At 42.0% G+C, this 576,716-nt stretch overlaps 8 protein-coding genes and 1 non-coding gene across 11 annotated transcripts; 6 read left to right on the top strand and 3 right to left on the bottom strand.

Moving 5' to 3' along the window:
- Positions 1–9,911: 9,911 nt before the first annotated feature.
- SUPT7L (SPT7 like, STAGA complex subunit gamma) lies at positions 9,912–27,571 on the bottom strand. Its single transcript, XM_066546536.1, has 5 exons — positions 27,540–27,571; positions 26,663–27,317; positions 19,686–20,010; positions 18,021–18,258; positions 9,912–15,076 (listed from the first exon to the last, which is right to left on the bottom strand). Exons 2-5 carry the CDS (start codon positions 27,073–27,075, stop codon positions 14,814–14,816), a joined length of 1,239 nt encoding a protein of 412 aa, XP_066402633.1. The 5' UTR covers positions 27,076–27,317; positions 27,540–27,571; the 3' UTR covers positions 9,912–14,813.
- Positions 27,572–27,828: 257 nt separating this feature from the next.
- On the top strand, positions 27,829–44,148 carry SLC4A1AP (solute carrier family 4 member 1 adaptor protein). The gene is made up of 14 exons (XM_066547876.1): positions 27,829–28,359; positions 29,058–29,241; positions 29,909–30,031; positions 30,867–30,927; positions 31,775–31,914; positions 32,040–32,200; positions 32,741–32,810; positions 36,530–36,719; positions 37,540–37,651; positions 38,247–38,493; positions 39,255–39,329; positions 40,336–40,406; positions 42,592–42,664; positions 43,853–44,148. Exons 1-14 carry the CDS (start codon positions 27,829–27,831, stop codon positions 43,900–43,902), a joined length of 2,088 nt encoding a protein of 695 aa, XP_066403973.1. The 3' UTR covers positions 43,903–44,148.
- Positions 44,149–77,665: 33,517 nt separating this feature from the next.
- On the bottom strand, positions 77,666–137,441 carry LOC136555264 (uncharacterized). 2 transcript variants are annotated; one of them, XM_066547873.1, is made up of 5 exons: positions 136,967–137,441; positions 118,673–118,748; positions 116,918–117,408; positions 93,662–93,715; positions 77,666–80,082 (listed from the first exon to the last, which is right to left on the bottom strand). In XM_066547873.1, exons 1-5 carry the CDS (start codon positions 137,069–137,071, stop codon positions 79,954–79,956), a joined length of 855 nt encoding a protein of 284 aa, XP_066403970.1. In that variant the 5' UTR covers positions 137,072–137,441; the 3' UTR covers positions 77,666–79,953. The 2 variants fall into 2 exon arrangements, with proteins under 2 accessions (XP_066403970.1, XP_066403971.1); XM_066547874.1 differs by lacking the exon at positions 93,662–93,715.
- Positions 137,442–167,258: 29,817 nt separating this feature from the next.
- Positions 167,259–167,345, top strand: TRNASTOP-UCA (transfer RNA opal suppressor (anticodon UCA)). The gene has a single exon. It is a non-coding gene; the product is annotated as a tRNA-Sec (tRNA).
- A 26,435-nt stretch (positions 167,346–193,780) lies between these two features.
- MRPL33 (mitochondrial ribosomal protein L33) lies at positions 193,781–199,841 on the top strand. 2 transcript variants are annotated; one of them, XM_066546535.1, is made up of 4 exons: positions 193,781–193,861; positions 194,725–194,743; positions 197,314–197,420; positions 199,527–199,841. In XM_066546535.1, exons 1-4 carry the CDS (start codon positions 193,840–193,842, stop codon positions 199,574–199,576), a joined length of 198 nt encoding a protein of 65 aa, XP_066402632.1. In that variant the 5' UTR covers positions 193,781–193,839; the 3' UTR covers positions 199,577–199,841. The 2 variants fall into 2 exon arrangements, with proteins under 2 accessions (XP_066402632.1, XP_066402631.1); XM_066546534.1 differs by having other exon boundaries at positions 193,793–193,861; positions 194,722–194,743.
- On the bottom strand, positions 199,766–271,956 carry RBKS (ribokinase). Its single transcript, XM_066546532.1, has 8 exons — positions 271,789–271,956; positions 252,133–252,265; positions 246,811–246,874; positions 244,024–244,086; positions 236,721–236,885; positions 231,363–231,454; positions 221,598–221,786; positions 199,766–200,992 (listed from the first exon to the last, which is right to left on the bottom strand). The coding sequence occupies exons 1-8, from the start codon at positions 271,836–271,838 to the stop codon at positions 200,819–200,821; spliced, it is 930 nt and encodes a 309-aa protein (XP_066402629.1). The 5' UTR covers positions 271,839–271,956; the 3' UTR covers positions 199,766–200,818.
- A 228-nt stretch (positions 271,957–272,184) lies between these two features.
- Positions 272,185–433,314, top strand: BABAM2 (BRISC and BRCA1 A complex member 2). The gene is made up of 12 exons (XM_066547872.1): positions 272,185–272,250; positions 275,609–275,768; positions 292,984–293,060; positions 305,240–305,334; positions 321,880–322,074; positions 325,836–325,910; positions 359,829–359,938; positions 395,370–395,469; positions 397,416–397,486; positions 398,935–399,017; positions 413,471–413,624; positions 431,673–433,314. Exons 2-12 carry the CDS (start codon positions 275,641–275,643, stop codon positions 431,734–431,736), a joined length of 1,152 nt encoding a protein of 383 aa, XP_066403969.1. The 5' UTR covers positions 272,185–272,250; positions 275,609–275,640; the 3' UTR covers positions 431,737–433,314.
- Positions 433,315–462,147: 28,833 nt separating this feature from the next.
- On the top strand, positions 462,148–476,446 carry FOSL2 (FOS like 2, AP-1 transcription factor subunit). Its single transcript, XM_066546531.1, has 4 exons — positions 462,148–462,355; positions 468,323–468,577; positions 472,584–472,691; positions 474,181–476,446. The coding sequence occupies exons 1-4, from the start codon at positions 462,257–462,259 to the stop codon at positions 474,688–474,690; spliced, it is 972 nt and encodes a 323-aa protein (XP_066402628.1). The 5' UTR covers positions 462,148–462,256; the 3' UTR covers positions 474,691–476,446.
- Positions 476,447–496,572: 20,126 nt separating this feature from the next.
- Positions 496,573–575,739, top strand: PLB1 (phospholipase B1). Its single transcript, XM_066547871.1, has 59 exons — positions 496,573–496,624; positions 500,233–500,270; positions 501,394–501,457; positions 501,935–501,993; positions 503,410–503,441; positions 504,334–504,377; positions 505,348–505,432; positions 505,912–505,963; positions 507,105–507,191; positions 507,680–507,742; positions 509,042–509,124; positions 509,981–509,992; positions 511,505–511,568; positions 512,207–512,311; positions 513,795–513,884; positions 517,422–517,484; positions 518,290–518,370; positions 519,836–519,902; positions 520,610–520,668; positions 521,741–521,814; positions 523,338–523,381; positions 524,258–524,366; positions 525,251–525,302; positions 527,173–527,253; positions 528,755–528,820; positions 529,515–529,615; positions 532,350–532,431; positions 533,018–533,122; positions 533,756–533,851; positions 534,303–534,374; positions 535,017–535,076; positions 535,482–535,542; positions 536,263–536,321; positions 538,132–538,199; positions 539,159–539,202; positions 540,446–540,554; positions 544,921–544,972; positions 545,111–545,191; positions 546,278–546,343; positions 546,753–546,853; positions 547,664–547,745; positions 548,215–548,319; positions 549,965–550,060; positions 551,151–551,222; positions 552,818–552,889; positions 555,006–555,066; positions 555,768–555,826; positions 558,303–558,361; positions 559,543–559,586; positions 560,809–560,908; positions 563,637–563,688; positions 565,450–565,530; positions 566,541–566,606; positions 567,168–567,262; positions 568,423–568,504; positions 569,804–569,908; positions 570,998–571,093; positions 574,546–574,620; positions 575,108–575,739. The coding sequence occupies exons 1-59, from the start codon at positions 496,576–496,578 to the stop codon at positions 575,327–575,329; spliced, it is 4,404 nt and encodes a 1,467-aa protein (XP_066403968.1). The 5' UTR covers positions 496,573–496,575; the 3' UTR covers positions 575,330–575,739.
- Positions 575,740–576,716: the final 977 nt, after the last annotated feature.

Below are 576,716 nucleotides of genomic sequence, written 5' to 3'. Positions count from 1 at the left end.
CTTCAAGCATTTACTGAAGAGCACAGTGACTGACTCTGGTCAAGGATTGTTGCACATTTCACAGGAGAACACAATACCTGTCAGAAAGTATCTGCTGCCTAAATGCTGCAAAGCTCCCTCTGCTTGGAGCACACCCAGACTAGCTTGAAACTGAGAACCATGAGCAACGGACCCTGAACACATGGGAAGAGAATGCCAGCTCTGAAAGATGTGTTGGACACTGACTTGAAAACAAAAGGAAAATATTCCATTGCCTTCCTGATGTTCACATGCTCTTTTACCACATGTCATCTGGCCATGCAGAATCAGAGGGTAGGAAGGGAGAGGTGCCTGAGAGAGGGATGTATGCTCTGCCAGGGGTCTTTTTTCTCCAGGGCATCTGAGAGAACCATTAACACCTGCTGAGCACCTTCATTTCATCTTTGCTCAGCACTGTGAAGTCTTCCAGGATGGGGAGGGCAGCTCTTCTTAAAATACCTGTTTGTGTTGCTAACAGAGTCAAGTTTGGGCTTGAGTTCCCAGATCTAGGGAACTCAGACTGTACTGTACTCAGGTGCAAGCCTCACAAGATTTTGGTCATGTTAGGGGAATTTGCCTAGGCACCTCTGTCAGAAGTGTAGGTTCTGGTCATCTCCCCTTTCATCTCCCTCCAGCAGCTCAGCTGTTTGGAGGAGCCACAATTTATTCTCTCATCCCACTTTGCACAGATCCATGTACTCAATTTTCTCCTCATCTCTTTGCATGTTATTTATCTGTTATCTTCTCCTTTTCACTCAAGACTTAAAAAAAACAGTCCTGTCTTTTTTTAAGGCAAAGGCATCCATAGGTGTCTCCAGGAACTTTGTCCAAAGATTGTTCTGTCCACTTCAGTGCTGGACCTAAATTATATGACTATACCCCTGAAAACTGAATGAAGTTACTTTATTATTTTGTCCTGCTGCATACATGTGGCTCTTTTTCTTCAGTCATGACCCAGCTGAGGGAAAAATTAAGTGACTATCTTATAGATTTACATTCCCAACACAGAATCTGTTGCTTTATGTCCCTAAATCTATCTGTCAGCTCCTATTGCATATTAGGGCCCTTGCTGGAACAACAGCTTCACCATTCTTAAATTAGTTTTCCTAGTTGATGTTTAAATGAAAAGAGACATCCAATTTGTGACTGAAAATGTTTGTCACTTCTTAGGGGGATCCAGACACACAAAATACAATTAACATCTCTGAAGAACATTGCATAGAGGTTCAGCAGCAGCTGACAGGGAAAATGAAAGCAAATAAAATCAGTTGTTCTAATACCATAACTCGAGTGGCAAGTGTAATCTTCTCCCTTTATCTGAGGTCGGAATTGCTTTCCTGCAACAGCTTTCATTATGAAAATGCGGCACTTCTCAGCACCAGAATATTAAGACAACACATGCCCACAGGGGCCCAGATCATTTTAACGAGGAACAAACAATCCAGAATGCAGCTTTTATGGGTTTTTTCTGAGCTAACACCTGCTTTGCAGCAAATGAGCAATGGTAATGATAAGCACAACAGCTCACACGTATCTGGGCTGAGACGTGCGTCATCGGCATCTTCTTCCTCTCGCCACCTAAAGAAGGGCCCAGCGGCCAATGTCACTTTTAGGACTGACAGAACCTTTGGCCACTGGCTTGGGGCAAGCTCTGTGATTCCTCAAGTTGTTGATCTTATGGGATGGCCCTGACCTGCTCAGGAGACTGTGAGATCAGTCAGGCTACTGAAGGTCTCGGAGTCTCTTGAGAAATGTATTGAGGAGTGGATGGAACTTTGCTCCTATTTTACCACTGTGGCTCAGGACTCTCAAGACAATTGCTTACAGAGTGAATAAATGACTCAGGCAGAATATAAACAGAAAGTCAGACCCCTGCTTTGTGGCACCTCCCACAAGGCTCCCCAGCTGTGTATGTTTTCAACATTAGGTTGGGAGTAGGAAGAGGTGGAGAAAGCAGGAAGCTGCTTACCTGCCTGTAGTTTTCTGCAAGTAATTATATCAGATATCTTTCTTAAGGCCTGACATCACCATCCAGACAAAAAAAAAAAAAAACAAACAAAAAAAAAAAAAAAACCAAAACCAAAACCAAAACCAAAAAAAAAACCTTGTAAGTGTACTAATTCTTAAATCCTGCTTTATTTATTCTCTAAATGAGCAGGTATCAGAGCTGGGTCTGTGAAACTGATGTGCCAGAACTCCTCAGAGTGGAGCCTCCTCCCCAGATCAGACTCGATATCTTGGGGCTAAACTCTGCCAAAGTTCACACAGCAGCACATTTCCCACCTTACTGGGAAGTTCCTGTGGTTTCTGCCACTGACACTGACTGTGAGAGCAGTTGCCCATGTTCTAGCTGGTGAAGGCAGTGTGATGCCTGGCTGGCACAGCCAGCCCTGGAGCCAGTGCAGGGCAGCCCTCTCAGTGAGACAAGCCACCTGTCTGGAAGTGACCCATGGGCTAATCAAGGCTATGAGTAGAGCCACTCTGTTCTGTGAAATAATTTCAGAATGGTGAAATGTAACCTTGAGATTGAGATCCAACTGGTACAGCAGCTAGTGAAAACATTATTAAAAATTATTTTAAAATACCTTTAATTGAAATAGGAATTTCCCAGATCTCGGAACTTAGTGCAAAACCAAAAAGTAGTACCTTTGAGAATCATATCAGTTATTTGCCACTGTTGTTTCTCCAAAACTGTTCTGTATGTCTTGTCCTTGGCTTGCTTCTATCCATTTTTTCACTACAGATTGCTTGATGGAAGGGAGATTATGCTTACTAAATTTGCTAGCACTAAGCTGCACGGGACTGCACGTGCAATGGAGGACAAGGTCAGGACTCAGCATGACCTTAACAGGCTGTAGAAATGGTCTGGGGAAGGAAAGCATTAGACAAGGGGTATGCATGGGATTTTACACAATTGAACAACCTCCAGCACAAAAACAGGATTTAAAGGCATGGATTAGATAGGAGTTTTACAGGAAATCAACAACACACCCTATGGAACCTTAACCTGAAGCAAATAGCATGCAGGTTGCTCATTAGAAAATACATTTTAAAAGTAAGGGAAACAGCTTGGTCATGTACCAAGACTCTGTGAAGTTTCCCATCATTCAAATCTTCAAGGAGAGATGGGGACAAATGTCATTCATTAATCATTTCTGTACCAGAGATCCTGAAGGAGACAATGGACTACAGGGCCACCTCTTCCACCTCTGCATTTCCAATGAGCTCTGAGGCAGACCTGTGGCAGGACAGCTCTGTTTCTGCACACAGAATTCCAGATGAGGCACAGGAGAATGACTACCCCAGTTCATCCAAGATCTTGACGTCAGGAACAGCCAGGAGCACCATTAACCTTGTAACCCATGACAGAATCCTTAATGTAGAACAAGCCCAGTAAATTTACCAGTAACATCTGCAGAGAATCTAAGATTAACTTGACTTAAGGATTAGTCTTCCTCAGGCTTAGGACTGAATCCAGTTTCTGGTATGGCCAGTAAGATACTGTTATCACTTAGGTAGTGACTTGCACAGGAATCGCAATGCTGTAAAGCTGAGACACTTGGAAAGAGTTCATTTCCAGAGCAAATTCATGTAACTGAGCAGCCAGCTGTGGCCCAGCTCTCCCTCTGCCTTCCCAGTCCCTAGAGTTTACAGGTGTCTTACAGACCTCTTGCCTCAGCTCAGGTTATAAAAAGGGGTTGTGCTTTTAAGTTCTGGAAGTTCCCCAGTTTGGTCCCTGGTGTTAGCCAGCATAGCAGTCATCCCAGTCACACTGCTGTTGCATTATTTTTGCTCTGTGGATGAAAAGAGGATTAAAGTCTTCAGAGCTGCCAATCCAGATTCTTTTTGTTGCAATCCCCTCATTTATGCAAACAAAACCTGCAAAGCTGGAAGGAGACTGACACATAAGGCTTAGAGTGGAGTGTGGAATAGTGATGCCACATTTTGCCAAATAGAAAATCTATGTGCATCTCACTGGGAAATCAGAAGCAGAGACCTTAAAGAAGATGGAGGGGAGCAGAGAGGATGCCACAATTCACCCACACACATTGAGAGCAAAAAGACAAGAAAACCCTCAAGGCCTACGACTGACAAGATAAAGAGAGAATGTAAATAGCTTTGACTGGCAACATGCTTTGAAAACATAGGAAAATACTTCTGTACCTTCTGGTTACTTCTGCTTCCCTTTGGGATTCCACTGTACTAGCTGGGATGGCAATGAAAGTGACAGAGGACAAAGAACACTGTTTTTCTGTTGGCAGAATTTTGGTTTTCCTCCTTCACTTTCCTTGAAACAAAATCATGATTCTTCCATTCTCCACAGCCTGCTCCATTCCTCCTTTCTCAAAAGAAGATTTTCTGGTTATATAAAATAAATGACAGAACCCAATTCAGATGCAGGAACTACAGATGTCAGTTCTGCCACTCCCTTTCTCCCTTTCTCTTCTTCCATTAATAGGAGAAGCTCATCACTCCTTTTGGAAAAGGATAAAAAAATTTCTTTGCAAGACAAAAAATGCATTTTTACCAGTCCTCAAAGAATTACTGTTCAAAACTTAGGCTCTGTTCAGGATTGCACTGAACTTCTACATGTAGAGCAGAATTTCCAGGACAATTCAGGATTTCTCAGAAGGGTTCTGAAAGGGAAATTTTACTAAAAAGATCTACTCTTGCAGAAGCTTTATTCAGCCTGCCAAAAAATTGCTAGCTTTGTCTAATCCATCATAAGATATGACACATCAGAAAGCATGACACAGCTTAAATGAAGGGTGGTATTTTGTAAAAGCATCTGACCCCATGCCAACACCCATCTGCATTCCCACTCTGCTCACGTCCCCGTTTTGTCTCTTGTTTACCAGGAGCTGGAGCCTGCCCAGCACACTCGACTGCACACACAGACACCCACTAGCAGGAAAATATGATGGAAAGCAAACATTTACCAGTGGCTAGCATGCTTCAACTTCTGTGTGGGCAAACTCAGTCCTGACAGAAAATGGTGAGGGTGATAGCCCTGGCTTTTGAAAGCCTCTCTGTAGTGAGACCAGGGAGCATGATGTGAAAGCAGAGGTTGTTATATATTCACAGGTTGTCCCAGTGCCATTGTGTGGGGAGACAGGCCTTTAGCTTCCATTCAGGCTTATCAAGCTCCTCTGAGCTTACAGTCAGGGAGCCAATTAGCACTAACAATGGCAGAGGTGATTTAGTGATATGGACATTTGTGTGTAAGAAAATGATGGGTGTTGTCAGATCAGTGGAATAAAATATCATTCCTGGAGCAGCCCAGTCATGCCAGTTAGTGAGAGGCATCAGGTGTCCAGAGAAATGAACTGACCTCAATGTGGCCCAATAAGTAGTTTTAGTTTGGTTTTTTTGGGTTTTTTTTTTTGTTTTTTTTTTTTAATTTTGCTCAGTACTCTGCTGTGCTGCCCTTATTCAGCAAAGCATTGAGGTATAGGCATAATTCAAAGCACATCCACACCTTATTCTTCATACACTTAAAATCACAGACGTGCTTATCTGAATTGCTAGATGAAAGACTAGGAGCATTTTGTGGTTGTCTCAAGCACCCACCACTCCTCAGGTCACACATCCCACAAGATGATGACAGAAGTGGCACAGGAACTACTCATAATCCTTGGGAACTGTAAATTATATGATGGCAACATATATAACTGCTCTGTATATCTCTGCCTTCATAAATGCATATACAAATACCAACTAATTCAGTAAATCCTAAATACTTGCCCACATATACTGCCCTCTCTATCTCTTCAGCTTTCCCTATGTCAGTCTGAATCACTGACATCTCATGGATGTAAAGGGATTCCAGGCAGAGGGAGAGGGTGGAAGCAAGACTTGCAATTTTTAACTTCTGCAGTTTCTAGAACAATTTGTTTCATCTTTCTCTCTTTTCTGCCTTTCCTTTCACTTTTAAATCCTTCACCCTCTATGAATTTTCAGTAGATGCTCCAAGAGCTCATGTTTTCTCCCCATGAGGAGGCTGCACACAGATTTTCTGCACAGACTGTCACTTTCTCTTCTATCTGCCACTCCAAAAAGAAAGCAGTTCTTTCACAGTCCCACACTGGCGCTCACAGGTACATCTACTTGCAGCATGACTCTGCAAAATTACCTCTGTGCCTCGTTAAAACCACCTAGAAACCCCCACAAACAGCACTGAAGTCTGTGTCTGTAGCTTCTGAAACTGCTTACTACTGTGGAAGATGTCACACTCATGAAGAATTTATAAAACAGCAAAAGCACTGTCTCTGCATAAGGGTCCGTGGCCAGCCCACAAGCTGGCCCACTATCTCCTTTCTAGCCCACAATTTCAAGATCAGATGTCTTTCATTCACACTTGCTTCAGCACCCAGACATCAGTTAGTATTTTCTAGGACGATTCTGTATAATTAAACACCTCACAAGATAGGGATCTTAGAAAGTATCTTATTAGATGCTCCATAGTGAGACGTACATTCATTCATTCATTACAGAAATACATTTTGCACCCAGCCCACGAACATAATTTATCAAAACTGAGCATGCAAACAGAATGACAAAACACAACAACAGAAATCACTGCTGAGAGCTGTAGAGCTCTGCTGTTTTTTTGTGAAATGCTAATTTTTTTAAAGACTAGAAATGAGTGTAGGAAGGTCTCTGAGCTTTGGGCTAGAGGAGGTGAATACATGAAGGACAGTGTCTCTTTAGCTATTTAATTTCTCTGCTTCCTTTGAAGTCATTGTGAAAGATTTGGTTATACTGAGATGTAGCTGCCTTGCTCACTGTTTCCCACAGAAAAAAATCCATTCAGTAGACAAAGAATTGTATTTTATTTTATCCTACCTGCCTGTTTAAAAAGACACTGTATTATAGAGCACATGTAGTTAATAGGGCTGTGACATCTCAGCCATATCAGACAAATTTAATTCAGATATCACAATATAAATGCAACTAATTTGCTTTCAATGTGACCATCAAAGAAGCAGGGAAGTGGAGGTGTGGTTTTGTTTCTTTAGACTATAAAAGGAAGACTCAGACAGTTTTTATATACTACAGCTTTTTAGATTAGAATTGGTTCATGTAATTTTCTTTAGGCATTCAGAGTTACCAGCAATTGGCTTCCTTGTTTCCTTTCTTCAGTAGAGAAATCCAGGACTGCTGTAAAATACATGAGTTTGTATCAACTCAAATAATAGCAAAATTATGGAATTACAAGAGTCAAGAGACTGTCAAAAGGGAAAGATGGAGAGTGTCAAACTGGTCTGGTTACATTAATGTTGGTCTATTCACTACTACTGGGCATTGCAGATGAAAAAGAAGGGTTTGGCTAAACATTCGGCATCGCTGTCTTCAAAGGAGCTGCTGCAGCAGCACCAACATCACATTCACCAAGCACACTGAAGCTTCTCCAGCAAAATCAGGAACACCAAAACCAACATTGTGGCTGCTCCACGACTGGAAAGTGAAAAGGGGGAGAGGAGAGAGGAGGGAAGAAAGAGAGATGAGAGAAGAGAGACGAGAGAAAAGAGAAGAGAGAAGAAGAAAGATGAGAGAAAGAAGAGAAGAGAAGAGAAGAGAAGAGAAGAGAAGAGAAGAGAAGAGAAGAGAAGAGAAGAGAAGAGAAGAGAAGAGAAGAGAAGAGAAGAGAAGAGAAGAGAAGAGAAGAGGAGTCCCCAAACCCACCATCAAGATAAAAAAGGGGACTGTTTTTCTTGGTTTTAGTGTTAGTATTGGCAAATACTATCATTTTTTCAGCCTTTCTCCAAATACTCTGAAATTGATGCCCAGAAAGGCTAAGAAACTGTAGTTCACAAAATCTTTCATGGGATTACCTTTTAACAAATGCCAGCTTTGGCACGGCAGAGTAACACAGACCCCACCCATGCCATGCTCAGCCCATGCCATGCTCAGCCCTGGCTGCTGCAGAGCCCCCTGCCTCATCTCCTCCTGCTGTACCAGTTCTGCCTGTCCCCCCACTTCAGCCTGAAGGGATGGAGGAGTTTACACCAGAGCTGGAGTCCAGCACACCCTCCATGCCAGGCAGTTTGTCCAACAGCAACAAGATGGAATAACTGAGAAGAGCCATCAGCTTTTACAACTGTTACATTTACAGCAAGTTCCAACTTCCTTTCCTCCACCAAGGGAAAGAAAATTTTGCCAAAAACTCAGATGAATAATCTTAATAGTTTGGGGTTTTTTTCACTCGAGGAAATAAGGTTGCTTCCTAAGTGTGTTTGCAACTCAAGATGGGCAGCAATAATTGCCACAAGAAGCTGGGCAGCGAGGGCACAGAAATGCTGTCAGGAGTCCAAGATGAAAATGAGCATTAAAGGTCAGGGGAGAGACAAGACAAACCAGGGTGGCAAGGATGAGCAGAGGCAGCAGGATGTTTGGATTTGCACAATGCTGACAATGAGGCACACCTCCAGGAACAGTTTGGGCTCAGAGGTGGCAGCCCAGATTTGAGAGAAAAGGACACAGAGGGTATGCCAGGGCCCTGGCAGGCACCAGAGGCAAAGACCCTTCACAACACCCAAGCCTTTCATCCAGCTCACTGCAGTGACAGCCTCCTGAAGCAAGGGCACCTGCAGTCCAGGTGCACAAGTGATGCTGCCACGACTCTTGAGCCAATTCCCAAGGGAAATGGTCCAGGAGCAGGGGCTGTTTCTGGTCTGATGAGCCTGAAGGGAAACACGGACAAGCTCTGCAAACCACTGAGGATCCCTGCAAAAGCAGCAGTGCCCCTGCCACGGATCCCGCAGCCCCATTCTCCCCACTGCAAGGGTGCCGAGCCCACCCCTAAGGACTTTTCATCCCAACTCATAATGAGGTCGACTTCTCTCACGCAGCGTTTCCATAGCAACAAAGAGCCGATTCTAATCTCCAAAATAAAGAGGCGGCGAAAACGGCACGGTTTGGAGTTTGGGGGAGCGCAGAGGCCGCGGCTGCAGCGCAAGCGGCCGTCCCTGGGCTGCAGCCCCGCAGCGGCGAGCGGCCAGCACCGCCCCGCGGCCACCGCCGCGCCCGCAGCCCGCACCGGGGAGCAGCCGGGGCACGGCTTCCTTCGGCGTCGGGATCCCCAGGCTCCCGGGGCCGCCACCCGGGCTGCCGGCTGATCCCGAGCCTGCCGCACAGGCACCCCAGGCTGCAGGAGCAGAGCGATCCCAGCGCTCAGGCTTTGACCTGGTGGGGAGCAATGGGACGGGGGGATTTCTGTCCTCTGCCTCCAGGTCCTGGCAGCCCCGGACAGGGACCGGGACACCAACTCAGCTGTGCGGGACTGCGCTGAAGCACAGGCGTGATGGGAAGCGAGCACTATTCCCTCTCCGGCCAATATCCTAATTCAGGGTGTGCTATTCGCAATTGCTTAGCAGGGCTAGCAAGCTTCAAACCTCCCTCCTCAGCCCTGCCATGCCAGAACAGAGGGGAAAGCACACTGCGCTTCATTCACTGCAGTCTAAAGAAAAAAAAAAAAGGCAGAATGTAAAATAAGTAGACCAGCACATAAAAGAGCAAAGCACATGGCTTGCAGCAGGGCTCCTAGGTACTGTTAATATAAGTAGTAGAAGTGTATATAAGTAGCTGCCCCAGAAACAGCACTTGCTTATGCTGGATGAATACCAATAGTAGCACTGTGGTTCTAATATCACTTCAGGGGCTCACTAGCACTGGCACCTGTGCAAAATAAGACTTCCATTTTCCCTGGCCACACCCTTGAATAACATTTCTTGTCTTCCTAGCTTGATACATCATCCCAGTACCTTACTCAGGCCTGCAAAATGTCTCCTCCAGATCCCACATAAAGGTAAACAGAACCCCAAGAATGGATTTTGTGTTCACAGCACCATTTCCAAAACCAAAAAACACACACAACACCTTTCGAATTTTTATTTCTGAATAGTTTTATTTATTTTCTTAGAAATTACAAAGCAACTCTCTCCAGGAGAGCAAGGAAAAAAAAAACCCAACCCTGAAATATTTCTAAGTAATTTTGTTCCATATAAACACAAAGCAAAGTTACATATTTCTTTCACATGCGTGTACAAAAACATTTTAAGTAAAACATCCTTCACACATAACATGTGCATTAGTCTCAGAACTGAGCACATAATCAGATTGGCCTCACCTACCCTACCTAATCTTGTTTTCCTGTTTTCTTTTTAAATTGTACATTTCTATGCAGCAAACATCTCTTTTTCTGCACAGCATTATGCATATTCAAATTATCATGGATGGCCTTGGAATTAAATCACTAGGTAGTGTAGTCTGACATAAATCTGTACACATAAGTTGTTACACTGCCATTTATACAGCGAACTTTACTGGATAGCAGGCAAAACTCTTCAAAAGGAATAAAAAGGTATTGCTAGAGGGGAAAAGGAATATGATACACAGCACTCTCTCAACTACAATCCTGTATGATTCCTATGCAAAACACTTCAAAAGCCAAGTAATTTACAGATCTTGCTCTCCAAATTGATATCAAAGCTCCTACCAATTTCAATCATGGCAAAATAAATCACTGTAAGACATCTATGCTACTGGATATGGACATGGTCAATACTCACTGTTCCCATTTTTCATCCACCCACTTTTGGAAAGCAAAGGAGAAAGATGAAAGAACTGTAAAAACTGCAGAGTGTTGAAGCAGGTGGGTCAGCAGAGTGCTTCACCAGCCATCAGCAAGGAACAGCAGCTGCGAGAGCAGAGCTTCATTCCAACCAACTGCATCATCTCACTGTGGTTTGAAATTTGGGGATAACATGGTCAATGAACACACCTCACTAGTTGCCCAAGGCTGCATTAACACCTAGCAAAATCTTCTTTGATTCATCAAAAGAGCATATAGTCTGTGTCTGACTTTGTGAGCTAGTTTTTAAATTTCACTATTTCATGCATGATCAACGCCACTGAAAATATAAGAACCATAAATGTTCAGAGGCGAAGGGCTCACCCAGAAGGTAAAGCTTCCACATGCATAAAAGGAAACGTCATGCACACAAAAGTCAGCTGCAACCCTTAGCACAGTGGGGCAACAGGAGGTACAGCTATTACTCTGCCTGCACTTTTAAGTGTATAAGCGATGCTGATGGGTTTCTCACCTCTGCATAAACATGCATCCCAAAGAGAATCAATAGCACTTCTCCCTTACACTGCAACAACACAGCTGACTCAAAAGACAGTGAATATGCACTGCATTTAAATACACTTGAAGTACTCAGGCTTGGCTTGTTGTAGAGTGCGTGTTACAGGGTGAAATGGGTGTGGAAAAGGAATGTGGAATAATAAAAAACATCACAAAAAAAAAAAAAGTTAAGACAGAACATCTGCACATGAACAATACAGAGAAAGCACTTAAGATTAACACTTATGAGGTTTAACCAAAGCCCTAGAGAACACTATATTTTCATTTTTAGCCCACTTGAAATCTTGCAAATGAGCAAGCGATGCTGGCAGCAGTCACTCTGTCATTTGGCTCCCAAAAATAGTGCAATGGACTTTGCATAAGTACCTGGCTGCAAGAACACTACTACAAGAACCAGTTTGCAAAGCACCTACAGAGAAAGGCCCAACGACAGGTGCTCTCACAGTGTCAAAGACACAGGTGGCAAATCAGGCTGAGCCTCAGGGCCCCATCCCGGCACATTCTGTGTGCTGTGGGGAATGCTGGATCTGCTGGTTTAGCTGAGATGGGCAGCCTGCTCTTAGCCCTGTACTACCATTTGAACTGCAAGCTCTAAATGTGCAGAAAAGAAAAAGCACTGGCCCAGCAGGAGGAAGTCTCTGATTCCCATCCAGGAAAGGCTTAAGTCACATCACTTAACTCATACACTGACAGTGTGGATGTCTTCAGCTGAGGTAGTCAAGTTGAACTCACTTCATGGGCACACAAAGTAAAAATAGACCTTTCTAAAAATGCCATTCATTCAACCTGCTTTATATTTCTACCTCAAGGCCAAAAGGACAGTGACCTAAGAAATGATTATTTCTATTCATCTGCAAGTGTGGTCCAAAGGAACAAGTTTAGATGTAGACACATAAAGCTGAGTGAGAAGGTACCATCCCAAATGCCTTCCTTGTACCTGGACAGCTGAACAGCAGAGTTGTGCTGGTCTTTGTGATCAGCAGTTTTGCTTAAAATCTGGGTCATACAGGACATTTCAGTGACCATCTAAGCATTCTCCAGCCAGCAACAGTCCAACTGAAGTGGAATAAAAGCTTGCAGCTCTCACAAAACTCTCTGAATGATTACTGCACCTTTTTCTTGCAGAGTAACTAAATCTCAAACACACTTCTAAAAGGAAAATATTACTATTCTCTTTTACAGCTGAGAAAACAGGGACATTGCAGCTTGGCTAATGGTGACTCAGGGGGAATCAAAATAAAGATTTCCTGGTATGCTCTTCTACTACTGACTAGGCTTAAAATAGTGAGAATTTACCCCCCAGGAGAGACCTTTAAAACTCTGATGGACAATTTTAACTCCATTGTCCATAAAAGCCTATGGTCACGCATTCTTATTAGACATTGAGACATTTTCTGTTTGGATTCCACTTCTATAAAGTGGAAGAGAAATACAGTTAGGAAAAAAGAATTAAGGCCAGGCATGTTATACAGAAACAAAAATACTATGCCTGAAGCTCATTCTTTCAAAAGATAAACCTGCAATTGTAAAGATAAATGGTAGGTTTGCTAAATTTCCCTCAACCATCCCAAGGGGTTACAGGTATAAAGCCAGTTTAAGTGGCTGTTCATTCTTGATTCATGTTCATTCTAGCTCTTTTGAGAGAGAGCCACACTGAATCAAGTTAAAGACTGAGTTGATCAACTGAGGATTGTGAAGAACAAAAAAAATTCCATCAGTCAGCTGAGCTATAAAAGCAAGCAGCAAAATAGATTCTGTTTCAGACTAAGCTGTCAAGATAACAACCTTGAATATGAAAGCTCAGCCAGCCTGAAGTTGCTGCACTCAATCCAATGACAGCAAAGGAAAAGTTTGCATTGCCAGTACAGGCTCACACCATTAGTAAAAGCTGTTTCATTCTCTCCAGAAAACCACATCAACTTCCCTGAACAGATGATCAAGTAATCAACTAGGGAGTAAGCTCTGCTGGAAGAATTGGTGGAGAATGTGAATGTATTGGCTGCAGAAGACATAGAACTGTGGCATTTAAAATCCTGAGAAATGTGTACAAGACAGAGTCCTGTACCTTCAGGTTAACATATTTTGTTTAATTTAAGGAATGTCTCAGCAGAACTTCACAAGGGAAATTCTGTCCTGGCCACCCCAAGGAACCCAAGTGTGCTCCTTTATCTTCAAAGACAGCCTTCTCTAAGTAAAAAATCAGTCCTTTCTGACAAACAGAAATTACAGCAGAAATTGACTGAGGAACTCCTGACTGATCTCAAACACCAACAGAAAGGTACACAGAAGTAGAAGTGATGATGGGCTGGCCAGCAGAGATACAGAAACACAGCCCAAGTATACAGAGCAAATTAGGAAAGCCAAAGCTCAGCTGGAGTTCAAACTGGTAAGAAGTAAGAAGAAGGCCTTCTTTAAGTACACTGGAAGCAAAAGGAAGGTTAAATAAAATATGGTTTACTGTTCAACAATGCAAACAACATGGTAACAAAGGATGCTTTTGTACTTTCAGGCTCATGTACACAACATCTTTTTCACCTGTTTTCACTGTAAGTTCTGCTTTAAGGCCTGTCAGGTCCTCAAGCCTTCAAACAGCATACAGGAATAAAGCATTGCCTACAGCAGGGGAAGACTAAGTTAGTGAGAACTTAGGCCCATTGAAACCAACAGGCTGAACGTGAAGGCACTGAGGGAGCTGGCTAATGGCACTGTGAGACCACACTACAGCCTCTTTCCTATGCCACCATCATCGTCCTCAGTGACAGCTCTCCAACTAAAACCCTGACTTAGGACTCTCCTGCTGCCCACAACAGCCAGCAAGCAGGCAGCCAGCCCTCTGAGGGAAATTGTTGTTCCTCTCTACTCAGCGACTGTGAGATAGAGTTTGGAGGATGTCATTCATTTTTGTGCTCCCCCTTTACAAGGGCACTGCAGCAATTTCAGTGGAAGGTCACAGAGCTAGTTTGGGGGCTGGAGCACAGGACAAGTAAGGAGAGCTCAGGCAACATGGTTTCTCCATATTTAAGAAGAGAAAAGGCTAAAAAGAGATCTCATTGTATATAATCCCTTAATAACTGGGTTAGAGAAGGCAGTCAGACTCTTCTCAGAGATGAACAATAACAGAACAAGAGGCAGTGAACACAAGCTGGAACATGGGAAATTCCAACTAGATGCAGATATATTGTTTTTCTTACTGTGATGGGAAAATGTTGTCCAGAGAGAATTGGCATCACCATCCTTGTAGCTACTCAAATGGACAAAGTCCTTAGCAACCTGCTCTAACTGGCTGAGACCTGAACAGGAGGCTGGATTAGAAATGCCACAAGGTCCCTTTAAACCAAAGCATTCAATGGTTCTGTAACTTGGAAAATCTCCTCACAACTACTTTTCACCGGCACATTCCTCATGAATCTGACAAAGCAAGCCATGCCATCATCAAATGCAAAGGGTGATCTTCAGTCTCATCAATCAGGATGGAGTACAGAAGCCAGCAAAGAGGGGAGCTACACATCAAACCTCTCATAATCATTTCATGCAGGTCCCTCACACACCAGGGCCAGCCCTGTGTTGGAATCATCACAGTACTCTACTAGTTCCTTTCAAGTGTCTGTTGCACACCATCAGCACTAAATAAAAAGACTGTTTCTTTTCACATCTTCTTCATCTTTTTCTTGCAGCGCTGGTTGAAGACAGGTGAGGATCCCATCAGGCTGTCAGCAGAATGAGAACCATAGCTGCTCTCAGAGCCATTGGGGCTTTGTGGCATCCCAGCTTCACTCATGCCTGACATTGGTTCCTCAAAGACATCACTGCCTAGAACCCCGTGGCCATGTACATTCGCCTCCTCATTTTCCTGTGGCTCCATTTTCACCTGTGCCAGGTTCCACAGTGGGGAAGCATTCACCTCAGCCCCTAGAGAAGGAAAAAGCAAACAGTAGTAACTGAGTAAAAAGATAAATCACAAACAGCACGCAGATGCAAGGGACAGCAGCAAAGGTAGAGATGGAGCAAAAGCAAAGCCACAGTTTAACTGTGCTGGGGGAAAACAAACAAAACACACCCAAGCACTGTGATCAATAAAAAAATATCTGTTGACTTATTTAATAGTCCAGCAATTACCACTGCAAAAATATGCTGGTATCCTTTCACTGTTAGCCTGCACGTGATTTTCTCCATGAGGAACAATTCCACATCACTCTCCAGAAGGAGTGTCCCAGCAGTGAGTACACCAACAGCACATGGACTAGACCCTGCATAAGCAGGACTCTGAGGCAGTCCAGAAGTCATTATGAGGACTTTGCAACTGTCAGACATCCTGGGCTTCTGCAGGGGAGGTGAAGTGAGTGGGCAGAGGACTAGGTAGATGAACAATCCCAAATTCCACTTTCAGCACTGAAATGCAGGGACATCAAAGCTGCAGTCAGCCACCTGCCTGCCTCCTTGTACTCAGCACCCACAAGTCTCATCCCATCCTTGAGCAGAACAGACAGAAATCATTTTGGCTCAACCTCACAGATGCCCTGCTGGGAAATAGCTCCTCCCAGCCTCACTTTTTTATAAAACATTTCTGGACTAGTGTGCAATCTGAGCACTGATTGAGGATTTTCTGTACAAGATTACCAAATCATATTCCTTGATAACAGCAAATGTTTTCTCCCCAAGAGAAATAATTACAGATTGCATTGTATCTGTTTAAGTTTAAAGTGAGACAAAAATCCTATTAAAAACACACTAATTGGTCTCCTTGCTGAGATGGGCATAAACAGACCAGAACTGAATAAACTGTGAAATCTTCTCTCTCTCGTGTGGGGTTAAGCTCAAGTAGAAAATTTAAAAAAACACCAAAACAAAAAAAAACAAAACCCAACCAATCAAAAAAAACAACAAAAAGACCCACTACAAAAACAACAAACAAAATAGGAAACCATTTTAATACGTTTTCCAAACTTCAAGTCTCAAAGAGCACTGCTACAGTTTGAAAGCACAACCAAAGCTCTTGTACTGAGCCAAACCTATGACCATTCCCTATTATCAGTATACTAGTAACAATAGGCCATTATTAGTAGAAATTACAAAGAGAACAAATGCTCCAACATGTGTCTGTGCCAAGAATTCTCCTTTATGAAGAAGTCAGGAATCTTTTCCAGATCAGTTTAGCCAAAACCAAGGTTCATGAGACCTTTTTGATAACACAGCCTACATTAGCTCAGTTACCTTAATGGAAGCCTTCCTATGTCAATCATAAGGAAATGCATGTCTCTCAATAACAATGGACACATCATTAAAATGCTGTTCCAGAGTTACAGCTCCAGTCTACATAATAATCAAAGGTGCTCACTAAACTAAACTGTGTCTTTCCTTCATCAGTTGCTCTTCATCGCTCAGCCTTATTCCTTTCAGCTCTGTCACCTGTCACTAAGAGTGTCACTAATGACTAAAAGTACTTAAGCATCAACAAAGGATGTTTCATCTTCAAAGCACTTTAACTTCAAAGTACTTCAGAAATAAGCTAATCTTCACGTTATCCTGAGAGGCGGAGGAACAAGGAACAATTTTGCCTCCATTTTCCCAACTGCAATGAAAGTAAGCAGCCAGCTCACAACGGCAGTGTCAGACATCCACAGAAACACAGGAAGAACATTGAAAGCTGTAATGAGAGTTTTGCCCTCAGACACTGAAGCCTCTCTGCCCTCCCTGCAGGCTTCACACCTGCATTTTGAGATGGCAATGGTCTAATTGCAGCAGCTTTTTCTTGCTCCTTAGGATATTACAACTCTCCAACCTGCCCAGGTCTAGACTGGAACTTCTCACAGATGAGATCTCCAAAGGCTCTTGTGAAGTGAAGAGGGGTTTTCAGGAAGGAACAGAGCACTTGTACTCTTAATTAGAAAACATCAATTCTGTATCAGAGAAGCAAGAGGCATTTAATATACAGCTAGCATGCTAACCTCTTGGTCTCAAGTGGTAGATGCTAATACAAAGCCTTCCAGATGAATCACTTGCAACCCTGGATGGGCCAGAGGAATCTGCTGCTCCTTCTCCCACAATATTGCAAACAGTTTACATTTCAGAGGTGACATGGAAAACAGTATGAGCTTTCAGAAAAACATTAGATGGATTTATGTTTTTTAAAACTCAACAATGCAAAAACACTAGTGGACTTAGAGGCATACTCTAACCTCACTATACATGCTACTTAGCTTAGGGTTAATAGGAGGATAAGCTTCATTGTTTTTTAACCAGATTTTTAAGTGAAATAGTTATTGCAGGGACTTCCAGAGTTCAGATGGTTCCATGCAAAATTGAAACTGCCTCTTTTTCATTCCAGGATGCTCAGCTTCACCAAAGAGCGAAGATAATGAAACTTCTATGCTGATATAAAGCAGGCATGGCCATAGCAGATTCTCCCATGCTTGCCACCAATGTTCTTCAATGTCACCAAGGGATGGCACTTTGAGGAAAAGAGTGGTCTCCACAACCCCATTAATTCATTCACCATTTCACTTTCCATGGCCTCAGCCAAGTACAGTAGGCTTTAGGGTACAGACAGTTGGAGGGATTCCCAGGAGCCCATTTCACATAAGTCACTAATAAGCTTTCACAAAACAGTGACTGTCATTACCAGGGTAATTTCTGAATATGGAGGACATCCCCAAGTACCATTCATATTTCCAGAATTCATTCAGTGCCTAAACTATGTAATGAACATGGCTTTCAAGTTTGCAGGAATATGAATCTCTGGACACAAATCCAAACCTAACCAGGGGAAACAAGATCACAAGGAACTGTGATCTGTTTCCAGGAGAAGAAAAGAAATTTCTTCTTCTTGCTTCCAGGAGAAGCAAGAGACCCCTACCTGAAGTCTGTGGGGAAGCTTCTACTTCCAAGTTGGCAGAGAAGCGCTCACTTTGACCTCCAAGAACTCCAACAGGCAAAGACTGGTCACCAGAAGCCAGATCTCCTTCCAGCTCTTCACTTATGGGGAAAGTTATATCACTAACAGGTTCCTCCTTAATTTTCACAGGTTTTGTGTCTTCTGCTGCCTTTTCAGGGTTGACAATCTTCTCATATTCTTCAGAGAGCTGCTTGCTAACCTGTCAAAGATCAGCAGGTGAAAAAGAGGCCAGAAAGGTGAGAGTGACTTCAGAGGCTCTGATAGCAATTACATTGCAGTGCACTCTGTTCCCTGAACATTATTAACATCTGACCTGAATGAACAAGTAAACAACTTACCAGCTACACAAGAGATGTTTTTTCCATTTAAGTGCACCTTCTGTTCTGTAACAAGGGACTTTAATAAGAGGTTTAATCCACTAACATCTGACTGATAAATATGAGCACCGTTATTTTGTAAACAGAGATGATGAGGCTCAGAAATTTAAACAGAGCATGGAACAAAAGCAAAATGTCTCAGTCTTACTCTTTGGTTTTACCTGTAAGACTGTTCCCATCCTACAGTAACAAATTCACCCCAGCATGAAAAACCAAGTGCTATAGATCTTCAACAGCCCTGTAGTCCCCACTGGGCAAAGCCTGAGTATATTCTGCCAGATTCACAGCAAAAAACACAGAAGTTTTCTCCAGTGAAACAAATACAGGAATCAGATTTAGAACTACCCTGCACTTCCAGAAAATTAACAACAACAAACAATTACATTTAAACATTTCAGATTTCATCTGCTTCTAACAAATACTTGTTTACACAACTAAAACCTAACAGTCAGTGACCTGTGCTCAGGAAAATTGCAAGACTTTTTAACAGCAGAAGCAAGGAAGAAAAAGAATAGCAAAGCCTATTTCCCCCTTCTAGATATACTTCCAAATAAAGGGGCTACTGTGGACCTCAGTCCTGCATAAAGAACAATGACTGTTAAGACAATGATCAGCTGCAGGGTGAGAGTGAACTGCAGCAGCAGAACAATGCAGAAAACCCAGATTCCAAAAGGACAACAAAACCATTTGAACAAAAATGAACAGAACCGGTATTTTGAGCAGGAATGTTTCCAACAAAGACAACTCTTTGGAATGTTATTTTTATATAAGAAGGTAGCCCCTGTGAGACAACTCACATCACAAAATACTACCCTACACTCCTAAAGCTTAAGGAAGTCACTCCTTGCTTAAGCGAACACAAACCACTCTACAGCCTAGAAATTGATCTCTGCTTACTTGTTTTCCAAAATGTTAACCAGCCAAATATCCTGCTAAAGGAGAAAATTCAGTTCCTCGGTCAGTTCTGATTTTAACTCTACTTGATAATTTTGACTGGGTAATTCAAGAGCTGGGGGACTCTTCTTAAATTCAGGCATGCCATCAGTAGAGCATCCTTAGTAGTCTCACTAGGAAGACAAATAAGGGGCTCTGTCTTCCAATCATAAAGTTCCTGTTCTCTTTCCCTTGATGACTCCTCTCCACACCCAGCAGGTTTTCCAGTCAGATTTCCCCTCAGTAAGACTCCGGAATAAGCAACTGTACTGGGGGTACATTTCTTGTACGGCCAGGTCCCTCATGCTCTCCTCACCTGAAGCATGTAGCTGTGATAATCCTTGATGCGGTGCTGCCAGAACTTCTGCAGGGAGAGCACGCTGCCGATGCCCACCTCGTGGAAGACCTGCTCCATGACGTCAGGGAAAGGCGTGTGGCCGAGGCGCGCCTCCCGATCCACGGCAAAGCGCAGCAGCTTGGTGAACTTGAGGCAGTACTCGTGCGCGATGTCCGTCAGGGTCTCCAGGACGCTCTCGTTGGCGCACTCAAAGCCCGTGTGCGCCAGGATGGTGGCCATCGACTGGTACAGAAGCTGCCGGCAGGAAGACCAACTCAGCTCTGTCACTGGCTCCCCTTTTCCTCTGAGAAACAGGAAAGACAAAAAGAGCACACTTGCAAAAATCTGAAGGACTGGATCAGTTGAAGAGATACTGTCAATAATAAGGTGATGTGCAAAGGGAAAGCAGGGGGTTTGGGGTTCTCCACAGCTTCTGTTATATATGAACACCACCTAATAAGTGTTTATTTGCTTTTCCTTCTTCCCCTCCCTCCAAATCAGCACTTCCAAGTTTAATTTTCCCTTCTAATGCCACAAGATTCTTTGGGTGATTCATGAATGTGGGATGCTAATCTTCTGAACCCTTAAGCATCTCCCTTTCCACCTAAGAGCTTTTCTCCTGGAGAAATAAATGGGTGAATTAAATGGGTCCTTGACACAAACAAAAAAAAGCATTTTAAATAACATAAATGCAAATAATTTCCCCTCTCAGTTAATTACATTGCTCTTCCTTATTATCTCTGATGTCACAGGCCTAATAGTCAGATACAAAGGCTTCTGGAATAGACAAGATGGGAATTTCTAAAGCAAAAGACACACATAAAAAAGCAAGAAATGGGACACACATTCTTTTCATAGAGGTACACTGCAGCCAAAAAGACTGTTTCTCTGCTCTCGTTTCCTGTAGCCACTAAGCATGACACTGAAAGAAGTATCCCCATATGCAACCTAAGGTCCTGGGAGGAGGCCTGGACCAGTTTGGCCATAAAGCACCATTCCCTGGTCTTGGGTTTAAGATTTCCCTCCTCTGTTGGTAAGCAGGAAGGAGTGACTACACAGGATGGAGGAGATGGAGAACAACTGACATGAGCACTTCAAACATCATTCGCTTTATAGCCACCCAACCAAATTTTTCATCAACATGAGTTAACAAATAGATATTCCCCAGAGGAGTTAGGCAAAGCCTCTGATGGAGAAACACATATCTACCAGATTTCTCAACTTACAATTAAGGGCATGTCATCTACTTGCCCATGTCGGTAACATGGACTTCAAATATCAATGTCAAAAATCAAATTCCATTACTGCTAAGTGTGATACTCACACACTCTTTTACACTCCATTCAGCACCAGGGGCAGAACTGAGCTAACGATTTCACTCTCCATTTGTTCTGATAATTTTCTCCCAACATCTTCCACATCACACTGGAGACTGTCCTCACTGCTACCCTGCATCACCACACACTCTTTCCAGTAGAAGGACCTGATTTAACAGCACACAGACAGTACTGATGGCTTGATAAAGTTCTCACTGATCTCCAACAATTCATGAGGAACCCTTCAGTCTCACTGAGAAGCTGGGCCACAGAGCCTCAGCTTCCCCTGATCCTCAGAGCTGACACACAGAAAACACAGCAGTAAAACACTGAAACACTGCAGTAAAAAAGTAAGGAGGAGTGAAAAGGAAGGTGAAACTTAGAACTATCAGGATGAAGATTATTCATTTTTAAGAACGCCAGCACAACACTTTCAAATAAAGGGGGAATCACACTGTATTAAGAGTGGCATATGATCACATTTCTAAGTAGATATTAAGAACAGTATGTGAATCTCAGGTCATGGATTCATCCCAGCTATTAATTGATGGAAAATAATTAGCATCCCAATTTCTACTCAATTATGTAACTACTCTGCAAAGCAGACAGCAGGCACCCTGACAAGATTAATTAAAAGATCATCAGTTTCTTTATAAAAAAAAGTCACCCATACTATTTTTGCATCTCCCTCACTCCTCCCTCCACCTCAGCAGCAGAATTCTTAAGTTCACAAACAGCCATATGTCTCACACAACACCAGGACCAAGAGTTTACAACAGAAAGAAACAACCATCAAAGAAAATCAACCAGAAAACAATCTTAAAATTAACGTCTATTAAAAAGAATCTCTTTTTTAATATAAAGGACAGACCTAGCTGTCCAGCAGCCAGCAGTGGAGACCATCTTATGCTACCAAAACTGAATACCAGGCTACTATTAGTACAGAGACATTCACTAAAAACACTGTGGATAAACTTTGGCAATCCCAAGCAGGATACTTAGCCACTTGCAAAGCAGAGTAAAACAACCATTCAGTAATGCATATCACTGCTCAGAACTAGCAGAGAATATTGTGTCTCTTTTAAACTCCTAGAGGAAAAGAAACTAACTGTGAGCATTAAAATGCAGCTTGGTCACTATGCTGGAAGGCATATAATCAACTTGAAATCTAATCAATTAAAGACAGAGAAGAAAGACATTTCAGGTACTGTACTCAAATCCAAATCTCCATTTCTTGCTCTTGGTAAGGCCAATCAATTTGGTTTTGTTTTTCTTATGTTTTCTTCTCTTGTTTTCCTGTTTCTCATAATAAACAACAGAGAAATATGACTAAAAGCCAGAACAGAGAGCAAAAATTGAAATATTGTTGTAGATGTTAATAGAAACCAACAACAAAAATAACTTTTCTTCATCTCCTTTAACTTTCAGGTACCCTCTGATAAGAATGCACATGAACAAAAATGGTCCTGTAGCCACATTTATGTTGAAAGCAGTTATCTAATGTCAAGCCTTCCCAAAAAGGACAAGCAAACTTCTTCTTTTCCGTGATGATCATAGCTAGAGAGCCTTTGTGCTAGACTTCATCCAGATAGAACCAAAAATGCACCCATCCAGATATTATCATTATGTAAAATGCCACCCTCTGCAGCACTTAGTTCTTTTCCTGAAAGTCTCAGTCATATATCTACAAGTAAACATGAGTGCTGTAATCCCTAAAGTTTTGTCACCAGAGATTAGCAGGACAGGGAATTAGTCCTGTGACATGGCAACCTCCTCTACAGAATATATAGTATGAAATTTACCACAAATACTGGCCAACTCTTCAATTTTGTATGTCTAACACCAACACCAGATGATGTTCCAGACAGAAATCTACCTGTCCAGCTACAAATTCATTAGACCCAAGGGCCAGCCTTCTCCCACCACTACCAAAAACATGCACAGCTTTACAGCAGAAGACATGAAAATAGTGTCTTATTTTCTGATTTAGTCAGTTTTCAGAACTCACAAAAGGCCCACTTTCTGTGTCAGTCAGTTAAATGACATTGAGGCACCCCACAAAAGCAGCACCATCCATCCCTCCAAGCTCCTCTCCTGTAGGGCAGTTTTTCTTGGAGGGAAGGGGAGCTCATGGCTCCTTTCTCATCTGAGTGTCTTTAGGGGACAGACTAAGTCAGCACAAGGATCAGCAGCTGAGGCTCAATCAACTGCAGGACTGGACTGAAGTGCCCTGCTCCCTCCTAGGTGAGCATAAGCCAGCAGCAGATGGAGGGAGGGACTGCTTTTCCTAAGAACAGGACAATTTGATGAAACATTATGCTGTCAAGTTGAATTTCTACCAAATGAGCTGCAACGAGGCTGCTTTAGAGCCATTTTCCCAAAGCAGTAAAATAAAGGAGAACATTGTAGAAACAAGATACACTAGTCAGAGAGAGCACCAAAGAACACAGCACACTAACTCAAACCAGAAAGTTGTTTTCTTTCAGGAAAGAGCCTTTTTACACCTCATCCTGGGTAAGTCGCTTTTTAAATACCTCTGCTACATCTACAGAAGGCTGCACAGGTATGAACAAAAGATGCTCAACAGATAATGGTAAAAATAAATTGGGTCTCAGTGGCATAACCCAGACCAGTCAGCTTAGAAATGGACTGAGCAAAAGCACTTAGATCATCAGGGGAAGTGTCTCCTGCCCACTTTAATTATCACTGCTCCAAATCCTTCCCTACATTAAAACTGCTATCCCACTGACATGTACTCCTCTACTTCTGCACAGACATTTCTTCACTACAAGTCCTTCTGCCAAGAGCTGTCTTTCCATTGCAAGCTCCCAATTTTGTTTACAGATTACCTTTCAAGGCAATCCAACATGGCCAGGAATGCAAATGACCAAATGACTGAGAAATCTGTTAAGAACCCAACCATGCACACACAAGAAGAGACACATGAGTAGGTCAGGCTTCTTTTGAAGATGGATGCGTGCTAGTCTGAGGAAGCTGAGCAGAGAAGATGGAAAAGCTAGCAGCTGTTATATGGTAAGAGTCTCCTGTCAAAATGGTAGTTTCAAGTCTACAGTTCCTTATTCATTCTTCATCAATTACATTTTAAGCTGCTTTTCTATTTCTACACCAAGCAAAACCAAATGTTAATCCTTTATTGTGCATTCCAAGAACTGCAACATCACCAGGACCAGATGGTACTTCATCCAAGAATATTAAAGGAATGCAAGGATGAAATAGCTGAATAGCTGTGGTCAGTCTCCTCTTGCTTTAAACTGCCTTGGCCCATGAGGACCAGAAGACAGAAAACATGAAAACATTTTCATTTAATACTTTCAGAAGAAATGTGGAAAACTGCAGGCTGTGAAGCATAGATATATTTTGGTGCATCAGGGAAATTCAAAGAACTAGAGGACACACAAGTAAATATGCTCAGAAAGAACCCAGAGTGCTTATTTTTAACAGTAAAAACTACTTCACAAACCTACCAGAGCCCTCCAAATCTATCAACAAGTGAGTAGATCAGAGATCTCCACTCTGGAGTCCAGGTCCTCCCTGGGGGATCTGTGCCAGAATCAACATATTTTTTATCATGTTTTTTTAACATATTTATAAACAGTCTGGAAAACTGTAGGAAGGAACAGTGTAGTAATTATAAAACCATTGTTAGTACAGACTTTGGGGGATTGATAACACCAAACCAACTCAAAAATAGCCATAAATTAAGCTCTTCCTCATCATACAAGAGGTAGGGGTTAGATATGGGGCAGAGGAAAACCAAAACCAATCCAGGAGATAACAAAATAAAAGACAAGGGAACGGTGTGTCAAAGAATGAAAATGAGTAACAGAGAAACAGAAGAGGACAGGCCTACCTTAACTAAAGCTGTGATCTGATTCAGGCTGGCTACTCTTATCTTCCTTTCTTCTCCTATCTAAATGTACCTACACTACTTCTCAGAGCCAGGCTACTGACCCAAAAAACCAGAATTATAATATGGATTTATCCAAATACTGTAATTCTGATAACTGTATTTCAGAAGGCAGCGCAGAATTAAGTATTACCATGTTTTATTAGAGGGAAGAATGTTCTTGCTTTAATTTGATTTTACACACTCAGAAGCATCAGCAAATCACAGAACTTCATTTTTGCTACTAGAACAGCATCTATAAAACAGTTGCTATTCTTAATTCATGTGTCTCAAAACAGTTAGGAACAAACATGCAACAACAACTCAGAGCCTTCCCCCTGGAAAAGCATATATGTGTTTGGGTTAGCAAGCACACAATTAAGTTCTGGAATACACTGCAGCTCATTATAAATCCACTCTGTCAGCCACAAAACATTTCATTTCAAAACTGTCTCCAGTTTCCACAACACAGTCCTTACACTCCCCCACGTGGCTGACCACTAAATAACATTTCTTTACCCGGACCCCAAAAACTCAGAAGGAGCAACAGAAAGACAAAGCAGCCCTCAAAATGTGGCCAGAGCCATAGAAAACTGAATTTCAAGCTGAAGGCACTGAGGAGGACAGAACAGAACACTTCTCAGTTCTACAAACCACAGGGCCACGGTGCAGGAGTCACAGGCCCTGACTACTCTCACAAAACCCTATTTCCCTTCAGTCTCTGCTATCTGCTAATTGCTTTGTATCTTCTGAGAAGGATGACAGTGTTCCTCCAGAAACAGCACTAAAGAATCGCTCTATTGTTCAGAGAGACTCTGTTACCAAATGCAACATCTTTAAATAAAATGCATTTTATACAACCTCAGGCCATTAAAGATCTCAGTGGGATTTAACTGATAAATTACATTCCATTGATGCACATTTACCCATTTTAAAAACTAAAATGTGTTATCCTCTCCCTCAAAATGTTCATTACTGGACATAGTAGCAAGGATTAATCCCTTCATTTAAATGCACATAACCTACAAAGTACTCTAAGATATTGCAAGAAATGCAACACCTCCTTGGGAAATCAGTGCCTGTCAGAGGGACTGACAAGCAGTGGTGGCAATACTATTTAATCAAAGGCTGGCAGCAGAGGTAGAAGAAGCACAAATTTTCTTTACACTTTGTCCAGCTGGTGGAGCCAGTAGCAGAGACAAGAATTTCCTTCACTTGTGCTCATTTCCAGCTCTGACTGGAAGCCCACCAAACTGGGTGGAATATGATAGTCACCATGTCACAGTCCTCAGCCACTGAAACCTTACAAATACATTATCAAATCATCTTTTCAGAACCTGCAGCTGAACAGCCTAAACCCAGTCACGTGTTTTCTGGATTTGCAATTACAGTAACACAACTTTAGTTGCAAGTGATCTGAACAGAAGAGACTTCACATCCTGTAACTAAAACTGTGGAAACACCACTGACAAAACCATGCACGTGCATTTAGCATGGCACTAACAAGACAGAACTCAGCACCACACATCCACATTTCACAGACGGGAAGCAAAAGCAAGCAACTTGGAAAAATACTTGGAAAAATCCAAGTATTTCCTTTCTAAAGACTGTTTTATACTTTACATACAACTGCTTGACCCTTCAGCCTGAGGGAATCAACATAACTACATATACATTTTAGGACACTCAGCTTTCCTTCAGCCAAGAACTAACCTAAAGAAATACCAACACACCTGTAGAAATCACTCTCTGGGTCACTATGCCTCAGCTGAAATGGCATTTTGGGGGTTTTGCTATCCAGAGGAAGCAGGTCATCGGGGAGAGGTGGGGAGGCCGGACAAGATGGCAGAGGTTCATTCTCTTCGGTTTTGATGCCCTCTGCTTGCTGCTGGTTCTGAGCCTGAGCGGCGGCGATGAGGCTGCGTAGGCGCCGGTTGTGCTGGATGAGCTGGATGGTGTGAATGGTGAGGCTGCAGGGCTCGGAGGGGATGTCCAGCATGGTGGTGGGACGGGGCTTGTTCGCGGACGGCTGGTGCAGTGGGGGATCCTGGACTTCCACAGTGCGAAACTCCCGCTGCAGCAGGTCAAAGGAGCTGCGGTTGGCCTGGCTGGAGGAAACCGGGATCTCGCCCCAGTACCGCAGCATTTCTGCATAGGTCACCTGTGCTGCTCAGGACCCAGAAGAAGGCTACCAACTGCTGCGGGTATAAAGGACCTTGTTGCAGGGAAAAGCCCTTTGGGCAGCAACAGACACAGGGGTTGGGATGACGCCAACTCAAGTTACGGCTGCCAAGCACGCTGTGGCTCAGTGCCTCGCCGAGCAGCAGAGTGTCCTCAACGGCATTAGGTTGCCACTCTGGCAGCTTACAGATCGCATCGCGGCTTTTCCTGAGGGGAGAAGGGGCAAAAACAAACGCACTCGTGAGACGGAAATAGTTTCTGTGTGTAACAAGGGCTGGTGTGGGCCCACCTGGGCCTCACTGAGAGGGACCCGCGGCGTGGAGAAATTCCGGGGGCCGCACTCGACTCGCCCGCCACTCGCTCTCTGTCCCTCCCCGAGCCCGCGGCTGCCCCGCACCCCAGACCCGCAGCTGCCCCGCACCCGCCTACCCCGGCGCTCCGCTCCCCTCCGGGCCGCCCAGCCGGAACTGCGTCCCGGTCCGCCGCCGAGAGCGGCCCCTCCGCCGCCCGCGCTACTCCGGCCCGGAGGAGTAAAGCGCCAGCCGCTGCCGCTGCCCGCCACCTCGCCCGCCGCCGCCCTCCCTAACTCGCCCCTCACGCTGCCCCGGGCCGCGCTGGGCGGCGGCGGAGCCACCCCGGGATCTGCGCCCTGCCCCCGGCACTGCAGCGCCGCGGCGCTCGTCCCCGGAGGACTCCGTTTGGGGACGGACCCGGGAAGATGGCGGAGGCGGCAGAGGCGATGGAGGCCGAGCCCGCCGAGCCCACCGCCTTCAAGCGCCCGAGCCGCCCGCTGCCCGCCGCCCCCGGGCCCGGAGAGCCGGGGCCCGGCCCGCCGGGAGCCCCCCGCGCGGTCCCCGCCGCGCCGCCCGCGCCGCGCTACGAGGAGCCGCCGTGGGGCAGCCGCCCGCCCGCCGGCTCCGGGTACGGGCTGGAGGTGCTGAAGGGCGGCGTGGTGCTGGGCTCGGTGCGGCTGGAGGACAGCAGCTGGTTCTTGGTGGGGCGGCTGCCCGGCTGCGCCGTGTCCCTGGAGCACCCGTCGGTGTCGCGGCACCACGCCGTGCTGCAGTACCGCGGCTGCTCCCCCGAGGAGCCCAGCGGCGCCGAAGCCGCCGGGTTCTACGTATACGACCTGGGCAGCACCCACGGCACCTTCCTCAACAAGGCGCGGCTGCCGCCCCGCACCTACTGCCGGGTGCGGGTGGGCCACGGGCTGCGCTTCGGGGGCAGCTCCCGCCTCTTCCTCCTGCAGGTGGGTCGGGGTTCGGGCTCGGGCGGCTCCGGAGCGTGTGGGGGTGCTAAAGGCTGGCCCGGGTCAGGCTCGGGAGTTTTCCCGGCTCTGTCGGGTGTCCGCCTGAGGTGTGGAGCGGAATGGAAGCAGCCCAGCGCTGCCGTGGTTGTGTGACTGCGAGAAAAGCTGTGGGTGTCTGCTGCCGGCTTTGCAGTGAGGTGTGGGGCTGCGGGCGCCGGGAGTGCAAAAAGCATTTCTCTCCAACAGTGTGATGTATTAGGAATGTCTTTCTGACAGTATGATGCCCCAGTGAATAAAGAACTAATATTCCTTTGTGAAAAAAGCGAGTGTTTATTAATAGGCACTTGGACAGCTCTTCGCGTGTTGTACGCACACTTCAGAAGCTGCTCATTCCTCAGATTCACCCGTGTAGTTCTGACATGAATTTTTGCCTTTAGCCTTTTAATTACAGTTATATGTGAGCTGCATCTCACTGCAGGTACACAATAATGCTTATTTCTCCCTGTCCTTCCTTTGAAAATGCCATTAAAACTAATATATTTTGGAGTGCAAACCATAACTAATGGTCAAATAATTCCACTTTTTGAAGAGCAGTGTAATGATAGACTTATATTATTATATGTAACCTGCATTTTTGCTGGAAACCCATGTTTGGGGTTTTTAAAAAACACTTCTGCTGATTTTCTGTTTTGACTTAGGGACCCAAAGAGGACCAGGAGTCTGAGTCAGAACTAACTGTGACTGAACTGAAGGCGCTACGCAAGCAGCAGCAAGCAAAATTAGAAAAGACAATGTTGGGAGAGGACTCTGATGAGGAAGATGAGAAAGAGGAGAGAAATGAAAGGAGTCAGAATAGTGATCTGAGCTGCTCGTGGGGCATGGGTAAGTGATGGTATGTCAATTGGCTGATATGCAGTCTGTAAGCCTGTTTTCACTGAATATTAGGGTTAATATTCCAACTGGCTGCCAAGAGTCACAATCCAGTCAAGGTTTTTGAGTACAAATTAATCCTTTTGCTGTTAAAAAGAAGGGTAAGTGACAAACTAACATCCAGTGAGCTTGTTTTAAACGTGAGGAGGTAATTTACCTATACCTATAAAAGGCCATGAAACTTAGAGCTTAATTAATGCTCTTTGGTTTGCTCCTGTGATGATGTCCACACTTTAGGCCAAGAGGTGAAATTTAACTGCTTGAGACTTCTATGCAGTATAGCTGTCTTTACATTTAAACAGAATATCCACATATTCGAGCTAGGTAAATTATAATTAATGAGCTTTTTGCAACAAAGTCAGCTGGGTCTTTTTGAGTGTACAAGCTCATAAACCTTTGAAAGTACTGAAACTGACATTGATCTGCAAAACTGAATCACGTGTTGGAATAACTATAGCGAAAAAACTAATTTTTTTTATTGAGTGCAGGAATAATGAAGTTAAGGGAAGTAATTTTATGATGTAGCTGCTACTTCTGTCAAACTAATGAAAGTTGAAATATGCTGGTGTTCTCTTTCTCATGTTTCACGGGGTTTTTTTGGACTTTGTGTGTCTTCCAGGTGAGGATGCTGAGGAGGATGAGGTTGAAGAAAACCCTATTGCTGTTGACTTTCAGGATGTTCAAGATGCCTTTTATATGAAAGACCCTAGGAAGGCCTTGCAGGGCTTTTTTGATAGAGAAGGTAATTATTTCTTTTTTTATTAAATGTGATTTTTTTTACTTAGCGAAGTGTTACTTTGTTGTTTATGTTTCAGGGGGATTTAAGGTGTTATGTGGGAGCAAAACTTTTCTGTAATACTGTGGGTAACATTTTTTGTTTCATCAGGTTTTGGTGGGGATTTGTGGTAGTTTGTTTTGGGTTTTTTTCATTAAAACTTGGCCCACCATTGTATATCTGAGTCTTAGTTACTAATTCCTAAACTGCAGTGAGCAGCTTGTATTCTGGAATATTCTTCAGCTTGTATCCTCTGGAGTTACACTCAAACTTCACCCGTGCTTTGAAGCTATGCAGAAAAATCAAAACCCCTCAATTTCCAGACTGATTGCCTTGGAGATGGCTGTAATTGTGTATAACTGTAAAATGGGAAAATCTGAAAAAGACAAAAAGCAACAATTAAGTGGCCTAAAGTTTCAGTGGTTGCTAGTGAAACTTAATATTCAGTTACTTATTGAAGTGACAGAGCAACCTTCAAGACAAACAGTATCTGTGAATTCAGATTACAAACTGTTGTTGCTTCAGTGTCATTTACTTTAATACATGCAGAGACAAGATTGGTTTTTTTTCTTTGAATTACATGTTCCTAAGTAGGCCACTTACAGATTTTTTGGTCTGAAAAAGCCTTGATTTTGAAAAAAAAAACCCAAATCAGCATAAGTAAATCAAAATCATGGTATGTTACAAGAGCTTGTTATCCCTTTTGTTTAGAAGAATGTCCCATGACATTCTTCTCTGCTGTAAAGATTATTCCTGCTTATTTCAATTTTGGTTACTACATCGATTTTCTTTTCTTGTCTAGGAGAAGAGTTAGAATATGAGTATGATGATCGTGGGCACAACAGCTGGCTATGCAGGATCAAGTATGTACATCTCTATTCCTTTGGTACATGGAAGTTGACTGTTTTTGAATTTGCAAACAGAAGCTGAAGGAATTACTTGTTGTGGCAAGGAAGCCAGCTGAATTTAGACTTAAGCCCTGATAGTGAGACAGAAGTTCAAGGATCAGTGCCTAGTTCAGTGTCTGTGCTCCTTTTTTTCCTGACAGGATTTGGTTTTCCTAGGGGATGAAAATTGAGAAAGCAAGAGAGTAGGTTCTTTCAGCTCCCCTTGTTTTGAGCAGTATGTGAAATAGAATACAAGAGTAGAAACTAGGAAACAATCTCTTTCAATTCCTAATGAGAAAGATCAAAAAACCCCAAACTTAATTCTACTGTATGCCTGATTTCAGTTCCTGTATGGTATAAGACAGTTTTTGAGGGCTTCCTGCTAGAGGCCACATGTAATTCTTTTATAAGACAAGAGGAGGTGAGGTGGAAATTAAGTCAACAAGTCTCAACATAGTAATGATTGTACTGCTTAAAAATCCTTTGCTTCATCATGGAAACTATTTGTTATTCATGTTGTATGGATACAAGATACCTGTACTTAAAATGATTCAGGCATTGACATTTATTTTTTAACTTCCTGTATTTCTAATGGAATAAATAGAGGAAAAATTATTGTTTGGACCAGTGAAATACAAATTGACTTGCTTGATTAGGAAATCATGCTTGTGTTTTAATTGGTTCTGTATGAAATGAAAATTGGAAAAATTTAACACAAAAAAAAGATAAAAATTAAATGGCAATGCCATTGTAAAATATCTGAGTAGCATCCCTGAAAAGCTGTTTGTATCTGAGCTGTTCTCTGATCCTTCAAACTGAACAGGTTGCCTGTGGATGATGCATCAGGGAAGCAGCTGGTGGCAGAGGTTCTCCATTCAGGAAAAAAGAAGGAAGCAATGATACAATGTGCACTGGAAGCTTGCAGGTTGCTGGATGCTCGAGGAGTACTGAGGCAGGAAGCAGGTGAATAACTGTGATCATTCTAAATGCCCTAAATTAGGGATTTGAGATTGCTATCTTGAATTAGCTTTATTGCTGAGTGATATGCAAATCATTTTGTTTCTTGCCTTCTCCTGTGCCTTTCTCAGTGTCCCGAAAAAGGAAATCAAAGAACTGGGAAGATGAGGATTTCTATGACAGTGATGATGACACCTTCCTCGATCGAACTGGTGCTGTGGAAAAGAAACGACTGAACAGAATGAAGAAAGCTGGTAAAATAGAAGAAAAACCAGAGACTTATGACTCTCTGGTAAGAACAATTGTTATGACATGTCAGGGTTACTCTCCCATGCCTGTATTATATTATGACAAACGAGAAATCTTATTGCCTCATGGCAGTGGATGAAGGAAATGCCAGAACAGGATACTTTTAAATTAGTTCTAAATAATTGGAAAATAATTCCAAGCTTTTAAACCCACAGGACACATCCCAAAGAAATATCTCATTCTCTTTCAAAGAATAAGAATCCTGGATTGACAGGCAAATGACAAACAATAAGTCCTACAAAGACAGTAGGTTGTGAGGGATAGGAAGGGTTGCTGGTGTAACAATGCTGCAGAAGAATTATGCATACTGTCGTGTTTCAGAAATGGTCTAAATAATTTTCCATGTCAAAAAATGAGTAAGTTGTTTACGAAGAATCTAGACTTCTATTTTTTTTTCAGCCCAGGAAGTCCTGGTCAAAGCTCAGAAGTAGAAAAGTGGAAGTAATGTGATAGGATACTTGAGTAACTGTTAAAATGAGATTTTGGCAAGGTAAAGTCTTCTAAGCATGTTGTTCTCTCATAGATCACAAAGTTAAAAGAAGCAGAAAATGAGCTTTCTGAGATAACAGAGAAGCTGAAGGTTTCAGGGAAAGGTAAGGCATGAAGTTTATTTGATCACAGTGCTTTCCATAAAGGATAATACAGAGCCGAAAATTATCTTAGAGAGATTTCTCTTTTCAAAGGTTGGGTTTTGGTTTTTTTTTTCAGTGTTCACTTTTCACAAAGGGATAGGAAGGTTTGCAGGTCACTGAGTTAGCTTGAGAGAATTCTTACAGTCTTCATCCAATAGTTGATGTACTTTATTTATAGTCACTTGCTAATGAATGCAGCTTTTTCCAAAGCAAGCAGCATCTAAGTTCAAGTAAGGTGGCAAGTGTACAAGCTCCTGGAGTTCTGAAAGAGTGAATATTATTATGGTTTATCTGCCCATATTGCTGAAAGTGACCCAATTTGAGGAACACTGTTTTTTCCACTCCCTTAAAAAACATTTATAAGGGAGGAGGAAAGAACTCACAGAAAAGGTAATATATTTTATTTCACTTGTTATAAACACGCTATATAATGAAAAGGTGGGAAGCAAGAAATGTGGAGACAAAACAGTTGACACTTAACCCATATGTTCAGTGAACATGCCAGTAGAGGAGAGTGCCATTCAGGCTCTAGGATGATGCCTTTGTTTCTAAAGGCAGAGCCTTTCCAGACCAGTGATGGTATCTGTTAGTGAGTTATGTTTAAAAGCTGCATTTGTACCAATGGCTGCATTTGCTTTCTGTTACTGATGATGTCTCATGGAGTAAAAGGAAGGCAGGAAGGAAATGTGTTTATGCTGGTTGTTCACACAAAAGCCTTGCTAACAGAGTTGGCATTAATAAAGGCTGCACCATGAGTTTGTCAGAAGTTTCTCTCCAGGAAGCCGAGCTGCAGTGTGACAGCTGGGCTATCTTCTGTGCATTACACGGCTGTGTTTCTTTCTAGTTATTCAGAAAGAAAGTTATTCTAGTTATCCACACCAAAACTCATTTATATCAATATCTTTGTTGGTGATTTATTATACCAGATCCCTGTTCAAAGAGCAGTATCATTCCACCAACCATACAAACTGATGTTCTCTGTGTTTGAAAGAATTGTTTTCAGCCTTATACTTCTGATAAGTAATTAGCAATTGACCAGCAAAATAAACTAATGCTTTGATTGTCTGAGGGGTGTAATTCCAAGCTTTCATATCTTCAGATACCTTTGTTTCTACTGATACTGTTTCTCAACAAGACTGCTGAATTACATTGTAGCAGAGACTGGGTGAAGGGAGACTCGGTTCATTTTTATACTTTTACTAACACCATATAATGCTGTAGGCCCCTTCCCTACCAAAACTTGGTTATGCAATCCCAATACATATGTTTTTGTAAGTTGCAGGTGGTTGCACAGCTAGTTTAGAGCCTTAGAAAAAAGTGCAGTCTTGGCAGTTACTGAAGCACAGAATCATTCAGTATTGGATGGGAATTCCCAGAACTAGGCCAGGGTGAAACAAACATATCAAATATTGAATCAATCAGCTGGTTTGTTTGGGTGTTCTCTAGATCCTTTGGTTTTCTCTTATTTGAATGCTTTAGGTTAATCACAGAAGTTGAGAAGGCCAGGAGCAGGGTTATTGACCATGGAACATTTGTTGCAATGTCATGACCTGTCCAGCAAAGCTCCTGCATTACATCCAGTTCTGAAACCTCAATGCACTTGTGTTTGCTCTAAATGATTATTTGGAGACTAAAGACAAGAGTGTAGAGACACCAGTGAGTGAATGACAGGCTAAATTGCTACACCTCTTACCAAGCACTTGGAGAAATTAAGTAGTTGTCTAAAAAAGTCTCAGTAGAAATTCACAAATTGTTCCCTGGGGTTCTTCAGAACTAATTACTGGTGGACTAACTTGGTATCACTCATTCACTGATGCTGCTGAATGCAGATCAAATATGTGGAGCTCTTCAGTCTCATCTTTGGTTGCCTGTTCAGGAAAAATATCAATAAGTTGATGGTGCAGTAAATAGCCCTGTAGCTTTTTCTCACTGGGATATAAAGTATAATAGACGTGATTGATTCACCTCCTAGTAATGTCAGATTTTAATTCAATAGTGTAGAAAACTGCTGTGACAGATAAGGAATGCTAACTGTAACCCTGCAAGCTGAGCTGGCTGGTATTAGGCACTGTTGGTGGAATTGAGCAGAGAATCCAATTTGCAAGAAGAGGTGATCCAACTCCCTGAGCATCGCTCTCTGACTGAAGCACTTACACCACTCTGCAGTGCAGCAGTGAGCTCTGGATTTAATTGTGGAGCTTTAATTGTTCTGAAGAATGTGACTACTCACTAAACCACATCTTTGTAATTTGATGTTTAAATCAAATTATCATTCTGCTCAGCTCCTGCCTGCAAGGAGGTTTAGACATTGTTAACAATACCTTCTCATTGTTGGTTTTTATTGTGGTTCATATAAATAGTTGTGATGAAAAGAAAGAGTATTTCTATAAGAATTTCTTTTATGACATGTTTTGTCATAATTTATGCTTGCATGGAGGTGGATAACTGTTTCTTATCTTTTGAAGCCTATTAATTCTGTATATCTTTGAACAGTTACTGCTGTGGCTTTAGTGTATTTTCAAATGGTAAACTGTTTTGTTTTACATCAGAAATATCCTTTTCAATTGCATCCATTTATAAGCATGAGTCTTATTAGACTTTCCTCTAATTATTTAAGTCTTGTAAAACTGCTCAAATGTGTACTCTTTAGAATAACTTGGTCTGGTTTATTTTTATGCATTTATAATTTCAAGTGCTACTTAATTAGCTCAAGCTGAACTGAAAATAGCTCATTGATCAAATAATTACACTTGTGCATATATACAAAAACACTTATAAGGCAGAAAATACATATTGGATTTGCCACTTTTCATTGAATATTAAAAGGCAGAAAACTATCTGTCAAAAGACTTGTTAAAATTCTGGCAAGAACATTTTTCTTTCTTTGTCTCCAGGTTATTTTTGAATACCATATAACAACTTCTGAAATACTTTTCAAGCCACAGAAAGGCATTTTTCTGGATCTTTTTGTTTGGTTATTTTAAATCCAGGTATTAGAAGAGTATTTATTATTCTTACTCATTAGAAATTCAGTTTTAGCTCCTGAGTTTTATTTTAATTAGTCAACTATGCATAATATTGTTAATATTTTGAAATTAGGTGGAGTAGAAAGACTGTCAACTTTTTCAAGTTCAAAGCAGTTTTCTTGCAGAAAATCTAGTCAAAATAAAGGGACATTCTGTGTGATTGGCCTAATGCATGAAATTTGGTTTGTATGCACTCTTTCAGGAGTACAAGGCAGCATTGATTGATTTTGAACTTTACAAAAGTTATGACATAAACATCCCAGGAATGTCAAAATCTGATTCCCTATGCAGTGGTGTAGATTTTCGTGTGGGTGAGATTAGTTTCGTTTGTGACTACAAAAAAATCCCTAAGCCACTTTTTTAGGGAGAGCAGATATAGAAGTGAGATGAACAACCAGGAATAGCACTCACAAAGAACCATTCCATTTTAAGAGAGGCTTTTTTAGGTAAGTGAATTAAAGTTTACTTTCAGGCTTTTGTTAGGAGAAATGCTTTCATCTCTCCAGGCCTAACAACCTCCATTATTTCACAATTCAACAGAATCTTACCGAGAGGATAGTTGTTCCTATGTATCTTATTCTCTAAAGGCAAGACCTGATGATTACAGTTAGCTCCCCACCATAACATTATACATCTTCCCTTTATCTTGCCTAGTCCAGTCCCATCCAGCAGCTCAGGATTCTTTGGATGAGTTCATGACTGAAATGAAATCAGGATGCACACTGGACAGTGTGGCACGCAAGAAGCTTCACCTGCGGTCGTTTGAACTGAAGAAAGAGCAGCAGAGACTGAAAGGGCTGATAAAGCTTGTCAAGCCTACAGAGCTGCCTGAGCTGAAGCCCCAGTAAGTTTTGGTGAAAACATAAACAGTTACTTTTCCCTTTATTTTTATCCATGAGCAGTTGTGCAAGCCCAGTAAATAGGCAGCTTTCCAATCACAAAAGCAGGACAGCCTTCCAAGCTACCTGGCTCAGCTCTTGAGGAAGCTGCTGTGCCTCTGGGCTACTGCAGCATCTGTGGCTGAGGGAAATGCACAGCACTGGAGTGAGACCAGCCCAAGCTGGCAGGATGACAGGGGTAAGGGACTGGAAGCAGACTGTTAGCTTCTTTAACTTTTTTCCCATGTGCATCCAAAAGGAACTGCAGAATTTTACAGATACTATGTACAACATGAAACCCACTTTCACTCTGTGAAATGTATTTGGAAGTCAAATGTAGTGGCTGTTCAGCTACTGCCTAGCAGCACCACTGCAGTTTGAGAGGGTGTGTGCTGGGTTCATTCACTAGTGGCAACTTGATTTAGAGGTTAATTACCTAATTCATTTAAATTAAGGTTTGGCCTCCAAGTGTGTTTTTATGTATAAATATGTGTGTATGTATGCAGTTGAATTCAAGGGAGTCTATGTGATACAGAGGGTTTTTCCCTTGTTTATTTAGTTTTTGCTTCCTATTGTGGCATGTGTCTGAATTCCACAACATATATATGTAGGATGGAGGAGTCATCATCTCCTGCAGCATCCTCCTTGGATGCTGCAAGTAGGAGAAAAATAAAAGGATTTTTATATATTCACTTCTCCTAGGCAGACCTTTTTTTTATTATTTGTATAGATAAGATTTGTTTGATACTTTGTATACTGTTTCCCTTTCTGTCTAATTTTTATTAGGAGTGGGAGTTACAGTCTGAATGCAGAGAACAAGCCTAAAAAGATGAACCTGCCTCTCTTTGGTGCAATGAAAGGGGGGAGCAAATTCAAACTGAAAACTGGAAGCCTAGGGGTAAGTTGGACTTGTAGGTGTTGCAGGTCAGTGGCTGTTTGTGGCACCACCTTCTCAGGCTGTGGGGGCTGTAGGTGGAAGCTGTGTCTCCTAACATGCATGGAAACAGCATGGAGGTGCAGCCTGTGGCAGTGGAAGGTGCATGGGCAACGAGCAGGGGCTGTTGGATGTTGTTTGCTGCCAGCAGTTGCCATTCCATGTCTTTGTACAGCCAGTTTCCTGGGGCACAGCTGTGGTCAAAAGGCAGTGGATCAAGAGAGGCAATCTGGGGACATAAGGCTGAAGCAGTGCTCTGCCTCAGCAGCCAGTCCTTTTCTTGTTTTTCTGCATCTTCATAGCCAAGATCATATCCATGACTGATGCAGTTTCCAGTGTCCCTCTTAGGAAAAGACTGCACTCCTTGTTTATGGACTGGACATGATTTTTCATCTTCCATCTCTACTAATAACTTTTCCTTAAACCCAAACTATTTGTCATCCTGAGAGTGTTTCCTTACCAGCTGTCTCTGACAGTGCTGTGTGTGCTTTCTCTTGTAATGAGTGTCTGTGACATCTGCCTCTGTCTTGGCACTGATGCCCAAGTCTGTGTCTTGCAGAAATTGCCTGTTAAGCGTCCAGACATCCCTGAAAACTTGTTAAAAACAAAAGATGATGGACCAGAAGAGGAGGAGGAGGAGGAGGAGGAGGAGGAAGAAATGGAAGAGCAGCAAGAAGCAGATGCAGTAAACAGCAGAGTGTCAGACCTGGAAATGAAGATGACAATAGAGAAAGAAACAGGGAAAGAAACTCATGCTCCTGATGGCTCTCCTTGCAGTAACAAAAATCTAGAATCCTATCAGGATGGTAAACCATTGTTTCTGATTTTTCTAGTAATGAAGATGAGTCTGTTACTGCTGAACTTTTAAGAGCTATGTGAATCAATTGTTTGAGTCACAGGTTCTCCAGCCTATTTATTTTCCATAGTTTATTTGCCATGAGTTCAGAGTCCTTGTGGCAGCAGCTGAGGTTCACGTGGTTCTAGGTGAATCTCTGCTTGGCAGTCAGTTTTTCATGCTTTTTGGTGAAATAGAACAAATCTCCTGGAAGTAAGGAAGTCCTATTTTGATAAGCCCTGTTTCCATTAAATTGATTGTCCAAATGAAAACAACTGCAATGTTTTGTTGGCAGTAAAAGTGGCATAATAAGAAAACAAATGTCTGCAAAACTTCAGATCCATTTGTAGGGAGGAAAAACAATTTCAAAAGTGGTAATGGAAAGGTATCTTTGAGGTGTCTCCAATCTCTCCTTTCCTGTATCAGCCTGATGCATTTGAAAACTCAGTAATGATGTTTCTCAGTGAACAGTATGTTTGATAGCAGAAAGCTAGTTCTAGCTTTTTGGCTTAATGCTGGACATGTTGCTGCAGAGAAGTGTTTTAACAGATCACAGAATTTTCTTTATTGTATTGCAATGGACTTGGTGGATGAAATAATTTGGAAGACTTTTGAGAGAAGAGTTTTTCCTGAGACAAATGTAGCAAAGAGTTTTGTGCTTGGTCTCAGGGATGCACTCTGCTCATCAGAGTTAGTGAAGTGCCACTAAGCTCTTCCTTTCTTGTGTTACAGGGGTTGATTCTCTGCCTGAGCCAAAGGTACTGAGGAATGAATCTCAGATGGGACCCTCACAAGAGAAATCCCAAGGTGAACAGTACAGTACAGACTATTTTGTAATAGCATGTGGGTGTAGAAACTAACTAAAGGACTTAGTATCTTACATGGGTCAAAGGAAACTGAGCCTAATCTAGAGCCTAAAGAATCTAGAATTGAAATGAAAATTTGTGTTTTGCTTGGAAGTGGTAAGGGTGTGGTAAAGACTGGGCACTATGTTACAGCTGTCCTTGCTTTTCATAGTCATTAATTGTTTAGAGTTTTTTGTTCCAAAAAATCAGCATGAGAAGAATAATTCATTTAGGAGACTATGATGATGCTTTTTCCTCTGTTATTCTTTTGCACTAGCTCTTAATGCTACAGAAGGGACAAAACTTTCTTTTATAAAGTAACAAATGCTACATAACATTAGGTAATAATCTGCTGGTGACCTAGATGATGCCTCTGCATGTATGCACAAAAAATCAGATCTTCAAAATGAAGAATGGTGGGTGTACATGGAGGAGATTTTTATGACCTTTCTATTTATTTTGTAACTCAGACTCCTTAGAATCTGTCCTCATCATCTTACCCATAGAGAGCCATGAGAGTATCAGTATTTCAAATACTAAGTGGCAGAAAACCAAGGAATTCTTTTCACCCATCAACTCTAAAGTTTGGTGTTTGTTTGTTTTTTTAAAAAGCAAATTGGTCCTGCACATTTCCTGCTCCTTCCCTTCTAAATCAATCACTGCAGTGATGACAGAGTGTCTTTCAGAAAATAAGCATCTGCCATTAACTAAAGTTAATATTACAGAATCACTATAGAGGATCTTGCTAAACTACATTCAGTTGCATGACTGACAGTGTATTTAACCTAAGTTAAATCTAGGAAAAACAGTAAGATGTTCAGCAGTATTATTCTCAAGTAATTGTGGTACAGTGAGATATCATGGATTTCCTTATGGATGTATAAATTTTTATGTGAACTTCCTATAAGTTTATATCATAGAATTGGTCATTTGTGCTGTGTCATGAAACAATTCTGCTTTCTTTCCAGCACCCAAGGTAGTAAATAAGGAACCTGAAGAGACATCTGAGAGAGTTAAGAAAATCAATAGCTCAAGCAAGGTCAGTTACAACACCATGACTCCTGCAGCTTAAGAGGAAGGCATTTCTAGGCTCTTTTGTAGTGAATTAGTAACAAATTGATGGAGTCTAACTTGGTGATTAGCAGTGCTTCTCTGCTAAGACCCAAATGTAGAACTATACACTGCCATTGAACACAGACTTTGGGGTCTCCAATGAAAAGGTAAAACACAGCATTTCAGGCATGCTAGAGGCTCTCTGTTCAATCACAAAAGTTATTTTTTTCACCTTTTCACTTGGCAGTTACTGATTGCTGCTTCTTCTGTATCACAAGTGTTGTAGAACATAGGTGCTCTCCAGGCTTTGGAATGTCAATGCAGAGCTTTCCTTGGAGAGCAGCCTGGGAAATACATATTGGCTGACACAGAACACTGTACTCAAGCTGCAGTTAGTCTGTGTCAAACCTCATCCTTCTCTGGAAGATGTGAAAGAGATGAGTTTGAAAGATTAATGTCTTTTGCAACCAAGTTATCACTAAATTTGAGTGGCTGTACCAGACAGTGTTTCTCCTGTGCATAAAATTTGTATTAAAATGTAAATTATGTGAGCTTTGCACATTTTGGGACTCAGTCAATTGTTGCCTTCCTGAAGCTGGGAAGGATCTCCTCTGACAGCCTAATGATTATTGTGAGGATCTTCCCTTCAGAGGGTGTCCCACACCCTTCTGCTGACTGCCCTCAGAGGAGATTACTGTACTTGGTAGACCATGAATTCTGACCACTGGGACAGTTTCTTTGTGGGGACCATCAAATTTTAGCCCTGCAGCACTTACTGAACCTCAGATCCCTGCATCCTGTGTGTGCTGACTGCTGCTTTGTTAGTCCTGGCCAAGGACCCAGGGATTGGGTAGGCACAGTCCTCAGAACTGTCTTTTGTTCCTGGCCTTGCTAAAGATGCTGAAATCAGGAGTTTATTTATACTGGTGAAGCCCAAGTTTTACCACTGTTATGAATATGGGAGGACAAGGCAGTTTTTCATGCTGAGGCAGTCAAGTCAGCACCTCTCATCAGCAGAGAGTTTGCTGTAACACTAAGCATTCTCCAAATGCCAGATGGCTTAGGTGTATTCTTTCTCCCATCACAAATCACTTTTTCCACATGCTGTCTCTGCCTTTGGGCTCAGATCTTGCATGGAAAGTATCAAGTCAGTTGGGTTTTTTGTGGTAGTTTTTTTTTTTTTTTTTTTGGGTTTTTTGGGGTTTTTTTTGTAATATTTCAATAACTTTGAATCATGTAAAACTGGAAAAACAATTTTCAAGTGATTGTTCACAAGCCATATTTAAAATCTGTATAGCTCTGCAGTCTAATGTTTTGGAAAACATTAGTCTTCTGAAAAAGCTGTTGTAGATGTTATTTTGGGGAAGGAAAATTATTGAGGAAAATTAAATTTGTTTCATCTCATAACTTTAGACTGTAATGATGGTACAGAGTAATGCAAATCAGTGCTGAGTAACTTGGCATTATTTTGAGCTCTTAAGTCTTGCACTCTACAGTTGTATGATTTTTTTTTTTTACCTGCAGTTGTTGGAAACAGAAATTGTTGAGAAAATGATGCTGATGTGGCAAAAACTAAAAATCTAGTGACAAAAAAGATACTGCTGTGTCAACAACTGCATTGCAAGTGACCTGTTGGGGTTTGCTTTAACATTTCAAGATGCCAGTGAGACCTGAAAACAATGAGTGTTCTTTTCTTTTTGAAAACTAAGTTACCCTGATATAATACCTGAGCTTTTATAAGCTCCACTTTGAAAATCACCTGAAACCCAAAGTTTTCAGTGGTATTGTGCATTGAAATCAGTAAGGCACCTATTGAATATCCTGCTCTAAAGCTTTCCCTGCATAAAGACATCCTATGCCAAATGACATCACTAAACATTAGGCTTAAACTGTCCAGAAGTGGACAGGTTCTGTTTTGAGGGGGAAATTGGACTGGATGACCTCCAGTGGACCCCTCTAAACAGCATTTTTATTAGTCTGTGACTGTAATGGAAATGAACTGGATCTATTTGAGGGTTTGATTTTTTTCTCTATTACTGTTTTCATCCCTGACTCTTGTGGAAATAACCCTCACCTCTGATTATTTGTCTCTGAATTAGTGAGGGATTTAGTGGTTGTGACACACTAGTGGAGGGATACAGCACCTTAAAAAATCTTTGCTCTCTTTGCAGGTCCAACAACCTTTTTTTTCCTCACAGTACCCAGATGATGACCCAGACTACTGCGTATGGATTCCTCCTGCAGGTATCAACCATTTCCTTACTAGTTTTAGTCTCATAACTCAGGAATCTTCCTAATAAATCATCAGTATGTCCTTTTAAGTCCTTGGAAAAAAGCTAATCCGGGAATACTTTACCCAGAACCTGATGTTTTGTGGCAGGCTATGCCCCATGTTTGTTGTATGGCCATGCAAGTCTTGCAGTGAGGTACAGACCATATCTGTAGTAGCCTCATGGCAATGGAGAGACACACCTGAAGTTGTTTTTCAGTTTTGTAACACCTGAGAGAGCTAACTGCATTCACACATGGTTGTATGATAACCTAGTTGAAAGACCAGCTCAAACCTTTCTTAGGGATAAATGCTCCAGCAATGTCAGAATTGTCAGTTTTCACAGAAGTCTGTGAAATCCAAAAATGCTTCTTTGCAGTTTTTTTCAAAATTCATTGGAATACAAACACTTGAGTCAGATCTTTTGGAGAAAAGTATTGATAATGCTTTGGTGAAGGCCCTCATCCAACATATGTTAAACTTGAATATTTTTTATCTTTAGTTCCAGGGTGTTTTTAGCTAGGTGAAGTTATTTTTAAACAGGGTAATGAATGTTCAGTTCCTCTAAAATAGAAAACTCATTTTCGTGCATTGAGGTTTTCAGAGTAAGTTCTAAACTTGGCCTTCACTTGATAGATTTATTACTATAATTTTTGTAAGGCTGTTGCAAGGTTATAGAAATAAGAATAAATTTCACTGAAGAAAACTGTAATCTGGTGAATCATCCTTCAGTGAAAAGACTGCACATTTCTGACATATGAATCCACAGGAACAGAATCCTGGATGCAGTAACTCCTAAGTCTGATCTGGGATAGTTAAGCAAGCTGTGTCCATAAGAGGGAGCTCTGTTTTTTGGCTCTGCCTGACAATAAATAGTCAAACTTTCCTTCTAAGCTGGCATTATGAGGACTCCAGAAAAAAAACCCAAACAAAACAGCCACACAAACAGAAATACCTGATGTAAACTTAACACTGTTAGTAAAATTGAAATGAATTCTAAGTGTAAATCAAAAGACACATTGCAGTATGCAGTCTGACTTTTTATCCTCTGTGCTCGTATGGCTGGTGCTACCTAGAGCCTCTTTCATACAGGGATACACATTTCTCTTAGGTGAGGGATAAAAGGAATAATGCAACTCTTCCTCTTCTTTTTTGTCCATTAGGTCAAAGTGGTGATGGCAAGACTCATCTCAATGAAAAATATGGCTACTAAGCTTCCAGTGCCCCAGAGTTCATCTGAGGCTTGAAGGACTGCTCTGTTTTGGACTCTTTCACTACACATTAAGTGACAGATAAGAGACTTGGATTTTCAGATGCTGTTTAAATTCAAGGGCATCAGCAGCTGCTCTGGCTCTTAGCTCTCCCTGTGTGTCCTCTGTTTGTCGTCCAGATACTTTTTTAAAGTAAAAGCCCACACATTCTTCTGCCTCTTCTTTCACTTTTAGCCTTGTTTGTTTTGTTTTGGTTTTTTTTTTTTTTAATTTGGCTTGAAACTGTAAGCTCATTTTTCCTTTTGTAAATAGAAGTAGACAAAAATATTAAAGGAATATACCTCTATACTTACAGGCTTGATAAAATTTATTCATATTGGGTTTATGCATTTAAAATAAGAAACACTACTGATTTTTTTTCTGTGGCTGCTGTTTGAAAATACTGTCATGGTAATCACAACCTAAAACTTGAGGGTTCATATTTTTTTTCCTTTTTTATGGAAAAAAGAACAACTTTCATTTTGAAAAGCAAATTGTTTTCATGTCTCCCTCGTGCAGTTGTTGGAATACCTGGTATGGAGTGGACAGGAAATAGTGAGTGAACAGTATTGTAAAGGTCCAGAAATGCCAAAGAACTGAAGAGGCTGGCACTGCTTGGCACAGGGAAACAAATGAAGAAACAAATGCAAGGATATCCTGGAAAAGCCTATAATGGAGCCTGTTCTTTTTCTGTCACAACATGAGCAAAGTGCCATCTTAATGTAGTTTAAGGCATGCCTGGTAAACAGTCTTTGTCTGGAGAAATCCCCTGGGTGACTCAGGATTATCCCAGAGCCTGTGCTGTGGTAAAGGCAAGGTCATGCAGGAAGTGTGAGGGTTTAAATAGCTGTAGGCACAACCATACAGGGGCAAGGAAAACTATAGAAATGACAGTCTTGCAAATCAGGGACACACATCCTTTGGGGTGCTTCCACAGCCAGTGGCTGCATCCTCATGGACAAATCACAGGAGGGCACCTCAGAAGCTGGGGTGAAGGGATAACCATACAACTCCTTACTTAGCAGGCTCAAGCTACACAACAGCATCTTTCTGCCTGTAATCTTCAGCATATGCAGCAGGGTTTTCTCTGCATCTGCACACCAGGCTGGGCAGCCTAAAGCTTCCTGCTTCTGGCAGAGCCATATCTTGATGTAATCCAAGGAAAGGCTGTTGCCTCTCTATTCAAAATTCCAGACCTCATAGGTTTCACAGCTGTAGCACTTCCCCAGAGTGTTTTCTAGTTCCAGGGTGTACCAGGCAACTGCAAGGGAGTTCCATTCATCAGCAGCAGGCCTGGCAGGTTTCAGACAGGGAAAATAATGATTTGCCATTTATGCTCATGAAAAGCACTAGGGCACAGAGCCCATGTAAGTACACCTTGATTGTTACCATCCTGAAGTAGGTGATCAGTGTATCTTTTCATCAGGGGCTGCTTTGTAGTACAGACAAAGGGCATTGACCTGCTGCCAGAAAACATCTCTGGGGATAAGGGCCTGGACAGTTTGGTCCTGGCTGAGACCATGAGCTCCCCATCTGTTTCTTTTCTTAGCAGCTCACTTGTGCTCCCATCTGAATCTAATGGTAAGCCCTGCTTTCGTTAGGCCATCCATCTTTTGCTTCATTGTGAACATGAACACCCAAAGGTCACCCCCACTGCATGGTTCTAGCCATTTTCATGGTGGCATTTGATATGGAAAAAGCACCCATTATGTTTGAAAGTTGTTGTCCTCCCATCAATGATCACTTTGCCACCCCAGAAGCAGTTTCTCACTTGACACTCAACAGGTGTGTAATGCATGACAGGTTTGAATGTTCTCCTTTTGAGCCAGGTATGTATGTCATTTGTCAAATACCTTTTCCCTCCAATAAGAGCTATAAATCTTAAGCTATAAAAAGTACGTGGACATGGGAGTAGAGGTCACCGTATTACACAGAAAGGCATCTACACAGCAATAAAGCTTCAACTTTTCATCAAATTCTTTCTCATCCACTGTGTGATAGGCCATCACCTTAATCTTATCTCTGTATGATCTGCAGGCCTCCTTCCAAATTTTTACATCTTGCTGGCAATAGTAACTCAGCTCTTCTGCAAGTCAAAGCTCCCCTGATGGTCTGTGTACATGTCAAGAATTGTTTTTTTTTTCCTTAAGCACCACACTGTGCAGCCTATAATAATCCTCTTGAGGAAGTGGGCCTGATTATTTGTTGAAAAAATGGAAGAAATAACTTTTGGAGCCCTTGATACCCACAACACAGGGAAGACTGCTTAGTTTCATGACTAAAAAATGTAAAAGAGTCTATGAAAATGAGAACTCTGCTTGCACATCAGTTTAACACCTTGAGTTATTAATTGCAGACATGTTTTTTCTTTCAGAAGCTGCCTGACAATGGAGCAGCCATCATAGCCTCTGGCGTTAGAGAAGCATAGCCCTGAAACTTGTGTCATTAAGCAGCTGACTCAAGTCCACGTGTCCCCTAAAACTCCCATTCTCCTTCAATTTTCCATGGCACTCCTTCATTCCATGGGGCATCTGGCACTCCCTCCATGGCAAAAATAAAATCTGGGCCATGCAGGGTTTCCTGCACATTCCATCTCGAGAGGAGAGCCCTGCCCTGCTCGTGGGGTTTGATCCCAGACATGGAGCACTGCTGCTGGCCTGTGTTACAGGCCTGTTCCCGGCACAGACTGCACTTCCAGCCTCTACCTTTGAGCTGCTTTTCCACATAAAATCAGAGCCAAACAGTTTGAGTTCCCCAGGCCCATGCAGCAGTCTGCAGCTGGGGCATCTCCTTCTCGTGGCGGTGTTGAGTGCATGGTCATGCTGCAAGCAGAGCTGGCAATAATATTTACAGCTATGGCTGTGATTATAGGGTGTGTGGCAAATCTCACAGACATTTCTCACCCCAAATACTTTTCCTGACCTCCCTAACCCCACAATGATGTTCACTGCATCAGAGGAGGAAAGGGCTCCTGGGATATCTAGAACTGTTCCTTGGTTTAAGAACCCCCCCAGCATTTCTTTCCTTTCAGTAAGAGGATGATGAGTACATTAACATGCAGCAAAAAGAATAAAGAGGTCCCACTGAGCATGACCTTCCTATGCACAGAACACTGGTTTTTCACGGAGCTCTCTTGCTTTGCTCAGCAGTTCTGCACCTCACTGCTCCAAGCACTCTGAGACCTCTGGCAACACAGAAAGAACCATCACTGGTGGGTTTTGACCAGCAGCACTGATGTTTGTCCAACATTAGAACAGAGATAGGCTGCGGGGTCCTGTGTACCCCACTCCCAACAGCTCTTACTGTCAGAATAGTGGGTGGAAAGCCTGCTCACACCTCAGTTCTCTTTGACTTTGCACAAGCATAATGACTCAGTCTGAAACTTTTTTCAGAATTCCTATTGCTTAAGATAACAGTGGAAGACTGAAGTGGAAGCTATGGGAAAGACATGAGCAACACCACCAGGATCAGACATTTGGAATAAGTCATCAGGAACTTACTCTGTCTCATCTCAAAGCAGTGCTTTGTGAGCTTCATGCATCAGTACCTCATTCAAATTACCAAACCTCTCCTCTCCACATGCTACCTCACCCTGAACCTCTGGGTGACCATTCCCACTGCTTGTTTGCTCTGTGGAAGACACAGATCAGGCCAATGTCTCCTTTACCATCCTCTTTACATTTGAAGGTGAGGGTAGAGGCAGACTTTCAAATACTCACCCTGAGGACTTGTGAGGGCAGCTGCTTCCACCATAAGCAGTCTGACAGGACAGTCTTGGCTGTGTGCTGGGTTTTCTGTCTCCTGTTTGCTGCATTGACCACTGGATAAAGAAACTTCCAGCAAAGGTTTAATTTCAGGCATGGCTGTAAGGTTCCCCTTACCACGGGCAAGTAGAGCTCATCCCACCACCCACCAATCTCTCTGTGACACCCCCACACCAGCACATCAGCTTGCAAGGTCATTTTTTTCTAGATTACTTGGTGACTTTGGCCCAGCACGGCTACATTTTTTCTCCATTTCTTTCAAAAGCACAGATTAGAGCAAACAGCCTCCAGATGGAGCCCACGATGCACAGACCTCACCACGCCTGAGGTGTCCTGTGAGCCAAGGAGGAATCCCAGCTGTACCTGGGTTATGGTCCCTGAAGGATGCTTCCTCTTACTTATCTAAGGAAAACTGAGGCTGCATGTAACACTTCACTTTTTGGAATGGAAAGGAGCGTTCAAAAGGTTCTTCAAAGCACTCAAAGGAGCAGAACACCCATTTGGTTACCTACTCATTGAACTGTGTTTACAGCATTAAAAAGCTACAGGACACAGGGAGATGTCATTAACAAGGAGTCCATCCTGTAGCAGCTCGCAGGCCTTTCTCCAGCATTCCCCAGGTGATTGTTTAAAGCTGCTGTCTCCTGCACAGAGGGCATGATTAGCTCGTATTTTCATTGGAACATGTGTTTACCTCATTATCATACTTACTTTCCACTGCTACAAAACTTCCAGTTCTGTACTCACCTAATATATACTCTCAAATTTATGAGGCATCAATGCCCTAAGGCCGTTGAGCACCTAATGTTTGGGCAGCTGGCTGCAGTTTCATGCATAAAGAATATATATTTTTGATACCTGTGTAGCATCACATTCTGCTGTTCTGAGGTACAAAGTACACTCAGCATAGCTGTAGACTTGATGAGGGGGGACATTTTTAGGTTCATTTTTTTACATTCTGAAAATTAAATGCTGTCTTAAGAGCTCTTAGTTTCATTTTCAGGGAAGTGAATGTGAGGTAAGATGTTAAAAATGTTCTTTAAGTAAAAAAAAGATCTATATATCAGCCTAATTTGGTTAATTGTGCTTTTAAATTGTGAAAGTGTTTTGTTGATTGTTGTGCAGCTGTGTGGATGTATATGCAGGTGTATATGTGCTCTTTCAACCATGAATATATTACTTTGTTCCTCTGCTTTGACCTGTTAAACCACTTGAAACTCAGGTTTATTCTTTTGCTGGATGCAGGCTGCTGAAACTGCAGTCTTGGGGCATTTTGAGCAGCTCACTTGTTTATGCTGAGTACCTGTTTCTAATCCAGTTTCTTGTAGCACCCAGAAATGAGATATGTGAGCTAAGAATAGCACATTATATGAATCCACTCGCAGGTGACTGCTCAGGGGAAGTCTAATGGTGATTAGGCTCACGAAACAGCAGATCAAAACCCATCTGTGCTGGCCCCAGCAATGAGGGTGCTTGGATGCACATCAGAAGGCTCACCAGCTCCCCCAGACCCAAGGCAAAGAGCTTCCCTTGCTGTATGGATCATGTTCATACCCTGTACACAAAGACATTCTTGCTGAAGCCTTGAGCATGTGGCCAACAGGCAGCGTGTGCAGTGCTTCAGGTTAAATGCAGCACGTGGACTCTGACAAAAATTGATATTTGTGTGAATCAAAAATCTTCATATGTACGGAAGGTTTTAAGAGCTGGCATGTGTAATACAAGCAGAACAGAGTTTGCTCCAAAAAGGCAGTTCCTAAAGGGAAAGGTTTATCCAGTTGCTTCTCTGAGTTTCTTCTCATAGAAGCAGTTTGGCAAGTGATCATTTTCTTTTCACGCAGAAGCCAGGGACTGACAGACACCTCTTGAAGCCACCCCTTGACAATGGCTTTCCTGATTTAATTTGATCTTGTATCTTTTCTCACACCAGACTGTTTGACTGCTGCTGCTGCTGCTGTCGTTTCTCTGTTTCCACTATTGCTTTTCCTGTATACTGAAGTCAGTTCAAGCTTCATTGTTTCCCATGGGACAGGACATCATTGTGCTGAGCCTCTTCCTTTATTCATCTTCATTCTCAAGCCCAACTCTACTTACCCATATGGCAAAACACCCCCATCATACTTTTGTCCTGTTCTGAGTTGCAGGAGGGGTTCTGCTGGGAGTTCAACTTAACCAGAAACCAGCCTGAACCATGATTTTTTTCCCATCCATGAAGCAGAAACTGAATCTGAATTTCTATTTCAAAGATTTGAGAGAAGCCTCCAATCCCAGTGGAACCTGAATCAATTTTTGGGGTTTGTTTTCTTTTGGGAAAGTAGACTGGGGGAGACACACACCTGTCTCCTAGCTGCTCCTTTTCTTTGGATCTGTCACATCTTTCTTTTTGGGGGGTCCCATCCAGCACAGAACAAAGTGGGCACTATCTGTGGCTAAAGCAGGTTTAGCTCCATGCTGTGCCCTCACCTCTGCCAGGAAGGGCTGGCTCCTGCCATGGCAGCTGTCCTGGGCAGGAGGTGTGTTTGCCATTTGGGCAGAGCTGAGCAGGCTGCTGCCTTCTGAGCCAGCAGTATGAAGTGGCACAACACCAAACAGCCACTGCCAAATTTCGCCCTTCTCGTTCTCCCTCATCAGAGAGGAGTCAGGGAAGAATTGGGATTGGCTCCTATGAATTTCTTTGGGCAGGAAATGGCAGAGTTGTCAGCTTGTGATGGGGTGGGATGACACTTCTTTGCAAAAAGCCAGAGGATTATTTATCTGAAATCTCATAATTCACTCATTCATACCCTTATTCCCCAACCACAAATAATAACCCCACTCCCATTACACCTCTTCAGGCTGCTCCATGACAGCAAGGCAGTAACATCCTAATTGCTCTTACATGTGAGGGTAACTATAATGGGTTCTTTAGTGGAAAGATGATTTATTTTCCTGTGTTGAAAGCACAGCTATAAGTACACAGACCTTCTCTGTGCTTTCTCCCGAAACAGCTCCCTTGGCTTCTCAGGTGTCTTACCACAAGACAGATGAAACCATTTTCTCCCTCCAAATTAGCAGATTTGCCTGAGAACTGTCATCTGCTCTTGCAAAGCAGTCAGACAAGGAGACATGTTGTGAAGCACTGATGCTCTGCACGTTCTCCTCGACTGCTCAAAACACACAGACAAGTATTAAACAGTTTAGGCTCTGGCCCAAGAAGAATCAGCTACTGAGATTGCTCCCTGACCTACTCCCAACTTCTGACTTCCCTGTGGCTTTTACCTCTTGCTGCCCAACACATCCAGCAGTAAAGTGGGGCTAATTTTACAGAAATGCAGCTGTACTTGGTGAGTATGATCTCTCTGAGAGACACTGGCAGTACATGCAGGGCCTTTGTGAAGAGCTCTGCTAGCCAGGTGCAACCAAGTGTCTCCTCCCCCTGGAGATGGGGTTGAGTGGGAGTGGGAAGGAGAGAGGATGACAGGAGCTCTCTTGTGTGTAGATAAGGGCAGAATTTGAGCTATGTTTGAAATTACTATTAAAAAAGCTTGCTATATACTTTGATGGGCCACTGAGAGCAAATGAGCAAGAGATACAATTTTATTATGCCAAAAAAATTATGTGGTGGTTAGCTGTTATGGCACTGGAGTAACTAAAATCCTCTTGGAATAGGCCCTGGTTGTTCCCCAAAGACAAATGTGAAGATGTGCTCTTCTTAGAGTAGTGGTGAGAGGTTACAGCTCTGACTGTATGATTGCTTTCATGTTACAAAGTGAGAAAAGCATGAATGAAAAAACCTCTACCATCCATTAGGGAGAAAATTGGCTGGGAGGTCCACAGGTACAGAGAGATTAATCTCCATTTACCTCCATCAGAAATAGATTCCGTGTCTGTGAACACTAGCCATGTATTTCTCTCTAATCCTCCTTTCACAGGCCAGGTCACACCAGCTGTGATGTGTTTGGGGACAAACCAACTATGAAATCCCAAGCAGCTTTCCCAGCAAGAAGATTGTTTCACAATCAAGCAGCTTCATCATTTTTGCCTCTATGCTGGGAGGTAGTTTGGCCTCATTCTTCTTATGGCTCTAAGCCCAAGACATATGCAGCTGTGCCCAAGCAAGTCCTGTGTCCAGCAGGATTTGATGATAGCTCATCTACACTGATGATCTGTGGTGGCTATATACAGAAAGAGAGGTGGGATATCTACAAACAATACTGAGTATCTAAAATCAATATTGTTATCTTGTTTAAAAATTATATAAAATGTCCAGTGAATTGGATTTCATCTTTGAATCCTGCCTCCTCTTTATCTAGAATTGCCAAAATGTGTCATGCATGACAGTAGGGTTAACCCAAACCTGTTGAACTCTTTCAATAATGGCTCTTCTTTGTTTCTAATAGCTGCTAAGACCTGCTTCATGTTCTGTTGATATTTTTAACAAGCATCCAGAGTCAATGGGACTTCATTAAACAGGGTTTTTTTTTTTACTGTAGTTCTTGCTCCAATTTGTGTTTTGTAATAATCATGCTTAAAGAGGAAAGAAATGTAATGTCCCAAGCCATGAGGGGGGCATGTGTCTAAATAATACAAAGGAACTGGAGCTGTGCAACAGCAGGAGAAGGAAGAAAATACCAGATCCTCCCCAGAGTCACTTGGAGTTTACTAGAAATAGGAACAGTTGCACTGGGCCAGAGCAAAGTCTACTTGCTTGTTATCTCTCAGATGCACAAAGGAAAGACAAAAGAAGCCTTGTGCTTGTGTTTGTATGTGCATATGTGTGTGTGCCCAGATGTACTCATATGTATGTCAGTCTGTCCTCAGAGCTGCATGGCACACAGAGGCAGCAGTCACAAGGTGCAGGGAAAAAAAATCCAATTAGCTATCAGGAGAATTTCTTCACATCTGTAAGGGCTCAGAACTCAACTGGACAAGGGCCTGAACAATCAGGTTGGGCTGTCTTTCCAGGGATTAAACATGATCACCTCCAGAGGGGTTTTCCAGCCTGAATTATTCTAATTCATATACATGTATATACACACACATGCATATTCACATATAGGGTTTTAAAATATATGAAGATACATATATGCATGTATGTGGCACATTCCCTCTTCATACATTCTATGGAAAAGTGTGACATAACCTGTTGCACTGTTGGCTAGTCTTTTCAGAGAAAAGAGAGAAGATCTTTGGCACAGGTCCCTCCAAACACGTGTTCAGCAGTGCTATTCATGCAAATTACTCCTGAACTGAGTAGGGCTCTTGGCATGGGCCATTCTCATGAAAAGGTGTGAGAGACCTGCTTTAGAAGTGTAATTTAAGATCAAACCAGAGAAATCATGCTACAGAAGAGATTCCCTCTCTAGGTGACCTAGGATCTACTGGATCTTTCTTTTCTGAGACTGAGCAAGTGTTTGACCAACAGATAAGGATGGATGCTGTGGAACTGGAAGATCAGATACAGGGGAACCTGATGATGACCTTTCTTCTGTAAGGAATGATAGTGTGAAATGAACACTGTGCATGAGGGAGTGAAGGGGCTGTTGCCTCTTAAGCTCTGGTTTTAGTTCTTCCTTTGGATCCTATTACCTTTTGCACAGAAACTTAGTTTATTTCTACATTCTGCTTCAGCCTAAAGCAATTTATAAGTCTTGTTCTTCCCCTTGTGAGTGGGTGGGAAGCTTTTATTTCAGAATCTTTCAAATAACCAGATTCAATTTCACCCTCATAAATTTGATCTCCTACACACATCCCCTTACTAAATAAGCAAATATTTTCCTAAAACCAGTTTGGCTTATTCCTAGGTTGACCTTTTGTCAACAAAACATGAAGATATTATCATGATTGGAAAAACTTCTCTCAGGCCTATAAACTGTCAAAGAAAAAGGGGAGAGAGGAGGAAGGAGAGGCTGGGGCTTAGAAACCTCATTTTAGAAATGTCAATTGGGCAATCAAATAGCATGAATCATAAAAACAGTGAAAGAGGCAAAGAGACAATGTGTGAACAGTTATTGCAGTCAAAGAGCTGGTAAATCATTGTATATTTAACAATTTGTCCATTCAGCTGGGAAATGATGTTTCACTTGGTCCCATGGCACAGCCAGGGGTTTTCCAAGCAGCAGGCTGGGTTCAGCTGGCACAGACTCCTCAGGCCAGCCAGGGCAGGGGGATGACACTGGGGTGCCTTGCAGGGGTCCTCAGCTCATGTACCATCATGAATGGCTCATGCCAGCTTTGCCAGGGAGTCCACCTAGGATGCATGAGGTCCCTCCTCCAACCCAAGTGTGCTGCCAGCCTGGTAGGGAATTTTCATGTGCCACAGGTGAGGGGGGAGCTTCTCCCAGGTGCCTGCCACCTTCCTTTGCCAACAAAATTAAAGCTAATGAATGTTTGCTCTTTAATCTCCCAACAGGAATTATCCTGGTGAGGAGTGCAAGTCCTGCTGCCTCCTCCAGAAGTCTTCCAGAAGACCTCCAGACCTCTTCTACCTCTGCTGCTCCCCACAGGTCCAAGCACATAGGTTTGACCCATGCAGTGGCAGGATTCCCCAAAACAGCCAAGGGCACAAGCTGGTCTCTGTTTTTCCTTTCCTTGTACATGCCCGGGCAAGGGTGAAGTGAGGAGAGTGGTTGGACAAAACCTGTTCAAACAAGCTGTTCATACATCTAAATAAAGGCTTTTCCAGAAGCTGAGAAATGCTCTTCCCATGGCTTTGGCAGTTTTAACGTAATTGAGAGGAAAGGCCTGGGGAAGCGCAGGAGAAATGGTTCAGTGAACTCCAGAGTGGCATAATTCCTGCTTGGGAAAGCTTGCTAGTAGTCACACAGGACCTCAGAAACAGCAGGAAGGGATGACATATCCCAGTGACCCCTCTTGGATGTGCTATCCCAGCTGACTCAAAGCCCTCCCATCACAGCATATGGATTGGTAGCTATGTGCTCTGGGGAACCACAAAGGACCCACTACCAAAGAAAATCCCTTTTCAAGGGATTGAGAGGCAGTTGCACCCTGACAGATTTTTCCTAATCAACCACTGACATCAACATTTTGGATCAACCAGCAGCTGCTTTTCCCTTTTTACCCTGACTGGGTACAGAGAACCAAACATGAAGGCTTAGTGGACAGGACAGGACAGGACAGGACAGTCCAGTCCAGTCCAGTCCAGGCTATGATGTCCTGGAGCACTCTGGCTGTCACTCTGTTCAGGGAATCATCCTGTCCTGAGCTTTGCCTCTGAGTTGTCCCCTCTCTTCTGGTGGCACAGGCTTGCTGTGATATATGCATGTGGAGGCATCACTGGCCAAAGCACGGCCAGTGAGGGAGAAAAAAAGTGATTAAATTCATTGTGGAGTCAGGTTAGGTCTGTTCCACTGACAGAGGTTTCTTCCTTGTGGCAAAGCATCCCAAGGAGAAGGCAGCTGGGCAGCCAAGGGGTCAGGCAGGGTGGTGGCTGTTTGAGCTGAAGTTGCTCTGACCTGCTCCCATCTTTTCCTCCTTGTCTTAGACAAGCTGCATCCCAAACCAGTCCCTGTCCGTCACCACCACCAGTCACATCATCAGCTTCAAAATGACACAGGAGAGTTCCTGGAAGAACCAAATGGTGGGTGTACAATGCTGCCCTAGAGGGCCAGGATATCCCAAAATTGCACTCAGGACTGGGTGCAGGGAAGACAGTGCCCATTATTGGCTGTGGTCAGTGAAGTGGCAGGAGTCTGTCTCTGCTTTTTGGTGCTCATGTTCCAGCTTGCCAGGCTGGGTGTCTCCCTGCCATCACAGAGGGGAGAGAGGAGGGGAACATGAAAACACAGTTCTTAACAGATTTAGGGAAATGCTGAAGCTGTAAATCAAGATCTTCAATGCATTTCATCTCCTTCCCTTTCAGTACTCAGCAAGAAAATAAATGCATACCCAGGAAATCAGGAACAGATGCACAGGCGCATCTTGGGACACATCAATTAACATGGAACTGAGGGTAGGCAAGAGTAGCAATAAAGGCTAATTAGACCACACAGGCACCACCAGCATGGGACTGTATCTCCAAATGTTGCCAACACCCAAAAGGTCCACAGCAAAGTGAACTCTTCCATTTTTTGTGGTTACAGTCCAAGGACAGGACATTGGCTATGAGAACCTGATGCTTTGATGACTGGATGGGTAGTGATGTTCCCCAAGAATAAACAATTACTGAGGGAAATGAAGTACAAATAAAGCAAATGCCCTGCTTCCCTCCTTTTGGGGCAAATTCCCTCTTCCCACAGCAAGTAAGCTGTGAAGCCAGAAAGAAATTAGGGCAGGTATTGGAGAGCCATTGTAACCTGTAGCTGCTCTTGGGTTTGAGTGTGGCCACCATCATATTCACCCTGTATGCAGAAAGGTATTTTTTTTCTACTGAAGCTATTGAAGTTGAGACATTTTTCTCTTGTTCCCAGTGCTCCATAAGCCCTTACTCAGCAGTGTCCCTAAGCATCAGCCTGAAATGTTGTGCAGAACACAATCCTGCAGTGTCCACAGAAAGGAGTACAGCCTTGATGAACTCCTCAAAGGACAGCAGCAGTCCTTAGGTCCCATAGAGTCTTGAATGGCAGAGGAGAGTTTGACTCTGAGCACGTGGAGCACCTCAGGACCATGTGCTTACCATGCTCCCATCTTGCTCTCCAAGTTTCTGCCTTGAAAATGTTAGACCAGCATCTTGTGTGTGCTTTATTCAAAGGTCAGCTAAGCCTTTCCTGAATAAACTGGAGGCATCCCATGGCACAGTCACCACAGTGATTTGTACTTAGGCCCAGGTTAAAGTGAACCTCCGCTCTAAGTGCGGAGGTTTGAAGTTTATTTCTAAAGTTTATTCCTTTACATTCCCCAGGTTTGATTACACGCACTGGACTGCAAATCCAGGAATGTTATGGCTTGTGTTGCACTTTATACATTTGCTGAGCACTGTTGGATGCCTGGGAGCTGCATGGACTGCAGGCTGGCAAGGACTGTGCTGTGTCAGAGCACAGAGAGATGGCTGCCATGCCTTAAGGACACCTGAGGTGCTACCACTGTCAGGAAATGGGAAAAAACAGCGACACAAACACAGCAGTTCCTGCCCAGCACTGCTGTTGGGAGGGCAGCTCTGCTCATCAAGCACTGTGGGACAGCTGACCCTCTCAGGTGATCACAGCCCAGAAGAGCTCCCAAAATGTCCTCACTTCTCTGCTGGGCCATGCTGGTTTCCTCCATACTCTGCTATTAAGGCAGCTTCTTTCCCACCATGCTTGAGGACTGAGATGGCATTTTTTTATCCAGAACCATGTGCACAGTTTCCCCAAGGTGCTATTTGACATGGACTCTTGCCCAAGGCCTTGCTTGCTCCAGATAAGTGCAAGCTGCTCTCCAGTGAGACCAAAGCATTTGCTTAACATCTGAATTAATTCCTGTGTTCCCCAGATAGGGCAGAGATCAGGCATTTGGAATAAACTATCTGTGCAAGACCTCCCTCCCAAATTACAAATGACAGAAGCATGGTCTCTCTTTTACCCTTTCCCTCCAACCACAGTAGGTATTTCTCCTCCTTTGTCATTTACCTCCCTTGGATATTGTTTTTGCAAGTCCTAGTGGCATTCTTTTCTCCTCTCCTCTCCTCTCCTCTCCTCTCCTCTCCTCTCCTCTCCTCTCCTCTCCTCTCCTCTCCTCTCCTCTCCTCTCCTCTCCTCTCCTCTCCTGATGTACATTGCTCAGCCAATTTGCCCAGACAGGCAGGAGCTGGGTTCCATCAGGCCTCTAGAGTTACTATGCTCTTCCACGAGCTGCCTGGAGAACGTTCTGGAAGGGCATTGCAGGCCATCCTTCAGTGGTCAAGCACTTTGGTGGGGTGTTGGCATGGAAGCCTTCACAAGTCAACAGGAGAAAGTCTGAAAATAGCACCAAATCATAGAAGGTTTGGATTGGCAGGGACCTTTAAGGATCACCTGGTGCACCCCCCTGCAGTGAGCAGGGACATCTCCAGCCAGCTCAGGTTGCCCAGAGCCTGGCTTGGTGCTGAGCCTGATGCTGGCCATCTTCAGCACAGCACAGTGTGTAGCAAGGAGGGATGTGGTACTTTCCATTGTCAGAAGAGTATTTTCCTCCATGTCCTCCAGCCTTTTGCTGGAGGAAATATTTTTTATTTCCTCAATGTCTCCAGATCAAAAGGACTATTTCCCCTCCTACCAAACAGACCATCTTAATGCACATGCATGTGGTCTCAAAAGTCATCTCCCTGAGCAGCCTGCCCTGGTAAGACTCCCTCTTTCAGCACAGGACAATGAGAACAGAAGAGACCTGGGCTGTATCTAGTCCCTTGCTGTCACAGGCAAAGGCCAAGGCTTGTCCATAAAGTCCTCTGCAGAGACTCAGCTCCGCAGAGCTGTTCCAGGGAATGTTTGGTTAGCAAGAGTAATATTTATGTTAAGCATGAATGAGAATCAAACATCAAGCACAGGTTTCAGTTCTGGTTTGGCATTTCCTGAGCAAAACCCCAACAACATGAAATCTTTAAACCTTCAGGTCTGCATTTCACACTCTCTCATGTGAGCGTGTGCCTCCAACCAGGCTATCTTGGTATTCTGCAATAACAACGGCATTTGGCTGTGGCAATAACAAGCTGGCATTTAGCTGAAAGACCCTGCTCCCCTGTATCAGCCGCTGAGTGGGTCCCAAGGTGCACAACAGGCTGTGGAAAGGTTTCTAGAAATCACTTGGGGTCCTGCTGAGAAGCAGCCACCTCTGAGCATATTGCAGCACTCACTGAATGGTTTCCAACAATGTGAGAGCTCCATTTGTGAGACTCCGAAGGAAATTGCATCCAGTTGTCATTGCAAAAGAGGGAATTTAAGGCATGCACAATGTAATTATTCCCACTGGGAACTGCCAAAAACAACAGGGTGGCACCCCATTGCTGGGGGAGGAGGGGGCAGAGGACAGGGGGGAGAAGCTGTAGCATATCTCCTGCTGTTTGTGGCCAGGACTTTGATGTCCTGTCTCCTCTGAGCACAAGCTCATCCCCACAGCATCTCAGGCCCTCCCGGTACCACAGGGGAGCACCAACAGGGCTGGAGGCACAGGGGAGGCCCACCAAGGAGCCACAAGCTCTTTGGCTGCCTCGTGTGGAAGCAGGGACCTGTACTCTGGAGAAACAGATGCCTCAGGGTAAGGCCACCAGCAAACAGTTTGGAAGGTCAAAATTTCATTTACAACGTGTTATCAGCAAATCACCTTTGTCCAAGTAGGCATTTAGGTACTGAGTTCTCAATTTAGCAGGAGATTGGATATCTAAACATTTTTGAGGATCTGTATGTAAAATGAGAACAACAGCACCTCAAATTTTAAGGCAGGTATTTCTGAGGTGACAGAAGCTCCTCCTGGTGAGGTGGGCAGCACTGGCAGACAGAGAGGGGCACTGCTGTCCTTCACTGGGCTCTCCCCAGCCAGGACTCACACTGGAGGCTCTGTGCCGCCACCTCTACTGCCCAGAGCACTTCCTGGCAGTGCCCACAAGCCACGAGGGCTCTGCCTTGGGGAGCTCGCTGCCTTTGCAGAGGTCCTGGTGCAGGGAGCCAAGGACAGCCACGGCTGGGTTGTCAGCCTGGAAAGGCCAGGGAAAGCACACATCTGCCAGCTGTCCCAGGCTTCCCCACCACCCTCTGGGCTCTGCAAAACATCTTCAATTGTCACCAGGGTTTGAAAAGACCCGGGAAGCAACACCTGGATCAAATCTAGGCTTCATTAACCTGTAAAATGTCCTTTCTTCTCTACCCAAGCTCTTCTCCTCCCAGTGTACAAAGCAAAACATAGCAAAGAGCTCTGGGGGAGGCTGGGCCTGGAAGAGGCTCAAAAGAACCTAATCTCCTTCTCCTGTGTATGTTTTTGCTCTGTAAAGACTTTGTATACATTATTGCTCCAGATGTCAGCAGCAGAAGGGAGCAGCCAAGCTGCAGACAGCAGCAGCCACAGGAGAGGGATGTGATGGACACACTGCCCAGCCAGGGGACATCCTGGCAAAGGTGGCACTGCCCTCCTGTCCCCACAGCAGCACCCAGCTCCGCTGGCATTCACAAACCCATTCCCAGTGCTGATCCTGCTGGTAGGAAAGACAATACGGCTGCTGTTGTTAAGGGCAGCAATGTCTCAGCTGCTCTCCCATGAGGAGGACAGCTCAAGAGAAGGCCTGGATGGGTCTGAGCAATGGCTGGAGCTGGATATCATGGGCAGGACAGTGTTGTACCCACTGCCAAAATGCAGGAAGAGTCCCACAAATAACCAGTTGTACATGAAATGGCCAAAGCCTACTGATTAATCTCCTGCATCAGCTCTAGATTTCAGTAGTTGTTTTGATCTGTGTGTTAAATATTCCCAGTGCCTTCCTGAAAGTACATTTTCAGAGGTTTAACAGCAATTAAATTCATATGTATCTCTTGCATGGGAGCTCAGCTTCACTGAATATGGTTTCAATAATTGAGTGGTATTTTGTTTACATGCTGTAATTATGATATTAAAATCTATTCCTAAACCTCACTGCAGACAGAGATTTTTTAGTGTATGGCAGCCTTTGCAATGGACAGCATGATGCAGAGGTAAAAGGTGACAAGGTAGGTGTGGGGTGAGCACTCATAAGATTACCCAACACCACAAACACAGCTGAGTGGGGTTTCTGGCATCCAGCAAGGGATGTGGGTGACCCTGAGAGAGTCACAAGACGGATGAAGAATTTCTGCTTATAGCTGTGGCTTTAAGATTCACACAGCCAGGGCTCACACTTAGCATGAAGATTATGCTCCCCTCAAGTGATAGGATGTAGGATCCCAAATCTTAACCCTTTAAATTTGCCCAAGCCTGCTAGATAGGGCCCAGAGTTGCCCAGAGGAATTTACCATTTGGAGTAAAGCTGTATGGAGAACCAGAACCATAAATCAAGGATAAGGTACTCGATACCATCTCTGGATCAAAAGCCTTCAGCACTTTCCCTCTCTGGATTTGTATCTCCTTCCTTGTGGCTGTCTACTCAACCTGCAGTGTAAGCTTTTGCAGAGAGGTGCTCTGTTGGTGCTGAATGCTTGATACCCAGAAATTTTGCCTTACAAGCCAAAGCCAGTGTCCCAGTGAGGACATATCCAGCCCATGTAGCCCAGGAGATAATCAGTAAGAGGTGGTGAGGAGAAGTATTTGAGATCTTGTATTTTCTCTCAGTTGTAAATGTGGACAACCCTACCCCATTCCATGGCAAAGTCAGATCATGATGGTGTGAACAAACCTCCATCAGCCCACTGGAACTCAGAGAAAGAGCTCAATGCAGGCAAGTAAAGGTGAAAAGAAGTTGTGGTTTTATGCTTCTCATCTCTCCACCTCACAGCACGTGCTTTTCCCTGCTGCCTCTCACCATCACCCCAGCTACACTGCAGAAAGCAGTGACTGGAGACTGGTTTGGTGGGAAGGTCATGTTATACTCAGGTATTAAGTGAGGGCAGAAGCTCTGGACAAGCCCCTGCCGGGGCCCAGGCGGTGTAGGTGCATTCTGTGCTTGCCCACAGCACCATCACAGCCAGTGCCTGGTCAGATCCTGCCAGGGACATGCCAGCCTTGCCATGCCAGCCTTGCCATGCCAACGTTGCCATGCCAGTAAGCTGGACACCATGGCCCAGGCTCTCTGGGCTGCATCACACAACCAGCTGAGCAGGATCCAAGTGACTTCTCTTCTCTTTAAAATCTGTGGCCTCAAAAGAGAGTTAATTTGTTTGTCATGTGTTGAGTTGATGACTTTCCTCCAAGCAGAGGAGCTGTGGGAAGAGAAACAGTCAGGGGCTGAGATGAAACGGTACCTCCAGTACTGAAAGCGAAGCAGATTTGCCTGCAGTGAGTTTTCCTTTCCAAAAGCCATGCCTGGATAATCTCAGTTTCTACCTAAGAGATAGCAGAGCTGTCAGGACATACTGCGTGCGGCCACACAAGGAAACACAGACGTGACCCCTTGGCTCTCAGGAACAAATGTAAGGGGGAGGGGGGAAAAGAATTAGCAGGGGAAGAAAGCAACAAAACCCAAATTCATACAGCAAACAAATGTGAGAGCTTCTATTTTTACTCAGTAATCTACACGCCTGGCCCCCTTCCTATTTCTTCCATTTTTAATCTACAGCAAATATCTCTGAACTGTGCAGAGACAATAAATCTGGGGCCCTTTGAAGGCCTTGGGCGGCAGTGCAACAACAATACACTTTATAAACTAAACATTTTGGAGATTCATTTTCCCTTTGATCTGCGGTGGTACCCCCACTGCATGCACACCCTGATGCACTTGCACATCCTGCTGAATCCACCATGCCATGGGAGGTTGGGTTGTTCTCCACCACTGGTGATGGACACGAGGGAGGACATGGATGGCTGTAACACTCAACGTGCACCCACTCAGGGATGCACATGCGAGCAAAGCTCTTTTGGTAAAAGGACACTGTCAGAGATGTGACCACTCCAACACTGGCAAACAGCAGAATTTAAAAGGTCACAGTGGCAGAATAATTGTTCAATGGTAGGGGCAGGAAGTGGTTATAAGCAATAGGGTTTGTTTCTTTCTAAAGCACAGTGAGAGAAGAGGAAAGGAACTTTATTGCATGATATCTTCCTTGTACCCACAGGAACCTCAGCAGGGTCATGTCCATGAGATCTACTGTGCAGCCTCCAGCCCTGAGCTGGCAGAGTAAGTGAGGGCAATAGCTCTTTGTCATCATTTGTGCAAGCCTGCTCTGGACACTTCGCCTGGGGGGTTCACAGACAATTGTTGACAGTGGAAAAATAATGATGTGATCTCTTCACCACTCTAGTGGCTGTATAGCTGAGCCCACTATGGCCTCCCACAGCCACTGAGCTGAAGGGAAGCAGAGCATTTATGAACTGCACATTAATCACCAGTGCATCACTCACTTAATTCCCAAATACAGCTCCCCTGGGCCATTAAAATTGCTGTAGATTAGCAAGTAAATGGGATCTCTAAGCACAGCAATTTGGGGCAAGAAATAAAAAAAAAATAAAAATCCACAGCTCAAAGAAAGAGAGTGAAATCTGGCTGTGAGAGGCATGCGTGGCCCAGGCTTGTATTTCCTGGTCACAGAAATGTGAAGGCCCTGTTTCATCAGCTCCGTCTTCAGGAGTCAGTACTCACAGAGCTCTATCACAGCAGGCTACAGAGATCAATCCTACTGAGCCAGAAAAGAAGTGGTCACGTCTGGAGACACCCTGGCCTCTTCTCCAAGGACTCTCGGCCAAGAGCCAGCCTGGATCAAACCTCTTTGGCTTACAGGAACTGACAGGATCACGATAGGAGTGAGGAGATCCATGGGTTTGTCCCCTACACTGCAAACAGATCAGCTGCAGCACTTGCTGTGTGATGGAGATGTCACATCCTGAGGAACAGACAGAAGGCTGCTGCCTGTCATTCTTACTCATTTTCTGGATAATCCAGCCACTTGCTACCCTGCTATTGTGCAAGCATCATTTCAAACTCCAGAATAACAACTTCTACTGCTTTTTTGGGCTCATTCCTGATAACTATGCCCAGAATGGTTGAGCTATCACCAGAAGGTTTCCCCTTACCTAGCTGATTCTGGGGAAGAGCTGCACCAGGCACACACAGCTGTGGGGCCAGAAGAGCAGGGCAGTAGCTGCAGCATTTTGAACCAAGAGCATCCTCCAGCCCCAGCCCTCCAGAAACCAAAGGGAGGACAAAACCCCGTCGTTTGACACAAATTAATTTCCTGGAAAGGCTTCAGAGTAAGTTAAAAGCACAGGCGAGTGCACACACAGAGAGCCCAGAGCCTGAAACCCGAGCCGGGCAGGCTGCAGCGAGCCAGCCTGATGGAGCGGGGAGCTCTCCCTCCATCCATCCATCCCTGCGGGAGGCGGATGCGAACCGCGCTGCCCAGCCTTGGCCGGAGCCGGCAGGCGGAGGGGAGCCCCGGTGTTTGGACAGATGCAGGTCTGTGTCACGGGCAGAAGGGCTGAGCAAAATGCTGACCCTCCGCTGCCCACTATGGATCCCTCCAGAATAATTTTCCAGGCTCCTTTTAGCCATCTTAGAAGGTGTTGTTCTCCAGCTGCTTCTCAGGTCCCTCTCACACTAGTCTTCTAACCATGAGGATTGTCAAAGCCAAGCTTCAGGCAATTCTCCCTACCAAAATCAGAATACCCTTCTGAAAATGTAAGATTTCTTTTTAAAGGATTGAGGTCTTTGGTTCGCTCTCTTGCTGTGAAAGCTACACACAAGGTTTCCTCTCCCCTCAGGAGCCCTGTTGTCATTGCTTTGAGGATGTGGGAGATGAGAGCCACGTGTGAGCACAGCACTCCAGGAGCTGCAGCTTCAAAAGTATTCAGAGGGCAAACCCCGAGGAGAGGGGTTAAGTTTGTCTCTGGTGTCTCAGGTCACGCACAGGGGATGGTTGTACAGTGCCTGGGAGCAGCTGGGGGTGGCTGGGATGTTCCCCCAGACAATTCGCTCTGCTTTCAGACAGTGCACAGGGAGAATAAGTATGGGACTAAGCACTGGCTACATGTTCTGTACAGCACAGAATTTAGGGGTCAGAGGAGCTCAGAAATTAGGGTTGGAAAAGACTTTGGGAGGTTGCTTAGTCCATCACAATCCCAAGAGTGCATCAGCTAACCCTGCAGTGCTTCTGACATGTTTTTCCAACCTCTCCTTTGAGACACATCCACCAATGGATTTCCACCACTCTTTTATCCATTCGTAGGGGTGACCCAGGACATGTTAACAACTTGGGCAGGGAACAGAGAAAGTAAACACTGGAGTGACTTTACTTTCCAGGATGAGAGAAGAGAAGAAAGTCAAACAGAAGTAAGGAGGTGGATGGGAAAGCTGAGAAGAGCCACAAAAGACTGCCAAGATTTGAAATTTTGTCTCCTTCTGCCCTCCAAGAGCTACACAAACCCTAATCCTCCTCTTACCACATCTGGGGGCCCAAAAGGCTTCCAGATGGTTGACAAAAGAAGAGTCAGGGCCATGTCAGCACCCCATGAGGTCACATCACCACTGAGACTGTAAAAGCCCCATCTTCATCAGGAGCCAGCACTGAGCCCAGGAGCAAGGTCATGTTGGGGAGGACACATCCCTGGTGAGTGGCACTGCTCTATCCCATCCAGTCAGCCTCTTCAGGGTGTCAGGAGTTGGTGGTGCCCATGCCAGGGCCTCACTGCTGCAGCAGCTCATTGCAGTGCAAGGCTCCAAGCCTGTTACAGCCCTGTAATAGCAGAGCAACTCCACTCGGTACAATTCAGCATTACCACTGCTGTTGATCTTGGCGTATTATTTATCCATCTCCCAAGCCATAAATTTCCTTCCTGGACTCCGTGACTTGCTTTATAACCACACTCTTTGTGCTGAGACTGCAAAGCCCTGGGGGCAAGACCTTTGCCTCCACACTTTCTATTTAGGGCCATGCAGTTTTATGACACTAACAGAAAGAGTAACTTCCCAGATGACTTTGCAGCCATCACAGAAGTTTTTTTGAAATGCTACTTTTTTGGCTATTCAGAAGGTCACTGATAGGAGCAGGGATAAGCCTCAAGCCCAAGCTGCTACCACATGGAGATGAGTAGATCCTGGTAGCAGCTTGCAAATATGACCTACAACAAAGCATAAAATCTTTTCCCTGTTCTTCCAAATGGATCAGCATTAGATCCTCCCCCCCCCCAGAATCTCATTACTTGGCCTTTGTTTCTCAAGTCTGAAGCCTTTAAGGAGGTGAGCAGCCCTACCACATTATCACTGCAGGCTCAGCTGCCTGCATGATCTCTGCACCAAGCTTTGGGAGCTGAAGCAAAAGCAGTGTTTGCACTGCACACATTCATGTTCGACTCCCAGAGAGGCCCCAAGCTCACCGGCCTCCCAGCCTGTGCACCAGGACCAGCATCAGTTGGCTCCTACTCCAATCCCCATCCCCACCAGCCTTCTTGCTCTGGACCTCTGCAAGGGTCACTTTTCATTGGGGTGAGGGAACCTCAGCAACACTTTCCATCCCTGCCTGCCTCAGCTTGGAGGGGTCCCTTGAGTGCCCCATGGAAGGAGAGGCACATCTGGGCTGGATCACAGGGTGGTGCAGTGGCTTTTACAGCTACAGACTCCTGCATATGTTTCTGAGCAGGACATACAGGCTCACAGATCGAGATGCACAGAGCCCCCAGGGCTGAGGGCCCTCACTTACCCGAGCCATCCCAGGCTGCCCCCTCTTTGGAGGGCTCAGCTGTGGACACCTTGGCAGGCTGGGGGCAATGGGAGGAGATGCTCTGGCCCATGCTGTGGCTGATGCTTTCCCACTGGGCATGGAGAATTGCTTTCTTCTGAGAACAGAGGCCAAATGGAGGGAATCATTTACACCATTGAGAAGTGGGTGTAACACTGCAATTTACTGGCATATTGCAGCCACAGAGGCAGGGACTTCGCATGGATAAAGAGAGCTGTGAAGAAAACAAGGGAGGAGGCAATGAGGCTGAGAGTAAATCCACAGAGATCAATAATGTTACATTAGATTTATGCCAGTTAGTAAACCAAAGGTTGTGCTCTGCTCTCTGCAGCACTGGTTTATCACAGCTCCAGATTTTATGCCATGGTCACTGCAGGCAGGATCTGTCCCCTGAGGTTTTAGGAATAACCTCTTTCTCTCAAAACTCTTTTCTTTAGCTGTCTGTGGGTTGAGAGAAAGAGACAATGATGGGTGGATGGAAAAACAACAACAAAAAAAAGAACTAAATTAAAATTAAAACACAGCAAGACTCCAAAGAATTTACAGATGTCTCTCCTCTCCTTCCCCCCCCTGCTTCTCCGTGGTCAGCTGTAAATATTTATCTGGCAGGCTGCAGTGAAAGGCATGGCCCAAAACACTTAATCACAATTCCAGCATGGCTGCCCTCCAGAGCACCCCAAACTTGGGGGACGGTGGTTTTTTTCTGCAGCATTGTCAGAGGAAGGCACTTCTGTCCTTATGCAGGCAAACAAGCAACTTCAAAAGCAATTCATAACATCTCAAACATGGGCTGCTGGGTGCTTTGTTTGTCTTCTTTGGATATTTTTCTTTTTAAAGGGTCTGGTTTTCTTTTTAAACCTGAGTGGTGAAGGTGGGCAAGCCCTGTCACCCCACTGTCAGCAGCAACCTGCTGCTGACTGATAGGCAGAAGTGGAGTTGAAGTTGGACTGGATCATTGAGGAGGTTTGGGAAATCTTCCCCAGAATCAAAGGAATCATTATATTTTTGTAATTAACCCCAAACTGTTCCACAAGTATTGATGGAACTTGACCCCATCTTCCCTATGAAGGGTGACTGTCTCTGGACTGGAGCCTTGGCTGCTTCCATGGGTCTCTCAGCAGAAATTTGGGACAAGTGGAAGCGCTGCTAGAGGCTAGCAATTGTAGGGACTTTGCTTTTGAGGATGCCCAGCAAGAAGCACCATGGGCACAGGGATTGCTGTGCAGCAATAGGTACCTGCAAAATCAGGAGCAAAACCCACAGGACCAGGGACTTGCAAGCCTCACTCCCTGGTTTTCACTTTCATGGTGAGTCTGGCCTTCTGATGTATCTCCTGCAAAGATTCTGGGAAGATTTCCCCATCTTCAGTTGCATTGTTCCTCCCCACACACAACCATTACATCAGGCTCTATACCCTGTATATTTTTGCATCTCCTGATGGCACACTCTGCAGTTTGATATGGAGGGGCTGGGAGAGGAGAAAGGACCATAACACACAAGGCTGTGGGTCCTCTGGAACACACCCTCAGGGCCTCCCTCTAAGTTTGCTCCTGCTCCAGGGGCTAAAGCACATAAAGAGGCAGCCAATGCTCACTTTGTGTCCCAGCTTCCAGCCTCCCCAGCCAATGTGTGGCAGAGTCTTCCTTGGGAGAAGAACTTAAATGTCCCACCAAAAGCTTGGTTGCTACTTCACCATAGCGATTATTGCCTCAGTTTCCAGATGAAACACAAACATATTTTGTTTTTACAGTTCTTTGCTATTTTCTGCAGGGAGTGGCACACTTTGGCCAAGCAGAGCCATGCATGACATCATATTTTCTTATTGGCCTTTACTGCACTGCAATTGCCTCACCAGTTATTGCCACTTAGTGCCAAGTAGCTGTTTCACCACCTGATTATTTATCAGCCTGCCTTTATGCTTTCCTGGGCATTGAGATTCACTTCACTTTCTCCCTCCTCCTTGCCAATATTTCCAGTGGAAATCATGCTCTGTCAGCACATTTGCAAACATATAGATTTCCTTGAAAAGACAAGCCCACAACTTGCTCATTTAGAACAGGTGATCAGTAACCACACAGATAAATTGGTCTGAGGTTAATCTATTATCCTGTCAGGGGCTGTTACAATTTTTAACAGACTCAGAGCCTAGACAACTGATAAAGCCCTCTTCCTCTAAATATAAATATATGATAATCTCAACATCCTTCAAAAAATAAACTCCTTTCTCTGCTGCAATTATTGTGACCTTGCCATTGCAATGCAAAGGGTACCTAAAAATGCAGACCAGCTAAATCCAAAAGTTTTCAAAACCCAGAGTAGCCAGAGTTCAAACTGCAGAGTTTTAAATCTATTTCTAAAGCCAGTGCTGTGAGATTTGAGGCCTTCTTTGAGATTTTGTAATTTCTGGGGCTGCTAATACTGCAGCAGTTCACTGTGAGCACTGACCCCAGCTGCAGCACCATCAGGGGGCTGTAGGATGCTCTGGGGAAGGCAGGCTTTTCCAAAGGGCTCTCTTTGCTTTGACCAAAATGGGCTGCTAGGTTTTTATTGCACATAGGGCACTGTACCATGGGAGGTTTGCAGTCTCCCTAGTGCTGACTATGCAGCACCACATCCCAAAATCCCAGAAAGTGCCAGGCCCACCTTTTCCCCTTGCAGTGTAATAAATGGCAAGGTGCACAAGGTGCAGGGGCCCATGGGGAAAGGCTGCTTCTATGGCAGGGTGCATGGTGCCCTGGACAAGGGGGGACGTGAGGGGTGGCTTTGCATGGGGACATCCCTGGGGACAGCCCCAGCAGTGCCAGGTCCTGCCTTGGCAGAGAATGGGGCAGAGCTGTGCTGAGTGTCCCTGCTCCGTGGGGCTAACACAGTGCTGAGGTTACCCAGCTGCAATTCCCAGTACCTGCTCTGTGGCTGCTCCTCATGTCCAGCAGTCAGGCCCTTGGGGTGGCTGCTTCATCCATCACTCCCTGCTCCCTTGGGACAGCCAGTTGCTGCTGCCTTCATACAGCTGAGGCAGACATGGCAGGGAGGGGAGGGCACGTGGGCAGAGGAATGTTCTCCATACTGCAGCTGCTGCCAGGCTGACAGCAGCAGCCAGAGCTGGGCTTTCCCACGGTTCCTTCACCTTCCCATCAGTGCTGGGGGTGAGGTGCCAGCCTGGCCCCTGGCTGCTGCCCAGCTCTCAAGGGGTGGGGAAATGGAAGGGGCTGCATGGGCTCAGCTGGAGCTTCTCTGACCCTGACATTAAGCATGATGCCATTTTGGCAATGCACTTTGTCCTCCTGTTTTGTGAGCCAAGAGTTTATAGACCCACAGGGAGAAGAACCTCTTCTTCCTCTCAGGCAATACCAGTCCTGCTTTTGGCTGCAGGCACCTTTTGCTGCACACCCCTGAGCTGCAAATGAGTCTCTGCTGCCACTTGTTCTCTTGGCTTATCAAAGGGGGAAAAAAAGAAAAGAGAAATCAAGCAGATTTTTGCTGTTTGTTTTTCCTTTTCAGGAACTGATTTGGAACAGCAGTTTGTCACTCTGGCCAGTGCCACCCTCCTGCCCACCCCTATTTTGCCCCAGAATCAGCAAAGTGGCTGCTCCAGGTAAGTCCCTGAGAAGCAGGAGGCTCATGTTGCCTGCAGGCCCCATCAGGATCTGCTGACTGGAAGGCAGCTCCACATGTTCCACCATCTTCAAGGGACATCTTGGATTCAGGGTGACATCAGCCAGACACATCCCCATCTGCCTGAGATTGGTCTCAGGGTCTTTCTGCTGTTCAGAGATACAGGGGCAAGTCTGTGCTGGCAGCTGTGGTGGGACACAGCATTGAAGAGAAATGGAACCTTCCTTCTATCCTCACCAGGAAGGGAGTCCCCACCAAAGCTCCACATCCCCAACAGCCTGGCCCAGCAAAGATTGTGACATGAAAGGATGACTTGAGCTACACCCTGTTTCTTTCCATCCCTGCTCTTTCTGTCACAAGCCCAGGAAGCCCAAATTATTTACCTGATACATAGGGAAGCAACAAAATGATTAAGAGAGCAGGAAACTTTTCATTTCTCAGAGGGAAGATAAATACTCTTCCTTTGCAGTAAGTGAATTGTTTGGTAGTGCCAGCACCAGGACAAAATGTGTTGTTCTCCTGGTTGATGTAGGATTGTCAAGGCCAGGCCACCCATGAGCTCAGCCATCAGGCAGAGGCAACACTGGCATCTCCAAAGCCTGATGGGGGTTTCCAACCTGTACAGGTCTTAGAAGACTCATTTCTGAGTGGCTGTTGTAAGGAAAAGGCTAAAACTTTGCCAGGCAGCTGTGAGATGCCATGGGAAGATGAGGAGTTATCCCGTCCATGGTACCCAGCCTCTTACAGTGGCAAGCAACCAGGCAGCAGATGACTCCAGCTCAGAAGCCCAAAGTCTCTGGTTCATGTCCAGAGCATTTCCAGACACTGCAACGAGCCTTTGCCAGCCTCATCTCCACAGAGCAGCAGCATCACTCACAGAGCAAAGGCCTAGCCATGCAGGAAGCCCTTGGCAGCATCCCCAGCTCAGCACCAGGAGGTGCCTTTGGTGAGCCACCCTGAAGTCCTGGGTCCAGAACAGAGCAGCCTGATGGAGCAGCGTTCCCTCATGGGTGGGGCTGGAGAGGCACAGAGGGACTCACAGATCTCATCCTGCACACCCCAGACAGGGGTGAGGCCTGTTTCCTATAGCCCAGCCCAACGGGGCAAAGCCGCTCAGCTGCCCCAGCTCCCCACTCTCCTGAAGAACAGCTGTAACATCCTCTGGCACGTGGACAAAGCTCACTGAAGGAGCTATGGGCAGTGTGAAGCCCCTCTGAATACCTTCTTCATGGTGTTTAGACAGCACTGTCTAAGGCACAAAGAGATTGGATTCCCATGGCCACAAATGATAGAACATGTTCTTCTTTTAACTGGTGCTTCAGATGATCCCAGGCACGTGGGATCAGTTGTGGTGGTTAACCACCCTGCAGTAGCACCTCAAGCACCCCAGTTAGTGCTGACACTTCTGCCACCTGCTTCCCTTCCCATTCCAGCCACAGCTGAAAATCTTTGTGCAACCAATGATTTCCCTAAGGACCTGAACTCTTTGCTTACTCTGTTCTGCATTTCAGCTCCAAAGAGAGGATCTTTCCTCTGTGCAGTACCAGTGGGGTTCAAAATTACCCAGAAAATTCAGTATTTTGGTGTGCACCAGTAAAAGCCTATTTACCTCAAATATTGTGCTGTCTCCCAGGGGCAATCATAAGGCTACAGTTTGTGGAGCACAACAGTAATGAAAGCCCCAGAAATACCACTGGAGATGGAAAGGTCAGGTGATTTAATAGGAACCATATGTGCTGCTCCAAGTTTTCTGAGTAATCCAGCTTCTGCATGTCCTCGCTGCATTACAGACATGATGCATCATCTCCCCTTTCCTTGGCTTCGTTACGGGGACTGAATCTCCCCTGAGAACCTAATTGCTTCAAATGCTCTCTGCTCTATTTATATTTGATTTTACGCAGTGGTTTCAAGCAATACTGATCCTGAATGACTGTTGATCTAGGGCTGCACCCAGACTGACATCTGCTTCGAAGGTGTTGTGTGCAGGTCTGTTTGAGTAATATTACACAGGGCAGAGAGGACTCTGCTCTTCAATTAGAAGCTTTCTAATGATCCAGCCAATACAATGTTTTTCTTCACAGACAGAGCCATGTGACAATGATGGTTTTCATATCTGTGGACTTAGTTTCAGGCTGATATGTATCTTTACCCTTTGCTTGTGTTGGGTCCTTGCCTCGGTCTCCCCCTCACAAGCTGGTCGTAGCTCCCCTCACTTGGGCCCAAGTGCTGCCAAGCCTTGATAACCCACCCTGTCCTACCTGAAAAGGGATCTTTCCTGCCCTGCCTGGTGGAAATAACTGCAGCAGGCCCCACTGCTGGCAGCCCTGGCATCTAGAGGTCAGCAGAGAGGGGGAAAGGAATATTTGTTCCCTTCTCAGCGGACACAGACCTGCCTCACGGCCCGGGCACAGCGCTGCCTTCGCTGTGCCGCCACAAGGGCTGTGTGGTGGCGGAGGGCAGGGACAGCAGGAGCACGGAGAGCAGACAGATGGCTACACAGCCAACCCGGTTATTACCGGAATAAATTGGGTAAATCACAGGCTAAGCAGTTGCTCTCCCTGCGGTAGAAGAGGATCTGACACTGAGATTGAAAATTAGCAGCATCTCAGAGGCAGTCATGGCTGGGAAGCTTGCTGTGCTGGGAAGCTCCGCTCAGCCGGGTGTTGCACTCGGACTGTGTTATTACTGCACCTTAAACCACGAGAACAAAGTGTTTGGGACATGCTAATGACACCAGGAGAAACAGAAGCATTTTGATTTGGTAGTAATTGTAGTAATTACTTGCTACCAGGGCAGATATGAATACAATATAATGGGTCTGATTATTTATCAGCATTCAACACCAGAAAGAAAACAATGCTGGTAAATAGCAGAGGGTTTATGTTGGGGAACTGTTTAAAGCCAAGAAAGGACAAAACATCTCTGTTCAAAACAGGGCCTGTGGAGGCCCCGTGGCAAAGATCTAAAAAAAAGTTTTCAGGCTTCACAAGATCTATATATGATTGAGGTTTGGCCCTGATGTGTTTGGCTTGGTGGGACTGCCAAGGCCAGGTTTGCTGAGCAGCCTGCCCTTGGGCAAGACCCTGACCAACATATTGCCAAATGTCACCCACTGGCAAAGAAACCACCCAGGGTAGAGCACTTTGGCAACCCATTTTGGAAAAACTTAGCAAAGATGCTTCAAAGACTTGCAGGAGCACACAAACAGGAGAGCTGTAGGCACACCAGGACAGGTCTCACAGCAGCAGCACTCACCATCCCTCAGTGGGGAGCAAAGGCCTGTGTCACACACGCTCCCAGGCCACTAGAACAAGGACCAAGGCTGAGCAGCCTGCCTTGGAGTGCTGCAGGACATGCCAGGGCAAGGCAGGCATTGCTCCTAGGGGACCCTTTGGTAGAAAACTTTTCTCCAAATGCAGATGGCAACACGTTCCTTTCACAGGGGCTCTGTTGTCCCCATTCACCTCCCTAGCTGGCATCCAGCTCCCACAGCACTTTCAGTTCCTCCACTCATCCAACCTCAGAGCTGCTCTGCTGTGAGCATGTCAGAGAGAAACATCAGTTCTCTCTGCAATCAGTTCTGGCCAACCTACCAACAGACCCAGCTGTTGCTACAGCAGGCACTGATGTGAGCAGCCACAAAAGCAAACAGATCTTTGGGCTCCTCATGTGTCTGGAGCTGCCTGCACATTCTGCCCCAGGCTAGCTGGAAACATGTGGTCAACTCCTGCCAGGTGTGCAGCTACAGCCAGAGAGAGCTGTCAAAGTATCTACAGCTTCTGTTTCCTCACCCCCTTGCTTGAATAAGCCCACTGAAGTCTAGCTCAGGAAATGGTGTGATACCAACATGCTTAAATGTTCTCATCGTCACTGATGTTACTTCTGCAGAGTCTTGCTGCTCCAGCTGCATCCTCTCTGGCTTGCTGGCTTGAGGTTTACCACATGAGGGTTACCCATCACTGGAGGATGCTTGTCTTGCTTTCCTAACCTGTTCCTCAATTTCAAAAGATAATTCCATGCAGAACACACCCACCATAAGCCTGCAGCAGTGCTCAAACCAAACTCACTTTGTTCCTATGACACATGAACACTGGCCTGCCATTGAGGACAGACCTCATACACACTTCAGAAACCTGAGCCTGAGCTATGCCTTTGTGTCCAACCTCTGCACACAGCCACCGTGGATGATTCAGGCTCAGCCTGGCTGCGCCAAGGGACGTGATGGATGCCAGAGAGCCCTGATGGGCTCTCCTGGCAGGCCCCAGCACCCCCACACTGAGGGCAGAGAGGATCTGTAGGATGCCCATTTGCAGCCATGTAGGTAGATCAGCGAGTGGCTCAGGAGCAGTGCAGGAGGTCAATGGTGTCACCCCCGGCCTCACCATCAAACACGAGGGCCGATTCACCACTGAGGCCTCTCCATGGAGAAATTCTTGGAAGTGTAAAGGCAATGAACATGAATATAAGGTGGTGCTGCCATGGCAGGGTCAGTTGCTGGTGCATGTGCCTGTTTGGAGCTACTGGCCCACCTGCAACCCTGGCAGGAGCAGACCCTGCCACTGAGGAGGGAGCAGAGATGGGACTGGCACACAGTAACCTACCCCAGAAAATGCCCCTATGTCACCACCCTCCTCAACCAGAGGTGGCATTTGTGCATGTAGTTTCCTAGGTAGTATTTTTCTTTTTTCATCTTTCTTTCTTTTCAAGTCTGTAGCAGTGTAAAAACCAAGCAGCCACAGCATCCTGTGGCAAAGGGTTCCCCAGTGCAACCCCACATTCTGTGCAGATCTGCCTCTGCTTGTTTGCTTTGAACCTGCCACCTGCTACTTTTATTTGATGTTCCTGAAGTTCTTGTCTGAGAAGCAACAGCATACAATCACACTCTAATTTGTATTGAGATCAGATAGTCTTGAGTCACTGGTGTCCACATGCTTGCTTCTTTTTAATTCAATGGTGAAATTGCCCAAACTCCCAAGTGCCTCAAGGGCACAGATCAGGCATTTGTAAATTTTTCTTCACTTTTCCAGTCATTACTGGTGTGATACTCTGCAAAAGTCTGCCAGTTATTACCATAATGGATGAGACTGCAGAAACAGGAAAGAAACACCACCCTTGCCTTGGCATACATAACCAATCTGTATGTCCTCCATGCATCACTCACTGACTGCAGACACCTGGGAACACACAGCGTCATTCATGCCCATCCCCTGCACAGGCTCTTCTGCCCATGCTCCAGGTGCACATCCACCAGCATCCATCCTTCCAGAACCACACTTGGATGCATGCATGCCCCTTTATCTTCACTCCTCCAATACATCCTTCTGATTAAAATATAACTAATATGCCATAAATACAAACACCACAGGCACAAAAATGCCACTGTAAATGCACTGTGTCTATATACTTTCACTTTATCAGCACATACCCCATTCAATCCTAACTTACTACACACCCTTGAATGCATTCTTTCACCCCACACCTTGCCTCAACATGCTACGCAGCTTCAGGAAGAGCAGGGAAAGCCCAAAGTTGTTTGAATGAGATGGTCTGTCCCTCTGGAAATTCTGCTTCTCAGTTTTTCCTGTGCCAAGCCATGTTTCAGTGGCCTCCATCGAGCCTGGGGTGAGAACCCTGGCCCCAGCAGCACTGCCAGTTTTGCCCATTTTCCTAGTCAATCCCATAGGTAGGCAGATGGGTCAACACTCAGCATGCAGCTGGAAACAGGGTGGGTTTTCCAAGCAACACTGCACTTTGCTGCACAGAGGGGTGAGTGTGCCACAGATGTGCTTCACATGGAGCCCTGCCACAGACTGAGCCAGGCAGGTGAGCACAGGGCACCCTGCTCATGGGGGACTGTCAGAGGACAGAGATTTCTGCACAAATGAAACACAGTGAGATAGAAATATATATATATATATATATATATATATATATATATATATAAAAATAAATATATATATATATATATCTCACATGTGTGCATGCATGTGCATACATGTATGTCAGAAAATGTTTGGACAACACCAAGAAGAGACAATCCTGTGTGCTGGCTGCAAAGGGACTCACTGAGGCTCAGGGCATACATGGAACAATTCATTTTTCTGCTGCTGTGATCTTTGTTCTTGTCTGCTATTTTCAAAAGGCCATAGCATTAACCTAATTAATTTACTTTAATTGGAGAACAGTATTAGCTTAAAGGGTCCTGCTTAAATTGTAGAGAAGCCGTAGCCAAGCTCTTCAAACAGCCGCTTGTCCCCATTCACCCTCCTGCAGATGGTTAACACAGCTGAGCTGCACTTTGGCACAACAGCCCTGCTCTGAAGGGAAACACCTGCACATCTCCAAGCAAGATGGCTCAGAGCAGAGAAAGGACTCAGAAGTTACAGGCTGCCCTGCTGAGCCAGGACCCAAACCTGGTGGGAAGCCAGGAGCTCCAGCAAAGCAGAGGTCCTGAGGGACCCACACCAACGTGACCATGCTCACAGTGCTCAGGCCTCAGCTGGCATCCCTGCCTGCTCTGGCAGAGGAGGAAGTGTTTGCACAATCTTGTTTGGAACCCAAAGAGGTGATCAGGCCTGCAGGATGGATGTCAGAGGCAGCAACAGGGGACAGTGGCTACAGCAAGGACAGTGGCTCAAAGACCACAGCTCAGCTCTCATTTCCCTGGTTTCTGCTAATACCTTCTGCAGTGGGCTTTGGGAAAGTGTTCCCACTTGCCAGGGTCTGGCATCCACAGGAGGCCAACATCCCCACTCTCCTTTGTCAGTAACAGTGGTAGCTAGAGCTGAGAAGTACCCTGTAAGATCTTCATGAATACCCCTAACCTGCCTTCCTTCAGCTTCAGAGTTGTTGCCATATCACAGTTTACCACCATGTTTCACCACAAAAGCTGCCCTGTTGTTAACCCAGAGTCCCAGGCTGCAGGGAGAGATGATGGGTGGGCACAATTGAACTAAATCCAAACAGATGCTGGGGGCCCAGACAAGAGCCCTGGGGCAGCAGCAGCTCTACCCCCATCTCACCCTGGCCACTGGGCTGGCTGTGCAATGCCAAGCTGTATGCCAGCTTGCTGCCCTTCACCGGCTGTACCCTGGCTTTGGAGCACTGGGTGTCCATACTCCAGCCCAGGGGATACAAGGGCAATGCATCCCTCTCTCTGCATACACACAACAGACTTACAGCAAGCTTGACCTGGCAGAGGCCTACAGGTGAGCAGGGTTTGTGGAGTAACAGCCACCACCACGGTTTTGAACGGCATCTGGGGCTCCAAGGGTGGCTGTGCTGAGGGATCAGGCTGTGCTGGAAGAAACATCCCAGAGGAAAGTATTCTGTAAGGGAGGTACAAGAGCAAGGGCTCGGGGGAGCCAGCAAGGCACCATACAACCCTTGCAAAATTGGCCAAGGCCAATTAACAAGCTGCAGCTGACAGAGAGGGGAGGATTTCAAGATAAGAGAGATGGCAAGAAGCCTAGAGGAGATCAGAGCTTGGAGGGAAGAATGGAAAAGGCCTCCTGGTAATGAATCTAAGTAGGACTGCTAAGGGAATTTATGCTAATATCTCTCAGGAGGCCTTGGAAAAGGGGACATAGGTAATAGTCTTGTGAGATGCTGGTGAAGATCCAGAGTCAGGAGTGGGGGAGAGACAGGAATTAGCTCAAGTAAATAAGGGGTGGGGAATGCACATTACAAGTACCCGAGATGGAGGATTTAGACCAAAATTCAGAGGAAGGGATGAACTACAGCTAAATTATAGAGAAGGAAAAGTACTCTGGCTGTAAACAAAATGGCTGCGGAGACTCTCAGGACAGACATGCAAGACCTCCTGAAGTTAAAATTACAAGCCAAAGACCATTTGGGTAGTTCCTCAAAAGCCAAAGTACTGTGTTGGTGAGGAAAGCACCAGTGAGGGACAATACACCATACCTCAAATGGAGCAGGTACACATACAAAGAGCCTAGCATTCATTTTGGACAAGCTCTTCATTTCCAAAGCCATTCACTTGCAGATGTGGCCTCCTTGCATTGTGAAGTGCTTGGGACTGGCTGCACTGTGTCACAGCTCACTCTACTCCACCCCCTCCATACCCCCACCCACAAACACACAGAGTATAGCAGCTGTTACACTTTATTTCACTGTAGGGTTTTAAATTTTTTTATTATTATTATTTTTTCTTCTGATTGAAAAAGAAAAGACAGAAAAGTTACAAAAGTAGTAAAAGGCAACAATATCCGCAGGACATCCCTGTTCCCTGCTCCCACCTGGGGCAGGGCAGCCTGCCCCACCTGCTGGCTGGCAGAACACACCTCTGGGCCCCAGCACCTTGGCAGCTCTTGCTGAGCAAAGCCTGAGGCTGCAGGCCATGCAGGAGGCTGCCACCCCAGCCATTTGCACAAGGAATGTGCCTCTTAGATGGGTACCAGGCTATGGCTGTCCCATCCCCTGAGCACAGGGATTTGGTCCAAAGGAGCAATCCTTCCTGTCCTGCACTCGGCAGCCTGATCTGGCAGCAGTTAAAAAGCTGAGGTGTGCCATCAAAAGAAGATAAGCAGAATTTCTACAGGGGCAGGAGGAAACAGCAGAGGAACTGCACTCTCTTGGAAATAGGGACTTGCAGGGAACCACGATGGTCTGCCAGAGGTCCCTCACCAGTAAACACAAGTGACCTCTTGGAGGTGGTGCTTGTGCAGGGGGTGGCCCAGCTGTCACAGTCTGGAGCCAAACAGCAGGCAGAGCTGGGACAGCATCAGGACAGACATCCCCTCACCACCTTGCCCAGCTGCTCTGCCTGCCTGAATGACAGGAGTTAGGGAGAAGAGGGGGGTGGAGGATTCAGGTCCCCCACCTGAATCCCAAAGCCTACAGCCCTTAGACTTTCCCCAGGGGTCTCACTGAAGGGCCCAGACCAGTTCACTGGGTAGCCTCCTACTGGCAGCTGGACTGAGCATTGGTCTCAACCAGAGAGCAGCATCAAAGACTCTACACTGAGGCAGATTTAAAAAAACAAAAATTATTTTGTATTACTCACAGTTGCTCCTCCTGATCTGGACAAACTACTTGCTTCCCCTTGCACTCAGGTACAGGCTCATGGTGGGCAATGCCTACACCAAGAGTTTACTCTCTCCACCAGGTGCAGCAAGAGGAAAGGCCTTGTTCCTCTACCTCAACAGGAGAGGCAAGAGCTTGTCCTGTTAACTCCTGCCTTTAGCACAAAACACACACATGCCCCGAGGACAGATCCCAGCAAAACACCAGTGGCAGCAAGGCCTAGCATGGTCCCAACAGAACTGTCTGTGGAGAAATGTCCCCCATCTTCACTCAAACTCCTCTCCTATTTCTTCCATCAACAGCCACAAAATCGACTTTTTCCCACTCCTTGCTTCATGTGGGAATATTGTCCCACTGATACCAGAGGAGTGTACCTGAATTTAACAAGGGGAGTGGAAAGCTTGCTGGAGACATTAAATTGGTTTGAGTTTGGTGGTACCAGTTACCTCCACCATCATGTTAGTGGGACAATGCTATGGAGAAGTGTGACATACCCCAGAACACACACTGCCTCAGCAGAGAGGAGATCCATGAACACACAGTCACCCCCAAGTTCTTCTCTTTGGTGATGCTGAGAGGACTGAAGGTGGGTGCTGCATTTTCCTGGGTGGCTCAACACAGACCTTCCAATTCTAAAATTTTATTCTAACCCCAGATCTACATATGGCTGTCTCACTCTCCCATTTCAGTCTCTTTTTGGGCAGTATCACTGAACTGCCAGCAGATCATCTGGAATGCACAGCTAAATGTGCCAGTTACTCCTCCACACACCTCCCTGTCCCCAGGTTTTCCACTTGAGAGAGCTTGATGTGAATGCAATTATAACAATCTCAGAGAGGGATCTTCTTGTTTTGCAAGCAGCTCTGTATAGCCTCTTTCTCCAATCCTGAGCTCACTTCTGAGTGGGAGAAGTGTCAGGTCTATAGCAAAGCACTGTATACCCAGGTATCCTTGGGAAACTGACTGGATTTGGTTTCACAGCTTGATCACTCAACCCTGCTGCCATGCAGGTCACACCAACCCCTGAACACCTCCTGGATATCTTCAGTCGCCACCAACCTCACGTTTGACACTGCCTTGGTGGCAGTTCTTGCAGTTTGTGCACCTGACTGGTTTGCTTTGCCCTGAGAGACAAAACTCACTCCCTGTGCCACTGCTCAGCTCCACCAGTGGTATGAAAACAGGCACTGCTGCCAAGCCATTCGCTTCCTCCTGCCAGAGCAGCTGCGTTGCAAAGACGTCTCATTGCCCCTTCTTCTCCCACCCCTCCCCTTGGGTATCACCACCTCCCCTTCTCCCTGCCAGGCAGGACACTGGGTGATAGTTCCTGAGGTTTTTTGGAGAAACTCCTTCAGTAGGCACATGACGGTTCTTCCACTGGAGCTATGGGGCTCAGCGGCTTCAAGGTGCTGAGGGAACGGAAGGCAAAAGTGGAGGGATCATACAGAAAGTGGGGTGGCGGGCGGCCTCCGTTGGTGCTCTGCAGGGGAATAAAAACAGGCATGAAGTCAGTGCTCATGTCAGCTGCAAACAGTGAAATTCCTGCCTTGAGTGCTTTGTCGTCCCCCTCTCTGATACAATTACACCTCCTGTACGGTGATGCTTGCACTAGCAGCCAATGGCACTAACATAAGCAGTGGGAGCACTTTGCTCCCATCCTTGCTCTTACCCTTCAAGATAAAAAGCAGGCACACCTCCCTTTCTCCAGGACTGAGGTCCCTAGGATTCACCTGACTAGGGCCCATGGCACCTGTAGCCACTAAGTGAAACAGGATAATCCATGATGTGTTTAGAGTACCAGAGTCAGAAAAGCATCACTACCAAAAGGTATCACATCGAAAAGCTAAATTCACTTGGCCTTGAAGTAAGATCTGGTACACTTTTAGAGCATGGAGACAAACCAAGTTATCTCTGGAAACACATTCTTCAGCCCCATTTTTCAACAGCTCTCCAATAAGGATTTACAAACCACTCTTTCTTAAAGTCCCAGGCATGCTAAAACTCTCCAGGGTTTTGGTTCCAGACTCCACAATTTGATGAGGAATGGCTGAGAATTGCTTGGAAGAAAAGATCCAACCCCCAAGGCCTTACAGACTTGTTTTACCATGGCCACTAAAGACCATTCTCTCCTCTTTTGCTCCCAGTGTTCAGAGCAGGTCCAGAGTAAGGAAGCCAGAAATAGTCATGTATGCCCTGCATGTGTGACAGGACAGAAATGCTGTTCTCCACCAGGCTGTGCTAGAATATGTAGATCCCAGAGGAATGATGGTGCCAAAGAAGTAATTCCACTCTGTTAGATGTGTAGAGCTTTCCTTTAACTTTTCAGGAACTTTGGTTTGTTTCTTTCCTTATGCAAGCAGAAGCACTAGTGGGACAGCTATTTCACCGATACTATCTGGCCGGGAGAGGAGGTCTCACTTCTCTAGGGTCCAGGAGAGTGTTTAATCATGATTCTGTAGAATTCATTCCCAAGGAATATGTGGAAAGTTCAGTAGCTCAGAAACTCATGCAAACATCCCCTACTCTCACTGCACTTCCATTACTCTTGGGAAGGGCTTTACCACTATTTTCACAGAGGTCAGGAAAAAACCCAATGACAAACACGTTAGGAAAAAACCCAAAAACCTACAGGTTGGGCAAAGAAGTGATTGAGAGCAGCCCTGCAGGAAAAGACTTGGGGGTGGTGGTTGATGAAAAACTCAAGGTGAGCCAGCACTGTGCACTCACAGCTCAGAAAGCCAGTGGAATCCTGGGCTGCATCAAAAGCAGAATGGCCAGCAGGTCAAAGGAAGGGATTCTCCCCCTTTATCCTGCAGTTGGTGAGACCCCACCTGGAATACTGTATCCAGCTGTGGAGTCCCCAACAGAAGAAGGAAATGAAATTGTTGGAGCAAGTCCAGAGGAAGACATGAAGTTGTTAAGAGGACTGGAGCACCTCCCCAGTGAAGACAGGCTGAGTACATTGGAGCTGTTCAGCCTGGAGGAAAAAAGGTAGCATGGAGACCTCACAGGAACCTTCCAGTGTCTGGAAAGGGGCTCCACAGAAGCCAGAGAAAGACTCTTCCTCAAGAACTGTAGTGACAGGATAAGGAGTAATGGGTACAAATTGGAAGAGGTGAAATTTAGTCTAGACATTAGGAAGAAATTCTTTCCTGTGAGGGTGATGAGACACTGGAACAGGTTGCCCAGAGAGGTTGTGAATACCCCAATCCTGGCAGTGTTCAAGGTGAGGGTGGATAAGGCCTTGAGCAGCCTGGTCTGATGGGAGGTGTCCCTTCCCATGGCAGGTGGGATTAGAACAGGATTATTTTTAGGGTCACTTCCAACTCTTAACATTCTATGTGATTCAGACTGGGCTCTGGTGTTATGTGACTCCCTGTTCCTTTTCTAGGCCTTTCCTAACTAGAACTATGGTCTCCTTGGCTTAGCCTGCACTGTGGGACTGTTCCTCAAAGAATAGGCTTTTTAGGAACATTTACCAATTCTGTCTAACAGAAGAGAGAGGTTGATTTTAGCATTTCAGATTCAGGTCTATCACACACCTAACAGCATGGCAAGGTGACGTTTTGATGCTTCCACCTCTCCTCTGCCTTTAACTTGTCATGACAAGGCAGCAACACACAAATACCCCCCAAAAGCTGCTCAGATGGTTTGTCCCACCCAAACACGCAGAAAATCAGAGTGAGCTTAGGAAGTGTCCAAGCCAGGCCCTGAGAGCTGCAATAACTGCAGCAGGATCTGGAAGCCTCGTCTCCAAGGCTCTTGGTCACAGCTCAGCCCCACTGGGCAGCAGCCTTTATGTCAGGAAAGGCCTCTAAAAGCCAGTGTGGGCAGCATGTTCCTGCCTAGCTGGTATCTCTTCTGCAATTAAGATGGGCATTCGAGAATGGAAAATGCCAACAAGGTGCTTGGCATCAGCTGCGCCTAGAGTTTCAGCCAGCAAATCATGCCCTGCTACATCCCCCTGACACCTTGGCCAGCAGCATAAGAAACAAGAGAGGCAGATTTAAGGGCCTTTACTCAATAGCCACCTGCTGTGAGGTTATATATGGTGTGTGCTCTGGCAGGCCTCAGAGCTGGAAGGTAACATAGCAACCCCTATTCAAAGCCAAGGGGCAGAATAAATCAGCACATTTGTCCTTCTCCAGAGCAGAGAAGGTCCCCTGCCAGTGCCAAGAGGGAATGGGAACAAAGAACCTGGCAGTCCCCTCCATTTTGAAATGCCAGACAGGATTAGGGAAGGCAGCTGAATCCGTTCATTTTTGGCAGACGGCAGATGAAGAGGCCGGGGAAAGATGGCTCCAAAGGACAGACAAAAGTAATCTACAAAACTCACCAGGCTTTGGGTGGAAAGCTGTGCTGTGGTTTCTTTCTGGGGCCAATGTGTGGGACAGAGAGCCTTCCCAGAGCACTGCCAGGACCATGGGCACAGAACAGGTGAGGCTGAAGGTCAGGGATGTGAGAAGATGCAGGGGGATGCTGAGATTGATGGGCAGTCATGCAGCTGCAAGTGAGACTCAAAATGCACCCAATCCTGCCTCTTCATCCTGGCACCTCTCAAGCAGCCACAAGATGACCACTGGCTTTCAACAACTGCAGACAAGGGCTAAGTGAGAACGGGCTGTGCCCAGCTGCAGGCAGTAACAGGAGAGGCAGTAACCTGACTCCCTCATCCATAGCAACATCCTGATCAATCTGAACTCCTTTATAACCCTGAGCCACACAGGATCCTCGTGCACCTGCTCCCTGACTGACAGGGCAGCACCTCTGGTACTGACCTTGCTGGAGGTAAGAAACCTCCAAATCCCTCAACTCTCTTCTTGCAGACGAGCATTTTTAGATTGGAGTTCATATCCAGCTCTAGGGATGACCAGGCCTGATCTGGCTTAGTTCAAGACACCATTTGGGATCACAGCATGTGGTGGTCTGGTCCTGATGAGTAGCACAAGGCAAAGCTCTGTAGATGTATTTTCAGAACAAAAACAGATAGAGCCAGCTGCCAGAGAGGGGAACATGTTCCTGCCACCCTGTGGCTTGGGCCAGCTGCCTCCCTGTAGTCTGGGCAAGCGTCCTAGCCAGCCTGCCCTTCTCCTTGGGAACACCATGCCTGGGGCTTAGCTTTGACTAGGGAAGGGTGATCAGAGTTGTTGCCACTGCAGCAGGTCCCCAGGGAGCTTGCCATAAACCTGCCTGACAGCCCCTGGTGAGCAACCCCAGGCCAGCTCCTGCAGAGGCTCCTCAGAGCACAAACAATACGCACTTGACATTAAAGGATCATGTGTTCACTCTAATGGCATTCAGACAGCTGGGTACCGCTCACAGAACGGAGCCTAATATGGGCCCTGTGCTCATGGAAATCATTAACCAGAGCCCTCAATTTGCTAAGCAATCTATTTACACAGCTGGAGAATGGCCCGAGTCAGACTCACACGGCTGCCACAGGAGAGCACACAGGCTCATACATATACTCTGTCAAACACACGTGCTCACTCGCACATACTCACCTGCCTCAGGTTCTCCCCAGTACACAGGCGCTTCCCTGGTCACTTGTGCACATCCCTCTGGGAACACACAGACTCCTGACTCAGAAATCACAAGGAGGGCTGTTCTACTCATACAAACCTTGCCTGTTTGTAAAGTAATTCAAGCCATGCAGAGCCGGAACTTCACAGCATCCGGGGGATGGTCTAAGGCACCACAGCTCATCACTGGCTCATCAGCTGCTCAGAACACAAGGTCGTTCCAGTACCTGGACATACCCACACTGTCCCACTGCATACCTGATTTGGGTTAGATGAGCTCCTAAGGGAAGTAAACTCATCTTAGACATGTTTCAAGCAACTATACACAAACCACCTTGGTCAAGGATGCCTCTTCACCCATGTACGTGAGCCTACACATACAGTCCTGCCAACATGTGCTGTTCTCACCAACACATTATCACCTTTAAATACAGGGGGGCAAATAAACAACCAGGTTTGAAACATATCTGAAGTGTATTAACAAAGAAGTACACCTAAATATAGCAAGCGGAGGGAGGTGCCTCAAAGAAGGCCAGTAAGATTAAACATCACAGAAGAAATACTGATTTCAATCATATTAGCAGCTCTCAGAAAACAGACAAATGCACAAATGTTCCATAAACCCACCTGTAACATAACTGTACACTTCGGCAAGGAAAGAGTATAGAGGAAGAAGACAAACATGCAAAGCTAAATTTACTAATATGAAGCCACATTCCTCCTAGAAACAGGTCACTTACTTCTATGAAGTGTGGGTAAATATCTCAAATGCAGACAGTAACATGATTTTGGCCCCATGATTCTATGGAATCATGGTTCTCCTCTCTGGACAAAGCCAAAGTGAGAACAGGTCCAAGTGAGCTTTCAGCTGTGGGAATAGAACCCTCACAGGAGCAGGGAAATGCTCAACACAACGTCTTTGAAGAGAGTGGCATGCTAGAGAAGATGGAACATTAAAAGGACTCTTTGGTCCTCTTTCATAAGAGCCCTAGTATCCAGGTGGGATTCAACCCAGATCAGCTTGTGCACTCTGCCAACCTGTCCCTACTCAAGGCCAATCCAGCATTGGAGTTCCTTCTTTCCTACTCTTGGGCCCCAGTGGCTGGGAAGTGCTGCTGAGCTCCATTTAAAGGATGCTGCCTTCCAGTGGTGGGTGACTGATCCCTTTGCAATCTGCAGACTCACTTGTTCAAAGTCCTTTGGGATGAAAGGCACCATGTAATTGCAAGCTGTAAAGGTGCATCCGATTTCCACCACCACCCTGTGTGGAAAGGAATAAATCCCCAGAACAGCTTTGGCAAGGACAGATGCCTGCCTGGGATGCTGCCTGTCTGTGAGACAGCTGCCTTGCCCAGGAATGGGCAGAGCCAGAGGTAGCACCAATATTCAGGCAGGGCACAGAAAGAGTAAAGGCTGTCAGACTTCACAGAGGAACATTTACAGGTACACTGATTTAACTCCACTTTGTGCTTCTTCCTCTCACCCCTGCTGTGTTAGAAAATAAACTTCTTCACTCTTCAACTTTGATGTATGAAGCCATCAGCTGTGAGCAAGGGAAGGTGACCCACATGCCTGCTTCTAGTTACATCTGTAATTCCAAACACTGTTCTGCCCAGGCTACTTCCCAACATCTCTGCCTCAGTTTCTTCAATGCATAATACATGTCCTGGTTTCTGCTGGGATAAAATTAATTTTCTGCCTAGTAGCTGGTGTATCCTGTGACTTAGATTTAGGATGAGAATAATGGTGACAGCAATAACTAAAAATATCAGTCTGTCAAGCAGTGTTTATACTAAGTTAAGGACTTCTCAGCTTCTTGTGCCCTGACAGCAAGAAGGTTTGGAAGGGCATGAGAAGCTGGGAAGGAAACAGCCAGGACATCTGACTCAAACTGGACAAAGGACTTTTCCATACCATATGATGGCATTAAGCTGGTGTTTTGGCTTCCCAAGTAGCCATGATGCAGTCCTGCTTTCCTGGATATGGCTGAACACCTGCCTGCCCAGGGGAAGCAGTGAATGAATTCCTTGTTTTGCTTTGCTCGCTTGCAGTTTTTGTTTTCTCCATTAAATCATGTTTATCTCACCCCACAAGCCATCTCACATTTACCCTCCCAATTCTCTCCCCCAACCCACCGGGGTAGCAAGTTAGCAACTTCATCATGGGGTTAAGCCACAACAGTACACTACAGCCAGGATGAATTAATTAACTTTTAGGTGTTTCAACCTTCTGATGAGAGGCGATTTCTTTTCAATTACAGTCTTGCTTCAGGCAGTTTTCAAGAAATAGTCGCTGGCAAGCAGGACCAGCTCCTCCAGTGGAGCAACAATTCACATTTAACTGCTTATTCATTAACTCCGATAGGGCCTCTAACAATTCATTCCAGTCACAGACCCGGAGCAGCTCAAGAAGGAAATTTTCACAGGCAAACTCCTTTCCTCCTGAAAGTCTGTCCTACACTCCCAGGTTCATAGAGAATTTTATTTCAAAGAATAGTAAAAAACTAGACCATGCCAGAACTTCACTTTATGACTACCCTTTTCTTTTCTCTTCCAAGAAAAAAAAATCATCTCCAAATGTTGTTCTGACAAGGAACTCAAAACTTTGCAGTGGGCACTGTTTTCTTATGATTTTCATTGCCCCCCCCCCCCCCAAGACTGAAAGACTGAAAGACCTGTCTGCCATCACCAACATAAGGCTGCCTAACACCTTTTTCTTTCCATACCACCACATTGCAAAGAGCAGTTCAATGGTTTACAAACACATCACTGTTCCTCTTAGAAAGGTTTAAAAAAAAATTTAAAAAAAATCAAACATTTGCAAATGTGTGTGCAGAGTTGTGAGGTGGCAACTACCAGACTTACAGAGGTGCCACCAGACAGCCAGCACTGAACCTTTTTGGAAGGTACTTCAAAGGGCCTAGCAGATGCGTGTTGGTCACTTGCCCAAAAGCAGAAATAGCCAGTTTCAGCTCTGGGTCCTTGCTGGCACAAGCATGATAAGCCTTTCTTCTCCTCTCTCACACATCTTTAGATAGGTCTTTGACAAAGCTGACTACAAGCTTTGATTTTGCCTGCCTGACAACCTGAAGGAAAGAGGCTGCACAAAGAAAAGGGACAGATGGGTCATTCAGAGGGGCAGTCTGTCGGTGCTCCCTGGCCAAGCTGGGGAACTCACCACACCAGGGTCCCAGTAAAGATCATGCTCTGAAGACAAATCTCTTCGGACCAAGTGAATGAACCCATATTTCCCTACTAGTGAGCCATATCTTGCACCCACTTTTCTTCCTTCTGATAAGAAGTTGCCTGTGCTTCCTGCATACCTGCAGCAGGTCCTGCAAATACTACAGGGTCTGCATGTGCCTGAGCAGAAGAGACAAGCACAAGAGTAGCTCCAAACAAACACAGACATGGCACAATCTGGCCCTAAATCTCCAAATGCATCTGAGTAGAGTCTTTAGTCTGGGTCTGTACACAAGTGACACTACCTCACCCTCTCCTTCCTCTCCACCCTCCCCGTTCCAGCCCTTGCTGTGCAGCAGGAACACCCTGCTCTCAGAGGGATCACAGCAGCTGCCTCAGAGTCCTCCTCCCTCGGGGCCAGGAAGCCCAGGTACCGTGCTTCCCACAGAGCCGGCACGTGGTGCGCGCTTGGGCGTGTGCAGCTTCCAGTTTGCATGAGGCCAGGGCGAGCAGATTCCCTCTGGCCAGGCAGGCTGGCACAGAGCTGCTCTCAACTTGAAGGGTACCCAAATTAAACCTGCAAAGTGAGGATTAATTAGCCTGGCATGAGCAGGCTGCGAACACATGCTGACATGGTGCGCTTGCCTCCGGACAAACCACCCCAGCTGTGGAAGCCAAGCACAGGAAAGTGGGTGTATTCTGGGAGAGGTGTGTGGGAAAAGAGGATCACAACTCCAGGGACTGGGAGAGGCAATGGGTACCAGGTTCCCACAGCCACACGAACAAAAAGGGAGCAGAACTGCAGTGGGCCTGGACACAGTGAGCAGATGTGCCTAATCAGCCATCTTGGACTTGAAGCTCTGACAGAGAACAGTGGCTCTCTGTGACCCTGTGCCATCCCCTACATCTCTATCTCTCTCTGCTCCATCACCCACATATGACCCAGAAGTCATTAAATCTGACCCTCTCTCTGTGAAACACACCTTGCCACTTTCCACTCCCTTGAACCACAGTGCCACTAGCCATAGCCACCATTGACACACAAGGCTATCCCAGAAGCAATTGGGCTGCACCTTGTTTCTACCACTCCTCACCTCCCCGTATCCTTAAACCAGACCTACAACCCATATCAGACCACAAAGCAGGAACAGTGCTGAAAATAGGAAGTCAGCCTCCTCACTCACCATCCACTTGCTCTTTCATGGTGCTGTGTGGATTAGAGTCTTGGTTATTCCACAAAGTCTGTTCTGTGGGCACTTACATGATTCAACAGGTGTGAGGGCATAGCATACATGGCAGGAATTTATGAAAAGCAGGAAGCAATAGAAGTTCTTATCCTTACAGAAACAGAAGAGAGACATGACAGTCCCACTTCTACCTGCTATGGGCAGGCTAAAGGCTGGTTAGCCTTTGCCATGAAATCCAGTAAAAATCAGGTATTTAGAGTAGTTTTTAACAGACAGAGGCATTCCCCCCCTGGCTACACACAACCCTTCCCCAAACTGAGGAAACATTGGACAAAGAGATAAGAGACAGGGAAGTCATTCCAGGGATCGGGCCCCTGTCCAAGCAGAGGGTGTTCTCAACATTGATAAGATCAAGGCAAGAGCACAAGAGGTTTATGTTCAATTTAAAATTCTTATTTTTACATAGCAGAAAACATCTTTCTGATCAGCCAGGTTATCAGATTGGCCTTAGAATCCTTCCTTCCTTTCTGCCAGCCCCAACAAGATCCTTGAGACACAACTGGTAAGCCCCTGGGTGTCTTCTACCCACCTACTGCTGTAAAGACTAGCTCAGCTCTACTAATCCCATTCAGAGACTGCATGTAGAAGTTTGTCAAGGAAGAACAAAAACAGGAATAAATGACAGACTTTCAACCCTCATCCTAAGATAGCCTGGAGAATTGAAGACTGGTGATATTATAGATACACTAGAAGACAGGTCTCTGCATTCAGAGCTGGCCAAGCCTGGTCTAGGGCAGAGTTGCATCCCATGAGCACATGGCCACCCAGTCATCCTCCTTCCAGCAATGAGGAATCGTCTCCATTGCAGAACAGCTCACCAGGCAAACACACTTTGGACACCCAAACAGCCACAACACGTGTGTGCCCCTCCCCACTTCCAGTGCCTTGCTTCCAGTGACAGACATGACACGGCTGACACTTTGGGGCACCAGGGACCAGGTCTGTACACTCACACTGCCCAGCTCATGTGCCACACACACAGAGGCCAACACCTGCCCCTGGCCTTGCAGTGGCATGTGCTTTGTACAAATCCATAGTTCATGTATTTGCTGTCACCTCTAATTTATCTCTGCTCACCTGCCCACAGGGAATGATTCTTCTGTTCCATTATCCTTTACTGGATGGAAACAGAAGCAAGTTTTTTTTCCCTCTTTAATGTTATTTGCTCTTCACTGTAGGCTGCCACCTCTCACAGCTGCTATTCCTGAAAACATTTCAAACTGAGCTGCTGCACACTAGAAAAGGTTACCAATCGCTCTTCCATAACTGTTAGGTTCTTAGAGTAGTCACATCCCACTTTCCCATTGTTCCACTTAAGTGAGGAGGAACCACTGAGTGAGTGGAAAGGCTGTAGCTGATCACCACCTGAGATGGCCCTTGGGAAACTTAAGCACAGGAAACAACAGCAAGGTAACACCCTGGTGTTAAAACAGCAGCAAAACCTACTTAGCAGCAGGTCACCTGCTTAAGAAAGACTACCAAGGACCACAAACATTTCCAAAGGCTGTAGCTGTGTTTCCATACCAGAGAGCAGAGACACTGCCCTTCCATTTCACCTTCCCATGGGAGACTCTTCCAGCAGAAGACAGAGGAAGGAATAGCTGCAATGGTCATGAAAAAACAACGCCTTGCACCCTGACACACCAGCAAAGCCCCAAGACATCAAGGCAACCAAAGTATTTTTTAAAAGCAGGCATCAGCTCACAACCACGAGACACTGATCTCAGCAAGAACAGGATGAAAATGCTTCACTGCTGATGATATTAGAAGGTCACTGTCATTGTCCTCACACAAGATGGAATAAGCACGATCCTTTCTCCTACAAGTTATTCAGCAGCAGGAGACCTGAAGGGAGAAAGCAAGGATCCTTATTTCAAATCCCTGGCACAAGCCATTAGATATCCTGCCTGCTCCTCAGATCAGTCCACACGCTGCCTGTTCATCCAGCTGTACGCTGTCTGGATATCTGTGACTATCTCAGTTCAGAAAGAGACTCTACCTGATCTGAAAGAGGAACTGTGCATCAGTGCTGCAGTGACACAAGCAAAGTGGTTCACACGGTGATGTTTCCTGTTCAGACACACAGACAGAGAGCTGCTTGGTTCCTCTTGTAACTGCTCATCAACCCATCACTAGGAGATCTGTCTTCATTGCTTCTACCCTCACCACAATGGACAGGTTCCAACGATGAACCTGTGCCACCAGACCCTCAGCAACAGAGAGCCAAGCCTCTCACCTTGCCTCCTGCTATCACTCTTGCCAAAATGCCACATTCAGTAGGGCCTTAGAATAGCCCTTCCAATAAAACTTCGGTCCCTAGTGTGCTCTGACTCCACTGCTGAATGCTGGACAAGACCCAGAAATTACAGAAAGGTTGAGGTTGCTCTAGAGATAGCTGAGTTCAAACCCCCTCCTCTGAGCAGGGTCAGCAGGAGCCTGTTGCCCAGGACTGCATCCTGGCACACCATGGCTCTTTCCATGGACAGAGATTCCACGATTTCCCTGGGCAACCTGAATATCCTACATTTCTACTTGTGCCCATTACCTCTTTTTCTGCTGCTGGGCAACACTGAGAAGGAATACCATGCCAAGCATGTCCTGCTGGCTGGATTGAGGTTTCCCTTTATATGATGAGAGCATGGCACTGTGTTTCAGAAGTATTGACCTCTCTCAGCTGTTTCCAGAGCTGAGGCACTTCAGCAAAGAGTTCTGCCAGGGACCTGCTGCTTCCTTCCTCAGCTGGGTACACAAAAGTGGGAATTCACAATCCCTTGAAAAATGGAGGCAAAAAATGCACCTTTACTTAACAGCTCTGCCACCACAACAGACCAGCAAGAGGCTGTGAAGCATCACATGCTATTACCATGGAAGCCACAAGTGCCTCAGGTGGAGAGGCACTGCCCCAGCTTGGCAAGGCGGGCCAGAGAAGAGTGGATTTTGTGCCATCTGTCAGAAAAGTGTGCTCTCAGTTTCTGCTGTTTATTTTACTGCAAGCTGACATGGGCTCAAGGAGCAAAGGGATAATTCTCCTTTCAGATTCTCCAGGGGCACAATAGTAAGCCACAACAATGAGCTTAAGGTCACGAAACCACCTCACCAAGGAATCACTGAAACCCAAGGGACTGGAGAACCATCACCAAGCACCACTGGAAATAGCTGGTGTCCAGGGACAGACAACCAGGAAAAACCCAGTGAAAGAGCACAGGGCAGGCATAAAGGAAGGTGATAAACAAGATGTGCTAAAACATTGCAGCAGGATTAGACAGCTGGTGGGTCTGAAGGACAGGCACAGCCTGGGGAGAGCTTGTGGGGCACAGAAGGACACAACTATATTGAAAACAATCCAGGCAGAAGCACATGAAAGCACATAAAAGATCAAGATTAATTGTGCAGTCAGAAGTACTGGGTCACTGTGGGGCTGCTGGAAGACAGGACTGAAGAGCCCTGACAGAAGGTGTTTGAGAAGTCAGAAAAATACCACCCCCAGCTGTGCACCAGGCTCCAGCCAGCTCTACCTGCTCCTCCTCCTCTCAGATACCAAATCCATTTCCAGAGCACTGATGGGCAAGGACATCCAACAGCATGCTGCTTATCAACTGCAGCACTTCTGGGTACACAAAGGCAGCGTTCCTACTGCCTGCTGGGCAAGGTAGAAACCTTGAAAGGATCCTGGTCTGTCATTCATCCCTCTTGCAAGGCTATAAGAAACACTGCAGTGAAAACAGCAGCTCCATCATGAAGGATATTTGTTTTCTTCCCCTAATCTGTTTTTGCCTGTGTATCACAAACATGGAGAATCAGGTGGACTGAGGTACACTGCTTTGGTGACAACATGCAAGGTCACTAACAAACAGAATCTTAGAATGTTTTGGGTTGGAAGGGACCTTCAAGATCATCTAGTTCCAATATCCCTGCCATGACAAGGACACCTTCTACTAGACCAAATTGCTCAGAACCCCATTCAACCTGGCCACAATTCTTCCAGGGATGGGGCAACCACAACTTCTCTGTTCCAGTCACCCTCACTGTAAAGAATTTCTTCACAAAATCTTATCTAAATCTACTGTCCTTCAGCTTAAAGCCATTCCCCTTGTTCTATCACTACACACCCCTGTGAAAAGTTCCTCTCCAGCTCCCTTGTACCCTTCCAGTGTCCTTTAGATACTGGAAGGTGGTACAAGCTCTCCTAGGAGCCTTATCTTCTCTAGGCAGAGCAGCCTCTGCTTTCTCTGCCTGTTGTTGTAGGGAAGGTGCTGCAGTCCTCTTAACAACTTCACAGCCCTCCTCTGGACTTGCTCCAACAGTTACATGTCTTTCTTTGTTCAGGGACTCCAGAGCTGGATGCAGCATGCCAGGTGGGGTCTCACCAGAGCAGAGAAGAGGGGGAGAATCACCTCCCTCAACCTGCTTGTCACATTTCTCTTGGATTCAGCCCAGGATACATCTCCCACACGACCATACAGCACTGACCAAAAGAAATACAAGGTACCCACAAAGGAAGCAGGAGCTGGCTGATGAATCCAGGAGTGTGCTGCTAAAGACAAAACTCTCAGAGGTGCAGGTAACAAAATCTACAAGAACAAGACTTGAGCATATCTGATAGGGCTGCAGGCTGTCAAGCATGGAGAGGCTCAGGACACTGCAGCTTCAGCCCAGCTACAAAGTCATCCAAGCAATGTAGCTCTTACCGGTCATCACCCAGTCCCATATCCCACCTGGTTTTGCAAACATTAGTGCATCATGCAGGGACAATCCCTTTTCTCCTCTCACCCCTACCAAACACCACTTGCTCAAGAAGGATCCAGATGACACCCTACCAGACAGCTATGCTGTATGAACTCACAGCATGGGATGTAGACTTTGACACCAAGGAAGATTTGAAACCACGGTCTCCAAAATAGAAAAGACAATGTATTATTAGCCTTGTCAGCACCTAACCTAAATTGCAACTACATTCTATACTCCACACTAGCAACTTTTGTTATGCAGCTGATCAAGCCACAAGAAATCCCCAGAAATCATCTTCTGGACACAGATATTCAGTGAGAACAACCACATTAGGTATATGTGGGGAGATGAAGGAACTGCACCAGAAAAGGGCAACTTACACGAATTTTAATTACTCTAGTCTTCGCTCCACAATTCTTCTTGAGCAGCATCTTCTGAAAGAAAAGTAGAATCCAGGAATTAGTAGAAATAGCATGAATGAACAGAAAGAGGGATATTGTAAGGAGTCCCTTTCAATCAAAACTTCATTAAAACAAGATGGATGGATGGTTAAGTTAGATATGAAAGATTAAGAATTACCAAAGGTGGCCAGCAAGTAAATCAACCTAATCTGAGACTGTCTCACACATCCTGCACAGAGTCCTCTGGCCTAGGTTTTGAAGGAACATACAAGAAATTTCACAAGGAAATAGATAGAACAACTGCCTGAAAGGAAATTTCTTCTTCATTTCCATCAATTAGTGGTTAAATTTTGCCCTGAAGCAGGTGAATTTATCTTCCTTTACAAAAGAAAAAATGGTCTATTTCATGTAAATGTGGATGTTCCCATTATTAAACAGATATTTTCATTATGCTTATTTATTTAGAATGAAAAAAAGAAAGGCAAAAAGCACCTGCCTGCAGTCCTAAATCTCTTTGCCATATACTGCAAGAGTCATTAAAGTTGTCATAACATGAACCACACAACTTAGCAAACAGGATATACTTGAACCAGCAATTATTCTGGGAAATTACAAAAATAAACAGGTGAGTTGAAGTTCTATCCCAGTTTGGAGGCAGTGGTTTGAAAGCTGGCAAGTGAAAAAAATCATTCTTTCCCCTCAAAAATTGTCACGAAACAACTCCCAAGTGGAAAAACAAAGCTTCAAGAGAACAGTCCTTTCATTAAAAAAATATTTTAACTGTATTTTTCATACTGAAAAACCTGGTGAGGGAGACATGTCTGGAAGAATCTTCTCCATCAGCTTTTGAAAGAAATAAAAGATTTTCCTCGCTTCTGCTTTTAACACTTCTCCAGTTGGAAAGCTGAGTGAAGTATGGGAAAGCACTCCCCACAACAACATGCTTTTACAAAGCAACTGAAGTGTTTTTCAGATGAAGCTCTTAAAGGCTGTAGAAAGACATCCCACCATTTTACCAACATGAGTGGTAAATAGTGAGACCTTTCTATTTTCTCTCTTTTTGTCTGTTTTTTTATCATTCTGCTTTCTCCAGCACAAAGCAAGATAAAAAGCAACACAGTACAGGGAGGCTTGGAAACTCAAAAAGCTTAAAAAATCCAAAACATACAAACAACCTCCAAAAAATTCAGAAGAAAAAGCACCATCCCAAAACTGAAGTCAGTGCTTAGGTGAAAGTATTTATTATTTTTCCAGTAGAAAGTACTGCTGGGAGGTGGGAAGTATTTCCATTCCTCCACCACCCTCTGTCACTCTACATCCCATAAGCACGTCTTTGCAGTCCCAATCCACATTACTGCCCAGAACTTGGAGAGGGAGTTAGAGATCCACCCAGCATTTCTAAGCACATCAGACTCTTTGATCTAAAATCCAGAACTTGGCGCACACACACGCCCCACTTTGAAACTTCCACATGAATAGTTTGGGGCTCAAGGACAGTGTATTTTACTATCCAAGCATGCATGGGGGGGGGAAGAAGGGAGGTGCTGCAAGGATTTTGAGCTTTTTCTGTTAATCCTTTAGCAGGTGAATCCTACTGCTGTGTCCATTATTCAAAGGGCTCAACAGTAGCCATGCTTGACTGCTCTGGTCCAGGTCTGACCTGGCAGCACAGCTCCAAGGTTTCTAACCCAAAAGGACCCAACAGTTTTTTGCACAAACCAGGCAGGAGACAAAGGGAACTGCTGAACTGAACTAGCCCAGCCCACAGCTGTCCAACTAAACAAGTAATCCTGGGAATTCATATAAAATATTGCAGGACTCAGCTCCCAGCCAGGCTGCAAGGCACTATGGTAAGGCTGTGAGGTTTCTTTCTTCTGCCTTTCTTAAGGCCCTCTTTCTTAAGAGAAGGAAGGAGACCTTGGTAGGGCTGACAAAACCCAGAGTGCAAGGAAGGTCAAAGTGAGGAGCTGTGAGGTCTTGCAAAGTTTTGGTCTCTCCTCCAGTTTTTCTTCCAGGTGCTGTGAAATGTTGGCTGGTGGGATGAGGAGGATAGGCTAGACAGCTCAAGCCACAGGTGGGATACAATGTGCAAGACAAAGTCAGGTTGAGCAATGAAAATTAGAATAAGGATTCATGATTTTGAGCCACATCCTTTAAGGGAAGAATGCTGTTAGAGCAGAACATACCCTGCTGCATACCATATGACTTCAAGCAAGACCCTCAGCTTCCCAAGGCTACTGTAAAGCTGAGATTTATAGTGGTACTTGGCTGAACAGCCAGGATGAAGTGAGGCTGTGACACAGAATTCTACATTGCCTCAGTAGCACCACTGAATCCTCTGCTGAAAGGGGAAAAACAGAGCTCTGCTGGCCAAGGAGCAACTGAAACACCTTCCAGTACAGTCCAGTGGGATGAAATGCATGGGGACCATGTGACCATGCTAGGCATTTCACCACACCCACAGGTCCCCATGACTTCATCAAGGTGCAACAAAAGACATTATTTCCCAACTAAAATCAGAGAGGCAGCAAGATATTTACCCATCCTGGCCTTATATTAAAACATACAGGGAGAACCAACAGAGATAGAAATTACAAAATGACACCAAAGAGTGAATGAAAGGTTTGAGCTAGCCTGTAGGTAGATGGGACAACCAGCCAGACTCTTCCAAGAGAAATTCAAGTGCTCAGCTGTATCCCAAGTCCTACTCTACTGGCAGAAAACAGAAGTCTTCTTTTAGTGATGCTGTTGTGATAAGCTTTAATTATCTGAGAATCTTACCATAAGTTACACTACTGCTACAGTTGGCAAAGGTCTCATTGTGCAGCAAGAGCAAGACATCCTACATCATTTTCATTCCTCTTATGTTCCCTCTTTGTTCCTGGCACTCCTCTTGATGAGCTAAATAGAAAAATAAAAACATGACATTCCCTCATCCACAGGCTGTTAAACTGGAGCATAAACCGCAGCATATGAAGCTCCCTGGAGCTCTCTTATTTCCACTTAGACTGAAACCAGAGCAAGACCACTTCTGCGGCACTCTCACAGCTTCCAGATCCCACATCATAGTAAAATCTGAAACAGAGCTGGAGATAGAGAGCAAGCCAGCCACATGATCCTACAGCTGAGAATGAATACATGGACGGCAAGTTATCAAATGTTACTCTTTCCAATCAAATTGCTTCCACCTCACTTGCAGCCACACACTTTCTGCACCCAGCACAGTAGAGCCATGCTTTAAAAAGTAAGTCGAGCCATCTTTGAATGGTTTTCCATCCGTCAGCCTTCCTTTTTCTTGCCAAACCTGAGCGCAGACTTTCGGACAGGGAAGCTAAAATGCAGTGCTGCCTAGCAACAGCCAGGGACTTTCCATGGCAGCCTCTCCTCATCCTCCCTCTGGAGACCTCCACGTCACAAACCAACCACGAGATGCAGCAACTCATTAACTCCTATTTACACAGATACAAGGCAGAGCTGAAATAACATTCATTTGGCTACATGACTTGCAGTAGCCTAAAGCAGGGGAAACGGCCTATAAGAAAGGTGACATTCAATTTAGTAACCCTGGGATCATTCCTAACTACTACACCAATGTAAAAGTGCAGTTTTATTTCCTCAAGCTATTTTCTGGGAGTTATGACAATGAGCAGAGCAGAGATTTGTCAAAGGTCACGGAGGATATTAGTAGTAGAGCTGAGAATAAAACCATAGGGTATGGTTTCCAAAACTTTCTTCCACCTGCAGAAAATGAAATGGAAGAAAAAGAGACAGCGTCTCAATTTCAATTAAAAAGTCCTTCTTGCAGGTCTCTGACAGAACTGCTAGCATCAGAGCTGAAAAATACAGCTTGGGAGCACTATTTTTTGCATGAAGGGAAGTTTATTTTACTATCTACTGTGACTTCTACTAAAAGGAGGAAATGACATGTCTAAGGAAATGTTAAAGCCTTTCTGAGAACACAAGAGTTATGCCTCGCTCTAAAAGCAAAGCTAAATTGAAACACTTCAGGGTTAACCCTCCAAAAAGCAGCAGAATTAGTTCAGCCCAAGAACCCACCCACCAATCTCACCTATTGCTCATAACCCAGAGACTCTCTCAGTCCTGAGCCTGGATTCAAAAGAAAGTTGCAGGGACTGGAAATAACAGACCCCATATTCACCAAATGAAATGTAATGAACCCCTGATCTGCCACACGTGTGGCTCTGCTGCACATCACTGCCACATCCAAATACCCCCATTAGAGGAGAGATGGGCCACCAGCCCTGCTTCTCTTGCAGCACAGCTCTCCAGGCCAGCCTTGCTCCAGGAAATACCTCCAACTGCTTAAGCAGCAGTGCTCCAAGTCCCCCAACACTGACCTGAGCAGTTCTGAACTAACCCAGAAGGAAACGGTGAATGCCTGCATTTGCTTATGCACAAAAGCTACCACAGAACTATTCTATACAAACTGCACCACCCAGATGACTGTAATATATATTAACAATCAAATTACAGGCATTCTTAATGCAAGATCACTCTAGGAATACTGATATCCCCAAGACGAATGAATTTATGTCACACTGCTGCAACAGTTCAAAACTAAGTATTTAAAACTCTGTCAGTGCACAGTTTAAAGACAGGCATCACAACTTAATTTTCAAATGTTTAAAGAGTTTGAACAAGCTCCCAAATCAGCATACAATGCAAAATATTTTACATTAATAGATATTAATAAACACTTTTCATCTTACATCTGCTTTTTATACACACAACTCTGGTTTTAGAATAGTTTTTTTTTCACTACCTCCACAAACAAAACAACTCTTTTGTTCATTAGTGTTGCAGGGGGTGTAAATTGCTATTATTTATTTAATTTTATTATCTGGTCACAGTTTTAAACCTAGGAGCCTGTCCAGAGTTGGATGCAGTTCAACTGCTACTGGTTTTCTCAGACTAGTTTAGCCTATTTCAAGCAAAAGAGCACAGGAACTCTCAATTTCTCAACATAACTCATCATTTAATGACATACTTCATCAAATGCTACATACTGATATACAATCAGCTTGTTACAATATAAGAATGTTGCAGGGGTTTTCACTTGCTTAATGAAAGAGATTTCATAGTTAAAAAAAAATCTGTATTCAGTAACTGTGCTTTAATTTGACTTAAAGATCAGACTTTCCAATGAACATCAAAGCAGGCCAGAAGTCTGACTTTCTTTAGTTTTGCTGATGATACTCCACAGGACGAGTGCACTTTAAAGGTACGGACATTTCTTGTTGACATCTTAAGGTTCTTGACAGGATACAAAGTTTACACAGTCCAAATTTTCAGAAAAAAGCCCCCTTAGCTCCATAACCCCTGTTTATTTCTATGCTGTTAACCCTACCAGCCAGCTTCCCAGTTGTCCAGAGTCTTCCAGGAACAAGAAGGCAGACCAAGCTTGAATGTCTAGCATAGAAGCAGAGAAACAGACCAATGATGTTGCTTGCTGTGTTTGCTTTGTTCAAAAAAGCAAACAAAATAAAGAACTGAAAGAAGAAACAGTACAGTGTGAGGAGAAATTGCACTCTAAGCCACAGCAGAGGGCTGATGAAAGGGGAAAAACCATGCCCAGTGATGCAATGTGCACAGAGAAAATTGCCTCACAGCAAGGCCGGGAGGCAGCTCCATGGCCCATTAAGCAGAGGACTGAAGGGGCCTCAATAAGACAATCTCGGGACAGCGAGGAGAAGTGGATGCTGGTGCAGAGGCAATGCTTACATGTGAGCTCCAGCCCAACACCAATCCCATTACACCCAATGAGCCAGCCAGGGAAGCACAGCCCTATGGTCCTCCTCCCCTGGGAAGGCATTTCAGAGCAAAGAGCCTGCCCCATTCCTTTCCTAGCAGCCCTCAGAGCCAGCTTTGGGCCAGCAGGAACAGCTTTCCCCCACTGCTGCAAGCCCGTCCCCTGTCCCAGCACTGCTGGGGCGGGAGAGCTGCAGAGGGTTAAGGCAGGGCAGGGTGCAGCTGCAGGGCAGTGGGCAGAGGAGGTCAGGGTGCTGCACAAAGTGGCCATTGTGCTGCACACTGTGCCTGTGGGCTTCTGCTTCAGCGGGTCCCACCTCCGTCCCACCGCGTGGCACCAGGACAGCACCGGGGGCACAGGGGCAGGGGCACACAGCTGCTCCCCAGTGGGGCAGGCAGGCACACGCTGCTGCTGAAGAACAGCGACCCAGCAATGTGGGAACCCAGGGCACCGGGAATATTTCCCTGTCTGCTCTGGGGTGCCCTGAGCCCCAGGGGAACACTGACTTTGACTCTCATTCATGGAGAAAGTTTCCTAAACTCCAGAATAGACTGGAATCCACTAGGGTGGGAAGTAGATTGTAGAGAGTAGTGTAGATGTATCATTTAGGTGGGAAATTTAGGTTTTGGGATTTTTAGTATGGAGTGATTGGAAGTAAGAGGGCACAAGGTGCCATCCTGGGCTTCTTCCTCGTGTTTCTTTTACTTCTTCCTTCTTCATGGATTTGGGTGGCATTTTGTAATTGGGTGGAAAAGTCCACATTGCAGGCTTTTGGGGATCAGATATGGGGTTAAAAAGGGAAGTAATCTAGGTGTCAGTTCTTAATTGGATAGTTTAGCTTTAAAAGACCCTGTAACAAGAGATAGTTGGCCATTTTTGCGGTGCTTTTCCAGTGCGCTGAGCCTTGTGTGGACAGCATGCAAAACTCTAGATAAGATAACAATAATCAAGAACCTCAAGACCGAAAAGATCCAGTGCATCTCTCTTTCCTGACACAAGACCACAGGGGAGCCCCCTGGGAGGGCCCAGCCAGCATCCCAGAAGTCAGGGAATCAGCAACAGGTACCCTGGGACAGCAAGGCCCTTCCTAGAGCACAGGCTGAGTTAAAGCAGGGGAGCAGCTACCCCCAAAGTCAGTGCTTACACAGGCCAGCTGTGAAAGCCAGCACAGCCCCAGGTCAGCAGCCAGGCTGAGGCTTTCAGTGTTCTCCCAGCACAGCAGCTCCATGCACCTTCAGGCTCAAACATCAGAGCCCCGTGCCTGCTGCTGTAGACAAATACTCCACCAGGAGAGCAGTGCTGCATGCCCACGTGGCAGGGCACAAGGGAGCAGGGCCATGGCTCCTGTCCTTTGGCAAACACAGTGATGAGTTTTCTACAAGGAGCACAGCCAGGTCTGCTGTCCCAATGAGTTTAGGAGAATAACAGGCAAAAAAAACCCTAAAACTATTTTGTAGGTTGATTTTGGACTGGTTTTTTTAATTCCTTGGTGCTGAGAAGTGTTGCTAGGACATGGGCATCACCTCTGAGCCCTGCAGTGCAAAAACTGTACAGAAAGAACAGTAAGTCACAGGCTCCTCCTTACTGCTTTTAAGCTGAAGCAACTCCAGCTGACACCAACTCCCATCCAGGCTCAGGCTCCCAGGCAGACATGACTTAAACTGGCAGACAAACCAGAGGGCCAAGCTTTCCTAGCAGGCACCTGAGGGTACTCTGCATTTGCATCACCGGGGATGCCCTGTGCCAGGGATCACCCACTGTCTGTGCCCAGGGGTGCAAAGCCACTACACAGTGCATCCATGTGTCAGACACAGACACAAGCTCCCTGCCCAGCCCCTGAAGCAGCACAGCAACAGGAAGGCTATAGTTCAGCCATAGCTTTAAATTACAATTGTCAATAGTCACAGTCTTCAGACTTCTCCACCAGAAGTTAAACAGCCTCACGGCATTTTAGAATACAGGCCAACTCAAATGGTTTGGCCAACAATCCCCTCCTACAAAAACAAACCCCAGCACCCAAACACTGCGGTGATAGTGTGGAACATCCTGAAAAGCCTCTTAACTCTTTCAAAAGTTACTTCTAGTTAAATATTCAGTTGAATTAATCATTCAAGCTTTTCTTGCCACACTTATCCTCAGTCCATCTGAGGCTCCTTCTAAACATCAACACTTGTTGAGTCTCTCAACATTGTCATAAAGAGCTCCCATCTCCACCTAGATGGGAGTCCCAATTATCCAGGCAGCACCTCTGCCAGCAAGGGCCAAAAATCCACAGCCTCCAAATAGTGCAAACACTGACAGTTTAGTGCATCTGCACAAGGCAGCAGAGGAAATGCTGTTTATTAAGTGATCATTGAGAACAAATTCAAATTAAAAAAAAAAAAAAAGCCAGGCAAGGCCTTACAAATAAAGTCCTTGCAAGTACCGCAAGGACTTGCACTCAGCAAACAGTGGACCATGAAAACCAAAACAAAGTAATTCCTGTGGTCACCAAAATCCTTTCCAACATGTTTATCATTAATCACCTCATTTTGTGCACTACTGGGAAGGGCTCAGCTATCACTGCTGAAGAGAAATGGGTGAGAGCCTACAGCAAACACGAACTGGCAGAACAGCAAGTCAGTCTCACCAGTAACTGCTCTCTAAATAAGCACAGCCCAGTTGCACCACAGTCCCAAAAAGGCGCTGTGCAAGTGACCACTGCAGAGTGGCACCAGGCTCCTGGCCTGGTCAATGCTTGCGGCAGAAGAGAGTCAGCTGAAGTCTGGCCAGCAAGGTCTGCCACCTGGCAGAACTTCTGAATTCCCACTATTCCCAAGGCCCAGAGAACAGATCAAATTATTCAAATTACAGGCTGTTTTTTGAAGTTTTCCCTGCATATCACACTAGAGCCACAGCTAACATAAACACAGCTACCTACTCACACAGTTGTGGTCTAAGCAAACAGACTGGCTGCCTGTCTGTAGGTGACTCTGGCTTTCTACTGCTCCTCTGTCTTCTTTGTGGCACACAGTTTCCAGATATACTCTGGACCTGTACAGAAGCCCTGTCCCTTTAGGAACACATAAAACAGGCTGTATTTGCCCTGGCACTTTTACCACTAGCCCTTTGACTGGAATTTGGGGATGGAGGAAGTGAACACTCTCCATGGAGCATCTCTGGCTTAGCAGCCGCTTTCCCTGCTGGTCTGGCAGAGTCTTGAGTCTGCTGATCTGCAGGGTACATCAGATGGTTCATCTATTCACTCCATGCCAACACCAAATCCCTCACTGAGTTTTCTTTGAGGCCTGGAAAAAACCCAAAGCTCCATTTGTGCAGGAAATAGACCTGACCAAAAACTCCAGCACCTGTGGAGTAACAAAAATGTAAAGAAAGGGCAGGATTCATTAATTCCCTATCACTCATCTGCACATGCCAAAGCTACCAAAGTTCAAATGTCAGGCTTGCCCCTCCTGCTCACTAGAGTCTGAGAAAGGAGGAGGGGTGCAAAGGGACTGGGGGGTCTGGTTTCACAGCTGGCAGGCATGGTAGCAGCTCCTGAGAAAAAGCTTACAAAGCTTTTAATTCAGGGCGGCCAACGTGACTGTTTCCTCCCTTCCTTCCTGGCCTTGGCTCCAAAGCTGTCCACAGGGAATGTCCAGTCTAGTCTAACATATCATCTGATGTCTCTATAGTTTATCTCACTTCTGACTGAGGCCTTGGCTCAGATATGACTCCAAAGCTCTCCCTCCCCACAGACTTTTCAGACACAGCTAAGCAGAAGGGACACTGCCTCCTGCAGCTTTATCCCATTCCCCTCAGCCCTGCTGCTGCAGCACATGGGAGATGGCAGTGCTGGGGGCTCGAAACAAGCAGCCCCAGACTCTTCCACCTTTTGCTGTCCCCAAGTGCCCCAAGAAGGGGTTAAGACATCAGCACAAGTCAGGCAATACCATAAACACAGTTTCCCTTTAAGCAGGGAGATACAGAGAGCTCTGAAAATCATACAGCTGTACACCCTGGGAAAGACAAAGAAAAACACTAAAATAACTGAAAGGTACCAACTCTTGTCAGCTGTGACATTACAGGGACATGGAGAGGAAAAGAATCCACAGACAGCTGCTCCAAACCCAGAGGACACTGAGATAAAAGTGTGTGCTTTTACTCTATCCTTGGGTAACTGAAAAAACTACAAGATATTCCAAATGCTCTGTGCATGCCACAGGGCCTCTTGCACAGCAGCCACAAAGTGAGCAGCCAGGCATACAGAACACCAGATTTCCAGAAGAGACTGCATGCTCACACAGGTTTGCCACATGAAAGGATAGATATGTGTGTGGATGGCAAAAGGAAAAATTAGGCTAAAACAACCAGCCCAGAATGGTTTAAATTCTAGATTTTTAAGCCAATTTCTTCCTGGTTTTGACACAACTAGAACATTTAGATGTTCATATGTTCATTTATGTTTAAAAGGAAAAATTCTTGGACTTAAATGCTTGTTTGTCAGTCCAAAACCCTGCCCTAAAGTTAGCACAAGGAACTTTTCAGGAGGTATAAAACCCACACAAAATCCACCTAATCCACCACAGAAAATATCCAGTGGAGTTTAGTGGGTTTTCTCTGAGGAGAACCTGGAATATGTACATTTTTAGGAGATTTTTAGCCAGAGGATTTGTCTTAGTGGAGCTTCTCAAAAATAGGGCAACATGAGATACACTCATTGCACTAAATGAAGAAAGGATTTGTCAGTGGCCTGGATCTTCACAATAGGAACCTCAAAAGGTGGCTCTGAATTGCCTCCCACGCTCTCCAGCTGAGTGCAAAGGACATTACCCTGTGGGAACCCTTGCCTTGGGTTCATCTGGTGCTGCTGGGAGCACTCACAAGTGGAACTTGTAGCAGAAAACACCTAAGGGTCACATCTTCAGATGAGAACTTGGATTCATGGACAGCAGGGAAACTTTGAAAAAGCCAAATGCAGACTGACTATATAAACAGCTTTGGAAAGCCAAAACAAGTCCGTCTTACAGAAGCAAACATCCCAAGCCATGGGGCTTGCTCAGGCTCTGAACACAGGGCGACAGAGTTCCTCCTCTTCTCCTTGCAAGACACACACATGTATCATGTCTGCACTGTCCTGCAAAATATTTGAGCATATTCTCCTTTCACATGACTATGCCTGTTGGGGAAATCTCACGTGTTTGCATGAGCACGTGAAAATAAACAAATACTAAATTAGAAATTAGAGACCAGAGGATGATTAACAAACCTGAGACACCATTTCTGCCTACAAACAGACATCCACGTAGTGGGATCAGTACAACACTAATCACCACAGAGAGAAATGATGATGTAACCCAACTGGTCCCACATTCCCCACCCAATCTCCTACTCATCCCCTTGCTCCTCTTCCCCACTGAACCTCACTTACACACTAGTGACAAGGGAACATGCTGAAGCAGCTAGGCAGCTAATAGGATAAAGGCCTCTTACTCCAGGGAGCTAATCCATTTATGCAGAACATAACTAATGACTGCATTTGGAGACTGCTCTCCTATGGCCACATGCAGCAGGGCCTGCCCACACGTGCCTCACAGCACAACACTGCACAGCACACGGGGTCTTGCTCGGTGGTGCTTGGGTGTTGAAACTCAGAACTTGTGATGGGGTTCGACCTACCAGCTGTGAAAGGGCTGGCCTAGGCCTGTACCCATGTGAACAGCTTGCAAATATTCCAGAGGAGCCAGTATCTCCTGCCTGGTGCACTGTCCTTCCTCTTAAGGAGACATATGTTTCCCTTCAGCGCTGCTGATGAGCACTTGCAGATTCTGATACCCTCACAGTGCACATAGCTTGAGATGGTGTAAAGCTGGTCCAGGGAACCACTTCCAGTGCAAAAAACAATACAACCAATTCAACAATCAGTATTTCTCCCTGGACACGCCAATGAGCTGAGTGAGCATCAGCTTCTCTACTTGTCCATGGGTACCAGCAGAGTACACATTACTCTGCCAACGTTTTGAAACTCCCCTATATGAGGGCAGTGAGGCACCATCAGAGTTGGAAGCAGATAATTGCTCTTCTAAACAGGTGTTAGCAGAGCACAACAACCCTCAGAGTATTTGTTGGAGAACTGCTGCCCTCAAGCATGCCACTCCATTGTCTGCATCAAGATCCACTTTCCAAATATTTGGAAATGAACCATCAACTCAATAGCTTGCAAGTCATATCAGAACCTGTATAACACATGTCATTGTTCATAACACATGCATCAGTTTTAATGCACAAATCATATCAGTGTTTCCTCCTTTCAGCTCAGGATTTTGGTCCATCTCACACTTACAAAACAGTCATGCCCTAGGACCAAGAGGGCTCCTTCACTCACAGACTGCAGAAAGGCAAAGTACAGATTAACACATGAAAAAGTGACCAGAATGTCTCAAGGCCAAGTTCATTAGGATCCTCTGCAGAGAAAGGTTGGTAACAGAAGCAAAAGTTTACATCCATACATATGAATAGTTTTGAGGGTGTTTGAATGATCTGGATAGCAAATGAACCAGTGCCTCAGCTCAGTACAGAGTTTTATACAGTGGACTGAGCAGCACAGGCAAGTCTCACAGTTGCAGCAGTAGTTACAGCTGCTTTCTACCTCTAACCCTAGCAGCAGCCCCATCATGAGATAGCAATCTGGCTTTTTTCAGCTTCTTGTGGTTTTACCGTGTCACTCAGCCCTAGAGAGTCCATGGGCTGCTTAGTACAACTGCCCATAGTAGAGTTTGCAAAATGCAGCAGGACAAACTAGCACAGCAAAAATGCCTTTCACACTTCTTGTAGCAGTCAGGCTTGGATAGAACATTGGTGTACCATGAAAGAAAAGAGGTAAGAATGCTAGAATAGTTGTACTATAAATCTTTCTGCTTAGAAAATATTTTCCAAGAGCACCACTTCCAGTGCTCATAATCACACTCATTCTGCTAACAATAATTTGAAACTAATGAGGTTGGTTATGTCATTCTGAGGAAAACATGAAATTATATTAAGTTGAAAGTTAGTTAAGAGCTTGACTGGACAGCACACCAAATTCAGTAGTACAATGGAAATAAACATACCATGAACTCGCTGTGCTATTTCCACCAGAGCTCTGAACAAAGCACTGCAACTTAAAGACTCACTTTAAAGTATGATCAATATACAGTCTTATCATCCACTCAGGTACACCATGTTCTTATGTGAGGTCTGTCTGTCTTTCTGGCACATAGAGCAAACAGTAGCAGTAACAAACTTTCCTGAACAAACTCAGGGCATTCCCTGACCAATGGTGGTCCTCCCAGCTGCAAACCACATCACCTGGAACATAACAAGGAACAGGCTTACAGAAGTGAGAAAAATCAGACATCTGACTGGCTCTATTTTAAAGATATTTCTATCTGTATTAGGAATTACACAGATCCACTAGATTTGAAATTTGGAAAATGATTTTTTAAAAACTGTTTCTTGTTTCTTTATCATAACATGCCCACATACCATCATGGTAGAGCCTATAAGATTGTTTGATGAGCCTCTGAAGTCACAGGCAAGATTGGGAGTTTCTAAAGCCTCCACAGGTAGACAAATTTTCGTTTATGCTGTCAATAAGAGCATGCTTACAATAAGATTGCAAAATAACTTGCAAAGCATTTGAGGGCTTTATCCATTGTACAGCAGATCAACCTGTTTTTTCCATAATCAAACATGTGAAGGTGAAATTATAGCTTACAAGCATATGCCAGGATTTTAAAGCACAAGCATGTTTTTGAATTAAAAATACAGCCTTTCTTAGTATAGACATGACCACAGACTTCATTTACATTAAGTTCCTAACACCCTAGACAAAGCTCAGTTTTACGAATTCATTCCTATGAAAACTGCTTTGCATAAGCAGTTCAAGTCCAGCAGGAAACCAAAAAGGCTGTTTGCAATGTGGAAAACCAGCAAGTTCCATAGGGTTTCTCTTAAGTGTCTTCATTTGTGTTTTATTTTCAATTTACCTTTGGCCCCCAGAACACCTATGCTTTTGAAATCTTTAATTTCAAAAAAGCATTGTTACATTTTTTTGGCTTGAAGAGGGAGGGAGAGACAAACCCCTTATTGGTCAGCATTTCTTCTATACAAATTGCAGCTCAACGAGAAGTGTATCTGGGCTCACAGCTCTGGAAAAGGGCAGGGAGTTTTACAAGGGAATCTGCTCTGGCTTAACTCAGTCTCCATCTACATGAGAAGTAGATGCCTCTATTGAGCGCCTCCCCGTGAGATGAGCTGTGGACCAATGCCCAAAACTGCCATTGACATCAACAGGCTGAAAGAAAGCACGAGCAGAGCCCAGCAGTGCAGTTCTCATGTAAGCCAACAATGGAGAGGTTATTCAGAGCTCAGGCAAAAATCAGAGCTAAACCCCAGCCCATGCCAAGGACAGCTGTGTTGTTGACAGCCAGGCTGGCTATTCTACCACTCCAAAGCCTGTCTCAAATACAACATTTCCTAGAGTGTTTACTCTAGTCACAGGCTTGGCCTTAAAAGCTCAGCCAGCTTCTGCCTATTGAGCAGTAATGGCTGTTACGCTTTCAAGACTCAGACATGCTCTGGACAAGCTGCTTGCTCTCCGTGTGTGGTGACAAACTGGAGCACAAACACCCAGTATTAATAATTAATCAGCACCATCACATGACTGCCCTGTTCCTGCTGTTACCACTCATACTCCCACCCCCCTCCTTCTTCCCACTCATGGGCAGTGCCCCATGGGAGACTGCTGGGTGCAAAGCACAGCCGTGTCACCTCTCAGACACCAGTGCCCAGCCATGCTGGCAAGGAAGGTGTTTTGGTTCACAGACACAGAGCTAAGCAAAGCCAAGCTCTTTGTTTTCCATTCCTTGCTACCATCTCTTCTTTTTAGTGCTTTGAACAAGTCTATAACCATCTGAATACTAAGCAACAGCAGCCTCTGTTATCTTGTGGCTGCTGAATTCTAAGGGAATTCAACACTTAGCGGTGGTAAAGGAGGAACAAAGAGAAAAAAAACAAACTATCTATCTCTACTGCTTATTTCAGCTTCTTAACCTATACAACACAGTCAGAAAAGCAAGCAGAAAACTGCCACCACCATCAGATGCCTTCTGCACTATACGAGCAATAACCAGACTGTTTCTAAATAGCCATTCACCCTCTCCAGTTTCCTCAAGGCACTTCACTGGCCACCCAAAGAATGAAATTGTAAGGCTCTCTCTTTTCAGAAGTCGCTATCACAAGCAAAAGACGCAACTTATTACGGCTGAAGAGAGATCCATTCACCCACAGACCAAACACAGTTTGGGCAGTGACAGCATATGGTGGAGCCACCCGCAGACTCCTTCTCTCCTCAGGCAAGGATGAGATATTTGTATCACAGTGAGCCACAGGCTGAGGGAGGAGTGGGCAGGGACAGGTATCTGGCCAACTCAACAGCCACACTGGGACCCAGCCCAGGCAGCCCCTCCCGTCCAGACACATCAAGGCTGGGGGAGGTGAGGACAATCCAGCGCTACTGCAGAAGAGAAGAGTGCTGCAGAGAAAGTCCTGACCTTCACTTCAAGCACCATCTCCAAGCTGGTGTTGTTGAAATATATACACAGGTTGCAGCAAAACTTCTTAATCTGTCAGGCTCTTGAGATTACTTGGGCTGAACTCAGGGACTGGGAAACAACATGCCAACATTATCCTCCTACACAGTACTGTGTCAAAACAAGAAAGAAAATATCCTTCAGAAAACCTTATTTGAAAAGGACCAGAAGTCAACACAAAAGAGAAAGAACAGTGATATGCTGCAGGATGGCCACCCTTGGGGATCCAATCCAGCACCCACTCTCTGACTGCTGCTCACACCACATCCAATCACATTTTAACCAGTTGTATTGTTGCTGCAGTTAGGAGCTCTTGGTTTTGCTGAGTGATGTTTCCTGTGGCCAGCTGGCAGCCCATCATAAAACACAGCTAGCAGATATGGAAGACTGGGCTCCTCCTTCAATTAGTTCAGTAGGAATCATTCTATGTGGTGCTTTGAGAGCAAAATGCTAGAGGTCAAAACCCCAACCTTGTCCATTCACATGCAGAGCTTCTGGCAGATGTTTTCAGGTGGAAGTGCTTTACCTCCTTCCCAATTTGCTCCTCCCAGGCTTACCTAACTATCAGAGTCAGACCAAGAGTTCAAAGTCCTACACAGCATCACTCAGGACTTCTCCTTGAGTCACATCCCAAGGCCACATGCCAGTGGTGCCATATGCCCATTTGATCTCCTCTCTTTGGACTGCAGCCAAAGACTCAGCTATAGTCTAATACCTTCTTACCAGGCTTTAGAGCTTTGAGGAAAAAAAGAAAGGCAGCAGGGTTGGGAAGGTAGCCAGCAAGCCTGCCAATCTAAATGATAAACCCTTGGCTTGAACCTCGGGCTCATAATTTTCTGCCACTGGTGCCAGGTGCTATTATTGTCCCTTTGGGAATCTTAATACAACAAAAATACTCTCTCTACCTCTGTCTCTGCCATTCTTAACGTTCCTATTCCACAGATCTCTGCTGCTTCTCAAACTTCAGCCACATCAAATGTCTTTCCTTCATCTTCCTTTTGCTCAACCAAGCTCTCTGGTGCTATCCAAATGACCCTGACCAACCTAATCCCTGCTCTTTTTCATGATTCACAGTAGCACCTCAAGGAACCACATTTCAGATGTCTCAGCATATATTCTAGCTATTGGCTCACCCTCCCTTGGTATTCCAGATGGACATATTCACCAGCATGCAAGCTTCCAGGAAAAGGCAGCAAAATTACACAGCCACATAGCCCAGGAAAGAGAGACAGATAAATACTTCCAGACAGCAGCTCATTTGTCCATCTCCCTCTTGAACTGTTGTCCCTTTGCACATGTTACAAAAACAGAACAAAAATGCACTGAGATAAAAAAAGGAAGGAAAACATCAAAGGAGAAGAACAGAAGCATTTGGCTCTTGGAATGGACTACACATTCTGTGCCAGGGCTCACACAACAATGGAAGAGGTGCAAAGAGAGGTGTGTGCTCAGAATGGAAGTCTGCTAGCAGCACACCTGAAAGGTGAACACAGTATCAACAGATGCCATGGAGTGGACTTGCACTAAAATTAATTCTGTTTTTCAACAATGCACAGAGAACACAGATCATCGTGGAGAAGCTGTTGGCATCCAGGCTGTATAACTTCCTGAGGGCCTCTGCAACCTCAACCATTCTGTGAGAATGCTCTAATCTCTGGTACTCTGGTTGATGCTGAGAGTTCAGGAACAGGACTAGGTTATCCTGCCTGCCTTGCCTTTGGCATTTATAAGCTGGCAGCAAGATGAACCTGACCGCCAGTGAAAAGAAAACAGTCACCTTGCCTCTTCCAGGAGGAAATCATTATGCTTTTTAAGAAGCAGCTAGGCCAAGTTGTACATGGGTTACTCCTCTCTTACATTCCGATTCATCCAGCTGCAGCTGTACACAGGCACTTCCTAATGTTTTTGCATGAATTAGATAACCATCCAGGGAACACTTAAGAGACACAGAGACAGAGGTATTTGCTGCCTGGCAGAGTCATAATCACCTCCTTGGGGCTAGGTGGAGTTCCTCATGATTTCCCCTGCTACTGAGTCTCTCTGCACCTCCCAGACAGCATGTTTTTCTCCCCACCACTGTCAGACTATCAATGATGTCAGCAAACTGACCATCAGCTAGCCAGCACTGAGCCAGTCTTTACAACAGAGATCAAACCACAGGAGAACATCTCCTCAGCTCCTCCAAAGATGCAAAGAACAAGACACCTGTACCATGCCTCATCTCCCACTCATATGGCACACGTCTAGAGTCCCAGAGCCTCCCACCATGGAACTACAACCTCACAAGCAAGCAGACCAGACAATGTCATCGATCATGTTCAGCTCCAAATTTCCTCATGCTAAGACTGCCTTGCAGCAGCCACACACAACATTTGTTTGCTGGCCACTTCAGTGCCAAACACTGTCAGGGTTGAGATAGACAGGCACTCCTGTGCTGGAAGAACAGCTGCTGCAGCATATTTCTGGGGGTGAAAAATTAAAGCAAAATTGCAGGAGGTTAGCAGAAGCAGAATTTCTCATGCTCCGCTGATGCAACCAGTTTCTGCAACACTTTCTTTACTATGTTGCTTCAACAAGCCCACAGACAAAGAACTGCTATGGCCCAACTTCCCGCACCTGAGGGACAAGTTCTGGTACTGGGCCCCTTAAGAATTATGCTCAGCACAGGCCCCTGAACTCCACTCAGTCACTCTGGAAAGAGAGACCCAGGGCAGACTGTGCTGAATCTACCACCAGCACTAGATTTTCTGGCACCCTCTCACCACAGAGAGAAGCTCAGATGGGCAAACAGATGGTAACAATTCTGAAAAGGCCTGGATTCAAACGGGAGGCCAAGAGGTGAAAAGGACTCACGAGCTCACACGTGGAAGCTATCTGGAAGCTATTTGTCAAGTCCTGGAGAGACAGGCAAGGGCAAAACCCAGCTGTGCTAAGGATATGGAAAGCTAACCCTGGAGCCATTAGCAGCCCAAAGCCCAGACCCCAGTGCACCAGGGTCTCACACTGGGGCCTTGGTCACGTGTGGCGAGTGCTGTTCTGCAGCCTCTGTGCAACCAGTAGGGACTCAAAGGAAGTCCTGATGGGGTGCTGATCACCCCCCCAATGCTCAGTCCAACCAAAATGCCAGTACTGAAACATACAGCAGAAAGAAGATAGTTTTGATATCACACAGCTAAACCCAAATTAGCATTCTCATCAGGCACTCTATCCAGTGTCAAGTCAAGATGAAGAGCCACTCGTATGTCTTGCACTGAAACTAGTCACCCACCAAAGGGGGTGCAGAGCCTACAATGAACAATCCAAATGGTAGCCTAGGATGCATTTTTCTCTTCTCAGATAGCCTTTTTCATCCTAGCATCTAATTGCATTTCAAATGCACTAAGCCTCCAAAAGAAAATGGTATTGATGCTCCATAGAGGAAACCAAATAAAGAGCAGCTGAGATCACTTGGCTTGTTCAGCCTGAAGACAAGGAGACTGAAAGGACACCTCATTGCAGTCTAGAACTTCCTTATGAGGGGAAGCAGAGGGGCAGGCACTGCTCTATTCTCTGTGGTGACCAGTGACAGGACCCAAGGAAATGGCCTGAAGCGATGTCAAGGGAGGTTTGGGTTGGAGATAAGAAAAGGTTCTTCACCCAGAGGGTAGCTGGGCACTGTAAGAGGCTCCCCAGGTTAGTGGCCATGGCACCAACCCTGCCAAGGTTCAAAAACCAATTGGACAGCACTCTCAGGCATATGGTGTGATTCTTGCTGCTGTCCTGTGCAGGGCCAGGATTTGAACTTGTGGGTCTTTTCCAGCTCAAGATATTCTGTGAATTTCTGTCTATTCATACAAGCAGGCAAACCACAGCAGAAAGCTATGAGCAAGACATGAAACCTATCTAATCACTTTGCAGCGTACCTAGAATTATACCCATGTACCCATACTCTTTACCTTGTACTTCAAAATTGTGCTTTCCATATCAGGGACCTACCCACACAAAGAATTTGGACTGCTTGTTGTACCACCCCAAAGCTGCTCTCCCCCCAGGAGATCTCTCTCCCTGCAAATGCTACACTCCGACTTCACAAGCTTCTTTAAGTAGATTTCAAAGGTGCTCCTGGCAGTCCCACTGAATGGCACAGGAGGATCCTTTACTTCCTCTCTGTTTACACAACATGCCAAGACCAATTAATCCCCTGGGAATGAGCTCAGCAGCTCCAAGAAGTCTTTGTGACACCCTAGACTTCCTTATGCCTCAGGTGAACCTGGAGCCTTCAACTTTGAACCCAAGGATGTCCCTGCTGTCCCTGACCTTGTGCTCTCAACATTGCCAAAAAAGCCAGATATGCTGAAGTGGTAGCAGCCATGCAGGGTGGCAGCAGGCTTCATTAAATAGCAAGTGGTTGGCAGCAGGGCCAGCATGCAATGATGTGTCTGCCCAGGGACCATGATCAAGGGGTGCCTGGAGAGGGCATTCACTGCAGTAAAGCGAGTGTCTGCACAAGCCAGGGCATTTCTGCCCAATTAAGGGAAAGAATAGAAGCCTTCTGAGCTCATTTTTTAGGCCTTTGGAGAAGTGAAGAAAAGCGCGCACTGAAATATCCTCGCTCGGCCTCAACAGGGAGACACTGGGTGGCCAGCTGACCAGCCAGGGTGGGAAATGCATCTGCCAACAGTCCCAACTCATGTCTGGGACACAGAAGGACTGAATTACTGTACCCTGTGAAGCTGGAGAGGCATAGCCTGGCATCTAACCAAAACAGGGCTTTTTAAACCTGCTCCTGGTACAGCCTTCCCTGTTGCAGGAGGCTGAACTGGAAGGCATGGATGATGGAGATTTCCATTTATTCACATGCTAAGAAAGGACAGCACTTTCCTAACTTTTAAAAAGCACTCTGATTGCCCCCAAGCCACTTGTCTCCCAAATTTGCTCCTCTTTTTTACCAAAAGGCACCAAATCACTGGAATACAGGGACACATTTGGATACCACTTGCCATCAACTCATGGGAGGAAGAAAAAAGACATCCCTACACAGAGCCACTCTACACCTCAACCCTCTGGACCAATATTCCATCACCATCCAACATAAACAGAATTTGATGCAAAGCACTTGGCATCTCTTCATCCACCCTTGAGTTACCCATACCACATCATACCCCCAAAGTGTTTTCTTATCTCACAGCACATTTGCTTCAGGCACAAATTCATCTTGCCTGATACTCTGTCATCTGTCAGCTGCACAGAGCTGCAGGGATGGGAAGTAAGGCTCAGGGATAAGAGTGAAAGCCACATCTGCTACTAAAAAAAAGTCTAGCTGATAAACTTTTCAGCTGCGTTCTCATGGGCAAGCATATGATAGGAAGGATAAGAATCACAAAGCAAGAAAAGCTTGATGTTCAGAGCTCAGATGAAGCCTTAGAGTAGCCTCTTTAATATTAACATTCCTCATATGCATCATTTACCTGACTAAGAAACACAGGATGCCACACACTGCCCAGGCAGCTAATAAGAGCCGTTTTTGTTGGAAAATGGAAACAGACAAAAAACAAACACCCTGGTACCATTTTATAAGTGGGAAATGGGGGCCCTGAATAATTTTCATAGGAGAAATAAGTACAGATAGCAAGCAAAGACTCATCATAAAGCTTCAAGATGTTACTGGCTGAAAGTTAACCAATTAGAGCTATAAAAATACAAATGACCAAATAAAATATTCAGACTGCATCTCACTGTGCATGTGTGTGTCATGTCATGTTGTGCCCTCAGTGCACTTTCTGTCAAATTAAATCCACCAGCTGACTATCCTTTCTTTATAACATGGATTCCACAACCATGGAATGTTAATGACATCCACAGTAAAAATGTTATTTTAAAAACACACTGCCACCTCCACTCCAGGTTTCAACTTCTTTTGCAAAAATCTTTGCCACAATTACTCCAGAAGTGTAGAGAGCAAATGGACAAGGAAGCCAATTATTCTCAAAAGGTTTTCCCAGAAAAAAACAACAGTTTGGAAGCCTGGTATAAATTAGCCCCTAACCTTTATCAATACACTCCTGAAGACAGAGCTGAAATATGCTTGAGGGAGAGCAGGCAGATGCTATGCCTGGCATCCAAATCAGAGAAATCACCTGGGCCAAAAGAAACATTTTCCCATTTTATGTGCACTGTGAAAAACTAGAAGGCTGGGCACAGGCTTCGCAGCTTTCTTCTTCTCTTGTAAGGATGTGAGACTAATTAAAGTCTGTCAGTATCAGTAGAAGATTTGGGTGATGTGAAATGCAAGACTGGGCCTTTTGAATGTTCTGTGAGCCGAAACTTGGCTAGAAGGTTGAAAAGGGGGTGAGGAAAACCGTACTGAAAGCACAAGTCTCTACATTATGTATTCATGGGAGGTATGCTGCCAGCAGGACTGAGAAAAACCAACAATGTAATAGGGAAATAGAAATCTCACTTTTAGGGTTCTCAGAAAATAAATGCATAGTCCTTTCTTTTAGTGGGTCCATCTTGTAGGCTTAAAGGAATTGTTGCAAGCAAGGTTAAAACTACTACGTCCAACAAACCAGAGGCAGTGAAATTCTTTCCTAATGAGAGGAAATTCAGAACTGAAAATAATTGTTTTTAACTTACTGCAACGTACCAGGGCCAGCAGATGTCTGCAGATATCCTTTTAAGCTGACACTACGCCAGTGCAAATAGAAAAATAATGAAGAGACATGAAATACTAACTCTACAGCAAGGCCTTTTGAATCAGAGGCGCCAGATGGGAACTGCACAGGGCAGCCTGCCCCATTTCCCAGGCTCTGCAGAGACAAGGCAAACTTCTAGCATTTCCACACCTCAGTCCCAGGCCAAACTAAAGTCCTGCAAAATCAAGAGTAACTGCATCTAGAACAAACTGTAAGCAGTTTGTGAAATGTTAAGAAGGTAAAAAGCAGTCTATTACATGGCTATAAAACTCCTAGGAGGCATAAAGAGATCTAGGCCCAAGGAGCTCAACAAGTGCAGAAATTCCTATCATCATCAAGTTGACAACCACTTTCACCAAAGGCTCTTTTGATACATGCTGAGCAATTAATTCATTTTTGAGTAAGTGGCATAGGTCAGATCATGGAAGCAGTGGTAACTTGATGAAAGCAAATGCCAGTGATTTTGTTCCTGTGCCATGCAATGAACTGGACAGTACAAGTGCTGCCTTCCTCCTGGTGTAGCAAGAGGACAGCCCAAACACGGCAGGAGCCACCCAAGCAGCAGTGCCTTTACCTCTCAGGAGGGGTATCTACACTTACCCCAATTTATCCTAGACAGACAGCAGAAGTACCCTGAAAGTGTGCCCCAAAGACATGACCACAAGAAGCACCCTATGAATTTACTGATCCTTGCCTGTAGCCCCACATTTCTCTTCACAGAGAAAAGCAAGGCACAAATTCTTCCCAAGAATGTGAAACCTAGAAATATTCTCAGAACATCAGAGAAAGAAAACACAATTCCTATCATTTACTGTACCTCTGTTTGTACAAAAGTAGAATGCAATATGCAGATTGTTTACCCAAAATCATAGTGTTTGGTTTCCTTGGCCCATCAGGGCCAAGAGTGTGTGTGTGTGTCAGGACTATCAAGTGACAGTCATGAGATTCAGTGCAGTGTGTGCAAAGTTGAGTGCTTAGCAGATTCAGTTTTAGATGTATAAAATAATGTAATAAAGTAATTAATTCGCCTTCTCATATCCATAAAGTCCTCCTCATCATTCCTCCTTCGTCGGGGCCCTCACAGCACAGCTATACTCGCCTCAATAAGCCATTTCTGTCTTTGCTTACCATGCCTTTTTGTCAAGCAATGCTGCTTTCCTCACGTGAAGTTCTGCCTTACCTGCTGCATTTTTTCCAGGTCAAGGCTGGGCCTGCTGACCTTATCCCCATATCCCTGTCGATGTCTCTTACAAGGCATGACCTGCTCAAGGCCCGCCCCGACGCTGGTGAAGATTAAAGGCCCGGAGGCCGGGCTCCGCACCAGGGGCTGCAGTCTCTTGGGAGGGGAGGCACTGAACAGCACGGGGCTGGGGCTGGCCTGGAGGCCATCGGCCTGCTCTGCCACGGGCCGGAAGGACATGGCGCACAAGTTCTTCACTTCCTCGTCGCTGGAGGAGGCGTTGTTGCCGTCGCTGCAGCAGGTGAGCCGGCTGACCTGCGACCACTTCCGCTTCTCCGCCGCAAACTCCCGGTTGATGCGCTCCAGCTCCTCCTCCGAGCTGTGCCGGTCAAGGCTAGCATGGAAGAGGGCCCGAACCTTGCAGCATTGGCTATCCTGGTTCTGGAGCTGGTTGGTGGCCAGAGGAGTCAGGGTACAATTCCGTCTTCTCTCTGGTGGGAGGAGGAGATTGAGAAGTGGCAGAGCACATCTGGGTCCCACAGCCTATATAAAATGGGTGTGTTTCCTCCTGACCTGCTGTTTTCATCTCCTCACAAGTAAACTTCTGAACTGTTTCTCCACCTTCTCCTCCCCAGATGAAATGACCCACCCCCCCCCACCGCCCCCCCCAGCTGAATGCTTCCCTTTAGAAGTTTCCAGACCAGACTACTACATGTCACTACATGTCATCCCTTTCAAACCATCACCTGGAAGTCTAGTTCCAGAGAAAGAACACAGATCTGTCACCCACCTCACCTCCTCAAGGTGGAGAAGACATGAGCTTACAGATGTGTTGCTAGGCACTTGCCTCTAGCCAAAAACATTAACTTCTAGTGACCAGTTCTCAGGGCAGACAAGCCAAGTTACACTATCCTAAGCATCACCTTTATGGCTCAAATAAATGAGATCTGGTTTCTGGAAATCAAAGACCTCTATTACAAGACTTGTCACACAAGAGAGCCTGTCTTCATCTAGGCATGCTTTATCTCTTCTGCTGACCATATGGAGCAGGGATCTGAATTCTAACAGGACAAGTCCTGTGGGTCAGGAATTGAACTTCTGCTTCCTCTGCATAAGAATCTGCTTGAACCTGGGCACAGGGCATACACTAATGGCAAACTTAGCATAACTTAAGAGATGCATTTACTACAGATTTCACCTGCAGCTCTAAGCTACTTCATATCAAGTAAAAAAAACAACAGCAGAGCACCTGTATCTTCTCTATCTCTAGACAGAGACTCTCACTAGATGCAAGAATGGGGCTGCACAATACCAACAGTCTAGGAGGATGGGAAAGAGATAATCAAAGAATGAACCCAGGGGAATGAATAAACTGAAGGTTAAAACTCAAAATAGCAAGGATGAGGAAACCCAGAACAAAGATGACACAAGTGCAAAAGCATGGAATAGAAGATAAATTTTTTGTCCCAGCTCTGCTGCTGGCACAATTGTGGACCATCTCTGCCCCATGTCAGAGCACTGGGACTTTAACACATGGTTAACAATGTCTATTTCTGGTGGTAAAAATGCAACTGCAGCATCTGATAACACCAGCCTCTCCCTGTGAGGTCCCAAACGCTTCAAAGGTGACTGATTTAATGCATCTGTTTGTGGTACATTGGGGACTGAGAAGGAGGCACTTGCAAGAGCACGAGTGAAAAGAAAAACTGACTTCAGCCGTAGTATCCCGGGATCCTTCTATCTTCATCCCTTTACCTCTGTCGATCTGAGCAAGTTCCTGGTTCTCTCCCTCAGAGTCATCGCTGTCCTCATCACTTAGGGGATAGGAGATCTAGGGGACAAGGAGAAAGAAAAGGCTTCATCATGAACACTGAATATTGCTGCCCAAGCCACTTCCCCCACCCTCCCCCTCATATCCTGGAGGCATCCACCCCACCTAACCACACACACCCAGCCATAGCACCTTCCTGTGTGCACATCCTCATCTCCCAGCCCCAACCTCCCATCGTATCCTCTTACTTTCAGCAACACAGAACACACAAACTACCGCTGCTTCCACCACAAGAGCTGCGCTGTCAGCTCTTTCCCAAGTACAATGAACATATCCTGCCTTTCACTTCCCAGACATGTAGCTTACAACCATCATGGCCTACCACATCCACATCACGTGGATAACCGAATCTCCAAAATCTCCACTGCCGAGATAGAGACACATCCTGTCAACAGCACTCGCAAGGCACCCACAAATGGAAGTGGCACGTTAGCTTTGGCCATCCTGTGTATGTACCCACACTTCCCCTTTGAAGTTCACACACAATCCACCACAGAACAGACTCACCTTGCTTTTCTACAGGCCAAGCCTGAGGTATTTAATAGAAATAAAAGAAACACAATTTCACAGAAACACAGACAATACTGTTAAGCTGTCCCCTCCAGGAGATAACTTACAGTTATACTGAACACCTTTTAATGCTCTAAGATTAACCACAATTCACATATTTTGTCAATATCAAGACTTTCCAGGAACATCTGCTCTGTGTCAGCCAATGGACTACAAGCCACCTACTCAAAACATGTCTAACACTGAACAAACCTGCTAGCTGCCTCTTGAGAGGATTGAGAGATCTGAAACCAAGCGTTTATAGGTCAGATAGATCACACTGCCTCTGAGTTTCCTACACAGAGGAAATCCTACCTACCTTGCTACTAAAGTGACTTTTGTTCAGCTGCATAGAGCCTACCTGGAAGTTATTAGATCAAACCATTGAGCTACACAGCTTAGTATGTGTCTCTGGCAGCAGCTAAAAGCAAATGAGTCAAAGGAAAATGCAATACTTAAAAGAAACCTTTATAAGAAACAGTTCTGGAACAACATGATCATGGCAAGATGAACTTCACTATTCCTTACACCTTTTTATTCAGAATAACAAACATGGCCATCATTCTTAGCTGCCTCAAAATACTTGCTCACAACAGAATCCAGCAGCAATACGTTTTCAAAGGTTACATGCTATGCTTCCATTTCACACCTTTGATGTGCTGTGCTTGACTTTTACAAAGAGGAGGCAAGCATGCAGCCACGACACTGATTTGGACCCATTTTACCTCCACCACCCTGGGGAGATGTCTCTGTAGTATTTCAGCCACCCAGAGACACAACAGAGCAGCTACACTTACCTAGGTGTCTATGAAAGACACACTGCTAATGCAGAGAAACAATAACAGTTGAAAAATTCCGATTGATACTGAATTTGACAACTATTAAATCAACACACCTATTTTGTGACCATCCTCCAGGACTGTGTTTGTGGCATTTTGTTCCCCCCAAAAGCATGCAGACACCTTTTTCCCCCCTCCTTCTTTAAAGCTACCTTTTGCCCTTCTGTATTTACAGTGTCCTTTGAGAAATCAAAATATATTTTTCTCCCTTGCTAGTCTTTAAACTACATTCTCAGCTGTCAAAAGATGAACCAGGCAAGTCAGATTTCAGATTTATCCCCACTGCAGATATTCCTGAAGTAAACACAGGCCGTTGTTTTTCCTTCTACAACTACAATTTCCTTGTATGTGTTCACACACATGCATCATTTAATAAAGGCAGCTAGCACTGAGGAACACTGCCAAACACAGAGACTTCTAGTTGTCCCCAGAGCAGGTATAATACCTTGTTTGTACCATGGCAGTTCACAGAGGGGACAGCTGACACTGAGGTGCCATTGTGTGGCTGCTGTACAGACAGACAGAGGTCCTGTCCCCCTTAGAAAAGCTAAGGCTCCCATTCTAACTGGAGAGGTACTGACCTTAGGCTCTGGCTCATTCCCACATAAAAACCTTTCATTTGGACACGGCAGGGTTTTCAGTGAGGTTAAGCACTGTGTGGGAATCCTAGCAGCTCCAGTTTCTGTAAAATGTGAATGTCAATACATGGCACGGCACTGATTCCAAAAAAAAGGCAATGACATCTAGCACATGCAGGTCAAACAGCTACTGCACAATGTCACTGGCTTGAGATGCTTAAGATAGGAGGTGGATTTGAGTAAATGACTGATGTTTGAAGTCTGTGTCTACCAATCCTGGACTTCCAAAATATTCACTCTTCCCTGTGCAAGTGAAATTTTGCCAGCCCCTGGCCTCCTATGGGTAACTCTCCTGTACTGAGCCCTCCCCAGTCCCTCGGGCAATCAAAGACCAATTCCCTTGTGAGTTGCCTTAAACACTTTGCTAGAGGCTTTCTTCAGAGCACATGAAAGAAAAATCTTTCAAACAAGAGACTCTAGCTTTCATGTCCCTCAACAGAGACCCATCATTCCTAGTAGGCTAACCATTAGTCTTGCAGAGCTGTAATTTTTTACCTGAAACTCCTTGCCATGGTACCTCACACAGGCAAAAATTAATGGAAGATCAAAAAAAAAAAAAAAATTCTCTATCAGTCTGGATAACAAGACTTACCAAAAACTAAAGATCTATGGAATCAAAGACTAATGCTCTGACTAGCTGGAGATAAATACTCTCTCCCTTGACTCTTCCCCGTATCCTCTCCTAAACATTCAGTAACAATTCACTAAGCACAGCAGTACTGTGTTCAGGCCTCCAGCCTCCCATATATTAGCCACAGATTCACTTTTGTCCAAGGCAGGACAGCCCCATTTCCCTCAGAAATTCAGAACTGTGGCACTGCTGTAGCAGAAAATTGGAAAACTTCATGTCAAAAGTCCCACCAGATCATGGTTTCATTCTCAGCACATCAATTGCAGAATGAATAGATTCAGACACCACCTGGTATCACAATAGTCCAAGCTCTTGCTCAAGCTTGAACAACTAGCAAAGTTGCCAGGACTGTGCACAACACACTCTCTGCCTTAACATGCATAATTGAAGAGAACAGAAAAAAATCTTCAATTCACATAAATGTGTGAATGTTTACAAGCTATGGCACAAAAGAAGCCAAAAACCAAAGGACAGGAGGCTATCCACCCTTCAGTGTTTCTTCAGTAAATGCATCAGAAATCAGCCTCCTGCTGATGAGGATCACCCAGTGTTACACCTGGGACCTTCAGCTCTGGCACCTGATGTGCCTTCAGTCACGATAAGGACTCCTTCTGTTCCAGACAGAAACATAACTAACTTTCCCATCCATTTCATTTCTCATCCATCTCTAGTAAGGAAATATGGCTTGCTGTAAAATAACCAGATGGTATTTAAGGAAAACTTAAGAGTAAAGCTTACACTTTTGAGGGAGTTTTAACATGAAAGACAAACTAGGAAAAGAAGAAGAAAAATAGAGACAGAAAAATATGTCTTTCCGATCACACTGCTGCTTGTCAAATGAGTAATAAACTGCAGCTGAAATTGCAAAGGTCTTAAAGGGTCACATCACCCTCAAAGTCTAGAGCTCTGAAATACATCAGACAATTAAAAAGTCCCACTATGTTAAAGTGGAATTCCTCTTGGTTTGGCTTCCAGAAGAGAAATTATCCTGCTATCATACAATCAAAAGCAATGATATTAAGAATCATCTGTGAGCTTACAAAGGATAAGAAATCTCACTTCTAAGGCAGACTAAAACTCCCACCAGGCTCCACTTAAAGGCTGCATTGTCCTAAAAACATAAAACACCAACAGCATGGTTTGGTTTAGTGTAGGTATGTTCATGAGGAAGAGATAATAAAGAGATACAACTGACCACAGGCAACTCCTTGCTCCCAGCTGGAATGAAGAATGCACACAGGCTGGAGGGCATCATTCCCAATCTCCCTCTGGGAGCAAGGGAGGGAGGGAAGGAGGGAGTTTACCTCCAGGGAGGTGGTTTCCCTGGCAGAGGCCAACACTGCCTGTGCTGAACATACAAGGCTGTTTGTGACCCAGGCTTGCTCACTTCAGGCTGACCACTGCAGGGAATCTCTGCAACTAAGTGAAGTCCCTTCCAAGAGCCCTGGAAAGAGACTCTGCTAAGTTGGTCTCACACCCTGGTTCCTGGCACAAAACCAGAAAGCAATGGATGAGCTCAGCAATGATTACTGGTATCTCTGTGATGGGGAACTGATTTCCATTTCTTCAGACTTCAAACTGGAGAAATGAAACCAGTAGTCACCTCCCCCCTGCCACACTGCCTACAGAGCAGCTGCTACAGACATGGGCAACCTACAGCACAGGCCTCTGCTGCTGGCTCCTCTCCATTTCCATTGCTTGGCTTTAGCAAAAACATTTCACTACATTTCCTTTGTGATATTTTTCCAGGTCAACAACTGGTACAGTTGCCACGGGACACTGCCTGATCTTGAATGAGGGAGGTGCCATCCTACCAATTATAAGAGACTTTGAATCAGAGAGAGTTGGAAAACAAGGTAGATGATGAGACACTGAAAGGCAGTTTTGAGCCATGGAACATTAAGAAGAAGGAAGGAATGAGTCAAACAGACCTTCAAATTAACGTGTAACTCCTTTCCCAAGATCTCCTTTGATTTTGAGAGATATTCAGTGATTATTGGGGAGAATTTATGCCAGTACATCAGGTTGGCTCTCTCCTCAAGAAAAGTAGCCAAGTTAAAGTTCAGTTCAGTCTTCAAACATCCACATGTGAGATGTGACTGCCCAGGCTATACCTGGGGTCCTTCAACAGCTAAACTCCCAGCAAGAAGCGTCCTGGTTTGGAAAAGCTTTTCTAGAATATTTTTTCCATGTTACTATGTTCCTTGTTAATTTTCACAGTAGGTCTGCCTTCAAACTCTATTCACCATTTCCTTGCAAATGGCTATAGACAAACCTAGGGCTCATAACCCTCGAACATGGTCCTGCTTGACAGAGCAGCTGTTGGGTAAATGAAAGCTGGGATGGGCCAGTGGGACACAGCACTCCCTGAGGCCCTTGTTTTCTAAGCCCTACCTATGCCAAGTACAGCAAAATTCCTGTTGTAGGAATGCCAGCTTCTGCATGGGCCTGGAGTGTATTAATTGTCAGTGGTTTCACAGACGTGAGGGAAGCAGAGAGTCACTCCAGGTAGCCAAATCTGCAATGCTTTAACAATACAGTTATTATTTTTGTTCAGTGCTTACCATTCTCACATACTGCCAAACATGGTCACTGGCAACTCTCAGGACGCAAGTGGTGGCAGTCATTAATCAAAGAATATGGTAACCAAGCTTCTGTTCTGAGGAGCAATGACTGAGCTGCATTTCCAGAGGCATGGGCTTAAACTGGGTTACCTAGATCTTGAAAGGAAGGCACAAGGCTTACAGAGAACAGTGAGGATAGAAGAGGTGCATGGATGTGAGGAGGCTCATGCTTGGTCCTCCTACCATTTTAAATCCTCTCCCTCATCCACCTGCACTTTCACAAATACATAAGTGTGTCTTGACCATACTATCTACAGCTTCTGGAAAGAACTGGCACCTGTGGACAGATCTGATTAGAACTAAAGCAGAGATACACTACCCTTGTGCTGGGGATCCTCATCTGCAAGCAGAGTAAACTAGAGGACTCTATGCAGACAAGTGCAGTGGGGCTGGCTTCAGCCCTGGAAAAGGGTTCTTGTTTTGACTGGTCAAAACAGTTCAGGCCAACACAGCTGACCCTCTGCACTCTCTCATCTGCCCCACATCAGTTCTTTTTGCAGCAGTCGGAGTGCAAACCTCTTTTTCAAAACCTTCCCCTGCTCTTCCCCAGGGCTCAGCTGAGATGATTTTGCAGGAGAAGACTAAAAACACCAGAGGATTTACAAAATAGAAACCAACCAACCCAAGAAACCCAGCAAGTCCTGATGCTTCACCATTAATCCAGAAAAGTATGTTTACACCACCAGTGAGCCTATGGTGCTTGAACACTTGGGAGTGCACAGGCACCAGAAACTAGATACCCCATGTTCCCCAGTCCCAGGGAAGGGAATACAGCTGATGCCTGCAATTGAGACTTCTATCCATCCAGGGTCTGTTCTCAGGAACTCCGGGCAAATATTGTTACAAGAATAAAACTAAGATCATGCTTTCAAATTCCACCCAAAATAGAAATAATTACTTGCAAACACATTAGAACAGACTTTGTTCTACCAATGGCATAGGCACCCATAAAGAGGCACACACTCCTCCCATCAGGCATCACACCTCTGTGCCAGCAAAAGACACAAAAGAAATGCTATCAATTAAAAAATTAGTCTTTAAAAGGCCTCCTAGGCAAAATCTACCCAGACTCTGTTCCATACCACAAAAAATACTCCAAATCTGAGAGAACATTATTGAGTTTATTTATCCTCAAAGCCACTATTAGAACAAGAATCTCTCTGATTAAACAGAGCTGCAGTCATGTTTGGAACCACAGTTTCAATGTTATAAATTTCACTTGTTAAAAACAGAGATAAAGTCACTACAGCTCTCACTCAGCAGGTGGATGGGGTCTGGTAACCAAGGTGTCACCACAGAAATGGAGTCTTTAATCCTTCAATCTCCTTCTTGACTTCCCAGACCACTGTGTTCCAAAGAAGACCACTTCTGTATCATGGGAGCCAGGGGAATGGTACAGCTCCATGTGTCGCTCCTTCTGGTGTCACTCCTTCTGGTAGCAAGACCTTAGACAAAATTCTCAAACCATCCTGATGTTGTTAGCTTAAGAGGCTAGTTAAGGTTTATAGCTCTTATTACAAGTGACAGAAACCATACACTCTTCCAGCTCCACTTCTACCTATAAAGCTCCCAGGTGTGCCACTTCCCAGTAAGTGTCCCACCAATCTCCTACACTCCTCCCACACAGCTTCTGCTCCTCACAGCTCCTCACTCCCCTGACAGCTCTCAGCTTGGAGCCCTGGCAATCCCTGTCTCACACCCGGCAGGAGCAGTGTTATTCAGCAGTGTTGACACCACAAAGCACAGCAATCCAGGAAGACAAAAAGGACCCGAAGGATTAAAGACCTTCTATACAGGGCCTCATCCACGCCGCACTAAGATACAGTGACTTAGCTCCATTTGTAATTTACAGCCCATTTGCTGCTAAACCTCAGCTCCAAAAAGTCAGATTAAAAGCAACACTATTTATCAGAGGCTTAAAACCCTCTCAGACATAAGAGGAAGACAGCACAAGGGACACCTAGAACTGAGAGGCACCTCTAATAGCTGATCTTATCTGTAATGCATTTACTCAGGGAGGGAGGATGGGAGCTGGCTGCTCACACCAGTGCCAACCATTCCTGCCTTGGCCACAGGGATTTAAACGCAGCCCTCCCGAGTGATACGCCACCCCACCAGCCTAGCTCAGTTACTACTGCTGTGATGGGGAAAGGTTTCTTTGCACAGGCCAGCTTCTCAGGCAGTTTACAGCAGCTCCCCAGCATTCCATGAGTCCCCTCAACCAGGGAAGCACGGCTGACAGCAGCTGGCATAAACAACACATCTGGTAACAGTTTTTCCATTCCCTACTCAAAAGACTCAGAGGGTAAGTGCCTTTGCCCTGAGATACTTCCTTAGCTGAGGAGAAGTTGCTTGTGTTGGGAGACCTCACTCGATACTCACCTCTGCTCAGCCATAAAGAACTACATTAGCCACATTTGCAAACACAAGGAACAATGCCTTACAGTCAGGCTGGAAAATACATTTGGAGCACATGAGACATTTCAGGCTTCTCCTCCCCTTAAAATCTCACATTAACCCCTCTGAGTGCAAGCAGATGAGAGCTGTTTCATCTCTGTGGATTTACACCAAAATTCTTGTGTTTTATCAGAGAGCAAACCAGTAGGTTAATCCTTTCAGACCAGGTCTTTGATCCATCTGGTCAGGCACTTTCAAAGTAAGAGTTAGGAACATGTCATAACTTGTAATGTCTCTCACTGCACCAGATCCTTTCCTGGTAAATATTTTGTGATTCCAAGTGGTTCCTAGTTGGGAAAATCTGACAAACGGGTTGTCAAATCATCCCACACATGGAGGGATGACCTAGAAAAGAAGACAGAATTTGAATATTCACTCTCTTCTCCAATATACAGCAAGGAAGGCACAAAATTAAATTATATGAGGTAGGTCCCAAACAAATAACAGGTGATCATTTGGCAGTGCGTAGTTAAGGTGTGAAATACTCTACCACAGGACGTTCTGCATGTAAATACCCCTACACAGATTTGGTGGTGTAAAATGAACAGGTTTAGGCAGAAAAAACTTACTGGGTTACTAATGCAGGAGGATAGGCTACTGGGGGAAGCTGTAGGTCTAACATGGGATGGATGCTCCTAAATCCCGTTCATGGAAGCAGGACACAGACCATGCAATTAGTTGCAATGTCACAAGGTAAGGGGGATGCACAAAGTGTGACAGTGTTCTGCCAGGTCCAACTCACCCCACCACAGAGTGCTACTGAGACAGTGTCCAAGCACCACATACCAAATTAGCATCCCCACATATCAGCTCACGGGCAACATGGGAAAAGCTGCATGCACTGCAGCCCTCTCCAAAACACCATTGAGGGGTTTCCCAAAAGTGATTGGCTCTGTCCAAGCCACAACAAAAAGGGGTCTCTCAGAACAAAACAATCTATACATGGAAGCTGCTGATTTTTCAAGCCTCTAAATTATTTCAGTTTATATGCTTTACACCAAATACTTCTGTTCTTTCTTCTTAATTAGCCTCTTGCCATAGTTATTTCCTTGGAATAACCAACTCATAGGAATAAAGAAAAACTATATATAAAAAAAAACCACATGCACAAGAATAGTCTGGCTGCAGACAACTGTCTGGAATAACCACTTGGCTTTGTGTGTAATAACTGGGTGACAGGATATGGAAGGATTATTTTATATTTTTCCAGCTTATATCCAGACACACTCTTAGCAAACTGGAGAACTTAGCTGCCTGTCTGGCACCTTTCCTTAAGATGGGAAATTCCCCATTCAACCAAAGGAAATTTTATTCTCATCTTATGTCCATATAGAGCTTGGCAGATTGTGTTATGCCAAGAAGTAAGGACATGAATTAAATAAAAAACAGCATGCATCATGGAAACAATGTGACCCTGTTAGGAAGGAGTAAGATGAGACAGATTGCTGAATAAAATAGATGTGAAGGGGTAGGATCTTTGTGCTATCAGCAACTCAAATTGCCTGATCTCCTTGAAATCCTGGCTCAAAACCAGGTTTGTAGCCCAGAAAAATCAATTAATCAGCTACCAAGGAATAGTTTGATCCCTAGGTATATCAGAAACTAAGGCCTGCCTATTCTCATTGTGGACATTTATGAATATTGAGGTATTTGGACATCTCACAAATACCAGGCATCTCCCATCCTTTCATAAATCTAAATTTAGACAAGGACCATCTGCTTGAAGTCAGGCAACAAAGTGCAGGTGAACCTATCCATGAAACAGGAGACATGACTAACAAAACACTACCATCTCACGTGGCCTGATGCTGGAGCTAGGATGGGGAGGTGAATCCAGGCAAAGCAGCAGAGGCCTTTCCTCAGGTGTGTTTGCTGGGCACAAGGACCAACCAACCCATTCATGCTGTTTGAGGGAGGCAACCCACAGCCTACCAGCTATCCCTATGCCTTAGGGACACCTCCCCAGGTTTCACTGCATCTCCTGGCTCACAACATTCATCCAAAGGGCGCATGCCAGTGGAGCACAGACATTGACCTGCTCCCAGCACCACAGCTCAGGCCTGGGCAAACTGGAGTTCTCTGCAGCAGGCTGAGCCTGGATGATGAGCTGCCTGGAGAAGAGTGCTGGGGGAGGAGAGGGCTGGAAACAAAGAAACAAGGGGGCTGATCCACACCAGCTGCTTTGGGAAGCACTCACACAATCTTCTTTGGGCTTTTAGCCCCTGCCACCCTTAGATGACATTCTTTTGTGCTAACATAGAATAACTAGAAAGAACCAGGATTTGGATTACTGCACATGCAGCCATGTAGCAGCTTCGGTGCAAATCTACTAAGCAAGATAGTTTCTTACATACAAGTCCAACAGGAAGTTTCCATATGCATCCATGGTATTTCACCTTCCATGAAGCCATCAAGGATGGTCCAGAGAACATGTGAGTTCTTCACAAGTGTACTCTGTTGTGCCATTCCAATTCTGCTAGAGCTGCTCAACAGAACAACAGCAAAAGTTCACCTGGCTGAGCACTTGGTGTGCTGCAGTGATTATAAAGGAGATTAAAACAACAACAAAACAGACAAAAACAAACAAACTAAAAAACCCTCATCATCATGTAAGATCTGCTTCCTCTGCCTCAGCCAGCTCCTGAGATGCCCCAGCCTAAAAATGCCTGTCCTACAGGAACTGAACCATTCAGTGTAACATACAGACTGAGGTACATATGGATGCCAGGACACAGACCAGTCCATGGCAGAGAGGAGGTTATAATGGGAACAAAGAGCAAGAACATAGCAAGAGAGGGAAGAAATGCCTAGAGACACCCTGAGCTGTCCACCCACAAGGCGTGACCATGCCAAAACAGAAGAAACCTTATTTGAGCCACGCTTCGCCTGCTTGCTGCATCCCCACAGCTTGGGCAGCCCTGTGCCCAGACTGGCATGGAGACAGCTCTGCACAGGTCACACTGGGCCATATGTCCCTTACATCAACTCCCAGGCCTGGGTCACAGCAGAGTTCGCTGCACAGGGAATGCTTTCAGTGCACATAAAGGTCACAACTAATTGGCTTTTCTCTAAATCCTCGCCTGGGTGTTCCCGCTGAGCACTTGTGGGTGGTGCTGGTGCCTATTCACAAACAGCTTAGCCGGCTGGCTGCTGCTCACCGGTGGCAGGGGGACAAGGGGACAGGCAGGCGCTGCCCAGGGCCACGTCCAGCAGCTCCTGCAGCAGCACACAGCCCTGCACACACATACCTGCCACGCCGGTTGCTAGGAAGAGCTGGATCACCCGGCAACCTGAATCCCTCTCAACAGGAGAACAGGGGCTACAGATAAAGGCACGGGGGTGGGAGGGGTTGGCGCTGCCTACAATGTGTGTGGGAGTGTTATTTCCCGCTGAAAAGGGAATACAGCCCTTGGTTCCCATTCTGAGGGAGCCCAACAACACTGTTGTGACCCCAGGCATGCTCCAGGAGCAGCCAGGGAAGCTGGCCAGGCTGACACATTACAGCTGAGTGGTGCCCTGCCCACCCACCACTCCGCAAAACTCTCCTAAGCAGATGCAAGCCTTGCTTTTTACTATGAAAAAAAGTGAACCCACTTTTTTGTGAAAGCCACATAATTAAAATAAATAATGACCTGGTTTTGCTTTCTGTTTTCACCTCAAATATGAGCTCTTTACGTGCTCAAGAAGACATTTAACAACCCAAAAAGTGCAACAAATTTGGAACTTGTAGGACAATGGATGACAGCAGGAAATTAAGAACTGCACTATGCAGCAAAGAAAAATAATCAGTTTTCACTGAAATCGCCAAATACATAGCACTGACTTTTCAGAATCTAGTTTTCATTCAAATAAAAACCAAAAATTGGGAAATACAAGGAAAAGTAATGAGATTTCTTTGTGCCTTTGGGAGGTGGACTTTTTTTAAGCTACTCCATAGTTTCCTATCCATCATAAAGGCAGCTGAGAGAATGTCTCAACAAACTACCTCAATTTCCATGAATGCCCCATCATGCTGTACATGCAGGATCTGCAATTTGTCTGAAGTATCACTCTTTGGAATTAAGTCATTACAGGAGATTATAAGTGCTGAATGTCTGCACAGAAAAGATGACAACCCTTAAAGATCCAGATCTTCAAAGCCAAGTAGAAAGAATCGCAAACCCATTATTTTACAATGCCTCAGGCAGAAGTCTCAAAAACCTAAGGCTTAAAGTGGCTGGGATTGCCTGTTCTACTCTTTGCCTTAGCTAAGTATCTATCACAGCACTTAGCTTACTTAGCGAAGTATCTAACCACTAACATACATATTTTCAGTCCAAATTATCACAAGCCTAACTTCAGGCACATTCATAGGTACTCCAAAAGTCAAAACTGTACTTGCACACTTAGATTAATGAGTTTGTGTCTTTCCTGTGATAATGACAAACCAGAAGCACCTAACGTAGCCAGCTGGTGTAACAGGAAGAAAAGCAAACTTTCAATGTAAAACAGAGCCCTCCAGCTCTAGAGGAATGAACCTGTGGCATCTGCTGAAAAACCCACAAAGGAGAGAAAACCTGCATACACCACAGCAGACAAAGCTAAATTTTCCCTGTGCCAAGCTGAAGACCTGTGACACACGACAAGCAGTCAGCCCAAAGGAAGGCTGAAATCAGTCTGTCCTCATTCAAAATAAGCCTGAGCACTTGAGCAGATCTTTGAAAGCATACTCAATATACTGTGCATCAATAATAATGCTATTCCACTCTTTTTTTTTGGTCTAAGGAGAAAAAAAAATAATGCTCCCAGCTTCAGAGTAACAAGCTACCACAGGGACACTGACTGAGGGAGTCACTGCCTGCAGCCTTGAGGTTCACTTTGCACAGCCAGCTGAATCCCCTTCACACAGGGAGGATGAAGATGATTCCCAGTTGCCTGTTGGGGCTGGCCAGCCAGACCAGAGTCTTACAGCTGATTCCAGGTACAGATGCCAATAGAAAATAACTGAGATGATTTTCTGGCCCCCAGTGCTGTGTATGCTCGTGTCTAAGCTGCAAGAGTACATGAAGAGAACTGACACAGTGGCTTTGCTAGCACCTAGCACACAATTCCCTTTAAGCAGGTATAAGGCTAAAGCTATGTAGAAGAGAGATGCAGTTCTCTGTCACCAGAACACTCACATTTGACTTTGTATCACTGATCAACATTAAGGAAGTGACAAACATGTCTGTATTATCTCTGCCCAAGACCAAAGTGAATATGCCAAGTACATAAGTAATTAAACAGCCTTTGTTGATTAGAACATCAGTTGTATCACCTCCAAAGCTGTTTGTGTCAACAGCAAGCTGGAATGAAATTGCCACCTTTAAAGTGCTCAGTCTTCTTTAGCTGCATGTTCCAGCCAGTTAATTTTTTAACACACCACAATCCAACTGTTTCATTCTGATAACACCTAGGGCCACTAATTAAGGGCTTAGTTTGACTGGCAATGCACAGACTTGTTCCAGCCAGATGCTCCCTGCCCAAAGGAGCTTGCTTGCAAGTAAAGCTCAGAAAACAGACACCCACACTTGAGCCACTACATAAATAGCAAGGCCCCAAGAGTTAAAGAGAAACTTGGAAGAAACATATTTGTATGAGAAACCCCTAACCCTAACTTGTGGGGATGAATAAGACATTTGATTTACAGAAAGCTCATGGAGTTGGTCTGAGAGCATTTCTAAGGGCTCAATATCAGTACTCCATCACAAACCCACATGCAAGCCCAAGATATGCATTTTAAAAGCTCCTTGATCAGCCTGACTTAGTAGTTCGGGAAGTGCTTCTCAAAGCTACAAGTCTAAAACTAGGAAAGAAAATAATAAAAAACTATACTAGACCGTAATACTGGACAACCAACACAAAAAAAAATTAAAATCAGGCACTGAGTTACAGGTCCCTCTCACTTTCCTGGTTTTGAAGCATTCCACTACCATATGGGACACTCCCCTGATCCCACTTTTTTCCTTCTGTCTCAAGTGCTCTGGAACACTTAGTTACCAGCAGTTATCAAAGATGATCCTAACCTTTGAAGTCAGACCTACTTCTGGCTCAAAAGCAGCCCAAAAGGTTCCTGAATCTGGCCTAATATCTAGCCAATAACACCAGATCATTGAAATAAGTGGTAGACCAAAGACCAAGGCACCAGGCAGTGCCCTCTCCTTTCCTGGATTGAGCCACAGCAGCTGAAGGTTGAAGAGCTGAAGCTCTTAAGCTAACAGGCTGTGCTATGAGCTCAGGAGTGGACATGCTGCCCCTACCACAGGGGCACAAGTATCCAATGGAAAGACACCTCAGAAAACTTGACATGCACAACTCCACAGGCTCTGATGAGATGCTTCCACAAATGTTGAGAAAGCTGACAAATACCATGGCTAGGACATTCAGGATCATCTTTGGAAGGTTGTGGCAATCAGAGAGAGGCAGCGGAGAACTGGAAAAAAAGCAAATGTTATCCCAGTCTTCAAAAAAGGCAAGAATTAGGAGTCAGGCAACTACCAGCCAGTCTGCCTCAATCCCTAGAAATGTGATGGAATACCTCATTCTGGAGGCCATGTCTATCCACATGGATGACAAGGAGTAGTCAGCATGAATTTACCAATGTCATGCCTGACACACCCAATTGCCTTCTAAAATGAAACAACTGCCTGGCTGGACAAAGGGACAGCAGTGGATATTGTCTACATTGACTTCAGCAAGACTTTCAACACTGTCTCTCACAACATCCTCATAGGCAAACTCACGAAGCATGGACTGGATGAGTGGACAGGGAGGTGGATTGAGAACTGGCTGATGGTCATAATCAGTGGCAGTCTGGATGAAGGCCTGTCATTAGTGGTGTCCCCCAAGGTTCAATACTGGGCCCAATATTGTTTAACTCATTCATCAATGACTTGGATGAAGGGGCAGATGCCTCCACATCAAGTTCACTGATGTCACAAATTTGGGAGGAGTGGCTGATACCCCAGAGGGCTGTGCAGCCCTTCATAAGGACAGGTTGGAGAGATGGGCACAGAGGAATCTTCTGAAATTCAACAAAGCTAAGTGCAGAGTCCTGCACCTGGGGAAGAATAACCACATGGAACAGCACAGGCTCAGGTGCTGGAAAGGAGCTCTGTGGAGAAGGACCTGAGGGTCCCGGCGGACAACAAGCCATCCATGAGCCAGCAGTGTGTCCTGTGGCCAAGGAGGCCACTGGTATCCTGGGGTGCATTAGGAAGAGCACTGCCAGCAGGTCAAGGTGATCCTGCCCCTCTACTCAGCCCTGGTGAGGCACATCTGGAGTGCTGTGACCAGTTCTGGGCTCCTCAGTACAAGAGACACGTAGATCTCCTGAGTGGGTCCAGTGGAGGGTAACAAAGATGATTAAGGGACTAGAACATCTCTCTTACCAGGGAAGGCTGAGGGAGCTGGGCCTGCTCAGTTTCAAACAGAGGCAACACAGAGAATCTCACCAATGTATATAAACACCTAAAGAGGGGGTGTCACGAGGATGGAACCAGGCTCTCAGTGGTGCTGAGCAATAGGACAAGCGGCAACAGGCAGGAGCAGATGGATGCACAGGAAGTTCCACCGGAACATAAGGAAGAACTTATTTACTGTATGGGCGACCAAGTCCAGAGAGGTTGTGGAGTCTTCCTCACTGGAGTTATTCAAGAGCTCCCTGGACACAATCCTGTGCCCCTTGCTCTAGCATTACCCTGCTTGAGCAGGGTGCCTGGAACAGATGATCCCTTCCAACCTTACCCATTCTGGGATTCTGTGAAGCAAAGTCAGCTGTCTTCCAAGGCAAGGCACTCAAATTTGAACCCTAACTATCACACTTGACAGCCCAGCCACCCTTATCAGAAACTGCTGGCTGAGCAGGCTAACCCAACATTAGGGGAAGTGTCAGTCAGTCCCTCCCTTCCCACCATGGTGACTTCTGGTGAAAGGGAAATGGAGAGACACTTTCTGAGAGACACTAGCACATCTCGAGTCAAAATCCTCTGAGGAGCCCTAGCTGCCAACTGCCTAAAGGCCAGCTTTAGAATGGAAAAAGAGAAGTCCATTACATCAACACCCAGAGATTGCTTATTTTTCGGTTTCACTTACAGAAGGCCATGGCATCCCCTCAGCTTCTCCAAGCAGGGGAAAACTAGGAGGCCCTATTACAGCCACACTAAACCAATTGAAGATACACCATACAAAAATAAAACCTTTATAGTGGGCAGAAATTTCTTCCTGAAAAGATTCCCAAAGCTTGGATGCCAATCCAAGATTGGTCAAGTCTTCCACGCTTGTAAAAATGAGTTGACAATTTACCCAAGGAAGGCTCCTGGGACTTCGGCTAATTTCAGTACAGTTGTAATCTAGAAGCACACCAGCAGCTTGCTTTTCCTTCAATTTGGGAACTTCCCAAAAAAGTCGTAAAGTGCTAAAGTGAGCGGGCAATGAAGGAGGTGAGCAGCTAAGCACACTGTTATTAAAGCTCAGAAAGCACTTGGTTTGGGTGGTCAATGTAGATTAATTCTTACTCTATCCAACCTACAGACCTGGTTCTGTGCTCTCACCTAACTTTTCAGTAGGTTTCAATGACAGCACACTGGACCTTTTAAATAATGCATTTACCATACAAGCCAGAATATGTACAGACCTGCACAGACACAGACCAAGGCCAAGAAGGCTGAGTCTGGTCAGTGCCTGGCAGCCCCACATCACGAGGGCAGTAGAGCAAAATGGTACAGGACATTTGGCCTTGACACAGGGTCCATGCACAGCACAGCCACCAGAAGCTTCCACACTGCTCACCCCTGTGACACCTATCCAGGGTTCATACCTGCAAGGAGCTCTGGTCCAACACCTAAGACAGAGCACTGCACACTCCATTAAGCAATTAGTATGCTGCTGCAAGACTCAACCAAGACCAGGCAGCTGCACACGGTCCCCAAAGGCCCACAAAACAGATTTAAAGACAGAGTTTGCACGTCTGGCTTTCTGCCCATACACATGTGTACCAGTCATTGTAGCACGCCCCACTGCAGGCTGCAGAGACAGCTCTGATGAGCTATGCAACAGCCTTGCAAGCAAGGCACAGTGCAAGCTGAACTGTCTCTACTGAGCCTGCAAAAACGCAGACCACCTGTCTGCAGCACAAAACCTTGGCACTAACATGAACAAAATGGCTGCAGATGCCCACTCATGCACATTTTCCTGCATGCCTCCAAGCATCTTGAAGGCTGTATCCACCTCTGAGAGCTCCTTCCAAAGATTCTCACGGTTTCACAACCTGAGGCTCCAAGAGACAAACAATAAAGCTAAAGGAAGAGATTGCAGCTGTAAGGCCCAGAAACACAGTGTTAAAAAAACCCTCACTGCTTCTGCAAATACTCTGCGCTGAATTGATCCACTACAACCTAAAGCACTGCCCTTACTTTACTTCCAACAATAAAACCTAACCCTGCCTCCCCTGAGAGCCACAAAATGTGCAATCCCCAGAGGAAGAAGTACAGCAAACTTTGTTAGAAACAGTGCTATGTTTCATCAAAGTTGCCATCAGCCTGTCCAGAGTGACTGCGCAGAAGTGCAGCCACACGGCAATGAGCCTCTGTGTAACACATACAAAAGACTCCACTAGAGTCTGGTATACGGATCCCCAGCCCCCAACTCAGGCAACGAGGGCTGCTACTTTTCCCAGATCCCTTCTTTTATTTGGGGCCAGGTGCTGCACTTCCCACAGCATTGGTGCCAATCCAGAGTAACTCTGCTGATTTCAGGGGATATCCCTTGGTTCACAACAATTTTGCCAAATCAGGATTTGGTATTTTTTACGCATTCGTCATGGCTCCATTTTTATCCTGCAGTAAATGGCTCAAAAATTCCTCTTTATATTTGGCAGGAAGGGCTTAGACAGTTCTCATCCTGAATCTGTGGTCCTCAGTTTTATTTTAAACATTAAAAACGGATGTAAGAAGAATCTGGAAAGCTATGGGTCAAAGCAATGATCCAGCCTGCAAACTTCAGCTCAGATTCTGGCCTTGAGGACCAGAAGAAGGAGAAATGCGAATAACGAGCTGAAAGGCATTTTAGGTAAATCATGTCTGTACAGTACCTAGCACAGTGGGATTCTAGCCTGGAAAGGGCTGAGAGGCTACGGATTGCCCACGTACAAAGGTATCTAGGCAAATGCCTACACAGTTAAATGTGAATCTCATCAAAAGGAAAACATTCTAAAGAACAGACAGATACATCCGTCTCCATACACCTTTCTGTATTATCTGAATTGTGCAGGGTAACTCTGAGGGCATAGGAACGGGACTTTAAGTAACAGGAATACAGGCTAGGCCAGTTCCTCCTGAGCACACTGGCTGAGAGGAAACTGACCCAGCATAATAAACACTGCAAGTTTCCAGCTTCTCAAGGCCCTCTTAGTAGTTACCTGAAGGGGACAAAAAACAACCGAGACAAAACCGGCTTTCCTTACCTTTAGCTGAAAAGGTTGAATTTCATTCAAACTCTGGTTCCTGAGCTTTTTGGTGAGGATCTTCAGCATGGTACAAATCCGAGGAGCCAAGAAAGGGTTAAGCATACACACACGCACGCATCTGCATCTGCCGCGCCGCTGCCGCTACGCTCGGCGGAGCTGCGCGGAGCTCGCATCCAGCGCCGCAGGTACACGGCGGCGGCGGCGGCGGGGCACGGCTCCGCACAGCCCCGGCTCCCGGCTGCGCCCCTTCCCCTCCTGTCCTGCAGCCCTCCGCGCTGCCACGCAAAGGGAATCCCGCTCCAAAGCCTACAGAAAAAAACTGAGCACCAAACTTCCTCTGCCTTCCACCCCCTCCTCAGTTACGCTCCAGAAAGGAGGGAGGTACCAGCTGGCAGCGTGCTGCAGGGGACGAGAGACACTCGGCGCAGAGCGCTCACTGCGGGACGGCAGAGCTCCCTGGGCGAGGCGCCGGGCTCCGCTCACGGCAGCGCTGCCGCCCGGTCAGCCCCGGGCGGGCATCGGGCATCGCGCCCCGCTGCTGCCGCGGGCCGCCGCCGCCGCCGCCACCCCGGGCTCCCTCCGGCACCGCCGCCACGGGAAACTCGTACCGAGCGGCGCGGCAGCCGCGGCGCACATTGGCCCGACGGGGCGGGACGGGGCGGCACGGGGCGGGGACTCCGCTTAAAGGGTCACCGGCCCTTCCCGGCCGCCGGCGTTCCTTGAGTCCCCCGAGCTGCTCGGGATATGGGGGACTGCTCGCTGACTCTGCGCTACCGCATCCTTGCTTGCAGCCCGCTCAGTCCGGGGATCCCACAACGGGATGCCGTGACCTGTCTGTCCTGCCCTCCGATCCAGAGCACAGATCCATAGGGAGGGCTCGGGGGTCCTGTCTCGAGTCCCTTGAGCCACCCCGGGAACTCGCACGGCGCCTGCAGCAGCAGTGAAGTCGCCACAGTCTTTCCCCACAGAAATGCAGGCGCGGGGCCAGGCCGGCACCAGCTCCTGCTGCACCAGCCATCCTCGGGCACAAGCAAGGTGCCCCGTTTCCATGGGCAGTCCAACAGCAGCTCCCTGGCAAAACAGTCAGGAAAGTTATCAGAGGCTGACTGATAGGCTCCCGGCCTCTTTGAACCCACAGGAAGCTGCCGACACGTTTGGCAGCAGTAACAGCAAAGGGCTTTCACCCACTGCCAGCTCCGTGCCAGCGATGAACTCCCCGTGTCTGGGTGAAAGGTCCCTGTTGCCCATTACTGGTCCCTGGGGGCCAGCAGAGCCTTTTGTCCCAACCTTCCTCCTGGGACAAGCCAGGAAGCATTGCAGAGGTCTCTGCTTGTGTACAAATTCCAGAGGAGCACGGCTGGTTAACTGTGTGTTCCCAGTTCTCAGCCAGCAGGCCTGTAACAAGATAAGAGCGCTCCTAAAGTGCTGACTGTGGAAAAGAGAGAGCACATCTTTGCTGCGGGGAAAGGGCCTCGGTTCAGCTCTACTAAGCAAAGAATTTTTTCTTGAAGGAGTACAACAAGCAGAGAGTCTAAGCCAGAAAGCAAAATTTTTGCTTTTCAGATAGTGCCTTCTTAAAAGATGTCTGCAGTAGGAAACTGTCTCAGCTGTTAAACCATACTTGATCAGTGCATCCTGCATTCACACCGTGAACTTGTTTTCACCTATTTTTCCCTGAGTTCACACCAAATTGAAATCACAATCCAACCTTATGACTTTAAGCCACCACATATTGCTATAGGTACTTCTGCTTTTCTTATTGTATGAATTTAAAAAACCCAGGGAATAGTGCACACGAGCAGATTGCTAGTCTGGCATCCTGCATCCAGCAGGAGGGAGTAAAATGCTAACTGAAACCAGAAATCCTCCATAGAGATATGCAATATTATATTTTGCTAGATAAGAATTATTCCTGGGACATAACCAATATATATTCTAAAGCCCAACAACTGAGACTCTCTAATAATTCTTTCCTTTTTTTTTTCCATATAAAGCGAAATTCCCCAAGCCTTTATTCATTCCTTATTTCAACTCTGGAGACAGTGGCTGTCCTTGTAATGGTCTGTAAGATATAACCCATAAACCACAGTCAGCTTAAACTACTGTGTATGATTGCTTTCCCATTCAGAGATCAAGCATGGGGGCAGGCACATGCCAGGGCCCGGTTGTTTGTTTCAGAAGAGATGAAGCTGAAAAAGCTTCCTGAAACAGGGAAAAGCAGAAGCTGCCATCCCAACCGTAACATCACAGGTTCTACCTGAGCTCACCCCACCCCACTACACCACAGGACAGCAGTGGGGAGCCCAGCCTGGGAAGGGATTGTGCTAGGCATCCTAACCTGCTGCAGGGCCAGGCCTTTCAGGGCAAGCAGCAAAATCAAGTGCTGATGAACAAGGTCTTTTTTGGGGCACTTGCAATTTGAGAGAAACTAATTCTACAAATGCTGCCTCTGCAACCTTTACCTATACGTGTTTCAGCAAATACCTGCAGAGCAGCTGTTTCTTTCTTGCTTTGTATTTCATATGACCAGAATCATCAATCCACGGCATCCAGCATCTCCTCTGAGTGAGGCACAGTGACACACTGCTGCAGACAGCAACAAGCAATTTAGCAGGCCCCCAGAGGAAAAGAAACCCTCACAGAAAGCAGAGCTACAACCTACTGCTGCAACCCTTAGGTGATCTGTGCCCTGAGGATGAGGCTCAATGTGCTGAATGGGTTCCCAGTAGAAGACAAGTCACACTGCTGCATCACATAGTGGAGAGAAAGCTTCCTGAGAGGGCTGGAGACATTGCTCCTCCACATACAGGTTGCAGAATACTACCAAGTAACTTCTATCTGAGGATAGCAAAATATTTTCCAGGGATAATTCATAGTGTTATTCCCAAAGAAAAACCCAAGTCAGAGAAGGTTACTTGACTTTCTGAAGGTCACTGAGAAAAGCTGTGGAAGAACCAAGAATAGAAGTGGTACCCCCTGGCCCCTAGCTGTATGTGCCCAGACTGTAATCTAGCCTGTTACTAGATCACACTGCTGGAGCTATGCAAAATTCAGTGGCTTCTGTTCCCAAGCATCCCATGTGATCACTCTGCTCTGTTCTTGGTTCCTGTGGGCTTCTCATCCCTGGAGTTTTGATCTGCCTACTGGGTTCAAACCAAATCTCAAATCTCAAACCTAGTCCAAGTTTCCTCTGGTCACATGATAAAAGCATGAAAAATGCATCACACAACATTGAGGGTAGACCCACTTGCCTGCTCCAGCATTTCTTGGAGAGCTCTTTAAGTTCCTCCTGGCCAGACCAGGAGCAGAAAGGAGGCAAGTGGCAAGTTTTCCCTGCAGGAACACATGGCACTGCGGTGACAGGGAGAGGGCAGGGGACTGTGAGCTGAGGTAGGGTGCTGGTTCACTTCCACGTGTTCCTGCCCACTGCTGCCGTGGGGAAGACATCACTGGATATCTGCTGTGCCTCATCTTACATTCCCCTGGAGACATTCCTCTGTGGGAATCCTGACCAAACAGTGCAATGAGGAGACAGGCAGTAGGGGTGAAGACAATGCAGTGAGGATTAGTTTAATGCACAGATTCCCTCTGGGCTGTGTTTCCTGTTGTGCTCAGAGGACAAGCTAATGCCTTCTGCAGTTTATCCTGCCCAAGGTGTACCACTGACACCGCCAGGTGCAAGAACAGGAATGTGTGTGGGTGCAGAAAGCCTCATTAGGCAGGCCTGGCCAAGCCTTCTCAAAAGGAAAGAGATGCTTTTTTCACCCTTTGAAGTCACCTGGGGATTTGCTCGCCCCTTGTTACACAGTGAACCGCTTTTTGGTCTCCTCTTTCCACACGATGTGCCGTAACAGGCTCATGCTGCATCGGTGCACACACGGATCTGAACATCGCGAGGCTGGAGGGAAAAGCCAGCCAGGGAAAAGCTTCAAGTGCCATCTGCTGGGGATCTCCCCTCATTACATCGAGGGAGACAAGGCTGACCTGGAAAAACCCCATCCGTTCCTGCTTGCTTATGACCCTAACTGCGTGGTGTCCAAGACACACACTGGAGGTACTGCCAGCGCCAGGCAGGGAAGGAGCATCTGCCAAGGAAAATGCTAAAAGAGAACAGGAGGGCAGGAGCAGAATGAAAGCTGAGCCTGGAGCTTGCTTGGAGGAAGATGTGGACCCAAAGCCAGGCACATCTTGAATGGTGCTCCAGAGCAGGGCCATCCACCAACAGATTCAAACACAGTCCAGTGTACACAGATAAAAGCAGAAGACAAGGACAATCCACAAAAAATAATGAGAATTGTTCCCGGAGTAGTATGACTGACAAAACAAAGGGCACCAAGCCTTGTCCCTAGCCAGTCACCTCTAGCCAGTCAGCCAGTCACCTCTAGCAGGAACCACAGAGCATTCCTCCTCCTGGTGTGTGAGTGCCGAGCCTGTGGGCTCCTCGAGTGGGGATCATCTCTGGCTCGGCCCCTGCACAATGTTTGCCTTAGCACAGGCCAAACTAAGCTGAGTCCCCACCACACAAGGCACAAACACCCTATGGCACAGCTGCAAAGCTGCAGCACACACAAGGGCTCTCCAAGCTCTGACTGTGTGGTTTTATACCAGGAGGATGGGACAGGCACTTGGAAAACAGATCCCCTTGAGTGAAGGAGCCCTTCACTAAAGCTATAAGCAACCAAAGGTGAGAATTGCCCACCATTATCTTAAAGCCTACAAACTGTCCCAGAACTGAGCCAGCTGCTGTCATGCAAACACTTTGAACATTCAGGGAGAATCAAAAAGGACTGGTAAAAGGTGGCTGAGGGTAACAGCTATTTGTTCTCTTTTACATACGTATCCTTTAGACTCATCTGAGCAATGAAGGACCTAGGATACATGTTTTGGCATATGCAGGTTTTGACTGCCATAGAAGAGAAAAGAAGGAAAAAGGAAATTGAAGAGACGCTGTTTGATAGAGAAACAGTGACTGTTCCAGCATAGCTCATGTGACATACATAATAAGAAGAGAAAATCCTATCAACAGTACTGCTGGGCAGCCCCATCTCTGTTATAATTCCCTTGCTGCCCATTCTCTCCCTGCAAATTGCTTGGGCCAATTGGAAAGTCAGCATGTGGCTGATACAACGAGAGCCTGAGAGAGCAGGCATTTACACTGAGCTTCCCCTGCTGGTACTGCAGACATGTGCTCCTCTGCAAGAGGGCCTGGAAGGGCCCCCTGACCCCCACTCACTATCAGGCTGCTGGGACAGCACTCACAGCTTAGCTTAGCCAGCCAGAAACTCCAGGGTAGCAGGGCAGCCTGGCTCCTCAGAAACACAAGCAAAGAGAAGCAATGAGTTCTGCTTTGGATAGCTTCTTTCTAATCCCTGGAGAAGAGGAATTGTCTCACCTGACCTTCTTTCCCTCAAATACAGTCACTACAACTCACTCACATCTCTTCCTTTTCAAATGCCTTCTCAAAACCAGTCCTCAGCTGGGATCACACAGTGCTTCTGAGCCCTGCCATGTAGTCAGGAGCAGCCAGTCCAAATATGAAAGAACCACCCAGTCTACCCCCACAGAAGGAGTTGACCAGCTCCTCAGCTGCCTCAGACCTGAGGTCTTTAGGTCACAGACAAGAAACCTCAATCTATTATGCTTACAAGGGCAGCAACAGAAAAAAATGTCCTTGGGTCCTGCAAAAATGAGAAACTTCTAAAGCAAAAATGCTAGGAAATGAGCACACACAGTTTCTGAAGAGGAAGGGGGGAAATATTATTGTGGTTCCTGGTCTGATGGGGGGAAATTCCTTTCTGGAACTTCCTGGCTGCCCAGACAGCCTCTGGGCTTATCCCAAGTGTATAAATAAAACACAGCTTTCAACATCAAAGAGGTTTCCCAGTTCCTCTAGTTGGGCACCCCATTTAGATATGTATTTGTGAGCAGCTTCAGTGCTTCTAAGGGAAATGAAAAAAGAGCCAAGTCAGTATCACCAGGGAGAGAAGTTCTAGGAAGAATTTTCAGGATGTGCAAGTTTGAACTTGATGCCTTAATGCGGGCACAATGAACGCATGAGGAGAGCAACAGCCAGGCCACACCCATGCCATACCCTGGCTGGGCCATCCTAGGCAACTCCTGGCCACAGGGCCACACTTTGAGCCTGGCCAGACCTCTCAGACTGCCATCAGGTGAGCAGAAAACACCAGCCAGCACTGGTGATATTTCACAGAACTGTCAGGACCCCCATCTGCTCCTTGCAGGGCAGGGAAGACAGTTTTGGGTCTGCTGAAGTCAGTGTGTGTGAACCTGTGCTGCTGAGTGGCTCAGCATGGCAGGGCAGGCTGGGAGAGGAGCAGGAGCAGCGCCTGAGGCCTTGCTGGAGTGACAGCACAGCAGAATCCTCCAAGAAAGGCTGGCAGGTAAAATACATGGTCCTTAAAATAACTGCAGAACTGCAAATGACGGAGGATTTGTGGCCACAAACTAGCCAGAAGCAAACGGAAGGGGTCCAAGCATCCAATAAAACTGCACTGTGAGGAACAGAAAAAGATAACTTGTCTTCACAAGCCTCTGCCTCAAAAGCTCAGATTGCTACACTGGCCAAGGAAGGAGGGGCCTTAGAAGATTTTGTAATGAGAATAAATCACAAGCATGCTATTTATTCCTTGCTTTCTAAACTCTGTGATTGCACATTGCACCTGTACCTCCTCCCCAGCTCTTCTAGAGGCCAAGACCAAATAATTAAACTTTTATCACTTTCCCACAGCTAAGGACAGTTATTTGCAAGCAACTCACCAGAAATTCCACTTGAAACAGCTCTCTAGGCTGTGTAAACAAGGATGAAAACAGCCTTGGGAGGGAGGAAATGAGATCTGGCATCAGAAACCATGAGCTCTGCATGCAGTCACGCCAACACTACAAATGGTCAAAAAAGTGGGGGGAGCTGGCAAGAAAAGATGGGCTAAGACAAAGGGCTGGGGGGTGAGATATTTTCCTGGAGATCTTATCATCCATCATTCCCTCATTTCTCTTTGTTTCCACTCTCGTGAAAAGCCTCTCGCGTCTTGTCCCCGACTCCTTCCGTGCCTGCATTGCCGCCGGGCGGCCCCAGGGGGCGCAGCAGACCGCGGCACGGCGCTGTCCCGGCTCCCCCTGCCCGGCCGCTCCGCCGGGAACCTCGGGATGCAGGGAATGCAGCGGGTGCAGGGCATGCAGGGCTGCCGGGCTTCCCCAGCTCTGCGGCCGTGCGTTGTTGTTGCAGTACCGCAGCAGCAACGAGCTCCTTTATGTCGGCGAGCACACGCTCGGGCAGGAAATCGCATTTTAGTAGCCAAAGGTCTGGGTGTCTCACGCAGTCTGGCCAGGTTGCTGCTCCAAGTCTTCACACACCGCCAGCCAGGCTGCTGCTTAATGAGAATTGCTGCTCCCGGGCTCTGCCAGCCCCCTTGGTGCAGAAGGTCAGAGTGAAAGGATCAGGCCTGCCTCCAAATCCCACCCGAGGATGACCTCCCTTCATTGGAGTGCATGAGAAGTAGGCATCAGAGCCTGACACAAGTTACAGGTTACACCAGGCTCCTAGCCCTCAAAGGGAAACCAAAGTATGGTCACACACCTGACTCCACTCAGAGGAGGCAATGCAGAGAAAAACTCTTCATCTTAGTTTCCACACCTCAGCCAGTATTCCTAGAGGTATTAATGAGTCATTTTCTGGAGTCTGTTTTTGAAAAAACTCTCTTCTTTCTCAGCCAGATCTATTCAGATGTGTTCTGGTTGCCCTCTAGATGGGAAATGGGCCCAGATACACAGCACTGAATCCCCCGAATAAACCTGCTCACACACCACAAAGCCATGCATGTAGCAGGTGTGTGGGACTCCGTCTCTGGGAGGCATGCCTAGCAAATGGCAAGAAACACAGGACAGACAGATCCCATCTAAAGGATCAGATGTTCATCTCATCAGTTCCCAGCCCTCCTCTTTTCTCCCTTGTAAACCCAAGGGATGACTTCTGAAGAGCCAGATTAATTTGGTTATATATGGCAGACACTCATCATACCTACAGATAAATGGAATTTCAGTATACTCTTGCCCACTTCCTTGCTGCTAACGTCACCACAGTGCACCATCATCTCAATATCAGAGCTGTCCCTACACAGCCTGTGGGTGGGATGGTTGGATACCAGGTCACATACTGCACAGGATAGCAGCAGTCCCACCAGATGGACTGGAGCTGCACAGATCAGAAAGGACACTCGTTATGTCAGTGTTGATCTCAGCCCTGGCCATGTGTCCTGACACTAATGTGGTGGCTGCATTGACAGAAATGAAACTCAGGTTACGGTAAGAGCCAGGCTAAGGAGGTGACAGACACAAAGAGTTAGGAGGAAGAGCTATGATTAGACCAGACAGATGGGTCAGGCAAAGTATGTTACTGGGAGCACTGCAATTAGCATCCTGACCAAAGGAGTTTTGTTCCTGCATTTCAGTGCAGGTTTGCTGCTGTCAGTCAGATGCCTTTCTGTGCTGTTCTTCAGAGAACATAGAAAAGCTCAAAGCTCAAGTACATATTAGAAACTTAATAGCACCATTCCCAAGAGATGTAGCACCTCGAGGATCAGTGTAACTGAATACACCTGCAGGGGTGTTCCTTTCAAAATGTAATCAGTCCCCTCATAATTTTATACAGCAATATAAGTGTAATCTTAAGATCTCCAGGTTTTACCCGAAGACAAAGGAAGTTATTTTCTATGAAGCCTGATGAAAATTAGCCAGGCTTTGAAACATTACTGGTTTGTATGGTTTCATTTTTATCTCCTTGGTTTTATGTGACTTTCTCCTTAAAAATATTTAAAAATTGTTAATTAAACAGAGCTCACTATTGTTAGATGCCACTGTCATGAAGACAGCAATAATAAAACTGCATAATTACAACCCACTTTATCTTCCAGCAGATTTTGTTCATGACTAATGGGTCGTGAACACAGGCAAGGCTTTTTAACCGAGGTGATAGATGATTTAAAGGCTCAAGGCCCATGTCCACAAAAAAAACCCAAGGTTCCCTAAAATGGATCTTGGGAGAAATCAACTACCTAAGTCCAGGCATGCAACCCTTAAAACCCTGCCTAATCCCCTGGGCTCATAGACTATGTCTATACCAGTAAATTAAACGTGCCCAGGACTGTTCTCTGGCACTGAGAGCCCTGGCACAGGATGGCTTGCACCAATAACATTAAACTCTTTTATCCTTCAAGCAAGGCATTTGGATCCAAGTGGTTGTTGGGAACGGCCCCTGGCCCACAGTAACTCCCTCAGTTGTGCCTGGGAATTGTCTGGAACAGTGTTAACTGGCACAGGCCAAAACCATGGCAAGAATAAATTAAATGGAATCAGCTATTAATTTCTAGACGATGGAGTCGTACTGCCCCAGATTTACTGATACAGACATAGCCCTAAAATCCTATTGTGTGGACATGTATTATCTATATATACTTATATACTGTCTATATAATATACATTTATGTAGAATATTTTGCATTCATATAGTATACTTACAGGCATCAAGTTTGGTCTGCATAGGAAGCATTTCTTGGCAAAAGTGTGACAGATAAGTGTTTATGTTGCTGGTTGACCAGCCAACAGCAGTCTTTCCTTTCAAGTCTCTCCATTCCAAGTGTCTCCATTCCAAGTGTCCCTTCCAGATAATGGGAATTTCTAGCTTCTCAGACGCTGCAATTTTATTGTGAATTATTGGAAACCTTTGGGGGAAATTTTCACACTGATTTTCACAACTGGAGTGTCTATTTGTCCATGCTTAGGGGTGTTTGCCTGGAGGTTACCTTCATTTTTTAAGGCTTCTGAGGCTGTGAATCTCTAACATTGTTTTATGTCTGTCTTGTACATAACTTGGCAATTCCCAGTGTAAAGCCCAGGCTGTGACTGAGCACCTTATGTCCACCTTGACAGACAGGAACCTGAACCACCAGCTCTACCTGCTCCTTGTGGTAAGCAACCCTGCAGCTCTTCAGAGCCTGAAAGCCCTTGCTCTGTCCTGTCTGCCTGACGTCAGGCACACGATGTCCTTTTGCAGAGACAACTGGGACATCCAGGGATGATGGGATTGGCATCATGGGACCATTCCTGTTGCACATATAGGTCCTTCAGTGTATCCCAAATAACAAAGTACACTTTGATTTCCCCTGGCATTAATAGCTAGTTTTCCCTAAAACTAGTCCAGCCAAGTCATACGGAGGCATAGGGTATTTATTTACAAGCTTAGCTGTCAAACTACTCATCTGTAGATAGGATGGCATCCTCTGTCCATGCAGTGATTTTGCTTCAGCAGTGCAACATGAGCAGCAGCCAGTCTTGACTTTTACAGGAAAGAGCTTCAGCTCCATAGTCAAAAGCCCATGCTTCTTAAAAGAAAACCTTTCATTCATGTCAACTTGTCCATTAAATTTAATCATGTGCTTGTTCATATAAAACAATATACTGTACACATCTTAGGTGCAGAGCACAGCCTCTGAAGGGTTGGGACAATATCCAGATGTAGGCTATATTTCACTATGCCAGAAGTGTCTGAATCAGCATGAGCTAAAACTCGCAGCCTTAAGACCTGACTGCCCACGGTGTGCAGTGCTGGGACACTCGGAGAAGGCTGCTGCTCTGTGCAGTGGATCTGTCACGCTGGCATGGCAGTCTGAGCTTGGAAAGCCTGCTCAGCAGGACCCTGGAGCTGACCTGCCAGGCCCACCAGCCACGCCAATGCCTTTCAACCAGCACATATATAATGGATATATGACCATCCCAGCAGGTACATGGGGATCTATAGTGGTCAGGCTGGGGAACAGCACCCTTCCAGCCGCACTTGGTGGCTCTGAGGGACCCGCAGAAGCAAAGCCCAGGGCTTTGTCTCCCACAGCCCATAGTGTGAGCGGGAGAGCACATCCTCACAGCTGGAGACCTGAGCCAAGAGCAGGAGTAATACGCTCCGTGACTGATGCCGCTGAGTCAGAAGGAAATGACCCAGGCGAGGTGTCCCTGCAGGAAGTGCCGCAAGGCAGAGCGGCAGGCGGGCACGGCCGGGCCGGGCCGGGCCGGGCGCCGAGCCGAGCCGAGCCGAGCCGTGCCCATGGCCGCCCGCCAGGGGGCAGCCGCGCCCCGCGGCCCGAGCCGCCGCCGGCCCCTGGGCCCGCGGGAAGGCCCGAGCGGCAGGGAGGGCCCTGTGGCCGCAGCCGGGAAGGCCCGAGCGGCAGGGAGGGCCCTGTGGCCACAGCCGGGAAGGACCGAGCGGCAGGGAGGGCCCTGTGGCCGCAGCCGGGAAGGACCGAGCGGCAGGGGAAGGACGAGCCCAGGCCCCTGTGTCCGCAGCCGGGCTCTGGCACGGAGCCCCGGGGAGCGTGGCCTCGGCCGCCTCCTCCGCCCAGCTCACGGATGCGGGGCTCGGGCTTGTGGCTGCCTTCACACACCCTCTTCTGAGCTTTCCTCATCCCGACGCAATCCCTTCTGGTAACAGTTGGGACATTGAGGCCGATTGCAAGACGCGTGTGCGGTCCCTGCCAAGATTTTCCCATTGTCGCAGCTCGCTGAGTTCCTTCCCCTTCCTCCACCCACCAAATCCTGCTGGGTTACTGGAAAAGCTGCACTCCAAATGTACCAGTGTCTTCAGGCCACCTATCGCATAAAGGGATTTTTCCAGGAAAGGCACATAACACAATCACAGCCATTCCCGACTTTTTTGCTATTTGAAATGTCTTCTTTTCCACTCCTGAAAAGGGGTAGTAACCTATTTCAACAGCACGAGTTACTAGAAGGGCAGTAAATAAATAAATTAAATTTAAAAATAAAGTTTGGTGGATCAGTAGTCTTTAAGCTCCAGGACACAGCCAAACCGGCCAACCCAGTCTGTATAAAACCCACTCCAGTCACTAATTCTGTCACTTCATGGTGACAGCCAGCATGTGTGTAGATTGCCTAGTGTCTCCTCCTCCCCAGAAACTTTAGGAAATTTGGGGGATGCACACAACAGGATGCAACAGCACCAACCAAACAAAGCAAAATAAAAACTCCACACAAAATAAAGAAAAAAAACAAACCACCACCCCCCCCCCCAAAAAAAAAAAACAAACTGGGGAGACAATATTCTCTAGGACTCAGAACAGTAAGAATCAAAATTTCTGTATTACAAGGTGAGTTTTCATTTTCCAAATCCTTGGTCACTTTTCTTAATCTCTCTGAGCCTCATAGTTTTCACTATAGCATCATTTTACCCACCTGCACAGTGGCTGGTGCATTCTGGTGAAGTCATTATAAAGGCAGGCACTTAATTACATGTTTAAAGTGACAATTGTATCTTTTTATGATCATGACCTGAAGAAAAACCAGACTGCCTATTAACTAGAGGTGGAGAACATTCCATTAATGAAGGCACGGAAGGCAGGACTGTGAAGTTCTTATTCTCTTTCTTAAGGACAGATTATTCTGTACTTCTGCATAAGCCAATTAGTTTTTAACTGCCTTGGCTCCCCAAACTGCAAAATGGAGAAAATGCATATTGTACAGAAGCAACATGAGATTTATTTCTTTATAAAAATAACACTTTCAATATTCTTGGAAATTTCCAGATAAAGCATGTCACATAAGAACAAAGTAAATAGGACCAGGAGCTTTTATCGTGAAGCAAGTAGGAAGTATTTTTGTCTTTATGATGCTGAGAAATATAAGGAATGAACAACCTTTTCACATTGTGCTTTTCACTCTCTTGCTGAGCATTCCCTGCTAGACAGAACTCAGAAGGACTCACATGTTTTTGTCTTAGCACATCAGACACAACCCTACAGAGAGCGAAATGCAAACAGAGAGACAACCAGAAGCTTTCTTGTACCATCAAAGAAGTAGAAAAAGGGGCAAGAAAAGGTGGCAAACCACAAAGTTTGCCCAACAGAGAGGCCAAAACAGGGAAGAGAAGTATCAAAAGCAGCCACAGGCACCTGAGAGGAAAGCACAAGTGAGTGGGAGGAAGACAATGCAATAATACAAAAATAAAGCCCCTGGCCCATTTGGGCATGTTCAGATTAAAGGGCAGGGGCAAGCCAGACTGACAACTATCTTGGAGCTCTTCCCCAAGGAGCAAGGCATTGGGTGGTTTTTGTATATAATAAAAAAGCTTTAGGCATTTCTGTTCATGCCAGCTCCCTTTATTGAGCTGGCATCTTCCCCCAGGATGGCTTTCCCCAGCAGCCTTACCTGAACCCTTAAGGCAAGGGCTGCTTTTTCCCTGCCCACAACAGCAGTGAGAGACAACATCCACCACTCACACCTTCCCCCACCATTGCCTGCCCCACTAGAGCTACCAAGATTTCTCTGGTTTTGGCCATTCTGAGGACAAAAATCACAGTGTTTAGTCACATCTTAGGCAGTCTCTCTCCCCACACTGACCCAACACATGAGACCCATTAAGTGATGCTGGCCAGCTGCACTGTATCCTCACAAAAGAGCTCTCCAGGGGCCAGCTCTGCACACAGTACCTGTAGTGGTGCAAACTGGAAAGGCAATTAGGAAATCTCCCTTCTGTCTCTAACTGCAGCAAAGATACACACATGGGAATACCCTGGCATGCTTTTTTAATGGCTCTTAAAACATTCAGTTCTTTCTCTGCAATTCAGAGTCCTCTGCATCCCTGTAGCACAGCACCCACAATGTAGGTGGATTCAAAGCCCCTACCCTTGCCTAAAACTTTTCTACAAGAAGTCATCCTCACAGCCCCACTCATCACCCCTAATTCAATTCTCCTCCAGTTTTGGCATCTTCCATGCACTTCTGGAACCTCAGGACTCCTCCTTGTCTGAGACCTCTCAATTTAAGAACAGGCCCTGTAGCTTTGCTTTTCTCCACTGTATTTGTGAGCTACAGAGAGCTGGACTAGTGGGAGCCCCTGGACTCCAGACTTGAATCGCTGGGAGAAGCAGAGCAACCCAGAAAACACGAGAAAAGCTGATAGCACTTCAGGCTTTTTGATGCCTCCAGGTAGCAGGAGTGTGATCTGACCCCATCCTGCTTGAAGAATCTCCAGCCAAACTGCCCACTATTCTTTAATGAGAGGCACAAGGCAGAAAGGACACAGCCTGGTTTCTCCCAGAAGCTCACCAGGTTGATGGCAGAGTGCCTTTGGTGTAAAATGATGGGAAAAGCCTGAGAATCACAACTGTTATTTCTCATGGCTCAGAGATTCACTAGGAAAAACTGGTCCCTTTGCTTTCCTAGATCTGAGGAGCTTAGTTTGACTCCAGAGGGATTAAAGGTGCTGAAATGGGAGGGAGGGAAGGATCTTACCATTAACAAAGGGCTGGTTGCAAGTCTGGGGAAGGAGTATACTCCATCATTAAGATATCTGTGTTCCCTCTGGGAAACCTTTGACCTGAAGTAAGGATCTGAGTTCAATGTCATTCTTCAGGCGGTAATTAAGCAGAAGGCTGGTGGAGGAAGCAATCTCTTCCATCTCTCTCTCTTGCTCATGTCTCCATAGACATCTTGGACCATGAAACAAAAGTCTTTACCTGTGCACAACCCTTACCGATTGCCAAGTGTTGGGAAAGCTGTGACTTCAGGAACTGTTAAGAAAAGGTCACTGAATTGCTAAAATCTGACAGCATTTCCATCACATCCAAAGCACAGCAGCCAGTTTGCTCTCTGCACCTCCTTCCCTAGCTACAATAAAGTGGGCAGCCCAGCAGTTAATGCTGGCAACTCAGAGTAATTGAATTTGCACAGGGCCCATTTCCAGCCCTGCTATTGTGCAAGTCTGGGAAAGGCACCAATTCTCCCTGTGCTCTCTCCCCCACCCCCCGAGTGAAACAAAGCACCCATCAAGCAGCAGGCTTGCTTGTCTGAATGAATTAATAGCTGTAGAACAACCTGAGTTCTACACAGGTCCGTCAAAGCCATTATGAGGACTGATGCTGGCTATCACCCCCTGGTTCAGAGAAAAAAAAAGGCACACTGAGGCTACATCAGGCAACTGCAGAATGACCCAGCCTCAGGGAGAAATTTGACATCATGCAGATACCTAACAGTAACATTTATCAATCAGGACTTACATTGACTTGACTTGAACCAGGCAATCTGGACTTTGTAGCCATCCTCTTAGCTCCCAAGGCCCGGAGCCTTAAAGGATTTAAGCATCTAAATAACATCAGCAGCCTGAAACCTAAATACCTTTGAAGAGCAGGGCCTCAGGATTAGCCTGCTAACCAGAAGAGTCTAGCTTCATGCCACTGGGAACACCAGCCCTGATGTTTCACCTGATACTTGCAAAGAGGCAATTGAGGATTGAGAACCCACCTTGTTAATTAAAGCAGGGTAGTATCTTCCCTCTTAATAGGGAGATATAATCAATGTTAATCTTCTGGGCGTGCTACTAAATATCCAAAAGGGATGTTTGTTTTGCAATTTTCCTCTTCCTTAATGGCAGGCAATGGTAGGCTTTTCCCTGCCCTGCACAATCAGCCACCCTGCAAATCACAGCTATAAATATTTTGGCTTATTTGATAGCTGTAGCATTTCAGCATCTTTCAACTCGAGCTTCTCCTGAACCATTATTCATTGGTCCTCATGGCAGAGCTTTTGAGCTGATGTCCTCCTGTTGGGCTACACATGCTGTGAGCTCTGTGTAGACTTTTCCTCATGCTCTGGATTTCCAGCTAATCCATATCACATACCTGAAGGAGTAGCAGCAAAGAAGAGCAAGTTCCTGCCTTGGGCAACTCAGAGAAGATGCAAACCATTTGCCTGAACCACCAGGCAGTGCAGAGATGTCCAGCTCTAGCTGAGGAAGATGCATTGGATGGGGAGGCAGGGGAGGCTGAAAAAGCAAATAGGGAAGGAAGGGAATAGGATGGGTAGTCAGGAGAAGGACACAGGGAAACAAGGCAGGGGAAGGCAGAAGCAAGAAAGTCAGGGGAAGGCAGAAGCAAGAAAGGCAGGATGTCTAGGAAGAAACAAGGTTTGAAATGAAGGAGGGGGATGACTGGCAGAGCCAACATGGCCTAGAGTCAAACGTGAAGTCTAGCTGAGGAGCCAATGTACCTGGAAGAGTGGAGATCATGTGGACAAAGGCAGTTGTGGCTATGGATGGAAAATCAAGTTATTGATACACTTAGATTCCTGCCAGCCAAGTCTTAGCTATGGGAGCAGTTCTGGAGTTGCTAGACAGTGGCTTTAGCAAGGGAAAAAAAATATCTGCTTTTTACAATGGGGCTTGAGAAATCTCAGATACATGTCTGGAGAGGACATGTCTAAGGTGACTGGAGAGGATGAAACATTGTAACTTGGAGATTTCTCCTACACATAATGTCTGGGAGACTTGAGCATAGTTTGTTAGTACAACAGCAGCAGAAGGTGCCATTAGTATTTCTGGAGGAAGAAGGGTACAAAGGGTGTGCAGAGAATATGGATGGATTGAAGGAAAAGCAAAGTTGGTACTGTTGTTCCTGCCCTCTTGGGCAACCATGGGTGAATGGCCCAGATGAAGGCAGATTTGCTGCAGGCATTACAGCTAATGCCATTTTAATTTCTGACATGTCTGACTAATGGAAAAAGATTTAACATGTATTTATTCAATGTCACTAACAATACTCCAGCAGATATGGGGTAAGAAGGATAGGGCTGATCAATGGGGGAGGGTGGAGAGGACCTGCACTTTTGTAGAGACTGAAATGTGATGTTTACAAGGGGAAAGACTCTCTCCCAGTAACTGCTAAGTATCCTCTGCCATGAAAACCTGCTGTCAAGTGTCATGTCAAATCAAGGAGACTATAGACAGAGACTGAGAGAGATCTTTTTCCTAAGAGTAGCCCAGTGGATGGAAAGTAATTGTACTGCTCTGGCATTGCCTGAACTTGACAGGTTCTCACTAAGAACAAATATCCTTTCCCTGGTAATGAAGGAAAGGTTTAATCTCATTTCACTCCAGGTGAGTATTTTCAGTACAGTGAGTCCCTTTGCCACTGTTAGCACTCCTGTGTTAGCCATGAGTGGTCTTCTGGCAGGTTTTAATCTATTTCACAAAGTCTGTAGGAAATGTGAGGCAGTAGGTCAGATGAGAGAGCAACTGGGTGCATCATTTTCTTCCCCCTCCTCCTATGCGTTGCAAAGCAGGTCACTGGCTCCTGTCTTGTGCTTATCCCTTGTCCCTGCATGGGGAGGCTTGGATCTGCAGTGAAGGGTGGCAGAGGACCTTCTTGCCCCCAGGCTGGATGCAGCCTTGGTGTACAGAGTGTGCAGGCTGTACAGATCTGCCCCTGCTTCCACACTGTGTGACATGGAAGATAGGCAATACACCATGGCTCCCTGCCCTCCCTTGGTGAACCTGCTCTGCCTTCTGCTGAAATAACAGAGAGGATTTAACGCTCCCTGGGCAAGGGGTGACCATGAAGTCCTGACTCCTCCAACCCAAATGGGATTCTGGTCACTAAATCATGAAACAATAGGAGGCTTTTTTGCTCACAGTATGCAGCTCTGTCCCTTATGCTTGCTAGAGATGGGCTCACACAAAATGCTAAGATTCAAGCGTCCATGAGCACCAAGGGAATTCAGATCCAGATTAGACAGTGCTTGGATGCTTTGGTGATTGGCACCTTAGAAATTACATAGATAGACAGAGCACAGTGGAAATAGATGGGACTTTGCAGCTTTGGCTCTTCTCTGCTAGTTATAATTATTTAAGATGATGTTTCACATCACATTCAAGCTCCTGTGCAGATAGCAGCGGCAGAGAACAAGAGATCTCTGCCACCTAGGAGAGGATTATGTGGATATGACAATGTTCAAACCCACTGGGCTCTGCCACGCTGCATTATTTAAGCCCAGTAACCAAATTTAGTAACCAGCCCCTGAGGCGCTGAGAGAAAAACACAGCTTCCAGAGCACCTTCTCTGCAGCCCTGTTGGCTTCCTCCCTTAAAGGAGCCACCAGAGCTTTTCTCTGCCTCCCTCAGCCCCACCAGCCAGGCCTGACCTCCCACATTGTTCCCACAGGAGTGCCTTGCACAGGTGTAACACATGACCCAGGTACAAGCTGTCACACACGGTGTGAAGCCTTGGGAGCCCAGTGCAGAGGTAGCTGCATGGGGAAAATGAGCCATCCCAGCTCCAGGCCTTCAGGATGCAGGGCACAGAGGCTTCATCTGTGCAGGGAGGTGTGAGCTCGGGTATAGACAGGACAACCCTACAGTCAATGCTCAGCCTATGTGGACCACTGACTGCTTCCCAACTGTAGTTCTGTTTTCTGTATCTGTGTGTACTCAGGCTCCTAGTGCTACCCACTCTGCCCAGAACTGGCTCTCACCTTTTTGGGAGCTCTGCAGCACCATCTAAATCTGTGCATAAGCATGCCTGCTGGTAAAGCGTGTGGACAGAAGCAATTCTGGACATACTAACAGGCTCAGACTTGTACTTGGGTGAAGACCTGTCGTGTCTCCCTTGCCCACCAAGTGCTGCAGATGATAGAGAGAGGTGAGCACAGCTCTAACTCTCACCAGCTCTAGCCTCCCTTCAACAGCAGAGCTTTGTCACTGCTCCACAATGTCACAATGACAAACAATGCCACTTGTTAACCAATTTTCAAAAGGACTAAAGCCAAGGGAGACAGGGAGGCTTGGGCAGACCCCCTACCAGCGTCTCAGACTGTAGGTCTCTGTCTTGTGTTCAGTGAGCAGGTGCTATGCCACAGCAAGCCCTTGACTGCCCAATTAGATGGGAGTGCCCCAGTCCATGTATGTGGCCAAGCTCTCTGGAGCAATCTAAGGAAAGGAGAGGTTGAACAGGGTAAATATTTAACTTGTGCTGTGCCAAATGCAAACACATGTCCACTGTGGTGTTTGTCATCACAGGGCCCTGATCTCATATGTACACTTGAGGAAACACAGCTTAACTCCCCACTGATTCCAGCAGAGCTGGCTTGAGAGATGCAGAATTTACCTTGGCATGTGAAGGGGTCATTTCAGTAAAACCCAAGCTCAGCCTCAGGGAGCCATGAAATAGTGTTGAGACCTGCTGGTACCGTAGGTGACTCCTGCCACCACGGCTATTAACTGCAAGGCGTATCCTCTCCACCCCAACAATCGGACGCCACTGCCTCTTAAAACTGTCTGCTGTCTCTTAGATCCCTCCCTGGCCTTCTGCCCAGAGCCCCAGAGGCAGAGACAGAGACTGGTGTTTACAAACAGTCTTTTAAACCGTGTGTGGATTGAGAAAAAGGAGCAAGCCCAGCTGAATGGCCCTGGGAGGGGCAGATCTCTTCAGAGCTTGCATGGAATGTCTTCCAGAGCCACCTTTCTTCACTGAGAAGAAAGTTCTTCACCCAGCTCTCTCTGAGCTGCAAGGACAGGGAACAATGGCAGTAGTAAGAGGGCTCTCCAGAGAGGGCTCTCCAGGCAGTCAGGGCACCTGCCAGATGCATCTCCTGCGAGCTGGGCCTCTCAGGTTGCTACCATGCCAGGAAGCACACAGCAACGCTGATCATAAAGACCAGCTTTGCAAGGAAAGGAAGATTTTGGGGTAACAGGGCATGAAATCTCTGCCATCTTGTGCCATTCCCAGACGCCAGATTGTGGGTATTGAGGATTGTTCAGGCTTTTTGATTTCTGTGCTGGTGGTATTGTTGTTTATGCAACTCTCAGCCTGACCAAACTCAGAAATGGGTTATTTATCACATACCTCGAATGCCATAACACATATGGCCTATTGCACCAGTGCCCCCAAGCTGCCCCTACCCCACAGCCATTTTATCTGTAAACCACAAGCTCTTTCCCGGTACTCCTATTGTTCAAGTGACCAGCAGGGCCTGTACCAGCACTGGCCTCTGGCGGATGGTCCCAGCAAGCAGGCGACACCCAGAGTAAACTGAATTCTTCTCCCTCTGTGAGCCCCTGTGCCCAGTCAGCTCTTCCCTGCACAACACAGACCCCCAGCAAGATGCTGCAAGTCTGTGCCAGCAAGGCAGTACTGCTGCCATGTGGACATTGGTCCTTGGAGAGCTGTCCTCATCCAGCACAGGACTCCAGACGCCTGTCAGCTGCTGGCTGGCTCCTGCTGCGCAGTGCTGGGTGTGACACCCGAGAGCAGGGTCATTTTCTGTAAAGCCAATTTATTCCAGTCCTTTTTGAGGTCCTTCTTCTCCCCCTCTCCAGGGGGAAACTCTCCAGCAGTGCTGTTGTGGGAGAAGTTACTCTGCCAGAACTTTTTAAACAGCTGCCCATGGGGACATAGTATGCTGGAAAAACAGTCATTTAATTCTGATGTGATCACTTCAGTTCTCGAGCCTGGCTTTTTCCCTCCTTCCCACCCTCCCATCCACTGGAAATTAGCTTGCTTGATTCAATTGCAAGCTCTTTGCAGCAAAGATGAGAGGGCTGCAGCGTGCCTTGCAATAGCCCAGTGCTCCTCACTGCTTTAAACCAGTGGAAAAGTGTGCAAAGCCAGTGTGTGGCCTGCTCTTGGGAAGGGATGTGACTCCCCAGCCCTTTCTGCGGACCCACATGGAAACACAACTGTAAAAATAAAAATAACAGTTCTGGTGAGAGCACAGCTAAGACTTTCAGTGGCCATGACTAACATTAAACCACTTGGCAAAGTGCTTCTCACTCTCTGCCTTTCCTACTCTCTAGGAACCTCAGGACGGGCATAACTGGAATCCCTGTCTGGGAAAGGGGAGGACAAAGAACATGTAGATGCCCAGTCTGGGATTTCCTACAGCTACTGCTCACACCAGGCAGACAAAAGCCACGTGCAGCAGCTCCAAAAGCAACTCACAGGAAGGGAAAGGCGTGAGATTGTTTGTGTGAAATGTATACATCAGGACTGGCTGAGGGCAGCCCAGACCTCTGCTTCCCTGGAAGTAGAAGCAAGGCCTGGGGTTTTGCCAGCAGCCTGCTGCCATCCAGCCTGCTCCTATGCTAGGAGGATTTGTGTGCAGCAGCAAAGATCCAGTCAGAGGAGATTTTCAGGACGGGTTGCTTGGCAGTGAGGGATGGGGTGAGTGGGCATAGAAGAGGATAAACCTGTAATGTTCCTCAAGTGCGGTACAGAAGCAGCCTCAGATTTCCTCCTAGGGCTCAAACTTACCTTGGCAGAGCTCTTATCTGTGCTCAGCCACGCTCACACACAGGGGAAGAGCCACCGCTGCCTGGTGCACCAAGCCCTTCCTGGGACTGCAGGCTCCATTCTTCCTCTGCCCTGATGCAGTTACAGCCTTCCTCAGGGCTGAGGTGGTGGCAGCTGAAAGCCACAGCAGACACGTGGATGCAGCAGATCCAGACAGAAAGAAGCTGCACTCTGGCACAGGCAACATGAGGCAGTTGCCAGTGGGGGAAACTACTTAAGGGTTAGAAATCTGCTGATTGCCTTTACACAGAAGCAGGCTCAGGTGGCAGAGCCCTTGTTGAGTAGTTGAGCTTTGTCCTGTCTCTCCTCTATTCCACAGAGCACGTGCCACTGGTGTACAACCCTTCACTAGATGGCTACACCAGCCATGGCCAGTCATCAGCTGCTGGGCAGCAGCCTTCCTTCCCAGCCAGGTATCCTCTCAACAACACTAAACTCCCTGAGAAGGAGGGAGCAGGGGAATAGCGCTCTTAAAGCAGTCTGCCCTGTAAATCATGACCTCAATATTGTTTGTACTTAAATCCAAAAGCAGGAAGAAGACCATCCTCTTCATATTTTTTTGTGGGCAGTCAATAACTAACCTCTGGGACCCGGCTGCTTACGAGAGAGAAAATTTCTGAAAGACAGCAATAAAGAGGACGTGGGTGCAGGGGGAGGAGGAAGGCGGGGAGGGGGAGAGGAGGGGTATGTATGTCACAGCTTACCTCAGAGCCAGAATTAGAAGCTGGGTAAAAAAAATAAAATCACAGCAGGAAATAATGTGTGGCTTAAAATAGCAACATCAAATGGGAGCTAGAATGGGGAGTGGGTGGCATTTGAGGTTGCTGCTCTGTTCCTCCCTCAATGGCAGGGTGATTAATATGTCTACTCTACTTGTATTTATGTAACAAAGGGCACTAAAGGCCAAAGCTGCATTTTCACCAACACTGCAGGGGAGTCTGAATCTTTTCTTCTCCCCATAGCATTAAAAGGGAGGACATGCACTTGTGCTTCCTGCCTCAGAAACCAAAAAAACAACCTTAAAATAATCCATGCTTCAGCACTGCACACACAGTTACATTTCCACTGCTTGGCATGGTGGCACAGAGACCTTTAAGGCTTTGAAGGCATTCCTGCTGTCTTTCATGGCTCCCCACAGAAAAAGCCTGTTCCCAGAGAACACCTGTGAACTTGTTTGGGTTGTCTCTGGCCGGAGGCTGCGCTGTAATAGCAGGCAAGGTACCACTACAAGTTACTACACATTTTCATGCTAGTTCTCTGCATTTGTAGTGAATCATAGATCTCTGAGATGGGTCATCCAGTCCATTTCCTTGCCAGCACAGAATTGTTCCCAGCCACGTACTTCAAACCCTCACGTTTCTCTTGGGAGACAGTGATTCAGACTGATCACTCTTCTCTTCACGCTTTGTATCCTGAGAACTGCATTAAAGACTTGAAAGCACTCATGTGTTTTGATAAGAAAGGGATGTTGTTCTCAGATGCTTCAAGAACTGTTCAACCCACCACATCACTGTTCAGTGATGAGTGGCTGCAGGATGTATCACACTTGTTTTTTAGACTCCTCTGGACTAATAAGCAATGCAGAGGCCTGCACAGAACTTGCAGGGAAAAGTAGGAAAGCATCCCAAGGAGTGCAGGAGGCTTGTGTCTCAGCTGGCCACATTCAGCACCTCTCACTCATCTGAAAGGCCATGTGCTGCCAGAATTCCCTTTTCTCAGTGTCTGGTCCCCTCAGAGAGCAAAGGCAAGAGCAAAGGCCTTCCTTCATCTCCACACACACACAAGCCTCCCACCGCTCCAGTCACTACTATCCAAATGCCTGCTTGCAAGTATCTGTACGTGCAAATAGCTTAAGACCAAGTTTGTAGTGTGATAAAAACCTGCTGCACGGGCCTGATCCTGATATTCCCTGACATCAGCAAATATCTTTGACATAAGCTGGGCCATGCTGCTGTTGGAGGAAGGAGAATCTGGCCCAGATCTAATGCAAATCTTCCCACAGGCAAGCAGAGCAGCACGATTTGTTTAAACATGGCATGCTGGTGGCTGCAGACACAGATCACTCCCAGCAACTCCATAAACATGAATAATATCCTGCTAGTTAAATCCAGCCATGGTAAATATCCTCCACCATGTTATCCCTCCAAGCAAATATAGTACCTGCATGGAAGAAATTCCTCAGAATGTTTCCTGTCTGGAACTGAAGCTTGCCAGGGACTGAATTTCCTGTGAGGCTACAGTTGGGAATGCAAAGCAAAGAAGCTAAGAAGAAAATGAGATGTTACATATTTGGACCTGCTTTACACAGATCCTCCTAAGCAAGTACATTTCCCCCCCCCCCCGCCACCCCCAGTTATATAAAAATGAAGCACTTGGATTTTCATATATGGGCTAGGTTATTTTTCATTAAGCATTCTTATTTTTACCCCACTGCCTCCCTCTCTACTAATTTTTTTCCAGCTGCAATTCTGTGACTTACACATCCTGAAAATGAAAGAGGTTGTTTTTGCCAATAGCAAAGTGCTATGCATCCTTTCAACCATCTGGAAATGGATTTTTTATTCTTCCCCTCTCCCAACCACACACGCACGTGCACACACACAACCGAATCTTTGTCTCTTGGAATCATTTCCCACACCAAAGCTGATGGTCATTAAAAGAATTCAATAAAAAAGTTCCACAGGCATTAAGAGGCCAAGAGAGGATAAAGGGTGACTTCCTGGGCACTTGTTCTCATCCAAACTGCCACCTCATGAGGAAGTGATGAATGCAATGGAGCATATGGTTCAGTTGTCAGAGATTAGGAGGTAGTTTTTAAGGCTCTTGCGGTTTTGTCCTGTTTCTGCTACAAACCTCCTTTGTCACTAAGAGCAAGCTGCCTACCTGCTTAGTGCCTCAGCTCCCCCTAGCTGAAAAGAGAGGTAGACATTTTAACTCTGTGTGATGATCAATGTGTTTGCGTTTGTAACGTGAGCTGATCTCCAGAGATGAAAGAAGTAATCTGAAGTGAAAATTGCCATGATAATTCTGTGCTGAGCCTAATAGAGTCAAGCAGGACACTTTGGGAGCCAGAGACTAGACTTGATCATCCCTTGCCCAGAGGCAAATGTTAAGTGAGCCATGTCACTATGCTATCCAGATGACTGCAGGTCTGCAGGAGGAAGCAAAGAAGAGCCAGAGCCACACTGACTGGTACAAACATGCTTATAGTGTCCAGCTGAGAATGAGTAACAGCTGCTTGCTCATCATCCTGATTTCTGTCACTACTAGTGTTTCTGAATGCTGAAGTGTCCCAATGCTGTGACTCAGGGCTGTGAGTCATGGGGCTGTATGTCTCCACCGCATGGAATCACTCACTTGCTCTCTGATGAGATTGCAGAAATCACAGATCATCTTGGGTCTCTTACAGTGGTAAGTCTTAAAAATATAGACAGATATTTACAAACACATCCAGAACAAAGTCATTCTGTCTCAAATACTGTCTACAGGGGATTTGTAGTAAAGCTCAATTTCACATGCACATCCCACCCAATAAATCTAGGAAAAGTATAAGTCTTTTTTTCCTTCTGTAGACATTTAATTCCTATATCCCCAAAGCTCTAGCAAATCTGGGCTAAACAGGATGCAGTGCAGGTAGCACTCAACCTTTTGCTTCCCCTGCTTTTGCCAGTCACATTTTTAGACCTGAAGTTCTGGCACTGTGGTGACACAATGCTTTTTGGCATTGTATCTACCTGTCCAGGCTCTCCAGCATCCCTGGTAAGGGAGCTTTGATCTAATGGCATTCTCTTAACCTCAGTGATAGGCACGAGTTGCACACAGGGCTGCAGTGTGAGCCCTCTCTGAGTTGGCTGTCATGACCTCAGAGAAGACACCAGAAACCCCCAAGGTATCACCAGATCTGTGCTGACCACAGATACAGAGCAGGGACAACTTTCTCATCTATGGACTGCAACACCAACCAGCTGCACATTCCAGAGCTCACCTCCAGTTTCTATAAGTTCTCTGTTGACACAGGTGCAGCTGAAATGGCCACCACTTCCTCTTGAGATGAGGGAGCAGGGGCTCACCTCAGCGCTTGACCTCACCGGCTGGGAACCTCCTGCACTGTCCACCTGTACCGCACCTAATCAGTGGAGCGGTGTCCCCACACTGGCAAGAGTGGGATTGCTGACACTCCTCTGGTGGCAGCACAGTTTGTGTTGGCAAAAGAGTGTTTCTGTTGGCATATGCCTCTTCCCAGAATTGATTAAGTCATGCCTGTTTTTGCAAAAATCTCTGCAGCAAGGTGTTTTACTGGTGTAAAGATATGTAAAGAATCACTCTGTTTGCTCACAGCCAGTCTGAATCCTTCCCACAGAAGTAGATAAAAGACTGCATTGGCAATCTCCCCAAGTGGGATTCTGTGTGCTGGGACAGGCTGAGTGCACTTCTATGTCTGAACTAAGGCAGACAACCAACGAGACCCATACTAGGAAAGCAAACACAATGCTCTGAGCACAGGGACTCCCAAGTGATAGGAAGTGACTTCAGCACACCAATTCCTCTATTCCCGTAACTCTCTGTGGGTTTGCCAACAATCCTTATCGTCCTTGCTGAGAAAGGAGAGCTCTGCTAACTGATTACATCCTGCTTTCCTTACTGTGGTCAGTCAGTTGCTGCATACCAGAAACAGCTGGTATGATTGATAGATAAGCACGTGTCTTGATGGCTCTGTCTGCTCTAACCACATCTATCCTGCGACTACAAGACAGGCAGCTCTAAAAAAGAATGAAACAACACACAACAGTTTTGTTACCAGGACTAGTTTTCTACAAACACTAATGCAGGGGATATTGACTTTTCCCATATTTCCTACAAAATACTGTAGGTCTCCATGAAGGGAGCCAGGATGGTCCCAACCCTCCCCATCAGCCCCCCAAAGCAGGACACCCCACAGCCCAACAACCCCTGCACACAAGGCAGTTCAAGTGCTGGACCAAGAAGGTGCTGGACCAAGAAGATGCTGGCCTCATGACCCCAAGTTATCAGGTCCCCTGAGATACATCTCTAAACGAGGATCCATGCCCTGAGCTGACAGGGTCGGGTCTAACACCACCACCTGAGACTAGCCAGGAAATGTGCAAGACTGGACAGGAAATGTGCTCTTTAAGGACAAGCATGAATGCATTTGGAATTTTACCCCATTTTGATTAAAACTCTCTGCACCTTGAGTTCAGCATTTTTGGATAGCCTGAAGGCATTCTTCAAATGCAATAGCACAGTTAAGTAATAAAATGCCTCAGGATCACCTCTACTCCAAGCACACTGCCCTCTTTTAAGAAGCACATCACGGCAAAAGTCATCTCAGGCCAAATTTCTCTTCACTTTGAGTCACAGGAGTGTCATCAGAGTCAGAGATAGCTCAGTTTGTTAAGTGAGTAGAATATGGACAATTTTATTTTGGCTTTTGTCTTTTTTTTTCTGTTCTAGTTCCTGGAATCTGGTTAGAAGTGGCCCTTCCCTCGCTCTGAGCTCACGCTTTGAGGTGGGCAGAAACGTTCATGTAGCACCTTCTTTGACCTTTCTGGTACTGAGATGCCTGTTGTTGCTGTTTTTGTAAGTTTCTGAGAAGCTCCCACAAGCCCCTGTCCCCCCCATCTCCTGAACTGCATCTGCAGCATCCAACAACAGTCCCTCTGGAGGGCAGCGTGGCTCTCTCAGTGACGACACCACACTCTTAATTTGTTCCAGCCTGTTTCACACTGACATTTTAGCACTGACGTCATCAGCTGCTGAAATTTCACTGCTGCTGCTAAGAATAACAGCCCTCTTCATCCTCCACCTTACACCAAATAATTATTTTAATACTGTAGGGATCTAAGCTTATCATTTCTGACACAAATCAGGCTCTGGTGGTTAAAAGAAGTAGTAAGAGCAAAGCATTGCAGATGCTTTTATGTTCTGTCAGCCTAGGACAGAAAAAAAAAACCAACACAAAAATAAAAAGTGTATTGCTAAGTTGTAGGAGTGCTATAAAAAATGAACAGGAAAAGCTCAGAGTGATTTGTTTTAAAGCTTCTTTGTCAGACAGACCTAGGCATTGTGAATTGCTTAAATAGCCTAGGCTATGGTCAGCCCCTTACAATACCCCTTCAAAATTCTCCAAGGCTTTGTACCTTGAATATTTGCTTATCCTGGTGCAGTGCGAGCATGAAGTACTGCCAAATCAGAATTTCCCATTGACTTTGGGGCCTGAACCAAATCCCATCGATTTCTGTGGGAGGATTTCTATTAACTTGAATGGGCATTGAATCAAACCTAAATTGGCAGTGCTGTGCACCCATTTGGCACAGTGTAGCTCTCTGCATAAGGTAGAGAATCAGGTCCAAAGACACTCCGAAATGCTTTAATTAGGAGCATTATTGAGGAGAGCAGGCTTTTCCATCATTAAGCTGATAAACTGAATTTGTTCTATACTTTTAATAGCAAAGGGTCAGATTTTCAAAGACATTTGGTCTAAAGATGAAGCTGAATGCTTATAGGTTTCCAAGAAATGTTTTAAAGCAAATCAGATGCTGAGAGGCCTTTCAAATCAACAGTTTTCCACACTTATTTATACACTTTCAGAAATCCTAGGAGCTACCAATTGGCCTTTCTTGTAGGCTTATAATCTAATCAGAAGTTTTGAGATGAGCATTACCTGCAGCCAGGTCTGTTCTCCAGTTGCTGGTGAGGGCTGGGCCCTTGCAGGCACAGTGTGAGCAGCTGCACTAACTGCACCAACTATTGCCTACAGGCACCTGCCCCCGATGCCCCCCAGTCCTCACAGAGGGAGAATGGCACCTCTGTCGGGCACAGCAAGCCATGCACAGTCCCTTCTGGGCAGGGGTGACAAAGGCCTCTCAAACCCAGACACACAGAGGTCCTGGAGATGTTATTTTCAACCCCTGCTGGGGAAGTCGGTGGCTAGCACAGCTTCCGCTCAAGAGGCAGAGCTGAACCTAGGCAGACCAACATCCTGGTTGGGATGGAGAAAATGCTCACAACTGCTTTGTTACTGCTTCCCCAACAACTCTGGGGTTCAGCATCACTTCCTGTGCTGCTGCTGACCCTCTCAGGCACCTTCCTCCACTGCTTGATCTTTAGCAACTGCTGCCTTCATCATCTCTGCATCTCCCTTTACTGCAGAATAAGGGAAGTTTTAGGAGCTGGCATTTCTGATGGATCTTCTGGTTACTCGGTTGGAGTTATTTTGGCTGGCTATTATTTTTAATATGCACTTGAGTGTTTGGCATAGTCTTTTTCTGGAAAGTACAGGGAGACAGATCATAAGACATGAGAGAAAGACATCCCTGCTTAAAAACGCTGGAGGCTGCAAGAGAGAGAAGATGAGAGCAGCATTCTCACATTAAGAAGCCTTCCCATGAAGTGCTGCTGGAAAGAGACCCAGAAAAGGTTGATGCTGGAGAGGAAAGCAAAGAGAAAGTGAAAGTGGTGTCAAAGCCGAGGCTCGAGCACGAAGTGCAGAAGCTGGGAATGTCTGCTCCGACCCCTGGCAGCCATTCTTGCCCGGCCTGGATGGGTCAGCAGGGTCACATGCCGATGGGCTGACAGGAGCATATCTCTGGGCTGACGTGCCTCTTCCGGCACACGTCAGGATGGGCTTGGCTGGAAGCCTGAGGGATAGCTGTGGACACCTGATTTCCTCAGCCCCCGTGCTAACCTCTTCCTCTCTTCCTCCCCATGACTAATTTCCCTCCACCTCCTCCCCTGCACACCCCCAGATCCTCACCCCGTGCATTTTTATGCACAAAAGACACTTGTTAAATTGCGCCACCTGCTATTGGAATAAGTACCAGGTAAAGAGATAGGAATGTACTGAGGAACGTGATTCCTACAAACCAAGGAAACAAGGAAAAAATTCTGCCCTGCACTGGCAAGCACAGAAGCAGCTCTCAAACCATCTCCTGATAAGAGCCCTGCTTCTGAGTTGGGGTGCTCTTAGAAAAACACATTTAAGTTGCTGAAGAAGTTGCTCACTATAAACAGTAAGGCCTCAAATATGCTCATGTGTGTCTGGGGAGTCAGCGGGCCAGGGCATACCTGAGCTGGTTCACTTCCAAGAGGGTAAGCCATGACTTGGAGCCCTGCACTGAAAGCAAAGCTGTGCCCAGCAGCATTCCTGCGTGTGAGTGGGAATGGTGCCCCACCATATACTTTCTGCTTTCTTTTGCTGACATCCACAAAACTGCTCCCAGCTTTGGGCTGTGGCTCTGGTTCTATTCCCTACCACTTTTACTGGGATGCTGCTGTCCCAGTTTTGAGTGTAAGCTTCCCCAGGGCGAGCAAGAGGGGGAATCGGCCTACGGGGTTTTTTGTTGCTTACACCAAAAAGAATTATCTAATTAAAAATCATTGGAAACCACATGCATTTGCAGAAATGGCTCTGCTTCAGAGGAATCTCTCGAGGCAAATAAGTGGGTAATTCTTCAAGGGTTTATGAAAATAGCCTGTGTAGTTACACTCGCTGGGATAAAATTACAAGTGTTTTCAATCCTCATACTTCGGGGCATAAGTTGATCCTCAGCTGGGGGCCAGGGAGGAATTTCCTCCCAGAGGATATTATTGTTCTGAGATGTATCTCATGGGAGATTCACATCCTCCAGAGTATCTGGCATTAGCCACTGGAAGGGAAAAAAAAAAAAAAAAAAAAAGGAAAGGAAAGAAAAGAAAAGAAAAAAAAAAAAGAAAAAGAACAGAGCCCGTGCCCTGGTCTCCTCGCAGCACACCTCGGGGCCGGGGCCGCCCCCGCTGTTGCACAAGCTGCCCTGTCCGATGTTGTAAGGGTCCCGGAGGTGCGGGAACCGCCGGGCCGGCCCCGCTCCTTCTGGGAAGCGCCGTGACTCACCCGCCGGGCCGGCCCCGCCCCCCGCGGGGACAGCCAATCACCGCCCGCCTATTTGCATCAGCGCCCGCGGGCCGCTGGGATGGCGGCGGGGGCCGCCCCGGCCGCCCCTCGCGCTCCCGCCGCGCCCTGCGCTCCGTGAGGGCCGCTGTCCTATGGGGAAAACGCTGAGGGACCATGCCTGCAGGAAAACACCGCTCGCCATTACCTTGGGGCGAAAGGGATGGGGGAATTCATATAGGGAGTCACAGGGATGCTCTGAATTGCCCGGATGACCCTCAGTGGTCTGGGGTGCAGGCTTCAAACCTGTAGCTGTCTAGCGACAGAGTGGTTCAATTCCACCTTTCGGGCGGGGCCGCCGAGTCGGGATTCTGCCCGGCCCGTCCCTTTTGTGCCGGCAGTGCCAAGCCCGACCGTCCTCAGGGGAAAAGGGCAGCGCTAGCCGCGCTGTCCCGCAGTGTCACCGCGCGTTTCGTTTATCTCTTCTTCCACTTTATTCCCACTGCACTGGACTCCTGGAATGGCAGCGTGCCAGGCACAGCCGAAGGACAATTCAGGTTTTAATTGGATTTTTCAGCTAAGCAGATCTTTGTTAAACTGTGTCACATGTCCTACAAGAACAGAAAAGAAGTAAATAACAGAAGTCATTCTCTAGATCTGCTCCATATTGACGATAACCCATCTCCCACCCACGCTGCAACAAAGATGCTTCACTTCAGCAGTAAGCACGGGTGCTAATAATGTCACCCAGCCCCACGAAAAATAAAGGTTAGCGTCAAGCTAAAAAACATATTCTTCAAGCAGAAGGCATTTATTTTGTGATATCCTGTTGCAACAACTCTCCAGTCGATGATTTGTGGAGCCTCTAGTTAGGATGAGACCCCAACCAGCCCCACGGCAGGGGACAGCAAGGATTGGAAGGGCAATTTCACATTGTCTCCCAGCCCCACAGGCAGGAAGGGAGATTCTGCCTGGTGAACTACAGAATACTGAGTGAATTATCAGATCTCCAGTGTTCCTGGGTGCTTTTTGAGGGGTGCAGTGCCATCCGGAGTTAAGTAGGTAAGCACCCCTGAGGATCTAAGCCAGAATGACTGTGCTTTCTTTACATGAAATGAGTCACTCCAGCTGAAGGCCTGGGAGGAGAAGGGAAGGGCACAGGGAGCCCTGAGACCATTGCTGATGGCTGCTACTGCTTCGAGCCTGCAGACCCCTGAGCTGGTTGGGGAGGAGCAGCCTTGGTGCCAGCAAGGCATGTTGCTCCAGGAATACACAGTCCTGTGACAGAAAATCTGAGGGGACAAGTCCCTCTGAAGCTCCCACAGTGTGTGCCAACTTCTCCGTGGCCTTGCAAATGTGCGTGCACAGCTGGGAGCGCTCCCAGTCCCAGATGGCCATCTCTGTGCTCCACACCACTCTGCCTGCCAGCCAGCCTGCTCTGCCCATAATGAACTTTCTATGTGGGATTTCTCTGCGGCCTCAGAAATTGGTATCTGCTCTGCAGTTTGGCTGGGGGGGGTTGTTTTGGGGGTGAGGGGGAGAGTTGGAAAGGCCTTTGCCCAGTAGTGGGCAGCTGAGAATGTTAGCGCTCCATGTCAGTTACCAAGCAGAACATAATACGGCTCTTTCATGTGGTGTTTATAACTGAACATGCTGTTTTGTGTCAGCCTGATTTTTTTTTTCCTTCCAAGAAGTAGTTTTGGATTAAATTATGACAATTACATTCTTATATTCACACACACACACCCCCGCCAGCTCCCACCCTTGCCCTGCGTGCACACAAACACAAACGGGAATTATGTGCTCTGAGCGTGATTTGAACTCCACAGCCTGGGATCTGTGCCTGGCATTGAGTTCACTTTTTTTTCCTCCACAACAAAAAGGCCACATCTACTCTGTACTCTTTCATTGCCTCAGGAAAAAGTAGGATGGTCAGATTGCTAGTGTGGGTGATTTGTCCCTCACAGAGCTGATGGGCATGAGACTTCCAGGCACGAGAGAGGAGGCTGGGGAGCCTTGCCTGGGGAGCTTGTGGCAAGCAGTACAGGGACCTGGCTTTGTGAAATGCCCTGTGAATCCCTACTTGGAGCTGTCTACACTTCCCCAGCCTGGCTCCCACACCTGGTCAGTGCCTCATCTGGTGGGTAACACAGGCACACGACAGGAAGCAATCCTGCTTTTTTTTGGGCTGTGCCTGGCAAGGCTGCACCTCTGGCACGTGGTTGAGTGCAGGGAAACACAGGTGTTCATTAGGACGAGGGACATGGCAAGGCTGCTCTTGCAGCCTTTAGCTGACACAGTGGGTGGGACAAGGCCTTAGGAAACAGGGCACCCTATATTTCAGAGCTGTTTTTTAAACACTGGTTGGAGGAGAACACCAGTGCGGAGATCCGTGTAGATGATCTGTCCGTAGGAGGGACATTTTGTACAATGCCATCCATGTCCTGTCTGAGTCAGCTTTGCTTGGAGTCACTATTAGTCAGGCAAAGCTTCCAGTGTTTCAACCTGAATGTCACTTTCTTCCCTGACAAAGGGCCAAATTAAGAGGAGCCAAAGCCCTCAGCACTGGTTAAAAGGCAATCCAGGGGTTACTCAGAGCCAAAATGCACGAGAGCCTGGCTCCTTAGTCAAATGTAATCTGCCTCCTGTTGTTTTCCCCATGGAGTCAGAGCACGGTGAGGAGGATGTGCTGGTGACAGATGGCTGACGCGACTCGCTGAGCGTACGGGTGACTGGGCTGTGACTCAGCAAGTGTTTGGTTACAAGAGACTGGGAGCATGTGCTTTTGCACTGGGAACAGTGGTCCTAGCTGGATCTCCTCCTGGGAGGATCAGGTATGGGCTGTCCTGTGACTGCCATCTTCCATGGGAGGAAAGCAGGCACACGTGGCCTATTAGAACAGAAAGTCAGGCTCCTAAATTACTGTTTACACTTGCAGTGGATAATGTCTGAGTGTGTATAAATACATGACCTGCCAGTGGTACTTAGATGTCCTACTGGCCTTCAGAAAGGAAACATCCTGGCCTAAATTACCATCTTGCTCAGAGGGAGTAGGACTCGGAATTGCAGTTGAGTCACTAGAGGGGGACAAAGACCTAGCCAGGGTATGCATCCATCTACCACTTCCCCCAGCTGCAGCTGTGGGAAACACCTTGGAGAGGCAGCTGCAGAGATGGCCCTGGTCCTTCCCAGGTTTGAAGGTGCCCAATTGCAGGAACAGTTTTCAGGAGGCTGAGCATGCAGCTGGGGACCAGCAATGCTTTGTGGAAATGAAGCCATTCCTTTTCCCCCAGAAGCATGATGGCACATGAATGTGCATGAGTAGGTCAGCAGCCTTTATGTTGGCTCTTCTAGCATTTCTCCCTACCTAGAGCCAGTTGGTCCATAGGTAGCCTGAGCTTTCAAAGGCTAAATTCCAGGCATTGCACAGCACAAGACAGTGTCACCTGGGCAGAGGACACAGACAATCATGTATGGTTACAGGCACATGCCATTTTTCTCCTCTCTTTCATGAATGGAGGAGAGCTGAATTCCCCTGTCTGGATGGGCGCCAGGTGTTATTGCTGTCTCTGGGAGCTAAAGACGTCATGGAAATACTGGAGGACTTAAGCAGAGCGTACCTGTGTGCATCCCACACACACATGGAGAGCCCAAGTGGCCCTGGCAAGCAACAGGGAACTGCTTGAAAGTGACACATTGCCCTGGAGTGCTTAAAAGCTGTCCCACACAGTATCCTGGGGAAATGGAGACCATACTGACTCACAGGAATGGGTCTGATAGGAGCCCTCAGCCCAGCCAGGCTGTGCGTGGAACCAAGACACTCCTGTTTTCTCCCCTCCAGCATTCTTCCCTGACCAAACCCAGGATTAAGCCATTTGGCTCTGATTGGAGCTGGTCAGAACATGTTTTTCTTCTCTTCTCTTTTCCCGTCCTTCACCCTTTGGAAAATGTTGACATTTCAGCAAAGGGCTGAAAAACCAAACCCTGAATATTTTCCATTGGAAAACGCTGGGGGAAAGGGAGAGGAATAATCCCCAAACTGCCAACAATCAAATCTCTTTTGCTTTTAAGGCTTTTGGGTTTCTGCAAGGGAGGCATATTTGGAGGTCAATGAACACTTTTTATGAAAATATCTGTTCTCTTAAAACCAAATTTTTCACTAGAAGTGTTCCAACTGGCATCATTTTCACTGGTGATGGTTTGGACACTCTCTACATCTAATTTTGGAAAGATCTGAAGAAAATTTAATTCATTTTATTGGAATATAAGGCACAAATGACACTCCCACAGCACAATTGATACTGAGAATTTGTATTCTCAGTATCATGACACTATACCCTGATGTTCTTTCTTTGTAAAGAGCGCTGTTCGCACAAACATCTCAAGCAAGTTTGGAACCTGGTCTCTGGAAACACCACTCTCCCAGAGCTCCAGCTGATTTGCCTCAGACCTCAGAGCACATTCCTGAAGGGAACCTACCTTTCACAAGGTCCCATCAAAGGCTGCAAAGGAATCAATGTGCATGAAAGGTGTGTTACCTGGAACTATCCCTTGAGTAACTGATAGCACAGAACACTTACAAAGCATTTTGTTCTGATGTCTTCAGCTGACTTACATTTCTGTTTGCATTGTAATGTAGACCTGAAGCATGTTTCATCTTGGTTTTGCATATTATTCTGCTTTCCTGTAAGCTAAAAATAAAAAAGAAAAGGCACAATGTTAGCATAACAGAACACACATATTTGGAGGAGATGAATTATGCCCTAAAACCTTCACTAAATGTGGCTAATAGCAGGTTAGAGTTTATAAAAGGAAAGATCTTAAAATGGGCACACACTGGTCATAAATAAATTGAGGCTGCAGACTTGCAGAAACCTTCAAAACAACAGCAGAGTGAAGTTCAGAATAACCTCCAAAAAAAAAAGCAATAGGAATAAAAAGCTTAACTGTTTGAAGACAGATTTTTATCAGTTGTGGGATATCATGACAGCAAAGGAATAGATTCAATCACACAGACAATCCTTTTAATTTGTCATGCCCCTTACCCCATTATTTTCCATGCTGAAGCTTTTCAGTTACTATTTACATTCTCTCTGGTATGATTTAGCAATTGCACTGCTGCACTTCATTCTGATTTAATACAGCTCCCTGTCTCCTGTTAGTCCCAGGTTTTTCTGAGCTAACCACCTGTGTTTGAATTCAGTCAGCATCAAAAAAGGGGCATATTTGACTTCATCAAATCCCTGTTTTTATTATTTTCAGTTTAGGAACATGTCATTGTAATTGTTAAAGCTCATAAAACAGTGGGTTTAGAAAAATAATGATGCAAAACCTGTTTTAGACCTCACCTCTGTTGGCTGGAGACAACTAAATTGCATGTTGATAAAAAGAACAGGTACTGAATATCTCTGATAACAGTGACAAGAAATACAGAGGACCTGCATTAGTGCTGCACATGCTTTGTCATAATTTTTCAAGATAACTTTTCACTTAAAGAACCTTACTCTTGAATTAATAAAGTCAAAAGTTCAAGAGTTTTAGCCCCTGGCCTTGGAAACACAATTGCATGCAAGAAGCCATGGCAGAATCCTGAGGAAGTGCCATCTGGAGCTGCAGAGCTGTAAGTAGCCTTTGGAAAGCCCTACACACAGAGCTGAGATGTAGCTATGAGCTGTCCTTGCTCCCATCAGTACTGCAGGGGCAGATGCAGAAACAAGGAGATCCCAAGTAAGAAGATAAGGAGTCAAATGAATCACCCTGTCACTGTGCGAAATGCACTGACTGGGAGAGCAAACAGATTAAGCCAGGGCTCACGACTGTTAACATTCATAGAAACACGTTCCGCAAATTCCGCTTTCAGAGAAAAACTGGATTCTAGCTTCCTTCTGGTAACTTAAAGAGGCAGCAATCTGTTCATATGACCTTCAGATTGGGCTGGTACAGTGACTGAATCCTACAGTAAAAACTGAAGAATAGCCTTTGGGGCAGAGCAATGGTCCCCCCCACTCAGCACTCTGCCCCCAACTAGGGCAAGGTCCGGGGAGCATACACCTGGACATTTTCCTCTCCCATCTGTTTCCTCAGCATTCACCTTTGTTGGATTGGGGTGTTCCATTACATATTTGCCTGTTCCTTTTACTGTCATTTTATGGGCCTGTTGGCTGCAAATGTGTCTCTTCCATTTTGAGCCCACTGATGCTCTCTGCCTCTGCAGCCTTCTGGGCCAGTAACTTCCAGAAATTCTCTACCATTAATGTGATGTAATTTCTTTAAATTGTTTTAAACTCATCTCCTACTGGTTTCATTAAGTACTCCCTGTTCTGCTGTTGATGGATTTGGCTACTAATGGCTCTGCATTCATCTCAGCCACCCTGCTTTAGTGAATCCAGTCCTTAGCCACCAGAAAAAATAGGGAAGCATTGCAATACTGGTTCCTCAGCTCACTTCAGTCCCCGGTACTTGCTGACCTGCACAGATTGGTTTTGTGCCTGGGGCACTCTGGCTATTTCCAAACTCAGGGGAGAAAAATGATGGCAAAGCAAACGGAGTGCAACTTCCTCCCGGGGCTGTGCTCCCCCGCAGCTGCTCACCGGTGACGCAACAGGTCCCCTTTGCGGTTCGGAGCTGGATGCTGGTGGCCCCGTCCTTCTCCTGGGGCTCTGCAGTTCCGGGCCCAGCAGGGGGCTGCAAAGCAGCAAGCAGGATTTCAGGGAGGGTAGGCTGGCAGCCCTGGCGGGGGTGTCCGGGGCATCTTCCAAAGTGGCTTTAATTAATGAGCACATGTGCAGCGAGGAGAGTTACAGCATCCCACTCAAATTGTTGACTTGGAGCCGCTTCTGGAGACAGCCGTATTCTGCTCATTAGGAAAGAGCTTTTTTGCAATGCCCTTGGATTGGACAGCTCTTGGATTGCACCACGAGATCAAGTCCACGTACGGGCTGCCTGCCTTTCGGCTGCCAGCTCCAAGAGGGTTGTTTTTCTTGTCTTCTCATTCTCAAGGAGTGCTCAGCCAGATGGCCTGTTTTCGAATGCACTGTGCGTTGGTTGGATGTGTGTTTGGAGAGTCTGCCAGCTTCATGAGAAGGAAGAAAGAGCAAAAGAAAGGGAAAAAAGCACCATTTGGTATCTATCTCTGGGACCCAGCCAGAGTTGAGGCTCTGTTTGAAGAAGGGGGGAGTCTTAAGAAGGAAACTCTAGACAAAATTGAAAGCTGGAAAAACTTTCAAGCTTGACAGACTGGGAGACTGAAGTTCTGTACAACATCCATCCACTACCTGGCTCCATTGCAAACGTGTAGCAGACTTCCTCAAAAACAACAGTAAGAGCAAGCATGAGCACTGAGTGTCTGTGTCTCTGCTCTCCCAGCCTACCTCACCTGTGGGCTGGGGTGCAGAGAGGTGACCCAGCCAGCTGCCCACCAAGGCTGGGTGATACTGCCTCTGGGTTTGAGGATTTTGCTCTCCATTCACCAAAACCAGAAATTATAGCATGCAGCCTGAACACATCAGCTCAGGAAGAGGAATGCAATTGAGTAGTACAAAATAGCCATCACCATGGCCCAACACTTGAAGAAGCTAGCCTTAGTTAGTAAATTAAGCCAGGCCAATGTAATTTTCTTGTACCCTCTTATGTTCATTTCCCAGAAACACCTTCTGTTGGTTTGGTGCAGCAAATAAATACAGGCCAAACCAGAGCAACGGCTTTTTCCAGCACTCATTGGCAAATAATTTGAACCTGACAAGAAAAATCTGTTGTTGAAGGAAAGGGGGAAGTTTTGAAGTTTGGGTGGATTGTGCTTGGCTTTGTTTTCTTAACTAGATGTCATGTTGTGGTAACCACATATTGTTCCAAGCAGCAGGAGGAGGTCTTGCTGAGCAGAGCTGGAGAAAGCCACATTTGTAGCCGTCCCCGCTGGCTGACACACCACTGTGTCTTACAAGCAGGCTTGTCTGCTTGCTCACTGAAACCATGGCACAAAGAAGATGGTTGCAGGAGCACATGTGTCTGTGCAGGTGGCTGTGGTAGCTGCAAACCTCCCTTCTCCGCTGATTGCACCAAATGATTTTCATTGAAGTGATCAGAATTCATGGATCCTGGGTGGGCAGTGTGTTGCAGACACTCTGCTGAAAGCCAGGGCAAAAGGGGCTCTTCTCACTCCTGGTGGGGGACACAACTCAGGCCAAGCCTGCTGGTGTCCACAGCATGTCAAAGGCTCTGTGGCTTCTCAGGAGTTCCAGCCTGTCACTACTCCAGTTCCAAGAGGTGCTTCACAGCAGTCTCAAGGGCAGCATTTGCAGGCCCCACCATGTAAAGAGCAGGACCTTTCCCCACACATCCTCAGCTGTTGGCAAAACAATGTCTCTGACCTAGAAGTGCAGATGCCATCCTAGAAGGGAAGGAGGTTTAGCTGGCTCAAGACAGTGATTACATCACACAAGTACATTCTTGCATGGGTAGGAAGGCTGCACAAAGAGATTGCCTCCCTTCCTACTACTACAGTACTCAATTTTGGTAAATAACCCTGGCATAAAAAAAACAGGCTGCGGTACCTACATTCACAGTTAAGATTATCACAAGAGAATGGATTTTCTGTGTGCCAGAAAACAAGGTGCAAAAGTCTAAGAGTAAATTCAGCCATTCCATCCAGGGCTTAAAGGGACCATTACACCACTCTGGCAATTGCCTGATTGTTACCAATGCTGTGTTATAGAGCTGATAAAGGAATTGCACCTAAAATTCAGGGGACTGGGAGTCACTTGATTGGGGTTTACCACAGTTAGGCTAGTTGGCCAGTTATTGCACCTCTTGGCAAATGGAAATAATGATTACCACAATATTCACATGAGTATTGTTGGAAGGAGGTAGCTCCCAAACAAAGGTCATCAGTGCACTTTGGGTGGGAGATCAGCCAGAAAAAACATCCAGCCATACGCTCACCCAAGCTGCACTGGCTGTGTCAGACACAAACAGCAGCCTCTGCATTTTTCACATATGCCAGTTTTCCCCTGCTTTGTTTCATTGCTCTAGTGCTGCCTGACTTGTGGACCTGTGCATCTCCACCATACTGTCCAACATGGCATGAGCTGACAGGCCAGTCTGAAAAACAATTCCCTATAAGTTATCTGGGCTAAGGTACCATTACATGCCTAGCATTGCCCAAGGACGGGAAGCTAGAGTATTGCCCCACATGGGATTTTGGAAATTTGTGTACTGTACAGAGAGGTGAGGCCTGCCTTTCGGCACCAGTCCTGGCTGCTTTGCCACCAGCCTTTGTGTATAACATTTTTAGCCACTCAGTACCTGGATGGATGGGAGATCTCCAACAGAGGAACCAGAGGTTCAGAAAGTCTCCTCTCCAGCTAGGGATAGGTCAGTAGATGGCATAAGTACATGGCATAAGTAACATTGCACTGTCCATTATGAACAAGGGTCTTGAGTGTGGCTGCACTCCAGTTCAGCAGCGCCCACCGAGGGACTGCAGAGGATGGCTCTGATTTTGCATCTGAGCAGCTCATTTAGGCAAAATCCTCCTTCAATAGCTCAAGATTTTCACAGGGACTGAACTCCCCAACCCAGTTAAAAAGTGGCCACATCTGCCTCAATGCATGGCCTCACTTTGCACCCAGAAGCTTTCAGAGCATATTCTTAACTTCATTAAGAAAAGCATATTTCTAGCAAGAAGAGATGATGATAATCACGTACAGCTTCCATTTCTCAGCTGTGGGGGAAAACTCCCTATGCTACAACTCCAAGCAACAGGAGATGGTGGACACAGGACAGAGCTGAACATCAGCAACAAGGATGTGATGATTGAAGCTGAAGATCTGATTTAAAGCCTAGGTATACACAAAGTGGACAGTGCCTGAGATCCATGCTGCTTAGGTTGACAAGCCTACACAGGCTTGGAGGACATAGAGTACGTGGAGTCAATCCCATTCTCACAGAGTGTTTCACACATCCATTCTCTCAGTCCCTGAGCTTCCCATGGTTTTATTGGTGGTCCATATCTTCTGCAGACCATGTGTTTGACATTACTGGGGAATGCAGAGGTTAAAAAGATTGGAACTCCTTTTGGAGTTACGGGAAGGAAAAACTTTAGAGAATGACTTACGGTTAGAAGTAGCTCATCATTCAAATGCAGAGCCCATTTGACTCATAGCTGGATTTGGATGTAAGGACAAGGATGGTTGCTTTAAAAATGCCCAGTGAAAGGTAAAACAGAAAACCATATAGTGGAAAACAACAGAGCACATGTTTAAGAAGTTGAATTCTAAGACACAAATTCAATTTACTACCATGCTGCCTAACTCTTAAACTATGACTACACAGTAGTTCACAAGCCGTTTTCAAAAAGGGACTGCACATGCACACACATATAGGTAAATATAATAGATGCAGCTCTTATTCATACGTGATTTCTTGGCAGGCATCTTACCATGAATTTAGCAAGGCTTTAGGCTTCTACCACAACATTCTTGTATTCAAGTTTGGATGTTATGGTCTGAGTGAGTGAACTAACAGACAGTAAAATAACTGGTTTAGATGGTCAGACTTGGAGAAGAGCAAATAGATGTCATGCCCTATTTGGAGGCTGGTAACAAGCTGGGTACTGTGGGTCTCTCATGGTGCCTGTCCTGTTTAAACATCCTTAGCAGTTGTCTAGATGAGACCATGGAGTGTTTGCTCATCAAGCTTGGAGACAACACCAAAGTATTAGAGGGCAGTTGATATGCTTGAGTGCAAAGCTGCCATTCAGAGAGCCCTGGACAGGCTGGAGGAATGGGCCAAGAGGGATCTTATGAAATTCAACAAGGATAAATGCAACATCCTGCACTTGGGAAGGAAGAGCCCCTGCAGCAGTACAGGCTAAGACTGACAGGGAGAGGAGCAGCTCTCCAGAAAGGGATCTGGGTATCCAGGCAGAGAGCAGGCTGGGCCTGAGCCAGGAGGCTTGTCAGCAAAAGAAGCCAAAGGCTGAACAGCCAGGAGGGTGACAGATGTGTTTATCCAGCTTCCCGAGGTACTCGGATGGCACTGGAGCACCAGACCCACTTTTGGATCCCCAATGCAAGAAAAACATGGACACACTGTAGCCAGTTCAACAGACACCACCAAGAGGTTTGAGGGCAAGAGCCCTTTGAGGAGAGGCTGAGGGAACTGGGCTTGTTTGGCCTCAGAAGAGATGGCTTTGTAGGAGACAACCAGCACCCTGATAGCTTCTCCAAGGAAATTATCAAGAAGATGGAGCCAGGCTTTTCATCACAGGGAGTGGTGGGAGGACGAGAGACAATGGACCCCAACTAAAATGGAAGATGTTTAGTCTGGCTTTAAGGAAAGGCATTTTCACCATGAGAATAGCCAAATACTGCTCAAAGAGGTTGTGCAGACACCACCCTTGTAAGCTTTCCCTACCCAACTGTCATAAGCCCTGAGCAACCTCTCCTCATCCTTTATTTGATCTTCTCCTTCTTTGAACCAGAGGTTAATCTGAAGACCTCCCAAAGTCCTTTCCAACCAGAGGAACCTGAGTATTTGTAAGGTTTTGTAAGGTATTTGGGAGCCTGAGCATTATCCACATAAGGAGCAGACACAATACTATGTGACCTGATTGGCCAATCAGTCTGCAAGCAGAAACTACTCAAACAAAAGCCACAGTTAATTTGCAAACTACTCAAACAAAAGTCATAGAATTTGCAAAAAGCTTTGTTTGCATAGAACAATTGACTGAAAATTTTAGACCAACAAGTAGTTGAGCAAAAGTCTGTCTGTCTGTTCTTCACAGCCTGAGAAGAAATGCAATTTCAGTGACTTTATGACCCAGTTAAACACCAGTTTTCCTTAATGCCCAGTAACCATTTAGGAGATTCAAAACTCTGTTTTCTCTTTGAGGGCTGTCTTCTATATATGAAAAAGAATGAGAATGCCAAATACCAAAGCAGCTAGAAATATTTCTTAGATTATTACTATGGCATCTTCCAACAGAAAACTCAGATTGCTTTACTGCTGTTAATTAATTAAGCCTAGAAACACTTATGCCAGGAAGTTTGATATCACCACTCCTTTTTACAGATGGGGAAAAACAAGATATTCATTCAGGGCTATTCAGTGAATGAGGGGCAGAACCAGAAATAAAATCTGGGAATCCTGGCTCAGAGTCTCCTCTTATAATCTCTAAACAAAGCTTCTTTCCTGTAAAATTCCATCTAAGCTCTTCATAGAATAATTAAGGCCAATTTATTTCTTCACTCGTTAACAATGAAATCTGACAGGCTTTGTACTCAGGATGCTGAAGCTCAGTTAGGGGAGCAAGGCTCTTCTCCATGAGGGGAGGCCTGGAATGTCAGTCTTTAGGTGGCTTAGTAGAGGCATAGTTCCAGCTGCCAGGTACTTGAACTCCTGCCTAAATCCCTGTGACAAAGCTTTGGGGAAGAACTGGAATGTAAATATTATCTACCATAAATGTTAGGGAAGGATTAGGCAAATAGCAGCTGTTTTTGCAATGATAAAACTTTGCCTTCAGTGGCACTTAAGAAGTATGAAAGAACATTTACCTGCCATGGTATTAGGTAGGTTTCTCTTTCCCTTTCGTTTCATTTGCCTATTTTTCAAGTGAGCAGACTGAAAAAGCTCTGAAACACAGAGAGATTTATGGCAGTACTTCAGATGTGCCCCTCAATTCTACCTTCTTCAGTTCCATCAGATCTGGAGGACACAAAGTTGCTCACTTGCAGCTCACTAGCAGTGACTTGCACTACCTTGAGATGTACAGGAAGGTCATGAGTCATGGACTTCTCCACCTCCCCTACCCAGGGCACATGGCTCACCCTCCTCTCTGTCATCACTCTCAAGGTTTCCACAGAGGTCAAGAAACTGACACATGAAGAACTACAGAAGTGCTGACCATCCAATATTTTGAAACTCTGAATGTTGCTCAGCACCTCTTAACCACAGGCTGCTACATTTGAAGCTGGAGCATCCCATACTAGGGGGTACATCTAAGCATGTGCCCTACTTGCTCAGCATCACATGAAGGAGGCTCTGGTAGAGGAGGACAGACTCAAAATTTCCACATTAAAAAGCCTGTACTTTTGCTTCTTTGATGTATTTTTCTTCTACAAAGCAAAACAAGAAAGACTGTTCTCACAGAGCTTCACGATAAATTCTGCAGGCCCTCTGCCTTGGTCTCTTCAGCTTTTGGCAGAGCAGAGTTGAGGACACTGATCATAAAGGCCAGGCACCAGAAGAGGTGAGGGAGAGACCATCTTTTACAAGAAATCCTTGTGGAGTGTGGAAGCTCATCTTCCCTGTTTCTTCAGTGTCATGTGCTCCGTCTCTCCCAAGGCTCCAAGCTCAGGCCCAGTAGATGGCATGTTGGAATGGGTGGACTTTGATCATCTAGAAATGGTTTGCTATTTGTCATTCCCTCGTTCCAAGTTTCATTTGTGGCTACACTTGGTTATCAAATTGCTGCTGCTTGGCTGCAGACATCTGCTATGGCCCTTCCCTTTCCCTCTTGGGCATTTTCAGTCACCAGGACAGTGTGCATCACCTCCTGTGATGGAAAACATTGACAGGAAAGCCTATTGTCCTAATATCTGGGGACAAATCACCTAGGCTCCCTTGGTCCAGCCTTCTCTTGGTCACCTATGAAGCAGAAGTTCATACACACCTTTTCCTACAAGGATGAAAAGGTTCCAGCCAAGGTCTGGAGAGTGTGAGGAGAGTGGAAACAGGGAACAGAGAGAAGGAAAGAACACAGAAGAGCACTTATGTCTACCAAAGCAAAACTAAAAGGTCTGGAGAGCAAAGGAGGTTGGCTATGGCTAAAGATCAGAGCCTGATGGTGGCTGTGGCTTTCTGATCTTCTAATTGAAAGTAGCAGAGGCTTTTTTTCTTGCAGTATTGATGGCACTGAGAGCTGCTTGCAAAAGTCCAAAACCTCAGGAAGAGAGACCCAAGGATGTGAGTTTTCCCATCACCTGATTTTCGTTTGGAGGGGACAAGGTTAGTGGTATTTGAGTATCATGTAGCAGGGAAGAGAGTTGAGGCTGCAGTCCTCAATGGCCTCAGGGAGACAGAGAGCAAACACAAGCACAGTTCCCTATCTGTTTGAAGCAGGCTGCAGGATAGGGAAGGGGCTATTTCTTCACCAGCTGTGTGTTCAGTGGAAACATGAGCTGGCAAGAAAGGAGAGTTCAGCTGAAGCCTAGAACATGCAATTGAACAAGTGGGCTTCTAATGAAAAGCTAAAGGGGAGATTCCACAGTCCGCATCATTGCAGCAAATGATGGCAAGCCAAGGAGAAGGGAATCAGGTTAATTGGAAATCAAGAGGGACTTGATACTCTGCTGAGCTAAAATTTGTGTGTCTGTTACATAGATACAGTTTTCTTGTGGGCATCTACGTTTTTCAAACGTGGATGAGAATTGCTGAGGACACTCAGAGAGGACATCCTTCTACAGTGTTGAAACTTTGCCCAGAAGTCACACCAGCCTTCTGCTTGTTCACAAATAACCCAGCATGTCAATCACTAGCCACAGAGCCTGGTAATTAAGCCAAATCACTGGGACTGAGAGGTTAGAAAGCACTAGGTACAGTAACTAGCATCAGACATTGAAGCAAATATTTGAACTTCTTGGGATGATACACATCCCCTCCTTTCAGGAGGTCCACATTCAGGAGTAAATTTGATGTATAACAATGCCTCTCAGAATTTCTTGTATATGAAAAGATCCTGGCATTGTTCTGGAAAAAAGTAAAAGAGCTGAGCTACCCAAGAGGAGCTGGTATTTATGTCCCTTTCCATCCTGAGACATGGGAACATTTTTACAAGTTAGCATGCTGGTGTCTCCCTGTGGCACAGCTGGGATCAATGGCAGATGGCACAGGAGCTTGTCCAGAGGAAGGACTAACAATGCATGAGAATGCCTTCCATGGCCAGTGGAGCTGTAGGAAAAGAGACCTCTGCAGCTGTCCATATTAACAACTCACAAATAATACAACCAACCAATAGGAAGGTTAATGTAAATTCATCAGGCAAATATTATTCAACCATCTGAAGAGCAGCTTGACTAATGAAAAGGTTATTTGTGAATAATTTCAGAAGGATGATAACACATTGGAAAAAGTACAGAGAAGTGATACTGGGCTGATTAAGAAACTAGAAAGCATGCCTTAGCATGAAGGACTCCAGGAGCTCAGTCTGCTCAAAGGGAGATCATGTGAAGGGTTGACTTGATCACAATCTCTCAATGCTCACATAAAACCAGGTTTGATAGCTGAAACTGAATGAATTCTGACAAGAAAAAGACCTTGATATTTTAGAAGTGAGAGTAATGAATCAGTTTACATAAAGCTTCTGGTAGATGTCTCCATTCATTAGCAATATTTAAAAAAAAAAAAAACAATTCTGCTTAAAGTTACTCTGTATTTCCAAGAAAAAGCAATTCAGAATGATACTGCAGCTTGTGGTATGCAAGAGCTCAGACTAATGATACCACTGACCCCTTCCTACTTTGCAATCTCTAAACCAATGAGCAAGTTACTCAAAACTGACAGCAGAATTGTGTGTAGACTCATTGCATGATTTAGGTTGGAAGAGACCTCAAAGGAGGTAAGCTGCTGAACAGACAGATACACCATTTGTCAATGTTATTCAGCAGGCTCTAATTATGATGTTTGCAATGACTGAGGAGATCAATGGAAAGATTCCAAGCAACAACATCAACCTGAGTAAAGCACTATCTACAAGACACACCTTCACTTCAGCCTTTGTTCTTCAAGGAGAAAAAATCCTCTTTGCAGATGTCTTTTGCCCTTTGCCACACCTGTCTTTCTCTGCCTTCCACCAGTGAAAGGGACTTAGCACTAACTCAGGCAGGATTTGTGAGGTTTAACTCACTAATGAGTGCACAGTGATGCAGTCTATTCCTGTGTGATCCCACTCACTTATTTTCTTAGACAAATGGGGGCAGGCACTTGCCTTCTTGTATCTGGAAACTACTGCAATAACAGCTTCAAAAATAGATTTTGGCAGAGAATTAAAAAAAAAAATAAAGTGTCCTGACTTTATAGGCTAGAAAAAGGATTAAATAAAGCTGCTTGATCTGATAATTCACAGGGAGATGGGAAGTTCCTTCAGTGATGACTGTGTATCATTCATTGTATAGAGTCACTGCCTGAAACATTCCCAGTTCCATGCAGCTAAAAAAAAATAAAAATGCTACTCTTCTTGTGACCAAATGTGAAGTCACTCTTTGGATCATGGGGTAATGTCATAAGGGTTTGGTCTGACTCATTTTAAGAGAGAAGATTTTCAAATCAGTGAACAAGGCAGTTCAGCATGTCAGTTCAGTCTCCACCCTGTCAGTGGATTTCACATCTAAAATCATAACAAAAGCTGCTAGAAGGGAAACAGGCCCACTGCTCAGCTGCCTTTCTTTGTGTATCTACTTGAAGCCCATCTTGCAGAGAGCTCTTAGCCTCTAGACTAAACACTACTTGGAGCTGAAATAAATATGAATGAACAACGGTTAGGACACTCAAGTCAGTTGGTAGTGTGGTAATGTGGTTGTACTGGAAGAGAAGAGAGGCTGAAGAGACAGAAGTCCATCTGTGTGCATCCCTTTGACAGGGGGGTTGCTTTGCTGAAGTATAATCACTTCTCTCCTTGGCAAACATGAGAAGATAAAAGTGTCCTTAGAGCTGCCAAAAGGTACAAACAGGTAAACTGGCCTTACCAGTGAGATGCCAAGAGTGGCACAGAAAATTAACCATATGAGACCACACAGGAGGACTGCCTGATGTAAGGCACTTAACTGGAAGACCTAAACCTCAGTTTTCATGCCAGCCTACAGCTAATGGAAGGATATTTCACCTGCTCTCTGGAGTGGCACATTACCCTAGCTGACCACAGCAGTGGATGGGACTTGAAATATCTATGGTTGGATGGTATCAGGTTAAGACCTCAGCCCAACCTCTTCATACTTTGCTTTAGCTAAAACTTCCTCCATGGAACTCATTGAAATCAGTGGGAAACCTCTCAAGGATGCCAGTGAGCTCAGCACAAAGCCATGTGGCTGCAGATCCAGGCCTTGGTGGTTACGGCTTTGTTTTGGGAGTTTTAGTCTAGATTTCCAAAAGAGTTCAGCTGCTGGTACCAAACAAAAGCCAGGACTATTTCATTCCTTCTGACTGGGAATGGATGCCATGTCATGGGGGAGAGTCAGAGGCTGGGGAGGGGCAGCATTTCCTCAGTGACAACTCTGAGCCATGCACCTGGGGCAATCACACACATTTCCAAAGGGGCTGGATCCTGGGTGCAAGTGCAGTTGAAGATGGTCTCTATGTGTGTGCTGTCCCACTGTCTTGGATTTCTGGGTAGGTAGCCATAGTCATACTGGAAAATTATAAATGTTTTCTGGAGAACCCCAGCCACTCCAACCTAATTTCTATTGATCAATCAGTGAGTTACAGACTCCTTCTGGAACACAGACAACCTCACAGGAAGCAATGTCGATGAATACAGCAGGGCAGGCAGCTACTCCATCCTCCCTTTTAACCAGAGACTGCAGAAGAGTTATGGAAGGTTACAAACCCTGAGCATCCTGGACCACACCGCCAATTGCAAGTTGTTCCCTCTCTTGAGAAAAAAGTCAGATTCAAACAAATGGCCTTTGCTCCTTGCTGTATTTCACACTATTTGACCTTTCTGCTCAGCAGTTTTAAGAATGAGAAAATGAAGCCAAGATTGGCAACTGGTAGATCTCCTGAAAGGGTTAAATGATAAATTGCATCTGACTGAATGAACCCATGAGGCCTAAAGCAATTCAGTCTCTCTAAATCTTGGGATTTCATTGGAAGTGGTATAGCTGCATGTGAATGAGTGTAGTAGGGAGATACAAATGCCCCCTAAGCTTCTAAGTTTACACCCAAGCATTTACAGCCTGGGAGATGTGAGATACAACTGTGGCTGAAGAATAGGCTAGGACTCTTGTCAAGGTACCAGTTGGTCACTTGTCTCAGTGTGCTGCTCTCTGAAGACAATGCAGTGCTGGGTTCTAACCTCACATAAAAAGAAAGAAAAAGAAAACACCAAAAACTCTAGAGGGGATATTTTCTATAGGCAGAACTAGAAAAAAAAATGGAAATCATCCTTTTTTTGGATGGAAGTCTGAAATCTGCAGACTTTTCTATGTAAATTAAGTGATTTTTTAATGTAAAAAAACCCCAACCCAGTGAAAAATGTTTACTCTTTTCTTCATCTTTCCTTTCTCCTCTTCCACTTTTCTCCATGTCACTACTGAAAAGGAGTTGAGAGGAAAAGAGACAATAATTCTGAAGAGAGTTAAATGTTCTTCAAAGGAAAGTTTTTGAACAAAGGGCTATGAGCACTTCTACTTCTGGACATTTGACATGTTGAGCTCCCCACTCCATAATTTCTGTGTTCTTCAGGGAAATCCATTTGCCCCTGGGGTTAAGTGCTTCAATTATTAATCCAGGTATATAATCAGGGCTGAATACATCCACTATGTGAAGCATGACTGCTCTCTCATCATATGAGTGGGAATATTCACAGAAAGTGAGGGAAGGTGTGGCCTCTTCATGTTCCTATGTAACTTGGCTCCTAATTAAATTCCCTAAATGTGAGTTGAACAGCAGGAGGCCTCCTGTGGGACAGGTAAGTTGGTACAGAGGGCTTTCATTCTTCCAACTTTTGAATTATTACTTCATGAAAAATAGTTATAAAATGCCTGGAGTGGATGCTGAGCTAAATATAGAAGGGAGGTGTTTGCCAGTGTCAGATGCTTCCATAACATGCACGTCACCATGCCTTTCTCAGCTGGTGAGCAGGAGTTTGCAAAGTCTGGCTGAGCATGGAGTGGTTTTACCAGACGTGAGTGAGATGCTATGGAAAAGCAGTCGTATGGTGTTTGAGGTTTCTCTTTGTAACTGGCTCCAGCAATCAAATACACCTCCTCCCAAGCTGTTGTTTCCTACTCTGTACATAAATCTTTCATCTACTTAGCTTGAATTTTGTGTTTTGCTATGAAAGACCTTCTAGATATGAGACACGATTGCCCAGAGAAGGCAGGCAGATAATCTCGGTTGTAGAGTTATATTTTTCAGTGTTAGCTTTCTGGGTTTGCCCTTTAAAGATATGACAGTTGTATATAAGTGGAAGTAATTTAGCCCTGGGGGGTGAAATTCTTTTTTAAGCTCTTCATGTAATCTTAGTTTGTTATTGCAAAAAGATCTCTAACCAGGAGCAACTGGGTCCAATCTGATGCTGAATTAAAAATAACTAGAAATCCTGGGGCAGTCCTCTGCAGTGCCAGAGTGGTTGCCAGATGCAGTTGGCGTCAGATCCACATCTAACTCAAGTGCATTTGCCTGTATGTTACCCACAGGTACTGCAGGCAGGAGGGCAGCTGGAGGGGTGTCCTGCTGGCTGTCCTGCAAGTGGAGGCTCACCAAAGCCATCCCATTGATGCAGAGGGCTCAATGAGGTGCCACCCCACAACGCTGGCAATTGTACAAATGCAGAGTAGAAGACAGTTCCTGCCTAGAAGAGGTAAAAGGCAGCAGAAAAGTGCAATGATTGCCTCTGGTTGTTCAGCAGCTCAGAAAACTCTTGGAATTGATTTGGCTCTGCAGACATGCTGAAAACAAATTTAATCCCATTCCAGTAAATTCTTCTGGTTTACTGCTAACATGAAATGCCCTGACCGTGATTTTACATGCAAGCACGAGGTCACTACAGACAGTACTAGTTTATGTGAACTTTTCAATGCCAGCAATAGGATTTCAAAATGATGCAAGAGTATTTTTGTGCTGAGGAAGAGGTGAGATCTTCCATTACCCAGAACTAGGTCATCAGAGCCTAATGCAGGACAGGGCTGGGAATATCAGTCCACCAGTCATATCCCAGTATGGACTGGGTCATCATGTGAGCAGGCAGAATATTTGGACAGGAATTTATCTAAGGTCACATGCTATGGGCCATGTCTTCATCATATTTACAGATCTGATATTTAGGCCACTATGCCCCTTGGACACATGCTGAGTTAGACTAGGTAGCAAGGCGACCTTAAAGATATTGGCTAGAGTTATGGGACCAGTTACATTTAGGGAGCAACACCTAGTTTCTTATTGATCTACACAGTTGGGAACAGCAGTTTTTCCTGTAATGGTGAGGTTAGAGTCCATGTTGTGACAGTTGGGGAAAAAAGGAAGATAAATAGTTTTTCTGATTCCTTTGGTTAGGATAACTTTTGGGGAAAATTTGTAATTCAGTTTAGCTTTGTTTTGTGGGCAGTTCAAGAATATCTTGCTCTATATAAGGATGTGGGGAAATAACTTGTTCTTTTTCAGACAAGGAATATTTCCAGAAAGATAAGCTGAGCTACATTTACATTATTTGATCTAATAGTTGGAATCACTGAAGAATATAACATGGGCTAAAAAATGACTGAAGTGTAGATATATCTTTACTGGTCAACAAAACCCTTGCAACAGGCCACCTATGAATATTGTTACAGTTTTTATCTTCTTAGTGCAGTGGGCTGCCTCCCCTCTACAGAAGGGAGACTATTTCTTTATATTTGGGGATGACAGGGCAAGGCCAAATGGTCAGTACTTATGAAATAGAAAGAGGAAAGACAGTCTTTTTGCAGAGATTGTGCAAAGGTCAAGGAACACACATTGTGCGTCATTAGGGCTTTAAAATTGCTTGTATGTTTTTAAGTAAAATGGATCTAGGGAGACTACAGCAGAAGAAAAGGATTTAGGGAACTAGCCACAGACAGTTATGCAAGAGCTCAAAACTTCAGATTTCTACATACATTCCTGCTGAACCTCATTTCTAGAACTTGCTCCTATATGATGATTCTAATGTTTTTAAGTATTCATCCCAGGTCTAGCTTGAACCTGAGCTCAGCAGACAGAAATGAATGGAACACTGCCCTGCTTAACTCTGTTTTTCTGCAATCCCATCAGGTGTAAATGAGTGACTGGCTTCAGAAGCACAAATGTGTGGAAAAAGGAGCGATGATGCATTCAATGCTTGCAGCTACGAAGCCCTGGGGCCTTCTCAGCCCAATGTTCATAAATCAAACATCCATCAAACCACAAGACACTGCAAATTTATGTCCCTCTCCTCCTTCCCAGCTCTCTGCCCTTCACAAAATCCACAATATTCCTACTTGAAATTTCTTAGAGACACACTACCAGACATAGACACACAGACAGACAGACAGACAGGCATCAGTTAGTGAGGTACAGCTCATAAGTAATTCACTAAAGAGTCTGCTGGGATAGGGGAGGGAACTGCTGTGGGTGTATTATTCCAGTCCCATCATTTCCCAAAACACTGAATGAAATAATAACTTGTTTATAATACTGCATGACATCAAGGCAATGCTACATAGCTACACTTGAGAAACAGCTTTGAACCTGTGACCTTCCTTCAAGTGAGAAAGTCTTTAGGGAGGCCACGGGATGCAGAAAGCTGTATCCTTTTTCTGGTTCTCTATATCCACTTGTCCCCTTGAACCACCTGTTTTCTTTTCCCTTACAGCTGTTAACTCTGGCTTGAAGCTAAAGATATCCCCTTGCCAAGGAGCAAGTGATACACAAATTCATTCCAGAGTAGGTTTCTGACATAAAATGAAACAAGTCCAGGCACTTGATCCATACTCCTCCAGTAAGCTACAGGAGGAAAAAAAATCATTCCCTATCTGTGTCCCACCACGTTCACATTACATACATAACTGTCTTCCCTCTTTGCCTTTACTTACCCTGCTTAAAAGTACTCAGCCTTGCAGGTTCACAGCTTTGATTTTGATACACTCTTTCTTTTCCCTAATACCACAGCTAAATCCTTTGTGTTACACAGCAAACAATTGCACCTTCCTTTGAAGGTGCACTAGTCACACTGCCTGATTGAATTCAGTGTTGCTAAGCAATAGAGAGAATCTGCTGACCAGTTAACCTCTTGTATTTTCTTCTTTTACAGTGAAGTAAAAACAAAAGCAATCCAAAATTTAGAGGGGAAAAAAAAAGCGCCCAAACAAATGAGAACTGATCCTGCTCTCCTGAGAGAATGTTTACTTTAGAGATGTAAGCTAATGCATCTCCTGTCCTGTCTTTCCCCTAGGCAGCTTCTTCCAAAGAAAGGAATAATATCTTCAGCATCAGTGCGGGTGTCTTATGTCTGGGGGACTAATCACTTCCAGGACTGAGCCCTGATGACTTAAGCTGCTCTGTGCACAAAACTCCACGCATGGGAGACAAAAACATTGTTCTGTTGCCCCAAAAAGGGAAGAAGGTTTCAAGGCTTGCTAAAAACAACCTCTGATCAGCTGTACACATCTAGACACTGTTGTCTTTGGTGTCCCAGATGGTCCCAGCTGTTGGCATAAGCACTGACAATGACATTCATTCCTTTTGCACACAAGTCCTATGCAAGCCCAATTTTTCAGCTGCCTGCTGATGGGAAATGAAATTTACACAGAGAAAAGCTGTCCTTGAGGCCCACAGGATCCCAAAGCTTGTGGGAAAAATGGGGAGGATTAGTTGTAGGATCACTTCCGGCTACTATCTAATTTTATCTGTGTGTCACTGATACCGAACGTCATTCTTTTTATTATGAGAACCCCTCGACAAACAGGGCTAAAAATAAAAGGCAAGAGCTCGTAGCTGGCACAAACTGTGCTGCATGGACTCCAATTTGTATAGCAGGAACTATAATCACTCTGAGACGTGCCCAAGCCCTCGGGCATCCCACGGGATTTCAGTCACTTGTTTACAAGGTGTTTTGATTTGCAGCTGTTTGACTACAGTGGCATTTCAAGAGGGGGCGGTTTGAAAGGATGTTGTTACTGTGGATGCTGGGATTGGGAAATGGGTATTGAAAAATCACACAAGAAACAGGCAAGTGCTGTCTTTGTTCTTCCCCCCTTACATATGAATGACGTCAGTGCAGGGGAAAGGAGCTCCAGAACAGATCCAGAGATCAATGCTCTGGAAGCAATAAGCAGAGTGCAGGTAAATCCCTGAAAACAGAGCTGTGCCCTAAGCACACCAGAGTGCCCTACATCTGATCTAAGGGGACTAAGTTATGGAGGTAAGAAGGGAAGCATCCAAGCCCATTGCTTTTCCACCTTTTCTAACAAGATTATCACACCCAAGAACTAGGTTAAAGGCCACTTCAAACAGACCAGCAGCTGAAATGGATTTTGTCACTGGCTCAAAGCGATTTAGCACTTCAGATGGCTCTTTCCATAATTCCCGCTCTCCTGACCTGAACAGTTCCTCTTTCAGAACTGCATTAAGCTAATGCCCACTTTCTTCTGGCCCTGTTGGGATAATGGATTCAAATATGCAGAAAGAATGTAAAAATCCATCTGTTATCTGGGATGAGTGATTTGCACAATGGTGCCCATGAGTGTTTGTTTAACACTGCGGGCAGCAGGACACTGTTAAGTGGTAACACACTGAGAAAGGGAAAGAAGGGAGGAGAAAGTAGCCTGGCTGTTTAAAAGCTATGTCCACCAATCTGTCTGCATTTTTTGGCTTAGTTAGCTGTTTGCCTGTTTTTTGTGGGAAACCAGGAAGGACACATGGAGCTTTTCCCAGGCTTTAGTGTTATTCTCTTGTTTCCAGCCCTGGATTTTGTATGTGTTAATTACAGCAACTCATGTAGGAAATCCAGTGCCAAGAGGATATTTACCTTGCAAACATTTCAGCTGCTGCCCCCCTCTCCCCTTCTGTGGCTTTCTCGAGCCATGACTGACTAGAGGCGACGCGCTGCACTTGAAGAAGCCTCACCCTTGCCAACCTCAGACACCAGCCCTTTGCCTGCTCCAGTGTGTGCCAGAAACCTGGCTGCACTTTCTTGGCAGGGAGCAGCCATCTCCTCACTTCCTGAAGGTGAAGGAGGGCTCAGCCTAGAACATAAAGCATAAAATGGGAAAGAAGCAGTTTGATTATACCATGACAAATTGTTGTTTTTCTAGGGAGGTAAAAACCTACCCTATGTTTGATTCTGAGTGACATTGATCAGTTTGGCACCAGCAACTTCTCTGCTGGAGTCACGAGTGACTACTCTTTAAGCAAGTACCAGAATTATCTAGGCTGGCATTACAGTTCATCACACTCCTTGCTTTCTTTAGGCAAAGTTGAAGGAAAAATCTGCATTTGCACTGCACATGCCATCGAAGATCTCAAAGAACATGACTTATCCTAGCCCACATGCCAAATCTGAATCAGAGCCAGGGTCAGAAATTCTCACTCTCTCTCTCCTTTCCTCCAGCCAGGACAACTTTTCCTCAAGGTCAGCTATGACTGTTGCCATCAGGGGCATGTGACACTTGTCAGCACCTTGCCACACATACCAGTTTCAGACCCCCTGGTTTTACCCATAGCTATTGAGAACTGTCTACAGAAGAGGCTGCTAAAAAGAAAGTTGAAGACTGTCGAAGTCTATTCTAATCCACAGTGTCTATATTTGTGCAGCCCGTGTCACAGCAGAGCAGAGAAAATGTCACTGGAACAGTTTTCTTTCTGCCAACAGGCAAGAAGTTTAAAAAGAGGCAGTAACCTCTATTTGATGATGTGTTTCTACAAATGTTTAGCTTGCTATTTCATTTAGAAATCATCTTTAATGTTGATTTATATTCCTGGCAGTGAAGTCAGGAGGTTGGCAATCCCATTTCTTTTCAGTCTGTGCTCTGACTGAGGCAATAATGCAGATCAAAGAGAAGGAGTCTTACAGCACTCACATTTTATCATCTCAAATGTTTTCAAATTCTCACTCTGATATTCATGGGCAGATTATGTAACTACTAGATTTATACTTCTGAAGGCCACATAGTAAAGATTGAAATGTTGTATCATTAAGAGGAGGTATTTGGAAATAATTGAATTGAATAAAGGAACAACATATCAAGTAAACACTTGACACAAGCTGCAATGTTTTCCTGGAGATGTCGTTTTGCTCCAGTCTTTTATAGGGTCAGCCTCTTGTTTTCATGCCATAGAATATATCATTAACTGCATGTTATTATACATTCTAAGTCTTGTTTTTCATCTAAATATGTCAAGCTGACTTTTTTTTTGCCTTAGTAATCGCTAAATATTCAAGGACTTGAATTCCATCAATAACAGTTTACCTAACTGATGGAAGCAGAGTAAGCCACAGACCTTTTGTGAATTTTTCAGAGGGTAATATATTACTGTTCATTATCTAATGGGTCAGAGGAATATGAAGACTTGCTTTAGTGCCTGTCTTGAGCCTCCCTGCCCATGGCTTTTGTACGGTATCTCATGAACACTGATAGATTTAGTTGCCTAATGATTTGGGGATTTTGACAGCACAGCAGCACCCCCTTTTTAATAAAAAAGAGAACAAAGGCAGGCAGAGGTTAGCAGATCATAGCATTGTTGGGGTTGGGAGAGACCTTTTAGCCTATCTCATCTACCCAGCACTATCACTGTAACCCCTAAATCACTACCTCATCCCCCTGCACCACATCCAGACACCTCTTAAACACCTCCAGGGATGGTGACTCCATCATCTCTCTGGGCAACCTATTCCAATGCCTAAAATGCACTGAAGGATGAGAGAATAGACTGAGAGCAGCCCTGAGGAGAAGGACTTGGGGGTCTTAGTTGATGAGAAGTGCAACATGACACAGCCATGTGCAGGCTGGTTGGGGCTCTGAGTAACCTGGTCTAGTGGGAGGTGTCTCTGCCCACAGGAGGGAGTTGGGATGAGATGATCTTTAAGGTCCCTTCCAAGCCAAACCGCTGTATCATTCCATGCAGTGGGACAGAACCCCGATGTGCTGCCAGCCAGAACAGACTGTGAACAGACTGTGGGGACATCATGGCCAGGCATGTCCCCCTCTGCACTGGCCCTGCTGCTGTGAGCCACTGTCGGACAGACACAGAGACGGGCTGCGGGCACGTGCCGGGACAGGCCTGCATGGGGAGATCACAGGATCACAGAATTGTCCGAGTTTGAAGGGACCTCTGGAGACCATTTAGTCCAATCCCCTGCCAACGCAGGGTCACCTAGAGCAGATCACTCAAGAAGGAATACATCCCATGTCCAGGTGGATTTTGAATGTCTCTAGGCAGGGAGACTCCACAACATCCCTGGGCAGCCTGTTCCAGTCCTCTGACACTCACTGCAAAGAAATTCTTCCTCATGTTGAGGTGGAACTTCTTTTGTTTTAGTTTATGGCCACTGCACCTTGCCCTGTTGCTGGGCACCATCCTCTTGCTATCCACCTTTGAGATATTTATATGCACGAGTGAGATGCCCTCTCACTTTTCTCTAGATTAAATAGGCCCAGCTCCCACAGCCTTTATTCATGAGAGAGATGCTCCAGTCCCTTAATCATCTCTGCTGCCCTCCACTAGGTACTGTCCAACAGCTCCGTGTCCCTCTCGTCCTGAGGAGCCCAGAGCTGGACACAGGACTCCAGGTGTGGCCTCACCAGGACTGAGCAGAGGGGCAGGATCACCTCCTCGACCTGCTGGCCACAGCTTGTGCTGGATACCACCAGGCCCAGGATACCACCAGCCCTCCCGGCCGCCAGAAGAGCATCCCGCACTTCCCAGGCCGGGGCTTCCTGGCCCGGACACGGCCACGGCCACGGCCACGGCCACAGCCACAGCCACACAGACACGGGCACGGACACGGCAGCGCCGCCGGCCCCGCCCTCGGGCGGTGCGGCCCTGCCGGCCCGGCCCCGCTGGCCCGGCCCCGCGCCCCGGACGCGGTTGTGGCGGCGGAAGGGAAGGGGCGGGGCGGTGGCGGCGGCGGCGGGCCCGGCGCGATGTTCCTGACGGCGGCGGCCCGTGAGTGGCGCGGGCGCGGCGGGGCCGGGCGGCGGCAATGGCAGTGGCAGTGGCAGTGACCGCCGGGGCGGCTCTGAGGGCGGGCGGGCGGCTCCGGCGGCGCGACCTTCGTGACCCCTCCCGGCCCTTCCCCTCCTTCGGCCGCGGGGCCTCCCAGCGTGCCCCGGAGGAACCGCAGTGTGACCTAAACGAGACTTGCACAGACACAATAAACATAACCTTCTTTTTTTTAGTGGGGATTTGAACTTGTGCTGCAGATTTATGATTACTTTAACTTCAGTGAGGTGACAGAGCAATAGTTCAGCCTGTTTCATGCTCTGCTCTGGGTTAGGTGAGCGGGCCCCAAAGCAGGCCCGTGGAAGGTCGGGCCCAGCTGAGAAGGGCTCCCTGCTCTGCCCCTGTGGCCGTGCCAGCCCTTGTGCTGGCACCACAGCGGGAACAGAAACCGGGGTGGTGGAAACAAGTCCGGGAGACTGGGACTGCAGTTTCCACCAGCAGTGCTCCTCACACCTGTCTCAACTTCACATTCGGCCAGAGAATCATACTCGGCTCTGAAGCTGAAAACTTACTGAGAAGATCTGGAGGGTGCAGCAAGTGCAGCCTGTCATGCTGGGCACTGCATTTGCACAGACACCTACAAAGGTGACATGACAGCAGAAAGAGCAGGGAGCTGGCAGCACGTGGAAGAATGAGTGGTGCTTTATCGTGACAGTAAATCTCTTTGCACTATCTCTCTGGGGCTTTAGAAAGTCAGGCTATGGAACACACTTAATCTTAGTATGTTGCATATAAAGGAAACGAGATACAATGGTAACTGTTTCTTCTGTTTTTCTCTTTTTCATGCTGAAAAAAAAACAAAGCAGTGGCCAAGAGCAAATCTAAGTAAGTGATGGTTTTCCTCACCAGTTTTTGATTACTGTTATGTTGTATCTTTACAAAATGTTAAGCTTCTCTAGATTTTTTTAATATACCCGAGAGAATTCCAGTCCTTGACTCTGGCTGCATCCTCTCAGCCATTCTGTATGTGTGTCTTCTCACAGGTAAGTACAGAATGGTGTGAAACTCTGCTGTGGGTTCTGAACTTGCAGCAAATGCAGGTTTTGTCCTATGGGCTGTAGCATTAAGCTCAACAGTAATCTCCAAAGCTCCCTGCACAGGGGGAGCACACCTCTGTGCTCTGTGATTAGAGAGATTGTAAATTATCCAAGTATTTTCCCTGTTGGTCACCTGTCATACCTTTTTAGCTGAGGAGAGTAAACTAAGGTACAGCATGGGTCTGCTGTCTGTGGTGTGGACTTTGAGCAGGTGCTGTGAAGCTTTGCCATAGCCAGAGTGCAGAACACTTCCTAGGCCGAGCATATTCCTGAGTTTGGGTGTGAGGAATGGATGGGGTGCAGTCAGTGCTCTGGGCATCTCAGTTTGCTCTCTAGTCCAGCTCAGCAGAGATGTTAGTGGGCTCTGGAAGGAAATTAGTCACAGTCCTCTGACCTGTGTTAAGGATTGGAAAGAAAGGAATATGTGCTTTGAGCACACCAATGCTCTTACAATGTGGGCACAAGGAAATAAGATCATGTGGAGAAACTGACTTGGATCCAAAATGCTCTTCGTAAGAAAATTAGCTAGACAAATCCAAGAGCCTAAACTGGTGCATTTATGTGCACACATTCATATCTTCCCATTCCCAGAAGTTGCATTCTGTGTGAGTGTATTATACTTGATACCACACAGGCCTGGGATCTATGGCCTTTGGTACAATTTCTGTATATTGTTTTTTTTAAGAATCTGCCCCCAGCAGAGCCAGTACCAACCCCTTGCCACATTTGAGCAGATTCTTCTGTTACAGAATTTCTGCACAATTGTCAGGCTTTTAAATTAAGAAAGCACTTCCCAAGTATGTGCCTGACAGAAAGCAGTTTGACATCTCATTGTTCTGCTGTTATCTGTTCAGAAAACAAACACAGCAAACCAGGAGGTTTCTGCAAGGTGAAAGAGTAGCTTTTTTAAATGGTGTTACTAATGTTCATGTAGGGATTTCTACCACACACTCCCTTTTATTTTTTTATCCCAATGGTTCTTTCTGTTCTTTTACAGTCCCACATGCACTCCAGGAATATGTTCTTATATTATTTATCCTTCTCCACTCCCCTTGGACTTCTTCCTGTGCCCCAACAGCTTTCTAGTGTTTTCTACCTCTGCTCCTTGTTACATTCCTTCACAGGGGAGTAATTTTTTTTGAGCAAGGTGTATTGTTTGGAATGGGCTTGGCCTCCAATGTGTGGTGCACAAGAATTTGAAGGCCTGGCCACACTGATGCCACTGATTCCCTTAGAAAGGGGAAGCTGCCCAGAGGCTTTGAGGAAGTGAGTGAGATATAGGGAAAGGAGTCTTTGTGGTTACTGAAGCTTCACAGCACACCTGCAGTAGTGTACAGGAGAGGGCAACAACCAGGGATAATCCCAATAGTATGTTCAGTCAGTTGTCTGCAGGAATCCACTGTCTTTCTCTTTATTTTGAACTCAACAGTAAATTACATTGCAAAGCTGAAAAGGATGAGCTTAAGGAAGTAACTGGTCAGAGCTGTACAAGTGAGGAAGAACGGGTTCATTTTGACAGACCATTTTGTTAGAAGCGGGAAAATACAGGAAAATGGAAAATTAACTGAGCTGTATCCGTCTCTTCATTGAAATGGAAGAGAAAGATGTAATTTACAGACTGGTTAGAGGGTTTTACATTTAGTTTGAAACTGGGAAGTTGTTTGGATCTTGGGATATTTCCAGACTGGAGGTGTGGAGCAGCTTCCTCAGTCTCGTGCTCCTGGGACACCGCAGTTGCTGCCAGCCTGCCCCGCAAACCGAGAGCCCTCCGGTGGGGAAGGGGGTTCCCGTGGCTGGGTTAATAACGAGTTCTGTATCTCTAGCAGGATGGTGCCAAGGGGTTCTGCTTCTCCTTTCGCATGCCTCTTGTGTCAGCCTATCTGCTTAGCTTCCTCTCTGCATGAGGAAGTGATAGTCTGTGATACAGTGTTATCTACAGCCTGAACATCTTCAACTACCATCATCCTTCCTCTCTTGCCCTTAGCTTTTAAGCCTTAGTGACTCAACTGTATGCTGATTTTCCTTTTTGTCTCTCCTGTTTCTATTCCTCCTACCTCACTGTTTTTTGGAGGAGATACTTCTCTCTAGGCTTGTATCTTTGTATATTAAGGATATATCCTTAATATCCTTAAGGAATTACTTACTTAAACTTGATGCTGGAGCTTATGGTTTAGTGTTTGTCTGTGTTAAAAGTTAAGCATACGTAGTTTTGATACTCCCATCCCTGAAGGTGAAATGAAATGTGATCGTGCCAAACTGTGTGTGCTGAAAGCTTGTCCATGGCCCGTACCCTGGCAGATTGGTGGGCTCTCACTTCGTGCCTATGCACTGACACAGAGCCATCCCTTGTGACTGTAGATACATTCTGGTGAGGATGAAGAGTGCTGCAGAGACAGGCTACTGCTTCAACATCAGGAGACTGCGGCTGCAGGAAAAACTGGTCCTGCTGAGATACGATCCCATCGGTAAGGGCTCGTGCTTTGTGTGAGCTTCTCTGACTCTGGGAGACAAGATTTGAATGCAACAGGATTTTTCCCATCAGAGCAGAATATGTCATAACATGTTTCATACTCAAATGACTGTACAGTTGCTGTTCTTCATGACATTCCAGTGGGAAGTAAATGTTACCCTCATTTTACAGATTGTGGCAGTGAAACAAAGTAATGACTTGCCTGACACATCAGAGACTTTGATGACAGCCATGCCACATGTCACTGGCGAAGTCAAGTGACACAGGAGTTCTTTCATTCTGTTTCTTTGTGTGGTTTGCTAGACTGTGCTACCTCCAACAAGCAGGCACAAAGTATGCATCAACAGAAGTGTTCTGTTAAGCTGCCATGGGAGCTCTAGACCAGAAATTTTAACCACCTCTTACAAAATGGACTTTTTCTTCTAAAGAAATAGGCACAGATTCTTCCTATTCCACAAATGATATCACTCTCCAGATGGCAGTTAGTGGATTCTTTTATGTTCCCCTGGTCCTTGCAGATTTTCTCAGTTTAAGAATCTGATTTGTTGGACAGGTTATAGCACCTGCCACACTGTCTTTTGCTCACCCAGCTTTTTGAAATGTGACTAAGGGTTCAAGTTTCTGTTGTTAGTATTAAAAAGCTGAATTTAATGTTAAAAAGCTTAAACCAAACTATATTAGAAATAACATGGTGTAGCTAGTGCAAAAAAGGCTTATTTAAAGTTGTAGAATATAAGAAATTTATTAAGCAGCTCTAAGTAGATAACGCATGGCCAGTTCAATGTGTGATAATGCATGTGATTCAAGTTTATTTTTTCTTAAAATGTTCTTTTTAGAGGACTACCTTTTCATTCTCAGAGCTAACAGTACAGGAGCTTGGAGAGGTGAGAGACACCACAAGGGAAGCAATATGCAGTTTTCAAAGGTGATAGAGGTTGTGGCTTTCCTTTTGAATTCCACACAGAAGGGCAATCAGAGATCTCTGGGATTATATTCTTGAATAAAAAAAAAAATTATTGCACTGAAACAGTGTGCAGAGTGATCCTCCAGAGGCTTTGCCACTTGTAGGGAAGTGAAGAAAGAGAAGAACTCAGAACATGTAGTAGGTTGCTGAAGAAAGGTTTGATCTTTGTAGCCTGTAGTAGAACACAAGTGAGAAATTGATGTGAGAAAGTGTTGCATGTGTGAAGGGAAGTAAATTTGAGTCTAGATAACAACTCACATCAGGAATATGTTTGGAAGCATTTTCACTTGGCATGTGTTTTCACCTTATGTTTTATACTTCTTAGAAACCTGGGACATCCACAGAATGAAGCATTTTAGTGAAGTAGTGGCAGGATTGCCTAAGTTTCACTACTTCCCAACTGCAGCAACAGAATCTGTACTATCTGCAGTATTTCTTAAAACGAAACTTTTTTGTGGGAGAAGAGATTTTGTTGTGTGGATTGCTCTTGCATAGCTTTCAAAGGAATTCATATAATGAAACTAACCAAACTATTGATTTTCAGATGGCATTTTAAAGCTTTGCTCTGCTTTATTTTGTAATTTTTGGTTTTTATTAATGTATTGACTATGCTTAACCTGCCCCTGCAGGTTTTTTTTTGCAAACACCTGCATCAGGCATTGTGGTCACGGCCACTTGGTGCCTTGCTGAGAGATCCACAGGACAACTGGTTAAGTTCTCAGTCAGTCTGTGAGGCCAACTGGATCCAGCTCATCATCTGTAGTTGTTTGGGCTCTGGAGTTGAAGAGTAGTAGAAAGCAGAAAGAACCTATTTTTGTCCCTACATTGAACAGCTGTGACTCAGAACAGTCACACAGAGCAGCTGTTGAGTGTTTTCAGTCACTTGCATTCTGACACTTATTCTCACAGAGGTAAAGTGGACATCTTAGGAACTAAAAATTACATGTGGTAAAGTGAAAGCACCACGAAACTCCTTCAAGAGTTGCTTAACAACAGTGCGGTGCCAGTCAGTTGCTCCACACTCATTTAAGCAGTGAAGGCAGCCAGGAGAAAAGGAACGTGGGCTGGTTGAATTGAATTTTAACACTTCAGGCTTCTTAACGGATTCTTTTTTCTCTTTTTCTTTTCCCCCTGTAGCAAAACAACGTGTCCTCTTCACAGAGAAGAGAAAAATCCGTTCTGTGTGAACAATGACTGGACTTGATTTATACATGAGACAAGGATGGTCTGGGGGGAGGATGGGGTGAACACTGATTCAGAAATCCAGCAACATGGGCTGAAAAGAGAGGAAATGAACTGGGATCACCGTCTCCTGTGATTTGAAGGCCATTGTGAATAAAACAATGTAGAGAGAGAAAATTCTTAATGTCTGGACATAGATCATCACAGTAACATTTATTTATCTTTTGAGTTATTTTTACAGTGCTCAATTAAAAAAAACTGAATAGCAAATCCCATTGTCTGTGTTTTCTATTGTGAAAGAGGCTGTAATCTTCAAAGGAACTATTGTTTTATAAAGCAATAAAAATTAACATTTTCCACAGCAGGAATTCAATGGCAGGATTGCAAGTTTTTCTAACCTACCAGCCACAGATGCGACAGTAGTGACCATGGGCTGGTGTCATTACTTGGAGGGGTAATGTTGCACCAGCTCCTTCTGAGGAAAGAAGGAATGGGAACCTAGATGAGTTTTTGGATAAGTAATTAACATTGTTAAAGGCTGTATTACTTTCAGCCAGGTTAGTAGGACAGATTTTTCATTCTTGGGTTTTTGTGAGACATGAAGAAAACAGCCAAGGTAGTTCTCTGATGTTTTTGTAAGCTTTTTTTCCTTGATTAGCTTGCCTGTGTTCAGAGCAATGTGGCTAGAGACATTTTTCCAAGTCTACCTCAGTAGCAGTGGTGTCCTGTTTGCAGTTGGAGGGACCTTGCTGAGCGTGGGGAAGCGCAGAGTGCAGTGCCACACCTGAGGCATGTGGGCACAGGCGCGCCCAGGCTCCATGTACGGGGCTTTGTGGTGAGCCAAACACTGGCCCTGGAGTTTGAGCACTGAAGTTATAGTCTCAAAGCTAATGCTCTGCTTCATGTGCTGCCATTTCACATAAGCACTTCTGATAAAATCAAGTGCAAATACTGTCAGGAGCCCGATACCCTGCAGATGTTTGCTGTAAACTTCATGTAGTTCAATAAGGCACACTGTGTTGGACAGCTAGGGCTGTGTGGGGCCAGAGAGCTGCTGTGCTGTGTTTGAGAGACCCACCACCCACACCCCATCTACTGCTGTACAACAGGAACACACAGGATTCCTGAAATGAGAAGCAAAGAGACTCTGCTGGCCTTTCCAGTCAGCAGAGGAGAACCTCAGTGCAGTCAGAAGAATAATGCTGTCTGGTATGAGATAAAATCAGTACAGTGAGCTAGACAATCAATTAGAAAAGGTCCTGAGGCAAGTCCTTCCTGTAAGGATATGAAGATTGTGTCCCCGGTGCCTGGACACTCACTGATGCGACGCAGTTGGACTTCCTGATCATTTCCTCCATGGATAACTTGGGATAGTAGGCCAGGTAGAAGGCCAGTGCTCCCACAAAACTGTCTCCAGCGCCCTAGAATAAAATAACAAACAAGCTTAGGTGTATTTGCACAGGGAAACAATTCAGATGCCTTTACCGGAAAGACACAAGCTGTAGCACTGATTGCAGGGGTCAGGAAATTGTTCAGGGGTTGGGTTCAATACACTTGTCCATGCCTAGGAAATTTTGCAAAGTTAAACTAATGCCACAATACTCTCCTTGTGCCCAGCTGCTGAGTCAAGGTGCGCACTATAGTATGGCTTAAAACTTAAAGAAAAAGCAAAGCAAGTGTGCCACAGTTCAGCAAGACGTTGTTATGAACACTGCTTTTGAAACTTCCTGTTGCTGGAGTGTCTGATTTTGATTTCTCAACCTTGATGTTTCATTAAAGCTATTTTTCTCTTATTTAACTTCCGTTTTTCATAAAGGTCAGTGGTAAAAGGGGCAGTGAAAAGGGGGAGGAAAAAAAAAAGCCATGTGGTTTGTGTAAATTCCTAGTTGCAGAGGGATATGTTTTGACACTTTCAGAACTTGGCTGTTGTTTATTAAAAAGATCCCACTGTCATTAAAAACTAGCGTTGTATCTATCACACTAATCACTTTTATTCCTGGGGCAAGCTTTGCCACCTGTGCTGCGTTTGACCACGGAGGATGAGGACAGTGACGTTCACTGAGCGCTCTGGCAGCCATGGCCCTCTTGAGCTACCCATCATTCCCAAGCATGGCCTGCATGCCCCGCGGGAGCCCTGGGGAGGCTTGGAGTACATCTGTCCCACATGGGCACCAGCCACACCCTAGCTTGCCCTGACCCTTTTGCCCAGATACTGCTGGCTGTGCTCTGGTCAGCAGGCAGTGACAGCTCTTTGCCTCCCAAGCACTTCCTAACAATAATTGTTGTTTAGCTGTTCAGTGCTGTGAAGTGTCTCCAGCAACTGGCAAAATTTAACTTGATTGATGGTTGTGTTTAACTTGATTTGCTCATTTCAGTCCACAGTGTTCTTTCCCTCTCCTCCCCTAAAACTGTCTTGATTCTAGGCCAGACTGATACCAGTTCTTGTGGCTACCATAAAACTGGTCCTAAGGTCCCTTTTTTTAAATCATACTTTTGTACCAGTGAAGGCATTAAACTAGACACACTAGTATTATCACATTTCATTCCAGATCCAGCATATGGATGAGGGATTTTTCCTCTGTAGTTGTAATAAATAGGTCCCAAGAGTCATGTGACAAGAGCAAAGGGCCTGGAAAAACTGTCAAAACAGCTCAGCAAAATTTCTAATGGAAGTTAAGACTAGGAAGTAATATTCCAATTTTGAATACTAGTGTTCAATTCCAGTTTTGAATACTAGTGTTTCTCAGTCTTATACTCTTACTTGCCTTGAAATCAGCTACATATAAAATCATTCCAGCAAAACAATGCTACTTCCACAGAAATTTGTTTCCAATGTTGCAAGCAGCTGACAGGGCAGAGCAGCGTGGGCACTGCAAGGGACCCTAACAGAGGTGAGCACAGGACAGGGGCCCTTCCCCACACCTGGCCTCTCCTTGCCCAGCCCTGCCACAGTGGCTGTTTGCATTGGTGTTTCCAGTCAGAAAACTCCCTGCTTAACTCCTGCTTGGCCTGGAGCTTGAATGCTGTGTTCTGTCAGGATACAATGGAGAGCATGGCCTGGCAAATGACAAGTTAACAAGCAAAGCTGTACCCTTGCATGCAGCTGTAGCAGCACCTGTTTCAACAGTTCTGTATTCCTGAACATACCAGGGGCAGGTGAAGGTTTTTATCAATTTCTGTTGGGCCTTTGTCTCCCTTCTGGTTTCCGGAGTGTTCCCACAATGGCAGGTGGAGCAGGAGCAGGTGACTGCTAGTTAAGCATTGCCAGTGTCTTTTGTCTGATGCATAATACAAAAATCTCCATCCCACCTCAGAGTTTGTAATCTAATCACTGCATGATTAATTATTAAAGCTATTTTGGTGCTGTTGTTACAGACAGGAGTAGGATTTCAGCATGCAGATCTGTTCTGCTGTAGCTCTAGCAGGAAGAACATTTTTTACAGTGATCACTGGGAAATGGAAGTAGCCAAATATTTTAATGATTAATACTCAGAATATCTGGTGTCAAATGGCATAAACTGTTACCTGGCAGCAGCATGGAGCAGAATAGTGTCTTTTTGTTTTTTTCTTTAATAATTGCTGCACTGTTGGCTACAGGAACAAAAACACACTAACCACGTGTAACCCAGGTCTTAGTCTGTGTGCCAGTGAGATGGAGTGTAAGTTCTCCTGCAATGTTACCGTGGCTCTCTGCTCATGGGTGATGCTCTGAGGTTGTGAGATGGCTGGGGATCTCCCTTTTAGCCTGGCTGAACAATGATAAATGGCTCTGAAAGCAGAAAAAGGAGAGAACAGCAGACTCCCATCCAGAATAGAAAAAAGCCCCCCTAGCATTTTTTTTGCAAGAGAAAAGATTACAGGGTGATTGGAGAATTATAGAAGGATTTGATGCCAGTAAACTTTTTCTGAAATCCTCACTTCCCATGCATAGATTGAAGCAGTCAGTATCTGCAAAGCCAGCTATCACAGACCCAAAGGGTATCATAAATGCAGTGGTTGGTAAGTGAATGTTTTGTGAGGGGGGTGTTTTCAGTAGAGGAGCTGCTGCACTGAGAACAGCGTCATGCATCACACTGATTATGTAGATCCCCTGCTCAGCCTTGCTTCTGGTCTGTGCAGACGTGACTGGTCAAACATGACTGAAAGAGCAATAGCACAACTGGTTCAGCTGCAAGGTTAACTGCAGTAAGAACTATTTTTGGCTTACAGAAACAGACCTTCCTTCTTTGGTACTGTGCATTAAACTACATTGGGTTTGGTAGATTCTGAAATGGTTTGCACAGAGCACTAGAAGAAACAGGCTCAGAGTAAAATCAAGATTACACAAACACTGGAATAAAAAATAGTAGATTTACCTTTAGCTGTTTCAAAACCTGCTCTAAGAAAAATAATTCTAACCTACTTCACCAAAAAAATTAATTTAAAAATGACCAATAAGGTGCACTGAGAGTGCCCACTGACAAAATATAAATACAGAGTATGTAATATTTTACATTCTTCAGCATTTGTCTTCTGGGAATTCTAATACACTGCAGACTTTAAGATAATCCTCATATCCTTGAGTGCCTGGAGACAATTCATTCCATAATTATGAAAGTATAATGTATTTAGCCTTTCTTTAAAGCAGGAGATGCTAGTTTGTTTGCAATAAAATAAAGAATTGGATTTTAAAATTGTCTGATATGCTGTGGGTCATTCTTAAATACAAATGTCATGGTTTTGACTAATTTTTATGGGTTTGAAGCAGTATTTATATTCTGTGCCACTAGTCTGTAAGGTCCTTGTTTTCCTGTGTGTCTGGAAAAGGGCATTTTTGTTTCTTACAATCCAGCACTGATTGAGATTGTGTGCCTCTAGAGAAGAGAAAACCCATGAAAACACTTCTATTTATACCTTAGCTTTTGTTAGTCCTGATTTGTCAGAAGCTGGTTCACAACTTTAGTATAACTATTTTTATACGATGCTGCCCCGAGAAGCTTTTTAAGGAAACTGCTTTGTAAGTGGAAACTATATTGTTCAACAGCCTTTCCAGCATCTAAAGCCTTTTCCAATCCATCATGCACAGGCTATTAGGATGCATTTCACTTATACAATAAGATGACTTGCTCACCAAAAAAATTTGGAGGCCAAGAGGCCAAAAGCTGCAGTTCACAGAGAGGCCACAATTGCACTGCCTTGTTCCAGGGAAATCTTTTGCTCAGCCTTTGCCCTCCCAGCCTGTCCTCCTGGGCAAGAGCAACAGCAGCAATGGAAGAACATGAGAGGACTCTGCCTCCTGAAACCTGACGTTGTTAGTGAACCTCAGAAAACTTTTCTCAGGTATTTTTAAGAAGTTACAGTCCTTGTGCAGTCTGGCTATTAACATGGATTCATTCCATTAAGTACATTCTAAGAGCATGTTACCAAGGCCCAAAGAAACACCTGGAAAGGATGTTGTACAGCAGTACAAGAGAAATGTTTTGCCTGTAATGATGAATTCTTCATGTAGTGAATAAATCAAACAAAAAGCTGTCAAAAAGTGCCTCATGATGTAGAACCAGCAACATTGCTCACAATGATGCTTACAGTCTCCAAGGAGCATTCACAGAAGTGCACAAATAAATGAAGCCTGAGGATTACACTGATTTAGCGCAGCCTACATCCATGGCCATGCAGAGATGCCCAACTCTGTTGAAGGAAGTGGGCCTTGGAGAATTCCTGCTGTATTTATAGCACTCCACAACTGTGTGATGCTGGATTATGCTGAGGATGTTATCGCTCTGTCACATCTGCTCAACATTCCCTGCTGTACCTCTGCCTACTCTGTACCCGAACTGCAAATTAGCCCCATGAAACACAAAAATAGCTGTCAGCAAAGGCACTCACTATCCATTATCCACTGCTCACAAGTGGGAAAAGCCTATGTCTCCCTACAAGAATCCCTGAGCTGTGCTTTGGTGAAAGGTTAGTAGTGGAACTAGAGAAACATTTACAACCCTTGGATATATCCAGATAGTCTATTGCCATTTGGGTCTGTGTCTCATCTAAGGGATAATTTCAGCTGAAATGCTCAGGGAATAAAATATCCTTTGATGACAGTGTGTGGTGGGGTGACCCTGGATGGATATCAGGTGCCCACCAAAGCTACTCTGCCACTCCCCTGTTCAGGTGAAAAGGGACAGAAAATAGAACAAAAGGCTTGTGGATTGGAATAAGGGCAGGCAGCAATCACCATCACAGGCAAAAGAGACCTGACTTAGGGAAATTACCTTATTACCAATCAGATCAGAGTAGAATAATGAGAAATAAAAGCAAATCTTAAAACACCTTCTCTCATCCTCTATTCTTCCCAAGTTTAATTTCACTTCCGTTTTCTTTACCTCCACCTCACACAGCAGTACAGGATTGGAGAGGATGGGGATTGTGGCCAGTTCACCACATGTATTCTCTGCTACTCCTTCCTCCTCAGGGGGAAGATTCCTCACACTCTTCCCCTGCTCCTACATGGGGTCCCTGCCACAGGAGACAGTCCTCCATGGGATTCTCCATGGAATATGAGTCCTTCCCACAGGCTACAGCTCTTCATGAACTGCTCCAGAGTGGGTCCCTTCCCCATGGTTCAGTCCTTTGGGAACAGGCTGCTCCAGTGTGGGTCCCTCATGGGCTCACAAGTTCTGTCAGTAAACCTGTTACAGCATGGCCTCCTCTCTCCACAGGTCCTGCCAGGACCCTGCTCCAGCACAGGCCTCCCATGGGTCACAGCCTCCTCTCAGGCATCCACCTGCTCTGCTGTGGGGCTCCTCCACAGGCTGCAGGTGGATCTCTGCATCCCCAGGGACCTCCGTGGGCTGCAGGGGCACAGCTGCTCCACCATGGTCTGCACCAGGGGCTGCAGGGGAATCTCAGCTCCAGAGCCTGGAGCATCTCCTGCCCCTCCTTCTGCACTGACCTGGGTGTCTGCACCATTGCTTCTGTCACATCTTCTTTCCTCCTCTCCAGCTGCTGTTGCACAGCACTATTTTTACCCCATCTTAAGGGGTAAAACTACATTATCCCAGAGGCACTACCACCTTCACTGAAGGGCTCAGCCTTGGACAGTGCTGGGTCCCTCTTGGAGCATTGGCTCTGTCAGACATGGGGGAAGCCATTCTTGTAGTCCCCACTACCAAAACCTTGCAATGAAAACCCCATTCACAGTAGCTGGATTGGTTATGCAGCTTTTGGATTTTTATTATTTCCTTCTTCCTGAAAGAACCCATGTTTATCCCCTATGTGATGGAGAATGATTTATTTCTGGAAATGTTCCTGGCTGGTTTTTTTTTGGTTTGCTTTTTTGTTTGTTTGCTTTGTTTTGTTTTGTTTTTTACTTCTGCATTTATTTGCCTATGGAATACTTAAAATTATTTTATGGGAGGTTAATATTTTCCTCCCCACATATTTCCTCATGTTTTACTAGAAAGATATTTTGGCAGTTTAAATCAAGATAAAGTTTAAATTAAACTTAAATTTAAACAGTTAGTTTAAATTAAACTAACTCCACTATCTTGAAACTCTCCTGAAATTAAACTGATTTGACTATCTTCAAACTGTTTCCTAAAATCAAGGCCTAATAAGGATGATTACTCCCACAGTGTCTGGGGTTGCTAATCCTGTGTGGAAGCATTGCTGTCTTTGTAGGGCGCCCTGCAGATACCGGTGTGCCTCTGCACAGCTGTGCTTAAAGGAGACCTATTGTTACAAACCCCTAAAACATGAAATATTTGAAAATTACAAAGTGATTTTCCACTAACACACTTATTCCTGTATCTTTGCATGGAATTTTGAGCCAAAACAAAGGGGGAGGAAGTCCTTAACTGGGAACTACCAAATTTAGCAATAAGAACCAAATGAACTTGAATCAGATAGCAGGGCTTGCCTGGCTAGGTGTAAGTTAGGCTTTTGGTGCTGACTAGATAGCACTGCAAAGCTACTTGGGTTGAAAATATAGGAGAAGAACAAGAAAAAGCACACTGTGCCCCAGAGCTTAGGGTCTAGATCTCCAACTCTGTTACTTAATCTGTCCTCTGGTAACTGAGCGTTTCCGCAGTCTTGTCACAAAGAAAGACTAGATGTTACCCTAAGCCAAAGGAAAACATATAGAGAGAATCATGGTAGTGGTGCTTGTCTCTTCCTTTCTTCTTCCCCTCTGCCTTCCCCACAAACCCCCCCAATGCTGTCTGATGTGGTTTGCACACTTCAGGCAAAGTCATGGGGAACTGCTAAGATGCTGCCCCACTGTAGCTCCTTCCTCCCAGCCATGTGCAGAATGGCTGAGCTCAGCCAGTGTTTAACAACGGCAGGAGGTGTAAGCTAACACATTTTAATTTGCATTCCCTGTAGGTTGACAGTGCACTCTTAATTCCAGTGATTCAGACTGCAGTTTCATAATAGGCTTAAGCCAATCCATGGTTATGCTACTGCTGAAAGGCTCAGTCCCCACTCATGTTTTTATCCTTGTCTCCTGTTCCCACGCCCTCCCCTACATCAGATTTAGCACTTGTGTGGCCAAGCAGTGAGGCAGATCAGTTCTGTGATCCTTCTGACGACTGGGCCGGCCAACACTGAGCAAGAAACAATAGTTTCCACCCAGATCAGCAAGTTGCTGTATTACCACATGATAGCTAGTCCACAGCAAATGAGAAAGAGGTTAGAAACACTCCTTTCAGCATGATCTTGGATCAGCTTGAGCCAACTGTGAAACCTCACCCTCAGTCAACACCAGGCAATTCATTAACTCAGTTGTGTATCCAAGCCTTAATACTCTGGCTCCTTGTTCACACAGGGAAAGCTGCCTGTTCCACTCTTCCCCCCATACCCTGTGGGCTGGCTCTGGAGGAATGAGGGAATGATCACGCTTCCTTTCTGCATCTTTACCAGACTCTGTTGTGGGAAGCTGTGGGAAGGAGCAATCCCTGACTTTCTTGCATTTATGTTGTGAGGTACTTGCACAGCCTTGAACGGGGAAAGTTTCTTGCTCACTTACTCAAGTTGAACAAGGCCATCACATCATCTGGTCCTTCACATGTCCTGAGAACTTAAAAGGTAACCAAACCACACCCAGTGTAGACTATCAGTTAGGAAACATCAAAACCAAAGCATACCACACAATGCTTCACATCAGCCATCAGGAATTTTTACCCACTTCCTGACAGATTTCCTGATGGGTCATTAACAGCGATTAATCAGCCTGACCGTTAACCCCCTGCATTCCTGAGAGATTAATCTCAGTACAAGGCCTCCTGCAAGCAATTTCTTTCCTTTCTGAAACATCCTACTACATTAAGTTATGCACTGTTTCTAAAAAGATCAGTGACAAGCATTACAGATGCATGAATTCCCCTGAAATGTTTGGTTTGTGGTGAATGTTGGAAATAAAACATACAACGTTCACAACTCTGCAATTTTTAATTTGTATGTCATCTAAAAAGCACAGATCAAAGTGTCTGCTTTACATTTCAAAGCCCATACACAGCATCAACTTTGAAGGCAGGTAATAGTGCTCTCATTTCACATGATGGGAAATTAACCCAACTTAAGATCAAGGATGTTGAGAACACCCACTTTGAGACATCTGTGGGCTGAATCCAAAGCTCCAGATCTTTCATAGGCTAACAGGAATCACATGAGCTACCCATCCTTTGAAAGTGAGGCACAGCTAGGGAACCCTAAAACTGAGATATGCAAAATAATTAAGTGGACCTCCACAGCTCTGCTGGACTCTCAATCAGGATCAGAACAGAGGAGCTCCCATCTCACTGTTTACGAGAAAAATACTGCAAGGTGTCTGGGAGGTGATGGCTTTCTCTTAGTACACACTGAAGTCTGGGAAAGATCGCAGGAGAGCTACATTCTCCGGATAATAATATTCCAGTATGCTGTTCAGCACTGGGGAACAAAGTTATTCCGTGTAGTAGACTGTTAGTCTAACCCCAGAAAGCCAACAAAGTGTTCACCCACAGGGAGCACTCTGTTTTCTGAATAATCGAAACAATTCAGATGATGCTCATATAAACTCCTTTCAACTCCAGATAGCATTTATGAGAAGTGACAAATTTATTTCTTTCTTACACAATGGAGTAAGAGCACAGAAGCAGGAATTCCATATACCACTCTGAAAACAAGGGATCCATGTTGCTGAACCTGTGAGATTCCTGTCAACCAAACAATTCACCAGTACCCTGATTCCTACACTACCAGGGCAATAGATATTTTGGCATGGAATTTTTCAATTTGGGATACACTTCATGTAAATTTTCTGTTTAAGATTGAATTAACTTTTGCCCTCATTATCTGCTTCTTCCCTGGTTCTACACCTGAGCTTTGATCTGTGACCTCTTTTCATTTGATCTGGAAGTTGATACCTCGCTTCGGAACTCAGAAACAGCAGAAAAAAACCCTCCACACATTTTTCCCCTCCCTGCAGTGCATATCAAAAACGTATGATATACAAAATGCAGTACTGGAAAATCCTGATTACATTTCATCTGAACACAAAACTCTCCAGTGGCAGTCTTGCGAAGTTATAAACCACAATGTGTCGACAACAGGGAAGCACGCAGACATCACCACTAATAGACAGAAGATGGACTTTCAGTTGCACATGCTACAGGAGCTGTATCCACCTCTCCCGAAATTTGAACTTGCACAGAATCAAGAGTCGTGGTTGAAGCCTGGTGCTAAATATAGCAGCTCCTTAGAAGGTTGATTTGTACTTCTCAAACTGGTTTATCAAGCCTCAACAACATGCAGCTACTCTCCTACTCTAATCAAAAGCTTCACTTATCTCATTTCCTTGAGCAGTACTTCACTCCTTTCATTATTCATGTCACACTTGTGCCAAATTGTGCTTTCGTCCCAACAAAGCTCATGCTTCTGTGTTAATTCACAAATATCATTTAATGATGAAATGAAACTACAGCCAAAGCTCTTCCCAAAATACATCACAGTATTTTGATAGTACACTGGAAATTCTGGCAGTGGGTTTCCCTCCCCAGCCGGGAGACAACTGTCCAAATTGTCACTAACTGTGCCACGCAGTGTCACATATGAGGCTGACATGGCTTCAGGACCCCATAATCTAACAGTTAAGTAAGAAGAAGGGAGTATCTGTGCTGGACAATTTTACTAGCCACATGTGGGTTTTTTCTCTCAGCCTGAAAATGCCAAAGGACTCTTAGTGATCCCATCTAATCTGACGAGAAGCACTTGGAATGACACAACTGCCATCTCGCCTGGAATTGATCAAAAAAACATTCTTTTTTTTGCACGAAAGCTCCATATGCTCGAATGCCTCTTTCAAAACCACAGCATCTAGCCTTTGTTGGCTGGCCACTGCTTCTGCCTACCTCTGAACTACACATCCTGGAAGGGAAGAAAAACCACCAAACTTCAGGAGGTTTTTTGTCTGAGCTCTCCCCAGCTTTGTCCCCTTGCCAGCTCCCTGCATTCTTTTTCCAACTGAGTTTGTGTAATCGTTTTGATGACTACCCGAGCTGTATCTCCTCTCCTGAATTTCAGTTAGATGTGACTTACAAGCCAGAACTGCTGTTCTGCTCAACAGTATTGCTCTCTGCTACCCACTCATTCTCTTGTCCTTAACCTGTGGGGCAGGAGTGCAGAAAACAGGGCTCCCACACCTCACTCACGGTCTTAAGCGGTAGGTGACCACCAAGGTACTGCTTCTGACAGAAGGGCGTTCTCTGTGAGATTCCCTGTAAAATAGATCTTTCCAAGCAACACATTGCCTACCTAATGATTTCAGTAACAAAATCACATATACCAGCAATGAGGCACAAGCTTCCAGAGAATTTCCTCACCTTTTCCCCGTATTTCTGTATCTCTTTGTGCTTTGAAATGAATTTTAAAAATATTCCTTACAGACATTTGGGCAGCTGACAAACATCATGGTTAGAATTTGGGAATCTGCTTTTCTACAGATGACTTTCTCTAGAATAGCTGGGTTTATGTCTGTATGTCTACTTTTGAACATACAGACATTAAAAAAAACCCTGAGAAAAGTGGCAAAATAAGTGCACTCAACTGTAAACTTGCTATTAAAGACATTCCTATAGGTTACTGCTATAAATCACCAAAACTTACAGTTTTAGTTTCCTTCAATTTTTCTTATGAAAGTTGTAAAATATATTCTGTCTGTGGGACAGGATATTAAAGATTAACTCTTTTATTCTTGATAAGAAATACAACTTCTGGCATTTTCTGTGGTTACAATTTGCAAAAGCAAGAAGCCTGATTTCCCCACTATTCTCATTTCTCTGTTCTTGTTCTTTTGAAAACCCAATTATGCAATATCACCAATCTAATTCAAAACTTTCTGGTTTCTGTAGTGACAAAAAAAATTACTTGAAATTGAAAACTCTGTTGGGTGAAATCATGAAATCTGATATTGTTAAATATCATCATTACTGTGATTGGCATTTCAGGGCAACTAGGCTGGCAAGGGGTTCCAGAGCCAGGTTTGCCTTCCCTCTCACCATAGCCAGAACTGATGTAAAGAAATTGAGAAGAGTAAGTTATGTTCCACAATAGCCTAGATGATACTTGGTTCTGCAGAGAACACTTTTAAAGAAGAAAGGGAGGCATATAACATTTGTTAGCTAACCATGAAGAGGAAAAAAATGATGAGGGGTTTGGCCAAGAATATGCTGCACTATTACACAGCGGATTGCATTTGCAACTTCCTACAGCTCAGGCCAGAAAAAGATACTTGGGAAGGTGACGCTCTGGATGTGCCAGAAGTGCCAGCTTCCACTAGCTATTTTTAACTGCAGGAATTGCATTAGAAAGGATGACTGCACACAGTTGGTCTTCCTTCCTCTTCATCCTTTCTGCAACTCAGATATCCCAGATATCCTATCTACCATTACAACTGGCACTCCTCGTGTGCACTGGCAGCCCAGGATCTGCTCCAACACGGGGTGAGCTACATAACAGGACTGAGCATCTTCTTGGAGGACACCCTGAGCTGGACTCATCATAAAGTCAAGAGGAGGAGAGCAAATCAAAAAAGGGATGCAGCATGTTTTGCTGTAATGATTTTGACTTGTGTTGCATTCCATGGTTAGCCCAAGAGAAGCAATAAAAGTAATTTCCTGCTCTGCTCTCAACCTGCATAAATTATACCATTGTTTCATTTACTAAAGCATCCCAGAAGTGAGATGGCACAAAGATATTTCTGAACTCAGCCTCTCTAGACCTCACCCAAATGTATTCTTAGGTGCAGATGTTGGATGTGTTATCATTCCCATGTTCTCTCACAGAGAAAACACTCAAATTGCTACTCATACACTGCCAGCATCCCTACCTTTCTATGTCCAGAACAATAGAAACTGGGGTTAATTTCCAAACTGGAATGTTTCTCAGTATGCAGCAGTGGAGCCAAAGCACCTGCTCTCATAGCATACTTTCATAAACTCCCTACAGCCTCTTCAAGAAGCATCCAATGCAAAGCAACTCTGCATTGCTAAGTACTTTCTTCTTCATGTGGATATTCACAATGATGTCCAGTTCTAAAAATGAGACAGCTGATAGCCTCACAAAAATTTTCCTCCAGTCCTATTTTTTTTAAGATGGGCATAGAGAACAAATCATGCTTAAACAAGGGAAACAGGTTCACTTGCCACTGAAGAGCCAGTGTCTGCATATTTTGTTCTCTATCTACAGAACAGCATTCTGAATAGTACTTTCCTTATGTTGTAAGCAATTTAAGGTGCTTAGCAACTTTTTGTGTATGTATATGTGTATATGGAATAAAGCTGTAGGACACAATGGGACACAATGCCATGACTCATTAATGATCATGTGTAGCAAAACCAAACAACTCTTGGTATCACTAAAGTAGTTTTACTGAGTTTTTTGATGACAGGCACACTACAATCTTAGAAGGGGCTTAAAAACTAAATATTGGCTTTAATCTTTTTTTTTATAAGACATCTTCATTAAGTACCCCTTGTAATTTAATGCAATTTGTGGCAAATGCTAATACTGCTTTGGGCGCACTTCTCCTGTCAGCTGTATCGCTGTTAAATTATGCATTTCCATCTGGAAAGGAACTGTACAGGACTGTAGGCTCTCTTCCACTTAGAGTCAGGAATGGAAAGGGATTTAATTAGATGCTCCGTGGTTGAGAAAAGGACTAGAGCAAAGCCTGGGTGGTCCATGGAATCTTCCACTGGAAAACAAGACTGCAAATTGTTCTGTACAAGCCTGCTTCTGTTTGCTCATTTTGTTTACATTGTTTGTTCTTACAGATTAAAATAGACAGTTACTAGGCAGATAAACAGTGTTTCCTTCCACGACAATGTTGTCCAGAAGTTAAGAGAGCAGCATGGGACAATATATGCCTGTGCTTCATTTTTGGCTGCACTACTCCAACTCCCTATATGACTTGGAGCAGAACAATTTTAGTCTGTGCTTCAGTGCACCCAGTCACCAACATTTTTGTTCCACTCTTCCAGTTTGTACAAGGGGGATAATATAGCTTTCTGCTCTCCAAGGGGAAAGAGGGTGCATCCAGCTTGCTCCACATTTTCTCCGTTGACTGCCAATGCAGAGGGATGCCACTCTTGCAATCCCTCCTGTCACTGGATACCTGTATTCCCTTAGGCCACTGACCAAGCCTTAACAGACTGAAGTGTCTTTAGAAGGCCTGAATCAGAAGCAGAAACTCATGAGGAACTAAGCAAGTCCCATCTAGACTTTACTATGAGTCAACTCACATGCAGTCATTTCAGTCATGTGCCCTTTCACAGTTCAGCTGAACTTCAAACATAATAGATGCAGCTTTATTTAGGCTTACAGTGCTGATCACTGAGTGGAGTGCCTGGCAGATTAACTTATTCCTCATGGTTTTTCTGTTCCAAGATTCAATGGATTCCATATTTGTAAAAAAGGCAATGCAGAAGGCTAAGTCAGAAAGTGGGCTATGACTGGAACTGAACTTATTTAATAACCTATTTGGGTTGCATGTTAAAGAAAGGAAGCTATTATGCTCTCGTTTTGTGGGATGTTAATGGGAACTCTGAGCATAATTACTCTGTGTTGATGTTCTGAATAAACTCCACTGATAAATAAGATGTTTGCCCAGCAGTAACTTCTCTTTCCTTGAAAATGAGAGGGAAGATGGGAAAAAGGAAAAAAAAAGAAGAACTGAAAATGAAGAAAGAGAAAAAAAAGAGAAAAAAAGATAAAAGAAAACAAAAAAGGAGAAGAAAAAGAAAAAGGAAAAAGAAGAAAAAGAAAAGAAAAAGAAGAAAAGAAAAAGAAAAAGAAAAAGAAAAAGAAAAAGAAAAAGAAAAAGAAAAAGAAAAAGAAAAAGAAAAAGAAAAAGAAAAAGAAAAAGAAAAAGAAAAAGAAAAAAAAGAGGAAAGGAAACGAAAAAGAAAGGATACATTTTAGGGTTAAGGAAAAAAGAAAATAGAAAACCACAAAGGTTTACTCCTTGCTACATCCTTGGGTAGGAAAAGGTTAAACAGTCAACATTTTTCTTTTCTTAGCAAGTTAGAGAACTGTACATCAGACACATTGTCTGCCAAATGCTTCATTTACTACCAGCTGCATTTTTACTTTGTTGAGAGATAACTGAAATAAAATCACTGTTCTTTGTGCAAACAGCATGCTAAATAATGCACGGCTACAAGATTATTAAATAGCAAAGGCATTTGATAATATTAGAGTCAACCACAAGTCCCACTTCTGCTGATGCACAGAATTTTGAGTAATTAGTCATTGCACAGAGTGTTGTATTTATATCCCCTTGAGCCTCAGACGTTAGGCCACAAAGTCAGGAGACAAAGAATTGCTGTTATTAGGAGGACTGTTTTGGATTTATTTATATTCTAAGGCTTTATTTCAGTGTCCACTCCTCTGGCTCAGGCTTCCTCCAAACCAGAAGATACAGCTAAGTCAGAGAATTTTAGTGTAAACCATATTTTTACAGACAAGACCTCTCAACTTCAAGCAGAAGCACTTCAATGAGTTTGCAAAGCCCCCAAAGAAGCACAATTGGCCTGAGGTTATACGAAAAGCCTGGGAAAAAGGCCTCCCAGGTTCTGTTCTGATCTCTAACAGACTTCTCATGGCTTATATGCAACACATTAATAGCAGCTCCAATTTATGGACAGATAAATTGGGATACAAAGAAGACACGTAACTCTTCCAAGGATTTACAGCAAGTCTTTTGCAGAGCCCTGGAACTCTTAATCAGTCCTTTGTTAAAATTGCTAAACCACACTGTCTTCTTTAGACCACAATTGCTGCACAGGCCTGAATACTGTGACATATCTAAAATTATACAGCTATACACTTATATGAGGCTTTATTAAAATAAAGGTTGTGTAACATCTTCAGAGTTCAATACAAAGCTGCCCAGTGAGCAATTTACTGTTTAAAGACAGCCTTCATAATTCTCTCTCCTAATAGAAGAGACAGATCTAATAAATTGTATTAAGAAATCTGAGGGAAACAATAGGATTTGAACAGAAAACATCTGATGACACTTCATACTGTAGCAATGAGCTTTTCTTTTGCAGAACTGACATGAAAAAATAATGGTAACATTTTTGATCATGACAAATAGTATGTATCATATCTCTGAGAATATTGCACAGAAAAGGACTATATAAAATAAATCATATGCTCATATCAAATTTCAGGCAGAGTAGATTAAATGTTGAATTTTATCCTTTCCCCTAAATGACTTTCATGTTTACAAGCATGGCACTTGAACCTGTGAGCTTCTCTTAGCAGGTTGTGCAATCACTGTATCCAAAAAGCACAAGCAGACAGGGAAAATGCTGGTAATATAAGAAATTACATGGTAAATGTAATGGTTGTGCTTAGAAATACTGCAAAGTTAAACAGTCTACGTTCTCCATTATATTTAAAAGAGGGACTCTTGATTTGCTGTGATTACTGTGATTATTTGATTTGTTGTGCTTAGAAATACTGCAAAGTTAAACATTCTACGTTCTCCATTATATTTAAAAGAGGGACTCTTGATTTGCTGTGATTACTAGGGGCACTGTTGTGAAAAGTGATTGTAAATTTCCTTTTAAATATTGTGTGCTCAATTGCATCTATTTGCCTTTCAAGAAAATACATCTATGCCTAAGCCAGAGATGGAGATGCCTGATCTCCTGGCCGTGAGTGTGCTAATGCAGGACTTCTTGCACACAACAGTGGTATGTGTAAACCTAGAGGTCAGCTGATGAAGAGATAGTAAATAGAGCAGCTATATTATGCATTTAGAAGACCAGATGAGTCAAAAATTAGAAAGTCACCCTAACTGGTGCCAGTGTATGTTTGTCATCTTGATCCAAGTTGGGTTCTGGTGCAAACTGGAGGTTCTAGAAACTAACTCTAGATGACCTCCTCCCCAAAGTGATCTTCCTGCTGTAACCTAGAAATGGGGGGCCAGAAGAGGGGCAGCCCCGGCTTACTCAGAGACCCCCCCATTTTCCACTAATGCTGCTGCACAGGAGAGATTCTGCCAGTGCCAGCTCTCCAATTCGAGTCATGGAGACAGGACACACCACCTCCGGCTGCAAGGAGCAACCACAGAGCCACAGAGCAAATCCCAGAACCAGAGGGGACATTCCAGCCTGCCTTTGCCACTAACCACCAGACTGCCCCACCTCCAGAGGAGGCCTGGCATGGCTCTGAAGCCCAGATCCTGAGTAACCTGGAGCTCCAGACAGCCTGAATGCCCCTCTGAAGTCCACCTGCACATACTGAGCCTCAGGCAGGCCTCTGGCAGTACCTCAAGAACTTGACTTGGTTCCCAGCTGTCACTTGAAGTGCTCAGCTCCATACTATCCCATAGTGTTTTTTTCAAAATGGAAGGGAACTAATCTCACTGCTGGCCATATTCCAGCTTTGAGTAATTACATTCTTCTGACAAATTTTCCTTGGCAGTTTCAATAGAATATAATTAGTAAATGTAAATAGATGTAAATAGTGCTGTAAATTACACTTTGTGTGATTGTCAGAAGCAGGGGGGAGAGCAAGGGTGAAGGGGCAAAAAGAGCAGAGCTACATTCTCCAGTATGGATGATGATGTGGCCCTCTATCTCAACAGACCACGTATGTCTCTGCCAAGATGGCTTGTTCAGGGCTACTGCAGCAGCAGATGTCAAAATCCAGGATCATGGTGTGGTTCATCACACGGATCATCCCCTTCACCTCAAGTACAGTTCTGTCATGATGGAGTTTGGTCATGTCCCACAGCTGTTTGTGAGCAGCTGCTGTGCTCCACCTCAGCTGTGCTCCTGCTTCAGCAGGAGGCAAACTGCTTCACACACTCACAACTGCAAAATGTGTGTGTATGATATTATTGTTTTCTGTGGAATGCTTATCAGATTTGTGAATGATTTGTGAAACCTTCTGCTACCAACAGAAGAAGTGTCATATAAATGGAATTATATAATTATCCTTCACAGCTATTTTAATGTAGCTTCATGTACTAGTTTCACCTAGAGTGGAAATAGCTTCTTCCAAAAATAAACTAAATGCATATATTCAACTTAATATAGTCAAGTAAATTTAAAAGCAACTATTTAAAGTAATGAAAATAGAATATAATGTATAGCTATATTAGTACTTTATTATGTGTCAAATGTCTCATGTACGTCAACTGTTTCAAATATAAATTGACTTAGCTGATGGGCTTAATCAGATCTTTCTGTCACAGAGAGAATTTGAGGATGATTTTTCAATAATTCACTTATTTTTCTGTTTATCCAAAATTTTCATATAGAAAGTAGATAGCAGGAACTAGTAAATTGAAGGGAAAGTTAATTTTCTTAGCAAAAGCTTATTTAGCTATAACAGGAGAAACAGATGTTTCAGCTTTACAATGCCATGTCTTGCAAAACTTCCCTCTGAACGACTATTCGTGCTCTACATGTTTTGGACTGTGTATGGAGAGCTCTGCTAACAGTCATGAGAAGCATTGCATACATTACTAAAGCCCACACTAAGATAATTAGCGCTAAAAAAAAAGAATCAACAAGCCTTTTTTCCCTCTTTATAGTATTGATTTAGTGTGGGTGAAAAATGCCAGATTTTCAATCTTGAAGATTCATGTTCCACCACAGAGTGGGAGATGGAGCCAGCTTTTCCCAGTGTTCTGCCAATAAGCACTCAGATTAACCACCTCAAGGGCAGGGATGAAGAGCCAGGCTCTACAGCCTATCAACCCTTAGTGTCTCTGATGAATCTGTGAACATGGAGAATGGGGAGCACACAAACTGGAAGAAGGAACTCAAATTCTTAATCATGTGGCTGTACCTACCCAAGTATTTTGTTGCTCAAAAATCCCTAAAACTGCTGTGCAGAACAGAAATTACCAGAGGTCAGTAGTGAAGTTGCAGGGCTGCAGAGAGGACTCTGAGCAGCGGTAGCAGCCTTGGAAAATTTCTACAGTGAAAGGGGACTTTGAAACTAATTTTGCATCTTGCATGTGTATCTCCTAAATGGCAAACTCTGTTTTTTAATAAGGACTCTGTAGCCTTTTGCAAATTCTGTGATAGGGTACACGTGTCATTTAACTCTTTGTCTGGCAGTCACTTCACCTTCTGCAGATCTAAACAGTATCAATACAGATACAGGCACAAAACCCAATGTGATTGTGCCCAGTCCCTCGAGATGCTGAAGTCAGAGCAATTTAAAGTAGCAACTTTTTTTTAGTATCAAATGGCAGCCTAAGAGCATACACATGAACTCTGAATACCCTGTGGGTAGGTGGCTACTTGGTAAGCCACCTTACAAGTTTGATCCTTCCCCTGGGGAAGGATCTACTGTGGACACGTCTTGAAGAAAGTAACATGTCCTTCTGGAATATTTAATGCTTATTTTATTAACAGAGCAATCCAGGTTAGTTAAAGATTACATTATTTTGCTTAGTGTTTGTGAGGGTTGCTTTAAAACCACTTGCTTTCAGGCAAAGTGATAATCAGGCTAAGCACTGTAAGACTTTCATAATGGAAGGCCAACACATATTTTTTCATTCAGGCTGCAAGAATAAACCAAGCACAGCTGTTTTACTGAAAACAACCCACTGGTATTTAAGTAGATTAACAAAATTAACTGTGAAAATCCTCTGTTATGTGCAAGCCAATAACCTGTTGGCCACAAGGAGGCAGGGCAATGATTTAGTAAATTAAAAGGAACTGTTTTTATTTAAAATAAAATTATTATTTTTTTTAAAAGAGGCACATTACATTCGTTCAGACATGAAACTCTGAACTGCTAGGCAAGATAAAAAGCATTTCTCATCCACAGTGCGTGGTTTCAGTATTGCTGTTTTATTCCAAGAGCAGCGATTCTTTATCTTTAAAATATCAAACAATAGCTGATCTGGAAGCAATTTTCTTCTTTTGAAGAAGCAGATCACACATATTTCTTCAACATCACTTCTGTGTGATAGAGAAGAAGCTCTAACAGTAAGCTTTGATAGCAGCAGTGGATTTACCAACCCAGAGCAAGAAGCTATACTGCCAGGTTCACAAGGTGTTGCTCCCAAGCTAATAAACCCTGCTTCTGGACAGCTTTGGGAGCTCTGCCTTTCACTTCCTTGGCACTTCTAACTCTGGACTAAAAGCAAGCAGAGGCAGTTTGGCATCTGCAGTGCCCTACCAAGAACCTTATGCATGAACCAAGAACCTTAGTGATGTCTCCTTCCACCAGCTAGAAATTTAAGACATTCCAAAACCAGTACAAACCCAAGGTCAAACTTCTAAATTACAAAGAGGCAAAATAGGAAAATAAAACCAAAGTATCTCTATTTCAGAGCTATGCAGAAAAAGATTATATTGACCAATGAAACAATGTTTTCCAGTATCAGAATATCAGAATAACAGTATCAGAATATCACAGTCCAAACCTATAAGTGATCTTCTGATTGAGATGAAGTGACTTTACTCTTAGCTCTGCTACTGCATGCTACTGACCTAGGTAATCTCAGTTCCCTCTGCCTCTGTTTCTTCATCCTTTAAGCAGTTGCCTTTCCTATTTGTGAATCAGTATGAGGTCCATGGATAAAAAACATGCTACAAGAACTAGTTGTTATTAATGCAATTCAGATATGGAACATACCAGATGGTAAAATCTCCAGGATTTTAATGAACTATTGTAACAGAACATATGTAATATGACGTTATTATAACAGGCATTTAAATGTATAGTCAGTACATACAACGTGACCTGCTCTGCTCTCAGTAACTCCACTGGAATTATTTTGGATTTATGTCAGATAATACTAGGAACACAAAGTAGCCCCATATGTGCAATGTGGTAAGGTTTTCATAGCAATGATATCTTAACTATTGCCTGTCCTGTTTTTCTCTTTTGCTGGGGGGTATTGTATTTTGTGGTTTCAACAGAGCATGTTTTCTGCACTTAGTTCTGCACAGGAAGCAAAGAAGTATCCTAATGTCAAAGATTAAAATGCACCTGACCAAGTATCCCTTACCTAGCATCATAAAACAGTCATCATGAAACAGCAAGAACTTGTGGGTTTTTCCACTATATTCTATAAAAAACATGCCTTTAATCACCTTATGATAGATTTGGTAAGTAATTCATGCTTTGTCAGAAGAATTAAACATTCAGTTTCAGACTGTGAGTAGTATCTCCATTCTCTCACAGTGCTTGAGTTCTAGACAAGATGAACTAAATGAAAGGGCAAAGGTGAAAAACAAGACTGCAGCTCAATCCAGTGGCATCACAAACTACAGTCAGAGACAGGTACTTCAGTAAAGGAGGAACACGAGGACACCTTTAGTATAATAGTTCTAGCTCATCTACAATACAGACTATGAAACTCAGGTGAATTGATATTTAATATATGAGACACTGTAAGCAGGATACCAATTTCACATCATAAATTAGCCTTTGTCCTAGTGCCCAAAGATTTGGCTGATTACTCACTGCTTTCCCCTAGTGCTCAAGCAGTCTTTTCCAAAGCAAGACAGTTAAACCACAAAAACGTACCGTAGTGTCCACAGCCCTGACCTTCCCAGCAGGAACGTGCTTTGGAATGCCTTCGTCTCCTGATATCATCATGCAGCCTTCTGCTCCAAGAGTAACAATTACGAGCTTACACCCTCTTCCTAACAGCATGCGTCCCACCTTTCCAGCATCTTCAAGGTTGCCAACTGGGATGCCCGTTAAAATTTCTGCCTGGAAAACAACCCACGCAAATGAAAATCATAATCTGACAGCATTCATTTTTGGACAACTGTTGCATTTGAAAACAGTATTTAGTATCTTTTAAAAATGTGTATTGTAGGATGATCATGAAACCACTTCCTACGCTGATCTTCAGCTGTGTCTTGCTCCTTGCTTGAAATCAGTGTGTACTTCAGGCACAGCAGACTAACAGAGAGCAGCCTAGGCAGAGAGACACAGGAGGTGTGGGTTCTGTTCCAGCTTCTACAGCTTACCTGCTATACAACCCTTAGTAAAATCACATTTCTCCCACATGCCTCTGTTTATTCATCCGTGAAATAGACACAGTGACACAGTCTTGGCAAAAGCATTTTGTGGTTTAATGTGAAAAAATGCTGCAAATCAACTCGGTCACTATTCCTGAGGGAAATTTATCACTAAGTGAGGAACTTTTAAAATACTTTTTAAAATTCTCAATGTTCAGCTAGCTAAAGATTTTCACAAGGGAAATCTCTTTCAGGAAAAAAAGTTGCTCAACTTCGACCACTCTGTTCAGTTTAAGATATATTTTTGGATGAGAATACCTAAAATTTATCTGAAGCCACCTTTGGACAAAGGCTCATTAAAAAATTATTATATATTTGTGTTACAGCCATGTCCATATGTCTCTGTCAACTGTGCTGGCTCTGTACAAATGCAGTTAAACTCTTCTTCTAACTGATGGTGAGCTTAAGTAAACTTCTCCCAGCTGGGTCTTAAAATTAATCTCTTCTAGTTCCACACAATTAAGAGCAAAACTTCACCAAAATCTGCAATGAAGACTTCAGAATCAAACAACATTTTCACCACTTCACATATTGTCTTGATGGCATTGTATTGCCATGTGTAATGTGCTTCTTCTCTTCTTTTTGGAAAGGAAAAGAATAAGAATGAAACAGGAAGGAAAGGAAGAGAAATTGTCTTTTCTCTGAAACAGCCTACCAGGCAGTTCTCCTGCATAATACTGTATGCCTTCAACTGTAAGTAAGCGGACACATTACATTTTGCTGTCTTCACTAAATTTTGTCCTGCTTGCCCATGAAAAGGGAAGCCTTACTGTAGTTTGCATTACAAGGCTGCTGCTGCATCTTGAAGAATGCAGCCTGAAGCATTTTCAGATACCTGCTTCATAGCCGAGCATAACTTCGACACTCCTAGGGCTTATTTTCAGTGGAAAACTTTCTTTGGAACCTATTCAGCAGCCACTCTCCTGACCTTTGCTGCATGGGCAGCTCAGCTTCTTGGGAAACAGCTGCTGAAACATTTCAAACTACCTTCCTCGGCATGACTGGAGCTCGAATTCGGCGCTCGCGGTTCTCGATGTAACAAACTGCAGCGGCCGAACGCGAGTTCGGGGGAGCGCAGGCCGTGCCCCAGGCAGCCGGGACAGGAACTGCAGCCGCCAGCCCCGAGCGCGCCGCCCCAGCCGTGAGTCACTGCTGCTGCTCGCCGCTGTCATTTCCTGAGCTGCGGCCCGTCCCCGCCGAGAGCAGCCCCCCCTGGGCTCCGCAGGCCCGCACCGTGCCAACACACTCCCTAGCGTTCATAGTATCGCTCGCAGAGCGCTTAATCGCTTCAATTTTAAGCACACATGACTAAGCGCTGCAGTCCCTATTAGACAAATGCCCAAATTATTTCAAGTGCTGTTGATCTGGTCACTACGAGGCAGAGCCTGGTGTGGCAGGACTCGGTTGTTAAACTTGTGCGTGGTCAACGCGTACACGCAACTTAAAATTACTTTTTTTAACCACACTGATCCCAGACAAGAATATAGTAAGATCTAAATTATAAGAAGGCAACTAAATCTGTCCAATTTTCTCTTTGGCATGCCACCATGCTGCTCAAACTTCTCTTGCAGTATAAACTATTCAAGCATATTAAACATATTTCAGTCTTTAAAAGATTATAAAAGTATTTTCCAGTAAGAAATTTTTTTTTCAAAAAGTATCTTACAAAACCTTTTGACTATATCTTCTTACTAGGTTTCCAGGAAATCAATTCACTAATAATGGTTTTGGAGTAACTACAGATAGATGACATATAATATTAAAATATATATGTACACTCTATTCAAGTGTCTAAAGACTCCGAGTCTCTTTGTGAATTTTAATATCTCTGGAGCAGGAATTATGTATTCCTGTATTCAGAACAGCTGGTGCCCTGTGCTACAATAATAATAATAATAATTTAACACAAATCCTTGAATGAAGCAGGCAGACTGAATTTTCAGAGTACTTTATGAGGGGCAATGATTCCAAACATTCTACCTCTGTGGTAAAATCTCCAGAAGGGAAGTGGATTTGGTTTTTGTAGAGTAACAGTAAATCTAATATTGGTTTATTTACCTAATATTTATACTTCTATAAGCTCATGAGCAAGGTAAATGAAGCATTTTAATATAATAATTCTTCCTAATGAAATGCACAACCTGTATGCTTAGCATTATGACAGTAGTCATTTTTGTGCTTCCCATGTCCCAAATCAACAGGATTTTTTGTTTGAGTGGTGATAGAATTGTTTTGGGACAGATATTTGTAGAAATCTTTCTTTTCATCTTTACACTGCTTATACCAATAAACAAAATTATTTTGAACAGACAGAGTCTGTATAAAAGTAGATCTTTGGCTGCTTCAAACCATTATCATCTAACTCATCTACAGCAGGATGGTACAACTAAAAAACACTGGAACAAACTGGAAGAACCATAAAAGCAGCAGAAGCCAGACAGATTCTGTGCCAATGATTAGAAATTGCAGTAAATGTCAACTGATGTTAAATACTGTGGTGAGTTTTTAAGTTCCTCCCTTCAGTAGAATCTTATTTAAAAAACAAACTGTGGTACAATTGAGGGAAATAACTAATGGTTATGTAAAGAAAAAATTAAATAACAATACTAAAAGCCCAATGTGGACGTTTGCCATCATACTGTACAAAAGAGCAGCAAATGAAGAATTTTATTTTTCTGCAGCTAGTCCCATAAAACTAGTCAGTTAAATGGACTTATTAAAGCAAGATGGCATTCCACACAACCGCTGTCAGAATAAACCTATGATGGATATTATATAATTAATCTACATGCTATTTTCAAAATGTTGTTTGCAAGACTGGCAGAAAAATTTAACTAAAGCTTTTAATTTCATAGATAGAAAGGTTCTTGGCCATAGTCTTTACCAATCTTAGTTAAGTCTCTGTCTCTCTTTAGATTGTGGAGTCTAGTCACGGTAAACTGACACAGACCAGAAGGGCTACATAAAGAAAATGGCCCTGCTTTTTCCTTGCCACTCCTGTCCAAATGGCCCACTCTCATGTGCCAGAACAGCCATTTGTGTGGCCTGGAAACACACTGAGATTGCAAGGCAGATCTGTGTTAAAACTAACACCACCCCGAGTCCCACATTACCCGCAAAAGTCAACCCAAAACAATTAACTTCTTTCAACAGCAACAGTAATTTACACTGGCTACAACTGAGAATGTTCCCAGCATAGGAGCATTTGCCAGTTGCTCTAGCTGTGGTGCATTTGGGGTAGCCACTTCCAGGGAGATGTTCTGGATCCTCTCCTTGGCATTTGCACAACCAAACCTGCAGCATCCTATCTCGTTTTGGGAAGTCTGGCACAAGTAAGACACTGAGCTACCACAGCACACTGCAGTGAAAGGCCATCCAGACAGTCAGAGGGCCAGAGACCAGGACATACAAGAGGAGGCTGGGAGAAGCAGGCTGGTTCAACCTTAAGAACTCCTGGCTAAGGGGAAAATCTAATTGCTGTCTAGGGCAATTTAGTAGGTGGGTATAGTGAAGATGAAGCCAGAGTCTTCTTGAAGGTGCACAGGGATAGGGCTAGAGACAACAAGCACAAACTAGAACATGGGAAATTCCAATATTAGGACAAGCTTTTTCACCACAAGGGTGATGAAGCAGAGGAACACGTGCCCAGAGGTCATGCAGGCTCCAGCCTTGGGAGATTCAGAACTTGACTGGACAAAGCCCTAAGCAATCCATCCTAAACTGGACAGGCTTCACCAGGGTGCTGGACTAGTTGAACATCCAGAGGTCTGTTCCTAACTTCCACAATCCTCTGATCCGCAGCAAATACAAACTGGCAAAATAAAAAGAAGTATTAATTCCTTGGGGAGCAGTCTATCATTTGGACTGGGTTTTGTGCACCTAGCACAATAACAACTTAGCAAATGTTCCCAGGTACTACTGGAAGAGAAATAATAAATAATAACAGGGAAACTGTCTCAGTTTTAAGGCTAATGCATCTAAAACTACATATGATAATTTAAAATACTTTTCATTTCAAGTATTATAACACAGTAAGTCAGTTGGCTACAAACTTGGCCTGTACCTTAGAAGATTTCTTTTGAGAATGACAAAACAAGAACTCAATCTCATTAATTCTAACACATGTGAACAGTCCCCAAGAAGTAGTACAACAGATTTAGTGTATAAGAAAATTCCAAGGTCAGGCCACAAGCCAAGCTAGTTCCAGTTGTTTCAAATTAAAAAATTTTTACATACAGGCAGGCTGAAATACTTATCGTGCTAGAATAATTAAAAACTGATTGAAATGAATTGGCCTGAGGCTATAATTTCCCTCCCAAAAGTAACATCTTTCATTTCAGACTAAATATGGGAAAATTCATACTTTCCAGCAACTGATAAAAAGAGGTTTAGAACAAAGATGGAAATAAAATATACTGTGAATTGCTGGCAACTTCTATGTAATGGCAGAATAGTAGCTTTCCATTACTTAAATCACAAGAGGCAAATTCAAGAGATGTTCTGAAACATTTTATTTCTAAAGGAATTTCTAAAGGACCTGTTTTTGTTTTGACTCCTAGAGAGATCAATTATATTTTCTTAAGGAAGATTATTCTTACTATTAATTTCTGTATATTAACAGGCAGTATCTTAAATACTTATCCCAGTACTTAAATCTCAGTACTTAAATCCTTATCCCAGACTACAGATAAAGTTTTATAAACTTCATATTCTCTGAATCTTGCAAAAGGCAATAATGTCTCTTAATTCTGGACATACTAACAAATATTTATTCAAAAATTATCTATCCTCTGTTAATAGACAGTAACACTTAAAAGGAAAAAATAGGAATGTATCTGTTTTTCAGTGTTATTTTTATGTATCTTACAGCTTTAACAAAATCAGCAATTAACTTGTACTGCTTTCTACTATTGAAGCTCCAATGCTAGCATTTAATTAAATCTTTGCAAGGCCTTCTTTAGATTAGAAGTCTGATACCCATTTTACATTAGGGAGAAAGTAGTTCCCAATTTTGCATTAAAAACAGCTTGTCAAACTTAATCATTTGCTGTAACCATTCAGGAGTTTTTCTTCTCCTGAAGGGCTCCTCAGTAGTCTTTGAACAGAGAAGCAGCTGTTCTTCAAAACGTTTAGGATCAAATTGAAATTGCTGATGTGCAATATATTTTGGTTCCTAACCTGCAGGGCTATGTAACTGCATGCACACGCTAAGAAAGAAAAACAACACATGAACTCTATTGACATTGTGGTTATGCCTAGAGCCATCTGCAGCAAGGAATCACACAAATACGTGGGAAAAAAATGGTAAGTATTCCTTGTCTGGTATAGGGTTGTCTCTTTTTCAACATTTATAGATGACTGAAAAGAACAACCATTAGTTTTCACCAGGATGACACTGGATATATTTATTTTTCATTAGAAGAATTAAGGGAATGGAGAACTAGCACATTCCTGCACAAACCTCAGGGATTAGGCTGTGCTGCATCTGGGAATTAACAAACTAGTCTCAACAAGTTTGATCTTTCTGGGAAAAGATAAAACTGAACTACAGGCTAAGCAGTAAAAGAACTGATAACCTTGCAAGATTCGTTCTGACATTTTTCTTCATGAACCACATAAAAAGAAAGTAATGTCAGACATAAAAACCCCTGTTATTGCAACAAGCAAGAGTGAAAAGAACAGCTTGTGAAGAGCCTTCTAGACAAACTAATGGTAGATAATTCACTGATAGTGTAATTTTGTTTGCTTCTCTCTAGCATGTAAATCCATAAGAACAAGCTGTGCTGTTATACCAGATACTGCATGTGATTTCATTAAATCCTAAAGCATTTAATAAAGAATGGAATATAAAGTGCTGATGTTGTATTTGATATTTGCATGTTTGAGAGCCAGCATCCCATGGCTGACACTAGAGCTGACATCTTTAAATTTCTGTTCTGTGATAAAGGCATTGCAAATCAAGACCCTGACCTTTAGAGCTGTAAGTAACAGAAACTTCTGACTCAGTAATAATTCAGCTAAACACAAGGACCATCCCTCTTTTTTCATCTTTGATAATACAAACACTTCACACAGTCTATGAGATGTCTTAAACTATATGGCTGGTGTTCTGTTTGACAGCCAACAAAATTTTCCATTACAAACATACTGTTCACATATTATCTGCAAACCACGGGATTTTATAATTTAAAAGTTTTTCTTGGTGAACAAGGAAGAGAGGGATATTATGATGAAATTGTGATAAATACTTGCAAATATAAATTACTAAGAAAGGCAAATGAAGCAATAAAAAATCTGTGTAAATTTAATCTTGTCTTAGAGCATGCATCTGTGTTTAAAAGAATGTTTTGGAAGCAGTTGAACTGGGCAGCTCTAAAAAATTCACCTTCAAACCCAAGGTGGTTTATTAACTATTTAAAAAACTTAGTAAAGATGGAGCAGAAATACACTTTTTTTTTCCTTGAAGTAGCTAAAAATACCAGATAACAACAACAACAAAAAATATTCCAGAAAGAGTAAAGCTGGAACATAAATAGGATTTTGGCTATAAGGAAGACATTTGAGACATAGAAATACCAAGTGGGAGAGGCAATGGAGCTGAAATAGAACACCTCAGGAAGGCAGTTGTAAGCAGGACATTCAATAAATTCGGTCGTAGAGAATAATAATTTTTTTTAAATTCAAGAGAATGACCATAGTGTCTTAGAGAAAAGGTCCATATTATCCAAATGCTATTTTCTAACTGCAATTGCCAGTAAATACTAAGGGATTTTTTTAAAAAATAGGATAAAAAGATCTTTTCCCAGTATATATTCAGGATCACCAAAGTCTTAGGTACTCTCTGATTTAAAATCATGATGGAAATGCATATGTAGTCAGTTGAATGTATAAAGTTTAAAAATTAGATTTATCTTTAAGATTTGTAGAATTAACTTGTTGATTTTAAGTGCCACACAGAGATGTGACTGCTAACCTTTATTTGGGTATGTAAACATTTGTCTCTATATCAAACTTCTCAAGTGTACTCATTATAGAGATCTGAAATTAAAGAAAGTCATGAAAGATAACAGAAAACAGATGGTATACGAACATACAACAATTACTAAAAAACTACTTTCAAACTTGTGACATAAGAAAAACAAATGCTTGATTTTTCCTTTTTTTCTCAGCAACAAGAAAGGAACAATGGCAATAGTTCATCCCTAAAAATCAATTCATTACAAATCAGACACACAGAGAGAATGAAATCAAACAAAATTGAATATTACATTTGTGTTAACATAATCGATTTCATTGCAAAGTTTCAAAAGGCTGTTTCTAAAAACAAAGGTATTTATGAGCCACTGTTGTTCTCAGAATGTGCTGTACACTTGGATTTATGCTCCCATGATATGGCTGGCAGGAACTCCCATATGTCTAGCATTTCCATAAATTCAGAAGAGATGAGCCTCCTCAACAGCAGAGAGCATATTTCTGTGCCTGACCTTGCATCCAGTGATCCTAGCTATCTTCACATGGCAATTACTTGTTAAAAGAAAACAGCAGAAAAGAATGCAAATTGTACCCCCAGTTCTGCAGGAAAAGGTAGATGAGTGAGCAGGGATCTATTATAATTATACACCTGTATTTCTTGTTCTCTAAATAGAAGTAATTTTCTTTTCTCCATGTGGTAGTAATAATAATACCCCTGGATCCAGCAAGCTACACTTCTAAAGAATGCCTCTTTCAAGACTGTCCCCTAGCAATAAAAAACAACAAAAGGAAAACTCTAACATGCGTGATGCAAAGAGAGAAAAGTCAGGAACGGGCAAGAAAAACAAACTTTTGTTTCTAACATATGGGGGAGAAGTTTTTGCAGGGGAAAAAATATTAGCAATTGGCATTATGAAAAAAGCAAACGACGAATGATATTTACTAAATAGTGGGAGAGTATGGGAGGTCTCAGCCCAAAATGTGAGCCATTGCACCATTTAGCCAATCCAGAGGCATAGTTCAAGCATAAGAGCTTTCTGATGGCATTAAGAAAACATGATACTGGTGTTCTGCAACTCCCCTGAATAAGAATAAATACTTTGCCTTTCTCTTCATCACATAGAATTGAATTCAGATATCTGTTGTACAGTATGTGAGCCACAACTTGTATCACTGCCAGTTATCCTGGAAACTCTGGCTTCCAGAGACCTGAAGAGCCATAGCATCTCCCACCTTGCTATTTTACTAATTCTTGAATTCTCTGGAGTGTGTGAACTTGGCAGACCCATAATGAAACATCCCAGAATAAAATTTAGATGTCTTTTTGGGTTACTTAGGCTGACCCTTAAATGCTAGAAGACTCATGGACTGAGAACTTCGGATATAGGTTGTGATGGGGTTTAACAGAAATTTCAAAAGAGGGTAACTGAATCTTCAAAAATTTACACTGACAGACATTGTCATCAGACAAAAAACACTACAAGTAAGCAGGGCCATGCTCTCTCTTAGCTCTTCCCCTTCCTCCCCACCCAGAGGGATCATGTTCATTGCAGAATTCATGTCTCTTAGAAATAACTTTAATTCTGATCAAGGCATGGCTCCTATCCAATAGGTTACTTCTCCCACATTCCTGCTTATATAAAGAGAGGGTGAGGGGAAGGAACACAGCATGCCTAATGCTAATAAGTAGCAAATTTAAACAAAGGTCTTATGGAATGAGGTTAATTTGTCTCTTGTGACAAAACCAATTTCCTTTGGGAGAAATAACACTTGAATTAGAAAAGAGAGGAATAGGAGGGGGAGGAAAAATGAAAAAAGCAAAATATACAGTTGAAGGCCAGAGAAGATTCACTGAAAACAGATCTGACAGGAAGAGGCATATGAAGCTACTATTTACCATCAAGTGCAGCAAGCGTGCATCACCTCCTGGCAACAGTCAGAACATTATGGCTAATGCATTCCTGCTAATCATACCAAGGGACCACAGACCAAGGACAAGGAACTATTTTAATATTTACCACTCAGTGATAACATTTAACAAGTGTCCTTTTATGGATGGGTTTTGCTGATCTACTTGTAAGGAAGGCTGGACCCAACTTTCCTGCTGCAAACAGCTAATTTAATTTCAAGTGCAAGATAAAGTTATATTAGAATACTCCTCTTTGCTGGTTAGATCAGGTAAGAGGAGTATGGTTCAATTTTCCTGCTCCCTATCCTGTATTTCTGAGAAGACTATCCTGAAATTTTCCTGCTTAAAGACTCCTTCTTTAACATGACATATGATCATTACCTCAGTTTCATTGCAGCAGAAGATATCAGAATAGGTATAAAACTGTGGATCTAGGTCAGCAAGGGCTGGAGCTGGATTAAACAAAGTCTTTACTGGAAAAAAAAAAAAAGAAAAAGAAAATCTAAATCTGGAGTGTTTTTGATTCATAAACCGTCACTTGAAAACCATTGTGTTTCAATCACAGACCCCAATATTTATCATTAACACAAAAATTACTCTCAGTTTCTGCATCCTTCTCTTATACAAATGCTAAAAGTCTTGTTTATTATATTAAAGTTCCATTCTAATTCATGTGCAGGCACGTGTCGTGTTGGGAACATGACAGAAAAGTTACAGAAAAAAACCCCAAGAAATTATAAAATTTAAAACAAAAGAGAAAATTATTAAATGCTTAGACATTAATGCAATTTGTTTAAGGGAAGATGCTTCTTCCATGATATTAATAAGTTTTACAAGAACTGATTTAGTTCTAGAATTTTTCAGTGTCGTTATCTGAGTTCTGTACATGAAGAATCACGAGTTCTGGAGTAATGAGGGGCATGTCCAGACAAGGAGTTAAATATGCTTCTGAATGTGTTACCTAACTTGTTCAAAATGCCACATTATAAAACTGTAGTGTAGACAAGGCACTGCATATTTTTAGTATGCTATCTGGCAGAGCTAGACCTAAACTTAACATGTGGTAGAATATGTTAGTTACCCTAACTTTAAACTGTAGTAGCCTAAGGCCCCAAGTAGCAGCAGCAAAGGTTTGTCATGAGGACAGTGTAAGTGACTTACTCATTATTACATAGCAGGTCTTGGTTTTTCACTTTGCCAATTCCATGATTAATACTTGAGTCTTAACCACAAGGCCATCATTTTTAAATAAAGCACACTCTTAGTTCAGAAATATAGTTCAGAAATATTCCTTATAGTCAGTTATCAAATCTTCCAATCTGGATGCCTAAATATTCAGTGCTAAACACATATTTAGACTGTAAGCTATAGCATGTAATAGTCAGACACCCTGAACATCTCTGAATCCCAGTTAAGGCCCCAGCAGACAAAGATGCACAGAGACTTCTGAAATCTGAGTACCAAGAAGTTAAGGTGATTGACACTTAGAACATTTTAGCCTTTGACTGCACAACTTTATCATGCCTCTCTACCTGCCTCATTAAAAACAGTATTAAAGTGACAAAGACTTTTACTCAGAAGTCAGAAAATCCTAGGATTAGGAATTCCAATGAAATCTTAATGTGGCTCCCCTAAATTATTACAATACAGTATGTATTATAATAAACTCTTTAATTATATGATCACATACCACTGAAAAACAGCATGTGATCACATAATTAAAGACTGCAACATAATACATATGCAGAAAGGAGACAAATTAAGGTTTCACAGGCAACCTTAACTCTTGCATTTCCTATTTTCTTAACTGCAACACTAATGAAGTTTTCTTAAACATAAAACTTTAAGGTATACTTCCCTAGGTAAAACAAAAAACCAGCACATACTGGAAAACAAACTGTCATGTGGTATCATACTGACATGTGCATGGGTCAGGAGCAGCACTGGAAGTGTTCCAACTTGGGTTTTAAGTAATACAGACTGGTCATGAGCATAATGTAATGCACTACTATTAGTTTTCCCCCATATTTACTATCTGCTGAGCATGGGGGGAGATAGAGGAACCCTAAGATCCTCTTTCAGGTTGTGAAGAAGAGCATGGCTTTTGAATAGGATAATCTGTTTGGTCGTCCTGAAGAACTTATTTTCAGCTGAAATTCTTTCACAGAATCACAGAATCAGAGAATGGCCTGGGTTGGATGACCATTGCCCCTTGTCCTGTTAATGCAGGCTTTGTAAAAAGTTTGCCTCCATCTTTCTTGTAGGCTCCCTTCAGCTACTGGAAAGCTGAAATTAAGTCACCACTAAGACTTTTCCAGGCTGAACAAACAGTCTTTCCTCACAGGAGAGGTGCTCCAGCCCTCTGAGGATCTTGGTGGCCTCCTCTGGACTCTCTCCAGCAGGTCCATGTCTCTCCTGTGCTGGGCCCCCAGAGCTGCATGCAGGGTTCCAGGTGGGTCTCAGCAGAGCAGAGGGGCAGAATCCCCTCCCTGGCCCTGCTGCCCACACTGCTCTGGCTGCAGCCCAGGACAGGTTTGGCTTTCTGGGCTGTGAGTGCACATTTCCAGCTCATGTCCAGCCTCTCACCCAGCGGCACCCCCAGGTCCTTCTCCCTGGGGCTGCTCTTGATCCATTCATCCCCCAGCCTGTGTTGATACCAGGGCTGCTCCATCCAGGTGCAGCAACTTGTACTTGGCTTTGTGTTTATGAGATTCCTATAGGACTACTCCTCGAGCTTGTCACTTCTCTCCCTTTGCCAAGATCCATTCTCCTCAATGGGTTTTAATTCTTTATGCCTCCTTGCATAGGAACTATGCAATTATAACCTTTTTTACTCAACTTTCACCACATCTGCTCTCTTTATGGCCCAAAATTCCTGTTCCCACTTCAGTGCCCACAGCCTCCTCCCTGACTCTACCTCCCTTTTCCAATCTCTATTCAACAAATCCTAATCTCTGTTCCAATTTCGTTCCTCTTTCACCTTCTCCTTTCTTTCTTCCTCTGCCACCCCCAAAAATCAAGTAAATCTCTCCTATATTTCCTTTGCCTGAAATCAACTCTCCATCACCAGCATTCCCATCTAGCTTTGTCTCTTCTGTATTGAAATTTAGGAAGCTGCTGCTCTGTGCTTCCTGGGCCTACAAAAGATCCTTAACAGTATAAAAGAAGTTGCCTAAAACCAGATTCAGGAATTACACTGGAACTCATGCTGCCCAAAAGGACAAATGCCTGTATGGACAGATGCTCAGGGGAAGCTAGCTGTGAAGCTCTTAACAATTTTGTGATGTCTGTGTGAAAGGTACTTATTTTCCAAAGGCTGAAAATACAGTTAAAATCAGGCAGGTTTCCATACCGTTGTGGAGGCTTATCTTTAAAAGAATGCTGCCTTGCTATCAAGTCTAAAGTAAATTTTAAGGTAGCTGGTATTCATAATTCAAAAGCTAGGGTAGGGTGGGAGGCATTTTCCATTGCCTGGTTTCTGCAACCACAGTACTTTGGCAGAAATCACAAAGAGTTTAACCACAGACAAACAGCTGTTATGAAAAATTGTAGCCCAAGATTAAAAGCTTGAAGCATCCGAAAAATAGATGTTTCTTGCAAGTGACATGGAACCTTTAACTGAGGGTGCTTCCAGATAATTTTTCACTACAGTATTAATATGCTGGGCATTATCAGCCATCTTTTATGGAGTCTGTCATTAGAGAAGTCCAAAACCAGACTTTTGAAGGCAGCAGCAGCTTCTCACCATTGACCACTAAAAACCTTTATTTGTCCAGTCAGATTTCCACTACAATTTATACCCACTTCATATAGTTATTCACAACCCTTCCTTCCTTCCTTCCTTCCTTCCTTCCTTCCTTCCTTCCTTCCTTCCTTCCTTCCTTCCTTCCTTCCTTCCTTCCTTCCTTCCTTCCTTCCTTCCTTCCTTCCTTCCTTCCTTCCTTCCACAATGAGAGGATGTAATTACATGTACATGAAATGATGAGATGTCCCTCTCCAGCTTACAGATCATGATGACCTTCACTGAAGAGAAGCAAAGAGTTCTTGCCTGTGTCTCCATATTCTTTCTCTCTTTTGTTTATTTCTTTCAGTAAGAATGAAGAAAAACAAGCAAAAAACCCTCATCGAAACAGAGGTTTGAGGCATCTGGGTATGCATCTGTTTCACACAAAAATAGTCAAGTGAACATTCTAACATGAAGTGCTACATAATACATGAGGGTATTGCAAGCTAAAAGAAGAGAAATTGCATTAACAATTTACTGTTGGCTACAGATAGGTTTTTACAGTGCTACAAACTCAGCTGTTTACTTAGATTTGATGGCACATGACATTTGAACATGTGTAGCCTATTGTTTTAAAGCAGAAGCAACCAAACTTCCCTGACAGAAGAGCTGCACAATGATAACACACTGACAGCACAGAACTACAGCACACTGACAGCACAGAACTACAGCTGGCCCACAGTTAACTACTATCTTTTCTTGATATATTGTGCTGTCTACAGTTGCTAAGTGATTGCATGTCTGTTCTGTGTATAAGGTTTGAATTTTTCTCAATTGCTTTTAAAAATCTTGTCTTTTCTTCTGTCACAGGCTGGCATCTTGCCATAGGAGGGTGACAAAAGTGTGAAGCATCTTGCCAAAAGTGTTCATAGAGTTAGAAATGGACAAGATAAGTCATGGATATTGATTAATAATTCAACTAGAGTCCATTAACCATTAGATTAAAATGCTGTTAGGCATTTTCATAAAAGGTAATGACAAAAATATAGTGCAACAGGTGCACAACAGGTCATGATGCAGAAGGTGAACTGAAGAGCCTACAATTCCAGTATGCCAGTTGCAGTCTGATCCCAGTTGCATCCCTGATTTGCTGCATGACTGACTATGCTATGAGCTGTTTTCTCCCAGCCTGATCTTCTGGATAGAAGGGAAAAACATTTTTTAAATCTCATATAGATGCCTCTCTTGCATAATTATTTACTTAGTGTTCAAATACTGTGGTAATTGTGCTTGAGTAACTGAAAGCATTACAGGCACTTAAACAACAAAACCATTATGTTGGTAATGAAACCCCATCCTGTTCAAGCAAAATATCAGCTTTCATCTACATATATGCTACACTGCAGGAACAATGACCTACATTTAAAAGTATAGTACAGTAACAATTTTCTAATAATTTCACAGACCATGACTGTGTCTATGCAATGGCATCATGCCCAGTCACACAAGAGCTTTGGTTAGGATACAAAAGTTGTTGTTTTTTTTTTTTTATTTTAAGGATGTCAGCTACTATACAAAAAACCACAGCCATACCTACTGCTGTGCTGGGAGAACGAGGGCATAAGTCTGGTTTTGAAGTAATTTCAATTCCTGTGTGGGGAACTTTACTGACTTGCATTCATTATGCCTGTTCTGCTCTGGAATCATAGCAGAATCAGGCCCACAGTGCCTGGCCTACCAACATTATACTGTATTTATTCACAGCATGAAAACAGGAGGAAAGGCAGCACCCGACATATACAGGGAGATTATAAGAAGGTTAACACTGTAAAATTTTTAAGCAAATTCAATTCTCATTAGCATAGCATGAATTTGTTGGCTATTGTTTCACTTCTAAATAAAACTAATATGACAGAAACCAGAATAGACAACAGGATCTTTATTTAGAAAGCATGATAAAGAGGATTTTTCATGTAGTACAAATGAAAGAGAAAGAACGGCTTATGTTAAATTACCTCCACTGGCATGTGCCATTTTCAGAGCTTCAAGAGAAACAGCAGGGGTTATTTCTAGCTGGCAAACAACCACTTTGGCTTTACAGATGACATCAGAAGCCCTCTTCAGGTCTTCAAAATTTAAAAGCAGGTTGGCTCCTGGGACTATGACAATAACATTCTGTCCTAAAGAGAAGATATTGTGGTTTTTACTTTAACTTTGACAATAAAGTGTCAAATGTAAAACATTTCCTTGCACTTTTTACAATACATTTCAGATGAGTACTTCAATTTATTTCCAAAAAGAAAAACCCATTAAAATTGTATGCATTGCTGACATTTTCAAATACACAAATATTTCAGAGGATAATCAAAAAGAATGCTGTACTAATGAACTAACATTGCACAATAGACACAATATAAATTCCTTTGGGAAAAATAATATATGGGCATTCCCCAGTCTTATTTTGGTGTCTTCTGTGAACTCTAAAGAAGCACTGCACTAGTCACAGTGGAGATGGTGGATACACGCTGAGGGTGATATTTGCATCTTCCTAAAATATTCCAGTAGCATTTGGAAGAGAAAAGCATCAATGTGATTACTGAATTCATATGCCAAAAATGGCATAAAAATTTTAATTTTCCCATCAGCTGGGAACAAAAAGTATTTCACACAGCTAAGAAAATTATGCATGTTCTTTAGATTTCAGAGAAGCAGGCTTGCACCATTTACCTGAGACATTTCAAGTTAGGGCTCCTAATCATCATGAAAACCAGAACCAGCCTGTCACCAAAGCCCAGAAAGGTGATGCCTGTGTCTTAGGAAAGTTTTATCAGAGGTGAGTAAAGAAGGTGGGCTACAGCTCCTTCTGCTCTTACAGGTGGCCAGAAGAATAGTCTAAACAAAGCTGTGCGTGTAGAAGCATGGCAGTGTCTCAAAGCACATCTAAGATCCTTTTTATTCTTGTGTTTTGTTTTACAGTTAGGTGAGGTTCATTTACGTAGGTTCCAAATATTCTTTTGTTTTTCTTCAGACACACAAATCACCTTCTTTTATTGCAATTTCTTTCTTTTTTTAATCTCTATTACAACACTTAGAGACCTTCAGGCATGGGTGCCTTCAAATTAAAATTTATTATTAATCACTCAGGTATTAACTTCAATAAGTCAGTTGTTCCTTGATTTACAGGCTCAGCCCGCCCCCGCTGAAGATTCCTTTAAGGACTGCCAATCATTAAAGGCTACCAATTCTGTAATGAACTGAATTACTCTGCAAATAAATATTTATGTTTTTAAATACATTATTTTTGTTGAATGTGACTTCAAAGTCCTTTGACTAAGAACGTGCACAGCTTCTCTCCCTAAATACATTCCAAAAAGAAAGCAGGACAATGGAAAGAATAATATAGTGATCTCAGAGGGAGGGACCCAAGCTTTCCAAAGCAATTCTGCTGTCAATGGTTTGGTACAGAACAGCTGCATATGAAAAGCAAAACCTCAGCACTTAAAAGCCAACGCCCTGCTTTTCAACAGACAATGATGGGCATCTTGGATAAAAAACAAAAGCAAACAAAACAAAAAACCTTCTGCAACACGTAAATGTTACCAAAGATATCTGAATCCTGTTGGGGAAATATTCAAAGGCAAATTTGCCTATTTTGCCAAGCGTATATTTTGATAGCTTTAGGGTGCAGCAGTGCAAGCAGTAAAACACAGGGAATCAGTGGAACAAGAATCTCTTTCATTTCTGCCTGGCCTCTGTGCTTCCTAGAGTCTCAGACTCTATTCACATGTCTTGCTGCATTATCCTGCTGAACTATTTAGCTGTACTGACATGTATATTATTATCAGACTTTGGAGCTAATGGCCCAAGGCAGTAAGGGGGGCTGTTTGCTTAAACCTGTATGTACAAATTCAAGGTAGACCGTGCTACACTGGATCACAGTCTGAAGATTTTCTTCCTAACTACAAAAGGTCAGAGACTTAGAGTCTGCTTTCAAACCTGCCAGGGAGATGCAGTACCTACTGTGGTGCAGCAGACCAGTCAGACAAAACCCAAGCTGGAGGAAAACCCCCCTCACCCCATTCTGTTCTTAGCTATGTATACCAGACTTACTGAATGATAGCAATCACGACAAACTTGCACTGGGGTGCATGAAGGCAGAATCTGGACCCATGCACTCACAATTAATACAAAATTTTGTATTAACAGCAACCATTTTGTTGAAAGAAATTATTTCTTGCCAGGGAAATCAGATGGGAATTCAGCATCAGGGACAACAGAGTTAAAGACAGATGGCAAAGAGGGGTGAGATTCATCTTGTCCAACGTAAAATAATTTTTTAAGTTAAAAAAAATCCTACACAGTAGAAAACTCTAAGAAAACTAATTTTGAAAAATTGTTTTTCTATGTTCCTTCAACAAGGAAAAGAGACAAATATTTTAAGAGGTTCTTTTAGTCTTATATATCCTAGATATCTGTTTGAGGAGGAGATAAACTATTGTCCAGAAAAGTCTGTGTATCTCTGTTAACCCCGGGTGAAGCCTTAAACTGTAGCCTTAAACTAACTTCTAAAACTACTCCAGTGAGGTAAAACATTACCCACACCAAGAATGAGAATAATGTATTTACTGCATTACTGTTAATTCTAAAATCTCTTTTCTTAGACTAAAAATATCAGTTTTGATGGGAACATCTATATAACTTTGAGTTTTGCAGACATCAGCTAGAATATTAAGGGCCACTTTCACACTTGCTATAAGCTGTAACAGCTAAATGAAACTGATAAGCTTGCACAGGCTTACACCAGATGGGGACCGGGTCCACTCAGGATAAATGCTGCATACATAAAAACTGTTCTAAGTTGGGCTTCTAAAATTGCTACTGCCAGTTCTTAGAAAGATGGATAACTCAAGCCAGACCTTTTTTTACATGGGTCATCTTATAGATGACATCAGATGAGAAGTGCCAGTGGAAAAATCAAATGTCAAATCAGTAAACACCACAGTGCAATAAATATCTTTAAAACTAGATGACAAGCCTAAAAATCATCAGTAGTACTTAGAATGAATCAAAATATCAAACAGATCAAACAGTGTGATTGTAACAATAGCTGCAGAGCTTGTGCTTAATAATTCACACAGAAGAAAATTATATTTGTGATCAGAAAAGAATGTTACAAGAAAAACATGTGCTGCCAAATCACATAGTTCATGAATATGAGGGTAGGTTTGGGGTGTGTTACGGTATCATAATTTCTAGGCAACCACTTGATAGAAATTTTCAAGAGTCTTGCACATAAAACATTCAAGTTAATAAAGAAAGTCAATATGTAGAAAGTCTTTAAAATTCAGGTGTCATTTCTTCATAAACCTGAAGGTGCAAACCAAAGGTTTTCCTCTGTGGAAATTATAATAAAAACAAGTTGGCATATGTATTCTAAGTTTGCCTTATTTACTTAGCCTTATCTAAATATATATTTTGAATCCTTTTTTTACTAGTAGTGCTTTGGTACTGAAGGTACACTCAACTTACAAAATAATGTCTATTCACTGTTGATTAATGATTAATAACTTTATCATAAAGTCAGCACAATGCCTGTCTCAAGTGAGGGTTATCATGCAGTGTTCTGTGTAGGTGAGTTCCAAGTCCTAACTTGCAATAATCAAGAGAATTTTAATCATGACTTGCCAAACTCTGTTGTGCCTCCACTGAATTTTTGCTAGGAATATGAATATGAATATTGGCAGACTTGTTCAAACCTCTAGTCCAGTTAGGCCAACATAATGGCACCATCAGCAGTCACTACCAGATATGGACAAAGCTGCAATAACCTTCAGAGGTAACCATGTAAAAAATGATCCACAAAGAGGGTTTTTCCCTCACTACATGTCTGTGTAAAAGTACAACACATCATCGCTTTATGGAGCTCTTACCATCCAATATCACATTGCTAGCAGAAGGTGTGCTAAGTGACAGAGCTCGCGGCAAGAAGGCAGACTGAAAGGGGAAACAGAACCTTGGGTCTGTGATGCACCTCAAAGAAAATGCGTTAAGAAAAGCAGCTGGATGTACCAGCTTTTATCCTTAAGAGAGAAAGTACAGATTTGGATATACAAGATCCTTGTATATTTGTGTTCAGTCAAATCAAAACTTTCTGAAAAGGCAGCAGCATAAAAGAGAAGAACTGAAAGGAACACAAGATCCCAGAAATATTTCTGCACAGCTTTCTGAGACCAGCCCAGAGCTGGTCTTTGCAGCATCTGGGGGCTGCACATTTTTCAGTGCAGCTCTATAAACTCGTTAAGCATCCCTCTACCATTCTGCATTAAAATAGAGATTGAACGTCTCTACCTTTTATTGAAACTATACTGTATTGTCACAGAATATAATCAACTTTGAGATTATCAAATGTGCCTGATATTTTCCAATTTTTAGCACTTTGCCAATTACAATAGTGGGTGAGTTATACCTGTGCAATTCAGTAACCAGTCAAAAACTTCCAAGAAATTCTGCAGTGCCAGTCAGACAGACAGAGGTAACATCAGGGAAGATTTCCTTCAGAGCCTCATCTGACTCTGATCTCTACAGCTTTTCTTTGCTCTGCCTTCACTCATACGTCAGAGCATCATATACCCTCTACTTTTATATGTCCTACTTCTTCCTGTGATTTTTCCCAGCTGGTTTGGGTTGGTATTTTTCCCAAGTATCAGTACATGTAAAGAATTGGTAAGAAGGGAAGGTTAGGTGTGTAACAATACAGCAACGAAAACTTGTCAATTTAAAGAGATGATAGCTATGGTTTTTATTTGTCCCTCATCTTAACACAAAACAGCATCACCAACCCCAACTTCAAATGCTTCCCTTTCAGGTACAATTTGAACTAGCAGAAACTACTTTACATCAGTCCATTGAGTGCTGTGGTGTTTCAGCTATGCCAGCACAGCCACTGCAGTAAAACATGCATGTGTAGACAAGCCCTTTGAAAACTGCTGTAACGCCTGCTTAGGTCAAATCAGCCAGGTTTCTACAGGAAAAAAAAAATAAAATGTCTCTTGCAACAGCAAAGCACATAAGTACTGCTATTTTACTGCAATTTACTCAATTCAGGCGCCAGATGGTTTTTGAGAGAAGTAACAACGAGAACCATTACCAATTCTGTGCATCTGTTTGCTTTAGAGCATAGTTCTGACCAGGTTTACTCTTCTACTAGATTTTAAATTAAATTTGAGGCCAGTGCTAACTTAGCATATGATTTTTCAGTTACTCAGAGGCACAAACTACATGACTTTATGCATTATTCATGTCACTATGTGAATCACAAGACTGTCATATACCCTTCACACTGACACTGTAAGATGTAAGATAGCCCACTGTGAACCTCATGGCCCCAAACATCCATGTCCCTTTCCTGGTGCTAATAAGGTTTTACATCCACAAGATTGTTTTGTTCCTTATCCTTCAGAAAAATTCTTGGTGGTAAAATTTTAACAGATCATCCTCTGTTCATTCAAGTTTAGACTGTTTTTATCTTAGCTGGCCATGCATATGAATTGGGAAATTATAAGACTGGTTCTTATTCTACTAGTCTGGACAGCAAGCCTAGTGCAAGACATGTACAAAACAGTGAGGCCCAGGAACACTACTGGAATTCCCACTGTTTACAATGGCCATAGTGACTGTAGGCAGCATAAGAAGTGTCAAGAGTTGCTGTGTAATCTACCTGCTGATCCAAACCCAGAAAAGGAGGTGGAAGTTAACAGGCAGGTATCCAGGTTATCCAATGTATTAGTGTTATTTACCTTATTTCTGAGTTAGAGCTGTCATGCAAGGCTTGGATTAATCTTACTTAGGGAAAATTAAACTCACATCTCCAACTAATTTGCCTAATTTTCCTGAATATTCCTGTGTAGGCTTGCCTTTAGTCACAGTTCCTTCCCAGTTTTGCTGCGTGAGTTAATAGTTATGTTTCCTTTCCCATTTTGAGCTGTAGCCCAATGTACAACCATCAGGTTACATAGAAGCTTGGTAAGTTGATGTGTCAGCTAAGCTGTGGTAACTGTTCAAATGAAGCCTCTTAGCAACTCCAGAAGTGAACTAATCCAATCACACTTAATTTGTTATGTTTGCATAAACATTATCAGTCCTAAGCTCTATATTTTGATCCAGACACACTTTTTTTAAGGGCTCTCAATTGCTTGAGGAAATAGCTTGAAAAGACATGTAGATCTGGCACTTAGATAGGTGGTTTAGTGGGAGACTTGGCACTGCTGGGTTAATGGTTGGACACGGTGATCTTAAAGGTCTTTTTCAACCTTGAATTTATAGTAAAAGTGAGGGGTAAGTCACAGTAGGAAAGGAGAACTTTAACCTTCTAATATACTGTGTGTTCAGGACAATATAAAACTAGGTTGATCAGCTGGCTGATTAAATTATGCTTGAGGAAAAGACATAAAGTTTTCTGAGGATAGTTTAGCAGTCTTAACAAAAAATATGAAAACAAGCCAAATCTTTATTTCTTCCTCTGCAAAATAAGAGCAAAGGCATAGGCTAAGGAAAACTAGCATGGAAAAAAAAATGCCATTTCACTGTGTACTCATCACTGCAGATGCAACTTGAAATCAAGATTTGTGGTAAAATTACAAGATCAACAGAAATATTTCTGCTTATACTGAGGACAAGTCCTTTTCCTGATTGAGAGCATAATGACTGACTTGGTGTCCTGAGGAGGCAAACATTTCCCTCATAGGACCAGAGGAAATGGCCTGAAGTTATACCAGGGGAGACTTAGATTGAATATTAGGAAAAATTTCTTCACTAAAAGGGTTGTCAAGCACTGGAATAGGATGCACAGGGAAGCAGCTGAGCTACCAGCCCTAGAGGTAGTGAAAAGACAAGTTGATGTGGCACTTAGGTTCAGTGGTAGACTTGGCACTGCTGGGTTAATGGTTGGACTCCATAATCTTAAAGGTCTTTTGCAACCTAAACAATTCTACAGTAAAAGTCCTGGGTAATTTGTAGTGGAAAAGGAGAGCTTTAACCTTCTAATACACTGCATGTTCAGGAATGTAAACTAGATAGCTCAGCTGGCTGATTGAAATATGGGTATTACACTGCTAATTTAAGCATCTGATTCTGCTGCTTTTAGGCACCAAATTCTACTCTGCCTGCAATAAACAGAAGTGCAATAAAGTGTGAATAAAATCTTGGGAAAAAAAGAAAAATGTAGGAAAAAAAATCCACAATTAACAGTGACAAGTCAAAGGTTTCTTTTATGGCTGAAAAGGCAGAACAAAGAGGACAATTCAGAGCAGAAATATGTACCTTCACTGTTGACAATTATTGAAGCAGTTCCAGTAGCAGCATCTGTAGTTTGACCTACAAATGCTAAGAAAGGGAAAAGTTAGAGCATGCACTAGTTCAATACATTACTTTCAACCAATAGCATGTGACACAGTTTAATTGAATTAAATCTAAAATGAACCCATAACCTCCAGCAATTTAAAAATGCTAATTACTCTTTCATGTGCAACAATGCCAGAGAAGCTAACAACAACAAAAAGTGTTAATTTACACCCACAAAACGAAATACGAGTCCAACGTTCTTTAATTTGGCTACATCTCTGAATTAGAGAAAGCATGTTATTTATACAGCCTTCTCAAGCACTCTACTCCTACTTGGAAATATTTCTTTTATCCAATGAAACAATAGAGTCAAGGCTAAAGAAAAACAAAAATACTAAAACAACCCAGCATCTCATTCTGTGTAGATTTGCATTTCAGCAGCAATATTAACTAATGCTACAAAGGCAGTGGTGGGGTTATATGTATCCTCTTTGGATTATTATTCAGAGAAATTAACATCATGCTGGTAGCACTGTCTGTTAGAAAGATTGTTCCATATTTCCTACTATAAGAACCTGTTTTCAGCTGATAGCAAATTTGTCAAATACCAACTAATAATAGGAAATTGATAGTAGAAATCAGTACCAGTGTAGCAGAAAACTGACCAAAAAGTTGAGGGCTTCTTTTTTCTTCTCCAAAAACTGTATTAGAGAAAAATCTACTATTCCATTTGAGACAAATTCTGGTGACTTTTTGTTTAAGGAGCTCTGGTGTTCTAACATTGTAGAACTTGGATTTAATGCTGGGCAAAAGTGGGCTTCTTTCTCAAGATGTGCCTTTGTGGCCAGTTTAACAATCTGCTCCAATTTGAAGAGGGCAGAAAAAACACCTTACATCATGCTCATCTGGTTTTGCTGAAGTATTGCAGGTACTTGCCCTGGAGGTACCCTTGTCTAGCTCAGTTACCAGGGTCAGGGCAGGACTTCCCTTACAATTACAGCTTCTTTTCACCATGAATTCTGTCTGCACACTAGAGCTGAAAGCAGAGAATGTGTGTCTTCTGTATTCTCAATGCTCTTGCAGCACGAGCAGCAATTTGCCCGGTTCAAATGTGGGAAAAGGAACAACAGATCAATAAAGATCTAAATGGTCTGAGCAGCACTGGCAGCTGGTTTGTTGTGGAAGACAAAAACACAGGGGAAGGGGAAAATTACAAAACAGATTGGAATTGGAAAGAAAAGGGGTGTGCTGATATGCTAGGAAACAGAAGAGCAACGTGAAGACATACAACAAGGACCCAAGTTATGAGAGCTGGCAGAACTGGCATTACCCCAAGGATTTTCATCCAGTACCCAGTATCCTTATGTACAACAACAGGGATATGCTAGAAAATGATTAAACCAGGACAAAAAGCCCATGACTGAAATAAGAGAAAAAACCTCTGAGCACACTGAATCACCCTTGCCTCCAGATCTTGGAAAACAAGTTAGGATCCAGGATCAACATCACCAGCAGTATATCTTGTTTTTCTCCAGGGCTGATCAATGGAGGAGGTGACAATCAAACACAATTCTGAGATATTTTTAACTCAATCAGCAGAAATTGGGAGTTTGGACCTAAACATTCCAGCCTTCAAATGATCTACCTAGGTATCAATGAACTGCAATATGATGGAATTTCTGAATATTTTCCCTACACTTTTCTTTTGTTGCTATAAAGATTATTTAAAAAATTATGTTAAGATTGCAAGATCAATAATTTAAATCAGAAAACATTAAGGTTCTTTGTGGCATATGCATTATAATTGCTTCATTTACACCATCAAAGACACGAGGTAGTCATGCTTTGGAGACATTCAGAACTGTACAGTAACAGACACTGTTTTCATGGCATCCTTGCTTGGTTTCTTGCCTAATTTGAAAGACACACAATGAATAAACCTATATATACATTTGTGAAATATTTAGATGCTACACTGATAAGCATATTAAAAAGGCCCACAAAATACTGATAGTTTTGTCTTTAAGGCAGGACTTGAATAATGCTGTAGATTAAGCTTGTGGCTGCACATTAAACAGAAGAGATAAACAGAATATTGAATTGCCACTTAGTGATTACATCTATCCAACCTTGTCCACCCCAAAGGAGACAAGGATGGTGTAGACAAAAAAGTGATCATATAGTTAAGCAATGCACAGTAGAGAGGGAATTGGTTTTACAAAGGTAAAAGATAATAGAATATTGTGGATGCCTCATTTTCCCTTTTTCTGAAAACCTTTTAACATTGATTTTTGTATGTACGTGTGCTAACATCAGCTGCAGTCTCTCAAATGACTGCATGGGTCGGTTCACAAAGCAAAGGTGAAATGTACTGCATTTACCATTGAATTTCCACTCCATCCCTCCTCTGACAATGTGAAGTTGAGAATGAGTAATCAGAATGAATTTTTAAATTTCTCACTAGGCATTATTATAATTAATGCTAGACTAAACAATTGCATAACAGCAAGCTATCTTCAGATGACTTGCAATGATGCAATCATCTGAGATTTAGAGGCAATAACACTACATTTTATTTTTAGTGGTACAGCTGATTTCAGGAGTCCCCATATTCTCTCTCATATTCATTCATTCCTGCCAGCTGCATCAAAACAGTTATTCATAGTTCTAAATGGTAAAACATATCTAATAAGGTAAAACAATAATAAATCCTTCACCACCAGTTTTTGAAGTTCAAAAATAATACAAAATAAACTAAAATTTTACCTGTAGAAATACCATTCTTCTTCAAATTAGCAACATAATCATTGCCAAATGAATCACTCCCAACCTGTACAAAAGATAAAATAATGGGTTTTCTTTACAGAAAGGTGAGAGGATAAATAGACTATCTTTAGACAACCAAATGCTCTACTGTAATTTAAATACAACACTTTTATTCTTTAGAAGCCCTTTGCATTATTAATCAACAAAAAATAAATAAGAAATAATGGTTAAAATGTATTAATAGTATTAGAAAACAATAAGAACAGTGTTCTGCAGTTTTCTCCTTCTCTATTACAAATACCCATATTGCAATATTCAAGTTTCATCCTGGTACAAACCCTGTGCTTCTCTGACACTGAAACTTCTGGGGATTTTTAAATCTGGACATGTACTGAATTTTTCAGCTTTGAATTGAAAGCATTGACATTAATTCTGGTGTCCTTCTTAATTGCAGTTTGTATTTTGAATTTTTTACCTCAAGTTTGCTTGGTGGAAAAATATCAAACTGTGTCTATGGGATAGAAAGCAATGATAAATGCAGCATTACTAATTTCTGCAATTCTCAGTACTAAGTGTACTGTTTAGAAATTCAACATTTTTTGTTTGCATTATCCAGCAACAGCAGATCAAGTTGAGTTAAGGAGTCAAGCTATGGTCTATTGTTTTTTTAATAGCAACTTAAAAAGCTTGTAATTTCAGTTCCATTAATCTTTTTAGCTGAAAACAATTCTGCTTGCTGTTTATTCAAACTAATATAAATTTCTTTTTGTTACATTACACAAGCTGAACAAAGGAGATGAGGTACACGGAGAAAAAAAAATAGTTTAATTTGCTTAATACCATGAAAGCATTTAAAATATATTTATAAAGCCAACAAAGTTTTTGAGTCACCACTCAGCCTGTCTTCAGCATGCATAGCATGTGTTCCCAATTCCAAGAGTGAGTTGTGTATCTGAGCAGTGTCAAAGACTAACCAATGCCACAGAAAGTATTTTTGCAAGAGATAAAAAGAAGTAGAAGCCAAATCAAGATCCTGGTTGTGGGTATAGAGGAGTCCTAACCAAATATCCATCTTCTCATAAAACAGCACTTCGCAGCTAATGGTGTACTTCAGTTACTAGAAGCACAAAGCAGCTGCCTCTACTGGCTGTTGTTAAAAATTTGTCTTTTTAGGAGTTCAATCCTTCAAAAAGCTGAGAAGGCCTGAGTACCAGCCAATGATCACAAGAATTGAACATTTTGATTCAGAATTCTGAAATTTAAAGTGTCACAGATGGATGATCCTTCTCCTCACATATTTGATTGCATAACCATGATTTGAAATGTCCATTTCCTACAGCATCTATAAGGGATTTTTCTAAAGCATTATTAAGGATAGTCCCAGTCTTCCAGCAAAGGAGGACAGTAATTAAGGTCAGAATAGTTTAACCAGATGGAACATTGGTCTAGTACATGGGAAAAAACCCCAAACAACCCAACATTTTCTTGGGTTACTGTGTTAGTCATTGTTTTCATATTTGAGTATATTTGTACTTCTGACTACTCCCAGTTTGCCAGACAGGGCGGGTTGTCAGAAGCTGCCTCTTCTGACTGCTTTAGGCTGGATGACTGCAGCCATCTGCAATTGAAACCTGAGCTGTGCTCACCTCTGCACCCTAACAACTGTGCTCTGATGGTATCACCTTCTCCCTCCCTTGCTAGCTACTATGATTCTTCTACAACAAATCTCACAATCTGCTCAGTCAATTCAGCAACAAAATATTTCATAACCTCGTTCCAGAAGCTCAACTGAAACTTCCTTCCTTCAGCTCTGGATCCTGCATGGCTGACAGACACACATCCCTTACTTTTCAACTGTCAAAGCAGCTGAGATCAGCCATGGTACTTTTGCTCACCGTAAGACATCTCAGTGCTGGAGGGAAGCCCTCCAAGGGGTGTCCATGGAGGTCACTTTCCTCTGGAGACTTTTTTCCATGTTAGTTCATCAGTATCCAACCCAGTTAATCCTAGTGCATTTGAAGGACTTTATTTTTCCATTCAGGCTTTACCCCCAAGGAAGACAAGAGTATTGGACATTAGACTCAGTTTAGATTAAAGGCATATTTACTGACCATGTCAAATTATATAACATTGTTTTAAATATTTTCTGCTTTTGCACAGACTCTCCTAGATGGAGTACTGGACAAACAGAAAAATAGATGTCTCAGTCTGCAGACCACAGAACACTGTTAAGAGCTGAAATAGCATTTCTTCTTTCCTGAATTCTTAACAACAAAAGCCATTTCTACAAGCATTATTGTCACACAGTTTACATATCAGAATAAGTGGAATTACATCAGTATTTTTCAGTCTGGGTTTTCCCTGCTTATGATCATGTTTTCCACAGGAAGCTAGGGAGCTAGCTGGCATCATAGCAACTAGAATTCTAGCAGCTTAAGAATCAAACTCATCTGTACCTGAAAATTACTTACACCAAAAAGCATGTACCTCTTGATAATTTTTATTTCTTTTATATGTTGTTTTTTTATTTCAAGCATTTACTATTTTTTGTCATTAGGGAATTAAGCAGGTACTAAAGACAAGCCTAAGACAGTAATACAAAAGGAAAAAACCAATTGAAGATACCCATCATACTCTGCCCTGCATCTGAGATACCACTGTATTCATATAATGAAGTGAGAATTTAGCCTATAGCACTTTAACTTAAATTTGGCTTATGGATCATTTAAAAGACTACACAACATGGTAATACAACACTTTCTGTTTCTAAGTAGGAAACAAATACAGCCATGGCTTAAACAGAGTTTAGTATATGCAATATCAGCAATGTCCAGTGAAGATCATCCCAAATTGTTTGTTAGAAGTAAAGGATGTTTTTCAGCACATACAATGTCTCTCAGACCAATGTCCCTGCACCATCTTATTCTAGGATGCCAAACAGATTTTTTTGGGATTGGTCATGACAAAAAGAAAGAAAATAGGGGAATTTGAAATCTCTCTAGAACACTGTTATTTTTTCAGTACTGCAACAGTGTTCTTGTATGAACCTGAGCAATTAATTTATTTGCTTAGATCCTTAAGTACCCTAAAAGGAATGCTTTACATTTCTCTGTAACTATTCCATCAGTACATTGTTTTACAGGACAGAGCAAATTGACTGCTACTGTGACACACATTGGTAACTCAGAGTAACAGTGGCCACTTGCAGAGACATCTGGCAGGAAACAGAACACTGTTTGCATTTCCAGTACTGAAACGCAATTTTTTAACATTTTTTACAATTTTTACATTAAATTCCACAGCACGCTCTGGCATCTCTAGTCATAACAGTAAGTCATTATAATTTTCTCTCTCTCAAACCCTCACCAAACACTGACTCTTGTGTTTTAAAGCTCTGAGGTATGAAGAATTCCTTGTCACTTGATCTGAGACCTCTATCTCCAGTCTTGTTGAGGACATCCTCTAAATTACACTGCTGCTAAGAGGATGCCACACCCAATGGAATGTCCCTTTAGTATTAATACTGATTCCATTTTCTTAACTTCAGATTGTAGAAGTAATTTTTGCATCCACACTAGATAAAAAATGTTGGGAAATATGACCAAAACAGAAGCATGTAACTGAGAACAGAGTATGTGTGTGAGGGGCAATCCAGCTTAAAGCACCACCGAATACTTCAGATTACTTGTTGCAGTAAAAATAATTTATTTGTAGAAGCTCATTTTTGCCAGATTCTTCTTAGTTTATTAAGCAAGGAATTTTATATCTCATTAACCTATGCAGATATAAGACTGTATAAGAGACTTCTATGAGATGAGATAGTATATTGTGAGTCTATAAAGTGCAATTTTTAAAAACTAAATAACAACTTTCAAAATTAAAAAATAGAAAATGCTAACATTTTCTCCAACAAAAACACAAAAGAAAGAAAGATAAAACAAGAGAAAGAGACAGAGGGACAGACAGACAGAAAGATGGAAAGACAGAAAGACAGAAAGAAGAATGGGTTTTACTGAAATAACAGAAATATGGTTTTGAAAAGTACTTAGAAAATATAGTAGCTACTAAATTTTATTATGAATGTGTATGTTTCCATTGCACTGAACAAAGGGCTAGATCATTAAAAAAAATAAAGCAAAATTCACACTTGCAATGGAAAAAAACCCTTTAACATTTAGCATGAAATGTTAGGAGGGAATTCACTGCCAGTTCATCTTGTACTTGAATCTGATCGTTCTTGAATGCAAAGATGATCAAATATACACAATATGACAGAAGTGCAAACATTGCCAAAAAAAGACGACCCCACACTGTAGAACTACTAGTGATAATAACTCACAGAAATGCTTTCAGGTGTAATTTAAATTTATAGCCAGCATTGTTTAGTCTAAATGTTGAATTGAAAGAACAGTGAGGAAGGCTTCCTTGAAATGTTTGCAGTACTTCTCAAAAAATCCTTGACAGACAATGATCTAACAAATTTAGCATCCTCCCCAGCTATGGCAAAAAACAAAGTATGTCCAGTCAATTTGAAGTTTCATCTACAGTTAGCACAGGATAGACAATAAAGACTACAGAGAGAAAAAATTTGATCTTAACCGTAGTAATGATCACTCAAAAGTTATAATGTTTAATGACAAAAATCAAAGAAAAGCATTGTAAGAATATAGCATCTGCCAAGTTGAATCAGCCCAATGGTCTGTGAGCAAGTCTTTAGAGCTGTATTACATCAGATGTTTCAGAAAAGTAGGCAAAAATATCCCATAGCACACAAAAGTGCTAGAATTTGGATACTATCACGTTATCTTAAACTCAAGTAATGAGATAATATTGAACCCTCAAAGCACTTTTACATTCCTTCTCAAATTTGTCACTGGCTTGTGAGTGATTTTTAATCATCTACAAAGTAAACTTCAGAGCGACGATAGCTTCTAGCACCTGAATGCCATCAATGAAGTGCTGATAGCTGTAACAGTGGGGAACATAAAGAGGAAGGCCTAATCAAGATTTCTTAAATTTTAAACATGTCTAACTCTTCCCAATTCTCTTTTCCATGGCATATCAACCTAAGTTTTGCAATACTTCTCTACATGCAATTTCTGTCAGATCTGTAGCCAACTAGTTTTGGTTCTGGCAATGTTCTTAAAAAGCCTCCTCCATGCTTAAATTTATAGCTGAAATAAGAAAAAGAAAAGAGAATTAGAGAGAGATTTTAAAAAGCTAAAAACATACCAAAAGCTTTTTGGTAAGTGACCAAAAGGTTTGCTGGAATTTGCATGAACATTCAGTTCAGCTGTAATTGAAGAACAAGTCAGTACTTACCTTGCAGATCAGCGAGGTCTTGGCCCCAAGTCGAGCAGACTGGACACACTGGTTGGCTCCTTTCCCACCAAAACCAACAAAAAACTTCTGTCCAAGGATAGTTTCTCCAGCTTTTGGCAATCGCGTAGTAAGGCTGTTCCAATTTAAAGCAATATTTACATACATTAGTGACTGCAGATAACAAGCATCTTCAATATAAGAGTTACATTGTTATACTCCGAAATGGCTCAACAGTCAGCCAATAAAACTGAAAAATACTCAAAAGACCTTTTAGGGTTCTACTCCACATCCCACTAGCTTAAGTTTATTCCTTATGTGCCACACAGTCCAGTTTCTTGTCCCCTCAAGAGAGGGACTGCATTTCTTTTGTTCATGTTTCATGTTTCTACAGAAGTTGTACCTTATCCCCAACTGGCATTCTCCACTGCTAACTTAATACAGATAAACCATAAATCTATAGGTTTCACTGTTCATGGGGTTTTTTTACTGTAACATTAGGCTCAAGTTTACATATAGTTCATTTAATTCCATTACATGTAATTATACCTTCTTAAACTATCCTTAAGTAATTTTTCACTCTGTTGGTGTTCACACCCCTAAGAATTGTAATCATTACCAAAACCTGCCTCTCCTCTGCTGTCATGCAGGCATACTGTACATATTTAACATTTTTCTTTTTTAAGTTTTTCTCTTTACAACTTCTCAGCATTTTGTTTTTTCCTTGAATGCAGTCCAATCACATTTACATCCTTCTGCGGATGGGTGCCCAGAACCAGATGCACTAATATAAGCCGAAAGCCATCAGGAGTGTATTCTGGTTTCATTTCCATTTTGGAAAAAAACAAAACAAAACTGCAGTTTTGTTAACCTTACCAGATGCTTTGCTATCTCAAACAAAAGTTGAAAAGAATAAAAGATGCCACTGAGACTGTGGGGTAGAATTTCTCAGAATGCAAAGACTACCTGACTTTTGTAATTTTTATTAAAATACATAACCCAAAGATGCCTTTTCAACACTCAGACAACCAAAATTTCTGCCTTCTCAAGGCATGCATTCCAGATACCAGGCCTAAAAATGTAATTTTAAAATCTCTTATGCTACAAACAAGTTCACAACACGTGGAAAGAGAAGGCATTATATGGCATACTAACAACTTGCTCAGTCAAGAACAGTTACCTCAGACAGTTTCCAAAGTCTGCAGGATAGAAAGGAAGCATGGGGAATGGGAGTCTAAAAGAATTCAGAAGAATCCACCCTAATGATGAAGATATTAACTTCAGCTCTGTTTGTCAATTTATAACATCATTTTACCAATAAATCTCACAGCAGCTTCAAAATTCAAAAACTGAATTCTGGGCTCCTCAGGACCAGAGGGACATGGAGCCCCTGGAGCAGGTCCAGTCGAGGGTGACAAAGGTGATCAGGGGACTGGAGCATCTCACGTATGAGGAAAGGCTGAGGGAGCTGGGCCTGGTCAGCCGTGAGAAGAGATGCCAGAGAGGGAACCTCATCAAAGTCTGTCAGTATCTGAAGGGAGAGTGCCAGGAGGATGGAGCCAGGCTCTGCTCAGTGCTGCTGAGCAATAGGACAGGAGGAGATGGGCAGAAACTGATGCCCAGAAACTTCCCACCTGAACATGAGGAAGAACTTCTTTACTGCATGAGTGACTGAGCCCAGAAAGTCTCCCTCAACGGAGATATTTAAGAAATGCTTGGATGCAATGGGCCACATGCTCTAGGATGACTCTGCGTGAGCAGGGAGCTTGGAACAGATGTGGACCACTATGGTCCCTTCTAACTTCAACTATTCTGTGACTCTTTGAAAATTGCCAGCCTTCCAATTCAGAATAAAAGGTTAGATATTACAAGAAATTATTCACTGTGGGGGTGGTGAGACACTGGAACAAGTTGCCCAGGGAGGTTGTGGATGCCCCAGCTCTGGCAGTGTTCAAGGCCAGGTTGGATAAGGCCTAGGTCTAATGGGAAGTGTGCCTGCTTATGGCAGAAGAGGTTGTGTGTGGATGATCTTTAAAGTTCCTTTCAACCCTGAATGTTCTATGATTCTATGCTTCTGCATTAGGCAATCACTACAGATTGTTTTTTGAAAGGATATGAAGAATGTATATATTACTTTTTGAGCTTATGCTGCACCTTCTGGGGCATATGGGTGTTTGCAGAATCTTACAGAACTAATGACAGAGCACAGTCTAATTTACTGAAAATTCTCGGGAAAAAGTAAACATTTTTTTTCTCCCTCTAATTTTCAGTTTCTTCAGTCCAAAGGTTTAGGATCAGTAGAAAGTCAAGAAAACCTAAAATGAAACTAGCAAAGTCAAACAAGTCCCAGACTCCCAGAAATTAGGATTTTGGCTTTGAAGGAGTTGTTACAGGTCTGTGTTTCATCAGTAGTTATAGTTTCCAGAGAGATGCAGGTAGGGATGCAGCCACACTACCAGAGACACTCACTATCACAGCACACCAGATTTTAGGATAGCATACACAGTCACCAGGTTTCTTTGGTGTGGGTGGCCACAGATAAACCCCCGAAGAGTCACACATATAGCTCACAGCACTCATTTCCAGAGATTCAGAGCCAGGAACATTTTGTTGTGAAATGTTTAAAACCATTTTCAATAAAAACACAAAAGCTTTTTAAAAATACACTTATTACCTTGTATGTATATATATATATATCTGGAAATGATTGCTAAGCTCCTAATACAGTGAAGTTAAAACTGCCCACAGCAGCATCCAGGAAATTGTTTTTATCGATGAGTAACTCTACGTTCTCAGGGACAAGGTTGCAACAATAAAGAGTATCAATAAATAGTAATACATAAACAATATTCCTTAATGGTAACTTCTGTAATTTATCACCATTTTCACCAAAGCCAAAGCCAAAGTTCCATTTTCATGGACGCCAAAGCAAGAGACAGTTGTGGACCACAGAATGAAGGCCACAAGACTCAGCTGAGGAAGCTCCTCTTCAGTTACTGCCAGGGTACTGCACACACACCTCTAAAATTAGGCACCATTCAGTAAGGAAAGATGTCTCACCCAGCTTTGGTAATAGGAACAAATAGCACCTCTTGTATAGTTCCTTTCATCCACACATCTCACTACACCTTAAAAAGCAGAACAACATAATTATTCCTGTTTTGCAGGTATAGAACTTAGTCAATGCATTTTGCCTTTTCATGCCTTGGGTCAGTCAAGAAGCCAGGGGCAAAACCAAAAAGAGAGATCAGCTTAATCCACCAGTTCACACTGTCTTCTCATTTAAATTCTGCAGTATGAAAATGGCATCAATTCTCAATTCATTTTTCTTCCTTAGGCTGTTTTTTTTTTAGAGATTATAGCTTATTCTAAATAGAATATTAAGCAAAGATTATAAATTTTCGTGATTCCAGCACACATCTCCTAATAGCATTGCTCAGAGTTCATATTCAAGTACGTTCAACCATAAATATTGTTGTTTTAACAGTGGCCAGACTATGACTTGATTCTTCTCTCTTTTATGTTGGCATCAACCTGCAACTCCAGTGGAAGCATCATAATTTCACTGGTGAAAAAACAGGCTTGGTGAGACGAGAATTTTGGTCTCAGTGTTTCAAGTAGCATGGCATAACAACTGCCTGTGGGGTTCAAACAGCTTGTGGAAGACAGGGAAATGACCTCTTTTATTGCTTTGATGGAAAGGTACAAGACAAAGGGCAAAGGATAAAGTGCAAGTGTCATTTGTAACTGCTCAATTTTTAAAATAAGCTAAAACAGACCAAGCAAGAACACATAGCAACTTCCTGTAGTTCTCTACAAACAAACCCTCACTGTACTTCATTTTAGGCATGATTGCCAATCATTCCAGACCAATTCTCGCCTGTAGAAGCCCATTCTTATTTTTCATATGAAACAAATTTGGATATATACTAATCTATATATCTGATCTGATATCTATACTGATCTATGTAGGCAGTTTTAACTTTCACTGAAAGCAGTACTCCTGAAACAGGTTTCTTTGCTAATATAATGGTATTCTCTCATCATTTAATTCTGCAACTATACTAACTTTTGATTCACATCAGACAATTTTAATGAGCATTTCAGGCTTCTTTTATGAGCAGGCAGTGATGACTAATCTGTATGATTAAGAAACCCTATAAATTCTTGGCTTATTCAGGGTGTCACAAAGAATACCCAAAATAGCCTAAAAGTGATGAAACAGCTAATGTTACTCCAAAACTAGGCTAAATAAGTTAATCAGAAAAAATGTCACATGAGCATTCAGAATTGTTACATAAAATGTTTTGCAAAGCCATTTACAACTTCTGACGTAATTGGAAAACACTGACCTGAAAAACCCAATATAAGTTACTATTCAACAAACTCCTCCTTGCTTACATGACAATTTCTGCTCACCTTTGAGAGGATAAATGGTGCAAAGGATACTGAGCTCTTATGTCTTACAAACAATCAGAAACTGAACTTGAAAACTCATAATACATTCTAAGTAAAGTAAAATCACTGCATGTTTTGCAAATTGTGCATAGTACAACTGAATCATGTTTATAGAGGAAAGTTCAGACTGAAACATCTTGAATTACTTTGGACATCACAAGCAAGGAATATCCTCCCTCATAATTTCAACCAAGTTTTTACAAAACAATATTTAAATGTAAAGCACACAGGAATGCTGCCCACATTTGTTTGAGACAAATGAAGAATCTTACTTACACTTATGTTTCAGAGGTTTGGGATGAATAAAGGCACAGACATAAGTATTCTACCACTGCAGTAACTTCAACCCTCTCTTCCAGCAGTGCCACGAGTTCCCATAGAGGCTAGAGCTGATTAGTATTTGTATTTAAGGACAGACATCCCTTTGGAGGGATGACATTAAAACCAGAACAGAACCCTTTACTACAGTGTTGAAGCACTGAATCAGAGGTGAAAGCACAATGTATTGAGTCATGAGTGCACCTTTCCCAATATTCTGGGTTTTCTCAAAAAGTTCCCCTCTAAGCATATGACTAAATCACATACAGAGATAGACAGTATCAAAAAGGGGAAAGGGAGAGATACATATTATGCAGAATTTGCATAAATTAATCCTGAAATGAATCATGGTTTGCTTCTGATTCTTCACACGTAACCACTGTTTGTTCATTGTTTTCAACACATGAAAACTAAAAAGATGTATTATTATTGTCAGCTTAAACTGATGTGAAGCCATGCCCTCTTCTCACAGCATTTCCCCACTATTTCTCTAGCACTGCTTTTATTGCTTTTATTTACAGAGCTTCCTAATTCAAAACATTTTGTTCAAAGGGTCATTTTCATTTGGATCAGTGCATTCATCCAACTCATTATCCAGCAGCCAAGGTGGGCCTGTGAAGGGAGGAGCAGGAGAGCCTCTGCTGGCAGCAGTACAGCCAGACTGCCCTGAGCTGCAGCTGGGACTTGCACTTGATGCTACTTTGTGTTGAAAACACTTAATGCTCTGTTGCTAAGGTTTGCCTAAGTAGTAGAGTATACTTAGCTCATTAGATATATGGAAAAGCTGAGAGTATCGGTACATTGCAGAGAATGGCATACATGAGAAAGGAAAATAGCAAAGCACGTGAATATTTTTCTCTAAAAAAGTCCCAACAATATTCTCATCAGGCAACTCAGAGGGAAGAGATTTCTACATTAGATTAAATATCACCAAAAATGCTTAAAATTACTAGTATTTAAATAGTATCAAAAGAAACATTCAGATTTCTTTAATTGCTGAAGAGAGGTGAAGATGATCAGGGGTAGGAAAATAGCAGCAGAAATACTGAATTTAAAACTGACTTAATAAAAAGCAATCTAATGTAAGACTCTAGAATTTAGCTTTGATTCTGTTCTCTTTGAATCACTGAACAAAACTTGCTTTCTCCACTCCTGGGAATTCCCTAGAATGGGGAAAATCCCAGTGAGATTAGAGTAGGTGTAACTAGCCACTGTCTAGTACATACAATTTACTGGCTTTTCATGATTCTCACAACTGAACAAATACAAAGGGAAGAACAGTTCTTGCCTCTAATATAATACAACATTGTGGTGAAAAAGTCTCAGACCTCTTTTGGATCTGGCTTAACATTTTGGTTTAGCCTTGATCTGTTTTGTCTAGCTTCATTTTGAAGATTTGAACATGTGCTGTGGGAAAGTATCCATAACATGGAGACAAAAAGACCACACTCTTTTCAAAATCTGATATTCTTGACTCATTTATGTTTTCACCCCTTTTAATCATCCATTAAAATATCTTATTGGGAGGTAGAAAATTTCCAAGATTTCCAAAGAGATTACCTCAGGAATTTAGTTAACTAGATCTTGGTTTAAGCATGGGGCAATCTGGTTCTAGGTTTGTAGACTTCCTTCAGCCCTTTAATGACTGACAAAACCCTAAAAATCATAGCAAATCTCTATTTTTTTCCTTTTATGTTCCTGAACATGACACTATTTTCTTTTAAAAAAAACTCAAAACTTTTCAGACAATTCAAACACTTGTCTATTGCTTGGACGTTTGATGGTCTGAGTTCTCTCTGTAGCCCACAGTGATGGGGGCTATACACTATAGAAGCACTAACCAAGCTGATCTCAGGCAAAATAATTGACACTTACAGAGGAGTCCCTCTGCAGCACAGTGAGATGCAAAAGCTTTACACCATCATCCTTTCAGAGGGATTCTTTAAAATCTGTTTGATTTTACACCAAAAAACATTTATCATCACAACACAAACAAGTGAATGATAAACTGGTGCAAAGCCGCAGGAATCTTTTCAATGAGTTTTGCCATCAGGGAAAATATGTATTTTATGAAACAGAAATATATATAAACAACAGATAAATATACAAACTGTTTATATAAGCACATTAATAGATATATAGATATATATAAATAGACAAACTGGTTTGTAGATCTCATTACTGAGTGGGTAAACAGCTGAAGTGGCACAACTGTAGAAAATCACTAGCAAGGGAGAAAATTAAATGAATGGCTGTGACTACACGTAGGAGGGCCACAAGAGTGATATCTTCTTATATGTACAATCACAGCTTCAATTGAAAAGGACCAAAACTTGTAACACATAGAATGAGAACAGCTGTCCACAGTTCTTCAAGAGCTTCAATGAATAATTTTGTTGACCCTTTGTGCAGAATCAGATTTTACCCTCCTAGATATTAAAAGCTGAAGCAAATAGAAAGGCATCCAGATGAACGCCCTGAAGCATTTATGGTAGTACATTGTACTGCATTTCAGTGAAATTATGGTATTACTAATACATCAACTTCCTAAATTATGTTATGAATATGAAAACTTCAACACAAAGAAATTATTTTTTTTATTAATTACCAGAAAGCTTTCTCATGGAACAACAAACCTGTAACATTTCCTCACATCACTAGCATTTAAATCTGGGGAAAAGGTGGAACAACATTGATGAGTTAATAATGTGTGGAATGTTTAATTCTGAATCTGAAGCTCTAAAGAGACTTAAAAACTCAAATAAATCTATCTTCATATATTTAAGTCTCAGCAAACATTCCATCATTCTTACCAAACATCTGTTTTGTATTTAAGAAAGATTGTGGAAATTTTCAGAATTGCTACTCTCTAGCTTTATTTGCCTCCCACGTTGTTCTTCATTGATGTCTCTCGATTACATTATTTTTGGAATGGCGGTTACATAATTATTTTCAATGCAATCTGACAGTAATATTAGAATAGACTGTCTCTGAAACAGGCTGTGCTCACCCAGAACTCAAGCAGGCTGCCTACAGTTCCTGTGCTGAACAGAACATTGTATCATGATGAAATACCAGTGCTGAAGCAGAAAAAAACAATACAAAACAAAACAACCTCTGCAACCCAAGCAAAGAGTGATCTTTACGTGCCCAAGGACAGATTAAGATAAATAAGACATGCAAACATTAACTTTTTTTCTATACCTCTTAAAAAAAGAATTTATCAGACAGCAGTGAACAAAGTAGAAATAATATGGTTGGTTGGACATGCCACATGGTCCTTGTTCTTGTCATCATGGTTTTCTATATACTGGTAAATCAACAAAGTAATCTGTACTATTTTTTTTTATTCTGATACTTTACTGATATCTGATACTGACAAAGTATGATACACTTCACTATCATACAGAAAACAGGGCACCTACCATACAAAATCTTGCTGTCAGTCTTTTTCAGGTAAAAAATAAGAAGAAGTCCCCCACACCATTAAGTATTGGCATTTTGCACACAAGCATATTGTGTTTTATAAACTATAATATCACGAGCAACACCATAGATGTGTTTTCAGAGTACAGAGTTATCAAGACAAAGTACAGTGTGGCCCAAGTACTTATAATTTTCTTCAATAAGATGTTGTTCTAAAAGCTTATAGCCAGGACAGTAATTTTGAGAAATATTATATTTTTTATCAAGTTTGTATGTGCAGTGCTTCCTACTGAATCCATATGGGTCATGAATGAAAAGTATAACCAAAATGAGACATTGTTTACATACATTTATTCAATGTATCATAAATAATGAAAGCAATAAATATATTTAAATATATGTATATTTATTATATGGGAATAGAATAGAATAGACTAGAATAGAATAGAATAGTTCAGTTGGAAGGGACCTACAATCATCATCGAGTTTTACTGCTCAGCCACTTCAGGATAAATTTTTAGTCAAGTTTTTACTTTGCAACTATCTTACTGTTGATAAAAGGAAGTGTTCTCTGAAGTTCCATCTAATTATAAAGGCACCAACTAAAATCTGGGATTACAGTAACATTAAGGCTTGTGGGGCAAAGATGAGAATGTGCAGGGTGTGGGGGGAGTGTGTGTGGGCTTCACTGGCCAAGTTAACTCTGCTGTGTCAGGTAGGAATCCCCTCCAGGTATGTCCCTTTACCCTTTTCACAACTTAAGCTCTTTTGGGAGAGGTAGATCCCTAAATATCAGAAGGAAAAGTGTAATTCTGTATAACCCTAGCCTCTAATGCCTATCAATAGACAACTCCTGTGTCTCCATTTAAGCACAGTATTTAATGAGCAACAGGGAATAAAAACTGAAGAAAAATCTGCACATTTTTGCTGTCTCTATATGGAGTAGTATGAGTTCCAGCAAAACCACCAGCTACTTTTTTTCCAAATGGGCATTTTTCACTTGGTCCTTTCTGGGAAAAAGAAAAATGAAAATTAATTTAAAAAATTATGGAATAATACTAACAGGATATTCCCAATGAATAATACTAACAGGATCAGACAATTAGAAGAAGGAATGAATATTCAATCTCATTACTGCTGAGAACATAAAAAATGCCAGTTTTCCCACGAGTCCTGAACTTGATCTGTTTATCCTTTATTTTCAGCTCTGACCAATGTTTTTTGTTTCTGCTCTTTATACTATCGAGTTTTATACATTTTGTATAAATAGGGATCTGAAAGAACACAGGAATATAGCATGTGATGGATGGAATAAATTGACGAAAGAGAGTTATGATACTTTGGACGTAAAAGTTATTTTTGAAAGATGAGAGGGAAAGAGCAATACAGAAGAGAAGTGCACTGTAAGAACACGATGTACAAGGACACCAAGAAGAGGTGAAAACAAATTAGGAGAAATTTCATGGTTCAACAATGACATGCTATTGATGTCGCACAGGAGAAAAAGGAGGAAAAAAGGACTAAATTCAGAAATGGAAAGAAGAAAGAATAAAATACAGAAGAGAGCACATTGATATATTTGGGAACATTACCACCTTCTTATTTTATAATTAGTTGTCACAAAGATCAACGTGTTCTACAAAGCTGCACCCACTTTGGCAACATACTAGTGAAAAGTAATTTTGTATTTTCTTCTGGCTTGAAGTATATGATACAAGGATCCTCAAGGGAACCTGGATGTCAGCATCAAATAATTTACTGCAGCTTGATATAGGAGCTAACAACTGGGGCCTTATAAAACAAGCAAACAAAACCTTACTGGTATGTTCCTATGGAAAGAACAGCTCAGACAGCTCCTAGAGGCAACATAATATATATGCCTGCCCAGAGTGTTTTTACACAAATTTGTTACCATTGACTCTGTATGATTTTTATTGCAGGTTTTGATTTGTGCCAGCAGCTCTTTACTGTCAGGAGTACTAAAATTCACCCAAAGATACTTAAGTCTAGAAATGCATCTAGGAAAATGGTTATTTCCTTTAACAGTACAGCCAGCAAGTAATTCATTAACAAGACAGAATGGAATATTAATCACACCATTCTGTGTCTCACAAAGGGGGAGAAAATATAATATTCTCAGTGTTGGATGTTAAAATCTAGTGCCAAACATCTGCCTATTGTGACAAATATTTTCAAATATTGTGCCAAACATCTGCCTATTGTGACAAATATTTTCAAAGGAGTTCCTTTAGTAAACTTCCCATTTGACGTTGTGAATCTTGCATGTCAGACACCTCCAGACTGAAAAGGCAAGAGACATTTTATTTTAAATAGTCAAAACCAGTTTTCAGTAATAGTAGGACAATAACCAAACCATTAAAAAATCTGTGGAAGTTATATGGAAAAAGTATTTATTGAGGCTAGAAAGTATACATGCTTTCATAACACAACGTAATATTCAATGTGTATCATGGGATACAGCAGAAGCCCAAGGAATACCCTGCAGTACTGACACTGCTATTGGTGCTTTGCATGCTATTTACTTGGAGCTGCTCAGCTGCTAACAGCCCTACAGAGAGCAAAAGGCAATAGTTGTGCTCTCTGTAACATGGGATGTTACAATGTGAAGCAACAGCCGTATGTTACAGAGCACTACTGAGATAAAATGACAGCTTTTTGTAGCACAAATTAACGAAAACCCCTTCTTACCATGACATTGGACAATTGCTAAATAAGCTTTCATCCCAACATTCTCTTCCCTGATCACAACCATTTTACTTCCTGACATTTCACTTTCTTTCAACAGAGGTATCAACTCTGGGTTTTCCACAGACAGATGAAGCCTCAGAAGGAATGCAGAATGATGGGGAAGATGCATGCCCAGGAGGTTGCTGTAACATCACCTGACTGTATAGGCAGCAAATATGAGCCAGGTCTGTTATGGCATTAGTAATTTTAGTCTCCAAAAATACATACAATAATTTTGTCTATCCTTTTATTCCAGCCTGGTTCCATTTCAGTGAATGACAATGGGAAAAGGAATTTCTTTCTGCTGTAGTCACTCATATGGTAACAATTTCAGGAAGAATCCTTTCACATCCTAGACCTTCTGTGTAACTGAACAAGTTTGTATATACTTAGGGCACACCATTTTGGCATTTTTTTCCAAATGGTCATACCCAGATCATTGAAAGAGATATTTTAGGAGAGTTCACTTGTGTTAGGTGAGAAAATAGATAGGCTGAAATATACAGAGAAGTAGTGTGTTTCTGAAATGAAGCTACATCACCAAAAATTACTATTAATTTTGTCTCATGTTGCAATACCCAGACTGATGATGTCCAGTCTCTAAAAACATTCATCTAATGTCTTTTCCCTTTCTTTTCACACTCTTTTTCAGGAAAGTCTACTTCCTTGGCCTAAAAATTCTTAAGTATTTGAAGGGATGAAATAAATAATATTTTGAGTCCACCACTCTCATCTTGCAACTTTAGCAACTGTTCTAACACTGGACTCTGCATTTTAAATGGATGAATTTTGTTTTGCCATTATGGTGTTGAAACTGGCCTCTCCTGTCACCAGCCCATGAGAAAGCATGTACACCCTCAGAAGGTTCAACAAAGAGATTCAGCTACTGATAGCTGGCAAATAAAGAGACTAAAAAGACGAAAAGACTGATGATCACATTGTTTTACTTTTGTGGGTAGTGTCTAATAGCTTACTGACCTCCAAAGGTGAAAAATTACATTCTAGTGAAAGCAGAAAATTGTGAGTCTTTAAGTCAAACAGTTAAGTAGCTCTGAATAACAAAACTGTAAGGAGTGCCACTGGGTTTCAGACAAGTGTTCTTGGCCAGGCGAGAGAACACAAGATGGAGTAGCTGATTTTCTTCTTTCATTAGGAAAATATACCCAAAAAATGTATCACCTGCTAGAATCAAAATGTTTCTAGATTCATTTACTCCATTACCCAAGTGAACTCTCTAGAGGATTAAGCAATAGTTTCCCAGTCTCATATGGACTAAAGCTAAAAGCTTGGTAAATACTAGTTTTATCTCACAAACCATAATTTTTAATTGCTAACACACATAGGAAAGGCATAATCCCCCACTGATGATATCATAGTCTACTGCCATGGAAATGACAGCAATATCATAAACACAGGTTTAACATGACCTCACTTTCATTGGAAAGAGGGAAATTTCACTAGAATGTGAATGGCATTGGGAATAGACACACAGATACCATACAGTGAAAAACTCTCTTACTAGCCAGTTAAACTACAGAAGATGGAGACAACAACTAGACCTGCAGCTGAACAGAAATAAGGTTCTCCTGGCCAAACACTGTGTTACCACCTATGAACCTTTGAACAGAGAGCCCTCTGAACTCCTGTCAGGGTTCCCCTTTGTAAGTTCACCACACCACAGAGGAGTCATCCCTGCCCTGACAGGCATACAGTTTAACCACAAGAACATGAACAATGTATGGCTATGAGAACCCAGTGTAGGATCTCAGAGCAACACTGTAGCTGGAATGCTTCCTAGAATGAGTAAGTACTTCAGAAGTGGGAGGAAAAGAACTCCACAGTCTCTTGAAGCACACAAAATAACATGAAGTCAGACGCAAATGCAGAAGTACGATCTCAGTGTGGCAAGTGCTAAGCATCTTGGCATCAGCTCAGGAAAATACATATATTTAACCTTCAGCTCTGAAGTACTCTAAGAGGAGTCAAACAACTCAAGGATTGGAAGCTGAAATTTGTGTGTAAGCTTTGTTTTGCCATGAGTTAGGAACGTTGAGTACTGTGCTGGACCCCAAGTTGAGAAAAGAAGCTTGAACTGAGAAAAGGGAGTGGAGAAATGTACAAGGCGATAATGATCTCACTTAAGAAGAACCTTTTATCTTGAAGGATCTCAAAGCAATTTACAAACTTAAGCAGACCAGACACTGCAGCTGGTAGGAAAAGAAGCAGACAGCTGGGAACTCATTCATGGGAAGGAGGAGGTAACAGAGGACCCTCTCGGTGCTGTATCTTCCAAAATACTGCTGCTGGGAGAAGACAGCAGGACTAGAACAGAGCTTTTCCCTGAATTTTGCCATGCAGCTATGCGAGAAAACTGCAGAAAGCAAGAAGATAGGCAGAGCTGACAGAAAGAGATGCAGAAAAGCAAGGGGCCTTTGGACAACTGGGGACATGTCACTGTTAGGACTGTAGTTTCCCTGCTTTTTATCTCAATTTCAACTCTTTAGGTAGACTCTTCACACTTCCTGCAGTAAAAACTTTGGTCGTTCCTATACTTTTTGCCCCTTTTAATACTTTATTCCAATTCTCTTTACTTATTCCTATCTTTTTACAAAGCAAACTGCCCTTCTTTCTGTCCTCAAATTGCAAAATGTTTTCCCAATGCACAGTAGGGCAAATAGTGCTGTTCTTGGTGACTGGGATTCATGCAGTACAGGCTTGACTGTAGTAACACATGGGGCATTTTTTAGTTTAAAAGCGCTACTAAATACATACTATTAAAACTCAACAAGATAAATGAGTCTAAAAATCAAGAGGCATATAAGTTATTGCTAAAATGGAATGCCTCTGGAAGTAAAACCAGTGCCTAATTACAGTACACAGTAGCATAGGACACAAAATGAAGATACCAAATGAAAGGGCAGGGACATTTCAATTAAATAGAATCCAGAAAGCAACACTTTTGTTGTCCTTAACTTAAAAGACATGGTTTGACCACTTTTACATTCATATTTCCCAAGACTTCTAAAACTTCCACATTTCCATTTAGGAAGGGGAGGAAAAAACCCGTTTTCATGGATAAGAGCCAAAGACAAGGGCTGAGCAGGTGTTCTAGCACCACCAGTCCTTCTCAGAGAGGGCCCACAGCATCCTCTGTGGCACAAACAACAGTTTCTTTCAGAAGGTGCCAGCTGGGATCAATGGCGCACTGTCTCTTGCTTGGGGTTCATAACCTTAGTTGCAAATGCAGCCCTTGTAATGAGTTTAAAAAAGCCCCTGGTGGCCTTGCCCTAGTTATTTTGTGTTAATTTAAGAAGCACCCAAGCAGACATTTTCCCTCCTTTTTCCCTCTCCAATATTTTGTCATTTTTTGTTAGAGGAACTTTGTTGGAAGCTTTTCAAGTCTGAGGTATAACACTGGATACCTTTAACATGCTAGAGTATTTAAGTGTCTGACCCTAAAATGAACTATCACTCAGATTTTGCTGGAGGATGACAATTTAATTTCAGTTTGCAGCAGTGAAAAGCTTCTTTTGATATGAACGAGCTTGGATCAGGTCCTGTACCACCAGTGTTTGGGCCAGTAGAGATACTCAAAAGCTGTATATGCATAGACGACAATTTTCTTACTGAATGCCATTACTGAAGATTTCATCAACTTGATTTTATCCCCTCTTTTTTTTGGGGGAGGCCCCCAAGACACAGCTTTCTTCCTGCCACACAAGAGAAGGCAAACAGGAGTTTTTCTAAACAGTTAGGATCTCTGAAATCAGAGCAGAAAAACAAAATGCTAAGCCTGTACATCCTGCATTTAAAATGCACCCAAATTTTGCTAGGTCAGAGAAGAAGACAAGAGGCAGACAGCAATGGGTCTGAAATCAAGCCCAGATCCTTCACTATTACATAAATGAAACAATTCACAGATGACACATTCTCTCATGCCTTGATGTCTTTCATTGGATCCAAAGATTAATTTCCTCAACTGGACTAAGCTTGCATTCCTTCACAGTTGTGCTTTCCCATGCTGCTGGCAATGGCAGATTGACTAGAATGAGGAGTGGCTGCTGCAGGGGAAGCATTACAGATAAAAACAAAAACACAAATGAAATGGATTTGAAGGATTCTAGAACACTTCACTGCTACGAGAAACTGAAGAGCAAAAAAAATATCAAAACAAGGCAAAACCATTAAAAGTTGGTGACATGCAAGAGAAATGGTGGAAACAAGAACATGTGTGAGATTGGAAACAAAGCAAAGAAGAAAATGAAGTCATATGCGAGATTTCCTCTGATCACTCGAAAGAAACGCAAGAAAATTCCTTTTTCACATTCCCACCAAAAAAATTATGCAATTATTGTTCCAAATATTGCACTTCTGAAAAAGATATAGTAAATATCTATATAAATAGATATAAAAAAAATACAGACATATTTTGTATCATGGACATTTCCAATGTGCCAATGAGCCATTTACTTCAGCACTTCAGCAGACAATAATCACCACTAGAGATTTAAAAGGAAGACACAGACTTTTACTAATGAGGTACCTTTGCCATTTGGCCCAAGCAGAGGTTGTGCTCCGTTAGCAAAGAGGATTTGATGTGTTTGGGATGTTCATACCAATGTGCATTTGTCACCTCTGTCACTGCAGATCAGCAACACACTACTCTTTATGGAACTCTCTGTGCTTTCTCTGCCTTGCCTTTCTGCCTTGCTAATGCTTACAGTCAGTTTAGTACTTGCAGTGATTATTAATGGTGGTTGTTACAGCAGGGGCTGGAAGCAGAACTTTTAGTTCTACTCCCTAAAGGGAGTGAAGAAATGTGATGAGAGGAAAGAGGTCCACAGAAAACTAAAGACTTGAAATCCTGAAAATTCTAAAAAATGCAGTTTTCCACTATTTGGACTGTGGTGTCATTCTCTTGAGTTAAACTGAAAGACTGTTGTTTTTGTGACTATCCAAAGACTGTTTTTCCATCTTACATTTTGTTCTATGCTTCTGCTGTTTTCAATTGCCATGCCAAAGTTTCCCCTGTTTATTCTAATTGTTTTAGTGTGTCTGACTCTCATTGGCTTATATGTTTAGTCTTGTCCTGATTTAATATGAATTAAAATGCCAATGCCACGACCAGTCTGCAAATATGAGTCAGAAGAGAAACTATTTAAATAATACTGTGGATGGTACTCGTCTGGTTTGATATCTAGATCATACAGAATAATGCTGTTTTTGTTTTCTACTACTATTGCCTGCTATTGCCAATGCAGTGTTGATTGTGATTATGACCACAAATATGTTTTGCTCCTGGTCCTATTAAGCCATAAGAGTGTGGTTTACTGCATGTATGTACGTGAGGTTGTTTTGATCATATGAAGTTCACTTTAGAAAACCCGCATTCTGCCACTGCAGCGCTACAGGACAATGAGAAAAGAATTTCTAATGAGAACAGTGTTTTAAAAGCAAACCACTGGGGCCCTTCCTTTTAGAAGAATTTTGAGACACGCTACCCTTTCTTCTGAATTTGATTATTTCTCAGAATTACATCTGAGTATCTGTCTTCAACTAAAGTTCCCTGTCCTTTTCTGTCTTGGTCATTATGTAAGATTCAGCACATTTCAAACTGTACATTCCCATTTCACACAGAGGTTGTACTCCTTTAAATCATTAGTTTACTGTACTGAGTAAAATCATTATATGCTAATTTTTTTTTTCCATGGTGAATCTGGCTACCATATGTCCAGTGGTGGCTTGAAGCTTTTCGGTACCTTGCCTCTACAGACCTGAGAATGTTTAACATTTAAGTCTGCCACTACCATTTCAAGTCTGACCCTCTCCAGTCAGAGGGTCAAGGTTGTGTCCTAAAGGGCCAACAGGGTATTTTACCAGTTTGAGTTATAACACAGCATTGTCTAGCTCTGGCAGAGTCTCAATCAATGTTATTACCTTCTAAGAAAGATAGGCTTTAGTGTAAAGTGTGAATAAGCCCATTAAACACAACGTATACAAAAATGTGTCCGGCTTCCTCTGTGTAACTCTCACAAATTTATTCAGGCTCCTCCAAATGGGTGATAGGCATTTAACATGACCACTCTTGTCCATGTCTTTTATAAACTGAAACATCAGCACAAATGACAAACTCACAAAACCCTGATGCTCCTTCATTCCAGCTGAAATGAACCCTAGCTTTAAATCCAGAATATGCAGCCCCCTCTAAATCTCATATACAAAGACAGTCAAGAGTTATGCTCCTGGAATCTAATCCTAACCCTAATGTGACAATTTTTATATTTCGTACAGCTTGTTTATAGTTTCCTGTTCCACCTAGGCACAATCAAGCCTAGTGCTTAGTACTTTCCGGTAATTTTACCCAGATTTTCCCAACCCAGGATACATTTAAACAATGTCTAAAGGTGCCACATGGAAATTTTGGTCAGATTAAACTCTTGCCAGCTAAATTTAAACACACTGTTCTTCTTATTTTATTAAGTGCCTGAAGTTCTGTGCTAGTAACAGAAAGAATGAAGCCATCCCTTCTTTTTCAACTGAAGCTGATTAGCTTATCACTTATACAAAGCCCTCTCAATGCTACTTAAAGCAGAGGCTAATAATGGTGTCAGATATGTACTTGTGATCACGTTTGTACACTTTAAGAAACCCTCTCAGCTGATTGAAAAGTGAAATGGCTTTTCTTCAGCCACTTAATCTCAGTGTAACAGCATCTGTCACTCCAGCCCATGGTGTAATTTCTGGTTACAGTATGGTCAGTTAATATGCCTTCAAATAAACGACTGCATTTCTATCATATCAAACATGCAGCCAAAAAAAAAAAAAAAGAGTAAGAAGTTTTCTTGTTTGGTTGCTTAAGTGTCAAGAAAATCCCAAAGCTGCAGTTGTCAGCAGTGCTTAAACTGGACTTCTTTTCCCCACATTTTAGAAGACAGGAAAAGGAATGTCTTGAGGTTAGAGCACCAAGTTTTGCATTTCAGTGCGACGTCATAAGCATCTGAGAGCTCATTCACACATAACATCAAGATCAGTTTCACAGTTCTTACTCTGACTTACTAGACAACTATTCTCCTTGGAAAGCTGCCAGTATGTTCTGCAAATTACACAGAGCATTAAATCTTTCTGACATAGGTTCTATGATTATTTAAGGGGCTTCATCATTCCTGAACACAAGTCTATGCCTAAGCAGTACTCATTCCTCAGCATGTTCCTCTAATCATATGTTCTGCACTTTCTTGACCCACAGGCTTTGGTCTAATTGCCTGCTGATAAAGGACATTTTTTTAATTGCAGAATTCCAAGCAGGACAAGCTGATGCAGTCCAGGTATATACACTTAAAATCCTATTTTAACCAAGTCTGAATACAGAGTACGGAGATGTGTTTAAAATAGTACAAATCAAAGACTGATTTCCAACTTTACTGGGACTGACAAGGCCAGCCAGTTCAGGTTAGAATTTGCATAGAGAATTCTTGCAATTTTGCTTGAATTCTCCTGTTATTTAGTATTGACTACAAAGCCAGGGCTACTGGAACCAAGAGCTTTAATGAACTTCTGTACTTCCAAATTTCAAAGAAGTTCCCAAACCTTACCTAAGTACAAAAAAGAAAAAGGAGACAAAAACGATAATGAGACTCAAGTATTAATTTGAAAAACAAAATGCTCAGAAAACAAGTAAAGAATTATTTTTAAATAAGATATTAATTTAAAAAACTTTTTAAATAATTAAAAATAGCTTTGGGGTTCAGAGCTGCTAAATTTTTGAGGGCTTCTTCCTATATGCACTTCTTGGATATAAATACCTTGGGAGGGCCTCCCTCTTTTCCTCAATCTCATTTGAAAGTGTCACACAAAATGTTGTATGCAAGTAATCAACTTACAACCAACAGATTCGTGGAGCTAACTTTGGTTTCTTTACAATATTAACCTTACTTTCTCACTTTTCCAGTGGAGACAAGTGTGCTTTGAACTGAAAACATGTTACGGTTGACCAGTTTGCTTTACTTTCATAAAATCCTTTCAGACTCCTGTGCTGATAACGAGTGTCAGAGTTCCAGGTTTCCCGTGCGGGTGCCTACGGAACGCTGCTTCCCTGGCCAAGGCCAACACCGACCCACCCGGCGCAGCTGAAAACACAAACCCAAGTCTCTCCTCTCTCCCGAGTCACAGACAGCTGATCAAAGCTCCGGCACGCAACACGTTCAAACCTCTCCCCGTTCCCACACTCTTATTTCAAAGCACTATTCGCAGCTGACATCACCCGGGCGAGCCGCCCCCTCAGCCCTTCGAAGAGTCTCAGAATTCCGGAATGGATAAGGCTGGAAGCGACCACAGCGGGTCACCTGGTCCAGCCTCCCTGCTCGAGCAGGGTCATCCCAGGGCACAGGAGCGCATCCAGACCGCTCCTGATCGTCTCCAGCGATGGAGACTCCACGACCCCTCTGAGCAATCTATGCCCGTGCTCAGTCCTTTCCTCTGCCCGGGGCCGAGCGCTCCACCCGCCGCGTCCAGCGCCGACCCCGCTCCTGCCCTCCCGGCCTGGGGAGACATGACACCCGCCTGCTCCGGCCCGGGGCCATCCCGGCCCGGCCTAGCCCGGGGAGGCCCGGCATGCCGGCGCTGTTCCCCGGGCACCGTGACGCCCTGCGTTCCGATGACCTCAGGGTCGCTCCGCCCAGTGGGGGCAGAAAACCCCCACCCGGTACTAACCTGACCAGGTCGGTCATACAGGATCCCACCACCACCACCTCCGCGGCCATGGCGCCGGGGCGGCCCTTGGACCCTGACCCTGACCCGCCCCGGGCCCCGCCGCGGCTTCTCGGGTTGCCATGGGCGACGGGCTGCCCGCGGGGACCTTCGCCCAGCAGGGCTGTCCCTGCCGAACGCCTGCTGCCACGACCGCCCCCTCTCCCTTCCCCTGTGCCCCGCGCCGCTCGGGCCGCGGCCCAACCGCCGCCCCACGGCCTGCGCGGCGACGCGGCCCGCGCAGGCACTTGCGGCGGACGCCAATATCGGGCCGGTGAAGACCCCTCCGGCCCGGGTGGGAGCGGCGGCGGCGGCGGCGGCGCGGGGGGAGCGGAGGCGCGCACGGTGCGCGGCGGGGCGGGGGCGCGCACGGCGGGCGCGGGGGCGCGCACGCCGTTGCCAAGCGGCGAGTTCCGGCCGCCGTAGGTAATGGCGGGGCCGGGACGGGCGGGATGGGACGAGCGAGCCGCGCAGGGAGAGCGGGAGGGAGCGAGCAACGCCACTGCCCTTCCCGGGCCAGCGGCGGGCGGAAGGGGACCCAGCGCCGGGAGGCTCTGGCCCGCAGCCGGAGGAGGCCGGCGTTAGCACCGCCGCTGGGGCGGGGCGGGGCGGGCGCAGCGCCGCGGGTGGCGGCACCAGCTGGGGAGGGAGCGGGGCTTGGCCAGGGTCAGCCCGGAACGGGAGTGGATGGACGGAAAGTTCCCCCTGAGTGTGGGGAAGAGCTTCTCTCCTCTGTGGGTGAGCACTGCAGCAGATTGTCCAGGGATGGTGCGGAGTTTCCAGCACTGGAGATACTGAAGAGCTGCCTGGACACAATTCTGTGCCATGTGCTTCAGAATGACCCTGCCTGAGCAGGGAGGTGGGTCCAGGTGACCCGCTGTGGTCCTTTCCAACCTTACCCATTATTCTGGGATTCTGAGCCTTCTTCCGTGCCAGGGCTTAGGTAACTTGGTTGTTTACCCGGGGCTCCGCAGATGCACATTGGTGATCGCATTCCATGGATGTGTTCGGGCACGGCTGCAGGAGGCGGCGGTCGTGCGTCCCCTCCTTTCCCCACTCCCACCCAGACACAACTCCTGCCACCCGCCCCCAAAGTGAAAACCACTCAACCAGCCTGCCGACAGCCACGCCAATAAGGTTAGACAGGAGAGGTGCTGTCACGCTTCCAGGTTTCCATCACAATATTCACCTTTTCGTTTTTAAATCTTCTCGTAATGCCCATTATGGTATGGCCGGTGGTGGAAGGACAGTGTCTTGCATCCCCAATCAGAGCCCGGGACTTCATGGTTACTGTGAAGCCTGTGTAACATTAGCCCGAAGTCACAGTGATAGCCAGCTGAATCTGAGAGGATTCAACTCTTAGTTTGTTTGCCTCTTTCAAAGGTTTTGTTTTGGGAGGGAAACAGTCCAGTGAATTTTGTTTTTCTTAATTCCCCTGAGTTTGTTTGTGTTCAGTTTCCAGTACTGTGGGAAACTTACACTGAAGAAAAACAATGTATATGACAACTGAAACTTAGGAAACTGGTACAAATTGTGTTCTAGTTTGTAAAGCCCTTTGTTTACAAAATAAATCAGTGAGTTTACTTGATAGCAACCCTTTAAGTATTGTGTATCTGACTTGGTAAATGGAAGGTACTGTGATTTTAAGAAATGATACAATAAAATATAGAAAAATGCTTAACAGTCATTTAAATCTTGTTTTGACAATATCTGCAAATTTTATTAATAGAAAGACAAGGAATCTCATTTCAAAGTTCATTTTGGAAGGTGCTTCTGGTCAGCCGTGATCACAAGGTGTATCACCCTCATATCACAGTCCCCTTAAAACATGTCATTATCAGAACCAAATCTCTGATCTTCATGTATAACTTCAGCATTGCTAGAAGGATAGCATATTTTTCAGCATGTTCTCATGGTTTAAGAAGTTCTCAACTTCATCAGTCCAGCTGCTCTCTGCTTGAAATTACTCTTCCCTACGGCACGGCTGGCAGACTGAAGTATGTGCCCTGTTGTAACCACTCTTGGTGCACAGTATTTTAGCTTAGACTAATTTTTATTAGAAGTTCAATCTAAGCCATTGGACTTTGCATTGAAATAGGTCAAGAATGGGCTTGTGTTTTCTCAGTCCCTCTGGGGAAGAATAAAGGTGAGTAGGCAGAAATTTTTAGTAGAAAAGTAGCAAACCAGAGGTAGTATCTTAAATTGCTGTAGGTGTTTGCTAAACAAACTTAAGTTGTTCCATTGTCAATTAAACAAATCATATATGAGAACACATTATGTGTCAGGGCATGGATACATAGTCTTCAGCTTCTTCACTGCCATAAAATGTAGGAGCCAGTGTACTTAAGATAATTACTGTTTTTAGGAAGTCTTACTTTATTAGTCTTTCAGTTTGCCTTAAAGTGCCTGGCCTTTGCTTTATTAAGATACTTTCTGAATATCTAGGACAAACACTCTTGAGTGTTGCTTCCTTCTACTCCAGTGTGAATAGCTTTCATGAGAACAGAATGTTAAATTTAATGTTGTTCCCAGTTACAGAGATATAGTAGATTCTGCAGAATATCCATTAGTTGTTAATTAATGCTTGTAAACTGAGTGTGAGAAACAACAGAAAATTGCAATTATTGCCATGAGTTGTTCACACTCTTGTTATAGAACAGTTACTAATACAGCAGTCCATATGCAGTTTTAAGAAAGTGAATGCAGTGTGCATTAGTGTTTTTCAATTAAATGCCATTTAAAAAAAATTTTAATGCTGATGGTTTCTGTATGAGCTTTTCTGTCCCACTTGTCAGTGGCAAGTTCATGTTACCTTCAGTCATTTACTGCCTTGTTTTCCAAGACTACCAAGTTCAGTTAATTTTCATATGAAGCTCTGTGCCTTCGAATGTGATCAAATACATCAACATTTTAATAGGTTGGTTACCTTCCTTTTCTCTCACTTCTCCTACCACGTTTTTTTCAGTACGTTGTTTTTCACATACTGTAGTCTTTTTGTGCTACAACGACTTAAAATGTGCGTGTGCTCAGTTTCTGCTTTTCACCTAGAAAGCAACAGTTTCCTAAAGTGTGCTAAATTAATGGCCTAATTGATTTAGCATAAGGTCGTGCAATTGTAAACACTTCTGAACAAGCTGTGCTTAAAATGTGTTTACATCAGCTTCCTGATCTGTTACATGAAGGAAGATTAAGATGCCTTTCAAAGAGTGTGGTGATACCACTGAAAGAGAAGCAGTGTTAGCTTTTAAAAGGCACCATGAAGTCCTGTAAATTGCCACCTAATGAAGTGGTATAAAACTAATACCGAATATTAGTGAGGACACTAGTGTTCTTGGAAATTACAGGTGAGAATACTGAGAGGTATCAAACCCCTGGGCCCATTGCAGTTAATGTAAGTTCCACTGATTTCAGGGGACGTGGAACAAGTGTGACTTGTCAATTACAGACTGGGAATGCCCCTAAGAAGGACTAGGCTGGGAAGTGTCAGTGGCCCTCAATTTTATTTCTCATTCTCAGAGGGTTAGGGCCTTAACTAAAGGTGGCTAGGACATAATTCTGGCTTTATGTTGATACTGAATAAACAGGCTTCATTGAATGTTGCAGAGGTGGGAGGAAAAAAACCCACTTGTGTTCATTTTTTCTCTATAACCTGTGCACAGTTCTGTTACTCTGCACTCCGGATCTTCTGCGTGCTTAGCTTTTTTTCTATTGATGTTTGCAAAGTACATGTGAATCTACATCACATAAGCAGGTAATTTAAAAATTTTATTTTCTCCCTTTGCAGCTCAAGAGAAGAGAAAGGAGGAACATCATAAAATGTCACCCGAAGTGGCCTTGAACAGAATTTCTCCAGCACTTTCACCCTTCATTTCCAGTGTGGTCAGGAATGGAAAAGTAGGACTAGATGCTACTAATTGTTTACGGATTACAGACTTGAAGTCTGGGTGAGTTCCTCGTCCAAAATGAACACCCAACCCCTCACAGCTGTCTTTCAGGGCTGAGTTTTATTAGGTGCATGTGTTTAAGCATTTTGAACACAGCTGGAATTGATATACTAGCTGACATACTAGCTACGTTATTTCTTGTCTTACCATTTTGTAGTTGGGGAGACTAAATTTGTCATATTTTTGGCAATAATAATCTTGTTAAGACACTCGCATTGCTGCCACTTGATAGTGCTGGTTTTCAGCAGTGAGATAGTTACAAACACTTTTTTCTGTTGTTTATTGCTTGCTTACTCAATCTTCACTGTATACCAAAAATTGAAAGACAAATTTGTGTGAGCTTACCTGTAGTCATGAATATGCCAAACCAGAAGAAAAAGTAACTTGTGTTTTATCTGGCCTCCCTCAAGTTCAGTACATCAAATGGCTATAAGGCCAAGTGTTTGAAATAAGCTAAGCTGCTCCTTTTATTTTTAATTCTGGAAGCGTTCAGATGCGGTTTCAGGTAGTAATAGAATTTTGGGATTTGCATATACAAACAGACTTTGGTGTATAACCTCTGTGAATAATACATGAGGAGAGTGAAATGTTTAGATGACACATGTCAGAAATTGCTTTATTCTTATAGAGTTGAACATCTAACAGCATCTTTTTGATTCAGGTGTTTTTGGGTTTCTTTTGCTACAGGAGCTCAGAGACTGAAATTACTTTTGGTTTAGATATACAAATCATCTTGTTTGTACAAACTACTGTTTTGTATATAGTTTTGAATGATAGCATAATAAAAATAACAAAAGGTGTTCAGAAGCACCACAAATCACTGTTGTTTAAAATGCAGTTCTGCTGAAGACTTTGTTTAATGTGCTTCTGAAGGCTGTTTTATTATGGTTTCATGAAAAGCTTCGGAGGTGCTTTTCTGCTTGTAACAATGCCTTTTCAGGAAGGAGGTTTGCATTCTGGGGTTAGTTTGAAAGGAACTATTCCCTCCCTGTGAGGTGCTGGGACAGAGTACAGATTTACATGGAGGTCTAAGAAGCCATGACTTTGTTATTAGTGTGGACTGGCTTGACATTTAGGCTTGCAAATTACATAAGACAGGCTGAGCAGTTCTGCATCTGCTGCTGTCATTTCATGCTAGATCTTGCTTTCCCTTGAACTAGTCTTCTAGGAAAGCTGTGATAGGAGCTCTTACATTTTTCCAATTGAAGTCTAAGAGAAAGGAATACAAAGAAAAGTAGAGAGAAAACACAACTGTTTGTTGGGAGGTAGCTAAGGGGTTTGCTCTCTACCCACTGAATGCTTATGCCGCTGTCTTTAAAGTAAGAGATTAAAATAATAAAAAGTGGTATTTTCTAGCTGACTCTTTTCACAGGTATTTTTAATAGGTGTCTAAAGTTTTCGGCCACTGATCGTGACAAGATCTCATATTTGCTTTGTTAAAACCTGACTGTTTTCCAGGAGTTTATTCTTTAAAAAACTAAAAGCTGCCAGCAGCTGCACCTGTCACTCAAACCCAGTGATTCAAAATGTATAGTAACTCTGTTAATGTGGAGTTTACACACACGTGCAGCACCTGACAGAGGTTGTTTCATAGCTCGTTTAAAGATACTAGCCCACCTAAATGCACATGTAAGAAATAATTTTTTCCTTGTTCTGGAACATAAACATAAACCTCATTCTTTATGTTGAGTCTTTGTTGTAGCTTGAGGTTGTTAGGAGATGGAGTCAGGATAATCAAGATTCTTCATTTATTTCAGAATTATTTTGAAGGTTTTCTTTCTTTAGTACAACTAGTTTCTTAAAACCATTGCTGTAAACAGAATTAATTAACAATTGCTGGAAATTTCTTTGAAATGTAAATTTCATGCATGTGCTATTAGGAAAGATTTTTGTTTATTACAAATAAATTGTTAGTTATTTATAATAGAAAATTCTGAATTCATGTGTCAATATGGAAATACAAAATTCTCATGATTTAGTGCTTAACTGGTCAACAGTGCAGAATTACTTACCATACTATGGATGAATCACAGTATTACAGAGATGTCCCTTCCATAACTCAGGATCTGGTTCAGTGGTCTTTAACCTTGATACAGGAGTTCTTTGACATTCCACAGACTATTTCTCAGAGTCTCATGTCAGCTGATAAATAGCAAAATCCCTAACCCACAGCTTTATTAGTAGGTCTAAATTTATTGCTTCATACTGACTGTAGAGGAAAACTTTGTAGGGCATTGAGAGTTTAAAAATAAATTGAAGGCCATTGGCCTACTCTCCTCCCCTTTCCTCACATCATGAGATGATGCAAATGCCTGTATACTTTCACTTTCATTACACTTTTTAAAAGGAAACAAAATAATGCAGCCAAAATAATCAGAACAGGCAAATGTAGGTGGCATCAAGATGGTGAAGAACTGTGAGGCCATTGAAGTTGGACATAAATGGTAAAAAAATGAGAACTATTTTTAGAGACATGGGGATGAAGTTCAGGATATCAATTGCAAAACTCCCATTTCAATGGGTTGAAATCAGGCTTTAAACTTAGAAAGTAGAAGCAGGCAGTTTTAGATTAAATGTGCTAGATTAAATGTTTGAAGTTAGATAAAGAGCAGTTCTTGTTCACAAGTGAGTGTGACCACTTGGGAGTACTGTCAGTTCAGAAACTTTGCTTTTGAATAGTGATTGTACATTTATTCACACGTGACAGAGGTTGTACACACAATAGTCTAGGCTGTTAAAACCCTAGCCTAGCTTAAGTTTATTACAGAACATGCAAATATTTCCTGCTTTACCTGGTGTGTTATGTGATTTATAAGATTTTTAATAATAAATAAATACAATTTTACTGTAACCTTTAAAATCTTATGATATTTAAGGTAATCACCTCAACAGCTATTAATTTTGACAACAGAAGCATCTGTAAGCTTCTGGGGAGGAGCTATATGGTTGCTCCACTGTCACATACCAGACTGTTACTCTTAGAGAAAATTAGGAGTTACTGTTGTTATTCCCCTTCCCTAATGAACCAGTGCTTTACAAGGTGTAACAAAATAAAATGTTCAAGCTGAAGATCCATCCGTTCTCATTTCTTAGGTTTTAGAAACAGGAACTGTGCTTTACAAGGAATGATGGTAACATACTGAATAAAGTGGTATTTCTAAGGCCTTGCCCATTCAGAGCCTTGGTTTTGACATTCTCAGAAATGGAAAGTATTTCCTTTCTGTTTCACCAGTAGAAGATCAAGTACCAGATTTTAGCCCGTCACATCAGTTGATTTTGATTTGTAAATGGCAAGCATATTAAGCCTTTAATTATTTGAAAAGTCAATCCATATGTCAGATAGTTTTAGTAAGGAACTTGTTTTGCACTTTTTCTGACTTATTGCTGAGATTGACAACTTTTGTTGTATTTTATAAACTATATTAAAGAGCTGATGTTAGATGTATGAAGTATGATGATATGTTAATTTGCTTTGCTTTCAAGTGTGGGAGGGAAATATGTCATAGTAAGGAAATCCTATTGTTTTACAGTCTTTGAGTATGTAAATGTTTTATAATAATATGTTACAGTTTCATAATGTCTGTGTGTTTTACAAACTTATTAGACAGTACCAGTCTCATAAGACACATATATTTACATCTATGATTAGGATATTCAGAACAAAGTACTATTTATAATCTTTATTTGGCCCCTGCTGATGCAGACCCCTGAATGGAGCTCAGTGATATGGTGCAACAGAAAAGAAAGAGGCTCTGCGACGGAAATACTCATAAAAGGTTAGGTGGCCAAGTCTTTTTGTAAATAGGGCCCCACAGTGAACAAAAGTAGAACTGGGGTGTAAGGTCATGTCTGAAATATAGCACCTTAAGCAGCATTGATTCTGGTGATAAGAAAACCCTGGCAGGCGTCTGTGTTGCATTAATAAAAGACATTCTTCAAGATGACAGAGTGGATGAAAGCATATTTAACTCTTGCATAGGATATTACTTTGTTCTAGACCCAAAGAAAATACTGCTGCCACTTGAGTCAATGCCATTTATTGTATCATTCAGTTAATCTCTACTAGTGTCTCTTTGAAATACTGACCCATCTTAATTAGATATTAAAATCTACTCATAACCAACTGAACTGTGGCTGCGGCATTTTTCTTAGCATTTACACATATAATCATGGGAAAGATGTTGAATAGGGAAAAGTGATTATTATGTAGATTTAGAAATAGAGGATATTTTCCTATGTGAAGGGTGTTTAATTGTTGTATAATGTAGAATCCAGTTATTTAAGAGACTGCTGCTTTTCCTATGGTGCGTTACAAGAGTGAAAGACATAGTTGTGGTGGTCATTGCCTTTGAGAACTCTTTTTTTCCCCTACAGCTGTTCATCAGGGCCCATGCTTGAGCTTCAAATTATGCTGCAAGCCTATTCTTCTTACTCAACAAACTTGATTTTGTTTTTTTAAATTACTTTGATGTGTTCCACCAGGCAAAATTTCAAAATGAATACAGTGATTTAAAGCTGCATATATTAAGATTCTATTTTTTTAGGTATCCACTCATAACAAAATTTTAAATTTCATACTTTCATGGTTATATTTATTCCATATTTATGAGAAGATTAACTGTGGAATGTTTATGTAAGTGGTTTGTAGTAAACCATGTTAGTATTTTGTTCTTTTCACTTGTCTTATTCCCTATTGATTTCTGCCTCTCTGCTTGATATTGAGCTATGTGTGCAAGTTGTTATGTTCCTGAAAGAAACCTATATGAAGAGTGGTCAAAAGAATGTAATTCTTTCTGGAGTAAATTTCAACATAAAAATTTATTATCAAGCTGTAAAAAGATATTTATAACTTTATTGCCCTGCTTCCTTGGAAGCAGCAATGATTTACTTTTTTTCTGTTATCAAGTAGACTGCAATATGCTTTGGTATTTCCCTTTCTTTTGGGCATTTCCCTTTTTAAAGTAAATATGCATTTTTATGTGCATATTTTGTGAAATAATGTTGATTTTAGCTGTGAAATACTATTATAGTACTCTAGCAGTTACTTAAAGCTTTGCCTTGGTCTTTTGCATTTGATTAATTTAAAATGAAAGATTCTACTTTAGTTACTTGAGAAAGATTCATATCCATCATTCACATTGGTGTCTGTAGGTAATTTTTTAAACATGTTTATGTATGAAGTTTAATGAATCTTACTCTTCTGAACACAAGTACTATGAAAACCTCTTTTAAAAAATAGTTATGTTTTGTGTAAAATGCCTACTTGAAAGGATGTGGCAGTTTCTAGGAGGTGTGGTCTTGAGTCTTTTACTGCTGTATACAAAGTAGGTTGTTTCATTCCAGTTTCTGATGACAAATATGGTTCTTCACTGCAAAGAATCTTACTACTAGAAGTTCATCTCTCAAGTATAATGTAAAAGGCTGAAGCTCTGATGGGACAATTTGATAGAGTTGGTGCTGTGGAGCAACACTTGGAACAGCAGTTTTTCTGTGCTGATTAAAAAAGACTTGACTGTGTCCAAGGTTGCATTCTCCTGCACTTGTTTCTAAATGATGAAAAAGCAAAGGCAAAATGTCTGTCTGGTAAAAGGTCAAAGTGTAGGGCATACGTTTGGCAATGGTTTTATAAATAATCTCCACAATGTTTGGCATTCTTTTTACACCAGTTTTAAACAAGGTGCTTGAAGTTGTTCAGAATAAAAAAGTTTGTGTTTGTCAGTTTCAAGTGCTATGAGGAAAGAAAGGATTTTAAAAAGTAAAGGTAGCACTAGATAATTGCAGTAACTTGGGCTCTCATTTAAAAGGTTACATACATTTTCCTGAGATTTTTTTCAGTTTAAATACTGTACAATATGTCTTTGCTGGTATTTTTAGATGAGGACAGTGAGTAGCTTCCTCTTGCTTGGCCTTGAAGAAGGTAAATGTGGTGTTTATCACTATTTTCATTTAATAAAAATGAGAAGAAACTATTTGATACAACTGTTTCTTTTCTGTGTAAAGAGAGCATCACATGATGTAGCGCCAATAGTGTGCCAACTGCTGTTGGAAAGGTGTACCTTAACAAGGTGTTTAAATTGTGGTTTTGCTATCCATATGTTGGGAATTCGGTGAATGTTTCTTGAAAATGGGGCTTGTGTTAGTGTAGGTCCATGCCCAGGTCTTTCTGTTGTAACAGACGTCTCTTACATCTTTGCATTGTGCATCACTACAGGAGAAAAAATTCCTAAGACTTTATTTTTTGTTATAAAGACTGCTAAAATCTAATAATTGTTATCCAGTCCAATTTCTTCACTTCCAAATCCTTGCATTTGTTTTATGTGAACTGATCTCTAGCATGCCATGTGTCTTGGATGCATATTGCATTTCACCAGAAGCTGAGAACAGCTCACTTTTCTTTTTTTCTCTTCTCATTAGTAGAGAAGAATACTTTCCTGGATAGGTGGTCAGTACATTCCTCCAGTCTTACATGTGCAGTTATTTCTTGTATGCCTAATTCTCACATATGCATGCATGTATACATGGCATAGCATTAAAAAGCTAATGTACACTTGGGATGAATATGAAGCACAATATTACAAATTTTTGTTTTAGCCTTTTTGTTGCAGACATTGTCTGATGAGATTAGGGGCTCTAAAAAGCATAGGACATGATCAGAGGCTTTATCCTGACAGACCAGTATGCAACAGTGTTGAAGATCAATCTCTAGCAGTATGCAAAATAAAAAGGAATCATGAAATGTAATAATTAATTATTTTTAATCTGTTTCTTGATATACGATCTTAGGTATTTACCTGGCCTTGCACTGCCCAGTGTAGACATTCTTTGAAGCAGCTATTCTCTAACTGAAAATGAGAATTTCAAAAGAATACTTAGAGCTGTATGTGTAAATTAACAGAGTTCAGTTTGCTCAGTTTGATATCTTTATTGAAGATACTAAGTTCAGTCCGTGAGGTACCCCTCCTAACTAATCCATAAAAAAGTAGAAGTCAATAAAAGGGAACATGCTTATTTTATCTTTCCTGAGAGAAGGGAATTTGTGTCTGAGGCAAACCACTCCACAGTGTAGGCCACAGGTTCTTTTCTCTGTAATCTGTGGTACATGACTGAAAGAATAAAATTAGACCACTAGGACTGAATATTTTTTATTATTGTACAGTTAAAGAATCACAATGATAAAACTGAGTTAATTAGGGCAAATTGCAGAATTTCATTATGGGAAAGAGACAAAAAAAAAGCCCTCTAAACTTACATTGCCCAAAAAACCCAATCCCAGATTCCTGTGCGTCACTGTATGCATCACTGAAATAATATCTTTAGACCAAATATATGACATAGTAATGGCTGTTCTGTTTTGAATGGTCACTTCTTTTTTCACCAGAAAAACCTGATTAGATTGGTCTTGTTTATAGTTAGGGCTACAAGTAACCTTTCAAAATGTCCCCCAGTTTAATTATTTCTTTCTCTATCTTCTACTTCTTCCTCCAGAATGTTGGTTTCAGTCTCTTCAGTAAAAGTTGGTAGGTTTTTCATGCATTTCAGCCATTGATTTTTTTTTTTTTTTTGGGTGGTGGTCATGAGTAATGCATTATTTCATGTTCTTTGTTAAGCATTCTTCTATACTGAGAATTTTTTTAATTAATAGATGGTGATTATCTGTCCTGTTTTCCAGGCTGCCTTAAGTGTTAGTCATAAGCCTTAACTTAAACCCTACGAGAGTGATATGGTTTCAGGCCAACTGCAAACAGGCAATGAAGACACTTAGAAGGAATAATTTCCTCAGAGATTTCTAATGGTGTAGTGTCTTCCGTGTACATGACTTCCATTGTTTTAGTTTTGACCTGTTGTGCATAGGCAAAATTCAGTTTTATTAGATAGATGCAGGAAGGGGGAGAACTTAGGGATGTAGGAGAGGTGCTGGAAGTGGCATAAAGACTGGTCAAGGCATCTGTGGTGGGCTGGGGACTCAGACTTACAAGAACTTAGGGTAGACTGGACCCTCTTTTCACTGGGATCTAAAGGTGACTGTGCTTATAAATAGTCTTGTCATTGCTGGAGGTCCTCCATGGTTTTCTGTGCCTGTGAGGCTGATAAGAGATGAGCCAAGCCTAGCTTCTGCTGTGATGGTGGGAGAAAACAGGAGCTGGACAGTGAGGGCAAGGACAACCATTTGCAGGGAAGAAGAGGATTTTTTTGGCTGTCATCAAGAGAAATGTACATGGAACTCCTTTCTTTAGGTATAGTTAGATGGGACCATGGGGAGAGTGATGCTGAATCTTATGCTTTATGGTGTCATCTCGAAAATAATATTAGCACTGCTGAGGTGGCAGTGAACTGTGAGAATTAATGTGAGAATGAGAAGTTAGAGAAAGTAAAGGTGAGCTGAGGGGTTCTAGAGTGAGACTTCTAGATAAAATGTAACATGCAGTGATGTGGGCCTTGCTTTCTGCAGGTGCAGTTACACGGGATGGTCTGTTGTAAATTTACCTGTGAATTTCCTTTGCCTTTTGATCTTTTTAGTCTACTATATTTCTTTATTGTTGTAATTGATCTAAAATAATGCTAGAAATAGGAGAACTACTGATATTTTTATTCAGGTGTTATCTTTTCATAGATTTTGTGCTGTGTCTCCAGTCTTGTAATATTTTATATAAATATACTTAATCTGAAGTTGCCCATTTGAATATGTGTGTGACTGCAAACTATGGATTTATGTTCTAAATGCGGTGATCCTTGCTTGACCTAACTTTCATATTCAAAGAACTGAATTCATTGTTGTATTAACATAAATTTCTCCTGAGAGTCTGTAAATTAGGAAATCAATTAATATAGGCATCTGTGACCAAAAAGTTCTAAAACTCTGCAATTAGAAGAAAACTTTGAAAGGGAAATGGAGAAGACATATGATCACTGGATCCCACCTAATATCCATAAATCATAGAACGGTTTGGATTGGAAGGGACCTTGAAGATCCCTGCCTATCCTGGGCAGTGATGTGACCCATTTATTGTTTATTTCGTTTGTTAGAGGGGGAAAATAAACATGGGCTATGATTTTAGTTCGTGAGGTTTTTCCCTGATACTAATTCACTGCATTTTTCAATAAAATGAAATAAATTACTTAGAAAATGGATAGGGAGTCTTTATGGCAACTACAGCCAATATTGAGAGCAATGCTATGTGGCTTATTAAAGCTGATGTTTATAATAGCTCAGCTTTTGTGATGTGCTGTCTGAGTATGCTTTTTCTGTGAACACTGAAAGGATATGAAACTCCAGGTGGTTGACAGTAATTTCATACTTGGTGAAGAATGGTTCTCTTTTATAGTAAGCTAAAAGTAAAATTGTTCCCTCTCTGATTCTATTTTTCTTTCTCCAGAAATGGAGTTCACTTTAGTGAACAGTAGAAATAAAACATGTGACACGTTATTAGGTTGTAGCTCATTGCAAAATAATAGATAATTGAATGGCAGCTGTGAAAATCTGAAACATGATTTGAATCTGTCAGGAGGGGAGGGAGATGAAGTAAATCCAAAGGATGCATCTGCCACTCCCTCATACTCTTCACTAAAAATTTGCTTATGAGTTCCAAGAATTTGGGGTACAGCTGGTCTTCCAGTATAATGAAAGAGTGCCTTTTCCTTGTGTGAACATGTGACAGTTTATGGTAGTGGAAATTCACTAGTTTATTTACCTAAACATACTATACTAGAGTGTATGTTATTAGTGTTGTTCCATCGCAATTGTCTTTATTTCTGTTCAATTTTTGATCATTCCCTCATTAAAATTTCCATTTTCTGTTTCTATTTCATTCTTTTGAGGCGTGTGTGTGCCATGTGTAGTCTTTAAAAAGAATTACATGCAATTACCAGAGTATAAAAGATCTTGCTTACAAAAGAAATCAGTTTGATTATCAACGTTTCTAAAGCATGTTTATAAAATATGTTTTGTTGAAAACTTTGTCAAAGCTTAATTATTTTTCTTAATTAGTATCATCATTAGCTCCCTGAGACCCAGTAATAATGATCTCCCACCCTAAACTACAGAGATTTTATGAATGGAAAGTTCTGAGATAGTTTCAGAGCTTTTCTTTCAAGTCCTCTTGCAAGTACAGTAGATGTGGTACTTCACATTTCTTTTTTGTGATAGCACCTTCCAACCTGTCCTGCTATGGTGGCTGGAAAAGAGCTGTTCTAAACCAGCTTTACTAGGCTAAATAAACAGGGAGTTTGGTACTAAAAAAATCCCAGAATCATGAAATCATGAGAAGCTTGTGTGTTTTAATTTAATATAGAAGTTCTCTGAGAGGATTTCAATATATATATATATATATATGTGTGTGTGTGTGTGTGTGTGTGTTTCCTCTGTTTCCCTCAGAGAGACTGAGCTGGACATCTCCCTCCAGCAGAGACAACCATGTTTTGGTGACTGCAGAACTGCTGCCACAAGACTCAGGCAGCTCTGAAGGAGATTTATAGTTCTAGAAGTCCCAGAGCTCTCCCCACCTGCAACATCTGCTTTGGCAAACCCTCACTCATATTAAGAAAATCTATGTTTTCTGTTAATATACAAGTGCTGTATTTGTTTTACTAAGATAGGCATAAGAACCTTTTATATAATGTTTCTAGTGAAAGCTGGCAGCTGAATTGATTTTAAATAGTTATTTGATATTTATTAAAATACCTTTTAAAAATACAAATCTTCTATAGGTGCAGAAGGGAAGTGAGTGGTTGTTTTTCTGGTATATATGATCTGCCTCCCATCCCACTGCTCTCTAAAAGTTCCAGTTAGAGCAATGAAGTTCTTACAAGAAAGTGTAAACGTATGTAAAGGAAAATCAGCATTTACAGTAGATGAAGGTTTTATTGAAGATATCGTTGACATAACTGGAGACGCTTTGGAATTTCCCAGATGATAATTGTGGCTTTAAATGTTGTTGCAATTACAGACTATCACCTATGCTATCAGGATTCAAAAACAGCATCATAATCTTTATTGCAATGCCAGAAGTAGTCTTTGTCTAGAGTTTAATTTTATACTAAGTTTGAAGAAACTGGATAGGGTACAAATGAGTTTTCTGAAAACAGTGGGTTTATCTCCTGGGAATTTTTTTGAATAATTAACAGTTGACTTTCGCATTTTAATATTTTAATTAAGAGATGCATTTAAGTAGTGATTTAATGTAACTATGTTTTAATTTCCCAAAAGTAATGCTGTGAGTCTTTTAAGAGCAAGTCCCTCTCTCTCTAGTATGCGTAATACATATGTCTATATATGAAGGGAAACTGAAGGTGGAAGTTGGTTGACTAGCCCATCTCTCCCATTTCAAATTTTGCCTGGTTGACATAATTTTATTGGATCTGTTTGTCTTCAGGAGCAGCTGATTAATACTCTAAATACTGTGTAAGAGCCTGTAAAGCTTTGTGCAATGCTGCAGGGAGCTACCACCTGATACAAGGTTTGGGCATCAGCATCAATGCTCTAAAATGTGATTTTCACCATTTTTCTGTTTCCTGATCTTGCAGAAAACCTGTCACCTGCTGGCCTTCCTTTTATTCACCTCCATCCTCCACACACTTTAATTATTCTTAATGCCTCTGTACATGGCATACCCATCTGTTGTGAGTTCTGCAATTAAGTCTTAATTAAATGAGATTAAATACTGTGTCTTCAAGGAACATTGGAGCAGATTTCCATCTACAAAAACTGGAGGAAATAAAAATCTGAAGTCATTGACAAAGGCTGTTCTACTAGATTTGAACGTTGAGGTGCTTTTCTTAAAAAACGCCACAAAAGGGTGGAATTTTGTGTTTGCTGTCTTTTATTGGTAACAAGCAATCTGTCTTTGCCTCTGAACTGCATTTGAGTCTTGCTGGCAAAACCTTCAGCCTCTGGAACTTTGATTGAACTGTGTCTCGTCGTTCCTAAAATAATATTCATTCTTAGCCTCTTGTATTATGAAAGTAACTTGACCTCCTTTTCCCATAACAGTATCTTTATAGAACATGTATAGAAACAGTTGGAAGCATATTGTAGGTATGGTGGGAGGGGTTGGGAATACAGCCAGTGGTTAGAACTGACCTTGTGGTGTTGCTTATTATTTGTATGTGTGTGTGTTGGTTTTTAGCTGTGTTCTCCATTGAGGTGTTTCTAACAAAATGTGAAGCTTTTTTGGCTTTTACACCAAGAGTCTGGTGAACAAAAACCAGTTGTTTGTTTTCCAGTGAAGTACTGGTCCTCAAGAACAGTGAGTGTAGCAACCTAAACATCATGAGATTAAGGAAGCTTTTGCATCTCTGACTATTCAGGTTAGGCAGTGGCAATATTAAGTTCCTGAAATTATGGAGGCTAAAATTCTTAGTCTAATTTAACTTTGCTATTGTACAGTAAAATTCACTGATGATTTGTCTTCTGATAGTAAAGGCAGTAAAGCTGTGTGATCTATGAAGGAAGAATGACTAAATGCATTGCATACTTCTTAATCAGTAAAAATGATAGTCATCAGATAAATCTTACGTGACTATTTGGGCTTACACCTAGACCACAAATTAAAAAAAGAAGAAATAAAAAGAAGATTACTCATTTTCCTGTAGAGCTATTGGACTTCTGTTGGCAGTTCTGAATGTTTGCTATAGTTTTGTATGGTTCTAAGCAGGAGATTTTAGGAGTGATGTAAAAAACAAGCCTCTGACTGGAATTTTGGGATATAAATTGGTGGTTTGGAGAGAGTTCTTGATGGGTTTGGGTTTTTGTGGTTTTTTTAAAAAGTCTTTGGATAGAATAGCCATCCATCTCCTGACTTTCATGATTAAGGTGATAAACACTTGTGCTATTGTTTCGTTGCAATCCCTTCAGTTGTCACAGAACGTAATTTTGGATAAGAACTTGCCAGAGTCCAAATAATTTAAAAATGCTTCTCTTGTGAGTGCTTTCAAGTGATGGTTTTAGAAAACTAGTTGATAGGAAGATGGTTTTGAAATCTAGGGTTATCAGAGTGGTTTCAATCCTGTAAAATATCAAAAAGGGTGGGGGATATAGCTTAAAGAGAAGTTGTGTCAATTCAACAAAATAGTCAATCACAAATATACTGGTGTAAGAGGAAACCTTGCTGTTAAACTCAAGTAGAACTGCATTCTTAAAGGCTTTTAGGATACTCTGATCCATTTAGGAGAAAAATGCATTGTACTATACTGTTATTATATACTGAGGCCTTATTCCGAGCAGCAAAACTGAGTGACTTTCCTGGTTTGTATGGTTATTATTCTTGTTCTTTTGTTTTTATAATCTTTTTTATTTCCTTCTGTGTCTGGTAAAGAATTCGGAACACTTATAACTAAGCATCTGCTGCTGACAGTGACTTTGAATAAGAACGGGTTTAGTTTACGTGTGTTGTATTAACTGTGAAAGAAACCTTTTCCCAATAATCACAGACAATCTGTAAGGTGCATCAATGAAGGAATGTTTACTTGTCTCTACTTGGAATAATTACTTCATAAGGATGTAATGTATCTCAGTTTGAGTTTAATCTGCTGTATCTGCTCAAGGAACTTAGCTAAAATTTGCTGTGAAAGGGAACAAGCTGTATTCAGCTGTAGTTGCTGCATACTCAGTTCCATCTACCAATTTCCAACCATAAGACTCAGCACAGCCCTTTGAATAGGGCAATATGATTTTAAGCAATACACTTCACAATATTCCTTGGTTCCAGAAACTTTTCAAGTTGATGATTCTTTGATTTTTTAGTAGGGAAACCATTGTGGGACATCTTATGGAATAGCATTAATCATCTTATGAAGACTAAGGTGTATCACTGCTCTGAGCATCAGAGCATTCATTCCTGCTTCAGTGGCTTTCTTACGTAAAATATTAATATTACTTAGATAAATAAATGCAAACCAGTGTAATATTGTTCCATGAATAAAGAGGGAGATAGCACACCCATATATGATGAGATAGAGCCAGCTTATGACATTAATTTTCAACACTAGGTATTATTGTTCTATATGTTCATTCCCTCTAAAGAAAAGACAACAAATAATCTTCAAAATACCTAGTTACAAGTCATTCATTTTCAAATATTTACTTTTGTGTGGACCACATTAAGGAAAAGGATCACATTTCCAAAAACCAAAAGTCTTATATTTTGGAGAAGACAGAGGTCATGTTTCAGGGTCAGACATGTATCTAATTGTAAGAGGTTCTGTGTGTTAAGGAAATTCAAGCAGGAGATAAATGTCCATAGTCAGGCCATTACTTGGGGCTTTCTGTTGAAATGAGGTCACACATAGACTCCTACATGTACCAAAGTTTTGGTTTGCCTTAGGAGTTTTGTTCTTTTGCTGTTTATTCTAAAAAGAAACTGCCTCTTTTCAAATGGATGTATATAATATTTCTGCTTGGTTGCTTAGCCTATTGCAGTTATTGAAGTCCCTTGTGCAGCCCAGCCAGAGCAATCTGGGGGGAAAAAATGTTAATACTGTCACTTTCTATCATTTCTAGACCAATAAAATTAAAAACATCTCTAGTACAGTATAATAATGTAGGAAAAGCACTTAGAATTGCTTTTAGGGACATTTACCATTAAATAAAGCTTTTATTTTACTATTAAAGAATATTATACTTTCGTAAGTATTTCCAAATGGCCCATTGTGCTAAAAGAATAGATTGTAGGGTATTTGCAGGATCAGAAATTTTTGTGTCTGTTGAAAAGCTAACAACAGTGTAATTTTGATGGTATTTGAGAAATGTCTCAGACTGTGACCTCTGATACTTGGAAAGAAATTTTCATTAAATATTAAATGATGTTGCAGAGATATTTTAGAACTTGAAAAGGGTTTTTTATGGTGCACCTTTTTTTTTTTTTTTTGGTATGCTTCCTAGAATTGGCCTAATACCAGTTGTAAGCCATAGAAATTATTTGGAAGTAGCTAATAATGTCAGTATAGCTGTTAAATTCATCCACGGCCATTAAAATGCCCTAACAGTGGGCACTCCCATTTTGCTGTTCTCACCTATTAAAAAAGTGCATCTTGGAAAAGAATTACATTTTCTTGTTTCTGTTGTACTAGAAATCCAATATTTTGTATTCTTAAGTTGATTTTATTCCCAATGAGGCTGGTGATGCTCACTTTTTGTCAATAAGCCCTACCTAGATGAAATTTAAAGATAAATAGTACAACCATTAAATCAAAACATATTTCAGCTTTGGTCCTTTTGTCTAACATGCTGTATTCCCTTTCACATTTGCATCATCAGCAGGTTTCACAAAGCAGCATTTCTTTTCCATCATCAGTCTTTAAATAAAATGTGAAGTATTATTCCAGCAGAAGAAAACCAAGTCAGGTCATTCTTCCTGGATGAAGCAAGATGTAAACTAATCCTTTTTTGAAACTTGCTTTCCATTCAAGTCTGCACATACCTGATAGTAGATAATTTATATCTAAAATTTCGTCTTTCTAGATTGCTTCTCATGATACTCTTACAAGATGTTGCAAAAACCTTTCTAAGGCAAAGACAGGACAAGATAGATGTGTTTCTTCCTTTTGATTTGAAAGGACAGTTATCTAATTTCTGTAGTGATACTGAAAAAATATGGTGTATTCTTGCTGAATCAATGTAGGCTGTTAACTGCATGTGGCTCTTAATTGTATCTGCCTTAGATTCTAGCTGCACATAAGTGGTCTGCTTATGTTTTCTAGTATTTTTGTGGAAGCTCCATTTAAGTGAATTGATCTGTAGTTTCATAGTTGCTTCTTTTTGAGGAAGCTACATGCAGGCATGAATTTGACTGAAGTAAGTGTAGCTCACTGAATAGAAACAGTCTGAAGTTAGTGCATGTGGTTTCTGTAACTTGCAAGTGGAAAGAGGGAAAGAGACTGTAGAGCCAGGACATGAGAGAAATGGCTCTCTGAACTGTTTTGAGTATGTGAGTAAGGATTAAGATTGTTCCATTTGCCCTGATGCCTCTTGTGCAGTGGGAGAGATAGAGCTGCAAGAGTTATAATGTTTTTTTTCTGACAAGGTCGGATGAGAATTTTTGACAATTTCCTGGCCTACCCACCTTACTGCTTTTGGCTGTGTGTATAGCCCAATAAATGTGGGTTTTGTTTCAATATGTTGTCAGTGGTGTGTATTAGAGCTCTACCAGTGATCTGATATGTAAGTTTAGTCAAGTTATTTTACCTTTGTCTACCCTTATCACTCACTATTTTTCCTAGAGTTGACCAGTATGGCTTTGATTTTTATGTGGCTGGTAACAATTGTGCTGGGGTTATGAACAATTCTCAGTAATGTTAGGCTGGCAAGAAGAGTCAGGGCTCTCAAGATCCCTAAAAACAGAAAGCAATGAACTTCTAAGGGCTTCCAGTGTTTTTTCTCCTGGTACTCATCATATGCCCAGCAGCCCACAGCAGAGAGACCATTCCTGCCAGTGAAACAATGTATGTCCCTGTTTCTTCTTTTGCAGCTGAGATTTTGAGATTTTTTTTTTTGTGAATTTTGGTCTATGACTTAGAGGCTATGAAGAAGTTGATCATCTCTGACCTAAGCACTAAACAGTTTTCCTGTGACTTTTCTATTAATGAAGTGCTCGCTTACCACCATGAGGCCCAGCTGCTTTTCCAGTGCTCCAGATAAACAGGAGAGTCCAAAAAGATAACATGCTCAGTTATTATAGCCTCAGGTAGCTGATTCTGCAACTTGCCCTCTTGAAGGCTACTGTGAGACTTTTCCTCAAGGGAAAACTTTAATGTTATGATAGGTAAAAAATTAATAAATGTTAGTGGTTTAAAATTAGGATTGATCCCAGTTATATGGGTGACAGGGATAGGGAGCAGGTAAGCATGTTACTGTGACATACAGAGTTGTGACTTGCAAAATTGTATGCAAAGTAGAGAACTTGATGGGTTTGACTGACTAATTGAGAGGATTTTGATTATACATTCCAACCAGAGCATTTTTGCATGTATGTTTTCTTTTTAAAATGGGAGAGAGTTGACACAAATCCTAACATTTCTTATGCTATGGTGAGAACTGCTGATCAAAAGAGAATGGGCCTCCTGCTTCTTTCCCACTTTTTCTTCTTTCTCAGAATCATAAGGATGAGTATTTCTAGTAGTCACAATATCTTTGCTATTAATCATTTGTATCCTGTAGAATAATGTGTTTGCTACCATCTGTAACTGCTTAGCACATTCTTTCTTCTCTTATCTTCATTTTTAGTTGTACATCCTTGACCCCTGGACCCAGCTGTGATCGTTTTAAACTACATATCCCTTATGCAGGAGAAACACTCAAATGTAAGTTAAAAAATCTTGCAGCTTCATCTTGGTTTTTCTTTCAGTGTTCCATGTCCCACTAATTTTCCAGTGTGTCTGTCTAACTTTGTGAGTATTGAGATACATGTCTTTGTTGTTTTCTCTTAAAGCTTCAGTTCCAAGAACACGCAAGCATCAGGAACATGCAATATTTAAGATAAGTTTAAAGGCTTCTGTGGGACTACAGTTTTGAAAAATGAGTTCTAAAAGCCAAAAGTCACAACCTGGTATTTCTAATAAAATGTTACGACTAAGATAATCTCATGACCATTTTTAGATTCATTTATAAGTTGTATATGTTTTGTGTTGTTTCTTTGTGTCTCTTTTAGGAATAATTCTTTATTGAGCTCCAATAAAAGATGTTAGTCTGCTATTTTATTAGGTATCTTTAAACAATGACTGGTATAATTGACCAGATCAGAGAAATGTGAATTTGATTTCTCTGATTTAGTGGCATTGTTAAATCATCTTTATGCTTAGGGAACCTGTAGACAACTAGTTCATTTGCCCACTCTTAGTGTGTGTTCTGTTTGTCTTAGTTTGTGCTTTTTTTCCAAGGTTTAAAATAAAATTTACTTTTGTATATTTTTAGAAAGTAACATTTTCTAAACACTTGAACTGCTGAAAAATGGTTGTGTTGTTTTTATCTCTTACAACTAAAAAATGAGAGAAGATGAAGAATTTCAGATAAAGTAAAATTCAAGCCTTGGCATTTATAGTTTTAGGACAACTCTGGTAAAGCCATGCCTAGAGTACTATGTCCAGTTTCTGGTCTATCTGTTACCAGAGCAACATGGACATACGTAGGGGGATAGAATATAAGAAAATAAAGACAGTGTAGAAAGTAATCTTACTCCTAAGGAGTTGCAGCTAGGCCAATTATCAAAGATTAGGAACAGGCCTGACTTTAACAGGCCTCAGCTGTAACCAGTGAGAAGTAGAGTCTATAAAAGAGTGGGGTGGCTGGTTGAGAAGGGAACTGGAGTTGATTGGCTGCTTTGTGAAGAAAGAGTCAGTGCTCTGAGGAGCTGCCCATGAGAAACACTGAGAAGCTATGAAAGTTTTGTGATAAGGAGACAACAGTATGCAGCCCCTGCAATGAGATGGCAACAGACATACAGCAAAAGACTACTACTACTACTACTACAGCATAATGACTACAGCAAAAGACTACAAAGATGATCGAGAACTGGAGGATTTGTTGTATGAGGAGAGGCCAATATAGCTGGGGCTTCTTAAGAAAAGAAGGCTCAGGGCAAATCTCACCAATGTTTATAAATACCTGATGGGGATAAATGAAGAAGAAGCCTGGCTCTTTTCAGTGGTGGTCACTGAAGGGAAATGGTCACAAAGTGAAATGTAGAAAATTCCATTCAAACACAATAAAAACTCTTTTGCAAGGGTGGTCAAAAAGTAGAACGGATTGTGCACAGAGCTTGTGTAGTGTCTGTATCTCTGTCTTTGGGGCAGTACAGAACCCAGCTGGGCATGATCCTGAAGAATCTTGTTTGCCCTGCTCTGAGCTGAGGGATTAGACTAGGCAGTCTCCAGTGGTGCTGTCCAGCCCTAGCTATCCTGTGAGTCTGTGAAAGTATGCTGTCTGGAGGAGCAGGTACTTGGTGTGAACAGAAATGGTAAGCATTTAAAACACTGCTTTGGTAATATCCATTTAGACTGCCATACACATGCTGTAGCTTCCAAGGCATTTAATGTATTAAGAATTTTATTGTATTCCTTCTGTAGCTTTTTTTCTTTGGTTGTTTTTTTTACAATATGTCATGCACTGAAAGTCCTTATCCTTTATGAACGGAAACCAACACAATTAAGCTCCTTATGCTCTAGAAGTACATTAAAGCCTCCATTTGGCACCTGTAAGGAAAGTTGTCTTTCCTATAAGTTGATCTGGAAGCTTAGGTGTTCAAGAGGGGAGCCAGGCTCATGTATCAGCCTACTATAGCTGTTTTGACTTTCCTAAATATATGGAATTATGGCTCAAGAGGATTACCAATTATTTTTTCTCACTGAATAAAATTGGAAGATTTAAGTCCTAGCTAATAATTATTTTAAGACAAAAGAAGTGGTTCTGCATTCAGAAGTCTTTTGAGTAGTAGCTGTATTGTATGAAGCCAGCTGCCCTCCCAGGTAGAACTTTCATTTTAAAAATTGTTAAAATGTGTAGTAAACTTAAACTGTTGAGTCTTGATGTGTTCTGCAATGTGTAGTAGATTCCACTTGAGTCTTGTTTGATGACCGTGAGCAAGTCAAAATATGTTTCACTGAATGGCATGCTTTATAGAGTGGCATCATGTTCTGTGGGACCATCGTATCTTATACAGGGCCATGTTTGTATGTTCTGAGAGATGTAAGTCTTATTTCAAGTAAAGGCTGAAGCTGTTCCTGATTCATAAAGGAAAATGGATAGACTAAAATGCCCATATGCAAGTGCACGTACATAAAGACTAAATTCATATATTAAATGACTGTAGTCCAGTTAAAGTACCTAGAAATATGATTATGGAATATGCATTAAGTTAAATTTCAGTATCAAGAAATCTGAGGTTTTTTTCTCCAGTGTTCTTATATTTTTTATATCATATACACAATTAAACAAAAAACCTAGAAAGCATGTTATGTATTTTAACGAAGACAACTGAAAATGCTGTAAATAAGTGAATCTTTTTCAGAGGTGTCTAATAATAGCTGTGAATTCAAGAAATAATAATCCTCCACATTTCAGTGTTACATGTCTGAAAATGCTGTGAATCATTAAGTCTCACAGCCTGTGGAATAAATAGTGATGTGAGCAGATTCAAGAAAGCTTTAATAATTTTGTGTTTAGATCTGTAACGATGGCAGGGGAAGACAGCCATAGTGTGCAAACAGAGATGTTTAGATATTTTATTGTAGGCTGTTGCTAGATATGTTATCTTTCAAGGGCAGCATATTTCTGCAAAGGAAAAATTGCGAAATGTGCCAGGATAAAAAGATTGGCTGAACGCATTCAGGATCTCCAGTGTATGGGCTCAGATGTGGTACCAAATAGAGGCTGAAGTGTGTAGTTCCTTTGTGGTTTGTCTTACATCCTCTTTGCAACAGATTAGGTCTTTGCATATCATCAATCATAACCGCTGCCACTGCACAGGCACTCTTGTAGCAATGCCAGTGTCTTGGAAACTGTTGGTGTGCAGCTTTAGGGAAGTGTAACTGCACACTGCAGTCTTGTTTTTCAGAAGACCAGAAAGTTCACAGCTTCTCAAAAAAGAAGGTGTACTTGCGGGCCAGGCTAACTACCTGTAGTGTAAAATAATTGTTTTGTAAACTTTGGTAGGAGCAAACATGTTGCAACTTCAGAGTGGCTTGTTGGATTTTTTTAAGATGTCACATTCTCCTTACTTTTGCATGTATGAAGAGCTGCTGGAGTGTTACACTGAAGAGTTACTCAGCTCCAGCTAGGGACCTTGGAGATACCCACAATTTTATACTGGAGAAAATACTATGCCAGTGTTCAAGATAAACTAGTTTGTCATACTAAGTGTCTTCCATTGCACTTCAAGTCATGCTTTCAGGGAGGCACTTTTATTTTCTTCTGTAAGGGAAATAATTTTGTTTATTTGTTTTCATAGTGGGAATATTTAGAAAACTTGAGCTTAGTTTTCCTTGACCGTCAGTTGAAATCTGAGATGGCCATATTGTTTTTATTAGTTCATCCAGTACTCAGTGTTGTTGCATGAAACTCGAGAGTTCTTAATTGGAGTTTTAATTTCAGAAAGACTGTCTGGAGTACCCTGTAAGAGATTGAATCGGTGTTTCTAGAACAAAACTTACTTTGTGTAGTGTGCAGAGGTATCCTTTATTGCTAACTGGACTGCAGTATCTGCTTAGAAAAGTTCAGTATCCTTTTTGATGAAGTATTTGTGTATTTTGAAGTGAAGTGTTCCATAACTCTTGCAGATATTTCAGTCTTAGTTGATAAAACATCAATGCAGATATTAGCAGAAATTGTCAGAATAAGCAGTTATAAGCTGCAATAGCCTTTATAATTGAAACACACCATTTAGAATCAAATTATGATTTTTTTTTGCAGAAATCCTTGGAGTATCTTGGGTTTGGCTTTTCTTTTCCACTCGAGCTTTCGTTGCTGTTTGCTAGGGCATCTGACCTTTTTTTTTGCTTTTGCTCTTCACATTTTCTTTTTCAGGCACTGATGCCTCCTTCCCTCTCTAACCTTGAGTGCTGTCATCTGGAATTTCACAGTGATTAAACAATGAGTTGCCCTTGCAATGCTACTGTTCTCTGTGGCCTCTTGAACTCTAGTATTTTCATTTTCTGTCTGATTTTCACTGTTTTTATGTGAGTGGATTATGGCTCTGGGTTCTACTGCCACCATATTGGTTTCCTTGATCCTGAAGAATGTTTCTTTTGTCTCATTTGAAGCTTAGTTTTTAATTTTTTGCTTCTGATTTTTGTTTTTTGGATTATTACTCTTTTTGGTTATGGGCCTTAAAGGAGGAAATCAGTCTTGATGCCTAACCAGTCTAAGAATATTGCTCATAATACGTGGTACCGAATTTTGGCTTTTTTTATTCCTGTGATGGAACTCTTTCAGTAATTTCATCCAGTCTTCTTGTGGATTTCTATTTTAAGGAAGTAATTAAGAACAAACAAAAAGATAAGTGTAGAGAACAGCCCGACCTCCTTATTGCCCCTTTAAAGGCTGCTTTGCCAAGTAATTTGCTAAACACTTGTTTATTGTGCCAATAAACAATTGTAAAAATGAATTTTGAAGTTATGTAAGATCTAAGATTCTCATAAGTATGTTGCTGCAATGCATGTGTTAGTGTTTTTTGCACCATTAGGTTATTTTACACAGGCTGTATTTTGGTGGAGGCTCTTACAAGAAGGACTTCCTGGTTGCTGTAATTCAGATTATACTTACTTAGGTGTTATCCTTACCTGTGTGATAAATGTCTTTTTTTAGGGTCATGCAGTTTACCAAAGATTTTTCCAGGCGATATGTTTTCTGAAGTTTGGCTGAATATTGCTTTATGTGGCAGGAGTAATAAATCTTTTTCTCTCAGTAACCTGTTTGTTAACTAATAACTGTACCGAATGAGAGCATCAAGAGAGAGTCTAATCTTATACTTATTTCTTCTTTGAATACAGAGTTTACAACAGTATTTCCCCCTTTAAAATAATCACTTTCCTCTTACTTGGGTTCTTTGTTCACTTTTTCTTATGTTCTAGACTTCTCTTGAGCAAGTAAATTACAGAAGATTTTGCAATTGTAAGTCCTAGTGTATTTCTTCATCAAGAGAAGTGATCTTAGAAGTATCTCTGTACTAGTGTGGACTTAGAGAAGATTAAAACATTTTATGTTAGGCCTCCACTGTGGTATTGCCATAATGCCTTGCTACCTTGCTCTTTCCTCCGTTTTTTACCTGTTTGGGCTGCACATACTGGAGATGGTCTCAGGTCCATTTGTTTGAATCTATTTATACTTTGCCTTCACCTTTCCTTTTCTCACCTACCCAGTGTTTCTGTTTTAATTTCTTCAGTGTTGCCTGGCTTTAATTTCTACCAGTATCGTATCCCATCTTGAATTATCTGTTGTTCTCATCTTTGTCCACTTCAATTCTAGTACTAAGGTTTCTGAGAAAGCAGTTGCCCAGCTGCAGAACTGCAAGTTACTGAGATTGTCTTGATACCTTCTTGCTCAGCTTGGGGTCCAGTTTATTTAATGATATTCTATTTTTACAGTTTTTCCCACTTTACAAAAGAACAGACTTTCTGTAGTCTTACAGCTCTTTTTTTTTTCTCCTACAGCAACATTTGTCAGTTGAAGTTAAAGAAAAAAATGACCCACACCTGCACCCCTTTGTCCAAGAATGAAAATAACATCCTGCAAATTCATCATATATATACATATATATATATATATATATATTTCTTCTGTTGGAAAAGTGGGACTTGATTCACTAACCTAACTAGAGGTGTCTTAATTCTGAGGTTCCCAAGAATACTTTGCTTGGCCTTTTCAGCTTCTGACCCATAGGGCACTGATCTCTCTGAAAACCGTGTACTATAGCTGTAAACGTGCCCTGAGGCATCTCAAATGAGACTAAACGACTTGGTTTAATCAGCTGCACCAAGTTCATGGAGACTTGGTCTTCCACAGCCTTGCATGCAGTGGAGTAGCTAATATTTCTTCTGGAGTGTCACCGAGGTGCTGAGAAATTGGTTTGTTTTTTTTCCAATGCAATCAAATAATTTTTTTTTTTTTACAAATTGTCCCTCTGTTATGAGATGGTTATGAGTCTTTAAGCCGACTTTTCTGCCTTTCCTTTTCTGATATCTTGATTTGCACATCACATCAGAAATTAAGCTCAAAAACACCCTTTATTTGAGAGCAGAATAGCCTGTCAGCAGCAGTACCACAGCAAAGTACAATTACTTATGTATCTTTTTTCAGTAGTAGTAGTTTTGTATTTAACAAGTTTTATTGTAATTTCAGGAACTAATCTTTCTTGCCAACCAATTAGAAAAGGGTTCTATAGGTATTATAGTACTGTTTTTGACTTAAAGCCTGCAGAACAAATTCTTTAGCATGGAATCCAGTGACAAGGATTTCCAGGCAGGTCTGCATTTAGTTAATTTAAATCCTTTCATACTGCTGACTGCACTGACTTAGTGTCTTGGTTGTAGTGAGTGACTGATTACTTTTGTATTTGTAAAGACAATCAAAACTGGCTGGTTTAGGTAAGAATTTGTTTATAGAAGAGACTGATCAGTGGTTCTTGTCTACAGTTTGCATGGCTACTGGAAGAGACAGGTTGAATTTTGAATTGATGAATAATATAATTCTACTGGTTTTTCCTTTTTAATACTCAACAAGTGCACTTTCTGTATTTTCCCAGAACTGATTGTGCACATATTTTGGTCTCTTGCTTCAGCAGTTGCCTTATTATCTGTGAATGCATTTTGTGATCAAGTTGCATTTGCATTTCTTAAAAGCCAAATGGGTTGATCTCTTTCATAGCAAATTCCATTCAAATTGATCTTATTCTAGGTTGCAGTGGCCACACATGTTTATTCTACATACTTAGTGCTGACTTAGAAATTCTTGGTGTCAGAAGAAACTGAAGCATACAGAAATGTTTTCAGAAGTAGAGTTTGAGAAGTTAACTGGTGGACTGCTTCCTAATTTTGCTGCTGTTGGTTAAAGTGGGATGTTAATGCTGTGGCACTCCTAGCATAACATTTTTCAGTACTACAAATTTATAGTATAAAAAAGAATAAAAATACCCCAAAAATGAAGTTACCAGGAGAGGAAGAACTGGATAGGCCAGTGGAAAGCGATTGTAGGGATTTTAGAAATTTTTCCTTTTCTTGCTGAGATAGACCTGTCTTACTTGTAGTCAGTTCTTATTCCTCTGTTAGATTTGCTTATGCATTTTGTAGATGAGAAAAGAGCAGAGCATGTGAGTTTTAAAAGAAATTATAGATTTAAGTGTTAATATTCCTATCTTTTTGTCTGTGGGGAACAAATTAACTTTTCTTTTGAAGTTCTGTGAAGTAAAACATTTCAACATTTAATGCTGCTTGCCTGAGGAAGAGAAAGGAATATTTTTGGATAATTGGAAATATAATTCCATCAAAGTAATTTTTGGCTGGTATATCTACAACAATGAGGAGTGTGAAGGTTTTGCTTGCCTTGCTCTTACACTGGAGTAGTTGTGGTCAGTAGTACTGTGGAGCACCACACAGCTGGCCTTCCATCAAGGGAAAGGACAAACAGAGTTGAAACATAGGTAAAACTAGAAAGTTATGCTGGAGATGCAAGGAAAAGGGTATTTGTGTCATCTGGGTGAGAAGAGCAGAGAATGTAGGACTGTATTGATTTTTCATTGTTTTTTTTTTCCTCCAAGGTTAGAATGGTAAATGTTCACAAAGTCTTAAGCACGGTAATTTTGCAAATTACTTTATTGGTTAAAAGTGTTACTTTTATTTACCTCAGTTATATTTGAAGAGGGTAAGCCACAGATAATATCATGTAAGCGTTAAATATAGTACTTGTTATAAAAATGGCTATTTCTAGTAGGTCAAGACAAACTGTTAACTTGTGATTCAAAACATTTAGCACCTTATATTTTGTAAGCTTACTGCAGAGGCTAGTGTTAATATTTATGTGAAGTAAAACCAGATTTGCGTTGGCTGTTGTGATTGTTTAAATACCTTTTATTGGAGTGTAATGAAGCATGTTTTAGTTACACATCACAGCCCTGCCAAGCAAACTGATAACTAAAACTGCAGTTTCTCTGGGTTTTGATATTTAACAAGAACAAAACTCAGCTTTAGCATGGAGCCTCTTAATCTGTAGTCTGATTTGTTACTGTGTGTTTTTGTTGCTGTAACTTAGGAAAATAGCTCATAGCTGCAAATAGGGCAAACACCTTCATTGGTGCCTAAGCCTTTTAGGGTCAAAGGTGTTACCTTTTCTGTTCTAGTATGTAAATTGAGCAAGATATAAGTGAGACGGTGTGGAAGGGGAAAGCACAGAACTGAAAAGTTGGAGAGACTGGGGGTGATGTATACGGATGTCTGATATGGTTAAAAAAAAGGTTCTTTTTTGTTTTAGGAAATAGTTGAACATCTTTGGATTCATGGCAGAAGTGAGACTTAATACAATAAGATTTGACAGAGGGAATGGGTTTTTTTCATTTTTAAATATGTTAAAAATTTGTTCTAAGGTCAAATCTTTAATAGTAAGATGCTGTCTTTAACTTCCAGAATGAAAGCCAATGATGATAGAAAATCACTGCTCTTTTCTAACTGTTAACGTTTAAGTGGAAACAACATTTTGTTCTGTACTTCTTTGTCTCTATTAAATTGTCAGCCAGCCTCTGTGAGGTTAGATTGTAGCAGAATAAATTAAGGTTTACATTTGGCTAAAAACTTATGGTACTGTAGGAAGGAGGGCATTAAGGATACATTTCTGTTTAGTAAGAAAATAAGAGCAATGGCATCATTTTTTGTTTCCATAGGGTTGTACAATATTTTGAGTGTGGTCTCACCAATAGTGTTTTGTGAATGTATAATTAACAGGCACTGAACTACTAGTTTTATTTATTTTGAAGCCTGGAGAACCTATGTAGCTATATAAAATGTGGCCTTTTGGAAACTGAATACGCTATAGGAAAAATAATCTTAATACACGTATTGGCATTAATATTGATATATTTGGTCTCAACATGACTTTTATTGAAAGGACTTGGGAATTTGGATTTGAGTCATGTTTACCCTAGACAAGTAGAAACAATTTTAGCAATTATAAATAATTATGTGTAACAGAAAATCAAATATCACAATGTTAATTTTTACTGTGGATTCTCTCCATTCTACCTGAATAGTTCCTTGGTGTCAGTAGGTCATGAACACTTCTAAAATGCAAATATCTGTATAGTTGGTCATTCACTGTGGATAGGGACTCATAATGCTGCTCATATTTAGTGGAAGAAGGTGTCTGACAGAAGGTCTAAAGAACAAATATGAGTATGTGAGATAGGTAATAGATTGGTTTGTCCAGCTGCAATGTGATGTACCTGACCTTGGTGTGACCACACATCGCAGCTGACCCCCCAGAAGAGGGTCCCATGTCCAAATGTCCCTGATTCCCCAGCATGAATCATTGCCTGGCATGACCTGAAGCCCAGATTGTTAAAGTTTACCACTTAGCATGTTAAAAGTAATGCCAGCTTTTATTTACTGTTACATTGAGTACTGTGTATAATGGTGTTCTGGGAGCTGCTGTGAGTTCACTCTGTGAAAACAAAGAGTTTGTGCTTACTTGAACCTCCAAGTGGCACCTACTGCCACAGCTTTGCTGAGGTTCACCCCTTACTGTGCAGCTCGTAGAGGTGGATGTGGTTTATTGCCAATCTCACTACTCAAGCAGAGTCTTGAAGCTGCCTCATGATGTAGGGTTCTGTAATAGTTTTTCGCTTCTCAAGTATGGAGGTGTAACATCAAAAATACGCTGTTATTTTGATCCTTCTTTTAGTCTAAGCAGCTTTTTTTAGTATGTGTGTAGCAGGAGTGCAACTCTTAAGTGAGCTGAGCAGTAGCTATATCTTATCTACTCTGTTTCACCAGCTCTGTTAGAGGAGGAATGCAGAGAATGAAAAGCATGCAGCTAGCACCTGCAGGATGAAAAGTGTGTGCTAAATGAGTTACTTAGCATCAAGTAGGAGCATGGCAGCAGCACAGGTGCAGTCCTTTCCTTTGGAGTAGCATTGGACTGCCTAAGTCATGGGCCAGGCTTTATCATTGTGCTGTTTTCTGAGTTACTCATAACTCATATACATGCCCCTTTCAAAACACAGGAAAAGAATCTGCTAAGGTGAATCTCCTTCAGTACATAACCTCAAGTTCATTGCTCTTTATGTAGAATTTGATGAAGTTGTTGAAAGGAGCCATGCACGACATTTTAATTGCAGTAAATATCAAGAAAAGCGTTGTGTCATGATGGTGTAGGAACTACCCAACCTAGTAAACATCAACTTTTTTGAATTCTTCAGTGCTGTATATTATGGTTTAGGCTAATCTACCAATTATTTTTTCTTACTTAATATAGATGCATTTCCTGTTGCAATTTCATGCCTTTTCCTCCAGGACTGGTGCACATTTCGTTCTTTTAAATGAAATGAAAGGTTTTATTTTTATTTTGAGTGTGTTGGGAATTTTAACTGGCAAACCTCTGCTATTTTCTGCACCCCATACTTACACGTGCTCCTGACAGCTGTGAAAGGAGGGTGGGAGTGCGGACAGGAGAAACCCACACTGTGCTCTACTCGTCGCATGATCAGTGACTTTCTGATTTGAAGCCATACTGTAGAGAACACCTACCCCAGACTGGCTAGTGGCTTCTTGCTCATGAGCCTTCATCCCCTGTAATTAATCTTGATGGCATCCTTGCTTCCAGCTAAGGCCAGGTTTACAGAATATCCGCAATTAAAACTGTCATGTTAAATGCCTTGAGATGGTTACGTCACTGAGCCAGCAATGTGGCTTTGCAAGATTTGTTGATCTAATGCTTTTCTCCAGTTCTGCATTCACAGTTTTTTAAGAAATAAAAAGTGGTGTAACTTTCTCTGAACAGAATTGCTTATAAGGATTACTATACTGGTTTTACTTTGCTGTGTGGGTTTTAAATGAGTCGTAACACATAGTAGACAGTCTTTTTTTCTAATGTCTCCTACCTCATAAATCTGTTTTATGCAAAAGCTCAGTTATTCTTTCATATTGTCATAAAGAATGATAGGGAGGTAGACAAGTAAGGCTAGAAACACTTATTTTAATGTTTAATCTTTTTTTCTTGAACAGTGGGTGGATTTTTTTGAAAGCTCAGATGCATATGACCACCTCTTGATCTATATGAACTCTGAAGTATGTGTACTAGTGAAATACTAGAACCCAAATTTCCTTTAATTGCATATCTCGTGACACTGGCAAGATAAAAGCTCAGTGCCAAGCTGTGATGAAGTCTTATATTTTCAGTTAATTTTCATCTCTCCATTTAAATGTGCAATACTGCATTTCTCTTGGCCAGAATTTGGGTAGTTGGAATGGTTCCTATTGAACTGTGTATTCTTCCTTCTAAGAGTTGGCAGTGGTGAGGAGGAGAAGAGAGGGAGTAAGTGCTACTAATTTTTAAAAGCTCTGGTATTTTGAAAGTCGTGATCTTCAGTAGTTTGCAATTGACTTTTAATGGACAAAACACAGCCATCTAAATATGGTACTTTTTATTAAAACAAGATCACTTTTCTAACTCAGTGTTTTGAGGCACTCCTCAATAGTATTTGAATTGCAATTTGAGATACAAAGCAATAATGTATTTCATGTTTCATTGCTTGCAGAGGAGGAAGAAGCTGTGCCTCAGGAATTTGACTTCATCCCCCAAAACATCTGATGCTTATCTTGCATGTGAATTTTTGTAAAAATTATATGGATATATACATGAAATATATGTAATGTAGCTGTCAAATTCTGTGTTTAAAAATGTGTGTTGTGATTATTTTATTTTTATTGTGTATGTGATTATTTTATTTTTATTTATAAGCACATATATAAAAGTGCAAACAATGTTTCCATTTGTTGCTTTTCAGGGGATATAATTTTTAATGCTCACTATCCTGACCTACCACCAGATTTTATCTTTGGAGAGGATGCTGAGTTTTTGCCAGATCCTTCTGCCTTGCATGTAAGTACTTTACTATTTGAGAGTCTTGCAGAGAGACTTTGCTTTTTGCATAGCTTCAGGAATTTTATAACAATGCAAAATAAAAAAGAAACACACCTTTTATCAAACTGATATTTTGAGTGTAAACACATTGCTTTCTAAAATGATTTAAAGTTGAATTTAAAGTTGAATTTGTTGCTTTACAAAATTGAATTTAAGGTTAAAATGGGGGGAAGGAGGAGCGGGGTGCAAAGTTTAAAACATTTTAATCAAGACAATATTATTGTTTACCTTTAGTTACTTAGAATATCTGTAAAAATATGTCTATTTAGTATCTGACCATCTTAAATGACCTGTCTCAGAAAAAAGTTCATAAGTTATGTCTTTAAAAGTATTTATCTGTAAAATAAAGTTGTGTAAATTGGTGTCAGATTTGTTGATTTTTGGTTTTGGTTGAGGAAGGATATATTGAGTTAATATGTTATGGGAACCACTGCATTAAAGAAATCTATGTGCTCGTGTGTGTTAGGGTTATCTAGACAAAGAAATTACTTTCTAAAAGATGGGAGGAACAGAAATTAATGCGAAAATGCTTTTATACAGCCTTATTACTACAGAAGGAGAAACACCACAACCTGAAACCAAGCATCTTGTTCACTAGTCACAGTTAGCCTCAAGTAGTAAAGCCTTGTTTGAAGAAGCTATCAGTGCTTATGCTTTTACAATACTTTTCCCTCTCAAAACTTACTAATGAGACAGTGCAGAACCCTCACCTGCAGCTCCTCTTGTGCTTCATGAGCACATCTCCAGAGGTCCCCAAAGGAAGTCTGTAGCTGTTGTGCTGTGGTACGTGTGTCATGATGGAGGTTGAACATGTCCTTGATGTGTGACATGACAAGTGTTGGCTTTTGGTTTTACCTTTCACTTCATAGTGAGTTATATACAAGGATCAGAAGAATTAGTTTTAATAATTATTTTTAGCATGCCTAATAGAACTTTCAAAAGGTGAATGCCATATTTCTTTTCTTCTCCTGGTCACTTTGCTGTTAAGCTCACAAACTCCTCTGGGTAGGAGGCATGGTGCTGATGAACAGTTATTTCATTGTGCTACTTTACAGAAAACGTTTTTCTTTGGCAGTTCTAGAATTGTTTTCACACTCCTTTATTTACCAATTCTGTTTTCCTCTTTTTCTCATTTGTTTCACAACCTTCATAATCATACGACCTTCTGAGAAGTGTTCACATTAGCAACTACTTTTTATAGTTGATATTAAAAAAGAGAAGCACCTTTTAATGAACTGGAAAACAGAAATTAATAACAAATTGCAAATGAGATATAAAATAATTTGGGGCATCTTGCAGAAATGCTGTTCAGATGGAGAAGCTTGCTGAGAGTGGTTCGGTGCCATATTTCTCATGTGAAAAGAAGTCACTAACAGTTGTGATCTACAGGAAAACCTGCAAAGATAAAAACATCCTTATTTTTCTTTCTTTCTTACATTGTTCATTAATGATACTTTTTTTGGGGAGTGTTGCTTTTCTTCCGCCTAAGCACAGAAAAAACTTCTTGTCTTTTTTGTTGGAAAGCAACTTGGAAGTGCCATTTGTTTCTTGATACATAATGAGATATTAACCAGCCTATTAGAAAGTAATTAGAACAAACCAAAGAAGAAATGTGCAAGCCAACAGTGTTCCTTTGGTCATTATGCCTTGCTGAAGCATTCACTATGTAAATGTAACCTTCAGTTTGTCCTGATGGCTGGCATTGGAGGATGTTATTCTCACCTTGCAGCTGAGGTCTACATAGTGTTCCTTTAGTTTTGCATTCACTTTTTAAAGTTCCATATGGCTTGTAGATTTTTTCTTCGGAATGTTGCATCAACAATAACTTGCTTATTATGTGAAGTCTTTGAATAGCTCCCTTTTTTCCAGAAATGTGAGAGCTGTTTAATGAAGATAATTTTAATTGAATTCTAAGATATTAGCAGAATTCTTAAATATGTTAACATAGCTGTCTACTGACTAGAAGTCAAATACAGATTAGCACATTGACCATAATTCAGTGCTTTTCATCTTGAGCAGTCTTCAGATACTTCTGATGCAACAGTTCCTGGCAATCCAAACAGAATCTACCATGCACAAAAGCATGTAGATGTTATTCAATGAGGAGCACAGTCTCAAAGTAAGTAATATGTGCCATTGAATCTGTGGGAATTCTGACATTGAGCCTGCATGCACTGGTCTCATCTGTCTGAGTGTCTTGTTTTTTAAGAAGTCATCACATGTTGTTAGATGGCTTGAGTCAGGCATTATGCTTAGCATGAAAGGAGAACCAGGTACTCCAGATTCCTCAGGCTCGTGTGGCTCTAATGGAGGCTGTCAGTAGGCATCCCCAAAGACATTTGAATGGCTGTGTTGCAGATTGTTTCAGTTTCCATGGCCATGGGCAGAGCTTCCAGTTAGGTTTTCATCTGAGCATGGTAATAGGTGTTCAGTTAAGCAGCTGTTAGCCAGACAGCTAAAGCAAGATTCCAGAAATACTGCATTCTAAAAAGTGAATGCTGTCAAGGAATAGTTCATATTTTGGGGGTTTTTTAATTTATTTATTTTCCCCAGAGAATTCCTGAATTATTAGACCAGTATTTCAGCAGTAGGGCTGAGCACTCTTGTTTTATAAGCAGGGCTAATGCTTTCTTGAATGAATACTGCAATTGCAGAATCAAGTTGAAAATGCTCATTGAAATTTAGCTTTGCTTTTGTATCTTGCACAAACATTAAAGTCACCTGGATTTGAAACTCAGCTTGAGTCTCAAGTTCAGCACTGCAAAGTATGTGCTTGGTTACATGTCTTACCAGTGGTGGTCACTCTACTGGTTGCAGGGTCTAACTGTGTGCATGCTGATCTTGCCAATGATGTCAGCATTGCAGAGTGCTTCAACAAGGGGCAAGTGGTCCTTTTGGTTTGTTGTACAGTTTTAATTACAGTCAGGGGGCTAAATTCTTTAGGTTGGTGGTGCTGTTCATGCTCAAAGAGTTATTAAAAAGAAACATTTTTACATTTTATTGTCATTAAGAATGTTTTCCTATCAAATGCATTTGATACTTGCATGTATAGTATGCATAAATAAAATCAGCTTCTTAGAATGTAAATAGAAAAGTTCTTTCCTGCTCTAGTGTTTATTCATTTTGGATGACAAGTATTAGAAATGTATTTTAAAAACAACCTATGATTCACTCCGTTCTGATTAAAAATGCAGTTGGCACACAACAAGATTAGTGATTGTGTACGGATGAGATTAATTTGGAGCTCATTACCATGACGCCAGTTTGAGTAACAAGAATTGTTTGTTATGTTAGCCTAGTTGATTGTTAATGTGAGCCATTTAATAGCTGAAGTGCTTATTCAAAATGTTAACCCCATTTTTCCAATGATTTTGAATTATCTTCTGTTTGGCAAAGAGGATACAATAGAAGTATAAGCAAGGTAACTGTCAGTTCAAGGAAATGGGTATCTTAGTATTCTACTTCAGGTTTCCAGCTAGTCTTGCCAGAATTATTCTGCCCACTCATTGCTATCAAAAAGACTTCAATAGCCATAGTGGGAATGAAGGCACGAGGACATGAGCATGTCCTGAAGCCTAGTAAGTTCTGAATGTGTCCTTGTGGGCTAGTATATAGCATATTCCTTGTGGGAATACTTAGTGCTGCATTTGCATGGGAGAAAGATGCTGTCATCACAGACCTTCAGAGAATAGGCTGCTGCAGTTCTCATGCCCATACCTAGCATTGGGAGGATTGTTTTCCCTTGTGTAATCGTTGATACTGAGTACAGATTGCAGTCACTGTGGAGTTAATTCAGATCATTGTGCTACTCAAGTGTATTGGCTGTCAACTCTATATCTTGTGTAGACCAATGTTTATTTTTAAGTTCTTGTATTTGTGCTTATTAGACTCATTTGGCTATATGAGTACTGTCGTGAAAGTTGTATTTTTTTCTGGATCTCTGTTCAAAGTCTTAATCATTATTTCTGTTGGTTGCTGAGTTAGCTTTTAATGTGTAGTGAAGAGATCCTTTAAATATCCCCCTTTTCCATTAATTTTTATTTATTTACTCAGGTGCATGAGACACATGTTTAACAGTGTCAGTTGTCCCCCTGCTCACAGAAGCTCCAAAAAAGCTCAAACATCCCTTATATTAACTAATGTTGTTTGAACTATTTTGTTCTAAAAAGTCTGACAGTTGTTTTGTTAGCAAGGATTCAGCTTTTATGTGTTCTAGCATGAGAGCTCCCCATAAGGGCAATGAGTTCATTGATTTTGGAGCGTGATTTTAAAATATAAAGCCACAGCAGTGGGTTCTGCTTGTCTGAGAAATGCATGGGTGAGTTCAACCTGTTTAGCTCTTTTGTGTGTTCTATTTCAAATGGCAGCAGCAGATTTCATTCTTGGACCCTCTAACCTGCTGCTCTTGTAATGAAAGCCTTAAATTACTTCAGCTTCAGTTGAACTTGGGAATTTAAGTGAAACAGAATGCAGAATTGGATCCTTCAGTTTATTAGAATTCCTTATTTTTAACTACTTTATATTCCCATTTATTGTGTTCATTTTTCAGCCATGTCTTGACTTTATATGTCAATATATGGTTTGATTATTTATAATCCCATGTTATTTAACATTTAATTTTCTGAAACAAACATTAATTCTGAAAACTTTTTATTCCTGTCCCTCTCTATTGATCCTACCTATTTGTACATGTGGGGAATGCAGGTATGTGTGCACACATGTATATATATATGTGTATGTGTGTATAAATATATATATATGCATATAGTCACTGCAGCCTTGCTGAAGTTTGTCTGGTATTGATAGGCAATGGGAAACAACCACATTTTATACTATCAGAGAAGAAATTTTTTCAGGAACTTTCCCAAGGACTTTTTGACTGGTATTGTTGGCACTTATGGTATACGTTTTTGTTCACGTTTTTGAAAATAGAGATATACCAGTGCAGCATTCCTTTTAAAGCCAGATCTGAAAAAATATAATTTTGAATGTATTTTGATCTGGTTTTAGTGTCTGAGCTCCACACTGTTCCTCAGGGAATCACAAAATCACAGAATAGTTAGGGTTGGAAGGGCCCTCTGGAGATGCTCTGATTCAGCCCCTCTGCCAAGTTGAATAAGTACTGGATTTAAAATGAGAAATCTCCAAAAGAGGATTCTGGCTGGGGATCCTCTCCTGGCATAGCCTGGTCAGCTTGACTGCAGCATGTGTGAGGCCAGCATTCAGGAGGTCCTTCTTAAAAGTCACACATTGCTGAGAGCAAGTGTTAGGATTATCTCTGCAGATGTGTGGTGAAGACGGTGGCCATGCAGCCCAGCAGAAGAAGTACAAGAGGATGACCGTAAAGGTTTTCCTCTCATCTTTCCATCTTTGAGTCCATCAAAACCTTTCTACACTGGGAAATTATTCATTTTTCTCCTTGTTTTAGTCTTATTAATTTCTCTTGCAGCCTTTTGTTTTTGTCGTTTTTGTCTAGAGTTGTTAATATTTATAGGGCTGAGAGATGGTTAGCCACATTATATTACTTTGCCATTTTCTATTCATGTGTAGTCATTGCATGTATTTACCTCACTTTCTTTTTGCCAAACTTCAGCATTTCCTAGCACAGTTTATAAAACCTGGCTTTCTATCTCAAAGCATAAGCAGAAGAGAATATGCTAAGGTTAAAAGTTGTGCTTTACTTAATTGCAACATTTTGGCTCGACTTTTCACCTAGAGTCCAGAAATTTAAAAAAAAAGAAAGATCTATAATTTGATAATACTTCTTTAATTTCAAGGGAGCAAAATATCTGTTAAGCTAGGTAGTTTTGCCTTTCTTGCTTAAATCTTGCTAGTGCAGAAGGCAAAATGAATTCCATTCGTTTTGTGAAGGGCTCCACGGGGAAACATTTCCTTTCGTTTTTTGGCACAAGCTTCTCTGATAATGCAATTTATCCCTAGAATATGAAAAAATAGAGAATATTAGCTTTTAAAATATAGTATTTCAGTCCAGGAGAGACTAGTTTTTGGAGAGCATTAGGAATGTGCATGGGCATTTGACTGAAGGATGGCAAAGTGGGAGAAAATGTTTTTCTGCCATACTAAATAAAGTGCATGCAATGAAGGACTTAATCATGGTGCACTAGTAAAATAGGGGGAGAAAACATTTATGGTTTTCCATTCATAGCATTGTTTTAGGAAAAAATCATTTCCATTTTTCATGTGAGTTTGACCGTATTTTTCATGGTCATAGACTTAGATGGGCCAGAAGCTTGGACCAGAATAACAGGATGCTTAAATCTTAATGTAAAAGGTTGAAAAAGATGTTTAGGTTTGCATGTCTTTCCTTTGCAGGAAATACAGTCCTTGGTAGTGGTAAGGGTGGTATAATGAATTCCTGAAAATCATTCACTTTTGAGCCATGGTTCATAGCAAATATATAAAGCTGGATATCCCAAGCCAGACATATGAAAGCAGAACATCTTTTAGGTGGAAGTTTGGGAGTACAATGATAATATATTGGCATTTATAATTCTTTAATGTAAACCAGCAAAGTGGTAATGTACTTCTGACTATTTTTTGGTTCACTTTATTAATGTATAATCATTCTTTACTTGAGCAGTGTTTTTTTTTTAAATTGTGAGAAAAGTATTATCAGAAAAACAAGTGGAAAATGAAAGGATTCTGGCCCTTATCTGTGGTGTTCCTCTCACAATACACTCTGCTTCCTTACAAGAACCCTATAAACAGTAAGAAATTACATGTCTTGAAGGCAACAGCTCTTGTTAGCTTTGTAGAAACAGGTTTACAAGGGGTTTGGGTAGGAGTGTGTTTTTTTTTGAGAGAAAAGACTGATTCTAGGACAGTCTTCCTGAATTGAGAATACATTTAAATTCTGTGTAGTATGCCTGTTGAATTCACATTGATGTGCTATTATAATTCATTTTTCTGTAGAGGAAGTTGGTCATTGCTTATGGATATTCAAGTAGGAAAAACTTTTAAATTAACTGATTACAGAAGGACAGTTAGAAATTCTGTCTAATAATGCAGTTTTGTATTTGATTTAATTCTGGCTTGTGAATTGTATTATAATTTATAATTGCACTTTTCTCCAATGAAATTAGTTTAAGTTTGGTACCCTGAAGGTTCTTTTCTTCAGAAGAGATTGCTGGGGCAAAGAAATAAATGTCTTTGCACTCAGGGTGATTTTCAAAAGATCTATTCATTTCCCCAAATGGAGGAGAGCTGAAGATAGATTTTCTTTCCTTTTTACCAGTTTGAGTTTCAGCTTATATTTGTTTCGAAACCTCTCTTTGTTTTACTCATTCTTTACATTCTTTTAAATCTGTGTTCCCTTGCTATCTTCTATTTCAGTTCCTCAGGCATATCTGTTCTTTTTTAGAGATAACTACAGAAATATAATTCAAATTTAGTCAGTATCTTGAGTCTTTTGTTTGCAGTATAAGTGTTCAAACAGTTTTACATGAACTCTGCCACATACCCATCTTCCTAGAGATGCAGCTTTTACTTTCATACAGGAACCAAATGAGTGTTTCCATGTTTTTTTTAAAAGAGAGGACTAATGTGCAATAATATTTCTGGTATGATAGAGAAATAATTGTGATTTCTAATATTTTACGGTTTACACAGTAGTATTTTGTAAGTGTTTTCTTTAGGGACTGTATTTTCAAGGTCTTATAGTACAGATGTGAAAATAAAGATGGCAATACTGCTCTCACAACAGTGAGATCCACCTTGTGATACATTGATTTTAATTTGTGGGATTTTGGAAGGGGAAAAATGGTTACAAGAAAGCAGTTCTGCATGTGCAGATAAATGCTCAAGGGATGTTAGTGGATGCTATCCAAAACATTAGCTATAAAGGTTCTGCCTTTTTGCTGTAGCTAAAATTACTTGTGTTGACAGGAAAGGAAAAAACCACAGGAGCTGATAAGAGTGAAAGACTTGCTATTTGACAGGGACTCTTGAGGTGAAGCATTGACAGTGGTCTGTTCTCTGCTCCACTGAGGGTCTGAGGAGTTGAGGTCTGTTCACACTGCCATCAGGGCATGGTAAGTGAGTCTTTAGGGAAAAGATGCATGTGCCTGTATCTTGTGGGGGAATTTTTCTTGTCTTCGTGCTTTGTTCCTTTTACTTGCCATATCTAGTTAAAGATGTACACCTGGTAGCCAACTCCCAGGGGGAAAAAGTGCACTCTACTCACGTGGAGAAACTAATAATTAGTGCATTGGATTCACTAACCCAGAATTTAATACATGTTGAGGGAATTAAGAAATTCCCTCTTGGATCAGGTAAAGGTATCTGCTTTGAGAGAGGTGTGCTGAGAGGTCTGTAAAGAAACAAAACTTGCTCTAATTCCTTAGCAAAGCAGGACAAGAAATGTTTATGCATGTCAAGTCTTTAGGAGATTAATCAGATAGTATGCAGTTGTAGGTTTTAAGGGTCTGATTCTCTTCTAAGAGAGGTCTGTGAGAGAAACAAGCAGACTCTTTTAGGAACAGTGCACAACATAAAAATGTTCTCCTGGGCTCAGCTTCACAGATTCTGGATTTCCTGAGTACTCTTAACTTACCAAGATCAGCTGCCTCTACTTCTCCTTCAGCAGGAAATAGAAAAAAATTGTAGTAACCTTTGGAAGCTGAGTTTACTCCTTTTTTTGGGTGAATGGTACTTGAGCAGCAGTTTTGCATTTATTCTAGGTGAATGCTGAAGAGTGTTCTCCATGTGTCAGATTTGCTGGAATCTGTTACAGAGCTGCTTTGGGTATTGCATCATTTATCAAGAAGCACACTGTGTAGCCAGTGGAAGAAAAAAGGGAAAATAATTTCATGCACGATATAAAATGCTCTTCTGAAAGCAGAATTAATTTCTTATTATGTTGTTTTCCTGCTCTATATTTTCTTGCTAATTCAAGGCTCTCAGGTATATGGGATTTCAGCTAAGTGTTTATGAGCTCTTCTAATTCCTGTATCCAGTTTTCACAGCCTCTTGCCAAAAATAAAAATTAAAATAAATACTGACAATCCCAAGCTTTGCTTTGTCCAAACGTTTTTATCTGGTATTCATGGCAGCAGAGCACACAATTCTTTGGTTGTATTTGCAATGACAGAATTGCTCCAGAGTTGGACTGTTTTTATGAAATGTTAAGTTTTGATGTTGCTTGGGCCCAAAAATTATCATTTCAAGAAGATTGCTCCAGAAAGTTGTTCCAGTGGTGCTTTGGGGGAGAGGGATATGAAGAACCTGTGAAAACAAGATGACAAGTAGATGGCATGTAGGTTTACAGTGATTGATTTGAAGCTGCAGCCTGTAGGATGTTTAAGTGCTGGCTGCTAAGATACTGAAGCCTTTGAAGTTGTTATAACACTCCAGCCCTGCAAATACTGTGAAAAATATCTGTTGATAGAAAGATGTGAGCATATGGTAGATAATTATCCTGTGCCTTTTTCTTTGAGCAGTTTCCCTGTGGTGGCCTATGCAGAGTAGAGCAAAGCATGGACTGAAACCAGATATGCCAGTTTCTAGGCTAATGCTGTAACCACTGGACCAGTATATCCTCTGTACTTATGTGGAGGATAAGTGCTGATATCACACTGTGATCTTTCTCATTTTGGGTAAAAAGTTATATTGGTACTGATTTTAGGCCACTGTAGGATGCAAGTTGTGTGCATGTGGTGTGCAGAGATACAAACAAAATGCAAATCTGTACTTAACATTATTCTTTATGATAATTCTGGATGAAAGATGCTATAGAAATGCATTACCACTGTTACGGGCTTGGGAGGTTTTGTTTACTGACATTTTCTCATGAAAGTTAATTTCTTGCTTAGAAATATAGAAGTACACTAACTTAAAATAAGATCTTGCTGTTATTTCCTGTAGTATAGCCAGGAAAAACAGTTGCAATCTGTCTTCTTTAAAATCACATTCCTGGAAGATATTCTGGCAACCTGGGTATTTAAACACATTTCAAAGAAAAACAACTTCAAATCAATTAGAAATTGTTACCGTATTTCATTTCTGATAGTGTGGAATTACAGTTGGCTGCAGACATTACTTGGAGTTATGAAATAAGCAATAACCTGTTAAGGACCCTATGAATTAGCAGCTTTATGGAACATGAGGCCCATTATACTGTGAAAAAAAAATTGGGGAATAGGTGATCATGGACACTGAGTAGTTTGCATAGGTTCTTGATTAGCTTTTTTGGAAGTATAAAGGAAAGACTACAAAGCACAGAATGTTCCAGAACAAAATTTAAATGTGGTTTCTTTGCCAGAAGTTGAATAGTATGGCATCTTTGGAAAGCTAAACTCTGCATGTCTTTGCTTAATAGGCCTGAGAAGTTACTTTGTTGGGGGTTTTTCACTTGCCTCACCTGTAAGATCTCACTAGAACTGATAGTGTCAGGCTGCAAATTTTCCTTGTCTCTTTTGGAAATCCAGTTGGTGTCATTGCTACTCATTTAAACGAGTTACTGTTGAAATGGCTTAAATTGCACTCTGTGGGTGGCCTTATAACAGCTCTACTCTGCCTTTTATACCAACTTCAAGTGAATTCATTTTCTCAACTCTGGTCATGTCTGAATGTCAAGAAAGCCTTTCCCTATCCAACTGTTCGCTTACTATGCAGCCTGCTTCTGTCAGCAGACAGGATCAGGAGCCAGGGAAGTCACAAATTGAATGTGCAGCCTGACAAAATTTCTGGGGTTATACTTCTTAGTGGAAATCAATGCTCCTTGGTGAGATTATTTAACTTAATATCTGGCAGATTGTCAGAAGAGGTCTCCTGAATCGCTTGGATTTCTCCAGTGTAGACACAGTTTGATGGATGCCTATGGTTTGTTAATCTCTGTATAATAATTGAATACTGTTTTTCCATTCCTGTTGCCACACAACATGAGCTAGAGGGCAAAACTTGGTGAATGTGCGTGCTATTGGTTAATCACTTAAAGGTCTAGATAACTGTTTTCTGAAAGACTTTGTCCTGAAACTTTGTTCTATAATGAAAAAAGGCAGCCAGGAAAACTTCTGCCATGAGGGAGTGTTTAATGTATTTATGTTGAATTGCTTACTTATGGATAGGTAAATAGTTATTGGGCATCTTCTGTATGACCATAGCTACAGCTGTGTGGGCAGTGATGCTCCTGGAGTCTAGTCTCTATCAGATGGAAGTTCTCATTCTATTAGTTTTTCTGTAGGCCATTTTGAATATATTCCTGAAGATCATTTTTCATTCATTCCCTAACTGGAAAAATGGGATTTACCCAGTTGTCACAGATGACATTAGCAGACTTTTGTGTCCACAAGAATGTGCAGTCATCTTGGGATGCTACTAAACCTGCTACTAAAACTTCTGTACTTCTTAAGATGAGGCAACAATTGATCTTTCTAGAAGATGGAAGTTACACAAGTTGCAGTATGGCAAAACCAAAAAAAAAAAAGCACTGAAATTAAAACTTGAAAGGTTTAAATTAAGATCTGATGCATGAAGTTGCTCATAGTGTTAGTGGAGATCATATCTAGACACATGCAAGCAGCATTTAGACAGAAGAGAATTGTTTATTTGAGCCTTCATCTGTGTGCTCAGAAATGTCAGGTAAGTCCTTCAATGATACACTGAAAAAAATGATAACATTAATGATGGTCCTAACCAATGTGAGTTGTGCATGTAGGCCATCATGTGAGATCAGCATGAGTGCAGGGCTAATTGCAGATGCAGTTTGGGTTGATTCATGCTGGTATATTGTTGTACAGTGGGCCACTTTCAGTCTAACTGGCTAACTGTTGAGTAACTTAGGGAGTTTGCACTGCAGAGTTCATTTAAAGATATCTCTTGGCAAACAAGGCAAGAGATTGTATCCAAGTCTGGATTTCTTTATTTTAAATGCATTAATGATTGTTCTGTTAAATTTTATTAACTCTCTGGAAATCATGCAGAAATCTCATCTCAAATTAGACAGGATTTATTGAGTGAAATATGTAACTCAGTCTGTCAATACCCCAGTCACTGTGATAATTTTTTTTTCTCTATAAAATTCATTTTAGTCACAATTTTATAGCAAATTCAGGCGAAAAAAAAATCTTTTCAGCATGCATGTGATTTTGGTAAAATGATAATGTATAGATTTGTGAGCAAGGCAGAAGATTTTGATACAAGCCACAGAAAGCAATAAGTCTTTTTCTATATACATAATTGTCTTGTTATTTATGTATTCCTCTTGGCTTCAGTGATCTGTCTGTGTTCTTATTCCCAGGATTTTTTTAAAGCTGTAACAACTAAACCTCAATCTTGAAGTTGCATCAGATTTTAATACTTACACAAGATTTGAGTTTTCAAGCAGAACTTGAAGCCATGAAACACAAACACCAGAAGCTCTGGTCTTCTAACGTTTTAAATCTTCTTAACTACAATCTCTTAAAAAGCAGGATTGGTTCAGCTGGAATGCAGCCTTCAGGCAAACAATCAGAAAATGAAGCATACAGGTTACTACTGCTTTTGCTCTATGTTTAAGATTTTGATGATTTCCAAAGTCTAATAGTGACAACAATACTGCATCACTAAATAAATTCTTATTTAGAAGGTCCTTTCCCTCTAAAGAAATGGTCAACTTACTGTTGCAAGGACGCTACTCGCATCAAATAAAGTGACGAATTGTGTGTCCTCAGAAAACTCTGCCTAATGCTGAAATTGTAGCAATGTAGGCACTCTGAAAGGGATAAACTTGACAAATCAAATTCTGCCCTAGATTTAACAATGTATTTTACATTTACAACTACCTGTATTTTACAGGTAGTTGCTTACTTTATCTTTGATTTCAAAAACAGAAGGAAGATTAAAGAAGGTGCTGTTTGAATCTAAGAACAATATAGCACATATTTTCACATCCTGTTGAAATTGGATTAAAGTTGTTTAACAGTATTTTCAGGTGAATGAACCTAGTGCTTAGGGCAAATAAGTTACACTAAGATATGCAAAAAGAAATTTCGTACATAAATATGGCATTATATTCGATAGCGTTTGTGTTAAAATTTAGGAGTTTAGATCTTGTGGAAAGTACAGCCCTTCTGCAAAGTTAACAAAATGGTTGGAAATGTAGGGGCCAAATGCCAAATAACATGCATTACAATAATATTATTCTAAAGCTAAAAACGTTTTATATAAATCAGAACTTGTGCTTCAGAAAATTTATATAGCCCTTGTATGTTTCTTCTTTCATCAGTGAGAATCCATTATAATTCAACTACCTGAATGGGTAGTTGAATTGTTCTTCAGGTGGTTTGTTTTTATAACCAGTTTGTACTCTGAAATTTGAGTTGCTGAATGAGAAGTGTTTAGTAAAGGTCCTACAGTCAAATCATTATTTTAATTCCTGTAGCTTTAAGACAATTCAGAATAAACACTGTTTTGATGCAATGTTCTTGAATTCTTTGAAAAGAGCACTCCTTTAGCTCTGTGCTGCACAAATGACAATGGATTTCCTCTTGCTCTTTTTTTGTTCTGTAGTGTAATGTTATTTAAAAAACAAAAGGTTCAGTTGCATTTAGGTCAGTTATTAAAATACTGTTGGTCATTTCCTTTGACAGAACATTTCTATTGTGTTATACCAATGTCATTAGGAGGAAAGGTTATTCCCACTTGTCTGGCTGATATCAATACATACTGGCATATTACATCCTCTGGCTTTCTGGAAATGTTTTATTTGAGCAGCAGCTTGGGAACAGGAAATTTAAGGTTATATGCAGTCTGGTTTCAGGCTGCATGGTAGAAAATGTGTTTCCTAGAAGATGCTGTCTTACCTGACAGATTTTCTCTAGTATTTGTAGAATTCGATAAGCTTAAATAGGTTCAAGTAGCAAACAAATTTTTACCAACTGTAGGTAGCAGACAAGGTAGAACAAGGTTTTCAGTCATTCTGTAGTATTTGAGGAACTTATATGAATTGCATTAGTGTATCACCAATTTACCAATTCCTCTGGAATGTAGTTTACATTTTAAGATTTTACAATGATAATATTACCATTTTGTAAGTGTTTCTACTGTCTAGAAGGAGGAGAAAACAGTACTTTTACATCAAGCTGTGAACAAATGTCAAGTCTGTGACACTGGAGTAACTTTTAAAGGCATAGGTTCAAGAATAGCATTTTAGCCATGTGGAGCAGCCTTTTTGACCAGAATCAGAGTGAGCAGGAAAATAGGAATGCAGTTCAATCCTGTAGCTGTTCATGCATGTAAAACACAGCAATACATACTTCCCGTTGCTTTCACTGACAAATTAGACTGATATATTTCAAGTGATGATGCTGAAAATTACAAGTTCATTTTGGTAAGATCTTAATATATATTACATAAGTGGGAAAAAAGTATAAAGTTGTGGAAAGATAAACACTTGAAATATTGAGCCACCATACACATGTACTGAAGTCTGTATAAAACTATTCCATAGGGACATATCCAAAGTCATCAGAAATAATAAAATTTATAACCCTTTTTAATGGAAATAGCCATTTTAGTTAGAGATCAGGCTACAAGTAAATTTCATTGTAGAGCTGAAGCGTGGTGCCTGATGAGTAACTGATTAAACTTTCTATCTGCTTTTGCAGGGTATCAGGGGAATCAGAAGATAAAATTTATACACGAGGTCATTTGTTTCTTTTGAGGCCAGAGTTGTGGAGTCTCACCTTGCTAAGATCCTGTTTCAGTTTGAGCTTTTTGTGAACCTCTTCATAAAGCTAAAAGTAGCTGAGGTTGGAAGGACCCTTTAGATAGAGATCGTTAGCCCAGCTGCCCTGCCTGGGCAGGATCAGATAGATTAGGCTGTCCAGGTCCTTGTCCAGTCAGGTTTTGAGTATCTGTAAGGACAGAGACTCAAGTTCTCTGTGGAACTCATTCACTTGTGTTTATTACTTGTATTTATGACTTTTGGTATTACACAAAATCCAAATTTGTTTATGAAATATCTGCAACTTACAGAAAGAAGTAACGTGGCATCTAACTGTATTTTAGCTATTGTATTTTATCACTTAGTTGTAAAATGCAGATGTCTGTGCTAGTTCTGAGTTTCTTAATGTTAACTGTACAATTCATGCAATTTAAAATTCTGTTGCAGCTAGTTTGTCAAATATCTGTGTGATATACAGCCTTCTAGTACCTAAATGGGCCCTCAAGAGAGCTGGCAAGGGGGAGCTTTTATAACAGCATGGAGTGGTGGGAGAAAGGGTAATGGTTTTAATTTGAAATAGGGTAAATTATAATAAGGTATCAGGAAGAAATTATTTACTGTGAGGGTGGTGAGGCACTGGAACCGGTTGCACAGAGAAGCTGCTGATACCCTGTCCTTGGAAGTGTCAAAGGCCAGGTTAGAAAGTGCTTTGAGCACCCTGGTCTAGTGGAAGGTGTCCCTCCCCTGAACTACATGATCTTTAAGGGCCCTACCAACCCAAACCATACCATGATTCTATGAAATGCAGATTGATTTTACTTATACTCAAAGCTCACCAAAAGCCACATGATTGTGTTAACATGCTCTGAGGTGGTATCAAGAAAACTGCTTGAAGATCCAAGTGCAAAGCATATGAGTACCTAAGTACTTTCAATCAGTGCTCTTTCATGTCCTAACAGCATGGACTACAGGGTGAGTCCCTCTTTACCTTTCACATAGGTCCTTTTTTGGTCAGCTAGATGTAGGCATGTAACGTTGGTCACATTAGGTGTGGTTTGTAACACCCAATACTTCCTGAATAAAACTTAACTGTGCACAGAAGACTGATCTAAGCCAATTACAGGAGTGGTAACATCACTACTGTGCTACTGACACAGTTATCTTAATTGTATTATCATTTTTATTTCTGTTAGCTATTTCTTGAAATATAGTGAACCTCTAATAAAAATTTCTGCTGGCATATTAAAGAGACTTCTGTGTACAGATGAAATTTGTGTTAAGGGGATGAGTCAGGGTAATTCAAGTGAAGAGGCAGTTAAGGTGAAATAAATCACAAGGTAGAGGCAAGAGAAGAGAACCCATTTGCTCTACCACTGATAATGTAGCCACTGCTTGAGATAATGAAGCAGAGCAGTTTCTGTAGTTGGTGTTAATTTGCCCTATTCACTTAGTTGACTGCTTTTTGAATCAGTTACTGTGCAAGGTTGTACTTGTGTGTTGCCTATCAGTTTTAATTTAATTAAAGCTTTTCCAGTTCTCAGATGCAACTATAATTTTCCTATAATTTCAGGAAAGAATAGAATGGTCATTTGGGTCTACATAAGCCTGGTACTAGCCCTTTTATCAGTTTTATAGTAGGTCTCCTATTTGTCAATAAGCTTCTGCTGTTTGACCTGGCTTTCTTCCAAAGCATGGTAGAACTTTTGTATTCTAATATTGTCATGTAGCTTTGTCAAAGATGTTCCACATGCATATGTGCCTCTGGCATCAGTATGGAAGGGGGATTGCTTGTCTTTTATTGGTGTCAACCATTTTGGGTTTTGTTCTTTTCTAATCAACAGAATTTAGCTTCCTGGAATCCTTCAAACCCTGAATGCCTGCTGCTTGTTGTGAAAGAGCTTGTGCAGCAGTATCATCAATTTCAGTGCAGCCGATTACGGGAGAGTTCTCGTCTCATGTTTGAGTATCAGACTTTACTTGAAGAGCCCCAGTATGGAGAAAACATGGAAATCTATGCTGGCAAAAAAAACAACTGGGTAAGCTCTTATTACATCTAAAATGCTTTTAACAAATACAACTCCTTCTTGGGAAAACGTAAGTTCTTCCTGTGCATCTCCATGATTGATGTTTCTGATGGAGAAAACTATTTGACTTCAGCTGATTTTCTATATTCCTTGTTTGGGATGTTGCTGTATTCCATTACGTTGGTTGAACCAGATTTCCAGGTGAGAACTGGTTTTGAACCTGGTGTTCATTCATCTGGTTGATAGGTGAAAACTTTGAAACTGTTGAAAAGCCTGTGCTGTGCTTAGAGAGCACAGTACAACATCAGTGTGGAAGTTTTGAGTTCGCTTTGAAGATTTGAGAGGCAGAATAACTGTGTTGGTATGACACCCTGCCAGCCTACCAGTCTGCTTAGGGGTAGGATGCATTAGGGTGTGTTTCCACATTATGTTTGAGTTGATTTAATTGGTAGCTGCAGCTGCCAGTATCTCTCTTGCACTTGTCTAAGCTGAGATGAGTTGTTCCGGGAGAGGAGAGGAAAAACTGGAGAGGAAAAACTAACCCAAGTAATTTTCTGCAAGAGGAGGCAAGGTAGGCTAGAGCAGTGACTTTGTAGGGCCATGCTTTCATAGGACAGTCAGGCATTAAACTGGCTTATCTGCTTCCTGAAGTTCCCACATGGGAAATGTGCCATTCTATATAGAAACACTCTGTGTATAGACCTCTAAGGTGTGGCCATTGGCAATGCAGGCATTTTGGTTACTGTGTGAATTGACGTTTTTTAAAAATTGATCTCTGCCACAGAGTAAGCTTTGCAAAAAATCAAGTTTTTTATGCTGGTAATATATTTTTCTTGGGAAGTTTGGAGTAAGACATGTCAGGAAATATCTAATGGTGTTTATGAAGGACTTGTTTCCCCCTTGCTTTCAGAAAGAGCATACTCTTAAGATAAACTGGCCTTCAGAAGCTGTATCTTCTGAAACAGGTGCAGTCTGAAAATTGATGAAATTTCAGCACTCCTATTATCAAGGCTAGAATTCAACTTTATATCACTTAAATCATCCTTAAGTTACAGGTGATTCAAGGATGTTTACTCTACAACTCACACATTGATCTGTTTTGGTTTTTTTCCCTTAGGCAAGTCATCTAGGCTTTTTTATTTGAACCCAGATTTAATTTTCTTCATCAAAGAAATTCAGACCTCTTTAATGTTTATAGATCAGAATATTTGATTGAAATTAACTTATTCACAGATGTTATTGTCCATAGGTTGCATCCCAAACAACTTGTAATATCTCTAAATTTCATCAGACTGGTTTATTGAAGTGCAGAAGACTTTCTGAACTGTACTGAAATTTTATCGAGTCTTTTCTCAGTCTTTGGTGACTGAATAAAGAACTTTCTTTTCTTTAATTTTAAATGCTTTTTTAATTAAAAACATTCCAATAAAATAAATACATTTTGAGTCAAATCCTTTTCATATAGTGGAGCTATAGATTTTTCTATAGCATGTGCTTTTTTCCAAGTCTTTATTCTCTGTCAAGAAGGCTCTTGAGGGTTTTGAAGATTCTGTGAACTTGGTATATATAAGAGGCTTGTTTACTAGTATCCTAAAACAAAACTGTGAAACTACCCTTTGTAGTTCTCTTTACTGTCCTCTACAACTTCTTGTTTTGTTAGCCTCAAGGATCAGCAAAATAGGACTGTTTTTCCAGAAAGCAGGAGGCAAATGGCCTTTTAACTTCTCTGCCTAGAAGTCATTGAAATTCATGTTGCTTCTGTCTCTCAGAAAACAATAGTAGTTCAGCAGATTTCTGAAATAATAAAGTATGAGCCTCTCACAGTGTTAATAAAGCAATCATCTTAGGTGCATGAGTTAAAAATACTTTAAAGAGAAGACCTGAATTCAGCACTCTGACCCAGAATAGAGGGGTCAGAAATTTGCTCAGAAATAGAAATTTGCTCTTATACCTTTGTTCCACTGCCTCCAGTTTCCTAAAGTGCAAGTCTCCAAGATATATGATAAATCAACAAACTACTATCTAGCTAAGTGGCTTCTTGTTGGAGGAATACCAGCAGATGCAGGAGCCCATTAAGTACCCAGTCCCTAAGGGCTGTGGCCAGAAATTCATCTGTCTCCATCTGATGCCTCTATCCAGCTGGTTTGGGCAGGGGAAATGAGCACCATGGACAGGGGCTGCTCCCTGTCCAGCCAGAACACCTTCGGAAGAATTAGTTTGCAAAATAATCTTGATGGAATGATATGAAAGGTGCAGACTTTTTGGAGCAGCCAATGATCAGAGCAGCATTGATCAGAGGTCATTCATGTGCTCAGTGGCCATCCCAGTACATCAGACTTGGTATTATACCAAAAATAATTTTCTGGATTTTATGGCAAACGTTGTCTGGCATTTTTTGAAAGTCCAGAGGAGAAGCACTATCTCTAATATCCATTTCACTTTGGATAAGAAGTGAGGACCCTGACCATCATCACAGCAGTCTCCATGTTAAACGTGTGCAAGAAGTTGTTGGTTTTTCTGCATACATCAGGAAGTTGGTACCTCTCCTCACAAGAGGTGTAATCAGGACAGATTTCACAGCTGGACTTTAGTCTACACTCACTTTTTGTTGCATAGTGTTTCTATGAGTAATTTCTTTGCCTATCTTGTGTGACTACTAGTGACAAATTTTAAGGGCAATTCTTAGCTAGCTGGCATAAGGGTGAATTACAGCCCAATGTCACACAAATCCTTTTGGCAAATAATATAACTTGAAAGGTGCTATTAGGAACATTTCAGTTCCGTTCCAGATCTTGTTTTTTCTTGTTTAGTGACTTAAAGGTAGAATGAGGTATTTATAGTTCATGCCTGGTAGATTACCCAGAAACAGATTGGCGCAGACAAATTGGTTAGCTTGTCTCAAATTATCCCAGTTTTTGCAATTAATTGCATAAAATCAATGTTTAACACTTTTTACTGCTAATTCATGTACCTAACAAATATAGCTGCTGTGTGGCTACTATATTGAACTAAAAAAATAGCGATAACAAAAAATTAACATGAAGGAAATCAGGCAGGCATCTGTTTTTAAAAAACAGCTAACTTCATTGCTTTATAACCAGGTGGACAAAGTCTGGTTTTAAGGAAGTGTATGAAACAGAGAGGAAATCCTTTCCATTTCCTTCACATACCCTTTATGCGTAAAAAAGAGCAATGTGTATGGGAAATTGGCAAATTTTCAGTAAACGGTTGTCTAGGTGTTTAGAGTTACATAATTCTGAAAACAAATTATTTTAAACCTTCTACTTGAACTCTTTTCCTCTAACTTTATTCCGATGACACTTTTGATATGTGCTCACCTTTCAAAACACAAATTCTTTTACATATATCTGCAGTGTTTGTAAAGATGCCTCTGTTTTATCTACATGTTCTTATCAATTTGTCAGGTTTTTAGCTTAGCTTTCAGACTCTTTGCAGGTCTTGCCAGACCTTTGTCCGGAAATGAGTACAGCCAAGATACATCTATATTTAGGGTGTAACAAAATATAGTCTGATTTTTTGTCATGCATATTGTTTTAATCTACTTTTTGCTGTTGACTTACTGGCAACGAGGGTTAATGTTTTTTAAGGTGTTTTTTTGTATGACACCTGTGAAATCTGTAATTTTTTTTTTTCCTCTCCAGTACTTCTATTCAGCAATTTTGTTTTAATTTTCTGGATAGTATTTAATCTTCAGAATGTTTGTGGTTCTCTTTTAGCTACCAGGTCTCACTAGTGTTACCTTTTTTCCACAGACTGGAGAATTCTCAGCTCGCTTCCTCTTGAAGTTGCCTGTTGATTTCAGCAATATTCCTACATACCTTCTTAAGGTAAAATAACTGTCTAAGTTGACAGTATTTGTGAAGAGAGGAATCTCCTTAGTAATTATTTTGACTTTCCTGCTTTCCTGCTCTCCAAGAGTTTGAAAGTTCACCATTTCTAAAATCCAATTGGATCATGTTTTGGGAAGGTGATGTTGGACATGCTGTTGTTTTGTGTGCTACTTTAGTGGCGCCTTTTATATGAGTCTGTGGAATTTCATGACATGTCTGTCAGTGTTGGAATTTTTAATGAACAGTCTCAATTGTACCACCTGTTCGTTTTTAATGAACAGACTCAATTGTAGTCTTGATAGTAGAAGCAGAAAAGCAAACTAAATATACCATTTCTTAACAGAGAATGAAAGCAAATTCTGGTTACTTGAATTGAAAGCTTCAGTGATTACATTACTTCATTGTTCACAATGAACAGAAATTTAACCAGATACTTTTGAAAGTAGTACTATAGAGTATTTTTGCGAATTGGGATGAAAAAGCATTTATTTCTTTGCTAAGAGGAGAAATAAAAACAGAAAAAGCGATTTGTGACAAACTACCACCATGGAAGAATTTGAAATGAGTGTTTTTACAGCACAGGGACAGTCTCTCTTTGAAGCAGCTACTGTGGAAGCCCATCATAAGGTAAATGTTACTATATTTAGAGAATGCCGTGAGATCTGGTTTTTCTGTCTATCATGACTGTCAGCGTGAAGTGTCAGAACTTCCACTGCAGACAAGGTTTGAGTCAGTTGATGTTGCCAACACTCATCTTGCCTTTAAACCATGTGTCTGCCTTCTTTTAAATATTTGGAAGGAGGAACAGCTACTTAATCTTTAAAAACTAATGTGTTGAGATGAAATTTTCAGTTTGGATTCCATTACCTCCTCTTCGTCTTATTGTTAGAACTGTCTTCAACTATTGTTAAATCATAATTGCAAGTGTGAGTCTTCAGTGTTTCACCAAATAAGATGCCTCAAGCCACAACCCATGAAAGTAAAGGCAGGCACAACTATAATCTTGACTGAATTTTTTGGTTGCAGTTTGAGATTGGAACCCTAAATCTTTCTAGCTTCTGTAGATTTTCTGTCTGAGTAATTAGCTACTTCTTGAAAGCATGCAGATACTTTCAGTAGCAGCTGCTGTCTTCCATTGGGCTTTTTCTTCTCACTTGATGGGAATGTTTCTGATCAGATGTAAGAGGGTTGGCTAAGGCCTTTTCTGGAAGTTTGGTGTTAAGCAGGACACAACAGCAGTTCACCTAGACTGCAGGCTAGCTGTGATTTGCTTCTGAAAGACTCTGGAAAAACGACTGAGAATGTATAGTGTGAACTATGCTGTCTGCTCCTGCCAGAATTCCCAAGTGCTGTATTTCTCAGAATCAATTTTAAATGAGTCAAGAATTTCAGGACAAGTGCAGGAATATGTTGAATAGCTGCAGTTGCAGGTCTGTCTTGTACCTCTGTGTTCAGTTTCAGGGAAACCTTGCAGGTAGGAAGGTGGCGTATGACTGATGTACCTGTCATCACCATGAGAGAACCTGCAGTTGTTTCTGAAGAGTAATGTTTTAATGCATGACAGCATACTCCTCCTTACTGTAATTCCCAATCATGTTCTCTAAGCATCTTCTCTAAACAAGGTTCATGTAGTGTGAGTAAATCATTAGTGTTCCACAAGTCTTGTCCTGGAGATATATTCATCCTGGGTACTGAGTGATTCATTAGTCTGACGGAAAGCATGTGTTTATTTTGCATGCATATGTAGTGCGAGGTGAAGAGATACGCAGAGCAGGTAGCAGAATCAAAGTTTCCCAGTCTGCCTTTATTCTGATATTTCAGAAGTCTTAATGTCTTAGTTTTGGGGTTTTAAAATTAATGTAGTTTCATATGTTATAGCCTGGATTTTTACAGCAGTGGATCCTTCTTGATGGGCAATGTAATAGTGAAATCTTTCGTTTTCTTGATCAGGCTTCTACAGTGTAAGCTGGCAAGTTAACTATCTCTAGTAGGAAAGTGACATGTAGTCTGGCTGAGTAGCCACAGGAGAAGAAATACTGTTTTATTCCAGAAGTATTTGTTGACAGTAGAAAAATGGTTTGAATTAGGCTCCAGCATGGGTTATGACAGAGTGTGCTTTGTAGCAGGCAGGATCTTATATACCCCTTGCTGCCTTCAACTTCCTGTATGTATTCTGAGCTAGATGAATGTCATCTCTTGTGACAGCAAAATAGACAACATGAAAGCAGGTAGAATCAGGACTACTCCGTTATGATTTAAATAGTTGTACTCTGACTACTCCAAATTAGTAAAGGAGCTATTAAACAAAAAAGAGATTTTTTTTTTAAGCTGTCCATGTCTTTTTTTTTTTTTTTTGGATGAGATTTTTGGCATAAATAGACCTCCAATATATTGCAATAAAATAGTTTATTTCCATCATGGCTGCCAGTCATGCTGGTTTCAATGCTACCTGCTGCCTGCTGGATTATGGTACATGATTGATAGAGCTTTTATTGATGCAGTGGAAATAATTGTTAATATATTACCCTGAAAGGTGGAAGAGCAATCAGCAATTGAAGGCTGTTAGTGTATTAACAGCTTAATGTTTTACTGCAGAATTTAATGTGTATGAAATATGTTCTAGTCTGTAGCCAACCTTATAGTGTGCAGTAGCTTCTCTGTCATGATTTGCAAAGTTCAAACCTGTTGTGCTTTCTCTGACATTTTCTTTTTTATGTTTAATTAATATTACTTGCATTAAAATCTGGTGAAATATTAAAGACCATTATTTTTGCCTAATCAATCATTCCCTAGTATCCCAGTGATTTCTAATGTTCTTCTGAAGTTTTTATGGATTTCAGTAGGTAATCACACTACAAGCATGACAGTAAAACTTTGTATCATAAGGTTTGATGATGTAAGCTGTGAGATCAGTATGCAGTGTTACAAAATCTTCGGGGTTGTTGAGAATACACTCTGGAATCATAAGATGTTACTGTGTCAGCTTCATACTGATTGTAGTGAGAGTACTTTTCCTATAAAGAATAAAAGTTTGGAGGTGTAGCAGATGTTGGATTGTTACAGATTGGAGAGGCAAATTTGCCATGTTATTTCAAAAGTATTTGTGGCACTAAATTTAAAATTGGGTTCAAGTGTGTGTACATTTAAAGTAAAATATATGAGTATATTTAAAAGACTGAGGATAGTTTAAAGAGTAATGCTGAGTACACTGTTTCTTCCTTTGAATTCTAAAATTGTAGCAAAATGTGTTCAGTTATTCTAGTAAAATTTCTTCAGATTTTATTTAGTTGGAAACATAATACCTGTTATAATGCCTGCAGCAGATAAATCTCTCTTCATAACTTCTCTTGCCATATTCCTTTACATTTGAAAGAAAAAGCATCATTGTGCATTTTCTATGCTAAATAGCTGTTCTAAAAGAAATGTTGGCTTACACTTAAAAAGCACATCCATTATTTTTTCTTTTAGAAAGCTATACTTTAATGCAAAGGTTTTAATTGAATGTGGACCTTTGTATCCACTTTCAAATGGTTTTCTTATGCAAATCCATTTGATATAAGTCAAAACTTTGTGTTGAAACAGCCGCAGAATCAAGCTGGTTGCTCAAACTACTGCAAAGTTTATTGTGATAAATCTTTCATTAAGGTTCTCTTATTTGAAAAGAATGAGGTTTGCCTCAAGAAAATCCTTGTATACTTTTCCTTTGCTTTTTTTTTTGCAGTTGGATTTTTAATCAGCATGTTCGTTTTGAATTAAATTCTTTTTGTTGGTTGTAGTATTTTTCATTTTCTCCACATTATTTTATAAAGGGAGGTATTCACCATATATACTCATTTTGAGAGTCAGACTCTCGTTTGCATTTTTGCCTCTTTACAGGTACTGTGTACGCCACAGTAATAAAATAGGTAATAGGCTCAACATCTAAAATACCTCTTTCAAATTCTCATAGAATTTTTTAGGTTAGAAAAGACTTCTAAGATCATGAAGTCAAACTGTTAACCCAGCACTGCCAAGTCCACTAATAACTCCATGCTCATCCCTAAATACCCCATCTACACATGAAATGAACATTTGCAGAGGTAGTGACTCCTCCACTTCTCTGGGCAGCCAGTTCCAGTGCCTGATCACTCTTTCTGTGAAGAAATTTTTCCTGACACCAAATCTAAACCTCCTCTGGTGCAACTTGAGGCCATTTCCTCTTCTCCTGTTACTGTTACCTGGGAAAAGAGGCTGACCCCCACCTCATTACAACCTCCTTTCAGGTGTTTGTAGAGAGAGATAAAGGCACTCCTTGAGCCTCAAATTGTCCATCCTGAACAACCCCAGAAGCCTTGTCCATCTTCACAGGCCTTGTGCTCCAGCTCCATTGCCCTTCTCTGGACGTGTTCCAACACCTCAATGTCCTTTTTGTAGTGAGAGGCCCAGAACTGGACACAGCACCTGAGGTGTGGCCTCACCAGTGCTGAGTACAAGGGCATGGTCACTGCCTGGCCACACTCTTGCTGATACAAGCCAGGATGCTATGGACCTTCTTGGCTACCTAGGTGCATTCATTCTGTGTAGCTTTGTTTCTTTCTTGATAGTTTTCCTCAACTAGGGGCACATATGTAATCATAATGACAAATCATTAAAAACCTCCAGCTCAGTTACTTTAAAATTGTACTTGTTTATGTGGCTGTAGTATTCTTGCACAGTATCAGTGGATTTCAGAGTGTGTGGCCAGTGATGCTGTTAAAAACAAGACATTGAGGTATTTCTCTTCTTATTTCCGTGGGGGTTTTTAATGTTTTGATTACGTAAGATGTTCCCTGATTACACCACCTTCTCGTATGTATCTTTTAAGGTACTCATTTTCTATGTGTATGTACCTGCTTGTGCTCCAGTGAATAGCTAATATCAGGACTGATTTAGCTATGATGCTGTGACCAGCAGCCTTCCAATAATTTGTCAGTATTGAAGTGTAAAGGAAACATGCAACATAGACCTGTTTCTTTAGATGCTTTTTTTTGGTGATGACCATTGTATTTAGTGCTGATCTTTTAGAACTGAAATAAATAACAGACGTTGTCTAGACACATTGCCAGGGGCCAAACAGTTGTGTGTAACACTGTCAATGGAAGAGGTTTATCCTCAAGTTCAAATTGAAAGATAAGAACATATTTGTGTTTTTTTCCTTGGTCTGATTTCATCATTTGGAAGTCTCTTAAAAGACTTTATTGCAACTTTTTTTTACAATGTAGGCCAAATTCCAGGTACTGCGAAAAGACTGCAGTACTTGTCTATGTTTGAGTAATTAACCATAGTACAGAACAAACAAAAGTGTAACATGCAGGGTGAAATGAGATTTTTTTCCAGGCCAATTTCTTTTCTGTTGTGCTTTAGCAGTTTGATTTCTTTGACAGCATTTAAGATTTGTGTTAAATTCCTGCAAATGCCAAAACACAAATGCACTTGTATAAAGTTCTAATGCTGTTTGAAAAACCTGAGCTAAATATTCTGAAAAATAATAATATTTTATTTTGCTTTTAAGTTTCATTGATTTTGTTTGTAGCTGACTAACTAAAACCTAATGTGTAGTGTGTTGAAGTCACAACAGTGTCAAGAATGATGTGGAGCTCAGATCTGACTTGATCTTTTTGCACTAGACTGTTTTAGTCTGTGCCAGGCAGCTACCTCTCAAAAGAGTGTAGAATGTTATGCAGCATATTCTATTTGACTACCTTCCAAGACGTATTTATGTTGTATTGGACAGAATGATGGACCTGCATACCGTATGAAGCTTCTCAGATCTGTGGTGCCTGGTGTCATTTTACCTCTTTCACCAATAGCAAAACTGAAAGTTTATAAGATTGACAGATAATCCTGAAATAAAATGTAGTCCTCATAATTCACAATACTCTGACCATGCTTTTCATGGAGATCTTTTAGGATAATTTAGATTGATCTTAATATTATACTACTTAAGACTTTGTGACAAAGGCACAAAGTTAACTTCCTGAATTTCATTCCATAAAATATTCCTTATCTTGAGATGTATGCAAGCATTTGGAGCAAATAGTTTATATTTTAAAAGTAGATGACAGTATGATATTCAGTTGATTGATTACTATACCAGCATTAACTCACTTAAACAGAATAATGGATCATCAAAGATTGTCTGGGCTTCTTCTGTTAATAAAGGCAGACTTTATAACATACAATTATAATGAGCCACTGAGATTTTAGATTAGAAATGGGTCTCTGCAAGTTAGTACTAGCAGTATTTGAAACAGTAGCATTTGTAGCAGCTGAAGACAGTAAATTGCATGATCTAAAGGCTGGGAAAATAAATGTAAGCTGTGTGTGCAGAAGACATCAGTATAGATGTCATTGATGCTTGTCTCTTATAGAGTCTTTCATTTTAACCTGGCCCAGTAATCTGCAGTTTATTTTGCTGTCCACATTTTCCATTGAAAATAGCAACAAAGTACCAGTGAGGAAGTGCTCCTTTAGCTCGATGTGTTGACCATTGTCAGAGTAGCAGCCCAGTGCCAGAAGCAGGCAAACTCCAGCCATTGGACCTTACATGTTGACTGAGGCCAAAAATAACATGGGGAGGGAAAAAAAAAGTCTTCGTGTCATGAAGTGTTTCTGGTATTTTAAAAAGTTGTGAAATGTGAAGATATTTTTTTGGTGCTGAAATATTTTAAGTGTCTAGTTTTTCATGATAGCTTAAAAAACATAAGATCTGTCAGCTGGAAATGTTTGGGGATTTTGTTTTGTTTGGTTTTTTTTATTTTGCAAGATACACTTGTCACTGTAGGTGAAAGTGTATAATATCTTTCATATTCCACTGTATTGTGCTTCTTGGCTGGTCATACCATTGTAGTCATATCACTGACCTTCACAGGGTTTTTCAGAATAGGTCACCTCATGTTTTGTCACAGAATCTACTGCTTCTGGTATTGGAGAGCCAAGAGTAAAGTGATAACTGCTTTAGTTCAGTGAAGCTGCAGAAATACTTACAGACACTATGATTTAATTAGTCATCCTTTCATTATTTTGTTCTTAATATCTTCTGCCCACAAACCAAGGGAAGCAAAGGGGTATAAAAGTGTACTTCATGATAAAAATGTGTTACATTTGAATTCTGGGGAAAAAAATTTCCCTTCATTCTCACTACATTTATTAGTAGAGCTTTTCCAGAACAAGATGAGTTGTTTGTAGCATCTAGTGACTAGAACCACATAAAATATGTTAGTTTCAGGAGTACCTTAAGCTCTGTATGCTGAAAGCCAAAAGCAATTTTTTAAAATCAGCATTTTCTGTAATTTATTGGAAGATTTTGTTAATAAGATCTGTCAACTGGAACAGCTCATTCTGCACAGCTGATGATTTTTATAGGTTATGATCTTAATATGAATCATAGTCTCCAATCAACTGTATTTCTGATGACAGTTCTTTTATTTTTAAACATTTTATTTTTATAATGCAATAGTAAAAGAAAGAACCACCACATCTACTGATAAATCTTAAAATATTCATCTCAATTTCTGTGAATTCCCCTCCAATTTGGTAGAACTACTAATTTGCTATTTAGGTGTGACTAGAGATAGGGGGACTTTCATTAATTTTCTTTAAAAAAATTAAGAAAAATAAGTTAAAAAGAGCAGCTTTTGAAAGCCTTTTTGCATCTGGTGGGAAAGTTTATAGACACATTATGTTGCGTGACTTGGTTCAGATTTACTGCCTTGTTAGGGCTTGTAATTTGTACTATTGCTTTACATTTGCATTTTATGTATTGCATAGGAAGAATGGAATTCAATAGCCATAAAAATAATTGCAGTTATTACATAATGATGGTGCTTGTTTTATCTGTCATGGTCCACCCATACTATGTAGAACAAGCAATATACAGTGGTCTTAAAGTGGGAAGTGGATCTTGGAAATACATATTTTAAAACTCTTGCATTTGTTCTACACTGCTGTTTCTTCTTGAAGAAAAAAATATTGAGAAGTTGTTGAGCATAGAATTTGAAGGTAGCAAGTAATCTGTAAAACTCAGAACCAGCAAATCTGTATTTGCAAATACATAAGTGCATAAAGCACGATGGTAGGATTTTCTGAAGGATGTTTCCATGCTGAGCCCACAGCCCCTTTCAGTACCCCTAGTACTGGGTTTGTTTCTAAGGCTTCAGATCAGGGCTTAAATCCTACAGCACCTCATATATTGACATTTTAATGTAAATTTTGTTTATAAAAGTGTCAGTTGCTGCTACAAGGACTGGGTTGGTTTAATGTTCTGGGGTTCTTTTGTTCTAGCTTTCAGCTTAGTAGACTATGTCTTCTTAAGAAAGAATATATTAGCATGAATGTGCATCTGTATGGTGATTTCATATGATTCTTAGTCATGCTTGGTTTGAATGCTGTGATTTGCATTGGTAACTTTTTTTTTGTTAAATATACAACAATCCTTTCATGACTGCAGTCTTAAAAGAAGGTTTCATTTGTTTGGGTTTTTTAAAATATATGTCTGTAAAATAATCATGTAGTGGCATGCTTAATACTACTCACTTTTACTTTGTTTCATGGGTTTAGAGGTTTAAGACAATAATAAAAAAATAAAGCTTTAACATTGAATCAGTTACTCTCAGCAGTAAACATACAAGGGTTGACTGATCCATCACTTTTATTTTTGTCTAATTGATAGTGGCAATGTCGTTAATCATAATACCATAAAACATAAAGTAAAAACAAAAAAAAATATAGGATGTTCTGCTGTTTTTCTTCCATGATACAAAAAGAATGCACAGCATTTTGTCTACCAACTGCTAGCCAATAATGTGCCATGTTCCTGTAAAGCTTTTAATTTCTATAGTAACTTCTGTTTAAGAAGGTGGTTGCTTGTTTACAGAAGGTGTATGTAGGCATTTTCTGTTTTAGAAGGAGACTTTAGATGAGAAGGCTAATGGAAAATCTGCCTTGTCCAGCAGCATCTCAGTGAGACAGTGAGAGAACAGCAAGTGAAACTTAGACTTCTTGAATCTCTGTTGCTGTTTTAACAGTTCAGGTGTTCATGCTAGAACTTGTATGTCTTTCATGTGCTGGGACCTGTAATCTTTGCAAGCAGCACATCCATGGGAGAGAAGGGGCAGTGGGGAGGAGCATTAGTTTGGCCTCATTGGGTGCAATTAGGTGCACTCCTTAGGCCTTAGCAGGTTGCCAGTGCATCAAAATTTGGGCGAAAATATGTCCATGAATTAAATGTTGGTTTTAAGTTGCGTAATGAACTGTCTGGAATGCACATATATCACTTTAGTATATCCATATAATACCATAGGAAGTCCTTCTGGTGAAGGAAAATAGGGAAATAGAGTTAAACTGATAATGCTGTTCTATCTCTTGCCATATTTTGTCATTTTAATGACTCGCTTTTGTAGCTGTCTTAAGTAATACACTACTGAAATATATATGCTTTTAATATATTGGAATGTGTTTATATATTTGGAGTTATCAGATATTCTCTGTTTTACTGTAACATCTTTTCTGGTGTAGAAAAATGTTAGACAAATATGACTGATGTCTTGACTAAAACTGATGACTGACTGATGGTATATAAATAATCAGTGATTCATTTGCAAAACCCTGAGGACAATGTGTTGGTTAACAAAGAATAAACATGCTCATTCCAAATTATTATTCTCATTGTTTAGCATTTATAATGTGTGTCCTAGATAAAATCATTAATTCTATCTCATTTCACCTAGACTCATTACTTTTTCTAAGTAATAAATCTTATTTAATTTTCATTTTACTATTGTTAAGTGATTAGATAAGCTCTTGAAATATAGGTCAAGTTATACCCACGTTCCTATTTTGACATACATGTAGGTATTATTGCTTTTTCTCCCTACATAGATTAGATGAAATTAGTAACTGATCATCTCGCAAGTTCTAATTTAATATATTGTTCACAGGAGTTGTGACATATGATAAAAAACATCTGTGTTTCAGACAGGACTTGAAACATGATCTAGGTATATGCAAATTCAGAGTGGAATTCTGAGCTGTGAGTAGAGGGCTTGTCCAAGGCTTTAACCAGTGCAGTGTTCTTCCTCTCCTCTCTCTTTCTATAACCTTCATGACTCATCACAATTAAAATTAGCAGACATTTAAGTTTGGTTCATTTTGACACACTTTTCTTCAAGGAAAAACAAGCCATACCTGTCAGCAGAAAGAGTTGCGCGACTTCAGAGTTGGTGGAGATTTTTCTCCTAGGCCATTTTTCCACTATTATGGGTTCTTACTGTTGTGCCACTATAACATTCTCTAGTATTCTTGAGTGTCTTAAGGTGATTTTGGACACCTCTTCACATTTGGATGATAACTGTATCTCTAAAGATACTTAGAACTTCAATTATACCTTCTTTAGAATCTAAAGTTCACAGAATTGAGCTGTATTCTGCATGAAAGAAAAGCACTGCAACTGTTTCACTTAATTAAAAAAATATTGAAAAGCAAATAAATGGCAGAACAGAGACCAAAGTTCATGCAGTCTGACTTGCAGTCTGTATGAGAAATATTTAAACTAAAATACAATTTTAATTTTATATTCTTAAGGCTGTGTTTAATCTTTGTTTACAAATGGAACACTTACCTTTCTAGGTAGTATGTAGTTCTTTGTGTATCCATTTCATTTTATGTATGTCATTTATTTTGACAATGTCAATAGAAGGCTGTTAAAATGGCAGTAATTTCTGAGCTTTGTTTTGTGTAATTAACATTGACTGCACTAGAGCTACTGAACAGAAGAGCAGTTTCTCTTGTATTAATATTCTTTTTTACCTGGCGGCTCAAACTCCCTTTCCAAGTATTGGGGTTTTTTTCATATAAAATCAGAAATTGTTGAAACTTTATTTCAAGATGTGTAAATTATAGGTGAGTATTACTTGTTTGGTAGAAGTAGAAGACTGAGGTGTTAATAATACAGTGCTTTAGAACTGAGTGCTTTATGAGCTCTCCTAAAACAAATGAAATGTTGGAATGAAATTACCAGAGAGATTCTCTTGATGCAATAGCAAATGTTTCATAAGAAGCTGTAAAACTGAATTTGTAATAAACAAGACTGGCATTTACGGCTGCGTTCTTGCAGCATCATTTTTACTGTATGGCTGCAACTTAATAGCAAAAATATTCTCTTTGTTTCTTTTTTGTTGTTGTTTACCACAGGTTGCCAGTTCCTTCTTGAAAAGATGTGTGATCAAACTGCAGGCCCGTTTACAGGCCTTCAGGCAATGATAGTATCACATTTAGGAGCCTATACCTATTAAAGCAACTTGGAGGCATATATTATTTCTCTGACTCATGTGAGGCAGCATTGCAGTATGCAGAATTACTTTCCCTTGGCTTCTTTATTTATGGATTTTGTGAATATAACTGAATAAACTTATCCTTCCTGGAAAAATGGTGTAGAAAGTTATATGCCACCGATACAGAAATGTTATCACTGTTACAAGAAGGTGAGTAACTGTGTATGAATAAGAATGGTCAATATAGTCCTTCAAGACTAAATATAAAAGAAGATATAGCACCAAGAGATAATTTAATAGAAAAGAACTGAGTCATTCAAAGCCAATTAAGAAGTAGAGATCCATGTAAGATTGAAAAAATTGCAGTCTCATAGGTTTGGAAGGATGCATTCCCAGGAAACTTGGAAAATTGTAGTAGTGATCTATAAGTGGGATTTGAAAAAAGAAATCTAATTAATTTTGCAGTGCTCTTCATCAAGAGAGAAAGTGAGTGTGCTTTGCAGGACACCTCTTCTAGAGCAGTTTTTTGGTACATACAGATGTTTTAAGTAAAATCACTACATTTGTGAGCAGTAGAAATAGTGAAGTTTCATTTCATGCAGGTTTAATCCCTCATCTTCTTGAATCACTGCACTATGCTGTTATTGTTCTCCCGTGTGTCCTAAGTAGGATTTATCAAGTGAAAAGATGAGAAGTGTTTTCACAGTTTGGCCCTCCTTTTGCTGCCTTTCATAGCAAACTGAATTGATCTGTGGCAGTATTTGGTGGAATAACCAGTTGTGTCTCTCCTCTACCTGACTGCTCTTCTTCATAAGAGCTTTTATGAACTTAATTATCTTTTGAGACTAAAAACAGGTCAGGGAAAGGAGTGAAGAGAGTGGGGAGGCATCTGAAAAGAGTGGTTACATATGCACTGAATCTGAAACTAAATTAAAAGGAAGAAAAATTATTACAGTATGTCTACACTAGAATGAAAAACTTGATGATATTCAAAATTCTTTCATCATCTAAAAAGTTTTAGAACAACTTGGCTCAAGTGGGATGAATGCACAAGTAGAATATTTACACTTGCTTACCAACCAGGCATTCAGTTAAATTTGTAAACTCCTTCCTGCAGCTTAATAATCTATCAGTGTAATTTAAATCCATTTCAGAATGGCCATCTAAGAGATGATACAGTTTAAATCTTTAGTCAGATGATCCATTTGGGAACATTTGTGGAAGATTATGGTGCAGCTGATTTTATGCTTCACCAAGTCGATCATCACTGTTACTGTGAAGGAAATCTCTCCTTTAATGTTAGCTTAAAGAATCGATAGTAAGTTTTCAGTATGAAGACTATTAACTGCTCATTGAATATGCAAAAGCTATTTTGGGGTTGGACAGAAAAAGCAAGACTCTGAATTTGTAGAGAAAGATGAATAATCTCTGCATTACCATATTAAGGCAATTTCAGAACGTACTTTCAATTAAGATATTTACAGCTGTACAAAACATTAGTGTTTTTTGAATCACAGAGAAAGACTGGAAACAAGTCTTATCTCTTTATCTTTGTGTTCTAATTTTGTATTCTTTGAAAAATACAATGAAAAAGATTCTTTTTAAGATTAATATTTTGGAAGCTTGCTGCATGTAAACTTTTGAAAACACTGTTTAGAAACTTTTATGGTATTGTCTCCAGATATTTATTTGTTTCTCCTGTGCATAAGGGTATTCAGATCTTTGCAAAACTATTACACAGAAAACAAAGTATTTGCAAATGCTCAATTTATTGCTTCATGTAAATTATTAGTTCAGGACTGTTTCCTTTTTTGTTTTTTTTCTTTTTTTAATGCAGCCATTAATTGCAATCCAGCTTCTAACACACTGAAAGCTAGGCAGATATGGAGCCAAGCATGTATTAATGCTGATTGAGAAGGGAATGTTCAAAAATTGACAAAAATACCTTGACAGTGTCCTGTTAAGTAACTATCTACAAATATATTAATTCCATTATTTTAATGGGCTCCTTTCTTGATTAATCAATGGCCTTACTCTCTTAAGCATATCTGTCAGGACATGTCTTCCTAACAAATCTGTTCAGCCTGGAGCATGTAAAGCATCGTCCTCATCTTCAAACTGTGTTAAGTCAAGAAAGTGTTGTGGTAATGTGGGCATTGCTTGTCCAAGAACATTAAGAACCTTGGTCAGGATCTTTTTAACCATAAAAGGATGTCTGTTATGCTTTCTTGTTTGGTATAAGCTGGAAGGGAGTAAAAAAAAATACAGAAGGAATTTTTATTGCAGAGAAGTATTTCCCTCCAAATAGCACATGAAGGAATACTGGAATACTGTGTCTGGAAAAAAAATTTTGTTGGCAGGGGAAGTAGTCTGATAAATGTTGCTGATAAATGTTTTAGCTTTAAATGACTGTTGGATTTAAAACTCAAAGTTTTATACCATCAGAAACATAAAAAGTTAATTTTTAGACAACTACTTATTTTTCTTCTATTTGTGTAAATCCTTTTCTGGATACTAGGCCTGATTTGTTTTATCTTTTTTCCCACCATACTTAGAGACTGTTATCAATTGCATTTGTTTAGAAGCTTGCTTGTAAAATGAAGAAAAAGTAAAAGAACTTGATGATGTGTGTGTTCCAGGAATTTGCATATGAAGATAAGAGTTTTTCAGTGCAGTTCTGACCTGGTTGTGTACAACATAATTGTTTGCAAAATGTTTATTTATTGTTTTTCAATATGTTTTATGTTTCTTTTGAGAATGATGACAAATTACTGGGAGTTGATATCTATGGTGGGAAAATGATAAATTTTATTTTAAGATTGTGAAATCACAGAATAAGTTCAAAAGTGAATAGGTGCTATTTTTTAATTTGCATTCCATTTTTAACAGTATATTTCCTTTTCAAGTGCAGCAGTAATACCAGAATTATCAAACTGACATTTAGGTAACCACAACTGTTGAGCAGAAAAAGAGGACAGTATGTGCTCTTTGCATCTGTGTGTGTCCATGGGTGGTGCACAGAACAATTTTTATATTTTTTGTTTCTACTGAGGTTCTTAAAGAGATTCCTTTTGATGCTGAGAGAGCAAGTCACATAATTTCCTGGGTTTTCATATATAAAACAAGGGGCAAATATTTAAAATTTATTAGTGGCGTGAAGTTCCAAATTGATACTTATTGCAGTCTTAAATTTCTTTCTACAACAAAATTTTGGTTGCACAGCTATTCAGTGGTTTGGAAGCATTTACATGCTGAAAAGCAGATAGACAACTTTTCAATAAATGAACTTAGGCTTAATGTGTGCTTGTATTTTCAGAGCAGTACAAAGATTAATTTTTTTTTGGTTCTTTTTTTTTATTCTGTAAAGAACTAGAGCAATGAGAGTAGAGTTCACTTCTTTCTGTTGTATTCTTCCTGCAGTGTATAGAAAGTTAGATACTTTTTATAGTTAGATACTAGGTGCAAGTACGAGATGTAAAACAGATTTTGATCAATAAAGCCTACCAAGCAATATATTTGTAGATAATTACACAGTATGGAAAGCAAATTGCCATATTACTTTTTTGGAAGGATGGTGTGGCTTTGCTAAATCTAGATTCTCAGTTTTTCTTACACAAATACTGAAAGTAATAGTACAGTTACACAGAATAACTGATTATTCACTAATGAGAAAAAGTCACTTGCATATGGAAGCAAATCACTTACATACCCAACTGGTATAAAAAAGAGTTGATTTCTAGCTTGAAACCAGAGTTTTGGCTATAGTGAAGAGCAGGTGTATATCTCATGGTTGGTGGGTTTTCTTCCCTGTTTTTCAAAGAAATTTTCATTATATTTCATGTTATGGGAAAGGACTAGCTGGTAGTTTCACTTCCCTGTGTTTGTGTTAGAAAAAAAGTAGAGGTTTATGATGCTGGAAAGTGATCAAGGCAAGAAGTGTTATGTCTCCTGTTATGAAAGGAGTTGCGTGCAATTTTTTAAAAACAAATATTTCGGATACCTTTATAGAAAGGCTGGTATAATTGGCTCAATTGGTGCAGTTCAGGCCAGTCAAGAAACAGACTGTGTTTTTTAGTCCATGAGGTGGACTCTGCCCTCATTGAAGTCAACAGGATCATGATCACAGAACTATATTCATAAACACAGATTTTCAAACCATCTGAAATGTAAAGGGTAATTATATGGCATTATATATAAAGGTCTCTTTGTGTTATGTGCTTGTTCTGTGTTTCTGAGGGATAAATATATACAAGAATTGTAGGTGTGTCAAAGCAGCAAAACTGGTTCAGACAGGTAAAAGCATTTGAAGTGGTGTCTTTTGCTCCATTAATAGTTTTGAGTTTGTCTCGGTATTTCTGCATCAATATTATGAATCCTGGTTTTAGAGATTTAGTATTCCTATAAAAGCATCAGGCTGAAATTTGGCTCATCAAATGAATTACTCTTTCATTCTTATTCTATTAGAAGAATTTTATGTTGCCAGTGATAGTTGTCTGATACTGGAAATGCTTCTGCAACTTGAATTTTTTTCCTTGTTGACAAGGCAGTTGGTGGCAGTTAAAGGAATTGAAATTAATAAGTTTCCTTCCTGCAGCATTGATGGGGGACTTTGCTGTCAGAATCAAAAGGTTTTTAAATACTGACTTAAGCCCTGTAACATCACTGATAAGATGTCTTAATCTCCACATTTTTAAATTGGGAAAGTGGTCCATGAACTTCTGCTAAGAGTAAGGTAGTTACAGACCAAAAATAGATTGCAGTAGTAGTTGTGATTTTTAAGCCATGGAGGTTCAAATACAATAATTACTTCATCTGCTAATTTAGCTGTGGCTGTCAACCTAAATATAATATGGTATTTATTAATAGGTGAGTACAAGCTATTCTGTGTGCTAACCTTTGTCCATTTGAGTATTTGTTTATCATGGTTGAACTTTATGCAATTTAAGGAGCTGTCATTCAGTACATGTTTTTAATTCTTCAAATAATGTCCTTTGATACAGCAGCGTTGGAGGTAGAGAGGAAATGAGCAATTTTATTCATTTCAAACAAGCTGAAATAGTTTTTAATTACTGTTTTAAACATTTTTTTGCTTTAGTCCTAGGTTATCTTTTAAATACTGTTTTAGTCCTTTCTAAGTAATAGTTTCAATTTCTACTGTTAGCTTAAAGTGCATGTATGTATAAATTCAAGACAGAGATATTTTGAATGATAAGTACCTTCCAAATGCTTTTGTGCTGCTTTATTTAAATTATTTAATGTCAGTTCAATATGTCAAAATGAAGTAGAAGACAGTGGAAATTATATTCAAGTCTATCCACGTGAGCAATGGCATCAAATTAATTTAGCATGAAGTAAGCTTTCAGTGGTGAGACTTAGGTGTCATTCTCTTCCTGCTGACATTGACATGTGAGCATTCAGATCTTTAGGTGTAAATGACAGCTCAAGCTGTTGTGGTGTCAGGTTGATGAAACCAAAATTGAGTTCAGGAATGGCCTTATGCCTCCCCTGGCTACCCTATGAAAAATCCGGCACTTTAATAAAGAAACTCATTTATGAAATTTTATTAGGATACAACTGTTCATTACACAACCATTGCTATTCCCAGTGCTGAGGTGGCTGTTACCAAAGTCAGGATTGCTGATGGCTTCAGCATTGGTTCAGACAAGAATGTAGAACCTGGCATTGTCATCTCTGTATTAGCCAAGTTTCCTCAACACAGAGCTCAAACCCTAGCTCCAGAAGTCTGATTGATTAGTGCCACAGTATTTCATGCTCTTCTGAAGAAAGTGGTTTTCATCTTTTTGTTTTGCATGCTCTAAACTGTGCTGGAGCCTGCTAGGCCTCCAATATGTCAATGGGAACAAAACCCTCCTTATATGGATTTTATTTAATTAATAAGTTTTGTTTATTTAATCAAGTGAAAAGCATAATAAATAAGGTGTGTTGACTTTGAGAGGCAGCATTGGAAGGTATTTTAATCATACCTGGAGTATTCTTTGCAAAGTCCTTGGAATTTCTATGTGCCTGTAGAAGATGTATGTTACCTAAGACCTGTTTATTTTCTGATTATAGACTCAGTGCTGTCTTTCAGACAGAACAATGCTGTAGGTCCCAAAGCAGATCAGTCTTAGCATGCCTAACTTACTGTTGGTAATAGTGTCAGAAGTTTGTTACCTTTCTTTTTGAGCTTTTATAATTAATGAAGATGACTCAATATCAGAGCTGGGTACTGTCAGACCACATTTCATTACTTTTTCAGGTGCTGAAATGTGGAAGATACTGAACTTCCCTTGTGTAAATAAAAGAATAAAGCTAGGCCTTGATAAAATATAAGCACGCAAGTTTTTCACCAATTCAAAATACATGCGGTGACATAATTTATAATACAAGTAAAATTGAAGATCAGTATTTGCTTTATTTGTGATATCCACTAATGAGGATTTTCTCAAAGTTGGCAAATATCACTAAACTTCTTTGTTAGAATAATACTGCACGTCATTTGTGGTGAGGAGCAGAATGTCCTAAGTTTATTTAATTAAAATTAGCTTTAACTGGGAATTAATGCAAAGATATATATTCCCCAACTGCCTGAGGCTCAAAAAATGATAGTCTATTGAGCAGACACCAGGTAACTACAACATTGCTTGAGGTTGCTCTGGTTACTGCAGCAGTAGGTTTGTGCCAGTACTTGTTTAAAGCTCAAAATTTTGATTCCATTACCTAAGGTCCCTGCAGACTAACGGCCAAGAAAAAGGATCTCATATTGGACTTGGCATTAACAATAATTTCACTATGTTAGATTAAAGAACAGTGCTCAAGTCACTGGGAATGTTCATATTCTGCTAAGAATAAGCCTTTTTTTAACTGACATGGTTGAACACAACATCACAGAATATGTGAAAAATAGTTGATATATTGAAATGTTGAACAATTTTTGAGGAGCCAGTGCATTATGTGACTTGTCTACAATGTCATGACAGTTGAATTGTGGTTTCATTCTTTGTTCTGGATAATACATTTTCCCATTGAAAATATGATAGAAGAAGAGTGGCATCACTTCATATTTCATGTGAAATTGGTGGAAAAATCACTGACTATAACTAGAAAGGAACTTCTGTACCATGAAGACTCAGCAGAATAGTGCCTCTTATTTTGCCTATTTCAAAATCTAGTCTGATTCAGTATCTGTCATCTTCAAAGGAAACACATGTTACTATGCTTTTGGCAAATAGTCCACCAGCAGTTTGTATATATTTAAGTTCTAAGGTCAAAAAGTATGGGGCTTTAGAGAAAGGTCTCTTCATGTAAACATAGTGAAACAAAGTGTTTCTCAGATTAGAAACACTTTGAATTATGTTAATCATGTTAGTGAACAGTGCACCAAAGTGTTTTATTTGAGTTGAGACAAGGGGACAGTTGTTGACTCTGAGATATTATATAAGGTGTAGCACCTTTGCTACAGTCTGGTAGTGAGTGGCTCTTCACCAGTGTAAGTAGGTAGGAAATAAAGTTTTCAATAGTGTTACCTTAGTTTTCTTTGAGAAGTTTTCAATAGTGTTACCTTAGTTTTCTTTGAGGTCTAAGATAAGACCTCATCTGCTTTGTTCAAGGAATACATTATAGGCTGATGAGCGTCAGAAGTGTCTATGCCCCCTCTGCATTTTTCTTTCACCTAATAGACATCCAGTTTTTCTGTTTTCAAAGTTAATTTAAATCAAGATTTAATCTAAATTATTATATTCCTCACACGAGTTGTTATAGAACCTTTTTTGAACTTTTATAGCTCATACTTACCCCCTGTTCTGTTTTTTCACCTCCCTATTAATCAAGGCAATCAACATTTTGTCTTAAACTGTTTTCTGAGAAATGGATGACTTTTTCTGAGGAGCTGTATAAACAATGGTAATTTGGTAATTTCACCATCAATCTTGAGCCTCTACTTTTCCAAGTTTATTGAACCTTAAGTCCAGCATATAATGGACTTGCTGCAAATACCCATCACAGTCATCTCTTACATCTATCTACCTGTACGACAACAGCAATTTCCACTTCTCCTTTTCAAGAATGACTTTTCAATTGGAAATGATAAACTCTAGAAGGAATGAAGAACTGCTGGTATCCTTTGAACACATTTCCATGAAGGCATTCTTTATACATTTTTATGTCAAGGGTTTCCCTACCGTATTTCAGATAAACCAAGGTGTTCATTTAGCTGTAGTTTTAGCTCAATTTCCTGAGGAAATGTGGCATCAGTGTCAGAGTGTGTCTGTTCTATTCTCCCCATTTTTTGAATAACTGTACCTCACGTTTCAGTGTGCTCCACAGTGAAACTGGCTACGGCAAAGAATGCCCTTCAGTTAGTTCCTTTTCTTGTTCTAAGGTAATTTGTTGTGAGAACTGTAAAAAAGGAGTCAATTACAATACAAAGCAAACAAACATTAGGAAAAAACCTGGGTTGTTTAATTTTGTCTCTGGACTTTCCTGGTATCTTTATACATCTGCCTTCCAGATAGTAAAGTTTTATGAAAGGGACTGCTCCTCTTTTAACAATAGAGCATCAAACATGTGGTTGCCACAAAACCAGTTATTATAGTGCAACTAATAATTATAGTAATCTTGTGAAGATTAAAGTTTTAATGTAAAGCATCTTCAATTTCATAGATACAAAAATACCTGCAGAGAGTATTTCTTAATGTGGGAACACTCTATGCTTGATTAATGCAGTGGGGTTTAAGCTTCTCTCAGAATGAAGAAAATAAAAGTTTTGGGGGAAGAAAAGAGATAGAAATCTGTAGGTGTTTACTAATGCTAGTGGAAAAGGATATATTTTCTATATTTATTAAATGCAAACAAATAGCCACTTGTCATAAGCACATCTGTTTGGACATAGAGAGCCTTAAGACAAACTAGTGTTAAGTGCAGTTGTTCTGAGGGAAAACCAAGACAGATGTGTTGAAGTAGCCAGTTTGTATTTCAGGCTGAAGGAGCTCAAGCAGTTGAAGCATCTATTTCCATATGCTATGGAAATAAAATAAAGAAATGTGTTTTAAAAAGCAGCACCCAAACCAAACAAAAACTTTTAAGAAGCCTTTCTAAAGACTTAAGAAGTTAGTAAAGGATATTGAGGAATTGAATATGGAGGAAGACAAAAGGGAATGGCATAATTTTTAGGGAGGAGAAGGAAAACATTGAAAGTTTCTTTTCATGTATGTATAAATATTGCCATTGATAACATTGGGAGAGTGCTAAAGCCCAGATGCAAAGCACTTTCAGAAGCAGACCTACTGGAAATCTGTGAAGGCTGTGGAAGTTTTCATCTTGATTGTCACAGGACTCTAGGGGCTAAAAAGCCTTTGTGGAGCCAGAGCAACAGTTATTTCCAAAGAATATTAACAATTACTGTTTAATACTACTCAAGGAGTCTGGGGACCAATCAAAAGAAATGAAGGCATGGTCTAGACAGAGCTTTCTGGAGATTGCTGTGGGGCCAAGTATAAATGAAAGGAGTAGCTTTTGTTGCAGACCAAACAGTTAACAATGCTGCATGGAGAGGGAGAAGTCTTGAGCTTCATGGTTAAGGGGAAGTTTGTGTTCATGACTTGAGTAACTGTCTGGGCTGAAAGGTCAGAACTTGACAAGACTATAGTGTGAATCCCAAATGAAGCGGCAAAAGAGTGAGAGAATGGAATGATCTGCACTTCTATTTCATTTGAGCTAATTACTGCAGTGCCCATCTGGTAACTAGAGCATAAGTTCTATGAAAAGAACCTGTATTCATACATATGGGTAGGTGCACCTGTGTGTGCCATGGCTATGTCTCAAGAGTTTTAGCATTGCAATGATAGCATTGTGCAAAGGAATGTGAACATAAATAAATTGTTATATCTTCTCTCAAAATGCTGTCTTGGAACATACTCAGCTGTAGGACACTACCATGGGTTGCAGTCAGTTTTATTTCTTGAATTGTTTGAAACCAGTAGAAGGAAAATGCTATAAAGTTTATTGTAGCAAACAGATATACATTTGAAAGAAGTACCCAGCAGAACTAAAAATGAGGGTCTATTCCCAGTGTAGCTCTGTGAAGCTTTATTTAGGTTGTAGAATGAAACTGGTGTCAGTTGAGGTTGTATTTCTGGACAGGCTCATTTGCTTTCCTGGATTTACTGTTTTCAGTGATGCTAGGATTACAGTGACATTTATTGTGTTTAAAGCATAGGTAAGTATTGAATGTAACCATAAGTTGAGAACAGTTTTTGAAGTAAATAATGAATTTTTTGTCCTTGCTTTTACAAATAAAAATGAAAATGCAATTGATTTATTTGAAGAAATCAAGTCTATTAAAATTTTCACTTAAACATGAGTTGTTATATTGCTAATGAACTGCACACAACAGAAACATATGGCTATAGCTTCACTAGCAGAATTTTTAGATTCATCCCATGGCTACTTAGGCTGCAGGAGTGGGAAGTTAATATAAAAGAAGGTCCATTCTTTGCATAGCTATAAAACTGAGGTGGTGTTGAATTTCAGTATTGATGACTAGCAATTCTTTTTATTGTGAGGACAAAAAAAATTTACATGCTCCATGGATAGCTCCTAATTATTTTTGTTCATTGAAATACACATGTATTTCTATTACTACACTCACAATTCTAAGTCTTGATGTTCCCTAAATTTACAAGACCTTACATTAGAACTGACTCTGTGCAGATGTCTGTATCTTGAGCTAGATTCCCTATATGATGTTGTTTGACTGTATGCTATTTCAGTTATGACTCTAACAGAAGACTCTGACTTGTAGACCTTAAAATGAACATGCTGCAACCAGTTAGTGGTTTTCTTTAATATATTCAGTCTTAATTAGAGCAGACTTGTAGATTTTTCTCTGATGGCTAAAATCTAAACTATATTTATAGTTAAAGCAGTGTTTCTCAATATGTTTATTTGAAGCTAGAGGTAATATCCAGCTTCAAGTATTTTCCTGTGTTCCACAGTATATTTTCCTGTTCCCAAGGATGTGAAAATTGATGTGTTGGGTAGTTGTGAGGGTTGGAGCAGAATGTCTATGTAGCTGGTTTTCTTCTGTGCCTGTTGAAAGGTGCTGCATACAAAGTGGAAATGGTGGGCCAACATTTCATCTGTTCTTAATATTCAGAAAATAACAAGGGATAAGCTTCTAGCATTGTCTGAACCCTAGAAATAAAAGATGAAACTCTTCATTTCTAGATAAATGACATAATGAAAAAAACCAAGGAATCTTGCACGTGAGATATCAAGATGGTAGAATTTTACACAGACGTGCAAAAATCAGGTTGCTGAGAGTGGAAAGATTAATTAGAAAAATTGAGCTGAATTTCGCAATTTCAGAGAATTTCCAGAATGCCTGTGACTTGAATCTTCCTTCTCCCTTGATCCTTAAAATGCTGTTGACTGCAATTTTGTCACTGATAAGACACAACTGTTTTCTAAGTGGCTTCTTAATAGAAAAGCCTCAATGGTTTCAGACTTACAGTTTGATAATCTAGATGGGAATTTAAATATTACTATTTACATCTTATGTTTAATCTGTTCTTTTTTACAATGGCATCTTAAGTATTGGCTTATCTGGTTTTTAGCTGACACTTACTTTGATTTTCACATGCTATTTTAAAAGAACATCCAATTCTGCACTTTTCCTAAGGCTTTTCAAAAAATGCTTAATATTGTCTGCAAAAAAGTATCATAGTGAGCCCCACTATAGGTGTACATGCAAGACAACTAAAGGACTATATTTTGAAATTGTTCCCTGTGGGAAAGCTGAGGTTCATGAAGGAGGGGGAAGTAGAGGAGTTACCATTGTCTGTGTGTCCCCATGAACTCTTAACTGTTCATAACTGCAAGGTGGAGCCAAATCAGTAATCATCCAGGAAATCCCATCAGTTGTGAAGCTTGAACATCAAATTTGCATTATTTCAGAAAACTTCTGAAAATAATGTAGTATTTAATTTACTGCTTCGAAGAAAAAGAAAATTTGGAAGAAAAGCAATCAAATGCTCTCTCCTGCATGACAGGGTAAGAAGATTCTAATTGGAACTTTCTTGTTGTGATCCAACTTTTGCTTGTATGTAATCAGATCTCCCTCCCTGACAAAAAATGTACTACTCAATTTTATGGTCAGAAAGCTGTATATCAGACCTAGCACAGAGGATATTCCTCTCTGTTAATTTGTGCATACTGGGATGCTGTGCTGAAACAGTTGAGCTTATGAAGGTGACTTTGAGCCTTATGACAGCATTAAAAGTTGCATTTACAGAAAATTATCCTCTGAACTTTGGAACAGGTGATATGAGATAAAGTGTCAGGAAAGACTTCAAAAATTCAAGGGTGGTATCAGTATTAGTAGCCTTTGAACTCTTAATATTTTTTGTGGAAATACAACTCCAGACACCATAAAAGAGTTTAACTATACTTCTCCAAATTCTTCATCCTAACTTGGTGATGGATGCACTGATGGAACAGACAAAAGATGTGGTGATCTTTTCTGAGTCAGTAATCAGGGAAATGTCAGTGATGGAGTCAGTCTTCCATCTAGGAATACATGATATATTGTTCTAGCAACTACCTCTTTAATTCAGTAGGACCACATTTGAGCTGGACACCCCGTGTTTCAGGCTCTGTCTTGGGCAAGGTAAACAATACCTGATGATTCAGCCTTCACCTCAGATGTGTGCCCAAGTACAGGAGTTACTGTCTCACACTAAAAGTTCCAAAGACCTCTCTTGACACAGCATGTTACTAAGTGTTACTTTTTTATTATATATGGAAGGAGTCTACCCCTGTGAATTTTTCTCACGTTATGTGCCTGATTTACATAGCAATACAGATGTGAACTCTGAAATACCAATGTCACATTCATTTTTTTCAAATACAGCTTTTACCCTCATTACAGTGTCCTGCTTCTCACCTGTATCAGGATCCACCTTCACAGAAATACAAGAGAAAAGCTGTGTTTCTCTTCTTGCTGCAAGGATTTTATTTTTATTAGAGTTACTACTCTTTGTGACATCTGTATACATTTACACTTGTGTGCAGACCAAGTATGTTGTTTGTTGGAAAGCTGAATGTTTGTAAATAGGGCTCAAGGGGGCAGGATGCTCTGACTTCCATGTTCTTTGTCCAAAGCAGAGAATGCCCCACACAGACACATGCTCCTATTTTTAAGATCCATTTGATATAAATGGAATAATGAGACAAGGGGATAATAGAATTCTTTGGAAAAGAAATACAAATATTATACCCTTGAAATGGGAATGCATAATAACAGCTTGTCAAACGAGGGGATAATAAAATTCTCTGGAAAAGAAATACAAATATATCCTTGAGATGGGAATGCAGAACAGCAGTTTGTGAATCAAAGGTCCTGTGAACTTTAATAAGTAACATTCCTGTTATTTTCAGGAAACAGCAATTGACAAAACAACTCATAGCAGTTAATAGTTTTGACACTTTCTTTTAAAATAAAATGTTTTATATTTTTAAATCAGGTCAACAGTGCTAAGATGCAGTGGTGAAAGACCACTGAACAAGTTTAACTTTGCTTGTTTTTACCTTACACTTTGATAATTCACTTTTTCATCTGTGAAATCATGTTGGTACTTCCTGGTTCACTGAAGACATGGCTCAGGATATGGCTTTACTCTGGTGTTCTTGTTGTGACCCATGTAATCTATAGTATTTCTGATTTTGCAGAGCTATTCACTGAAGCAGGAATATGTGGAGAGCAGGGGAAAAAGCTTTTAATAAAAAGTTGGATTGATTTAAAAAAATAAATGTTTCTGCTGACTTGCAACCACAACACAGTTACAGAAATACTTATGCTTGATGTCTCTTTCACAGTATTTTAACTTTTGCTCTCTTTTTTGTTGGTGAGATCTATTAATTGTATCAATGATCTATTTCATTATCTTTAAAACAAGACTCTTGTTAGTGTCCAGCTGTAGTTCTAAGAGTCAGCTCTCTACCTAGAATCCTTGCTTGCACAAATATATTGTGTTCTTCCCAAATATAATTGTTACCTCTGAATCTTTCATCCATGAGCCCTGTATACTAATGTTTTGTTTTGTCAATCTACACATATAAATATACATGTATAGAATAGCCATACTTGCAATTAGAAGGTTGGCTTAGCAAGAAAATTATTTTATTTAGATCACAATTAATGATTTCTTTGTCGTGTATTTAAGTACTTGGGTATTTATTAGGAGACTTTGTTTTCCACTGGACACAAGATGACTGTTCTTTGGCCTCTGCAGTGACATTGCTATTTTTAAAGAGATGAGGAATCAGTAAAATGGGGGAAAGGAATGCAAATATTGCTTTCTAAATAAGTTGCAGTCCAGTTAAGAGAAGAGATGGCTGGAGAGTTTTGAATCTTGGTGAAATCCTAATGAAGGATTTGAATTCGAGTTTTTATGTATCCTGAAATCTTTATCAGGAAAACAAGTTGAAAACAGGATTTACATTGAAAAAAAGTATTATAACTACAGGTTGAGGAAGGAGTTGTTTGTCAAGACATGGCAGCATTTGCTTGGTTTGAGTGTGTGCAACTACTGCTTGCTGTTTCAGAATAGTTAAAAACTAAGCTTTGCAGTCCCTGAACACTTTGTTCACCTCATTATCAGCTGGTGATGGCAGAGGCAGGTGCTCCTGTCAACCTCAAGGTGCTTTTCTTGAGGTTCTAGGATGATGGTATTGGAATCTCTTCCTTGCCTGCTAAACTTCATCAGAGTAATGGGGCTGGGGGTGTCTCTTAGGGTAATTTAATTAATGGCAAAACAGTAGTGGTTTATAATAACTTAGTGATTTATTTGGTTTGCTTAGAAGTTAGGTTAGAAGGAAATGAAACAAAAATTAAGCAGCACTCCTGTACAGTGTTTGATAAACTGATATCTTAAATTTTCTAGGAAGGAAAGCTGCTTTTTTATGAATGTTTGAAAAAGCCAGGTGTGAGATTACTACCCAGCAATCTCAATTTCTAATATTTGTTTCTTTTTTGTGTTTCTTTTATAAAAAAAAAATTATTACCAGATGTATTCCAAATTCTGTAAATGCTGGTTTTAAATTTTATTTTAACCTGAGTATGGTACCTGATATTGGAGTAGGTAGAGCACATATACTGAAGTGTCATTGAATGAATTGAAATTTAAGATCATCAGCATCTTTCACATCAGTCTCTTCTAAAAATATTAAATGTTCTCTGCTGTAGTGTCATCAAAACATACTTAACAAGTGAAGATTTAGATTCAGTCAATATGATAGAATGATCCTTGTTTGCAAATATGTTTTGTATCTCTTGTATGTGAAAATGAATGTGTGAAAACATTTTAGATTGCTTGACATGAATTAAAAAGATTAATTTTTTACTGTGGCGCATATTATTTTTATCCTGTGCCACGCCTGGATTATGTATTTCATATTTGTGTCTCAAGCTTGCCAAAACATGTTTTTGACCATTGAAGAAATCTGCCTTGTTTTCTGAGATTGTTTTTCAGACCTAAGCAAACAGTATTGTTGTGCTGTGTCACCACAACTTTTTCTGCTGTCAAAATAAATTAATTTTTATTGTCTGAGATTTCCTTAATCTTAAAGGCTTTGAATCTAGCATGTACTTCATGGACAGGAATGTTACTCTTTCCTTCCTCCTAACCATTTGTAGTTTCTTATGCTTTTCTTAACAGCATTCTTTACCTAAATCTTAACAGTCAATCATATTGTGAAAGTAGCAGTAAATTACCACGACCATAACAAAAGAAAGGAGTATAGACAAAACAGATTAATGTGTCAATGTTGAACAAGAAGACCCTGAACAATGACAATGAAAAGAACCCCTGGGATGTCACAGTGTTTGTGTAACATCCGTTGTTTTTGTGTTCAGCTATTGATGCCCAGTGGTATGCTTGGAGGTCTTGCTGATAGTTTTAATGCTCAGTAGATATTTGATTTGATTTGTTTAATGAAGAAAACCCAGTATGTTGTCCTAGAAGCTTGCTTTTCAGATTTTACCAAGTTGTTCCCAACCTACAATTTCCATGTAATTTTTAAAATGGGAACAGCACTGAGCTCAACCGTGCTTTGCCCAGAGTCTTTGCTGCTGTGTTACCTTGGGAGAGGGACTGTGTATGGAAAGCTTTGATGAGCAGTGCACTCAAGGTAACTGCCTTTGTTTTCATTAAAGTTCCTATTTAAAGAATCAACACTCCTTGATCAGACCTGGTGGGTTTCCTGGAAGACAGGAGAAAGAATTTCCTGGAGTGATTAAATATCTCCCTAGAGTGAAGCAGATTTCTCAGTCTCATTTGCCACTCCACATTCCTTAGTCTGCTTTCACCTAGTGTGTTTTATTATTTAAAAAACAAACAGAAAAACCCCAACCTAGTAAAACAAGAAAAAAAAACCAAAAAACCACCTACCAAAAAAACACTAAAGAAAAAGATTGGGAGAACTTGTAGCTGCTTGTATCAAAGCTAGTGAAACCGCTACACAATGAGGATACAAGTTGTTTGTGCTTTATTTTCATTTTATTGCACACTGCCATTTGGTGGGAAAAAGCTAAAATTGCTAACTCTTGTGAAGCAAGAGGCCTGTTAGTACTAAGGAATCAAACAGTGTTGTGTATTCTCTGGTGTAATTCACATTTCAGCTTCAAAACCAAATTCTTCTCTGATCAGAGAAGTACAGGTACAGGTATGTATCATGCAGAATTTCATGAATTAAATTTGACCCTAAGAAATTAAATTTCTGAATGCATGTTACTCTCATGCATTTCTCTTCTGAAGACCTTTCTTTTTTTCAGAAAGGACCCTGAAATATAAATTTCTCAGTCAGCTTCAGTGAAGCTGACTGACTTGCTAGGGCTGAGAGGTACCACAGGCAAGTAGGTGTCTGCTGAAAGACCCACTTAGTGTAAGCTGGCTGCAGATGCGAAGATCAAGGTCTCCTCACTCCATTCAGTTCTCATCTGTATTCTGCCTTTCTATTGCACTTTCCCCAGCAACCTCCACCACATCATGTAAGTTTATCCTTTGTTTCTTTTAAGCAATCCCTTCCCCATTTGTTTGAGTTTCCATTCCTTCAATTAGTCATACCACAAAAACAATTATTGAAGAGTTGTGAAGGCTCCAGCAAGATGTAGGAGCAATCAGCTGGGACTGGGAACCTCCCTCCTGAAGCAGATTTGTCCTCACCATATTGTTGGGAGGCATCTACAATATCAATCATCTGTGAGGCATCTCATTTCTCAAAGGAACATCCAATAGATTTAACAGTTTGTGTTCTCTTTCTTCCCTCACTTGTATCCCCACACCACTTGCTGTGTATATACATAGTACACACTTAACAGCCTTACCAGAAGTTCAGCTCCCTTATTTCCTGCTGTCCCCAGGGTCAGAAGCTGCTTGTCCTCCTCAAAGAATGCCGATACTCTTCCTGCACATACTTTCCCATACTTCCTACCAAATTCAAAGCTTGTTTTCTTCTCATTTTTGTTAATCACCCTAAACCAGGCTGTCAATGCCACATCTTTGATCTGTGCATCACTCTATTTCATGCTCTCCTCCCAGTTTCATGCCCCCTCCATCCTGAGCTCTTCATGGAAAGACAGGTCCTGCTACTGCCCAGGACAAGACTGAAGTCACTTACCACTTTAAGCATTACTGTTTGGGACAGGGAATTGCACTTGTGTGCCAAATACAGAACTACCTCCTCTCAAAAGTATACTTTAATCAGAGGCTGCAAGGCAATTTTTTTTTTTGATGGTGAAGAAAAGGTAATAACTGATTTTCCATACTCTGCATCTTTAAGGAAAAGGAACTCTAATGTACAACTTGGTAGGACTCCAGGCACAAGAGGAAATGGGTTATAGCAGTTGTGACTGTGCAGAGCAGATGTTTTGGTTGGCCTGGCTATCAACCATCTGACTCATAATAAATTGTCAGTTCCAGTAAATTCCCAGTTTTCAATTACAGTAGGTAGGATATGAGAAAACAATGCCATTTGGATAGTGTATTTAAAGTGGTTTTGATGGTAATTTTCATAAACAACTCCTACTAACTTTGTAAAAAGATTAAGGATCTTGGAAAGCCAGCAGCTGTAAACATTGAAACATGCATTTGAATGTAAATTGAGATTAATAGAAATTAAAACCAACAAATGGCTGTTAACACAGTGCTGATGCAATTGGAAATAGAATTTTAAGTTTTTCTTTGGAGTTTTGTGATACTCAAAGTCCTTTCATAAGGTATATGGGAGAAAAATTTCTTGATGCCTTCAGACTTCCATTTTCATCTCTTCTGTCCTTCATTTATACTTTCACATGGTCTCTTCTTCTTGAGAAAATGCTTACTTTTAAAAATGCATACTTAAGGAACTTTTCCTCTGCACTGGCTAAGTAGAAAAACAGTGAATTAAAATCAAATACCATGAGTTTTCTGTTTATGAAAAGTTGTATTTATTTTTGTAAATTGTATATTGTTGCTAGGTTTCTGTAATAGAAAAAAAAAAGTGTATGGGTTGAAAACATCTAGATTTTTTTGTTGTCGTTCTTTTCTCTCCATGTTGCTTTGGAGGTTTTGACAAGGATGAGGTTCCATTGTGCAAAGTATTCTGTAAACATAGGAAACCCCTTGCAGTTCTTGAGAAAGAAAACTATTTTCAGTTTTAAGGGGTATATTCATTTTTTTAGTGTTTGATTTGAATGAACATTTTCAGAAATGAGAGAAATATTTTTTTAAAAAAAGAAATAGTAGCAAGGTGGCAAAAAGGCACCATGAAAATCTGTGTTGGATCTTTTACACTGCAATGTTCTAGAGGCTTGTTTTTTTAACTATCAGGCATGAGACTGTTGTGGAAAAATTAATAGGTGTGCATTATCACATGTTTAACTAATGATCTCAACCATTTTTACATTCCGTTTTTAAACCTCAAAATTCCTGTGGCCCAGGATGAGTTCTCTGTTCAGTTAGAAGTTCATTTTAATAATGCCTTCTGTAGAGTCTTGTGTAGAAAAACTTCTGTGAGTATAAAATGGCACTTTTATTATGGCAATTCTAATCTTGAAATTTAATATTTATAGAAAATTGCCATTCTGCATTCTTATAAAGTCAATTTTTCTTGAATATGAAATTAATTTGTTTAATAAAAGCATCTATTGTCTTGTAAGTTATATACAAATTATAAGAAGAAAAAGTATGGATGCTTAAATATTAAAACATGAGATGTGACTTCAGTTCAGCAGCCTCTTTTTTTTTCTTTTTTTTTTTCCTAAAAGGGTATAATATTGCCAAAGCAGTTGGATGTCACTCTATCTTTTGAAGCCAGCTGAAAAACAAGAATAGAGGTGACTCTTACTTTGCTGCTCTATTCAGATCTGGTCTGTTCTTTGATATAAATACATGTGCAGAAGTAGGAAAAGGAAAAATGCTGTCTGCTCAGGGTTTGATAAGAAGCATTAAAACAGCATTTGCCTTTGGACACTGTGGTGTAATGAAAAGACCTCAGCCCCTGTTCTGAGCGCATGGCATGGCCTGGTATTGGAAGGCTCCATCTTCTTACCTGATCACTTAGAGGTTTCTATAGATGACTAGGACAGAGATCACTGAAAAGGTTAAGTTGTCTCTAACTGGCACAGACAACATCAAAAAAGTTTATTAGCTGCCAAGTTTTCCACAGTTTATCTGTCAGACATGTGGTTTTGGTTTGGTTTTATAAACGGCAGCTCTAATAGATACACCAGTGTCAAATGCAGTTCTAGCAAGCAGCTTCTTCCATAAATAAAAGTAACAGAGGCTGAAAGGAATAAATGGTATGGTGTCAGGTAGAAGGGGGTTCATTGTAAATCTGTGGCCACCTGAACAATAAGGTTGAGCAGCTTCATGGTGTTATTGCTCTGTGTCTTTTAAAACCTACAGGAATGCTGTTTTGAGGTCTTTTTTAAGTAACAATTTTCGTTTCTCAGAGCTGAAAATATGCATCCATTTGAAAAGTAGTAGTTATAGAAGAATGCCAGTTTCTTTACATGGATTTGCATTGGACAGTTGCTGTATGAACATAACAGTACTCTGCTGGCAGCAGGAGTTGCAGTCATGTTTGTTGTGTGTATTTTTGTAAATGGAAAAATATCATGTCTCAATTTATTGCTCTTACTTCACATTTCATTTTACTGCAACTTAACATGAAAAGATACAGAGATGATTTATGTGGTTGTGTGGGCTTTTTTCCCCCCTGGCATGAGTCTTCATATGAAGTTCACTAGTGAGCACAGAAAATAGAATATAATATTACTGTATGTGTTAATGGATGATGTAGTGGCATTCATCCAATCTGTTTTGGAGTTGGGTTTTTCTGTTCCTTGTTTTGACTTTGTTCAATCAGTAAGCACCTGATAGTATTCCAGAAACTGTTCTTACACGTGGTGTCGGGCTGTGTGTGCACATCTACCTTTAGCACTAATAATAAATGCCAGACTAAAGAGGGGATTTACTGTCCATGGCAGAGCTGGATGCAGCACTACAGGTGGGGTCTCAGCAGAACAGAGTAGGAGGGCAGAATCCTCTCCCTCGTCTCGCTGGCAGCGCTGCCTGAGATCCAGCCCAGGATCCAGTTGGCTTTCTGAGCTGCAAGTGCACGTCACAGGGTTACATTGAGCTCCTCATCAACCTAACCATTTTATGTACCTGTCATCTCTTGAAGAATGCCCATTAAAATAAAATCTTTTTAATTGTTATTAGCTTTAAAAGGGTTGCTGTTCAATCTCTCTTAATAGTTCTTTTCGTTTGATTGACAATTAGCAAATTAATGGGAAAAAGCCAGTTAATGCTATAGTCAGCTTCAGGACTGAAAGCTGTTCCTTATTTAATTTTTTTTCCTTAATGATGGAAATACATGAAATACTGGGGAAAAGGTCAGGGTATATTGTACTCTTAGGTATATTTTGTTAGTTGTCTTGTTGACAAAGGTTTTGTAATCTGTTCTACTTTCTCTAGTCCAGATGATAGTACCACTTAAAAACGTAACACTTAAAGGAACATTTTGGGTCACGAGATCCTATCCATTGCTGTTACAGGCAATCACATCCCATAACACCATCCATGAACTGATCACAGCAGGACAACAGCTATTGTTTGTGCTCACCACTCATATGGAGTGTGGTCCTGCGACTTAGGGTTAAAACCATGCTCTGATTTCCAGCCACAGTGTGCTCATGACCATTTTACAGGCAGTTCTACAGTTAGCATAGTTTTCTTTCATCTGTCACAAGTGAGCTGCACACCAAGGCAGAATTTAAGAAAACACTGTCAGCTCTGTCTCATTTTTCATCTAAGACAATTAGGCTTTTTTAAGACCCCTTCTTCCCTGCAGCTTATCACTAAGTTTCTTGGCATGTAGTGTTCTGCATATAATAGCTGGTACACAGCTTGTCTCTCTGGACTTTAACAGCTCCGGTCCTGCCAGAGCTTCAAATGGCACAAGATTGCTTTCCTGAAACCACGCAGCAGTCACTTAATTTTTTGTTCTCCCCACACAGAACAGGGCCTCCTAAAAATATTTAAGTGGTTTGCCTGTTCCTTCCTCACAGCTGCCTGTAGGACAGAGCATACCAGAGCACTCTGCACCATGTTGATCATGCTTTGAGTACATATCTTATTTCCTCTCCTATTTTTCCAAAACAGATAAGAACAAAGGCATCTTGGCAAGTTGCTATGTACATATGAACAAACATGTTGGAATTATTTGTGAGCAAAAAGTGGCACCATATTATTTGCTGTCAGTGAAGGTGACTATGCTGCTAACTGATTACTTTCTAACTAGAGGTCAAGAGCTTAAATGAAGTTGTGCATGGCACAAATACACTTGTTGGTACTGCATGTGATTTATGAATTGGAGGGACATCAGGTCCTAACCAGAAACAATTTGTTCTAGATGATCCCAAAGCTGTAACTGATTGTTCTGATTAAAGCCTCAACTGTGAATGCATTAAGTTGTATTTAGCATGCTTTTTTTTTTTCCTACATTCCTTTCCTGGAGTCTGCAGTCTTTGCTGAAAGTAATGCATAGGTTTAATTTGCAGGAAACTGGGGGGCGGTGACTTCTAGATATAAATTTCTAATTACAAAAATGTTTTCCATCAACAACAGGAGTTGAATACAATACACTAGAAAGTTTGAATCATGGACTACTTTGAAAAATAACAAACACAGAGTTTGCGGTCATAACTCAGTGATATTACAACATTTTAAAAAAATCCTTTGGCATTTGCGTCTGATGTCAGGCCAGGAATTCCTCAAAATGAAATCTGTATCTTTGCTGAAATTTATAGTTCACTGAATTGAAGAATTGTAGTACTGTATACTTCATAACTCAGTAATTTTGTTCTGTTACATTAAAGGAAATTAAGCAGATCAAAATATTTATTTAAAGTGCCAATATAGTAAGAAAGAATAAATTTGCAACTTGTTTTGCAATGGTTACAGTTTAGATGCCTCACTTAAGCATCTCCTAAATAAATTCATGTTTGACTTACTAGTTCTTATCTGTAAGCTTTTAAATAATTTGGTTGGTTATTTACCATTTTATATTGCTTTTCTGCGTACAGGATGTGAATGAAGACCCTGGAGAAGATGTTGCACTCCTCTCCGTTAGTTTTGAGGACACAGAAGCCACTCAGGTTTTTCCTAAGCTGTACCTCTCCCCACGTATTGAACAGTAAGTGAGGGTTTTTTCTAGAATGTTTATTCTACTTCATCTCAGCACTTTTCAATCTTCTCCTGGTATGTGTGATAACATACTAGGTGATAACATACTATTGCTTTAAATTGCTTAAAGTTATAGTGGTTGCTTTGAGTGTGTGTGTGTGGTGGAGAAATGATAGATCTTCTCTCAGCTGGTTTTGTTTGTATGTGATATTCTTATAGCATCACAATCTCTGAAAACCATGTTTGTCCTTTCTTGGGGCAGTATATTTTGAGTGCCTTCTATGGTGCACCATAGTGATAGCTTTTGTGGGAGGAATCTAATTTTTTTTCTTTTGTGAAGGTAAGTTCTCTATATAAACATAACATATTTGAATAAATTATTATTGTAGAAGCTAAAGAACTTGTTTAACTTTTGGAATTTGCAGCTTTAGTAAATTACTTTTTTCAAGAGAATATCTGAATATTTCATTTTAAGAGCGTTGAACCTTACTGATGTGTTTACCAGTTGGCACATTTGCTGAGAAGTGGATTTTTACTCCTAAAATGAAAGACTGGAGACTAAAAATCAATCTGTTTTCATTAAATTTTTTTTCTTCCTTTTCTGAAATTGAAAATGTTTTAATGCTTCTCCTTGTCTTCAATATTTCAGTCTTGTAATGCTTAAAAAAATAACTATGTTAGACTTTTCAGGTATACCACCTTCAAACTGGTGTAGCATTGTTTCAGTGATGTGTTTTAGGTAATAGGGCAGTTGACTTTCCTCTGAACTGGTGATGACTTCTGTGTAGAGGAAAGATGGGAAATACTGATTACTACAGTTTTATAATAAATGGGGATAAAGTTTGTATGAGTGCAGAAACATGGTATCTTGACATTTTGTTCAACAGAGTATTGATCTGGATAAACTCTTGAATGCAGTTTAGAAAATAAAAACCAGAATTTGACTTAGATAAAGACATAAGACTTCCAAGATACTTTAAGAAAATGTAGGTTACATGTGCATGTGCAAACACATAGATAATGTGTTTAGTAGCTTTCACATTTTCATATTTTTCATCAATTCATTCCTTTTTGTCAGCATCAGTTGAGGGAATAATTGTAGTCAAATATGTAATTATCCTTCTATGTTCCAAAGGATTCTTTTTCTGAACTCTTAAAAGCAAATGGGCTACCATTAGTTTCCATTGTATTTCCAGCTGTAGTCACATGTTGATGGTTAAGTATGTTTCAGGCCACCCAGGTATATCTGTCTAAATCATCCACGAGCTAATGAATACGTTGCGTATTTTCCCACTTTCAGCAGTATCTTTAGAAAGATGTTAACCTCTTGATACCTAGCAGAATAGCAGTACAAAGGAACTCTTTGTCTCTCTAAAAGTATTGCATTTTCTCTCAGTGCCCTAAAGAGCATCTGATTTTAGATGTGTGATGTAGAACGATACAGCACAAAGATACTTGAGTGGTATTGGTATGTAGCTGACATTCTGGTGTATTTATGGCTTTTGTCATTTATAGCTGATGCAGTAATGTTAAAATCATGCCAGTAAACCCTGGAGTCCTGTGCCACACCTTGTCACATTATCTGTGTGTTGAGATTGAGATACTTATCTCATCTAAGTCAATCTGTCTTTCTGCATTTGTAACATTTTCATCACAGTATCTAGGTACTGATAATGCATAATTACTGAAGTTGCTTGTGAGCTGTTGCACCTTCCTTTATGCTACTGGCTACTTGTTATGTGCCATGAAAAAATGTATGGGTATGTTTTCAGTGTGTTTGTAAAATTGTGTTTTAATAGCAAATATACAGTCCTCTCTTGTTCTTTCCCAAAACCAATCTCTGCTGTGTTTAGCAGGGGCTGACAGTCTAGATATTTAACTTCCCAATGTTTGGGAACTGAAGCAAAAATGTGTACTTCTTTATACTTTTTGCCAAAAGTATAAAAAGCCTCAAGAAGCCCTCAGGATTAGTTTAATGACTTGAGGCTGTGGCATGTTACATTTGAATTGTGTTCTGCTTGTAAAGATCTTTCCTGCTGCTCACAGTAATTGGATCTACAAAAGCCATGTAAGCAAATTACCAGTGTATTTTTTCTGCGCAGCAGATTTTGAGGTGTTCCAAGTAATAGTTGATAGTTCCTAACATAACATTCCCAAGAACTCAACAAAACGTGAAAAATACCAAATTCCCACAATTATTTTGCTAACACTAAAATGGGTTCACATTAGGAAGAATGAGCAAACAGAAATAGCATTTTCCTGACATATGAAATAACATTTCAGGTTTGTAGAGCAGTAAGAGGAAAAGGGCCTGTTTGTGTAAAGTGAGTTATCTCCTGCTTTCCCAGGAGGTTTCATTGCTCTTGTGCTCTGACATATAAACACACATTCCCACATTGCCCTTTCTAAAAATGATACATACCCACAGATCTTGTCAGCAAATCTGAGTCCTAGGAATGCGAATATAGGATTTTTGCTTTGAAGGGTTTTCATAAAACACATTTGCTCTATTTTTTTAAATTGATAGTAGGCATAATAATACTAAGACTTGGACTGCACTGTCATAGACTCTGTAAGAGAGATTTCCAAAATCAGGGAAGTGTCCAACTTTTAGGTTTGAGGTGAAGATGTTAGTACACTGATTGGCTTGAAAAGGTTCACATATTGAAGCAGCAGGTAGAAATGCAGTAGAGAAGAGTTGTGGATCATTCAAGTCAGTACTGGTGCTTTATTGGCTTGTATGGTGTGATGTCTGGTTGCAAGAGTGTCAAGTGCAGTTCTTACAATCAACCAACCAAACCCACATTTAGGGATGGGAATTGCTTGTATTAATTTGTAAAAATCTCATCAATAACTATTCATAACAATACCTGGTTTAATTCTTTCATTAAAACATGCTAATTTGAAAAGTTCGTTTCAATACTATTTGTTCGAAACACATTAACAGCAACTTTTAATGTTTCCTTCATTTGAAATCAGTCACTTAAAAAGCTTATATTCTATAGTTTTAACAATTCTTCTGACTTTTTATTGCATAACAGATAAAAAGTTATGCAATAAACTTTTATGCAATAAACTGCCAATAGCAGTTACTTTCAATTATTTCAAAATTAGACCAAGATAAAATGAAACATGGGATTTTTATGAGATGTATTTGTTTTTAAAAAACTACCATCTTTACTGTAGTATCATAGACAACAGTTTCTGCACACTTCTGTAGGAAGTGGTAAGCTGAGAAACCACACAGACTGACCACACAACTGAGAGATTGGTGCTTGTCAGCATCCATGAGTGTGTCCCCAGCTCATCCTTCCCTTCCTCCCACCTCAGGGCAGGGGACTTGTCTCAGCATGCTCTCCATCCTCTGCTGTGAGCTGCTGGGCTTTGGGAACAGGGTCATACAGCTGAGCTAGGTAGGCACAGCCATGCTCTAGGGCATGGTAAGGACCTGCTGGGATATTTACTCTTTATGTCTCTGATGTATTTCCATGAGTGATTCATAGTGGCTCTAAACCTGTTGGTAGAGAAAGCATCTTGTTGTCCAAAATTGCCTTTCTAGTGAAGGGATACTAGATACTCGTATGGGATGAAAATTTATAATAAAACTGCCCCTCATCTCTTTGTTTCTCATGTATTGAAAGTCATTAGACTCTAAATCCAAAGAATCAGTGCAGGATTGAACTGCTGATTTCTAAATTAATGCTTAAAAATTTGTGTCAGCATACTACACATGAATGTGGATCAGAAGTTTTTGGGCTTTTTTCTTAACAGAAAAAATTCAATGTATGTAATTTTTTTTTCTTTTGTGAGTCATCCATGCTAAAGAACATAAAAATGGGTTCATCTTGGTTCACATTTTAAGAAGAAACTATATTAGGGTAGAAACGCTGTTGCTCAGTGAATGCTGTGTTCCCTGTGTTCACAGAAATAATCCTGCAATAAACACTGTTGTCCTGGAGGGCTTTTCTCTGATAAATACAGACGTGAATATGCTAAGAAAACCAGCTGTCAGTAGAAGTTGTTTTGCTTAAATGGATCAGGCTCCATGCTTTGGGGACTGAAATGGTCGTTTTTTACTGGTCTGGGAGCTGTGCCAGAGGGTTCTTCGTGACTGAGGGTGGTATGCAGAGTTCGGTGACTGCGTTTAACCTTCCCATACAGGCAGGGGAGAATAACAAGAACCTGATCTGAACTCTTTGGCTTTGAATGTTCCTGTATGTTTTTCACTGATGGAAGAAAAAATTGAAGAGAAAATGAAATGTGTGTTTGCTTTGAGGTGTTTCCTGTCTGTTACCTGTGCTTTCTGCTGGGAGTTGGAGGAGGAAAACCATAGAATATTACCCATTTACTGCTGAGTACTGCCTCTTGCTATGTTTGAGACACAGGGGAGCTGTTAAGGGCTTCACCTTTGAAGTTGGCATGCCATGCTGCCTCCAGCAGAAGCCTGCTGTTTCAGACAGATTATGAATACACAGTCACTAAATGAATGATTGTGCTTAGGCCTTTTAATATGTCTGCTTCGTAGAAGTCAGAAGATCTTCAATTTGGCATACTAAAATGTGATTATTCTTGTGAATTGATGATTTCAGTAGAATTGTTGGTAGTCATCCACAGCAGTCCATGGCTTCTTCAAATCCCTTTGCAGTCATGGGAAGGAGAAGGAATGGCAGTTGCTTTGCAGAGCTTCCTGTTCCATTGGGCTTTGTTTGGTCAGTGCCTGCTGGCCAGTGCATCAGACATATTTACTGCCTCCTGTGTGTGCCATGCCCCCATCAGCCAAGGCTTCAGAAACTATAGCCAGTACCATAACCTGATTGCCAACCTAGCACTGCTTTGTACTCTTCTTGTGTCCACAAAATAATCTGTTTTGCTGCTACCAGCTTTTGATGGTGTGTTGGCAGCTCCAGAAGAGATCAGGACAGACTGGGACTGGCAGTCAAAGCAGATTGACTTGTATTTCTATTCCAGGTGTTCAACTGTACTGATTGTTCTTTTTTTTTTCTTCCCTCTGAAGCTGCTATAGAGCAATTAGTGAAAATAGTTGTAGGAGAGCTAAGATTATGTGTCCATCATCTAAATGGTGCTTTAATGCTGGATATGTTAATGCTGTCTTTAAATGGCTCAGTTAGTGAGATTTTAAAGTCAGTTAAGAGACTAAGCAATTAGAACTATTTGTTGAGGTATGAAATACTTGAGGCAATTCAGTGGGACCACTTCTGTTGCTAGGTAATGAGGTACCAGTTTCCCTATATAGGAGATAGGGACAGTTTTTGATCTGACATACCTTTTGTGGCAATCCAGAGCTCAGTGTTGCCTCAAGTCTCAGAGCAAAACTTAGAGCTGAGTATTGGGAAGGGTTTGTGTCTTCCAGAGGTTTTGTCAGGCTCTGAGGGTCACCCTGTATGTTTAAGGTTCTGTTATGTGATGGTGGAGGGAGTATTTTTACATGCTATATCAAGCATTTTATCACTTAAAATATTTTCTTGTACGGTTGAAATACACATATAGAAAAATTCATTAGTAAAAGATCACAAAAGAAAATGAAAACATGATTCAACACAGCCCTCTTCAACTCCCTCTGCATACTTTTGACTAGGGTAGAATGGTCTACAGAAATTTCACAAATTTTAAATCCATTTGATTCCTTTAGATTGAATCTCTCCATTAATTTGTTGCCCTTTTTCACTTGTGCACATGTAATTTATTTCAGGCTACCCCAATTAAACATCCAATTCTGTATCATGTTAATTGTCATGTGCTATGAGTATGCCACCTTTCATTGTGTTTCAACACAGGAATTTCTAAGTGTCATTATAAAGCTGTACTCGACTAAAATATCTTCCTCGGGATTTTATTGTGATATCACTGCCTCTAGGCATGTTTATCCACCTACAAAGAGTGATAATGAAGAAAAAACAGAACAAAGCAATTTTTTGAGGGGACATCAGACATTATTCATTAAGGTGTTCTTGATTCTTTACTGTTGCCCATATGTTTAGACTTGTATTTTTGTACAGTGAGATTGTTAAAAGCACTTTTAATTAGTCAAAACTAATTGCTGTCATCTTCATTACTAGCTAGGTCAGTACTTAGTATTTTTAAAATCTTCCTCTCTATCTGCAATAGGGGTTACTTTTTAAATTACTTTCTTAGATTGTGTTTATTTTGATACTGAAATTCATTTCAGGAACAAAAGGTCCTGAAGAACTCTGGACCAGTGGTATGGACCGTTTGAACTCCTTGAAATGTTTTCTGTAACATTAATTAGGCTGATGAAAGAAATTTGTAGGTTTCATCTTTTTTTTATGTGTCTTTTGGTATGGCTGTAATAGGGTCTGGTAACTGGGGTTAAATGTTAACCTAAACAATTACTGACTAGGTGTTTCTTCAAAATGCAGTGGATAAATCTGGTTCAGGTAAAATTCATATATAGGGGAATTTGGAGTTTTACTGGGGCCAATTTATTTTTCCTTTCAGTGATAACATCCTGGTGTTAAATTCTGCTTTTAAAAAAAAGGGCAACAACAGTTAGATACAAAGTTAGATTGCTGGAAATCGCAATTGAAGCAGTAGTTTCTCTGTTATTAAACAGACTTAATTCCAAAGACTGCCTCTTTGGAGTTAAATTGTTCTTGCAGAGGAAAAGTGCTTCAAAGTTACTGACAGCATCAAATTTTAAAATTACCTGACAAGTTTGAGGCTTCTGGTAATTTATCAGTAAATCTAATCATAGAATCATTTGGGTTGAAAAGTATCTTTGAGATCATTGTGTTCAAATGTAAACTCAACACTGCCAAGTCCACCATGTCCCTAAGTACCACATCTGCACATCTGTTAAATACCTCCAGAGATGGGGACTACACAACTCCTCTGGGCAGCCTGTTCCAGTGTTTGGCAATCCTTTAGGTGAAGAAAATTTCCATAATATCCCTAATATCTAAACTTCCCCTGGTGCAACTTGAGGCAAATTCCTCTTCTCCTATCACTTGTTGTTAGTGAGAAGAGGCTGACTCCCACCCGGCTGCATTGTGCTTTCAGGTAGTTGGAGAGCAAGATAAGGTTCCTCATGAGTCTCCTTCTCTCTAAGCTAAGCCACTTCAGCTCCCTCAGCTGCTCCTCACAGCACTTGTGCTTCAGACCCTTCACCAGCTCCTTTGCCCTTCTCTGCACTCGCTCCAGCACCTCAATGTTCTTCTTTTAGAGAAGAATACAAAACTGGACACAGCACTCGAGGTGTGGCCTCCCCAGTGCTGAGTACAGAGGGATGAACACTGCCCTGGTCCTGCTGGCCACGCTGTTTCTGATACAGGCCAGGATGCCATTGGCCTTCTTCTCCACCTGGACACACACTGGGTCATGTTCAGCTGCTATTGACCAGCACCCCTGGGTCCTTTTCCACTGGACAGCTTTTCAGATACAGTTCCCCAAGTCTCTAGTGTTGCAAGAGATTGTTGTGCCCAAGTGCAGGACCCAGCACTTCACCTTATTGCATCTCATGCTGGCCTCAGCCCATCGATCAGGCCAGATTCCCCTGCAGAGCCTTCCTGCCCTCCAGCAGATCGGCACTCCCACCCAACTTGGTGTCATCTGAAAACTCAAACAGGGGCACTTGATCCCCTCGTCCAGATCATCAGTAAAGATTTTTAAACTGAACTGGCCCCAATTCTAAGCCCTGGGGAATCCCACTAGTGGCCAGCTGGATTAACTCCATTCACCACCACTCTCTGGTCTGGCCATCCAGCCATTTTTTTACCCAGTAAAGAGTGCACCTGTCCAAGCAGTGGGCTACTAGCATCTCCAGGAGAATTTGGCACCAAATGATGTCAAAGGCTAGTCAGTGACAACATCTGCAGCCTTTTCCTCGTCCACAGGGTCACCCTGTCACAGAAGGAGACCAAGTTGATCAAGCAGGACCACCTTTCATAAACCCATGTTGGTTGTGCCTCATCCCCTGATTGTCCTGCACATGCCATGTGGTGACACTCAAGATAATCTGCTCCATGACCTTTCCCAGCACAAGGCCTAACAGGCCTCCATCTGATCCTTCTTGTAGATGGTCATTACATTTGCTGATGTCCAAATGGACCTCCTTGGTTCTCCAGGACTGCTGGCAAAGGATGGAAAGTGGCACAAGCAGGTCATGGAAGGTTTTTCTTTCAGATCAGAGCTGAGATTTAGTTGTTCTGCTGTATTCATTCTAACTGGGTAATAATTACCAAAACTGTCAAGCAGTAGTTAAATGCGTTAATTAGAATCTTGGCAGAAAATGCAGTGGGTATGGAAAGGCACATTTATTCAACAGTTATGAAAACTCAGATTTCCTAGAGTACACTTTGAACCCACTTTTGTTGCTGCGTGGGTATTTTTCCCAGTTCTTGATGTAAATGCAAACCCACCACTACAGAACGTGGTATCTTAACAAAGTGTGCTTTCTTGATGTTGATTTTTGCATATTTGGGATATGGGGTTTGCTTTCTGAATATGGTGATCAAGCCATTTGTTTTCAGAGAACTTCATTCTGATTGTGATCTGCATATTAGTGTTCTATCTTCAGACTTTTTCTATTTTATTATTTAAAACAATTAACAAAACTTCAACTACTGTTTAATGCTGGCTTCCAAATGGCTGTATTCAATTGGTACAAATCTCTGACCACTGGAAAGTGAAAAGTTAAGGATTTTCAGATACAGCCTGTGACAAGTGTGAACACAGACTCAAGTTGTATGTGAAAGACCTCAGTTTTGATTGTCTCTGTTGTCTTCTCCCTCTGCCCCCCATCCCCCCACAGGGGAGAGCTGGTAGTTCCTGCTAGGAACCACATTCCTGTTACTGATGTTCCAGGAGGGAATGTGGCAGTACAGGGAGCATGAATTATGGCAGAGGAACTGAGGAGTGTGGGGAATCTGATGGGCAGGAGAAAGAATATAAAGGGAGGGGTCTTGGCCCCACTGTTTGTGTGATAAAAGATGGTAGTGCACTCTTTGACATTACCAGAAGGGCTGGTTTCCCTGCCAACTTGCCCTTTCCCATACACTTCTTGACCCCACAGTACTACTGGGTATCACCTCTCAATTTCCTTTGCTTTCTGCCCCTCATATTTCCTGCAAATAATCAGTGGCATTTAAACTTGATGCCTTCTTGAAAGGAACATTAATACCTCCTTAAATATCCATTGTAGGAAGATGCCATTTTCCCAAAATATATAATGGCTGATTTTTAAAATGTGACTACAGAATTTCTGGGGGTTTCCTTTTCCCTAATTATTGTCAAGAATGTGGTTCATTGTATTGCTTCTTTTCTTTAAGGCATATGAGACAGTCACAGTCTGTCCAGCCGTACTTAACTGCTACAAGCTGCTTGGCTGATTGTGACTGGATCTACCTGGAGAAAATGTATAAAATACATTATCAAGGGTGAGACTTTTTTATTGAACAGTCTTTTCTTAGATAACAGATTCCCCTTCAGGAATATTGTGCTTCTTTCCTAGGAGCTTTACTCTGAAGAGTCCCTTTAAAAAACCAAAAGGATTTGTTGAATTTTGTACCTTGCACAGGCATCCTCTAACAATACTAAACTTCAGCTATGTTTAAATGAAAGTGCAGACTATAGGCAACAAATCATGTGGCTATTGTGTTAATGAATGGGACTCTTTTTATGTATAGTTTGGAAAAACACAGTTGTGTGTCAACAAAGAATATTACAGAATTTAAATGAGAGATCTTGTGTGTGATATTTAGAACGTGCATGCAGTACGTGTCAAACAACCCATGGAGGAAGACAAGTTAAATTTGGCAAGAACTGAAAATTAAGATGATGAAAGTGTAGATTCTTTTTAGTTGGATTTTAAAACTAAATTCTTTGAGCTGGTTTCTGGTCAGGGGCCACTAAAAATAAATGGAGAAGAAACTTCATCCGTTTAACAATTTCAGTGGGCAAAACTCTCTTAGTATTGAAGTTGCAGACACCACAGTGCAGTGGAAAAACCTGTACAAATAGAGCGAAACAATTCTGCTTGCAGATATTTGCTGTTGAAGCCAATGAAAGGGCTGTGCTCTTCTGTGTGGTTTAGTGATGTCAAGCACTACTTGCTGGAGGCAGCTGCGCTACTGCAATGCTTTCCTGACCTTAAATAGCCTATATGCTGGGTAATGCAAGTGTTCAAATATAAATACAGGGCACGTAAGGACAGAGGGAGGCCAGAAAAGCCGTCGAGGCCCCTTCCCTCCCCTGAGTTAGTCAGTGTCTTCCTCAGTATTCTTCTCTTCTGGTATTTATCCAAGAGATTTACAAAACCGTTCAGACTAATTGTTCCCTTGTGTTGCCTCAGTACTGTTTATTCCATATGTTAAGTGCTGCGTGCGAAGCAGTTCTGCTCTTCAGTGTGGCTGCTGCTTGCTTTCCTTTCCTTTTCCTTTCTTTGAGGTTGCCTTTGATATTAATTCAAACAGTTGTGCAACCTCTGTCTGTCCTGGGAGGCTGTGTGTGCCCACTGCTCTTCCCTGGACCGCTGCACGCAGGCAGGGCTTTCTGGGACATTCTGTGGAGGTAGTTCCTTCAGGTCATGTTTTTGGTCGACTTCCCAGGTTTATTTTTTTTTCTTTTGCTCTGTAATGGGAAGATGGTTAGATGACATGATGTGTAATTATGTAGTGATCCTCCTAATTTGTTCCATGGCTCAAACATTGTGTTCCTTTTGTGCCTGTAATGAATGTGTAACTTGCTTTCTACCTCCTCAAATCCTGTTGTTTTAAATTGGTACTCTGGTTTTTGTTCATTTATCGCTTAGGTTTCTCATACTGCCTTCCATTGGGTTTTTATTTCTTTACATTCCATCTCTATTTCCTGGTTTCTCTTTTGGCTGTTAGTTTTCAGCTCTGCACACATCTCTGAAAATTTGTTTTGTTTTTGAGAAGTGAGGCTTTGTTTTTTGCATACCAGGTAACAGTTTTTCCTGCAGTTGACATAGAAACTGCAAGGAGAGTAGAATGATGAATGTACATCCTGACAAAGCAAATCTTGTTGAAAGTTTAGGTAACATTTGATCTATAAAAACCTAGCAGCCCTTTTAATTGTGTGATACAGAGAATCACTGCATGTCCAGAACAATCATTTAGTGTTGTCTACAATTCCAGTGCTTTTGTTGTTCTTAATTTTAAAGTATTTTAACATTAGTATTTTAAACTCTGTTTATTTTTTTTAACATTATTTCTCTTCAGAACTAATTGTTTCCATTTATGAAAGGAGGGAAACCTTCAGGATTTTTGTGCAACAGTGAAAGCAAAAATATAATTTCATTATATTGTATTTATCTACATAGAATTGCAAAAAAAATTTTTCCCCTCTGTGACAGTATTCTATTTAGACTACATGTCTCAGCATGAAAAAGATGATATTTCTCATTACTATGAATTTCTGTCTGTCTTTTCATAGTATGGCATTAAAATTTTGGAGGTCACATCAATTCATAAAATACATCAGGTGCCTTAACCCAGGATAGCTGGAGTGGTTTTGTAGGAAATTCTTTTGCAGCAAGTTCTCACACCAGAGTTATAGAGCTCTTTGTTGCAAAGGAACTCTGAATCATCTGGGCCAGCTTCCTGCTTGGCATGGGACTGCCACCAGCACTAGGTCAGGTTTTGTGTTGCAGTCTGTCCATGGCTTGAGCACTTTCCAGTGGAGATCCTACAGGCTCCCTGAGGAGCCAGTCTGCTGCTCTGCCACCCTCCTTAGGGGAGGACCTCTTCTCAAAGTCCACTCTGAGACTCCCAAGGCCTCAGTTGTCCCAGTCCTTGGAACATGAATGTCCCTTGAGTCTCATCCTGCTTCTCCAGCAGCAGGGATGGGTGAGTTCTCAAGGACATATTGCTATCCAAGATTTGTTCTGGCTGGAGGTCATGATGAGCTGCTAGAAAGTCAATTTAAGTTCTTCTCTCACTGCTGTCACAGTGAAGAGATAGCATGAGGAAGAAGGGCATGAGTTTTCTGCATTCTGACAAGTATCACAAATGCATGGTCCTTTTGGACTAGCTGCTGCATGACATAAATAAGAGCAGTGCATTGGACCCCAAATATTGAATAATTTGGGTCAGTATTATGAGTGGTGTTATGCTATGCAACACCAAGTCACATAATACTGGGAAATATCTTTTACTTTATTTTTTGGCTCTGTGTACTGAAAGCTTCAAGTTGCCTTTTCAATACACAGATGCTAATTTGTATTTTCCTTTCTTAATTTTATATACTATAGCAGAATTTTTAAAAAAGTAAATAAATACCCTGAAATAGAACACTAGTCATTAGCAGTGAATGATCCTGGCAATGCAACTGGCATTACTGAGTACTTTACACATACAACTGAGTACACTTAAAATGTTAGAAAAAGGATAGATTTATCCTGATTTTGTTTGTTATACTAATGGTGTGAAAGTCTAGCATTCTATTTTTGTTCATCCACCAATCTGTTCAGCATATTTTGTTTAATAGTTTAATGGTAGAGTCTATATGCAACCACCCATGTTACATCATTCTCTGCAACTGGAATGTTGTTTACTTTTCACCAAGGCAACTCCCTGTTTTTGTTAATTAATATCTAACAAGGTCCTACAGCTGACTCCCTTTAAAGTCAAGAATGTAGGGGTGTAGATGGTTTATAAGCACACTCTGCTAGCAGCAGTGTCTTTTGTACAAGTGACCTGTTAAAGGACATGTTTTGGGATGGCATTTTTCATTTTTATGTGTGTGCATATTCTTTTATTCTTCTGCGGTTTTCTTGGGCAGGTTGTGTTTGTACTGCACGTGCATACCGCTTTAATACACGGTGCCATGAAGTTATTTTCTTAAGCCACAGAAGGAAACTGACAAAATTTGTGGGAAAGTCTTCTGCACCATTCTCTCACCATTCTCTTGGGGACTAAAGGAGAACTCGTGTTTCTGACAATGGTCAAATTGACAACAGGTTCATGTCTAAAATGAATTTTATTTTTCTTATTTTTGACAACAAGCCATCCCTTGCATGTCTCAATTACCACAGTACCAGAAAGGATTTTTTTGTTAAATGTTTAGGAGTTTTATCCAGGCTTGATTTGAAAATATGCAAGGAATACAGTATACACAATTTCCTTAGTGCTATTCTACTGATAAAATGGCTTACTGTCTTTTAATTGGAATATATGTTTTTGCAAACTTTAATGTGCTTATCTTCTTGGTACCCTTCTGGGATAAAATAGTACCAAATGCTGTCAGGATGTGTGAATGTATCCATGTATGTCAGAAAGACTTCATGTTTGGGAAACTAGAAACAAATAGAGACTCCCTCAGAGAATCTCAATCTGTACCAGATAAATGTTGCTAGACTTAGAAATGTCTTCTTTCTATTGTAGCCAAATTTTTAAATGCAAAATGTCTTCTCATTTACCCTCCTCAATTAAAGCCCTGCCTTAACTTTATAGTCTTGAGGCTATCCACACTTAGATGCACTGATACAGATTCCTCTAGTATCTCCACTGGTGTTATTTGTGCTATGTACTCTAAAGAAATGGAAACTTAAAAATTCACTAGAAGTACCTTTTTTTCCACTATGAAAAAGATCTTTTTAATAATTTGGTGTGTTTTTGAGCTTCAATCCCACCAGTGTATCTCAGTAACCTAGTGATAAACTGATAATGCAGTTGGCAAGCTGATTAAAACTGTATCTTCAGCCAGGCAGAAAATACCTTTTAATTTAATTCTGTCCTTAAAACCTGTAAAAAATACTGGGTTCTATTTTAAGAGCAAGTAGTAGGTAAATAGTGTTCCACCCAAAATCTGCCAACTACTGATTGTATTTGTGTTCTCTTTTTTTTTTCCCTTAAGTTCTTTTGTTGTAGGAGGACATCTTGGCAAAGCTTCATATATGTGGTTAAGTGCTTGCTGAGCCACAAGCAAATAATACTGTACAGTTAAGCATTTCTTCCTGCATCACCAATTTCTATTCTCTTGGGCAACAGGAGTTCAAATCTGGGCAAAGATGACAGGCATAGACCTGTCTGATTGGATTAATAACATAGAAACTGTTGTTAGCCACCATAGTAATATTTTACAGTTGATCTTGAGGTTTCTCAACCCAGATTTTGGTTTTATTATACCAGCAAATAGATCAGTGGATAGCTCTTCAATCCCAAAGGACAATTGTTTCAGGTTTGGCAGATCCAAATTCTGCTAAAGGAGGTGAAAGAGGTTACGTGGAAGCCTAAAGGGCAGTGATGATTCAGAGATGACTTCCAGTATATTGACTATGGGGGATTTCTTTTTAAATGCTCTATCATTTTTGCTTGTGTGGCATTTTCAGGCTCTCTAAATGCCTTTGTTTGGAAATAAGAAATAATTACTTTGAGGAAGTATAAGTTTTCCAGTCAATGTGTTCATTCACACCTGGAATGGAGGAAGAAGTAGGATTATTTTGCTTATCACTTGGATATTACAGTAAAAAGGTTTTTGGATAAATTTATTTAATCATAAAATCAGTGCTCTACAGGGGAAGGTCATGGGTTTTGTTATATGTCGCTAGGGGAGTGACTTCAAATTTTTCCTTTATCATAACTTTTCAAAAAGCTCATGTAGTATGTAATGAGTCGTAGGATCTATATTTTGGATTGTACCATGAAATTGAATGCATGTGAAAAATCTATCTGTGACTTAAAATTTGCTTTTCTGTGCATTTGTAGTTGTCTTAAAGTGACAAAAATAGCTACGTCTGCGCAAGGTAAAGCTGTGTTAGAGGAACTCATAGGGAGCTTTTGGGAAAGTAGTTCTGAAATTCAGGTGATGATGTTCAATGAGTTTTGAACTCACTTTACAGTGAGGGTGTAGAACAGGTTGCCCAGGGAAGTTGAGGATGCCCCATCCCTGGAAATGTTCAAGGGCAGGCTGGATGGGGCTCTAAGCAGCCTGGTCTAGTAGAAGGTGTCCCTGGCTGTCCATGGCAAAGCGGTTGGAACGAGGTGATCTTTAAAGTCCCTTCCAGCCCATGTTATGATCCTGTGATATTATCCTATTTGTCATTTCTTACACTTGTAACATGGCATGCATTCAGCTCTCCTCAGAATGCTGCAGTAGGCCTTGATAAGTTCAGTTTAGAATTTTGCACGTGCAGTGTGAAGTCTAAATCCTTAGGAAGGAAAAAGACAAGTCTCTTTTGGGAATTAATTTGGTCCTTTGAAGTTACTGCAGTGTCTGGGCAGTCTTGATGCGGTACCTGCTGAGGAGACATGCACCTTCATTAGGATACCAGTCAATGACAGTCAGAACTGTGGCTATTTAAAACTGTTTTATGTAGAAAATATGCAAATGATCTGGTTGAATTAACTGTTGGAGAAGAAATATCTCTTTCATTTGTCTAGCTTTAGTAACATATGAAAAAATGAAAACAGTATACAGAGTGACACAAGGAAGGGGAGTTTTGGGCTTGGGGGCTTTTTTTCAACAAAAATAAATTAAGTTACAAATTTTTTAAAAACAAACCATAAACTGTATCTTGTTCTGTTAACTAATAGAAATACTTTTCTGAAAGTTTTTTTTTCCCCAACTAGGAGCTTTTGCTCTTTTATTCTTCAGGTCTTTTGGAGTTGTCTGTGTTTCATCTCCCCTTTAATGTCTATTTACATTGAGGGAAAGATGAAAATACCAGGTCCAGATTATTCATTAGAATTGAGCAATTCTGGGGGTTTCCTGGTAGACAGATAGTAGAGTGCTGGATTTTCAAGGCAAAGTACAAAATTTTAAATGAAAATAATTTTTGTATATTTGGGATTATGAAACATGTACCCTGAGACTTGATGAATAATAATGCAAAGTCAGCTGTTCTCCAGGCATCCCTTGCTTTTACATGTTCTGCATTTTTATCTCTTCTTGCAAAGTTAGGAAATCAGACCATGGACGACATAAGTTTCAGCCTTTCCCAGCATTTGATTTAAAGAGCTACAATTAGTTACTTTTAGTCCTGGCCAGGTTTGCATCAATGCTCTTCAGGTTCTGAACTAATTAGATACTGAATAAATGCATGGTTCCTTGAAGGCTAGATGGCCTTTTCCAAGTACTGGCAACAGCTTTAGATAGGTCACTTTCCAAAGTAGATCTCCAAAGAGAAAGCAATTTGGAGCAGGTGTTACACAATGCATAGGAGTGTAAGTTTGACATGTAAAGACCTGGGTGTCTTTCTTTTTTCCCCACTAATACTTGGATTTTGAAGTCACTTACTTAGGCAATAAATTTGTGCATTTCAGATGCTATTTTTCATGTATTGTCACATTGAAAGATGAAAATTAGATGTTTCCCAACCAATTTTGTCTTTCATGCTCTGAAATTATGTACAATGCCAATCATATTAGAAACTTATGGATGTGCTAAATCAGTTGGTAAGAGTTGCATATCACAGGTTTGGCAGTCTTGAAGAATAGAAAGTGATTACTTAGTTACAAGGAACAATCTAGATATTAGTATGCAGTACTTGAAAAGTTTGTGATGTATATAACCATGACCTCCAGCCTCTTCAGTAATACTATTGCAATTGCTAACTTCTAACAAAAAGCTCCTCTTAGGTAGTCAGGTCAGTCAGAGCAGAGATGCAAATCATTTCTGTTTCCTTAATGTTTGAGAAGTGCGTCTTTGTGTAGCTCAGGTGCTAAAAACAAGCAACACAGTTTTTCAGGAAATCTGCTTCTCATAAAAGGATGAGATAGTTCCATTCTTCTTGACCACTTCCACCTTTCAGCATAGGATTCCAATGTAATTACAACTCTGAAGTGTCTCAGGTGGTGGCACACACCCCCCACCCCCCCCTTGCCTCTAGCTTACACAATTCTCAAATAGTATCCACGTTTTAGATCTTTCTTTAGTGTTTACTTGAAGAGTGTCTTCTTTTTACCCCTTTGGTATTCTTTGTTTTCCTAAACTTGTTTGTGCTTAAAATCCCTACCTGTATTCTTGTTTTCCTAAACTTGTTTGTGCTTAAAATCCCTACCTGTATTCTTGTTTTCCTAAACTTGTTTGTGCTTAAAATCCCTACCTGTATTCTTTCACAGCAGGACATTTCTGGTAACTTACTGCTAGGACATTGGCAGTATCTTAGCATCAGTTCAACAACCTTTTACAGTGCTATGGGGTGACAAGTTAGTAAGAAAGGGAAGGCTGGGCAATCTGTTAATGATTTTTTTTTAATCTGATTTGGATGTAGCAAAGAAATGGAATGGTAGTTTGGAAATAGGTTGGCTGTCTCTTAATTCCTCATTAACAGACCTTTGGATTGATTATCTCTGCCGTCCTGTAATTCTGACAAATCTTGTTTTATTTGATCCCAGTGAAATAGCCAAGGACTGATTTGACTGTAACTACTGAATTTATCTCCCATACTTGGAGAGACTTTCTGTGGGCTTTTCTCTTAATTTTGGAGGGCTCATATGAGATTGTTCTGTTGCTGCTGTCTTATGTAATGCTGTTTCATGGACTCTGGATTTCAGTACTGAGACGTGCTACATGAAGTAAATTGGACCATCTAGTTACACTTACTACCACTTTTACCTCATTCCCTTTAGTAAAATGACCTCAAGTATCAAGTTTGCATTATAACTCTCCCAAACACCAAACAAAGGAGAAGAACATTGTATCAAGTCAATGCTTGTCTTTATCTTCCCTTTCTCTCCCCAAGCCTGTCAAAAAAAAGATTAAATAGAGGTAGCTGTATCTCATCACCCACATCTCTGCTCTATACTGCAGCAGCTGGAAAACAAAGAGCACACAAATAGAATCAAGCAGCAGCATTAGCTAATTACAAAATTTGTTCAGTAACAAGGATAAGAGGCCTTAAATCAAAACTCCAGCATGTAAGTGGATCTTCACTAGTGTGTAAGTGCATCCCTAAATCATGGCCATATTTAGGGGATGGGGTTTGCTTGTGTAGTGGTGCATCCCACCCACACGCCTTTCCAGGGACAGCTTGTCCTCCTCCCTTGGATTCTTGCAGCTAGCCATACCTGTACACAGGGATATCACTGTGTGCAGCAATTTGCTGGTGGTGGCTTTAGGCTAATTGTGTCCTTACTTGACTCCACCTACTCTGAGAAGTTTGACATACCCTGTTTCCCAAAGTAAATAGCATTTGGGGTTTGGTTGTTTTGTTCTTACTGTTTCATCCCCACAGAGGAATGAAAGGGCCATTTTGTAATCTTCATTCTCAGTTTACTTCCTTCAATCTGCTCCTAAACCTCATCACATTAAGTGTTAGTGTTTCAAGTTCTCTTTCAAGCACATGCCATCCAAATCGTGGTGGTATGTGAAATGTCATGTTAGGCAACTGTTGATATTGTCAGAGGGATTGTATGTTAAGCTGGGGTGGGGAAGGTAGCACGGTATGTTTTGCAGAGCTGTGCATTTTTAATATCATCGTGATCCCTGGCATATCACTTGTACTTGCAGAAGAGGGCAGGGTCCTACATCTTCAGATGAGGTGTTTTTCCAGATGTTCCACCCAGCCTGAGTTCATGTCAGACAAGTCAGGTCATTGCTGCAGAGCTATTTAAGTTCTCAAAAGAGGATCTTTATTTATTTGAATGTTTCATTTGTTTCATTAAATCTAAAACGCTTTAGAAGGTGTACTACATTTTACTGATCACAAAATTAGTTACTTTAAAACCTTCTCTGAAAGAAAAGAAAATGTAGCCATTCTAAAGTTCTTCCTTTTTCTCCCCATTAGTTCAGGTTACTCTAACAACTACTTTTACTGCAATTTTAAGCAAACACCATAATTTAAATGATTTGTATCTACTTTAATCACATAATACTGTGACAATCCTTTTAATTTTTTTATGTAAATAGAGAGACACATGTTTGTGATTAAAATTTTGCATTTTAAATTGCCTTGCAGTATCATCTAAATATGCCACCCCACTAGAAAATCACATGGATGTGTGAAATGATAACAAAGTCCATAGAAACAGGGCTAGCACATGTGATATTTTGCCCTAAGAATTCTCCAGCCCTAAGCCATTGGTGGCTGAGGAAATCTGATTCATATGTAATCCTGAAACAGTTTTTCTTTTGTGTACTTGTCCAGCCTACCCTTTGCATACATATTGCAACAGGGAATTTCATAGCTCCACTACATCTTGCATGAAGATGTCCCTCCTTTTAGTTTTGAAACTAGGTCTTCCTGTTAGCTTGGTATAAAGCTGGTCACTACACTTGTATCGGGAGAAACAGCAACTAGTCAGTGCTTATTCACATTTTCAACATCACTCATCATGTTATGGTAATCAGTCTTCTGTCCTCATTTTCTGGTTTCCAGACTGAGTTGTGCTGCACTTCTTTCCTCGTGATCCCATACTTCTTTTTGTTTTGACTTTTTATTTTGTGCTGAGTTGACTGAACTTTGATCATAACCCCAAGAGCAGCTGAATGCTTTGGTGCCCATTTTACATTTTTGGTTAGGGTTGTTTTTTTCTGTGTGTATCACTTCATACTCATCTGTGTTAAATCTCTTTCTTACTGTCATCCAGTTCCTCTGCTTCAAAAGCTCTTCATTACTCTTCATGATTGGAGTTTATTTTGACTACCCTCAATAACCTGTCATCCCTGAACTGTCACCTGGCAGCTCACAGGTTTTTCAGGTCATTTACAAACATTTTAAACAGCACAAGTCAGTAGTGAACCCTCCTGCTGACTTAACCCCACTGTTAGAGCTAATTATTTACTTAGGCTTCTTAGTGGCTCTTTCTAAGAGCTGCTGTAGATGTGAGAGACAGGGCTACCCCTAACTGTAAAGGAATCAGTGCAGCTTTTACACAGTGCCTGTGCACACAAACATGCTGGGAAGGGGACTCTGGAATGAACCCATTTGCCTAAAACTTAGAGAAGCCCTCACAGGAAAAAAACCCAGCTTTCATCATGTCTTTGTCATTTCCACAGCCACCTCCCTTGACTTGGTTTTATCTGAGTGAAAAACCTTAGTTTTGCTCTGCTTAAAACCAGTGGTGATGATTCTGCAGGTACAGGTGGCTCTTGGGCTACTGTTTGCTAATGTTAAATGGTCATCGAGTTCTTGCTTGTGGTGTCCATCATCAGTACTGCAGAGAGCTTGAGATGACCTTCATTGACTCCAGCAAGGGATGATCAGTCTTTGGGCAGCCTTATGAGAAACTAAAGGAAAGTTTAAAAAAGAGTATGTAGAACTACATTTAGGAGTATCCTCTGCCCTCACCAAATGAAAACAGTTTAACCTGCAGTGACTTGTGCTGGAGGGCTTTTGTCCTGCAAGAGCAAACTACCCTTGCGTAACAGACAATTGTTTTACAGTAAATCAGTAGCAAATCCAATGGTGAGTAGCTTTTGCTAGAAAATCTTGATAAAAAGAACCCACTGAAAACAGGTTCCTGGTTGATTTTTTTCCCTTTTCAATGTATAAGAGCAGAAAAATCTGCTCAGAGTTTTCTGAAAAGTCAAGTGGTGGAAAAAACAAGAGCAACAAGGACATGTACCAATATGTCTTTCTTTATACAATGTTTTTTATATGGCAATGGGGTTGCACCTTTCCTAACATATGCATTTTGCATTAGATTTTAAAATTCTAACTTAAATAGTGGTGGTAAAGCTTCCATAATTTCTGCTGTATCCAGTGAACATAGGCAAGTTTCCATCACCTTCTGGTATTTTGACTCTTATTTTCCTTGTGTTGATTCATTTACCTTCTTTTCCTACCCACTAAGCAAGATTAGTAAACTTACTGAGAAACTACCAGAAATTCTAGAGCCTTTTCTCTAACACAAATTGCCAGCTTAAAAAAAAAAAAGTGTAACCCAACTGGCTGGGGGAATCTTTTAAAATTCACACCCTGTGGGTACTGCTCAAGAAGAGAGTCATAAATACACGTCTAAAACTATAAAGATTAATAGATTCCTGCTCTGGATTATTGAAGAAAAAAAGGTCATATCTATAAACTTAGACTAAAAAGGCCTTTGTCAGATGTTTTCAGTGGTATTAAGCAACTCCTGCTTTCCAGTAAAGCTGGGAGAGTGAACAACCTTTGAAATTTGCTGCAATTGGAAATTGTCTCATGTTTTCCATTATAAATATTTTTCTTTTGTTTCTTGTATTTAAAAAATTTTCAGTTGCAGGCTGAGGTTTTCCATATGAGATAGCTGTTTCAAATGAGTCCTGTTTTGAAGCTTCCTTAGGGCTAACATATTTGCCTTACTGATTCAGTTTCCATCCCTCAAGAGGCATCAATATTTTTTTCTGTGACCGTGTCTAGTTATACCTTCCTTTGACACCTCAGGTTTACAGAACTTTTTATGAAGTTTTTCTTTTGAGTATGTACCTGTGTGCACTAATGGTAAAGAAAGTGGATTGCTAGTGTTGTGTTGACACTCCTGGGGTTGTGGTTAAGAAGGCATTTGTAGAAGCTCTTGGAACAGTGGTTTTGGCAAATGATTTAACTAATGGGATGAATTTTCCTATGCTTGTTCTTATTCAGGAAGTGTCTGAGGAACACTGTCCTCTCTCTGAATTGCATATGCAATGTGAATTTAATCAGTTGATTTTTCAGTTTTTTGTTTAAGCTTTCAGGTTAATCAATGGGGCTGGTTTGGGGGTGGGTTTCTTGGAATTGCTATCATTTTCTGCATAGAGCTTGAGGTTTTGGCTGTTTTCCTGATGATTACCTCTGCCAAGGACTTCAGTTTCTCCCTAGATATGTTGTGTGATGGGAAATTTGGGTTATTTTTTAATCCGGCTTCTAAGAAAATTGATTTTGTTTGCTGTAAAATTAGTAGGATCATGTTATCTGTATGTACAGGTATCTGTCATTTTCATCCTGCTGGTCAATTTGAAAGAAAAAAAAATTGCAGAAAGGTAGAAGTCTCAAATATGGGAAATTCACATCGTTTTTATATTCCCATGAATATAACCACTAAGAAGAGGAAGGTACTGTTACTGACACCTGAAGGAAAGGCTGAATCCCCTCTGTGTTCAGTGCTGAAGCTCACTTCAGTATTCAGTGAGCAGAGAATCAATATGGGAGAAAGAAATTATGAATATTCTAATCTTAGGAAGTGCTTCAATTAGAATTCATGCCTTATTAAACGTCAGGTGAAAAAAGCCTCTCTTCAGTCAAGATTCCTCTCCTGAATGCATGCTCTGCTATCTTGCAAGGCATAAACAGCATTTGAAGCTTTTCATTTGGCAAAGGCATTTAGGACATCTTTCCAGTGTGGTTTCTCTGATGTTTGTAAGGACTGAACTCCTGCTGTGCTGTGGCTTTAACACAGCCCATGTAAAAAGTCAGTCTGACACGTTGTACAAGTCCACTGGAAACCAGACTTTGTTACTGTGCTACTCACCAACTTCCTTCTTGCTTCTCCTGTGAATAGTCCTGATTCTGCAAATAAAGAGGGGTAAACATTGACTGGCAGGTAGTCAGGAATAACAGAAATACAGAGATTACATTTGTGGAATAATATAGCTGATGTTTACATACATGAAACTCATAAAGAAGTAATTCATCAACCTTTATTAGGTCATGTCCATGCAGTGGTATGACATTAACGTTGGTAGCGTTGTGTTGTTATAGCACTTGTGCACAGGAGGATCACATTACAGCAGATGGGTGAACCAAAACTTTGAAATTGTGATTCTTTTGGGGGCTTGGGGGAAAAAAAATGTTGACTTAATATTACACATTTTGTATCTGAGCTTACGTATGAGGTGCAGGTAGTTATAGGAGTAAAAAGGCAACACCTCATTTTATCAAGGAGACATTCAGATAAGGATTTATATGTCCAAGGCTGTAGTAACTGAAAGAAATAAATGAATAAATAAATAAATAGTGTATTGTATTGTACAAATGTCAAGTTTGAACCAGCAAACAAGAGAAAGGATAAAATAAAAGGAGTTATTGGATGGCCTGTTCTTTGTGAAGTCAGAAGTAGATTAATGATATTAAAGACTCTCATCTCACTATTGCTTTTTTTTAGCTTGAGAACAATACATTAGGTACAGTAGATTCAAATCCTAATCTAAGTATATTGTTATTTTAAACCAAGATGGATAAGAATTTACCTCAGTAAAAGAGGATCAAATCTCATTCCCTCCTTTGTATCACAAAACAGCTGTTAAACCCTATGCCTGATTCTTAATCTGGAGTGAAATTGGGCATGTATAGCACCCTGGCATTGCATCATTACCCTGAGCTCTCAGTGAAAGGTAAAAAATCTGAAAGCGTGAGAAGATTTCTTTGCTGTCAGTGGAACCCCTGTGATTTTTAAAGAAATTGAAAACAATCAGTATCCAAAGAAACACAAACTACAGAAGTAGCTACTAAAGGAAAAGCCTTCAGTCATTTGCAAGAAGGAAGCCCAGTGAACACAAGCTATATACAGGGAAGTTTAGATTTAAATTCACAACTGTATTTTTTTGGTTTTGTAGAATCATGTTTTTTTCTTTTTTACTCCAACTTCAGCACACCTAAAATCTTCATAAGCTAGCACATTCATTATAATTCACTTAAAAACATCCAATAATGGCCTGTATGTTGAAGACAGGAAATAGTAGAAAAAGCAAAGAGCATATGATTTCTGAGAATTTCTGTCTTCACAAGAAAATAGTGACCTAAGCTAGCAGGAGCCCCAAATCAGCTATTTCTGCCCAGGTAAACGAGAATTCTAAAAGAGTATTCATAGATTTAAGTGATATGGAAGGTTTCATTTTTTACATTCTTTAGTCAATTTTAAAATAACTTTTCATGAGTGACAAATCTTCACAATTAAAAAAGCTTGTGGAGTTCTCTTGGTCTGAAATCATGTACTTCTGTGGTTGCAGATCAATAGCAACACCTATTTTGTGCAGCACCTTCTTTGAATGTTGTAAAATGGGAAAACAGTTAACCTGCCTGAGTGGATAGTATCCAAGGGATTTTGGTGACACTGTGATGTTATTTGTTGATGCAAGGCAGAACTTGGGATAAACTGAAATGGCTCAACAGTAAACTTCACCTTGAAAGATGCTGAGGACCTGCTTGGGAAATTCTGGTTGTACTTCACTTCTGAGGAAGTTGTGAGTTCTGCTCAGCTTTTAGTGACATACAGTAATATTCATTCCCTGACAGAAATTGTATCAAGGGTTGTCTATTAATGTATTTGAAGCAATCTATAGAAGCACTATACAGAAATTGTATTGTGTGTTCTTAAAACACTTTGCATTTTTAGGGTAAAAGGTCTTTTAATAAGACATGTAGTACTGCTTCAATGCTTTTATTTTTGGTAATCGTCTGATCTTTTTTACATATCTATATGACTCAAGAGCCTTAATATAATTTCCAAAAAGAGAATATTTAGGAAGCAATTCAAGATGTAGAATCTTAATATTTCAGTCTTACTAAATGACAGAACAGAAATTATTTAAAAGCAGACAATCTTTCTGAAAATGTCGTTCTTCAACTAAAGAGCCTGGTTTATCAAAGCATCTGGTAAATACATCTACTAACAGATGCCATTTAGGCATCCTAATATCTTACCACTCAACATCTTAAACATTAAGTAATATTAATCAAACCTTAAAAAGTCATAAGGTATACTAATGTAAAGGTGGAATTTTCATCTTTTAATGGCCATGTAAGTGTTTGCAGCTTCTAAGGGAAAGAGGGACAGCTTTAAAGACAGTTTAGGGGGTAGAAGTGTCTGTGTTTGACTAATGGCCTGACCGATATCTGTATCTGCACTATGAATGTTCATTATCTCTTCTGAGATAAGGGAAATCTTTGTGAAAAGGATTTTTTGCTCCAGTCTTTGCCTTGCATAACGTTCTATAATGAATGTTCTCAATGACCAAAATCCAGGCATATCAGCGTAATCAAAATACAAGAATACCTGTATTCACCTTCTGACCAACTTTAGCGCTGCTGTTAAGTTACAAATTATGAGATTTCCAGTTCCTTGTGTATATATGGGATCCCTGCTTCACTTTTAACACAATGAAGACCTTTGGGTTTATTTTCTGCCTTTTCTGTTTTAAAGGCAGACCTGTGTCTGCCTTTTTACAGAAGGAACCTTTGTTACTTCTGATGTAAGACCAGAGTTTCAAAGTGCCAGTGTTTTCTTCTGAGAATTTTTCTCAGTCTTTCCACTCACCAAAGGCTGCCCTTGTGCAATGTGATCCATAGCTCTGCTTCCCTCTGTTTTGAAGAGAACATATTAGGATGATTTTTGAATTATTTGTGTTCATGGGAGCAAAACAGACTTACACAAATTCCTGTGGTAAAGACTCTGAAAGGGACTGTAAAAACTGTCTGAGCAGATTGATATCACCTTGTTAAATGAGTAAGAGTTTAACATGGTTCATAGTAGCTTGTCAAGCCACAGTGACTGTGTTTACATGAAAAACTGATGTTCTCTTGCCTTGTGTCCACATGTGTATTTGGCTTACATAAAACCAGAACGCACTCGGCCTCCTGGAGCATTTAGCAGGAGCACCAGACCAGACTTGTAGCATTCCACATCATTTGTGAACATAAGATAAAGCCAATTTCAAGATCTGAGCAAGAATGCCCTTTAATCATGCTGCATACACATGGAAATCAGTGTCAGAAGCCAGATGTATGAAAGAAAAACATTTTTCTCCTTTAACTTTCTGTCTCCCTCAGGCATTCTTATCGATGACCCAAATGCTCAACTTCATATCTAGAAGTTTTCCAGCATGTTGCTCTCATTTCATTTCTGAAATTTTTCTGCAAGTTTTCTTGCCCTCTCAGTGTCAGCTAATTAAACGTGATGCTGATGAAGCAGAGGACAGGATTTTTCATACGAAATGTTTCTCCAGATAGATGAGATTCACAAATGAAGATTACTGTATGGCCTAAGGAGAATGAATAAAAACCTACATGAGAGAAGTTTACAACACAGCAGTGTTTTAGCAGAGGCAAAAAATAAATGCTCTACAAAATGACTGTGTCACTGGAAGTGTTAGGCATTAAGCAATATAGGAAAAGGTTAACAATAAGAGATAATTACTGTAATTTGGCAAGTAGATTAGGGAACATAAATAAAATAAGGAACAATATGAGCAAGTGCAATCACAAAACATAAAGGGCTGCAAGTTATGCAAGGAAATGACTGTTGTTCTTCAGAAAAAGGCAAGAACAGTAGGCAGGGAAGGCAACAGAGTCATAAGGTTTTGAGAGTAATTTTTCTGCTTTGTGATAGACACTGCTGGTTAGCTGGGTTTAGTACAAGTACTGGAAAATTACCTGCCATGTTATAGTCACAGTGTAGTAAAGTGGATGTTATTGAATGGCTATAAGAGTCATCAGAAATTACAGATAAATACAGCATATGTTTGTACGTGTAACTGATACTGTCTTAGAGAAGTTATTAATTTATGTTATCCACTTTATTGATGGATAATAAGAGAAGATGTACATGGATTTGTGATAAATGTTCTGTTCAACTGAATTGCTTGGAAGATCTTCATCACTAAAGCAGAGTGGATTATAGAAGAGTAGATGAGTGTCTTAAAAGCTGTGAAGCACTGTGTAACATACCACCCAGCCTTCAGTGCAGTGAGGGATTTCCAGGGACCTTTACAATAAATAAATCCTGGATTCTTTTGTTAATTTATTGGGTGCTATTGTTTCAGAGGAGCATACTGCTCACGTACCAGCAGTCCAATATTCTCTTTCTTCTTTTTGCAGAAATTTGTAATTCCTAACTCCTGTCTTCATGCTACACCATTTTTAGTTCCTTCGACACAGCTCTTCCAAGTCGTTACATTTTTCCATTGAAGTAGAAGAGCCAATGCCCAGTATTATTTTACTTGCTACTTAGAAGGCCCTTAATATATTCACAGTTTAGGGGGTTATAAATATATCAGCAAAACAGGTAATGCCATTAAAAGTACCTTTCTGAAGAACAGGAATTTGAAGAATAACAGACTCAACTTTCTTCCTTCAGAGTTCATGAGAAGGAGATATGGGGAGAGTGCATTATTGTAAACAAATTCCTGCATATATGTTGGTATCTCAAACCAGTGCAGAGTGGAAACGTTTAACAATTCAGTAACAGTTGACTTTTTCTTCACCCAAAAGCTTGTTTTGTCTTAGTTGTGATGAGTCTCCAGCCTCTTTCTAATGTTTGCTTTTCTTTCTGAGATCCATACAGAAGAAAATTGAAGGAAGTTAGGCCACATGGTCTTTCTCTTGTACGTTTTTGAACTTCTGTGTAAATGAAAATAATTCAGGACTGTACAGTGTTCTCTTTATTTACTTATCTGCACATGTTGCTTATCTTATCTACCTTTTCTGTTCAGTGATGTTTGCTGCTGCTCTATTTGTCTGGATTTCTTTCTTACAACTTTTCCTGGTGGTTTGGGAATTTTATTTGCTGTTGCTTCCTTATTGCATTGAATTCTCTGTGAAAATCTTCTCAGACCTTTCTTCACTTCTCACTCACGTTTCTCTTAATGTGTTGCCAACCTTTAAGAAATAAGCAAAATGCTTTGGAAATTATTTATCTACATTGTAAGTGATAAAGGTTTAAGTCTCCTTTTGCAATGTGCATGCTTCCTACCCTCTCATTCAATTCCTCTCTCTGCAGTGCAGCTTGAAATAGTAGACTGTGAGAGTTCTTTGGGACAGCAGCCATGCCCTCATCTTTACAATGTGAGGCATCTAGCAACTGATTCAGGGCTTCTTATATCTGTTTCCTGTAAATATTATTTAATGAATTATTATTTAGTAAAAATATTTAAAATTTAATATTATTAATTGGAATTAATACTAGTAAGCAGTACCTTTTAGGAGGGAAGGGGAAGGATACACCAAAGTTCTATTTTTGATATCATAAGAAGTGTCTCTAAATTCAGCTCTTTGTCATTTGTTATGGATTCTCATTATTATCTGCCTCAGTTGACTAAGTATAGTACATTGGCAATACACATTGCTACTGGTGATTTTTTTGCAGAAAGAGTAAGGGGGCATCAGTTCAGTAAGTTGCAACACAAAAGCAACATTTGTGAGAAATTTTTAGCCTTAAAGAGAAGGCTAAAAGTCTTTCTATAACCTGCAGAACTTTTCAAATTTTCTTTTTGAACCTGTTAGTAGTGTATTATGAAAAACAATTCTATATTAATACTTTTAAATAGTTTGAAATATATTGCTTTATACTTTTCACTTTTATGTTGTCAGAATGAATGTGACCATAAATTTTGTACCATTTTATGGAGTGATATTTTTGACACCAGTTAAGTTAACCTGTGCACTTCCAAGCCTCACTGATAATTTCTGTTGCTTGGACTTTTCCATGAGTTTGTACCTTGAGGTCTGATGGAGGTGCCAGAGGACAATCAGTGGTGCTGGGCTGCCTCCCTGCCCAGCTGTCTGCTGTGAGCCACAGGTCAGTTTATAAAAGGGAGTCCTGTCACCCAGAGAAGGAAGCAATGTGGTGCCTGTTGTAGGCAGAGTGCTTGTGTGCCCTGTGGTACCACTGTGTGACATCAAGTGTCCCATCAGCCAGGTAATAATTGTTATCCTCTTGTGGTTTTGTTACTTCAGAGAATGTGAGATGAGAGGATGGTGGAGTGCTCCCTTTTCCAGCACTAGCAACCCAGCTTTTTACTCATTTAACACCTCAGTAGAAATCTGGCAGTCCCCTTTATGCAGAGTATTTCTGTGTGTAAAGATCCATTAAGCAAAGGAAAAATCCTTTCAGTCCTGATTTATCAAATACAGAGGAAATACTAATATTTTCAGACTTTTATGCTTTCATAAGCAGTAGGAAAAACTTGATACTGCAGGAGTATCTGTTCTTTCTGCCTCTAGCTCTCAGTACTCAGTGAAGGGATGAAAAGAAACAAATTCTAATGTAATTATAGGGTTAGCCATCTATTAATGTCATGCTACTTGAGTTATTTTCTTTGAGAAGCAATAGAATCCTGGGGACAGAGCTCTTATCTCCACAAACCCTTCAGTATTGAATCACTCTAGGTATGGTTTGCATTTAAGTCTGATAGGTTAAAGTCTGCTAGAACCTAGAATCTATACACTTAATGTAAGTCTCCTTGGTGTAACCACTTTGTCTAAAATGGCTAATACATTATAGACAACTGTTTCTTTCTTACAATTTTACCTGCAGCAGAATAGAGAAGTTGGACTAACCCAAACATGTATTTATTAGCACTTAAAGATTCCTTCATCCCACAGTTTTTGTACTAGTCTATGAATGTTATTAAACTTCCATGTACTTCAGTATAAGCATCTGAACATAATAGGTGGGCAAGCAGAGAAGCAGAATGGCTGAAATAACATGCTAGAACATACAGCGTCAGCAGAAGAACTGAAATAAAGCTCACTAAGTCTGACTTGCAGTTTTCTGCACGTTCTGTGAAACTAGAATACATTCTGGTTTTAGTATTTGCTCTTTATAGTGATTATTTCGTATTTTTTTCCAGTCACTAGTCAGGACAAGCTCAGAGGTGTTTACTCTGAACCACTAGTAGGTCAAGGAAAAAATGATGGTATCATCCTTTCAACTGTAATGGCCAGATGCTGAGTCTGAGTTTGACCAGGATTCTTTCTTCAGATAACTGGATTTGGCATAGTTTTCCTTTTGGGTCTATTTGTGATTGTATTTCTTTTTCCAGAACATTCAATAATATAGATTAGATAAGATTAGATCTCTTGGCTGAAATCATACATTTCTGTTTTACCAGTATTATAGTAGAAGTAATTCAAAGTAAAAGCTGTTTCTTTAAAAATAGAATGGAAGTTCTTTTGGACATGCTTCCCTTTGTGATAGATTTGAGTGGACAAGCAATATGTTAATTATGTTTGCTTCAAATGGACTATTACAGGAAAGGAAAGAAAATGCTGTCTCAAACCTAGACTGTCCAATTTTTCAGTACAAATGTTCTGTTATTTTACTGCTAAGCTTTGTGTTGCTGATGGAAGCACTATCCCAAGGCTTCTGCCAAGCACCACGTTGTTTGTGTGATAGGAGGGATTTGGTTGCAGTCAGGCGAGTCTGAAAAATGGTAAACTGACAGCAAATCTGGGATCATGGTTGCTAAGGCAGCTTTTGTGGTCACGTGCTTTTATTTGATGTGGTTCCTTGTGTCTCCTGTGCCAAATGGTGTAATGTACTAAAGTGATGAAACTGCAAAAGAAAAAAAGTCAACTATTTACTTCAGCAACAAAAGACAAAGAGAACAGGGAAGGAGATCAAAGCCTTTAACATGCCTCTCAAAATAGGAAAAAAAAGCAAAAAGAAGGGAATTTCTTTCCACATGCTTGAGGCTACTCTTGGGTATAGCCATCATGAGTAATAAACCCTTTAAATGCTCATGTCTGTTTGCAGTATGCTTGAGTTTCAAAATACAGCAGGTCTTACAGAGAGTTAAAAAGGTAATTTTACCAGTCTTGGTAAAATAAAGGGCTGTAGTCTAAAAAGTCTAAAGTCTACTTTCCATCACTGGTATATAGATTTGACAATGCTCTAACACTGGGCACACTGACAGAAAAGCTCCTAATTTCTTTAAACCCATATGAAAGGTCTTTCCACTCAGAGGCAAATTTTTCATTTGTTTACATTTTCAAAGTTAGACAAATCTATAACTCCATCATTCACAACCATTGAACTTGTCTTTTCCCTGTTTTCTGTGTGTTTTGCAGAAAGAATGTATTGGAGTTAGAAATGTTGAGTGCAGTCAATAATATGTACCACTTTCTTTTGATATAAGGCTGTTTAATGCTGTATCACACTGTATTCAGTATAAGTATGATTCTTACAGTTCTGAACCTCCTCACCCAAATACACATTTTCTACTCTCCCTAAAAAAAAAAAAAGCCTCCTGTCAAGTAAGGTATACTTTTTAAGAGTATAGCTTTTCTGTTGATGTTCTTTTCTTTGTGATATTTGTTTCACAGAAAAGCTTATGCAATTATTGAAAATGAGGAATGGGAATAGGTAAGGGGGGAGCACAAAATATGAACTGTATTATGTGTGCACAGGTCCTTAGCTGTAGTAGCATAACCTGTGTTAGCACTTAACTCTTCAAACTGTGATGTAGAGGGTGGTCTGAAATAATCCTCATTTTTCAGAACTTAGCTCAAAAGTTTCCCAGCAAGCTAGAGAAACCTGCATTTTCTCTCTTTGGAGAAAGAAGGAAGCAAAATGAATTGCAGGGAAGAGGTGGTGCTAATGAGGGAGTTTAGGGAAACTGGGCAGGCCCAAGAGCTGTAGGGACAGGGGTAGGGATAGGAGAAAGGACATCTCTCTGCATGTCTGTAAGTGTGCCTTGCTAAAGCACTCAGTCCCCTGAGGCTGAAACTTGCAAGTACCCTTCTTCCCTAATGAAGTGATGGGCAAATAACTGGTTCTTTACCAGCAAATACTCAAGAACAAAAACAGTCACTTCTCTAAATTGGTGAATTAATGCTAAGCCACTTATTGAGGATGATTTCTTGAGAAAGACATTTTAATTAATTAGAAGTTATCAAAAAATGTGGAAGAATTTTGCATTTTGTATGTTGGCCTGAATAAATAGAGCCATTGAGAGACAGACAGAGCAAGTCACTTGGAATGCACCAGTCAACAGCAGAAATGTAAACATACTCCAGCTACGCTTTCTGAACTTGTATTTCAGCATGTCACAGAACAAAACTTCTAGTAATGCAGGCTGATTGCTGCTCTTGCTGAATTCACTAGTGAGTTCCTCACAAAATGCAATTTAATTCACAGACCATGGATCAGAACCACACTGTGACTGACTCTGGAAGTCCAGGAGGACAGGACCTTGCTGCAAGGAGTCTCTGCTCTGTCTTAAAATGAGATGTATGAAGTTGGTTTGCAGAGCTGAGTAGGCTTAGAGTGAGAGCAAGCAAATAAAATTCTGAGGCCAGCAGATCTTTGTTCCAGCATATTTGTACAACCTTATCTCTGAGACAGGTTGATCTACCATGTATTTTATCTTCACCTGGTACCAGTTGAAATGAAATAGCATCCTCTAAGACTGTTGCTTCATGAATTGTTAAAATTACAGAAAATACCAGACTGTTAGAATTCTAGCCTTTAAAAAGTAGCAGTTTATTGGAAAAAACAGTGTAAAAATCAAACACAATTCAATTGATTGTACTGAAACTATCCTTACTCTGGCAGCTGTAGGGGAGCAATTGTCTGTGCTTCCTCATCATATCTCTTGATGCTTTTTGTTTAACATTTTTTGTTGTCATGATAAAATGAGCATGGGGCTTTTTTGTAAGGGGTGTATAGCACTGATACTGAGAAGGAAAGCTTGATTGCACACAGAAGTGTTTAAGATCTACGCTCCAAGAGGCCCAACTCTATGGAAAGCAGATTTGACATGCAGCAATCTTTAGCTTGTGCTGGTGAAATACTTTGCCAAATGGAATGTCCTTCACTATAAAAGGCTTCTTATAGCACTTTGTTTGTCACTTTTTCTTTTGATTGGACTTTGAGGTACTTCAAAAAGCAGCCTTTGGATATTGACCCGCATGGTGACATTCCCTTGCTCAATTGTCTCCATTTTGCATCCTTTACAGGTCCTTCTTTGGCATTGTGGAAGTCACTTCTTTCTTTAGTTGCAGGTTTATTATAAGTCAAATGAATTATTACTTCCTCTTGCCTGGTCTCAGGGTTGTGAGGTACAGCAAATATGTTCCTTTAACATGACAGACATTGTAGTACCGCACAGTCAAATCAAACTTTGAGCAATAGCTTCTTTACGTGTTTAAAAATAAAAGGTAAATATCAGTTTAATGAGGCAGATGAATCTTAATTGCTAAATGTTTATAGACAGTTTTGAGATGGTCAGAGGCAAGGTCCTGTGCAAATGCAGTATTTTATTAAAATATTTAATAAGCAGATTCTCTGACCCAATAGAGGGAACAAAGATGCCTGCCCACTCTTAATTTTCCCTACCCATAATTATTTCTACAGAATATAAATTATATATGGTACAGCTTTATTCTGTTTTCAGCGGATAATTATACTAGAAACTCCAGCCTTCTTTCTGTGGAGGGACCTCTTTCTCAGAAACCACACCTTTTAGCAGTCTGTTTTTCATTTGAGAAGGGCTAGATTTCCATTTATGTCAACACATTTTTACAGGATGGCTACTTTCAAGAGATGGATACAGGTAAAATGGGAAACCCTTACTCACAAATCATAATAATTCAGTCTGGAAGATGTATTGTAAGCTGATGATATAGGAGTGAAAGCTTTTTTTTGGCATGGGTAGTCTGTTAGAGATGACTTCTAGTTTCATACCTGCTACTGAAACTGGGAGAGAAGCCAGTAATTCCTGTTGTAGTCATCTGAGCATCTTCAGTGCTATGTCCATGCTGCAAGGGAACATAGACCTGGTGTCAAATGAGGCAAGGCAGGATGCAAAGTGGACAGTGCCAGTTTCTCTGTGTGTGAGATTGGAGGCTTTTATGGATATATTTACATAATATGTAAGGAGTTTAATAAACTGGAAGTCAGTGTCCTAAAGTGAGGTTCACATCTTCTAACATACCAGGAGGTGAAGTTTTCCATTCTCCAATGTTACAGATCAGTGGACTCACTATACTTGCAATTTTGTAAGAACATATTGTTTCAGAAATGTTCCAACTTTCTAATCATCTTAGTCATACTTCAGTGCTTTAAACCATCCGCAAGTTGCAAAATTATATTCTTGTGTGAATAATTTTAGTAAGGGGGTAGCAGCAGGGAAACTGAATTCTGTTTTAAAAAAAATCCCATTCAAGTCTTACTTCTGCTGGAAAAGTTTGTTTGTTTTTTTTATGTAGCTGTGGTGTACTCAGGGCTTTTTTTTTTTTCATCATTGCATATGCAAAATCCAGACCTGCAGAACTGTTCCATGTGGTGAACAGTCTGCTAAACCCAGACTGTTTTGCCTGAGTAGCAGATTTCCATATACCTCATTATGAGTTTGGGATTTTTTTGATTTATGTAGGCTCTGTTCCTTCAAAGGGATGCATGACTGTAGACCTTTATACCTACCAAAGTGGTTTCTTATCAAGTACTGAGGAAAATAAGAGGCCAGATCCTGTTGGAGAGTAAGAGACTTGTTTTGCAGACAAGAAATTTTCTTTCTAGCCAGTGTAATTTGTCATGGAAACAGCATGTAAACAGGAGGCCACCCAAAGTAACTTAGCTTTTGAAGCATTTTTATGGTGTCCAAGTTGCTTCTGGATGGTTAGTGAATGATGTAATCCACAGTGTGTAATGCAAATTTTGATTTGGTAAGGGACTATAAAGAAAGATTTAGGTCAGTGCTGCTAGAAGGAAGTAGCATGGACTTTACCTAGTTGTTGCCTTATACAGCCTGATTTAAATAAGTGTTAGATCTTTCCACACCAAAGAAGCCATTATCCTGAGTAATAGCAGGTGTGCTTCAGTCTTCTGTCCTTTGATAGAGGCAAATGGTTCAGCTGCCTAAATACATCTCTGAAGTTACCTTATTTCTGTGAATTCCTGCCATATAGATGCCCAGTATGTGCATGGACAGAATTAATATCCTTGTTTTTGTCATTTCATACTGGGCATGAACAAAACCATAGAATCATAGACTATAATCATAAACCAACGTAGATAAGCAAGAAGGAGCTTATCTGGCCAAGCCACTCCTCAGAGCAGGGCCAGCTCATGACCCCTGTTGTTCAGCTGAGCTTTGAGCATCTCTGAGGACATGGCACCACTGAGCCCCACTTCAGAGAAGCCTCTGACTCCACCATCTCTATAATTTTCCATTAGATAATTGAAGGCGTCAATATGCCTTCAGCTTCCCTCCTCAGTATAGCCCCTCTGCAGTGTTCTCTGAAGACTGAACAAACCCATTTCTTTCAGCATCCTCCTTACATCATCATGTACCTGATAATCTTTCTGGCTCACTGCCCCCTTGATTTAGTAGGTTAACATCAGTGTTCTATTGGGCAGTCCAAAACTGGAGTCAGTGACGTGATTGATATTTGCATCTGGCCATCTATGACTCCTCAGTCCTAATTATTTTGATTATTCTTAGCTGGTTTGACTGAAGGTGGGTTTTGGAACAGCTAAGGACTTCAGGTCCTCGCCTCCCCCACTAACAAGATATCTGAACTACAGTACTCCACATCTTACTGATGAGGGCTAAGAAACAGAACTGTTCACAATGAAAAAGATATTTCCTGAGAGAATGTTTTGCATTAGTGATACTCTTGATTTCAGTGGTTAATTTACAGTGGGTCATGGTATAACCTGTTTTTATAGATGGTATCACTCACTACTTTTTATTATCACCACAGCATAAAGTATACTTCCTCTTGGCCATCTGACTTCAAGAATAGGGAGAGAGGACTGTGCAGAAATAATTTTCAAATCCCAGAGGCTGTACATGTAATGCATTCTTAAATTAACTTATTTTTCTAGTGCACTTGGAGGATCATCTGCCCTTCACATCCCAGCCTTTCCTGGTGGAGGTTGTCTCATCGACTACGTACCCCAAGTATGCCAGCTGCTAACAAACAAGGTAAGCTGCTGCAGACAATCAGTTTTCCTTTCCCTGATGCACTGTACTGCATTTCCACAGACATCATTATTCTTCTGCCAGGTATGTAAAGCAAGGCATACTTAGGCTGAACTACACAGGGAATACATTCTTGGTAAGAGCTGAGTACCTAAGCATGACATTGAATAGAATGACTCCTTTAGGTAAACAAGTGAGTTTGGGATCAGATCCTGGAGCAGTTTTTTTCCTTTCTGTGACATGTTATGATTTAGGATAAAATGTTACTGTGTTGTGCAATACTGCATTGCAGTATACTGGTTTTTAGTAAATACAGATGTGTAGTTTGCATATTATTGTTCTAGTTGCAAGTTCTCATACCCCAGTCATTATTGTAGGTTTTGAGTAGTTTCCGTGATTTTTCTTCTCAGATGTTTCCTCCAGATGAACTGAATCAGCAGTTTCTTTGGATGTTTATACAGTAAGAGCTACTTAAGGTTGCTGAAAAGGTTGTGTTCCAGTTAGCTTACTGTTTAAACAAAAAAGAACAATTATAGTATTTTGAAAGTTTCTCCATTATTTAAGTATAATTTTCAAAAGAAGGCTTAGGGGGTCAACATTTAGATATTGACCTATTACAGACTTCCTGCTTGTATATTATATTTACCTTCAATTGTCTAAATGAAGAGAATAATTTTATCTTTTAGAAAAAGTTTCTTCAGAATGTGTTTCCATAATTACGTTGGAATCTATCATTAGAGTTGTTTTTGTTGTGGTTTTCTGTTAAAATTACTTTCTGTTTTTAAAATCTGCAGGCACACTGGGCTGTTTTTATCCTTTCTTAAACGAAGTCACTTAAGCAAACTTATTGTATGTTTTCCTCTTCCCAGAATAACATTTCAGATCCTACACAAAGCCTTCAAAATAATCTTAGTGTTTTATAAAATATAATGCTTGAGTTTATAAATAGAATCTAAGTTATACAAGACAGCTCTCAGCAATGGTTGTATCAAGACTTTTTCAGTAATTTTAGGAAAGCATTTGCCAGCCAAGGAATTCTAGTATTGCCATAGCCAAGAAAATACTCTTGGTGTTCTTTTCAGTGAGGGAGAAAAGGATCTTAAAATGCTAGTTTTGGTTCTGGAAAGCAAAGGAAGTTACACAGGGAATCACATATAGAACTATACCATAAGTACTTCCAAGCCACCAGTTGTAAAGCAGATGTCCTTGCAGCCTGGTGACACATGCATTGGTTTTGTTATGGGTCAAACCCTGCTCACACTGTTCTCGTAAGTAATGCCATCCAAATCAACAAGAAAACATACATGGTGTGAGGAGAATTTTGCCTTAAGTCTCCAAATTTAGCATTGTTGGATTTTGTCTGTGCCAGGATGGAAGTCTTTAAAAACCCAGAGTGCCTCAGAAACTGATGCTCGCAGTTGAGTAGGTGTCTCCCTGAGTCAGCATGAAACCAGTGAAAGAGCTTAGTGTTCAGAAGATTTTGTTGGAGGTGCAGTCTTCAGAAAACACCCAAGATCGGTTGTGCAAGAAATTTAATTTTTTCTTCTCTTTTATAACCAGAATGTTATTTTGACACTTAGCTTACTGTCAGTTCAGATAATTGATTTGCCTATCACAGATTTCTATTCAAGCTTCAGTAAGGCAAGGATGAGCATTTCTTTCTTTCAGTGTTTGTCTCATGCAGTTAAACAGTGCTTCAGTCTATTGTGAAAGACTAAAGTTTCACTTAGACATGATTGAAGAGATTTCTTTACAAGATATTCTATATGCAAGATCCAGAATTTTTTTCAAAGGCACTTTAGGATTCTTCAGGGAAATCTGCTAAATGTAGGATTCAGAAATTCTACCATGTCAAACATAATCTTCCTTAACAACAAATGCATGGCAAACTGGGCTTTGGGTTTTTTAATCTTTTTATAGCTCTGGATTTATTTTCTTTCTTTTTTAAGGTACAATATGTTATTCAGGGATACCATAAGAGAAGAGAGTACATTGCAGCTTTCCTGAGTCACTTTGGAACGTAAGTTTTCTTCCGATGCATATTTTTCTGTAGCGTGGGGGAGACTCATTTTTTGCATATGGTTTGTGGTTGTGTGGCTGCTGTCCACTGGATGAGATGAAATCTAGTCATTTTTCACAGAATGATGTGTACAGATTGTCTCTCTGTAGCAATACTGGAATGTACTTCTGTGCCAGTGGCCAATCTGATTTTTCTAGAAAATAGGTGATGATGGGAAAGGGACAGTAGGGATTTTCCTTGTGCAGAAGAAGTATGTTCATTTCTGACTCAATTACTTAAGGGGTTTTACACTAACAAGCAGTGACTGAGGTGGGAAAATGGAGAAGCAGGTGTGGTTCCAAGCCTTGCAAGAGCCAGAAACCCCTGCTCAGTGTAAAGGCAGGGCTGGGAGACCAGCTGTTCCCACCAACAACCTGTATGTTGTGTGTCAAGAGATGAGGCTCTTGGGTCCTGTTGCATTCCTGCAGATGAAAGGTGCATGGCCAGGCATGATGACACATTTACTTCAAAAAATCAATTAGTCAGGGCTACTGTGGCACTGTGAAGGGTTGGCACTTTGGTTTCCTGCCTAAACTGAGCCAGAGTCCAAGCCTTTAGCTGATTGTGATAAGGGGTTTCTGCCTCCAAGGAGTGATGACAGTGTCATGGATATTCAGGAGCCCTTCAAATCTCAGGTCTCTCGAGTGAGGTTAGGAAAACAGGTGGCTTCTAGCAAATTTAATACAATGATAAATTGATAACAATAACTTCCACTGAACATATGAGTAAACAGTGCAAGTTTAATCTTTATCAAAACATTTCATTTTCTTCTGAGAAAACTCTATTATAGAAGTGGCCACGTGTTCCTATGATTATATGACATCTGCCTTGTGGTTCATGACTTCTGATACTGTTTCAGACAGAGAATACCAGCTTCTGATGGTTGAAACTTTTAATCCATCTATCAAACAAGTATTCTATATAGAATTTTTTGTTATGATCTCATGTTTTGTATTTTTTATATATACTCTTCCAAATTTTCAAATTTAAACTCTGCTCAGCCTGCTTATTTTCAGTTTTATTCTCTCACTTGCTACAGAAATGAAAAATAATCTTAATTTGAGTAAGGTACAGGGAATTTGTGTGTCTACAGTTTTTATCAATTTAGGACTGCAGATGTGGTAGCAGGTCTTCTTTCATTCAAAAGTGTATTTTAAACTGAAAATGGCCTTTCTTTGAGTAACAACCTTCAATACCTCAGCATAATTAAGACTATTACTGAGATTAAAAGTTTAATCAAATTTACAATTAGCTAGAAAATTGTAACTGTTAATAAAAAAAGCAAATCCTGGAAGATTCTGAACAAACAAACAAAGATAACAATCCCCCTATTACAAAATTTATGTATTCATCATCTAGTATTTGAAGGTAAAAACTGTACTCATTTTTTGTTGTGTTTTTGTTGATAGTGGTGTGGTGGAATATGATGCAGAAGGATTCACAAAGCTTACTCTGTTGCTGATGTGGAAAGATTTTTGCTTCCTTGTTCACAGTGAGTAACACTTTGCCTCAGGCATAAATGTCTAGCCTCTGAAGATACAAGTTCAAAAGGGAAAATGTACAATTACAGGAAACAATTTAAAAGTTTTAGCTATTTTTATCCAGTGCTTAATCTATTTTTGATGTGACTTAGAAAACAAAAATCTTGATTGTATCTAGAGAAGGGGAGAGGATGTACACCAATACTGAAATGTTGGCTTTACAAAATGCCAAAAGGATCTTGGGAAGGTTTTCTGGTCATTTGACTCAAGATTGAGTTCATGGTTGTAACTCAGCTTTTCAAAAGTGTTAGTGATGAAGACTCTACCCAGGAATACCTAAAATCATCTGTAACTGTCAGGAATTAATGCATTGATAACAACTGTAAAGACACTTTATGTAGAAAAAATATATCACATAAGAAATAACAGCATATTGTCATCAGGATCCAAAACTTATTCCTAGACTGAAACTGTGTAGGCAAAACTGTCCTAACAACGTAGCTAGCTTTGCTGTTGTTTAAAATTTTTAAATGAAGATTGTATTACTATCAAAAATACATTTTTAATTTAAATATGTTGGAGTTACTCCATGTGGAAATTAGTAAATGTGGCTTTGATACTGCCTGTTACATATTACCTTAAGTTTCAATTTCTGTTTTTCCTTGTGGTAAGGTGAAATTCATGAAATTCACAGGTAGCAAAGATACTTTCATCTGGGGAAATTCAGTCATGTAATTCTTTAGATTTGATTGTTATTCTTCTTATTTATGTTTAAAATTATTACACTGCAATGTGGGCAGCTGCATCACTGGTGTTTGATAGCATTCTAGCACTGGAGTCTTTCATATTACATAATTTTTTATTGTGGGCTAGCTTTTCATCTGGAAGACTCATGCTGTCTTGATGATGTCACAAAAATTTATCCCAGAGTTTTTAATGCAGGAATTCAGGTTTGCCGTTGTTCAGAGAAGTCCTTCATCCTGTGTTGTGTTGCAGATCATAAAAAATGGTCTCACTAATCCCTTTCCTTCTATGCCCTAAGATTAGCTCACCACACACTAATGATCTTAAGAATCATTAATGATCTTAGAAAACTCAAACCTGAAATTAAAGCTCTTCCATCATGTTATTACAATTTATTTTGGGGGGAAAACAGAATTGAAGTAATATCTTTGGGAAAATTATCCTCATTAAATCTTTACTTACACCTCAACTACAATGGAGAACTGGTCACTGGACAATTGTCTTCTATGAGATGACACTCCTTTATGTGCAACCTTCCTGAAGATTTCCCACCTTTCTTACTCCCCAACATATCTGGGTTAATTTAATCAATGTTAAAATCCCTGTGGATTTGATTTGTGCTCTGAGATAATATACCTTAATACATGTTGAATCACTTAGATTTCAGAGGAATCAAAATTCAAATTTCTGCTAAATAACAGAGCAAGTTTTAACTGTGTAATATTCATGGTATTCAATTAAACTGGCCTGAAAGCTACAATTATAACTGTATAGTTTATCACTATGTATTAACCCTGTGGCCTTAGAAATCATACAGTGGCTTAGCTGTGTAAGCCATTGCATCACTCACTTGTTGAACAATTCAGTGCAAAAGCATTTCTGGTCCATGCATTGAAGGATATTGCAATGAAAGGACTGAAACCTGCACTTCATTTCCTGAGTGAAGTAATGTAGGCTTTCATCTCCTAACCACTGACATAACTATGTATATTAGACTTGAATATTTAGCAAGCATCTAATAAAATGTCTGGGAGAGATAGCAATAAGTTGAAAACTGTTCTACTTTATATATTTACTATAGTATGTAGATAGAGTATTCAGAAGAGAGTAAATAGGTCAGTATACTGCAAGCACTGTGGCATTTCAAATGAAAGGCACCATATTTATTGGCATCTAAATTTTGGTTAAAATTTTAGGTTTGAGGTTGCAATTTAGATGAGATTTATAAACACTAACATGAATTGTATTTCCTTTAGAAGATGGATTCAGAGGTTTCCAAAATAACTTTGGCATTGTTTTGCAACTGTTTGCATTGGGAGTTACAAACTTGTTTGGACACTAGGAAGCAAAAAACATTAGAGTAAGTTGAAATTATTCAGAATAGCTTTATTGAGTAAAGTGGGTTAAAAAGGAGAGGAACAGAAAAATAGTTCTGAATTTCTGAAGCCAAATAACCTTAGAACAACATCATATGCTAAAAAAAAAAAAAAAGACTGGTGCTGTAGTTACAGAATGAAGACCAGAGTCTGCTCATCTGTCTTAAAACACCGAGGAGCTACCTAGCTGCAAACTTAATCATTAGACTAATGAAGCTGCTGGAGTTATTATATTAGATCAAAGACTAGTCCAAGGAACTGTTTCTGTAGTGGTTTAGTTTTCAGAATTAATCAAGTGCTTTCAAATATAAGGCAGAAGAAATAAACATTTAGAGAAGTTTATGCAGCCACATGGGAAAGGAAATCGTTAATCAGGCTTACTGCTTTTGATACTGATAATGTTTATGAGTAAGTCCCAGTATGAAGCTTTGTAAGTAAACTTCAGTAGACTGCTCACTTTTCAATAGACTTTCTCTTCTTGTTTATAAATCAGCTATGATTAGTTTTTGGAGACAGATATTTCCTTGTATTCTTGTTTTTGTATGCAGTATTTATACCATATATAAATTATAGTATCATTTGTGTTGGAAAAGACCTTTAAGATCAAGTCTGGCCATTGATGCAATAACCAATCAATATTAGATGAAGACACAAGTTACATTATCTGTGCATAATTAAGAATTAAGTAGCATTATTGTTATAAACACAAGAGTAGAACTCTGAAGCAACCTGTATTTGGGCTTTTCAAAGATTAATTTTTATTTTGCAAGATCTTTAGGTTATCAGCACTAAAGAGCAGGACAGAAGCTGGACCAGTATGCAGTAGCAAATGAAACACTGCTTGTGTTAGTGGTTGTTTAAGATGTCTTGAAAAGGACAAGCATTAAACTAAAAAGGGTTTGTTTCACTGAACAGTATTTTAGGGGGTAGAGAATATTGAAGGCTGCCAGCATTTATATTTCCAGTTTATTTGGGATCTCAGTCAAGGTGAAGTTGGTTGGGATCATTTGCTGGAAATGACCTTGGCTGACTGTAAGGGATTTCAGTTTCTTTGTGGAAAATGCCACTGACCCAGGAGTTCCAAAGTGCTGGTCATGTAAAAGCTCAAGTTTAAATGATGATCATTCTTGCTATGGGAATGCCAACATAAGTAGTTTTTGTCTACCCTTTAACTTGTCTGTGCAGTTAGGTGGTTGTCTCTGGTAGAGGATAGATCAGAAACAGCATCCCAGCAAGAAGAAAGTTTTGAAACAAGAGAGAGCAAGCAAGCAAGGGACCTAAAGCATTAGTTGGCTAAGAGGAGACTATGCCTTATGAGTGTCAGGCCTTGGGTAGGCACCTGCTTCTGGATTCAGGGGTTTTTGGTGGATGTTACCAAGACCAGCTTCTGATGCATTCTTGTTTGAATATTGCTGTCTGCACACATTTGTCAGTCTTTTCAAGAAAAGTTATGAGTATAAAGTATAAAACCTTGTCTGCCTGAGCCATGTCCTAAAAAAATGGGCCAAGTATTGAGTGGAATATTTACATTAGATTGTTTCTCTGAGTTTTTATCTAATGAGGTGTTATAACTTTCTTATGTTGTTATTTTATTCTTCTCATTGCTCCTTAAATGAAAATGAGAATTTATGACTCTGAAAACTAAAGGTAAAAAGAGAACATGACTATGTGAATAACAAGGTGGTATCTGGTCCTGTCAGGAAAGCAGGATAGTTCAGCCGAAATGCCAAGCATAACAAAATAAATGTTTTAACAGTCTAGGATGAGAAGTTCAATGCTCATCAAAACAATCTGTAAATATTGTAAAAGACTGTCATTTCATTCTTAAATGAGAAACTGTAGATTAAGAAAGCCCCAGTGATGCAAAAGTGGCTAGAGAAAATCAAATTTGGACCTTATGCTTGGGAATAAGTGTCTTCCTTTTTGATGGTCTTCTCCTCTGACTCAGTATTTTAGTTGGTTCAATGTATTTCTTTGATTTTTGTCTTGAGAGTTTCTGAAAGCATGTTCTGCCTACAGCAAAATATACCCTGAACTGACCAGGTTTCTTAAAAACTTTGTACATTGTTCCAGTCCCTCAGAACAAAGCATTCCCTGGGCCACCTCCTGTGTAGTGAGGTTCTCTTGCTTACTGAAGTCAGTGAAATCTGCAGGTACGCTGCAGTGCTGTGGACAGGCAGCGTGATGGAAAAGTAGCCTGAGTCACAGGCGCACTAAACTAGGCATGGGCTTTGGCAGGGGCTATTCACAGGACTCAATTGTAGCATTTGGAAAATTAATGAGTCTTTTGCTGATCATTTTTCTCCATGGTGTATTTTTTCCCTTTTTTTCTAAGGCATACTGCCAAGTAGATTTAGTTTGAAATTTTTATTGAAAGCTGGTAATTTTATTTTAGACATTAAGAGTGCTTTAAACATTTTGTTCCTTTGATTCCACCTTGGCTATCTACTTGTATGTGAGCCAAATTAGATTTTTTTTTTTAATATACGTATTCATAATGGATGCAAGTGAATCTGAAGTGATTTTCTTTCCCTCTTTTTCTGTTTCTCTAGGTTAATTTTGTTTTCATGTCACTCAGAATAAGCTAGTTGTAGGTTCCTATTTGTAATTACAGAAAAAGGGAGAATGGACAGCAGAAAGCTCATAAAACTTGGTATGGACAGCAACAAACAGGAAGCAACAGTTGTGATACTAATTAGGCTTTATAGGAATCTTATAGATGGCCTGATGTGGGTGGACTGGCAAGGTATTTTAAAATGTCATTTTGCTGTGGATATTACTTTTTTAATTTCTGAGAAACACGTGTGTTTGCCACACTTTTAAAACTGTAGTGTATTGCTGCAGACATTAATTGACATTCTTCCTGCAACTACAAGCACTTTAACAAATGGACTGAAAGGTTTTGTAATAACTTCTTATAAAATTGCACTTTTCAGAAAAGTGAACTGTTGATTCTTTTTATTTTTTTAATATATTTCTAGAGTATGACTACTATGTGCCCAAGTATGTGACAGATAACTAAAATTCTCAGGAAAGGTACCCGCCATGGAAAAAGGGTATAATCCTATTTTATCCACTCAATTTTTGTAAAGAAATAATTAGGTCACAAAAAGTAATTGATAGGGGCAGGATTGAGCACAGGTTGTGGTGCTTATTCTTCTTAGTCCATGTCTGGTTTGTGTCTACATGCTTTGGTAACTCACTGATAGTTTTTCTCTAAGATGAGAACTGCTTTAAAGGTGTGAAATACACCAAGTTCAAAATTGCTCATAATAGCAAGCAGGAAGCAAATATCTTGTTTTCAGTCCAGAAAGAGTTGATGAGCAGGGTTTTCATGGATGAATCCTGGGTTCAATACCAGGTAATGCTTTCAGAAAAGAAGCAGGATGGTACACAGCACTACAGGATTATTAGAGATATGAAATTTCTAGAAATAAGAGCTGCATCAAGATAAGAAACATTTTCTGAATCATTCTTCCGTCTCTTTCCTCCTTCTATGCAATGACAATCACTTTGTCACCAAAATAAATTTTTTTTCTAAGAATCTCTACGTGACAGCAATAGCACACAGAGGCAAGCGCTGAATACATTTTAGGAAATAGAAATATAGTTCATTTTGTAATAAAAAGGATACACCTTAGTTTAGAGATGGAACTGGTCACAAAGATGCATAAATTTCAAAATGGGAGAAGGAGGGAGTGTTTAAGCTGGTTTTCTGTCTCCTTTGTCAGCACTGCCCCTGCCTCGTTCAGCAGCAGTCCTATCTTTTCCCTAGTCATACTTTTACTGTTGCTGTAGCAGCCCATCTTGTTGTCCTTAACTCACATTGCCAGATTCAATTCTAGGTCAGCTCTGACGTTCCCAGTCCTGTCTCTGCATGCTCAGGGAGTGTCCACATCTCCTGTGATTCCTTTTTGTGCTTGAGTTTTATCAGTTCCTTGCTTATCCATGTAGGCCTCCTGCTGGTAGTGTTTGCCTTTCTGCTCACTAGGATAGACTGTTCTTGAGCTTGGAGAAGGTCATCATGGACCCATCTTCTCACCAGGACCGTTATCCCATAGGAGTTTTCCATGGGAGGAGCAAGATCCCTGAACAGCCTGAAGTCTGCTCCTTGAAGCTTAGGGGTGTGATCCCTGATGTTTGTTTTGCATCATCTTCAAATGGTGATTCACAAATGCACCAAAAATGGCTGGTGGTCTAGAAAGCGTGTCATAAAAGTGTTCCACAAAGTAGTTCTTTGGGTCAAAAAGCAATAGAGAGATAAGCTTTTAGTAGTGTGTAAGGTAGCGTGAAGAGTAAAAGTGGTAATTGTGATGTTCAGGAGTGGGAAGATGCAGTGGGCCTGTACTGCAGTTAAAAATACCTGGAGTGGCTTAATTGGCTGTGTGGGCCAGATGGGATTACACTGGCTTGGGTTTTGAAAGCTGCAAGCAGCAAAGGTTGGAAGAACAGGATAGCAGGTGTGGCAGCACAGGGTCCTCTTGACCTGCAGGATAATGTCACACTCACCCCAGATGAGAGTGAAGTAAAATAGTTTTCTTTCAAATCCCAGGAAGCATTTAAAACAGAAAAAAACCTATTTATTTGCAAGCATCATAATTTTAATAAAATATTGGTGAGAGAAGACAGTGGTTTTGCACATCTGCTTTTCAGGTAAAAACATGGTTTAGATGTCTTCCTGTCCAGTTGGAAAGTAACAGAAAACTTCTCAGCATCTCTCGGTGTATCTCTGCTCAGAAAGCAGAGGAGCGTTTTTTGCAGTGATCCATGCCTGTGCCAAGAAAGGGCATGGCTTGCTTTTTACACCCATAACAACTGCAACTGTATTTAAGTTTCAAGCTTCAAACAATTCAGATGGAGAAGAGACAGCTTTTAGTCACATCAATCTCATCAGCACTTCCAGAAGTTACTATAGAAACTGTAACAGCAGAAACAATAAAAGGAAATAAAAACGGAAGGAGGAGGGAATGAAGATCTTTCAGAATTTGAAGTAAAAATAAAACAAAATACAAGTAAGTAGCTGAAGCTGGTAATAAGAAGCCTTTTACTTAATTAAGATAGATATAATTACAGAAATTAGAGAAGGAAAAGACCTGTAAGTCCATTATGCTGTTTCTTTGGGTCAATATAGGATTGTAAGATATTCCTCAGGAAGTAGTCCAGTCTTGCTGTCCAGTAAGAGAAATCCAATAAGAGTATGACATAGGTGGGGTGGGCAATGACAAACAAATGCAAGAAGCTGTTATAAAGCTGTTTTCAGATTAAAGTATGCTCTGTTTCGTGGTGTTGGACCACATAGCTGGAAACTGCTTGAAGACTATCTTGATTTGATCTGTTACTTAGTTCCTCTGTAAAACTAAACCGATAGTTAGATACTCTGTCTGCAGCACACAACTGTAACTTCAGTCATTCAAAATATTTTTATCACTTTTATTAAAAATGTTGGTTTGTATGAAGGATGGAATACTTTAAAAAAAGTTTCAGGTTATACTAAAGACATGGGATGTTTTTACAACCATATAATATGCTTATGTTGAAAGAAAATCAAAACAATTGTAGTCATAAATCTAGTTGCCACTGGTGCCTAGATTGTATTATATATATATAGTTCCCACTATCAGTGCAAGGAGAACCACAAGGTGGATACAGAAATGTTGTGCAGCCCTCCTTAAATAAAAATGGGTTACATTGCATTTAAAGAGACCCAAACAGACAAAACCAACTAACAAACCAAAACAAAGAAAGCTAATTAAACAAATCTACTCTGTAATGTGTCAGAATAGTTTAATCCATCACAATTCATTGTTTCCATTTTGCCTACAGTGGTTTGTATTTTATTGTTTAGTATAGTATATTCTGTTAATAAAATAGTTGTTCCTCTTTTTTTTGGAGTATTTACTTCTATTTCTGTAGTATTTATTTGAAAGTATTTCATACATAAGTCATCTTACTTATTTACTATACAAGTGTTGACTTTGCCAATGGGGTGGATATTTCCCGTAGCAAGGGCAGACCTAATTATTTCAAAACCAGCTGTGATTACCAACACACCCAAAATGCCATTAGTGTCTCAGCTAAAATTCCATACACAGCTTTTCCTTTCAGATTTGAAATTTTGAAATGTTGATTTCAAAATAGCATCTTCCTGCAAAAAAACTGTTTTTCTCTAGAAGGGATGTCAGCCCTAATAATATTTAACAAATTCAAATTCCTGTGACTGCGCTCTGTTAACCTAAAGTCCCACAGTAATGCCATTGATATGTTATTTGTCATCCTTGCTTTCTCATTCCTGCAAGAATAAATCATCACACACCAAAGCAGGATAGCTGTGGCATTCAGTAATTTTTTGTGTATTTTAAGCCAAGTTTCCCCTTTCATTTTTTGCCAGTAGAATGTAGGCCAAAGACCTTCAGAACACACGAGTCCAGGAAAGATTCACTAGGGAAAGTAGCCTGAAATCCTGCCCTGAGGAACTTTGTGCTAGACACTACAGCCCCCAGAATGCCTGTGGCTAAATCTATTCTGGCTTCTCCGTAGGAACCATGATCAATATGAATTCTGAAAGGCTTCTGCACTGGAATTTTTATCTAAAAACTGAAGGAATTTCTTTTTCCTTGAAGTTAGGTAAAGATTTTTCACCCATTGTACGGGCTGTCTGAATCACCTGTCTCATAGGAGAAGTCATGTCAAAAAATCTAGTATAAATTTTCTTTTAAAACAGGGCTTGAGAGATGTGTAAGTGATATGGTATATGTATTGCCATGGAGTTGCACTGAAAATTCACATGGGTCTCATCCACATCATTACAGGAAAACTGCAGAGCTCTGAGTTCAAGGAGCTTTTCAGTTTGAGGCCATGCATTCAAATCCACTGTTTTTCCCGGCAGTGTGAGCTCAATTGCAAGTAAGGCAGAGAGAATGTGAAATTCAGTGAACCAAAAAAAGAACAGGCAGAAAGATGATGAATATGTACTAATAAGAGACAGAAATGCAGTTCTGGAGCCTGGAATATGTGTTTCCTGTTTCCATTACTTACTTCATCAGAAGTACTTGAGTGCAGAGGCAGTCTCTCGCCAAAGCTGGATGATAAGTAAGGAGTGAGTCAGGGAAGTTTGGGAAGAGAACAGCTAGTATCAGGCTAAGAGTCTTCAGTGTTCTCTGGAGACGTGAGATTTGGCATATCCTTCTTGGTTTTCTGGTGAAATAATTGTAACAAAACCTCTCACATGTCCAGTAATCATGGATTCTGAAGTATGTACTGTGGCAGTCAGCATTGGAAGGACTTGTGTTTGGCTATATAGAGTATTTTCTACTAGTAAGTCTCAGAAGAATTGCATCCCACAGGCTGGTACTTAGCATCAGCAGGCAGGTTGACTGTTCTTTCCTTGTTCCTTCATTCCTGATCTGGAATCCCTAAAGAACCTCTGAACGCATGAATGTGCTGTGAAACTGTTTTTTAAATATTTTACATAGCTAACATCATTCTTATAATGATTAGGATCATCACATTGAAAAGCTCATGCAGAAATGAACACATTTAATTGGAGCAAGACTTCAGTGTTGTGCAGTAAATAAATGCGGAGGGGAGAAGCCAGAACAGTGTCTCCTTTGGCCAGCTCTGTGCAGCCTAGGACTGTTTAGAACTGGAAACCACAATGTGTTATCTTCTGTTTGAAGGCAGCTCCATAAAGCAAGTACGGATTGAACTAAGGTTGTGCAGGCCATAAAATCTTGTCAAAGTAGAAATCTCAACAATATAATATCCAGATCACTCAGTGTTCATGAGTGCAAAACAAATTTCAGGTGCAATAAACTGCTGCAGAATCAAGCATCCCAAAGGTTAGTAAGATAACCAGTATGGCAGCATCCAAGGATTTAAATGATGAATTCAGTGAGTAAATAGTGGCTTTTGTGAAAACAATTATCTGGATTTATCCAGTGCCACACGAAGGATAAATAAACCTTTTCCCTAGGACAGGGGAACAGTATATGGAAAATTTTTTAAATGTTACTGTCTAAGTGCTTTGAAATATATTAATGGTCACCAAGCATTTCAAGCATGGTTTTGTTCTTCCATCTCTTTTCTCCGGTGCTTAAAGGTGGAAAGGAAGGCACTGCAGTAAACCTGCTCTTTTCTTCTGAGCATTTTTCCTTCAGAAAACCTGTAGCAGCACTGGTAGATGCTTTTTCTGAGACATTCCTTCCATATTTCATATCCTGTTGAACGAGTCATCAAATTAGATGCTGAAGATACTATTTTAAAGTTAATAGGATAGTCAAAATCAACTCTGTACTTGTTGACATAAGCTTAACAAACTAGGTAACCTGTTCCAGGCCTCAGATTGCTGTTTTTTAAGAAAACAAACAATTCAACCTTGCAGATGCATTGCACAGTTTGTTAGCTATTAGTAAACCAAGATTTTGGCTTTAAGGTAACTATGTTTTGAATATATGTACGCATTAAATACTAAGTCAAGAGAAGCAAATTTGTATGTTACTTCTAGATAGTTTCTTGTGTTTCAAAAAGAGAGCAACTTCAACTATTTATAAACTGTAATTAAGTTTCTTTACAACATGACTCATTCTCAACAAGCAAGTCCTTTTTCTTTTGCTTTCTTATGAACTGTGTGGGAAAATTAGGGTTCAATCAGTGAAGAATTTACTCAATGCTTAATTACCCATAAACAGCCCTCCAAGTTCTGCTCATGTAGTGCTTGCATAAAGACATTATTTTCCCCACTCTACGGCTGTCTAAAATTTGACTTTTAAAGAATGATCTGTAAATTGTAATGTAGGAGAAAGCAGTGTTTTACTGGATTCCTTCTCCAATCTGCTTCTTTAAGTTCCTCTTACATTAACAGTATGATGCTTAGGAGAGCCAAAGTAAGAAATCATCAGATTTAAATTACTTTGAGCATGGAACTAAATTAGAAAGTTTTACTTTCCTGAATGAGCTAATTGTTTAAATTTTCCAAAGGAAATGTTTCTATTTCTGCAAGAGAAGGGGTAAATGGGACTTCCTCTGACATAATTTTCATTTTAAATCTTGAGTTTGACAGCAGCATTTTTACCTTCATAACCAAATATTACTGCTTAACTGCATGACTTGTATAAGCTTGCTAGTTGAAATGACTCACTTACGCAGATGAAGTTATTTTTAGGGAGATAATTTGCACTGTTTAGAAGAGAGGAAAAAAGGGAGAGAGAGTCCTACTAAGAGATAGATCTCTCATTATAGTTTACAGAGCTCATGAACCCAGCATCCAAGCAAAAGATGACTAAGCAGGGGTCTATTGGTACTTTCAGGAATTTACAGACATGAGTCATCTGCTTATTTTCTGCAGACATATCACCAGGGTACTTTGTGAGTCAGCTGTTATTTGGGAATAGTACTTGTATTCAACAGGAATACGTTTTTGTAGTTCTTAGGTAACTAGCATGCCAAACCAACACAGGCTTTTACACTTTGTCTAGTTCAGGTGTTAATTTACAAAACTGATGCCTTGTTTACAAAACTGATGTGTTGTTCTTAACTGTGATGCATTTTTCATGGCAAAGTGTGAATGGTTGTCTTGCATGTAATTACAGTAACACCTTTGTCATCTTAGATATTGCATGAAGGCAGATTTGATTTTGTATTAATGTACAGATTAAGAGTCAGACTGCCTACACATGACCAGGTAAAAAGAAGAATTTTCTTTAGCAAGCCATGTGTGATGATGAGCAGAATTTGACATTTCATGTCCAACACACCTTGCCAGCATTAATTACCAGTGGTACTTACTTATTTTTTTCATTCTGGGCACCAACAGTGTCAATGCACAGGCCTCCACTGGGATGGGAGCAAGTTCTTGCCTTCCTTTCCTATTGCTGAAATAATAGCTGGCTACCTTGAGATATGTATAACACTTTAAACTCAAGGCTATTTCCTGTTTACTGGCCTTTTAGGTGTGGTTGTGTTCCAGAATTAGGGACAGGTTTTTTTACTTGGTCTGGACTCATCCACACCTTGTATTAAGGAAACACTTGGGTTAGAAAACTGGAAGTTTGGCAATTTCACATGAAGGGTATTATTATAAATCAAAGGGAGTTTAAATTTTTCAAAACTCTACTTGCAGTTCAGGGTAATGCTGCTACTGTCCAGATGTGGGATGCACAGTTTTGAATCTAGTTTGATTATCTGATTTATGTGATCAGTTTATAATGTAATTCCTGAAAATTCCTATACAGATTTTGGTTAATAGAATATATTTTGGTGGTACCTTGTCATAACAAATGCAGGTGTCCCTGTAGTGAGAGCACTGCCTTGATTATCCATTTTAAACAGCATTTCTAGTGCTAGGTACTCTGCCCTGAGAGCCCACCTTTAGTTGTAGGTAACAGGGGAAAAAATATTGCTCCTTACATGTGTTATGAGATGGCAATTTTGAAGGGAAAGTTAATGGAAGTTAGAAATTCTTTACTAAAAGGTCGAGTACAAGGACTAAATTATTATTTGAATGCTTTGCTAAAGTTTGTTATTCCTCTCACTCAAATAAAATAAGTGATAAAATACAAAAGTATACAAACTTGGTTTCTCTTAAGGAGTTGGTACTTCAGAATGAAAAAGATACACTAGAGAAACAGTTTAAGCACTCAGAACTGAGGGATTATATTTATAAGATTAAAATAGAGAATCAGTCTTCTTGATTCTTTACCCTTTTCCATGGTGGAGTGCTTCAGAGAGCGAGGCACACACATCATTTGTGAGGGGAGGGGACAGCATGCTGGCTGATAAATGGCCAGGTCAAACCAATGTTGTTCCGGGTTGTTATTTAGTAATCACATTATAAAGAGGAATTCGACAGAGCAATCTTTGAATCTAACCTTTGTTAAAGCGGTGATCTGCCCTCAAATTAGCAGAACTCTGCCCATGTCATTACTACTTAAATATCTGCTGGGAGCTGCTGTGTGGGCTGAGTCACCCTGGCTCCAGGAGTTGTCACGTGTGGCTCAGACACTGGGTCATGAACTGAGCCAGCCCTGTCCTCCACGGGAGGATTTGTTGTATTTTGGGACCATGGCTGCAGTAGCACATTTAATTTAGTGTGCTTCATGGCTATAAGTGCTTCTGCTCCTAGAGCTTGGAGGGTCCTTTAGAGCAAAGGAGGTAGGGTGCAGCTGATGCATATCTGAGTATTTAGATGTGATTCGATAAACTGAAAAATGAAGGAACTAGCAGGATGATAGCATGGAATTTGGAAAATAAAACCTGTCTTAAACTGATTCCTCAGTCTGTTAGCAGAGATTTCACTGGAGGTGCTAGAATCTCTGGAAGTATTTAAAATACAATTCCATTGCAGTGTTCTTTCACTGTACAGAATTTTAAAAATGTGATTTGGAGGATATCAAAAAGTATGGGTTTAGGTGCTTTATAAAGGAAGCCTACATCTTTAAAAGAAATTACCATTCTTCACTTAATTTGGGTGTTAGATTAGACATTTAATATTAGTAATTCAAGTCTGTTGTCATAACTCAGTTTAACTGCAGATTTCTGAAGCCTCCTGAAATAAGAAATAGACCAAGAAAATACAAACTATAATTCTAACAATGAAAAAGTTAAAAACTAGTTCTGACCAAGAAAACATGCACAGTTTCTAACTGTTGTAGACTATTTTATTGTTCACCAGACCTAGCTGATCATGAGACAGTGATAAGCAAAGGGAACTAAGAGGTTCTGATTTTTATTTTTAGTGGGATATTTTGGGTAATAATGACTTTGTGGTGTGTTTTTAGCTTTGTGGGTGTTTTCTTGTCTAGCAAATGACAGCAAGCTTAAATCTTTTCCAGCTCATATGACTGAATCTTTCTACATTCTATATCAACTCATTTGGCTGCTTTAGGACACAGATAGCTGTAAAATAAGGATGATAATGCTTTTGATGTCCATGAGGACACTGAAATATATTGGTTAAGCAGATAAATTTGGTTTTTTAATGGAAAGCAAAGCAGAATGTATTTTGTGAAATTTTGAAAGGGAAGATTTCACAATAAAAGTAGGGGTGTTTTTAAATAACTAAATAACCCTGGTGAAGATTTTATGATTAACATAGCAGTGCACTAGCTACACTTTTTTAAAATCATGTACTTTACAGAAGTGTTTTGGTAAAGCAAAGTGTCCCATACAGCAATAGGTTGGAATCATTGCTTATAAGAAATGCAGAAGGATGTTCTAGAACTAACCATCAGTTTCTCCTTTTCTGACACCTTTAAACCAATAGAATGGTCTGATATATTCCCACTAAGCAAAAAGGAAAAAATACACGAGCATATTTTTATAACTCTTTTTTTCCTTTTGAATTGCAGTTGACCTACCCCTCTATTTTCCTCGAGACCAACCAACCCTAACATTTCAGTCTGTCTACCACTTCACCAACAGTGGCCAGCTGTACTCCCAGGCCCAGAAGAATTACCCATACAGCCCCCGATGGGATGGCAATGAAATGGCCAAGAGAGCAAAGTAAGTCAGATTGCTGTTTCCTACTAAGCATTCCATTTGTTTCATGGTCTTTGGTGGGTAGAAATTTCATGGATGTAACTGTGCATTTTCAGGGTTACAAAAGCTGAACATGTTCTTGTTCTCATACAGTCCTGGTGTTCCTGTAGATGAGTGTAGACAGATACCAATCATGCTTATGTCATTAGTGCCAGAGGACTGAACAAAAGAAGGCGCTTTCTGCCAGGCTTTGTATGGCACGGAGCAGTGACAGTCTCTGCTCCAGAGAACTTCCAGCCTAAGTAGATGAGATAGCCCCCAGCAGGAGTAACCTGCATGGTAGCAGTCAGTCAAGGTAACTCCCTGGGGTTGTGTGGGTGTTGAGGGGACCCTGAAGGGAAGCATGTGAGATGAAGAGGGCAAGGAAGAAAAACCTGAAAGATCTGGAATTAGGCTGTAATGAAAAGGCACAGAAGAACAGGAGGAGGTAGAGCAAACCACCATTCCAGCATAGGAGGCAGCCCTATCAGATCTGGAGAAAGTTATCTGAAAATCTGAATGTGTCTTGCTTTATTGCCTTTTTGTTGGATGGAAACAGAGAATCGCTGTCTCCTTCCTCTGCATTTTTTCTGCAAACCCTCATTTTGGGTGAGGAGAGATCACTTCAGTCTGTGTACCCCTTTAGTTAACAATGACAGGGCAGCCTCACAGAGAGGTTCTGTTACAAGGGCAAGCTGCCATAGGCAGTGGTGTCCCCAGAGCTAGATATTGTCCCTGTCTTCTCAGGAAGCAGAACAGATTTTACCTGAATAGGGAAGTTAAGGCAGCAGGCTTGCTGCAGTGTTTTAATTTTGCAAAGTGTAAAAATATTAGAACAGCGAGAGATTTAAGCAGGCTGATTATCAGTTGTTCAGCATGTAAAAGCATCAAACTGCATAAATCACAGGGCGTATTGGGATGAACATTTTGAATGACAGTCAGAAGATTAAATTAAATCGGCAAATATGCATAAAGAAGAGTTGAAACAAAAATAGTTCAAGCTGAGTAAATCAAATGAGTGGCATGGTCAGAGTCTGTAATTTGGAAATAATGGAAGCAAACAACAATTGACTGATGCATTTGTAGATTTTTATACTAATCTAAATTCTATGGAAAACATCAAGTAACATTTGATTTGGAATTTTAATATGCATTGGATTAAAAAATTTTTGGTAGTATTTGGTTTTGCCACTATACTGTTTATAGGAGCACCACTTCTTAATCAACTATGATTTTTTGTGTGTATTTGTGTGGACTTTCTTCTTTTCTTTAGGAGGATGAGTATTTTGTTTACTTAAAAAAAAAAAAAACAACAAGAAGAACAATAACTGGAAGCATTACTGTGGCTTTTTTTATGACCATACTACAAAATGCATTTCTTTTGTAGCTGAAAGCTTACAAGTACCTATGTGCTGTCTGCTAAGTGCATTCGCTTATGAGTGGGTGTATACAAATGGACTTCACTGCCCTGCACTTGGAATTTAGAAGTATGACAACAGTTCTTTCTAAAAGCACTAAATGTGTACACTTACTATCACATGTACGTTTGGTGAGGTTATTCACTCTTACGTTGGAGGCTCTGCACTGAAGCTTTACACTGGCTGCGTAATAGGAGAGGGATGATGAGAAGCGGGGGAAGGCAGTGCTGAGATGTCTGAAATAGCAATCACTGAGCTGCTCAGAGACACAAACTGCTCCACTTAAAAGCGCTTCGCTTGCAGGAACAGCTAGTGATTCCTCAGTAGGTACCATAAATAAATCTGCATCAAGGAAAATATGATGTTCTGATACATGTGAGCATATTTTAAGAAAGATTTTGAACACAATTGAGCGTCTTATGTAAACAGTGTTTAAAATATTTGCTAGGGCTTCTTAGAATAGGTTAGTGTGTTTTAACATAACCAAATAACTTCTTATTCTACTTAATTTTTACCACAGACCTGTTATGGACCAAGTATATGGGAATATATGTTGATATGTGGGAAAGCATTCTGATGAGACGTATTAGTTCAAACAACACATGAAAACTTCCCAAATAAAAACAGGAATAAAAGAACACATTATTTACCCTCTAGAAACAATGTCATTCTACTCTGCTGAAGTAAATTTAGCCCTAGTTAAATCAGAGACAACTTGTTTGTGTTTCTAAATACTGTCAATTAGGGTTTGCTTATATATAGTCTTTTTTCCTCTTAGCAAAATTGTCTCCCAAGTGCTCAGCATTCTTTGAGACAAAACGTCTCTGTTTATCTTCCTGGCCATTGCTCTAGGGCCACAGGATCTCCCACTTGATATTCCAGTATCTGACCAAGTTCTCCACCCTTCTTCTCAGACTTCAGGGATCAGTGTACTCTGTCTTCCTCACTGGGGCTAAAGACACCATCAGGGATAGCTTTTGCTTGCTCTTGCACCAACTGTAGGAGCATCATCCAGTTGGAAATGGCATCAGTCACAGCTTTCCTCATCCTCAATTTTGGCAAGCCCTGTCTCTGTTTTCAGCAACTCAACACAGCCTGTTTATTCATGGGCAGAGCTGTCATAAGTTCATTCCAAAGGGACTTTGATTCTGTGCCCAGCCTTCTCCCAAGGTTGTTTTGGTATGGGTTGTTGATTTTTTTTTCCAAACAGATGAGCCCATCCAGTTCCTTTGGTGCAGGGACTAAACTTGAAAGTCTTGGTATCCTTGCTTATCTCTGTGGCCCCCAGCAGAAGTAGGCATCTCTTTTGAAGTTAGGACTTAACCCTTTGCTGTAGCCTGAGACAATCAGTAGTAACTATAGGCAGGAGCAAAATTAGTTCCCTAAAATACATACATATAAAAGTGGATTGTATGCATTCACACCTAGAGACATATCACCTAAATCTAAAAGGCAAATTCTCATATCAGAGTGTCACTTTAGCTGGATCTTTTTTATTCAGAGAGAAAAACTGCCCATGTTCTTGCTGAAGTTATTGGACCAATTTATATCTGTTTTATAAAGTCCATGAAGTCAAGCCTCTTTTCTGTGTCCTCATAGGCAGATTTTTAAATCACTGGGCTCCATTGCAGCCCACTGATTTAGATTCCTCACTGAGAGATAGCATCTGGTAACTAAAACTTGCTATTGTCTTAGCCCAGGGGTTACCCTCTGGCTTTATTTAATTCTGAAGGATGAATCAAGTCCTGATTTAATAATGTGATTTCAATTGCCTCCAGATTGCTTGTTTCTCAGCTAACACAAAATTTTAACCTGTTCCTCCAGCTAGAAACAGGGAAACCAATAACATAAGAATTTTCTTACAAGCTGCTGAGATGCCATTTCCTCTCAGTTGGTATCTCAGGCTTTGCCTCTTGTAGGTCATTTATTTATATGTCTGTGGCCTCCTGCGTAAGCAGCTGCTCCAAAAGTTTTGGTCCTAAAATACAATGGCAAGCCTAAGAAAATACAGTAAATTATGGAAAGTTAGCAGCCTTGTTTGTGGTGTACGTGTGAAGTAAAACATCTCTGTGCAGTTTCCATGGGAAAGCTTTCTTGTCTTTTTGCTTAAATAGGCATTCAAGTGTACATAAATGGAGTCTTTAAAGAACGTGCTGACTTGAAGCCTGGGATTTTATGAAGGAATACTGTAAATAAAGCTTGTTTGTTTATACAAATTGAAATTCATTTCTTAGATGCACGCTGGCCCAAATTCTGTCTGACCCAGTGCTGCTCTGTAGACTTAGATTATACTTCAGGGGAGAGCAAGTTAAAACTCAGTTTATTCTTTTATCCTACATAAATCCACCTACTCATCATTAAAAATAGCAGGAGCACGGAAAACTGGTATCACAATAAGTTGTTCCAAGGGTTCATATTCCCTTTTTTTTCCAAGGTGGCTGACAAAACAGGTTTCTGAATGACAATGTTATCCCTGACCATTCATCGGTGTTTGCTGAATGCGGTGTAAATTTTATATATCCCTTTGGGCATTCAGAGGGTGAAGGCATCAAAGAGCTCAAGTGCTCTCAACTTTATATTGGCTGTTGCTCTGCCATGAGGTCAAGTGCATCTTCAGATTATGTGCAGGTGCATCTTGTGCAAGCCACAGCTGCAGCTTTGGTTTGTGCTCAGCACAAGAGTGCCATGGTTAGGAAGTGTCAGGCTGGTGAACTGAGCCATAGCATTTTGAGCCTCAGCCACAGCTTCTCCTTGTGTATCAGCAAATTGATGATGTCTGTCATGTGTATGATTGAGGCCCCCACTACAAGAAAGATTTGAGGTGCTGGAGCATGTGCAGAGAAGGGCAGTGGAGCTGGTGAAGTGTCTGGAGCACAAGTGCTGTGAGGCACGGCTGAGGGAGCTGGGGGTGCTTCGGCTGGAGAAGAGGAGGCTCAGGGGTGACATTGTCACTCCACAGCTGCCTGAAAGGGGGGGTGTAGCCAGGTGGGGATTGTCCTCTTCTCCCAGATAACAGGTGATAGGACAAGGGCAAATGGCTGCAGGTTGCACTAGGAGGGGTCTAGTTTGGCTATTTAGAAAAATTCCTTCCCCAGAAGGGTTGTCAAGCCAGGCTGCCCAGGAGGTAATGTAGTCACCGCCCCTACAGGTATTTCAGAGGTGTGTGGATGTGGCACTTAGGACATGGTTTAGTGGTGGGCTTGGCAGTGATGAACTTGATGGTCTTTTCCAACCTTAACAGTTTGGTGATTCTATGATTACATTTACAGATTAAAATGTTGTATTTCTTAGTCTAATAAAAGGATATTTGAAAAGAAAAAGGGGCAGTTGTTGTGTTGCTGTTTAGACATATCAGTTGTAGTATGTCAGACTTGCTGTTCTATTCAGTAAATTTTGTGTGCCCTAATGATTTTTTGTTGTTGTTGAGATTAACTAGTTTTGACTCATCCATTTTTTTATTATTATTCAAATTTCTTTCACATTTTAGGCAGAATACCTATTACTATATTTCAAATTCTTAAAAAATAACAACTTTCACAATTTTCATGAAACATTTGAGTTCCAGCTATGCTACCATGTATCTCACTATAAAATTTACATGTAAATGTTGCACCCTTTTTATATCTTCTCTTCTTGATAGGTGTAATTAAGGTAATAAATATTTTTTTTATTCTTTGGGTTGTATTTAAGTTGGGTTTTTTTGCTTATTTGTAAAAGTATCAAGTTGTCTTTGCCTGTATTATGTGATTTTTCATGCACATTAGTCATCTTTAACGAGCAGTTTTCCAAAAACTAACTTATTTGCATGACATACATTCACCTTACAAAGCTTTTTGCATGACTGTCTTTGTCTCTGTTGCATGTTATCTTAAACTTAGAGTGAAATTCATAAAAATGAGAGTAAGGAACAGAGGTATAGAAGCCAGGGACATCATTCTTCTCTAGGTGTGTGTGCATGTGTTCAGACATTTGCAAGGCTCGGAGGATTCTTTCTGAGGAAGAGGCTGAGGTGGTGAGCTGGGTCGCTTGTTTAGCTATGGTTTTTGATAGTTTTGCATCAAAAACTGAACAGAAGTGATTTCCTAGCCTGAAATGGAGTAAAGCTGACATTTTGTTGCCGCTGGTGGGCCGCTCCTCAGAGCAGGAAAGGGGCAATACACTGTGACAGCCAGAACGAGAGGAGATGTGGCGACCCAGACGTGTGAAGCTTACCAAGAAGTTAATTCGATTTTATACACCATTAAATCAAAGCTGATTTTCTGTGGGAGTGTCAGCTGATCAGAATTATATGGGAACAATAGAAAGGAAAATGGAAAAAGCTACGTTTTGTTAAAATACTTAGTGATTGCACTTGTCTTTGTAGTGTGTTCTGCAGTTGATTTACCAGCAAAACTTAATAACAAAATTATTTTGATTGTAAGAGATAACAGGTGAAGTAGATAGGGCTTTTAATTAGAATTTTTCCAGTACATTCCTTTATTTTTACATAGTTCTTCTGCATACAGTACAGAATACAGTACATATCATGATAGTTGCACTTCTTGAGTCATATTTTTCATGTAGTTTTCTTTAAATGTCTCCCTGGATAATTAAGTCTGACTCTTAAGTTATGGTATGTTAGTTTCTGACAGGTGCCTGCCAGGGATCTTCAGTGCTGTCATGCATTATGTGGATTTCAGCCAAGACAGAAGGGCCTGGGTATTTGTTTCTGGTCACTTCTCATTAAAGCTTTGACTGTAGGAAAGAAAAACAACTATTTAAAGATGAGGAGTATAGGTGCTATAGGAAGTGCATAGAAATAAAATCTGTTAGGCAATTAGTTTTTCTCTGATTTTGTATAGATACTCTGTATATGTGTGAACTGTACATATGTGCGTCTTGATATATAGTAAATATTCTTTCTGCAAAAAAGTATTCTCGGATATTGACAAGAGAAATGCACAGAAGAGATTGGAGAAGTTGGCATGGTATAAGTGGAGTATAATAGCACTTTGCTGGAAGACAACTGCTTTGTAGGAATGAAAGGTTAGAATTTAATGTAGGTGGTTCTTGGATAACTGGGATTAAGTGGCGTTCTAGAAATACTGTGAAACACAGTCACTGTCTGATTTGGCTTTATTAGAGAACTCCATTATACATTTATGAAAGCTGCTAGTTCTATATTAGAACATGAAATTACAGTTAGGAACTTGCACAAAAAATGTCCTCCCTTTCTCGAGAGAAAAGGGTAGAGAGAAATACATGGGTTTGGAAGGAGCTGAGATTTAATAGCTCAGATAAATAGTGTTGCCTTATCAGTTACAAAATAAACAGCTAAATAGAAATAGGAAGTGAGCTCCATAGTCTTGTCTTTTGAGTAATACTCATAATTGTTCCATTAAGCTAGGTAAAACTCTGTATTCATTTAGCCCACTATCATGTCTGTATCAATAGGTAGCAGTGGATGCCTGCAGAAAAGCATGGCAGAGCATGTAGTCATATTTCCATTGTATGTTCTACCATCCTCAAGGATTTCTTTATCCAGTACTGGTACATTTCTGTTAAGTAATCTTACCTAGCTTTCCTTCTATTCACTTGCTTTTTGAACCAACAGCATAACATCATGAAATTCTGTGGCAAGGGATCACACAGGTGTGGTGTGAATAACAAACTCTGTTGGCTTTTTGCCTTCCTGCCTCCTCCTAGCGCAAGTTGTTGTTACCCTCTACCTCTTGTATGAAGAGAGGCAGCAAATATATAATCCACTGATCCCCTCCATAACCTGTGTTTTATGATCCTCCTTTTCTCTTGCTCTGCTCACTCCTTCCTTCTCCAGAACCTCTCCATCTTTCTGGTCACCCTTGTCCTGCTTCTTTCTCCCTTTACTGTTTCTGTGATTTTCCTTCTGTTTCCTTTTCTGTTATTCACCATGCATTTATATGGTGGTGTAGTGGTGTTGTCTGATTTACTCTTTATTCTGCTTCTAACAGCATCTGATTTTGTTTTCTGCATACAGATGAAGGCTAGTGTCATTTTAGCACCAACATCTCCTTTCTAACAGTGTTTCAGAGCCTATGTTTTTTGTGGTAGTAAAATTACGTCTTTTTCCTCACATATTTCTCCTTTCATGTTTGTCAACACTGACAAACCTGGTATGTTATCTCCCAGTTATTCCACCTGGTGTGTTATCTCCCAGTCTCCTAGTACTATAAGAACTATCTGCAGTTCCTCATAATTGTGCCTTATTTTCTTTCCCTGACTAAATTGTTAACACTAACAGACCTTTCCATCTTCCATTGCTCACTTCTTCATATCATGTAGGAATATGAACAACACAGGTCAGAACACCCATTTCTGTGCATTTCTCAGGTGACTTCCCCCTAATGGTATTCATCGTTTGTTCCTGTCCTTTTCTTTGTATCTTGGCCTGCTCTTTATCTACTCATGGATCTTTTTTCCTTCTGTGGTAATTCAGAGGTTTTTATGCCTTTGAAAAACCGTCCCAAATACCTGTAGGTAAGTTGAGCAGTGTGTGTCACTTGAATTTTTCTTGTCCATGTGGTTTTGATACCTTAAGAAAATAGGAGACTTGAGAAGCACAAGTTTGGCTCCTACCCAGTATGTCATATTTACTCAAGTCCACTAATTTTGGACTATTTATGAATTTTTATAATAATTTCTATTAACAGTCTCTACCAACTTGTAATGTATGGACATGAGATTTATTGCGTCATAGCTCCTTCTATCCTCCCAGACCTCCAGACCTTTTTTTAATTGACATCACACTTCTCTGGTACCAAGCTGTTTTAAGCAGGAGGCTACAAGCTATTTAAGAGTTTAACTTTCTCACACTTGAGTTTCTCTGGAACTTGGGTGTGAATGTAATCTGGGGCTGCTGATTTGGTTGTATTTTGTTCATTTGTTCATTTCCTTTTTGGCTGACATATATGCATGAGTGGAATCTCTTGGTACATCTCTTGGAAGGCCAGATTCTGGTATAGCAACATCTTTAAGCACTTCCATTTCATTTATTCTTTGTGACTTTGCTTCTCCTGAGTATTTTTACTTTTTGACCACATTTTGCATTGTCTGACAAGTGTTTATTTCGAGAGTCACAGTTAAGTTGTTCCTCAAATTAATTTTCTATTTGTTTTTTTCTGCTTTTACTTGTTAGTATAAAGGTTTATTTCTGTCTGGTTTTTCCCTTTGGATGGGTCTCCAATCTTTTGAGCATTCACTTTTACTTCTAATAGCAAATATATATCCTTTGAAAAGCAAAAAGAAACAACTGCTTTCGTATGTTTTATATAATCACAGATGTGTGACGTCTCATCCGTTTCCTTCTGACTGGTTTGTCCTAATGAATATCCAAAGAGGTTTCTTTTCTGGTTTGGTATGTTGCCTTTGGCCCCTGTTGATAAGCAATCTGGCAAAGCAAAGCGGATGGCATGATGAAATCAGTCCTTTCACCTGCAAGCAAACTTTGTTTTCAGGGATGCTGGTTGTCAGACTCGTTATGGATGCATCTGTGGTGTAACTTCATTTCTGCCTCTGAACTACTATTAAGGGATTCAATAATCTCTTAAAGATCCTTCAAATTCTATTATTACTACTGTGAGCTCCTCTCTTCTTGAATCTCTGCACTTGTCTTTCCCTACAAGCTTTGCTCCTGAACATATTCTTGCCCATATTCTTTTCTGCTTTCTCTTGCTACTTATCACTACTTTCACACATTCTTTACCCTGCCTTTTAGGCTTTGAAGAGGTTCCTAGTTGCATCTCGTCTCACATTGACTCTCCCCTTCAAATCTAATAAAAAATTTGTTAAATAATTGCTCTCCAGCAGCAGAGCTCATTGTGTATTTACACAGCCTAGATGAGAGGAAATAATATGTGCCTTGAATAAACACTATCTCTTTAAGAAGTTAACCTTTACCTGGAGTGGGAAAATATGGCTATGGCACTTCAGCAACTAGGAAAAATAGAGCAGACTTGTCATGCTGTAGCTCATAGGACTGGAAATTTCCTGCAAGTTAACAATATATTTAAAAAGACTCTACGAAGATTGAGTTTTTCCATGATGGCCTTGGAATATCATTCTCATGATCCACTGATAAGGAAAGAGAGTGACCGTGCTGTGACCGAGATATTCCAGTGCACCCTTCACAGACACCCACTGCCCTGTGGGGAAAATGGAAGTTAAGAAAGCAGAAGCAAATTTTGCTATGATCTAAGACCACAAACCTTCATCTGACTGAAGTACATCTATTTATGTACATTGTGGAGAAGGTGAAGGAAGTGAAGTGTTTTATCTCTTGAACTGACTGGCAAGCAGAAGGCATTGATGAAACTGTTTCAAAATGAGAAGTTCATTTTTCTGTGTGTGCTTTGGAACACTTAGATTCACTGTGTCTGTGCAATACACCTTTGTAAATTTTTAAATATCTATATCAGAAATCTGTGGGACATTCCAGATGGTTTTAGAAAGTTGCTTTCATAGTTACTGGCCTTGGTCTGTATGAACTGATTATGTCCAGTAGCTGTAATTTCTGTCTGTTATTGTCAGTAAAGGTCCATGCATTGGGAGGACATATATTCTTGGAATCAAAATTAGCATCTTTTACAAAGTGATAACCCTACTTATGCTGCTGCTTTAAAATAAACATTAATTGCCAGCCTACATGATGATCTGCAGTCTTGGCTCCACAGCAGTTCCCTAGAACTCCCTTCCTTATATTTTGTTTTTAGTCGGGTTGTTATATTTATGGTTATTTCGTGCTTTGAACAGATTGTCAAAATTCATTTTGCTTTATGGTAAGTTGGGCAGCAACGTCATCTTAATTTTTACAGCAGACCAATGTTGAATTCTTCACTTTATTTATAAAATCAGTTGATACCATAGGTTTTTGGAAATTAAATGAAAATTTAATTTTTATTTCAGTTTGCTTCATATGGATTAAAGCTACCTGTTAATTCTGCAATCAGCAAACTGTTGAAAAACATGTCTAAATATAATAATTTTTTGTACCTTTCTGTGTGACTTGAATCAGAAATAACTTCTGGAGGAAAAAGATATTGTTAGTAAAATACAGAAAACAGCTTTTGGACGTGAGTGAATATTAATGTTTAAACTTCTGATATGTACTTGGTTTCACTAGTTCTGCCACTTCTATTTCCTGTTACAGTTTTGGTTTGTTTGTAATTTTGGAGACAGGTTTCTGTTGTGCAGTATAATAAACTGAGCTGAAAACAGCTGTATTTCTTAAAAACTTGCATGTTGATGGCTGCCCACTGCAGATCTCCAGATCACTTGATTACTGTTCTGTCTGTCCATGAGCCTGGCTGCACAGTCAGTGCCTTGCATGGACTGGCAGGTAGAAACAGGCAAAAAAGTTTACTAATCTCCTTGTGGGTAATTCACAATAAAAGGAGGTAGAGAGAGAGAAATATTAGAAGAGGGAGAAGGATTGTGATGCTTTTTTTTTTTTTGGCACACAGGAAAAAAATTGCTAGCAGCTTAATGGCGTTGTGCACTGACTCTTTGTACATTTGTGTGTTTAGCCAGTTACAGTAGAAGTAATTTAAGAGCTATTGTCTTGCTGTTGTATAAACACTTCAGATGTTTGCTTGGCATCACCAGTTCTGGAGATGTATAAAATGGAGAACTGTGTAGACATTGTGTTTCACACAAAAGCAAAATATTTGCTATAGATAAAGCTGCCTAGTAAGGAAATTCTAAACCACATCCCAAGGAGCATACCATCAAGAAGCTTAGTTTAGAAACATGAATATATGCCAAGTATTGTGATGTATATTTGAAGTGAGAAAGAAATCCTGGAAGGTACCTATTTCATTCTGCTGCTGTGCTTGGGTAAGTTTTTTTGATGTTCAGGTTTGAGTGGTGGTTTAGAAATGCTGCTGTCTCCTGAATGCCTTGTGCATTCCATAATAGTCCTGATTTTCATTAGCTCCTGAGCCTTTGCCACTTGGCACCTGGGGCTGCCTGCTACAGCCCAGTTCCAGCTGGGCAATCCAAAGTTACAGTGCTGAGAACTGTTTCTCACTGCAGTTTTTGTAACATCTTAGATGTGGAGACAATGATACAATGATCATTTTCTCCTAACAGAGGTGTCACAGAATATCTGCTGTAGTGTTACTCTCTTGTTGTCCCAAAGCAGGAGATGGGCTGATTCAGCTTTGCTGTGAGTCCTCATGTATTTTTAGCCTGGTGAGGAATGCTGTGGAAGTGCCTATGAATAAATAGACAACATGGTTCATCCAATGGAAATATGTTTTTGATGCATTATGTATGATGAAAATAGCAACGAGGTTCAAATGTCTCATGTCTGTGTTTAAAAGGAAAAAGCTGCCCCTCAAACAATGGCATGAGGCCTGTGGAAAGAATGGGCTCTCAGTAGATACCCACACTTTTGTGTTCAGCCCTTGCTCAGTGCAAGGCATAGAGATGCTGGAGGAGGGCATGAGCAGGGGTTAAGCACATAATGAGCAGTCATATGGAATATGACCTAAATACATACCCACTGTTGGAATTAATGCACCAATTTATTAATTTAAGTTCCTTTTGTTAATTAGTGGTAATCATGTTGAATTAGGTAGCTCGTGACAAAAGGAATTTAGAAAGAAAACTTATATCTGTAAAAAAAAGAGTGGTTGGCATCTTTGGTTTTGTTCTGCCAGAAACAAACAGGAAATCTTAGAAAGTTTTGAAGGTTATGGTAAATAGCTTCTGTAGAGGAGATGAATTTTTAGGGGTTACATGAACCAAATCAGCTGGATGTGCCTGTGTGGTCATGGGAGAACAAATCCTCTCATCTGGCATCCAGAAGGTATTGTTGTAGATGTTCAGTATTTTCAAAACAAGTTTTCACTGTGTCAGAACAAGTTTCAACAGGAACACAAAAATACAAAGGCACATTACTTATGTATGTATGATCCATGCAAAAATACTTTGTACTTCAGAAAGTGAGTAATCAGGTGACATTGATAAAGCCTGGAGAAGATCTTTTATAATTCTAATATGTCTATAGTGTTGAAATAGTTTAACAAGATTTTATTGCAAAGTGTCAGCGTACTAATACTAGTCTGGAAGGAATAGGTCAAAAACCTCAAGAAGCCTCAGTATGTCCTTCACTCTGACCTACACCCTTCTTAATTCCTGTTTTCACCAGATTTGATTGAAAGAGGGAGAACATTGCTGTTCCAGCTAATTTATGAAGATCAGTCATGTATAGAGTTGATGTTGTTCTATCAGGATTCAGTAGATTTGAAGAAACTTGTAGATGTCTTGAAGCAGTTCTTCTAGGGTACAGCAGGAAAGAAATATGGGATGCAAAATTATGTAAATCCTAGAGATACAATTCCTTTAAAAGAAGTGGACAGCTGTTGGGACAGATGCCTGGGATTCTTGGTTCTATCTCATGCAGCTGGACAGATACAATTCAGTCCTTACCTCAGTCCCAGGATTATTCAAACAAACTCAATTTACCTGCTGGACAGTTCAGACAATAGAGAACTACTGAGGAGAATGGGGTACTAAATACTCCAGAAGACTTGGAAGGATTAAGTAGAATTATTCAGAGATCACCATGACTACAGGAGTGCCTGCCCAAGTCAGATCTATTAACTTGAAAAATTTTAGAAAAGAATTCATACATATTATGTATGCCTTGCCTAGAGTAGGAGAAAATTGATGTATTTGTCAAATACACTGGCTACTATGATTTTGAATACACTAAGGGTCTATAATTAGAGCCAGATATTTACAGAATTAAATATCTGTTGCAGTACTTACTAAAATATTGAAATAATGGGTATTTAAGAATAAAGTTTGCTCTCAAAGCCAGTAGTAGAAAAAATATCCAAATGTAAGTCTGCCTTCAGACGAGAAGGAACACAACACGTGTGCCTAATGCAGTGAGAGAAGGTCTTTGTGAAAAGATAAAGTTTGTGGCTCAAGGGCTTTAATTTGCCAATAAGGACACTGTGCTGGTAGTAGAAGTGTTGCTGTACTGCTAAGTCTGTTGTTGATGTGGACCATCATGATGATTTCATCCCCTTAATTTTCCTCAAATCATCTCTTGATGGAAAAAGCACTTCAAAGTCCCACATCTTAAGCTGAAACAAATAAAATATGAGTGCAAATAGGGTGAATTTGAGATCAGCATGCTGGAAATCTTGGCAGTTATAAACTGAGGAGTTTAGGGGGAATATATTTTGTGAATGACTTGGGAAGATGATTCATCACCCCATGATGATTGTCCTTGTCCCAGACATAAAAAGCAGAAATCTCATTGGTACAACATGTTGTATGCTGTTTTCCTCACAGAGTTTGAGTCTCGATCTTCTACTCTGAATTTGCCACATAAAGATTTTAAGAGAAATAGAAACACCTAAACAACCCTTTTAACTTCATTACACCAGCAGCAGTAACTAGAACACAATTGTATAGCTGGCTATAGTACCAGTCCAGCAAAAGCAACAGCAGAAATTGAGTGTGTTGGTCTTAGAATGCTATCACCATAAATATATGGGAAGTGTTGTTTGATGGGAGATTGCAGCTACATAATTGAAAATCTTTGCAGATTTTCAGCGTGGATATGTGAAGGCAAAAGGTATTATCAAGTGGTCAATGCAGATTTTCTGCCAACTGCATTTAAAAAACCCAGCACTAAATTACCCTGGGAAAAAAAAACCAGTACAATTAGAATGAAATTTCACAAAAACATGTGAATTCTGAGTCAAGTATGTTTTAAGCACAGCAAACCCACACCCTGGGATTTAGACATGTATGGGCTTCCGGAGACCTTGTACCACATTCAGTGTTTCATATCACTGGGAAATATGTAAACAGCGTGAGCCAATTCTACCTTCTTTTAGATACTTACCACTTGCAATTACAGCAAGACTTTCTTTCCCCTGGATAATAAAATGAAGGAAATAGAAGTGCTTTACTCTCAACAGATGTCCTTGAGCTTAGCACGTGGAATTCATTGTACTATGTCAAGTATATATAGTGGTTAACTACAGCAAAATGTGTTGTTTTCTGGAGTGATGAAGAAAAATTTCCATAGAAACCTCATAACTTACTACCTTGAACTTGGAAAATGACCATTTGAGGGAACAAAAATGAATAGACAAAAAACAATGGAGTATTATAAGAAGCTCAACAAAGTGTTAGACATGTGCCCATAAGTGTATGAAGATTGGCACCCACTCTAGGCTGAAAAGAAAGCAACTTTTTGAACACTGTTTAAGCTGGAATCAAAACCATTGTGAGAAGGATGCAACACTCAGTGTGTGTTTTACTTTCTTTACATGAGTGTTGATTGTACTCTACACTCACGTGAAGAATACCTGTGTACTTTGTACAAATGAGTTTCCCTGTACTTACAGGAGAATTTATGCAGGTCTTCTGAGCTTGGTATAAGGTCAGTGTGATACAGACCCACCAAGAATATGGTAAATGAAAGCTGGAGAAAGAAAGATCTCCATCTTTCCCAGAAAGGAGAAAAGGCATTGATCAGAAGCTGATTTCTGCCATTTGACAGAGCCCTGAGAGACCATAGGTCAAGTTAGCTTTCTTCACCTTCAGTGTAATTCGACAGGTACCTAAATTACTGTTGTTGGGTTTTTTAATAACAGTTCTCCAGAGCTGAAAAACGTATCTAGTGTATATAAAAGTAATAATTTCAAAATAGTTTGGAGATAATTTGAGAATATCATGTGGCAAAGTTTCTGAAAAAAAAAAAACTTTCAGATACTTTTATATGAATCCCTATGGTATAGCACAGATCATAGTTATTGAAGGTGTAATTCATGTGAATGTGTTAATATGAATAGAATATGAGGAATGTATCTTTTTCCAAAGTTCATGTTTATATTCATATTCGTGTTTCTCTGTGCCTGCATGTACAGGATGCTAGAGCATGAGTGTTGTCTCTTGATTTAAAATCTTTCTATAAGGAATAGTATTGCATGTGAAAGATGCCTTTACCATGCAGTCTATAGCAGAGTATTGTCCTTCAAAAATTTTTCTATTTCTCTCAAAATTATTTCATGTCATCTGTTGTAACATAATATTTTGTGTCGTGGTCCTATTTGGGCAGAAACTTTGACTTCAATGCCAGATGGTCAATAGATGAAACTCACTGAGAAGGTGATTGCTGCTTCTTTTCCTCCTTACTGGTGACCACTGCAGAGATTGTTGTAATTAAAATGTTGTCATTTCCATTTCACAGGAAATTCAGGTATTTTAACACATGGTTTTGTCCCAAACTTTCGGATGAAAAGAAAAAGTCTAGAAAAAAGTTTTCAGTGTTCATTAAGGAGTTTCACTTACCTTTTCCTACTTCCCCATCTTTCCTCTTCAATCTGCTAAATGTGCTGTAGCTGAGACAGTCCTATCAGGCACACTGGGCTTTTGGATCTCTTAGCAGGGCCTGGTTTGGTTTAGTTTGGGGGGGTTAAGGGAGCAGTGTTAATTAATTTTTTTTTGTGGTAGGTGTGATGAACCATAATTATCTCTGATTTTGTTTCATCTGAGATACTTAAGGTATATGAGAGAGGGACAGAAATGGAGGAACATAACCTGAGTACACTTGCGGTACTGCATTTGCTTCAGTCTGGAGAAGACCAAAATGATAAGGGCAACTTTAAGCATGTACTTAAAGGTATAAAAAGAAAAAAAGCAGACATTTAAAATAATGACATACTAAAGGAATTTTTGTAGTGTATGGAACATTGCCAAGAGGTTCATATGAACTACTAGTGAAATAACATCTTCTTTGATACAGCACATCTGATCAGAATGTAGGGAGGTGTTAGACTTGGTTTTGCAGGAATGGATACAAGCTCTCCTGCAGGAATCAGTGAAAACAAAGGATGCAAGTGTAGATAAAGTTGGTGTGGGAGGATGTTTGTGGTATCATAAGCATTCATTCTGGAATTTACCTAACAGAAAAGGCATATATAATTACTGCATATAATGCACTACGTGTGGGTTTAATACAAAGCACAGAAATGCTATGGAGAAAAAGAAATAAAATGTAGGAAAATAATTCTGATTGTATCCCATTTAATGATTAAGAATTTCTACAGTTTTGGAAGAAGGAAGTTTTAAGTAACATTTATCAAGTCAATGAGGTCACGTGCATGAAGAGATTCTGCAGAGAAGGTATCAAAGGGGAAGGGGGAAGCTGTTTAAAATAACCAAGCAGAGAAGCATAATTAAATGTTAGGAGAGATAAAGCAAGGACAAGTAAAAGGGATAGGTCCTGACATTGACAACATGCAGGAGGTACTCCATGAGCTAGCAAAACACATAGAATTAAACAGGACTTACAAAAGCTACAATTTCAAAGGTATGGTAGAAAAAGCACAGATACAGAAATGGCACCCAGCTGTTGAGATCAGGAGACAGGCAGACCTTCTCAGCTGGTTTATGTTGGTGTCTGTGCCAGCAGGAACAACCACTTTTGCAGGCATGATTACTAGGGTTGTTTTCTGAACTTTGCTTCAATAAACCTAAGTGTGTTCTGTAAATACACAGCACAATCTGTATATGCTATAAAATGTGTGTGCTGGTTGTCCTCTTTATTATGGTTGTTTCCATTTCTGGGATCAGCTCCTCAGTCCAGAAATGCTTTTACTTTCCATTGCTCTTTTAACCTTTGGACAGCATCTCATATGTATTTATATCTTGTGCACAAAAGCTGACTGCAGCGATCTGTTAATTAATTTGCCAGGCACAACCTCACAAAGAGAGAGGAGCATTCCCTTCATGGTCTTGCAACGTTTTTAGGTGTGAGGAAGTATGGTTGCTGTTGAGTGATTGCCAAAGCTTCTACTGCAGTTATGAAACACATCATGATTGTGAAGCTGATCAGTGTGTGTTTGCTTCAGGAGGTAAACCAGCTGAGAGATCAGGAATCTAATAAATGACATTGCAGCTATTCTCACTTTAGATTTCTCCTTGGTGAGAACAGGAGAGAAATTTATAGAGACCAGTGATAGAAATAGAAATTTTAAAAAATAAAGAAATTGAAAGTTTGGTGCAAAATGCAGTAGGCAGAAACCAAAGGCAGAATGATAAAGCAGCTTCTAATATAATTGGCAAGTAAGGGGCATCCCTGGATCTCAGCAAAGAAATCTCAAAGGTAGAGTTCTAACTCAATTTTGGATATGTAGGGTTAGCTCACTTTATGGATTTATGAGTCACTTGATCCTTTGCAAAGAAGATAGACTAAGATCCAAAATATACGAAGCACACTTTAAAAAAGGGCATTATCCTATAATTGTTGAAGTTTAATAAAAGGACTTACCATTCATACAATGTTGTTAGTATTTATTTGCTGCATTTCATGTAAACTGCTGCCATCAGCAGTGACAGTATTGTGTCAAGGTTTCTGAGACAGATAAAGAGCTTATCTCCTACACATATTCTGACTTCTCTTCACTATTTCCTGCTCCATTGCCTTGTCTGTCTTTGGGCCTTTTGTACCATATGTGAAGCCTTCTCCACATAGGGGAAATAGAAAACATGGGAAACATCAAGTGCTTCAATTCATGCTTTTAAGATTACTCCTTCCTAATCATGTATTTTCTGTTCTTTTCACTAGGACATATTTCAAGACATTTGTCCCTCAGTTCCAGGAGGCAGCATTTGCCAATGGGAAGCTTTAGACAGCTTTGGGAATGGAAACTACACTGGACAGATCCTTCAGTCTGCACATGTCAGCCCAGAAGAAGGATGCCTGGAAATGGGTTGGACTGTCTTGATAAGTGCTTTCTTGCCTCTGAACTGGTTTTGGTAGCTTCAGTTTATGAAACAAAGACCTCACTAGCATGCTTAGAACTGAATATTTGATATTAGTCCTGCCCCTTTGCCTCTGCCACCACCATTCCTTTATATATAAATTTCAAATGTGTGTATTGATAGGATAACACTTTCTTGTGCCAACAATGTCCTGTATGTTATGCCTTGTTTCCTCATCATCAGATGGTCTAAATTGGACTGCTCTTCCCCATGGAAATATGATGTAATGTGTACATTTAGTTAACATTTTCAGCTCATCCTAAGGAAACACAAAACTGCCGTATGTACCAGGAATGCCTAATGGACTGTACAGTGCCATATTCTGTATGCCTCAGAGGTTTGTGTCTCACTGTGGTTGTTACTCTCACAGGTATGGATATGAATTGCACACTTCAGTTCTCAGTGCCTTTCCAGTTGGTCTGAAGTTAATATGGCAAGGTGTTTGAGGTTTGGTGGTTTTTCTAATACTTCTGTTGAAAGCTCATTTTGTGTGAAATGTTAGGTTTTTATGCTTTGTTTTCATTTCCAGTTGTAAATTTTTCTTGTTTTCCTAATGAGTGCCCCTTGCCACTTCAAAAAAGTTCTGTTTCTTTAGTACCAACATGCAAGTAACTAGTTATATAAAGCAGTATAAGAAAATAAAGCTCTTTCATAGACCTGTAATTTTTCCAAATAAGATAAATACTGTTAAGAGGCAAACTTTCAACAAAGGAATGAGTGATGTCTTGGAAAATAGCTGATGAAATAATGCAGGGCTATAGGTATTTAGCTTAATGCTTAAGTTCAGCATATCTTCTCAGAAAATATTTTTAAGTGTATATAACTGGAAACGTTACCTCCCCTAATTCTGAAATGCCAAATGGAAAATCCTGCCTATTCATCCTTTCTTTCCTGCTTGTGTCAGGCACACCAGTTGGGACTAATGGTCACAATGTCACTTCCCCAATTAATTTGTGAATAGACCAAGGTACTTTCCAGTAAGGAATAAAATTAACAGAGTATGTTGGCTTATAAATGGTATCTGGAAAATGTGCCCTACTTCTGCTAAATACAAGGAACTAAATGAATAGTATGCAGCTGATACAGTGGAACTGGAAAACATTTTATTTTAAATTATACACTATGGCATCACATGCAAGGAAGTCTCGTCAAGCTGCTTGATTGGCAGTATTCTCCTACCCTTTCTACAACTTGTTATTTGGCATGAAAAGTAGTGCTTTTCAGGGTTTAAATTCACCTAGGAAATACAGGATGGGGTTTGTGTCGTGAACCTTAATAATTAAGAATTACGCAAATAATTTGCCTCTAGAAACTACAAGTATTTTTAGCTAGTTTGTGAGCAAAATTTAATTTATGTTTAATACTGAACTTCTTGGCTGAAAATTAAGCTGCAAACAAAATCTGTATTGTAAGAATAAATAAAAGAATAAGAAGTTTTATTGTAAGTCTGCAGAGAAGGTGTATTCTGTGCTGTGACCCACCCCTTTCTCAGTGCATTATCTGAGCACTGTCCAGTTTCAAAGGTCTGAGTCTGAATTCCCTCTGTGGTGACACTGCATGAGGCTTTAGCATGCTTAGAGCAGATGTGGGAGGTTGTCACTGGTTGAGGGCTATGTACAAATTACGAATAGGATGGGATTGTTAGGAATGCATTTTGAGTTGTTTTATTTTGTAGCATTAGTTCCATTACGTGGTTATGACATTGGGAAGATGTTATTAGTTCACATCTTAGGCAGTAGATTAAGAACTTAATGTTACAACTTTTTTAAAAAGTTTTTTGACTAATTACACAAAGTAAAAGCATATGGACAGTAGTTTTATTTAACTACTATAAGCACTCTTACTTTTGGTTAAAACAATGCTTGCTTATTTTGAATACAATACTTGCTTGTAAGCTTTAAAACACAATGCACAGAGTTTTATTATTAAGGTTAGAACTTTTTAATATTTTGCTAGATATACTTTTTGTAGATTAGGGAGTTATTTTAGATAAGCATTAACACACAGACTATTGTTTTATTTGTTTTTATTTTTTTACTTTTTACATAATTTTTTACTGACTTATTTTATGGCTACTGCTTAGCTCTAATTTCACTTTTGCTGTTTCTGAGGTTTTCTTTTTGTAGCTCTCTTAAAACTTTCTGATTTTATGGATCCTCACAGAAAGTAATGGTTTTATGTGAATAGCAAAATCATAACTGAACAACCTCAGGTGACTAAGAACAAAATATTGTTTAGTATACTGGGATGATCTCACATCTACATTTCTTCAGGTAAAAGCCAAAGCCACAGACACATGTTCAAGAATAAGCCAACCTTGTGAATGGGGTAGGAGAGGAAGGATGGCTAATGAAAAACATTTGTTCTCATAGCGTTCTAAATCTGATAGAAACAATCTCTAGACATCTTCAAAAGGTATGAACCAAACCCTTAGGTTGCATCAGTACATTCCTGGAATCTTACATTTTATAACTTTGTCTTTGATTCAGTGTTATACTGATTGCTCCATGAACACAGTGTGTGCTTTATGTACCTGATTGCCCAAGTGGCACCAGTTATTTATTTTTTTAGCTTCTCAGAAGTTACCATACTTCAAAGGCTAGCAATTGGAAGATAGTTTGAAAAGAGGTCCACTCTTCAGAATTTAGATTTATTCCCAACCAAAAATGCATCCTTCACCTCAGTCCTAGTCATTTTGGTCAATGAACTGCTTTATTATTAAAGAGTTTTAGAAGCCACATAAGAAAGCATTTTTAGGGTACAAAAAGCCTAAACCAGGAATTCATTGTGTTGAATTCAACAGTTTGACCAACTTTTCACAATATACATAGAAACAAGTCAATTGTTTCAGTCTAATTTTAATGCCATGCTACAATTGCTAGTATTTTGGGGAGGAAACAAAAGGTAAAAAAGATGAAAAACTGCACTGTTTGTATTTAAATTTCAGATTAGAAGGAGTTTTAGTACACTAAATGAACGTTTTCTTTATTTCAAGGTCACCCTTCACTCTTTGACCTACATGGATCCCTTTCTAATAGTTCTCAAAAGTAGAACTATTTTATGTATATTTTATTTTCTTTCTAATAGCTCTTAGAAGTATTGGGAGTGTTAGCTCTCCAAATGGGGTATTGAGAGGAGAGACACTGAAATGAATGGAAGCTTCTCTCCAGGAGAATTGCCATAGAAGTACTACACCAGAAGAGAGGGTTCATTTGAATAATTTTATATCAAACCAAGTACCCACTGAAGGCATTTATGTTAGCCACAAAAGTTGGGCTCTGATGAGTTGGAGTTATTTCTGTTATCTCCTGTTTTATTATCATTTCCATTGTGGCCAGTTTAACAGCACTGAGACTCTCAGCACTTCCTTCCCTATTACGTGAGATATGCAATTGAAGGGAGCAGTCAGACCTAGGCTATTTTCCTTGGCTTATGAGAACCACAAAATGTAGGAGAAAAATAGCAATGTTGCAAATGTATTGAAAAGCCTAAACTCTACACTGTCCTAGCTTTGACTAAAGAATGCAGTAAGTCTTGAGTTACTAAGCCCTGCTAATGCACAGTTTTCCAAAGGTCCTTAAATCACAAACTTAGAGTCAAGCCTTTATCCATCTGCATACATAATCCACTGTCCTAGAAGTAATACCAAATCTTATGGATTCAAAGTCAGACTTTCTGTGAACTTGCTGGAAAGACTGGACAAACAGCTGGAAGAATAAATAAGAGGTAACTATACCCTACATTGTTTGGCCTTCATTGATCTTTCCATTGTGCTGGCCACTGCTTCGTTGACTGGCAATTTTCATTTGCTGAATTGGCACATTTTGGTATTGTCACTGTCCTTGAACATCCTCCCATTCATACAGAGAGTAGACTTGAGTCAGTTCTTGAGAAAAGATCATTGCTGGAGTTAGCATGGATCTCCTGTGCATTGTGAAACCATCCCTAGGGATGTTTCTCTGTATGTTCCCTTTCTCTCATCCCGTCTGGAACCTACAGCAATAATTCATCTTTGGTGAATCAGTCAGTGGATGGAATTTAGCCATGAAGTGCAGTACTTTAAGTCTCACTTCAGGTGGTTTTACACAGAGACTTCCTGCCTAGGAAAGAGAGGATTAGATCTGGAGTGCTGTCCATTGAGCAGTGCCCCCTAATACAAGGCTGGGGTTTTAGCAGAGCTCAGAAACCTGTGTAAGTGATGAGTAGGCACTGCAGCTCAGACATCCTTCTGTGTCAGTTCCCTTAACCAGGGGAGCAGCAGGCAGTGCAAACCTGCAGCAGCACTTGAGGGTCACCAGAGCAGGTGTGAAACTCATTTCTAGTGCCGTGTCTGTGCAGCAGTGACATGGGGATGAAGGGGCGAGTCCTTTGTCCATGCAGAAGGGGAGTTTCTCAGCTTTGTGAGATGTGCTGCAAGGAGGCAGCAAGCTTTGGACACAGCTTATGACCACAATTGTTGATTATGGGGTGCTGTTCCTTGCCCTGCAAAGCAAATGAAGTCTGTGACCAAGCTGAACTGCCAGTGAGCAGTCTTTCCTTAAATTACTTTGTCTCTGTAATTGATGCATTGTAACACTCACTGAACCTAAAAGTTACTATTACTTCTTAAATGTTACTGAAAATCCCTTAAGTTACCTCCTTTTCAGTTTTTATTTTCTGGTCTCTGTCCTCCTCTGGGACAATTTTGCTTCATCCTTACTAGTTACTACTATTTTTAGCAAACTTGAGTTCTTTCTTTTAACAAGGCAACAAGGTATATGCCAACATCTTGTGGGCCTACATTAAATATAGAATTATTTGCTGTAAAAATAAGTAGAAGCTGGTTTTTATTTATTAAGCCAAGTGTTGTGTTCTCCACAACAGAAGAATTCTGAGGAAAGGCTATTACCAGATCAGAGAGGATAATCATGCTGATGGCACTGGGTGCATTTTTTTTTACCAACTCTTCATTTAATTTCCATGTTAGCAAGTTAGCAGAGGCAAAGTGACTTGTGCTTTCCTGAAGGAAGCCCGCACCTAAATAAAGCATTGATCAGACACTATCTTTTCCTGTTTATACTTTGCATCAATAGGTTTACCCCTACAGGGAAAGCCAGTAAGTCTGAAAAATGTCAATAAACAGTGCAGGTTTTTTTAAATATTTTGTTTTACTGATTTCTGTAGATTCAGAGAATAATTTCAAACTTTGTTCTGGGGCAAGGTAAACAACACAAATATCAGAAACATGCAAGTCATTTTAGCTATGTAGGAAATAAAAATCTAGCAGTCAAATTATTATTCTGGAAGAACTCAAGGGTTCTGCCATATATTTCTAAGCATGTGCTTTGAAAGGCACATGGTATGTAGGTGATTTTAGTCCTGCTTTTTTTATTCTGCTCACTGTCTGATGTTACAAAGCTCAGTTCTTGGTTCCAAGGCACTGCACAAACACCATTTTGTTGAAGTGGTAGCTACCAAGCTAAAAGGCAAGGGGGGAAACCAGTATCAGCTGCTGAAAATAGGTCTTAAATCATCAAGAAATCAGAAAGGAAGCAAGGTTTGGCATCTGCCATGCCACTTGCTGAGTCTAGAATATATGGGCCTTTAAATGCACACCAAGTACAAAATACAGGACGTTTTTCTTGCAGTGCTGAAGAATAAATGCAGTTCTAAACAACAGGAAGTAAAGCAAGCATTTCATTGCAAAATACATAGTACAAGTCTAACATTATTTGTGTCTACAGCTCCCTGTGTTTCTCCTGTCACCAGAAAGGGTGAAGAATTAATGCTTCATGCTGCAGCTGCCCACAGTGAAAATTGATCCTTGGGGTACTCCATGTTTTCATCCAACTCTAGTTAAACCCTAATGATGCTTTTTCTGTCCCTGAGGATGGCAAAGCAGTACTAGAGAGCAGCAAATCTTACACTGTCAGGGGTTTCTGTTCCACTGCTGCTCCATTTCAAGCCCTTGATTTGGGTGGGGCAAGTACTTTGTGAGCCTTCAAGCCTGCCAGCAATCAGGGTGCATTTTATTTCCTCGTTGTTTGTTTGACATGGTTCAAGCTGATCTTAATTTGACATCCTGTTTCCCTTATTCCACTGTCCCTTTCAGCAAAATTTTTTCAGTACTCATTTAAAAACCAGAGCTGTTGAGGTTGCTTGTGTCTTTTGCAGGGGATGTAGCACTGGTGCAAGAGTAGCAGCTTGAGGTTGGAGCCGTGCATTTCTCCTCTGAACTGCAGCATCAGCAGCAGCCCAAGCGTTGCACAGCCCTCCCAGCAAAGCTCACTTGAGCTGTGTGTGACAGCCTGGCAGCCTGGGGTGACAAAAGCCCAGACCCATTCTTCACTTTTCCCCAGGGCAGCAGCAAAAGGGTCTCTGCTGGCTGGGGTGCTGTGTGCAGCCTTCGAGATCCTGGCTGCAGGAGGTAACGGGCTTTGGTTGCTCATCAGCAGGGACCAGGCTCGTTTGTGTGCCCCACGCAGGAGCTGTGCCAGGGGGGAATGCCACCCTGCTGATGCTGCTGAAGCCAGGCCTTTCCTCTTGCTGCCTCGATAGGAAAAGGCAGCTGCAAAATCCAGCTGCAATTCAAGTACAGCCCTGCCAGCTGGGGGTGATTTCTTGTGTGTTTTAGCCTATTGAGTCTGCTCTCTGATGAAACAGACACTATTGGCAGGCTGTGTTTCCTAGACTTCCTGCACTCAGCTCCCTGTCCCTTGTATCCAGTGGTTGCTGTGTCTCAAGGCACCCATTTTCCTCTTGCCTATAGGGGAGCTCTCAGGCAGCTCACACGTGAGCCAGGAAAGAGAATGGCATCTGCTGGATTCAGCAAGAAAGAGGTGAGTTTGGCTAAACGAGTTTGGACTGTGAGAATTTGGCTTGTGTTCCTCAGAAGCTCCCACAGCCCTGGTAGCCAAGAAGAAATGACAGCTTCTGTCTAATGGGGTCAGATAGTAAATGGAGCCATTTCCACACGCTGCTGGCTGGTATATAATTATACACTGGGCCATGGCGTGTCTGGTCCTAATAGCACCCAGGACTCTTGGAGTGACTCAGCTGCTGCTTGGGGCTAATTAGGGGCAGGTTGCACAAAAAACCCCCACAAACTGATCCTGCCTTCCTCTCCTCCAGTGGATGGGTGTTCAGCAACAACCTGGATTGCTCATACAAAGCTCGTACAAAAAGGGTAAATGCCTGCTTATGAGGAAAAGGCTTTCCAAAGCAAGGCTGCAAAGAACACTCAGAGGTGCCTGGTTTGAAGAGGAGATGGTGTCAGGACATTGCTTGGGCAAATCTGATTCCCTGCCTCTGGCTTTACCCATTGTTAGAGTACTTAATAAGAGAGATTCAAAAATAACCTAATCACTTGGTTTGTCATGCTTGTGGGTGGCAGGACTATTTCTTCTCCATTTGTCATGGCCATTTTGTTGAATTGGACATTATTTTTATTGGGGTGCTTTAGAAATGGATCGTGGGTCATGGCTCTTTTCAGAAATGAACCATGTATTCATGTGGCATTCCCTCCTGTGAAATACTGTTGCAAAAGGTTCCCCACATTAGCTCTACTGTGTGAAGTGTTTGTTATGTTCTCTGCTCCTGAGATACTTTGGAGCAGGCCCAAGAATCAGGGACGTTAATTCAGGGCAAACACTTAGAAGGTGATGGAAGTTACCAGCATCACTTTGTATAGACCCCCATGTTTGCTAAGACCTTGTGCTGATTTTAAAGCATATACCTTAAAGAAACATCAGAAGTATCTCCCTGTGTCTAGTGTTACATACACAGAATTAGGGAAGTTACAAGAAGCTGTTGAAATGGATTTGCAGGCAGTTTCAGGACTGCTTCCTGCCAGGTCTGTAGGATTGTGTTTATGGGGAAGAGTTACCAAAAATTCTGCCTCAAGAAGTGACACCATCAAATGCTCAAATCTTTAGGACACCAGGCCCTCAGCAGAGAGAATTTCCATGAGAACATGCAGTCCCACAGTGGAAGTGGTGCCCCCCCAGAGGCTGGGGCTTCTCCCTGGAGACTGATGAGCCAGGAGTAGGCAAAGCCATGGTGGTCCTATCCAGCAACTGGTGATAGTCCTGCTTCAAGAAAAATGTGGGACTAAATGACCTGAAGACAAATCTTTCAGGCAACTTAAATGTGGTTTTATTAATTTTTTAATGCCTGTGATACAGATCTAAGCACAAGCTATCTCATTTAAAGATTGTTCAGAGGCAATAGCACTTGGAAACAAAATGAAGAGCATAAGTGGTGAGATTTCATAAGTTTATTGTTTCTAACCATTTTTAGATCTTAGAAGGGCAAACCATAAAATTTCAATAAATTCAGTACTTTTTCAGTCATTCACTTATGTTAGTAGGCATGGCTGCAAAAATGTGGCTGATATTTGTCCAACACAGTGCTCTTAACTAACTGCCTAAGCTAATTCTGAGCAGAGCAGCTCAGGTACTTGTTGATGCACTATATATTTATTGCATCATCCCTTCATTTTTATGAAAGCTACCTTGATGTTGCTTTGAAGAAAACTGTGTTTGGATTGAAAGTAGGCTGGGCTCTGGTGCCAGTGCTCTGTGTATACAAACAAGATGCTTCTTCAGGGAGGAGCTAGGGCTGGAAACTGGTCCAACCTGCATTGAATTCTGGTTGTTTAGACCACTTAAAGAGCAGTTCACAAACAGGAAAGAGTTAAAACCGAGTGAAATGAGCTGCTTTGTGGGCAAGGGTATCCAGGCGACTGGCAATTGTGGCAAGAAGCCCTGTGCCTGCCAACCTGAGGGGCCTGTTTGCAGGGTAGTTGGCTTTTACATACTGACATCTTGCTATAGAAAAATAAGAATTGTTTTGAGGTTTGTCTTTGCACCTTGTCCTGCCACTCAAGATTAAATCTCTCAGACAAAACAAGCTGTTTGGGAGGCGGACCAAGAATGCCTTTACAGTGAAGAAAAATAAAAACACTCAGCCAACTGTGATTAACTATTGAATGCAAAACACTCCCTGGGTTTTGTTTATTTTTAGACTGTAGAAAAAGCTCACAAACGATGCCATGCTTTCAGTGTGAAAACACTTCAGCCTCTTCGTCCCTCTGTTGCTGGGGGAAGGAAAGGATTTTGTCCAAGCTGGTTCAGGAGGGGGCTTTTTTTTTTCATTTCTCGAAGTGTTGTTTATTTGTTTTTGCAAAGGCGATGTACCCGGTTTCCTCCCATTGTGCCTATTCCTGCCTCCAGCCGTTCGAACCTGAGCTGGACTTTGGCTCCCCCCCCTCTCCCTCCACTGGGCAGGAGAGGCTGAGAGCACCAGCTCAGGCACAGTGCAGCCAGATGCAGTGGCATCCACAGAATCCCTCTGTCTTCCAAATGCTATCCAGATGAGCACAGGGAGAAATTGTCTTTTTTTTTTTTTTTTAATTAAAAAAAAAAAAAGCCAAGAAAGTGCCTGTGAGCAATTGCTTATTGCTTGCAGGCCGCTGAGAGCATCCCCAAGCTTTGAGGCAGCGTCTGGAAATGCCAGTGAAGGAGCCCAAGCCCTTTGCCATGTGCTTCGTGTGTATTTACCTGTTCATCTTAGCAAATGACGACGTGCAGGTGTACAGCCAAGTTCTAGGTTTCAGGGAAGGGACAGAAAGTGGGTGCTGGCAGCCAGAGAGGGAGGGAGCAGAGGCTTGCTGGCACTGTGCTGCTGTGGGCCTGGAACTGCACTCCTGGGTTTGTGTTTGTGCTGGAAGGGCTGAAGGTGGAGGCCAGTACCTGGAATTGTGCAGGATTGCTCTTCAAGGTCAAGGAAATGCAGAAAGTAAACAGTGTAAATTGGGAAAGAAAAACAGGATTATTAAGACTCCTTTGGCTCCAGTTTTCTAAATTGCAGGAGTCAAGGCGTTTGTATTTTGTCATTAACTTATTAGTGCATCTTTAAATGCAGTGCAGGACAGGTCTGTTGGGAATTTTAACATTTAAAGCTGCACTTTCAGCTGCACACAGACATAACTGAGCTCCCTAAAGGAAGGACCATACTGTGCAGCTTCTTAACATTGGTTTATCACTTGAGTGCAGATTAAAGCACAGGCTCTGCAATGGTGCCTTCTGGCATCCCAGTACCACGCATTTCATGATGCAAGCAGAATCGGGGCTCCTCAGTCCCAGCTGCCCAGGCTGAGTCTCCATCACTTAAGTAGTAAAACTGCAAAGGAGACTCTCTTAACAGCAGAACAGACAGAAACAGGCAATGAGATTTGGCCCAAATGGACTCAGACTTAGGAGCCAGTTGCCTTGTGTGAAATGTGAGCAGTTGTTTAATGCAGGATTAGGTGCTCCTTGGTACAGCCTTGTTGTCAGGCTTGGGCTAGAAAGCCTTTGGGTCCAGTTACTGCGGGTGTGATCATGTGATAGGACACACCTGTATGCACAGATATGTCAGGGTTTGGGGTTTTTGTTGGCTTTTTGTTGTTTTGTTTTGTTTTGTTTTTCTAGGGCTATTTAGCTTATTTTGTTGACAGAAAATATAAAGCCAGTTCTGGCCACTCCCTGAAATCACAGGGAACAGACTGCCAAATTAAGTCTTCCCATCATTTTACTATGTGACTCTTTAAAGACAAACCAGGATCCAAGCCCCAGTGCAGTAGTTTCTGTGTATGTGAGCAGCAGAACTGATAACATCTAATCAGCCTCTTTGCCAAGGCAAGACAGCAAGAAGTTCTTGCTTTATAACATTAAAAATGCTTTGTAGTTATATAGGACTTTTCATGTGAGGACATCAAAGTGCAGTACAGGTATTAATTAATTAATTAGGTTTCACAACACCCTTGTGAAGTATTTGTGTCCATTTTACAAACAAGGGACTGAGGCAGAAAGCAAGGATGTGATTTGTCCAGGGTGCTCCGTGGCAGGACAGGAGCCAGGCCCAGTCATGCTGCAGCCAGCAGTGCTGCTCCCACCCTGTCTGGGGCAGGGGGAAGCTGTGTCCAGTCTCACTGGGAGAGTGGGAAATGGCTCCATCCTCAGCCTGAGCCTCTCCTGCCGCATGCCACTGGCATTGCCTGGGAGCAGACGTGCCCAGAAGGGCAGTGCAGAGGCTCCTGCTGCCCTGGCTCTGTCTCTGCAGCCCCCTGGGCTGTGGAGCCCGAGCTGGCACATCCCATCCAGGAGGGGAGAGTGGGAATGGCACAAGGCTGCAGGTAGTGCCCTCCCCGAGAGACTCAGGCTTTTCACCCCACTCCATCACCAGCAAAGCCATGACCTGAGTCACCAGGTGTGAGATTTCAGTCCTTTAGACAATTGCTAAGAGCTGGAAGGCTCTTGAGACTGGTTGGGAATAGGCAGGGTTTCCCCTGGAGCTTGCTGTCAACCGTGCAGGCATCACCCACCTCGGCTGGCATCACCCAGGGCCAGGATGCTTCTTCACCTGCCTTCTGGAAGGCTCCAGCTGGTGCCAGTTGTGCTCAGCATCCATCTCCTGGTCACCTGCAGGAATGGGCCCTGCAGGAGGCAGCAGTCCTTGCCAGTCTTGTCAAAAACAAGGAAGCAAAGAAGAAGCTGCCACCATGACTCTGACATGGCTGAGCGGAGCCGCCATGCAAGCAGAACTCCTAAGGATTTCCCTCCAGCTCCAAGCAAGGTGCCCAAACCCAGTGGGAGAAGGACAGTGCTCAATGGCTCTACCTCCTGCAAAACCTCTCAGTGGACAGCACAAGCATGCCTGGGAGAAACAGGTTTGGGTGAGGGCAGCACATGGGTCAGGGGCTGAGGGCAAGGGGCAGGGCTGGAAGCCTCTCTCCCAACAGGAGGAAGGTGGGGAGGGGAACTTGCATGCTGCTGCTCAGCCAGCCTGCTCCAGCAGCAAGGTATTCTGGCCTCTCAGGAAACTGCCCCAGAGCTCTTTGATCATCAGAGAGAATAATGGAAAAAATTTGATTTAATAGAGGTCAAATTAACATAGATTCCATTGGCTAAATGGGAAAAATCTTAAAATAGAAGTTGTTCCTTAAAAAAAAATTAAGACCAGATGAGCCTTGTCCAACTGAGAAGCATGAAATGTTCTTCCTAGCATGTTGTGGTTATTTTGTAATAACCATGCATTACACTGATATGTAATTGCATGCAGGAAGAACAGAAGTAGTGTGTAGTGTAGAATTGCCAGATACCATCAGCTACCATGAAGTAAAGCCAGTGGTCCATGTTTTTCTGATTCATCATTAATTCCCTTCCTTGTGTCATTTTGCTGAGCAAGACCTCTTTTTTCCTCCCCTCCAAATTTTGAGCCCATAACTTTGAAGGCATCTCATTTTTTCATTCACTCTACAAGAATCCTTAGTGCTTAAGGGACTACAGTTTGTAAATGAACTATGCCAGAAGACAACATAGTGTCAACTTTCAGCTCTCCTTAACCTCATCCAAGTTTTTTATGTTTTGACTGAACTGAAATGTGAAAATTCCTCTAAAAGCATCAAGAAAAAAAAAAAGACAACCGATCCAGTTGGCCAAGGTACGGTCTTCAGGCCCCAGTTGAAATACAGCATTTAAGCACTTGCTTAACTTACTAATTGAAGTCAATGGGATTTCAAGCACTTTGCTGAAATAGGAGATTCCGTGGACAAGGTTTGTGCCAGTACATTTGTAATACAGAAATAAAGTGGTGCCAGGTTTATTTTGGCTCTGGGTTTCTTTGTGGTGGTGATTGACAAATCCACAGAATTGGACTAACACCAGAAAGGTTATGACTATAAGAGAAGTGATGACAAGAAATAATAAGTTTTGAACTGGCAAACACTTTAACTTGGGCAGACTGTAAACCTCTACGTAAGGAAAGAAACGGGTCTGTTTATGCTGATAAATGCACTCTTTTCAGGAAGACCTCCAGTTAACCAGCAACTAATGTGCTGGGACAGCTAAAAATTTTGAAGCAAATCCTTTTGTAAGCGGTGTAACTACACCAAAGCTTTTGGAAACAGACAGGTTTACATCATACGATAGCCTAGTCATATAATCTTATAATCATTTTGAAAAAGAATCATTTCCTGGAGAAAAAGCTTTGTGCCTTTGCATTCCAGGCAATAGGACAGACTTCAGCATGGTAAGGGATTTCGTGTCTGTTGCTGGAGGATGTCCAAACCCACCCCAGTAACCAATAAATCACTACCTAATTGAAAAGATTCACAGAAACAGATTACAACATCAAGGATGGAACCAGTACAGTAGGAATTAGACTGACAGTGTCCATACGTAGGGTGTGGTATCAAAAGATGATCTTCCAGCCTGCCCCCACTTGCCCTTCTCCCTCCTCTTCCTCCTCCTGCCACTCCTTGCTGCCTGATCGCTCCCTTCATCCTCCTGCCGGCTCTAGTGCATACCTGGTCACATGGAGTCAGTTCAACTCACTAAACCAGGAAAAAAAAAAAAAAAAACTTAAAACAAAGCAGCATTTTTCGGGTGGGTTCTTTTTTTTCCTGTTTTAGTGAGTTGACTCATTACAGCTCCATCAGCCAATTCCAGCAGGGAGAGCGTGGCTGGCGGAAACCTTGGTCCTACTGTGGATCCAGGCAGTTATTCTGGCTTTGGCCACCTCGTGATACCTTGACTGTGGCATGGCAATTTCCACTTTACTGACACAGGACAGCATGGACAAGTTATTGCTGGTACATCAAAGACCTGGAAAAAATTAATCAACAGCACCTCCGAGCTATTAGGCATAGACTGTAGTTAGATAAAATCATAAATAATGAAATCCCATAAGGTTGTTGCACAACAATATTGAAGCAAAGCTCATAAAACTTTTCCTGCTGCATTTGAGCCTTTTTCTTCCACAGAAGACATCGTTTCCTAAAAGTGATTTTTTTTTGTATTAGCAAACTCCTGCTGGGCAGAGGCGGGAAGGGCCCCAGCCCATGTGATGTCAGGATAAATATGTGGGAAGCCAATGCAGCAGAAAATCCAGCCAGAGGAATGTCTGGTGCAGAGCGAGTGGTGCAGGAGCAGACTGGCTGCCTCTCCCACCATCCACAGCGCCTGCGAGGTGCTTGGCCTTGGGCTGGGTGGGAGGGTGAGCTGCACAGGTTCAACCCCAGGTGTGGCTCCAGCTCTCCAACCTCTGGGGGAATGCATCCCAGTGTTCCCTTCCCAAGGGCACACTGAGCAAGGTGAAATGGATGGGCCTGTCTATCTGATGCAAAAGCAATTAGCCTGGGCTTTAATGAAAGATTTTAGCATCTGAGTGTAGGAAACCTTAACAAAAGACCTTTGCATTAGACTCTGCAAATTTGTTGTAAGCAACGAGTAACAAGAGCAGATTTAGAGATAAAGATAATGAAAAACACTGCATTCTCTTGCCCAAAAGCCTATAAATCAAGACCTTGGCTCTTCTCTGCAGCAATGCGCTCAGATGTAATTGGAAACAGGCAGCACCGATCTGAAACACGCGATCGAGCTCACTTTGCAATGGCTTGGGTGAGGAGGCTTCTAGAACTAAAGCAGAGGCTCTCCCTTCCCAATTAAGTGGTCAATAACTGCGCCACCGTCCTGCCTGGCCATTTTATCTGAAGCTGCCCAGGGATCCTGCAGCAATGGAACATGCCCTCCAGTCCTGTGGCTGAGGAGGCTCCTGTGGACTCACCACCCCCTGCACGCTAGACAGGGGGCCTGGGTTGGCAGAGCCACAGGGCCCTCTGCATGGGGAAGAGGAGGAGGAAGGGCTCCTCCAACCACAGGCCTGAGCAGAGGCTGTGCAGTGCCATCGCAGTGCTAAGGGTATTTCCTCCCCACAGCAGCACACCCACATTGGCTCCCAGTCCCGGAGACCAGCCCTGGCTTTGCTTCAGGGGGAGACGTTCCCATCACCTCCAGCACAGCCATGATGAGGATGCTCTGTGAGGAAGAAGAGTCACCCACTCGGTTTCTTCACTCTGGGCAGTGTTCATGGCACAGAGCCTCAGCTGTGGTGGCTCTCTTTGAACTCTGAGGCCAACTGGCTGTCCAAAAGACAATTGCATGGGAAAGCTGTGCCGGCGTAAGACAAATCGTCAGTTTACCACCATCACACACCTCGTACAGATATTCTTCAGTTTAACTGCCACTGCTGTGTAAAGAGCTTATTTCAAAGTGAAAAGGTTGTTTTTATCCAGAACTGTCAAGAAGACGTCATAGTGCTGTAATTATATCAGTAATAAACAGCGAAGCTGCCATGGAGAGAGGAGCAAGCACAGCAAGGAGTTCTGCAGGGTGCTGCTGCCAAGCCATATCAAGGCAATAGAATTTATGGCCACTATTACCTGCGTGAGGTATATTTATGACTCCCCTCCCTGTTGCTCTGCTATCTTCAAATCTCACAATATTTGTATATGAATTCCCACAACATTCCTGTAGGTAAGGAAATTGCAAACAAGAAGCCCAGTATTGGAGCCTCTTCATGCAACATGGAGCAGGGTTTTGAAGGTGGGAAAACGAGAGAAATTTTCAGCAGTTACAGGTACATCCATGAAAATTAACCAAATAATGTGATGTAAGTAGTTGGGCTATCTACAAGGTAAACAGCTAAATTCCTCTGGGTTGGACTGTGCAAGGGTTCAGACTAGATGATGACAGTGAGTCTTTATCACTTTAAAAATATACCTGAACTTGCTACCAAAGCACCCCTGATTTGAGACTACTTGATACCGGATGTTTGGAGGCATAGGAAAGGGAAAGTGTTCCAAGTACTGAGATTCATAACAGGAAGGGGAAATAATAAGCACATTTTTATAAATGAAGGTTTGATCATTTGAGGTTTCAAATAGTGTTTAAATTCTGACCCTAATTCCTCAACATGTGATTTATTATACATTATTTTCAGAAACTACTAATCTCACATAAAACAGCAGAAGGTACTGCTACAGGATACAGGATAAATGAAACAGCATTCCTTTTCTGTTATTTAGAAAACCTTTACACTGATACAGTGAGTTTATACTTTCATGGCATTTTTGCCTAAATTTTTTGCTGTGATATAGATTGTTTTGTATTCCAAAATGAAAATAACATTTTTTCCCCCTGTTCTTCAAATGTGATCTTCTAGGGGGGAACACCCTTGAGCATAGTCCAGCAGGCTCAGCCAGTGTGCAGTCTGAGACTGTTCTCTGCAGGAGGGTTTGCAGTCTGGCAACTGCAGCTAAGAATTCCTCCTTCCGTGCCTGTCCCTGAGTCCTGGCACTTGCTCTTGGGCAAGTCTGGCCTCCACACTGTTCAATGACAATAATTATTCATACTTTGGTGAGTTTAATTAATACTTGTAAAGCACTTTGAGATCCTTGGATGAAAGAGTCTGTTGACAGACAAAATGCTTTTATGGTGACTGTCAAATTAAGGTCCTCTGAGCTTCCTCAGCAACTGAAGAGTTAATTAGCTCATGCCAGGAACCTGCCGGCCTCAGCAGAGACAGAGTGCTGGGTTTGAAGGTGCCCATCCCTGGCCTTCCCTCATTGGGGCAGCTTTGTTGAAGGAACTCCTTCCCTATTCATACTTCTTAGGAGATAATGACCTTGTGATGTACACATGCACGTTGCATCTTCCACCTGGTTGTGTTGTAACCATTTTCCTCTCCCTGCTGTGTATCCCACATCCCAGCTGGTGGGGAGGTTGGTGTCAAGTTCCTGCTGCCAGACCTAGGCCAGGTCACTTTTCCTCCACGCTTGAGGGGCACAGCTCATCCCCTAGACAAGCACTTTTATCCACAGGTGAGAACCGTCCCAGAGAAGCCCAAGAGGCTGGTGCTGCAGTGACAGGCAGGGGGACAAGCTGAGCTCTTCGGTGAAGGAGGTGCTGCCCAACTGCCAGCAGGAAGCCAGCTGCGTTTCCTGGGCAGGTCCCAACGTGGTAAGGCACACATGAGGGAGGCACCCATGAGTAAACCCTGCATTCATCAGGCATGGCCTCGGGTCTCTGCATAAAACATAAGGGAACTCTGTGCCTCCCTTGGGGACCCCATCCTTGAGCATCACGTGGGAAATGAGAAATCATTTTAGCAAAGGGGAACTTAGTAATGGTTTTGGTCAGACACCACAGCTGTACTCTCAAAGCTGAGATGAGCAAAAGCCACGACATAGTTTCCCTTTGCAACCTTTGCCCTTCCCCACATCATCACAGCTTCAGGTGGGCAGCACTCGGGAGTGGTGCCTGCAGACTCCACTCACTGTGGCTCACACAAGGCTGAGAAAGCTCATCATAAGCTGCTCTTTGGGCAAAACCTCACAGCTGGAGGAGTCACAGCATTGTGCTTGTACCAGTTCAGCTCAACAAGGGTCTGCACAGGGAGAAAGTATTAAAGCCTTGGGATGACTTGTGAGAAAAGAGGAGCTGTGCTTGCCAGGACAACCACAGAGAGGACAAAATCCAGGGTGGGCAGCAGCAGCTGGGCTCTCTGATTCAAGTTCATCTCCGTGTCAGCATCAGCACCCTTTGCAGCAGCGCCAGCAGCCTGGCTGGACTGCACTGCCCCATGCCCCACGGCCTGTGTGAAGGGGAGGAGAGTGGCTGTGTTTGCACAGGTGATGGCAGTTGTTTACCTTCTGTGTCATTCTTTCTGGGCTGGTTGCTGGTTTCCTTTCTCCTTGCACTGCCTGTGCTCGGCACAACCAAGCCTGGCTGCCTCTTGATTCACAGCTTTCCTGTCACACAGCTCTTGCAGGGCTGGTGTATGCCATGACAGAGCATGGTGCCTGCTTCTCCTGCACAGACCATGGATGTCCCCAGCAATGTGTCATCAGGGACATCTTCCAGCTGAGCACAGAAAGAGGCACTAAGAGACATACCAGATATTTCATTCCTGTTGCTCTCCAAAAGTATTTAAGAACATAAAGTGCGAATCTGGTAGTCAAAGTCCTTCTTTCTGACCAGCCCTCATCTGGGAAAAATCCTCAAACAAATCAATGGTTCCTTTCCCTGGGTGGGAAATACTGCAGTTTGACTCATGGGATTTTAGACAGCACTTCAAATGCGTGTGTTTACCAAATGGCAGCATCTTCTGCCCCAGCTCTTTGCCCTTTGAAGCAGCCTGGGGAAGGGAATGTGAAGGTTTCTTAGAACATTAAAAGTAGGAGTGAAAGTCACAGGGCCTTTTTCCTTTATAGAATCGAAGCTGAATTTGAGCAATAACCCTTCTGATGTCTCCAGGGGGAGGAGATGTGACGTCTTGAGGTAAACCACACATCCCGTAACTACCACTGTGCCATTCGTGAGTGCTGCCTCGCTACAGAAGTGGCAGAATTGCTTTTCAGCAAAAGTCACCACGTTTTTGGAGGGGAACAGTTCCAGTCAGAGAAAGACCGGGTGGCGGGGAGAAAGAAAACCCGACCGCAATAAAGCAGCATTGAACCTGAAAGGAAAAAGACGTCAGCATCTCCGGCAGGGGCTCTCCTTTTTTTCCTGGTATATCCGTGAACCATAATTATGTGGAAAGAAGTCGTGGGTGGGATTGGCTTACTTACTGATGATGAACTTTATAACTTAATGCCGTTACGTTGTGAGGGAAGGAGGTTTGGTTCACCCACCTTGTGGGACCTGCAAGCTCAAGGAGGTGGCTCAGAGAGGGGGAAGGAACCTGCACGTGCTCATTAGCTTTCATCCAAGTGATGGGGTTGAGGCAGAGCCAGGAGTGAGAGCGCTGCCTCCCAGCTGGCTGAGCCAAGGGGTGGTGAAAATTCAGGAGCAGATGGTCAAGGAGAGCAGAGGAAAAACCTAGGTGCTGTGTGAGTTGAGCTGCACCCCATTTACTTAACCAAGAGAGACCTTGGAAGGGTGCAAAGCTCAGGCAAAGGACAATTTGGAGCTCCTGAGCTCCTCAGTGGTTTCAAAGGTGTGCAGGGACTTAAGGAGGAGAGCCTGAGAGAATGCTGGTGCTGAGGGCTGCAGGTGAAGACTGGAGGACCCTTTCTGTAGAGTTTGTGCTCTGCAGAATTTGAGGTGAACAGTTTGTTGAAATTCTAAATCCCTCTGAAGCAGTTTGTTGAAATTCTAAATCCCTCTGAAGTTACCTTGGTGGGACACACAGGAAGGAAACTGGAGCCAGCAGAAGGGAGCTGGAAGATCTTGAGCACCTTGGGGTTGAGCCTGGAGGCAGATGCAGTGCTGCCCCAGACCTCCCAGGTTCAAATGTCAGGAAGGTGGCTGCTGTGAGCCCAGCTGAGGGACAGACCTTAGGAGAGCTTCTCAACACCTTGCTAGGTCATCTCCACCCCCACCAGTCTAAATAAACATTACCATAACAGTGAGGTGGCCGAGGAATGACTGTAGGCAAGGTCTCAGGTGTGCACCTGGTCTCTCTCCGAGTCTGTGACTGAAATAGAAGTCTTGGTATATCTGCAGCTGAGGACTGAGGTGGGCTGTCCAAGTTAAGTAAGAATACACAGCTCTGAAATGGCATGAGCTAGGTCTTTGCTGAGGAAGTATTTACCACCAGTGGCTGCACTAGAGGTTGCATTTTGGTTCTTAGGGGTAGCATTTTGCTAATTACCTCTTGTGATCTACAAGTTTTCATCCATTGCTGTCCCTTCTCATCACTGTTCTTCAAACAAGCTGGTCCATTGCTGTCCCTTCTCATCATTGTTCTTCAAACAAGCTGACAGGGGAAAAATGTGACCATTCATTACACTGATACAAATCCAATTCTTGTCAGCATGTCTCTGGTGGAGCAGCATGGGGATCACCTTTTACCTGTCTCTAAAATCTAGGATAACCTAGGTTATACTACTTCTAACATTACAGCACTCAGTGGTGTTCCCTGACACTTTTCTCCTGTCTGCAGTCACCAAGCACTGCAAGGACATGCCAGGAGGGACACACCATTGGCACTGCCAGATGTTCCTGCTACTTCTTGACCCACAGCCACCCAGCCACCGGCAGTGGGACTGGTGAACACATCCATGTGTCTGATAGGCTAATGCCCGTGTTTACAGGCTCCCTGAGCCAGCAAGTGCAGGGATGTTTAGGTGGCTGAAGCTCCTCCTGTTGTTTTAAGGATTCTGGCAAACAGTCAAGAACAAAAGCTAAGACAGCCAGTTCCCGTTTGCAGGCACGTCCCTACATTTCAGTGTGGCAAACCTTGTGATTTAGCAAGCAAGAGCCTTCTGCCCCAGGGCTGTTAAAAGCTGCGCTTTTTAAAAGAAAAAAAATAAGAAAACAAACCTGTCAAGACTTCTAAGAATATTAGAAAAACACCAGCATGGATGAGCTGCAAGACTGGGACCAGGCTTTCACCAATGCCTCCAGAGAGGGGCACTTGCAGGCTGTGAGGCTTTTTAAAAAGCTCCCATGAGCTTTTTGTTCGGTCCTTAGACAAGTTTATCCTGAAGGAGAAAGGAAGAAACTATCAGAAGGCTTTTTCTACCCTCCTGAATAATGATACCATTTGCTGCTTTTCTCCCCAAAAGTGAATACCCCAATGTCTGAAGTGGAAAATGTTGGCTCACAGGACAGAGTTCTGTGGAAAGGTAGAGAAAGACATGTTTAATCAATCTAATGTAATACTTTCCAGTCCTGCCTGCAAGCAGTGGCCATGGCTGGTGGGAGCCTGAGCCTGATGTGCTGTGCCTCCTCCCCAGGACCAGCCCCTGGCACGGACTGAGCAGGTTCTCAAACACCAGTTCCCCATGGGCTCACAGGTGGGCACATGTGCATGCATATGTGCATGGAGGTGTGCATGCAGGTGTGCACATGCATGTGTGTGCACGTGTGTGCCCTCCACAGAAGTCCCACAAGGTGTTCGTGCCAAGGCAGATCCCCTGTCCAGCTGGTTCCTTGGTCCCAGGGCTGCACCAGGCTGGCAAGGGGCAGCCATGGGGAAACTGACGATGCCTCTGCAGTGGTCCCAAGCTGCCTCAGGAGGATGCAGCCATCAGCTGGTGAGGACCAAACCTCCATAGTTGCTACAGTTTCCTGCACAGGGTCGCAAGCCCAAAGGCAACGTGCCTCCTGTCATGAGTGGTGACATCCTTGTATGGAAGGAGAGCAACCTACCACTTCTCTGGGGTGCTGGATGCAGCAGATATGTGGCTGGTGGTGGTCTTGGACACCTCACAATGTCACAGGTAGCTGTCCTTGGAGACAGCCTGGTGGCCCTTGCACCCACCTGGGTGATATCTGTCTGTCCTTTTCCTGCAGCTGCTGGGTCTTCCTGCTTCCCAGCCGCAGCCTCGGGCATCGCGGCTTGTCGCAGCCTGTGCCGGCGCTGCTGCTGGCGGCCCGAGGGCAGCAGTGCCTGAGCACAGGGGACCTGGCCCTTACAGCTCCTTCTTGGCTGTCATTTCATGTGCAGCCAACACCGGGGCCAGCTCTGGCCGCGAAGTGGAGAGATTGGCGCGGAGTACCTGGTTGTGCGTGTCAAAATGAGAATCCATTAAAAAAATGCCAAACACGGGGAGTCTCCCTGAATCTGTACACGATGGTGTTGGTAGGAGAGATCTGTGGCATGGCACCCGGCTGCAGGGCTGGTACAGAAAGCCAGGGAGCAATCTTCTCTGTTTTACAAATAGGTATTGCCTTTGGGAGCGGCATCAGTTTTAACATACTTATTGCGAGAATGAAAGACAAAAAAGCAGAGTCCTCTGCCAAGAGCAAGTGAAATGGGCATGCTTTCTAAAGAACTACCACAAGACTGATTACCTTTCCAAGTAATTAAACGTTGTGAAAGGTTGTTAACGTACCGATAATAGACAGCTTTGCAAACCGCCAGCACAGCATGATCTGACAGAGGACGGCCCCGAGCAGAGCCGGGCTCTTCGCAGCCCTCAGGGCTGGATGCGCCCGCAGGGCCCGGCCTGACCCAGCCAGGCCGGGACGGGCCCCGAACCCCTCCCTGTGCCCGAAAGGCTGCAGGGCTGACTCTGCCTGGCAGAGGGGCTGCCAGGACACAGCTGCCCGCCGCAGCCCGGCCAGGGGCACGGCAGCAGCGTCTGCTGGCAGTCCTGGGCCCGTCCCCGCCGGCGGCCCGGGCCTGGCTGGCTCGTGGTGTTTCTCTGGGAACGGGCTCTGTCCGCCGGCGGCACCCCCCACTCCGGACCTGCTGGTGTTCAACGCGTGTCATTGAGCCCGCTGTGGGAGCAGGATTACTGAGGGGAGGGATGCATTTTCCTGAAGCTATATGGCACGGATGCATCAAAACTGCACCCACCAAGCACTCCCACCGCTGACCCCCACCCTTAGGCCGGCTCCTGAGAGTTTCCCCTGCGTGTTTACCCCAGCTTCACCCTAGAGCTTTGGGAGTGCTCTTCTCTTGTATCGCATCCCTCTCTAACACCCTTTCCCTGCAGCCTGGGACAGCACTTGCTGGTCCCAGCTCCTGAGGAGCTCCTGAATTTCTATCATGACTCCAGGATCAAATCTTAGCCAGAGGGATGGTAGGTGGGCACTTGTTCAGAGCAAACATCTCCTGGTCCTGCCCTGAGACCTCAGGTGGAAAAAAAAATCTGCTTTTTCCTTGTCTTTCTGTACACAGTAGCAAGCGGAAAAAATGCAGAGGAAAGAAAAGTGCAGGGCATGGTGGAAAGATTCAATAACATCCTGGGTGGGAGCATCTTTGTAATCCTCCAAAAGCTAGCCCAGCATTAAAAATACTTGGTAGGTTTTCCTGGACTCGGTGTTGATGTAATGTCACGCATTGCTTTAAAATAACTTAGAATGCCTTTGACATAGACTGCGTGTAACTCGAGCTTCTGGGTCATTCTTGAGAGGAAAAGATGCGTGCTAATGTCCTTAGAAATAATTTGATGGGTGAAGGTGTGGGTGTTAACATCTTTGAAATGGGTCTTAATGTCTCTACTGACTTTGGGCAGCAGGTTTGTTACCAGGACCAAAAAGCTTGGCTCCCGAGACAAACAAGGATCTGCACAAGGCTGAATTCCTGAATTTTGGGATAAAATAGTAGTTCAAGGGGGGAATACGTGGCAGGTGGTTTGGGAAGGCTATACCTTCCTAGTACCTCAGCCAATGGGGAAAGGAAGAGGGCAACATGTGGCCGGGAGTTAGGATAAAAGGAGGCTGCGCCCTCCGAAACCTCGAGACAAAAAAAAAAAAAAACCCGCGGGCGTGTACCCCGGTGGCCTTTCCCTTTATTCGAATAAAATTGAAGGACTCTGTCTCCTTTTTTCCTGCGTTTGTGGATTTTCACCTCTAGCGTTTGTGGATTTTTCCGGACATTCTGCTGCTTTCAAAATCCCATTCTGCATTTCTGAGCACACCAGGAGTTGATTACAGGAGGTGTTTAGGACTTTAAGGTAACACTGCATAACAGCAATCTCCACCTCACGTCCCAGAGAATCTGGGGGGTACTGCTGGTACTTAAGTGTTATCAGACTCCAGGCAGCCACTCTGCAGGGGGAGCACCGTTTCAGCTTCGTGATGTCACCGACAAGATGTCCAAGGCAGCAAGAAGCTGAAATCCAACCACTTCATGTTCCAGAGTGGCTTATAAGATTGTTGCCAGCTTGGAATCACCAGGCTCACGGAGACCAGTGAGACCACGGCTCTGCAGCGGATGGGGACCTCAGCCAAACGGGAATGCAGCCACACTGCTTCCCGGAGTGAGGCTGCACACAGCTGGGTTTGGTGCCACGTACTGGCACATTCCTGTGCCACCTTTGCAAATGGATTGCTGGAGCAGAGCCTCTCCTGGACGCCAAGAGAGAAAGAAGCCCCTCCCAAGTGCTCAGATGCATCCTTGGTCCGTTTTCAGTTCTAAATGCCCACATTCTGAGGAACCATCGGTGCTTCTAACGGATGTTTCTTTTCCAGGGATGCCAGAGGACAAAGTGGCTCAGGAAGATGGAAGGAGGCACTGGATTGCACGGACACCCACGGGATGGAGACGAGCCAGGCCATGCAGGGACGCCAGCCAGCTCCAGTGCCGCTGCCCAGACTGGAAAGACTCTCCCTCCTTCCAAGGTTTTCAGCAGTGCACAGGTCGCTATGGTAGGAGGCCGAAAGGACACTTTGCAGGTTCAGTCAACAAATCATTTTGCCTTTGCGTTTCAGCTGTCTCTTCTGCTCCCTCCCTGAAACCCCGCCACCGCCTCGAGCCGTGTCTGCAGGCGCTGCGCTAATCAATAGTACTTGGTGGGGAAAGTAAGTCTCACTTATTGGCCACAAATTCCCCTGAGTGCTTGTGTCAAAGTCTGTCATGTCAGCTGAAGGCAGGCTTACCAGCTGAAAGGTCAGACTGCCTCAACTAGATCTGAGCTCAGCCATTAACTCCCATGTGCTTATCTGCCTCCCACTATCAGGAGAACTATCTGTGTGCTCTGCACACCTCCCTCCTTCTCCTCATCCTCCTCCTGCGTGCTGTGCTTCCAGGGAGCACTTTGGTGGGGCTGAATCACTCAGGCAGGAACAATGAGCTGTCTGATAAGCTCAGCTGGGTGATCCACTTGGCCTGCACCACATGTTTCAGGGAATAACCTCGGAACCCCTCAGAGCATGGATACTGGCCGGAGCCCATGCCACCATCCCAGGCTGCGATTGCACAGGGCTCGGTGCTCCTCATCAGCGTGGCTGTGACCTGGGCGTGTTTGCCCCTGAGCATGGGCACTTCAGGTGAGAAGTCCTCAGCATCTGTTCAGCTGAGCTACGGGGGCACTGCAGAGGTAGGATTTTCTACTCCTAAGGTAGTTTTTCAGTCTTTTCCACTGCTCTGACACAAGAAAATGTGATTGGGAGGCCCTGTTCACAAAATACATCAAGAAAATATTCAAGTATCTTACCAGATAGGGCAATGGGGAAAGATCCAGGGTCAAGCTCCACGGGGCAGGGCTCCCATCCCATAAAAGACCTCCTGCTGGGACTGTGCTGGCAGCACTGCCTGGGATCTTTTGGGGAAGTCCCTGGGCTGCAGAGTGGATGAGGTTCGTTTGGCCGTTTGGCTTCTGGTACCAGATGTGGTGTCTCTGCAAGAGGCAGGAGCGGGGCAAGGCAGGCTCTCACGCTGCTGAAACAGGTTTGGAGCTGGGCAAACAAACACAAGTATCAAGATAAGACTGTTCACCTTGTGCCAAGAGGTGTCTTAGAGCCTGACTCGTGGGATCTCTGTTCCCATCTCTCACATCCTGCATACTCTGGGGCTCGGAGCAAGCTTGTTCGTCCCTAGGCAGGGATCTCCTGAAGCTGTTTTCTGCTTCCCTACACCAGCAAAGTGCCGTAAACAGTGCCTTGTGGTCACTCCTAATGAGCCCTTGTTCACAATCCATGTCTTGCACCTGCTGCTCTGTGGGTTTGTAGGATCTTTGTCCTGGAACATGTTAAGCAGGCTGAAGCCATTTCTGCTTTGAAGTAGTTTGACCTTGGTGTCTGGGATCTCTGCAGAGCCGACACTGTGGGAGCCAGCAGGATCTCTGGCTGCTGCTCCCAGACCATGGCCATGCCACCAGCCTGACTAAGCAGTGCCAGGGGTGTCTGGTGCCCCTCCTGCTGCTTCCGCACCTGTGTCCCAGGCCCTTGGCATCACCCAACCCTGCTTCAGAAAAGGGAAGAGCATCACAGCATCTGGCTTTGTCCTGGGCTTTTATTTGCACCAGAACTGGAAAAGAGTTAAACGACACCACATCACCTGGCAGCAGTAAGAGTGGCAGCACTGGTGTCATTGCCCTGAGCTGGACAGTATGGCAGCACTCATCCTGCTGGGAATGTGGGACAGAGCCAGCTGGGTGGTTGAACACCGGGACAGCGTGGCTGCAGTCACCTGAGAACAATTGAGGGGAGTGCCTCCCTGCCCTAAAGATAGCTGTGCTGCTGGAGGGAGGCCCCATGGCCCCGTGCCGTGGGGTTATCAGCAGGGGAGAGGGCTCCGTGGTCAAGAGGACATGGGTAGGAAAAGCTCTGTGCTTGACAAAAAGTATTTGAGGAACCACATCCAGAAGCCCTTTGAAGGAGAAAACCTCCGTTCTCCCTTGGATATGCTGGAGTACTTAATAAATAACTGTAATTAAGCGTGAGGTGGTAGCTTAAGAGCTCGTTCCCAGGAGTTAACATCAAAACACTTGCTCTTAGCACTTAAAGAGACAATATGAAAGCAGACTTCACGCACAGATGAAAGTAGAATTGTCAGGAAGGGCTGGAGAGCCCTGGATATGTGCTTCTCCAGAGAGCTCGAGGAAAAGGTCTCGGGAAACAAAAGAGTCACTTGTGTAATAATGAACAGTGATGGAGGAAACACCAATTTGCAGGGAGGTGGGAGTGAATTTTAAAACAGGACATGAGGAATTGTAATGGGAGAAGAGGTGTATGATTTGTCTTAGGTTGTCCTGCAGCTCCCCACACCCCACCAGTGTGCTTCAGTCCCACCTCTCCTGCAGGCACCCCTCGGTCCAGAAGCTTCCCTGGCCCACTGCAGGAGCAGCCACAGCACATCTGAGCTCTCTGACACTGGTGGCAATACACATTTTAGGTGAAGTGACTACTGCAGGCTTCTTCAGGAGATGTCTTAAGGGTTGGAAGGAGAGCAAGGAGAATCATGGCTGCATATATTTCAAATTGGAAACCAATGATCTTGCCTTCAGGCAGGTGGCACGGTGTGGCTGGGGATGCTGGAGAGGAGGTGCTGACGGCCGACTCCCACGTGCTTGCCGAGGGCTAAGGCTAAGCTGCTGCGAAGTGCCCTTATCCACTGTTCCCGTAAAAACACCGTGAAAAGCATTCCCAGGTCTGGGTTTCAGGCTCCTAATTGCTGCCGAAATCGAGAAGTGTGAGGAGCCAAGGTCTCATTTGCCTTACAATGCTCCTCTCCTGCCCTGGAACCTGGGCTGGTCTTAATTTGTCTTTGGTTCAGGCAAGAATGGACTAGGCAGGCGTACATGTTATCTCTTGTTTTTTGGAAGCAGGGAGCCTATTGCACAATGCAGCTTGGTCTGGATGAGTATTAAAAATGCATGTGTCTGGGGTACTGAGAGCCAGGCTAGTCTGAGTTCCTTCAATCCAAAACAATAAAAAGTATTACATAGGGGCTGATTCGGGAATGAGGAGACTCAATCCGACGGAATATTTTTTCCCAATGGGATGTACCAATCCCTTCTGTACGTGTGAGCCTGTCTTAACCAGCAGGGTTTTGTGCTCCCAGGGCAGAAGGAACTCCAGTGAAGGCAATGTAAATACACATTTACACGTGTATTTTGGTAAAGCTTCAGCATCACATCTGATGGGTGTGGGTCAGGAGCTTTTGGAGGGCAAGGTGGTGCCGTCCAGCTGTGGAGGGAGGTTCATCACCCTACAGGAGCTGAGGGCTTGGCCTCAGGTGTGCGTTCAGCTTCCTGCATTTCTTACAGGGCTTTTAACCTCAGGATTTACAAGTGTCAACTAATTGCATCCACATTAGCTGCAGCCAAATATTAAAACAGCCCTTGAATGTCATTTCAAACGAGCTGTTCCCAGACTAGGTCTCATGCAAATTCAGCTGGACAGGATAGATGTGCCAAAATTATGTTTGGATAAGGTTTGAAAACAACGTTCAAAATGAGCATGAGCTGAAACATGTGGGGGGCAGGTAGTTTAGGGTAAATGAACTACTGAAGACAAAGTATAGGAACAATTCTAGGAGGAGGGATGAAAAGCACCTCTCTTTTCCTCTTGCAAAATGCTGCAACACTAATGCTCCAGCACCCCCATCTTGCTTCCCTGTTTCTGGTCCTCACTCTTTCCCTACAACAAATACTTTTTTGCATTTCTTGCTGCTCAGCAGACTGGATTCTACAAGCCCACCAGCCTGATGTGAAACAGGACCAGAGCCAGGGTTGATGAGCTCAGGTGATGGCAGTGGTTCCTAACATCTGGTAAGCCTCAGAGCCAGCAGCATCCTTCACCTGAGGGGGAAGCAGAGCAGAGGGTGGTGACTAGCCAAAATCCAGCCACTGCTTTTGTTAAGTTTATTTTGATGCTTGTTTTACCCTTTCTCTCTTCATCTCTTGACAACTGCAGCCTGATTCCTCTCACATCTTGAACTAATTCTCTTTCCAGCAGAAAGCAGCATGTGCTGATCACCTGCCACTCAAGGGGAAAAACACATCACGGCCTCACTGTGCCTGCTAGAGCACCTCTCCCCCTCCCCACCCCTCACTCCTAGTGCAGTTCGAGTTGGAAACACGGGTATATTTTTACAGCCCTTTCCCCACCTCCCCCAAAGTCAGGTGCTGCCTGAAATAGGCCAGCTAATTTGGAGGGAGAATTTCAAATGCCTGAATAATGAAGGTGCTGAAAACTAAACTGCATCGGCAGGAATTTTAGTCCCAAATTCCTGGGTCAGTGCTAAAAAATAACTGAGTTCTGAAGACTTAGCCCCCACAGGGTGCTTCATTTCAGAGTTCCCCGAAGGCTCCAGGGTTGAGATGGGCGCTGCTTCTGCCTTCCAAGGAGCACAATGTGAGTGGAGGAAAGCCCACTGCTTTCAGATGGGCTTCTGTGGGAAAATACTTTGTCCGTGACACAGCTTAAATGGGATTTTATAACTTGAACTTAGATGACTTCTTCCTCCCTACCAGTGAAAAGGACTTGCCCAGCGCTCGGCAAATCCTCCAGGGAGGGTGTAAACGAGACACTTCATGTATCTGAGCAGACACTTCATGTCTCTGAGCGGCATTTAAACAATCTGTGAAGTAGCATCACTGCTGTATTCGCTGCAGATCACCTCAGAGCCCGCGCTCTCTGTGTGCATGGCTCTGCTCTATCTGCTTCTGCCACCTTCCAGCCTGTGCTAGTCAGTGACCTGGCAATGCCAGAGCCACCCGCGGCGGGCTGGTACAGTTCTTGTCCCACCAGCTCCTGCTGCAGGGAAGCCCAGGGCCGTCACCTGATGTTCCTGTGACATACTCTGGTTTGGAGACCTAGCGTGGCTCTGCAGATCCTAGGAGGATGGAGGAGTCCACTTAAAAAGTAAAAATAAAGGTAAAGATTAAATAATTAAAAATTAAAATAAGGGGGGGAGGGGGGGAAGTAAGAATAGTTATCAAATTTGAATAAGAATTAAAATATTTTTTAAATTGCATGAAAAATAAATAGGAAAAATATTTTTAAATTAAAAATAATAGCACACTATTAGTAAATAAAAGAAAAATGTAGTTAATGAAAAGAAATTAAAATTATAACCACCAAAATACAAAATAATAGGAATATAAAATAATAAAAACAAAAGAAATAAAAATAAAACTAGTTTAACAATGCTGTAAAATCTAGACGAGTCCAACGCTTGGTTTACTGATGCACTGAAAAACGGACCGAGCCCTGGGGCACCCCTGGTGCCGAGCACCCTCCTGCAGGGAGAAGGGCTGGATCGAACGCCCCCCGAGACCCCGTGGCGGGGCGGGCCGGTCTGTGAGGCCAGCAGCTCTGCGCCGTTCCCCGCAGCCACCCCCGCGTCCCTCTGCCGGCGGTGCGCTGTCCCTTTAAATCCCCGCTGCCGGGCAGGGAATCCCTCTCGCAGCGCGTCATTCGCGGCAAGGAAACCCGCGCTCGCGTCGTGCGACGCAAATGACCATTTTTGGCAACGTGCGACAGCGGACGGCACCAAGCGGGGCGGGGGGAGGCGGGGCCTGCCGGGAACCGGGCGCCGCGCTGCCCCCGCCGCTGCGCCCGCCCCGCCCGAGCCGCCCGGACCGCGGGCCGGGGAGGGGCGGGCGCGGCGGGCGCGGCCGAGCGGGCGCCGTCCCCCCGCGGGCGGCCCGCCCCCCCCGCCGCGGCGGCAGGTGGGAGGCTCCGCGCGCCAAGGTGGGGCCGGTGCGCCGCGGGTTTGACGTGTGCGAGTGCACATGGTGCGGCGGCGGGCGGATAATAAGCGAGCGCGGCCGGGGCGATGCCATTGCTCTGAGTCACCGCGGGCGCGCGGAGCTCCCGCTCGCAGCGCCGCCGAGCCGCGGGGCGCAAGACCCGGCTGAGTCACCCCGCGCCGGGAAAAGGGGCGGCCGGTGTGTGGTGGTGGTGGTGGTGGAGGAGGAGGAGGTTGGGGGGGCGGAGGAGAACCGCTCCGCCTGCAGCCCCCGGGCCCGGAGCCGCTCCGCCGGCGGGGCGAGTTTCGCCGGGCAGCGCGGAGAGAGGACATCGGCGAGCGCCCGCTTGCGCGCACGGCTCTGCTCCCGCCGCGCCGCCGAGTCCTGCCGTCCCGTCCCGTCCCGCAGACGCTCGGCTGCCAACTGAGCCACTTTTATCATCATTGTTATTATTTTTATTATCTTTTTATTTTTAAATTTTTTCCCTTTTTTTTTTAAGTTTTTTTTTTTTTTTACCTTTTCCCCCCACTTTCTTCCTCGTCTCCAAAGCCGTTTTTATTATTTTTGTCCCTCTCCGCGGCGAGCGGCGGGAGGCGAAAGGCAAGAGCCGAAGAGGTCGGGAGGGAGAAGGGGGCGGGGAGACGACGAGGGAGCGGCGGGTGTCGGTGTGGGAAGGCGGGGACGCGGCTCCCCCGGCCCGACCTCGGACCATGTACCAGGACTACCCCGGGAACTTCGACACCTCCTCCAGAGGCAGCAGCGGCTCCCCGGGACATCCCGAGACCTACTCGAGCGGCGCAGCCCAGCAGGTAGGGCCGGGCGCTGTCCCTCTCCCCTGGTGCCTCCGGGGGCGGCTTCGAGCGCTCCCGGGACGGGAGTTCACCGCCACGCCCGGGGAGCGGCCGGCGCTTCCTCCGCGGCGGAGGCACGGGCGCCCGGCGGAGAGGCGCCGGTGGCGGTGGCGCAGGCAGTGCCGGGGCGCGGGGCTGCCCGCAGCCGCCGCTCCGTCCCGCCGCCCTTAGCGGGGCGCCGCCGCTTTCCTTCCCTCCCTGTCCGCCCGCCCCGGAGCGGGTGCCGCGACGCGTCCGGAGGGACGCTGACCGGAGTTCCCCGCCTGTCGGGACGGGAGTGCTGCGGGAGGCACGGCCTGCCCCGAGCGGGGACGTGCGGTGAGGGAGCGCCGGGCAGTCTCCGCTGGCCCGGCCCCAGGTGGAGCGGGGTGGCCGGGTGTCGGTGCCGAGCTCCCGCCTGTCGGCCGGGCACCCGCCGCAGCGCCGGGCCGGGACCCGCTCGGCAATCAAAGGGCTCCTACGGGCGACTTCTCTGCGAGGTCGGTAACGCGAATATAGGGGCGCACCGAACTCTTCCTCCTTCCTGCTTTTGTTCTCATTGGGAGCTTCTCGCTGTCCACGTTCATCGCGCCTGCCCGGGTGGTGCCCGGGGCTCGCCCGCAGGACTTTGGGAGGCTTCGCTGGGACTTTGGGAGGTACCGCCCGAGTTATTCACGGAGATGTCGCAGCCGCCGTGGAACACGGCGGGATGGCTGGAAGCGGGCTCTGGGTCTTTCCAGCGCCTGCGGTTGTCTGCCCGCTTCTCCCCGGTTAAACTTTGTCTCCGAGGCGCTGACAGTCTCTTTGCCTTTTCCACGGGGCCCACGCTGGCACCCCTCGGCCGGCGGCGTGCCGCCGTGCTCAGCCCTCTGCCCGCCCGCTCCTTTGGTTCCGCCGGCCGCTCTCCGGCCGGCCGCGGCTCTTTCCGAGCCGGAGTTTCCTGGGGCTCGCCGGAGCGCTCCCGGCGCTCCCCGGCCCCGCTCCCTACTCAAGCCCCACTACCGGGCGGCGCTTCGAGAATGGGGAATATTTCCTGTGGAAGCGGCGTGAATTCGCGGACCTGAAAGCCCAGTCTTGTGGTTTGGTTTTTTTCCTTTTGATTTTCCTAAGAAAATACCTCGAAATGACTTCTATGTCTAGATCGACTAAATCTACCACTTCTGGGGAAGGCATTACACAATCGGACCAGTTATACAAACCTGGGTTATTTCATAACTTGTTTACATCAGCTGGCCCAGCCTCACTCTTTTTTTGCCTTTTCAGAGTTGGGCTTCTGACCCCCCCACCCCCCTTTTTCTCACAATATTATTTCTTGTGTGGCTTGTATGAGCGAACTGGCAGTGTGAGCACAGTGTAGCCTTCGCATCAGGGAGTCATAGGATAATTAAAAGAGAAAAAAAAATTAAAAAGGAAAAAAGTCCAGTCTTAAACTCTGCCAGCCGTACCAGCCCGTGACATTCCTCACATTAAAGAAGTTTTACCAGAAATGACTCGCTGCCGCTCCCCGCCTGCTCCAAAGGCATCTCGCTGGTGCCCTCTGCGGGCTGCAGTCTGGGGTTTCCCGGGATTCTAGCTCCGATAAAGCTTATTCCCTGGTTTACAGTAAACGCTAGGACAGGGTGGGGGAGCGGGAAAGGGGGTTGAGAAGCTGGAAACGCCCGGCGAACTGCAAATTCTCACTCTCTCTTTCCTGCTGTGATTTAAGAGCTGCTCTGGCTTCAAGCACTTGCTGCAGGAGGTCGAGAAACTCCACCACCGCTTCACATTTGAGCTGTCACAGTCCGAGCAATAACTGGGTTTTCCCCTTTTTCTGGGGCTCCACGTCTTCCCCAGGCAGCTGGTGTGCGTGCCGTCTGATCCGGGGAGCAGAGCCCCGTTTCTAGGGTTACTATCTGAAACAGGGCTTTGAGCAGGACGTTGGCTTAGCGAGAACATAAATGTTTTCTTTAAGAATCCGGGAGATTTCTCAAGGCCTTGTGCTCCTTCTTTCCCTTGATCCTTACAGATGTTGTAGATTAGGATCAAATGTAAGCGTTGCCTTTACCCTAGCAGTTGGGCTGTTCTGCTGATTCTGGTCTATGGAGATCTGCAGTTTTATCACTACAGAAAATATGCATTGCTGAAATTTTTTCTTTATTGTGTTCTCTTTTTTTTTCCCCAAAAGCAAGAAAAGATGCATCAGTCACATGCTTAAATGGAAATTGTGTCTCTGAGCCAAAACTTTGATGCTTTTTAATTATTTTTTCCCATACAGCACAGCACTGGAACATTTTTCTTTTAAGTTGCATGTCATGCTATTTTCCTAATCACTGACTTGCCATGTGGTAAACATAGACTTTAATGGGAAGAGTTTGTATACTCTTTCAGAGTGGTCAAGTTTCCCCTGAGATATTACAGCATTGTGTCCAGTTTTCCTTCGAGGAGATGCTCAACATAGGAGAGCCACAAGGGTCTTGTATTTATTGTAAGATCTATCACATATACCCTGTATTTGGTAACTGAGTAATGTTGAAGATGCTCTAGGATTTTTCTCACTCGCTTTGTTGTTGGGTTTTATTTTTTTTTCCCCAGCCATTATACCCATTTCTCGACTGGTTTCTAGTGCTGCTCAGCACAGTTACAGATATCAGTGAAGGTCCAGAGTGGACCAAAGAACACAGTGGGGTGCTCTATAGAAACCTTAAGGTGGAGAAAGGAAACACGAAGCCAAAGCTTGAAATGTCCCCGTGCTGTCTGTGCTGCTAAGTTGTGAGCTGCTAACGTAGTCTGCCCCTGCTTGTGGCAGGACTCACTGGAGCCTCCCCCGACTGTGGATCTGAGAAGGCTCTCATCCAACCCCATATTTTTAAGGCAGAGCAGAGACTGACCTCAGTTCTTGGCACACTTAATAACAGGACTCTTTCTGTTTGCTGTTTAGTTGTTGGGGTTTTTTAATGATACCTTCATCTGCATTTGCTTGGGTCAGGAGGAGAGCGGTGGGTTCGTGGCTGAGCGCGTGCTGCGTGTGTAGCCCTGCAATCTGCCTATCGCCTCATCTCTCTCTAGTGCACTGAATTCTTGTAGAGAGGAACAACTGAACGCTGGCAGAGAGCTGCTTCTAGGAGCCTCTTGTGGGTCAGGAGAGGAGAGCTGTGCATGTCCTGAGAGGAGAAGGCAGGAGGGTGTCTGGAAGGTGGGGAGGTGGGTGAGGGCAGGCAGTGCTGTCAGGCAGTGCTGGCAGGGGCATTGAAGCTCTCTGAGAGGACAAGGGATGGGGAGAGCAAAGAAGGGGCTGCAGTTTGGGGGAAGTTCTGGCACTTCTGTGTGAGGAGGCTGGTGCTCAAAGGGGCCACGCACGGGAGGTGACAGGGAATTCAGGGCCTGCCACTGCCACCAGCAGCATCCCAGGGGTCAGAGCTGTTGGCCACTGGGCAGAATGTGGGGCCCAGCAGCATTTTGGCACGGCAGAGCTGATCCAGTGCAGTGTCCTAGCAGGGAAAGCGAGGTAGGTGGGGAAAGCCTGATCAGTCAGGAAGCATTGCTTGTAAAACCTGGTGTTAGACTGAGCACACTGTGTCTGAAGACTCAAGCTGCCACAGCAGTGTGTCCCTTAATTAGTTATCCAGGAAAAATACTGCCTTTGGAAAGTACAGAATACAGGTTTTTTGGGTTTTTTTTTTTTATTTCTAAGATATTTTGAGTTATTAGGAGGGAAGCTGGGGACAGAGATGGGCATGGCAGAGAGGAACTGGTCTCTTCCCCCCAGGTCTGCAGGCAAGCATTGTGGAGCTACAGAGGGATGTGGCTGAACTGAGCAACTCCCCTTTGCTGTCCTGGAGACCTCTGCTAGTCTTACAGAAGGGTCCTAGGTTGAATACAGGAGTGATTAGAAATGGAGCACTTCCTTAGTCAATACTTGGAGCCTGATTTTTATGTCAGATTCTGGTATTTTATGTGGTTGATTTAGTGGTGGAACTGACTCTCACAACCTCTATTAGGAATTTTTAGCATGTTGTGGGGTGTTGGAGGCAAAGGTTAGCTCTGGAATGCCAGTGGTGTCTCTATGGCAAAGCACCAGAAGCTCTCTGGATGTTTCACAGTCATTGCTTTGTAGTGTCCCTGCAGGGAAGACAGGACATTTCCTCTCTGCTTTTTGGATATGAAAGGGAGGGTGGTGGCACAGATAGGCAGTGGTCGTGGTAGAAGCCACTTGCGGATCTGGAAGTAGGGCTCACATCCCTTGAGTTGGGCTCGTGGTTCAACTGGGCTCGCACTTCCTCCCTTCTGATGAGGTTTAGGTCCTCTTGTGTTCTGGTTATGGAGGCACCAACACATCCTCTTCTGTGCCATGTGGTCACAGCCTACACCGTGCAGAGCAAAGGAGGGGATTTGCACCCATAAATTCTGATGCAGCATTGACAGTTTGTGGCTCAGAGCCTCTTTAACTAATTGGGGGAGATGACATGGACTTTGAAATGTGGGATGAGCTGAGGCTGTGTTGGACTCAAGCTCCAGGTGAATCTCTGAGGTGCTGTTGGGGGTTTTGCTAAGATCTTGGTACCAGTGTCATCCTCTCTCTGTGTGATTTCCCCGCCTGCTTAACTTGACTCACTCCTTCCTTCTCTCATCCTTCCTTGCTAGATTTTGAGCTGTTCAGAGGTGTAAGTCAGCAGTGTCAGTATTCAGACTGGCTCTCCTGGTCTTCAGGTGTTGGCAGCTTGCTACTGCTGGCCTGAAGTGCTGTAGCTATCAGCATGTGAAATACTATTTGCAGTAGCCTTGGTTTAACAAAGCTCTTTAGGTGCTTGACTAGGCACACCCTGAAAAGGAAATCTGTGTTGGTGTCCCTTATCTGGGACGCTTACCTGAGCTGAGGTCAGGCTGATGCAAGGGCTCTCACTCCTCTGGGAAGCCAGGTTGTTGACCCAAGAATGTGCATTTCTCATGGAGTCATTTCAAGGCTTACAGACCAGTGGTGGTGACAGCTGTGGGTCCTACAAGCCCTGTCCCTTGCTCAGTGATTGCTGGAGCAAGACCTGTCTGTGAGTTAATTCCAGTCTAACCATTGAAAGCCTCCTGAAGGAGCTCAGCATAGACAAAAACATTCTTTCTCTCCTGCTTCCCCCTCCGGGGACAAGCGATTGTTTTCCTTGCAATTTAGTGCCAGCATATTATCCAGATGGATTTACCTCTGTCTGAAAGAAGGTGTACATGTATTTTGGAGGCGATCATTACCTGCTGCCTTGGTTTTACTGCTGCCTTGTTTTGTCTAGACAGTGCAGAGAGCTGCAGGGAACTTGTCCGATCTGAATCCTAAGACCTACTTTATAGGCTGCTATTAAAATACATATCCTCGCACGTAACCATCTCAGGGCTGGGTTCCTCAGTGAGCACAGAGCTACTGAAGGAGAAGCAGGCTGCTGTTCTTGCCATACCAAGCCCTACATGGACAAAGCCCAAATTTCAGGGCAATCCTTTGGTGAAAGGAGGCTTTGCTCTGCTTGGTAATGGCATTTCAGAACTGAAGTTTCTCTTCCTTTTCTTTGGGCTCGAAGAGAAGTGTTTCTCTAGAAACTCCTTAATTCCCCTTTTGCTCCATGCCGGAAGGAGTGGTGGGCACTGGCAGGAGGTGGCAGCAGTGGGGATGGTGCTGGGGAGGGGAGGCTGGGCTAGGGTATGCTGGGGAGCTGTGGGGGGGAAGAGGAAAGGGGTTGGGAGAGGGCAGGGCTGCTCTGGAGGGGAAGTGCCTGAGCCCAGTGCCTTCCTCAGGGGTTGTGGCAGGCAGGGGCAGCTTAAGATGCTGCAGAGGTACCAGCTACTGGTGTTCTTGCTTCAGGTGCCGCTTTGATCCTCACCGGTGCCGCTCCTGAGGGCCTAGGTGGTTTTGGAGTAACCACTTATGTTCTGCTCTCATTGACGCTTTCTTCTCTGCTCTCTGTCCCTCTTCTCCTCTGCCTTTCCTCCTAGAAATTTCGAGTAGATATGCCAGGATCAGGCAGTGCTTTTATCCCTACGATCAACGCCATCACAACCAGCCAAGACCTGCAGTGGATGGTCCAGCCCACCGTCATCACCTCCATGTCAAGCCCTTACTCCCGTTCGCACCCCTACAGCCACCCGCTGCCCCCGCTGTCCTCGGTGGCCGGACACACGGCTCTGCAGCGTCCTGGTGTCATCAAAACCATCGGGACCACCGTGGGACGGAGACGGAGAGATGAGCAGGTAACTGCAGTGCCTTGGAAACAGACACAGAGAGATTTCCTCCCCACCCCCTCATGAGATCTCCCAGCACCGCAGGGGAGCACTGAGGTCCATCACTGGTGCTGTTCTCGTGCTGGGGTTTCTTAGGGTGGTGGAGTGTGTAAGCTGGAGGGTGACTTTTATTGCTGCCTCCTCATCATATGGTGAGATTTACCCAGTCTTCATCCAACACTTCGCACCACCAGCCCACATTGCGGCTTGGTTTCAAAAGCAGGTGAAACTCTGAAGTTGAGCCCTGGGTTTCAGTTTGAGTGTCTCTGCTGCTCCAGGCAGAAGGAAACCTCCAAGAAAGCAGAGCAGCTTTCACGTAGGTCCTTTACAAATCTGACACCAAATTACATCAGCTAGTGTTTTCTGTCAGCTCTGTAGCTGCTAGCACTGCTCCAGTGTCCATTTGTGTGATACCCCCAGTCCCAGCCAGCAGCATGCAGGGAGGAACAGCTTCCCTAGAGCACCTCAACTCTAGTATGAAGAGCCTTCTGGAGGACTGGGGTCTAAATCCACCTTCCCACTACAAACCTGTAATTGCTTGATCTTTTTGCAGCAGTTTGGTGGGGATCCCATAAGAGATTTTTCTGCTCCAAACCCAGAGGTATTTTTGTAACTGGCATGAGGTGGCTTGTACCACTGCTGCCCTGTGCTCAACCTCCTAATGGGATAATCAAGCTGGGACCCTGGATCTGGTGGACTAGGTGCAGGCATTTTATCTTCTGGAAATCAGCGCTGTTGTTCTCCTCTTAGTAAGAATCAGCCTTCTCCAGGGCTGTCTGGTGAACAGCTATTCACAGTGCTAGGCTGATTTCTCTTTAAAAATAAAAAAATAGATCTGACTAAACTTGATGTCCCCAAGTTGTTCCCAAGCAGCATTTGTGTGGGTCGCTGCGGAGCAGTGCAGTGAGACACACAGCGCACCCTCCAGACACGAGCGCGTGCTGTTGCGTGAGGTCTGTTTCTAATAAGACTCATCAGCCCTACTTTTACTTCTACGTCATCTGTTTTGATTCACAGTCCGATTATTTTATGTGGAGTTGCTGTCTAGTTTAGGCCCAAGAGGTTAAAGATAGAGTTTAGCAGTACCTCTGTGTGGGGAGCTGGTATGGCTGCAGTGAGGACCCATTTTTGGGAGATAGAATGGAGTAGCGTGGTGGTTCGGGTACGTGCCAGCCTTTTCCACCAGCTGGAGCTACTTCCCTGTTCCCTGCATGCAGGGCTGGTGTCCAAAGGCAAAGAAAGTCTCACAGAGCTGGAGGAATAATTAGCAACAACTAATTTGTTTGACAAATGCTGCCTCTGTGTTCACAAATTGGCCGTGAAGAGATCACCATATTCTCTGCTTTATTTGTTGTTCAGAGTTATTTGCTGAAGGATGCCTGCCAAGCAATTCCTGGCCTGTGGCTTGTTTGCAAGCCGTTCATTGTGGGTCATTCAAAGCCAAGTCCTTTTGATTAGACACGTGCTAAGGCGGTACCGGGGCTCTTTACTGTGGCCCTTTGGCTCAGGTTTCCAGGGTTGGTGCTTTGAACACCACATCGGAGTGCCTTTTTGGAAAACCTTGTGTAACACTTTATGAAAAGAGCCTGTTTTGATGAACGTTCCTGACAGTGAATGCACGTATTGGGCTTGGACAAGCTACGAATAACGCATACAGCAGGGGCACAAAGAGTGCCAAATCCAACCACTTTCAAACAAATCCAGCAACCACTGATGGAATATTCCTTTTTAGACCTGGTAAAATGTTAAGAACATCCAGATTAGGGGCTTCTGCCCTGTCTGTGCAATTTTTGCAAAGCAGTCTTTGAAACAGATAATTTTTAAATTACTGAAGGCCTTTGTAGCAGAAATTTTACTCCAAACATATTTCAATGAGATCTGTGCTTCCAAAGCATGAAAAGGCTCTTGAAAATTCTACACAGGGGCCCCAAGTCAGCATAGCTTCTGTGTCCATGCTCAGTGCTTTGCCATACTGTAGATATATGTGTGCAAATACACTTTTACCCTGCACTCGTGTGGGGTAGGAAGAGAGTGGGCAGAGCTGTAGCAGGGAGAGCAGTGCCTGCAGGGGCTCCTTCCTGGGGGAAATATTCTGCCCAGCTGAATGGAGCTACCACCGGCCTTAGGATGGGCATTGTGAGCTGCTGATGGAAAAAAAAAGCTTTTGGGCCTAAATTCTGTGTCCTGCAGTTCTAGAATTGCCAGAAATGAGCGAGCTGAATGCCCTGAGGCTGAAGTTAACTTACTGAAACTGCAAACATCAAAATTGGGGAGATAGAGCAAGCCAAAACAAACTAGGCTGAGGTTGGAGTAAAACTAACACTAAAAAGAAAAGATAGTAAAATTGTGAATGTCTCTTTGTGATATTGACAGTCCATGAAGATATTAAAACTGAAGCTTCTCTGAAGAGGTGTTTCTTCCCATTCTGTGCTGGCACTCTGTGAGATGTGACATGTGCTTTGCCAGGTGTCAGGGTTTTGCTTTCATTTACAGTCACCAGACCAGAGTCCCTGCAGCACACACGGGCTGGGTGAGGCTGAAGTGTAGGGTACAAGGTTGGAGTCAAGGGCTGGGCACGTGCCGTGGATCCCCGTGACTCCTGCTGGATCCCCGTGCTGCTCTGTCTGCATGGATCCCGCTGGATCCCCGTGCTGCTCTGTCTGCATGGATCCCGCTGGATCCCTGTGCTGCTCTGTCTGCATGGATCCTGCTGGATCCCTGTGCTGCTCTGTCTGCATGGATCCTGCTGGATCCCTGTGCTGCTCTGTCTGTATGGATCCTGCTGGATCCCTGTGCTGCTCTGTCTGCATGGATCCTGCTGGATCCCTGTGCTGCTCTGTCTGTATGGATCCTGCTGGATCCCTGTGCTGCTCTGTCTGCATGGATCCTGCTGGATCCCTGTGCTGCTCTGTCTGTATGGATCCCGCTGGATCCCCGTGCTGCTCTGTCTGCATGGATCCTGCTGGATCCCTGTGCTGCTCTGTCTGCATGGATCCTGCTGGATCCCTGTGCTGCTCTGTCTGCATGGATCCTGCTGGATCCCTGTGCTGCTCTGTCTGTATGGATCCCGCTGGATCCCCGTGCTGCTCTGTCTGCATGGATCCTGCTGGATCCCTGTGCTGCTCTGTCTGCATGGATCTCGCACGCTGGGTGCCACAGCAGAGAGCGGGGCCACATCCACTCGCTCTGTGCCCTGCAGGACTGGCTCCTTGGCTTTGGCCATGGCACAAACCTATCTGCTGCTGCTGGGGTTTGTAAAACCTTGTCTCAAACCCCCAGAACCAGGCATAGCTTTGACCAAGTCTTGCGAGCTCCCGTTCACTTCCTTTGGTTTCGCAAGAGTGTAGTTGGATGGGTTTCTATGGAATTGCTCCTGATTTACATCAGTGAGGATGTCAGCTGGCCTCAGGAAGCCCTTGATATCACTGGAGCCTTGCCTGCTGATGCAAGAAGCACTGTGTTATCTTGCTGAGTGCTCAAAAATCTGAGGTCAGATTTTTGGGTGGTATAAATCATTGTTGCTTCACGAACTTCATGGGAGCTTTGCTGATTTCCCTGTCTCCCCCTATACACCATCCCAACCTTCAAGAGATCAACTATTTTTGTGTGGGAAGGAGCAGATATTTTCTTTCAAGAAAGAGGCACTTACAACATCGTGCTCTGGTTTTGCTTAACGTACCACCCAAGTTGTGAAACAATCAGAGCATCTTTTATCTGTTTGGCCTTGGTGCAGATTCACTGTCCTCTTACACAATCTTCTCCCTGTGCCCTGCTCCTTCTCCTCTCCCTTCTGCTAAGACCTGGTGCAGGCAGAGATACTGTGTGCTTTCATCTTCTGCTGACATCAGTGACGAGGGGGAGTGCTCAGCATCCTGCTGGATCAGGCTTTTTTCCTTTGCATTGTGGTTAAATCCTCACAAACTTAAAGGAATGCCTTGCTCAGATCTGATTGGATTTTCTTGGCACTTGCCCACAGCTGTCGCCTGAGGAAGAAGAGAAGCGAAGGATCCGGAGAGAGAGGAACAAGCTGGCAGCTGCTAAGTGTCGTAACAGGCGTCGAGAGCTAACAGAGAAACTCCAGGCGGTATGTGCCCTGCACGCATTCCTCCTTCCTTGTCACCCACCCTTCCAACCAGCTCCAAGGACATTGCTCTTCCTCCACCAGCACGTTGGAGGAAGATGCTGCAAACACACTCTGCCTTCTTCATCCAAGGCTGCCCAAGGGTACTGCTCCTACATCAACAGCTGCTGATGAGGGGGACTTGGCCCTGGAGCTTAGGACCCTAAAATTCTCTTTGCTCAGTGCCCAAAATGTCCTAGGAGCTCTGTTGCCTTCTCGCCTCTCAACTAGCACAAGTCTCCCTGACTCTGGTCACCTTTCATAAGACACTGTGTGCATAAAGGCAGGTTTTAAGGACAAAAATACTGAAGAGGTCGGATCATCTGAAAGCCATAGAAAATAAGGGAGATGTTATGTGTACCTATCAGAGCTATATCCTTTAGGCTTACTCCTCCTTTGGAGGTGGGGTAGTAACTGACTTCCTTCAAAAAGGAAGCAGCACAGAGATGTGTGCCCTGATGCTGTACAAGTAATAATTAGTAAAGCTGGAGAAGCTAGAGCAGAGCATAAGAACCAAGGTGTGGGTAAGGCACTGGTTGAAGAGAAGACAAGATTGGGTTGTGTGAAATCAGCTGAAGAAAGGCTCCAGTGCTCCTGGTCAAGAACCAGCCTGGTTTTATCCAATGATCTTGTTACCAAGCACAGCAGCAGTGAAAGCACACCTGTGAAATGTGCTGCTGCCTCAAATTAGGAGGTGTTCTCAGTGTGTTCTCTCAGGAGGGGAGGCAGGACATCCTATAGAAATGTTGTGACTAAAGTGATAGAAGTGAGAGGAGTGTGCAAAGTGGTAAGTCATGTCCTGAAGGGCTGAGTGTGAGTTTTGTGAAGTTATGAGCTCCTCACATGGGAAGGTCCTAACTGCTCCCAGACTGACTGATCCATCTGTGTGATGTGACCAGGGAAAGATAAATGTATTAATCATGGATGCATCAGGGGGTGATCCAGTGTTGGTCCTTTGGGCAGGAGTTAGACAAGTGTCAGCCCTAATCTGGAATATGCATTACAGAAATAAAATGGAAACAGTTTAGAGACTGCTATACACTACCTCTGTCAAAGTGAAAAGAATATTACTAGCCTAACATGAAAAAACAATGGAAGGAGATCTGGGTCCTCTGCTAAAGTGTCTGTCAGGCAGACAGCAAGGGAGAAGACTGAAGTCATAGGCCAAGACAGAGTGGCAAAAACTAGCCATCAGAAAATTAAGGCAAGTTCACGAGATTCTTTATAACATTTATAACACCTTAGATTGGTGATGTTTGGGAATAGCCTACAAATAGGCATGTGAAACACAAGATGCTTGACTGGCAATGACTTGGTGTCTGCTTGGCTCATGACGAGTCTGGGGTGTATCTGCCTGTGCCAGATGGGATCTGGACTTGGTGGCCCTGTTCCAGGTGAGGAGTAGTTCCAGAGCCTTTGCTATTTTATTTATTTATTCCCCTTTTGTCTGCAGGAAACCGAAGTACTGGAGGAGGAGAAGTCAGTGCTGCAAAAGGAGATCGCTGAGCTCCAGAAGGAGAAGGAGAAGCTGGAGTTTATGCTGGTGGCTCACAGCCCTGTGTGCAAAATCAGCCCCGAGGAACGTCGCAGCCCACCATCCAGCAGCCTCCAGAGCATTCGGACTGGAGCAAGTGGAGCCGTGGTGGTGAAGCAGGAGCCTGTGGAGGAAGAGATCCCATCTTCCTCTTTGGTCCTTGACAAAGCCCAGAGGTCTGTCATTAAGCCCATCAGCATTGCTGGAGGTTTTTATGGGGAGGAGGCACTCAACACTCCCATTGTGGTGACCTCAACACCAGCCATCACTCCTGGCTCTTCCAACTTGGTGTTCACCTACCCTAACGTGTTGGATCAGGAGTCTCCTCTCTCCCCTTCTGAGTCCTGCTCCAAAGCTCACCGGAGGAGCAGCAGCAGTGGGGACCAGTCCTCAGATTCCTTGAACTCTCCCACCTTGCTGGCGTTGTAATCCCCCTGCGGCCCCCCATTTTGCCAGTGTGTTACATCCCCCACAGCACCATGGGGGGAGCCCCCTCCGTGGGATTAGAGACAGGCACAGGATCGTTCAAGCACAAGGGCAGCAAGAACAAGGATGGGGAAGTGCTACAGCTCCAGGAAGGAGAGTGAGGACCAATGCCAGCTCCCTGGAGGCAGGAAACGGCAAGGGTGGGACTGACACGCCAGGGTTGTTTGGAGAGGGTGATGTCCGCTCTGTAGGGACTGCCTGTGGAAACCTCTTTGTGGCCGTAGTGGACCTGGGGAGTGCTCCTGGCCAGGACTGAAGGCGAGCTGCAGACAGTTGCTAGTCGTCCCTTTCCTTTGTGGATTGACTTGAGCGTTGTGCTCTGTGCTTAAATCATTCTGGTTAGTTGAACTTACAACTTCTCTCTTGTGTGCTTGCTCTCTCTCTCTCTCTCTCTCGCTCTCTTTGCATATAATTTCCAATGTTGTCGATCCCATTACATTTCACTCAGTTGCTCTGAACTCTAAAGTCTAATTAGGATCTTTGCTCTTGGGAATAGCTGTGGGAAACACATAACACATAGGGTTGCCCAGACAGGAGGATGACAGCTGGGAGGACCAGGAGATAAGGGGGACCAAGAGGAGCCCAAGAGCTCAGCAGCAAGGGCAGAGCTTGTAGTCTCTAGCCTGAGGCACAGAGACAGCAGAAGTCTCATGATGAAACCTCTCTTTTTAAAAATGTGGATATATTTACCCCCTTGGGCTCCTCAAAAAACCAAGTTAGCATCTCAGGGCCAAAGCAGCATCAGAAAAGCTGCTGGGCTGGCACTTACCAGTGACTGGCAGGGTTTTACCCTAGTTTGCTGGATATCAAGTCTGCTGCTTGTTGTTTACTTTTCCTGGGCTGCCTGCTGTCTAGGGAGTATTACATCTTCCTTCCCATCAGGGCTCCTGACTCAGAGGCTGATCTCTTCCTGTTAGTAAATCTTCCCCTCCCCTTGGCCATATTTGCAGAACATGGTACAAAAAAAAGAGGTGGCACCACATGCCTATAAATCTAGGATGGAGACTGGCAGCAGCTAAGACAGTGAAATTAGCTGGCTGTACCTTTGCTGATTTTTTCATTGTTGGGAAACAAAGCAGCACATATCTACCAGCACAGCACAGGCCACAAGGCCCCAGCTCCTGACCAAGCAGGATTGGCATGGATAAAGTGTTGACCTGTTTGAACTACAACAGAGCTTCTGACAAGCTCTGGCAAATGACAGATTGACAGCTGAGGAAAATCGATTAGCATTATTTGCACCTTGGTCTTTGGCCTCTGGTTTTTCTTTACATTTTCTTTGCAGATTGATCTTTTGTTGTGGTTGATTGGCCTGAAGACAAAGAATCAAACCAAAGGGCTCTTTCCCTAGTCCTGGGTCCTTCTCTAGCCTGTGGGCTTTACTGCTACTACTAAGTGCTCAGAGAGGGTACAAGCTCTCCAGTGCTCATGTTCACTACTGAAAACAGTAATGTGTGTAATCTATTTCCACTTGGAGCCAAGCTCAATTCCTATTGATATCAAAGTACTGGCAAAACATGACCCTGTGCACACTAGGATTGCCCAGCTTGCCAGCTAAACCACTTAGGAGATAGCTCTTTGGTCCTGCCTATTGAAGCTGTGGTGGCAGCTATTTATTTTTATTTAGTTTGTCTTTTTCTTTATACACACACACACACACACATATATATATATATATATATATATATATATATATATATATATATATAATTTTCTTTTTTAAATCAGCCGAAACTGTGGCGTTTCTTGTTCAGGCTGGACCTGGAGAAATACAGCATACAATTATACAATTATAGGGCTAGTCATATGAGATGCAAAACTGCTGCAGTCCCCACCAGCTCCACTGGGAATTAATAGGTTTCAGTCTTGTGGAACTGGGACTTTAGTCAGAAGGGCTAACTTCCCTCAAACTCTGGCCACTGCCCATTCCTTGAATCCATTCAATGGGACACTATTCTGGCTCTAAAGGTGGACCTTGACTTTTTTATTATAACTATTATTTTTAACCCAAGTATTTACTAACCTGCCAGAAATATGTGAGGGATCCTTTTGCTTCATAAAGCTGATTGGATTCGGGCTTTTTCTATATTGCTTAAACACATCCAATTTGATATTAGTGCTAGAGGTTTCAAATGGAGCTCACACAGTAAGTAAAATTAGTTGTATTGTCCTTAAATGTACATCAAAATTTCCTTTCTAATAAAGTACATCTTAAATTTCCCATAGTTAGCACAAAGGATCCACTTTTCCTAGGGTTTTACATAGATGATATTACTTTAGGTGAAACTCCAGCTTCTCTTTTTGATTTTGCCAAATGCTTGTTTGGGCCACTCTGGACTGAGAGTCTAAAACTGTTAATAAAACATCTCTGCATGTCATTTCCACACATTTTTGAGGAGAACAAGCCTGACAAGTGGTGGGTGAGTTTTAAAATAATGCAGCTACTTTTGAGGCTAGCTGACCAAGATTGCTGTCTCCTGCGAGATCAGTAACATCCGCCCCTCTTGTAGGGGGTTCAAGAAGTCAGGTGTCTCCTCAGATCTAACTGGTGGAACAACAAAAACCTACCTTTGCTTCTGGTCACTGAATCATTGCCAAAAGGAGCTGCAGCTGGTCCTTGTCCACTGCCCTCCTGCCTGGTCATTGACCTGCTCAGAGACAGAACAAGATGCTTCCCTTTCCTGACCTGTGATACTGATGGGAGCCATGTGAAACTCCTCAAAAAAGAGGATTATTTTCCACTGTTTGGAAAAAGCCTCAGATACCTTGTGCCTGTCTGTTTTCTCCCTGAAGTCTCTCAAAGAATATCGGTGTTGGAATTGCTCATCTCCAGCCTTTTGTGTTTTGTGGATCCGCCTTAACTTTTGTTTAGTTTCTGGCAGGCAGGTACAACTTCACTCCCATTTTGGTCTGGCCCTACATGATTCTTTTAATGTTTTCTGGTGTGCTCTTTGGGAACTAATTGTACTTCCCATGCCCAAAATGTTATTTTCCATGAGTACCTTCCCTGCTGATTCCTAAATGTAGTGTCTCCATGTTCTGCATGTAGTGGGGATATGGGAGCTGTTGTACCTAGTGCTGATAGAGTTGAAGTCAATAGAAAAAGGCCCAGGGAATTTCAGCTGGTATTGGGTCAGCCCCCTGGTGACTGGCCCAACAAAGCCTCTCCTAACATCCTAAATTAATCAATGCCAAACTGGGAGGAGTAGTAACAGCTGCATTGAAGGAAACATTCAGCTTCTAGGTGATGTTTGCCATTCCAGTTTTGCCCTCATTCCTCCTTCTCCTTTCCCAGTTGTGGCATTGCCTTCATATATTCCTTTCTTGTAGATGTGGAGACTGGGTAAGTCTCAATCCACTTGTGGTGTGATGGGATTTGGGACCAACATGCTGGGGACAGTAGCTCTCTGTTGTGTTTTTATAATTATTATTTAAATGATCTATTTAGTTCATCTGAACCTTTAATTTTGCTGCTTACTGTATGTAGGATCCACCTGGCCTTCATCCTAAATGAAAAGAAAAAAACAAAATGCAAACAAACCTAAGCCACCTCCCTTCTCCCTGGTCTCTTATTATTTATTGGCAGGCAGCCGTCTTGTGCCTGCTCCAGCAGATCTGCCCGCCATTAATTTAACATCCAGCCAAATCACATTCCTGGTGTTTGGTTGTTGCTTTTTTTTTTTCCCCCTTTTGGTTGTTGCTTTTTTCATTTTAAAACAGACTTCTGAAATGTAAGAAATCTTACTATCATGACACAAGATAATTTTCATTAGGAAGGCCAAGTCAAACATTTTAAGAGGTGGGGGGAACAATATACATTTATTTCTTATTTATTTATCATGTTTACATCTTTTGTTTTTCTGTTCAAGACTTGGATATAATAAAGAAAGCATTAAAATACTACAATCTTCTTTTTTTTTTAGGCTAATAATTTTTTTTTGATTCCTTAAATAAAATAATCTGACTTTTGTTGTTGTCTGTATAAAATGTAAAAAGAGATATGTTTTTAAAGATGCATTATCATTCCTCTGTGAACAGTAGGTGGAGTTCAGGACAAATCTCAGAGTACAAGATAATAATAAAACCCAATCCTGTTTTACTTAATTGTTCCCCTCCTATCCTGTATGATTAAAGGGTTATTCCACTTTCTTGTTTGTGGTTACTTGATGTTAAAACCATATTAAAATGTGTAGGAAATAGGTATCCAATTGTTTTTGCTCAGTGAGAGGATAAACTGTTGTATATATCTTGATATACTGTGTAGTTCAAAGTAACATCAGTAAGGGATAGTGCATCTTTATTAGAGAGATAAGTTACTAGTGTCACTAAAGTCTGCTTTAAGATCCTCAGATACAGAAAGGGCCTGGTTCTGATTCCACTCACGTGGGACAAACTGAAAGCATCAGCAGCCTTTTGCTGCTGTGAAGCAGGTGTCAGTAGTGAAATGAAGTCTCAGTGACTAACAGGTGACCATGAGGATTGTTGAAGGTTTGGGGGCACCATTATCTTTTTTTCCTCAGAAGTTTTAGATCATGGGTTTTCTTTTTTACTGTCTGTCTGCAGTGAAACAGTTTGCCACAGAGGTTCTTAAAGATGACTGCTGAAGTGGGACCTTTTTTTGCTCGTAGTGGTCTTGATGTCGTTCTTGCAGTCCTGGGGAATTTCATCCCTGAGGCATTCTCTCTGGTGTTGTCTCTTTTCTGTTCTTGTTATTTTACTGAATTACAGGCCTACAGTATTTGCACTAAAACAAAAAGCTTGTTTAGAGAAAGCTTGCTGCTACAAAAGAAAGAACGTATTAAAATGGTTTTGCTTTTACAATTTTAACTGAGTAGCATTTTGTAGAATAAAATCAATCTAGACTGAAAAGAAAAAATGACTTTTCTTTTTTCCTCTGCACCTTCTCCCCCCACACTCCTTTCTTTTCATCCAGTTCCTCAGTGGTATGATGTTCCCCCCTTCTCTTTTGGTGCTCAGTTGTAATGATTGGCTGTATTGTTGACTATGCTGCTGAGAGTTATGACACTTGTAAATCTCGTTTTAATGACATTGTGGACACTTTTGTATAGCAAGAACTAACTGGAGTTCTCTCTGTTAATTGAAGTCATTAAAAAGCTCCCTTTGCCATGAACAATTACAAGCTCGCATGTTCCTTCACTGTGAACAAATGGGTTCAGCATTGCCAGGTGGTTGCAGCACAGTTCAAGGCTTCTTTCACAAGAGCAGCTGCGATCCCCACAGCTGTTATCTGCAACAATGGTAGATGGGGCAGAGGCTAGGAGAGCAGCCCACCTGGGCTAAAAGGCAAATAAAGCACTAATCCTTTCATCTTGGCTTCAAAAAGGAAAGGGATAGAGGTAAAAAATATGTGCTGAGTTTTTTTGTTGTTTGTTTGTTTTAAATCTCCTCAACCAGAAGGAGTCAAAGCTTCTGCTCTGAAAACTTGGGGTGGGGAGCAGCATGGTTGCTTCACTGGCAGCAAGGAGGAGGTTAAGATGGAATTCCCTTGCATGCCTGGGGAAAACTTCAGCCTCTGGAGTGGAAGGAACTGAAATACATCATGTTAGGAGTGGAGGATGTCATATTCAAGTTCAAAATGAAACATCAGTGGGGAGGAGATGGGTGAATCATGGCCTGCCGTGCTGGCACCAGACCAAGCTTCTCCTTACTCCTGGACTTCCTTTAGAAGTAATGTCTGCTCTGGTTTCCTGCTGGTCCCTGTCCCTTGGTTTTTTACTCTCTTTTTCACTTTTTTTTTTAACCCCTGTGTTCTCACATTTCTGTGGGGAAGGAGATGAGAGATGTTGGATTAAGTTATGAAGTGTATGGAAACTATTTGTGAAGTTACAGGGAATGCTGGAGGTATCAGTCACCAGAAGAGGGAATACATGGACATGCCTGTGTGAAATGAGCTCAGCTCTCAGGAATCCATACTGTAGGAAAGTTGACATGAAATCAGCGTAGGAGGGTTTGAGCTTTAGAGCAGGACCCAGCCTTAGGGTTCTCTGCAGGGTCAAGGATGTACACAGGGGTAAGGGAGAGTCTATGAGAAGCTTTTTCTAAATGCACTTGTCTTGGTATGGCTAAAGGAAAAAGCAGATATTCTAGGGGGGGCACGGCAACTACAAGCAAATATGCCAAAGGAGCATCATCTCTTAATGTCTGACTGCACTGGGCCTCGGCCATGGGGGAGTCCCCATTTGATCTCCTACTGCACACAAGCCTTCTCCAACGGGAGTGCTTCCAGGATCTCCTGCCTCTCCAAGGGCTTTCCCATTAGGCTGCTGCACAGAGGCATCCAGCCTCGACCCTGTCAGACCAGCTCCTTTGGCAGCGTTTACCTCCGCTGCCCCCTCCCAAAAAAGACGAACAGGAGGATGTGGTCTTGCTCCCTAAGCTCGTGTTTGCTGACAGGGCCCTTCAGAAAGGCCTAATGCTGCTTGACTGCAAATCTGCTTGTGAGGCCTGGCCTCCAGCCTCACAGCAGTGACTGCCTCTGATCACCATTAGCTGTGGAATGTCCACAGCAGTTACTGTAACTGGGTTTTGAATGATGAAATTGCACAGCAGAGCAAACTCTTTTCCACCAGTCTTCTAGCTGTGGGAGGCCAAACTCTATCACCTTGACATGGAAATTATGTTTTTCCCAACATCCTCATCTTGGTTTAGATCACTTTACATAGGGAATTTCCCCTCCTTCTGAAACAGGCTCATCCTCCCTCTGCCCTGCAATGCCCTAACCCTGTGATGAGAGGGAGTGATCTGTATCTTACCACAGGGTAGGCAGAGTTGTACTAGAAGAGAGATCACCCATTTCTTTTGCAGGAAAGGTTGTGAGGGACATCTGCATGAAAAACTCTCCCATTAGGATCAGCATACATCCCAATGATGTCTTCAGTGCATAGAAGAATAAAAAGAAGCTCCCTGTTCTCGTTTGCCTTTCCCCTTCCCAGAATGTGAGACTCATCTCTGGAGTTCTCCTTGTGGTCATATTTCTTTCTGACCAAAGCACTGGCTCCTCTCTCCCAGCAGTATGTGTGGGTAGCTCGGTCTTCTTACATGGAGTGGAGATCCCACCTGGAACAGAGCTTTTGTGCCAAGAGAAAGCTGAGAGGAGTTGCCTGAATATATCATGCCAGAGGATCTCAAGTTGTCAGATGAAGGCTTTTGGTGATTTTTTTTTTCTTTTTTTCACTTTTACAATTTTATCTAGAACCTGGAGGAGCAGCTACAGGAACACTGCAGAAATTCTGCAGACAATGGAAAGAATAAGCACATGTTAAATCTGAAGAAAGCTTAATGGCAAGCAGAGCTGGAGTGGGAGTGTAGGGGAAAGGAGGGCATCCAGAATACTGGTTTGAAGTGATGTTTCCACTGCCATGTGGGAAGGATGTGACAGAGAAAAACGGTGACATGGTTACTGCATCAGATACCCCAAAGTGGAAAAAATGATGCATTAATAAAAAAACCAAACAAACCAAAGCACTACACTATATGGTCCTATTCTACTGATGGCTCTATGTCCTGAAATTTCATATCATCATACCAAGTGTTTTCTGCTCAGTCTCACATGGTACTAGAGAGGCCCCCATTCAGCAGTGCCTGGCCAGTGTCAGGACAATGAACAGTGCAGATGGATTTTCAGATGGGTGGAAGCTGCTGGCACCCTCTCACAGGGCTGAGGTTTAAATGAAAGGTTTTCATGTGTGTTCCAGTGTAGTGAGATCCAGTACACCTCAGGAAGATACTCCTTGGTGAAGACAGGACAAGGCTGGGGGGAAAGGCCAAGATAGCTGGGAATATTTGGCTATGAGAGAAGAAGGCTAAGGGAGGATCTTACCAAAGTGTGTCAATACCTGGTGGGGGTAGGGAGCAAAGGACATGCAATCATACTCTTCCCAGTAGTGCCAAGCCACAGGATGAGAGGCAATGGTCACAATTTGTAATAGAGGACATGAAGGTAACTTTTTCACTGTGAAAGTGGTCAAACAGTGGCACAGGTTGACCAGGGAAGTTTGTGGAGTCTCCATCGTTGGAGACATTCAAAACTAGACTGGACATGGCTCTCAGCAATCTGCTCTAACTGACCCTGCTTGAGCAAAAGGGTGGACTGAACACTCTCCTGTGATGCCTTCCAACCTCAACCATTCTGTGTTTCTGCTTTTCATTCCACATAGTCCTGAAGGAATATATTGTGAGCATATTTCTTTCCCCCTCACAGTGCTATCTCATCTGAACCCCAGAATTCCTCTGTACTAAATATCAGCCTTTTGATGCTGGCTGTGCAAGGTCAAACAGATAAAGACTAAGCTGGGAGGAGGCTATCATGGCAGACAAGAATGTAAACTGTTCAGCTTGTTGCAGTGTGAGTGTCAGATTTCCTTTTTAATTTTGCATGCTCCACTCCACAGACTAGCGTGGGGGAAGAGAGGGAGACAGGCCTTACATGGCTGTGATCTAGATCCTGCATCCCACAAATGACTCTCTGCAAGTCCACAGGTAGTGCCAGGAACTGTTGCCTATCTGCCTTTTGCAGGCTTTCCTACTGTTTTTCACCTCTCAGACAAAAGTAGTTTTTCAAGTTCCCTGGAAAGGTAAATAAGAATCTACAGCTGATGATCCTAGGTGAGCTCGTGGGTTAGGCACAATCCATTTATTGAGCAAAGAGTTCCCTCTGGCCCCCCACCCTGTTTCTGTAATCCTGGCTGGGCTCTCAGACTCGGGGAAATTCATCAGTGGCTCCTAATGATGACACACTCGTGCTGATGATTACTGATGTGAGCCACCACAGCAGGAGATGCTGAGTTTGGGCAAAGGGAGGAAATAGGTCAGTTCTTTTCCTTTGGGTAGCTCAAGCTATTCAAGCACTGGGTGCTCTAATTTACTAATTCCTGTTTGAGTTGCTTATATCATATTACTGCTCTGCAATGTACTTCATTTAGTTTTGAAACTTTTGTTCATGTTAATGAGGGCAGAGCAACAGACACCATCCTGTGGGCTTTAAAGGCCCACATGCCAGAGGCCCATGAATAATCTAGGGGAAAGGTGAGCTCACGAGCCCTTCAGGTCTAAGATTGCCCTATGGTCTAGGGAGGCACAGCCCTGCTCTGACCCCTCAAGGCTGGAGCTTTGGGCAGCCCATCAGGAGCAGCAGTGAGCAGCACCACAGCCTGTGCCTCGGGAACTGGCTGCCACTGCCTTTGTTCTAGGCTGATGCTGACTTGAAAGGCTGCAACCCTTCACTCCTCCTTGGCTGCTACAGGTCATGGGGGTGATGGGAGACCTTGGCTGCCTTTTGTAGCCTCGGATTGAGCAGCGAGTTTGTGAGCCACAAGGACTGAGATTAAATCTCTGCTCTGAGCAGTGTTCTGAGGCCATACTGGTATCTAATTACATTCTCCGCTCCTGGCAGCTGAGGAAATGAAGATCTGCCTGTGACACTGCCTGTGGTAAAAGGGAGGGAATAGGAAAGTACAGTGATGCCTTCAAAACATCAGCTTCAGGTGCTTCCCTTGACCTCGGGTGTCCTCTTCTGTCAGCACCTGCAGCTGGGATAGGTGCTCATCCTGGAGTGATGATCCTCCTCCCCCTGCTCTTGTTATCCTGGTGGAGTGAGGGGTTTGCTAGAACTGTATTCACCTGTGGCCAGGCTGTTCCCAGATAGGTACAAGGAGCAAGGTTGCCCTGCGGTGGCACAGAGCAGGAGCTGTACAGTGATGGTCTTGGCAACTCGAAGTCCTCCAAGATGCACCTGGCTGGAGGAGATCCCTGATTGCATAGGGCTGCCTGTCCTATAGGACTGAAGGAAGGACCTCCTGATAGTATGGCTGGCTGTCTTACAGGGTAGGTCTATCCCCCACTCCTGGTGACTGGTTCCAATTCTGGTTTTCTTTTGTCACATGGCTACAACTCTTTTTTTTTTTTTTTTTTTTTTGTGCAGCTGTTGCCATTTCTTTGTTCACCAGGAGCAGTGGCAGCTCCAAGGGCACGTTTCTGGTGGCAGGGAGGGAGGCAGACTATTTCTACTGTGGGGCTGTACAAAGGGCTAAATCCTGTGACCCAGTGCCATGGGGGAAGAAAGCCATTACTAATCCCTACCATATAGCGGCTCCGCCTGCCCAGCAGGATCAATGGCGCCATCTCAGCCCCATTATGTTGACTCTGAATCAGCAAGGAACGCCTAGCAGCCGGGAGGAGAGGGCTCCTCCCTGTGTGGGGTACGGTTGCCCGCCTACAACTCTGCCTACCCTGTGGGACAGTCAGGGCCTCCTTTCCTCCCCCCTCATTTTGGAAGAGGCAATGAGGTGCTCAGTGGTTGCTTATGGCCACAGGCTAGCCCCGAGCCCACAGGACGGGCAGGGCAGAGACCCTGCCAGGATCAGGTGTGCCAGGCTCTCCAGCCCCGGGAGCACGGGGCGAGCACGGCACCTGCGCACCCTCCCGGCTGAGGCCAACCAGTTCTGCTGGCCGGTGGAGGCAGGGCTGGGTCCTGGAGCCATTTCCAGGGAGCAGGGAAAAAGCAGGGGGCAGCTGCCTCTTTGTCCCCACATTCACACAAGGCTGGGACTCCAGCATTTGGGAAACGGTCGCCCTGTGCTGCTTGCGAAAACAAAGGGCGACCGCTTTTCAGACGATACCATTTAAGGAGTTCCCCAGCTTAGTGAACCTCGGCTGACCTCAGGGTATACCGAGTTTCCAGCTCAGCAGAGCAGCGTTTCTGTGGAAGGCACGCAGCCCAAAACTTCCCTCGTTGCATCTGGGGAAGGGGGGGCTGCCGGAGCATGGGCAGAGAATGACAGCGCACAGAAAAAAAGGTGATGTCGGTGACTGACTGTCGTGTGCAGCCAGACCCTTCCTAGGAAGGATGTTGCAGTCCAACAGGATCAGCTTGAATGTGAAGCAGCTGCAACAGCTTTTGGCAGGCCCTGGGTCAGAGGAGGAGGGGAGGGTGCCAGGCCCACAGCGCCACTGGGTGCTGCGTGTTGGGGCGCAGGAGCAGCGCCCCAGCAATGCAATGTTTACAAAGGTGAAAAACATTAACAACGTGCAATATGCTCCTCCTGTTGTTTCAATAAGATCAAGGTGTGTACAGGAGAGCAAATGTGTGTATCTACATGCGCACACACACGCACTCGCTCGGGCTGGTGCGGGCTATCGCTCGGCGCAGGATTGTTCCAGCCAGGCTGCAGTCAATACTGACAAATACAGTATACGTCCCGTCTTGCCCACAGCAGTGAGGGAGCTGCGGCAGGCTCAGTGCTTTCCTCCCTCTTGTGAAAGACCTGGGGTGTTTTCAGCAGTGTGGGGAGCTCGGGTCCCGATCGCCTCGGGTCCCAACAGTGCGTGGTGCTGCTGCTGCACCAAGAGAAGTGGAGAGGAGCGACTCCCAGCCGGGCGCCTTCCTCACCGCCAGTTCACCCCTCTATGCTCTGCCCGCTCGGCGTGCTGCAGGAGACAGGGGTTCAGGGTAAGAAGACGAAAAAAAGAAGAAAAAAAAATAGCATGTGAGATCATATAATTAAAGATGGTATCAGAATGTCTAATTAGGATGACTGAGAGAACTTGGCTGGGAGACGCAGCCAAGAGCTGAGTTAGTGTGTTTGCCAGTCCAAAGCTCCTTAACAGTAATTAATCCTTAAATGTCCAATTGTTCAGAGTTCAAGGAAACACCTCCTACTACTGTACTTTGTGTTCCTGTTAAGCAAGGAGACACAGCAGGGCGTGTGCCCTTATTCTGTAAGAGCGACACGCCTAGGGGTGTTGTTAGGAACTAGACCGAAGGTTGAGTATAATTATTAACTACCTAAGAGTTCCCAGCATTGCACAATTACCCAAGCCGCCTTGCAGCTGTGCACTCGCCCTGTTTGGGTTTTTCATAGTTTTTTTTTTTTTTTCCTTTCTTTTTAAAATAGAAATGCTGAGCTTTAGCAGTGATATGTACGAATCCTACTGAAGTGTCATCTGCTCCCTTTCCAGTGTCCATTGTGCCACTGAGTTGGGATGCAGTAGTGGAGGGGAATGAGGGCAGCACATATGCCTATATATACATACTGTATGGCAGTCTGTTTCAGCCCCTCGCTGAAACTCAATAGGCTTATTTACATCATTTGCAAATTTGACCCAGAGATTTTCCCTTTGTTTTGATGCTGTCAATGACTTTTGCATTAGCATAAAAGCCTTGGCTATTTACTCTGGGGTTTTTCATTCTGTTTGCATTTTTGAGGTGTGTTGTGTTGGGTTTTTTCCCTTTGCTAATATTAAGCGAGGGGAAAACCTGGAGGAAAGAGGTAGGTTTGACACGATAGGTGAACTGATCTGTTTGTCCTGCTACAGGGCTTCTGCTGTTGTCAGCCCCTGAGTGAGGCGGTCACTGGGATGGTTGAGAAGGGGTGCTGAGCTGTGGGCAGCTGGCTCTGGCCACAGCAGGCAGGTGGGTTTGAGGAGCACAGGGCACCGCTGTTTGGTGCCTTCAGGAAATCCCAACTCAGCAGCGGCATCACACCTCGCTGGCAGACAGGAGGGGAGATGTGTCATTTCCTCAGGTGCATCATCATCTTTTAAGTCGTGTTTCTGTGTTTTTATCCTCTCCCATCTTTTCTTAATTGAACCTTTCTGGTGGGCGTGGTGAGGGCCCAGCTGGGAGCCGGCCGGCCAAAGTCGCTTCTGGAGGGGATCATTAACTCGGGCGTCAGCCAAGGCCGTTTAGTGTTTATAAAACGCAGACAATTAAACACAGTCGCAGCCCTGCAATGCTATAATTGGAAAGCAGACTGGGACCATGTCCACCAAGGGGGACCGGCTCCCTGGCACCGAGGAGGGATGGGCGGGCAGGGCTGTGCTGTCCTGCCAGCCCAGCCAGACCCGGACAGGGCTGCTCCGTGCAAACGCCCAGCTGGGAGGGCCCCGGCCCTGCCGGGCCTGCGTGCTGTGGATGTGAAACAAAGGCTTGGGAGGGGAACAAAGGAGAAAAGAAGGGACTTGCCCAAGGCCAGATGACAGCCAGAAGCTGGCTGGGTGCCTGCCTGGCTCCCTGGGTGCAGGCTGCACTGTATCCCTGTGGGTCCATGGCAGAGATAATAGCATTGCTTCTACAGGCATGTATCAGGGGATGAAGGCCCTTCCCCTGCCAGGCCACCATATAGGGAGGCAGAAGGGACTGGTGGTCGCCCCCATGGGATTTGGAAATAGCCACTAACTGAGCCCTGGACTCCAGGCTGGCTTCAGGGTCACAGTGGGTGGGGAGTGGGGTGGTTGGGGCTGTTCCCAGATAATACGGTACTCCTGCAACCCAGCCTCCACCCAGTCTGGTGCCACAGCACCTAAGGCCATTGATGGCTGTTCCCCACCAGTGGCTGAATGGCCACTGGGAGCTGCATCAGGCAGCTCTCCAAGGCTTCTGTGAAGTCTTCTCTCCAAGCTCTCACTCTCCAAGGCTTCTGTGAAGTCTGGCAAGCGAGGAAGATGCTGAGTACTGAAATGGGATTGCCATAGCCCTGCTCCAAGCTCTGCAACTGACTCACTGTTTCATCATGAGCACATCACTTCACCTTTTTGTGACTCAGAATTTTCATCTATCAATTAGGGATTTAGGAGGTTTAATTAAGGTCTGTGAAGCCCTTTGAGATCCTCACTTGAAAGATGCTGTGCAGGCATAAAGCGCTGTACGCAATGAAGAAAACAAGAGAAATTAAAAGCTCCAGACGAGAGAGAGGAGAGGGCAGGTTTCCCACTGCTTGGTCTCCCAATTACATGCTCCTTGTTAGGATGGCAACCTCACTTTAACCTGTGGACAAACGAACTTGTTCACCCCTTCTTGCAGCAGACAGGCGATGACGTGCAGCAGTGTCTTACTCACTAGTTAGCCTTCAGTCATCTTTCCAGAAGTATGAGCAAACAGTGAAGGGGGAAGGGACAAGGGCGGGTGAGGAGTATGAATTCCAGAGAAAAGGGAAGTATCAGAAAGCAAGCTAAGATGTGCAAGGGCCTTTATCACTGCTGTTGGGATCTAGCTTTGCACAGTAACAAACAGGAACAGATTTCATCTGTCCCTAGAGGTACGTGCCCTGGAGCAGGGAAGAGCTGATGAATTACAGCAGAGAGGAAGCAAGGGAGTCTTCTTATGCAAGACATCTCTTTCAGTGTCAGAGAGGAGATAGATTCAAGGAGTTTGAGGGAAGCATTTGAACTTAGCTAAATGAAAAGTTGTTTTATCTATTTTTTTTAAGGAAAAGGCCTTGTTTGCAGAAGCCATGGAACCCATGCTCTGAAGCTTGTGCTTAAATGTAGGCATAAGCTTAAGGCCTTTGCTGAATGGGGACATGCCCAGATTTATTTAGATGCTTGGTGGAAACCAGGTGTAAGGGCTGGGAATCTTACAGCAGTGATATTAACAGGACCTCGAAGGTCCCAGGGAGCCATAGAAAGCAGCAATATGTGAACAGCCTTGCTGTACTATTCATAGGCACAGGTTGACCTCGGGGGGAAGGAGTGGGCAAAAAGCAAGCTCCGTCTCCAATCTTTATTTTCTCCCTTGCTTGCAGTACAAACAACCCTGTGGAAGCAGGCTCCTGTAGGTGTGGTCTGTGTATGCACTCGAGGGTGTGCCGCTTTGTTGTGTTAAAAGGACCATTCCTCACCTGAAAGCAAGTTTCCAGGTTGTCACTGACATTAACATCAAAACTCGTGACCCCTCCCATCCCCCACTTGCATACCTTCCCTCTTATGTAAGAAAAACAGAGATGCCTGTTGAGATGAAACCCAAACTAGTCCCAGGTTTGGTGTCTGCCTTCATTCCACACTGCTCTGGGACCCCTCTGCCCATCTTTCTTCTGAGCTGGTAATTGCTGCTGGCTAGAACAGCAATCAGAGCAGCCATCCTCACTCTTCTCTTTCTCTCCTAAGAAAACCTCCCCCAGTCCATCCAGCTTTCCTTAAGGTTTCTTAAGCTTTCTGTTGGGCTGGCTGGTCTGTTATAACTCCATACTTCTGAAACTGCTAGTGCCCCAAATTTGGCACAAAGCTTAGCATTAGTGAGCGCTGTTTTGGAGTAAAACAGAATAAGGACTTTCTCTGGCATACTTATGACACTCCATTAATATATCCCAAAAGAAATGTTTTTTTTTTTTTTGCAATTGCAGCATACTGTTGACTCATTATATGATCCACTCTAATGCCTCCAGATCCTTTTGTGTAGTACTGCTGCTTAACCAATTTTTCCAAGTCATCCATTTGTGCACTTAATTTCTCCTTCCCAATCGTAGTATTTTGCTGTGTTTTTATTGAATTTTATCCAGTTGATTCTGAGTAGCTTTTGCAATTTATTGAGATCACTTGAAACAATAACGTGCACATTAATTGTTCAGAAAATCCTATGGACAGGCCCATGCCTGCACCCATAGCTGGTTCCAGAGCCCAGCCTTTCCATCTTAAAAACAAAGGCCTCTAGCACTTGATGGCATTCTTGCAATATTCTGCTGAAATGTCAGGATGAAGCCTGGCAGAGCTGTGAATTTTGGAAGACTCTTTCAATAGAAATATGGAATAAGAGCATCTGTTCAGCTGGCAGTGGCTTTTGGTCTCCAATCATCTAGTGTTGGTTTGAATCACTGTTATTTTCTGTATTATTTCTGGTCTTGAAAGCATGCAGTCAGTGGAAACATACAAGCTGGGAATTGGCTTCTGACTATGAGGGAGGATGTGGTGGCATACCTGGACAAACGCTGGTCACATCAGGAATCCCCTGGCATGGATTTCTCATCCTAGGGGCTGGAGGTACAGCTCCTCCCCACTCTAAGCCGAAAGGTCAGGATACTTGTGTTCAGGAGTGGAAATGTGGAAATGTGGGAATTTGGTGTCCTCTGGTGGCAACTGCGAGAGTCTACAGCTGGCAAAAGCAGGCGTGACCCTCCTCACGCAGTTTGTCACCCAGGCCAGCTGGCCATGTGCTCTAGCCAGAGCACTGATGCTCGTTTCTGCCCTGCACTGTAAATATTTCTAGTCCAGTCTGGCTTCTGTAGTTTCTGTATGCTCACCCCTCCTATTTATTTTATGCCCATTTACTTGCTTCCCTTTCTGGAGTGCTGAGCTCTGCGTGACTTCGGGTTTAAGATTGACTTGATGGTGTTTGCTTGCCGTTCTCCTGGGATTTCTTTGCCTCACAAAAGGAAAATTTAGTTTCTGTAAGCACCTCTTCACACTTACAGAAGGCTTCAGCTGCTTGGCCTTGCACAGTCCTTTAGTAAAATAAGTGTGTCTGTGTCCAAAGGCCTTTCCGCCCCCTTCTCTAAGCACTGACTCTGTTACCCACATGCTTGCCTCAATGCAGTTCCACTCATTGGGTGAAAGAAAGACACAGAGCACCTGGACAGCCCATGTTTGGCTCTTTTGGCCACAAAACAGGAGAGAGCAAATCAGAGCATTGCATAGATGTGAACACTATTATGGGAGGAGGTGTTTGGCGCAATTTGTTTTGTGTCAAGTACATGAAGGGAGCACACCAAGCCATATGCTCCTGGCTCCAGCAGCTTCTGTTGCTAATGGACAAAACCTGAGCAACCCTGAGGGCTGTGGAATGTAAAAGTTTCTAAGAGTTTGGTGCAAATGCAGCCAGAGAAGTCAAACAGTCTTATCCCATATGGGGAAAAGCAGCCTTACCTCCTCTCCCTGTTTCAATCGCTATACTACCACTTGATAGTCTCCTCTCTTTCAAGAGCAGCACAAGTATTAATGATGTACAAGGAATATAGCACATCTGGGGCAGGCTCACTGAGGTCAAAGGAATACGGGTTTTGATGCTAAAGACAGGCTGAGAAACAAACTTCTGTGGGGGAGTCGGGTAAACAGAGGATTTTTAGGATGTGCATAGGTGGACTGGCAAGTCTGGGACACCGTGGCACCCAGACAGCCTGACCCCACAGAATCTATATGTTGCACCTTCATGTGGGAAGAGCTTCAGAGAGCACAGGAGAGTCAGGAGCTTCCCACACTGGCCGCTGCAATTACAGCTCTGGCTGACAACAGAGCCCCTTTGTGGCATGAATACAAACAGCCAAAAGCTGGCACTGCCTTGGGAATTTTATAGCTTAATGGAAAAGAACAGGAGAAAGGAAATACTCGTGTTTTTATTTTACAGAGAAACACAGCACTTTGAGATGACTCCTTCAACTCACAGCAGTGCTTATTTAGGTGCCTGATTTCCTTGCAGATGTTTGAGCATTAGGTACTTTGCATGCGAGCAGCAACAAACTCACCCAGAGACACAGGAAGGGAGCACACTGTCTATCAGAGGCAGGCAGACTGCTTCCCTTTTCTATCTGCCTTCCTGCCAGCACTGCTTTCTCAAGGCTGTGGTAGCTCTGGTGAACCCTTTAAAGTCTGTGGCTGTAAACAGGGCTCCCCAGAAATGAGCTTTATCTTGTGATTTGATAACCAAGGGGCCAACTGAGGAGGCCACAGGAAGTATCTGGTCCCCAGCTTCTTGCTGCTTACAGGCTCAAGCGAATCCTCACAACACAGAAAAGTCAGTAAAAATAGTCTTTAGCAGAGGATCTTTAAATCTTGGCTTCTGCTGTTCTCTGTCTGTTCAGAGTCCTCAGCAGCCTTGCAGCAATCAACAGGCTTCAGGGGCTCCTGCCCCAAGGAGCTGGGAGGATTTCAGCCTACGGCATGATCTGCAGCTTGCCTGTATCAAAGGCCCAGCAGCTGCGAGAACAGGCAGAGAGGAGCAGTTCCAGCTTTTGCTGCAGAGGGCACTGTGTTTTTGTGACAAGCAGTGGGGATTGAGGGACCCGGGCAGATACAGAAGCTGCAAAGGCAGGCTGGACACCACTGGCCTCTCTGCAGCACCGAGCAGTCGGTGCAGATGGACTTTAGGCTGTGCTTTGGTGCCAGCCACACATGAGTGGCTAAAGGGCTTGATTGCTTGAGTGCCCTCAGCAAGCAATCAATCTGTGTGGGAGGTTGTGCCCTGCTTAAGGGACAAGGAGGAAATTTCAAGTTTCATTCAATTAGTAACATTGGATCAGAGTTTTTGTTGTTATGTTTCTGCCTTCAGCTGCTGGTAGGTGCTTGCTGGAGAGCACTGCTTCATAGCTCATCCAGAAATGGGTATAATTGCAGTGGTGACCTTTCTTATTTCTGTACTTACTGCCACAGCTCAGGTCTTTATAGCAGCTATGCAGATCCTAACTATAAAAGTCAGAGTCCAACCATGCTCTGAGCTTAGAAAAATATAGGGAAGTGTATTTGAGGCCTTGTGTTTGCATTTTTTTAACCAAGATTTCTTTTCTAAAGCCATTTTAGAAATAATTCATATCCTTCCCACCTGCCAACTCTCCAAAAGCCTGAGTTTTTTAGAGGAGCGCACTAAGCATTACAAGGCCTTTGGCCCACTGTCAGTAATCTGACCGTATGCAGATCAGTGCTTTCCAGTTCCGCATTCACGTTTGTGTTCTTCGTTCCTTGGGGGATTTGCGCTCCCTCCAGCAGGTGGTAGCAGCCTCCTTCAGGCTGTGCAGCTCTCCTGCCTGCTGCCGCAGAACTGCTGCCCGATGATTCATGTCCCTGCCTGCCCCTGGCCTCACTTGATCTCCTCACCCTCTACTGCATGTCTGAACTTCCCTGAGGAGGAAGATCTTCTGTTTAGCTCCAGAGTATGCACTAAATTTACCAGCAGTGTGAATCACAGCAGGAGGAGGCAACGGCACAACATCACAAGGACACATGACATGTCTTGCTTTTGTATATGATTTATTCCTAATGTTTTTGTAAGCACTGTCATGTTCTACCCATCATGGATGGGTGCCTTATAGATGAAATAATTCAGGGATATGCTTCCTAAATACAAAATTCAAGATCTAATGCCTTGCCAAGGCAGTAGGATTAGCTGAAGCAGTGACAGGTCACAAACAGGCTCTATCTTCAAATTAAATGGAAACTCGGTCTGCTTTGTACTTCCACAAGAAGTCCTCTGCTATGCCAGTGTAACATGATAGTTTTGTGGATGCAAGAATATTATCCACTGATATGTGACCTTTTCTTATTAGCAATTGAGTAAGCTACCTCCCTAACTTACTCAGTACAAGTACAAACATCTTGGGTTTAATTATGAGTGGTCAAATGCTATGGAGTTTTTGTCTGTTTGTTTTTATTGTTGGGGTTTTTCCTCTTTTAATGTGCAGCCATGCTTTCATTATTTGTATTTTAAAACAGCAGTCTTATAGGTGAGTATTTAGATAGGTTGAAAGAGTTTTTGGGTTTTGGTACTCTGTATGAATAAAAGAAATGCCAGAAAAAGCTCTGTTTAACAGAGGAGGTAAGGAAAAGCTTAAAGACAAGCTAAAAAAAATCCCATGGCTTTCCCAGCTGTGGCTCCCATACCAGGACGCTTTAGGTACTTTATAAGCCACCTAAAAATGCGGCAATGAACCAAAGAGTTTGGCTAATATGCTTTAGCATCTGTGTTTGAGTATCTGTTTGGGTGTTGCTGGCTTTAAAACTGTAACTGGGACTTCACTATTTTTTTTTTTGGGTGTAGACCTGTGAAACAGGTCTTTTGATTGAGAACATGCCAAGGCACAAAACTTCTGCTTTTCACCACCAAATCTCACTCAAAACTCTTCTGTGCCAGTTCAGTTGTGAGCCTTCTCCATCCAGGGCAAGCAGCAAGAAGACTCACACAATTCAGGCAGGGTTAACTACCAGGCCTAGCTAGCTCCTTGTCCCACCTGAGCAGCAGCAGGCACTTTAGGGAAGACACAAGATCTTCTGTGTTGATCATTAGGCAATCAAACATGGGTGCAATTCCCTAAATACCATCAGCTGAGGGTTCGCTAATGGTCTGGAACTCTCCTTGCCTTCTGTAGCTGCATCTAGCTTTGTCCTTGCAGTAATGTAAAAGCCTTAATTTGCTCTAGCACCTTCTATATCTAATAGAAAATTCACTCTTCTCCCTTTTGCAAACTTTTTTGATCTTTGCTGCCACTTGTTATTTGCTATTTGGTCTAGGAGCTATTTTGATCCTTTGGTGGTGGGAAGGAGTGTTTACAAGAGATTTGCAAGCCTTGAAGTTAATGCTGTTTTGCTTCTGGAACATGTCAGTGTATAAAGGCTAAACTTACTCTTGGATCTGTGGTTTATGGCAAATGAATGAATTATTGCTACCTTCCTTTTCATGTTTTTCTTGGTGTACAATGAGGAAGAGGCTTTCTGGGTTTTAAACACTTCTGGGTCTTCAAGAAGTCTGTTTCTCAGACTTTTGATAGCGGGAGCTTTCCCTTGAGGAGTGAAGCAGCCACAGATGTAATGACAAAACGCACCAAAGGTGACTCCCATCCATGCAGAGACTGTGCAATGCCACCTTGACTGAGAGGTGATAATGGTGCTGAGCAGCTTCCCCTGAACCTCCCTCATTCTGACCAGCTGCTTGGGACTTCCACTGCAGCTCAGCCCAGGCAGGGCTTGCTGGTGTGTTGTTGTGCCCTGACAGTGAGTAAAACTTTAACTTTTCATTACCTTACTGGTTAGAGTTTGGGTGTCAGACTGTTTCAGGTGTGAGACCCCCAAGCAGAATGAGCTCATCCTTGTCAGACTTGAACATGCAGATATGTCTGAGGTGAGAAGCCCCTTGTGCCGGTATGTTTTTGCTGAGTTGAGGGTGGAGATTCAGCGGGTGGAGGAATGCTTTCCCCTGTCTATATACATTCCTTCTTGCATGTTGCTCTGAATAGTAGCTGTTTATGTTCAGAATTAGTATAGCATTCCTGGTTTTTGAAAAGAAATGAGCACAAGGTCTACCTCCAGCATGTTCCTTCAAAGAATGTCAAATTTTTATCATGAAAGAACAGAAAGCCAAAATAAACAAAAACCCCTTTGAAGGATGGGTTAGACTGCCTGAGTTGGGTGTGCTAGTGGCTTATTTAAGGATTTAAAGCTCTTTACTTAAGCAGACTCCCATTATTCATGTAGGAGCTCTCTCTGGGTGTCTGTGGGCTCAGAAGAGGCCAGAGGTCGCTCTGGTGCTTTGTGTGAGGCCAGCAGGCTGCCCTTCAGAGGTCTGGTGCTGTAGTTGAGGCACAGTGGTAGTCTCACTGGGGGATGTTTGTTGTATCACAGCCTAGCTGGCATTTCTGCATGCTCTTTGACTCTGCTGAAGTGACTGCTACTGTGACAGTGTCACAGCAAGGGGTTTGGAGACCTGTGCAGCGTGAGGGCAGAGTTACAGTGCTTGTCTGGCACTGCTCTGTCATGGGAAACACTGCTGAGGCACAACCCAGTGAAGGAAAATCTGCCAGAAGAGGAACTAGCAGAAGAGAAACAGGCCCAGCATGAGTCTGGTTGAAGGCAAGAAAGGAGCACAGGTAGGGAAGGAGACAAAAGGAGGAGCACAGCCTTCCTCTTTGGGTGGGTGTGGGCTGCTGCATAGAGTTCAGTTGTCCTTGTCACCTCAGGAGGAGAAGCTCCTTCCCCTCCTGGCAGGGGCAGGCTAATGCCAAACTAATATGTTATGTATTGCCTGAAAGAGCCTTGACCCTGCTGGAAGCTGACTCATGTGATCTTGGTCCTTAGATTTGCTGGGAATTCTCCTGAAAAATGGCCAGCTCTGTCTGAACAAAGTGAGAGGAGCTGTGCCCTTCTTTGACCCTTGGATGGGCAATGAAATGAGATATCATCGTTACTTTGCTTTCCAAAGGTAGAAGCTATTAAGTTTTATGGCTGCTGAGCTATCAGCTTTTAAGGTATAAAGGAAAAAAAGGAAGAGAATTTCTTTCTTTTCAACCTTAACATCTAACACAGAGCACTCCAGGATTATCATTCATAGAGGTGGTTACCATGAAGCTATTGTTAGGTGTGCTGTTCCTTTGGTTGCTCTCCTCAGAAGGTAAGTTTTGGAAGGCCCTTTGAAAATTTGCATTGCACAGTATTTGGGAACCTCTATTTTTAGTTGTTGCAAGGTGGGTGTACAGCAGGAGTTTTAGAAGCAGTATGAAGAAAATCTGTGAGTAAAACTGTGATCTTAAATGCAGTTGTGGGTATGTTTGATCATTTTTTGATGAAGATGTGTTCATTGGTTTGCACTGTTCTGGCGATAGACTGTGTCTTAGGCGCTGAAGCATTCTGGTGAGAGAAACTTCACCAAACAATTAAACTAGCAGTGAGATCTGTGCCAAAATGGTGCAGAAATTCAAGCAAGCAACAGAGGCTTTCTCTGAATTCATAGCTATGATCATCTTCTTTTCAGTGATAGAAGATGAAGTGAAAGGTTAGTCAGCATCCTGGCATTCTAGGCATTGTTCAGATTTCTGTAATATTCAGGGTAGGGGGGAGCCCTTATTCCCTATACTGGGACTCTGAAGCCCATGTTTGGTGCCAATGATGTTTTTATAGGTGCTTAAGACTGAAAATGCTGTGTATGCTTTGGCTTTACTGGCTCTGGGCTTCACTTGTCTGCCTGTAAGAAAATAAAGATAACCAGTAATAGTGCTTTACCTTAGCAGTAGGCTGTGATGATCACTATCTTCAGAGGATTATAAGGTGCTCTGGTAAATAAAAAACTGTTAGGAGGTTTTGGTTCCTGAAGTAATCAGAAGAAGATTGTAACATCTGAGCTTTTTAATTTCGTGAAAAATATGCACGGTGGTTGCAGTTCCTCTGAAAACTCTATCCAGGAAAAAAGATGTTGATTGAGAGCAGCCTATAAGAATTGTTTGTTGAAACATATTAACTGTAAGAGTAAGGGAGAAAGGAGTTAGAATCTTTCTACCAAATTTTGGGAGAATTGTCTGAAAAATACTTTCTTTTTCATGTCAAGAAAATTGAAAATACAAGTTAGAATTATTCAATGGTATAGTAAGGGAGTAACTATAATACTGGGAGTAGCAGGAGTTTAAAAAGTCATCCTATGGAAAGTGTAAATCCAAAACAAACTAAAAAGTCATTTGCCTGAAGAGGTTAAATAATCAGCTAAGACAAAAATTAACCTGAAGAGAAACAATGAATCATTTTTAAAGGAATGAAAACCAATAAATCATTTTCCAAATTCTTCTGAAACATGGAGTCGGCAGGACTGACTGATGCATAAAAGAAGGCTGAAGCCTGACAAATTCTTTTTGTCTTTGGTGTCCTTGCATAACAGCTTAAGAAAGGCCTTGCCCTGCAGGCCTTTCAGCATGGGGGACAACAGGAGTAACAACCAAATCCTTGAACAAACTGATGACAAATAGTAAAAGAACTGCCAGGATTAGATGATACCCACCCAAGAGAGGGAGCCAAGCAGAAACGTGAACATGTCAATTTTATTAACTGTGATGCTCATATTGGTCTGTGTTGGGATGTGGGCTCTGCACATGTTCAGAAGTGATCTGGATAAGGGTGGATTCTAACTTGCTGATGCAAAGCTGTTCAGGATGCTCAGAATGAAAATTTAGACTAAGTTTTCCCCTTGTACATTATCTTATCTATGTGTGTGTTATGGTGGACTCTGAATAGATACTGCTTGACCCCAGAACACAACTGTCTGAAGACATCAGTGCTAGTGATAGTCAAGAGAAATTATTTTAGCAGTTAGCAAGAGAACAACATAAAAACCATGTCGCTGCTGCTGTGTACAGGGCCATGGTTCACCTACATCTTGACAGTGGTCTGGATTTTTTATCTCAGAAAAGATGTAGTAAAACCTAGGAAGGGGATAAAGGGGGAGAGTGGTCAGACTTAGGAAAAAATTTCAACGTGAAATCAGAGAAACTGACTCTTCAGCCTGGAGAAGAAGGGATAGGTATATGATAAAGACATGCAGGAGCATGCAAAATGGCAAATTTTGCAGAAACAAGGGAATAACTATGCTTTACAAGAGCAACAAGGAAACAATCAGGTTATCAACAAATGAGAAGTACTTTTTTCCAACATGTGATTGAGTGATGAAGCATCTTTTGCCACACTTCTTGGGGAAAGCCAAAAATGTGAAAGTATTAGAAAAACAGATAGGCAAATCTGTGGAAGAAAGATGTCAGGGAGTTCTTCAACATTAAGTAATTGCTTTCTTGGGGAGCACAATAGTAGGGATAGTTGGGAGGAGAGAAAATGGAAATATAACTGTATTTTCCTTATTCTTTGCCTAAGCATCTGCATTTGGATATTGTCTGAGGCAAAATCCCAGACTAGGTATATGGGAGTTTGTTCTAAAACTATTCCTCCAACTCCCTGAGTCCTGGAAACTGGGACTGGATCCTCTTTCTCTCTCAATGTAACCTAAGGAACTATTCTCAAATGTAGTTGACATTAGTGTTAAAATTCTCAGATACTGAGCTCCTGCAGTAGATTTGTGTGATGCAGACAAGTCCCTCATTGCTTTTGCCTCCAGTATCCCAAACAGAGTTGGAGTGCTGGTTATTGCCCTGAGTAGAGCATCATCAAAACCCACAGATTGAACAGGCAGAAATGTTAGAAATATGTCACACAACAGCCAGGAAACGGTTTCAACCTTCTACAGGGTAGTGTAAAAATAATATAAATTTGCAAATAGCTCATGCTGAGCTCATGCCTGAGCACCACTGGCTGCCCTACACCCAAGGATGTCTCACCTGCTGGACTGAGCTGGCTCAGCTCTTACTTTGTCATTGACACAGAAAGAAAGGTGTACAAGCCACAAGTACTCAGCAGGGCTAAATATTCCAAAAATAGCTCCTGACTATTAAAGGACAGTTATTCTAATTCTGTGTAGGACTTGCTGGATGCTGATGGCTTCAGTGGGGCAAGCAAGAACAGCTGAGAGCGTGCTTTGAAGTTCAGCTGACCTAGGCTTTGTGGCTATCTTTGTGGAAATTTTAGAATAAACCAAATTCTGTTTGCATAAATCCAAGTGTATGCTCAAGGAAAGAGAATAATATTTACTGAAACATCTACAGGCCTGACTCCTGGCTCCACAGGCTATTTTGTCTGCCAACACTCCACTAAGAGAAGAAATTGCAGCTGTTTCTGTATCACTATGGCAAACTCACAACAGTGTTATGCTGCTCCCTGACTGTGGAAGATGTAGATTAATGTGAATTGCTCCTTTCTAAGGAGTTTCACCTTGTACATGTTCAAACTACTCTAAATTTGGACAGAATGAGACTACAGCAGTGTATGAAATGTGCTGAAGAGGAAAACAGGTAGGGAAGGCTTATGGAGGATGGGGTTGTTTGAGGGGCTCCACAAGCAGTTCATCACCTGTTGCTCTAAATTCATCACATTCCACTAATTTCAAGAGATCTCACCCTCTTATAATAGCTAAAAGTTTTTTCTAGTATACAAAATCAAAGAAAATATGTCTGGTTGTTGGGATGAGCCTGATCTTTGGAAAGTAGGGCAGATGAGAAAGCCTTCTCATCTGGCCCTACTTTCTGGCCTTCTCTCCAGATTCTGTGCTTTCAGGTATATTAAGTCTTGTGAAGCTTTTTTTCCCTAAGGTCAAAAAAAATATAGTATAACCCTTTTTTTCATGTTTTTAAGGTAATGCAGATGATCAGGAAGAATATGGGAAACTAGAGGTAAAGTATGAGTACAACTTTCTTTTTTTTTCTGTTTTCAATACCTATCATTACCTGTCGAGCTGTTGCTTCCTCTGAGGCAGGCAGAAGAAGAAAGAATAGAGCTTGTTGCTGTGAACTGCTTCTGCAAAGAAGAAATGCAAAGCCAGTGAGTCAGCAATGGGATAGTGCAGCTGCAAGATTACAGAACACAATCAGGAAATGAGCTTTTCTCCGAGCAATGTTTGTTATTAGGTTGCATATCCTGTATGTAGGTTGTTTGTGGTTAGCACTTGTTCCTAGATGCTCTGTTGCTCTTTTAGAAACACAGAATTAAACTCTTATTTGCTTTATAACAGTGCAAAGTGTCTGCACCATTAGAGTCCTCCAGCTGGGCACTAGGGAGTGTGTGGGTACCTTGGTGGCCCTTGTCACTATATAAATTTCACCTTTAGGGATGGTCAGACAGCCACTCATGGTCATTGTGATGAGGGAAGCCCTTGCCAAGTCACCTGGGGAGACAAGGATTGCCTTTCATGTCCCTTTAAAGCACTTGATAGTGGGCTGTGCCTGCCATAAGGATATAGGATGGCATTAAACAATGTTCCTGCTGGTACTGAGCTGTCTCTCATGCTGAATGAATAACATCACTCACATCCTTGCCTTCTCTGATCACCTGGCCAGGTGTTGTTAAGGAGCCAGAATTGGTTCATTCTGCCTTTCCTGTTGTGTATTGGAGAGGTTTTGTTGTGTCAATTGGGTGCCCCTTCAATTGGGTGCCCCTTGGCACACAGAGATGACTGCAGAAGCTGTCCATATGACCTCTTCCAGATTAAGCAGTCACTGCAGCAATGGATGTGGCAGGATGTGTTCAGCACATTTCATTGTTTGCTCAGGCCCAGTTCTGTGACAACCAGTAAGAAAACTGAGCAGAAAGTGTAAAGTTGTAGAAGAGTTAACTGAAAATGCAGCTGTCCAGATCTGTGTTCCCATGTATTTCTAACAGAGGGGTAATTGTTCTTTAAAGTTGTTTACATGAGTAAAATCTTGGTTAGTGTGAGAATGGAGCCTGTAGGACCCCTCATTCAACAAATTTCCTTGTTAGATCTAAGCAATCAACCATATTTATTTGTTTATGTCTAAGGCTCTTAGAAGCTTGCAGTTTTCATGTGAGCAGGTGACATTCCCTCAGACCCCTTCATCTTCAGGTTTGTGTTTGATATTGTCTCTGCAGAGGCTTTCCCTCACAAAATTATTTGAGAATGGGCTGGGGCAGAAATCAGCTGTTTGTGGGGATGCCTGTGTATGGGATTGACTGAAGTGGAGCTGGGCTCTATAAACTCCTTAGTTTTTTGTTCCACTTGTGATTACTTTTCTGCTTTTGTTTCTTCAGCTGGTGATTGAGGATGTCACTATTACTTCAATCATTCCCAGCAGTGTTTTTTGATCTTTTCTTGCTTGATGGTTGAGCATTTCAGTGCCTCTGAACACCCAAAGTATTTGCTGAACACCTGAGTAATGTTTCTCATGCTTTCTGACTAGTTTAAAACCTCCAATCAAAGCAATCAGTATAGACTTGTTACCATTTTAGCCAACTTTCTTTTAATATACTGGTGAATGTGACTTTCTTTTGGGGTTACTGTTTTGGGTTTTCTTGTAACCTGAAATCTTTTGCTTTTCTGCAGTTCATGCTCTAAGGCCAGCTGACATTAAAGCAGTCACTGCAATAGGAAGTTTACAAAGAGTAAGTACAAGCAGGAAATGTGCTGAATGTGACCCATTTCCTCCGTTGTGATGATGAAGTCAGCTGATGATGTAGTTTGGGGTCTCAGGGTGTTCAGGACTTCAGTCTTTCCACAAGCATCAAAGACTTCTGGTGAAAAAATGGCTGGAAATACCTGCTGTTCAGTGTTCCAATGTACCCTGTGTCTAAAAATAGCCAGCTGACTTCATGCAGGAGGAAATGTGATCACAGTGCTCTTGCAGAGAACCATGATATTTGATTAGAGTGCATGGATTTTCCTAACAATGAGCATAACAGATTGAATAACTGGAAGAAGATGCTGGGAAAATTCAAACTGGAACAAATACAAATTGTTGAGAAATGTAGTAGATTTTCCACCTCCTCAAGTGTTTTCTGTAGAAACTGGTTTCCTACCTACAAGGCAGAAGGTCTCCAAGAATCACAAAGATATGTTTCTGCTGTATCAGTGGGTAAAGTTCTCCTGCCTGTAATAATATAGTTAGATTTGGATGATCTTTATTTGTCTTAATAGTTGGAAGTGAATATCTGAATCTGATTTGAGGCCCAATTAAAAGAATTTAACCACAATTCTCAAGCTTTGAGGAAGTGTAAAAATGACTGTAGACTAAAAATTGAAAGCCACTGGGGAGGCTGCGACTGTGAGAAATGGGGGAGAGTCTCCCTCATTACAAAACAACTATCAAATTTGAGATGATATCCATAACTATATCATACTTTTCCTTTACAAAATCAGCACTTCTGGACTCCTTGTGAGTACCTCTCTCTTTTGAAAAAAATTTATTGTCCTGAATGCAAGGGTGCTTCACCCATATTAGGCGCATGGCCCTTTGGAACAAGTCTTTGTGCTGGTTTCCTTGTTGCTTGTGGGGGTGTCATAGAAAAACATGTAAATGATCATCTTTTAGGGAATGTTTGCTTTCCTAGAGCAAACATCTCTGTCACTGTTTCCTCATTAAACTCTCTGAAATCAGTGAAGTTCCTCTATTGATGTAGTTTCTTTTTAACAGGCACTTCTGCTGAGTGCCATCTATGTAAATTATCTAAATGACTTCAGGTCATGTCCCTTGTTGAAAAAGGAGTGGGAATAGATCCAGAGAAATTTGGTCTAGAATAGCATTTTGTTTTATGGAATTTGATTTCAATGAAACAAATTCTGTTTTAAGCCATTTGTAAAAAAATCATTAATGAAAACAGTAACTAAGAAAGGATTACCAGATCATGAAAATGCATTGTAATAGGGAAGTTCTGGAAAATAATTGAAGTCTGTGAGTGATTACAACACAATGGAAAAGAGTATGTAGAAAATAATACTACCTGTAACAGGTAGGGGAACAGCATATCTAGCTCTAGTTTACACTTTAATTAATTTTATTCTTATTGCTTCTTTGTTCACAGACACCAGGATCTGGTGAGGATTTACTCCAAAGGTAAGAATTAATACTTAGCTTTTATAAGTTTCATTATCCTAATCTCTCTAGCATCACAGTGCAGGAGTTAGGCCCAAGCAATTTTTTTATTGTTTTATAGAAGGGAGGAAAAAAGCCTATGTAAAATAGAAAGGATTTTGAGACACTGAAACTTTTCCTGTCCTTTGGTAACAAATTTTTGTACTTATGCAGGATATAGAATTACTTTAGAGTTGCAATATCCTTGATTAAGAATCATTGCTGTTTGATAAATCCTAGTCAGTAAATATAATAATGTGCTAGTTAGAGATTAGAAAGCAGGGATTTATCAGAGCTAAGAAAGAACTCAGTAGTCCAGATACCCTGGACTACTGATACTCAATTTGCTTGGCTGATTCCCAGTGCTTCATGGGTAAGCTTTATGCCATTTCCTTCTTCCATGCCCCTTTATCAGATCCAAATCAATGAGTGAACATATGGCTAAACCTTGTAGCTGCAGGTCTGTGCAGATCTTTTGAGTCACAGCCTTCCAGATGAGGATTTAGCACTGCACAGATAAACTTTAAAGACTAAGTTTTTTTAAAACATCTGTGTCCACTTACATGTGAGTATACACACAGGCCCCTGCATCACTTATACCTGTGTATAAGCAAGCACAAGTATGGCAACATGCAGAGGGTAAAGAGACAAAAAATTGAGATCTGAGACGTCTGCTGAGATGTTCTTACTCAGCAGTAGCTGATGACACAACAGTTTTGGGAAAGAAAGGCCCCATTTTTACTTGCAACAGCTGCCATGAATTTCACTCTGAGATGCAGCATAACTAATAAGAAATTGAGGCTGTGCTGTAATATAATTTTTCTTTGAGAAATGGAATAACAGAAACTTCCTGTTTTCTCTTCCCTTTCTATAGTACAGGAAAGAACTTCCTTGAACTAAGCATGGCAACTTTAGCAGGTGCGTCTTGCTGTCACACTAGAACTTCAACAAATTAATTTAACAGCTCTCTGGCAGGAGCTCCAGGGTTCTGCTGGGCTGCAGAGCACGTGCAGCACAGGCACACTGCAGGGGTGTCAGGGAAGCCTGAGGAGTGGTGCACCTGGGAACATGAGTTCAGCCAGCTTGGGTGGTCCATGATGGCTTTAAAGAGACTGTCTGGGTAGACAAACAGCAGTGAAGAAGGGGTGTGACAGACTGCTGCAAGATTCTTAAATGCCCAGCAGGGGTTTTTGGCCTCTTACTTCTACCCACTACATAGTCTCTGCTGCTGTGTGCTTGTGGCCTGTGCTGGCCCAGTGAAGTCTTGCGTGGGTTTGCCTGCCCAGAACTGCCATGTGCTTAGAATTTATACTGGGACTGCCATAGATGAGCCACATCTGGGAATTTGTTGCCTGTTGGCTGTCTCTGAAGGCAGCCTTAACTTGCTTACAGGGGTATTGCAAGTAAAAGTTTCATGCCCACTGAAATGCTGTGTAATATATAGCTCCAGGGTCCTGCCCTCTACATCATCTTCCTAGTATCTTAATCCCTTGGTGTGTGACATCTATTTCCCTGTAAAAGGGGTTTAAAACATGGCAACTCATTGGTGTTTTATGAGTCTCCCTGCATAGCCTTTCCCCAAAACTTCATTTCTACAGCTGCCTCTATTTAAGCCCACCTACAATACTTGTGGCTGACATGAGATGGGGACAGAGGTTTTTGAGCTGAGTCTGGAGGCAAACTCAGACATCAAGCCTTCACTTAACAAGGTGAGGAATAGAACCAAGAAACACAGCTGCAGAGGGGCTTGGGCATACCTCTCATGCTTGCCAAGAGATCCTCAGACTTTACAGGTTCTGGTGCTGTTTTAGTTCAGCTGTGTTTAAGGAATCAGCAGAGTAGCAGTCTTTTGGCTGCAGAAATCTCCTAACCTGTGTGTGTCATTCAGCTCTCATTAGCACCTTCAACCCCTCGGTCCTACATGTGTCCCCTCCACCTAGCACAGCAGGAGAGATGCCAGACAGTCAAGCCAGGTGAGTCTGAGGGGCTTTTGGCTGGGCAGTTGGTGTACAAGGGGAAGGATGGAAATCTTTGATGCTGGAGCACTTCACTGTGCTCACTTCTGGCAGAGGCTGTCACAGTGGCTCAATTGGCACCCGTCAGAATGAGGAGGAACAAAGCCCTGCTTTGGGGTCTGTATCATCTGAGTTAACATCAGGTCTCTTTTATAGCTGCAAAACAAATTTTTGGCTCAAATAGAAGTTGAGGTGTGCCTACTAAGCTGCTCTTTTTATCTAAGTGCACATGTCTGAAAGTCAGGTAGCTGAATATGGACTAATTACCCAAAGCTCTCTGGGTAGCACTGTCAATTGTCTAATCTGAACACATTTAGGAAAGAAAAGATTAATCCAACTTGAATCCTCAAAAGTTGTTTGATTCAATAGTAAAAATCAGCCAAAGCTTTAACATCACTGATGCCTTCATAATTTTTCTCTTCCTTTCTTCTTTTCAGAGACCTCCTGCATCAAGCTGAAGAAATAGTGGAGCTCATGAAAGTGGATCAGGTTTGTTTAAAGGACAGAACAATTCAGAAAGTGTGGTGTTGAAGCAGAAAAAGGCACAAAAGTGGCTTAATACTTAAACAGCACTCAAAAAACTTTTGAAGCAGAAAATGCCATTTCTTGAGGTTAACGGGCTTCAGTCTTTCTGTTGTAAATAAAAATCAGTTCTGTGCTTTTCAAGTGCAGAGTTTTGTTCTGGAAGTATCTCACCTTTTTGACTTTTGTCAAAGCAACTGAAGAGCTTGGTAGGGAAGCCAGTATATTTGCTTTCTGTTGGCTAAAGATGTGAATGTTCTGCTAGCTACACTCTGTAACTGTGCCAGTGTTTCTGAGAAGTCAACCCAAAATAATAATTCTCAGTATTTGTCTCTTCAGTTCCTTTTTGGTCTTTTAGGAACATATTTTCAAAAAGGCCAATAAAGACCTAAATATGCTTTGGTGATGCTGATGAGAGCTTGAATTATCACTTATGACTGAGTGCTTTTTAGGTCCCATCCTGGAGCTTTAAGCATTCATTTCTCCTTTATTCTTAACCATGATGTTATTTCATAAAATAGTCTTGAAATAATGGGAAAATGTAATTGCCAAGGCAATTCTGCTGTTGCTTCTTTTCTCTACAGGGATTTAGCATGTATATTTGTGGAACTGTGTGGTTCTAACCAAGGCTCTTCAGGATTGTACAGCATTGCCTAATAAACACAGCACAGCTGAACAGGGCTCTAGCTCTCAGATTTTTTATTCCGGTCTTTGTCCCACTAGTGTGACCTCTTCTCAGCAGTTCATGTACAGTAATCCTGTTGGCAAGCTGCAGCAGTGATGGAAAGAGACAATATCAAGTTCTGTGCTAAGCTGTCCATGCCCATCTTTTCCATCAGAGTCTCCTACGGCAGCAGCAATTTCAGGCTCTATCCTGAGCTTTGTGTTCAACTTTAATTGCAGCACTTGATGCCCAACCATCCATTTGCTGTGTCCTCTAAGGAAAAGCCGGGTGGTTTGTCAAATGGAAGGGACCAAAATGGCCAGGATTGGGCCATGGACTACTGCTTGGTCTTGCTGGTTTTGAACCCACAGCAAATTGTACGTGAGAGAGGAAAATAGCAAATAGATCACCTGTCATCAGATTCCTTTATTTTTTTTCTCCCAGATGATGGACTTCCAAAATGACTGGAAGCTGATCACAGTGTTTTTTAGTGCTGAAACCTCATGTTCCTCCTATGCTTCCACACAACTGGTAAGTGCTTTGTGGGGTGGTTTAGCAGTCAAAGCAGGTAGTTAAGACACTTTCCCATACTCTGGTCTCTGCCATAGGGAACCAAAGGAGTAGTTAGGTCTGGGTTGCTGGGATGCCTCAATCCAATGATGTAAGCTCCTGGCGCACAATGTGTTTTAAATTTATAAACATCTGTACTTAATTTGCCATCCCTAGTCTGAGATGTCTTAGTAGAACAGCTGTTTTCCACCTTCAAGTATAAAGATACTTTTCTTCTCTATCCCTGTCTTTTTTTTTTTTTCACTGTATGTCAAGTTCTCTATTTATAGGCATAAATTACAAGACTTGTTCCCGTGTTATTTACTTGTTGCTGGCTAAGGCTGAATTTAGAATAGAGTGATTCTTAATAACCCTTCAGTACATAGCTCAATACACAGAGTTTGTGACTTTTAGGAAATGAGTAACTTTTTTTCTACTAATTTTGATGGCCTTTCTAATCTCATTTACAGAAGAACTGCATATCAGAAAACCTGGAAAAACTTAAAGAGGTCTTGGATTTTTTGTATAAGAAGGTAAGATGTATTCATCAACCCTGAATAGCTGAGTCCTTTGTGTATTTTTCCAGTCTCCCCTACTAGACTAGAGCTTGTATCACTCTTCACATGACTTAGAACACCAGTCTCATTAACATCAACCCACTGGATCTGTTTGTTTTCACTAAGTGTTTTACTCCTGTTTTTAAAAAGCTGGCGCATACAAACAGAAAGGGTGGATGGGTAATTGCTCTATTTTGCAACACAAGCTAATGTACCACTCAATCTTTGGGTATTTTAAAAATGATTTCTGTGAAAATTGGAGTACATCCGTCTAGGTCTGAAAGTTATGTTTAACAGGGCTGTTGGTCAAAGGAACTGGTATCTAATTACTGGTGTGGAACACCTAGACAGTGTACAGGCTGCCCACTCCCTGGTGATGACTTTTACAGACCAGGGAAAACATCCATTAAAATATATGTAATAGACCTTTTTTCCTATTTTGTGTTAATTTAAGAATCTCAGCCTTTCTAAAGGTCTTCTAGCTGGCTGAGCTAAGAATTATCTGCTTACCTAGGATGGTTTCTGGGAAGCATTCTGCACTGTGTCTCGGTCTACTAATGATAGTAGACTAGATGAGGATAGATTTCTACTAAAGCAGACTATAAACTGTTTAACTGAATTATTTCAATAGCATCTTCCATTAATTTTGTTTTGCTGCATTGAAGGCCCACAGCATATTCTAAACCTGCTACAGTCTGGTTGCATCAGACCACAACCACTCGTTTTTCTCCAGCTGACTTCGACAAATGTTGTGTATGGGGGAAATTCCACCCACACATTTTCTTCAGATTCTCTCCACTATTATTTCCAGAATCTGTTTATGTGCACTTGTGAAAGTGAAATATCATTATGTAAATGAAAAGCTGCTTTCTGCACGGGGGAGAGGTGTGGTGTGTTGCATGAGTGCTTGTGCTGTTATGCAGGATGTTTCATCCCCAGCTTTGCATTGCTATGTTGCCAGAAAAATGGTAGTCCCAAGTTCATTTGAGTTCAGTTTAGTTGGCTGGTGGCCATTTTGGTTATGTAAAATGAATTGCTGTGTCTCAGTCAAGAAAGCATGGTCACAAGACTTCATAAATGATGATCCTAGATAGCAGGCATAGGATCAGGGTTCAGGACAGAATTGGCAAAGACTTTGGCAATTGATTTTATGTAGGCAGAATCCTAGGCCAGAAGTAATACACGTGAAGTTGTAGATGTAATTTACTATAATTGCTGCTTGCTTCCTCTCTAATTGCAAATCTAGCATGAATAATTTCTACTTTATCACTGCAGGTTCCCAAGGCCTTCGTAAATCTAGTGGATTCCACTGAACTCACAACTGCCTCTCTTGCATGCCAAGATTACAGTAATGCCAGGTAACAGGTTTCTTTAACTTTTTGTCACTGTGTCCTGCTGATGTTCAACAAATACCTACGTATATGCACTGACTTTGACTGAAATACAATCTGCTGAACTGTTTTTCTGCCCTTAATACAAAAGTATGTGAAAGATTTTAAGTCTTTACTTTGTTTCTGATATGCTCTCTCTGAAAGATGTATTTTTACTAGGAAGCTAGTGCTTTTAATCCTGTCAAATTGGACAGCATATTTAAATATTGGGTCAGAGTTAAGGAAGGGAAAAGAGAAAGCCTCAATGCTATACAAGCACTGTTGACCAAGAGCCAAAGCACTGGTTTGTTATCAACAGTTCTAGCCACAAATCCAAAACACAGCACCATATGGGCTGTTCTGAAGAAAGTTAACTCCATCCCAGCCAGACCCAGCACTTAGATTATAGTCACAAAACTGCATCATCTAGCTACCCCCAGTTTTTTATTCAGTGATACTTTTGTTCTGCAACTCTCAAGTCAGAAGCTCTGTAGGTGCTTCAAAAGTTTATATTTCTACATATCAATGCTCACAAAATGAGCAACTGATTTTAAAGGACATTATTAGGCTATTGGAAAGATTCCACTTGAGCTTAGGGTATGCTAGGGTAGAGAACATCCAAGTTGTCAGTTCCTTATGGTAACTGCATCTATTTCTCTGTCTTGCTCAGTACTTTGTAACAAAAGCACGAGTAGTTTGTGTCCTGATTTAGCATGGAGTAGGAGTGTGCACATGAGCAGCTATGACAGAGTAGTTTACAGCTGGTGAGATTACACTTTGTCTTACTCCACAGTAATTTTTTTCCCTGTGCTAGTGGCATAGGACACCATATGTACTAATATAGTCATCCTGAAGTGTTTCACAAGCTTTACAAGTATACAACCTTGGAGATGTTCTGATGGAACAGGGGAAGAGGTTTGGCTGCTATGTAACCATGTACTTAACAAATACAAGGAGAGGAGAGGATTTCTTTGTCAAAAGTGGCTGTATGAGGCACTCTAGCTTATTTCTGCTGCACAAACATGAAGGAGTAAAATGTGAGAAATGTGGAAAAGATGTGTTTAGGAATATGGGCCTTGCCACGTATTGAAGGCCTTAAAAATAAAATGAAATGGATCTATTTTTTTTCCTCTGAGGAATTATTATATATCCTTATGTACTTAAGGCAATTTGCATTCTTATTGTCAGCATGCTCTTGTGGCTGTGTTTATCTGGTTGATAAACCCAGTTCCCACTAGTTTGTTAGATGACCTCAGTCCCAGATCCAGTCCCAGATAAGGACCTCCAGCATTTGGCTACTAAGTTGTCATTATGAACTGTGCTTTGAGAGAAAAATACAAATCCATACCAATATGAGAAATTTCAAGAATCAAAGAAGATAATAGTGGTTGACACTCTCAGTCCCTTGCCTTAACTTTAGGCACTGAAGTTTGGGACATAATAGGAACATAAAGTTCCCTCCTTTACTAATTTCTTACTAACTAGAAGCATCTGCACTCAAAGTAATGCATGAACTCTATTTTTAGGCATATAACTCTCTTCATGTATTTTATGAGGTTCCTTTGTTAGGCTTGGGTAAGATACTGGTCCTGAATTCATATTTCTTTCACTCATCAGCAGTGTTAATATCATTTTATCAGAAAACTCTCATTTTATGGGTTTAGCTAGAGCTCTGTGAAAAGGATCCTGACACATACTTATTGCTTATATCTGCAACCCCCCAGAAACTTTTTCAGATTCCAGTCTTTCCAGGAAATTTCAAGGGAGTGTATTTTGCTGGAATCTGACTAATCTTATATGTATCTTATATTGTTCCCATCTACACCTTTAGGAACTCTCAGAATTCTCCAGCTAGCTTCAAAATGTGCGGTATACCATCTCACCTTGCAGATCAGAAATCTGACAGTGCCAATCCTCCTTTAGCATGTATAACCTTCTGCAACTTCCATCCACATTTCTAGATGCAGGTTTTCAAGTGAAATACTAAAGAAAAAGTTCCTGTGGAAGTATTTTGAGTTTGTTCAATTTTCCTGTGTGACTACAGGGAGGAAAATGTTTGAAAACCAGTGCAGCTCTTATTTTAAGCTTGAGCATGTTGCTAGCTTGTGAGATCCTGTGCTAATCTAAGTCTGGCATACTTGTCAACTGACTAGGCTTTCAAATCAAAAAGAGATACAGAGCTCTGGATATGGGAATATATGTCATTTATGTTTATATCAAAAATTTGCGTGTTCCATGTAGCCTTTTCTACAAATAAAACAATTTACTCTTTAGTATGTGCTTGTCAGTGGCTTAAAAGAATTCATGATATCCATTTGGTTTATCAAAAGTTCATAATGTCTTTCATGTTTTTAATTATTTTCTGCAGGAATCAGTGCAATTATATTGAACACTCCACATTACATGATAACGTACTGAGGTGGTCCTATCAGGTATGGTATCTTCTGTGTTTTTGGCTCTCATATTGCTAGACGTGTCTATTCATTTGCCAGATTGGCCTGAAGCAAGGAGGTAAGGGAGGAATAGCAGCGAGGAAGTTGAGTCACAGCCTTTCTATCACATATCCATAACAATCCCAATCCCATTTCTTACCTCCGGAATATTGGCAATAAGTTCTATCTTAATATCTCTTTAAGTTTTAGATGTCTACATAACTTTTGGCAACCTAGGATTTTTCATATCCCATCAGAGAAATGATCCATCTTGTCCAGTAAAATGCCACATCATTTAGAAGAGGGAAATTTTCTTTTAAGACAAAGACAGTTGTGCTAGAGTTTCTTTTAAACATGCTAAGATGGCAACAAACATGACACTTCATTGCCTTGCTAAACTTGCTGCTCTTTCAAAGAAAATGATGGTAAACCATTTTTCTTATAGCTACAAGGATTTTCCAATTGTTGTGTAACAAGATTTCATTAAATTACTGTGTTTGTTCTGGAGAACACAATTTTATTTCTGTGGTTTATTAGGGATGAGGATAATTTGAATGTACTTTAAGCCCTGATGAATCACACATACATTACACTCTCTACCCAATTATACTTATCTCATTAAATGGTTGTCTATTTAGGATGCTTTGGAAAAACTATTGGAGTCTGAGAGGTTTGATCAAAAGGATGACTTCACTGTTGTTCTTCAGCCTCCTCTCCAAGGAAGAAATCTGCTCCTCAGACTGGTGAGTAAACTCAAGCTGCTCCATCTTTCTGAATGAGACTGAGTGCACTATTCAGCTGGCTTTCCTGTCCTAGGCTGTGTAATTCTGGAAAATAAGGGTAGTCAGGCACAGGAAGAACATACCTCAGGATCAGACACAGAAGTCCTGAGAGTGGAACTTGATTTAAACAGCACCAGTCAGACATCCTGTGTTTTTGAATGCTATGCCTCAGGATAAATCAAGCTTTGGCAGCTCTGCACCTAAAGTTGCAAGTGTCTGAAGCTGTCAGTGCTGCTGATTTTTCTATATCTTTGTAGTCACCATCATATTCATTCCTGTTTATGCTCAGGTGTTTGACAACAAAAGCAAAAAAAAGTGGGTAATGTGATGTATTTAGAAAGGTTAGAGGGACAAAAGTTAAAGGTGTTTGTAAACTATGTTGGCAAGTACAGTTATTTCCCTGCAATGAGTCTGGGAACTCAGACTTTTTTCCTGGTGTAGGCAGTAGGGAATGAAAATGGGATTGCCTAGGATGTCAGGCATGGTTTTGCTATAAGTGGTCCTTAAAGGGAAGTTGAAAGGTCAAGGTTGTCTAAGATCTGGCAATGAAGATCTTAGGGAGAATATAACTTTCTGGAGAATGGCTCACTTGGAGTGTGGTATCAAAATCCATCACATTAGGTGTTTTTTTGTAAAATAGGTTGATAATGACTCATGGTCTGGGGTTTTGAGCATCAAGATAATAGCTTCATGAATTTGAGGTAATTCCATTGCTCACCTCAGATCAGTATCAGAACAAAGTGAATTGGGAGAAGAAATTCTTCTTCCAGGAAAACAAAGGATTTTCTGTCTTTCAAAATCTTCTTGTTGCTACTGGGGTCATCTTTTGCCTGGCTTTTTTTGTAGATGACTGGTCCCTATGCAAATAGCAGACTTCTAACTTCCATGCCATTAGTTTTTCTGTCAGTAATTTGCTCTATTATTTCTTTAAATACTATCATGTGTCATAGGTGGATTCTTTATTTCTTCTGATTTGTGGTATGCCTGCAGGCCACCATGTGTAACCTTCCAAACTCTTCCAGCAGTTACATTTCATTTAAAATTCAGCATGCTCACTTAAGACAAATTCTGCATGTTTCTAATCTTTAAAGGCATGTATAAACTAGAAGTGTTGTTTATTCCAAATGATTCATGTATTCACATCTACTGTGAATACATGTGTATTCCTGCTCTACTGTGTGTCACTATTGTGATCATGTTGTGTTGTTGCTCTGCTCTTCTTGTCCTGTTGATGTGCAGCAATCATTTACAAAAACAGCATCTTTCTATCTTGAGACACCAGTAGTAACTGGGATCAGTGGCAAGTGGCTTAATGAGAATACCAAAGATTGATTTCCTTGTGGATATGGATATTGTTTTATGGGTTGAGAGCTTCTATCACTGAATAACTAATCTTTCCATACTCTTGATTATTTTATGATGCTTAAGGTACTTTCCCTTTCAGGGCAAGGATGATTTGATTACCACATCAAAGACACAAGTGGAGATTTTGGAAGATTGCATTTTCATGGCTGTGGGCCTCTGGAACAACATGGTAAGCAGTACTACAGAGACTGTTTCTTGCTGAACTTGGTCTGGATGACTAGTAGCAACCCTGCACAAGCCAGGCTTTGAGTAGCAAAGAGGCAGGGGAAGGAAGAATACACAAATTATCCCATGACTGCTATCCTCAGGTGTGCAGGGAGGCTGCTCTTGAGTAACGCTAAATGCCCTACACTTCCAAGACAAATCTCACTCTGCTGCTACTTTCTACTAAGAATTTTTTAGAAAGGTTTTCAAAGTAGCCCTTTGGGAAGCCTCATGGACTACATGAGCTGTGACAGATTCTGGTTTTGCTAATCTTACTTCTTTGACAGCAGAGCACAGGATGACTGAGGCTTGTCCTAACCTGAGATTACAGCAATTATACTCCTGTCTACTCTCCTCTATCCTGCATCCCCCACCATGCTGTACTAATGAGTCTTATACCACTCTCTCCTCCTTCTCCATCATCTTTGTGCTGCTGTTGCTCATAGTGAAAAGGGGATAGACAACCTTGAGGAGCTCTTGTTATGTCCTCTAGAGTTGGATGTCTTATCCAGCTGTTTTCTTTTATGCTACTTTAAGCAGTAATAATGCTGTTGTAGCCCATATCATTTAAAGAAGCAGAATTTACAGGAAGAGGCTTCTATTAGAGACTTCTATTGTCACCAGATGATCTATCTACAAGAATAGTACAGTCACTTTTAATAAAATATGTTATCTTTTAGTTAAAGTTAGTAGGAGCCAAGGAGTCAAAAGTTGATAACCTATTGCAGTGGTAACCTTGGAACAGCCATGCTGGGTCTATCTCCTTTGCTGTTATCTGTGATATGCCTTGTGATGATGTCACAGTTCCTACCTCAGTTCTTCCATCATAAAATAGATGCCCTCTGTTTCATTTTTCTGTTGCTAATCCTTTTCTGCACAGACTTTATTTGTCCTCCTCTGCTCTGTCCTTTAGCAACCCATTCTGTGGCATGTTACTCTATTCTTGTCACTCTAATTGCCCAGGAGCATTTTGTGAAAACAGCAGAGATGAAAAACCATAAGCAATGAAGCTGTGCTTTTAAGGCTGGCTGCATCAGGGCCAGTTATCCAGACTTGGGCAGCGAGCATGCTGTGGAGCCACCAGAACCAAAGCATTGTCACAAGGGAGACAAATACCTGCTTTGCTTTATTTCAGTGTTTTTACTCAGTGTGAGGTGATTCCTCTAGTGAGAGGACAGCCTAGGTGAGCTGGAGGAGGAGCAAAATGTAGCAAACCCTCATTTTGCCACTGGTTTGAAGGAAGACTGTGTGGTAACAATTCCCTCAACTCATTTTGCCATCTCTTTTCCTGACTTCTCTTTGATTAAGTGGACTTTTCAGAGTACAGTAGCAATCATCAGAAAGGAGCCTTTCAGGGTTGCTTCTTTGTTTGCCTGTGATTGCCTTGTCTGCCTGTATTCTGCTGTGATGTAAAAGAAGATATGAAAGATGTGTTCAGCATAAAAAGCACTAGCAGGTGTCCTCGCCCGATAAAGGTCTCTCCAGTTCTGCTGGGAAACCTAGCCAACTGTTTAGGCTGACTTCTTTAAAAATTGAAAAAAACCCCATAACACAGTCTTGGGACCTGATAGAAAATCAAGAATTGTGACTTGTGGACCTGGAAACATAGCATTGAACCTCTGAATGAAACTGCATTCAGAGGTTTACCTTCTCCTGCTCTCTGCCAGGCTGTCAGGACCTTGTTTTGAGGCTTGGTACCAACCTCTTTCCTGGAATAATTACCTGCTTATTGGCCAAAGGGCAAAACCTTGAAAATCTAGTGGCAATTGGCCTTAGGGCTGCACTTCAGCCTGCCTGAGGAGAAGCTGAGCCATTATGTTCTAAGGCTTGGTCCTAGGCAGGGCTGGATATTTGACCAAAACTGTTCTAACTCTTTAGGACCAATGCAATTCATATGCTAAGCACACCAGAGAACAGTCAGATAAATGGCATTGGAAAAGCTGAGAGAGGTTGGCTGTGTAGTTGGACAGCTTTGATGTTTACCACGGAGAGCCTGATCGTAGTAGGCATTGCCAAAATTATTCAGTTTTACCTCTGGACATCTATCTGAGGGCAAAGCCCCATTTATGTATGTAAAGAACTTCATAAGTAGGAGAGAGGAGTTCTTGTCTTTTGGCACTTTTTTGTGTTATGGAAACAAAAACCAAGCCTATCCTGCAGCCAAAAGAGAAGGTAAACCAGGCAAGAACCCAAAAGTGAACAGCACTGCAGGAGGCTGCCTGTGCCTCTCTGTTCTTTGTTCAGGGGTTTGTGCTGCCTCTGCTGAGTACCAGAGCAGACCCACACACTGAGTGCCTGCATGACATATGTGCTAGAATTCAGGGGAGGGTTGGTGGCCACAATACAGCCCTGGTGCCCCATTCCCTGACCAGGACTGTGCAGCTGAGCGCATGGGAGCTGTCAGTCTGTGCTGGGAGAGCAGTGTGTCTAAGCCAGCTGGAACTTACTGCCTTCTGGAGAAATTTGTTCTTGTCACCCAACTCCCAACACATGCAAGTGTCTAATACCTGTTTGAACTTAAAAAAATGAGGATGGGAAAGTATCCCAATGTATCTTTTCCTTTTCTCTGAGCTTGACTTTTTTTATTTTTGTACTTAAATTATTTTGCACGTTTCGGGGAAATTAGTTTTATTGCCCCCTCCCCCCCCCCAAAAAAAAAAAAAGCAGACTATTTCTTCAAATGTTTCGCTCAAAGAATAGAAACTCTGTAAGCATCTTCTCTATTTCTCTGAATTTTCCCATTATTTTCATTGACAGAAGAATCAAAATAGAATGTAGCATTCCTGCACAGAGTGTATTGGTGACATCAAGCCTGCTGCTGTTGTATTTTCCAGTTCCTTGCATCCTGTTTCTTGTGCAGGCTGCTGGTCCTGGCAGCTGGTGGTGCCAAGCTGAGCAGACATGCACTGAGGGATCTAAACCCTAGCCAATTCCTCTGTGTGTGATTGCAATTTAATTAGCACTCAGCAAGCTGCCTGAACAGGTGAAGTGATTATTTTTGGTATTTGTCCCTTTGTGCTGTCACTACTTTCTGAATAATTCCATAATTTTTCATTACAATAAACTCCTCTCCATCTTGTTTTAAGAAGGCCAACAAACATAAACATTATTAAGTCTCTGTATGGAATAGGAAAGCACCTTTTGGTGTTGCCTAACATGTGTGAGAGTGTAGATAATGAAACAGTTCTGAAAGGTAGGATAAACAATCAATACTTATAGAGAGTCAGCATTCCCAAAAGCCAAAATGTTTGGATGGAGGTTTTAGTCATGATGGGAAGACAGTCTGCTCATGTGAGAGGCCTTGTTTTCAGTTCCTTGCTTTTGTAGGTATACGTGTGGTATATTATGCATAGATAAATATTTATCATAAGCAGAATAAATTTTTAAATATATATGTTTCCTGAAGGAAAACTTCAGGCACTAGAGCCTTTGCATTGCTGCTGCTCTTCCTTCCTTCCCACACACAGCATGTGTACAATTCCTCTGTTCTCTCCCTTTCCAGATGCAGCCAGTTGGACAGAAGCAGCCTTATGGTGCCACAAAAATTGTACAGTGTCCATCTCAGGTAAAAGGGCTTCCTTGTTATTCTGTGATATTATTTATTCTTTGTAGAATTTCCACATTTTCAATACTGTTGTTTTCTGAAGTTTTTGGGAATGTGCGCTTGCCCAAGTTACTGCACTGTTAAAAACTGAGTGTTCCTAAAGTTCATTGACATGGAGTCTTTATTTTCTATAGATGAAACTCTGAAAAAAAGAACTTTTGACAAAATTTGGTTAAATCATCTCTGTCAGATTTTTTTTTTGTCCAAAAATATATCTTGCTAATCTGAATTTATTAATTGCAGGTATGATGTGCATTATCAATATTCAAATTTGCGTCACCAATAAAATTGAATCCATATATTTTATATAATCTAGCTTTTCTATGATTTGCCTCTGCTAACACGTTTTACTAATTTAGTCCCTGGAGCTGTCAGTAGTCAGGATAGGAGCATCTCATGTTAAAAGAACAGGTTCTTGTATGCGTTTGCATTTGAGCTCTGGCTTCAATAATTTGATAGTGATAAAATATTACTGGCATCCAAAAGCTTCTGAGCAGCAATTAAAATATCAAAGACATAGAATTTTATGGTTTGTTTGATGTTAGATTTAAGGCAGGAGGTGGTGCTGTGCCTAGAGCATACCTAGGACATGGCTTCAGACCAGGGCTTAACTTTCAAGTCTAACCTGGTTTGCTTCACTAATGCAACGTTCATTCAGAAATTAATACTGTAAAGATTTTTTTCTCTTGGAAATTGTAGCCAGAAACTTGAACGTCAGCTGACGTGTTTCCACTAGCTTTGTAAACATACTCTCTTCACTCTGCAGGAAAATCCATACTTGTTTACATATAGAAATAGTAACTACTCATCTTCCCTGAGGACATCAAACCGCATAGAAACACCTCAGGTACAGTAGGACTGTTTGCATCAATGGACTGGGTGTATTCCAGGGAGTGGGACAGGTGGGTAAGAGTGTGTTGTAACCTAAATAAACAATGCTACCTGGGAAAACTAAATGCAAAACTCCAGCTCTTTACTTCTATGCTTGACTAAATAGTCAGATGTTTAATAGCAAATTATCTCCTCGGTGTGTTCTGTAGAGTGTGGGTAAGGTAGATGTGTTCAGCTAGCCTAAAGTGAGGCTTGCCTTCAATGGTAAGAGCCTATGTTAAGCATCTGGATAAAAATGTTATTTTCCCTGGGATAAGAAGATAGTGAAAATGGGGCTATTTAGTCCTACTGTGGAAGAAACTACATCAGATCCAACTACTGTGTGGGTCTGATTTAGTCTTTTTTCATTGCCATAATAAAACTGAAGAATATGGTTGTTTTCTGGTTTATTTTTTTTATGAGATACTTTCAGATTAGATGTGTGGAGAAAAGACCCATGATTGTGTTTTTTAAGTCAGAGTACTCTGATTTTGAGCAGAACTTGGTGTTCCCAAGCAGGAACAGAGTGAGTTGATAATGTTCATTTTCATGCCTCTGAACACAATGCCTAGACCATTTAGACAAAATGGCCTGTTTGTAACTGGAGTTGTAAGATGCATTTCTGTTCACATTTTAATATAGTGCCATCTGTTTTGTTGGTTACTTGGGGTGTACAGACCTTGCCGTGAGGCAATGGTACCTACCACTCTGATTTTTGGAAATAGCTGTAGTGTAGGAGGTGTTAAGGATGTAAGGAGCAATACTATGTTATGTTTGTGGTTTTTTTGTTGGGTTTTTAAATTAAAAATTAAAAACCCAATCCAGAAAAACGAGACAAGACATGCAAGTATCATTTCCTTAGGCAAGTTAGCCTACTTAAGGAATACTGCAGAGAGATTTGGAGCCAAAGCACATCTTTGAGTCTTGTGTGATGGTTTGCTTTGGTATATTGATGGTCAGCCCTTCACTAACAGTAGACTTTGGGGGTATTTCTGTCAGTAGGCTGCAACCCAGAAGAGCCAGGAGGGCAAACCCCTGGCTGCACAAACAGGACTGCATACACAGAAGGCAGGCTCATGACCTGCTGACAGAGTTATGGTTTTGTGCTAAGATATTTCAGGGATATTCAAACAGTTTCTCACAAAAGACGTTCAGGGTATGGGCACACCAAACGTTGCTTAGCTGAGAGCAACATGGCTCAGAGTCTAAAACAACTGGCCCCACTGGTAGGCATGAGTTGTGCTGCACTCATAAGGCTGCAGGACTTCTGAGCAGGCTGAGTTTGTGTCTGCCCTCAAAAGGCACAGACTGAAGGCAGGCTGAGCTGGCTAGTTTATACAAAGTATGTAGGAGTTCCATTAATATAATGCTCTGAGATGTAAATAGTTTACCATGACCAGAGTAGAGTGAGACTGATGCGAAGTCTTGCCCTGTCTTTGCAGGAGAGGAGTTATGGAACAAATATTCCCTGTCCTGACCGGGATCCCTCTGATACAGTTCCAGTTTCAGGTATAAGTACTATGCCTTTTTGTCATAGAGCTACTTCATTTGATGACAGAAGAACAGAACTGGGTTTACTCAGGAGAGGTATTCTTTTCTTTGCAGAAGTGCACTTTGTTGACTGTGGTTTTTAAGAGTCTTTTTGGAACAATGTGAGTGGTTGTATAGCAAGATGCAAGTTCAATACCTCAAGGGTGATGAAAGTTTATGCAGCTGCATCTTCCATGTACAAACAAAGACGTGACAGTGGAAAAGATAGGAGGCAGTCAGGCCCTTCATTTCCAGGGGGGATATACTGTAGGAGGCTCTTGTTAATGCAGTCTGAGGTGCAAAAACCCATATGGAGTTCCTTGGGTAGGTTTTTCATTCCTCAGAACCTGTGATGGTTCTAAATATCCACCAGAGCTGTGCCTGTTTTTCAGTCATTTTCACCAGTTAAAAGAAATTTGAGGAAGAACAAATGCAAGACTGGAATCTTGCTGTCTCCTTTGTCATTGTAGCTACTGCCCAGCTATGGTACCAAGAATAATTTGTCATTTGATACCTATCAGTCTCTGTCATTCTCAACTGATGCTGCCATGAATATTAAAAATACTGTCTTTGCAATGATTTATTATGCTTATTCTGAGGAAAACTTTTAATAACCATCACAATTTGTAGTTTTCTTTTGTTCTTTCCCTTAAACTACCCTTGTTTTTGGTTTTTTTTTTTTTTAGTTCATAATTTAAAACCAGCAGATATTCAAGTGATTGCTGCTGTGGGAGATTCACTCACAGTAAGTAAGGATCACTAGATAGCCATTGCAATGAAAAACTTACAATGAAATTTCTGATTTTTTAACCTGGGAAATGGTATACATACTATGCCCTATTAAGCCAAACACGTTTTTCACATTTTTTTTCCATACTCCTCCTTGGCTGATTGATAATCAGATCATGAATCTAATCTGAGTGCAAAGTTCCCATTTGAAGTCCACAAGAGTCCAACACAAGGAAGAAATGTAAGATTAGATTGTGTAGCCGCAAAACTATTCTGCTGGAGTGGACTTGCAACAATTGCTTTTCTTTACAATTTCTTTCGATTTTTGGCAGCTCCCAAGGTATTAGCCCTGAAAGATATTAGTGAGCAACTTGAAGAAGAAAAAGAAAAAGTTCTGCATCTGATTGTGTATATCTGTGTATCTATATAATATGAACAATATATGATAATGCCAAAGCCTATAAAGCCATAGTGATTCATACTAACTAAATATATGATTAAAATTGCAGTAGAACATCAGGTGTGTTGAGTGGAACTTGCCTTGAGATTTTTTTATTTTAACACTATTCCTTGTTCTATGTAAGCTCATTATCCCTAGACTGGTTGTGATTCTCCAATCAATGGTGACTGCTTTACTGCTCATATAATAATTCATGTTTCCTACATGTTCTGTGCTAATTATCACATTAAATCCTTGTAGTTTTTTCCTTGGAGAAACTGGGAAAGACATAAAATCACTGTACAACTTTTTAATGTGAGGAACATTATAATAAATTATTAATTCAGAACAACTGCTGTCATATTTATTCCTTACGTAAATTTAGAATTATATTAGTATTTTGAACATTCTGAAGTAATTTTCCCCCACTTGATCTAATCATGAAGTTGATAGAAGAGGGTAATTCACTGGAGTGGAGTTAAAATACCTTCAGCCTTTGAACTTCTTGAGAACAGGAATCTGTTCTATTTTGGGAAGATGACATAGCTTGCTTCATTAATATGCTTTTAAGTTATTCTCAGTAGGATCAGTCAAGAAGTAGTTACTGTAGCAATGCTTATCTTCTGAAGGTGAACTCTTCTTCCTCCAGGCAGCTAATGGGGCAGGATCCAGACCCCACGATGTTCTGGATGTCCTGACTCAGTACCGAGGTCTTTCTTGGAGGTGAGTCCCAGAAATCTTCCCCTCAGTGGGAGAGAATCCATTTTCTCCCATTTTGATCAATATAGTTGTTTTTGTAGTAAATGAAGGCTTGTGGAAACTGGATTTGATGTCACATTTTGCATGACAGGACATGGCTGTACTATTACTCATGTTAAAGAAAATACTTCAACTAGTGGTTATCTAGAGTACCAGTGGTACCTAGAGAGTTATCTAGCATGGCTGGAACAGACCTGGGTACATGAAAAAATGGGGTCCTTGTTAAGTTCTTTTTCAATCTCATGGTTGTAGGAGACCCTGGAACAGGATCTTCTAAACTCACTGCCGTTGCATCACTTGCTCATTCTGCATTTCTGTCCCTGCTCTTTCTGTACCCTGTCTGCTCTTGCCCAGTGTAGGCCCACATCACCCATTTGTCTTATTTAAAATTGGTGGTCTACAAAAATTCTTTTCTGCTGTTGTTTCATATGCAGTATCTCTTTCCTTCATCCTTTCCCAGTATTGCTTACATCATGGAGAATAGTTCATCAATTATGAGTCAATACAGACAATATGCAGCATGTTGTTAGACACATCAAAAAGACTCTGGAGAAAGGCAGTCATGCTCGCTTGTGAATCTGCTACTGTATCGTTTAATACCTAACTTGTCAGGCTGATCTTCTGTTCATCATTTTTTACCAATCACTGCAACTTTAGAAGAAGTTTAAACACTTTCACAGAATCATAGGATGGTCTGGGTTGGAAGATACCTTAAAGATCATCTGGTTCCAACCCCCATGCCATGGGAAGTGCCACTTTTCACTAGGCTAGGGTGCTCACTTTTCTCTAGACCATGGTGCCACCATCCAGCTTGGCCTCAAGCACTTCCATTTGCACTTCAAATCTGTTCCAGATTAAAGGGTCACTATAGAGATGTTCTAAGTCAAACATTTTATATTTTGATCTTTAATAGAAATCCATTGAAGTTTTTTTGCAACAAGTATGCTAGTAATTTTTTTCAGCATGAAGGCGAATAAAGAGCACATGGACATAATGGTGAATTTCACCAGTCTAGAAGTATTCTTCCAGTTGAGTGAAATGTGAGTGGGGGGAAGGCAATGGGGGAAGGCAAAGGTATTGATTTTACTTATCACTCTGAAATATATGCTTTTAGAACTTTCTATTTTGGTTAGATGTGTTAACTAAAAATGGAAGCTATAAACATTGTAATAGGCGTAACTGTAGCAAAGGTGGCACCCTTGAAAAAATCACATTTCTTTCAGCTGAGTTAAAAAATATGCCGAAACACGTGAAAGAGTTGAAAGGAGAGCTGCCTGTGCAGGGCTTCTAGTATGACTGTTCTGCTGGAGCTGAGTGTCTCTGATGTGGGGACAGGCACCCAGGGCGCGGTGGGCTCAGCACAGCCAGCAGCGCACTCTGTACCTGTGCGGTAGCCCCAAAAGGGGGCACTCTCCTACCTTGTCCATTGCCTTGCCGAGCCCATCGGACCTTACCAATACTTTTTCCCTCTTCTTTCTTCTTAACAGTGTTGGAGGAAATGAAAACATAAGCACAGTTACGACACTACCAAGTAAGTGGCCTTTTCTGTAAATTTGATAAATATGTGGTGCTGTTTATTATTCAAATACCTAAAAGGAGACAGGAGAAAAGCGTTAAAATTTGTAGTGTGACACAAGCAATCCCTTTGTGTTTAATGTCCACTGCTGAGTAAAAGTTGCTTAGCAGCCAGACTGTAATATGCTGTGCATGACTTAACTATGTGTTTTGTAATTCCTAGGTTTTGGTTGTTTCAGTATTCTTCTGTTGGTTATAGTTCTGTCTAAAATGTGTTTGGTCACAGATGAATCAAAGGTCTTAGCTCATAGCCTAAAGAAACTATTTTGACTATATGGGAAAGTTGTTTTAGGCAGGGGCAGAATCACATTACAAGATCAGATTTTACATGCTTTTTAAAGGTCAGGACATTTTAGATCTGAGGTGTTTATAAGGCTGGTTTGTAACCTAAGATCTAGAAGGGAATCTGGGGTCTTTGGGGTTAATACATCTGGGGCCATCAGGCTAAAGGATTTGATTCCAACCTGTCTGCAGTTATGAGCATGATGACATGAGGTTCTCCTGCCTGAGTATATGGTTACCCAACCTTGCTTGCCAGGCAAAATGGCATTGCTAGCCAAGATGGTTGTGTTAGGTCATGAGATATCTGAATTCATGAAATTCAGAAATCTTGAAGGCAGGGAAATGGTTGTATGGTGATGAATCTCCATGTTTATTATATATACTTATATATACTTATATATAAGTATACTATATATACTTAAAGGTTGAATTTTTTTAATAGCTATCTCCTAAAGCTTTTTAATGGTCTTTTACTAAAATCTGACCTTTATTTCCTCATTTGTTACCTGCTGCAGGAAACAATATTTCAGGGTTCTGTCTCTTTCTGCAGATATTCTTCGTGAGTTCAACCCATTCTTGGTAGGGTATTCCATTGGCACTGGAACACAGAATTCAAAAGATGCCTCATTAAACCAAGCTGTCGCCGGAGCTTGTGCAGAGTAAGAGGAAAACTTTTAATTTTAATAGGAATTTGATTTTTTTCTGTAAAATTCCTTGTGACTAAAAAAGGCCCAAATCCTGGAATTTAGCAGGAGCACAGTAAGTCTAATAGGCAAATATTTTTTAATCCTAACTAAAGCATGAACGCCAAGAAATGTGATGAGGACCTTGAAATGGATTAGAAACACTGCAAATAAATTAGCAACAAAAGCAATACTTTCTCTGACATTTTCAGCCAAGAAAGCCGCAGCATTTTACAGGCACTACTCAGAAAGCTGTCCTGTTGTGAGTCAGACAAAAGATATCTCCACTTTATAGGAGGTATATTCAAACCCTCTTGTCATCAGGACCAAGAGTTTGTGTAGAGACTGAGGAAGTTGTGGATTGTTTAATTCTTGGTCTGCCAGAGCTGGGAATTAACTAGAGATCACTATGCACCCTCTTCAGTGCAATTCATATCCTATTTTTTCCACTGGTAACTGTTCTTATAAGACCTACTTCAGTGCCTTGAGCCTGTATAACAACATTGGTATGAGCACAGACACTTCAGAGCTATGTCTGTTGATAGCATCTGTCCGATGGTGGGGAAAGTGCATTTTCTATATAGTTGGTAAAAGAGTAACTATGCAGCATTTGCAAAGTAGCCCAATGCCTGTTGGATGCTAATTATTTTCTCTTTTTTCTTTTTCCATCGCTATCTCGAAGCATAGCCTTCGTTGGCTATATCATACATTCCATTCAATGAAAACTGGACTTTCTTTGGAGTTTTTTGGTTTTTAATGTCCATTAGTCAGCTTGCCTCTTTGCCTTGTTATCTGTGCAGGATTCTTTCTTTAATTTTTTATTAATGTATTTTATGATTTTATTTTTCTTTTATTTTTAGGGATGTTCCTGAACAGGTTAGGAGACTGGTGGCCCGCATGAAGAATAATTCTGTGAGTTCAACATATCATGACTATCTTTAGAATGATGTGACATAGCATCATTAATTTCTACAGCATAAAACTTCCCAGTGCAGAGTGTGAGTTCAGCACAAAATAATCTATAGCTTAGTCTTAAATGAATTTGTGCCAGTGTATGATAGCTGTTATCAGGCCCAGATAATTGTAACCTTTTAATCATTTTTACTGGAAGTGGCTGCAAATGCAGTGCTGTTTTTTCTGCTCCCAACCCACGTCACCCTGTAAGATAACAGGTCCCATTCTCTGAGGATTTTGCTGTGGTGCTATTAATTATCCTGTAAGCAGGTGGTTTTTCCAGCAGAAATGATACATGCTAGGATGTTGAGGGGAAGCTTTTCAAGTAGCAAATCGTGTGGAGTGAGCATGTGAAGTGAGGAAGGGAGTTGTTTTCTAAAAAAACAAATTAGTCCCTTCTTTCATCTAGTCAGCAGCTGATTTTTGAGGTACACATTCATTGTTAAGAATTATTTGATTAATTGTCTGTAAAATACACATTAAGTTGAGGATTGCTTGCATGTTTCTCACCTCAGCTAGTGCTTTGAATGTTTGCTATTTGTAATTTGACAAATGTGTTATGCAATCAGTGACCTAAGTTACACTATAATAGTTTGGCTTTCCAATGGTGCAGCTGGAAAGCAGCCAAAAAGCCTTCAAGATATCTGTGTGCGTGTTTAGTGTAAATACTCTGGTGTGTACATATTGGCAAAAATATTTGCAGTACCTTCCTTCTTGGTTCACTTTGTTGTAAACAAGATTTCCATCTGATGGATGCATCTGAAATGAGATTAAAAGGAGCAGCAACTAACAATGAACAGTTGGATGGTTTTCATTCAAAGTTTCTAAGCTCTACTCTGCCAAATTTATTGCCCTGAGTATGTTAACAGAAATGTATGGAAATATCTTTTATTTAGGTAATAATTGTTTTTATATAACTACTGAAGTTCCTTCTGATGAGAAAGCCTGCTCATGGTGGAGATCATATATCTTTGATTTAAGAGATCTTTTTTACTCTCACTTTTTAAAGCACTTGTTGAGTGTAGAAGGGAGTTTCTCCCTCTTTTTGATTTTTTTACATTTTGAGACCAAACTACTGAACAGTGTGTATACTTGCTGGGATATGTTGCCTCCAGCCTCTGAAGAAAGATGTTTTTAAACAACTGGAGGCTGATGCACTATTGGTGCTTTTCTTACTGGTGCTTTGCACTGAAATTAAAGCATTAGAATATTGAGCACAACATCCACAACATGCTACTAAGCATATTTGAACCTTTCCTCAAAGCTAAGAAGGTGTTTATTTACTGTAGCATAATTGCCTTGATTTAGCTATCTATCCCTTTGCAAGATCGTTGCAGAAACAAAAAGTGCTGCAATATTTTGCCATTATTGTTAGATAGAGTTAATATTGCCCCACTGTTCTTTGCAGTTTGTCTATCAGCAAGTCTGAAATATGTTGTCCCCCAGGGTTTACCAGCAGGATAGCTGCATTATTTATCACACAGTAAAACACATACCATAATTTTTACATGAAGATATATTTCTAGGACTGCAGGAAGAGTCACCCTGTGTGCACAAGATATTATGAAGAAAAGCATACAGATAGATTTTGAGCAACAGTTTACTGAAGTAAATAATTTGATGCCATTGATATTGTAATTTTGGTTTAGATCACAGTAGTTTCTGCATCTTCAGTCATGACTACAAACTTGTTTTTGTTGTGGATGCCTAGGGGAATGATAGCCATGTACTCTGAGAAATGGGAAATTTGTGTTTAGTATGTTGCTGCCATCTCCATCCTTTTCTTTTTTTACTTAAAAACTTCTGTTCCATCTCCTTCTCTGTGTAGGAAATAGATTTCCAGAATGACTGGAAGCTCATAACACTTTTCATAGGAGGAAATGATCTCTGCAAAGTCTGCGAGAATCCAGTAAGTTCCCTACAGCAGGAACTGGGCCAGTCAAGGCACAGGGTCTTAATGCATTGCAAGGGGTAAGAGGGAGCAGCTCAGTGGGTGCAAAATAGCTTAGGCCTTACTTGTGCAGCTCTGGAATGCAACTGTACTGAGACCTTCAGGTTGCTCAGCATAGTGTTAGAGATACCTTTAGAACACCTGTAAATTGCATAGTTGTTGAGACTTTGTTTTGCTGCTAACTAGGATTGTTGCATGGTGACTTTACCTCTTGTAGATAAAATGCCAAGTGGTTTTTACTCCTCTTTGTCACACTCCTTAGTCTTACTTGGTACTCTCAATATTTTCAGTGCTATGGAAAAGTTCTAAGCACAGCTCATGCTAATTCAATTATATGTAATGGGGTATACATATATATATATATATATATGTATATATCACATACATACATCTAGCCTTTAGTGTGTGTGATTGTAGGGGAGGTGAAAGGCTGTGGCAGACTCCTCACTTAGTGATGAGGGTTACCTACTCACAGGCAGTTGAACATACACTTGTCATCCTTCATGATTCATTTTGGATGAGGAAGAACAGCAAAGCAGCATAGTAAGATGGTTATAAAACAAGGAAGGAGCAAATGAAGCATTCCTACCTTCTGCTATCAAACCAAACACAAAATGCCTGTTCACATGACTGGGGTGGGTTGCAAGGAGAGAGCATGTGTGCATTCAAGGATCACAGCAATCTTTGTGTGGCACAAGTACAAATAGTGCCAACCACAGCACTCTTGCTGAGCTGTGACTTAGGAAATGAATAAGGGATCTGAGCTGTCTGCTTCTATAGAGTAGGCAAGTGGGGCTCTCAATCAACTTCTGCATGAAATTAAATGAGAGAGAAAAAAGGCTGAAAATAAGACAGGCATTTCTTGTAAGAAAGTTTATGTGACTGTTGTAGTCCCACAAGTGAAAAAATAAGTGTTGGATTACTTAAGACAATGAAATTAGAGTGTTTAAACCATTAAAATGGACCAAGGAAATTTTGGCACTGAAAGACAAGTATATGAAGTGATTTCATTCCCACCTAAACACGTTAAGTTTTGCCAGTTATTATTTGTGGCAGGCAAGGAGCATATGGGAGACATGTTCTAATATTCCATACAGCAGAAATTAACTTACTTTTACACAAGCTATTCTCTCCCATATATGGCCCCGTTAATGAGTTGTTAGCTGAGCTTTTAAGACCAGCCCAAGCAAACCTAGGAATTCAGGATGTTGTGATGTCTGATAATACCCTGTGAATTTTCAGTCTCACTGGTATCCAGTGGCTGCTAGTTCTTTTCTTGCCAGTGAGATAGCTGTGATGGCAAGGGAGAAAAGCAGAGACAGGACCATTTTGTCTATGACTCTGTTACTTTTGACCCAAGAGTTAGAAACATAAACACTACTGTGACAGACTGCAGCTAGTCATTCTTGTCCCTGCCTGAGTAAACTAATAATAAAATACAACCCTCTTGCTTTAACAGGTACACTATTCTCCTGAAAATTACACCTACAATATACAAGTAGCTTTGGACTTACTTCACAAAGAGGTAAGACAAACTTTTCTAGTATGTTGGAGCAGGGATTTTCTATTCTGTTTGTAAAGCAGTCACTCATAATTGATTAAGAATTTATTTCCTTGCTTTCATCTGCAGAGTACTACTGTATCCAGAAGTGTTTGCTTACAGGAAAATCTTTGTGAAAGGCAAAAAGAGCTGGTAAAGCTTTTTACCAAAAAAATAAGAACGTTCTTAGATCTAGCTGATGTGCTGTGGACAAATAATATCAAAAAACATAACAATGTGGAGCAAACATTATTAACTGATTGGAAAATGTTAATAATGCTTGTTCTTTAAACTTCAAATAAGTATATTTTTGTGGTCATTAGAGAGATTCTGATATTCAACATGAAGAAGGATGAGAATACTTGAAGAGTTAGCAGGTGTCTAGGTCTTGCTGACACCTCTAACAACTTGTTTGGACCTTTTTGAAGCCATCATTTTCAAGTGACCAGCTATCAACATTTAGAATAGAACTAGGCAGTGCAGGCAGGGGCTGTAATTTAGTATTGCTTGTGTGGGGAATTAATTATTGAGAAAGTACTTTGAACACCTCTGTCATAAATAATACACAATGCTTGAATCAGCAGGCTGCTACCAAGGTCTGCTGTGGCTGTGTAGGGACAAAACCAACACTCTGTTGTGCTCCAGGAGTTTGCTAAGGATTTGTTTGTCCTCTTGGCAGGTTCCACGGGCCTATGTGAACCTGGTGACGATGCTTTACATTCCAAGGCTCCGGGAGCTGCATCAATCGAAGAACAATAGCTGCCCAAAGCTGATCATGAGGTCTGCAGATCATTTATGTTACAGCTCTCATTCTTGTTCACAGAGGGCTGCAACGTCTTTGTTGCAGTTTTTTCTTAAAGGGAAAAGGATCTAGTATTTTCTTAAAGGGAAAAGGATCTAATATTTCATGGTACCAAACATCTTTCTCTGTGCTTGTCCCTACATTTTGGTTTCAGCACAGCACTTAGAAGAAGCTGTCTCTGTCTCTGAGCCCTGCTGTTATTGTTTCTTATGAAGGTGCCGCTTTTGGCTCCACACTTACCCTGCAAGTGAGCTCAAGCCAGAGCAGAGAAAGCTCAGCTGGGCACTCTTTGGTGAAAATAGAGAAGACACTAAGATACAAGGTTTTCTGGTTGTAGTTACAGGTTTACTTTTCTGCATTTAAAACTCTCCCTCTCCCTTCTGCAGTTTTCAGTCTCTGTAATCTTATTGCTGATGATTAGTTTTATCTCTAATTAGTGTCTTAAGTAGATGTTTTGGATGCTTCATTGCCTATTGCATTGTGGCTCAACAATCCTTTCCAGATCAGTGTTAGTCCACTACTGAGGTGGCAGGCCTGCACCCTGAGTGGACTTTTGGTGACTAAGATAGGGTCCAGCATTGTCCCCTGGAGTTGCTTCTGGCAGGACTTGCTTGTTTTCAGAAAAGCAAGTCTCTGCTTTTCTGGACAGATGGGGAGAATAACTTTGTCCTGTGAATGTAGGCAGCCACTGGTTTTGCAGGAGAGAAGAGATGCAACCCTCTTGCTGTGGCTTCCTTGTGGCTGTCAGTGGAAAATTTGGTTTGGAACTCAGGGTGCTGGTACTCCCAATAGCCAGTTGTAGTTCTTTAAAAAATTTTATTTATTTATTTTTACAAAGGTTACTGGCTAGAGTACACAGGTATCTCAAGGCCCTAATCATTGGACAAGGATAGTTAGCAAAGCCTTAAAGATTAGATCGTCTCACAGTAGCTGTGATCTTTCCACATAATTTCAGATGCCATACTGAATTTCACATTTGCCTGTCTGGCAGCAAGCCAAGTTTACAGGGTGATAAGCAGAGCCCATGTGGGACAATAAATGCTGTTCTACTGAGTAGAAGAACCACCTTAAGGAGGATTTTGATCTTGAATGTCGTTTCTTTTTATTCTGAGAGTAGCAAACAACCTAAAGAGAATATGTGTCTCCTAATGTTGCCTAACATGTGTTTATGAAACTTCTGAAAACACAATTTAGATTTGTATTGTTCTCATATAGATGTACTGTGGAGGTAAAAGCTTTTGTTAGTTGGTCTCCATTAAGACAAGTTGGGACACAGTAGGGATCTGTGCATATTTTACATATATCAACTGCATCTCTATAGGAGGTATTTCTCTAAGAGCTCTCTCAGGGATGTTTTACTGTGGTCACACTGTCAGGATATTTGAAAAGAGTCCTTCTTCTAATTTGGATTTCTGAAGTAGTGATGGGGCATGCCCAGGAAGATGGAATATCCCAAAAATATCCATGTGCTAGAAAGATCAAAACCTCAGGGGAGGGATAAAGGTGGCCAATAGGAGTTCACAGAATCTTAAAATGTCTCAGGTTAGAATGGCTCTCTAAGGATGGAGAATTCTGCATCAGTCCTGGTGATTGTTTTGGTGCTCTACCAGCCTTGCTGTGATACACACTATAACCTCTGACTTTCTCAGCTGATTAGAATGAATTTGTGGCAAAAAATCCTCCATCTTGAAGGATGCTTGCACAGTTCTGCTGAAGCAAAGCATGTTGCACAAGTGTACTTGTGAACAGTTTTTTGGGGTGGGTTGGCCTCAGATGCCAGTCAAGCACTCCCACAGCTGCTCATTCTCCCCACCCCAGCAATGGGGAGAAAACAAGGAATTTCCTGTGAGCAGGAAAATTCATGGATCAAAATAAAGACCAGGAAGCCACCTACCAAGTATCATTGCAGGCAAAACAAACCCGATTTGCGGAACTTAATTGTGTTTATTGTCCATGAGCATAAACATTTAATTACTGATTCTGGTATTGGAAATGAATGAACAAAGAAGTTGAACAGTTAAAGCATCTGTCCTCCCTCCTTCTCAGGTTCAACCTTTCTCCAAGCATCTCTCCCCGACCCTTGTTACTGCTGCAGAGTACCCTCAGCCCCTTCAGTCAGGCATGGCTTGGGGTCTGGATCTGGTCTCTCTCTGCCCTCCTTCCTGCTCACTCTTGTCCTGTGCTCCAGCATGAGTCCTACACTCATGTGCATCCACAGGCTGTGGTCCCTTCCAGGAGTGCCTGTTCTGCCATGGAGCATCTCTTGCTTGTTCCTGCTGTTGTTCTTTCCTCTCTCTCTCTGGTGTTTTCTGCCCGTTCTTAGGTAGCTTTTCACAGACACAGCCACCAGCTTGGCTGAGGGGCTCAGCCATTCCCTATGGTTGGTTTGCTGGAGCTGTGTCCAGAACAGGCAGCCCTGGCCCCTCCTCACAGAGATCACTCCTGCTGCTGAAGCCTTGCCATGGGCACACAGTGTGGCTTTTGCTAGCATGGAAACTTTTCCTCACTTTCTGTTCATTAATTTATCCCTAATAAATGTGTTTCTGCTCAAGAATTGGGGCTATGAAGAAACTCAGGGGTGAGAGGTAATGCTCTCATTCAATGACCTTTCACAGAAATCCCTCTCAGAACTTTTAATCCTGCAGTTTATCAGCTTGGAAGCAAGGAGGGAAAAGGAAGAGCAAATCTCAGTGCCATGCTCTTATCCCACAGGCTCCTGTGCCCATGTGTCATAAACCCTAAGAACAATTCCAATGAGTTAAAGAAGCTGATCTACTTTAACAGAATGTATCAGGTAAGGCACATTGCATTTGTTAGAAATGTAATATCATCCTTCTGTTGATCAAGGTGGGCTAATTTGAAAATGGGGGACGGTTTCCACTTATTTTAATGATGTATTTGTAGTGGTGATTATAAAAAGTAGGGTCAGGATCTTTACAATTCTTTTTCACTAAACCAACAAAACAGATGAGAAGAATAATTGTTAGAGCCATAGAAAGAAGAATATGTCAGAGAGGCAGCAGTTTTTTGATCAGTTATGTTATTGAAAATCAGGTTAAGTCAAACAACATGTTAACTCAGGAACAAGTTTTCAGGCACAGTGTGCCAGCCAAACCAAAAACACTTTGGTGGTTCTGGAAGGACATCTTTTTGACAGAAAACCCAATCCCTGAGCAGGCTGCCAGTCCTTGTCAGTCAGGCAGCCATCCCCAGGCTTCCTCTCTGTAAAGAAGCCCAGGATGGGTGTCTCAAAAAGGTGTTTGCATTGGCTGCCTGGCACAAGCTGGAAAGGAGGGAGGGGCAGCCCCTGGGTGAGGTGTTCAGCTTGATGAGCTGAACACAGAAGAAGGAACAATGACAACTTTTCTTTTACTCTTTAGGAGGGAACCCGCCGGTTAGTGGAGAGTGGAAGGTATGACACGAAGGATGATTTCACAGTGGTTATGCAGCCATTTATGACTAATATTGAAATGCCAAAAACACAGGTAAAACTAACAAGAAAACCACACCTGGTGCAATGCCACTGACTTGTCAAAATTGTTTTAGCTGAAAATGTAGCTAGCAGTTTCCTGACATAGTAATTAATAATTATATTCAGTTACCATCTAAAATTGCATGAAATGTTTATGGAATATGAGATACTGGGCAACAGGAATACAGACCTTGATTTGGGGCACTGCAATTGGATAGCCATTAAGTAGATATTTTAGGTCAAAATCTTCATCAGGAAGCACTTGCTCTACATTCCCTATACATCAAGTCCTTTACAGTACTTTGGTAAATGACCTTTGGTATGAAAACTCATATGTTTCAAAGGACTGTAATGTGTAAATCTCAGGGGAAATCAAGAAATTGATATCTCTGCCCAGGTATTCTGTACTCAGAGTCACAATGTATTCCTTATTACTTTGGGAATACTGTATTAAAGAGTTTTTAAAGTCTTCTTAGTTCTGAGTTACTAATGTTTCCTGTTCTGGTTTAATTCTGTTTGCCTCAGAGGCCTTTGCAGATACTTTGTTTAGAAGTCAGCTGAGTTATCTCACTGGAAGAGAGAAGACAGAATACACAGCTTGTTGCATATTTGCTGCCTCTGTAACAGCACCTATCTTGTTTTCTAGGAGGGGTGGCCAGATGAATCATATTTTGCCCCAGATTGTTTCCACTTCAGCCAAAAGACTCATTCCCAGGCTGCACGTGCTTTGTGGAACAACATGGTAAGATTTTTAAAGGTTGTGTTGCTCTCTCCTTGTTGACTTCATCCTGCCCTTGGCAGCAAAAACGCCCAGAGATCTACTAGGTAGCCATATATTTTCTGACTTGTGTTTACAAAGGGAAAGAGTGATCATATGAAGAAAGGTGACCTGAATTGTTAGCCCAGTCATATCAAACCAGTAAATCTCGGGGTATGTTAAAGCTGGGTGTGTTCAGGCTGTGTCTCCCAGGAAGATGACACCTGCCAGGCACATTGACCAGCAGGCCACATTCCAAGTATGTGGGGATTAGCCTCTTCAGCACACAAGGAAACAGTGCATGGAGCAGCTGCCAGCATTGCCCTGCAGTTGTCTTGCTGTGCTGCAGATGTGGTCTCCAATGACTGCACAGCATCACCCATTGCTTTCTGGCACTCATCTGCTTTTCCTCTGTGCATCCCCTTTCCCCCTCCAGCTGGAGCCTGTAGGGGAGAAGACAGATAGTCAGAAGATGGATGATGACCTTGTCCTCAAATGTCCATCTGAGGTAAGTTATAAGGCTGTCTGTGTTTATGTGGAGGTGGTGGGAGTGGCTGGGGGTCTGTGGAAGCCTTTACCCAGTGCCTGGAGCTCTGGCTCTGTGAGGATGATCTGCTCCTCCCCACACAGTCTGTGCCACTGCCGCCAAGAGCAGCTTGAGAGCTCACCCAGGAGAGGATGGAGGGCAAACAGGAGTCAACTTCCTCAGAGTCACGCATCACAGCTGGCTAAAACACAAGGGAAGGGTGTTTGGCCTACCTAACCAAGATCATCACGTATCCACACTGAATGGCAGAGCTTCAGTGGGGGGAAACAGAGCAGTGTTGGTACCAGTCAGGATAGCTCTGCAGGATTAACTGGGAATACCTTGCAGTGAGGCCACAAGCTTCTTGTGAGACACACACAGTGGGGTCCCGAGGGTATTCTTTAACTTTTGTTTTAAAAATATAACCCAGATTTACACTGTTGCTACACAGATTTTAAAAAGGCCTTTTAGTTACTTATTTATGTATTTATTTTTAATCCCCCTGTTTTATTTGTATCAAGCTGCTAATCATCTACAGACATCTGAGAGCCAAAGTTTGGGGAATGGAAATCTCCACGTGTTCCTCTGTTGCTTTGCATTGATTCAGTTTGCCTTGTTTTGTAGGCTGAGCCATTCCTGAGGACATACAAGAACAGTAATTACACATACCCTAACCAAACTGCAGTAAGTGTTAACATCACCATCCCACCGTTGCTCTGCTGCATCTGTTCCTGTGTGGTAACCAAATGAGTTATGTTCTGCAGCACAGGGGAAATCAGTCTTTGGCCAGAGGGGCTTGGGACGCTGAGTGCATGACATAGAGCAGAGAAGTACTCCCTGAGTTGGACAAAATGCATCAGAAAACACCTGTAAGAACACGTGCCCAAACAGCACTGCTATCAGTACAGGGTGTTGCACTCTTCTGAGCAATACTGAACATGACTATTGAGTTGGGCAACCAAGACCTGTCTAGTTAATTACAGGCTGAAGAGGCTCCAGTTTATCCACCTGGCCTCTGCTGGGAAGATGCTCATTTCTACTGACTGTATTTGCCAGCCAAATGCTCTTCAGCTTTCTTTTTCTCTTTAGAATTATGGAAGCCAGCTGCCATGTGAGGATAGGTTTCCATCCTCCCCTCCTGCAACTTCAGGTAGTCTTGCCTGTTTTATGTTAAGAGGTTGAATTACCTTCAGCTGTCCTTCAAGATGAATGTTAATTTTTGGCCGAAATGGTTGCTGGACCTTGAAAAACATTGCTCAGAAAGGTTGTCATGTTTTTCAGCAGATGCTTAACAGATGCAATGCCACACTGTCATGCAAGGTAGCATCCTGACTAAGTAGCTTCACTGAACTCACTGACAGTGGAGAGCTTCAAAATAACTTGTGATGAAATGCAGATTTGAGTGCTGACATAGCTTATAAGCTATTCCACCTAAATGTCATGGAAAGAAACTGGAAATAGAGCTTCATTCATGTTAGTCTGGAATTTAGCAGTATTTGGTTTTTCAAATAATTTCATGTTGTCTTTTCCTTAGTCTTTTGAAGTTTTTAATGTGCTGCTCCTGCTTTGTATAATTCTGCATTGTTTTACCTTCACTTTGGTGTTGGATATTGTTTGCCACTTACTGGTATTTGCTCCTTGCTCTCCTGTCTTTTTGGTAGCAACGTTGACCATTGAAATACTGAATAATATGCATATGTTGGTGCTACAATCACAGGAGATGAGCTAGAAAGAACTTCTAATTTATTACTTGGGTATTGCAAAAACAATATGACAGAGCATCACAATGACAATGGCATATTTCACATACAGTAGAGGAAATAAATAGCTATTTCCTAACCAGGTTCAACTGTATCTCTTTCCTTTGCAGTGCACTCCCTAAAGCCAGCTGATGTGAAAATTGTAGCAGCCCTTGGGGATTCTTTGACGGTAAGAAGAGGGTGTTTTTACTGTTCTCCTGGTAAAACTACAAACATGTGCCTGCTCCAGTGGAGGGGAAATAGCTGTTGTACCCAGAAGCAAAGATCTGTTAATTCATGGATTATAATAGATCTAGCAGCCAGATTAAGAAAGGTGGTGTCAATCTTCCAACGCTCCATCCCCCCCCAACACGTATTCACATGCTTTTGAACTCGGGCAAAAACACAGGCAAATCCTTTAAAGAGGTACCTAGGTATTCTGCTGGATTGGAGGCAGAAGAGATCAGATGTTGTTGAAATGAATGGGACATAGCACAAGGCTTAGGTTACTGTGCTTTTCAAAGTTTTTTTCTGCATAGGAATGAACTGATGAGCCTGTTTTTCAGCCTCAGTTCTTTCAGGAACAGAATGCAGCTAAGTGGTTATGGGTAATAGCATTTTAATAATTTTAGCATTAATGAGTTATGGAAGTCTGGGGTCAGAGCCCTCTGACTCAATGCACTTCAAAAGATATTCAGTCATTTTATTGTACCTGTTTTAACTCTTAATTGGTTTCTTGATCATGATACAATTCTTGCTGCTGCTGATTATCTTTGTTAGTCAAGAAGGAATATGTTTCAAAATCTGGACATCCTATATTCCAGTTATGCCTTTCTGCCTTATGTTTTCATACTGGTCAAAGATTGAAATTATACAGCCAGTCAAAGGAAACACACTGGACAGAAAGATGTAATGGGAACATAGGTTTCTCTGAATCTGAGCCTTAACAACAAACACATTGTGTGTACAAACCGTGAGCCCTTTACAACTCTCTGGCAGACATGGTGCTACAACTCCTACACACAGGAGGCTACTGAAATAAATAGAAGCATTTTGATATAAACCTGCAGTATTAATAAAAGAAATACATTCTGTATATGGTCATGGTTGCTGTATTGTAATATCTAGGGCCCTGCAGTGTTTCTGCTTCTAAGTATAGTCTGTAGGAACTGGGAATAGAATCTGCTTTCATAGAACATGCAGTGGTGTATTGCTGTCTTAGAGCTGCACTTGGCTTGTACATAGTTATTCTGAGCACCAATCTCCTGTTTTTTCAAGGAAGTTTATACATAGAAGAAAATGTAGCGTTGTTGTTTAATCTAAGGTGGCAGCAAATAGGCTGCTTAGTACTGTACTCAAGTACTAACATGCACCTAGATTTAGAATGAAATTATACAATCACTGCTGTCAGGAACTCTGCTGATGAATTCTATTTTATGAGGCTTGTAGTTACTAGCTTGCCTCTTTCTTCAGGGTAAGTGTAGAGAGTGCCTCCTCCTCCTTGCTCCAGTTCTACTATAAATCTTTCAATTTAGCACAATGGTTTTCAAACTGGTATGTATGAGTTATGGTGCTCCTTTCTGATACATGCTTGTTTTCTCTGCTGAGTTCATGTAGTGTTTCATACTATTAGCCATTTTGTGTGTTTGATTGAGATGTTTTCATCACTGTTGACTAATGCAACCATAAAAGCTATTTAGCTCATTTAGACCAATGTCTTTGTTCCACAGCTCCATCATACATTTTGTGTCATATATACAATATGATTCTTTTAAATAATTTTGAAAGGTATTGTTGTATCCTTCAGGATAAAGGTTTGGGAAAAGTCAGGCGCATTTAAAGCTTTGGAAGACATCCACTCAATTAAAAAGTAAATAAAACAACTATGTAATTCTATTTAAATTAGTAAATTGTATTTGTTTATGTATTTGTATTACTAGTTACTATTGCATTAGTAATTGTGCTTTAATTTCATTTGGTTAATGAAAAACAATGTCTAGGCTGGTTCAGGAATTGCCTCAGATACCCTCCAGGATGTGGTCACTCAATACCGGGGACTATCTTGGAGGTAAGTCTTCAGCTAAGGTGATGAAGAGATGTGTTTTAGGTCCTTCAGCTGTCAGAAAGCTGAAAAAAAGGTTACTTCTCAGGCTAGTGCTTCTTGAAGGTGTATCAAGATTTTGTCATAAGGGTAGCTTTTTTTAAAGTGTTTTCAGCAGTGGATTTTAAGCAAGCTTTTTGAACTCTCTCATGCTTTCATTTTTGGCTGCCTGCAACAGTTTGTATTTATATGTTGGGATGTCAGGTTGGAAGTCTACAAAACAAGTCAGAACTGGTTGGTTTTAGGACTTCTTCTCAAAGTTTTCTATTTCTGAACTTTTTGTAGTGTCATGGAAAATAGTTTGTTTGGCCAGAGAGCTTTTGCCGCATATAGCAACACACAGTCATAAAAGACTAAATTGTTTTGCTGTTGTGGTGTAGCTCTATTGATATTGACTGAAGCAGTTCTATGCTGTACTAATACCTCTGTGTAAGCTGGAGTGTGGCCTCAGTATGTCCTGTCAACACAAAAGCTGGAGAAACATATCCCTGTGCAGAAAGCAGGAGGAGTGAGGAGCTATTGCTGAAGTTCTCTTGTCACTCATGGGCTGTCTGTGTTTGATGTTGCCTTAGAGGGGCTTCATGAGGCTGGAATGGGCCTCAAAGCTGACCTTCTAATCTGCAGTACTTAAGTATGAATTAAGTATTTAAGTATGAAGCTATGTCAGGCATTTTTCTGCCACTTGATAAAAGATTGACTGTACCCCTGTGCATCTGCAAGAGCAGTAAATCTTTCTGACAAGCATCTTCACCTGTTCTCCCCAATAGCACTTCCACTTCTGTTGTCTCCATGGATTCTGATAGAATGATAGTTACCAAATTAATAACCCTTTGCTTTTCCCCATGATATGTAGCAGGTTTTCACTTTTTTTCTTGCTCGTATCCAGATAAGAGGTGAGTTACTGGGATTTTTCTTTCTCATTTTAGTATTGGAGGAGATGAGTCGTTGGAGAATGTGACTACTTTACCTAGTAAGTAAATGCTTTGCTAGATATAAATGGCAAGATTGAGGAGATGCAGTGGACTAATTTCTGATATATTTATAGAGAGGTTTTAAGTATCTCAAAGCTGCTTAATGTAACTAACAAGAACTACCTTTAAAAGAAACAGTATGCTACAATTAAAAAATAAAAAGTTGCCTTCATCAGTGAAGCTGAGAACAGATAGAAATTCCCTTACTTTCTTTTCCCTCTCCCTTTTCAACTCTTTGGTGAGTATTATTTGAATTTCTAAATAACCTTGCTATGTCCGTGGTCATGGTGTACTTAACATTTGCTTTTAATAAATATTCCATCACAATTTTTCCAAAAGAAATATTTGCATAGAGTAGGTCTCTTTGGTAAATAAAGCTGCCTACTCATACATGTAACCTGAAGGGAATAATTTTAAATTTCTCTTCACTGAAACTTGCAACTTTACATAGCTCTGTCTATTGCTAATGTAGAGCCACTTGACTTTCAGTTCGGATCAGTTGTAGTAATAAAATTCCATTCAAAGAGGGCCAGTAAACTGTTCTTTTGTGTGTTGATCATTATTTTAAGCAGAATGTAACAGGAATATAATTAGAATAAACAATTGATTCATTGAGTCCTATTACATTTGATAAAGCCCTCACTAAAATGTGGTTAAACTTGGTCTTTGAGGTTAAAGTAGATTTTATAGTTTACAATGTGGCCATGTTCACTCTCAGCTGTAAGTTACTCTGCCAACTTCCTTTTGGAAACTACTATGGAGAACATGGTGTAACTTCATCAGAACCATGCACCTGAGGCTTTGTTCTTCTCATTTGTCAGTAGTATGAGATTTTGCACAGCAGTGAAGCAGACCCAGATGCTTTAGCTGAAAACCAGCTCCGGCTGGGCTGAAGGACCCTTCACACTCGCTTCACAAAGTCAACATGATATGACTGATAATTTTGTTTTAGGCTTTAACCACTACAACATGAGAGAGAACTGCACACTGTACTCCCTAATTCTGCTTATCTTATCTGCTGGTGCCAATGCAGGGCACTGCAAGTACGCTGCTGTCTGAGTCACTGCAGCTGGTGACCCCTCTCCCAACTGCTTGGTGAATCCATCAAGGTTGACTGGCGGCAGCAGCAGCAGCTGTGCTGTCAGAGAGCAAAACTGTGGCAGTGCTGGTGTGTTCTTCTAGTCCCTGCAGGCAGGGAGCAGCTGGAGTCTTTTTGCCTTCATTGCCACCTCTGTTTTTCAGACATCTTTCAAGAGTTCAATGTTATGATCACGGGCTACTCAACCGGTCTTGGGAATGAGAATGATTCCAATGCATTCCTTAACCAGGCAGTTCCTGGAGCACTGGCTGAGTATGTAGCTTTTTGTTTTACTTTTGTAGGTGATGGATGCTTCATCTAATTGCCTTTCAACTGTCTCATGTGCTGTCATAACTTGCTCAGAAGAGCAAGCAGAACCAGTTGAGTTAGAATGGAAATTGGCTCAAAACATGTTAAACGTATGGGTTTATTTCATAGCTGAACTTTCAAATGAAACTAACAGTCCTCCTTATGAAATCCACAAACAAGAAACTGGCAGAAACAGTTGGGAGATTTCTACTCTTCCTGTTCAACATCTATTAATTTATCTATTTATCAGTCAGTAAATTTCTGAGAATGTGTTTTTAGAAATTAAACATGTAATGGATTGATAAGAGAAACTAGGAGTAAAACAGGATGAAGTCTTACGTAATTCTTCCCTCAGGTTTCTGGATAAGCAAGCAGGAAAGGACAGGAGAGAGATGGGGAAAAAACCAGTCTAGAATCTTAAGAAAAGAGAATTACTAATGGTCATCCATGGCTTTTGGTGCATTGCAGACCTGATGCAGTTGGAGCCAGTTCTGCCAACATAATAGGGATTGTAATGTCTTGCAGTCACCTGAATTTGGCTCTTTGCTTTTAGTCACACCTGGGAAGCTGCATGAGTTGAGCTTTGCTATATTGCTTATCCTAGAAATCAATGGATACTTATTCAAAGTCAGTGCTGTTTAATTAACAGAACAGATGGCTGCTTGAATTCAGTCATAGTTTGAACACAGAGTCTGGCAGACCATGCCTGGATTTGACATTGTGAGTTGCTATCACCCAGACCTTAATTTGTTCAAAGAAAAATTCATCTTGCTTCCCAAAGGAGTCTTGGAAGTGAAGTTCAGAAGCCAAGAGAGGTGTTTGTGTTTGCTGTATCTAAGCAAAGATTATTAGGATTTTTCAGGTTTTTTTTATTGCTCTCCTGTAGGCCCTGTGTAACTTCTGACTCATTCTGGTAATCTCAGTAAATACTTAGATTTCCTGGCAGAAATAGATTGCTAGGTCCCCTGCTATATCCTACAGCCCCCACAGAACTGAAAGAAGGCATTTTTTTAATCTGGTGATGACCAAATGTAACTGTGTATGTCAGTGAAACATGCTTCAGCCATCAATGAGAATTTATTAACATACTGCATGCAACATATATTCAGATTACCTCCAGTTTTTGCTTGTTGCATGAAAGAGTGAGAGAGGTGCCTGTCTCGTATTCTTTATCAGCCAAATCCCAAAAAGGTTTAGTGGGAGGACATAAAGCAGGATACACAACCACTTAAGTCACCATTATGACTTAAGGAGCTTGTATCAGCAACTGAGGCATTGCTATTAAACAGCTATTTGTTAGCTGTCTGAAATGAATTGATGGATGCTAGTCTAATGAAAATGGCCTATTTCATCGATACCAATTAGTTTTCTTTCTTCCCCTGCAAGTGACTGGACTGGATAAACATGATGAAATTGAGCTGTCTTTGATTGGTAACCATGTTTTCTAAATGTTCAGCAAGGAGACACAGACAACAATCATGCTGGATTTCTGCTTGTCTTTCTCTGTCTCATAACTCTCTGCAGAAGGTTGTGCAAAAGTAAAGTCCTGTAAAATACTATTCTTGAGCCCTCAAACACTTATTTTGGGGTTCTGTCCTATAATGTTTTGGTTCTTGATATACCTGAGAAGATTAATTCATCCTAGTCAAGTACTGAAATGTTTTGCAACATAAGGAAACATTTCTCCTGCTTTAGATATTTGACCCTGGAATGTTGATACAATTCAGCATTTATTCTTCATCAGCCAAAACCATCAATTTTTCACTGATTCACAGGGCAAAAAAAAGTTCACCAGCTAATGCTGGTATTTAAGAATTGTTACCTGGTCTGTCTTGCTCTATCTGGAAAGTGCTTTCCAGGGGTGCTGGGACATTTCTGAAATCAGATAATTTTGCAGCCTTACCAGCTTATAGAAACCAGGTGTAAGGGTTTCTTAAAATTAAATTCATGGCTGCTTTGAAGAGCTCTTTATTGAACTAGATGAAAATGTAGTAATGCAGGTCTCATACAGCAAAATGTTCCTAAGCCTATCTGCATTCATTGCTTAAGTACATGATAGAGTTAAGGATAGAGCTGAATAATGTTGCTGAAGCAGAGCCTGGTTGAGGTCTCTAATTTCATGTGGAAAAAAAAAAGGAGGTTAAGAATTTAAGAGGAGAGGAGAAAACAGGTGACAGGAATTGTGAATATCTGTATTTCCCATTAGCAAACTGTATTTCCCAATTAGCAATTTCCCATTGGTCAAGATCTAAATTTGGTTGAAACTGTAGTTCATGGATGGATCATTGCTGGCACTACTTCATTCAAGATGTTATTGGATCTTGCTGACTGCATTGGCTCAGGATGCATCATCACCTTACTGACTGTAGGAGAAATCAAATATGCTGTGGGACTGTCAGATCAACAAGTGGTGTTTTCCTCTGTGTCAGTATTGTAGATGATGTCTAGCTAAGGGGTTTCCACAGTAAGTGCAGAAAAAAACTGTGACCACTTGTGGCTTATGATAGCTTTGGGATATAAATAAGTAGGTTATGACATTGGACAAGGATAATGGTGATAAGAACTACTACGTGCACACAGTGTCTGTGTCACAAGCAGATGTATGACAGGGCTCATTCCTCAGCAGATGCTCCCATGCCAGTGTTAGATCAGTATTCAGCTGGACGAGGGTGGTGAAAGACCTCTCTTTTTCCTACAGTAAACAAAGCCTTGCAAAGGGGAGCTAAACTCTGGTTGTCATACAAAACAAGTGTCATGCTTATTAACGTCAGCTGATATGCTCCCAGAAATGACAGACAGCCAGTGTCTCTAACAAGAGCCTGGAGGGAGATGCAGCTCATTCTGAACCACAGACCTGCCTGGAAGGTCAATGCTTTCTGATCCCATTCTCTTCTCTTCCCTATGCATATTTGAAGACCAGTCTGTCAGGGCAGTCAAACAAAGCTGTAGCACTCAGCCTAGGTAACACAAAACTTACTGTACTTTAGATATCTGTCTGTCTATCTATCCTAGCCTATCTATCTATGTATCCTATCTATCCTATCTGTATATATATATCTATATGTACAGAAAAAAGAGAAAGAGAGTACTCACCTGGCTGTTGGAAAACAGCAAGGCTGTCATCTTAATTTGTCTGAGTAACCTTGAAGGTTTCTTGGATTTTTAATTACTCTGGAAAAGTTGTGTACACATAGTGTACAGTTATGTGCTGTAGGTGCAAGCTCCAAAAATGAGGAGGGTGTGCAGAGTGAGCTCTGAAACCTATGTTTTTCAGGGGCATTGTGGGATCTCAGCACATCGTTCCCGATGTCCAGAGATGCCAGGAGAACCCTTGGGGGTCTCGGAAATCCTGGAATGTTGCCAGGAGTGTTTGGTGGCTTGATTTTGATCCATCCACAGAAATAACAAGAGTTTGAGGACAAGAGAATCACTTTAGAGTGAAGGGTGTAAAAGGGACACATTTAGAGGGTGAAATATAGACTTCAAGGTTTTTGGTACAGGGGGGTTATGGAGACAAGATGGAGGGATCAGGGCGTGTCTCGTCCTTCTTCTTTCTTCTTCTTGTCCTCCATCTCCTGTGGTGATGTTGGCACTTGGGGATTGGTTTATGGTAAAGGTGCACCTGCTAACATGGGTGAAAAGCATTGGAAAATAAAGGTAAATATTATGTACGTAGATATTAGTATAAAAAGACATGACCGCCCCGTGGGTGGTCAGAGAGTGCCTGTGACTGCTTGCAGATCAGACCTCTGTTGGGCAGACAGAAATTTTTGTAGATAAGAAATAATAAACAATCCGAAGACCGAAAAGCTGAAGAGTCCAGACTCGTCCTTTGAAACGCGTGCCACCCAAGAACCACACTACCCATGTCGGGGCAGAGACAGACAGCCGAACCGGACAGGGCATGTTGCACAAGAGGTCAGCTAAGTATTGGGATTGGGGATTCCTGTATTTTAGTCTACAAGGAATAGGTTGATAGCAGCCTAGCTTTACAGAGGCCTTCTGCTTACAAGTGTTGCCATATTTGGCTTTTCAGCTGTTTTAGGTGCTAAGCACTGTAATGGGAGCTGAACTTATGGCTCCAGATTAATTACTGAACTTGAGTAAAATCTGTATTCATCAATAATATAATATAATCAAGTTTGATTTGATGTTGATTTTATTACCAAGATGTGAACCTGTAATTTGATCACAGCAACATGAGTATTGTACTGTGTCCTCACTCAACCTTTCTGATATCTGTCAACTTGATTTAAGATGTCTGAAGCATGGTAATGTTGATCTCTCAATACAGGTGTTACTTTCACTCACTAGTTCTCCTTCTTTCCAGGCACTTGCCAGCCCAAGCAAGAAGTCTTGTGAGTCTTATGAAAACTGATCAGGTGAGTTGTCTGGAACCCCTTCAAACTTACAGCATGAAGAGGTGTTGCTTCACACAGCAGATGCACCTGCAATGACACCATGTGCATCTCACAAAGGTAAAGAAATTCAGACTTGTTATTTTCTTCTTTATTGCACAGAGAATTCACTTCAGTGCTGACTGGAAGCTCATAACAGTGCACATTGGAGCCAACGATCTGTGCATCTATTGCAAAGACCCTGTGAGTAGTGACACTGGTTATCTCCAGCTGTGCTGTCAGTGCAGAAACACCTCAAGGGAAATCATAAAGCCTTCACAGAGATAACATGAGTTATATATGGGCTGCTGAATGTTTTGACAGAGGTTGTAGCTGGAAATACCTTGATATAAAAAGGTACCAGCAGCAGAGTAGGATGGTTTTGTTTTCTCTGGCTTACTCCAGGATAAGAACCACTGCTTTGACTACTGTTTTTTGACTGTAAGCAAAAAAGGGAAGGGAAGAAATGCCTCACTCCTCTGATGTGGTAACTGCTCTGCTCTAGCTTGGCCTCTTTAGACATCCAAGAATGGCAGTGGTAGTTCAAAGGGGTGCCACCCTACAATTGTCATGACACCATTACTCACAGTGTGGGGAGGTGCTAGGACTGCTGAGGTGTACATATGAGGGGAGTTGCTGCAGTCTTATTTGAATGTTATGCTTCTCTGGATTGTGGAGAAGCCTTTAGGGCTGCCATAAGGAGGCCATAGGAGCTGAGTGGGCAGGTGACAGGGAGAGGCCACCTTTCACTGCCAGCTCTCACTCTCTTGCCTTTAATATGCTCACTTCTTATGAGCATTTTCAATTCTCCTGCAACCCCTTGTGCTTGAGAAATGTGCTTCTTTTGCAGCGGCCTTGCTAGGCATCTTTGCTGCTGCTGCCAAGTTTTATAGCTTTATTTATAGCTTTGACCTTGACTAGCAATGATTTCACATAATTTTATGAGAGCTTATCAGCTGGCTGTGAGCATGCTTGTGGCTGCTTGGTTTATGCTGTTCAGCGTGCATTCAGATTGGGTTCCTTCCTGCATTTGTACATGAAGGGCCTGGTGGATTTGGGTTAAATATGCTGCTACTCAACAAGGTTTATTTTAAATCCAAAGTTTCACCGAGCCTCCCTACGTTTTGGATTAATTGCTATGTTAAAATCCCCAGTCTCTAGAAAGAAGCAAGAACATTCTACTGACCACAGTGTTGTAGGGCAGAAAAGGAAGTGAATTAATGTGATTCTCCAGCCTCCCAACCTAAATTCCTTGTGTCTCCATTTGACAATCTCTTCTGTTTCTATCAGGATCACTACTCAGCTGGGAATTACATCAAAAGGATTCAAGAAACTCTTGATATTCTGCACAAGGAGGCAAGTACTGTGAAATTATCCCAGCATTCTAGCTCACACTGAGACATGACTGACTGATGCTAGCTCTTCTGTTTGATTTTGTGGTTTGGTGGTTTTGTTTTTTTTTGCATTCTGGTACAAAACATATGCTGTTGACTTGTACAAAAAACATTTTCTTTTGTCTTGTCTATCTGCAGTAGTGAGATGCAGTCTGAAATGACAGATAGTAACATTGAGCTATGGTATGGGGAAAAAAAATCAAAAGCTGATTTGGAGGAGTTTGTTGCTTTTTCAATCTTTTTAATTTTTTGTATCCTTCCAGTGGTGGAGAAAGGGAAGTGGTGTCAAATGGCTGGACTTTGGGGTAAAATAAATGCACTGTGGGCTGTGTAACCAGCCATTTTCTTCTAAACCAAACCTTATCTTTCAGGTTCCAAAAGCTTTAGTGAGTCTGGTTGATGTGGCGGACATCACCGTTCTGAGACAGTTATTTGTGGACCCTTCAGTTCAGTGCCCCACTTACTTGGCAGAGTAAGGCTTGACTTCTTTTTGTCCTGTTTGTGTTCTTATTTTGTGCTTCTCTCATAATTTGAACTGATGTTTAAAGGTAGCAACACAGTCCTGTGGACTTCTTCCCATGCAGTGCTGACATCACCCTGCCTGATGGCATTTCCTTCTCTTGGCTTTAACCTGTTTTCCATCTCTAGAACTGCACATAATGTACACCTCAGAGGCTAGGGTTAAAGTTACTGGAACAGGGTTCTTCAAGATGGGGTTGAAATGCACAAACATTTAGATTTGCAGGCCTTTTATTGTGATGTTTTTGAGGAGTAGACAGGTTTCCCCTGTTTCAGAGGCTTTAGTGCAATGGGTAATTTGCATTCTTTGCTGACCTTCCAAACAGAGACAAATTCTCTATCTTGGGAATGCAAAAGGAATTGTTGATTGGAAAGGTGTCAGCTCAGAAGTAAAACAGGCAGTACATTTCAAAATACTGTTTTCTAGTTCCCCAGGGGCTCTGGTGTGCACCTGTCAGTCTGCAGGGCCTTTGGATGCCAGGGTGAAATTAATGAAACAAACTACACAGTGTGCACTACTTTGATATATCTGTGTGTGAAACCAAAATTACTTAAAGAAGTATCGTTCCTGTGGGACAGAAAATAAGATTAAGGTTTGAAATTACAATAGCAAGGACAATAAGATGTTTTCACAAAAACCTAATTGTACAGATTCCCTTATTATATCCAGGTCATGAAGGTATTGCATGACAAAGGGTGGTCTCTGTATTATCACATGTTTGACTCTCTCTGTTCCTGTTTTCTCCTTTGACGTCCCCCACAGTTATCTGTGTAGCTGTGTTCTCACAGGAGAAGAAAACTCAGAAAATTTCACAATGGTGAGAGATGCCATCAAAGCTTACCAGGTATGACTATTAAAGGTGGTGCAGTTACTTTATTTCCAGTAGAGGTGAGCTCTTGATTACCTAGCAACATATCATATCTGTTTTTTACTCAAACTATGAACTCAGCAAGAGCTCATTTGATGCTATCCAAACCTATCATGTGACCAAAACTAGCAGCAGAGGTCTTCAGAAAAATGATGTTTCCTAGTAGAGGTTAATTGGTGGGAGTTTAGTCACCAAAACCCTGTCCCTGACAAACAGTTTCAGCATTGTGTTCCAACCTTCTCAGCCCCTTTGCAGCATCTCAGCATTCTTTTGCCAATGGCTGTGGCTATTTAAGTTCACAAGTAAAACTTCCTTTTGATTCCAGTACTCTCAGAAAATGTAAACAAAGAAAATAGTTTTGATGCAGAGATGTTGAAGTATTGCTGGTGGTTTTTGATGCAGAGATGTAGTTGAAGTATTGCTGGTGGTTTTTTGTTTCTTGCAGCTTGGCATTCAGAGACTGATAGAGTCTGGCAGGTATGACACTCATGAAAATTTCACAGTCGTCATCCAGCCTTTCCTTCAAAATCTGAAGGTTCCTCTTGATCAGGTATGATCTAAAGGTTATTTCTGCATTTAAAGGACTAAGGATGGGTATCTTCCCTATAGAGACTATATTCAAAATAGTTTTGTTTTGTTCTGTGCTTTTCTTATGAGAAATTGCTGGGTTTTGGTATAGTACAATGGATTTCTTCATATAGTAAGTTCTTAGTTTTATGTATTGGTCTGTCAATATCAATTGCCGTTTTGGAAAATGAGTCAAAACTTGATTTAAGAGGTGTGTTTGTGTATGTTCTTTGAAGTACAAAAATAACAAAAATATTTTTCTTCCTGAAAATATGATAAATAAAAGACCAAGTTATTTAGTTGCACTTCTTAAAGCAGCATAGCTGCATTGCTTGGTGAGGACTATGGCATCAGCTCCCCTTTGTGCCACATGACCAATTTTTCTGTGTCTGACAGAAAGGGAACTTTACCTATGATCTCATAGAAATTTTATGTTGTTCATATGTTGATGTATATCTCAGTTCCTTGAATGGCAAGTTCCAGTAGCTGTAAATCTAGGAAAAGACTCAAACTTTCACTAGAGGTGAAACTATTTTCATATGTACCTGGAGCTGAGAGGAGTTGGAGCAAAATACTGAGCAGCGATTACTCTGGCATAATTGAACTGGATCATTCTGAAAATGTTTGCAATAGCTGGTGAAAGTTTGAAAAGTTAAGGTGCTGCTGTGGAAAAATTAGCTTCACAGGCCTCCTTTGTTTTGTTTGGGTGAAGCCTTTTGTTTGTGCGTGAAGCTGGTGCCCATGAGAAGTCATGGCGATTTTGGTACTGAGGGTAGGGAACACAGAAATAAAAACAGAAGAAGCAAAATATTTCTGAACTTTTTTTGTAGTCTCACAAGGATTAGTTCAGATTGTAAGAAGTTCAGGATGCTCTTTCAATTTCTTATCTCACAAAACATTCAGATGTTCCTGAACTGAAAACTCTGTCTCTAAATATGGCAAAAGATATGATGCAAATTTTGGTAGTTGTCCTCTAAAAAGCAAGTCCAAACACACTGAAAAAAACCTGTTCAACTTTTGAGGAAGAAGTGCTCTGACCAAAAATACTTGTTTCAGTCATGTGTGACCCTAATCTTAGTTTTCATGTGACAGACAAATTTCCAAACTCCATTTCCTCCAGATCCTCCAGTACCTGTATTAACCCTTTATTAAAGTACAGTTTTGTTTAGAAAGGAGACTGCTCTGGTGTGCTTGACCAGACTGGCTGCTTTCCACCAAACACTTACTTGCTTCTTGATCCTTTCAAAACTCACAGCTATGCAGGAGGTGCTGTAGAGCATAATGCTGCTTGCGGTTCCAGTTCTAATGACAACTGGAACCAGGGAGAGGAACTCATTGCAGAACTTGAAGAGGAACTGTACCCATAATTGAAAATTGTGGTTTTACTGCTTCTGAATGGATCTGCCCATGGAGGCACATAATCATCTCTAGCTAAGTGTTTCTGGTAGTTCATGGGTCTGCTGAAGTACAATTTGTGTTGCCAGATAATGGCAGCCTTTCTGCAATGGAGCAGGGAGAGCAAGTAGCATGGATCTCTCTTTACTAGTTCTGATTTGGCCTCAGCAACTCCAAATTGGAAGTATGGGGATTTTTCTACACTCATATGTCCTTTATGCTTTTATTTGTAGAAAGAAAAACCAGATGTCTCCTACTTTTCTCCTGACTGCTTCCATCCGAGCCAGAAAGGCCATTCTCAGCTTGCCAGGGCTCTGTGGAATGCTGTGGTAAGCTGACAGGCTCTGCATACAGTGAGATCTTCACCTAGACCTGACTGCCATTAAAATATCTCTGTAATAAGCATTGCAATTAAGTCCTGAATAACTCTGGACCTTGTGTTTGTCTCTCCTTAACTAGTTAAATACCCTCTGGCTTTGGCACTGCTCTCTGCCTAGAACCTCTTGGTTCTTAAAGTGTGTGGTGAGGAGAGGGGTGCTCCAAGTGCATGATCACAGTCATTTTGTGACTTCAAGTCCTCTTCATCTGTTTTTATGCAAGGCAGAATGGCATTTAATAAGGATGATGTTTCTATGGGCTGCTATGGGAAACCACCAAATAAAGAATTGTAACTGCATATGTCAATTTAAAACGGATTACTTAGACATTTGTTTTAAATCCCTGTGTTGTTAATGTCTCATTAGGAATTAAAGTGGCTTTAATTCAGTTCAGTTTCACTACTTTTGGAAATGAGTTAAGCTCAATAAAGATGAGTCACTAAAGATTGCTTAAGCAAACTCATTTTACTTAGCATTGCAGTGCAGGAGTACCCAGCAGTCAGTGGCAGTATCTTGGATCCTGAATGGTAACTTCCATATACTTTGGATTAATATTTTAACAGCTGACATGATTGCTTGCAATCATCAAGCAGTACCTCTAATTAGGTTTGGTATTATCTTCTACACATAAACAACCTTTTGTTGGAGATGCCATCATGCAGCTTAGCTATAAAAAATTGAGGGACTCTTAATGTCTTTTGTGCAAGAGAAGAAAGTTTATGACCTTGCCTCCTGGCAAAATTCCAAGGTACTTCATGTGCCTGCCAAAATCCTCCAGGAGTTTAAACTGAACCACTGTAGCTTTCCACTTCCCATTTTAAGCTTCTTTTTAGAGCTGCTCTTTTGTTTTGCAGTTGCCATGTTCTTTCTGAGAAGTAGATGCATTTCAACCTTGGCTGTAAATCTAGGTCTGTAAATACAGGCACCTTTATATAGATTTGAAAGGTATATTTATATTGGAGTTTTTTTAATTAGAATTGTTTTACAAATTTAAGAAGAGCTGACAGGGTTAAAAAATAGATTCTTTTGTCTTTGTTTCCAGTTACAGCCTGTGGGCCAGAAAGCTGACTCATTTGATTTCTCAGCTGACATCGTCCTTGGCTGTCCAGCTCAGGTAAACATACCCACATTTTGGAAGTTGGCTGTCAGGAGGCTGTATTGCTTGTGCTTGCTGCAGAGAGCAGGGATTTGGTCTATCTGGAATAAGCTTACTTAAAGCTTTGTTCTGTTTACCTCTAAGAGAGCAAGTGTTCTCATATACCTGCACTGGTGTCCCATGGCCACTTTGCTGTGCAGTGAATACTGATTGACAGCATGCTGATTGGTGTGTTTGCAGCTACAGCAGATGTTGTTTTTTGTTGTTTGTGAAGAACAGAGGCAGCTCAAGCAGCAAACAACAGAACATGCTGCATTAACTTTCCCATCAGAATCAATGAGGTTTGGGCACCACAGCAGCTTTGAAAACTCAGAATCTGTCATGTCTTGGATTGGTGTCAGATTGGCTTTCCTGGCCTGATCCATAAGAGGAATACTTCAGACTCTTTGGAAGCTGCTTCTGCAGTTACACAACAAGCTGCTGAACTTGCAGGACAGTTGCTAGGTACCAGCACGTGGAAATGACTGCTCCAGGCAGCATTAACTGGCTCCCTTTCTTCAGCAGTTTCAACAAGAAGGCCAAAGAACTCAGCTCCCTGATCCATTCAGTTCTGACTTCTCTTAGGTCTGGAGGCAGGCATTCAAGTTATGCACGAGGCTTTTGCCCATATTGTGTCCATCCTGTCAGACAAGGAAAATCTTCTGAGTTATTAACCAGTGTATTTCAGAAGTCCTCTGATTTGCTCAAACTGATCCTATTTCATTTACCCAGCATTCTTTCCAAGCAGCTTAAATGAACTCAGCAACAACTTCAGTGCCAAATAATGTGGATTTTATACTTCTTTCCCTTTCTTCACTCTTATTCAAAGATGTTGCTTTTCAGAAGTAGGCAAAGAAAAGTTTTATATCCCTTGAAAAGATATATGGCCATTTTTTTTGCAGAAATGGCAAGCCTTTAGTAAACCTAAATGCAATGAAAAGGTCATTGATAAAAGTGCCAGTAGCCATGGAAAATTATTTGTTTTGAGGCAACCTTAAGTACCATAAAACCCTGCCTTCTAATTTTAGTGCTTTTAAAGACTTCTTTATGCAGATGCTGGAGCTTCTCTTGATTGAGGTAAGTGAGCCTCCAGGTGAATTTTTTTAGCCTGTATGATGTGCATGTCTTCCTGAATGCATGCTGCATTAGTAGAGGACAAAAATAACAATGAAATTTCTACAGTCTCCCTTGGAGGGAAGAATGAGCTTTTCAGTAAGTAATCTTTCATCTCCCTGCTGCTGACACAAAAGATCTGCCCAGGTTTGTCTAGTTTCTACATCAGCACCTTTTGAATGGACTAAACTTCTAATAAAGTCTAATTTGGAATGTTAGGAGAAGAAAATATTAACCTGCAATTGGCATCTGGCACCTGTAATTTTTGTCCTAAGGTACTAAACACAAATTTTATTAATTTTAAGGAAGAAGCATGGTTTCAAAGTCCAGATTCTAATTTTATATTTTAGGCAATTACTTTCTTAGTTATATGATACCTTGATATCACTTGCTATGGTTTGTGCCATGTGCTTATTGCCCAATTTCTCTTATTGCTCTTATTTTGTTTCCTCTTTCTCCAGAACAGTCCCTTCCTGGGCACGTACAGGAATAGCAACTACACACCTGTGGAGCCCACTAGAGAGCCAATAGAGGTAATTGTTGCACCTTTTGCTGCATTTTAGGCAAACTATAAAAAGCTGCATCTCGTCTTGTAGCACATAATCCTGAATTTATAGATTATATAAACTATTACTAGTTTTTGGAAAGAGAATTCTGCCTTGCATTGCACTTTTCATTGTGTAAACAAATGTTTTCCTAAAAGCCAAACAAAATTAATTGTATTTATGGTGCAATTGTATCAAAACTGTAACAAAAGTAAGTAACCTGGAATGCATAATTAATTCAGATAACAAGTTCCTCCCCGTATGGAGAAGCTATCTTAGAATCCTGACCCCCAAATCATCTGAGGAAGGTTTAGATATTCTCCTCTGGAGGCACTGTTCTTCATTACACTCAAGTAAGCTTAACCTGTAGAGGGCAGTCACCTTTACATATTGGATGTGTGACCCTATACAAAGGTGATAGGAATCCCATTTTCAAAGGGACTTAATTTCCACCATGACTGAACAACTATCATGGGCATGTTCAATAAACTGCAGAAATAGATGCTGTGTGTAGGACTTGCAGAAGTGGAGAAGTTATTTGCTTGGCAGTCAAAATGAACTGGGCGAGTTTGACATACTGGGAGTGTTCATGACTAACCCAGTTATCAAAATCTTTGTGTGCCATGAGGGTCACAAAGAACAGCAGTTATTGTCTTAGCAAGTCATGGATTGCAGGACTGATACGGGATTTTTATCAGTAGAGCTAGAGTTATACTTTAATATGTAATTCCACTGAATATCAACAGCAACAGCTTTTGAAGTGATAAAGGAAAGAAGTGGAGAGAGAATAAAGCAACACTTTCTGATCTAAAAATAAGCCTATCTGTCCTTACTAGCCTCTGCAACCAGACTGTAGTCGTTGATAGTGGAGCATATTCCAGCATCTTTTTGCAGGAACAGATGAATTTGTTGTGATGTTTTTTAACAGCAGCCATGCTTTCTGAAAACCACTGGTCTATGTAGTTTTACTCTGGTAGAATTGTGCAGTCACAGAATAATTGAGGTTGGAAGGGACCTCAGGACATCCCTAGCCTGATCTTCTGCTTCTAGCAGGGCTGGCCTTTTGATCTGTGTACACAGCTGTCATTGCTCCTGCAAGGGCTGGCCACTGGAACAATTTTACTTTTTGCCTGTTACCAAAAAACGTGGGGAGACATTGATCAGCTCTCTATGCTGGTGAACTAAGGTGTTATGCAATGTGTGTTTGATTCAATATTTTCAACTGGTGGAATTTAGGTGACATAATAACTATTATGTCATCTAAAAATATATGGTGAAGTACAATTATTTAGAACCTAACAGTTTTCTGTACTGGAACTTTTAAAGCTTTGAAGTTTTTTCAAATTTTATATTCAGTAAAAGCAAGACATTTTTGAAAGTTTCTAGGGAAAGAATAGGTTCCTGGCAAAATACATGGGCAACAATAATATAATAATAGAATATATAAGGTTCTTCCAATGCTTGACCACTCTTTCAGTGAAGAAATTTTTTCTAATATCCAACCTGAACCCTCCCTGGTGCAACTTGAGTCCATTTGCCCTTGTTCCTTCACTGGTTGCCTGGGAGAAGAGACAGACGCCTGCATTGTCCTCTGAGCCTCCTTTTTTCCAGGCTAAACAACCCCCGTTCCCTCAAGTGGTCTTAGGACTTATGTTCAGACCTTTACCAGCTAATATAATAATACCTTAATAATATAATACATTAGTTTAATATGATAACTTTGCAGGGGATTTTATTGTTGATCTTTATTTGCTTTTGCATCTGATATGTTTTGAGATAGAGCAAGACTTCAAACCTGGAGACCCCACCTTGCAGGTCATGGACAAAATTTGTAGGCAGTGGAGAGAGAAATATAGGAAATGTAAGATGAAATGTTTTGCCTTTGGAAGAGTTTTATGCTTTGGCTAGAAAATGTCGCCAGAAGTAATGATTGTTTGGATAGTGTTCCACAAAGAGGTGTAAAAGACTGTTGTGCTACATAGGCACCAAACTAGGATCTGTGTTTTAACTTGGTTTTGCCCTACACTGTAAAACTAAACCATATATGAATTCCACATTATCTTTTAGCTACAAGATGAAACCATTTTGTAACTTCTCATTTCAGAATTGGGGCAGTGAACTGTCGTGTCCTGGTCATACTCCATCCAGTCCTGTCCCAACATCAGGTGAGAAAGAACTCCTAACCTAAAATCATACATAGGAAAAATTTCATCTTTTGTTTCTAAAAGCAATAAGATGTTGAAATTGCACATCCTAGATGGAAAGTAAACAATAAAAGCTGATATATTTAGCAGCAAAGGGAAGAAGTCTGTCTTGCCATTCTCAGTGAGTTCTGCATGACAGCAGGTACGTCCCTGTGGATAAATGTGATCGCATTTATTGTATGCGTGTAACTTATACGTCATTCATCATACAGCAATGTGGCAGGTTAAAATTGCCCAGGAGGGTTAGTGACTTAGCAAGCTGGAATGTGCTCTGATAAGCAGCACAGTGCAAGTGCTGTGTGCAGTCTGAAGATTTTATAGGGAGATATTTAACAGGAAATATTGATCTATGACCCAGACCTGTAAGTCAATTAGAAGAGATTGAATGTATGCATCTGTAAACATATCTAGTCTGTTTTCATTTTTTACCTAAGCTGTTTTAGGTTCCATTTCTTTCCATGTTAGTGTAATGCACTGTTGCAAGCAAAGGTAAGAAGTTACACATTTTTGCCTAGGTGACACACAGAACCTGAAACTTTTTCTACCTTAAAAGTCTGCAAAAATGCCATCAGATTGGAACCTAAGACTTGCATGTTTATTCTATTAGACAGTATTTTGTCAGTTGTTGGTAATCCTGCTTTTATTCTCCTACTGCTTTTTAGTCCATGAGCTACGGCCTGCTGACATCAAAGCCATAGGAGCACTTGGAGATTCCCTGACTGTGAGTACTGCTGGATTCACATGTTTACAATAAGAAGAGCAGTTGACAATTTCTACCCAGACGTTGTCACATCAGGCATCATCAGATAGAAAGCAAATTGCTTTGGCTTGGAAAAGCAAAACTCATCTACCCGGTTCCCTTTGCAAAGAAATAGCCTGAAGGGATATGAGTGACACTGACAATTGTGTAATCCACTAATGAATAGTTCAGGCCAGGACTGAAATGGGATTCCATTCTCTATTCCATACAGTTTATCCAAGTGTTTTTGAAAAGGAAGTGTCTGCCTTATAGGATTAGTCTCATCTGACATGAAAAAAAAAGAAGTGAAAGCAGTTGATATTTTTGAAGCAAGAAGACATTTTGCTGAAAACTCCCATGGAAATAATTGACTGCAAAATTAAGTGCTTCCCACTTGAGATAATTCTGATACTTCTGTATTTCAGAGTTTTGCTTTCAGATTTTGCTTCCTGGGTTGCATTCCTAGATGTCTTCCAGTTACAGCTTTGATGTATTTCAAGTACTAAGAAATGGAGGTTTTAAAACAAAAAGTAGGCACAAAAAACCCCAGAAAGCCTCAGAGAAGAATAGCAGGGAATACTGCAGATCTGCACTGAAGTTTTCTGAGAAAAAGTTCTAGAATTACACAGCCCTGCAGAATTGTTCTGGCATGGGATGAAAGCAAACATTTGCGTCAACAGTTTCCATGAATTTTAACTCCTGAACTAAACCAGTGCTCATTTGAGCAGCTTCTGTGTCTGTTGAGTTCAGAAGGACTTGAAGGGTCTGAAGCCCTGAAATGATCAGGCTTATCTTACAGGCAGGTGTGCATATCTTCATTATGCATTATGCACCTTCTCATTAGCTCTGAACCTGATTTTGCTTGACCTGATGTAATCCTGGCTTTCCCCCTGCTGCCAAGCTTTGAGCTTTTTTTAGAAGAAATCAGTAAAGCCCTACAAGTCTCCCTCCTATCCATTGCCATGACTCTTAAAATTAATTGCTTTATTTCTTCCCCCCACATCAAATGCTAGATATGTGCACTAGCACATATCTCTTATTTTTAAAATATTAGTTCTTTTAATATATGAAATATTCCAGTCATAGGGGCCAAGGTTATGATGTTTGAAGTCTCTGTCTCAAGAGCTGAGCAAGGCAGGTTCTCATAATGCCATTATTCATGCAGTTCCTACCAGTTGCCACTGCCACAGCAAGGTGTGTTTGGGGGTTTTATTAAGTGATTTATCTGGGTGGGCCAGAAAAAGTGGCAGAGTGTTTCCCATGTGTGCACATACACCTCCCACAGCAGCCCTGTGCGCTTTGTACGGGGTAACCATCCTTGGCACAGGGGGACTGCAGCAGCAAGGTCCACCAAGGCATGGATTGTCCTCCTGGTACTCCTCCCAAGATCCCTGAATGCAGCCAGTGTTTATGGCTGAATTGGTGCCATGGCTTTTTGAAGAATACAAAAGTAGGTGAGACCACTAAAAAACTGTAAAGCTGCAGAAGAACCCCGTCTCATGTTTGCTGCCCTGAATCAGAGTCAGGGTGCTGACCTTGTTAGAGGTCTGTCCCCATCCTGTGAGCCACCCAAATTCAGCACAGAGGTCTTTGTTCTGATGGCTTTATGTATTTATTTAATTTTGAAGGATACGAAAGTTCACAGTGCAGGAAGAAAGGCTGTCTCAATCTAGATACAGTTGGAGATTAATGAAACATTGAACAATTTATTCATGTCACTGGTTAGAATTCATCTGTCTGACTTCTCTAGCACCACTATACAGTGAAAGGAGTAGACACACCAACATGCTTATCTATACTGGCAAAAAAAATCCTGTCTACACCTCATCAAGTCTGTGTGCTAAGTAGCAGACTGAATCCAGGAGAGGAAAAATGGATTGTACACCAAAGATTTGTTTTCTTGGCAGATTAAAAAGCAGCTTCTCTGATTTATGTGCAGCTAAAACTGGATGGGGATTTTTCATCAGTGTTTGGGGCTTTTTTCCTGGATTATTAAGACTCTCAAAATCATCTTTCTTCAGGAAATGCCAGGATGAAACATTTTCCATCAGAAAAAAATCCAAACAAATACAAAGCCATTGATGTTAATCATGGTCCCATTGGGTTGCTAAAACAGTATGAGTAGCAGCTTTAAAGCCTTATGTCCTTGACCTTACAATCTGACATCCTCTGGCTGGACTACATCTCTGGTGCTCCATGGTGTGTTATCTAGATATGAGGGGAAGCACAGAAAACTGGAGTATGGGAGATGCAGGACTGCCCACAGGCCAGTGTGTGGTGGTGAATAAAGATATAGACCACTTATGCTAAAGCTGGGACATTGCAAAAGCTTGGCTGGATACAGAGTCATGTTAAAAGAATGTTTCAGCACTTTCAAAACATGATGTCTATCTTACCTAAATTTGTAGGGCTTTTTTTCTTTTAGTATTTTATCAATTGTTATTTCCATTTTTTCCAGACTGCAGTAGGAGCCAGAGTACCAGACTTACAAACAGACTGGAGGGGACTTTCCTGGAGGTGAGTGAAAATGTTGGGTTTTTTTCTCTGTTTTTGTGCACACAGTTAAAAGTATAGGTCACCTGGTTGTGTAATTACATCTTTGTATATGTAAATTCAGGGGAAGGATGCTGACAGCAAGTATTGCTTGGTAAGCATTGGAGGAGTCAGGACCAGAAGAGAATAGATGGGAGTGATTCCTGGGGGGGTGGGTGGGTTGTGTTTGTTTTTGTGGGCTTTTTCTTGCTTCTATTTTTCTCTTTTTTTTTTTTTTATATGTGTGTGTGTGTGTGTGTGTGTCAACCCAGCCTGATTGCTAAAAGCGTGGTCCTGTGCCACAGTACCTTTTAGCCTTTTGCTAGACTCGCTGGAGCTTTTTCAAAATGTTGCTGTGATTATCTGCTGCAGTATGTAATGCTTGAAGGTCTGTGTGAGTGTGGGTTGGCATGAACGTGGCAAGAGCAGTGCATACATACTCAGTGAAGATGTTCCAAACACCTTTGCTATTGCAAAGTGGGCAAACAATGCATGTCAGAAGGTGTGAAGCTCAATATCCATGCTGGAGTGGAAGGAAACTGCCTTCTCCCTGTGGACACACATATGGTTGATGAGTGTGTGTGTATACATCGTCCTCTTTGCTCTTTCTTCATCCCTTTGCATGTGTCTGCAGGCATGGATACTTTCAGGAGGGGCTGCCAAAAGTGGTGTAAAAGTGTGTTGGCTCTGCACACAGACAAGTTTTGAATGGTGAGGTAGAGGCTCTATGTAATCAGCATTGCAGCATTGCAAATAGATAGTTAATGAATATTTAATGCAGTCTCTCCTATGCTTAACTGTGTGCAAATGTAGCTTCAGTGAGGTAACGTGGAGCAGCTTTAGTGAGGAAATATGCCTTTCTGTGGTAGGTATCCCAGCATGTCCAGATGAAAAATCAGTTCTCCCAATATGGTCTGTTCCCAGCCTGAAGGCATAGCTTCTATCTTAACACTGCCTTGCTTTATTTAATGTGAATTATCCCTTCACTACTTTCCCTGAATTCCTGTGGTTTATCTCCTTAGTCCTGTTTGAAGCAAGTATTTTTGGGAAGGGGAGGGGGGAGGTTGTTTTTTCCTTCTTGGGCTGCTACAACCACATGTGGTGACAATAAGACAGATGGCTGCAGGATTAACCCTAGTGGGTGATTTTGTTCTTTCCCTTTGTAGTATTGGGGGTGATGACACTCTGGAGATCCAGGCTACTCTACCCAGTGAGTATCCTAGAAAAGCAAAAGTTGGGTATTACACTGGAAGTGGTTTAAGTAGATGCTAGGAAGCATCTGGAAAAGGTCATTCCTTGAAAACGGTGGGGATGTCCATCTGTTGTGGGTATAAGCAGTTCATGGGAGTGAGAGCTGAGATCCAGACTGACCTGATTAGCTGTACAGTTGATTCAGCCCCTCCACATCACAGGATCTGCATGTGATTGTATCATCCTTTTGGCCAAAAGAATTAGGAGTAAATGTGCTGAAGGTGACCAAAGTTCATGGCAGACCTGTTCTTCCCATGTTTTGTTTTGTGCTTTCCAGTGACTGGCTGTAAGGTCTGTGGACATATGAGGGGTTATGAAACAATTGCTAGTCCATCTAGCCAGGATTGTTGACAAAGTTGTGGTTCTTCCAGATGATTTCAAGTTGCTACATAGCAGTGGGGAAAAAAAAAATCTAAAAGTACTATAAATTTTTTCCCTAGTGTTCTGTGTAATTGGGCCTGTAGTTGCCATAGAAACCATTAAGTGGTCAATGTGACAATAAATTGGAAGGCACTTGGTTTACAATGGCCTATCTATTTGTATGTGATCCATGCTGTGGAACACTTTGACATTGTCAGTAAAAAATCTGATGTGTTTTGTCTTTGCCTTGTACCAGGCATTTCACTGTGTTTGAAGAAAAATAGAAGGCACAATTCACTTATACATTATAAATGAGATTCTGTAAAGAGGTTTCCGACAGCAGTACTACGGACAGAGTAACAACAGCAGTTTTCAGACATCATGCTTTCCCACTGAAAGTTTCAGTGAAATCTAGAAAATGAAAAAAATTCACTTCTCTGCCACAAATATTATTATCTAGCTGGGGGAGTGAGAGGTAGAGGGCCATATTCAGGGCATCTGCTTCTGGTACATGAAAGAAAGTAACCACGAATAGTCTGACAAATTCAAGACTGGTGATTTGCCCAAGATCCACCTATGCATCTCCTGGGCCACCAGGCCCTGGTTCCTCAGGCCCATGGAGAGAAATAATGGCAGTGATGAAATTTGGACAGTAACTAGAGTCTCCAAAGCAGGTGTGTCTCTAGCTCCTGTAAGTCATAGTGAATGAGGGGAAAACACAGCTCTGTATTCTCACCACTCGATTGGCTCCTGCTTCTGCAGGGAGGCAACACTGCTGGCTGTACTGTGAATGGTTAAACACTGTGGTTTTTCCTTTTAAGACATCTTGAAGAAATTCAATCCGAACCTCTTTGGCTTCTCCACTGGCAGCTCTAAGGAAACAGCTGGATTCAACGTTGCGGAGAGAAACGCTGCAGCACGGTAAGGACAGTCCCAAAGGAGTGAGAAGTGAGGGACTGGCAGGTTACCTTTGAGATGCATGACAGGGTTGAGGTAATGCTGATGACCTGCTGGTACTCAGCATGTTTCTGTGATCTGATGTTTTCAATTGTGAATTTCGGGGTTTTGGTTTTTTAATTCAATTCGGTATTTGGGGGATTTATTTGTTATCTTTTTCTAAATTTGACTCAGGCTTCCTTTCTTTATTCTATTTCTGCCCATAATTTTTGAGCCAATTCCTTAGTTATGCTTCTAATTCAAGCAGTACCTTTTTCTGCCCAGTGTTCAGTGTACAGGTCCCTAATTCACTGTCAGGCAATATCTTCAATGAGGAAAAAATTCATGAGCATCTCTTTTAATCCTTGATTTCTAGAGAATGTGCCTGAAACTAACAAATAGAAGCCCACTTCTACCTTAATGGCATGAAAAAATTATCCCTGTTTGCAGTGCAAAGGGAAAAAAACAAAAAAAAAGGCAGCTGGGAAATAACTCTTTTCTCTTCCTGAAGAAAAAAATCTTCTAGTCTGTTAACAGCCAAAATGTGTAAGAATTTTTATGGCTTACACTGTGCCTGCTCCATGAATACTCACAAAATTTGTTTCCAAAGCTTTTTGTGACACCTTCAACAGCCATTAAATTTGCTGCAAGAGAGATTTAGGATAACTATCAAAGCCTGTATAGCTACTAAATATTTCATAGGTTCCCTGAGCAAAGCTGACTCAGCGTGATCAATATGGTTCTAGGAATCCAAATAATGTAACTGCATTTGTGTAGTTGCTGGAGAGAGGCAGGGCTTACTAGCTCAAGCACAGTCTTTTTCTACTATATCAGGAGCTCATTTCCAGCTGGTGTCTCAGCATGGTTTGTGCTTTGGCCCGTGGATGTTGCATCCTGTCTAGACCTGGACTAGGACTCTTGAGCCTGGCAAACCCACTATGTAAGCACTCTCTTCCAGCCATAAGACAAGCCATAGGAATTTAAGGTCGGATCAGGAAGGCTGGTTAGGTGCCCAGCTTCTGTGTCAGCACCAAACCCCCCCACTAGATTTTTTAAGCGAGTTATGCAACTCAATGTCTCTGTGCATCTGGGCATTAGTGATTTTTCCCAAACAAAATGTACCAAGGCCAAGTCTGAGATGGGAAGAACTCATACCAGTTGCCTGCCACTTGGCAGCTATCCCAGCTGAAGCCTTTTCAGATCAGATTATTCACTTGTGCAACTTGGTCCTTCAGTGTTTGCTCAGTCTTTTGAGGCATCACTCTCCTTATTCTGATTTCTGCTGATCCTGAGATCAGCAGGATCTGATCTCACAATGCCAGTGCCCCCATGAAGATACCTTCTCCCTGGTTTCTGCTGTGAGATGTGACCAGGAATAAGCAAAGCAGGCTCCTACTTAGGGAAAAAAGAACCAGAACTTTATTAACTACTCTACAACTACAGATAAAAAGGAACACACACACAGGGAAAATGAAAACCTCACAAATGCGTTTCCTCCTCCCCCCACCAAATTTCCAACACAATACATTTGTTCCTCAAATCACCAACTCTCGGTCCAGCAGCACCTTTTAGACAATCAATCCTCAGTTCATCAAGAGGAGAGGAGTCCTTCTTGTGCCATGGGCTTCCCCTGGAAACACAGTCGAAGCCTCGTGTGTTTCTGTGTCACTCGTGGCACTGCCTGGAGAACATCTGCCGTCGTGACTTCTTCCTTTTCATGTCCAGTGCTCCCACCACTGAACACAGACCAGAGCTGCTTCTAGGGTTGTCTTTTAAGGATGCTCTGTCCCGATCCAAAAAAGGCACAGTCTCTCCTTTGGGACACCTGTCCCCACAGTCTCTCCTTTGGGACACCTTTCCCCCCCATATTTTTTCACCCCCTGGGGCTGAGGGGCACCAACACTGAACCCTCTTGGTTCTGAGGCCATTGCCTCCCCCTAGAATGCAGTCTCTGTATCACAAGGAACATGGGTCTGTCCATGGCTGTACAAAAAGAGTCCAGCAAAAGCCACTCCATCATCTCTTCCCACTAGGATTCTTCTCTATTCTTCTACTATCTCTCACTCGCCCAGACCTCTCTCACACTGGCCCATTTCCTTCCTCATCTTCCACTCTATCTTCTAGGAAAGGTCAATGTTCTGTAAAGTTCTCATTCTCCAAAAAGGGGCTAAAAGCTCCTACAAGCGGCCGGCTGAACCCCCCCTCTTCTCCGTCCCAGCTGTGCTGCCGGCACAGGCCCATGTTTATCAAGTCTCAAGGTTACAGTCCCAGGCAGCGGCTCTCTCTCTCTTTCTCTCTCTCTCTGTGTCTCTCAGGGGGGGCTGCCCGATGGCTCCCGGTGTCTCTCTCTCTCTCTTCCACTCTTCCACCCCCGGGCTCAGGCCTACCTCTCTCAGCCACGTGGCTTTTCCCTCCCCCTGCCCAGCCAGCAGCTGGGCCGGGGGAGAGACCCGAACTCTTTCCCGCCGGAAACCCAAAAAGGAGCCTCCCGGAGAGAGCTCTGCTTTTAACCCCGTGTTCTCAGAGGCGTGTCCATGTCCCAATGGCCAGGTTAAATGCCAATATTAAAGCCTGAATATCCATTGGCCCAAAACACAGCATCCCAAAAAACACATTTCCTGTCAAACCACCACACCCTGCAATGAGGAGTGGGGATCAAGAAGGTGACATGCTTTTGGAGCACACATCTGAAATCTTCTATTCTCTCTCCTAGTGACATGCCAGCCCAGGCACATGCATTGGTGGAGCTGATGAGAAGCAGCTCGGTGAGTGGGATTTGGGCCACACCTCCGTGCTGCCGGGGTCTCTGGGAGATGTCTGTAATTAATAGGATGCTTGAGTCATGAAGAGTGCTTTACTGATGAAAGAAAAGTCCTTGTCTCTGCTGTGCTTTCCAAGATGAATGTGCCAGATGAATTACCCCTAATATAGGCTGCAGTGCCGCCAGGAGATGTAAGGATGGTAGTGAGGAAGAGAAGAAATCTGAAGGCTCTGGTGAGATCACAGGATTGCTTTGTTGAGCATCAGCCTTCAAAGTGAAGGTCATAAAGGCTGAGTGTAAAATTGCTGAAGCATGTAGGTCTGCAGACCAATACGAGTCACAATATCCACAATACTGGGAAGAGGGATTATGAAGTCTTTGCAGGAGAAAAAGCCCTCTCAAAGTCTGGTTTTGAGCGGGCAAATAATTAATTAGTGACCAGAAACCTCAGGAATGGATGAATCTCTGTCACGCCGTAATCTTTTAGAGAATTAGTAGGGGATCTAGCATTGTGGACCAGTCTGCTGTGCCAGCTCCGCTGAGGGCAACAATGGGCATCAGAAGCAGGGAGGGGAAGAAATCTGAGAAACCCAAGGCTGCCCTGCTCTGAGTGTTGGCTGAGTTTGAGTGGATGACTGTCTGGGTGTGAGCTGTTGGTTCAGGGAGAGCATTCCCTCTAAGGGAACGGGAGTGCCTGGTGCTCCTTGGCTCAGACTGAATGGGAAAGGAAGGCACTGAATAAGCAGGATTTGTCAAAGCATGTGGCTCTCCATGCCAGAATCCTTGATGGATGCTGCATGCTCACCCCACTGTCAGTTACTCTGCATTGCCAATTGTTTGGCAGAGTGAAGAGAGCTGGCGTGGCTTTTCAATAAAATAGAAGAGGAGAGGCTGTCGTGCTTTGTTTTATTCACAGCTTTTTATGCATTTAAAAAAAAAAAAAGGGAGAGGGGTGTATCCCTGCCATAACATTGCCTCTTCGTGAAAGTCTTTCTGAGCAAATTGCTGGTTAAAGAGGAGAATTCAGACCTGGGTGATTCCCAGGCCCTCCCTCTATTTGTGGGATCCTTTCGCAGATGTTTGTTATGTAAATGCACTACACTAAAAATAGTTGCCTTTGATTCCTTTCTTTGTACTGAATGTTACAAAATGTTTTGATGAGATCCAGCTCTCAGCAGCGCCTATTGTTAGCTTGTGGTGACGTGGATGCTGCAGCTGCCCTTATATGAGCTCAGTGAAGTCACCAGCCTCCTGGACTCTTCTATTTTAATCCAGCTGTCTGTTCCCTGGGGCACCCCTTGCCCCTCCTGGCCAGGGGTAATTCTTGCCCAGCTGGCAGGGATCCCCAGCAGCTCCAGTTCCACAGCCACATGAGTCACTCCAGCCTCCATTCCCACATGGCTTTATCCCCACGCTGCCTGCAGTGTGCAGCCATGGCTGGCAAATCTCTTGCTGTCCACCCCTGTTCTGGAGCTGACATTCATTTAGGGATGCTTGCTGCCACAGACACATTTCTGTGCTTGGTTACCCTGACAGAGCTTGTCTGCTGAAGGGAATTTCCTTACAGAAGCCAAGGTGAATTGCCATAGACTAGCAAACAGTTCAGATTTTCCCCCTGGAAAGATGCTTTTCTTTTGCCAGCTTAACTCAGCATACCTCCTTTGTTCTGCCCTACTGTCTGTGCCCATTTAGCCCCATTTGTGAATGTTACCTCTGCATGCCTAAGCAATAAATGCTGCAATCTGTTTATTTTATGTGCCACTAGAAAATTAACTTCAAGGAAGACTGGAAGCTGATTACCATCCTTGTTGGAGGCACTGACCTATGCCAGTACTGCTTGGACAAGGTTTGTATCTCTGAATTGGGCATGCTCATCCAGGCATTTGGCAGGTGCCCAGCCCTGGAAACATAGCTTTTCTCTCTCAGGGAGCCAAAGTTCCTCTTTGTTTAAAAAGCACTTAGAAGTCCTGCCCCTTTCATCTTCATTGTATCAGAAACAAGTGCACAGCTTTTAATGCAGGGGCACTGCAGTTCTGGAGAAATGCATTATTTGAGTACTAGGAACCTGCTCATGTTGAACAAAACACAAAGATTAAGCTGAAGAGCTCTACCTGCTTAACTGGACAAAGTAATCAGTGTGGTGTCTCGGGCATGTGAGGGGACACAAGTGAAGTTTTCTGGAAAACATCCCCACACAATAATTACTGAGGATGCCCAATTCTTGCTTCAGAATGAGACCCAAAATAGTAACATCAGTTTATAGTGAAAAACATGTCCTTAGCTGTCAGTGGTCATTCCTTCTGAAACTGTTTGTGTGGCACAGACTGGGGGTCTGTACCCCAGCTTGTTGAAATGACCAGGCACTGTTCTCTGTTTTGCTCTTTCCTTTACAGGCTGCTGCCTGGAGCCTTTGTCCCCACAGCTTCCCTTCTATAGCTACAGTCACAAAGTTGTTTTGCTTATGGGCTTTGTGGGGTCTGACTGCCTTCATATCAGTTTCTCCAGATAGGCAGTTTGAAAAAAAATCTTCTGTTCATAAGGCAAATCAGTCTGCTCTGGGTCCCATAAAAAACAACCCAAAATCCAAAAATGTGGTCAATATGGTCATTTTCAGGGAAAGGCTCTGCCAAGATACCTCAGGATTTTCTACAGAGATCAGAGGAATATATTAATGGTATAAAAACATAAGCACTATATAACCTCTGTACATGTGCCAGTAAACTTCTTGATCTGGAAATATATCTGCCAACAAAAGAAAAAAGGAGCACCAAGTTGGTATAGCTTCTCAGAGATCACATTGTTGGTTCCTGAAAAAGACTGACTCAGTTTTTAATTTTTTTTTTTTAATTTTAATAGGAAACCTATTCAGTGCAAAAGTATGTAAAGCACCTTCAGGACACTCTGGATATTTTCTATGAGGAGGTAAGCTTTTAAGATACCCTAGCAAGCTATGTTCCTGGCAAGTACACTGATGTTTTTCTCACCTCTGATAGACTGTCAGTGATTATGTTTCATACAAGGTCATCTTTCAAATAGTTGGAGTCAGACTGTTCTTCAGTGCTGCATTTCAATGACTGTACTAGCTAATGCCCTGAGAAAGAGAGCTGCAGTTTCATAAAAACCGTCTGTTTGACAATATTTATGCTGTGGACCAAACATACCATGACCCTACAGCCAGTTTTCATGGCTAAACCAGCCATGAACAGTTTCATTTACCCTAGAGCAAATGGAAATGTCCCAGGGAGCGAAGCAGCATTTCAGCTAGTTTGTACTAGCTGCTGGAATTCTTTTGGCTGACATCCACTGTCTATCTCCCTCCCTCCCCCTCCTTTTATCCATCATCCTTGCACATGCCATTGGCTGCAGGCAGTGCAGTTTGCACTGACTCCCTGACCTACGGATGGCACTCCTTGCTCTTTGTAGTGGTATCATGTTCTGTTATTTGTAACGTGTCTGCATGTCTGGTTATTATAATCCTCACAGCTCCCAAGAGTCTTTATCAACGTGGTGGAGATGCTGGAGTTCTCTGGACTGCGTCAAATCGCAGCAAGCTCTTCAGAGTGTGCCTTGGCAGCAAAGTAAGTGAGCAAAACAGCTCTTTGCCTATAAAGTGATATTTTTTTGGCTTAGTCTCAATTTCTACAGCAGGATATCCACACTGAGCTTTCCAAGCTATGTGCATTGCCTCCTTTACCTGATGCACCCATCAGCTTTCTATTACTTCTTGCAATACTTCAGCTAAAAAGCCTGCACTTGTAGATAGCAGAATTCTCACTTCTCAGCTGTAAGGCAGCATGACACAGCACAAGTAAACATATGATTGCTGAACTTTGAAGGCTTTTTTTACCCAGCCATCTGCTGGTCAGCAACACAGGCTGACACCCCTGATTCCTCTCCTTGTATCCAGCGCTGTGTTACCTCTGGTGCAGGCTGGGCTACATGCAGCAGAGCACAGCCAGGAACTGCTCCTCGCACCTAATGAAGGAGACCAAAATCTTCACTCAAAGAAGGTTGAAAGACTTGTTTTAGAAAGCAGCAGTGTCTTTAAAGGCATCAGAATGGACGTGAAAAGGCTCTTTAGTCTTGCAGGGAAAGGTATAACAAAGACCAGTAGTTGCAAGGTGATGCCAAATGAATTACAATTAAGTTAGGCGCAGATTTTTAAAAATACAAGTGATTAACTACAGGAACACACTGGAAGGGAAAATAATGAATTGCTGGTCTTGGTCAATGTCTTCATATTCATTCCAAGCACATTCTTAGAAGATGAATTTCTGTGAAGCACAAGTTATTACCTCTTGTTATGAAGGTACCATAATAAAACAGAGTGGTGCAAGGACTCAGACGACATGAAAAATTTATCTTTTCTAACTTTACACTCCCAGATGTCTGAAACTCTGCTGTAAGCCCATTCATAGAGTGGGTTTTCTTGTTATTCTAACACGTGTGATTTCCTGCTGATGTGTGGCACACTAAACAATTTTTTCGCATTTGACTCAAGAATTGCAGATCCTGCAGCTCTTTCTGCCTGTGGTAGGTGTTCATTTTGAAAAGTAATTCAGTAGAATTTTTTCTTTTGTGAAGTATTTGTCCATTTCTAAGCCACCAAGGTGGCTCTCCCTTCTGCATGTGAGCTTTGAGCAGCTATCCTGAGCTTCTTGAAGCGGACACAGTGCTGAAGAACTGTGAATAAACTATTCTAGACTGGCTTTTAATTCTAGTATTTCTTTCATTGAAGGAAAGTGTGCCCATGTTTCTTAAACCCAGAGGAAAATTCTTCTGAATTACAAGAAATTAAGAGAGTCAACAGAGATTTTCAGGTAATGCATTGATTCTGTAAATGGTCATCTTCACTTGTGTCTCCATATTGCTTCCCTCACTGCCCTTCCTGTCATGCATACTCTCAGCAGTACAGAGAGGGATAACTGGGAAACAGCTTGGCTACAGCCTAATCAAAACCATACCCAGCTAACCAGTTAGTAGCAGTGCAAGACTTTCCACACTGCCTTCTGATGTGACCTCAGTTCTGAGCTGGATGCAGATGGAGACCAATTCTCTTTCCAGCTGCTGTTTCAACAGCCAAAAAAGATTTAGGAATGATGGCTGCTTTGTTGATATGTGTTTGTCTGTTATGAGTCCAATGAGTAGCTCACATGAATTAACATGTCACTGCAAGAGTGACAAATGATCTTGCATCAGCTGTTTTGTGGTTACTCTTAGCAGAAGAAATTAACTAAACCAACCATGGGCCAGCTTGCTATCTGAGAGTAACTTTTCATAGCCTCAGGCGTAAGATTCACTCAAAATTAACAGAGGCTATAAATAGCTATTGGAGCAGAAGCTTTTTCCATCGATTTTCTTATGAATACAGGAATCACTGTATCAGATAACATAATGTTCTCCATTCTGGCTCTGGCAATGAATCTGACAAAGCTCAAAAAATTCACCCTTGGTAATGCTTGTATAAGCCTACTAGAGGGGTCATTTTCCTTAACTAAGGAAGAGGGATTAGGAATGTTTTGAGATATGACCAGGAGCATTAGCATTTATATCCATAAGATGGCAAGTTACAATGAGGTGGGCTTTTTTATTTGTATGAATGTCTGTGGCCATAATTTTTGAAAGTGGCAGGTAATTTTTCAGTGTTTAAGTAGTATTTTCATTCAAGCACACCTTCCTGAAAAACCAAGTGCACTTCAGCCTCATGTTGGCATTCTGAATTCATTTGTCACTTCTAAAAATGTTGACCTTGTTCCATATTTTTATACTTTTCTGCAAATTTTAATCTCATTGCAATTGTGCAGTTTTGGTTTCTATGAGTAAGGTTTGAACTTTTTTTTTTGTTTTTTTTGTTTTAATTAGTAACTTTATATTTTTAACTTTTTTTTTTTGTTTGAATTAATCCAGCTTCTGTGCATTTTCCTCATGAAAATCTCATGAACCAAATTATTTTCTTAGCCATTTTCTTGACTACTTTATTGCATTTAGCTGGATTTACACTAATGATTTATGGCTTCCTACACTGAAAGATGTTTAATCTGCATGTTGCTGCTAGCTGACAAATGTAGGATGAGCCTTGCAAGTAACTCCTGTGTTTCCACTGATTACACCACCCGCAGGCTGAAGCCTTGCAGCTGATCAACAGTGGTCGGTACGAACAGCGGCAGGACTTTGCTGCTGTCATCCAGCCGTTCTTCCGGAACACCTTGCTGCCCCTGGATAGTGTGAGTCCTGCTTTGCTTTCCCATTATGCAAGGGCCAGTATTTCATTTCTCTTAAGCCAGTAAGATCTGTGCCACAAGACTGTGTTTTCTCCTCTCTGCACAGTCTAGTGGCACAGCGTGGAATCCGTGCTAAGAGCGAGGGAGGAGAAGACGGGAAGTCTCACAAGAAGATTCACAGTGCTGCCTGTGAATCAAAATGGGTTTAGGAAACATTCATAGAATGCACCCATAAACAAGGCACCCTCTGACTTCCTCTGAACTGCATGTTGCTTCCCTTGTTGAGGAGGTTGGTTAGCATTCACCACAGTTTCCCGATTTAGGTTATGGAATGTGTTCAGGTTTTCTTCAAATGGAGACCAGCACTTGAATCTCTGACTCATCCAAGCATGGCAACAGGAAGCAGCCTTTGAAACCAAACACTGATTCTCCTTCTTTTCTCCAGCCTTAGCATTATGTATGCCGTGTAGTTAAGGATACAAATATCCAGCATGGATCCTCATCAAAACAACCCAGTTTTGCATAGTACCGATACTTTTTTCATACCATCCCCATTTTTTTCCTGTCAGCCTAAAAGGTCGACCAATGCTCACCATACAGGTAGTGATGAGGCAAATTCCCCCTAAGAGAGACATTTACCACAGCTGGATATTCCCACCATCTTTTTTTTTTTTGTTACCTGAAATTCAGCAGAAATTTCAACACTTGAAATGTTCTAAGTCTGAGTCACAGAAGTTTAAAAAGCAATAATAAGCACTTTTCTTTCAGTTCTGTAAAAAATGGAATGTGGGTCAATGGCAGGGTCCGTGTAACAGCTGTGACTGTTGGCTTAATGGTAAGTTTAGTTTTGTTATGAAAATTTTTGTGTGAAGTTGAGCAGGTGGCATTACACAGAAGGTCTCAAGGTGCAGTAATCAGCCCATACTTTGGAGCACCTAAGTTTATTTCTAGTGTGAAAACATGAGCATAATGCCTTTAGGAAGGTACCAAAAGTGTGAAGTGGGTATATCAAGTACAATACACTATTGGATATAATATGTCAGATCTCAAAGACTGAAATTTGCTGGCAATTAATTTTTGCTTTTATTGCAGACTAGCAAGCCAGATATGAGTTTCTTTGCTGCAGACTGCTCTCATTTCAGTGTAAGAGGCTATGCTGAGATGGCCATGGCTCTCTGGAACAATATGGTAAGGGGTTACAACTTAGGTCCAACAAACTTAGTTACAACTATGTGTTTGTGGTAGCAGTATCTACAAAAGATCATGAGAAAGGTGTCTGAAACAAAAGAGTAAGCAAGACATAAAATTGATATCCTAGCAAGAGGGGGTTGCTCAACTCTGAGGTTCTTCTCACTCTGCATTGCTTAGGAATGTAATCCCAAGTGATCATATTGCATGAAAGAGTGTAAGTCTTTGCTCATTCAAAATGGGAATTCTAAAGAGTCTTAATGTAACAAAAAATTTCCTTTCTGATTTGGTAAATAACTTGCATTAAAACAAAAAGTCATCCTAGTTAAACATTCAGTTCTGTAGGTTTGCTGAAAATGTCTGTTCAATGATCTTGCCCTTCTTCACTGAATTCTGTTATATTTATTAGGAAAACCTATATGTGACTGAATTTTTGCTGCCATTAATAGTGTGGACATGTTGTACCACCCACTCTTGTATCTGAGGCAGTTTTAGTAGAGTCTCTGAAACTAATAGGGGGCTGAAATCAAACTTAAGATGCTTGTAATCACATTCCATCTGTCATTTTGGGGAAAATTAATAGCTTTAGAATAGTCTTGGAAGAAGGTGTCAGGGGTACATGACAAACTTGGTAACTCCAAGGTCAAAGTTGCTTTCAGAAATATTTCCCCACATTGGAAGGAATACTAGGCATTTTTATGCCACAGCAACATTTCCACCCCTTGTCTTATAAACACCAAATACATTGTGGTAGCAGAAATCCTACATCCTGGTTTGCACAAGAAACAAACATAAATGGAGGGGAATTTCTTTTCCATCCAAGTAAAAGTTTGAGCAAGGTAAGAAACTTAGAGGATACCCCAGAATGAGCTTGAAAATAAGGACTGGAAAATGGAGGGCAGGAATCTGTGCAGCTGCCCAGCATAGCATATGAGCTGTAGGTCCAGGATTATAGAATGTACTATGCAAGCACTTGCTAGGAGTAATTGATTTGTGCACGCACAGCAAATCTGCCTGTTTTCCATCAGGTTTCCCTGTCTGGGACTCCAGATGACAGCAGGCTGGTAGGCTTCATTCTCCTTCATAGCTCAAACAGGGCTAATGGTGGGCCAGAAACCCCAGGCAAATGTAGAAAAATTCAAATTGAGCATGGCTGAGGGTTTCAAGAAAAAAATAAGGGACAGTACCTGGGCATATGGCAGTCTTAAATTGGGTTTCTGTTGCCATGTGGTATTCCTATTGGCCATTACTCATTCCTGAATCACCATCAGTCTTTTTTCCTATGCCACCAGAGTTTTTTTTTCTGTCCAGACTGTCACTCATTTCCTACGCATATATGGATTGACACAAAGCTTTCTACTGGGTGGCAGGGATCAAGTTCTTACTGATGCAAAGCACAACTATTCCCTCCCTTAGAGATCTGTTGGTCTATGCCAACTGCAGACATTACTGTTTACTATTTAAATCTAGTTCTTGTAACACATCCCTGCTTTTCCCTTGCAGTCCTTGTACGGCAAGGCTGTGCAAGCTTACTGTAAGGCTGTATTGTTTCCCTGTTCCCTGAAAAGCTCGGCAGGCTGCAGGCTTAGGGCCAAATGACACGGATTCTTGTCAGTGCACATAAAGGGCCAGACTGTGCCTGGCCACTGTGTGGGTATGCAGGGACTGGGATGGCTTACAGTCTCTCCCTTGCCATAATGTTCTTTGCTGTTTTGGCTTTGTGCAAAACAAAATGTGCTCCTGCTCTCTGAGGTCAGAGGACTCTGTAGTCTTATGGGGTTTCCACTGGTCCCAAACCCACCTTGTCAGGTGTTGGGCCGAGGTGAAGAGACAGAGTGAATGTTCTGCCTCCATGCTTGCTACATGCTCTAGAGGAGCTGTGGGTTTCTTCCAGAACTTGTCCTGTATGCTCATGGACTTGAGGATACTGTAATCTTCTAAGCCCAGAAGCTAATGCTCCTGAAGAACAGATTGCATAGAGATGAAGTAAGCATGGGTGGTTACAGAATTTTGCATTTTATCATCTTTTGTCTGGGCTCTGTGCCAGAATCCATACCAAGTGCCCTGGCATGGGAAGAATTACAATTATCTACAAATAACCAGTTACACCTCAGGCAGAATGCTGCAAGATAGGAGCCACACATTGTACAAATAATAGAGCTGTTCCCTTTAAGGTACAAAAAAACTACCAAATTCAGTCTTCACTGCATTAGCTGGTGGGTGGGCCAAGTGATTAGGAGTCACAAAAGAGTCCATCGGGACCCTACAACAATCAGCAAAACTTGGCATCCTGTTTTGCTTCTAATCTTCTCTTCCCTCGTTATATTTTCAGTGGTTCATATCTTTTTATTTTTCAGTCTTTGCTGGCTTCTTTTTGTTTTTTAATTTTTTTTATTAAAAATGAACAAGAGAGAGAAAGTATTCTCAGTGTTTCCATATGAAAATCTTCTGGATAATTTTTTTTTTTTCCGTGTTGTGTGGGTCTTGTTGCTCTATTGTTTCTCTTCAGCATGCAGCTGACACTTTAATCCCTTGAGGACAGTAAATGCCTGTATGGACAATAGCAGAAGCAACAGCCTTCCTCTGTGATGTATTCCCAGAAGTGCTGGATGACAACTTTGCAGTTCTCTATGGACCAATCTTGTAGTCATTACTTCAGGCATGTCCATACAACAGTTGTAAACACTTCAGTTAACATGACTGAGCAAGCCTCTACTTGTTAGCTTTACTATGGCAACCAGTGGTATGTGCACTGCAAGCCAAGCACAACTGCCTGCTATTAGCCTGGACACATTTTATGTTGGGTTGGAAATGGGCTCAGGGTGAGCCTATGGTCAACTATTGCAACTTAGCTGCCAACTGATAATATAAAAAGCTCTGTGTAACTTGCTTCTTGCAAGATTGTGAACCCACCCTCAGCTGAAATTCCCAGGGAATTTCTTGTCTGAGTGCAGACTGAAAAGGTTAGATGTGTCCCATCCTCTCTCTGTAGCTCTGTCATTTCTGAAGTAACTCCCATCACCATGACACCTAGGCACCTTTCTGTAAGTAATGTGCTAAGTAATATATCTAACATCTGTCATGTAGGTTTTTTCCTTTCCTTTCCATTGCCATTTGAGACAAGTACATGGCAGAACTGGGTGTAATAGCGAACCACTTTGCTTTAGCTGAACATTTAAAATGCATTGTATTCAGAGCAATGCAAAAGGAAGAAACTCTTATCCTATTCCTTGCTTCTGCGGGAGTTATTCTGCAGCCAGTACATCAGATTCTCAATGTCTTCAGTTCACAACTGTTAAAATGTTTGCAAACTTTCCTCTGCTCCTTCTACCACACTTCTTTGTTCCTGTGAGCAGCAAAAATTGGATAAGAAGTTGTAACTGTCTGAATCAAGAGAGTCTGAGAAGAAAAAGATTCATCATTAAGTTTAACATTGTTTTTCTCTTCTTCAGCTGGAGCCAGTTGGTGAAAAGCAGACTTACAACAACTTTACCCATGACAGATCAAAACTCAGGTGTCCAAACCCTGTAAGTAAAGGTCAAGGTGCTCTCTCCATTAATTACCTCTATTTTTTCTCCTTTCTTCACACTGCTAGAGCTCTTTAAAAGAGTATCTTTGTGACGGTTTCAAATAGCTAAAATATATTTTCCTGTTTTGTTACAGACAGGGAAATCTACTTAAGATTTAAGACAAAAAGCTTTATTCTCACTGCAATGGAAAGCCTTTCATTAAAGCTAGTTCTAATGAGTCTGTGTATTTCCATTTGCTTGTTTGCAGCAAGCAAATTAGGAAGTGATGCCACCACTCATGATGCCGAGGTGGCTTCTTTTTTGTCTTCTGGGAATTTTCAGACAATAGAGCTGGAGAGTGTTTGGGCTAAGATAGAGAGAAGGCAAAACCAGCTGATTGTCTAAATATCTACCATTTCTCTCTGAGAAGGGGCAGAGTCAAATTGTTGGAATACTGCCCATTGAGTGATCTGTGGTCAATAAAGCCTTTGCTCTCCCTTTGTAGGAGAAACCTTTTCTTTTCACACGAAGAAATAGTGGATTTGGAAATTCAGATGTCAACTTGGAGAGCACAGGATCTTCGGTCCCCTACTGGGCTGTCATTGTGACTGCAGTAGCTGGGGTCCTGGTGGGTTCTTTACTTGGCTGGGTTGTGTCACGAAGAAGAACCAAGAAGCACCAACGTAAGGCTCACACAGAAAACAACATTAAAACAACCCCTCTGTAACACAAGTGGAACAAACATCTTTCTCTGAAGAGGCTGCTCTCTGCTGTGACACAGAGAGTAGCAGAAAAAGAACCTGTTGGATATGAATGAAGCTTCTTGGTTGCCCAGGGATTTTTGTGCCAAATAACATTGATCAGTAATATATTTTAGAATTATCTTCTGCGGACCAGTCAGGTGGAGGATGAAGTTCAAAGTAATGCTGTGGTTTCATGCCAGCATGCAACTAAGTACCACACACCTGCTCACTCAGTCCTCCCCCACTGGGACGAGAGGAGAACTGGAAGAAGGTAAACCCCATGGATTGAGATAAGAACAGTTTTAATAGCTGAAAAGTAAAATGTAATAATAATAATTGAAATGAAATGGGAAGTAACAAAAAAAGAGAAAGGAATAAAACTCAAGAAAAACTAGTGCTGCATGCTACAATTGCTCATTGCCTTCTGACTGATGCCCAGCCTGTCCTTGAACAGCAATCAACCCCTCCTGGACTTCTTCTCCCACTCTATATAGTCAGCATGATTTTCTATGGCATGGAATATCCCTTTGGCCAGCTCAGGTCAGCTATCCTGGCCATGCTCACTCCCAGCTTCTGGTGCTGACAGAGCACAGGAAACTGGAAAGTCCTTGGTTTAGAGTAAGCACTACTTAGCAACAACTAAAATATTGATTTGTTATCAATATTATTTTCATACAAAATCCTAAACACAGCACTGAACCAGCTATTATGAAAAATATTAACTCTATCCCAGCTGAAACCAGGACAAAATGTTAAAAGCTTTTTCATTCTGGGGTCCAATTCTCTGTTTCATGAATATTACTCAATTGCACAAAGCAAGAACACCTGTTCATGCATCTTGGCTTCTTAATTGTGCATCTGTCCTTTTCTCTTCTAAACCTCCATTTAAAATGTTAGAGACAAGTCAGTGATTGCAACCTGGTATTTCCCAGTAGGAAGGTGTTAGTGAGATGAACAGCAGCTGCAATTTCTCATGTTATATTCCAGCAAGACCATTGTGTTGAAGGTGCTGCAGTGATTCTACATGGGCAAGTACAATGCCATGGAAACATCTTTAAACTGGTTTCTGAACAACTTGGATCCACATGCTATCCCTGGTGCAGTGCTGGGCGCACAGATAGAATAACTCTGCACTGCCTTGGACCCCAGGCTCCTTCCATCTGGGACTGGGTGTGGGGCTGGGATGTATCTGTCACTTCTCCTCCAGGGCTAAATAGCCCAGGACAGTCCTGTATCCTCCTGTCCTCCCCTGTATGAGAGCTGGTTTCAGAATGAGTCTTTTTGTGATTAATTTCTTCACTAGTATCTAGTAAGGGGTCTAAACAAAAATGTGGTACCTGCAAGCTAGCTTAACCCTTCTCATAGGGCCTT

This window comes from Molothrus aeneus, chromosome 3, assembly GCF_037042795.1.
Source record: "Molothrus aeneus isolate 106 chromosome 3, BPBGC_Maene_1.0, whole genome shotgun sequence".
NCBI lineage: Eukaryota > Metazoa > Chordata > Aves > Passeriformes > Icteridae > Molothrus > Molothrus aeneus.
The sequence above is the reverse complement of the archived record's forward strand: the minus strand, read 5'-3'. Positions and strand labels throughout refer to the sequence as shown.

Excerpts from the sequence above, each read along its gene's own strand:
- SUPT7L (XM_066546536.1), bottom strand. The coding sequence starts at position 27,075 with ATGCTGCGGTACTGGGGCGAGATCCCGGTTTCCTCCAGCCAGGCCAAC. Across the intron at positions 20,011-26,662 it reads CCAGAGAGTGATTTCTACAG|AGGAAAAGGGGAGCCAGTGA; the intron begins GTGTGTTGGTAT and ends CCTGTTTCTCAG. Across the intron at positions 15,077-18,020 it reads AGCTTCCCCACAGACTTCAG|GGGCTGAGGTGAATGCTTCC; the intron begins GTAGGGGTCTCT and ends TTCCTTCTCTAG.
- SLC4A1AP (XM_066547876.1), top strand. The coding sequence starts at position 27,829 with ATGGCGGAGGCGGCAGAGGCGATGGAGGCCGAGCCCGCCGAGCCCACC. Across the intron at positions 28,360-29,057 it reads CCCGCCTCTTCCTCCTGCAG|GGACCCAAAGAGGACCAGGA; the intron begins GTGGGTCGGGGT and ends GTTTTGACTTAG. Across the intron at positions 42,665-43,852 it reads CGTATGGATTCCTCCTGCAG|GTCAAAGTGGTGATGGCAAG; the intron begins GTATCAACCATT and ends TTTGTCCATTAG.
- LOC136555264 (XM_066547873.1), bottom strand. The coding sequence starts at position 137,071 with ATGCTTAACCCTTTCTTGGCTCCTCGGATTTGTACCATGCTGAAGATC. Across the intron at positions 117,409-118,672 it reads ACTTGCTCAGATCGACAGAG|AGAGAAGACGGAATTGTACC; the intron begins GTAAAGGGATGA and ends TCCTCCCACCAG. Across the intron at positions 80,083-93,661 it reads CTAGAGTAATTAAAATTCGT|AGCACCAACGGAGGCCGCCC; the intron begins GTAAGTTGCCCT and ends ATTCCCCTGCAG.
- MRPL33 (XM_066546534.1), top strand. The coding sequence starts at position 193,840 with ATGTTCCTGACGGCGGCGGCCC. Across the intron at positions 193,862-194,721 it reads GTTCCTGACGGCGGCGGCCC|CAGTGGCCAAGAGCAAATCT; the intron begins GTGAGTGGCGCG and ends AAAAAAACAAAG. Across the intron at positions 197,421-199,526 it reads GCTGAGATACGATCCCATCG|CAAAACAACGTGTCCTCTTC; the intron begins GTAAGGGCTCGT and ends TTCCCCCTGTAG.
- RBKS (XM_066546532.1), bottom strand. The coding sequence starts at position 271,838 with ATGGCCGCGGAGGTGGTGGTGGTGGGATCCTGTATGACCGACCTGGTC. Across the intron at positions 244,087-246,810 it reads GAAGAATGGTATTTCTACAG|CATTTGTAGGTCAAACTACA; the intron begins GTAAAATTTTAG and ends TCCCTTTCTTAG. Across the intron at positions 236,886-244,023 it reads AATAATTGTCAACAGTGAAG|GACAGAATGTTATTGTCATA; the intron begins GTACATATTTCT and ends TCTTCTCTTTAG.
- BABAM2 (XM_066547872.1), top strand. The coding sequence starts at position 275,641 with ATGTCACCCGAAGTGGCCTTGAACAGAATTTCTCCAGCACTTTCACCC. Across the intron at positions 397,487-398,934 it reads TTCCTGAGTCACTTTGGAAC|TGGTGTGGTGGAATATGATG; the intron begins GTAAGTTTTCTT and ends TTTTGTTGATAG. Across the intron at positions 413,625-431,672 it reads GAAATGGCCAAGAGAGCAAA|GACATATTTCAAGACATTTG; the intron begins GTAAGTCAGATT and ends TCTTTTCACTAG.
- FOSL2 (XM_066546531.1), top strand. The coding sequence starts at position 462,257 with ATGTACCAGGACTACCCCGGGAACTTCGACACCTCCTCCAGAGGCAGC. Across the intron at positions 468,578-472,583 it reads GGAGACGGAGAGATGAGCAG|CTGTCGCCTGAGGAAGAAGA; the intron begins GTAACTGCAGTG and ends ACTTGCCCACAG. Across the intron at positions 472,692-474,180 it reads TAACAGAGAAACTCCAGGCG|GAAACCGAAGTACTGGAGGA; the intron begins GTATGTGCCCTG and ends TTTTGTCTGCAG.
- PLB1 (XM_066547871.1), top strand. The coding sequence starts at position 496,576 with ATGAAGCTATTGTTAGGTGTGCTGTTCCTTTGGTTGCTCTCCTCAGAA. Across the intron at positions 527,254-528,754 it reads GCAAAGTCTGCGAGAATCCA|GTACACTATTCTCCTGAAAA; the intron begins GTAAGTTCCCTA and ends TTGCTTTAACAG. Across the intron at positions 547,746-548,214 it reads ATGCCATCAAAGCTTACCAG|CTTGGCATTCAGAGACTGAT; the intron begins GTATGACTATTA and ends TGTTTCTTGCAG.